We start from the raw sequence: 543,212 nt of genomic DNA on the forward strand, positions 1-543,212 counted from the left end.
TTTTAGTATGAGGGCGCCGAAGGCGCCCGTCATTGGAACGCGTACGTCGGGCTGCGCCCGACTCTTTTAGTATGAGGGCGCCGAAGGCGCCCGGCTTTGGAACGCGTACGTCGGGCTCCGCCCGAGTCCTTTAGTATGAGGGCGCCGAAGGCGCCCGGCTTTGGTACGCGTACGTCGGGCTACGCCCGACACTTTTAGTATGAGGACGTCGAAGGCGCCCGGCTTTGGAACGCGTACGTCGGGCTACGCCCGACACTTTTAGTATGAGGGCGCCGAAGGCGCCCGGCTTTGGAACGCGTACGTCGGGCTCCGCCCGACTCTTTTAGTATGAGGGCGCCGAAGGCGCCCGGCTTTGGAACGCGTACGTCGGGCTCCGCCCGACTCTTTTAGTATGAGGGCGCCGAAGGCGCCCGGCTTTGGTACGCGTACGTCGGGCTACGCCCGACACTTTTAGTATGAGGGCGCCGAAGGCGCCCGGCTTTGGAACGCATACGTCGGGCTACGCCCGACTCTTTTAGTATGAGGGCGCCTAAGGCGCCCGGCTTTGGAACGCGTACGTCGGGCTCCGCCCGACTCTTTTAGTATGAGGGCGCCGAAGGCGCCCGGCATTGGAACGCGTACGTCGAGCTACGCCCGACACTTTTAGTATGAGGGTGCCTTCGACTTTGGAACGCGTACGTCGGGCTACGCCTGACTCTTATAGTATGAGGGCGCCGAAGGCGCCCGGCTTTAAAATGCGTACGTCGGGCTATGCCCGACTCTTTTAGTATGAGGGCGCCTTCGACTTTGGAACGCGTACGTAGCCCGACACTTTTAGTATGAGGACGCCGAAGGCGCCCGGCTTTGGAACGCGTACGTCGGGCTCCGCCCGACTCTTTTAGTATGAGGGCGCCGAAGGCGCCCGGCTTTGGTACGCGTACGTCGGGCTACGCCCGACACTTTTAGTATGAGGGCGCCGAAGGCGCCCGGCTTTGGAACGCATACGTCGGGCTGCGCCCGACTCTTTTAGTATGAGGGCGCCGAAGGCGCCCGGCTTTGGAACGCGTACGTCGGGCTCCGCCCGACTCTTTTAGTATGAGGGCGCCTAAGGCGCCCAGCTTTGGAACGCGTACGTCGGGCTCCGCCCGACTCTTTTAGTATGAGGGCGCCGAAGGCGCCCGGCATTAGAACGGTACGTCGGGCTAAGCCCGACACTTTTAGTATGAGGGCGCCTTCGGCGCCCGGCTTTGGAACGCGTAAGTCGGGCTACGCCCGACTCTTTTAGTATGAGGGCGCCTACTAGGCGCCCGACTTTGGAACGCGTACGTCGGGCTACACCCGACACTTTTAGTATGAGGGCGCCGAAGGCGCCCGGCTTTGGTACGCGTACGTCGGGCTCCGCCCGACTCTTATAGTATGTGGGCGCCGAAGGCGCCCGGCTTTGGAACGCGTAGGTACGTCGGGCTACGCCCGACACTTTTAGTACAAGGGCGCTGAAGGCGCCCGTCTTCGGACCGCGTACGGTACGTGTCTTGTAAAAAAAATTACTGTTTCATACATTTTGGCTGATCAGGACTTCTATACCTATTCACGTTATAAAATGTTGCAGGACATTATAAAAACACCATGTATAGCGGCCAAACAAATTTCTTTTGCAAAAACCTTCTTGTGTCTCCGTAGTCGCGTAACACGCGGATAGATTCCAGAGCGCTTGTAGGTTCATAGTTCGAATTACCTAACCGATAAATAAATTATTTTTTTATATAGCGCATGCAAGCAAAGCCGGGTGCAAAAGCTAACAATATTTATATATTTGAAATGTGCTAATTGAGCTCTTTAAAATGACGCATAACACGTCATCATTACATAATTTAATTTTTTTGGTTCATGACTTTATGACCTCTAGAGGGCGCCGTGTTCATTTTTTTGTGACGCCATATAGCCTATAACCAGCGGGCGATTAAGACGATTCGAATGACATATCATTTGTTAAATTATAATAAGTACTTTAGAAGTTATGAGGGAACAGATGAACATACATACATACATACATACCCACATACATACCGGTCAAAATCATAACCCTCCTTTTGCGTTGCCGTAGTCGGGTAAAAATGGACATCTATTAGATATCACCAAAGTACGATAACGACATGTTTAAGATCTAACCTGTCAAATTTGACATTTGCGCGATTCTGGAGATACTCTTGAACGATTTCCACGGGATATGACTTCCAATCCAATTCAAATCTAATAGATTATCTTACTCTATCTAACGTAAAAGTGACATTGGTTGCCCGAATTGCGCTGCAAAAGAGAACTAGTTGATATCTAAACTATAACGTATCTAGAATGGATCTAGTATGTGTCGTCTCTTGTGAATATCTTGAAGTTCGAATACGGCAGCCTGTAGGTATAAGTTTTAATTTTCCCGTTTATCACAATCTTCCGCTTTCCACCAATTTCCATAGCTAAAGGCAATTTAACCAGTGAATATAATTAAAGAGCTCAAAGAAGTTAATGAGACCTATGAAATTTACATAACGGTTAATTTTAACATTTAAATATCATCTGATGCCTGGACAGATAAGGGTTGAAATTAAATTATATCTGGAACTTTCCCTGATTATGCACCGAAAATAGAAGGGACTTTGGTAGTCTTAAGGTGATGTTCCGATTCAGACAGCACCAGCATTTCGGCTGCAGTATTGCAGCGCGACAATGCTGCCGAAAATGTCAAAATTCCGGGCAAACATCGTTTTTGGTATTTGCGGCAGTAAAGTCTGAATCCGAACGTTACCTTTAAATTTAGTTTGGTGGTGATCGAGCAATACGTGTATCTTGGACATATTCTATCATTTGACAAAAAGCAACAGGAAAAGGTCCATTCTCCTGGAGATCTCCAGGAGAATCCAGCTGGGATGGGAAACATTTAACAAACATCCTTAAATCTGGTTTTCGCTCATAATTTTTACGATAGCCAGAAATTGAAAAAAGTCAAACGTCCCCTGTTCCCATAGCTATGGTTAATATACCTTCATCAAAATACGTAAAAAAATATTTTCTATAATGTATTGACATTATTGACATTACGTTGACATTATATTGACATTATATTGACATGTATTGACATTAATATTGATTCACTGAGGAAAATGGGGACTACGTCTGTATGAAGCGTCTGTCCATTTCGTCTTAAGTACCTACACCTCTGTATTCTGATTTCCGGTGTTAGAGCGAAGTGCTTAGCCAGAGGTAAACGAAGTAAAATACAAATAAAACTAACGAACAGCATTTAAAAGTGCAATTTCCGCTGATTCTCGGTACCAGTATGCTAACGTTCTCTATTAACTTTTAGAGTTCGAGGGCTTCTTGAAAAAACCTACAGGGGGCCGATTTTAGAATACCGATCGCTCGATTTCAGCACTCGAAAATCTGTGGAAAACGGAGAAATGCTTACTTTTGAAATACGAGCGATAGAAATTGGGCATCCAGTGGTATTGACCACTCGTTTTCAATTCTATTAGTAGAATTTAAATGTTAAAATTTAGTACTTAGTGGAGATATTATTGAACCAAATACACGAAATCGAGCGGTCGAGATTCAAAATTCGGGCCCCAGGAGACAATATTATTTTCAGAAAATAATATATAAGTTTTTGGCAATAATTTATATGTCGGTGTCAAAATACTGATCTCCCAGAGTCAAAGTGTGACGTTTTTGGTTGAAGGAATGTCCCTTTTGACACTTACAGATCAGTATAGCATATTGGAAACAGATCTAATAACTAAAATTCGAATTGGCCTGATGATCTCTAGACAGAACCACAGAGTATCCCCAATCACCCTTGCCGCATCTTGCAGGCGGGACTAGAGTTTGTACCAGGGATGTTACCGAACATCCGCATCCGCATCCTCGGAACTTCCGCATTATTTTCAACATCCGCATCTGCATCCGCATAAAATGCGGAGCTTATGCGGATGCGGATGTCGAAGTGCTAGGTAATTTCGTTATTATCTATAACGAAATCGTCTAGATCCAGAAAAGTCGGCCAAGTTACTGGTTATTAAATATAACGTTAAATATAATGCACCTATATTCTTGCTCAAATACTAACGTTTCGTTTTTTTTAATGAAAAAATACTAAAAATGTAATATTGGACGTTTTCTAAGTACCTACCTAATCATGACATCCGCGTCCGCGGATGTGAGATGTGAGCCATTAAATATCCGCATCCGCGGATGTAAAAAAATCTGCATCCGCAACAGCCCTGGTTTGTACTTAAGTAGAAACAATGCACTGGGGCGTTAAGTAAATGTTAGTCCCGGGAAGTTTTTGCTCACTGACTTTACTTAATTGTTAAGTAGGTACTCAAACTATACTTGTTCTAGGGATTTACCCCCTTTATGAAACTTAGGAAACCTCTGGTAAATTTTGTATTTCGAACAAACACAATGTTAAAAAGACTGAGATTTACACTAGGGTTTCAGTTGTCTGTCAGTAAGTAGGTATATTAATTGTAACCGTCCTATGTATACTACTAGATAATTTTACTCAGCTTACAAGTCTTTATCCTCCTAAGGCCCAGCCAAACAAAAGAAAAATTCAGAATTTGTGACTGAAATTTGAACCTATAGGTGAGGGGATAGAGTCGATATTAGTTTTGTTTGAAAATTGAACGAAACAAAACAAATGCGACTCTATTCCATTTGAATATGATTTAAATTTCATTGAACTGAATAAGTACTATAGGTAGGACCTGAGGCCTTAGGAGGGTATGGACTAGTAGACATAACATACATATCTACAAGTACCTGAACAATATGCAGGACAGCATACATTACAGCACCGTATTGCATCCGACAGGTGCAATACGCAACGCTGCCCGTGCCATAATGCAGAGTGCATTGCCTTGTCGGCTCTGTCTTATTATTAATGCAAGCTTTGAAAATGTAAACTTCAACGTTTCAGCTGGTAATCCTGAAAAATATGAAGAATATTTACAATTACAGTAGAGAGAATTTTCTGTACAGCAATTAGATTGTTTCTCAGCAAACATGAAATCAATTTACGTAGGACTGAATCATGTATTCATATAAATAACAACTACGTAGTATTAGATTGTCCCATTAAAAATGAAATAATAAACCAAAGAACGAAACATAATATCACAATACCGGCATTTTTTTATATAAAGAAAAAAACCGGTTCTGAACCTTGTATCGACCCCACTTATAGTTTATTTAAAAAATGCCCTTAATTTTGCTCAAAACGTAAACTGAAAAGCGTATTTTTTTAGCAATTTAATGGATCAAAGATGTTTCTGTCATGACTCAACCGGCACATTATTCTCACAACCTTATAGACCCTCGTCTAGAAACCATTCTAAAGATGAACTCCCATAAATTTTGGGAGCCTTCTGAGATACCTTGCCTGCCTTGCCTTGGGCATTTTACCTTGGATTGACAAAACCACTCGATGTAGAAAGGAACCCAATGTCGGCAAGATGGCTGTAAATCAGACACTCGTAAAAAAAAGCCTTTTGAACACAATTAAGAAAAAGAAATTCAAAGTGGCGGCAATTTTTTTACAATGTTTGACTACGACTGCATATTAAGGTATTTTTTGGAACCTCAGATGTCAATTTTTATTATGATTAGAGCAAATTTTCCGTCGGGCGTACCGTTTTTGAACTACAAGCAAAAAACTGAAAAAAAAGGAAATTTTTTCCACATCACCTTGAATGGAGCAAACTCGGATTACGCTGATTTTGAACCAAATGAAGGTATTAGGACGATTTTCAGCATGCTGGGAATTCATTTCTGGAAAAAATCTAGTTTTTGATTGGCCTAATCATTTGGATTTAATATTGATGTCACAATGCATGTTTGCTGGGAAGCCGGAGGGACGGAAAACCACGAGCCAGATGGTCGGACGACATTAGAAGAACCGCCGCATACAGAACCTCATGAAAATCCATGAAAGACGCATATGTTCAGCAGTGGACGCAAATATGCTGAGAAGAGAGAGAGAGAGAAGAGAATGCATGTTTGACTTGGCCTTACAGTTACTTCACACAGAATGGCCACGCTCCACCCCGCCGGATGGCATTACCTCACCCCTCACACCTCAGCGACATCATGGTCGCCTTTTTATCACCTGTCATGTCATGCGTCACTTTCGCACTTACATACTTGTTAGAACGTGACAGGCATGGTGGCAAATGATAAAGAGCCAGCCATCTTAGCCCTGGGCTATAACCGTGAAAAACGAAGTTCGCAAATTGCGGGCATCTTTCTCTGTCACTCTTATTACGCCTTCATTGGTGTAACAGAGAAAGATCCCCGGAATTTCTGAATTTTAGTTTTCGCGGTAGGCCCTCGTTACTGGTTAGTAAGCGAACGTTAGGAATATAAGATGGCCGCGAGGGTTTCTTTGATCAAAGATTTTGCGTTTCAATTAGCAATTTGTTTTGAACCGCTGAAATGTAGACGGGATTCTTGAGGGTATTTTAACATACCTAAATGGAAAAATATTTGAAAAAATATGTAATAATAAGAGGAAAGTGATAAATCAGTAAAAACTCGTAGATGTAAACAAATATCTGAACAAAGCCTGTATTATTAAGGCGATAAAGTGCTTGTTCAGATCTTTTTGAGTATCTTGGCCGCTCCGATATTTCAGATGTCGTCTGTACGCTAAATAACTTTTTCATCACACTAGTAGGGCTAACATGGGCGGCTCTTTATCATTTGTCACCATGCCTGTCACGTTCTAACAAATACGTAAGTGCGAAAGTGACGCATGGCATGACAGGTGATAAAAATGCGACCATGATACCGCTGTAGGCTCGTAGACGTTCTATATTTTTCAAAAACGAATGTGATAGTTGCATTTTCTCCACCAGAGTGAGAGAGAGAGTAATATTGACATTTAAGTGATTCTTATTTCGAATAACAAAATAAATATTTTTTCTAAACATGCAATGAAATATTGATGTTATGTTCCTTATAATAGGCCGCGAAGTATGACGTTTCAGGTGCGGCTAGGACAAAAATCAAAGATACATGAAAATATACGGGTAGTAAAAATACACGACTCGTGTAAAACATACGAGTGATAATGATATAGGTACGTGTTGGTTATATTTTGGGTGTAGTTTACTTTTAGTTTTTTCTATAAATAAAACTTGGGTTTCGTGCATTTTTTATTTTATTTATTTCATTGCATGTTTGAGAAAAGCACTATACATACCTCGGCGGGAAATGGGGTTGCCCGCGCTCAGACCTATCCGGCCTCGCTTCGCTCGGCCGTCTATATGTCTTCGGCCGGCAACCCCTTTCGTCCCGGCCTCTGTAGTAATGTACTATATCTAATTATTTACCTCGCGTTGGTGTGATGAAAAAAATTGTGTAGGTATCACTCGATAACGTAGATAGGATCAAGATTCAATTTTGGAATCATTCGCTTGCTCGGGTATCAATTAGCACGAGTTAAACTACTACTTTGATCCCTTTTAAAACAAATAACGATCACCCATTTCTAAAAGTTATCGGATTATTCATCCCCGCCTCCAACAATTCGAAACTAATCTCAGAAATTTAATAAAGCGGTTCGCAAATCAAGGTCCAAAAGTCACCTGAGATTTGTTTTAAGTCTAGAATTTGTTAGAATTTGTCTTTGAAGGTCATGAATTTAATTTCAGTGCCTAGGACAAAAACTGTTGACAGGACCAAAGTTGAAAAGAAATGGCTTGTCTTTGTGGATTTAGTACTTAAGAGTAGAGATGCCACGAATATTCGGCAACTATTCGGTATTCGGCCTATTCGGCCACTTTGCCGAATATTCAGTATTCGGCCGAATGTTACCTACTATTTTGCCGAATACCGAATATCTGTTGCACGTACCTAAAAAGAAAAATTACACAAAAAATAACCATCAAAAACGAGGTATATGTCATATTTAAAAAGTGATCTTTGGAAGTAGTTAAACACGAAGGCTCGTTTTTTGTTGATTCCAAAATATTTTATTTTTATCATGGGTCTGATTTGATTGACTCTAACAACATTCATTAATTCTGTTCAACATAAAAATATATCTTAGCAAACGTTGTGCTTTGTTGGCGAACAGTTTTCATAATAATTGTGACTCAAAATGTTCGCACGTCATGCCGAATATTCGGTCGCCGAATATGCGGTATTAGGCCGAGAGTGGGGCCGAATATTCGGTATTCGGCCAAATTCACTATTCGGGGCATCTCTACTTAAGAGTCTCCAGTTAGCTCGGCCAAATTTGACCGTCCCATACAACTGACTCGTTCTCATTTTTATATTATCAGGCTTTATACGTGGGCGATACTGAAAGTTTCTGGATTCTGATATACAGGGTGATTCATGAGACGTGAGCAGGACTAATCCTACACACTCAGTAACTGATAATTGATCGATCACCGTAGTATTTAGGTGAAACAACCACACTTTTTCCTATTTTTTACACGACTGCCCAAACAAAAAGAGTGTATTGTTTTCAGCGTTCATGTTTGTATGTATATATGTATGTGAGTTTCTTTATTCCACCATAACTTCTGAATGCCTTAACCGATTTAGATGTATGATACATCATTAGAATCCTTACGTCATCCCGACTAACATAGGCTATGTGACGTTATTATAAAACCAATATGGCGGACGTAATACACAAAATTGCGTCACGTTTAGAAAAAAAAATCTTGCAATCCTGTCGAGTGGGGTCTCAAAATGAAGGGCCTTGAAAGACGATTTAAAATATATATGCAGCATACGCGTTTAAGTCTTATTTTGGTTAAATAAGGATTTACAAAATGTGCTTAGAAAAATAAATCCTTCTATCTAATTTAGTGAGCTATCAAATGAAAGGGTATTGACTGCTGATCATAAAAATATATACAAATCCATATGATTTGTGTATATTTTTATAAGGTAAAAGGAACTAAACACAAACATGTTCTAAATCGCCCTATTGAAATCTAAACCTGTGAACTTCGATTAAAGCGATAGGGTTTGAATAATTTATTGCTTATTGCATTCTTATATTTCTTGTGAATAAAATTGTACTTGACTACTAATTCAACCCGACTGTAAAAAAACAGATTTTGATTTAACACGTGCGTAGGTAGGTAAGTACATACCAACCTCAATCATTTCTTCTTAACTTTAGTGCTAAACTAATTTTCATAATAGTAAGAAGTATTTAAGTGGCAATGATTATACATATTATGTCTTTCTATACTTGTATAGGTCGACTGTAACAATAGAAGTGTATTGTCATTCTATGTCTGAACACCAAATTAAAGGCGCACCAAAGGTAAACTTCGCGTAGGGCCGAAAGCCCGAAGTGTCCAAAAGAGGCGTACCTACCTATAGTATAATATTGTACGCTTACCGAAGCCGAGTGCCTTCGGCGCCCTCATACTCAAAACGTTGGGCGTAGCCCGACGTACGTTGCGCGCTGTACTCTTTCCAATCCCGGGCGCCTCCGGCACCCTCATACTAAGAATGTCGGGCGTAGGTAGTCCGACGTACGTGGCGCGCTGTAGGTGTTCCAAAACCGGGCGCCTTCGGCGCCCTCATATTTAAAGCGTCGGGCGGGGCCGGACGCGTTCCAAAATCCGGCGCCCTCATACTAAGACTGTCGGGCGTAGTCCGACGTACGTGGCGCGCTGTACGCGTTTCAAAACCGGGTGCCATCGGCGCCCTCATCCTAAAAGAGTCGGGCGTAGCCCGACGTACAAGACACGCTGTACGCGTTCCAAAGCCGGGCGCCTTCATACTTAAATCGTCGGGCGTAGCCCGACCTTCGTGGCGTGCCGTACGCGTTGCAATACCGTACTAAGAGTGTCGGACGTAGGTAGCCCGATGTACGTGGCGCACTGTATGCGTTCCATAACCGGGTGCCTTCGGTGCCCTCATATTTAAAGCGTCGGGCGTAGCCCGACGTACGTGGCGCGCTGTATGTGTTCCAAAACCGGGCGCCTTCGGCGCTCTCATACTTAAAGCGTCGGGCGTAGCCCGACGTCCGTGGCGCGCCGGACGCGATCCAAAACCGGGCGCCTTCGGCGCCCTCATACTAAGAGTGTCGGGCGTAGCCCGACGTACGTGGCGCGCTGTACGCGATTCAAAACCGGGCGCCTTCGGCGCCCTCATCCTAAAAGAGTCGGGCGTAGCCCGACGTACAAGACACGCTGTACGCGTTCCAAAGCCGGGTGCCTTTGGCGCCCTTATACTTAAATCGTCGGGCGTAATAGCCCGACCTACGTGGCGCGCCGTACGCGTTGCAAAACCGGGCGCCGAACATACTAAGAGTGTCGGGCGTAGATAGCCTGACGTACGTGGCGCGCTGCACGCGGTCCAAAGCCAGGTGCCTTCGACTTTCTCATACTAAAAGAGTCGAACGTAGCCCAACGTACGTGGCGCGCTGCACGTGGTCCAAAATTATGAGTCTTTATTGTGGACCTTCAAACCCTCATGGCCATTACATTATAATTAAAAATTTCTACTTCTTTCTAAGAAGTTATATTTAAAAATGTCGAATATCCCAAATTGTGAACACATCCACATATTGTCCACAGAAAAGAAGCCCGGACGTATTCCGGAACGGTGAGCTTAATTAAAAGGTCCCAGTTCCAGAAGCTAATATCCACATAAAAAAACTTCGTGGACAAACTAAATGGCCGGGGGAAATCTATATACCTACCTTAAATCATAGTTTTATACTTAGTTTTTTTCACTAAAATGTTTAAAATAAAATAATTAATTAAAAAATTAAAAACACGACTGCTGCATTTTAAAGCGAACTGAAAAGCTAAAAATAATGTTCATATGTTAGTTACATAACTTTATGAATCTAAATTGGAATGTAAATATACACTCACGGTCATTCACAGTAAATACTAAGGGTTATGCTCATTTATGACCGTGAATGTAGGTACGTGTACATTTAATTTCTATTGCAGTCGGGGGACCTTTTCAATGAGATGCACTTAGGCACACCAAGGTCCCCCGATTGTAATTGAAATTAAATGTACACGTACCTACAGTCACGGTCATAAATGTGCATAACCCTTAGTATTTACTGTCAATGACCGTGAGCGTATATTTACATTCCAATTTAGATTCATAAAGTTATGTAACTAACATATGAACATTATTTTTAGCTTTTCAGTTCGCTTTAAAATGCAGCAGTCGTGTTTTTAATTTTTTAATTAATTTACTTTTTGGTGAGGGCAAATTTGATTCTCTACAATCTTGGTCACCCTACAACACCTAATTAATAAACATAAAACCTCTTTTACCGTAATGATAGCATTTTGATTACGAAGAAAATGAACTGTCAAACTAGGTGAGATACGAGTTTTCAAAAGTAACCAGACCGTGATGACAGTGACATTCAATTTGACACAGAATATCGGTAGTTTGGTATTCTAATTTTAGGGTGACCATGCATGTCGTAAATAAATTAATAACTTTTTTTTTCAACACGACCACAAAATTAAAGTTAAACTCACTAATACTGATACGAAACAGTTGCTTATAATTTACGAAATGCGCAGTGTTAGTCCTGCTCACGTCTCCTGAATCACCCTGTATGAGACGACTTATTTTTAGGGTTCTGTACCCAAAGGGTAAAACGGGACCCTATTACTAAGATTCCGCTGTCCGTCCGTTCGTCCGTTTGTCACCAGGCTGTATCTCGTGATCTGTGATAGCTAGAAAGCTGAAATTTTCACAGATGATATATTTCTGTTGCCGCTATAACAAATACTAAAAACAGAATAAAATAAAGATTTAAGTGGGGCTCCCATACAAAAAACGTGATGTTTGACCGAAGTTAAGCAACGTCGGGCGGGGTCAGTACTTGGGTGACCGTTTTTGTAGATAATGGTACGGAACCCTTCGTGTGCGAGTCCGACTCGCACTAGTCCGGTTTTTTTTCTAATTGGCTAGTCCAGGAATTTTCAGTATGGAAAGTAAAATTTCCCCATAATATAAAGCCGTAGATTGAAAAGAACAGTTAATCAACAGGATAAAGGCCCGGCAATACGTCGCGATTAGACTTTATCGCACGTGTCACGTGTGGCGTGCCCTTATTGCACTCGGCTGTGCTTTACTCGTAGTAGGGTGTCTTTACTACATAGTACTCTGTGGACACCACGTGGACACTATTGTAGTACCACAGTATACTTAAATAATAGTACTAGGTACAGAAGACTCACTCTCTAACAAAACGCGTCTGTCACGATCAGCACAGATATGGCCGCGACAGCGCCACGCGCGGCTTATGGCAAACCCCAAAATTGGGGTCGAACGGATGTACTTTTAGCTGCCTGTAGCAAAGCGACGAAATCGCGGAGTGAGACACGCCTGGTAGTATCCAGAAGTACCTACTCAAATGCAGATATTTATTCATCAAATATGCCACAAGGACACTTATACATGTCAAGTGGTTTTACAAAGTAATACAAATCACAAATAATTATAAAATACAGAGTATAAACCCTTCAGTATTAGGCCTGAGTTACACTTGTAAGTTTTACTTACGTAAGTAGGGACACGGCTATACTACAGAATGAGAGATGAATATCGTTATCTCATTCTAACAAATAGCTTTGTCCCTACTTACGTAAGTAAAACTTACAAGTGTAACTCAAGCCTTAGACGAAAAAATCTGTTGTAATGTTAGTCACCTCCTAAAGGGTTTAAATTCATAATAATAATCTGTTTACGCTGTTTTATTTGACATAATTATATCAAAACATATTATAAAACAAAGTCCCCGCCTCGTCTGTTTGTATGTCTGTATGCATGTTTGCGATAAACTCAAAAAATACTGAACAGATTTTCATACAAGAAAATTATTCTTGAGGAAGGTTTAGGTGTACGAGTATAGTTTGTTATTTTGTGTAACCCGTGTGAGGCCGGGGCGGGTCGCTAGTTTATTGATAAACCACATGCAAGTTTACATTTGACATTGTTTTAAGGGGCCCACTGATTAACAGTCCGCCGGACGGCACCGGCCTGTCAGTTAGAACAAAATTTTGACAGCTCCGAAGAACTGACGGGCTGATATCGTCCGGCGGACTCTTAATCAGTGGGCCCCTTTAGGTAGGGTAATTCGCCACCCCAAACCAAAAATGAATTCTATTCACCTATAAATAGAATTCATTTTAGCATAAGGTGGCCAATTACTGAAAGCTGACCAGTTATTGAAACCTTATACTAAAATGAATAGAATTCATTTTTAGTTTACGGTGGCCAGTTACAAAAAGTGGCCAGTTACCTACTGGCGAATTACCCTACCTATTGAAATGGTGGTCATCCCATAGTTGGCGTGCGTAGACGCTATTTATTACCCGGCTGCATCACTCCGTCGGCCGTTAAGACCAAGTACTGGAAGAGTTATTCACATTGCATTTAGATAACTATGCGTATGCGTATATTGAAACTTGAACCTGCTTAAAATGACCCAATGATAAGTTATGCCAAAAGGACAAGGTTTGGGTTAATAATAAATAATAATAGCAAAGAGTCTCGACCAACATCTTGAGAGACTCTCGCTAGGTGGTTGGATCAAGGGACAGATGCAGAAGGCGGTGATCTTGGACACGGCGCGGATAGTCCGCCGGTTCCTCTCTCTGCAGCCCTGACCACCGGTAGCTTGGGCCTTGCCCCGCTGCTGGCGGCACCCTAGGTTAGGTTTTTTATAATGTGTTTATATGTATTTTTTATTGTTTTGTAAGTGTTTTTATATTATACTTTTATATACATATTATAAAAACCTAGCCTAAGAAAAATGATGAATAAAGAAAATAATCATAATTTCAGTGGTTCGCGGTAGGCCCTCAGGCACCTTCTTTTCTGACACTTGAAACTTGACTTTTTTTTTTGAGACACTTTTTCTGATTTAACACGTCATTTACTGCCAGGGCGAGCTACGCGCTACGAACGTAGCCGATAACATGAAAGCGCCTACGACAGGCGTGGCTCACTCCGCGATTTCCGGCTCGATTCGGGAAATGAATAAGAGATGCACGAGATATGAAATAGTAAAGATATGTGACGTTCCACGGCAAAAGGTACCTTATGGCGGCTGGCGCTTACGTCGCATAGCGCCGCAATAATATTGGAGCGACGTTAATAATCGTAAGCGCCAACCGCCATAAGGTACCTTTATCCGTGGAACGTCACATATCTTTACTATATCGTATCTAGTTAATCTCTAATTCACTTTCCGAATCGCGCCGTTCGTCGCTTTGCTACAGGTAGCTAAAAGTACATCCGTTCCACCCCAATTTTGGGGAAAGCCGCTGGCGCTGCACGCTGTCGCCACCTAGCGGCCGTATCTGTGCTGATCGTAACAGACGCGTTTTGTTAGAGAGTGAGTCTTCTGTACCTAGTGCTATTATTTATTCTGTGCCTACGAACAGAGAACGCGGTTCGATGGTAAGTAGTGAATGTATTTAATTCTGTCGGTCTGATTCGAACCTTAATACACGTCAAATATTAGGTCTAGATTCGTTATGGATCGGATACGTCAGTGTCAAAAGTGACCTTTCTTCAAACAAAAATGTCGCTTTTGACACTGATATATCCCGGATCCATATCGTATTTAGACCTAATTTCTGACGTAGGTATACAGTAAGTAAATTAAGGAAAAAATACTCAAGCCCGTTAATGAATGCGTCACGCACTGAACAACTTTTACTATAGCACCAACTCCGAAATCGCAAAAAAAAATTACTCTCCTATAGATAATTTCAATGCCTATAGAGATTTTTTTCGCAATTCCAGGGTCGGTGCCATAGTAAAAGTTGCTCAGTGTGACCTACACTTTAATGGGTTTGAGTAAATGTTATTCATTAGTTTACATACCTCTGTATTAAAGTTCGAATTGGGGTATTGGGGAATTGGAAGTTGGAATTGGTTGGGAATTGGGGAGAAGCGCTGGTGGCCTAGACTTGCAATCTGGAGGTCGCGGGTTCAAACCCCGGCTCGTACCAATGAGTTTTTCGGAACGTATGTACGAAATATCATTTGATATTTACCAGTCGCTTTTCGGTGAAGGAAAACATCGTGAGGAAACCGGACTAATCCAAATAATGCCTAGTTTACCCTCTGGGTTGGAAGGTCAGATGGCAGTTGCTTTCGTAAAAACTAGTGCCTACGTCAAATCATGGGATTAGTTGTCAAGCGGACCCCATGCTCTCATGAGCCGTGGTGAAATGCCGGGATAACGCGAGGAAGAAGAAGAAGATTAAGGTTCGAATTGGGCCGTGTGTGGCCCCCGACTCGCCCATGTACGGAAGGCGATGGTTACAAGACTGAAGTAAAATCATGATTGCGGCCCCAGTTACTGCTTCCATTAAGAGCCAACAGGAGTGGTCATTTCTCCATACAAACGTACTCGACTGTTTCCTCCGTGGGTTTTGAAGCTAGAGCAAAGATTTTTTCAACACAGATTAATATTGTCAATATCAGCTGTGTCGGACCGTTTAGCTTTTTTGATATTTTTGTTTCTTAAGGCGCTCGAGCCCTTCAAAAATGGCCAAAATGGCCTAATTGACTATGCCGCATTGAGAGGCGTAGTATTCAAAACTGATATCAATTAGCCAAAAAATCAAAACGGTCTGATACAGATAATTTCATAATCATTTAGATTTCCAAATTTGGTTACAATTGGTTAAGTTTTGCAGGAGGAAACAGTCGAGTACGAAACCTCGATTTGTGAGATTTTTACACAGGATTTTTCGCCTTGTCCTTATCGCACTAGTTTTAGGAGCTGCTTCCGTTAGCTAGGCGGGATATTTACCTAAAATATTTTAATTTCAGCTCCTGTTTCGTCTTAATCTTTTCTTTATCTGTTTACTCATAGCTCAGAAGTCACTCAATTTCCATAGAAAGTGACTCGCGATGTAAATCGACGATTTTGTAATCGTTGAAGTGAACTTATTATTATAAAAGGGTACTTTTTAAAATACCACGTTGGTGGCAAACAAGCATACGGCCCGCTTGATGGTAAGCAGTCACCGTAGCCTACGGACGCCTGCAACTCCTTAGGCGTTTACATGCGCGTTGCCTACCCTTTATAAACTTGTACACTTCTTCTTTCTTTATCATAATCATAAATCATTATTTTCCTTATAAAGAACTATTTCCATAAAGCTTCAAGGTACCTTTTAGTTGAAAACGTCACATGTGAAGCTAGAGCGTAAATCTGCCAGGGGACAGCGGGGCGGGCAGGACCGAGTCGCAAAATTCACGTCTAATGAGATTGTTCCTGCGAATGTAGCCGATTTATAGTGACACCATGAGTTCAGTCGAATAGAGAACATTTTAGATATATTGGGAATGTACGAGATGCAGCAGTTAAGGAAATATCACTTGGTGGTATTTAACTTAACTTGAATAAATATAGCCATGCGCGTTGGAGGGTCTGCCATCTTGTGGTTTGAATCGGAAACATATGTGCACGTGTACATTGCAAAAGCAAGTACCATCTATCGTTCTTGTCGGTACGTTTGCTTGTGCATAGGTTCTGCCATCTTGTGGGCTACATCGAAAGCATAAACGACACATTTACGCCTCGCGCCAAAAATCTGACGGCTCCTGTGCTGCCCCCTATAGTACATGCACTGGGCCTATAACTTCGGTTACTAACTTACGAAGTAGGAGAAAAATTAAATAAAAAGACACGTTCAAATACCTACCTATTTGTTCTCATTAACATAACATTGTATTACTCAATAATTTTAATTATGATAATAATCCTAATATTTGTTGAATTAAAATTGACACCTAAGTTTTTTAAGTTTCTGTTTGAGCCATTGGTTGAAATGTCATATTTAAGTCCTCCATTTGTATAATTTTATATAGTGCAATAAAGTTTAAATAAATAAGGGCCACTTGCACCATTCACTAGCCCGAGGTTAACCGGTTAAACCTGGAGTTACCATGGTTACCAGTAAAATTTGACACTGAGGCAATGGTAACCGGTTCACCCCGGGTTATTGGGATGGTGCAAGTGGTAAATAAACTAACATCAAAAGCCACTATACTTCATATTCAATTACACAAACGGGTCTACCGCGATATAACTACACTTCGTTTACTATACTATACCACAGGGCGGACACGCCATACATCGAAAATCATTTGCGTTTATATGTGTGCACGGCACGTCTGTACACGCGTTATTGTGTGAGTAAGTGGCTTAGGGCTGACTCGTGCGGCGCGCGGGGAAGGCGAAGCCGAGGTTTGCCGAGGCCGGCCGAAGGACACGACGAGCGGCCCGCTGCGTTGCATAATTCGACCGAAATACGTAAAAAAACAAAATATTTTAAATAGGTTTATGTTTAACAAAATATAGGTTTATGTTTTATTTCGCTCCAATTGTTGAATTGGCTTTGTCAGTTTATAGTCCTGCACGTACTTGGACTTTCAACACGCCATTATTAAATGTACCTTATTGTTGATGCCTATTGATTATTTTATATAACATTTTAATAAATAATTATGTAAATTATTTCTTAAATTCTTAAAATTAAATTAAAAATCAAACGCGAATGTCCCGCGACCAACAAGTTCTTTTTTGTGAACAGAGTGTTAAACTAAAAATAAAACATTTACGAGAAATATCTGTGTAGAAGGTCTAGTTACCTTAGGTACTTTAAATATTAAATGTTGGCTTAACATTCACAAATTCAACGAACGGGTCTTAATTCATATGATATTATTATTTTTACGCAAAAGTATAGCCTTATTTACTGATACATATTTCGTCTCTTTGGAAAACTATATTATTATTCATTTCTACAATAAGTAGGTATCCGTACTACCCGTACATCGCACAATACACCGGCATTTTGAACGTTGCGTCATCGCGTCGCGGCGTCGCTAGCCGAACTGAGCGTACGTCAGGAGTCCGTCAGAACTCAGTTGCGGGGCGAGGTAATCCGAGTCGGGGCGGGGCGGTGCGTGTCCGTTCTGTATGATAATACTATTACTTATTCTGTGACTATACTACACTACTACTTACTTCGTTTACTTATACTTCGTTTTTTTTAGCATTAGAAATTAGGTAAATAATCTTGATGTGTCTTTTAATTGAAAAACACATTTTAAAAATATGTTACGGCAAATATGTAACAATTATGAATCTAATACGATCATTTATATTCTTCTGCTTTCATAAGTAATAGTTATTGATTTTTAAAAAGCGTTTTTCAATTAAAAGACATGCCAAGATCGCTTACCTTCTTTCAAGTTCTTTCTAATGCTAAAAAAAACGAACTATAGGTTAAACTTCCATCTCCAAACCGGAAATACATAGTAAACGTAAATCATGGCCAACTCCGTAGCCCCTCCACTAACCAATTGGAAATACATTCTCGTAACGTCGCGTGAGATCTGCGGAGCGATAGCTTTAATGGACGACCGGGGATTGTCTTACCACGACTTACCCGTTACACTGGGAGCGGGTTAAGGAAAAGAAGTTTAATTATATAAAAAAAACATTTTTTAACTAAACACTTTCACTTTCAAGGACCAAGGAGAACGTTCATAGATCAAGTAAAGGAAATGCTCAACGTCGTGTCGTATCAGGCTGTCAAGGAGAAGGCAGAGGACCGACATGCATGGAAATCACTCCACCGACAAGAGTCTAACTCTTAAATAAATGATGATGTGACTTTCAAGGACAAATCTCCTTTCTCGCGTTGTCCCGGCATTTTGCTAAGGCTCATGGAAACCTGGGGTCCGCTTCTCAACTAATCCTAAGAATTCACGTAGGCAGTACTTTTTACGAAAGAGACTGCCATCTGTGACCCTCCATTCCAACCCAGAGGGGAAACTAGGCCTTATTGGGATTAATTCGGTTTCCTCACGATGTTTTCCTGCACCAAAAAGCAACTGGCAAATACGAGTATCAAATGATATTTCGTACAGTTCCGAAAAACTGTTGGTAAAGCCGGGGTTTGAACCCGCGGCCTAATCAGGTGATTTGTCTGCTTCTGTCTCTTTTATAAAAAAAAATCCGGTACCACCTCCCGGTCTGTCGTGAGTTATTCCGTAAGAAACTGCGTAAGATTTAATTTCTTTGCCGAAGATTTAGTTGGGAGGGAATGTAAATTCGAACTGAATTTATTGAGAGATTTCGGTTAAGTTCGCGGATCGGTGTTTATCATGATTGGATCCCATTTCTATTTTATCGCTCTAATGATTTTACTAACTACTTTAATTATTAGGACTATTTGTTACAAGTTGAGATTTAGATATGTACAGTTAATACATAGGTACCTACTTATTTACATAGAAAAACACCCATGACTCAGGATTCGAGCAAATATTAGTGTTCATTTCACAAATAAATGCTCTTACCGGGATTTGAACCTAGGACCATCGGCTTCACGGGCAGGGTCACTGCCCACTAGGCCAGACCGGTCGTCATTCATGTTAGTTTGCCTAAAAGTCTCCCCAGATATATCGAAGCGTATTCGGCAAAAGTCGATAGGAAAAAGCTTCATGTCTGGGCAATAAGAGCATCTTTAAGTCTGTATTTTTATTTAAATAAAAGTAAAAAAAACAATTAGTTCATTTTCGGGTAGTTAAAACATACATTGGTTAACCAACCAAATACAAAACGACCTGATTTAACCTACATTGTTTGATCGTGTAATGTTTTCATTAGAGATGCACCGGATATCCGGTTGCTATCCGGTATCCGGCCTATCCGGCCATTATTTTACTATCCGGCCGGATACCGGATAGTGACCTACTATCCGGCCGGATACCGGATAGTAACATTGCTTGATTTCGGAGTAAACAAATTGGATTTAAGAAACAGACACGGTCATATTCGGACCTGTTTATTATTTTAAAACAATTTAATCATTCCACTGACTTGCACGCGCACTCATTTCGTACCTAGAAATGAGTCCGCGCGAACGTTTACTAGGAAACAGGTCAAACCTGCAGAATGCGCACCTGAAAAACCGAAATGTAGGTATAGTTCCGCTAGCCGAATATTCGGCGGCCGGATACCGGATATCCGACCGATATTTAGGCCGAATATCCGGTATCCGGTATCCGGCCAAACAACTATCCGTTGCATCTCTAGTTTTCATCTACCCTCAACTGGCTTACGGAGCCATTTGAGGGTAGATTTTGTTTACTTTTATTTAAATACCTAAAGATACAGACAGACATAGTAGAACATCATAATCTAATAAAACATGGTCTTCTCTTCCCAGAGTGACACAAGCCTACGTCACAATAACATGGCCGCTATATATAGCGCTATCGCATATTATCATATAGCGCTGTCGCATGACGTAGGCTTGTGTCAGTCAGGTGACCTAGAAAAGACGGGAAGAGAGTACCAGGCGGAGTATATTATTATACCATGGTAGAACATTATTTCCTAAAAAACAACATAGAATACTGAAATAAAGCCAGAAATGTCTTTATCTTCCGCGCACATTACTTCCCATGAATAATGCAGAGTGGACTAATCTTCGGATCTGGCTGCTGTTCCCATTGCTGCGACAGCATGGCCGAGGCGAGTGTCAAGGTAAACCAGTACCCATAGTCAGGCGTGGCTCACTCCGCGATTTCTTCGCTTTGCTACTACAGGTAGCTAAAAGTACATCCGTTCCACCCCAATTTTGGGGAAAGTCATAAGCCGCGCGTGGCGTTGTCGCCCCTAGCGGCCATATCTGTGCTGATCGCAACAGACGCGTTTTGTTAGAGAGTGAGTCTTCTGTACCTAGTACTATTATTAATTCTGTGCCATAGTGTAAATTTCATTCGATAGGACGTGACCACAGAATAAATAATAGTACTTCCGTACAAAAAGGACACTTCCTACAAAACCGAAGTTTGACAGCGATGTCGAATCATGCTATCCCTTTCTAATGTATGGCACTATACTTTCCATTATTTAGAGTTGTCAAAATTCAAGTGATTATCTTATCTGCGGTCGTGCACGCAAAAGGATGTCAAGTGGTGCCAACACTAATAATTGCTCGGAGCAATGCTGAGCCGAACGGAGCCGAGTTTGCCCGAGGCCCGAAGTCAGAGTGTCTCCCTACTGGCGTGTAGATTTTGTGTTTCCAAAACGTCCCGTACGCACGCTGTTCAAAATCCCATACAAAAATAGTCACGCTATCGATTATAATTACACTAGAGGTTCAGGAAAAGATGGCCGCGAGAATCGCAAAGGTTGAAAGAAATTCTGTCCTATTCGTGATTGTTTCACCGGATGGTCTCATCGGAAGACCAGCGCTGGAAGTCGCCAGCAACAAGCTGAGGTGAGACCATTTCGTCTCTGTTTATGTTTCTCTGGTTACTGCTCGCCTCTGCCTTGGCAAGCAAAATGAACAAAAAACTGAGCGGTTTTTAATACCCGAGCTGTCTCAAATACCTAATCGCTGCGCTCTGAAAAACAAATTTCTTTTTAACTGAACGTTTTGAGGTACGTACCTACTATTTATGTGTGGACGATATTACGAAAGATCAACGGCATACTTGTAATATTTTAAGTTAATTATTATTTAGACCGAAAACTGATTAAGTTCACACGTTTTTATCGCCTGTGACCATGCCTGTCACGTTCTAACAGGCCCCAATTTCACCACGGTGACAGGTGCGACAATTGTAAAACATCACTGTTGCTGACGTCACAGGCATCCATGGGCTACGGTTACCACTTACCATCGGGCGGACTGTATTCCTGTTTGCCACCATCATTGTATTATTAAAAAAAACTTTATTATATCGAAAAAAAACAGATATTTCTCTTGCTAAGTTTATGACAATTGTCACGAGAAACACTACAATTGTCACGAAATTCCGACATATAACTCATTTCCTGTCAAGATTCACCGACAATTCTACAAATATGTCAACTAGAAAAAATAATTCTTGTTTCACAACATAATTGTAATACGTATACATACAATTGTAGCAAAATGCCTGTCATGTTTGTAAGTATTTCTATAGAAAATATTTTATAAAATTGTAATATGTCACCTGTCGCTTGACAATTGTCGCTCGACATATGTCACTGACAATTGTAGCCGTGGTGAAATTGGGGCCAGGTAAGTGCGTAAGTGACAGGCGATAAAAATGGATCCATGCTGACACCGCTAATGCAACTAATAGTGGAAGTTATTCAAAATTACTTCAATTCATCCGCAAATGGTTGCGATACACTTCAGGATCTCAATGGCTATAGTTCGTTTTTTTTAGCATTAGAAAGAACTTGCAAGAAGGTAAGTGATCTTGACATGTCTTTTAATTGAAAATCGCTTTTTAAAAATCAAAAACTATTACTTATGAAAGCAGAAGAATATATATGATCGTATTAGATTCATAATTGTTACATATTTGCCGAAACTTATTTTTAAAATGTGTTTTTCAATTAAAAGACACATCAAGATTGTTTACCTTATTTCTAATGCTAAAAAAACGAAGTATAGTTTCCCCAATGTATTCTGAGCTCGCACCCACCACCGTCGAAGTTTTCTTTGCTTTTTGCTTGTTAACATCTTTATTAAATGATCAATAAAATTGATCACAAATAAAAAATAAAAACCGGGCAAGTGCGAGTCGGACTCGCGCACGAAGGGTTCCGTACCATAATGCAAAAAAAAAACAAAAAAAAAGGTCACCCATCCAAGTACTGACCACTCCCGACGTTACTTATGTAACTTTGGTCAAAAATCACGTTTGTTGTATGGGAGCCCCATTTAAATCTTTATTTTATTCTGTTTTTAGTATTTGTTGTTATAGCGGCAACAGAAATACATCATCTGTGAAAATTTCAACTGTCTAGCTATCACGGTTCGTGAGATACAGCCTGGTGACAGACGGACGGACGGACGGACGGACAGCGAAGTCTTAGTAATAGGGTCCCGTTTTACCCTTTGGGTACGGAACCCTAATTAATCCAAGACGCACAACTTCATTAGACGCCATAGTGAAAGAAAATAAAAAGTGAATAATCTTAGCACCAGCACCGTGTGAACATGCAATGAAAGATAAATGAATCATTCACTCAAGTGAACCGATCCCACCTTAAGGGCGAGCAGTACGTACAGTCAAGGAATTTAAATTCCGACCCATTTCGTACTTTGTCACAGTGACAATCAATATGAAAGCCGCTAGAGCCCTCATACGGTTGTCACTGTGACAAAGTACGAAATGGGTCGGAATTTAAATTCCTTGACTGTACTTGCAACTTCTATACGAATCCCTTACGGGATTACGATATATTCAGTTAGACGTTTCTGTACAGATTGTCAAGTATTATATCACGGCCCGATATGAACTTTAAGATACGTCAATTAATAGATCTAGAAACGATATGCATTAGATATGTCAGTGTCAAATGTGACGTTATGGTTTGAAGAAACGTGACATTAGTAATTTATGTAATTTAATATTTTGTCCATGTACTAGTAACAACGTGAATTGTAATTACGGCTTGTTTTTATTTACATTAAAGATATAGGCATTTTGACACTGACACATCAAATCCACATCGTTTCTAGATCTATTAATTGACGTATCTTAAAATTCGAATAGGGCAATCAGTTAACTATAACGAAAATACTAATTGGAATCATACTATATTTAGCGTGATGTGATTTTTCCGTCAACGGCATGACATATACGGGCCCTGTACGGCTACCACCAGTTTTGACATTGACGCTCGCGTCTATGTAAATTACTTTCAATACATCTTGCTTGCACTAATACGCGAGTACGAGCGAGATGCATAGAAAGTAAGTTACTTAGACGCGAGCGTATCTGCCAATGTCAAAACTGGTGGTAGTGGTTCTGTTCATCAGTGTCCAAAATCACCACCTTTTTTGCTTTCCGTCGGACAAAAACCGCGTACACTGCCGGCCAACACGAATCCCAATTTAATTCACTCCTAGTTCCCAGTGTAATCCTCACTCAGCCAACAAAGTCCCGTATTAGCATAATTCATGGGACCATAGATCAGAGAAAAATCCCCTTTAACAAGTGCTCCGGGTAACGAACTGCTCTCTCGGGACTCACTAGGGATGTTCCATATTCCTGGAAATATTGCCAAGATTATTCCTCCCGGAAACTTGGCAATATTGCACGCGTAAATAAGTTTCGGTGTACGTGTTCCATCATCAGACGCGGCTTGCTGGCCAATTCGAACGTACATTGACATCAAAATGAACTCTAACTGATGTCATTCAGTTATCGTGCGTTTTGCTCGTACTTATCCGTTGTCGTATTGGCGCAAGCGGAACACACGATAACTAATTGACATCATTCAGATGTTTACACATCAACAATTAAGTCCCGTATTAGCATACCTACGTAATATGTAGGACCAAAAATAGGGGACTTTTGATCCCCCATATTAGGTCGTATTAGCATACGCAATTTGCGGGACTAAAAACAGGGGATTCACAAATGCTTAACAAGTGTTCCGAGTAACAAATGAGCAGTCTTAGGAATCCAGGAATCTTCGATGAATACGGAACGAAACACCTCTAGTGTAGTGATTGCACTAGTATTTTTACGACTGCTTATTTCTACAGCTATCAAGGCCACATACATACATTGATATTATGATTGTTTTAATTATTGCATATTTTTCAATGAAATAAATTTAATCTTTATATAATAAAGTTGCCATTGAAATTACAAGGGATAAATAATAAACCTCGACCTACTCGTACTGTATCTATGCGAACACGAATGCTTTACCTTACATTATACCTACTGTGATTGTATTGTAAGCATATAGCTACTTACAGTTTGTGTTTTTTTAAGTAGTCACACTACTATAAATTAATTTTTATTTAATAAATTGCTATTTGTGGGACCAAAAATTATAAAAATTTTGATTATAAAAATCATCGTCAATCGCAATTTACCAAATATTAATAATCTTAATATATAAAATATTGCCTTTAATGCTGCCAACTTTGATGAACATCACTAACTCTTGGCCACGGGGAGCAAAATAATGAGAGAAATAGTTTCTTAAGCTTATTAGAAAAATAAGGTTAGAAAATGCAACTAAATTAAAACATGGGAATTTAAAAAGTGGCCCACTGACAAAGACTAGGAATCCTCTAGACCGTGTTTAGAGCAATTATTTCATGCAACCGATGATGCCAAAAATGCGGGGGTGCGCGGGACGAGGTGAGCGAAGTCCCGTGCCGTGATCGGTCCGTTCAAAGACACGGACGTCACACAAAGACACTTTCGACGAACATGGAGTAAAACTATCGTATGCGTGGCAGAGGGGGTAGCGCGACTATGATCAGTCTGGAGGATGTTTTATCTGCGGCCAGACGATATCAGCCTGACATTGAAACGCAAAATTTGACAGCTCCGAACAATTGACAGGCTGATATCGTCCGGAAACCTGGTAATCTGAGGATCCCTTTAGGTTATGTCCGCGACTACGTCCGCGTAAAAGACCTTTCGAGACTTTCTTTTCTTAAACTTGTCTTACTTATTAAACTCAACTGTCAATCCTCTCGAAACATGTCACATTTATTGTGACATTATTCTTATAAAATATTTTATAATTCGTCGTAGGTATGCTTTTCAGACTATTTGACAATGAAACTCAGTAATATTTTTTTTTCCGCAAGGCACTTGAGTTTGTACTTAATCCTATTTAATTTATTTTATTTAACATATTAAGAAGTCGTCAAAACGTTGTCCTACACTAAATTAGTTTTTAGGGTTCCGTACTCAGATGGTAAAAACGGGAACCTATTACTAAGGCTCAGCTATCCGTCTGTCTGTCACCAGGCTGTATCTCATGAGCCGTTATAGCTAGAGTCTGTGCGGAAAGAGAAGAGTCGTGGGATTTGAGGGCGCGCCAGGGCTATTTTATAGTTTTTGCTATGCTGACAACACTGGTCACGTGATTATAGTACGACACTAAACGTCATGATACTTGAATCCCTTTTGTTCCGGTTTTTTACCACGGCTTACTAAATGGAGCCTGGTGGTGGTGTCGGCTCGTCAACTCAATCCTCTGATTTAGCGCAGGCACTAGTTTTCTTTTTAAAACACACTTGTTTTTATGTCTCAGATACTAAAAAGTGACAGTGCGATTGACAAAACTGCTAAAACTAGTTAAGAATTTGCCCAATACAACTGTAATTTTAGTACCAAACAAGATAGAGTCTCATTTATGTACTGCCTAATCTGTGCAGTCCAACAGTTATTAAAACCGGGTAGATCGGGTAGAAATTGGGCAATAGAACTGTAATTTTATCTGGGACATATATTTCATCCATTGTAAACTTGAGTTGTAATGTATGTGTACATTATTAATAATAAATATGAATATGTATAAAAATAGTGCATAAGTAGGTACTAGGCCTTATTGGGATATGTCCGGTTCTCTCATCTCATGATATTTTACTTCGCCGAAAAGTCACTGCTAAATATGAAATATAATTTCTTAACTAACAGAACCTACAAATCAAGAAATATTTTATTAGAAAAAGTTTTATTCAGAACCTAGTAAACGAACTTACAAATAAAGAAATGTTTTATTAGAAAAAGTTTTATTCTTTGTAATCGAAGTCTGAATTAAAATATTCAATGTCACTTATGTTTGAGCTAGCTTCAGAACAACCAGGGCCAGGGACACTCATAGAACTATCTTCATCTGCACTGGATGTGTTTGAATCCGGCACGTAGATTACGAATTCTTGCATATCACCTACTTAGCGGTCTTTTATTCGAGATACCGAGATATAGGTACTTTTACACAATCCTGAAAAAGAAATTACATATAAATATGCATAAAATAGCAAGTATCAAGACTATTTGTCAGTTATTTTAAAGATCATGAATGACCTGCATATATATGAAAACTAATATATTTTGAATGAATATACTTACCAATTATGTACCGGAGACAAGTTACTTAGGGGGCTTATTAAATAGGTAATTATTTAATATTAAATACAACATCAATACCCGCGAATAGCGGAAACACGTTCCGCGACTTTTTGTAAGTCGATAGTCGGCTTTTAGCCGTTTTCTTCCCGCTGACAAAACCGAACAATGTTAAATATAATTTTCTTTGTGGTTTTATGTACGATTTTATCGTGTTTTGAAAATATTATATACATAAAACTTGCGGTTTTTGTTAATAAAAATATACAATGACAGAAGTTTGTTTACTTTTTACAAGACAGGTGTCAAAGGTTTGATTGCCATATAAAATTTAAAATGTTAGTTCCCGTTTCTGCCACGACTCTTCTCTTTCCGCACAGACTCTAGGCAGTTGAAATTTTCACAGATGATGTATTCCTATTGCCGCTATAACAACAAATACTAAAAACAGAATATAATAAATATTTAAGTGGGGCTACCAAACAACAAACGTGATTATTTGCAGTTTCTTGCGTAATGGTACGGAACCCTTCGTTCGCGAGTCCGACTGCACTTGGCCGGTTTTAGTAAAACGCAACGGATATTAAAATGTACAAAACACCCTAAACTTTCATAATGAAAGGCCCCGAATCGAAAAGGGTTTTTATTAGGGATGTACCGACTAGTCGCCGACTAGTCGGGAAAGCCGACTATCCGGCCACATTTGTAGTCGGCGATTAGTCGGCGACTAGTCGGCAAAAATGGCCGATTAGTCGGCACTTTATTAGTGAAAGAAAAACAGAAAAAAAACAATATTTACCATATGTTTTATGTTTATTTTACTAATTTTAGTAAAATTTACCTATTCAGGATGCATACCTACGAAAACTTTTGTTCATATAATTGACCGTTTGATCGTTATCGTATGTTGGTGGACTGATGTTTTCCTCTACTGTCGCTATATTGTGGCAGTTTGAGTGAGAAGATATAGCGGGAAAACTTTTTTTGAGCATAACAGGAGCTTTAGCTGTCATTTTCTGTACAAAGTCTGCCGATTTTTGCCGTTATTAAATGCTCTAAGGTCTTATCTGATTATACACAGAATTTGTCGCCTATTATCACCCTCTTCAATTATTTTGATGGTGATGGTTCTTTTGACCTCAGAAAAAACTGGTTAAATTCTTTCGAGTTCCTCCTCTTCCATATTAAATATATTGCACTCTCTAAAATATAACATTTTCTAACCAATTTCGCCTTTTATTTGTTTTTACCCAAACTACCAAACTTTGCATGCAATAATCATTGTAGGAACGCAATAAATGCCGACCATGCCAAACGTGTTATATCTGAGATACTGGTATACCTGTCGATCTCAACTGATTCTCGTGTAACTTCATGTGCCAGTTCGATAGTAAAAAAATTTTAATTCAGTTTTTGGTTTTTTAATGGTGGAGCCATGAGGAACTATTAATGTTATTGCAAAATTTAGAGACTTAGTCAGGGCACGTTGCTCGTAAAGAAGCTACGACGGATACGTTCTTAACTGGCGACTACGTACGAGGAATAGAGCCTTGGAAATACCTCCTACAAATTGTACTGACGGTATGCTCAGGATCGCAAAGTAAAAGAACTAAAGACAGAAATTGAACGAAGATTCTTGTGATAGGTCTTTGAACCTTTTAGAGAAGTAGAACACCTTTCAGCCAAGCTAAATTATGATGAATAACGCAACCAAAGCAGCAAAACTATTGTTTTTCACCTGAACTTATACGAAACTAATGATCTGGCCGACTAGCCGACTAGTCGGCCGACTAATCGGCCATTCGAGCGCCGATTAGTCGGCTAGTCGGCTAGTCGGCCAAATCAATAGTCGGTACATCACTAGTTTTTATCAAGCCGGGTCAAATCTGATTAACCCTGCAGCCGCGAATTTAGTTATAATTGGGTCCCTAACCGCTGACCAGTTAAAGGGTTAAGACCCTTCAGTTGTCCCACGTGATTTAATAACCGAAGATGTGTAATCGTTTTCACGGTCCTAAATATCTAAGTACAGTCACCTGCAATAATATGTTACACAAAGAAGGCCGCAAAAATATCTGACACGATCTTATTTGTCGAGCCATAAGAGCGTGTCACATATCTTTTCCGTGTACCATGAAAGTATAAAACTTTTCCTTGTAACATAACTTTGCCCACCGCGCCACAGTTCAGAAAAAGGGGAATATTAAAAATAGTTACAACAAGAGTCTGTGCGGAATCAGAAGGGTCGTGAAATGTATGGGATCTTATACCGGGTGTGGCTTATAACACGAGCAAATAATTAAAACGGATTGTACTCCTCAAACGGTGACACTTTTGTTCAACAACTTTTAAAAATTATGAAGTATTTAGACTCCCTATTTTTCATACTAAATAAATATTATCTTCAATGGACGCCATCGCCATGCCATATCATTTGTGATTGACGTTGCTTGTCATGCCTTAAACATAGCAAAATTCGCAATACATTGCGTCTTAGAATAAACTTTAAAGTGTATTAAAAAACAAACCACAAGTTATTTTTAAAAGTCGCTGAACAAATATTGGTCAGTATGAGGAGTACAGCCTACAGTTAAATTTTTTGCTCTTATTACAGGCCACACCCGGTATACGATTTTCCGTGTACCGTGAAAGTAGGTATAAAACTTTGCCCTTTAACATAACTTTGCCCACCGCGCCACAGTTCAGAAAAAGGGGAATATTAAAAATAGTTATAACAAGAGTCTGTGCGGAATCAGAAGGGTCGTGAAATGTATGGGATCTTATACATTCTACGATTCTTCTCTTTCCGCACAGACTCTGCACTTTCTGAACAAAGTGTATCTGTAACTATACTTTCTGAACAAAGTGTATATGTAACTATACTTTCTGAACAAAGTGAATCTGTAACTATGTACTTTTAAGTTATTTCGCTTTCACTGAACTGTGACGCGGTGGGCAAAGTTATAAAAAGCGCAAAGTTTTATAGTTTTACGGTAATCTTTTCATTCCTATTTATTAACTACTAAAACAGTACTATAGTTCGTTTTTTTAGCACTAGAAAAAAGATAAACAATTTTGACGTGTAAAAACAGTGTTTTTCAATCAAAGTGACTGAAAAAAACTTTTAAAAAATAAGTCACGGCAAATATGTAGCAATTATGAATCATAGGTATACGATTATTTACATGGTTTTTATGACCGTGAGTACTGTAAGTAGGTACGTGTACATTTAGTTTCGATTGCAGTCGGGGGTCTTTTGGGGGGGGGGGGGTCTTTTGAATGAAAGAATGCAGTAGGTAAATGAAGGTCCCCCGACTGTAATTGAAATTAAATGTACACGTACCTACAGTCACGATCATAAATGTGCATGACCCCTTATGTAACTAACATATTAACATTATTTTTAGCTTTGCAGTTCGCTTTAAAGTTCAGCAGTCGTGTTTTTAATTTTTTAATTAATTTTTTACATTGTTTTGCTTTCATAATTATAATAATTACTGATTTTTTAAAAGCGTTTTTCAATTAATAGGTACGTCAAAATCGCATAGTCTTTTGCTAATGCTAAAAAAACGAACTATAATGTAATAAATCAACTGGCCCCGCGTATTTAGATCCCACCGAGTCCGGGCACTATCTGGCCCCATTCACTGGCATCTCATTCACGGTTTGACTAATTACCAGAACTCCTAAAACCTGCCCGTGAATGGACAGCTTAAAACAAACTGAACGTTAGTATTTTTAGGGTTCCGTCCGTACCCTAAGGGTAAAAACGGGACTCTATTTACTAAGACTCTGCTGTCCGTCCGTCTGTCTGTCCGTCTGTCTGTCACCAGAGTTTAAATCATGAACCCGTGATGGCTAGACAGTTGAAATTCAGAAATGATGTATTTCTGAAGAGCTGGCTACTAACTCGCACAACGTATCAGCATTGCGATACAGCGAGGAAATGCCACCAGCATCCTTAGTATACAGGGTGATTCAGGAGACGTGAGCAGGACTAACACTGCGCATTTCGTAAATTATAAGCAACTGTTTCGTATCAGTATTAGTGAGGTTAACGTTAATTTTCTAGTCGTGTTGAAAAAAAAAAGTTATTAATTTATTTACGACATGCATGGTCACCCTACAGTTAGAATACTAAACTACCGATATTCTGTGTCAAATTGAATGTCATCACGGACTGGTTACTTTTGAAAACTCGTATCTCACTCAAGTTTGACAGTTTATTTTCTTCGTAATCATAATGCTGTCATTACGGTTAAAGAGGTTTTATGTTTATTAATTCGGTCTTGTAGGGTGACCATGATTGTAGAGAATTAAATTTGCCCTCGCCAAAAAGTTAAAAAATAGGAAAAAGTGTGGTTGTTTCACCTAAACACGACGGTGATCGATCAATTATCAGTTACTGAGTGTGCAGGATTAGTCCTGCTCACGTCTCATGAATCACCCTGTATACAATGCCTGAAGGGCCTATTTTAAATTTAAGAATAAGAATAAGAAACCATTTATTGCAACACAAAAACATACAGGTTACAAATATAATAGGTAACTAAAAATAAAAATTGTGCGGCAAAAGGAACGGGCTCAGCATAAGGAGCATTCCATGAAATTGTCTACCGTTGTCTCGTACAAACGCGAAGTTTCTGAAGATTTAAAGGTATAAGAGTTTCCTTTTCTATGACAAATGGTCAAAAATACGCACAGAAAAATAATCGTCCGCTTTAAATGCCGAGAAAAAAGTCGCAACACAGGAAATACAATGCGTTTGTACGGGACAGCCCGTGGAATGCTCCATAAGCTGCGTCAGTAATTTCGTTAGAAATTGCCTGCGCAGCGCTGATTTTCAGTCCGTCCCCTTCCCTGAACCACATTAATATTTATGCGGGTTGCATTTAAGCTATTAGTTATTAATTTATTTTAATAATACCACTGTGTATATACCTATATATTGTTTGTAAATAAATGGTTCTCGAAAAATAGTGGAAAGGCTGATTTAATCTGCGTCATCCCGCTTCTCTTTAGATAACGTTTGTAAAATTAATTACTAAGCCCTGATTGTGAGCTTAAAAGGAAGCATCACACGGAAATCAGCTTCCCTTAATGGAGGACCCGCATTTTATTAATGATTTTCGGACCTTAATATTTTATATAATGACACGAGAGACATGAAGGTCGGAACCCCTAGTGTAAATAAATTTCATTCGATAGCGTGACGAGCGTTCGCGTTTGCGTTACCTATATACTTATGTGTGTTTGGGGTTCCGTACCTCGAAAGAAAAAAACGGAACCCTTATAGGATGACTCGTGCATTACAGGCCTATTCGGGTTTCGAGATAATCACAAGATCTATAGACGATTTAGAGATCAACTAGATCTACATTGGATATCGACTAGATGTGACTTGGATATCTAAGTCATAACTTGTCGAAATCGTTCAAGTGGACCTCCAGAATCGCGGAAACGTCAAATATCACATATCAATCTTACAAATATCTTTAAATTATCCATATTGTTACTTGTTGAAGTCTAGTAGAAATCTAATTAATTTTTCGAATCGAGCCATTTGTCTGTCTGTCCGACCTTTCCCCCCATTTATCTCCGAACTACTGAGTCTAATTTTGAAAAATACACAAAATAGTTCTTTACCTATTAGATAGCAGGAAAACCTATTAGAAATGTGCAGTCAAGCGTGAGTCGGACTTAATTACTTAGTTTATGATCCGACCCCTACGGGTATTTTTAAAGACATTTCATTCACGTTCCACATAATAATAGTTATTTGTTTTACAAGGGGGCAAAGTTGTTGTTTAACCGCTCGTGCTATTATTGATACCCGAGCAAGCTAAAGATTCCAAAATTGAACCACGAGCGTAGCGAGTGGTTCGAAAAATGGAATCTTGAGTGATGCGAGGGTTTCAAAGCAGGAGGGTTAAACAAAATTTGCCCCCGAGTGAAACACAAAATTTTTCACCACACCAAACCGAAGCAAATATTAAATGTAGAATATCAAACAAAATCAAACCAAATCAAATCCAAATGAATGTTATTAAATATTTATCATCCAAAATCGTCATTTAAAAGTCAATTCTACTAGCAAACATAAGAAAACAACTCGATATTTGCATTTGATTACTTTGCCTCACATGTGAATAAAATGCAACTTTGCTATCAGTTTTTGAAGTGCAAAGTAAGCCTTTCCGAGCTGGTGTGGTGAAAAATACATTGTTAAACCCTTGGAACGCGAGTTCGATTCGCACTTGCCCGGTTTTTGTATGAAAATTAAGTTAGATATAAGACAATTGGTGTGCCCTGACAGGGTGTCATGGAAGCTTCCTGTAAAACTGTAATAACATCCCATGTACATGACTATACAAATAAACATCTTATCTTATCTTAACTTTTGACAGCGTGCCAAGCCAACTCAAAATCCCGTACAAAATGACACTTAACGCAAACGCGCACGTCGTCACGACTTGCTGGCGAATTAAATTTACACCACAGGGGTAGGTACCAACTGCCGTATTAGAACTTTAAGGTATTCACAAGAGACGACATGTACTAGATCCATTCTAGCTGGGGTTCTAAGGTCCACCACCTTGCATTTTGGAGACAAAGCAAACCGCTTGGAACAGGTGTTCCTGGGGATGATCTGAGCCGATTAAGCCCGGTTGCCAAGAGGTTCCACCCAGCAGGTGGGCAGGGGAGGGGGGGCAAAAGTGGCTCCGGCGCGCCTCACTCTAAGCTATATATCTGCATACATCTAGCAAGTATATCAAGTTTGGTGTCTTTTTCGTGTAATTCGAGGATGAAAAATTCATTTCTGTGACTAAATTTTCACTCTTCCATACAAAAAAATCGAGAAATTAAAAATTCCAAAAAAATCTTTTCACTTTTTATTTCGAAAATCCTCTACAAAATTAAAACTATGAGGATTTGCTCTAGAAAAAAAATACCTGTGAATAGCCCAGTTATCCTACTATATAGAATAGTAAACTTGTTAAACATTTTTTTATCATAACTCTGATAAAAAAAATGTTTTGTGTCGCGCGGCGTACCTGCATTGTAAGAGCGGTATGCAGCGTTTAGGATTTTTAAGTATGTTTCGATGGTTTCTGATAAGTTGTTATTCTTCTGGTTGTAGAAAATTACTTCTGGACGTGATATATATACAAATATAAATTAAATGTATAAATATAGATGTTGGGAAAACTTTCGCCAATAGAGTTATTATAAATGTGATAAAATTAACAAAGCAGATATTTGATTAAAATGCGGGTTAAAATACGAGTAAGATATATATTGTTCGCAATTGCCACTATATGCCCATGGGTCCGTGCATTTTAGTTTTTTCTTAACGCAGTTGCACCTCCCTGCGCATTTTGTTTTGCAGCGGCAACGAATAAGCTCTAAACAAGCAGCAGCCGCCGCAGGTATGTATGCTTGTACATATGGGCTCCCAATAACCATTTTGTTTGGACCAGCTCCAGTGAGCAGGACATGGAAGCTGTTGCTGAGGGGCTATAATCTGTCCCCAAACATAGCCTCCTTGGTAAACTGCACGGAGAATATGTTTACGTAGGTAGCGCATCTTCCATTGGAGGCAGATTCTCTAACTGAAGATTATTTTTTGTAAAAAGTACTTTTCGGCACTCTTTTACACTTGTACTTGTACCTGATCCGAACACTGTAACACAATGCATAGTATCAAAATAATGTCTAAGGACCAATTCACATCTCGTAATTCAAATCTGTTCAGATTTAATATTGTAAGACTCTTACTTGTCATACAAGACAATAACATTTTTTTCCAAAATTGGCTGCTCAATGTTGTTTTGTTTACCGTATTTAAATCCCTCCGGAACATTACAAGGACCACTAAAACCAGGATTGTCAGATCCCTCATATTTCCCACTTTTCTGTATGCTGTATGTCTCACATGGACACTAAGGGCATCCGAAAAACAGAAAGTGAATGCACTAGAGATGTGGTGCTGGAGACGAATGCTGGGCATATCATGGACTGAGCATCAATTATTGAGGAGCTTGGCATTAAAGAGCGGTTGCTTTCTACGGGCAAAACTCGGTACTCAACTTCTTTCGACACGTGTCTCGTCGAGACGGAACCTCGACAGAACGTCTAGTTGTGCAAGAAAGAGTAGGAAGTGACAGGGCTAGGGGAAGATCTCTAATGAGATGTACTGACCAAACCAAATCAGTGTGTCGGTCACAGTAAGCGAATGCTTACGGAAAGCAGCTCTACGGGAGGAATGGCGACGTGTCGTTAAATGAGTCGCTCAAAAGTTTTCATAATGGCCACGACCACTCTATCAAGAGTGTAACGAAGAAGAAGGCCCTCCGTTACAGCAGGATATGCGCTTTAAGCTTGAAATACGCTTTTTTTCCCTTTCCACACACAAAAGAAACTGTGTTGTAACCTGAAAAGGCGTGGAAGAATGGCAAGACTACTATCCTTTCTGGTCCTGTAAAATAAATCATATATCTATGAGTTACAAATAAAATCATATATTTAAAGAATGTTTGCAGCACGTGACCATTAGCCCAGTTGACCTGTCTCTTATTGCGGTGACATATTTATTTATTTTATTTACAATTAATGGAAGAACTACAAACGTTAGCTTAAGAAAATGCAATAGCATGGCACGAGAGGAACAGGTGATTCTTTCCTGTGCCAATCCTCCATTAATTGTAAATAAAATAAATATGTCACCGCAGTATACGAGACAGCTCACCAGGGCAATTGGTCAAGTGCTGCAAACTTTCTTTAAATATATGATTTTATTTGTAACGCATAGATATATAATTTATTTTACAGGACCAGAAAGGTCAGAAGTCTTGTCATTCTTCCACACCTTTTCAGGTTGCGACACTGTTTCTTTTCTGTATGGACAGGGAAAAAAGCGTATTTCAAGCTTGGAGCGCATATCCTGCCGTAACGGAGGGGTTTAAATACGGCAAACAAGGCAATATTGAGCAGGCATTGCCAATATTGATAAAAATTGTTATTGTCTTGTATGGCAAGTAAGAGTCTTACAATAGTAAGTATGGACAGATTTGAATTACGAGGTGTGAATTGGCCCCTAGACGTTATTTTAACAAAATGCATAGTATTTTGTTACTGATTTTACGAGTACATCAGGTACAAGTACGAGTGCAAAAGAGTGCCGAAAAGTACTTTTTACAAAAAAAAATCTTCAGTTAGAGAATCTGCATCCAATGGAAGATGCCCTACCCACGTAAACATATTTCTCCGTGCAGTTTACCAAGGAGGCTATGTTTGGGGACAGATTATAGCCCCTCAGCAACAGCTTCCATGTCCTGCTGACTGGAGCTGGTCCAAACAAAATGGTTATTGGGAGCCCATATGTACAAGCCTACCTGCGGCGGCTGCTGCTTGTTTAGAGCTTATTCGTTGCCGCTGCAAAACAGAATGGGCAGGGAGGTGCAACTGCGTTAAGAAAAAACTAAAATGCACGGACCCATGGGCATGTAGTGGCAATTGCGAACAATATATATCTTACTCGTATTTTAACCCGCATTTTAATCAAACATCTGCTTTGTTAATTTTATCACATTTATAATAACTCTATTGGCGAAAGTTTTCCCAACATCTATATTTATACGTTTAATTTATATTTGTATATATATCACGTCCAGAAGTAATTTTCTACAACCAGAAGAATAACAACTTATCAGAAACCATCGAAACATACTTAAAAATCCTAAACGCTGCATACCGCTCTTACAATGCAGGTACGCCGCGCGACACAAAACTTTTTTTTTATCAGAGTTATGATAAAAAAATGTTTAACAAGTTTACTATTCTATATAGTAGGATAACTGGGCTATTCACAGGTATTTTTTTTCTAGAGCAAATCCTCATAGTTTTAATTTTGTAGAAGATTTTCGAAAAAAGAAGTGAAAAGATTTTTTTGGAATTTTTAATTTCTCGATTTTTTTGTATGGAAGAGTGAAAATTTAGTCACAGAAATGAATTCTTCATCCTCGAATTACACGAAAAAGACACCAAACTTGATATAGTTGCTAGATGTATGCAGATATATAGCTTAGAGTGAGGCGCGCCGGAGCCACATTTGCCCCCCCTCCCCTGCCCACCTGCTGGGTGGAACCTCTTGGCAACCGGGCTTAATCGGCTCAGATCACCCCCAGAAACACCTGTTCCAAGCGGTTTGCTTTGTCTCCAAAATGCAAGGTCCCCTTAGAAAACAGGACCTTAGAACTTCTGCTATTCTAGATACGTTATAGTTTAGATATCAATTAGTTCTCTTTTGCAGCGCAATTTGGGCAACCATTGTCACTTTTACGTTAGATAGAGTAAGATAACTCCCATACAACCATATCCAGTCGCCGTTACGACGCGGTGTAGACACATCTTGTGTCGACACCGTCTGTTTCGGTCACAATTCCAGTCGCAGAGTCGTCGCCGTGTCGACACAGTTACCAGAAATGGGGAAGGGTCGACACATGACACAAAGTGACATAAAGTGTGGTCGCCGTGTGCACACATTGTTTCGGGTTTGCGACTACTTTATGCCAAAATCATTCGTTCATTCGTTCATTTTGTTCCTGTCAAATGGAAACTGTCAGATGGAAAAATAGTTAAATAAAAATAAGTGACATTAATACGCCATCTCTAAAACGGATTACAAGACGTAATTATATATTGTTTGCATTTATATTACAATAGGACTTAAATTATTATGGGGAATTAAACTGCTCGAGTGATTTGATAAACTAAGTGTAATATAATCAACGCGCCACCACATTGTTTTAGTTTAGCCGGAAATGAAATTGTTTACTTCTCAGTGCTTGTGTTCATAAATATATTATTTGATGCATTTTTAGTACTTCGATGCGTATACTATACTTAAATAACAGAAATAACGCTGTACATACTACGAAACTTGTTAATTATGATGTATAAATATGGTTTAAGGCTGAGAAATATTGCAGTCACAAAGTAGTCGCAAATGTTTCGACTTTGTGTCGACTCTGTGTAGACACATGACACGCGCTGTCAAAAGTAATAACAAAGTTACTGGATTTGCAAAATGGCTCCTTGTGTTCATTTGTTTTCAGATATTCTCAAAGTGTAAAAATGACGTGGTCAGAGATGGGACTTAATAGATTAACTGTTTATTCGACTAATTAATGGAATAAAAAAAGTTAATCCTCAAATTTTAATCACGATTAGTTTAGTCGACCTAACATAGATTGAAATTTAATTAATCTGAACATTAATCGAATAAATTTTCGATTAACCCTTATCTTGGCATCGTAACACCCGTGATACATGGAACTTAAAAAAATCTAACAGGTTGACTTTATTACGTAACACAATAATTCTGCCATCAATATGTCGAGCTACCCTCCTTACTTATAGAAAAAAATATTTGACACGAGTGTCATTGTAAATTAATTAGTAATAATCAACATGGCGGCGCGGAAATAATAGATTTCGGTTCGAACTGGAAGTTTTGCATTTATTTCTTATGTTAGTATATATTTTTCCATAATGTACATTTTGATATCTTTACTGTCTCTTAGTGCATACATATTTACAATGCCTTCGAATTTAAAAACATTTAATACACAGAACCTTACATGAAACTGTTATGTATTATATTTGATACACTGCCAAGAACTCAGAAATGTACATATCGAAAGGATTGTATTACATTTAATACATTGCCAAGTTATCGTCAAAATATTTTTACATGATTTTTTATTTTTTTTATTTTTGTGGGGTTACAAAACATGCTTCAATTATTTAATATTAGTTGTCGTATTATTTAGTTATTAAACTTAGATTTTTTTAAGTACTAGATGTTATTTAAATATATATTCGTACGCTGTAGCATTATTGCTACGCCGTAGCCCGTAGCACGGAAAAATATGTGTATGGCAAAAATGGCCCCAAAGTAAAAAAAAATGTTTTTTTTTTACTTTTAATTATTTGTTTACTTTTCATATTTTACTCAACTTTTTGCTGACGACTTTTTTGAAACTTTACGGGATCTATTTTTCCGCCCATGTGATCAGGTATTCGTAGATATAATTTATTTTTACAGGTTTAATAGTCATCTGATGCTTTAGATTGCGTTTAATTAGCAGTAAATGCTAATTTCTGTTGCATTACATGTTTTATTTTTATGAAAATCTTAATTTTTCTTCTAAAAAGTAGGTAACTATTTTGTCGAGTTATTGGCATTGTATCAAATATGACACATATGATTTTCCGAAACTGGAAAATCCTGGATTTTTTTTCTTATTTTTTAATAGTCTAGTATGCTCAATAGGTGACAAAAAACTAAAAAAATGTTTATATTTAAGATATTTTGAGCCTTGCCAAGATAAGGGTTAAATCTCGGTTGGAAGTTGACAGGGGGCCATTTGTGTACGTAAAAATAATAGAAATGTCTTGCATGCAGATGATAGCCAAACACTTTGTCATAAAAGTCGAGATGGGTGTCGATTTATAGGTTTTAGGGAGTGCCGATTTCGAAAATGATGACCATTTTGGAATCCAAAATGGCGGCCATGCACTGTGTCATAAAAGTCGTCATGGATGTCGTTTTATACGTTTTAGGGGGCCCCAATTTTGAAAATGATGACCATTTTGGAATCCAAAATGGCGGCCATGCACTTTGCCATAAAAGTCGTCAGGGGTGTTCTTTTTATAGGTTTTAGGAGGCGCAGATTTTAAAAATGATGACCATTTTGGATTCCAAGATGGCGGCCATGCACTATGTCATAAAAGTCGTCATGGATGTCGTTTTATAGGTTTTAGGGGGCCCCGATTTAGAAAAAGATGACCATTTTGAAATCCAAAATGGCGGCCATGCACTATGTAATAAAAGTCGTCATGGGTGTCGTTTTATAGGTTTTGGGGGGCGCAGATTTAGAAAATGATGACCATTTTGGATTCCAAAATGGTGGCCATGCACTATGTCATAAAAGTCGTCATGGGTGTCGTTTTATAGGTTTTAAGGGGCGCAGATTTCGAAAACGATGACCAATTTGGATTCCAAGATGGCGGCCATGCACTATGTCATAAAAGTCGTCATGGATGTCGTTTTATAGGTTTTAGGGGGCCCCGCTTTCGAAAATGATGACCATTTTGGAATCCAGAATGGCGGCCATGACTATGTCATAAAAGTCGTCATGGGTGTCGTTTTATAGGTTTTGGGGGGCGCAGATTTCGAAAACGATAACCATTTTCGATTCCAAAATGGCGGCCATGCACTATGTCATAAAAGTCGTCATGGATGTCGTTTTATACGTTTTAGGGGGCCCCAATTTTGAAAATGATGACCATTTTGGAATCCAAAATGGCGGCCATGCACTTTGCCATAAAAGTCGTCAGGGGTGTTCTTTTTATAGGTTTTAGGAGGCGCAGATTTTAAAAATGATGACCATTTTGGATTCCAAGATGGCGGCCATGCACTATGTCATAAAAGTCGTCATGGATGTCGTTTTATAGGTTTTAGGGGGCCCCGATTTAGAAAATGATGACCATTTTGAAATCCAAAATGGCGGCCATGCACTATGTAATAAAAGTCGTCATGGGTGTCGTTTTATAGGTTTTGGGGGGCGCAGATTTAGCAAATTAAGACCATTTTGGATTCCAAAATGGTGGCCATGCACTATGTCATAAAAGTCGTCATGGGTGTCGTTTTATAGGTTTTAAGGGGCGCAGATTTCGAAAACGATGACCAATTTGGATTCCAAGATGGCGGCCATGCACTATGTCATAAAAGTCGTCATGGATGTCGTTTTATAGGTTTTAGGGGGCCCCGCTTTCGAAAATGATGACCATTTTGGAATCCAGAATGGCGGCCATGACTATGTCATAAAAGTCGTCACGGGTGTCGTTTTATAGGTTTTGGGGGGCGCAGATTTCGAAAACGATAACCATTTTCGATTCCAAAATGGCGGCCATGCACTATGTCATAAAAGTCGTCATTGATGTCGTTTTATGGGTTTTAGGGGGCCCCGATTTAGAAAATGATGACCATTTTGAAATCCAAAAGGGCGGCCATGCACTATGTCATAAAAGTTGTCATGGGTGTCGTTTTATAGGTTTTGGGGGGGCGCAGATTTCGAAAACGATAACCATTTTCGATTCCAAAATGGCGGCCTTGCACTATGTCATAAAAGTCGTCATGGATGTCGTTTTATAGGTTTTGGGGGGCGCAGATTTAGAAAATGATGACCATTTTGGATTCCAAAATGGTGGCCATGCACTATGTCATAAAAGTCGTCATGGGTGTCGTTTTATAGGTTTTAGGGGGCGCAGATTTCGAAAACGATAACCAAATGGTTATGGTGGCCGCCATTTTGGAATCCAAAATGGTCATCGTTTTCGAAATCTGCGCCCCTTAAAACCTATAAAACGACACCCATGACGACTTTTATGACATAATGCATGGCCACCATTTTGGAATCCAAAATGGTCATCATTTTCGAATTCTGCACTCCCTAAAACCTACAAAACGATATCCATGACGACTTTTATGACAAAGTGCACGGCACACATCTTGGATTCCAAACTGGTCATCATTTTCGAAATCGGCACTTCCTAAAACCTATAAAACGATATTCATGACGACTTTTATGACAAAATACGTAGCGGCCATCTTGGATTATAAAATGATCATCGTTTTCGAATTCTGCACTCCCTAAAACCTATAAATCGACATCCGTGACGACGCAAGTTATCTTTATTTTCAGATCTAACAAATTGCTACAGAATACAAAGGACAAAAAAAGAAGCGAGGAGGTAATGAAACAAGCAAAAATACAGATGATTCCTCGACGCAATAGGATGCTTCTTAAATTGTGTCCAGATTTTTTTGTCATAAAAGTTTTTATTTTTCACGTGTGTGAAAGTGTTTATATTTGATGATTGAAATAGTAACGCAAAAAAAAATTATATTTGTGTCTTGTATTCCTGCCGAAGACTTTTATTTTTCCTTTTCCTTCTACACAAGTTTGGTCAAGTAATAAGAATTTAGGGCTCTCAATTTTATTTTGACTTCTACAACAGTAAAGCTACGAGGCCATGTTTGGTATCGTTTTCGTATAAATTCGCAGTACCAAATTTAGTTATGGTATCACATTGACACCATTCCAAAGTAAAAACATATAAACTTACTTTCTTTTAAACTCCTCTTCACGCTTAAACTGCTGAACAGTTTTAATTTAAATTTAGTACACATATATTTTGAGTCTCGAGACAGGACATAATAAGTTATCTCAAAAATCATCCTTCAAAGGTGTGAAATGACGTGTAGGGAGGAATTCAGAATTGACTTCTTGAAGTTAATACTGTTTAAGTTTAGGTTTGAAGTCATGTTTTTTTTATCATTTTTAACTAAATCAAAGATGTAGACCATCCCAAATTTAATATAAATCGGTTCAGCGGTTATTGATTTCCCGTACAAATTTCCACGCCACTTTTTTTCATAATCATAATCATAATCGTTTATTGCCAACCATGGTACATATGTTGTTACAGATTATTGAAGTGTTACATGGACCCTGACAGGGCATAGCACGTATTCTTAAAAATAGTTCTTAAAGCTAGTTCTTAAAACTAATGCAATGGGGCTTTTCACACCTTCAAAAGATGATTTTGGTTATAAGATCTATCCTATGTCCTGCTCCGGGACGCAAACTATTTCTATACCAAATTTCAACGAAATCGGTTCAGCGGTTAAGCGTCAAGAGGAGTTTAAAAAAAACCGACCAAGTGCGAGTCGGACTCGCGTATTAAGGGTTCCGTACATTAAGTCCGACTCGCGCTTGACTGCACATTTCTAATAGGTTTTCCTGTCATCTATAGGTAAAGAACTATTTTGTGTATTCAGACAGACAGACATACAGACGCACGAGTGATCCTATGAAGATTCCGTTTTTTGCTTTTGAGGTACGGAACCCTAAAAAGATTTTTTTAATTTTGTGGAATGGTTTCAATGTGATACCTTAAATGGATTCAGCAACCCAGATTTATACGAAAACGATACCATACACGGCCTAGCACCTTCACTGATGTAGATATATCAAGATAAAATTGAGAGCCCTAAATAAACTTTCAAGAGCGGATATCTCAAAAACTATTCAACATATCGAAAAAATTGACTGAATAAACTTGTAACAAATTAAATTAACTTTCATTTTGTATAAGTGGCCATGTCGCTAAGATGCATAGTTTCCGAGATATAATCGAAAAACCGGAAAATGGAACATTCAAAGCCCCCTCTTTTCCCCCCTCTCAAGGGCTACGGCCGGGGACTTTTGATATGTTCACCTCCTAACTTGTCCAAACCAAGTTACAGAGTCAAAAATTGTGTTCCGAGCATTTCCCTCTACAACTTTTTTGAGCATTCGTTGGCTGACCTAAGTAGCTTATTGCATTTCTTTAAAAACTTTTCTGTAAAAGGTTGACGGGTGTTGGGTGTTTATATGGTTTTGGTCGATTATTATCATTTGCATCGCCCATGATGACTTACTAGAATTACTTACGAGCACACGAGACACTAATAGTAGTTTGACAAACCTTGGTTTTCAAGAGGTATTTTATATTGACATTTGCTGTCACAAATTTGCTGTCAGATTTAGTCGCAAACCGCACGCAAAGTGCACACAAATGTGTCGACACCTTGTTACGGAAAAGTGTACACACGGCGACGACACTTTGTTTCGAAACAATTCTAGACACATTGTGTGGACTCTGTTACGACACATCTGACATTTAGTTACCACTTTGATGATTCTGCGACTGGAATGGTTATATGGGCTATTAGATGTGAATTGGATCTCTAAGTCATATCCTGTGGAAATCGTTCAAGAGTATCTCCAGAATCGCGCAAATGTCTAATTTGACAGGTCAGATCTTAAACATATCGTTATCGTATCTTGGTGATGTTTAAAAGATATCTAATAGATATCTATTTCAAAATCCGAATCGGGCCCTAAGTAAGATGGATCGATGGACTGTGTGAGATGATATGAAACGATCGCGAATGAATGATAAGATGACGTGTGAGAGAGAGGTATGAAAGAAAAAGACATGCTGAGCGGACCCCAAATGAATGGGATAAGGGCAAGTGAATGATATCCAAATAATCCTATAATACGTAAATAATATTTTAAGAACTATTTAAAACCTTCAATTTGCAAGAATCCCGGGTTTAAATCCTAACTAAATTTCAAACCTCGAAATATTCAACGTACTAAGTAATTTTAATTGTAAAAGAGATATAATAAGTCATTTTGTAACAACTTGCCGAAATCATTGTCCAAGTCTATTCATTGTAAAGGCAATTTATAACTTCGTAATAGTTTGATTGTCTTAACAAAGTTTGAGAATTTGCGTTCTGCAAATTCATGAGCAATTATTAATATCTATTATTTCTTATAAAATGTAGGACTTTTGCATTTAATAGAGGGTATTACTGCAATGTGCTGCCGTCAGATTGCAGCACTATTATAGTTCGTTTTTTTAGCATTAGAAAGAACTTGGAAGAAGATAATCGATTTTGACATGTCTTTTAATTCAAAAACGCTTTTTAAAAATCAGTAACTATTACTTATGAAAGCAGAATATAAATGATCGTATTAGATTCATAAATGTTACATATTTGCCGTAACTTATTTTTAAAATGTGTTTCAATTAAAAGACACATCAAGATTGTTTACTTTATTTCTAATGCTAAAAAAAGAACTGTAGTACTTGTCGTAAACCATAGAGTATACTTATACATGTTTTTAATCAGTCTCTATTGTTTCCCATAATCCGCATCCGCATTTTCGTTAGTCATAATTTGTTTTTTCTCAGCGACACATAACTTTTGAGGATTGCCATAAAACATACCTACCTAACTCAACTTACTTTAGTTATTGTATAAGTAGATTCTTTTGAGGACATGGTTTTGTACGCCAAAAGGCGAAACATAGTGATACCAAATTGATATTTTTTAACGGCACTGTGACAGTTTCACAAATAAACACGTTGACTTTGACTTTTCATTTCATGCTCTTGTTTTAGAGCGGCCAGAATGTTCACAATATCTGAACACGCACTCTACTCGTAACGCCCTGACAATAGAGGCGTGTTCAGATATTTGTGAGCGCCTTGACCGCTCCGATACATCTGATGGCGACTGTACAAGGACGCGGGCATGTTTTAATTACGCACGTAATCATTTTAAGACGTCAACGATCAGACAATGTGGACCATTGTTGCCCAACCTCCTCTAATCTGGTCGCAATGTCTGTGCTTAACTGGATAGATAAATCTATCCACAATAAATTGTTTATACGACAACGGTTTCACTCACTTGAATTTTTAGTCGCTATTGGCGACATGTTTCGGGCCCGCCGGGGGTCCTTCCTCAGGCTCGAGTCTATATGTCTCACGAAAGTTTAATATCGACTATCCACAATACTCGGTATCAAGCTTCAAGATCGAGTAAGGCACTAAGGTACACGACGTGGGTTTCGTCATTACCAAACTAAAATGGAATTGGGCAGGACATGTTGCTAGGTAGAGTGAATTGATGGCAGGTAGAACAGATTGGTAACATTCCATTTCTAACCGCAGCTGCACTACCGGTACTGAAAGCGTCGCTGTCATTGTCAATTTCCATAGTAAAATTGTCAGTAGTGCAGCTGTCGTTGGAAATGGAATGTTACCTTAAAAAAATGTTAACAGAATGGTGGCCGCTTTGAGATGAAAGAAGCGCCTGGCGTCCGTTGGCTCGTTGGGTGGACGACATCCGGATGATTGCAGGTCACTTCTAGCTAGTTATATATAAAGTTAGACATCCCGTCAGTCATCAACGGATACAGTACAATGTATACTGTTCAAATATCTATCAATCAATATTATCAAAGACATATGTAACTTCGTATAAGATGAATAAAGTCTAAGGACAAAACGTGCCTCGGAAATCAAGAAAAAATCATTCTATAAGATATCTATCCAAAAATGATTTTAGATGCCGCACACACCTTTAGCCTATCCTCGGCGAGATATTTAACAACTTTAACACATAGATATCAGTGAATGAACATGGATCAAAATGATATAAAAATAATAAAAACATTTATCCATAGGTATATATACATTTTTTGATAATTTTATACGTTTTCATTTTGAGTTTTAGTCGTGTGCCGATAGATGGCAGTAAATGTACTGTGACTATAAAATTTACAATGACAGGACCCCTCTATACTATCTATTATTTTTGATATTATCAATGTCTCTGTGTATGTGTACCAATCAACGACCGCGAATTACGTCTTTCTTGCTCAACTAGCGATCCAAGAAACGTCTTCAGAACATGGAAGTAAACAGACCGTCACATCAATCTCCATCAGCGAGCACGCCCTCCAGAAAGAACACGCGCCTTAATTACCTCTAATTAAACATTAATTCCCATTTAATTACCATCTATCGTCCTTTTCTTAGATATTCATTAGCACACTGTGTCATTTGCAGGCAGGAGATTTATTGTTATTTGCAAGCATTTTAAATGGGCCCACTTTTTTTAACAAAAGTACATACACAATTAAGGCCTGTGCACACCGGCTTGCGTGTGCGTGACGTGCACGTGCGCGTGCTCTTAAATATTGGAGCTGCAGACGCACACGTCACGCAACCGGTGTGCCGTCTTTCGTAAGGATCTGTATACTACAACGCCGCACGCACACATGCACGTCACGTACACGCAGCCGGTGTGCACAGAGGCCTTTACAATGATATGATTTCGCCAAACTGCTTCACAATTTGTTGGCGAAATACAGCATTCTTTACTTATAAAACTATAACTTATATCTATGTATTGATGTCTAATTTGGGTACTGATTAACAGTGCGCCGGATGATATCGACCTGTCAGTTAAACGCAGAAGGTGACAGTTCCGAACAACTGACAGGCTGATATCGTCCGGCGAACTGGTCTGTGGGTCCCTTTAGCGCCGCTGATGAACTAGCGGTAAGTGTGTGCGACTTTCAATTCGGAGGTCGCGGGTTCAAACTCCGGCTCGAATCAATGAGTTTTGATGCACAAGTGGCGTAGTTTCAAGAAATTGGAAAAGCTTTAAGAAGCAGGAAACATAACAAGGAAATTTTTTATTGAGGCAATGGAAAATTACGATTCCCATACAAAAATATGAGAAGGTTTCAATGTTTTTCCATGTGAAAATTTCGCAATTTAGAAACTTTCCAGCGACATATTAGTACAGTCACCTACAATAATATGTTACTCTTCGAAGGGCGCGATAATATGTGACACGCTCTTATCGCTCTACAAATAAGATCGTAAGAATATTGATTTTGTTTGGAAGACTGGTAAATACAGTTTATAAGTAGGTAGATATGGCTCATAATTACAATTTTATCTTTTCTTTCTGCGGTTATTATGTATGTTAACATTATATACCTACTCATTAATAAACCTCCAGGTCTGTTTATTAAGTATGTTAAGTACACTACATTGTACTAAAAATCCATTTGTATTATGTGACTGTTTGTGTTCTAAATAAATAAATAATAAAAAAAAAAGATCTTGTCAGATATTTTGGCGGCCTTCGTTGTGTAACATATGCAGGTGACTGTACCTACCTAGAAAACTCGACATAGTTTTTTTTAAAGAGATTCTTTAATTTGAATTGGAAGAATAGAATAATAATAATCAAAATATCGATTTCGACAATGTAATGAAAACAACACACAAGTATAATATTATCCATAATTGCCTAAAGTCCGTGTTTTTGACAAGTTTTTAATGAAATTATGTATTACTTAATTACCAAAATATTTCATTACGTATAATTGTTTCATATTAAAAACTATTATTAAAATTAAGTATAGACTAATTAATAGACTAAATAATTTAGTTAGTTTCATATTAGTTAAAAACTGTTATTATACAATGCAATTCATAAAAAATATTCTATTAATGCAATTTAATAAAAAATGAATATAGATCAACATTGTACATTAAAAATACCTTCATTTTTAATTGGAAAATACGAGTATAACGAATGAAACATTTATAATACATAAATATTGCAAAATGTTATAATAAACAACCTTGCAGCTGCCCCGCAATATACTCCGAAAAACGGCGAACAGTCATAAATATTACTGGATATACAGGGTAAACTAGCTATTAGGGTTAATCCAGAAATGTTAAATAAAATGGTTTGTTAATTTCTGTACAGTAAATATAACTAAAGTTTACTTAATTTCTCCGTAATACTTATACATACATTATAGATACAATTTGGCTGGTTTGAAGAGCCTCATGTATACGAAATCAAAACTTGTCGATTTACGAAACTACTATATTATTACTATATATACTATATTTCGTGACTAAGGGGTAGATTTCAAATGAAAAAAAAAAACTCTCCATAAAAAAAATCGCCCAGCAGCGTCTCTCTCTTTCTTTATTTATAAAAATATGTACGGATTCAATTTTATAAACCCTATTTCACCCGCATCTTTATCAAAACCCTGCAGAAATAGCCTAAAAGGATATTTTCTACACCTCGACGGTGGCAAATAAGCTTGCGGCCCGCCTGATGTTAAGCAGTCATCGCAGTCATTTCGAGCGATAACATTAACTGAACTTTTCTTTTGTTATCCATCCTATAATTTTATGCAAATAGATCCATTATACATTTTCACCCTGTATCTAATAACTTTACTATCAGCCAGAGAAGCAAAGCAAAACTTTTGTAGGTACACCACTAAAGTACTGCGATGGGTCTTAATTAAATTTGACAAGTTTCGGAAAGTGTTACAAGGGTGTTATTACGCGTAAGAGGGATTTCACATCGTCCGATCCGACATCGGATGTCGATGACCTTTCCAGAACAGCTACTAAAAAAATTCCTTTGGCATCAACTCGTTTTATTTTACGCATTATTTTGAATTTATTTGTGTGCTTATCACAGTTATTTATTTCTGAGTGATAGATGTTTGTCTATGTATACACAAGCCTTAAGGATGACTCACGCTAGACCGGGCCGGGGCTGCGGGCCTACGTGTTGCCTCTCTGTCGCACTTGTAAATTTATACGTAAGTGTGATAGGGAGGCAACACTTCGAACGTGGTTCGCGGTAGGCCCTCTGGGCAATAGTTTCAGCCGCTTCATTTCCTATGGAAAGCATCACGTGATCACCGATCAGCCTTCATAGAAAATGACATGTCGGACGCCTCGGCCCGGGCACGGCCCGGTCTAGCGTGAGTCATCCTTTATTGAGCTTACTGTGGGGCGGGATCGATATGTGTATATAGATACATATAAATAAATATTATAGGACATTCTTACACACATTGTCTAACTGCCGTATTCGAACTTCAATATATTCACAAGAGACGACACGTACTAGATTTATTCTAGATACGTTATAGTTTAGATATCAACTAGTTCTCTTTTGCAGCGCATTTTGGGCAACCAATGTCACTATTACGTTAGATAGAGTAAGATATCTTTTAGATGGAATTGGATCTCTAAGTCATATCCTGTGGAAATAGTTCAAGAGTATATCCAGAATCGCGCAAATGTCAAATTTGACAGGTTATAGATCTTAAACATATCGTTATCGTATCTTGGTGATGTCTAAAAGATATCTAATAGATATCTATTTCAAAATCCGAATCGGGCCCTAAGTCCCACAGTAAGCTCAAGAAGGCTTGTGTTGTGGGTACCATGACTCAGGAACAAATATCTGTGTCATCAACACAAGTAACTGCCCTTCACAGGCAGAATCACTACCCACTAGGCCAGACCGGTCGTCAAAATAGATAGATGTGATTATAATATTTGTTTATTTTGAGCACTACACAAAAATTAAATGTATAAATAATATAAAACGGCACTTTTTACTTTTCGTTTCATCCGATATCGGATCGGACAATGTGTAAACGCTCTTATATTACGGTTGTTCAATTGCCTCTACTAAGGTCAGGTAGGCTGAGGTCGAAATGTTGAATTTTCGCTTAAATTTTTTACTTAACGAACTTTATTTACCTAGGTGTCGGCGGCCGTTCGTAAAATTAGGTCGATATTGAAATTCCTAGGAATATCGTCAATAACTGTCTCGTTGTCTGAGGCAATTAAAAGGCAAGTAAAACATGTTAGAGTGTGACCAAGAAAAGTCTGCAGCGATTTTGATAGCCCACGCAGTGCAAGTGTCATTTATACGTCATAATTTCATAGAAGTTTGACGTTTAAAATAACACTTGCACTGCGTGGGCCGTGGGCTATCAAAATTCCTGCAGACTTTTCTTCGTCTAAAGCCCTAAATTAGACGGCGCGCGAACTCGCATGCGATTTTAGTTACATTGCGGACTATTGGTCTATTGGACCAATTCAACCGACCGATCAAAGCCCGCAATGTAATGAAACTCGCATGCGAGTTCTCGCATCATCTAAAAGAGCCCTTACTCTATCAAATTAATCGCATTGCGAATGTAATGTCCCGTGCATTGAACTTCTTTCTTCAAATACATTACTGTGAGTAATCTTTCTGCCTTGTTATAGAGACGGAGCCAACTTGCACTGATTTCGTTATAAGATACGAACGACTGGCGTACTCGGGTTAATGTAGCTGCTTTAGACTTTCCCGCCCGATTCGAACTTACCTATTACCAGGGGTGCGAAACTCCTGACTTCGGTCAAACTCGGCTCCGCTCGGCTCAGCATTGCTCCGAGCAATTATTAGTGTTGGCACCACTTAACTTCCTTTTGCCTGAACGACCGCAGATAAGATAATCACTTGATTTTTGTCAACCCTAAATAGCCGAGAGGGATAGTGCTATATATTAGAAAGGGACAGCATGATTCGACCCTGAACCGCTGTCAAACTTTGGTTTTGTAGGAAGTTTCCTTTCTGTACGGTAGTACTATTAATTATTCTGTGCTATTACGTCAAATTTTACATCTAGATACGATATAGGTAGATTAGATATGTCTGACACTGACATATCCAATCCATATCGTATCTAGACCAAATACTTGACGTTTCTTAAAGTTTTCGAATATGGTCGAATGGATTTACCCGAGTTTGAAGTTGAGCAACACAAGTTATGACTCTACGCGATGGCCCAGCGCTGGACCAGCGAGATGGCCATGCGATGGTTGAGAGCACGCACTATGGAATGGGCCACGTCTATATGCGTACGCACCATCGCCACCGTCGATGCTTTGATTTGCGGACGAAATCCAACACCGTGGCCATTGTATCGCCATCCCGCCACGCCATAAGCCACCCGAGCACCCGACACCACTACCCTCTCTACACGCTGGCCCATCTTAGTGGGCCAGTATGATGGCCCTGAGGAGCCGTTAAATGAAAGCTTGTAAAAACAGTATCCAACGCGCCGTCCTCACCCGAACAAAGCAAGACGGCGATAGCGTTATCTCGACAATAAAACAGAACAGTCGAGACGCAGCTCGAATGCAGATGGGCCGGAAACCGCCCCACTCAAACTCAATGCATATTTTAGCATAAACTTGCCTTGAACAACTTTAGGTAGATATTTAAGGATTCAATTGTTCGCTGTTCATAAGTCGGCTACATTGGTAAAGTAAATTCAGTATTATGAAGCATACTGCCGTATTCGAACTTCAAGATATTCAGAAGAGACGACACGTACTAGATCCATTCTAGATACGTTATAGTTTAGATATCAACTAGTTCTCTTTTGCAGCGCAATTCTGGCAACCAATGTCACTTTTACGTTAGATAGAGTAAGATGTCTATTAGATCTGAATTGGATCTCTAAGTCATATCCTGAGGAAGTTCAAGAGTATCTCCAGAATCGCGCAAATGTCAAATTTGACAGGTTAGAACTTAAACATAGTTATAGTTATCGTATCTTGGTGATGTCTAAAAGATATCTAATAGGTGTCTATTTAAAAATCCGAATCGGGCCCATAGCCTGGAAAGAGTAATAATGACGGGCAAAGTTAAAGGCACGAGACCTCAGGGCCCTCCTCCTACTAGATGGTGTGCTTAAATTACGGCACCTGGGTAAATTTTTGAAGAGGGTGTTTTTTCGACATTTGTATGGCAATTTTTTATTTTTGGAAAATATGATTTATAATCATCGTTTTAGGAAGGGTTCTTAACAACAAAAAATATACTGTAGGAGGCACCTCTGTACTTTTTATAGTTAGCTAGATATGGACGTTTAAAGATCGACATTTGTATGACACTAATTAGCCATTTGTAAGGCGCTTTTGACATGTATACGGCATTTTTTCGACATTATATGGCAGTATCAACATGTATATGCCACTATTTATTATTTTTGTTGCATTTATATGACCCTGACGACATATGTATAACACCTTCTCGACATCTGTATGGCACTAAGTCGACATTTGTATGCCACAATCGACATTTATACGGTCAAAATAGCCGTATAAATGTCGCCATACAAATGTCGCGACATGTCGCCAATAATATTTTTTAGCGATATTTCCTACACAATACAACAGATTCACTTATTTATTTTACTATATATTTCAACACTATATTTGCAACTATTATTATAAAAGAAATATTTTTATTCCAACTATGTACCAACGTATTCAGCGTCCATACAAATGTCGTTGTAGTCGTACCAAAATATATCGAATGAGATTTTTATCTATTTTAAATAAATTAAAATGTTTCCGAGTCTATATTTGATGTCAATCGATGCCCAACTAACCGCACTATTGCATTGTAACTTTAATCTAACCGTTATTCAATAGACAAAGAAGATTATAGGGGGTATATTTAAGTCATAACAAAACAGGTGCCGCGCGGGACAGCGATAAAAAGGCTTCCCTTGTTTTATTAAATAACGCATTAATTTATCAATACGATTAAATCAATTCTCTAGAAAATGCTCTTTATAGAAATACAAAGTTGTTTATAATACGTTGCCTACATCCAAAGTTATGATTTTTTTTATTGCGCGATGCCGCCACTGGGACACGCGAAAAACGGCAAATTTCGCCGTTTTTGGAACTTCAAATGCGATTTTGTCAGGACCAAATAATATTTTTGGTACAGTTGTGCATGATTTTTAAAGCTTATAATACACTGAATGAAAATATATACATACCCAGTCTTTTAGTCCTATGGACTTCGAGTTTTAGCCGTGCGACAGCAAAAAATGCCTCTTTGAAAATTGACCCACCTATGCAATTAAAACTGCACTGCAGGCCATGCGCTTGGCGGGGAACAGAACCCTATGGAGGAAGAGGGTCTTCAACAGAAGGATATGATATCACGATCCTCAGATTTGAGGAAGAAGAAGATTATGAAGCAAGCGCGAAATTAAATTTTTCATGGGTCGACAATTCGTGGCACTTAAAAGTCGATTCTACTAGCCAAGATAAAAAAAAAGCATTTGATTACTTTGCCTCACATGTGGATAAAATGCAACTTTCTTATCAGTTTTTGAACAGTTAAGAGCATTTATCAGTTGGTGTGGTGAAAAATGTTTTTGATTTTCAATTTAAGTGAAGGAAAATACCGTGAAGAAATTGGGTTTTCCGCGAAATGGTTAAGTTTCCTTTCAGTTCGAGTCCTTGTTCTAGTTAGTGTCTTCGGGGCCAATTCGAATTTTAGTTATTCGATCTGTTTCCGATATGAAACTTAGCCAAGCTTAGTGGCAGCTTAGCCAAGGTGATCGCTTGCGCTTTGCCATCGAATTGCATTGTGCTTCTCTATCCCTCTTCCATATTGTGTGACTACGGCCCCATTCGAACTTTAGATACGTCAAACATTAGTCTAGATACGATATGAATTAGTTATGTCAGTGTCAAAAGTAACGTCAAACAAAAACGTCACTTTTGACACTGACATAGCTAATCTATATCGTATCTAGACGTAATATGTGACGTATCTTAAACTTTGAATCGGGCAGAGTGACAGTTGCGTTTCGTTCGCTACGGAGCATTAGCGATTGGCGTGTTGTCTACGGGGCCTGATATGTCAGTGTCAAAAGTGACATTACTTCAACCAAAAACGTCACTTCTGATAAATCGTTCATCATCACTGGGAAATGAATTAGAGATTCACTAGACATGAAATAGTAAAGATATGTGACGTTCCACAGCATAAGGTACCATTGCCCTGGCTGAATATTGAAACGACGTTAATAATAGCGTAAGCGCCAGCCGCCATAAGGTACCTTTTGCCGTGGAACGTCACATATCTTTACTATTTCATATCTAGTGAACCTCTAATTTATTTCCCGAATCGCGCCGCATATCAGAAACAGATCGAATAACTAAAATTCGAATTAGCCCGTTCGTAAAACGGATAATAGGGCCCATTTTCCTTAACTTTCGGGATGAGACAACTTTTGTTTTTCTGTGTGTGATTTTGGCCAATTAGATACTTCTTTGTTTAGCACCCCAGATGGCCTAGCCAAGATGCCAGATGCCATGGCGAATAAAACGGTAATCTAGTCTCCATCCCTCTTCCATATTAGTGCGACAGAGATACATAAGAGTTTCGTTAGCTACGGCGCAAACGATTGCATCGTATGATTAAACTAGCGACCCGCCCCGGCTTCGGACGAGTTACACAAAATCTTAACAAATTATACACCTAAATCTTTCTCAAGAATCACTCTATTGATAGGTGAAAACCGCATGAAAAGTTCAGTAGGTTTTCAGTTTATCGCGAACATACATACAAACAAACAGACGCGGCGGGGAACTTTGTTTTATAAGCAATCATCATCATCATCATCATTTCAGCCTATATACGTCCCACTGCTGAGCACAGGCCTCCTCTCATGCGCGAGAGGGCTTGGGCTAGTCCCCACGCTAGCCCAATGCGGATTGGGGACTTCACATACACCTTTGAATTTCTTCGCAGATGTATGCAGGTTTCCTCACGATGTTTTCCTTCACCGAAAAGCTAGTGGTAAATATCAAATGATATTTCGTACATAAATTCCGAAAAACTCATTGGTACGAGCCAGAATTTGAACCCGCGACCTCCGTATTGAAAGTCAGACGTCATATCCACTCGGCCACCACAGCTTGTCTTGTTATAAGCACTGGGTGCGGAATTTTACCCGCACGGTAAGAGAGTGTCAACCAGCATTTTCAATAAAATTTCACTAAATTGTAACGGGGTCTGTTTACAAGTACCACTACCTTTTTGACATTGTCATAGGTATTCACTCACGTCCAAGTAACTTACTTTCTACGCATCTTGCACGTACTCGCACATAAAGCCGACCACTGACTAACAGTCCGCCGGACGATATCGGCCTGTCAGTTAAAACAAAAATTTTACAGTTCCGAACAACTGACCGGCGGATATCGTCCGGCGGACTGTTAGTCAGTGGTCGGCTTTAGTGCAAGCGAGATGTATAGAAAGTAATTTACGTAGACGCGAGCTATTATGTCAATGTCAAAACTGGTGGTAGCCGCAAAGGCGTAGTGATGCGTGTTGGGACGGGACTGACGCGACTTGCAAACAGCGTGCGAGTAACTTAACCAGCTTAACCACTCACCCACCAGAAAACTTGATTGCATGAACCGCTAAACACCGCGGAGGGGCTTCATTCCAATCGCTCACAGTAACCAGGCGAGTTGAACTCTCAGGCGAACTAATGTAAAAGTTACAAAGTTACATCTACAGCAGCGTAAAATTTCCCTGCTAAATTGAGTTATTGTCGTCACTGTATGGGGCCCACTGATTACCAGTCCGCCGGACAATATCAGCCTGTCAGTTAAACGCAAAATTGGACAGCTCCGAACTTAGAGAATATAACCAAACGGAGTGGTCATTAACAGGCGTTTCCCTCTGTCGAAAATAGGCGGCCAATGGTCAACCACATGTCAACCACATGCATGGACTGACGTTTATCTGACATGACGTTCCTATTCATTTGATGTGCCCCTCCCCCGCAAAAACGGCAGACTATTTTGTACCGAAAATTATAGACATCGCGTCTCCGTTGGTTATATCCTCTAAGGCTCCGAACAACTGACAGGCTGATATCGTCCGGCGAATTGGTAATCTATGGGCTCCTTTACAGTTGAGTTTACAGATCGGGACAGGTGGTATGCTCTCAATTCGGAGGCTAAAGATTCTCTTTGGGTCGCTGAGCTAAAATAGTTAGTTTAACAATCCACTGGTTCGTCATCTCGCCACTCGCCAGTTTGGTGCCTACCCAACGCGAATACCATGGCAAACAAGTGCAACGCCAAGTTTCAATCGGATTCCTGAAACTTCCGGCGCGGCCCCCTGCTTAACCGTTCAACTTTACATGCCGTTTCCTGCTTGCATAATTACTTTACATTTGTACATACTTAGTCTTAGAGAAGCCGTGTGCGAGGTACAACCTGCAAAAATATGTTACACAACGAAGGTTGCAAAAATATCTGACACGATCTTATTTGTAGGGCCAGACATATTTTTGCGGCTTCGAAACCATTTTTTTTAATAATTATTATTTCAAGTGACTTCACTTTGAAGTTCAAAGTAATCAGTGGCTCGCTTAAAAAGGAATAATACATATTTTATTTTATCTTTTTTGAAGTAAATTTTTCATAATTTTATCCCCCGGAACAACAAGAAGGGTTTTGACGCCGATATCTGTCTGTAACATCGTAAGTAGCTCTTAACCCTTAAATTGGCAAGACATAAAAGTTACAAATAATGTAGTTTTCACTGATAAAAGTGACTAGACATAGTCCAAGCTGCCCTGGAAAAATAGTAAAAAAAATCAAGGTTTTTCAGATTTCCTGAAAACCTATGTACCACACGTGTCACAGTGCCAACTAACCAGTGAAATGCCCTGTCTGGTGAATGTGCCTTATGTGTACCGTTACCAAGAGCTTAGTAAAACAACAAATTAAAGAAAAATGCACTTTATTACTATGAAATCTTTATAAAAGAAGTGCATTAAAACTCTATTTTTTGTGAAAAAGGCGTGTTGTTTTTGTATTGATTGTACTGATGGTGATAAAGCATTGTATATCGAAACAGGAGATGGCAAAACTTCGGTGCATAGGGGGGAAAGCGGTGCAGTAGTTAGTGCATTTTCGTTATCAGAATCTACTTCGTCTGAGCTGCTTCCTAGTATGTTTAACCTCTCTAGTGAAGAATTGATGGATGGTGGATCAGAGCTTATGCCTTGATCTGACAGTTCATGAGATTTTAGTAAGTTTGATTCATCTTCAGAATCCGACCCATCATCCGAACATGTATATTAAGGCGTAGGAACCAAAGCCAAGATTTTGTGCGGTCGTGCTAGTTTTAAGCACTGTCGAAAAAGAAACACAACAATACTGTATTCATGCCCAAAAATAAACAAAAATTCACAAAACCATGCAATTAATAAACAAAAGTATATTTCGGACAAGTTGGCGATGGAACTCGTAGTACCCGTTCGCAATTTTCTATGTAATTGGCAACGGTACTCCTGTGGTACATACAAATGTTTCGTTAGCCTGACTTTTGAATTAAGAAGGAAACAAGTGATCGTGTAATTATTCGTATAGATTAATATTTCTAAATTAAATTCCACACATGTCAAGTAAAATCAGCACACCAAAAACTTCAAAAAGTTAGTATAACTTTCCGAAGTTGCCGGCAAGTGTTTCCTTCGCGAACTCATTTTGACACTGACAGTTATAACTCAGTGTTGCAAGTGTTATTTATTTTTTCTACTATAAAATATAATACAATTGACGAGTTGCCAGTAAAAATTCTACAAACAAACTTTTAAATCAAGTTCAGTATTTTTTCAAAGTCAACGTGTCACGTGAGTCACGTTACCAATTTAAGGGTTAAACAGATGGACCTAGAGGTTCGTATTCGGCCGAATAGTTCGGTTCGAACTGCCGAATATTTATCGAATACACAAATTCTTTTAAAGGGCGTCCGCTAGCTGACGCGTGGGCGCTCTTGTTATTTTAAGTAAAGTTAAGGAACGCTTCCCACGCAGCCCAGACCTCCGTTCTCACAAGACACTTAACTGGTGACAGCGACGGGCGAGTCTCCCAGCAAGCAGCGGCTACACATCGTCGGCGCGAGCTGGAAGGTTTCAACCTGAAGAGATTCAACCACTGCCTTATGAAGACCACAGTATTCATCGCACTGGCGGCAACCCTGTGAGTTTTCCTACATTATCCTTTGAACTTCCTAATTACTTGTGTGCATTTACACCATTTTTTTTTTCTTTTTATTCAAGAGCCAGTATCTATTTATACGATTTAATTAATTTAATAACGATTTAATTAATTTAATTTGAATACGAATTAATTAATTAAAAATGGCATTAAACCATACTACGATTGAGAAATATTTGCCGAAATATGAAGGCGATAGGCAAACTCTAGATTTCTTTTTAAATCAAGTAACAATGCTGGCTAGAGCAGCAGATGCTGAAGCAAGGGCCCTGTTTCCAATTATATTAAAAAGCAAATTACGCGGGGAAGCAATTAAAGCAATTGCTCACATGCCAAACAACACGGTTGAAGACATTGTAAATTCCTTAAGATCTAAATTTGGTGACACTAGAAGTATCGAACAAATACTTTCTGAAATCACTCGCATTAAACGGTTCCCTAACGAAACTGCACTCGGATTTGCTGATAAAATAAAAGAACTTTTATACGCAGCTAAAAATAAAGCCGATTCTCCGCAAGCAACATCCATTTTAGAGAACGTTTGCATCGACCAATTATGTAAACACTTGGATATTGCGACCGATCGATTAATCCGTTCAGCACAACACACCACTTTTGATGAGGCTTACAATCAATTAAAACACGAATTGGAAGTACATCCGGAATACTTCCAAAGAAAACAAGAAAAATCATTTAAATATAATTCAAAATTCAACTACAATAATAAAACCTTTAATCAACATCCTACAATAAAACATAATTTTAATCAAAACCGTGTTACTCAATATCCACCTAACCAATTCGTTCAATTATCTTATCCTAATCAGCAAACAAATAATAATAACCAAATGCAATGGGCGAGTTAAGGAACGCTTCCCACGCAGCCCAGACCTCCGTTCTCACAAGACACTTAACTGTAACAAAATTCAAAAAATGCTCTATAAAATTGAAAATGGTATTGAATAGTAACGGAAAATGTATAAAGAAAGCGGCAGCAATAAATTTGCGGCGAATATTCAATAACTTCCCGCAAATGCCCGGAAAAGAGAATAATTTTAAAGTGATTAAGGACCTTTTCGATCGGGGCTTTTATCCCTAGAAGTTGGTGTGCACTGCGCACGATATGATTATCACAATTTTATATAAGTTTTACGTTTAAAATAACACTTACACAGTCTCAGGCTACCAAAATCGCGACCCGTAACGCATTTTTACACGAAATTTGACATTTCGCTGGTCCAATATTACAGGGTTTTAAATGCATGAACTAGCAATAAACACCAATCAATGTGAAGGCCAGGCAGCCAGCCACACTTACCCGTATATGCCACACTTACCCGTACCCCACACTTTCATGTATGCCAGACTTACCCGTATGCCACACTTACATGTATGCCAGACTTACATGTATGCCACACTCACCCGTATGCCACACTTACCCGTATGCCACACTCACCCGTATGCCACACTTACCCGTATGCCACACTTATCCGTATGCCACACTTACCCGTATGCCTCACTTACATGTAGGTATGCCACACTTACCCATATGGCACACATACCCGTATGCCACACATATCCGTATGCCACACTCACCCGTATGGCACACTTACCCGTATGCCACACTCACCCGTATGCCACACTTACCCGTATGCCACACTTACATGTAGGTATGCCACACTCACCCGTATGCCACACTTACCCGTATGCCACACTTACCCGTATGCCACACTCACCCGTATGCCACACTTACCCGTATGCCACACTCACCCGTATGCCACACTCACCCGTATGCCACACTTACCCGTATGCCTCACTTACATGTAGGTATGCCACACTTACCCGTATGGCACACATATCCGTATGCCACACTTACCCGTATGCCACACTTACCCGTATGCCACACTCACCCGTATGCCACACTTACCCGTATGCCATATTTTACCCGTAAGCCACACTTACCCATTTGCCACACTTACCTGTACCAATACAGGTTGTTAGTTAAGTTTACGATGATGATATCACAATTAAGTTAGCGTTGTTCGGTAGATGTCGCTAGGGTTCGCTTGACCCATAAGATGGTGGAAAGATTTGCTGGCTATGGATGATTTCTTGGTGGTTCAAATGGCACAGCACAGGAGTATCGATCTTAGGCCGTGAGTTCAAGTCTCACCCAATACAGTAATTTTTTCACTTTTTAATTTATTCTAAGTTTAAGTAAGCAGTGTAACCAATCAGGTCGGCCACGGCACTAATGGTGGGAAATTCGCCCGATTAATACGAATCCAATTCCGACCGATTAATAAGATTGCCAGCTAACCCCCCACCCCCTCCCCCTTTTTTCTACCACGCGTGAACTTTTATTGATATTTGCCAAAGCGTGGAACACAGACAAAACATCCTCCAGACTGAGCATAGTCGCGCTACCCCCTCTGCCACGCATATGGTAATTTTACTCCATGTTCGAGTCGAAAGTGTCTTTGTGTGACGTCCGTGTCTTTGAACGGACCAATCACGGCACGGGACTTCGCTCACCTCGTCCCGCGCACCCCCGCATTTTTGGCATCATCGGTTGCATGAAATAAGTGCTCTAAATTCGGTCTAGAGGATTCCTAGTCTATGGCGTGGAACTAAAAGGAATAAAATTAAAATTGTCGAAAAGATTTTTTTTTGTAAGAATTTTAATTTATCATTTAATAAAGGCAACATTTATTACATAAAATATATTAAAACGGGTCACTCAAGTTTTTAAGTCAATTTGACGTGTTGGCTTCGGCTCCGCGCACGCCTTTCATGGCTCCTCTACACGATGGGCCAACGCCGGCCACTCCAAGGGACGCAGCCATGCGGTAGAATGAGATAGCAATATCACTTGCTCCCTCTAACGGATAAATGCGTCCCTTGGAGTGGCCGGCGTTGGCCCATCGTGTAGAGGAGCCATCAAGTGTCCGAAACACCATTGTTCCGTGATGGGAAAGACAAGACAATAGGTCATAGCGATTAATTTTTATGTCGTGAAAAACATTATTGGAGCATTCCATGAAATTGTCTACCGTTTGTCCCGTACAAGCGCTTTTTTTCTGAAGATTTCCGGATACCTATAAGTTTCCTTTTCTATGACAACTGGTCAAAAATATGCACAGAAAAATAATCGCCTGCTTTAAAAGCCGAAAAAAAATTGCAACACAGGAAATAATATGCGTTTGTACGGAGCCCGCGGAATGCACCTATTATGCTGTCTTTTCACCTTCAATTTATATAGATTTATGTTATATTAATTTATCTAACGGACACTAATTACGAATACCAAACATAGCATTGCATTAAATACATAATCCACGCACGCCTGCTATCTGCATGTAGCACGAAATTGACATTTATGCTCATCGATATAGAATCCATAACAGAATTCTCAGATACATAATATAAATAAAAATACTCTTAATTACATATCTGCATTACAAAACAGGTATTAAGGACTCAATATTACTCGTAAATTAATCCGTAAGATACTCGTCATTGAAATAACAAATCTATTCGCTATAAAAAGGCGTCATGGCGACGAATGATTACTGTTTTCAAAATGGCGCTGCGCTGGATAGTTCTTGCTCTCATCCTGACTGCAGGAGAAATGGAGGCGGCTTCAGACCAGTCCATCGCCATGAGCCGTATCGCCGGGAAATTTATAAAGGCTATGGAGGGTTGTCGGGACGAGGTAGGTACAGTCAAGGAATTTAAATTCCGACCCATTTCGTACTTTGTCACAGTGACAACCGTATGAGGTCTCTAGCGGCTTTCATATTGATTGTCACTGTGACAAAGTACGAAATGGGTCGGAATTTAAATTCCTTGACTGTACAGTTTGGTATTTTTGGAATATTTTGTGAAGTTTCAATAAGGCTATGGAGGGTTGTCGGGACGAGGTAGGTACAGTTTTGTATTTTAGGGATATTTTGTGAAGTTTTAAGGCTATGGCGGGATATCGAGACGAGGTAGTTACAGTTTTGTAATGATTGCATAAGTAATGTTAAAGTTATATTGGTGTGTTTCTGTTATAAATGATAATATAATTTAGATGCATTGACCGTGAATTCTTAGAAACATATTCTTAAATATGCTTGGTTGTTTCGTCTTCTTCCATGCACGATCTGCACATAGGGCAGTCTGTTTTAACCATATTAACGGACTAGGTAGTAACTATGTCATATAAAAAAGAGAAGCAATATGTTTTTTATTCTTCTCTCCTACAGGCCAAATTAACCACCGACATCATACAAGGAATGGAACAAACCTGGGACTTTGACTTCGATGTAGACCGTAGAGAGATCGGCTGCGCCATCATCTGTGCTTCCAACCAGTTCTCCATACTGGAAGATAACAATCACGTGAAATATGACAGTTTGACAGATTACCTTAAGAGTATTGAAAATGGTAAGCTTTTAGCTCTAAACTTTAATTTTTTTAAACTTAATATTTTAGAGTTTGGGGTCAACTAGGAACCCTTATATTTTGGTCATGTCCGTCTGTCTGTCCGAGGCTTCGCTCCATGATCGTTAGAATAAAGCTGCAAATTGGCGTGGAAATTTCATTTTGAAAATTCTATCTGTTTTTTCTTACAGGTGACGTCCTTGCAGCCACAGCAACAGAATTATACACAGAATGCGAGAAAATAAACGATGTCGATGACGACTGCAGCCGCGCCGCTAAGATGTTCGCTTGCTTCAGGATCGAGGCCAAGAAGGCCGGCTTCGTGCCTTACGTCGACTTGATTAAAGATTTGCTAGAGGAGAGTTAAGAAGTTATCCTTTTCGCCGCCATTGACTTGATATAAAGTCACACGTCACGACTTTATATCAAGTCGTGATTTGGGTCAGGTTTGTATAAGTACGTGCCATTTTTGATATGGCGTTGGTGACACTTTTTTACTTCATTGACGTGGCGGCAAAAAGGTTAAGACCCAACGGCGAAACGAGAAATTCGAAACTATACTGACAGTATTGACGTTATTTTTGCCCAATCTAATTGTCCAGATAATGGATATTTTAGTTTTCACAAAGCTCATTTCATAAAGCATACCATATATGTTTAATTAATTTAGATTATATTTTAGATTTGCAATAAAAAACTGCTTGAGTGGACTTGAATTGGTAACTATTAATTTAACCCCCTGAAATACATTTAATTATCATCGGTATTGTTGCTACATACATATTGTGGTGTGTCAGATGAAGTAGTTATTATTAGGTTTCCGTACCCAAAGGGTAAAATGGGATCCTATTACTAAGACTCTGCTGTCCGTCCGTCCGTCTGTCACCAGGCTGTATCTCACGAACCATGATAGCTAGACAGTTGAAACTTTGAAAGATGATGTATTTCTGTTGCCGCTATAACAACAAATACTAAAAACAGAATAAAATTAAGATTTAAGTGGGGCTCCCATACAACAAACGTGATTTTTGACCGAAGTTAAGCAACGTCGGGCGGGGTCAGTACCTACTTGGATGGGTGACCGTTTTTTTTTGCTTTTTTTTTGTAATTATGGTACGGAACCCTTCGTGCGCGAGTCCGACTCGCACTTGCCCGGTTTTACTTGCTATAGAAACGCCGTTAAATTTTATGCTTAGGTAAGTATAGTATAGGTACTAAAACACCGAATATTTCAATGACCTCAAATATAATTTTAGATATTCTGCCGCGTAACACCTTCCTTTTATTAAAATTTGCCGTAGCTTACCTAAGAACACAACAAATACAGAACCTTTAATGATTTTTTTACCCGAGATGCCGGGAAATATAAAATAGGAAACAGCGAAAATCTATTCTTTGAAATGAAGCGTTTTGGGCTGTTTTTTTAATACTTTATTAAACAGGGAAAATTTTAATTTAGGTAAAATAATATGTAGGTAGAATAAGTAAGCGGGTGGTTGGTAAAACAACAGGAGGTCAATTCGAACATTAGGTCAGGAAATGAATGCTCAAAAAACGTTGTAGAGGGAAATGCTAGGAACACAATTTTTGACTCCGTAACTTTGTTTGGACTAGTTAGGAGGTGAACATATCAAAAGTCCTCGGCTGTAGCCCCGGTGCTGGGGGGTAGAGGGGGGTAAGAAGGTCGAATTTTTCGGTTTTTCATTGATATCTTGGAAACTTTGCGTCTTAGCGACATGACTACTAAGACAAACCGAAAGTTGATAAAATTAGTTACAAGTTTTATCCAGTCAAGTTTTTCGATATCGTGAATAGTTTTTGAGATACTCGCTCATGAAAGTTTATTTAGGGATTTTATTTTTATCTTGATATCTACATCAGTGAAGCTGTTAGGCCATGTTTGGTATCATTTTCGTATAAATCGGGGGTGCTGAATTCATTTATGGTATCACATTGACACTATTTCGAAGTAAAACCAAAATTAAAAAAAACATATTTTTTTAAATCCCTCTTCACGCTTAAACCGCTGAACCAATTTCGTTGAAATTTAGTATAAAAATAGTTTCAGTCTCAAAACAGGACATGAGATAGTTTTTATAACAAAAACATCTTTTTAGGGTGTGAAAAGTGGGGTGGAAGTTTGTATGGGGAGTCAATAACCGCTGAACCGGTTTAAATGAAATTTAGGATGGTATACCTCTGTGATTTAGATGAAAATGATACCAAACATGACTTCAAACCTTACCTTAAGCAGTACTAACCTCAGGAATTCAGTTTTGTCGACAAAGTTGAATTCCCCCATACTCCATTTCACAACTTTAAAGAATGATTATTGAGATAAAAAGTGTCCTGTCTTGGGACTCGAAATATCTGTATACCAAATTTCAATTTAATCGGTTGAGCGGTTTAAGCGTGAAGAGGAATTAAAAAAAAAGGTATTTTTTTAAAGTTTATATGTTTTTTCTTAGGAATGGTGTCCATGTGATACCAAAAATGAATTCAGCACCCCCGATTTATACGAAAATGATACCAAACACGGCCTAAGAGCTTCATTAATGTAGATATCAAGATAAAATTGAAAGCCCTAAATAAACTTTCAAGAGCGGATATCTCAAAAACTATTCAAGATATCGAAAAACTTGACTGAATAAAACTTGTAACAAATTTTATCAGCTTTTGGTTTGTCTTAGTAGTCATGTCGCTAAGACGCAAAGTTTCCAAGATAAATAAATAAATAAATATTATAAGACATTCTTACACAGATTGACTAAGTCCCACAGTAAGCTCAAGAAGGCTTGTGTTGTGGGTACTCAGACAACGATATATATAATATACAAATACATACTTAAATACATAGAAAACACCCATGACTCAGGAACAAACATCTGTATCATCATACAAATAAATGCCCTTACTGGGATTCGAACCCAGGACCATCGGCTTCGCAGGCAGGGTCACTACCCACTAGGCCAGACCGAGAAGATATAAGTGAAAAACCGAAAAATGAGACCTTCTTTCCCCCCTCTACCCTCCAGCACCGGGGCTACGGCCGGGGACTTTTGATATGTTCACCTCCTACCTAGTCCAAACAAAGCTACGGAGTCAAAAATTGTGTTCCTAGCATTTCCCTCTATAACTTCTTATTGCTTGGCCTACATACATTTTGTTATCAAAATGATGTTACTTTGCTGTCCTACCCGCACGCATATCGCTCGCACATGTTTGTGGTTATTTAATTAATACCATTCGTATGATAGCCGATTGAGTTTGATTTCTTTCGCTTTCTAGGGTTCCGTATCCAAAGGGTAGGTATAAACGGGACCCTATTACTAAGACTCCGTCCATCCGTCCGTCTGTGTGTCACCAGGCTGTAACTCATCAACTGTGATAGCTGAACAGTTGAAATTTTCACAAATTACGTATTTGTTGCCGCTGTAACAACAAATATTACGTACGGTTACGTATTTATATTAAGTACGGAACCCTCGTTGGGCGAGTCCGACTCGCACTTGTCCGGTATTTTAATGATTAAGAGAACAGAATTCGTACCTATACTTTGGTAGAATCTTCTCGTAATTTTCTCTCATCCATCAAAGGAGGCATACATGCTCAGCATTTAAACCTATTACACAACTCATAATGATAAATAGTAAATTTATGCCGGTTTTCCCCGACTCAAATTGATTATTAATCAAATTAAATATACATAATTAATATATTTATTCGTAAATCCTTAATGCGAAAACATTTTCATTGAAAATATACTCGGCCAATTTAAATTCACTCAACCAAAATTGGAATACGGAACAAACGTTAACTTCCAACTGTTTATTATCGGGTGTTAACATTTTTAACCTCTTTTTAACCGGTACCGAAACCAGGAACATTAAAACGTGTGACCGCACGTTCCTTATCCGGTTCAAATCGGCTGTTCAGCACGTAATTCCAGGCGGTTCAACCGGCAATTCGCGGCGGTTGAACCGGGTAATTATTGGTCCGTTCCACCCCGGTTGAACGGCCTTTTACAAACGACGAGACGGGCGGAAAATAAATATTATCTTTGCGAAGACGTAAGTACACTCAGAATCAATTTGGGATATAAATTGTTGTTATTTGTAAGTGCCTATACTTGGCAAAATACACCGGTATTTTGAACTTTCCGTCATCTCGTTGCTTATCGAACTGAAATTCTATCAATCCTGGGCTATAACCGAGAAAATCGAAGTTCGCAAATTGCGGGAATTTTTCTCTGTCACTCTAATTACGCCTTCATTGGAGTAAAAGAGAAAGATCCCCGCAATTTGCGAATTTCGGTTTTCGCGGTAACCGCTCTGTGTATCCTTACCACAAGTTTGACAGTTATATATTCGCTAGCGATTGTAGTAAACTAGCTCAAAATGCAGAGGCAAGGACGCATATTGAGGGACCAGTGGATGTTGGGGCGAAGCTAAACATCGTATTTTCCAGCTGGATAACTGTTATAGAGGGTAATTTTTGGACAAAAAATTTTTTGGCCGTTTCATAGATTTTGGTCGAGTGGATTCGGTGTTTTCTATGAGAAGGCCAAATGTTTTTTGGAATTTCGGGATTGGTCCATAGAAAAAGTAGCTCAGTATGACCTACCTACTCACCTCGCACAATGTGGCTAAAAGTCCAAAAATGACCCTGTATATGTCTCAAAATTGACGTCGTGTCGACCTACCTCTGTTTAAATTTAACTCGGTCTCCGGTCTACACTACACTTTAATGCATAGTCTCATCCTCTGTTATTGAAACTGACTGTACCTATATAAGTTTACGTAGCTGAAATACAAATGAAGAGTCTTTTAACCGTGGAAGTAAACGGCGGTGGAAATTAGTTAGTAAGTGTGAAAAATGTCTAGTCGGTTTGAAAATTCCTTTTAGTATTGCATTGCTTGGTGTAAACGAGTTGGGTTAATACTATTAGAAGTGGGTATTAGAACACATTAAATTATTTTCAGAACTTACTTACTGCCGTGCCGCAGCGACCCGAAGTGGATCTTGGCCTCTGACAATAAGGAACGCCATGCTTCTTCGTACTCGAGCCGTCCGGATGGACGACGACCGGTTGGGCGTCCTAGGTATCGCTGGTGCGATTTTCAGAAAGTGTTTAAATATTTTAAGCACCTGCCAAGATATCAGAGGACGCTGGTTCGATTCCAGCCTGGGGCACTGGAGGCCTTGGTCACTTTTACTTAATATTTATTTACATTTAAGTATTTCAGTTTATGAGTTGAGTTAAACTAGAAAAATACTTAAACTTACAAGAAATTGTTATTAATCCGTCTTAGTATTTTAAATTTTCTTTAGCTTTAGGTATTAGGTATTTATATTATACGAAAACTTTATAAAAAATTCCTGTCACACTTGTTTTATTTTTCAAGCTTACCACAAATTATTATACTTACTTTTTTAACCTTTTCGACGCCTTGTGAAACACAAAAGCTGTCACTCAGACGCCACGTCACCGAAATATCAAAATTGAAATTAAACTTGATGTATATGCACGTAGGTCTATATTGCTCTGTGGTCTGTGACGGATTAATCCGTTATTGACGTTGGACCTGCGGCACAGGTTATATAATAGTACTGCGGTTCGTATAATACCCGTCGTTGGCGTCGAAAAGGTTAAATGGAGATATTGGAGATCCATAAATGAACTTTTTGTATAGTGTAATTATGATACCGTTAATTACAAAAATATCGCATCGTAACCCGGGTATACCCAGGTACCGATTTGTCGCCTCAACCTAATAGGAACAACCTAGTAGTAAAGTTAAAATGTACATCATCATGTGGTATAAATATCATAACTGGGAACCAAACTACCGTTTGACGACCGGTCTGGCCTAGCGGGTAGTGACCCTGCCTGCGAAGCCGATGGTCCTGGGTTCGAATCCCAGTAAGGGCATTTATTTGTATGATGATACAGATATTTGTTCCTGTCATGGGTGTTTTCTATGTATTTAAGTATTTGTATATTATATATATATATATATCGTTGTCTGAGTACCCACAACACAAGCCTTCTTGAGCTTACTGTGGGACTTAGTCAATCTGTGTAAGAATGTCCTATAATATTTATTATTATTTATTAACTAACAACTATCGTGTCGTACCCGGCTCGTCGGTAAACCGGGTACCCGGTTACCCCGCGGGATGGTCACTCACACGAGTTAAAATGTAATGCCACTAATGAGTGAGCCTTTGAATTACTATTAAAAGTTCAACTTTTCCTATACGAGCTTGCACATTAAAAGGGATTCAGCGTCTTGGTATTTTCGTACGTACTTATATGTATAGTATATACATAGTTGTAAATTTAATTGACTTTAGTGTAAAAATTTAAATTTATAACACAGTAATGGCATGGCAAACCTACATGGTGGAGAGCCACCGCGCGTGCTGGCCGGTGGTAATAAAAACCGGCCAAGTGCTAGTCGGACTCGCGCACGAATGGTTCCGTACCATTACGCAAAAAACGACTAAAAATCACGTTTGTTGTATGGGAGCCCAACTTAGATTTTTTATTTTATTTTGTATAGTATTTGTTATTAGCGGCAACGGAAACACATCATCTGTGAAAATTTCAACAGTCTTGCTCTCACAGTTCATAAGTTACAGCCTGGTGACAGACGGACAGACAGAAGACAGCGGAGTCTTAGTATTAATAGAGTCCCGTTTTTACCCTTTGTGTACGGAATCCTAAAAACTAAACCTTTTCCATTCGTCTTTTTGTTTTTTCTGGTGAATTTTCTCTCATTATTTTACTGTAAGTCGCGGAGCTCTGTTTATATTTAATTGAAGTTATTCGATGCTCATGCTTTATTTATTGTTTGATGAAAGTTTCTCATTCTATAAAAATTGTGGTTTTGCCTTCTTTTTCTACTTTACAGGCACCCCCAATCCGCATTGAGGACGTGGCGACTATAACCCAAGCTCTCTCGCGCATGAGAGGAGGCCTGTGCCCAGTAGCCCAGGCTAGAATTATTATTAATTAATTATACTTTACAAGCTGATTTGTCAGACTATAGGTCATATATACATATTCAACTTACGGCATTTATTTCATAGGAAAAAGACCGTAGAAAAACAAATAAATAACTTATGAACTATATACATTACGGCATTTATGTTATAATCGCGACTGAAATGACGAACGAATTACCGATGCGTAAAGTGTTGGGACGGATGGTCGGAGCGTATAATTGATGACCAATCGGTCGCACCGATGATTAGCACTTTGAATGTACATTAAAGCTCTTTATACCTAACTTTTGCAGGCTAGACACTAATAGTAGTTTTATATGACTAAATTTAAACCATTTTGTACTGTTTCCAAATCATGCAATGAAATGCACCGAAAGTTCACTTTCTGCTTTTATTTTTCTTTTCTTTAACCGTATTGGCAATTACACCCTTTGGAAGATTATAATAGTGATGGCTCCTCTACACGATGGGCCAACGCCAGCCACTCCTACGGACGCATTTATGCGTTAAAGGGAGCAAGTGATATTGCTATCTCATTCTACCGCATGGCTGCGTCCCTTGGAGTGACCGGCGTTGGCCCATCGTGTAGAGGAGCCTTGACAGGCATGATGACAAATGATGAAGAGCCGACCACCTTATAGCCATTAGCCCTATTGAATGGCGGCTACAGAGTTAGCGGCTATATAGAGGTAGCTTATTGTACTTGAAACAGAACACTCCCTCAGATTAGCTACGAAAAACGTAGGCAATTAAAGCCCGGGCCGGCTTAAACCGACGTGCTCTTTTTGGTTCGATCGACACCGATATGCACTCCGTTTAGATCCAGAGGATTGAGATTTGTCCACAGACCACCTCAACTACTAGATGAGTATGCCAGACAATCGAGGTCACTACACAATACATATAAGCACTCCCGTACAAATTTGGTAGGAGTGCGACCGCTTATTTCAATTGGGCCCACAAAATATTACAACCCTTGTCTTTTTTTTAACTTGCCTATTAGTGTGTCCCACTGTTGGGCAAAGAGCTCCCCTTCTTTCCCGCCACTTGGTTCTGTCCAATGCACGCTCCCGCCACTCCAAACAGAATGTATTGAGGTTGTCCCGCCATCTCCGTTTGGGTCCCTCGTCTAAATAAAAATATTTATATTCACCAAAATAAAGTTTTATGGTCTACCTCATATACCTGGGCTATTATAGTCTAAAATGGTGAAATAATGAATTCTAGACATTAGTACAGTATTGTTGTTTTCTGGTAGTAATACAAGGTTTAGGTTAAGCCAGTCACGCTGGCGCCATTGTTCAGACAAGACAGCACTCTGGCGCTAAGGCCCACTTGCACCATTCCATTAACCCGGGCTTAATCGGTTAAACTGTTAACACAGTGTCAAATTGTACTGGTAACCATGGTAACTCCATGGTTTAACCTGTTAACCCCGGGTTAGTGAATGGTGCAAGTGGCCCTAAGTAATCTTCTTCTTTCCCGGTCCCTCATTATTCAGGATCACGACCACTTGGTTTTGCAGCTTCTGTGATTTGTCTCCTTTGTCTCGATCTCCTGTACCCCTCACCGCTTGATGGAGTTTGCCTGAGGTTGCTTTCTTAACTTAGTCGGACCATCTAGTTGGTCGCAATAATAGTAGAGCTTTATTCCCGCCAGTGCTGCCAGCCGGCGCTGGCTTGTCGAGAACTGTTTATAAATGTATTTCTTCTTCTTCTTCATACGAGGCTATAGTAACAAGCCAGCGCTATCTGCCTGTGAAACTGGCACTGGCTTCTAAATCCAGCTTAACCAGTAACGCCCTGTTTCAGAGACATCCTAAGCATGCCATTAGCCGGACAAACACATCTTAAATTCAACTAGCAGTTCGCAAGCCGTGTTGTGGAGTTACTCCCGAAGTGCAAATTGAAAACTTGAGCCTGGAGCGGCTAGATCACCTCGAGTAGATATCGCAGAGAAAATTGATTAGGCATAGATTTTGCTAGGCAGTGCAGCGCAGACTAGACCAATAGAACTGTCACATTCCTCCTCCTTGTTCGGGGTGAGCCAGGAGTTCATTACGATAGTCTAAATCAGCTTAGTTTAAAAAACTGAACAAGTGCGAGTCAGACTTGCGCACGAAGGGTCCTGTACTATTATCTACGCAAAAACGGCAAAAAAAACGGTTGTTGTATAGGAGCCCCACTTAAATATTTATTTTATTCTGTTTTTAAATTAGTATTTGTTGTTATAGCGGCAACATAAATACATCATGTGTGAAAATTTCAACTGCCTAGCTATCACAGTTCATGAGATACAGCCTGGTGACAGACAGACGGACAGACAGACAGAAAAACGGACAGACAGACAGCGAAGTCTTAGTAATAGGGTCCCGTTTTTACCCTTTGGGTACGAAACCCTAAAAACGGTCGTTTAACACATTCACTGCCCCCGACGCACATGTGCGTCCACCGACATACAAGTTTGTTCCTAGGCCACGCCCCCTGGCAGTGAATGCGTTAAGTGCTACATCTATTGGATGAGTGATCCGTTCTGAGAGATTAAACATTCTACGACTTTCCAACACCACAGTCTTAAAACATCCTACGTTATATTCCTCGCACTTGTACTATAGACCTTATACTAGATAACTTAGAGTCGATTTTCCTTTAGAGTCACTGAAGCTGAAACATTATAATTTTTTTGCTGTGTGGTCTAGAATGTAAATGTTGTGTGTGTGTCGAGTTGTTAGTTAACGTTCACACTTATCCCTTAGACGGCCCCATTCGAACAGAGCTTATAAGATGTCACAGCGATACGATACTGATCTGTCACGTGTTTGATGTATTAGAACAATTGACTCAATTGAGCATCAAGGTATAAAGGTACAGTCTCCATCAGATATATCGGAGCGGCCAAGGTGCTCACAAATATCTGAACACGCCTCTATTGTCGTTAGAGTGCGTGTTCAGATATTGTGAACACCTTGGCCGCTCCTATATATCTGATGGCGACTGTACCGTAGGTTGCTCACCGTATTCTCTTGCTATAAATTCCGAATCAAACGATATTTCCATCAATTCCCATGGTAGTTACTGCTGTTATGCGCAACGGGTACAGTCACCTGCAATAATATGTTACTCTTCGAAGGCCGCAAAAAGTGACACGCTCTTATGGCTCTACAAATAAGATCGTGTCAGATATTTTTGCGGCCTTCGTTGTGTAACATATTATTGTATGTGACTGTACAGTATATTATACTTTGTTTAATGCAATTAGTGACTTTAGCACACTTGCTTAGTTTTCACCACAAAGGCTTCACACTAGCGACGGCAGCGCTCAGAAAAGCGGAATTCCCTCGGAATTTCTTTGAGTTTCCGCGCGTTATTATATTCTCTCTCATAGAAATAATGCTTGTTATTCTGACAGCTAGACATTATGTTTCAGCTTGAGAGGTTTAGTGCAGATATAGCAAAATCGGATTAGGACTAACCTAAAAATTTCTTGTCCTATATTAGAGCACCGTACAAAACTTTGTTCACGGTGCTTTTATGGGATCACTTCGGTCTTGCTAATCGGTTAAATGGGTGGATCAACTTTTTCTTGTCACTAGTTGCCATGGTTACGGTTTCCTGGGTCACTCTTAAAATACTAGTTATTTCGTATTTAAATGAACCAAACTTGATTTTTAGTGTTCCGTACAAAACTTTGTTTACGGAACACTTATGGGATCACTTCGGTCTTGTTTGTAGAACATGGTACAGCCAGCTCTTCTAAGAAACTATGCTACTATTGTCTCCTGGGTGATGGGACAGAATAATAACAATAAATGCGTTTTTTTATAATCATTTTTGCGTCAGGTACTTACTTACATATTAAGGAGTCGATCAGCCGGCCTAGCCAAGGTTACAATCGCTATCGCTTCGACAACGAAAAACATTATGTCTCTCTATCACTCTTCCATATTAGTGAGACAGTGACAGTTGCGTTTCGATCGCTACGGAGCGTAAGCGATTGGCATCTTGGCTACGCGGCCTGAACTTCTAACATCTCTGAAAGACTTTCGCATTTTTATAAACATCCCTATCAAAACAACAATGTATTTTACATACAGCCCCAATCCAATCTTTTCTTTCCCCGACAATGGCAAAATTAGCAATCGGGGACAATTGTCCGAACTTGGCGCATTTGTTTACAAAAATTGAAACCGCGATGAAAAACAAATTGAATTTGAACACAAAGGCCAAGTCGGCTCGCTGGCCAAATGAAAAAACGCACGCACAATACGAGGGGCCCGAGGCAATGGACAGTCGGAAAGGTAGAATCGATCGATACTCGACTGTCATTTATGTAGAACAAATGGAAGCCTCCATTGGCTCCATTTGCTAATATAGCGTCGCCCTGCCCACCATACTCAGTTAAAGCCATTGAAAGTTAAACCAAATAATGTTTTTGGAAAATAAAATTGATTTTCCTTTAGTTCACGTTTTAAGTAAAAAATAGAATTTACAATACATATGGTTCTACTTTTCCGCACTAGTGCGAGAAACAGCACTACCTAGCGACCTGCCCCGGCTACTCACACGAGTAGTAAAGCGTAATATTTTATATGCCTAATTTTTTTCAAGATATATTAGTGCGAGCGAGATGTATAGAAAGTAAATTATGTAGAAGTTGGCGTATACGTCAATGTCAATGACTCATGGTACGGGTACATGATCAGATTGGAGATCTACCTATAACCGGTGAAATGTAAATGGCGACGTCGGACAATGTCTAATCTACATAGAAAAGATATTATATTTCCTTGCGGTCTTGGCCGTTTCTTTAAGTGCTGCTTTCGAAATTGCTTCCAGAGTGTTTGTTTTGCTATAAATTGTTGTTATTTCAGTATTTTCAGAAGTAAGTTATTAAGATAAGATATTAGCCATAATTGTGTGTTTTTAGTTTTAAGATATGTATTTTATAAAAATATGTACCTATGCTAGTTTTAAGGTATTTACCTATGCTATGGGCCAATAGTTGCCTGAAAATAAATGTTTTCATTGCATTTCATAAACTTATATCGACTGGGATATGAACTGTGATTACCTTTTTGTATGGTTTTTGTGCTCCCGATATTATAATACAAAAGGTAATCACGGTTCATATCTAGGCCGATATAAGTCTGAAACTAGTAAGATATTAATTTAATATAAATATTTTTTATAGGACAATTTTACACAGTACCTATGCTCAATAAGGTTTGTGTTGTCGATATTGACTGTAGGACTGTAAAGGAATTGTTAGAAGTCTGACGTTTAAAATAACACTTGCCCAGCGTGGGCTATCAAAATCTCTGCAGACTTTTCTTGATCTAACTCTGGATCAGATCAAGTCTGTAGCGACTTATGTCAAATAGTCTGGCCTGTAGGATAAGAATAATTTTGGTTACCTTATTTTATTTATTTTACTAAAATAGTATTTAAATTAACTTAAAATTTATTTTTTTGTGACTAACATGATATGGGTGCATAATCTGAAACAAAAACAATTGATTGATTGATAATAACTAATTAGGTAACTATCGTATTCGCGAATAATAAACTCCCAATAGGTAAATAACAAAACATGACGCTAAAATTGGAGTGCGGTCACTGAATTTAATGTATGGGTAATGAAACCACCGAATAATGAATGCAATGCTCTGAGGTCACCGAATTATACTTAGTGGGCATTATTGCAATTTTGTAATTATTTTCAGATAATTAATTATCTGATCACAATTAATTATTTATTTTGGTCTTTCGTGATTACTGATTACACAATTTAGTAACATTATAGCTGGTTAATTATTAATTGACACAAGTAAATTAAGGATAAGTGCAATATTACATTGTTTATTTATTTATTTAATTTAAAGTTTAAGGCAGGCAACAAGGCCCATATTACAGTACATACCTTACAGACTAACATAGTTATATATATACACCGTGAAATTTTAGTGGTTGTTTTCCCGCGGCAGGGCGATTTGCTATCGGTAGTACTTGCGAATTATGATAGACAAACTTATAAATAAACTGTTTTCCAAAAAAAAAATTACAAAAAAATAACCTAAACTCGAACAAGCGAAAAACAATAGTAACACACTAAAACTGCAAGTCGACGACAGTTCCCGATATTGTAAACAGATAAACAAATAAACAAGCACATGTTACTTTTTTAAACTGTTTAACAGGCTAGAGTGCTTTACTGTTTGACAACTGAAATTAAAATTTACTTAGACTGTTCCTTCACGATTAACAGTTGAAATAAAACCTTTTTATTAGTTTGATGATTGCCATTACGTTGTGTCAACTTTGGTAAATCGAATAATTACATCCTCTTCGCTTATTAAACTAATGTGATAACAGATCCTGTCAATGTCATCACTGCTATTTCTAGTAAAATGGATCGACATTACGAATATTCTAATTTAGAGTACGTCGCGATGGTGCAGCTGTACGCTAGGGCTAACTACGACTCCCACGCCGCCCGGCGACTTTACGCGGAACCGGACCATTTACAGTCGCTGCGTCTTCGGGGGATTTTAAACCCCCAAGTTCCACACGGACGAACAATTGTCGCCGTAACACAGCGGCTGCTTAACCACGGGCAGTTTCAAACGCCACCACATGCACAGGGCAGAGGTGATTGTGTATTGAACGTGGCGGATTTCAGTTCGAACAATTATTGCGGTATCGGGAAGTTTAAGTGTTTGTTTAAGTTTTTGATCATTAAACGCTTGATCTTAACTTGTTATGTTTACTTTTAAGGATCTGCAAACTAACTGCACGTAAAATGTGTGAAGGTAAAATAAATGGAACTACTTTTTAGGTTATTTTGTTTCATTCACTCAAAAGAATTAGGTAGGTACTACTGCAGTGCTACTACTGGTGTTAGGTCACTTTCGAGTTTCGTTCGACACATTTATAAATCTGGCATTTCTTAACATTATTTAAAAAAAAGATTACACATCGACTGTATATCGATAGCAGAATCATTTCGTTGCGGGAAAACAACCACTAAAATTTCACGGTGTATTTTATAAATTTAAAAACTAAACACTATTTAGTAGAGATGCAACGGATAGTTTTTTGGCCGGATACCGGATGCCGGGTTCATATTCGGCCAGCGGAACTATACCAACATTTCGGATTTCAGGTGCGCATTCTGCAGGTTTGACCTGTTTCCTAGTAAACGTTCGCGCGGACTCATTTCTAGGTTCGAAATGAGTGCGCGTGCAAGTCAGTGGAATGATTAAATTGTTTTAAAATAATAAACAAGTATGATTATGACCGTGTCTGTTTCTTAAATCCAATTTGTTTACTCCGAAATCAAGCAATGTTACTATCCGGATATCCGGTGCATCTCTACTAACAATTTAGTCGACAAAACGGCGTGGCTCCGTTGAACCGGCTGTTCTTGTGTCGGATTCGGCAGTTTGCCCCAAAACCTCCGAAACACAACACCCTTCGGCCAGAACACAGACAAAACAGACTGAGCATAGTCGCGCTACCCCCTCTGCCACGAATACGGTAATTTTACTCCATGTTCGAGTCGTGTCTTTGTGTGACGTCCGTGTCTTTGAACGGACCAATTACGGCACGGAACTACGCTCACCTCGTCCCGCACACCCCCGCATTTTTGGCATCATCGGTTGCATGAAATAATTGCTCTAAACTCGGTCTAGAGGATTCCTAGTCTATGGGCCAGAAGTTTGACCAGTCATAGTAGTTTTTGTGGTATAAATGAGTGTTCGAGAAAATAAAACTTTGATAAGTCTGTTACAGATTAATTAAAACGTGTAACTTTTATTTCCTGTAAAATTATTAATTACATACCAACAAATTTTAAGAACACAAATCAATATTTTTACAAACTGATGCAAAATTTCTATATTACTATATTTTGTGTGACTGACCAAGTTAGAGAAGCCACTTCCTCGAGCAAATTCCATCAAGAAGTGAGGGCAACAATGGATCGAGACCGATGGAGACAGCTGATCAAGGATGTGAAACCTAGTGATCACGATCCTCAGGAATGAGGGAACGACTGAAGAGAGATATTTAGTGTACTTAAAAATACAAATAGAAACCTACAAAATATAAAAAAAAAACTTGTTGTGTAGGTACTTCGCGGTAGCTACGTTATTATACGGTGTTATAAATACCTATGATAATTACCGCAATCTTTGTTTTACTCGATTTACACAGATTTCGAAATATAGTTAAAAATTTCGCAATAAATCTTTCGAATGATACATTACAATTACGTCACACATGGGTGACTGGTCAATCTTTTACATCCGTCGGCGCTAGTGCACAGTAATTTATGACTTCGGCCATTGTAATAGAGACGGAATCGGCATGTCGAGCGTTAATGTTTTATGTGACGTCACGAGAATTTATACCACGGCGGGGTGACAGTGCTTGTAGATGCAGAAGTTTGATTTTACGAGTGTCAGCGCCATCTATAGTTTTCAAACACGATGGGAGACAGAGCGGCTACCGCGAAAACCGAAATTTGCAGATTGCGGGGATCTTTCTCTTTTACTTCAGTGAAGGCGTAATTAGAGTGACAGAGAAAAATCCCCGCAATTTGCGAACTTCGATTTTCGCGGTTATAGCCCAGGTGTCAATTCAATATAATTTGGCGAGGTTTGGCGTTTTTAGGTTATAAGTTATATGGAGAAACCAGCCGTGGTCAGGATTTTTCTTATCATACACAGATAAGACCGCGGTTATCACGTTTTTGAATTAAATTTGTTGTAGGTACATAATTTTAACAAAAAAAAGTATTCGATGAGTTCCCTCAAAAATAAAATTGCGCACTTTTAGAATCAATTTCCATATTTTAAGCAATTGTGCATAAATAGTTACACATTTTTAAAGTGCGTTTAAGACCTATGTTCGTGATATTTTTCTATCACGCGAAAGTTAACAAATCACTAAAGAAAATCCGCAAGATTGCTAATACAAGTTTTGGCAACCGTATTGTGATCTAAAGAGGCCCACAATCACCAGTTTGCCGGACGATATCAGCCTGTCAGTTGTTCATAACTGTCACCTTTTGCGTTTAACTGACAGGCTGATATCGTCCGGCGAACTGGTAATCTGTCATCATCATTAACTTAAGAGTTATTCTCTTGTCGGTGGAGTATTTTCCAGCTTTCCCTATCCTGCGCCAGCTCTTTGACTTTTTAGTACGACACGACCCCCACTTTTTCTTTCACTTGCTCCAAAAAGCTGCGCCTGGGTTTTCCTCTTCCCCGCTTGTGTCCTATCCGCCCCTCCAGGATAGTTTTAAAGAAGTGGTCGTGTCGTATTGTAGCATACTCTATAAATGCACCTGTCATAACATCCTTTGTAAATACGACGTGCTGTCAAACCTTAGGAAGTGTCACTGTGACAGCCGCCTCTTGCCATATATCCTTGACATGGTACACAGCTAGCCCTAATCTAATATTAATAATATTGTGCATATCTTTAAGGGAACGTTATTAATAAATACACGAAGACTTTCTACTTTCGTTTTATTGAAGATGGGCTCCTTAAAAGAGCGGTACGATTTTTCGAAAATACCACTCTCTGAACCTACACGGTACTTTAAGCTAGTTAAGCTACTGCTTATGACATGTTTATGGTGGCGATTTACAAACACAGGACAGTTCAGGGCTCGGCCATTTTTCACGTCGCCACTTCGAATCAAAAATTCCAGCTGTAATTGTTGACAGAATTAGTAACACATGACTGATGAACGTTCAGGAGGCGTGTTCGAACATCGAAAATATGTTCTTAACTTAATATGTTCGGGGAAATGATGAAGTTGGTCAAGAGCACCCTAAACCGAAGTAAATCACCCTAAAGTAAGTAAAGTATGTCATGATCGAAGCAAGTGGAAATCCGTGGCAGTCCGTGGTGTCTGCCTACCCCTCCGGGAAATAGGCGTGATTATATTTATATGTATCTATGTATGTATGCATGTAATATGTTTTTGGGCAGAGGCAAAAAAGATGGTGGGATCTGAATGCATTTTGTAATCACTGGCTGAACTGAGCGGTTTTGCTTAAGGGTGTGTTTCATCCAGAAATGCGCCAGGATGCGTTGCGAAGGATGTGCTTGTTAAGAACCAATAGAATCCCTGCTCGGCTGAGCGAGGAAAACAAATGAAGTTGAAACGCAGCCTAACTTTGGCAAAAATATACTTGCCTATCTATTAGGTTACATGAAAAAATCTATTATCTGCTAAATTTCGAATAGGTCCCCTGATGAAGAATAAAATTGATAAGCCGTGAACCTGATTTATTTCACGTTGGACTGTATTGACTGATTTTTATGTCAGTTGTATTTTATTTTTATTGAGTTTTGGGATCATAATTTTTTGAAAATTTAATTGGGATTCATTTGGTAGCGTACCTAATTACTGTCGTACTGTGCCCCGTATGTCCAACATTTCAGCTGTCTAGCTATCCCGGTTCATGAGATACAGCCTGGTGACAGACGGACGGACAGACGGGCAGCAGAGTCTTAGTCACGTTTTAGTAATAGGGTCCCGTTTTTAACTTAGTCTTAGTCTGTCCTAGTTAACTTGGGTATGGATACGGAACCCTAATAAAAACTACCTATTATAAAATGAATTTTGAACAAAAATCCTAATCTTTGCGGGACATGTTTTAAATAAATATGTTTTGGACGCTTCTGTCATCCATCATTCTGTAGTCATCACGCGTTTCAAAAAAATGTTTTATTTTGAATTTTACTTTTAAAAAAGTACTGTAATATTGTAATTAAGGGGAAAGTAAAAGTGTTACTGAGAGTTAAAATACAATTGGGTTTTCAAGGATTCTATCACATTATTTCAGAATCTGAAGACCTGGAAAAAATAAATTTCTTATATTAATTAGATGTCGCTACATAAAGGATCTATTCTCTTCTCTCCTTCTTCTTCAGCGTGTGTTCGCCCACCGTTGGGCATACGCCTCTCCAATCTCTCTCCAATGGGTAACTCTCGGGCTGATATCCCGAAGTCACGAGTTCGAGTTTTCCATTTTTCCTTCATGACTCAAATTAATGGAATTATGGACAAAAAGGTGATCCCCCTTTTTTTACAAGCTTTTTATTAACTTGCTACCTACATATGTATGTGTATTGTATACCTATCTATGTATGTTTGTACGCGTCTACGGGTCAAATCTTGCAAGTTAAATTTGATTCACTTCCCGACTTCCAATGAAGCTCAAATCCAATTATTATGGCACCATAGCACAAAATAAATAATAGTACTAGGTACAGAAGACTCACTCTCTAACAAAACGCATCTGTTACGATCAGCACAGATATGGCCGCTAGGTGGCGACAACGCCACGCGCGGCTTATGGCAAACCCCAAAATTGGGGTGGAACGGATGTACTTTTAGCTACCTGTAGCAAAGCGACGAAATCGCGGAGTGAGCCACGCCTGACCATAGGAACTGTGATAAAACAACGCAAACTAATTGTGTTAGGGGTTTTTAGAATTGCCTTCATAAGTATTAATTGCCTGTGGATAGAAAAGAACAGTCGGCATAAAAACCTATACCAAAAATTAAAGTTTGGTCACCACCTCTAACGTTACCTTATGTCAAAACATCTATTATATCAGAAAGGTAATTTGGTTCGGTATAAAGGCGCCCTGAAATGTAAATATAATCGACGAAGGCGACTTGGCTCAGGGAAATTGACTCGCGAATCGAGCTTTAAGGCGGCCGACTGTCACACCGATGTGTAACACTAATAACATGGTTATTGTTTGTCCTTGCTACAGTGGGGTCCAACAATAAACTAAGCAAGAAATCATACCCATGAGCGATAGCCAATAGGAACGCGCAACGCTAGCGCCAAAGTTACAAGCTTACACCACGTCATCGAGAGAGCTCAAAAAGAGCGATCTCTTGAATCTATTCCGCAATTCAGATCGCGCGTTCTAAACAACCTATATCCACCAATATCCTAACTAAAACATTAAGCAAAATCGAGTGTTGTCAATATATTTGACTATTTCGAACATTTATAAACTATTTCAGGTAGCTTAGTGTTGTTTACCAATATCTCCGTTGACATTTTGCTGGGACGTCAGACTTTAATGACCATAGCTGGTACAACTGAGCAGATTTGGATTTTGGGTGGAAACAATGAATTTATATCGCGGTAAACCACTTGTACCTACCTGTTGTTCTACCTTATGGTAAAGTTTGATGTTTACTTTTGCTCATAAAATTACCAAACAGTTATCTAAAAGCTAATGTAAACTATGCTCAAACATTGGCACTAGTGGCGTATTTAATATCTTTGGGCAGGACACTGATTCAAATTTTCACGATTCACACACGTTATTGACTTTAATATAAACTAAATAAAATAAGAAACTAAAACGAAATTGTCTCCGTGGTCTCGAAGAAAGACTGGAACTTGCAAAAATGTGGCAAATGAATCATCAGGCAAAAAGTGTTTCGAAGTTTCGATAGGCAACTTCTAGGTCAAACCGCGTTCGCTTAGTTTACTGAGACGCTCGGCACGGTGTGATTGTGGCCGGGATAAAGCGAAAAGTTTGGTATTCACGTAGTTTTGAGACTGAATTGCTGACTTCGAAAAGTATTTCAAAATCGCTTCGTCCATATCCCCTGGTGGTTCGCAACTTTATTACATTTCCTTATAAAGACAAATTTTAGTTCAGTAATGGATCTATTTTATTGTTTTCCTTGACGTGCCGAATTTAAAATTTCCGAAGGTTTTGGATGGAGTCTGCCCTTTCAATTATAATCTAATTTCCATGTGATTTTTTGTTGTTTGTCCCAAATGGCATTCACCTTTGGTTAAACCGTGTAAAAATCCAATATATAACTACAATTATCGTTAGCTTCCTTAAGATAGCAAGATCGTGTGCAGATATTTTGGAACACCTGGTCCACTTAGCCATTTCTGGCGCCCACTGTATCAAGTGTTCGTAGTTAACTATGTATACCCACGGTATTATAATTTCACGAAAAATAAGCATTTTCGGTTACATGGGGGACTATGCATCGATGTAAAACTTTTTATTCCATATGTTTACAGGCACAGAAGGAATTTACAAGACAGTTTACTTGTTAAAAAACTGCTGAAAATAGACAGGCTTTATTTTGAATTGATTTTGTCAAACAATACTTATAGTTAGTACTATATTCGTTTGTATGTGGGTTTGTAGGCTGTGTTGTACATAGTCGCTTTCCTCTACAAAGCGGAAAAAACACTTGGATCAGCTACTAGCGTAGCGCTATAAATATGTTGGCAGTGAATGTGTGTAGCCGACTACGATATTTTCATGACAAGACATGCAACTTTCCTGTGAACATCTTAAAATAAACATATGTAATTACTTATGCGAAAGCATAATTGTCGTAGGTACTTTATCATCATTGGCATGTTAAAACCTTCTTTATTTATTTATATGATTTGAATACATTGATATTCAAATCGTTAACCTTTTCTGTCCTTCGCAGAGACGCCGTGTTTTTCCGCATTTTGACATATACTCGTATAAACTGAAATGTACTAAAGAAAAATGAGCAAGCCCTCCATTGCCCGATACCGGAAAACCCTCCCCGTACTCCAATAAAAAGGATTAATTACAATCGTTTTATAAAAAGCGGCCACGCTGACCTACTCTACCAATACTTGGGGGAATAAAAACAGTTTGGAAACATAATCCATCAGACGCGGCCACGCACCGACAGTGATGTATTAACTTTAATCATTCAAGCCTATTTTGTTGGGGCCTCACGAATGCTCCTTACATGACTGAGTTACCTTTCGTAATTATATAGATACAGTTGTTTAATTTAATTAGTTAAGCGTCACTTGTTACAGGGTTAGTCAAGTAACTCGGAGTCAAAGAGAACTTGAAAAAATTGACGTATTGTCAAAGTAAATTATGTATCAGTACATTTACTGCCATCTTTCATCAGAAATGATTAAGAATTTTAGAACGCCATTTCCTTATTCTTTCATTGATATGTGTTAAATTTGGTAATTGTCGAAAAGTATCGCCATGTTGTCGAAATGTTCTGACTACATAATTTACTCTGACAATATTCTTCTAGTCTAAATTCTCTTTGTCGGAGTTAGTCAACAACAAATATAGCCAATAACAAATCTGTATCATATCAGAAATAGATCAAATAACTAAAACTCGAATTGGCCTGTTAGATTTAATAAAGACTAATGCACTACATGACTACAGGATATGAGATGTGGGAACGTCATTGATAACCTGATCAATTGTATGCTTTATTGCAAAGAGATAGAGTCTACATTGGTCAGTGGGTTGAGTGAGTACACCTAACCAAATAATTTACTAAAACCACGACATGTACACGATATATGAGAAACATTCGTCTCTCACAACTAATGTGTTTTGAGCGTTAGTTTAGTTTTGAGACTTCATTTATTGTTTTAGAGCTGAGTTTAGTTTAATATTAGAATTACATGAGTTTTGGTGTATACAATAGTAATCAGTAGCAAATGTTATGAGATGTATTGTCAGTTGTGACGATCTCGAGCAAAAGGTGCCACATTATCGCTTGCCATAAAGACACTGACAGATTATTCGTACTTATAAAGATACGATCAAATTTCATCTTTATGCTAAGCGACAATGTGCTACTGTTTGCTTGAACGTCACGTTTGAAATGTCTGATAGGGACAGGATTAAAGAAAGCTTAACATAACAAAAATTTACAGCTTCCGAATACGAAACAAATTGTCATCCGATTTTCACAAAGCTTTAGCAAAAAGGAATAGCAATCCTCATTCGTGACAATTCAAATCCCTCTTAAAATACGAATGAATACATGAAAAAACAAGCCAAGTAAAAATGCGCAAAGCTTCACTGAGTTGAAAAGATTGATTCATACTCATTATCTTTCGCTCGCGGAGTTTATCACTTCGCTTATCATTTCGCTCAGTTGATCTGTAGACTATATTGTTCACGAGTAGAGAGATGCGATACGATCCCGCCATGTTTTCCCGACACACTCCGAATTCTTCCGAACCGCTCCGAAACTGTCGTTTCGCATATTCGCATCGACTCACTCGTTTGGCTCGGTCGGCTCATTCGAATCATGAGTTGAAAAGAGCGAGTGAATATTTTGAATGACAAGTTTAATGTATGTTAAGACATTAGTTCCGTAATCCGTTAGTTTTTGTGACCAAAGTCAAGCCAGTTTTTACCAATACCTACGCTTAATGCTTTTAACTGCTTTTCAAACTTGGCTGACACTTCACCGTGTATAAATGACATAATCCGGTCAGTAACGGCATTGAATGCATGTTAATGCCAGTCCAGACGGGATGATCAAATCGACCGATTTGATCAGAAAAGAAATTGGCGTCAATCTCATCTAGCGTCCACACGTACACAGTTTAATCACCATTCACCAATTTTAGCCCCAAAAAGGAAAAAAATAGTTTTTGGCAAATATTTCACTTTTGGTACAAGTTTTTATCGCTGATTGTACTATTCTTTCGAGAAGCAACTAGAGTTAGACCAAGAAAAGACTGCAGCGATCTTGATAGCCCACGCAGTGCAAGTTTTATTTTAATAATCAAACTTCTATGAAATTATAATTTTTCTATTTTCGTTAAATAAACTCGCTATTTTGAAGTGCAGAGTGAAGATTCACATTCCACCTCACATTGGCGTTGAACCTGCGGTGCCAATTATATAATATACTAGACGGGCCCGCAGCTCCGGTCGCGTAAATGAAATAAAAAGTTTGTCTTATGTTTAGTTAAATACCGACATTATTATGTATTCAACCCTGCCAGGGTTTAAGTATAACTGTGATAGGGATTTCTTATTTGTAGCCGTTATTTGGATAGCTTAATTCGCAAATTTCTCAAAAAATTATGTGATTTGATATTTAAAAGGCAAGATTGTATTTTTTCATCTACCTACGTAGGTATTTATTTAAAACTTGTTTCAACATAAAATTATTATTTATTTTTATAAGCCTAGTTGCAAAAACGTTCATTAGATTAATTTCCGCCCTAAGACGAATATGGACGACCACCGCCCATAAATCGCCTTTTCATACAAACGTAGGTACTAGGTAGTCCCCATTTCCCTGTCTGGATATTGACATTACTTACGACGGCTACGGCGACGCAACGACCCAAAGTGAGTCCTGACCGCCGACACCAGATCACGCCATGTTTCTCGGTCTTGCGACAGCTCTCGCCAGCCGCCATGGCCGAGGTTGAGCAGGTCTTGAGCAACTACGTCGTTTCAGCGGTACCTAGGACGTCCATCGGGCGTGTCCCATTTTGTTGTCCCAAGTACGCTCTCTTCACGGCACGATCCTCTCCCCTTCTCTCTAAGTGTCCGAGCCACTAAAACTTAGCCGCTTTGGTCTCTCAACATTTCGCCACTATATCGGAACACATCCTTATTTCTATGGCAACAAAGTTATATTAAGATATTTGGCTGACTGCTGACTGTACATTTGCTTATTTTCATCAGGTCGCTCAAAATATCTGAACATGTACGTTATCTACCTACGTCATAACTTACTATCAACTTTGTATTTTTGGCCCATCTCGGCAGCCCGTTCCCCGGACGAATGACAATGTTTGCCGAAGCCGTGAAAGTCAATTTGAATAATATAACCTAAAAAGAAATTTAAAACAACAAAATACAATTTATTAATAATATGATAATATTATTTTGATTGATAAGTCATATATGGCATAAGTCACTCGTATATTAGGCTATATACTAAGGTTGAGGTTGACCTGGTTGACGGCACTTTTTATTTTACTTCGTGTAAAAAAAATAACTGTATACCAACATGACAAACATAATTTAGGTTACTTTAACTTACGAATAATTTGGTCTAGTCTGTAGCACCACCGAAACGAAACTAACCTAGAGTTGCCGAGAAACGGTCGATCGTCGTAAAATAAAGATTGTCATAAATGAATAAATAAATAAATGTTATAAGACATTTTTTTTTTACACAAATTGACTAAGCCCCACGGTAAGCTCAAGAAGGCTTGTGTTGTGGGTACTCAGACAACGATATAATATATAATATATAAATACTTAAATACATAGAAAACAACCATGACTCAGGAACAAATATCTGTATCATAATACAAATAAATGCCCTTACCAGGATTCGAACCCGGGACCATCAGCTTCATAGGCAGGGTCACTACCCACTAGGCCAGACCGGTCGTCGTGTTATGAAAATTTCTTTTGCTTATTGTAAATTAAATACGCATCGAAAGCGATAGTTTTTATGCTCTAGTCTATTCCCATATTTAAATAATAGATTGGAACAGTTTTTTCTCATCATACGTGCTTCGTATTTGAGAAACGTGTCAAAAACTTTTTTAGAAATTTGTAAGGCGCCATCTCGCTTCTTCCCTCGTTTTTTATCCCGTTCTGGTTTTTCGATTTTATATATATGATGATAATTGACGTATTACGTCATTGGCGTGGAAAAGGTTAAATGTCCATTAGACATTTATGAACATAAACTTACTATGTAAACGATCATTATTATGTTCGCTACCGGAAAATTACGGACATTTAATTATGATTTCAATAATAGACCAATCTACAACAACATAGGTTTCATCAGTGTGGTATTCAAAACTAGATAATTATTAACTCATATTATCAAGAAAACATGTCTGGAACACGTTGTGTCCTTGTAATTTTGGTAACATACGTTTATTTAATGTTTTGTGCTGCTTCAAATAGTAAAAGAAAGGTACATTTTATACGCTTTTAGGCTAAACTGGGCGTTCTTACTCAACTTTTTGAGCAATTTTGTTGGTCCCATAGGCTATGAAATGAATAATTTCACGCTCATATTTAAAGTAGCTTTATTTATTTTTTGCTTTCTTTATTTAGGATTATCAACATACATCTCGGATGCTCTTAATAAATCAAATGTATGTACAAGTTTAAAAGTGCTTTTCATTATTTACAGTCTTTTGAGGCGATTCTAGAAAACGCCGAAGAATGTAAAGATCCTAGGCCGCCATTTTCAAGGACGTTCACTTTTAAAACCAAATACAAGGTCAACGTTATCAATGGAAGGAGGTTTATTAGTGGAAACAGCATCATTACTGCTCCTACTCCATTTCAGAATGTAAGTGTTAACCAAATCGGGTTTATTCAAGGTTTAATTATCTGAGTGCCCAATTTAAACAAATTCTGTTCCGCTATTTTCACGCGATTGAGAAACAATGCTCTTTTTTGGAAACCGATGCTGTTTCAATATTTGATCAAAGATTTTGCGCAATATACTTCATATTACAGAGACAAGTAAAAATTTTGCAGGGCTTTTAACCCAGCAGTAGTAACGAACTCTTTAATAAACAGCATCTCATATTATTATTAAAAAATAATTACTTATATCATCATACACAGTTTAGCGCAAGAACGTTCGCGATTGACAAGTCAGGCAGGCGAGAAGTCAAGATGCAGATCTCGCAAGTATCCTGCCGAAATATTTTCGCCAAGGCCATTATCAAGTTCTCTAACGTGAGTTTCTCGACAAAAACTTGCATGCTTCAGAGGGTAAGTTTATCCATATTACGTTACAACAGTAGAAAAACTCAATCAATCAATCAATCACTTTATTTGCAATAAAACATACTTAAATGCATGCAAATACAATAATATGGTGGACAATAAATTAAACAAAAAATATAATAAAACAATCACAACAATAATAATGCATTACAGTTAGTGTCTCCTTGTTTGCTATACTAGAAATGGTTTTTTACGCATAGCAGGCACTACTAAGCTTGTTTGTCACTTGGTCTACTTGCTTTTGTCATCATACAAATGGGTCTTGCTGTACGCCTAAAAAATGTATACAATCGGATTTGACGAAAAGTATATTGCAGACAGGTAGAAGGCTATTGAAACCACGACAAAAGTTCATATAAAAACTCTTGGTAGAATTAATTCTTAAGCCTTTCGATAAAAACCAGGTACATAATTTAGAGTCTAAATTTTAGACCAACAGTCTTGCATTTTTGAATTGAGATCTACTTCTGTATGAGCTTTTATTACAATACTGGTATTACTGGTATCATCGGCATAGAGATACGGCATTCCACCAGTTAGACATTGTGGTAAATCATTGATAAATATAATGAAAATCAGTGGACCCAGCACAGAACCTTGTGGAACGCGTATCTTATGATGACCCTTTCTCTTGAATGAACTGCATCTTAAGTGCCTCTAATGTCAACATATTGAGATCTCTCGCTCAGATATAACTTTAAGAGATTACAGACAGTTCCGAGTACCTATATCATAGTACTAAAATTTGCTGAGAAGTATTCCATGATCAACGAAATCGAAAGCCTTAGTTAGATCACAAAACTGAAATAGCATTTCGTGCTATTTTGTTAGTTTTTGTAAATTGGCAAAAGTAGATTGTGGCATATTTACATATTTTAGGCGTGGCTAAGTTCAGAGATCTTTAGTGTAATGCCGTAGGTAAGCCAATCTAGGTATATAGAGCAGACTTGAGCAGAGTGTTTTAATAATAAATGTAGCTCTATATTTGGTAAAAAATCCAGGTCCCGTAAAACTACAAGTATTTTATTGGAGACGTTATAAATTTCTCCGAAGCAAACATTTTTTTTAATCTACACCTTTGTATTACAAGATTTCGTTATCCATCAAGAAGTTGGCTTATTATTATAACTATATAATATACCTCTCTAAACTCCAACAAATCAAGCTGCTTTTAGAGTTCAACTTTTAGAGTTTTGACACTTCTCTTGTCTTCAAACATGCATCGAAAACGATGCTTAATTTATTTGTCTCGTATTGTATACCATGATGCGTGAAAAAAAATATGATTTACACTTCCAGGGTAATTACTGGTACGAAAACCTGGACCTGAACAAGATCATGCATGCCTTGCCCGGTTGGCACGCGCCGGGCAACTTACAGCACCAGTTACAGTTGGTTGTCGACGGAGCTACAGAGTTTTGCATCGACATATTTTGTAAAATAAAATAAAAGAGATTACATACATTTTCAGTAGTTTTCTTCTAAAATAAAATCGAACCATCCGATTTTTACTAAAGATAACCGATAAAAAATAAATTGTACGATCACTTTATACTTAAATTCAATATTTCATGGGCGAAACAGCGATTTACTTATTTACATTCCTGTATTGGTTTGGTTTGTTAAGTTTTATAAAACTTAAAAACCTGTTACGATTCTTTTTTTATTTTGTCTCAGTGAAAATTTCAAAATGACAGATAGGGACAAACGATTATCGACAGTTTGTTGAATTAGGCACACGTTTAAATTTACAAATAAGGAATAGGATTAAAGAAAGCTTAACATAAACAAAAATTTACAGCTTCCGAATTCCGGAACACAAATTGTCATCCGAATTTCACAAAGCTTTAGCATAAAGGAATAACAATGCTCATTCTTGATAGCTAAAATCCCTCTCAAAACACGAATGAATACCTACATGAAAAATCAAGCCAATTAAAAAAGCGCAACACTTCACTGAGTTGAAAATATTTATCCATATTCATATTTTTCGCTCGCGAATATTATATCACTCATTTCACTCATTTAGCTGCGATAGGATCCTGCCATGTTTTCCCGACACACCCCGAATTCTTCCGAACCGCTCCGAAACTATCGTTTCGCATATTCGCAACGTCTCACTCGTTTGGCTAGGCCGGCTCATTCGAATCATGAATGTAAAAGAGTGAGTGATCATTTTGAATGATAAGTATATTTTATAATGTATGTCAAGGAATTCGTTCCGTAATCCGTTAGTTTTTGTGACCAAAGTCAAGCCAGTTTTTACCAATACCTACGCTTAATGCTTTTAACTGCTTTTCAAACTTGGCTGAAACACTTCAGTGTGTATCAATGACATAATCCGTTTGGTAACGGCATTGAATGCATGTTAATGCCAGTCCAGACGGGATGATCAAATCGACCGATTTAATCAGAAAAAAATTGGCCTCAACATCATCTAGGGTACACAAGTTAAAAATTTAAAATATATTTATTTCAAAAAATACAGACATTTCAATAAAAGTAGCACAGTGAACCCCACCCTAGGCTTAATAGCCTGTAACGCGTAACGTGGGGATGTTAAAGAAATACCGAATACTGATGTTGCGGCTATTATTTTGACAGAATAAGTATAATTAATACCAACTACTACATTACAATGAAGTATTTGAACAAATTAAATTATTTCCAGGAAATATTTTAATTTGTTTTTATCAAGTAGAAACACTACTATATAAATTATAAACTGAACTGAATTGATTATAAATTATGAACTGATTTTCTTAGTATATGACATTTATTTCAGTTTATAACTACTACATTATTAATAAAAAAAATATATATGACTATTTAATCACCAATTTTAGATTCATGGTGACGTTAAAGCGGCACTTGAAATTAAAAAGGTTGTCCCTAAACGCGCATTTAGTATGCGCGTTAATAAATTGATATTTTTGCACCGATTTGAAGTGATATGCACGCCCAAGATCAAGGTCGTGTCAAAACCATAACACATTGATAAATCCGAATAGGCTTCGGGATCATAATATGAGTATATACAGCTCTGACGATAATCTCTAGCATAAAGCCCGTCACAGACAGAGCGATAATATATCGGCAGATACCAGAGGGGCTACCGCGAAAACCGAAATTCGCAAATTGCGGGGATCTTTCTCTTTTACTCCAATGAAGGCGTAACTAGAGTGACAGGGAAAAATGCCCGCTTTTTGCGAATTTCGATTTTTGCGGTTATAGCCCAGATATGGCATCTTTATATACGATATCTATACGTACTCTTTGACAAAGTCCACACACGAAGCTGTAATATAATATATTTTGGCATCTAACGATGTCTTATCGCAAAGCATCTGATACCTAAAGATGGTATAGCTTGGTGTACTACGATATATTTTGGTATATTTCGTCTCTTTCACAATGTAGTGTAGGTGTTGTATGTAGGTGCTAGATATATATTTTGGTATCGTTGGGGTGTGTGATGCGATCTTAGAGCATTTAGTAACTGAAGACGTCTTGGCTATCATGTATAAATGTATGGCTATTGGTACATGATTTGTACGTAACGTACGAAACGAATAGCCATGTCAGATAAACATCAGTCCATACAAAAGTTTGCACAATTATGCAAAGTTGATCATAGGGGTTTAAGCTCTTAAAGGCGACTTCGGTTATTAAATGCTCTAAGTTAGCGATATTCTAAGATATCTGTCAGAATCTGTAGATATATTATCGCTCCGTCTGTGACGGGCTTAAAAGTTGCGTGCGCCTGAACAATGGACATGAGGACAAAGGAAAGTCATTGTTCGCGCATCATGCTTGGCCGGCGCCTCTGATCGTGCCGCGGTTTAATCATTATAGGCTATTTTTATAGCTTACGCTATGGTACAAGGATAATACAAGAAAATTAAAAAAAAAAAACGAGTACCGAGAGCATGAAAAACGAATACCGGTGTTATGTATAGATGAACTAGCGTCCCGGCCAGGCTTCGCACGGGTTACACAAAACCTTAACAAATTATATACAGTATGTGTCTGACCACGGGGCTTTAATTCCAGGGCTTGATTTTACTTGCTAAACTGAGCTACTTTTACTATGGATAAAAGAATTACTAAGAAGAGCTTTGTCTAAGATATATTTTTAAGCAAATTTTTGTCCAAGCTTAACATAGCCGTTTCTAAGTATTAAGAACAACAATACGGGATTCTCCTACTAGTCAAATCAGTTTCTTTTTCAGAACTGTCAAAACGATTTGCTATTATGGAATTTATATGAAACATTACACAATGACGTCACGGTCAACTCACCTACTTTTTATATTTCTATCCCATTTATGAAATAGAACTTGTGTTTAAAAATAACTGCTATCTCTCTTTTTCTAATAATTATCTGAAGCTTTATTTCATGCATGGTGTGAAATAATTTATTTTAAATACAGTCAAATACCCTATAGTGTAAAACCGTCTCATTTGGATGATGTCGTCGATCGATAAATAACGAGTGTTCGGAATACGCATGCGTGGAATGCGCGGGCGACCGGCTGTGACGATGGTGGCGGGGACTAATCGATCTTATTAGGGTTCAGTTGCAAGCTGTCTCATATCTACATTGACACGAAATAAATTAAATCATTTTGTAATAATAATATCCTTTTAATATTTTAGAGTTTTTTAAATGTTAGTCAATAATTTCTAGAACGATAAAAAAAAATTTGGCTGTTTCATTTATTTTGGCTGGTCTGTTTTCTATGGGAGGGTAAATGTTTTTTTGCGATTTCGGGGTTGGTCCCATAGTAAAAGTTGCTCAGTATACGTAATCCCGAAATCTCTCTGGCAACGGGAATGCGCTTATTTTTTGGCCCACCTGTTTATTTTTTATGTTCTGAGTTAGGTACATTGTAACACAGTTTCATTATTTACTCGTATTTTAATAGATAGGGTTGACCATTTGCCACATTAAATATCCATTAGACATTTATAAATATAAACTTACTATGTAAACGGTAATTATTATGTTTGTTTCCGGAATAATATTGACATTTAATTATGATTTCAATAATAGACCGATAGATCTACAACAACATAGGTTTCATCAGTGTGGTATTCAAAACTAGATAATTATAACTCATATTATCAAGAAAACATGTCTGGAACACGTTGTGTCCTTGTGGTTTTGGTAACATACGTTTATTTATTGTTTTGTGCTGCTTCACATAGTAAAAAAAAGGTACATTTTATACGCTTTAACGCTAAACCGGGCTTCCTTTACTCTTCAACTTTTTGGGCAATTTAGTCTTCAAATTATTTTGTTGGCTCCATACGCTATGAAATGAAAAATTTTCACGTCCATATTTAAAGTAGCTTTATTTTTTTTACATACTTTATTTAGGATTACTAACATACAGTGTGGAAAGATAAGTCGGGCCCTGGAGGGAAACTACCTAAAATCCTTAAGTTGGCTCATTTTACTTTAAGGAGACATTCCTTTATTTTTAAAAAGAAACAAAACTGCATTCAAATATTTTCCAAATTTCGCTTGCCTCGCCCGGGACTCGACTGACTTTATCATTCCAAAAAATAAACACTCGCAATTTTATTCTACTAGTCGATACAGTTAATGTTAATGATAACATTTCTCCAAGAAACATTAGGTCTTACACTCGTATGTCGTGTAAAATATCCATAAAATCTAATATTTAGTACTTAAGATTTTTTTTAGACAAGCCAAATTGAAGAAAAAAAGAAAGATCTTTAAATGCAGTTTTGTTTCTTTTTTAAAAATAAAGGAATGTCTCCTTTAAGTAAAATGAATCAGCTTAAGGATTTAAGGTAGTTTCCCTCCAGGGCCCGACTTATCTTTCCACACTGTACCTATATTTTACATGCTCTTAATAAATCTATATATAAATCATGACTGTTCCTTGCTTATTTATAAGTAGGTAAGCACAACTTATAACTTATAGCTGATATTACAACCTATGTATAGCCAGAATTCGTTTTTGATCTAGATATCTTGAATTTAGTTAGTATCCTGAAGATGGCTAAACCTCCTCATGCAAGTATTTTTATGTTATAGGAATATTAGTTTGTGTTACAAGGGATCAAAATGACGTATTTCCGTCAAGGGCGTACATTGAATTCTGAATGAAGCGATGGATTCTATTGTAGAATCCTGAGCGTAATGAGGGATTCAAGTATTAACGCCCAAGACGAAATAATTTTGATACCGTGTGACACATACTGCTTTTCACATCAACTATGAGGAAATTGTTATGTTCCATAATATGTATTACCTATTTGACCAAAAAAATAGTATGTAAGAAAGAAGAAATCGTGTCCTAGAACAGAAAAGTACAACTTAGCGGGGAAGAAAAAGCCCTTTTTCGAATAGGTGGTGTGAAAAGAGAAATTCCTTGCGGTACATGCAAATATATGTACAAGTAATAATGTTTTTGATTATTTACAGTCTTTTGAGGCGATTCTAGAAAACGCCGACGAATGTAAAGATGTTACGCCGCCATATTCGAGGAGGTTCACGTTTATAACCAAATACAAGGTCAACGTTATCAATGGAAAGAGGTTTATTAGTGGGAACAGCATCATTACTGCTCCTACTCCATTTAAGAATGTAAGTGTTAACCAAATAGTGTGTATTTGGTAGGTAAGGGGTCCCTTTGTTTCACATAAAGTCATAATGTATTGTTTGTCTCATTATCATTAGTCATAAAACTGAAAGCGTAATTTTTCAGGATTTTCGCTTGGTTATCTTATAGACAAGAAGTTATGTGCAGGTTTGTTTTAAATGGCAGTCCTGAAAAGTTACGCTTTTCTGAACCAACAAATTATGACTACGAAAATTTTAACAAACAATACATTATGACTTAAAAACTTTTTGGGAAACTGTTTGGAAAATTAGTATTAATCTAGGTTTTGAATGGTCATTTTTTGGCTATTCTCTTAAATCACTTCTAACCTATATATCTTAAAATAATAAAAAAATACATTTGAAATACTTACTCAAAATGAGCTCTTTCGTTTGACATATTATAACACTATATAAAACATGAACTGTTTGAAAAATGTGACATGTGTGACAGACAGACAGAGAGAAGCACGAGTAATCCTTTAAGGCTTGCGTTTTTTTCTTTTGAGGTACGAAACCCTAAATAATATTAATAAATAGCATCCTGCACAGTTTAGCGCAAGAACGTTCGAGATCCACAAGTCAGGCAGGCGAGAACTCAGGATGCAAATCTCGCAAGTGTCCTGCCGAAATATTGTCGCCATAGCCATTCTCAAGTTCATAAACGTGACTTTCACGACAAAACCTTGCATGCTTCAGAGGGTAAGTTTATCCATATTACGTTACATTTGTAGAAAAACTCAATCGATCAGTCACTTTATTTGCAATAAAACACACTTAAATACAATTATTTAGTGCACAATATATTAAACAAAAAATATAATAATACAATTACAACAATAATAATTCATTATATGTTAGAATGACAGAGCAAAGAGTATAATAATTATGTGTCAGAATCAGAATTACACGTAGGTACAGTAGTAGTAGGTAGATACATATCTTTTTACAAATCTTAAATAAAGTATTTGTAAAATATTCTTTAATAAAATAATAAGGTAGTCTTTTAATTTAATCCTTGTCTGCTGTACTAGAAAGGGTTTTTAACGCATAGCAGGCACTATGGAGGGATAGGGATTTTTAAATTGTGATCTATTTCTGTATGAGCTTTTATTATAATACTGCTATTATCGTCATAGAGATACGTCGTTCCACTAGTTAGACATTGTGGTGAATCATTGATAAACATAATGAAAAGCAATGGACCAAGCACAGAACCTTGTAGAACGCCATATCTTATGATCCACTTTCTTTTGAATTACCTGCATCTTCATTTCCTCCAATATAAACTAATTATGATCTCTCGCTCAGATATTACTTAAGCAGATTCCAGGCAGTTCCGCGTATACCATAGTAGTTCAATTCGCTGAGAAGTATTCCGTGATCAACGCAATCGAAAGCCTAACCTTGGTTAGATCACAAAACTGAAATAGCATTACATGCTATTTTGTTAGTTTTTGTAAATTGGCAATTGTAGATTGTGTCATAAGAGAGCATATTTACTTATAGAATAGAATAGAATAGAATAGAATATATTTTATTTGTATTAATTGTACATCGTCATATTCATAAATTATTTACAATTAGGGGAACAAACATATTATTATAATATTAAATGAATGTAACACCAAGAGGTTGGCTTATTAAGCTACCATATAATATACCTCCCTTAACGCGAACAAGTCATGCTGCTTTCAACTTTTAGAGTTTATACCCTTCTCTTGACTTCAGACATGAATCGAAAACGATGCTTAATTTACTTGTCTGTCTATTACTATTTCTATACCATGATGCGTAAAAAAATGATTGAAATTTCCAGGGTAACTTCCGGTACGAAAACCTGGACCTGAACAAGATCATGCATGCCGTGCCCGGTTGGCACGCGCCGGGCAACTTACAGCACCAATTACAGCTGGTCGTCGACGGAGTTACAGAGTTTTGCACCGATATATTTTTTTAAATAATATAAATAGATTAGATACATTTTCAGCAGTTTTCTTCCAAAATATAATTGAACTTTTCGATTTTTACGTTCAGATAAAAAAAAATGTACGATCAGTGTATACTTAAATTAAATATTTCATGGGCGAAACTGTGATTTACTTATTGAAATTCCCGTATTGGTATGGAAATAATAGGTACATTGTTGTTTGTTTGAATGTACATTTATTATGCCGGATGAGAATTTGTGTTGTCAACGGTTTCCGTCATTTAGTATTTGGCACTGGACCGCAGTATAGAAATATGTTAACTCTTACGTCTGGCTCTAGTATTGTTTTGATTCAGTTGGTATCAAATTCAATAGATTTTGAAACAAATATCATTCGGTCAAAATGTGTACTTTCAACAAAACACTTAATTTTTATATTTGCGCTTAAATATTGAGATTTCTTAAGAAGAAAACAATGACATAAAAAATGTGTGCTAATATGCCAAAAAATTTTCAATGGACCTGCAAGCGACCGACTTTAAAACGTCGTTCTCAATATTTAATTAGCATATTCATCGTATGTACTTCTAAGCCTTATTTCGCTAGAGTGAGCGACTAGGTGGATTTAGATATTAATCCCATAAGTGTATTTACTATACGGAACTTTCATGAAAAACGGACTTCCACACTTTATAAAATTCTTCCTCCTTCGTTGTTTGTTGTATCCCTAATTGGAGTTGTACTTTGTCTGCCTGTCTGTCCGTTTGTCTCCAAAGACACTGACTAATGTTGAACTATTATTGGCTTTGAGTGCGTTCGATAATAAATTCAAACAAGAATTTTGTGGCTATTTTCAACAGGAATCGAATGTATTGTAAATGTAAAATTCCTTTTAGACAAATTAAACAATTTTAACTAAGCAGTGCAGTATATTGATTTCTCTATAATATTAGATAGACATTTGTAACAATTATTATAAAGATGATATTTTTGCATTAATTACAGTAAAAGCTATTTGTATTTTTGGTTAAAGATACATATTTTAAATATAAATCTAAACGATTCTGAGTTACATATATTGTATTCCATTAAGTCTTCATTATTTTATAAATATTCTGACTATTTTCCAAATTTAATGATTTTGAACGACCATAAAAATGCTTGTTTCCGGAAAATAATTGGCATGTTATTATAATTTAAATAATAGACCCGTTCAAAACTAGAGCAAATTATGTACATTAATTTTAAAAACATGTCTTTAACACGTTGCGTTCTCGTGATTCTGGTATTATACTTTTATTTATTATATTGTGCTGCTTCTAAAAGTAAAAAACAGGTAAATAAATCATTAAAAGTATGAGTAGAATTTGATATATTATTATTTTTTAAGGGGGCCACTGAATACCATTCCGCTGGACGAGATTCTGTCAGTTAAACGCAAAATTTGTCAGCTCCGATCAACTGACAGGCTGATATCGTCCGGCGAACTGGTAATCTGAGGGCCCATTTATGCTTTCAGGCTAAAGGCGGAGCACTTTCTTACTCAACATGAGCTAAAATTTTCATGTTATTTGGTTTTAAGTTATTTTACATGCGCTATGAAATGTCTTTTAAAATAGCTTCTAAATGGCTAAATAATTGAAGTTTGTAGCTGTGTATCTTTATTCATATTTGGCGAGTTTCGTTATTGATGTGGATATCTTGAACTTACAAACTTTCCCTCGTAATCATGGGATAGGAATGAAATTTTTGCAGTGGGTCTAAAACAACTCAATAGGCATATTGTGAGTTCAAAAATGCTTGTGATTATTTACAGGCTTTTGAGGCAGTTCTAGAAAACGCTAAAGAATGTAAAGATCCTAGCCCGCCATATTCGAAGAAGTTATCTTTACTAGCCAAATACCAGATTAACGTTATAAATGGGAGGAGGCTTCTCAGCGGTAACAGCATGATTATTGCTCCTATTCCATTTCAGAATGTAAGTGTTAAATGAATACATTAGTATATTCGGAATTCGCTTACGTTTAATTCTTTGAATGCCCAATTTTAAGTAATTATATTCCGCTATTTTAATGCAATTGAGAAACTAAGCTTTTTACGGGGCTTTTTTCGTAAACCTATGCTGTTTTCAATATTCGATCAAAGATTTTACACAATAATTTTCCATATTGAGAGTTTGCAACCCGGATCCGAAATGTATGAAATTATGCAGATCTGGATCCGGATCCGTGGATCTTCCCATACATTTCAGATCCGTCGTGAAAATCCTTTTACGGAAACTTGCAGACTCGAGTAAAAATTTAGGGGGAATCTCTTTACCCTGTAGTAACTACCTCCCTAATAGTTTAGCGGAAGAACCTTCGCGATCGACAAGTCAGGCAAACGACAAATCAAGATGCAGCTCTCAGAAGTATCCTGTAAAAATATCTTCGTCAAGACCCTTATCGGGTTTGTAAACGTGAGCATCTCGGCAACTTGCATGATTCAGAAGGTAAGTTTATCCACATTACAATTAAGTACTTAGGGCTTCCTGAAAACTCCTGGACTTGGTCACTTAGAAAAAATAAGTAATCTCATATATCAGAATCCCAAAATTTCCAGTATGGCCCACGTGTCACCTCAGTAGAAAAACTGAAATAGCATCACATGCTATTTTGATGCTTTATGTAATCGGCGTATAATTTTATCCATGTATGTTTATCCATTCACCCGAGGCTCATCTCAGAGATCTTTAGTTAATAGTCGTAGTTAAGTATGAAAATCTAGGTATATAATTATATATCGTCAACATCAAACTACAGATATTTTGTTGGAAAGGTCATCAATTTCTTGGTAGCAAAAATATTTTTTTAAGCTATAAGTTTGTATTTATATTTTAGAAATACACAAGTTTTCGTTATCTACCAAGAGAATGACATCTCTAAACTCCAAAAAGTCCTTCTGTTGTCAACTTTTAAGCCCTTCTAATGTCTTGAGACATGCATCGAAAACGATGCTCAATTTATGTGACTCGTATTTCTATACCATGATGCATGAATAAATAAATGCCTTAAGACAAAAGGAGACGACCGCTTCCCGTGCAAACGTAGTCCTCATTTGCCTTTTCGAATAATAACATATATGTTTACGCAATTTTATGTACATTAACCATAACTACTACATACTATACTAATTTGTAATTACTATAAGCGGATTAAAAAAAAAAATTAATGGAATTTGTTATTAGCTCAAGGTCAAGCTTAGACCAATATGTATATATAATAAATTAAACACAAATATTTTTCAATATTTACGAAGGAGAAGGGGACTACGTTTTTATGTAGAAGCGGTTGTCCACTATACTCTTAAACTTCCAGGGTAACTTTCGGTACGACAACCTGGACCTGAACAAGATCATGCATGCCTTGCCCGTTTTTCACGCGCCGGGCGACGTACTGCACCAGTTACAGTTGGTATCTGACGGAGCTACAGAGTTTTGCACCGACATTTTTGTTAAAATAATATAAATACGGTTTGATAAATTTCCGCTTTTTTTCTTTCAAATTAAAAAAAATCGACCTGTTTCCTTTTTTAAATTTAGATAAAAATAATTTTAACGATCAGTGTATACTTAAATACGATATTTCATGGCCGAAATAGCAATTTACTTATTTATGTAATCGTATGGCATAGTAGCAGAAAACAAACAGTTATGTATAGATTTATTCCAAATCAGCAACTCGATGGCCATTACCGTATGGGTATGAAAACAAGTACTTAAATTGTTATTTATTTTAATGTATATTCATTATGCCGGATACAAGTGTGAAGTCAACTGTTTCCATCATTAGTATTTGGCGTTTGGAGCGCGATGTAGCAATATTGCTACAAAATATTTTGACTGTCACCTGGTTCCTGTATTGCTTTGACTAAGTTGGTATCATAGTCAATTTTAAAACCAACAATATGCAGTCAAAATGAATACTTTCAACACAAAATACTATTTTTGTATGTGCTGTTAAAATTTGACGTGGTTTACATAAAAATAAAATGATGACATGAAAAATGTATGCTAATAACTGTAGCCAAAAAAGCTGCAAACGCCGCCTTTGAAATTTTATTTATATTTTCATCATATGTCCTTATGGCTTATAAGTGTAAGTTATTATTGAAGTTTCTGTGAGACTAAATTGCTTTGTGTATTTATCCCACAATATTTATTTAATATACGGAACCTTCATTATACGGACTTTCACACTTTACTCAATTCTTCCTCCATCGTTAAGTTTATTGTATCTCTAATTGGAGATGTACTTTGTCTGTCTGTCAGTCCGTCTGTCTCCAAGGACAGTGACTAATGTCGATCTATTATTGGCCTTGAGTGCGTTCGATAATAAATTCAAACAAGAATTTTGTGGCTATTCTCAACAGGAATGGAGTGTATCGTAAACGTAAAATTCCTTTTAGACAAATTAATTACACAACTTTAGCTAAGCAGTATATTGGTGTCTTTTACTTTCGACATTATTTGTAAAAACATGGCTTTTTTGCATTGCAACCTTAAAATACCGGCAATATTTTATCAGGAGTTTTATTTTATAGTTTGAACTCAGAAATACATTTTGAATACATTGCTCTTATTACATAGCTAAATACAATTCAATATATTTTATTAGTTGAAAAAAGAAAGACAGATATACATATAATCAAATTTCATAGAACAAACAATATGTTGGACTTTAAATAATATCGTGGTTACATATAGCTGCGTGTACTTTTTTTCAATGTTGTATGTTAAATCAGTCGAAAACTGCCAAAAGAAAAATCAAATAAACCAACACGCAAACAGTCCGTATCGCTCGCATTTAAAGCCGTTGGCCAGTGGAATTAAAATTAATTCGAATATCGAACGGCCGACAGTCGTAAAGGATAATAATCGTCGATAACCGCGGCAATATGGCCGCCAAAATGGCTGCCGTAAACGGCCTTTGAATTTTAAGGGCGATGATTTTCGTTTGATACCGATGTATATAAATAATACAATAGGTGGGTCAAAATTCTTTTCGTTGTCTTGTTTTCTGTCCCCAAAAAATGACACGGAGTGAAGCTTTATATTTGGGGTGAATTTTTTTTTAATATTTCTCATGAGACTTATAATCTACAGCTAGAAAGCCGTCCAGCAGCACAAAACTTTTTTTTTAATTATATGATCAAAGAAAAATATAAGCGTGACAGAGTGGCCAGAAACAATACAACGAAGAGAATTTTGACCCAGGTATCTACAATAATCTGTATTGGATATACATCTCAATAACAAATACAGAAAAATACAAATTGTTCCACAATGTTTAAATACTTAAATACTCACCTACTTACTCCTTATACCTAAGATGGACTAATTACCTACCTAACCCTTATACTATACCTAAGAAAAGAAGTGATGTAAATCAGTAATGAAATAAACACATTTGTATTTTGTTTTATTTAAAAAAAGAAACCGCTATCAATAAAAAAAAAAGAGATACCACAAACAATAGGTACAGGAGAACGGGTAGTTTCAATCAGCAAAATGAAAACCGCTGTGTTGGACGTGTTAGTCTTGCCATATCCAGGAAAAGCAAAAAAAATTGGTTAATATGGAAAATGCAAAACTATGACTGGAGAAAAGTTTATCTACTTAATTTGCAGTTTTTGGCAAAGTTAGTGGAAAAACATCAGTCATCGAAGACCCAAAACTTTTGGGTAGAGCTGACACTACATAAAATTGACGAAAATGTATGTTTGTGTGTCAATAACTAAAAATGAAATTACTAGGTACTATAATTGATATAACACAAAAAAATATTACCTACTCTTTATTTATTTAAGACTTAATTAACTACAGTTGACAAAAAATCGCTTTGTAAAATTATAAAAGAATTTGTGAGTAGATTTGTTATCTATAAGTCCAATTTTTAGGGTTCCGTAGCCAAATGGCAAAAAACGGAACCCTCATGGATTCATCATGTCTGTCCGTCTGTCTGTCCGTGTATGTCACAGCCACTTTTTTCTGAAACTATAAGAACTATACTGTTGAAACTTGGTAAGTAGATGTATTCTGTGAACCACATTAAGATTTTTACACAAAAATAGAAAAAAAACGATAAATTTTGGGGTCCCCCATACTTAGAACTGAAACTCAAAAATTGTTTTTTCATAACACCCATACGTGTGGGGTATCTATGCATAGGTCTTCAAAAATGATATTGAGATTTCTAATATCAAACACTTCCAAAGTGGTAAAATGTGTATCCCTCCCCCTGTAACTTCTAAAATAAGAGAATGATAAAACTAAAAAAAATATTTGATGTACATTACCATGCAAACATCCACCGAAAATTGGTTTGAACGAGATCTAGTACTTAAGTAGTTTTTTTAATACGTTATAAATCGTAAACGGCAATTTTATTATGTTACTTGCTATTACGGAACCCTTCATGGGCGAGTCCGACTCTCACTTGGCTGCTTTTTTACAATTCATATATGAGTATTTCGTTCCGTAATAACTTCTAGTTTTTATTGTACCCATTCGTTTCATAAGTTCAAAAGTTTTAAATATCTTCAAAGTTTATGTTAAATTCCATTTATTTCCAGCAATTTTATTGCACTTGGAACGAGTTACAATAGTCAAAGTTAGTTATAAACTATTTACGATTTGCTCTTGTTTAAAACAATTCCGTATAGTTAGGAACATTTATTCTTTAGATACTGAGGAATAATTAAGATAGCAGTTTGGTTTGTTTTAACTAAGGAGTAGGTAAGGGGTAGACCGAGAATAAGTTTATTTCAACCAAATAAAAGAAAAGGTTCAGGTCGTGTCATACCAGAAGGCTAAGAAGGAGTTGGCAGAGGACCGGACGAGTTGGAGATTACTCCACCGACAAGAACACAGCTCTTAAATATAAAGAAGAAGCAGGAGTATGTATTCGGGTTTTTTCGAATAAAAAAAAAAGCTAACTAAAAATACTATACTAATCATCCGTTTGGCTGTTCTATTGGATCTATGCTTTCATTTGATATGGCCATTTTAACTTTTTTTAACGTATGGGACTCGACAAATCTCAACCCTTTCGTTTGTATTCTAATGAATCAAAATGAAATTGATATTTAATAACAAAACTTCCGTCCGTGAGATATTATAGTATTTTATGCAATCGTTGTTTAAGGGCCCCCCCACATCTGGCGTCTTTCGAGCGTCGGCGTCTACAATTCTATGGCCGACGTCGATGCAACGTCGACGCAGCGTCGACGCAACTGCGCAGCGACGTCATTTTCCATAGCGCTGGACCGACGCCAACAGACGCCGACGCTCGAAAGACGCCAGATGTGGGGGGGGCCCTAAGAGAGGTCAAAAAAGCCTAGTGGCGTGAGTAACAATTTGAGGTGAAACCGAAAATTGTTAATGAAGACGCCACGAGTATTTTTTGACATAGTTAAACAACGTTGCATACAATACATTTTCTACGACAAATCACTTACCTACTTTGAAATAAAATTATAAAAACGAATACTTTTCATTCAAGAAATAGCAAAGAATGAGGGGAGGGGCGGGAAAATAATGAATGAAATAAAAAAAATCATGTCTATGGTTCACTCACCTGTCAAAGATGACAATTAAAATTAGGTTGGCAACAATGTATTACATACAATATTTTTTAAGTGGTGATTACACGAAGTAAAGTGCCAAAAAGATACTGAGTGTATGCACAAATACTTTTTTTGGGAATAGACTAAAGACTTGTCTTGACAACTATAAGATAGGGGTTTAAAGGTATGTGCACAACCCTTTAAATGACAAATAAAAGTACGGGAGTAGAAAAAATATATTACGGAATGAAACATGTCGAGCGTTCGACTTACGTAAGTTTCCCGTTCTTAATAATACATCAAATTGATATTCTTTAAGTTCGAATACGCCCCAACCTCATAAATCTACCTGCCCATTCATTGACACACAACTTCACAAAACGGAACAGCCATTAGAAAGTTCCACTCCGGAACATTAAGTTGTTCCACTGGAACATTTCTAAAATAGGTGGCAGTAAATCTCGCTGGCACTAATAAAGTGGACGGACAGACCAATGTACCGTATATATATAAACCGGCAATTTACATTCTCTCGGGACGGTTATTTTTGAGTTTATTGATCATTTCGTGTGAATCATGAAATGAGGTTAATTTATTGTGTTCACACACACTTTTGGAAAATAAAAGCGTGTGTCACAAGTCACATTCAGAAAAACACTACAGGGTGTATCGCGGCAGATTTCTGATTACAAATTTAAATGATTTTCGAATTTCGAACGGGAAGAGCAAGGGAGACGCGGGGAAGTGTGTTTTGTTTGTGAGTGTTGCGGATTGATTTGTGATAAGAGATAGCTGGTCAGTAGAGCAGTAGGTATGTTGTTGAGGTGTAGGCACTCTAGGTACGTAATGAAAGGCTGTTCTCTTACCTTAGTCCTATGCGAAAAAGTTTGAAGGACTACGTATACAGCGCAGCGCATTTATCTTTTTTTTAATAAACCGTTTTTTTTTTTTAATCTATTGTTTGTAATCGGAAATGGGCAAGACAGCCTGTATAAAAAAGACAGCATTTTAATAAAAATATTTTGTATAACTCGACTTTTTTTGGAAAAAGTATTTTTCACTTCCTGCTTAGGACAACTCTAAACTGTGGAATTAACTTTCGCCCGGAATATTTCCGGACCCATACGACCATCAGGAAAATACTACCTTTAAGGTAGGGTAGGACTACACTAATCCCTACCCTAAAGGTCGGCGACGCAATTGGAGCTGCAGGCGTACATAGGTTACGGAGACTGCTTACCATCAGGCGTATACCTGTTTGCCACCGACGTAATATAAAAAATAAATCATTTCTCATTTTCTCAAAGATTCCCCGCTTCCGGTAAAATAGCACGGCTAAAATACTGGATCCAGGTCACTTCCGGTTCCGGTCTCAAAGGGCGCAGATTTTCCAGAATGATGGCTAATATCCGGCCGCATTGACCGCTGACCATAAACTAGGAATCCTCTAGACCGAGTTTAGAGCAATTATTTCATGCAACCGATCGATGATGCCAAAAATGCGGGGGTGCGCGGGACGAGGTGAGCAAAGTCCCGTGCCGTGATTGGTCCGTTCAAAGACACGGACGTCACGCAAAGACACTTTCGACTCAAACATAGAGTAAAATTACCATATGCGTGGCAGAGGGGGTAGCGCGACTATGCTCAGTCTGGAGGATGTTTTGTCTGTGCCTGTAAGAGTACCGAGCTACTAACAATGACGATGTATGCAGCTCGGGTGCGCGCGACCCACAACTCGCAGCCTTCAACTTTGCCCTGTCTAGATGGCGTCGAATGATTGTATTGTTTTATACACTGTGGCTCCGTGGAAATCAATAAAGAAGTCAAATCTAAAGTTGATTAGGTAGGTACTTTTCACAATCCAAACTAATATCGACAGTTTCGACGATCAGTAGAAACAGATTTATTATTTTGAAGACAATGCAAAGATAAACAACTATCCAATAACTCGTTCTCAACAAAAGATATTCTTTTTGAAACTATACCATTATTCGCTTTAGTTCGTAAAGCACAGATTACACAAGGATATAATAGAGACGCCACTCTCGATTACGATCCCTTATTTGTTCAATCTTAGTTACACTTCTCAACCACAGTAAGGACCGATACAGACGGACTGCAACCCGACTACAATGTGTATGAGAACTGCACGCCGACTGCACGCCAACTGCAATGTCAGCGTTGCAGTTCCCATACAAGATGCAGTCGGGTTGCAGTCCGTCTGTACCGGCACTAAGGTCAATATGACTTGTGTTATGGGTCTTAATAAATGCCTTATCTGAGACTGAGCGACATTTGTAAGGACGTGAGACTTTTAATACAGAAGGTCGCGAGTTCAAACCCCGGCTCATACCAAATAGTCTTTTGCAAGCTATATGCGATGTACATGTATTATAATCTATATATTTACCAGCCGCTTTTCGGTGCCGTGAGGAAACCCAATAAGGTCTAGTCTTCCCTCTGGGTTCGAAGGTCAGATGGATGTCGCTTTTGTAAAAGTTAGTGCCAATGAGCCGTGGCAAAAAGTCGAGACAACGCTATGAAGATTATTAAGCTTCTGCTCCGTGAGTGTGAGTTGTGTAGTTTTATAAATATCATACTGCCGCACTCAGACTTCTGCGTCTGCCATATAATAAATAAATATTATAGGACATTTTTTTTTACAGAAACTGACTAAGCCCCACGGTAAGCTCAAGAAAGCTTGTGTTGAGGGTACTCAGACAACGATATATATAATTTATGTAAATATTTAAATACATAGAAAACAACCATGACTCAGGAACAAATATATTATTATGTATCATCATACGAATAAATGCCCTTACCAGGATTCGAACCCGGGACCATCGGCTTCATAGGCAGTGTCACTACCCACTAGGCCAGACCGGTCGTCGATATCTGCTTTACTTTGTGCTTTACTGTAATCTGTGACTCACAAGGCTCGCTCGCTCCGAGTATTAAACTTCCTGTTTGGACCGTGGACATCCTAACCTAGTTTGGGGCTTGAACCCGGTCTTCTGTAATATACTTTAGCAAACGAAGTAACATAGAGGTCTCTACTATGAGTAATTGTCATAATAGTGTATCTAAAGGTTAAAGTAAACGAAAAATATTTTATTGTGCTTTTTTTTTCAGTTTTACGAGTGAAAAATTTTTTTACTACCTATCTACTTCAGGTAACCCGAATTTCAAAAAGTTACACTACACAGGTCAGCAAGGAAAAGTGTGTTTTAATATAAAATAATACATAATCAAATTGAAAGAGTCTAAAAGCACGAGCTGACGTATTATACTTGTGAAAGGTCATAAAGACTGAAAGGTCTTGTACATATACCGGGTGTGGCCTGTAATATGAGCAAAAAATTAAACTGTCGGCTGTACTCCTCATACTGACCAACATTTGTTCGGCGACTTTTAAAAATAACTTGTGGTTTGATTTTTAGTACACTTTAAAGTTTATTCTAAGACGCAATGTATTGCGAATTTTGTTATGTTTATGTTTAAGGCGTGACAAGCAACGTCAATCACAATGATATGGCGTGGCGATGGCGTATGGACGCCATCAATATTATCTTCAATGGTGAAGATAATATTTATTTTGTATGAAAAATAGGGACTTCACAATCATAAAAAATTCATAGGGAATTCATAGGCACTTCATAATTTTTAAAAGTTATTGAACAAAAGTGTCACCGTTTGAGGAGTACAATCTATGTTTTAAGTATTTGCTCGTGTTACAGGCCACACCCGGTGTGTATCGCGTCAGTAGTCACAATCACCTGTTAAGAGAAGAAAATTCGTGCAGCAGTTTTTGAGTTTATCGCGAACAAACAAACAGACAGGTGTAGTGAAGTGATAAATATCAAGTCAGCCAAGCGCACTCAAAGCGAAAATCGCTAAACCAGACATTATTAATTTCAGCTTCAATTATAACTTTAAACAAATACCACAATCAACACATAATCCCTTTAATTACATTAATAATGAACATAGAAACGCAGTAAAGCCGGTTCTATCGACCAACAGACATTACGAGACCGTTTAGAAGCCTGAAGACGTAAGTCCATCTTTTGTATTTAAAGTTAGATCCTTTTGGGATTGAGGCGGGGGGCCCTTTATGCTAAAACGCGTATTAATGGCACACTAGGAACCAATTTAGATGTCCCAGAGAGGACCGTATGGACCTCAGCGATTTCGGTATCGCTAGAATGGATATTTGAAATAACGTTTGTAGAGAAACTATATTAAAGTGTTATCCTACAAGTCTATTATGGATCGCTTTATCCACATTTCTGCCGTGCTAACAACATATGCAGTAATCGCAGTTGAAATGTCATGCAATTGTTTATCTTGTTCTCTTTGTATAAGTTCTTTATTTAAACGATGATTTTCATGCAAATACTGCAAATACAATAAGCAGGGCAGATTTATCCACGTGATAAAACAACTGTCACTTTTTAACTCTGCGGGATAAAAAGAGACGGACACCGTTTTATCACGCTGTCACGTAGACAAATACGACCATCATATCCGCACTGAAATAGTTAATAGTTATAAAGGCGATATATTTTAGTAGGTAGATATTTGCCATCGATATTACAACGCTTCCGACATTACCCTAATGCAACTAATAGGAAATATTACTAGTGCCGCCAGAGTGCAGCACTAATCTGTTTAGTAAACCATAGACCATAACAACATACTACGCCTTAAGACGAAACAGGAGCTGAGTTTTAAATGTTTTACGTAACTATACCCGTCTCGCTGACGGAAGCGGCTCCTAAAACTATTGCGATAAGAACAAGGCGAAAAATCCTGCGTAAAAATCTCAAAAATCGAGGTTTCGTACTCGACCGTTTTCTCCTCCAAAACTTAACCAATCGTAACCAAATTTGGAAATCTAAATGATTATGAATTTATCTGTGTCGAACCGTGTTGCTTTTTTGGCTAATTGATATCAGTTTTGAATACTACGCCTCTCATTGCGGCATAGTCAATGAGGCCATTTTGGCCATTATTGAAGGGCTCTAGCGCCTTAAAAAACAAAAATATCAAAAAAAGCAAAACGGTCCGACACAGATATTGACAATATTATGCCATTAGGCATTAAGTTCGCCATTTGTACATTATTTTTATGTTTTGTGCAATAAAGTTTAAATAAATAAATAAATAAATATTAATCTGTGTTGAAATCATTGCTCTAGCATCAAAACCCACGGAGGAAACAGTCGAGTACGTTTGTATGGAGAAATGACCACTCCTGTTGGCTCTTAAACAGTTTTTTGACAAGTTTTGACTAGGTATATCATTGATACATCAAGGCGGTTTACAAATGGCCTACCGCGAAACGCGATAATCGAAATTTAGTTATCTGCCTTTCTATTGATCGAATAAGCAAGAGTGATGGAGAGGTTTTGGACTGCCGTGTTTCACGTTAAGCTACATATGTGATTAAGTTAGTGACTTCTAAGCAGAGTTTTGCGCAATATAAATTAAACTAAGTAAATAAATATTATAGGACATTGTTACACAGATTGACCAAGTTCCACAGTAAGCTCAAGAAGGCTTGTGTTGTGGGTACTCAGACAACAATATATATAATATATAAATACATAGAAAACAACCATGACTCACGAACAAATATCTGTGTCATCACACAAATAAATGCCCTTACTGGGATTCGAACCCAGGACCATCGGCTTCACAGGCAGGGTCACTACCCACTAGGCCAGACCGGTCGTCGAATATTCCCTATTACATTTACAAATTTACAAACTAACCATGCTAGGCGGACTTATTAACATATAGGATAAACTAACACCTGTATTAAGCGTTAGATTTACATCTCTTTTATAATGTCTCCATAGTTTCACGTTATAAATCATAAACTTTAGGGTTAATAGGGCACTGGGGCTATTTTAATCCTCAAAGGAATGCTTGATAATCATTATTGTGAATACACAGATTTTGTAATAGATAGTGTAAGTAATTTAAAGGGGTCTTATGCAAAGGAAAGTTGTATAGTTTTTTTAATATACAGCTACCGCGAAAACCGCTATACGGCTACCGCGAAAACCGAAATTGGCAAATTGCAGGGATCTTTCTCTTTTATTCAACTGAAGGCGTAAGTAATTAGAGTGACAGAGAAAAATCCCCGCGATTTGCGAACTTCGATTTTCGCGGTTATAGCCCTGCCTACTGCCACTGCAGCTTGCTAATCCGGTGGGCTATGTCGACGACTTTAGTTCTCTGACGGATGACTTCAAATAATATGTTACGAATACGATCCCTCAGAGAGACTCCGAGCATAATAGCCCTTCCACCTTACGTGCTTATTGTATACCTATAGAAAATTAAATCAAATCTATAGAGGTTTTTAAAAATTTAAAGCCATGCTAAAAATTAGCTGATTTATCATGCATGACCCAATATTAGGTAGTGAGCAGCATTTTCCATCAAAGCTATATAATTTACTAGCGACCCGCCAAGGTTAGACACCAAAACTGGTGTGACCGCGCCCGCATGTGGGTACCTACTTGTAGCGACACACGCTCACACTGTCACGCTACATACAAACATCCAACTAACGCAAATAAACATCGACAGAACCCTGTTGCATGATGAAACGATCCCGTATTAAAAAGCCTTAACCCTTGCGGCTGAAAGGCCCGAAAGGGTGACCAGACCCGCAGATTCTAGCAGGATATAATAGAACCGATAATCCGATTATGTAGACCTAGAGTAGTTTGTAGAGAGTGGTAAGTTGAATAATTTATAATTTAGTTAGTTTAGTTGAAGATTTGCATGTGGTTTTAGGGTTCCATAAGGGTGCTTTTACGTGAATTTGAATTTTAACTTAACAAGTAATTATATATTTATTTATTTAAAATATGTAACGTTATCTATGAAAAGGGACCTTATTGTCGATGGCGCTTACGCCATTGTTAACGAACCTCCGATATGAATACAATGCCGCGCGACGCTCTGTGGCGTAAGCGCCATCGACAATAAGGTCCCTTTTCATAGATAATGCCCCATATAATGCACAAAATACAAAAATAATGTACCATGGCGGACTTCATGCCTTAACACAAGCCTTATTGAGCTTAGTGTTAGACTAAGTCAATTTCAGTCAGTCAATAATGTCATATAATATTTATTTAAGGTATTCTCTTCCAGTCAAACATCGGGATAAACAGAGACATGTATAAATGGTGCAAGGAGAAAGAAAAGAGATATTTATTAAAACTTATGAAAACAAACTTTAAAACTTCTTTAACATATAAAACAGAATTAAATATATATATATGTATTATATCAAATAAAAGCTAATTTTATATATTGGTAATCTAAATACAATAGGTTGCCTTATTAAAAAAAACAAGGGTTGCACTCCTGGAGTGCCGACAGAACTGAAAACTCAATGACTAGTCCAAAATGTCTGCAGCACTATGTATAATTGACCCATCCTTCTTTCGATTGAAAAAAATTAGTTCCGAAATTGCTGGCCAGTGAGCTTAAATTTGTAGCGTTAATTGTTTAAAATTCGAATAGAAATTTTAAAGTTAGGTACCTTGCAGACCTCGCATCTAAATATATTTGGTCATGATATTTTGAGTTTTATTCACCAGTACTAGAGTTCACTTTTATTAGTGATTGCATCAAGATGTAGCTTTATTGAATTATATTTGAGTGATATAAAGTTAGAATGTAACTGTGAGATCCTCGTATTTCAGCCCGTACAAGATTAGAACATTGAGCTTTATTGCTTAATATAAAAGTCCAGTTTCAAATATTTGACCTAATTATGATACGTTATGACTAAAGTTCTTTGGTGAATAACATTGTCCGTGACACATGACGTCAGCGTTACGTTACGCGTTACGCTCTATCGAGTTTATCATTTTTTCCCCACCTCAAAAACTGCTCAGCGCCGCTAAATAAGTTTTCACTTCAAAAGTTGATCCGAATTTTATATATAAAATCTAGGACCATAGACTGAACGAACTGGAAAATGTAATGGAATATTATCAGTCATTTATTTCTTGATTTAACGTATCTTAGATTATCATATTGAGATATGATGATATTGAGATATTTACTCTTTGGTTCATATCTCAAAACGGATCAATTGAGGCTTGCCGGTACCCAACGGACTTAGAGTAGTTGATGGGTCGGCAATTTTCTTAGGTATCCACTGACTGAATAGGATTGATTTAATTTCTAATGGGTACTGTAATGCTCTTAGCATTTCTTAACATTACGGATAGGGACGGTAAGCTTTATAGAAAAGAGAATTTTATTTTTTATTTATCGTATGGCATTTACATTACACTGTTCATTCATTACATAGTTAATTTATAATCTAAATCTACATTTTTCCAAGTAGGTGATGGCTGCACTCGTTATGGTCTTAAAATCTTCCACTGGGCCGTCGTACTTTGTAAGTGGGCACTCCAAAACAATATGCCGAACAGTTTGCTTTGGGCAACCGCATTCTTAAAAGAGAATTGATGGCAATAGAGAGGTAAAGTCTAAGAAACAAGTGGGAGTAGAACTCGCGCACGAAATGTTCCGTACCATCACGCAGAAAACTGCAAAGGAATCACGTTTGTTCTATGGGAGCCCCACTTAAATATTTATTATATTCCGTTTTTAGTATTTGTTGTTGTAATGGGAACAGAAATACATCATCTGTGAAAATTTCAACTGTCTATCACGGTTCATGAGATACAGCCTGGTGACAGACACGGACAGTTGAAATTTTGCACTAATGATGTATTTGAGTTGCCGCTATAAATATTGGGGGTGTATAACAAACATGTATTTTTTTGTCGTTTTTTAGGGTTCCGTACCCAACGTCCGTCCGTCCGTCTGTCACCAGGCTGTATCTCACGAACCGTGATAGCTAGATAGTTGAAATTTTCACAGATGATGTATTTCTGTTGCCGCTATAACAACAAATACTAAAAACAGAATAAAATAAAGATTTAAATGGGGCTCCCATACAACAAACGTGATTTTTGACCAAAGTTAAGCAACGTCGGGAGTGGTCAGTACTTGGATGGGTGACCGTTTTTTTTTTCCTTTTTTTTTTGGTTGTTTTTTTTTGCATTATGGTACGGAACCCTTCGTGCGCGAGTCCGACTTGCACTTGCCCGGTTTTTTTACGCAATGGTACGGAACTCTTCGTGCGAAGTCTGACTTGCACTCGGCCGGTTTTTTTGATAACTTTATAGACGTACCTACTGTACACATTTCTCCCCTACATCTTCAATTTATTTAAGTTGTGTGTTTTATTATGTTACAATCCTTAATGAAACAACGCAACATAAGTTATCAGACGAAAATTCTAAATTGATTATTCTAAAATTAATTAAAGGCTTTGCAATATTTAGATAATCAAAGTTTCATCAATAAAGCTTTGCCGAAGTTATAATTATAGCTACGAAACTATGTGCTAATTAGACAGATAGACGTCTCAGCAAAGGTCACAGACAGAATCTAGAAACACACAGTGTACGATGTACAATTAATCTAGATTGATGTGTACTTAGGCAATTAATTTAATGTGCGTATAATACGCTTACTGAGTAGGTACAAAGTTTTAGGTTCTTGGTAAAATATTTTGCTTGATATATTATAGATATCCTTTTTATAATATTACAGTAAAACCCGCTTAAGAAGATTCTAAAGATACCTTTAACCGTGAAAAAAATAATAAAAGGGCCATTCTACTTTGCGTTGTACAGTCACCTGCAATAATATGTTACACAACGAAGGCCGCAAAAATATCTGACACGATCATATTTGTAGAGCCATAAGAGCGAGTCACATATTTTTGCGGCCTTCGAAGAGTAACATATTATTGCAGGTGAGCATAAGTCCAGGATTCGAGCCTGGGACCATAGGCAGGGTCACTAGAGTCAGACCGAGAAAAGTCTGCAGCGATTTTGATAGCTCACGCAATGTGTCATTTGAAACGTCAAACTTCTATGAAATTATGACGTATAAACAGTTGCACTACGTGGCCTATCAAAATCGCTGCAGACTTTTAATGGTGTAACTCCACTAGGCCAGACCGGTCGTCGAAATGGAGGTAGTCAATTATTTTAAGAGTAACAAGGGACAGTTTGACTATATATTGACTGAATATGATGGTATCCTGTTATCCCTCATCAGGGACATAGGGCTCTCAGAAGGGTTCTCCACTGTTGTCGATCCTGCGCTGTCTCTTCGACTTTCTTCCAGTCGAGGCCAGCGGATGCCACCTCTTTGTTGACTGTGCGCCTCCAGGTGGTACGTGGACGACCGGGTCTTCTTTTTCCAGAGGTATGCCACGTCAGACCTTGTTTGGACAGGTGATTGTCTGGTCTTCGCAATACGTGACCTATCCAGCGCCATTTCCTAAGGAGAATTTCCTTGTCGATAGGATTTTGGCCCGTCAGCTCCCATAACCTTATATTAGAAATGGTCCGTGGCCAATAGATTCCAAGAATCCTCCGCAAGCATTTATTTACAAACACCTGGAGTCTATTTGTTATGGTGTTCAATCTGCTGCTCTCCAAAATCCTTCCATCTTGTTTCCGAAATGCCCAGTATATCCAACTTATAGTCTCGCATATATTTGACCACCTGGTGTCCTCTACTTTCCTCACGCTTTGTGCGAACATTCCAACAGCCAATCAGAGTCCTTAATTTCGTGCCAAAGGCTATTGACTGAATATAGAAAAAGCCAATTGGAAATACATATTAATTTACCTTATTTATGCTATTTTCATCAAGGATTTTTCCTAAAAAATGGAAACATTTTCCTTTTTCCCGTTTTATTTATCAAAAAAATATCCACTCAAAATAAAATAACAATATTTTCGGTTTATTCTTAATATTCAATCGCTTTTAGACCATGAGTAAAACAAGCCAATTGGAAATATTAATTTACCTACATTATTAATTTATGCTATTTTTATCAAGGATTTTTCCCAACCAATGGAAGCATTTTCTACTTTTCCCGTTTTCTTTATCAAAAAATATAATGTATTTTGAATTTTGAAATATCTACACAAAATAAAATAGTAATAATATACTTTTAAACCATTCCAAGGATTAGTAACATGCGACAGGATAATCCCACTGGGAAACGGGAATTTCCCAGCATTTGGTCACCCTATTCGTACGGGTGCGCCCGCAGCTAATGCGCTCAAAAGGGTTATTTTTCCCCCTAAAATTAGGTCGCTCCCTTTATCGGGATTTCAGGTTCCCACAAATATAATAAAATGAGCCAGTCACCGCCGCTTGTTAGCCGGTTTACAGTAAATTGTGTACGCATTTGAGGCCTGATCTCTTTAGGGTTCCGTACCCAAATGGTAAAAACGGGACGCTGATACTTAGACTCAATCACTGTCCGTCTGTCTGTCACCAGACTGTATCTCATGAATCGTGATAGTAGAAATTTTCACAGATGATGTATTTCTGTTGCCGCTATAACTACATAAGAATATTATATTACTAAAAATAGAATAAAATTAATATTTAAGTGGGGCTCCCATACAACAAACTTGTTTTTTTGCAGTTTTTTGCGTAATGGTACGGAACCCTTTGAGCGCGAGTCCGACTCGCACTTGACCGGGCCCCCAAGCTATGCTCATACAATTTAAATAAATCCGCTAACCGGCTCGGTGTAACCGCGCCGGATAGCGGACGCCCTAAACCATGACTCACGTTAGACCGGGCCAGGCCCGGGCCGAGGCGTCCGACATGTCAGTTCCTATGACGTCTGATCGGTGATCACGTGGTGCTTTCCATAGAAAACGAAGCGCCCGAAGTTCCGGCCCGGTCCCGGTTTGGTCTAGCGTGAGTCATCCTTAAAACAAATGCCTTCCCAGGTAGCAATCTGACGTCAGCGACGCACAGGCGACGTCATTTATAGGTCATAATAAGGTCGGTCATTTATTCGTCGAGAGTAGACGTTTTACTGACGTCCATTTGGGGTCACTATCAGGACGTACCTTTTAGTCACAAAATTGACGTTTTAATGACGTCTATTTAGGGTCACTATCAGGACGTACCATTATAATCACAAAGTTGACGTTTCACTGACGACTATTAGGGGTCACTATCAGGACGTACCTTTTTGGTCACAAACATGACGTTTCAGTGACGTCTATTTGGGGTCACTATCAGGACGTAACTTTTTGGTCACAAATACGACGTATCACTGACGTCTATTGGGGGTCACTATCAGGAGTATCAGGACGTACCATTTTAGTCACAAAGTTGACGTTTCACTGACGTGTATTTGGGGTCACTATCAGGACGTACCTTTTTGGTCACAAACATGACGTTTCAGTGACGTCTATTTGGGGTCACTATCAGGACGTAACTTTTTGGTCTCAAATACGACGTATCACTGACGTCTATTGGGGGTCACTATCAGGAGTATCAGGACGTACCATTTTAGTCACAAAGTTGACGTTTCACTGACGTGTATTTGGGGTCAATATCAGGACGTACCTTTTTGGTCACAAATACGACGTTTCACTGACGTCTATTTGGGGTCACTATCAGGACGTACCATTTTAGTCACAAAAGTTGACGTTTCACTGACGTCTATTTGGGGTCACTATCAGGATGTACATATTTGGTCACAAACATGACGTTTCAGTGACGTCTATTTGGGGTCACTATCAGGACGTACCTTACCATTAATTACCAAATAAGTCAAGAGATGGCGCTTTGTTCCCAACGCGTCTGTTCTACAACGCGGTGTTAAGATTTTTCCGGGTTTATATATAAGGTTCGAGGAACAACAGTAGTGTAAATAGTAAATAAAGTGGTAGCTTTATACAGAGTGTTATTTATGGTCCTTCGAACCGGATAGTTGGCTATTCGGTTCTAGGATTCGACGGCAGAGGGCGTCACTCCAATTTCTTGGCTGCCCTAATATGTACGGCCCAGTAACGCCCCTATGAATTCAGTATATGACGTCACTCCAACGTCAGTGGCTGCCCTAATATGTACGGCCCAGTAACGTCCCCATGAACTCAGTATATGACGTCACTCCAACGTCAGTGGCTGCCCTAATATGTACGGCCCAGTAACGTCCCTGTGAAGTCAGTATATGACGTCTGTCTTACGTCTGTAAACTGACGTCTTGAGGCTGTGACAAATTGACGTCATCTGCTGGGACCCCCCGACGTCAAGAAATGACGTCTCTTACGTCGAGAAGTACCGTAAACGGACGTCATAATGACGTATAAATGCTACCTGGGTTCTTGTGGCCACGAATATTAGTTTCATAATTAGGTCAAATCGCGCTTTCACCGCTCAATTAGAACGAAATACGAACCGTGAAAATACCATTAAAGCCTACTTTTCTCCAATTCCCATTCAGATATACACAAATTAACCTTAACTGCTGAGACGAAAGTGGAGGACTCGCGCGAAATCGCCTCTCCATACAAACGTAGTCCTCATTTTCCTCTCTGGATATTAACATTATCGAAAATATTTTGACCTAATTTGTTGTATATCAACCACAGCTATGCCCCTACGTTAGATTTTTTTCGAATTGTAAGAGTTAGTAATTGTAAAACTTTGTATGAAATCTGTTTTTCGCTCCATATTTTTACAATAATCAAAAAATAGCTACCTACTTTATTGATAAAAATAAAGAAAGAAATAGACAAACATAATAAAACTTAAAAATCTATAGATAAAAAATTTGCCCCCGATCGCCGTCAACGGGCAAGGTGCCCAGAAGGCTGGCCGTACTTTCCCGCTGTATAGCGATGCTAATACGCTGGGCGAAATAGTGGCCAGCCCTCTGGTCACCAGAAGCCTCTATTCTAAGCTAAGTTAAGGCTAAGTTCTGCAGAGATACAGAGCCCACATGTGGCCATTGCGGATCATCAGGGCACAGCATCAAGGAGTGTACAAGGAGTGAGCCTTCCAAATGTGCTACATGTCAGCGCTTTAAGAAACCGTCCAACCATAAAACCGGAGACGAGCAGTGCCCAGTGAGGAAAAATGCGCAAACTAGATATTTAAGTTCTATAGACTATGAGGGTGCCTAGAGCGCTATGTATAGCAAGAGTTATCAAAAATACTCGTAGTATAATTAGGTCACTCTTTCCATAAAAATAGTTATGTCACCAGTTGACATTATTTGTATTAACATAGTCCACTCACTTTACCTACCTATTGTTTGTTATAAATAATCATTCTGCTATATACTTAGGTTAGCATTTAGTTGTCTTGCTCATTGCTTGACCTACAAAGTTATTTAAGTACCTACCTACATATGTTTTTGTCACGTACTAATATAATCTTTATTGTTTTTGCCCAATAAGTTACACTAAATTGGCCTACTAACACGAAATACCTAAGATACAAGTATTATATACTTAGTTTAGGTATTGATGTAAAATATGTTCGAGCTAGATACAAATATTGCTTGCATAGAAGATTTTATATTTAATGTTAAGTAAACATTGTTTACTTTTTAAAAACCATATTTGTATATTTACATTAGTTAAGTTCTATTTCAGTGTATTATGAATGTTATAATTTCGGATAATTTTAAAGAAATAAATATTATTCTTATTCTTATTCTTATTAGGCGCGCCGACAAGTCTTTGTACAGTCGATCAAAAAATTAAAAAAAAAAACGTCAAACGTAGGGTATCTATGGTTAACATACATTCAATTATGCAAAAATGTTTTCCGTTATGTCAATATTCAGAGAGCAAAATGAGGACCACGTTTGTATGGAGAAACGGCCGTCCGCTTTTAAGGGCAGCGTGCTATAAATTTAAATACCGTAACCGGGCCGGTAATCATTACGGTTTACCGGTAATCTTAATGGCGTCCTAAACGGTACTAACAGGCTAATTAAATATAACTGCTGGATTTTAGCCTAGTAATTAGTGAAAGATTAGGCACGAAAATAATTCGTGGTTTTCCTACAGTAAGCGGCAAATGTGTTACTACTTAACCTGCTTAGGGTTCCGTAATCATAATGCAAATAACAAAACCCTAAGGGATGACTCACGCTAGACCGGGCCGGGCCCGGGCCGAGGCGTCCGACTTGTTATTTTCTATTACGGCTGATTGGTGAGCAGTGATCACGTGTTGCTTTCCATAGAAGTGCATCTACTTGGAAAAATTCGATCTATGCCGCTGTGGCCCGGTAGCCGAATGGCACAGGCACCTGCCGCGATAGCAGAGGACGCTGGTTCGATTCCAGCCTGGGGCACTGGAAACCTTAGTTACTTTTTCTAAGTACATGACATTTATTTCAGTTCATTATTTAACAAAATACTTAAGTTATTAAAGACGAAATGTAAAAAAAACCGGCTGATTGCTATTCGAACTCGCGCACGAAGGGTTCCGTACCATTAAGCAGAAATCTGCAAAAAATCACGTATGTTGTATGATGGGAGCCCCAATTAAATATAGTACATTATTGTCGAGGCTCGGAAGTAGCTACTTGCAGGCTGAGGATTCGTTTTAAACGGACGACCTTGGGAGTCCGTTTAATTGAATCCGAAGTCAGCAAGTAGCCTTCCAGCCGAGTCATATATAGTGCTTTTCTCAAAAGTGGTGCAAGAAATATAAATATCATAGAAATATTTTACAAAAGCAACGTTCTTACGTATATATTTTCACAGAAAAAAAGCCCTTGCCGCCTTTTAATTTTTTTAATAAAAAAATAGAGGTGTATTTTTCTGCCGAAAATACGCCAACCTATTTGAGACAACTAAATAGTCGCGGTACTAATCATCTGTTTGGCTGTTTAATGGGCCTGTGCCTTCATTTGATATAGCCATTTCAACTTTTAAAAAGTTTGGAACTCGACAAATAATGGAATTTGTATGCAACGTTTTTAACTTTTTAATTTTTGACTGACCATAAACTAATCGCTTCGCGACCTATTGTTTAGACGGCAAAGTCGACTTTGCCGTCCATTTTTGAGAAAATTATTTTATTCTATTTTTAGTATTTGTTATAATAGCGGCATCAGAAATACATCATCTGTGAAAATTTCAACTATCACGGTTCATGGCGATACAGCATAGTGACAGACATACGGACAGTAGAGTCTTAGTAATAGGGTCCCGTTTTTACCCTTCGGGTACGGAACCCTAAGGGTAACATTCCATTTCCAACGACAGCTGCACTACTGTCAATTTTACTATGAAAATTGACAATGACAGCGACGCGTTCAGTACCGGTAGTGCAGCTGCGGTTAGAAATGGAATGTTACCATTAAAGTTAGCAAACTACAAATGAAAATAAATACATCGCACTTTTGTATTCATAGGGAATTTAAAACAAGTGGAATAAAATGGCGGCCGGCTAACCGCCCGTTTGCGCCCGGCATAACACTAAAGAGAGGCATAACAATAAAGCGACATAACGGGTATAGCCGCACGTATAGAAACTAGGGGAAGATGGTTTACTTTCAAAATACATTTTCTCTATACATTTTGGATTTCATGGGCCTACGAATCCTGGTCTTTTGATAGGCTTGCGTGGGGATACCTATAGGGCACATAGATGCCGTGGAGAACTTTCATCATTTCATCATTTCGGCCTATATACGTCCCACTGCTGAGCACAGGCCTCCTCTCATGCGCGAGAGGGCTTGGGCTATAGTCCTCATGCTAGCCCAATGCGGATTGGGGACTTCACATACACCTTCGAATTTCTTCGCAGATGTATGCAGGTTTCCTCACGATGTTTTTCTTCACCGAAAAGCTAGTGGTAAATATCGAATGATATTTCGTATATAAGTTCCGAAAAACTCATTGGTACGAGCCAGGATTTGAACCCTCGACCTTCGGATTGAAAGTCAGACGTCATATCCACTCGGCCACCACTGCTTCCTGCTGCTTGGAGAACTTTAATGTCATGTATTAGAATTTATTATGATTCTGATTCATAAATTTATGAGGATACACCGCGGCCATGCGAAATCGCCTTTTCATACAAACGTAGTCCTAAGTTTCCTCTGGATATTAACATTATTAAAAATATTCTGTCACAGTTTGGTGTATATCAACCACATCCATGCCCCTTAGTTTGATTTCGTCGGGTGACAAGCAAAAGTCACTAACTAACATCATTGAAATCATTGGACAATAAACCGTGTTACAAGTGTAATAAAGTGCATTGTTACTTTAAATTTTTGATAGTACTTAGCGAGTTTTGCTTGTCACCCGACGATTTGTTTCGAATCTTTATTTATTACTAGTTGTGCCCGCGGCTCCGCCCGCGTGGAATTCGGTTTGTGTCAGTAAGCTGCTAAATATATAAAAAATAGTAAATTATATTACCTACGCTGTATTTTTTCATTTAAAAAATTATAAAAAACGTGCCTCGGAAATCAAGAAAAAGTATTTCTCGGATAGATGCCGCACACACCTTTAGCCTATGCTCGGCTAGATGGCGTGACGACACCGTTTCATATTTAACACATAGATATCAGTGAATGATATAAAAATAATAAAATCATTTATCCATATATATACATTTTTTGATAATGTTATACGTTTTCGTTTTGAGTTTTAGTCGTGTGTCGATAGATGGCAGTAAATTTACTGTGACTACCAAATTTACTATGACAGGACCCCTCTCTACTATCTATTCTTTTTGTCGGTACGTTTCCTTGTGCATAGTAGGTTCTGCCATCTTGCGGGCTACATTGGAAGCATAAACGACACATTTACGCCGTGGGGGCTGGGGGCGTGTTGATGTCGGCGGCCGATCGTAAGATCAGGCAGATCGTAATGTTCCTGTGTATTGTTTTGAGGATAGTCACATTAAATCAATATATAGGTAAGACAGAGGTTGGTTAGATTGCTTCAGATGCCCGAAGGGCAAACTGCCCAGAAATAGGAGCCTCGCGTAGCGGAGCTCCGTCGACTCAGGGAATGAGTCAAAGATTTTCACGTTTCACGATATGCCTTTGAATTTATATATGCCTAATCTTACGATCGGCCGCCGACATATAGATCATGTCATTCAAGAACACGTGTGCCTTGCTCGTATTGTCATATAGTTAAAGATTAGATTTGACCAATCTGCGCTTCATCTCGAATGACACGAACTATACCGTTAAAGTGACCCTTCTTCATTAATTTACTCTTGAGCGACCATTTCTATAATGTTTTAAACATCTGTCTGGAATTCAAAGCGATATTATAGATAGATAGAGCTACGTCGTCCCTCCACGTCGGGCTACGTCACAACACGTCACCGCCAGCATACGTACGGCTAGGGTTACCAGATGACAGGAATTTTCCTGACATGTCAGGAATGGGGACGGAACACGAAAATGTCAGGATTTTTTTGAATAGATAGACTTTTTTATAAAGTATTTTTTTATTTACTTTAATTAATCCAAAAACATTATAAATATAATAATGTAGGTAAAACATCTTGTTTATCGGACTAAACTTAACTAGTAACTCACCAAAATAATACAATTGCACTTTTAGGGCCGCGTACCGCATTGACGTGGCTATCGGCTCAGTAGCTATCGCTAACGGCTAGACCCTCCCTCCCCCGTCGTCGTCAAAAATATGAATGTCAGGAAAAATATTCGGAAATAAGGAATTTTGTCAGGAAATTCTAAATTCGTATCTGGTAACCCTACGTACGGCCCGATTAGAACTTTAATTAAGATACGTCAAAAATTAATAATACGTCTAGATACAATATGGATTAGATTATCGGCCCGATTAAACTTTAAGATACATCAATTAATAGATCTAGAAACGATATGGATTAGATACCTATGTCAGTTTCAAATACTGTGATGTTCCTTCAAACAAAAACGTCACTTGATGCTGACACATCTAATCCATATCATTTCTAGATCTATTAATTAACGTATCTTAATGGTAACATTCCATTACTAACCGCAGCTGCACTACCGGTACTGAACGCGTCGCTGTCATTGTCAATTTCCATAGTAAAAATGAACAGCAATGCAGCTGTCGTTGGAAATGGACTGTCACCTTAAAAATCGAATCGGGCAGTATCTCAGTGTCAAAATAACGTTTTTGTTTGAAGAAACGTCACTTTTGACACTAACTTGTCTAATCCATATCGTATCTATACGTAATATTTGACGTATCTCACAGTTACAATCGGGCCTGTAGTTTGCTGATGCCGATGCGAGCTTCCGGCGCTTACTTTTCTTTGACATGACAGGCCATCAGTGACGCTTCCCATAGAAAATGCGCCCGGTATAACGTGATATCTAAACTATAACGTATCTAGAATGGATCTAGTACGTGTCGTCTCTTGTGAATATTTCGAAGTTCGAATACGGCAGATGTTCTTTCTGTGTAGATACCCTTCAACTTTCATATGAATGATTCGCCGTCATTTTTTACATGTACCCTCGGAACCGTCGTAACTGGAAAACAATACATATTTATTCAGTTAATTGACACACCAGCGCATGAATATGCAGTTTTTGTGTGCACAGTCGGGTGCAAACCGACCGGCCAGCAGGCTAATTTAATTATTTGTCTAATTTCGGCCGACTTTTATTTGTTTCTGAATCTTTTTTTAATCAATCAATATCAATATTAAGAGGGCCTGGCCCTCTGTCGCTGCAGCATTTTCCATTCCAGCCTATTCTGGGCTTTCGTTTTTACCTCCTGATATGGGTGGCTAGCACAGCACCATTCTTTTATCTGTATCATGTATGATACTCTGGGTCTTCCTCTTCCTCTTTTTTTTCAAGTTTTTGATTAAATTTGGTAAGTTTGTAGAGCTCCTCATTCTACGCGGAATAAATAGGAAATCGCAATATCAGACAAAAAATGTATGTAATTTTCCATCCAGTTACGAAAATTCCATACGTTCACGTAATTTAGAAGAGGATATTGTAGCAAATGAGGTGAAACTGCACTTAAATTGCACAGAATAAGGAACTCTATCTCTCTGATGTTAAAAAATAAATAACAAAATAAAAATCTGCTCATTTAGTGCCCCACAGCTGTCGTTTTCTCCACTTGACCCCTGTCGTTTGCTAAATCCTGCCATTCCACCGGATAGAGTCGTACCGACATCTCATTTTTCGCGCTACCTGCGCTCCAGCCTGCGCCATCTTGTATGGTGTTCCGTGGCCGTGAGTCCCACTCGGTAACCATTTTGCCCTCCTCCAAATTTAGCAGTCTTCACACTTACTGAAAGAAATATTTGCATAACAATAACAAATACATGACCTTACCCCGGGATTCGAACCCATCAGGACTACCGACTTCATCAGGGTCACAGGCCAGACCGTCATCTATATTATAATCTTGTTGTTGTTTTGTACAATAATTTAAAGGAATACATACATAAGGAATACATACATATGCAAGAGATCTTATTTATTAAATTAGAATTTATTTAATAACATTTTTACAACATAAAAACAACACTACGAAAACTTATCAATAAAAAATTTGCCCTAAGTCGTAGTCTGTAGGTAGGGTGCCCAGAAGGTTGGCCGAATTGCTCCGCTGGATGGCAATGATGATCCTTTGGGCACAATATTGGCCAGCCCTCTGGAGGCCTCTATGAGGCGCTTAAATTGTATTGTACACATTACATTAAATTGACATTAAATTGTACTCCAAAACTTTTTTCGAGTCACTTCAGCGTCCAGACAAAATGTAACTGGCCGGTCGGTGTGGACCCCCCATATGTTTCCCACGTACTGTGTTACCGGCAATGAATTGGAAAATGCAATCAATTTCACACGTTGTTAATATTCTGGCTGAGGTTTTAGGCGTTGGATCGTGAAATGACTAGATTTTTGTTCAATTTGTTGCCAGACTTAAATTGGAAATTGAAATTCGTTGTATCGTTCGTTTAACACGTTTTTTGACGGAAGTAGATTAAATGTTTTTTTACACTGTAGAACAGCAAAATCGGGTGCAGATTTTATTCAGTATGGTTTATTCCTACTTCGTAAGTAAATATTTTTCTTTATCATAAAATCGTCTAAACTTCCGATCATTATTATTATTGAATACATGGTTGAAAAGTTATTTAAAAAAATGGTAATGGTGGTAATGGTAAAGGTCTTCGGAGTTTTCGTAGTCGAGTAAGATTAAGATCGTTTTCACATTGCCCCATCCGATATGTCGGTTACGTTATACGTCATAATTTCATAGAAGATTATTTATTCTGTGATAGAAGTTTGACATTTAAATAACACTTGCACTGCGTGCTATTAAATTTAAAATCGTTGCAGACTTATCTTGGTCTAACTCTCAGTACCTACCGCCCGATTCGGACTTTAAGATAAGTCAATTAATAGATTTAGAAACGATTATGGATTAGATGTGTCAGTGTCAAAAGTGACGTTTATGTTTGAAGAAACGTCACTTTGACACTGACATATCTAATCCATATCGTTTCTAGTTACTGACGTGTCTAAAGTTAAAACGGGCCGCTAGTTTAATCAAGTAAAAATGAATGAAAACTTGACGAAGTAATATTTTGGTTTTACTTTGTAATTTTGTTGCAATCTTTGGATAGTTTTGACTATATCGCGGGCGATTTTAGCCAGAGAAGAGACAATATGTTTAGCAACTCATGACCTAAATTGAATATGAGAGTGCCCTAATTTCATGCCATCGTACCTAATATTAATGGCCAATTAAGTGGCAGAATTAACTAATTTCAATTAATCGGTAGCGTTGCATCTATGATGATGTGTTCCACTTGTGTCGCTTAACTTCAAACTCGTATAATCCATTCGACCCCTTCAACAAATATTTTTTCTTAATTCCAAAATCGCATAAGCATAATCTGACAAATAGATTTACCCGAGTTTGAAGTTAAGCAACACACTTGAGACCTGTACGGATATGATGGTCGTATTTGTCTACGTGACAGCGTGATAAAACGGTGTCCGTCTCTTTCTATCCCGCAGAGTTAAAAAGTGACAGTTGTTTTATCACGTGGATAAAGCGATCCATAATAGGCTTGCTGTGCTCTTGGTATCGGCGCTGCAGTAAATGATTTAAGAGAAAATTGAAGTTTGTAAATGAACAATGAATGAAAGAAAACATTTATTTTCAGGCAACTATTGGCCCATAGATAAATACCTTAAAACTAGCATACATATTATTACAAAATATATCTTAAAACTAAAAACACAATAAAATTATGGCTGCGATGCAGTTCGCCACCCCGCAGTGTCAGGGAGCCGGCCGCGGAACCGCCGGAACTTGACCCTTCGAACAACAATGAACATAGAGGCCAATTCGGACGTACACTGATATTTGAATCATGTTATTAAGTTATCGAACGTCCCGTATCGAAGTAAATGTACGGCCAAGTACGATCGAATTCACGATAACTGAAAAACAACCGTTATGTCATTCTGATTCTCATAGGCCAGATAAAATAAACTATTTACCTCAGTATACATATTAGGTACTTTTAAATTTCACATTTAGAAAGTACCACCGTTACTCAACGTTAACTCATTCGGTAAACCTCCTACACGGCACGTTCAAAGTTTTGAACCGCTCAACACCGCAAGATTGTGGTTTCGTGTATTATCCGCCATAATTACTTCGAGTATCTTAAACGTGTATTGTTATAATACCGAAGCGTATATTTACGAGTAACGAGTAGTAGGTATCTAGATACCTAGTACTAGTACTAGTAGTACTCTAGAGTACTACTAGTACTAGCTTCTATCAGTGTCAAAAACTAATGGATTAGATGTGTCAGTTTCAAAAGTGACGTTTTAGTTTGAAGAAACGTCACATTTGACACTGACATATCTAATCCATATCTTTTCTAGATCTATTAACTGACGTATGTTAAAGTTCGAATTGGGCCGTAAGTCAGTAATAGTCATGTTGAATTCACGTCGGAGCCAAGTGGAATGTACGTCTATTAATTAATATCCCCGCCATACTCGGCTCTCCAAATAATTGCGAGCGGATAACTGTCTCATTAGAGCGTTGCTTGTTACTCGGCTGCAGCAGGAGAGGGTTATGTTCAAGTGTGAACTGGAGTAAATTAAAAGCGGAGAGTTATTAATGAATATTATGTGAAATGACTATTACGGCAAGTATACAGTGTGTTTTCTGTAACAGGAGCAATAAATTAAACTGTAGGCTGTACGCCTCAAACTGACCAACATTTGTTCAGCAACTTTTGAAAATAACTCATGGTTTGATTTTTATTACACTTTAAAGTTTATTCTAAGACGCAATGTATTGCAAATTTTGTCATGTTTACAGGTGACAAGCAACATCAAACACACTGATGTCAGCGTACATTGAAGGCAATATTTATTTTGTATGAAAAAGAGGAAGTCTAAAGGATTCATAATTTTTAAAAGTTGCTGAACAAATGTTGGTCAGTTTGAGGAGTACAGCCTTTAGTTTAATTTATTGCTCCTGTTACAGGAAGCACCCTGTATATTTATGCGAGAGTAGCATTCGATTAAAAGTTTTTCTGCGATACATGTTATGCGTAGGTAGGTACGTGTACTACAGATGTGAAATTGTGAACTGATGCTGGTCTGCGCCGTAGGTAGGTACATTATGTGGCACATTGTACACACAAAAATAGTCTATGTAAGGTGACTATCAAAATAATAACTACTTAATAATAATTTAATCGTTTTAATACCAAATAAAAGTTATATTCTCTCTTCTCTCTCTCTTCTCAGCATATTTGCGTCCACTGCTGAACATAATTATGCCACTTTCACTACTGCGTCCACTGCTGAACATAATTATGCCACTTTCACTGCTGCGTCCACCGCTGAACATATCACTGCTGAACATATGTTGTTCTGTATGCGGCGGTTCTATGCCAGGTCGGCCCTGCCGTCTTTTTAATGTCGTCCGACCATCTGGCTCGTGGTTTTCCATCCCTCCGGCTTCCCAGTCGAGGTCTCCAGAACAGTACTCGCTGGCCCCATTGGTCGTCATCCCTGCGACAGATATGGCCAGCCCATTCCCACTTCAGTCCCGCAATTCTTTTGGCGATGTCGGTAACTTTCGTGCGTTGGCGCATGTCCTCATTCCGAATTCTGTCTCGCAGGGAGATCCCGAGCATCGCGCGCTCCATGGCTCTCCAAAATCCAAAAGTTATATTATAAAATAAAAATATAGTAGGTAGGTGAGTATCAACATACATATGTAAAATATATTTGCTGCATTTATTAACTTATACGAAACTTTATGAAAGTGCAAACTTTCATTTCACCCAAAAAACATGTTTTTCCTATCCAAACAATAACATTCTTACAACCTAATAAAACCCTACCCAATGAAATAACAAAAAGCTATAAATACTTAATTGAAACTTTCACTATCTTCGAAACAATAAAAGGAGCGATTGCATAAGCGCGATGACAATATTCGGCCAGGAATGGGCGTGCGGGCCGTTACGGCCGAGAAATGGTCCATTGCCGGCCGTAACGCACGCCGTAACAGCCGCGGCCATCAACGCAACATGACACCAACTATGTAGCTAATAAAACGTATGTGTATCGCTGGCGTGACACAAGGATCAAAAGTGTGAAGACGAGTGTAGGGACACCCTTCAAATAGAGTATTTCACTGACAAGTTCAAATATTTGAGGAAGGAATTCAGTCCGCATTCCGCAATAATGCAGTCGGCAGTAAAACTGCAACAGTATTGTAGAGCGACATTACTGCCGACTGCATTACTGCCGTAAATGTCAAAATCGATGTTTCTTCCCAGAACGACATTTGTGGCAGCAATGTATTTTAGTATTCAGTAGGTAATGTGTGAGCTGCAATACGCTGCAGTAATGCTGCTCTAATCTGAATCCGAACTAGCATTTCAGACTAGCGTTTTACACGAGCGTACGCGTACGACCCGTAGACCAAAATGTAGAGAAAAGTAATGAGCGTGTACACTCGTAAATACTAATGTAGGGTGTAAAGCGCATGAAAGAGCAGGTAGAGAAAATAGAAAAGGGTTGTGAGAAAATTTGTCTGAAACCGCCTTTACGTTTTTAAGCGCTATAGGCATAGATGTAAGTAAATTGAGGTAGATATGGTACCAGGCGCACGATCGTGAGCCATTAAATATAGGTTCCGGAACCTATATTTAGTTAATTTTAGTTTTGTCAACTATGAACGTCACCCGTCTACATAAATAAAAGGTCATTGGCTTTAGGTAATATTTAGAGCAATATGACCTTTACAGCCATGTGTCTCGCTAAGCCGAAGGCGTTACGACGATCTTTTACGATGGAGCGATATGAAGACGAGCTCATAATCACGCCGGTGCTGACACCGATCTTTTCAGATCAACCATCAACAGAATTTAATCAACCATTAGACGGAGCACATGAGACAATCAAGGTCACCACACATACGCGCTTCCGTAATAGTATAATAGAAGTTAAACTTCTAAGACATATTTTTTAAATTATTTAAATCACAACAGTTAGAATCACTTGTATTTTTTTTGTCGCTATTGGTGACGTGTTTTGGCGCCATCGGGGGTCCTTCTTCAGGCTCGAGTTATCGCGACTACGCGCGCCGCCTGCTTCACCGCTCGTTACGCGCACGCTGACAGGGTGGGGTCTATCCTGGGGCTCGATTCAGATTTAATAACTTATTATGGTTTTGATACTACTGTGAAGATCGCTCAAGCTGATTGCTGCATGCACACACACACACACATTACATCACTCACACACACACACACACACACACACACACACACACACACACACACACACACACACACACAACACACAACACACAACACACATCACGTATGATGTACACACACACACACACACGTATCACATCTATGTCAGAAACATTTCTCTAAAGTGAACATATTCGTAGCTTATGAATATCGTAGCGGCCTTAGAACGGCCGTAGCTGCTACGCCGCAGGCATTTTGTAGATCGCCTAGCAATTTTGTATTGATTGCCTTCGCCTTGTATTACTAATCGTACCTAAATACGTTCAGTTTCAGTTAGAACTACTGGCGTATTCGAACTTCAAGATATTCACAAGAGACGACACGTACTAGATCCATTCTAGATACGTTATAGTTTAGATATCAACTAGTTCTCTTTTGCAGCGCAATTTGGGCAACCAATGTCACTTTTACGTTAGATAGAGTAAGATGTCTATTAGATGTGAATTGGATCTCTAAGTCATATCCTGTGGGAATCGTTCAAGAGTATCTCCAGAATCGCGCAAATGTCTAATTTGACAGGTTAGATCTTAAACATATCGTTATCTTAACTTCGTGATGTCTAAAAGATATCTAATAGATGTCTATTTCAAAATCCGAATCGGGCCCATAGTTTGAATTTGCGTACCTACAATACAATACAAATTCTCAATTGTTGTTGTGTGCGTGACATCTGGTGCTGGGCTATAACCGCGAAAATCGAAGTTCGCTAATTGCGGGCATTTTTCTCTGTCACTCTAATTACGCCTTCATTGGAGTAAAAGAGAAAGATCCCCGCAATTTGCGAAAAACGGTTTTCGCGGTAGCCGCTCTGGTATAAATACAGTGTGTAAATTCAATACGGGCGAATATTTAAACGGTGGCTAGTATAGGACCTAAGAAGTATATTAAGATACATTTTGCTTAGAAATCCAATGAAATTTTCCCTTGTTTCTATTTATTTCACTTCAGCTTAGGAAACCGCTAATATAGCGTCTTGAAAATAAGCTCTAAGCTAAGAAAGCTCTCAGAGAGCCATTTCCGGTTCAGTCTGACCTCTTGGTCAATTCAAATTTACAATTTGTTATGGTTTTGATACTTGGACGATGATCTTGCCGATGATAGAACACAATCAGCAGCGATAGTTGCTAAGCGGGTGAGGTATTCAAAATGTTCTTGACGCGACTTTATCGTTAAGAGAATAAGAGCGCGTCAGGGTAACTTTGACGAACACCTTACCCGCTTAGCACTTTCATTGCCACTAAGTGCTACGGGTTACGCTTGTAGCGCGTAGCCATGTTTTCGCCGTATGGAGCGCGTAGTCGCTACGAACGGTGTACCCGACAGTCGGATTCTTGGCGCTGAATGTGTTAGTAACTAGTGCTGCTGACTGTACTACACAGACAAAACATCCTCCAGACTGAGCATAGTCGCGCTATCCCCTCTGCCACACATACGGTAATTTTGCTCCATGTTCGAGTTGAAAGTGTCTTTGTGTGACGTCCGTGTCTTTGAACGGACCAATCACGGCACGGGACTTCGCTCACCTCGTCCCGCGCACCCCCGCATTTTTGGCATCTTCGGTTGCATGAAATAATTGCTCTAAACTCGGTCTAGAGGATTCCTAGTCTATGCTGTACTACCAATGATCGCTGATAGCGTAGAGGAGGCATCACATCAATCGTGATCTTCAAGGTCGCATCAAAAAAATATCAAAACCGTAACAAGCAGTTAAATCGGAATTGGCCTCAGTCTGACCTTTCGTGACCTCGCGGAGAGAAATGATGCTATTAATCGACAGGATGTTTACCTAACCCTTTGAACTAGAGATGCGCAAAACGCTTCACTGAGTTGAAAAGATTGATTCATATCTTTCGCTCGCGGTGATATATATAGCTCATTTCGCTCACTTCGCTCATTTCGCTCACTTCGCTCACTTCGTTCAGTGGATCTGTAGACTATATTGTTCAAGAGTAAGTAGAGGGAAATGTCAATCAATCAGATACACACCGCCATAAGTGCGACCAAGATGCCGAATCACGCGATACGATCCCGCCATGTTTGCCCGACGCCCTCTGAATTCTTCCGAACCGCTCCGAAACCTATTCGCATCTTCTCACTCGCTCCTCGCTCGTCAAGCCCCCTCCAGACAATGCGCGTGAATCGCGGGCGAAGCCGCGATTCGCGCACGAGTGTGGAGGAGGCTTCACACTCGGCCAGCTCATTTGACACATGAGTGGGACAGAGCGCGCAAAGCAACACTGAGATACATGAGTGAATGAGCGAGAAAAATAATGAGTGAGTTGAAGAGTGAGCGAGTTCAATCAAAAGATATAATTCATTTAAAGCTCTCACTCGTGAACGACACATGTCTACTTTGAACGTCGCCTATCGTGCGCAGCGCCATCGTGAACCTTATCGGAATGAATTAAGGTTGATATTGGGATGAAGCCGCGCGGGTCCTTTGACACCTTTGGCGGTCAAGGGGCTAACCTATAGATGGGTTAGGTTAGGTTTGTTTTATGGCAATCCTGAAAAGTGACGCGTTTCGGAACCAAATAAATTATGACTACGACCGGTCTGGCCTAGTGGGTAGTGACCCTGCCTATGAACCCGATGGTTCGAATCCTGGTAAGGGCATTTATTCGTATGATGATACAGATATTTGTTCCTGAGTCATGGTTGTTTTCTATGTATTTAAGTTATAGTTGTCTGAGTACCCACAACACAAGCCTTCTTGAGCTTACCGTGGGGCTTAGTCAATTTGTGTAAAAAATGTCCTATAATATTTATTTATTATTTATTATTAGAGACCTAAGAAGTAGGCCTAAGAAGCGCTGGCTTGACGTCGTGACAGCGGATATGGGAGAGAACAATCTCACACCCGAGGATGCCGAAGACCGGGCAAAGTGGAGAAGACTGAGCAGGAAAGTGGACCCTGGCGCTAGGCCGGGAAAACGCTAGGCCGAAGAAGAAGAATAGAGACCCTACAGCTGCACTTACTTTAACAGTAGCTCGAGATTAATGTAGTTAATTAAACAGTTATCTCAAAGTACACGCGCTAATAATTAGCAGCTACTTAACTAAACCAGCATATAATTGTATAACGTTTGCTAAGCGTTTAGTGGCTTATTGCCTGTTTACATTAGACAAGCGCTAATGACGAGATGGGACAATAAGGTAAACACGACGCTCGAGGGTAAGATTAGATACATGGATGTCGACAAGGGGCCGCGGCTAGGTGAGTAAAGTTTCCGTTTGTCGGTAAACTTAGAACTAACTAAAGTAATATGGCTCAGCGACCCAACGAGGGAGGCCTTCGAAACGAGAGCACGCCACTTCTCCCGATCCTGCGCCGTTTCCTGCCAATTATCGGCTTGAAGCTGACGCTTCCACACTGTCTCCCCGGCGGTATTTGGGCCGACCTACCGGTCACCAATCGGTCTCTCCAGGTACGCCCCCTAAAACTTCATCATCATCATCATCTCAGCCATAAGACGTCCACTGCTGAACATAGGCCTCCCCATTGGGCCTCCGTACGTGCCGGTTGGAAGCGACCCGAATCCAGCGTCTCTAAAACTTAGTCTAATTTATTCCGTATTAAGGATGACCCACGCTAGACCAGGCCGGGGACTTCCGGGCGCTTCGTTTTCTATGGAAACCACGTGATCACCGATCAGCCGTCATAGAAAATGACATTTCGGACGCCTCGGGCCCGGTGACTGTGAGAACGTCGTCGCCCCCATGCTAAACTAACATAACTGTAAAAAACACATTTTTGAGGAGAGCGATTTGAAGCTCCTAAAAATTCCATTTTGTTTTTTTTGAAGTAGTCGTTGCAGTTGTATTGATATAGTATACACACAGTGTTTTCAAAATGCATTTATTACATGATCAATTTGTCAGATATGCATTATTTTATTGGAATTGGGAATTACAGCACATTCGCAATTTTGCATCTCCATAGATAGCAAAAAAAAGATAAGATTTTTCACCATAGTGAACTCACGAAAGTACCACTTTCGCAAATTATAAATCCATTTAAAACATTTGGACCAAGGTAAAGTTACGAAAATGACAGTTTCGTGTATTTACTCTGGTGTATGTGAATGCTTCCTGTTCATTTGTATAGAAATTGAGTTGCGAATCTGTATTTATTTTTGATTTCAACAAGAATATTTTGCATAATCAAACACTTATAAGCAAAAAAGAGTAGAACTCAAAAAGTGGCAATACTGTAGTGTCGTCCTTTTCAAATCAATCTAAGAAAAACCTGACCTTACTACAGTGTTGCCACTTTTTAATTTCTACTCTTTTTTGTCAGACTTTATAACCATTACCTACTTACTTGACAAGGCCTTATAATAATTATGTCCATCCCAGTCCATCACCACCTAGAATCTGTGCAGCCGACCATCGTGTTTCTTATGGAGACGCAGATATCCTGCCCGGCAGACATTGCATACTTATTAAATATATCCCGGCTATACACTTGAACACAAGTTCATGAGACACGCCGGGATATGTAGTGTATGTCCGGCAGGATGTCTGCTGTCACCACCTTGATGCCTATGTAGACCTGTCAGTTCTGTGCGTGTGCGTAGACTACAGTGGCCACACTCACGTCTACGCGTGCCTGTACAGGTCTTACGGTGATTTTGGGGGATTTCAACGCCTACTACATTGATTGGCTTGGGTCCTGGTCCGCCGACCACGCAGGAAGGTCTGCTTACGAATTGTCTCTGGCCTATGAACTCTCGCCACTGGTAATTTCCCCCACGAGAAAACCGATACCATACAAGCTCTCTACTAGACCTTCTGCAGACCACACGTCCGGACGGATATTCCGTCTCAGTGAACGCGCTTCTCGGTTCATTCGATTACTGCCTCTGGTTTTTTTTTATAACATTATGTTCATCCAATCACTGTCTAGTACTCTAGTCCGGACACTTGCACCATGCGATCCACCACGGCCATCTAGCTCACGACGCGTACGGCACTATAAATCAGCAGATTGGAACGGACTGCGTGAATTCTACGTGTCGTACCCGTGTAGGCAGCTCTGATTCACATCAGAATATCCTGCGCAGCCAATATCCCCGAGACGATACTGGTGGTTTTTTGGGGGCATCAACAGCAATACAAAAATGGATTGTTTCATTCCCAATTCGGTAATAGGTGCGGGAGCAAAGAGACGTCCTTGGTTTAACCAGCCCAGTAAAGAAGCTACAGTTTGCAAGCAAGCCGCTTACAGGGCTTGGACAAAGGCCGTAGCTAATAAGGATCCGAACGTCTCCGATGTGAAACGCAAATTAAATGCTGCCTCGAGGTCCAGTAAAAAAGCCATTATCAGAGCCAAATACGATTTCCTTGGCAGGATTACTGAAAATCTAGCGGGCTACCCAGTGGGGAGTCGCGCGTTCTAAGCACTTGCCAAAGCTGCCGAAGGAATTTTTGTCAGTCTTCTTTACCACCACTGCGAAAAGCTGACGGTGCTCTGGCTCACAGTGTAAAAGAGAAAACCGATCTTTGGTACTCTTTTTGCCTCGAATTCTGCCTCTAATGACAACGGTAGCTCCGTGCCGCCCACCATCCCGCGGTACTCATAGAGTCTGACCAGCGAGTCGTGTCACAAAAAAAAACGTGGGAATTTCAATAAGAACTGCACCTGGCAATAAAATTACTATGAAAATAAATGACAGTTTGAAACTGACAGCTTATGTGATACGAAAAAAAGTTGCCATATAAAGAATTAAAAAAAAATAGATTGTGTCACGACTCCCTGATCAGACTCTATGCTAGAAATCTCTATCACGCAGAGAGATATTCGGCGGGAGCTGCTATCTTTCAACGTTTATAAGTCGAGCGGGCCAGACCGCATACCAGAAGTTGTGTTTAACACTTCCAGTGCCAAAGCGCCTCCTTCCCAATACAAAATGAACAGTCCCAAACTCACAAGCGGTATTGAGCCTCGGTATTAAGTCTAAGGAGAGACTTTACCTTCTTGTATGTGTTCTACCACTTGTACGATGGTCTATGCTCTGAATAATAGTTTGACATGATGCCAACGGCCAGCTTCTATCACCGCACTGCTCGCCGTCGGCAGGGTGTTCATCCTCACACCCTAGACTAGTAGCTAAATGGTCGCGCACTGTGCAGTTTAAGAGATATTTTCTCCCGCGGGTTCCGGCTGTGGAACGAGTCCGAGATCGAGCTTTCCCCGATTCTTGAAAAACCGGGCAAGTGCGAGTCGGAACCCTTCGTGCGCGAGAAGGGTTCCGTACCATAATAAAAAAAAACGAAAAAAAATGGAATAAAAACGGTCATCCATCCAAGTACTGACCACGCCCGACGTTGCTTAACTTTGGTCAAAAATCACGTTTGTTGTATGGGAGCTCCATTTAGATCTTTATTTTATTCTGTTTTTAGTATTTGTTGTTGTTGTTGTAGCCGCTATCGGCTACAGAAATACATCATCTGCGAAAATATCAACTGTCTAGGTATCACGGTTCGTGAGATACAGCCTGGTGACAGACGGACGGATGGACGGACGGAAGGACGGACGGACGGACGGACAGCGAAGTCTTAGTAATAGGGTCCCGTTTTACCCTTTGGGTACGGAACGCTAAAAAAAGAAGTGTACAGGCTGTTAAAGGGTCTAACTCTGAAGCTAGCTACGGACATGGTATAAAATATAGCAAAAATGCGTTTCAAGTAATCTTGTAAACAGTACAAAAATAATTTTATTATAAACTTACAAAAACGCCTGATTCGCATATTTACTTGTAAGTTACTCTAGAGGTACAAACGAATTATTTACCTTACAAACTCACGGAAATGCAAAATTCGTAAATTTTAACAGGCTAATTTATGTGATGTGGTAATAATGGCCACCATAATAAAGTAACGAATATGCCCGATTCGCAAATTTGCTATGGCTACTTTGTTGTTATATCTATTTGCCACCATAGCAGATTAACGAATGAGCAGTTTCGCAACTATGCTAAAGGTTATGAATGTAGATAAATATTAAATGCTACCATAGTAAACTGACATATGTGCCAGATTCGCAAATTTGCTGTAGTCTACTTATGTGGTTGAGTAATAGTTGCCACCATAGTAAAATAACGAATGGGTAGATTCGCAATTATGCTATAGTTTATTTATATGAATGAGGAATAAATGCCACCATAGTAAACTACCGTATTTGCCAGATTCGCAAGTTTTCTATAGGCTAATCGTACCGGTCAATAATAATTGCCACCATAGAAAGTTAACGAAAATGGCAGATTCGTTAGTTATTTACTGGTGTCGGCCAAGGAAAAATACCTTATCTACACTTCGCGAGTCTACCATGGGGTAAAAGAACTATTAAGTCAGATTGGTACAATGGTAACTCTGAAAGCTTAAAAGATAGAAGTTTGAAAATTGGTCACATTGTGCATTGTCATATTTGGTACAGAATTACATCAATAACTCAATTTTGACAAATTTACACTTATGTTAGTTTAGCATGGGGGCGACGACGTGAGTCATGAACTTCATCTTCCCATACAAACTGAGTTGGGCGTTTTTAGAAATAAATATCTAAAACCCGATTCTCACAGATCCCGGTGTTTTTGGGTTCTTTGAACTCAGAATCACTAGCATATTCAATTCTGATGATAAAATAAAATGTCCCAAAAATTTGTATGAAAATTGTACATTCCACTACGTCACGCACATACAAGTGAAAAAATTTTTCATACTAAAACGTGACGTAATGAAATTGACATTTTGGGACATCTTTTTTTAATGGTGGGATGGAGAATGCTGTTGATTCTGAGTAGAATGAGCCCAAGAACGTCCAGATGTGAAAGAATCAGGTTTTCAATATTTATTTCTGAAAAGGCCCAGTTTCGTTTTCATTTTGATACTACGTGCTGGATTGTAATGAAACTTTGCACATACAATGACATGAGGTATATACCTGTAATTCGTTTAGGTATACAGCTGCATTATAACTTAAATGAAAAATACATCACTACAAATCTTGTTATTAGAAGTGGCAGGGCACTACGTTGTAATAATTATTAATGATTGGCAAGCTTTGATTCTAAGAATCTTTTAAAATAATACTTCAAGTAAAGTACACTTCTCTGAAATATCCTCAGAAACTCACAATAAATACAAGTTATTTTAAAGTTTTGAATTAAAATACACAAACTGTTTACATGAAGGGGTCGTCGGTATTTTGTAGTTCGCAAACTTTTGCGACCCGTGGGTATTTTAACTTTTTCTTAATAAAGTTTTTCCGTTCTTTTCCGTTTTGTTGCAACAATATTTAGTAGCGGTTAACTTACGATCTGATTCGAACTTTAAGATACGTCAAATTGCTAAAAATACAAATGGATTCGATAAGTCATAAATCTTTAGGAAGTTTTTGTTGTACTTATCTCAAAATTCGAATCAGGCCGTTAGTGTTGTTACAGTTTGTTATTTATGATGATTATTTTAAAGCTAAATCGGGCTCCTGCAGGCGTATTATTGATAGCTTATCCACGTGATAAAATAACTGTCACTTTTTAACACCGCGGGATAGAACGTGACGGATACCGTTTTGTCACGCTGTCACGTAGACAAGAACGACCATAATATCCGTGCTGGTGACCATCAATCAACTTAAGTACACATTTTGGACCAACAACATTGGATGTACATAGTTCTATCTACACTACCTATACAGGGTGATTCAGGAGACGTGAGCAGGACTAAGACTGCGCCTTTTGTAAATTATAAGCAACTGTTTCGTATCAGTATTAGTGAGATTAACGTTAATTTTCTACTCGTGTTGAAAAAAAAATTAATAAATTTATTTACGACATGCATGGTCACCCTAAAATTAGAATACTAAACTACTAATATTCTGTGTCAAATTGAATGTCATCACTGTCATCACGGTCTGGTTACTTTTGAGAACTCGTATCTCACTCAAGTTTGACAGTTTATTTCTTCGTAATCAAATGCTGTCATTACGGTTAAAGAGGTTTTATGGTTATTAATTGGGTCTTGTAGGGTAACCATGATTGTAGAGAATTAAATTTGCCCTCACCAAAAAGTTAAAAAATAGGAAAAATTGTGGTTGTTTCACCTAAATACGACGGTGATCGGTCAATTATCAGTTACTGAGTGTGCAGGATTAGTCCTGCTCACGTCTCATGAATCACCCTGTATAATACAGGTTGAAGATTAAGTTATATTTGACCATCTGGCACGTTGCACAGCTTAATTTTACACAGCTAGTGTGTTAGATTTTTTGTACAGTATGTCAGGACAGCTAAAATTTTGCTTATAACTGGCGTCGCAGGCTAACAGAAGACTTGTACAGCGCTATTTTAGTGTACTCATACAATATTTCAAATGTCAACGGATTTTTCTTCATGATCCGATTCACCCTGTGATCCAATTCTCCTTGCTCTACCCTAAATATACCACAGCAGGTTTCTTTATTATGATTTCTATGTAATAAATTAACTTATTGTTAGAAAAGCGAAAAAACTCATCGATACTGTAGCGATAGTGTCTGACATGTTGCGAACAGCCATGAAAGCATGAGTAATAAAGGGATGAATTAGATTTTTTACAATATGGATAGAAAAATAAAATACAAAAACTATACAAAATCGTCACCGTTGCAACTCCGACCGTTCGACTTATTAATACGTGAAAAACCCATTTATTATCATTTTAATACAATTCAAGTCTCACGGGAGTTTTATCATCACTAAACCTTATAAAACAAAGTCCCCCGTCGTGTCTGTATGTACCTATGTATGTTCGCGATAAACTCAAAAACTACTAAACGGATTTTCATTCGGTTTTCACCTATCAATGGTGTGATTCATGATGAAGGTTTAGATGTATGTATAATTTGTTTAGGTTTTGTGTAACCCGTACCAAGCCTGGATGGGTAGCTTATAATTTATATAGTTGACTAGTAGAGAATGCCTTTAGGCATTAAGTCCGCCATTTGTACATTTTATTTGTATTTTGTGCAATAAAGTTTAAATAAATAAATATTAACGATTTATGTTTAGTGCACCCTCTGTAACCTTAGCTGTTCCCTCGTTGACAGTTGACCAATAGCTCAGCGCCGCGACATATTAGCCGCCATTTTGACAGCGGCCATCTTGGCACAGCATCGCTCACGGGGGCCACATGATTATTCATAGTGCCAAGTTGCTATAACTATGGTTATTGTAGTCTCCGTTTTAGCTCGGGCAAAAATGCTTTTATATATCCGAATGTTCTCCTCTGTAGATCACATTTTTCAACCGGATGTCTTGAGATTTTGTGAGCAGGCCGCGTAGCTAAGATGCCAATCGCTTACGCTCCGTACCGATCGAAACGCAACTGTCACTGTCGCGCTAATATGGAACAGTGATAGAGAGACATAATGCTTTTCACTGTCGAAGCGATAGCGATTGTAACCTTGGCTAGGCTTGTGCGGTTGTGCTCCGCTTTGCTCGTCTTGGCGGGGGTACTACCGTCCCCCAGATATCATTATATTCTAGCAGACATTTAGTTCAAATATCATTTTAGATCGAATACCTACATCCAATTAGAGTAAGTCGTTAAAACTTTCGATACCCACGTGAGCTGAGCTAACGGCATACAAGTTAGTTTTTACCTGCAGTGACAAATTATGTCTATGAATTTAAATCTCATAAGCTACAAGGGAATTTGCACCTTATGTGCTGCATGGCAGTGTTGCTAATCAAACGGCAGGTGTATTTATGTTGCCTATAAAATGTCAATTGAACTCTGTCTTATTGGACATAGGGTTTAAATTAGAATGGCAAGATCCGTGCATTTTGACCGAGTACTTTCATTGCGTATCGCAGGAGAGCTGAAAGCTTAGATAAACCTGAAGCGGCATTCGAACTGCAAATTGATCTCGTAGTGACACTAGTGACCCTGCCTACAAAGCAGGAGGCCCTGGGTTCAAATCACGGTAAGGGTATATTTGGGTGTTTATCACAATTATTATTAAATTCGTTTCTGAATGATTGATGTTGTCACTCTAGTCAAAATTATTTTGAATAATTAGTGAGAACTAGTTTTCACTATGGCACTGGCAAAGAGAAATGGCACTGGCGAAAATTAGTTTTGACTGTTTTTAGTATTTGTTGTTATAGCGGTAACAGAAATGCATCATCTGTGAAAATTTACATGAAATATTTCATATTTCATTTATTGCAGTCATGAACATAAATTACATAATAGGATCTTACAGTTAAGTTGGCCAATTCATGACACCCTGTTAGGGCACACAATATTTCACTTACTAGCTAATACCTATTAAAACATTTCATCATATCTATCGTATAATTAAGAGTCTGGTGACAGACAGATAGATGGGCAGACAGACAGACGGACGAATAGACGGACAGGGGATTCTTTGTTCCTGTTTCCGTTTTTACCCTTTTGGTACGGAACCCTTAAAAATCCAGTACAGAACCCTCAGCTCGAGGGTCCGACTCGCACTTGCATGTATTTGGTATGCAAAACTACATTTTCCCAGTTGCAGTGTTTTATCGTAGCAGAAAATATTTCGTCGGTGCAGCGGCAGCCATGCATGCAACTTCACAGGCTTTCATCTTGATGAGGAGACTCAAAAGGAAACCTACAGTTATGTTTATTTAATGTACGTATATTTAATTAAATTTATATCCTATTAACTCCAGGGATGTAGGTTTGAAACATCTTTTACATAACATGAAAACATTTGAAGCAAAATCCTTTACATTAGGAGGCCAAAATGACAATTCTAACTGATGAATTCAAAATGATATCATTCGCACGATGTCCAGTCATTTTACAGTTAAGATAGGTGCGACAACGAGCGAAGCGAGGAGGCGTGTGTCAAGTTAACTGCAACCAAGGCCAATAACCGACTTTTTTCATCGCACGAGGTTTTGTAAACTTTTTATGTTGTGTATTATATATAGACTTACCAAGTCATTCTGCTACCTTATAATATTTTTTTTAAGTGAAAACAGCTTTAGCGGCGTTGTGCACTTTTTGTGATGGGGAAAAAATGTTAAACTCACGACAGGTCACGTGACCGACAGATTGAAAATTCGTAAGACGGACACGTGACCTGATCGAAAAACTCTACAATGTCATTGAGTTATCACTTCTGCCGGCACTCCCAGAATGCAACCCGTTGTTTTTTTTAATTATTACCCAAACATACAGTTGCTACCTGTTAGATTAGAAATTGCGAATTATTATGTTAAGTTGCCACTTGATCATTCGGCATAATGAAATTATGCTAAAAATTAGTTGCGAAATGACATTAGGCAAAATAATCGACAATGATTCAGTTTAGAGAATTATTAGGACTATTTTAGAGTCTTGCTATTCTTTGGTCTGTGGCAGTGAGTAAAGAAGTAGGTTAGCGCCCTTTGGGCACTTGACACGTGACAGCTTTTAGTCCCTTTCCACTCGAGGGCCGACCGTGCATTTTCGTTGATTTTGCTGGCGAGTAGCGGACTGACGAAACCATTGTATGTGGAGCTCAGAGAATGAAGCCGGGATGTGCCGATGAGAACGTTCTCATTTCTGAGAATTTCTTTCCGAAGAAATTTCCGGAAAATTTCCAACATTCTCGAGAACGTTCTCTTATTAGCAGAAATAAGTTATGAAGACTCTTAGTTTTTTATTAGTATGACATATATGTACCTATTTACTTTTGTTAAATTTATACCTTTTGCCTCAAATAACTTGTTGGAGCAATTTTTATGTTAAGTATTTATTTATACTCATGGTTTTTTTTATCAATTAGTATTATTATTTTATATTGCTATGAACAATCTTATCTCAGTTATCTCCTACACTAACCGATTAAACAAAAATAAAATCATCGCTTTTGCGACGAAAGTGTAAAAGTCATTTCCGAGAACGTTTCCGATAAAATACTCTGTTCTCGGGAAAATGGCACATCGCTATTTAGTATGCTGGTTTGGACGGAGTTTTGGACGCGTCCATAAAAGTATTTACCGATTGGATTTAGACTGCACCAGCATTACTGCTGCAGTATTTCAGCCCGACATTGCTACCGTGTATTGCTGCGGCAAATGTCAAAAATACACGCATCTAAATTCAGTTTGACATTTGCGGGAGAATTACTGCCGACTGCCACGCCGCTGTCCGCGGTCGTGTCTCACCGGGAGCGGGACATTTCGTACGGAATCGTTTCCTAACGAATCTTATGTTATCTTAAACTGACATTCCATTTCCAACTGCAGCTGCAATACTGTTCATTTTACTATGGAAACGCGTCGCTGTCATTGTCAATTTCCTTAGTAAAATGTAATGTCACTCTTCAGGTGACAGTCCATTATCAACGACAGCTGCATTACTGTTCATTTTACTATGGAAATCGACAGTAACAGCGACGCGTTAAGTACTAGGAGTGCAGCTGCGGTTAGAAATGGAAAGTTACCATTATCCTACTTTTTTCTGAGCAGTCGAGTCGCGATCACAGTAGCAATGGGAATGTCAGCTTGGCTCGGGCTAAGTTCGCCTTTGTTTGCCTCTGGTTAGTTTATGCTAAACGGGCGCGCATAATGATAGCATTATGCAGTTGTCGGTTGTGAGGTTATTTTAAATTTTAATTTTGAAGGTTTGATAAATAATTACTTTTAGCTTTTAATAGGCCACCTGGAATTGCCAAGTATTTTAATAGATAGACTGCTACGTATTATAGTCTGTCAAACAACTTTGTCAGTAGAAAAAGGCGCGATATTCAAATTTTCTATAGGACGATAACCCTTCTCGCCTAAATTTTTTTACTGCCACTTTTGGGAATTTAATAAATAATCGCTATATTTTCAAGCCAGGCTACTATTTGCGTGCTAGCCTATATTGAGCAAGTAGTATTGAGTACCGTACTTATTAAAATATAAAATTGTCTTTCGAAATTCCGAGAATCATTAACACGAGCCAATATTCGAAAATTATTATCGTTTCGGAAGTTATATGCCAAAACCACTCAATTAACAACTTTGTCGGCGAAATTACCTGAACCTATACAAATATTTAAATCTATTTCACAAAATCGTATATTTTATTTTATACTTCTTTTGCGTGCTTTCAATTTTAATGGACTGTGTCAAGGGCCCTTAGCACAATTATATTAACATGGTTTTACACAGAAAATAGGTCCCGTATTGTACAGCGGCAAGCGGTCACCGTAGCTTGTGGACGCCTGCAACTTCAGGGGTGTTACATGTGCGTTGCCGACCCTTTAAAATCCTGTACAACAGAATAGAAACAGATAAAGTATATCAATTTATAGTTGCAGATTTTTTTGGTTACCTACCTCATCCTGCCTAAGGATTTCAAGCGAAAATCTGGATTCTGTCCAATGTTCTAAATTAAGGGCATTTTTGTTCTGGTTTCGTTATTTGAGGGCAGGAACGATAGCCTTTTATTAACAACATAACGCATATTACTTTAATGCATGTTAATTATAAGATGTTTTTTTTTAACTTGCTGTGGCACCCAACTGGACGAGAGTGGCCCGTGATAGAGTACAGTGGAAACTACTAGGCCTTTGCCAAGAGACATACTCTGATGCAAAAATAAAATCACTAACTACCAATTCAGGGTGAAAAGGCTAATATAATAATTATAAGATATAATAATTTGAACAGATGTGTCCCACCGAGTTCGTTGGGATACCGTCCTTCAAATTTTGGTCATTAAAATCTTCTCAGGCAGAGGTGTAGAATTGGAGCCCGTGTAGCTTTATTTGAAAAATAAACAAGGTATCTTTATCTGAAAAGCAATTAAAATATCCCCATTTCATAATACGTCGGTAATTATTTATTACGTTATACACTTTTGTAAACAGACAAGTTGGCAATCAAGATTAAGTTAACGCAAATTTGAACAATTTCTCCTGAATTTCACTTTCACTTTGATTGTTTTGCGCTTAAATATTGAGTTATTGTTAACAGAGTTAAGGAAAACAGATTACATGACCTAATATTGTAATCTAAATTAAACAAGTACCTACCTATTTTTGTGAAACAAATCTGGGTCAAACAGAAAACTGTGTTACGTCTTTCCTGTAGACATACACAAGAGTTAAGGGCTATAAAGGTTAATTTTCTTATTTAACCCTTATCCACGTGAAAAACTAGCGTGTTCGCGCGAACTGTACATTTTTCACGGGGGACCTTTTCACGTGGATAGTGGTTAAATAAGAAAATTAACCTTTATAGCCCCTAACTCTACAGTGTATGTCTGCAGGAAAGACGTAACACAGTTTTCTGTTTGACCCATCTAACTGGCTACATAAATTTAACAGACAAATCTAATGGGGATCGATGACGTAACGGTGACCGAAGAGCTGGCGGCTACCTCGCACAACGTATCAGCATTGCGATACAGCGAGGAAATGCCGCCAGCATCCTTGGTGCCCAAGGGCCTATTTTAGATTTGAGCTAGTTATTAATTTCTTTTGGTAATACCACTGTTATATATCTTGTTTGTAAATAAATGATTGTAAAAATAAAAAAAAATGGGGATCGATTATATGTAATTTGACTAATTGACACAATACATCTTATTTAATTACACAAACGGGATATAAAAAGTATCGCCATCTACTCGAGGATAGTCCAAACGTATGATGCCATCTTTTCGAGCGATGCTCGATGGCGCCATACCTTTGGCAAAGAGAATAGATAGTATAGAGGGGTCCTGTCATAGTAAATTTTGTAGTCACTGTAAAATTACTGCCATCTATCTACACGACTAAAACTCAAAATAAAGACGTATAAGCATAGGCCAAAGGTGTGTGCGCCATCTATCCGAGAATTACTTTTTCTTGATTTCCGAGGCACGTTTTTTTCTTAGACTTTATTCATCTTATACGACGTTATATATGTCTTTGCCTTTGGTCTACTTTCTAGTAGAATACTTTTTGATATTTTACAAATTTAACACATCAGTGAAAAATCAAGGATCAAAGTAAAATGGCGTCCTAAAAGTTTTAATCGTTTAATGTCGAAATATGGCGGTAAATGTACCTACTGACTACATAATTTACTTTGACAACATTCCTCTGTTTCAAATTTTCTTTGCCATAACCTCATTCTATCCATATAACATCTACAAAAGGTAATGTAATTATTGAAAAAAGGGGGCCACTACGTACTGTATTCTGTATGTAAGTACCTTTTGAATACATCAGACGACTAGTTTTTATGTTGCTGAATTCGTCAATCTATGCGTCCAAAGTTAAAACGGCCGTTTTTGTTTTGAGTTCCTAGATCGACGAAACCAGCGACACAAAAACTAGTTTGATGTATTCAAAAGGTACTTAAATACACGATACAGCACGTAGCGGCCCCCTTTTTTCAATATCTTTCGTTAAATTTAAATAACCACGATTATTTAGCTGTGGCGCTAGTGTGCACGTTGAAGGGCCCTTAATCGATTGATCCGCGTCAATGTGCTTTTATTTTCTCTCATAGTATTTCACGTAAGACTTAAATCTAATCAATATCCTGTTCTCTTTTGAGTACAACATCAAAGTGCCTTTGAAGAACTAATTAATGCCTTCGATGTACGATGGATACAGAAGGCCTACCGCGAACCACGTTCGTTGTGTTGCCTCTCTGTCGCACCTGTAAATTCATACGTAAGTGTGACAGGGACAGGGAACACGTCGAACGTGGTTCGCTCTAGGCCCTCGGCTTTGAGGTTTTATAGATAAACAGGAAAAAACGTGTTCGATGTTGCAGGAAGCCGTGGAAAATGCCTTCATTGTATTTTTACCATAGCGTAGAAAGTAACAGTGGACCGACGCCTTTGATGTTTACATAAATGCCTGCACCGCACAAGAACACAGTACAGTTATTACTGTAGGGTTGTCATAGACTTTACTAACTGCCCAAAAATTACAATTATTTTTAATAAAGTTAAAATAAATATAATGTCCCTTATTATCTTCCGTCATTTCTGATTCCATCATTCTAATCAATTCACTGTCAGTAGTAATGTCATTTCTAGTATCATTACTTTGACATAACTCCGATACTGATGGAAAATATTTAAATAAACTTCATTACTTGCCGTCATTCCTTCAAAGTTATGTCAGTATTCATGATAGTGTCCGGCCCATACTATAGGTACTAATAGAATAATAAGCCCCCTCCAGACTATGTGCGTGAATCGCGGCGCGACGTCGCGGAGCGAACATATCGCGAAGTTGACGTATGACTCCACACTCGCACACTTCACGGCGATTTCGCAGTTTGGTTTGCGGCAATATGGCGGAAAAGCATCAGCTGATCGAGTTTAACTGTTAGTTATCTATGGCATCATACGTGATTTAGCTGTTTTTCCATTTTGTTTTATTGTAAAACCGTAAAATATAGCTGCTTAATATAATATAATCATAATATAATTCATATTTATCTTGCCACAGAGGAGCCAAAATATTGTGTAATGTGGAGTCTTGCAAGTTCGCGCTTCGCGTCTCCTTTGACGCGGGCCGAAATACCGACAAAAAACGGAAAACAAGGCGCGAAGGCGTGAACAATCTGCGAAATCGACGCCACACTTGCGTTCGCGGCTTCGCCCGCGATTCACGCGAATAGTCTGGGGGGGGGGGGGGGGGGCTATAGAAGATAATATAGGTACTTGTATTAAGTGGCAACAATACTTGAGACACCAATTACTGTGACAAACGGTAACCGCGGTACTTTCGACGTTATTTCGCACTCAAGCTTCTCAATGACATACCGCAGTGCACAGTTTCTCTTCAGTACGGTTGTGATAATCGATCATGTTCTTTGTGATAGCAAACGAGCAGACGAGCCGCTTGATGGGAAGAGGTCACCGGCGTCCGTTGCCGACCCTTGGGAACCTTGAGTACTCGCTTCTTTAAGATTCCCATGTCGTAGCGCAAAGGAAATACCTTAGAAGGTAACTCATTTCATTCAAGCAGTCACCGTTGCCTATGGACACCTGTAACACCAAAAAGATCTAATTTTGTAAAAATTCAAATTAAATTTCGAATTTTGTACCAAAGTCAACACATTTAGCAACATTTAGGAGCATTTAGTAACTGGAGACATCATGGCTGTCATTTTCTGTACAAAATAGTCTGCCGATTTTTGCGGGGGAGGTGACGTCAAATATATTGCTATTTCTGCATGATTTCTACGTAACGTACAAATAGCCATGTCAGTCTATACAAAAGTTTGCACAATTGTGCAAGATTTTCAGCAGAGAGGTAAGTTCTCAAAGGCGACTCCAGTTATTAAATGCTCTAAGACCAACATGAGAGTCGCATGTACTGTCTTACTGATTACGCTCTATATACTGCTGTGCGGTTCATTAAGTAAAACAAGAAGAACGGAACACGATACGTTTCGTTTCGTTTGATGTCCGACCCCCGTTTGAAACGGTAGACCACTGACGGTAAACTTGGTTGAATGAAATTGGAGAAACAGAGGAATTTGTGAAGACGCGGAAAGCACTTGTTTATTTGTTCATTGGCTGCGTGTAATGCCTCATCTACACTACATAGGAATCCGCGGGGCAAATTGTGAATTAAGGCTTTATATTTGGCACTTATGGTGCTAATTACAACAAAATTTAGGCAGTTTTAAAACGATTAGGCAATTATAAACTAACTTTTAACTATTTTGCTGTAATTAGTACCATAAGGTGCAACATAAAGTGTTAATTCACAATTTGCCTCGCGGATTCCTATGTCTGGCGATGATCGTTGACAGTCTGCCGTATTCGAACTTCAAGATATTCACAAGAGACGACACGTACTAGATCCATTCTAGATACGTTATAGTTTAGATATCAACTAGTTCTGTTTTGCAGCGCAATTCGGGCAACCAATGTCATTTTTACGTTAGATAGAGTAAGATATCGATTAGATGTGAATTCCAATTCAAGTGTATGTGTAGTTTTAAGTGTATCTCCAGAATCGCGCAAATGTCAAATTTGACAGGTTAGATCTTAAACATATCGTTATCGTATCTTGGTGATGTCTAAAAGATATCTAATAGGTGTCTATTTCAAAATCCGAATCGAAACGAATATAATTTCGAAATCCGAAACTCATATCACTTAGAGATTCAATTCGCATCTAATAGATATCTTACTCTAACGTGAAAGTGACATTGGTTGCCCGAATTGCGCAGCAAAAGAGAACTAGTTGATATCTAAACTATAACGTATCTAGAATGGATCTCGTACGTGTCGTCTCTTGTGAATATCTTGAAGTTCGAATACGGCAGAATAGTGTAGAGGAGGCATTAAGACGAAATTTGAAAGGTGACTGCTATAATATGTTGTTGGCCACTTCATAGTAATTGGGTACTCTTCGTCCGGAACCATTCGTGGGGCTCTCACAGGGAACTATCACAACGGCTATTAAAGACCATACCAAGACTAAACATCAGGAAGAATGGGACAGTCTGACGGGTCTAAAGCATGCAAAGCTCTTTATGCAAGGAGTAGACTCCGGCTGGAGCAAAAAGCTTTGGAAACTTAGCAAAAAACAACTCCAAATCATAACGGGGGTGTTTACCGGCCATTACGGCGTCAAAGGAATACTGGCCAAGATGGGACACCCTGACAACACCGATTGTCGTATGTGTGGCGAAGAGGAAGAGACAATGAAACACTTAATGTGTGAATGTCACGCCCTCGCCAGACAAAGAATGAAGGACTTTCGAGCAGGATACCTGGAACCAAAGGACTTTAAAACGCTACCCATGAGCTCCATCGTCCAACACATGGATATGGTGGGAAAAGCTCTTGAGTAGTTGACGGATCTTTTTCTAGGGGGCAATTGCACAAAAGATCCCTATGGGTCGAAGTGTATCCGTAAGGGCCCCCGAAAACAATAAGATAAGATAATTGGGTACTCTTATTAACAATAAACCTTCTATTGGCTTGCTTCTTTTGTTAGGACTAGGAGCGGCCAATTACTATGTAGTGGCTAATAATTTTAGCAGTCGCCCAATATTAGCCATATCTGTGTGATGTTCTAGTTGACTATGGAACCCTAAAAATGGCGTTTCCACCTTACTGTCGACTGCCTTGCTGCCGCAAATATAGTCACACCGTAAAAAGTCTGCAGCGATTTTGATAGCCCACGCAGTGCAAGTGTCATTTTAAACGTCGAACTTCTATGAAATTATGATGTACAAATAACACTTACACTGCGTGGGCTATCAAATCCGCTGCAGACTTTTATTGGTGCGACTATAGGTATCAAATTCAATTTTGATGCCCGTATGTTTGACATTTGCGTAGTAGTGTAGTCTGAAATCCGAACGGTACCTTTACTTTTAACTCTAGCCTAGCTTATAGTTTTTACGGACTTTATTTTAAAAATGTACGATAACGATAAGAAAACTCACAAATCCTAAACCTTTTAATAAAGCCTTCAGCTTCATAAGAAGGCGAATATATTCAGTTTTATCGCTGTAACAAATGGTCGGATTAACCCCTGATTTACTGACTATTGGGATTGGCCGAACGGATACCGATGCGGAATAGGCTTTGGAAATATATGGAATGCATTTTGACCACTTGGGCATTTAATTTTTGTGCACCACTTTTATTATGCCAACTTCAACGGCTTGACATTGTGCGACTGGAGACGGCGGTGGCGGCAACCACAGGTTGGAGAGAGACACAGCGATCGGACCTTATGGTTGCCGCCGCCGCCGTCGCCAGCCGTGGAATGTCGTGGCCGAGCCGTAAGAAAGACCGCACACTACTAGCGTATTTTAAGCGTCGGCGTCTTGTCTAGCGTGTGGAAAATAACGTTAGCGCAGTTGCGTCAACGTTGCGTTGAGCAGCAGCCATAGAGTTGGCTAGACGTCGACTCTCTGGAGACGCTCGTGGGCGTTGGCCCTAAACTTTTAAGGTTTTGGTTGGAATCTGCCCTTGCATCTCCATGTGAATTCATAGCATTTGTCCTTGATTAAAAAGTGTAAAAAACTTTTAGACGCGAATGCGATGCGTTTAGAAACGTGACGCATGTAATGTTACCATATACTTACAGCCTGGCAAAAAAGAGTAGAAATTAGAAAGCGGCAACACTGTAGTGTCGTCCTCTTATATCGGGTGTGGCCTGTAACACGAGCAAATAATTAAAACATAGATTGTACTCCTCAAGCGGCGAAACTTTTGTTCGACAACTTTTAAAAATTATGAAATATTTAGATTTCCTATTTTTCAAACAAAATAAATATTAACTTCAAAAGACGCCATCGCCACGCCATATCATTGTGATTGACGTTGCTTGTCACGCCTTAATCATACCAAAATTCGCAATACATTGCGTCTTAGAATAAACTTTCAAGTTTAATAAAAATCAAACTACAAGTTATTTTTAAAAGTCGCTGAACAAATGTTGGTTAGTATGAGGAGTACAGCCTACAGTTTTATTTTTTGCTCATGTTACAGGCCACACCCGGTATAAATTTATTTGAAAGGGGCGACACTATAGTTTTGCCACTTTTTAATTTCCACACTTTTTTGCCAGGCTTTATAGGTCGACTCACATTCGACTTCTTAAATAAGTTTTCCTGTAATAATTCAGCCTAAACATATAACTACGTCCCACTGCGGGGCACAGTGCTCATGCGTTAGAGGGTTTAGGCTAAGTCCTCAATCTGGTCCAATGCGGATTGGGGACTCCTCATACACCTTTGATTTTCTTCGCAGGTTTCGTCAACTTTCATCACGATGTTTTCCTTCACCGAAAAACTAGTGGTAAATATCAAACATAAATTCAGAAAAATCACTCCTATACCGTAAAATTGGGTTACTTTGGTTCGCGGGGAAACTTTGTTCATCGATTGTTGAGGAACACATTTAGCGCCTTTAGCGCCAAGAACCCGACTGTCGGGTGCACTGTTCGTAGCGACTACGTGCACCATATGGCAAAGACATGGCTACGCGCTACGTAACCCGTAGCACTTAGTGGCAATAGGGAGTTGATTTTTGAACGCGAAATTGTGTAGCATGCTTAACCTCAGTTTATGGTACATCATAGTGAGATCTACTCGGCCACCGCTTCGCCGACGCTATGTTGATTAAAAATAGTAATAATAGGTATTCCCCGGGGCATTATTGTGGTGTCCGTGACGTGCGCTCAACAGTACTGCTTATTGCTATGGGATTTGATCGAGTAATCCCCATGGGGCGGCCGGGTTAACTGTGCTCGCTTGTTATGTAGAAATCTAATGTGAATTGTACTCAAACACAATGTAAACGGGTTACTTTTGGGTGCATAAAAATGGAGTAAAACTACCGTACCTATGCGTGGCAGAGGGGGTTGAGGGTAGAGCTACTATGCTCAGTCTGGAGGATGTCTTGTCTGTGGGGGCTGTTAATCTGCCCGCTATAACTCTCGCCACTTTCGCTTCGAATGATGGTACATGTATATGACAGTTAATTTTTAGGGTTCCGTACCCACAGGGTAAAACGGGACCCTCTGTTACTAAGACTTCGCTGTCCGTCCGTCCGTCCGTCCGTCCGTCCGTCCGTCCGTCTGTCACCAGGCTGTATCTCACGAACCGTGATAGCTAGACAGTTGAAATTTTCACAGATGATTTATTTTCTGTTCCCGCTATAACAACAAATACCAAAAACAGAATAAAATAAAGATTTAAATGGGGCTCCCATATAACAAACGTGATTTTTGACCGAAGTTAAGCAACGTCGGGCGGGGTCAGTACTTGGATGGGTGACCGATTTTTTTTTGGATTATGGTACGGAGCTTCGTGCGCAAGTCCGACTCGCACTTGCCCGGTTTTTTATACGTAGTAGCTGTCAAGTAAAAAGATACCCCTGACGGCAATTTGCCTTGTTTGGTGTTAAATAAAGTTAAAGTTAGTTGAGCTGTGCAAAGTTACTTGAAATGAGCCATCTCACTGACAATTTTTAGGGTTCCGTACCTCAAAAGGAAAAAACGGAACCCTTATAGGATCACTCGTCTGTCCTGTCTGTCTGTCCGTCTGTCACAGCCTTTTTTCTCGGAAACTACTGGACCAATTAAGTTGAAATTTGGTACACATATGTAAATTAGTGACCCAAAGATGGACACGTTTTTTTTTATTTTATTTTAAAAAACATAGCTTCGAAGTTATTTAAGAAAATAGCCAAAAAATGACCATTCCCCCCCTTTATTTCCGAAACTACTGGGTCTAAAATTTTGAGAAAAATACACAAAATAATTCTTTACCTGTAGATGACAGGAAAACCTATTAGAAATGTGCGGTCAAGCGTGAGTCGGACTTATGTACGGAACCCTAGAAACGCGAGTCCGACTCGCACTTGGCCGGTTTTTTTTTGATAAACAACCGTGTTAGGTAATATTATTATGAAAAAAACCGGGCAAGTGCGAGTCGGACTCGCGCACGAAGGGTTCCGTACCATAATGCAAAAAAAAACGGAAAAAAAGCAAAAAAAATCGGTCACCCATCCAAGTACTGACCATTCCCGACGTTGCTTAACTTTGGTCAAAAATCACGTTTGCTGTATGGGAGCCCCACTTAAATCTTTATTTTATTCTGTTTTTAGTATTTGTTGTTTTAGCGGCAACAGAAATACATCATCTGTGAAAATTTCAACTGTCTAGCTATCACGGTTCGTGAGATACAGCCTGGTGACAGACAGACGGACAGACGGACGGACGGACGGACGGACGGACGGACAGCGAAGTCTTAGTAATAGGGTCCCGTTTTACCCTTTGGGTACGGAACCCTAAAAACTGGTGTCGATAATTAGATAGATGCGTTAATTGTGGTCGTCGCCACCGGCACGGCGGTACTCTGTATCAATTTAGTAACCAGCGCGGGCGAGCCATCGATAAATATTGGCACATCGTGTAATCTGCCGCACTCTGTATCAAAATACTATTTCCGACACATTATTCTGTTTTACGCCGCTGGCATTAATTACGAGAGTAGCAGGCCAATTCGAACGAGCACCTGACATCAAAGCGATATTTGAATCATATTGGAATCGGGTCGGATCGAATTATCTTATCTTAAGATACGTCAAATATTACTTCCGACGGCGTAACACGGTCGCGTTTTTATCGCTTGTCACCATGCCTGTCACGTTCTAACAAGTATGTAAGTGCGAAAGGGACGCGCAAAGTGACAGGCGATAAAAATGGAACCGTACCCGCCCGCGCCCGCAGATACGATTATGGATTAGAAATGTCGTTTTTGTTAATGTCAGTTTAAAAAGTGAGAGTGACGTTTTTGATAAGAAGCAGCGCTTTTGACATGTTTTGACAATCCTATTATTGTACCTAGACGTAATATTTGACGTATGTTAAAGTCCGAATCGGGCCTCATAGCGGTTCGTGTGTCCATTTCGGTCTGACTTATCCGCACATGTACCTATTAGTGCGAAAGACAGTCATATTCTGATTCTAATAACAGATTTTTAATTAGATCTGGATTAGTAATGGATCTGATCTCTGTCAAAAGTGACGTTTTTGGTTGAAGAAATGTCATTTGTCACCTGCTAGATGCCCGCGCGAAAGACTTACGATTATTACATATTGATTGTCGTAAATGCGCGCACTGACATATTTAAACATAAGTATACGTTGCATTTCTGCGAAACACACGAAATTTGCACGAAAAAAATCGTACTGATAGTACATACATCACTGGCTCAGTGACCCAAAGAGGATCTTGGCCTCTGACACAAGAGAGCGCCATTCTGCCCTATTCTGCGCCACTTCACGCCAGTTGGGTATTCCGAGGGCGGACAGGTCTTTTTGGGCTTCGTCACTCCAGCGGTATCTGGGACACCCAGACGGATGTTTTCCGCCCGGGTGCCCCACATACGCTCTTCTCACAGCACGATCCTCCCCCATCCTCTCCAGGTGACCAAGCCAGCGGAGTCGTGTGGCTTTGATCTCGCCAATTATATTAGGCATCGCAACCTTCGCAACCAATCCTCTAGCTCCCTATTTTTCCTTCGCCTCCAAGTGCCATCTTCCTCTCTGATAGGCCCCAGAATCTTCCGCCAGATTTTCCTCTCCTAACTCTCTCGTACTGATAGTATATATTATTATTCAAATATCGGTTTGATGTCGGGTACAGGTTCGAATTGTCCCGTATGTTAGTATGGAGATTAATGTTAAAACCGGGGTAATGTTAATAAATGTCGAAATTAATTCTGACGGGGGACTTTCGGCTTTTGCGGCAGCAATGCTGTCGGCGGTAATGTCACGCTGCAATACTGCTGCAGTAATGCTGCCGACTTCATTACTGCAGGAAACTAACGTACGTTTACGTACGTTACTAAAATTAACGTACGTTTCCGTGAAAATACGATGGAAAATATATAGGTATAATTCTGCATTCAAATTGTACAAACGTTACATTTAAAGTGACATTCCATTTCCAACTGCAGCTGCAATACTGTTCATTTTACTATGGAAACGCGTCGCTGTCACTGTCAATTTCCATAGTAAAATGAACAGTATTGCAGCTGCAGTTGGAAATGGAATGACACTCTTAGACATTTGTAATTTCCTGAAACTACGAACACCTGTTGGAAATTAATAATAAATAGGTAAGTAAGTCGAGAGCTTTATGATTCGGTAGCTTCAATTAATTTAATTAATGAATATGGTGGTAGAGTTAGACCAAGAAAAGTCTGCAGCGATTTTGATATCCCACGCCAAGTAGTGTTATTTTAAACGTCAAACTTCAATGAAATGATGACGTATAAATAACACTTGCACTGAGTGAGCTATCAAAAGCGCTGCAGACTTTTCTTGGTCTAACTTCTATATCTGTATGGGTTCAAATTTTGCGTCCATGTTTTCTATACCATAGGCAAGTTCATATTCTTCTTTCTTTTCTTCTTTTTCGTTGTTATCCTCACAGCTGAGGGTCGTGACCACCATAAGTAGCTCTGTCTATAAGAAGCCTCCAGGCTGCTCTGTTCTGAGCCTGAAGAAGTGCGGACTGTGTGCCACTATTAATTGCCTCCAGGAGTGGATCCGTCCAGCGAGTTGGAGCTCTGCCTCTACTTCTTGTTCCCTCGACATATTAAGCATAGGAAAGTTCATATTAAGCATAGGAAAATTAAAATATAAGAAACAACGGGTTGCACTCCGGGAGTGCCGACCGAAGTGAAAACTCAATGACTAGTGCAAAATGTGTGCAGCACTATGTATAATTGACCCATCGTCCTTTCTATTGAAAAACTTTAGTTCCGAAATTGCTGGCCAGTGAGCTTAAATTTGTAGCGTTAATTGTTTAAAATTCGATTAGAAATTATAAAGTTACCTTGCAGACCTCGCATCTAAATATATTTGGTCATGATATTTTGAGTTTTATTCACCAGTACTAGAGTTCACTTTTATTTGCGATTTCATCAAGATGTAGCTTTATTGAATTATATTCGAGTGATATAAAGAATGTAACTGTGAGATCCTTGTATTACAGCCCGTACAAGATTAGAACATTAAGCTTTATTGCTTAATATAATTAAGTCCAGTTTTAAATAATTGACCTGATTACGATACGTTATGACTAAAGTTCTTTGGTGAATAACATTGTCCGTGACACATGATGTTGACAACATGATGTCAGCGTTACGTTACGCGTTACGCTGAATCGAGTTTATCGTTTTTTCCCCACCTCAAAAAGTTCTCAGCGCCGCCAAAGAAGTTTTCACTTCAAAAATAACGATGTTCTTTAGTGCAGGTACATTACAAAATCCTAAAAATTTACATATAAAAATAATCTGCTGTCAAAATTGAAACTAGTTTCACGTACCCTTATATTTTAGCACGAACTAAGCATTTTAATTCCCTCACAAAACACGTGTCGGGTTGCAAGATTCCAATTTGACGGTAATTTGAGCACGAACCGTCGCGTCATGGAAATGTAAGGAAAATCATAGCTTGTTAACAACATAGCGTGTTATTTCTTAGCCAAGATTAAGTTAAGAGCCCTTCAACGTGCACACTAGCGCCGCAGCTAAATAATCGTGATTATTTAAATTTAACGAAAGATATTGAAAAAAGGGGGCCGCTACGTACTGTATTGTGTATTTAAGTACCTTTTGAATACATCAAACTAGTTTTTGTGTCGCTGGTTTCGTCGATCTAGGAACTCAAAACAAAAACGGCCGTTTTAACTTTGGACGCATAGATTGACGAATCCAGCAACATAAAAACTAGTCTGATGTATTCAAAAGGTACTTAAATACACAATACAGTACGTAGCGGCCTCCTTTTTTCAATATCTTTCGTTAAATTTAGATAATCACGATTATTTAGCTGTGGCGCTAGTGTGCACGTTGAAGGGCTCTTAAGATTAAATTCCTAAGAAATACTAGACTTATATCGACCGGGATATGGACTGTGATTACCTTTGTACGTATTGTTTTCGACTCTGGTGAAACTAACCGTGAATCGTTCAAAACTAAAGTCAGACCGTGAAATGTCTGCAGCGATTTTGATAGCCCACGCAGTGCAAGTGTCATTTTAAACGTCAAACTTCTATAAAATTATGACGTAGAAATAACACTTACACTGCGTGGGCTATCAAATCCGCTGCAGACTTTTCGTGGCTTAACTCTCTATCATTTGAAATATTTTTCGAGGAACGATATATTATTTAATCCTGGAGATTTTTTTGTTGTCCAGCAAAAATGACAATCGTGCAATTTACAATCGTACTAAGTACCTAGGTAATCTACGTACTTTGCTGACAGATATGGTGAACAGACGATAAAGAGGCGACCATGTTAACGACAACCCGAAACGCGGCTTAAAAGACAAATAGTTACAGCTTCACTACACCTTATAAAACAAAGTCTCCCGCTGCGTCTGTGTGTTATTATGTTCGCGATAAACTCAAAAACTACTGAACGGATTTTCATACGGTTCTCACCTATCAATAAAGTAATTCTTGAGCAAGGTTTAGGTGTATAATTTGGTAACCCGTGCTAGTCTAGTGCTTGTAATTTATTATATTAAATTCTACATAGTATATTTAAGTCAACAAATACCGCTTTTCAGTGGTTTTCTCAGTAAATAGTGTAGATGATGGTACGGCGAGCAAATCCCTGACGCTGGGAGCATGTCATGCGCGGATCCAACGCCTAGCCAGAGATTAGTTCAGAACCAAATACACCGAGCGCTGTCTTCGACATTTTATGGCTCTATAACACGATGGCCAAGCGCTGGACCAGCGAAATGACTATGCGATGATTATGGCTCCTCTACACGATGGCGTAGCGCTGGACCAGACCCCTACCTCTGATGTGCGGACGAAAAAATTACACCGTGACCATTCCATCGCCATCCCGCCGCGCTATAAGCCATTCGACATCACTACCCTCTCTAAATACATGCTGGCCAATCTTAGTGGGACAGTATGATGGCCCATCGAATCGAGGAGCCATTACGGGTTTTTATTGAACTTGTTTAGTTAGTTAGTAGATGATGGTACGGAGAGCAAATCCCTGACGCTGGGAGCATGTCATGCGCGGATCCAACGCCTAGCCAGAGATTAGTTCGGAACCAAATACACCGAGCGCTGTCTTCGACATTTTTATAGCTCTCTCTATAACACGATGGCCAAGCGCTGGACCAGTGACATTGCCATGCGATGGTTATGGCTCCTCTACACGATGGCCAAGCGCGGGACCAGTGAGATGGCCATGCGATGGTTATGGCTCCTCTACACGATGGCATAGCGCTGGACCAGCGAGATGGCCATGTGATTGTTGAGAACACGCACTATGGACTGGACCACGTATAGATGCGTACGCACCATCGCTGGCCCACAACCTTTGATGCGCGGACGGAAAACCGACACCGTTTGTGTGTATGTAAATTAACAAATGAGGCCTTTACAGTGGTTTTCTCCGTAAATAGTGTCAAGCGGGGCTCACTCCGCGATTTCGTCGCTTTGCTACAGGTAGCTAAAAGTACATCCGTTCCGCCCCAATTTTGGGGCAAGTCATAAGCCGCGCGTGGCGCTATCGCCACCTAGCGGCCATATCTGTGCTGATCCTAACAGACGCGTTTTGTTTTATTAATTAATTAATTCAACATCCGAAGACTTTAAAACATATAACTAGTGAGGTAGGTAGGTAGGTAGGTATATAATTTAACATGCCTTAAATTAATTACATTCATAACTTTATTTTTTAACATCTTAATATGACGTAACATATACGCAGTTCAATTAGGTACCTACCTAACACATTCAGGTATTTTATGATTTCCGGACGACCCGATAGTCGGGATCGTGGTACTACAGCTTTATATGTCGAAAGTGTTGTGGCCTGGCGCGGATATCTTGTTTGGCTGGGTGGCAATGAATGATATGATATAATATATTTCATAATATTACAATGCATTATAAATTATTATTTTAATATACAGGGCGTCCCACGGCGATGCCACATGGAGGGAAAGTACCTTAAATATCATAGATAGCATATTTTGCTGAAAGAAGACTTCATTTTATTTTTAAAACTTAGTTAAATCGCATTCATAGTTTTTTAATTTTTTTTGAAAAAAATGTATGGAAAAAAATTATCGCGTCATTGGAGGAAAAGTACCTATTGTAAATGAACATCTTACTGAAAGAAGACATTATTTCGATTTAAAAAAACAAGTTGAATTGCATTTTAAATAATTTCATGGTTAAACCGGGAATCGAACCCGCTACACGAGAAAAAAAAATACCTTGTAGCTTTGTCATACCGATCGAAAGGCTTCAATGTGAGAATTATTTTTTTGGTACAAGGTATTTTTTTTTCTCTTGTAGCGGGTTCGATTCCCGGTTTAACCATGAAATTATTTAAAATGCAATTCAACTTGTTTTTTTAAATCGAAATAATGTCTTCTTTCAGTAAGATGTTCATTTACAATAATTAAGGTACTTTTCCTCCAATGACGCGATAATTTTTTTCCATACATTTTTTTTTTTAATTAAATAAGTATGAATGCAACTTTACTAAGTTTTAAAAATAAAATGAAGTCTTCTTTCAGCAAAATTTGCTATCTATGATATTTAAGATACTTTCCCTCCATGTGGCATCGCCGTGGGACGCCCTGTATAAGAATTAATATTATGATATGGACCAGATATTATTATTATTGCTTTTTACCGATAAGACCGCCTTTTGTTTACCTCTGCTTGTATTTGTTTTCTTTTGTATTGTCTTCTTTTATTGAGGTGTGCAATAAAAAGTATTAGTATTGTATTGTGTTGTGTTGTGTTATATTGTGTTATGTTGGGTTGTGTTGTGTTGTATTGTATTGTATGAATGTATTAATAAATGTATTAAATAAAATGAAGAAGTAACCTAAAATAGAATCGAAGACAGTAACCGATGAAGTGATCCTCGCGCCGTTCAATCCTCACGGCGGCAGATTATGCAGATTCCGACAACGCGCCGGGTTACCGCCGATCAGGTGTAAGGACATCTTAATGCTGACAACCCTATTACATTATTTTATCCTGGTGAATTTTAATTGGACTATTTTGGCGCTTTAGGGATTATTCTGCCGTGTCAAGCCAAACTCACGTATCTTGAGATAGGGTTTAGTAGTAGTATGATACATATACATATTTATTTATTTCATAATATTACATTGCATTATAAATTATTATCTTAACATATAAGAATTAATATTATGATATGGACCAAATATAATTATTATTGCTTTTTAGCGATAAGACCGCCTATTGTTTACCTCTGCTTGTATTTATGTTTTCTTTTGTATTATCTACTTTTATTGAGGTGTGCAATAAAGAGTATTTGTATTGTATTGTATTGTATTGTATGAATGTATTAATAAATGTATTAAATAAAATGAAGAAGTAACCTAAAATAGAATCGAAGACAGTAACCGATGAAGTGATCCTCGCGCCGTTCAATCCTCACGGCGGCAGATTATGCAGATTCCGACAACGCGCCGGGTTACCGCCGATCAGGTGTAAAGACATCTTAATGCTGACAACCCTATTACATTATTTTATCATGATGAATTTTAATTCTGTACTATTTTGGAGGTTTATTATGATTATTTATTTATCGTCTTAGGTTAGGTATTTTTATAATATGAATATAAAAGTAAAATATAAAAACACTTACAAAACAATAAAAATACATATAAACACATTATAAAAAACCTAACCTAGGGTGCCGCCAGCAGCGGGGCAAGGCCCAAGCTACCGGTGGTCAGGGCTGCAGAGAGAGGAACCGACGTACTATCCGCGCCGTGTCCAAGATCACCGCCTTCTGCATCTGTCCCTTGATCCAACCACCTAGCGAGAGTCTCTCGAGATGTTGGTCGAGACTCTTCGCTATTAAACCGTTCACTGAAACGACTATCGGGACAATGATCGTCGAATCAACATCCCACATGGCGGTTATCTCGTGAGCCAAGTCTAGGTACTTACTGGACTTGTCCTTCTCGGCCTTCACGAGATTCTCATCATGGGGGATGGTGATGTCAACGAGCATGGCCCGACGTTGCGATCGATCTATTATCACAATATCAGGCTTATTGGCTACAATAGTCCTGTCAGTGATGATAGATCGATCCCAATAGAGCGTGGCACGACCATTCTCGAGAACAGGCGCAGGTGAGTACTTGTAGTACGGTACTTCGCAGTCCACAAGGCCATATAGAAGAGCAAGTTGCTGGTGAATAATCCTGGCTACGAGATTATGTCTGTGCAAGTACTCGCCGTTAGCAAGATGAGAACAACCGGAAATGATATGCCTGAGTGACTCTCCGGGACGGCGGCATGCCCGACAAATGTCGACCGTACCGTCCTTCAGGATATATTTCCGATAGTTGTTCGTCATCATCACTTCGTCTGCAATTGCACAGGCAAAACCCTCGGTTTCTCCGAAGAGGTCCCCGAATCGTAACCAGTTCACCGACGCGAGCAGGTCCACATCGGGTCCCGTGAGGGCCTTGTAGAACCGCCCGTGTAGCACCTTACTCTCCCATGCCGCCTTGCGATCCGCAGTACTTAGTACCACAGGTTTGCGCCAGTTCTCGTTTGCCAAGGAAAGCGGCGTGAGGTTCCTATCTACTGCCACCACATCACGATGCATCCCACACTCGTTGTTAAGGAAATAGTTCCTGAGATTGTACACCTCGCGGTTGTGGAGATCCTTGGCGTTTAGGAAGCCTCGGCCTCCACACTTCCGTGGGATGTACAATCTCATAACTGACGAGCGTGGGTGTAGCATGCGATGTGTGGTGAGCAGTGATCGGACCCTCCGATCCAGGGCGTCCAGCTCGGTCTGAGTCCACCTTAGTATGCCAAAGGAGTATGTGAGTAGGGGCATTACCCAGGCGTTGAAGGCGCGCACTTTGTTGTGGAGGTTTATTATTATTACACATTACATAACGCAGTCCAATCTGTCGAATTAAACGAGTATTAAAAAGTTTGGGCGGGGTCAATTATATCATACACTCTTTGTCTTACGCTCTAGTCTGTATCTACATATAGGTATTTAGGTATAAAATAGTAAACATACCCTCAAATGGCTTCTTAAGCCAGTATGAAATGAAATGTACACTAGTTGTACTGGTTGTACGAAATTCTTAGTAAAAAACCGGGCAAGTGCGAGTCGGACTCGCGCACGAAGGGTTCCGTACCGCAATGCAAAAAAAAAAACAAAAAAAAGCAAAAAAAAAACGGTCACCCATCCAAGTACTGACCACTCCCGACGTTGCTTAACTTTGGTCAAAAATCACGTTTGTTGTATGGGAGCCCCATTTAAATCTTTATTTTATTCTGTTTTTAGTATTTGTTGTTATAGCGGCAACAGAAATACATAATATGTGAAAATTTCAACTGTCTAGCTATCACGGTTCGTGAGATACAGCCTGGTGACAGATGGACGGACGGACGGATAGCGAAATCTTAGTAATAGGGTCCCGTTTTACTCTTTGGGTACGGAACCCTAAAAACATACAACGGTAATGTACCTACTTTAAAAAAAACCGTCGGCTCATGCCGTGACATTGTGTGAAAGGAACTGAGCCTTTTACGTGTAAATCACCTGGGAGAACAGCCTCTCTGTTTTATTGGATTGATCCGAGCATCATTTGTTTAGTGAAAAACGATCCAACTCTGACACTGCGCCAGTGTGCGTAAATAAAAGGTATTCTCTTAAAAGCCTCTCCCATACAATTGGGTACTTTCCTATTAGTCAAATCAGCTTCTTTTTTAACCGATTTCCAAATCTCAAAAGGAGGAGGTTATCAATTCGGTTGTATGTTTTTTTACAAGCTTTTATTTACTTTCACCTGCCCGTTGTCTGTCTGTCTGTAATCAAATCTTGCAAGTTAAATTTGATCCAGTTCCCGGTTTCCGATTGAGCTGAAATTTTGCATGCATGTATAAATCGGATGACAATGCAATATTATGGTACCATCGAGCTAATCTGATGATGGAGACAGGAGGTGGCCATAGGAACTCTGTGATGAAACAACGCAACCTAATTGTGTTAGGGGTTTTTAGAATTGTCTCGATGAGTATTAGTTGTCTGTCGTAAGAAAAGTACAGGCAGCGATAAAAGCTTGTACCAAAAATGAAATTTTTGCCAAATACTTATATTATTGAGAATGTCGTTTTGTTTCATAATGTTATTTTTAAATTAGAGCGTACTTAAATCCGATTATTTTATAGCGGCTGGTTAGATTCGTTTGACTCCTAAGCGCCAATTGCCTCATCTCACTAACCCGGAGTTAACCCGTTAAAACCCAGTGTCAAATTATACTGGTTACCCTTAACTCCAGGTTTAACCGGTTAACCGCGGGTTAGTGAATGGTGCAAAAACCGTAAGTATAATTTTTTTTTGGATGTGAAAATGATACTGTCAGCCAAAATAATAATATAGGCTTATTTAGAATACCTAGTTCTATCATAGCAGCCTCAATCTAACAATTCTGCACTTAACCTTGTTTACACAGGTCCCTAATTGCCAAGATCCACTTATCTCAACAAATCCTACGCCGCTAGGGCTCAACTGAATCTGGTCACACTCATTTGGCATGTTCGTATTGAATAGCTCCCTTTAAGCTTATCGGTCGTTTGTATTGGGCCGTGACATGAATCGGTATTATCGAAACGTTGTAAACTGTGCTTTATTTGAAACGTGTTAAGGTTGGTATTGGTATGAATGTATCCGGTCAATGAACTGATAGCTAGGCTGGATAAAAAGGGGAAAATGCTTATTGTAGGATAAGGGAGTTCGGGCTACGCTCGAACATGTAGGCACCTAGTGAATTACGGCTGCCCTAAGCAGAAAACAAGTAACTCAGTTTTGACAAATTTTTGAGGAGAGCAAAAAAACGTAATTTGTCTGTTTTGTTAGGTATTTGGTCTAAAATATATCATTTTTTTATACCATTTTGTTAAGGGCGATAAAATTAAGTTTATACAGACTTTATTTTTTGTTATTCTTGTATATAAAACTTTGTACAGGCATAAAATGTTTTCTGTGTAGTTTACTGCCCGAAAATCTCAGAACCATTCTACACAAATTCAAGTATCTCGTGTTTAGCTTTGAAATAGCAAGCACTTTAGCTTCTTAAATACTAAACATATTTGGCTCACCGCTCAATAACTTTTCAAATTTTCATGCAATTATGAAGAAAATGGTATCAAATGAAAGCTAATGACATAAGCTACCGATAACTCATTGTTGTTTCTTTCTGATTTGTCGACTTCAAAATTTCTGTTACATAATAAAACGCTTGAAATAATTATATATTTTTTATATATATTTAAAACTCATTTGATATATATACTTTTATATACTTTTTTTTATTAGTAATTGATGTTGCCATCCTCAGACCTTTTGACACATGGTTATTGGTAGTTATTTCAACGATTTTATTTATTGTCAGCGATTATTTTGTGATACAATATCCCATTCCTTCAACAAACCCTCTGTCTTCGTGGATGGGTGGTTTCAAACTTCTAAATTAACGTAAAAAAAGATACGGTCGTTTATGTCAAAATACGTAAGTATTCGACAGTCTCAAGGGAATCAAAATTTAAAACTGGTAGGTAGTAGGTAGCTAAGGAAGTCCCGCTGACCTAGAACTATGAAATGTAGCAAGTAATATTGTCTTGTCTGACACTATAAGTAGAGGGAATAATTTGAAAACTATAAAGTACCTACAAAAAAAGAAATAACTTAAATTTGTAAGGTGGGCGAGTTCGACTTGCACTTGCATTATTTATAGTCCTATTTGACAGATGTCTTTGATAGGAATGAGGCTGGTGCATGGTATGGATAGAGCTGGTGAGTCCATAAATATCTATATTTGGGGACAATATTTCACCCGTTGACCTAGCCCCAAAATTAAGCAAAGTTTGTACTATGTGTACTAGGCGACGATGCCGACGATATACATACTTGCATAGATAAATACTTAGGTACATAATTACTTTATTTACTACATATTTAACTTTACTTATGTAACAAAGTAAAAATCTAATTAAATCCTTCAAGTCAGTTTTCCCTATTTCTTATAAAGCAATATCGATTCTTGGCTATGTTACCTATTAATATGGTAAGTAATTGGTGGTTCTCTTTAGTGGCTTGGGTTAAACCAAAAACTGCAGAGATTTTGACAGCACACGCAGTCCAGGTGTTATTTTAAACGTAAAACTTCTATGAAATTATGATATAAATAACACTGGCACTGAGTGTGCTCTCAACATCTCTGCAGACTTTTCTTGGTCTAACTCTACTAATAGACTCCTCGAGATTGATCTTAGATGATTCACTTTACCACATAATATATTTCTTTATAAAAATTCAATTTCTGGATTATATATTTCCCTTTTGGTCAATTGAATCCAGTCAGTTATTGTTTGTTTCTATTTTTTTCCAAAACCTTTGGCATGGATACGGCATGATTATGATTTCCTCTTTCTTTGGCGTAGGCGTCTATCTCATGCATTCTAGTATTTTGTTTTCATTACTGTAGACAATACAGATAATTTTAACACAGACTCTTCAAGTGTTAGCCTTTGACACGAATATTGCTAAGCAAATTTGTTCTCTATGTACTCGTAAGTATATGTTTAAACAAGGTACCTTCTGTATAACTATGTAACTAATTTCTAACCTAAATTGTTGATTGTGTTGGGAGATACTTGTTTTACCATTGTAATAAACTGATTCGCAGTTACGAACATCTACGCTAAACTCAAGTATCTCGGTCATCTATATGAATTACAAGTATCTCTGTTTAGTTACTTGAATTTAGCGTAGAAATGGGACATATACTTGAATTCAGCGTAGAATACAGGGTCAAAAAAAGATACTTGGATTTTAAAAACATGAATATTTTAAAAACTACGCATTATTTTACAATTATTTTTTTGGTGAAAGATGCGCCTAAAATTGTAGATACCGAAAATCAAAAAAACCCGTTTTTGAAAATTTCCGAGATACTTGTTTTCTGCTTAGGGCAGCCGATTAGTCGAGTAAGATTAGGATTTATGATTGACGGATAGTAAATGTAGCGAAGTATCAGATTGAACCGGATGGAAATTATCCTTTCTCGTCTCTTGGTTTGTGCTTTAAGACGAAACAGGAGCTGATTTTTAAATATTTTAGGTAAATATACCCGTCTCGCTAACGGAAGCGGCACCTAAAAGTAGTGCGATAAGGACAAGGCGAAAAATCCTGCGTAAAAATCTCAAAAATCGAGGTTTCGTACTCCTCTGTTTCCTCCTCCAAAACTTAACCAATCGTAAACAAATTTGGAAATTTAAATGATTATGAAATTATCTGTTTCGAACCGTTTTGCTTTTTTGGCTAATTGATATCAGTTTTGAATGCCACGCCTCTCATTGCGGCATAGTCAATTAGGCCATTTTGGCCATTTTTGAAGGGCTCTAGCGCCTTAAAAAACAAAAATATCAACAAAAGCAAAACGGTCCGACACAGATATTGACAATATTAATCTGTGTTGAAAAAATCATTGCTCTAGCTTCAAAAACCACGGAGGAAAACGAGGAGTACGTTTGTATGGAGAAATGACCACTCCTGATGTTGGCTCTTAAGGATGACTCACGCTAGACCGGACCGGAGCTACCGGCGCTTCGTTTTTTATGGAAAGCACCACGTGATCACCGATCAGTCGTCATAGAAAATGACATAACGGACGGCGCGGCCCGGGCATAGCGTGAGTCATCTTTATAGCACTAACCTACAGACGAGAAATGGTAATTTCCATCCGGCTAGCTTACTGTGGGGCTAGGTCATCATTGTTCCATATCATTATAGGTTATCATTATAGGTTATTGTTTCATTATAGGTGTATCATTGTTCCATAATATTTATCATTATATATTTATGATCCGTTTTGAAATTGCCATTGGATGACCATAATTTCTCGTTACCAATATGGCTATCTGTCACGCATCCGAACTAATTCATCTATGAATTTCAATGCGAATATGCAGCCGTAAATTTGGAGCGGTGCATAAATTACATCAAATCGGGTTATCCGGTCAATAACCGGTTTTTATTACTTGGCTTGGCACTCTATCGTGCCTAGATTACTAAAATATAGGTACAGCCAGCAATAGTTATTACGAAAGTGGCCATGTAGGCACTGCGTCTACTCAAACGCAATGCGTCTCGCTTGCAACAATGTCAATGCGAGCGAGACGCATTGGAAGATTTGGAAGTTAGTTTACACAGTCACTAATTGCTAATATGTCAGTGTTAAACTCGTGGCAAGGATAAAGTACTTACTATAGGCCCCCTGCACGTACTATTAGGGGGCAGCATATGAGCCGTCAGATTTTTGGCGCAAGGAGTAAATGTGTCGTTAATGCTTCCGATGTAGCCCACAGATGGCAGAACCTACTATGCGCAAGGAAACGTACCGACGAGAACGGTAGATGGTAGCACTTGCTTTGGCATGTGCACATATGTGTCTGATTCAGGCCACAAGATGGCAGACTCTCCAACGCGCACGGTCCCTATAAATACAACTACGTCACGCGGATACCAGGCTCCCATAAGCCGTAACAAACACCCGGAACAGCGCAAGAAAGACGATATTGTTTTTTTATTTAAAAAAAATATTCGTAGTATCATTGCTAAGTATCGCGTTTATTAACGTCAAACATAAAACAACAAAATGAATTTCGTTATCTCTCAAACAATTTTTCAAACAAATCCTCTTTATACAACAGCCGTGCATAAAATTGTCGTCGAAATAATGCAGGTCGTTATGATATAAATCAAGTGATTCCAATTGTTTACTGAAAATAAGCGAGGCGGGTGCTCACGCAAACTGGCGGCCTACCGCGAAAACCGGAATTCACAAATTGCGGGGATCTTTCTCTTTTACTCTCACTAAGACATAATTAGAGTAACGGAGAAAAATGCCCGGAATTGACGAACTTCGATTTTCGCGGTTATAGCCCTGGTAAACGTACAGATGTAGGGCATAACTGTTTTCCATCGTATCTTCTCGGAAACGTTTGTATTCGTCATGCTTCTTCAACCTCAGTACTTTTTGTACCAAGAGCTATGCGACCTATGCCGAGACTCATACTACTACTCGTTGATCTCATACTCGTTGATCGGGTCGCCACTTTCCCGAATGAAGGTTGAGGGAGGCGATGGCTGAGATACGCGTCATACTCGTGAACGGGTGCTGTTTGTGGAGACTGGTCTGTTTAAGCTAATACGAGCTTTATACTTAGTAACTTAATTTTTATTAATTAATTACAGTGAGACGCCTCATTCTGTTCTCGTATGTTTCTTTTCTTTAATGAATTAATGTAACAGGATATTGACTCTTGGAGACCCTATACATCTCTAAGGATAACTTGATAAACTATATAATCTTATAGTTCTGACACCTAGAGACATTTACACCTCTAAATATTATAGATTTTCTTTCGTGTGTTTTTTTATCTGTATTTTGTATGTACTTCGACATTTAGAGACCATATACATCTCTTAGTAATTGTAATATGTTAGATTGAATTGTTAGTTTTGTTTTATAAAATTGTTGATGTTATTATTTTTGCTTTTATGTAAATTCAATGTTGACGTGTAAAAGTGCCCTTGTGGCCTATTTGCTGAATAAATGTTGATGTTTGATGTTTGACAGACTGAAATAGCAAGACACCGTGAAAAACGATGGAAAATAATTAGCATTATGTTAACAACACTACCATTGCGAGTAAAACAAATCTCACTGTCAATTTCCTTGATAAAATGATGTCACTCAATTCTTGGCCCGTACCTTTAGTTCGCGCCATTAGGTAACTAAATGCTGTGGCCCCAGTGAAAAAGGGTACAAGTCTCATGCAGCTTAGGAGTAAAAGGGCACAGGTGTTACTTAGAACTTACATCCTTTTACAACTGCGCTGCCCCAGACTTATACCTTTTTTCACTAGGGACACTTATGACATCTTTTAGATATAATTTTGATGTCAAAACATAACTTTGAATTGGCCTCCTGTTTGACTTGAACGTCCAATTCACCTCGACTCGCTAAAGGAATATAATATCGTGCATCGCCAAGCCCACGCTGTTGCCAGTTATGGGCAGAGTACACGCCATTCGGCTGATTTTAGAATTACGGCAAAACGGTGACACTATTTGTTATATCAGACATAATTTATTGTATTAGGGCGAAGTTTAATTACATTTGATTTAATGATGTCAATATGTTTGTCAGCTCTTGTGTAAAAGCGGCACGGATAAAGTGGTTAAAGTTAATAATTTAATATTAATAATAATAAGCCCGCAGGGCAGCTTGTGGCGAGCTGTTGGGGAGTAACGACCCCACGGACCCGAGTGCTCCCGAGAGTCGGTCAGGGTCTCCGTCTCCGGCGTGTCTTCGTCGGTCGGAGTGGACCCCAAGGGGACCCGCAGGACTCTCAGCTCTGGCTTGCCTTCATTGGCCGCCCAGAGAGGAGTCGCTAGAGCTATATGCTCCAGGGGTGGAAGTGAAAGATGCATAAGACGCGAGTTGGCACAGTGGCTGGTAACAGCCACTGGGTAGAAAGCGGCGCACACCTCTTGACACCCCTGAGCCGCTCACACCGATGTTGCTCCTGGTCGTCTTTACGACGGCAGTTTCAGGGGCCCATCTAGTCAGCGGCAAGTCACCACCTGCCTCGATGACGGTGTTAACATTGTTATGGCAGGTGTCCGGACCTCTTTGCAATAGACCAGTTTCATTGTCCACCCAAACTTCAATCTATAGACCGGAACACTGTTCACTTTTTCTACAATAGTCCCAATGCCTGCTGCAACCGGTTCATGGGTGTCTATTGTTGCGCCTGTGAGCGGGTTCCAGCAGGCGTTCTACATGACATTAAAGCTCTCCAAAGGGCCTCTACGTGTTGGATCTGTATCCCCACGCAAGCCTATCAAAAGACCGGGATGTATAGGCCCGTGAAATCCAGAAAGGAGATACAAATAATAATAATAATAAAATGCTTTATTGCACACTACAAAAGAAATATTATTCATTTTATGTTTATTTACAATCATGAGATGACATGTGATTAGGTCTTGTAAAAGAGAACATTAAAGAAAAAATAATACCACCAGAGACGACCCAGGACAGACGCTTCTGGCGACGCCATATAAGGAGAGCCGACCCCAAGTAAATGGGATAGGGTTAGGAAGAAGAAGAAGATGTTTATTTACAATATTTATCAATTTATATCGTTACAGAACGTAATAAAATTATTTTATGTTAAATAAACGTTTTACCTTAAACAAACTAAGCCTCTGAAAGAATTAATATTTTTAAGACTATTTGGTTCATTTTTTGTAAAGGTTAAATTCGATTTAATAATGTTACATTCTCACAGTATTTTCCGCATTTAAAATAAAGGGGTTTATCCACGTAAGCTGCGACCTGCAGTCCGATTTTATTCTCATGTTAAAAGAATTCATTGAAATCCAATTTTTATAGAAGCGATAAAAAAGGCACTACAATAAAACATCTCAAATAGCCTTTTGCCGTGCTAAAACATTTTTCCTAAGCTATGGATTGCACGAGTTTAAAGTTTTGTTTGTTATAGCAAAGAAATGAAAATAATTCTTGTTTTTTGTGTAATCAAATTTGCATGGGTGTTAAGTAATAGCTATAATTATGAGAAAAACAGTTTCGGTGTGGGAAGACGCATTTTGTAAGTGTTAATGATGTTTTAGGCACACAATGTCATAATGTGAGATTATAGATACGTAACTAGGTTATCAGCAAACTTATATTGACCGGGATATGAACCGTGATTAAACCTTTTGTATTGTTTTCGAGCTCCCGATATTGCCACGCAGTTACATGCATCTTGTTTACCGGTAACTCATGATAGCGGGTGGGTGTCAAAGTTGTGTATGTAGACCGCGCTCGGTCTACCTTCATTCGTGCACGTCAGCTGCGTTCGCTTTCGGGAACTCGAAAACAATACAAAAAGTAATCACGGTTCATATCTCGGTCGATATAAGTCTAGTGAAACTAACCGCGACTCATTCAAACCTGCTAACTAGGTTATGTTAAATAGATCGCTAATTAGCTTTAAGACATAAAAGTTTATATGTACGTCTATTAACGTGTCATCTCACTCATGTAGTAAATGCTGTAAACTGAAAAAGAGTCATATACTGTAATTTCGGGATGCTCGATGGGGGTGTATTTGTAGGTAATTAATTAATACCAAATACTGGGTCTGTTAACTATTATTTATTCTATTAATTGGTAAGAGAAACACCTTAGTCGTACACTGTCTATTCCCCAAGAGAGAGGGGGCGGCGGGGGAACAGCGTTTAGTTACCACACTCTCCCCCGGTACATTTATTAAAGAACGCTTAACTTACAGCGAGCACTTAAATTACACTAATTACTTATAGCTAACATTTGGTTAACGTGGCGTTTTATGATTCTCCCCTCCACCTTTACCAAATATGTAACCCCTGGTGTCAGACACTCCTTAATTTCTCCCCCAATCCACTTTCGTTTTTTATCTCTATAATCTCTAACCATGACTTTCGTCGCCACATCAAAAGTCACATTTCGATTTCCCTCACTGAACTGTACTAGTTTTTCATTATTAATTTGCAACCTAGCACTTACAGGCTGTGGTCTAAGCAAGGAAAATCTAGTTCTCAGCTCCCGCTGATACATTAGTTTCGAGGGACTGACACCAGTAGCTCTATTTACACTTGTTTGATAATCAACTAAAAATAAGTTTGTTGCGTCTTCCAGTGACTTTCCACTGGCTATAATTTTCTTTACATGGCTTTTAAAAGTCTGTACAAAGCGTTCGGCGGCTCCATTCGTTGCTGGGTAATAAGGTGGGGTGTAACATATTTTTATATTTTTACTCTTACAATAATCTTTAAATTCAGTACTCGTCCACGTTGTCCCATTATCCACCACCAAATGGAGCGGGTAACCGTACCGAGCAAATAGTGACTTAAAATTTTTTAGTGTATTAGTGGCCGTTATATTAGACATCATATATGCGTCTGGCCACTTTGAGTAGCTATCTATCACCACCAAAAACATCTTACCACAGAAAGGTCCAAGAAAATCCGCATGTAAACGCTCCCAAACTGTATGAGCCGGTGGCCAAGGTGTCAGGGGTGTCTATTCCCCAAGAGAGAGGGGGCGGCGGGGGAACAGCGTTTAGTTACCACATATACTAAAGAAAACGTGACCAAGCCCTCTAGTGAGTTCATTCCGGCCTCACCAGTGTGGCCGAGGCCTTGGTGTACTGGTGTCTAACGCCCTAATCACTAGGCAGTCCGGCCACGACGTCCCAAATTCTGGAGTATTCTTTGAAAAAAAAATTTAATCTTTGAAAGTCTAGACCTAGACTCTAGACCAACTCTAAAAGGCCTACGTGTTTGCACCCGCACCTTTTTTTCTCTTGCAAAATTTGTTTTGTTCCCTAAAGTCAGACCGTGAAAAGTCTGCAGCGATTTTGATAGCCCACGCAGTGCAAGTGTCGTTTTAAACGCCAAACTTCTATGAAGTCATGACGTATAAATAACACTTACACTGCGTGGCCTATCAAATCCGCTGCAGACTTTTCTTGGTGCGACTCTAGTTGTACAGGCCCCGTAGACAACATGCCAATCGCTAACGCTCCGTAGCGAACGAAACGCATCTATCACTGTCACATTGATATGGAAGAGTGATAGAGACGCAACGAGATTCGATAGCGAGGCGCAAGCGATTGTCACCTTGGCTAGGCCTGTAGTTCTTATTCAAGTATTCTTCGTGCTTACCGTCCTTACATTACTTTAATATTTCAGCCCTCGAATAAACCCATCCCAACTGAAGTACCTCCCAATGTTCGACACCGCGCAGCACCCAAGTCCCCTCCCCACTCCAAAGAGGAGCCTATTCTCCGGCACCAACTACCATAATCTAACCCAAGGCTTTCACAGAAAGGGAAATAAGCGGGTGTATAATAAGGTGTTCGATTATCCAGCGAGGGAGGAAGGGCAGCAAGCGTTTTTTAGAGGGGATCATAATTGCATTGTAAGTTTAAAAAAATATATCTTAGTTACCTTTAATTTGGCAAAGTCCAGAATAGTGGCCGCTTTTTACTTTTTTTTAGGGTAGTGTTTTTCTAATCAGAATTACATACCGTAATAAATACGGGTGGCTGTATCAGGGACGCAATAGTTTACGTAAGAAGTGGTAGTACCATGACTTAAGGCCAAGCTCCGCGTAAGGCCGAAGGCCCAGAGCCAGCTACATGATGCAACTTCCACAAATATCTTCATTGCGAAAAGACGAGCTCGCGTAGGGCCGAAGGCTAGGAGCGCCTGACTATTTCATGCTCTTGCAACTTCCACAAGTATCTTTATTGCAAAGGCCGTAGGCCAATCACTGCGTGGAGCCAAAAGCCAGAAGCATCCGAGAGAGGCGTGCTCACACGCGGGGCTCAGGCTGAGCTGCAGGAGATTAGTCCCTTAACACACAAACAAAGTACAAGGTATAAATGTGAAGGCCGGCGGAGGCCGAATTACGCATAGGGCTAAAGGCCCGCAATGTCCGACAGGTGCATGCTTTCTGCAATTTCCACAAGCAGGTATCTTAATTAGGAGCACTGAAACCCGCGCTCCGGGTAGGGTCGAAGGTCCGAAGCGTGCGTGCTTAAACTCGAGGCCGAAAGCCGAGTGCATGTAGGTAATACGTATATGTACTTGCAGGGACATAAGTGACATAAGTCACCGCGCTATAACACTTTTCGTTGCATCTGGCTTTTCCGACCCTTACGAGTTCTTAAAGACGTTTCTCATCTTCCACGTCAATAGATAGCAGGTTTATAAGACCACCCACACACACAGACAGACAGATTTTCGATCGATTGACCTTTAATTCCAGGAAATAATATTCCATAGACCGACCGCTTAACTGAGTCCTCGCCTGCGCGGTACGGGGGCGACAGGGCGGGACGACTAAGGGTGTCGGGGAAAGTGCGCGCGGCAGGCGGGTGAACCTTCCCGGGTGCGACGACTAAGCGTGGCGGGGAAGGTGCGAGCGTACCTACACCCGCCTGCCGCGCGCACATTCCCCGCCACCCCTAGTCGTCCCGCCCCGTCGCCCCCGTACCGTGCAGGCGAGGACTCAGTTAAGCGGTCGGTCTATATTCCAGCTGAGCAGACTGGCGGTGGATACTGGCGGGTGTCTTCCCACGCTGCTGCGCGGGGGAGTGGGGTACCGGTACTTCCTCGTGCTCGTGCGCGCGCCGACCGGACACCGCATGAAAGGGCGCGTGCGTGCGTGGTGCCGGAACACTAGCGACGAGTACGCGGCGGCTTGGTAGCTTACATGTGATAAATGGGCGTTTTCACTTAAAAGTGTACCATTTTTTTTTTCGAAAATACATTAATTTTTGGGTTACTTCTACTCAGAATCACGAGGACTATCGATTTGAAAATAAATAAATAAATCCTCAAAAATGATTTCACATACATTTTGTATGGACCGTCACAAAACTGATACCCAAAATTTGTATGAAAAACTGGGGACATTTATTTTCTTTGTCTCATTCAATAGTATACTGGTGATTCTACTGAGTTTAAATAACTCAAAACATGATGTTTTAAAAAAAAACAAGTAAATGGTACCATTTTTTCTGAAAATTCTCAAATATAGAATTGGTTTATTTATGTTGAGATTTTTTCCTTCTATTTCTATGTTCTATGTAAAAGTACCTACGGCAAAGTACCTTTGCATACAAATGTATGCAGGGGTGCTGATCTAATAGTTTTGCGGGCTGTACACTTGTTTACATACGTCGTGTTGGTAAACAATAAAATGACAATTAAGGTGACATTCCATTTCCAACGACAGCTGCACTAGATACCATTCATTTTAATGGAAATTGACAATCATACCGACGCGTTCGAATCAGTAGTGCAGCTGCGGTTAGAAATGGAATGTTATTACCATTAGATTGATTGTTAGAAATGGAATGTTATCATTAGATTGAAACAATTGACTTAAGACGCCGTAAAGGATGACTCACGCTAGACCGGGCCAGGGTCGGGCCGGAGCTTCCGACGCTTCGTTTTCTATGGAAAGCACCACGTCAACGATCAGCCGTCATAGTAAATGACGTGTCGGACGCCTCGGCCCGGGCCCGGCTCGGTCTATCGCGAGTCATCCTTTGTAGATTATAACGTAATCACCACCAATGTTTATATCATGTTCTTTTTCATATTGGTGAGCAATAAAGAATATTTGTACTGTAGTCTATAACTAGGTGAAATTTACGAAATAATGTTTCCACATGGAATTATTTCAGTACGTGGCGAATAAGCACTTCCGTTAGACAGCATGGCGGCGTTTCCGGCGCCTACACGTTAGCAACATCCTAAGTTAAACAATTTAGCTTTTATAAGATCTATAAGAAGAGAAGCTACAATAAGATCGACTGTTGTTGTTGACCTTTTATTATTCTACTACAATACAAACAAGCACACGGCCTGTCTGATGGTAAGCAGGCTCCGTAGCCTGCAACGCTAGAGAACTTTCTCTATCGGACAAACTCCGAAATCACAAAAATTCTTTTGGCCGTTTCATACATTTTGGTCGAGTGATTGATGTCGACGTTTTCTATGAGAAGGCCAATTTTTTTTTGGGATTTCAGGGTTGGTGTCATAGAAAAAGTTGTTCAGTATGGCCTACCTAATCACCTTACACAATATGGCTAATGGTAACTTTCCATTTCTAACCGCAGCTGCACTACCGGTACTGAACGCGTCGCTGTCATTGTCAATTTCCATATTAAAATGAACAGTAGTTCAGTTGTCGTTGGAAATGGACTGTCACCTTAACGGTCCAAAAATGACCCTGTAGGCACACGTCAATACACGTCAATGAGTCAGGTATTATCGAATACCCTTTTCTCAAATACTGGTAAGACAATTCAGATCTTTCATGCCAAGGATTAACCCCAAACTGAACGTTGCCGATAAAACCCTCATCAGGCGGTTCAAACTAACCTGGTTGCATAGATATTTCTATAAAAACCAGGATAACTTGAACCCTGAACCATAGATCGTCAATCATGTGGATACATGTACTGACAATGGTAAATCGATGTGGATTTTTCGTATAGCGGTGAGCTGGGTTACTACAGAAAATGTCTAGGTGAGTTTACTTGTAAATGTTGGATATGTAGGAAGAGTTAAGGATGACTCACGTTAAACCGGGCTGTGTCCGGACATTTCGGCGCATCGTTTTCTATGGAAACCATCACGTGATTACTTGTCAGGCCATAGAAAAGTAAGCCCCGGAAGCTCCGGCCCGGTCTAACGTGAATCTTTTAGGAAAAGAAGTCAGTCTGAAATACAATTTTGCATTTGGAATCCGACGATTCTAATTCTAGAAATTTATTGACGGGGTCAAGAAACCTGTTATTAGTATTTACTTTATCTATAGTCTGTATCTTTAGGTATTTAAAAACCGGGCAAGTGCGAGTCCGACTCGCGCACGAAGGGTTCCGTACCATAAAGCAAAAAAAAACGGAAAAAATGCAAAAAGAAAACGGTCACCCATCCAAGTACTGACCACGCCCGACGTTGCTTAACTTTGGTCAAAAATCACGTTTGTTGTATGGGAGCCCCATTTAAATCTTTATTTTATTATGTTTTTAGTATTTGTTGTTATAGCGGCAACAGAAATACATCATCTGTGAAAATTTCAACTATCTAGCTATCACGGTTCGTGAGATACAGCCTGGTGACAGACGGACGGACGGACGGACGGACAGCGAAGTCTTAGTAATAGGGTCCCGTTTTACCCTTTGGGTACGGAACCCTAAAAAGAGTAAACAAAATCTACCCTCCAATGACTACTTAAGCCAGTTGAAGGTAGATGAAAACATTACATGATCAAATAATGTAGGTTAAAGTCAGTTCGTTCAGTAACAGATCCAGGTGGTTTTGTATTTGGTTGTTTAATCAATAATTAATAACTACCCGATAATGTACAAATTATTTTTATTTATTTAAGTACTTAACTAAAGATACAGAGTATATAGATAGTCAAGCCACGTTACGACTTCGCTTACAAACTGGCACTATTCCGCAAATCGTCAGGAAAATTAGGCGTTTAAGGGGAATTGTCTGCCTCTTTGACAGCCCCTTTCCTATTGGTGAGCTTGTCCCCGCGGAAGTTGAAGGTTGGGCCAACGTAACAAGACCTCATGGCTCCTCTACACGATGGGCCAACGCCGGCCACACCAAGGGACCCATGTATGCGTTAGAGGGAGCAAGTGATATTGCTATCTTATTCTCGCATGGCTGCGTCCCTTGGAGTGGCCGGCGCTGGCCCATCGTGTAGAGGAGACACCTGGATGGGGAAAAAGGAGTAAAGGAACCCGCTTAATACAATTACGTATACGTTTAGTACGATTTCCTGCGTAATACGCCCATTTACACTGGTTCCTGCAACATTATGGTAACATTCCATTTCTAACCGCAGCTGCAATACTGTTCATTTTACTATGGAAATTGACAATAACAGCGACGCGTTCAGTACCAGTCGTGCAGCTGCGGTCAGAAATGGAATGTTACCATTATTCCCAAATTTTTTATATTATTTATAACGCTTCCCGGTTTTTTTACGATAAAGGACCCAAACGAAACATATTATAAAAAGTAATTGTCACGGGAACTTGACACGTATGCCAAATTTCATCGAAATCGGTTAAGAAGAAGTGGTCGAAAAATCAATTGCAAGACTTGAAGCATATAAATGTAGATTTATACAAAGAAGATACGGGGTCAAGCTAAATAAAAACCGTTTCATTAACAAACGCGATTGCTCGTCACGGTTTCGAATGAAATTTATGGTAACATTCCATTTCTAACCGCAGCTGCGTTACCGGTACTGAACGCGTCGCTGTCATTGTCAATTTCCATAGTAAAATTAACAATAATGCAGCTGTTATTGGAAATGGACTGTCATCTTTACACTAGGGTTCAGTGGTCAGACGAAGAATTCGCAAATGTCAATTTCTAATAGTCGCTAAATTCACTTGAGCCTCTACCATCAGTTGGCAGAGTATTTTTCACTTACTTTCAGTGAATAAACGTGCCGTATGTCACGTTTTACGTTTCTTTACGGTCTTATGTGCCTAACTTCACTCCACTCCAAACGATACTGTCCCTTACTAACTATACTAAAAAAAGAGCAATAATTATTATTTAATTAGTACGAGTAAACGGTAAATTACCTATCGAAAGTAAATTACGTTCACGATAGCGTTTATGTCAATGCCAAACTGATGGTAGCCGTGCTGTATACTGGTTGACCTGAGTTAAGACTCGCTCGGATTAGGAAAGCAGTTACAATACCAGCATGAGCACAAAAGAGTATGGTATCTGATACGCACACCGGACGACAAAGGAGCAATTTTGAAGAAATTACGAACACAATAGGCTGGATGTGTTCACATAAGGATTTAGTTTTCGGGTCATTCTTCAGCTGACAAACGGTGAGGTTAATGGTTCGCGAGAATTATGAGGATTTTGGAGATACATTAGCTGACGTGAATGCTTTTATCAAAAGGGGTAGGTATGGTATCAAACGCACAGCGCGGATCCGGGAAACGAATTAGAGATTCACTGGATATGAAGTAAAGATATGTGACGTTCCAGGACAAAAGTTACCTTACGCTATTATTAACGCCGCTCCAATATTATTGTGGCCGTATTATATGAAATTTATACTTAGGGGTAGGTACTGGTATGATTTACATTTTTCTCAATAAATCACGGAAATATATAAGGTATAGAACGCGTCATGTCTCAAACTTTTGAGAGGTTATATTAAGAATCTATTTCTGGCACAAAATCTTGATAACTACATAGGTATTTTTTCTACTTGCAAATTTATTTTTTTATTTTTAAAATGTGTCTTTTTAATTAAAAGACACATCAAGATTTTTTTTAAAACCTTATTTCTAATGCTATAAAAAATAAGTTCAAAAACTAAAACCCGACTACTGCAAATCGCGCTTTAAAAAGTATGAAACAAGATAGAATTCTTATCTGAAATTATCAAGCAGGAAATATTATAAATGTTACCATATTTTTATATAAAAAATACAACGTAATACAATTTACTAAATTTTTTATATATTTATAGAGATTCAGAGGATCGCCGTGGTCGTATGCCACGATTATAAACTTAAAAATAATATGGCATACGACCACGGCTATCCTCTGAACCTCTGTAAATATATAAAAAATTTAGTAAATTATATTACGTTGTATTTTTTATATAAAAAAATGGTAACATTTATAATATTTCCTGCTTGATAATTTCAGATAAGAATTCTATCTTGTTTCATACTTTTTAAAGCGCGATTTGCAGTAGTCGGGTTTTAGTTTTTGAACTTATTTTTTATTTAATTAATTTTGGGGTCATGATTTCGTTACTAACTTTTTGAAGTCACTTTATATTATTTTTGCGAGGGCGTCCTCAGTACAGAAATGCACGAAGTAGTATGAGGGCGCCGAAGGCGCCCGGCTTAGGAACGCGTACTTCGGGCTACGCCCGACTCTTTTAGTATGAGGGAGCCGAATGCGCCCGGCTTTGGTACGCGTACGTCGGGCTACGCCCGACACTTTTAGTATGAGGGCGCCTTCGACTTTGGAACGCGTACGTCGGGCTGCGCCCGACTCTTTTAGTATGAGGGCGCCGAAGGCGCCCGGCTTTGGAACGCGTACGTCGGGCTTCGCCCGAGTCTTTTAGTATGAGGGCGCCGAAGGCGCCCGGCTTTGGTACGCGTACGTCGGGCTACGCCCGACACTTTTAGTATGAGGGCGCCGAAGGCGCCCGGCTTTGGAACGCATACGTTGGGCTACGCCCGATTCTTTTAGTATGAGGGCGCCGAAAGCGCCCGACTTTTGAACGCGTACGTCGGGCTACGCTCGACACTTTTAGTATGAGGACGTCGAAGGCGCCCGGCTTTGGTACGCGTACGTCGGGCTACGCCCGACACTTTTAGTATGAGGGCGCCGAAGGCGCCCGGCTTTGGTACGCGTACGTCGGGCTACGCCCGACACTTTTAGTATGAGGGCGCCGAAGGCGCCCGGCTTTGGAACGCATACGTCGGGCTACGCCCGACTCTTTTAGTATGAGGGCGCCTAAGGCGCCCGGCTTTGGAACGCGTACGTCGGGCTCCGCCCGACTCTTTTAGTATGAGGGCGCCGAAGGCGCCCGGCATTGGAACGCGTACGTCAAGCTACGCCCGACACTTCGGCGGCTTTGGAACGCGTACGTCGGGCTACGCCCGACACTTTTAGTATGAGGGCGCCGAAGGCGCCCGGCTTTGGTACGCGTACGTCGGGCTACGCCCGACACTTTTAGTATGAGGGCGCCGAAGGCGCCCGGCTTTGGAACGCATACGTCGGGCTACGCCCGACTCTTTTAGTATGAGGGCGCCTAAGGCGCCCGGCTTTGGAACGCATACGTTGGGCTACGCCCGATTCTTTTAGTATGAGGGCGCCGAAAGCGCCCGACTTTTGAACGCGTACGTCGGGCTACGCTCGACACTTTTAGTATGAGGACGTCGAAGGCGCCCGGCTTTGGTACGCGTACGTCGGGCTACGCCCGACACTTTTAGTATGAGGGCGCCGAAGGCGCCCGGCTTTGGTACGCGTACGTCGGGCTACGCCCGACACTTTTAGTATGAGGGCGCCGAAGGCGCCCGGCTTTGGAACGCATACGTCGGGCTACGCCCGACTCTTTTAGTATGAGGGCGCCTAAGGCGCCCGGCTTTGGAACGCGTACGTCGGGCTCCGCCCGACTCTTTTAGTATGAGGGCGCCGAAGGCGCCCGGCATTGGAACGCGTACGTCAAGCTACGCCCGACACTTCGGCGGCTTTGGAACGCGTACGTCGGGCTACGCCCGACACTTTTAGTATGAGGGCGCCGAAGGCGCCCGGCTTTGGTACGCGTACGTCGGGCTACGCCCGACACTTTTAGTATGAGGGCGCCGAAGGCGCCCGGCTTTGGAACGCATACGTCGGGCTACGCCCGACTCTTTTAGTATGAGGGCGCCTAAGGCGCCCGGCTTTGGAACGCGTACGTCGGGCTCCGCCCGACTCTTTTAGTATGAGGGCGCCGAAGGCGCCCGGCATTGGAACGCGTACGTCAAGCTACGCCCGACACTTCGGCGGCTTTGGAACGCGTACGTCGGGCTACGCCCGACACTTTTAGTATGAGGGCGCCTTCGACTTTGGAACGCGCACGTCGGGCTACGCCCGACTCTTTTAGTATGAGGGCGCCGAAGGCGCCCGGATTTGGAATGCGTACGTCGGGCTACGCCCGACTCTTTTAGTATGAGGGCGCCTTCGACTTTGGAACACGTACGTAGCCCGACACTTTTAGTATGAGGACGTCGAAGGCGCCTGGCTTTGGAACGCGTACGTCGGGCTCCGCCCGACTCTTTTAGTATGAGGGCGCCTAAGGCGCCCGGCATTAGAACGCGTACGTCCGACATTTTTAGTATGAGGGCGCCTTCGGCGCCCGGATTTGGAACGCGTAAGTCGGGCTACGCCCGACTCTTTTAGTATCCCGACTTTGGAACGCGTACGTCGGGCTACGCCCGACACTTTTAGTATGAGGGCGCCGAAGGCGCCCGGCTTTTGGAACGCGTACGTCGGGCTCCGCCCGACTCTTATAGTATGAGGGCGCCGAAGGCGCCCGGCTTTGGAACGCGTAGGTAAGTCGGGCTATGCCCGACACTTTTAGTACAAGGGCGCTGAAGGCGCCCGTCTTCGGACCGCGTACGGTACGTGTCTTGGAAAAAAATTTACTGTTTCATACATTTTGGCTGATCAGGACTTCTATACCTATTGACGTTATAAAATGTTGCAGGACATTATAAAAACACCATGTATAGCGGCCAAACAAATTTCTTTTGCAAAAACCTTTTTGTGTCTCCGTAGTCGCGTCGCGTAACACGCGGATAGATTCCAGAGCGCATGTAGGTTCATAGTTCGAATTACCTAACCGATAAATAAATTATTTTTTTATATAGCGCATGCAAGCAAAGCCGGGTGCAAAAGCTAACAATATTTATATATTTGAAATGTGCTAATTGAGCTCTTTAAAATGATGTATAACACGTCATCATTACATAATTTAATTTTTTTGGTTCATGACTTTATGACCTCTAGAGGGCGCCGTGTTCATTTTTTTGTGACGCCATATAGCCTATAACCAGCGGGCGATTAAGACGATTCGAATGACATATCGTTTGTTAAATTATAATAAGTACTTTAGAAGTTATGAGGGAACAGATGAACATACATACATACATACATACATACCCACATACATACCGGTCAAAATCATAACCCTCCTTTTGCGTTGCCGTAGTCGGGTAAAAAAAAACGAACTATAAACCTCCAACTTTTAAGCGAATTCGTTGTTTAAATTATTTTATTGCCTATGACATCGTGCCGTCAAAATGTTTTTATTTTCGGCTCCCAAATTTACGCAACTACTAATGATGCTTACAAGCCTGCAAAAAGATCATTATGCCCTTTTTTCATAACGTCCATAAGAGTTCGGTGATTAAGCGGGTAATCTAGCGGTTTTTTGTGACCTTGGATATATTTAGGGTTTCAAGGTTTATCTGCAGAGGATGAACAATTTTATTTTGAGGATATAAAACTGTATAAACTAACAGAAAGCACAGGTTAGGAATAACAACAAAAAATACAACTCATTATTTTTAACAATTTGTTTAGTACAGAATTTACCTAAATAAAAATAAGGCATTTAAAAATATGTTGTTAATTAATTAAAATTTGTTCTATAAACAATAACTGACCTTTACTGCCACCATTAATAAGCTAAATCTGGATCTCAGACACATCCAACATTGGTCTGAGAAGTTCGGTCTATTCGTTAACCCCTCCAAGTGTCAGGCCATTGTCATAGGCGGCGCCCGACAGCTCCTTAAAGTCGATATTACACCTCCTGTATACTTTAATGGCACGCCTATTCCCTACAGCCAAAGTGTAAAAGACTTGGGTGTCTTTCTGGATAGTACCCTGAGCTGGAGGACACAGGTAGCCGAAATTAGCCGTAAAGTTACTGGTTCTCTTCATGCACTCAACAGGCTTAAACACTTTTTACCAATTAAAACAAAAATATTGCTCGTACAAACTTTAATACTGCCAATAATCGACTATGGTGATGTGTGTTATCCGGACTTAAATGAAGAGCTCCTGGATAAATTAGATCGTTTAATGAATAATTGCATTCGTTTTGTTTTCTGTCTCCGTAAATACGATCATGTCTCCTCATTCCGCTCTAAACTTGGCTGGTTTCCTATTCGTATTCGTCGCAAAATTCGCATGCTCTGCACTCTTTTTTCTGTTCTTAACGACCCTCAGTCCCCCGAATATCTAAAATCTTTCTTCCACTACTATGGTGTCTCTCGTGTCCGTCAGCTTCGCTCTTCTGGCAATCTTTCTCTGTCTATACCATCTCACCGAACTGGTTATATGTCCGATTCCTTCTCAATTCAGGCAGCTCGCCTTTGGAATAGTCTCCCTGTCAAAATTAAACAGTGTCCGAACAGATTTGCTTTTAAAAAAACCTTAAGTGAGCACTTTGCTGGCAGTACTGGAAAATCTTGAATGTTTCTGTTTTGTAAGTTCATCTGATTTCATATGTATGTACTATCGGGTGCAGCGACGGTTGAGCATCCTACAGTTCGATTTCAAATGCACCCCAGACGCGGTCACTTATTTACATTATCCACCAATGGGAACAGTCCAAGATTTTTGACCAGTAACTCAAAATTTTTAATATAAACGTAACGTGCCTAACAATACGGTACAATTTGCAACGGATATGAAATCGAAAGGAGTAGCTTTTTTTACCTTTTTTTATAAGTAAACCACCAAGAAACATCTGGCTAGTAACACTTAAAATTGAATGCATTCTAATGACCCAACTCAAATTCCTTACCTCGCAGTTTCGGTTGTAAAATTAAATCTCTTGACGACTTTCCTTTTTTCTAGACATATTTTTTTATCTAAGTCTCAAAAAAGTTGAGTGCTTAACGAGTTCAACAAAGATCAATAAATAATATTATTGATGTGTTTAATTTATATTATAATATAGGTTAGAATAAAATATACTTAACTACTTTTATAATAAATATTTAAGTGGGGTATCACATACAACAAATGTGACTTGTTTGCCGTTTTTTACGCAATGGTAAGGAATCCTTCGTGCGCGAGTCATAATAATTCAGTTGCCAAATAAATAATTGGTAGCTTGCTCATATTGAAATATTTTAACGCTTTTGTTGCCAAAGTAGGTATTCATTTTAGTACCTATTTCTATTTTTTAAGCTACTGAAATCTGATTAATTAGTTGACCGGTTAAATACGTGCCCAAAAAAGTAAGGGTCGTTAAACAATTTAAGATTCGTTCAAGCGGGCAGATGTTAAGTTAAGACGCCGCACGGTCTCTGCACGCAAAGTGCGCAAAATTTTACAATTCTGGACAAACATTATGGCTATTAAAAAAAGTTTCCACGTATTCTTGGTCGCACCGCACTATTGTTTTACGGGCACCAGATGTGTAATCTTTCTAACATAGAATGCCCTTTAAAATGCAACTGATAACGATGGTGAACACATGTTTGGGTTGGTCAGGTAAGAACCCAAAAACAATATCGATGCAATATACTTAAGGCACGACTGTGATTGGCTGTAATACTTGTAATATAAGAAGGCGTGACGTTTTAAAGTTTTGGGTGCAAGCGATTTTCGTTGAGAAATGCTCAACCGTCGCTGCACCCGATAGTATGTATGTATATGTATATGTAAGTAGGTATATGTATTTGTATCAATATTATTTATATTTATGTATGTTTATATTAGTGTATTTATTATGATTGTATTGTGTTCGTACAGGTATGTACCTAATTGTATCATCTACTACATGTTTTTGCACCGCCTACAACTTATCTGCTTTGCCTAAAGGTTGACTGGTAGAGAATGCCTTATGGCATTAAGTTCGCCTTTTGTACAGTGTATTTCCTTATGTGCAATAAAGATTAACAGCCGTATTCATAAAAAATCCTTAAATGAGGAATGATCAGCTTATTAGCTAATCCGCTGTTTAGGCTTAATAAGCCGTTGATAAGAACCATGATTTATAAACGTTTATTAGGGGCTTCTTAACTAATAAGCAGATTAGACGCGTTATGTTGGCATCTTGGCGCATCATAGACTAAAATATGGCTGAACATTAAATTAAAAAAAAAGTTTGACAGCAGCACTAGCGGCCAATCGTAATATCATGAAGAAGTTGATTTACTATTTTGACTAATTTTCGGAATTATCTCTTATTAAAATAGCTTCTGTGCCACAAAAATAATTAAAGATTGCTGCATGGCCGGAAATTTTATAAAACTTGGTGAGTAACTACGTTTACAGACAAGTATCTTATACAGCAACAAGTAATAATATGAGTTCACTGCAATGTTGATATACCTATATCTTATTGCTTTTAGTTTCAATATTATGTGGAATGGAGTCGAAAGAAGTGGGGTTCTTTCAAACTAACCGAGAAGTGCATAATTAGCGAAGAGAAGAAGTCGAAGCCAGATACCGTACCAGACCCCACTCGCCTCCGCAAGAAGAACCATTGAATAATGGTTCATGAGTTCACACTAATTTATTCTGGTTGCGGCAGAAATTCACAACGGGTCAACAAAACGAAGTCCATTCAGACTCACTAAATCAGGTATGAACAATGTCCTATACTTTCTTGTTTACCTTACATACCTGCAGTGTTTAGAGTTAGACAAAGAAAAGTCTGCAGCGATTTTGATGATAACTCTAGGTACAGTTCAAATTTTGGGCATGACCATCTATTTATAATATATTTGACCGAAGCGAAGCGAAGGTCTACGTTTTGACTCGGGCATTTTGCTTTCGTATGTCCGGATGTTCTCCTCTACAGGTCGCAATTCTTAACCGATTCTCGTGAAATTTTGTGACCGAATTTTATGACTAAATAAAATTTTTTTGTCAATCCGGTTTTTGGAATTTTTTAAAAATGGCGGAGTCGTGATACCTGGCGCCTAAACAAATAGTCGTATCGATATCATAAGCCTATTTTCTTTTTGAAACATGTTTACAGAGTTAATAGCAAAAAATGCAGAAAAAAATTATCGCTGGTTTAGGCGGTATTTAGATATTTAATTTTAACTAATTTTAATTTGAGAAGGAGTAGCTAAATTTCGTCAACCCATCTAAGAACTATTTGGCTCAGTTTGTAAACGTTCGCTTTTTCTGTTTGCACAGAGGGTCTGGGTTCGATCCCCAGTAATTGTATGCTGGGATATTATAACTTTTTGTATTTTTTTACACATAAATTTCGTATTGTTTTTCTTTAATTTACTATACACCGTGTTTTTATTGAATTCCGTTAATTTTGTAAGCAGGTTCGATAGTTAAGGTTTTAATTGTCAAATTAGTTTCTCTAAATTCTTCTAAACAACGAAGCCATACATTTACTCAGTTTTAAGCTCAGCTCGCGAGGTCTACAGCTCACAGAGCCACTAGTATAGACATAGGTACGTAACATAAAATGTAGTATCTGAACATGTTAAGATTGACACTTGCATTGACGGCTTTGACATTATTTAAAGGTTATAACACTTATAAATTTGGTAAATTTATCCGTGCTTTGTGGAGCTTGGTGTATTTGTTTAAAATTATGCATAGGTACCTGTTAACGATAGAAAACTCATACGTACCTGTGTGGGATGATGCTCGCTAAAACTTTCCCAAAAACATTTACCTACTTAAAATCTGTCATAGATAATAATAGTTCATAAATGCATAAATAAATACACACATATATATTAGGTAAAAATATAATATAAATATCCTAGTGTACTTACCTGTAACGCCATCTATGTACCTAGTTAAGGAAACAGTTTTTTTATAATAAAGCGAAATGTGAAGGAAGTGGTATGCATGTGTGCACCGTTTGACCTCTAGTCGCCATTGCACCTTAACGAAGCGCACACGTATACCTTTCGCTCGCATTTTTGGCAATATTCGACTCAAAATCCGTCTTCTTCTTCCCGCACCATACCTACAATTGACAAATTGGTACTTCGACCGGATCACGGGAACAGAACCTGTAAGCAGGACTAGTTGAACGATGTTCAAGACACCGCCGCGCAGTGTTATTCAAACGCGACGCATGAATAATGAAGCATCTTCCAATCTAGTGGAGAATGATGGAGAACCGTCAGCTCAGCAACCCCAGCCTAAACCTGAGCAGCAATCTGAAAATAATGTGGAAGCCAAGAACGAGCTGGTGAAGCCATACCCTCCGCGCAGTAATGAATCGGTATCCTCGTCGGTTTTTATGGCTAGAAAAATGCAGTTAGAACTAGAGGCTGCGGAGTGTAAGGCTAGAATCGACAAAGAACTAATCGATAAAAAATTAGCTTTAGAGATCGCAGCTCTGGAAGTGCAATCAAATAGAAGTGACAGATCTCAGCGTTCTGCTAGCTCCAGTTATAAAAAAGTTGAAGAATGGATCGTACGCAGTGATCAAGTTACAGAACATAAACCACATCAAGAGCTCGAAACCACCAGCTACGTTAACGGCGAGCCGACCGCCGATAAGCCGGGCGCGCCGTGCGCCGCCTCCGGCTCCGCAACCCGCCGCTCAACCAACTCCGCAGCCAGCAGCTCGGACAGCACATCAGCAGTCTTCGCGTGATCCGAGCGACATCGAAAAATTAGCTAACGCTCTGCAAAGTGCCATTAGTGCCTCAACTTCGAAAACACAAAGCCCAGAACTAATAGCCAGGTTGGTAACATCTAAGGACTTGCCGTTGTACTTTGGAGACCCTATGGAATGGCTGCAATTTAAAGATGCTTATGAAGACACAACATTGCGCTGCAAATTCAGTGACTCAGAAAACGTAGGCCGTTTGCGCAAATGTTTACGTGGCGACGCTAAGGAGGCAGTTGTATCGATGCTCAGCGGCAAAACTGATCCAAAGATTATTATGCAGACCCTCGGACTTCGTTTTGGACACCCGGAAGTGATTGTTAATAAAATAGTCAACCAGATCAAGAAACTGCAACCGCTATCACAGGCTTACCACAATGAAGTTATTGTTTTTGCTACAAAGATAAAAAACTTTGCCGTGACCGCTCGCTCAATTGATCAAGCTGATTATTTACGGAGCCCGGAGCTAATAAACACCGTGCTGTCTAAATTCCCAAGTGTCCTTATAAATCGGTGGGGTGACTACGCGTATGAACATTTACATGAAAGTAAAAGGTCAAAGTTCGAACATTTATCGGATTTTTTAGAACGAGAGGCTGTAAAGGCTGCCTCAGCAGGAGTGTCTCACATTTATAGTCAAGCTGATAAGAATAAAAAACAGCATGAAGAGCGACGAGGTACCCAACACGCAGTTCTACTAATAACTGACACAGAGAAATGCAACTTCTGTAAAATATCTAGCCACCCACTGCCAGACTGTCCACGGTTCAAGCGAGCGATGCGGCGCGATCGCTGGCGTTATGTACGTTTTAGCAAATTATGTTTTAAATGCTTAATATCACAGCATGATAAGCAGACCTGCCCCGCCGCGGCTTGCAACGTGGATGACTGCGGCCAGGTTCATCATAAATTACTACATTGGATTCCAAAAAATAAAAATGGTTTAAGTGATAAATACGTTAACGTTATTGACAGTGAATTTGCCATACAGTCTAACGAGAGCGAAACCGCGGACTTAAGTGATTTTGTAAATAACATAAACATTAATAAGAAGACAGTGCTATTGAAAGTAGTATCAGTAGTGGTGCACGGACCTAATGGAAGCAAGCGAGCCTGCGCGTTACTCGATGACGCGGCAGCGATATCTCTGGTATCAGCTGATCTCGCCGACACATTGGGATTGCGCGGCTGCAGTAAAACGTTACAAGTTCAAGGGGCTTGGAAAAGTACAGAATTACAATGCAAAAGTGAAGTTGTAAACTTAACCATTACAAATAACACAGGTGAATCATTCGATCTGTGCGCGCGTAAAATGAGTGACCTTGATTTGCCAGTACAAAAACTATCCAGTGTTAATTTTGAGAGCTACGAACAATTAAATGACTTTAAGCAATATGTATTGCGCGCCGACGTTAAACCACAATTGCTAATTGGTCAGGACCATTATCATCTGGTTGAACCTGTTATAATAATACGGGGAAGCAAAAATAAGCCTTATCTCTCGCGCACACCGCTCGGCTGGTGTGTCCATGGTAACATATGCGCCGCGCCCGGCACCCGGCTACGGAATGACACAGCACTTTTATCAACGCGAGCGCAGCCACTGGATCACCTGGCGCCTGCACCCCCCGCCCCCGCGGCCCCCGCTAACTCAGTGCCTATGTCTTATCAGCTGGTACCGTCGTCGTGCATAGATAGTGCGAATTATTTACAAAATAAGGTCTACAACAACAACACTTCCGATCCGGAAACTGCCGCACCTATTAATAATATGGATAATTTGGAATCACACGAGGAAAATGAAACCCAAAAAGACTTAACTATGATGTTACGTTCGACCGGTGTTACTACGAAACCTCGACAGAGCAAAGACGAGTTACAGGCGAATTCAATTCTCGAAGACACTGCCAAGCTAGTTAATGGAAGATGGGAAGTTCGCTTGCCATGGGAATTTGATGCAGCCCTGCCAGATTCGTATTCTATGCCCTTAAGAAGATTACTTTGCCTCGAAAGAAAATTTAAAAGAGACGTGGATTATTTTTCATGCGATCATGAGAGAATAAACCATTTTACCAATGGTTACGCTCGAGACGTAAACAATTGCACAATTACGGGACGCATATGCAATTTGGCTCACTTTGAAATTGATAATTCAAATAAGAAACTAAGGATTGTTTTCGACTCGGCAGCGACCTCTGGCGGACAGTGCTTGAACGATTTTTTTTTACAAGGCCCAGGCTTGCTTCAATCGTTTTTGGGAATTATGTTTCGGTTTAGGGATGGTTCCAACGCTTCGGTCGACGACATTAAAGTCATGATTCTTCGAATAAGGATTAGAGAGGCAGATCAGAACGTGCTGCGGGTTTTATGGCGCCAAACTACCTCAGAACCTGTGAAGGCATACGCCATGATGGCTTTGAATTTAGTGCAAATTGAGCACCGTTTATGCACATTTTATTTTGGTATAAGTAAATATACAAGCGACCTGCTATACGCGTTGCACTGGGTCCCATTAGAGATGAGTGCAGCTAGGGCTGCACTAGGGGGGAGGATGTTAACGATAGAAAACTCATACGTACCTGTGTGGGATGATGCTCGCTAAAACTTTCCCAAAAACATTTACCTACTTAAAATCTGTCATAGATAATAATAGTTCATAAATGCATAAATAAATACACACATATATATTAGGTAAAAATATAATATAAATATCCTAGTGTACTTACCTGTAACGCCATCTATGTACCTAGTTAAGGAAACAGTTTTTTTATAATAAAGCGAAATGTGAAGGAAGTGGTATGCATGTGTGCACCGTTTGACCTCTAGTCGCCATTGCACCTTAACGAAGCGCACACGTATACCTTTCGCTCGCATTTTTGGCAATATTCGACTCAAAATCCGTCTTCTTCTTCCCGCACCATACCTACAATTGACAGTACCTACCTATTATAGGTATTATATTTCTTAACCATACAATGGAACCAAATGATAATTATATGTACAAGTGATGTTTTATTGTAACAAGCCGTTGTGTCGCGAGTTTACTTCTTGTCATCGTGTCATTAGTAATAATTTTGTAATGGTATTTATTTTATGCATGGAACAATGCGATGGTTATTATACTCGATCACCTAGCCAACCTACTTACTACGAGGAAGGATGGTTCACAAATTAGGCAGTATTTAAATACCAGTGTACAGGTGTGTGTATAGATACTGTGTACCTGCTGATTAAAAATAAGATGTTTTCTGCGTACAGTTGGTTATAATTAAGTTGGCTAATCTATATCTCATCAGACAGTTTGGACATCTATTCCAGAGAGTTTGCAAGGTCAATGTACAATGATATCATATTATAGTACCTAATAGGTAATGAATAATAAATGAAGTCATATTGATCTCTGTCTATAGCTTAAAATGATACTTAGTTACCATAACTATATTGAATCATGTGACCCTAACTTAAGTACATCCATTATATCATAAGCTAAAAATTAAAGAAAATTGTTGAATACAAAAATACTTTTATTCAAATTATTGCATCTTTTCAGATCCTGAAAGTACCATCATTAGCCACTGTTATTGTTGAATAACTCCAGGCTTTGGAAGAAAAGCTGTGGCCTGTGAACAGCTGTGAATATTGGTCAGAGAAGTGTAACTGACTCCGTACACTGCAAGTCCCAGCAGGAAATCAGCAAGAAACCTAAAAGAAAAAAAACATCAAAATGAAAACCTAGCTTGATTTAGGTTGAAGTAATAAAATTGTTCTAATTTAATTGGTGTTTTATTTTACTAATTAAATATATTTTTTGACTTGTTAAGGTTTGTACAATTTTTGTTAATGATGTACAGTCACCTGCAATAATATGTTACACAACAAAGGCCCATAAGAGCATTGCACATTTTTGCAGCCTTCGAAGAGTAACATATTATTGCAGGCGACTGTACCCATATTGAAATACTCAAAATTCCATTTTTCTAATTACAATGCAATAAAATCTTAAATGTATCTAGCAGTCTAATAGGGATGTTTCCTGTACTTAAAATAAATTATGTCACACCATACCATGTATAAAATAAAGCACCAGATTATTATTAGAAAATAAATTTTCATATAAATACCATAATAGCAAATCATTTTGAGAGTTCTAAAAAGGAAAGTAGGACCCTATTTTGCACATATTTATGATATTCATGTGTTTGCAATATTGTTCTGATGAAAGTGTACAATTTATATAAAGTAAAGTAGATATTCATAGGTAAGTTCATGCTATGTACCTAGTTCAAAGAAGTTCAAAAATAATATTGGTAATTAATGGTTCTTATGTAGAATAAAATTAAAAGGTATTTTTGAATACCAGACAATGACAAGGACAAGTTTAGTGCTGCCCATCTGATATTAAGCACTGCAGCCTACAGGCAACTAGCGGAGTTACAAATAGCCGACAGTGCATTTTTGGGAGCACTGGAAACCTTAGCGTCAAGAACAGGTAGGTATAGAATCCAACCTGGATGACTATACTGAATAATTAGTTGACATAAATGAAACTTTCATTCTATAAAGTTCAGCTTGCAATATTTTTACCTGGAGGCCAAATTGTTATGCTCAAAGCCAATATTGAGCAAACTGCCTATGCAATGACTGCATATACCCGTGACTTTTTCAGATTTTTCATCACTTTACCAGACTGACAAGAGTGCACACTTCTTTTACCTGTAAATAAGTTGATACTTTTAAGTAGTGCCTACTTACCTGTGATATTTTTTATTAAACACAGTCGGTTAAATATGTCTATAAAACAAGTTAACTTATGGTAAATATTATAATCTCATTAGGTATAATGGTTAGTTATTCAATTGCAAACTATGAACGAGATTGATGTACTCTTACAGGGTCTATAATATTATATAGGTAGGTATAATGTGCGCAAGAAATGCAATTAAATTTAAGTTTGCGAAATGCGAACACCCTGATCTTAAATTAAAAACAACGTTTCTGGCAAGTGGTAATAATGAATAACTAAAGGGTTTACGCACAAATATAAGTAAGTCCTCGCCGTGTCCGACGATGGCGACTCCTCCAAATATTTTTAATTAGGAACATGGAACGCTCTAATATTACTTGCCAAGCCAAACTTGGTTTCGAAAATGCGATTGTATGGCGAGCAATGAAGCTGGCCCGCATAGATTTAAGTGAATCTGGCGGTTTACCTATTTCTCCAAACGCCTAATAGCTGTGAGGGAGGAACTCGCTCCGTTTATGATGCATTTTTCCGACTACGCGATCATAGAATTCTGTTGCCTTCTTCGATATTTAGGTTAAACGAAAATCACCATACACAAAATCACATAAACAACTTATAAAAAGCGGGATATTTAGGTTTCGCGCCATTTTCGCACTATATCCAGGTATGTAATACGTAATTGCACATATTAAAGTTGTTTTCCATTCACATTTGGGATTTTAACCAAAACGTACTATTTGCTCTTGCTCTTGTCACTCTTGCCAAAATCAGCTGTTTCGTGACCGCCATCTTGTAAAATAGCAGATAATAAACAGATAAAGAAGGGTCCTCGGCTCCGTAACTTTCCGAGGATTTAATAAAGAGATGATCAACTGTTTAGCGCTAAAAAGTGTTTATGAATCACGTTTTGTGACATCCGGTTATCAGCAACTGATGATCAATGCTCTAACTGTTTATGAATACGGCTGTAAATAAATAAATAAATAAAATAAATAACTACTCACTTAAAAGGTTTAGCAAGAATACTTACTTCAGAAAAAGAATCAAACACTAGAAATTAGTTACAAAATTTGCATTTCGTTTAAATTTTACTTTTGCACGTAGACTCGTTAACGAGAGTTTCTGTTGAAACCAAACAAGATAAAGACGTCCCTTTGAAACACGACTTGAATTTCTTGAAATCATCGCTCGAAAAACTATTTCCAACTTTCAAGACGAAACCATAGAAATATAACCTTACTAGAGCTCGCATACGTTGTTTTGCGAGATATTTCTTCAATGTACATGACTACCTATTTGTAGCTTTCTATTAGAAAGGGTCCTCATGCGCATAAAGCATAAGGACCCTTCTCTGATGGAAAGCCACATTTACTGTCTACATTGTCGCACCTGACACTGTGGTGAAAAAGGGGCCAGTTAGTATTTTTATTTTATTTAAATATTTAGGACAGTATGTCATTACGCGCACAAGTCGCACGTCAACCTACGCATCGATTTCTTGCAACTTTTTAAAATAACTCGCACGCTTAGTATTTAATTTACACATTAAAAATTACTCACGCTAGACCGGGCCGGGGCCGAACCGGAGTTTCCGGCGCTTTTCTACTGAAAGAACCACGTGATCACCGATTAGCCGATAGAAAATGACATGTCGGATAACCACGACCCGGGTCCGGTTTAGCGTGAGTCCTACCTTACCGGATGAGACTGTTTAAATCGACGCCAGCTATCCTGAGGGAAACTTCGGACGGAACCAGCTACTAGATGGTTCGATTAGTCTTTCGCCGCTATACCCAGTTCCGACGATCGATTTGCACGTCAGAATCGCTACGGTCCTCCATCAGGATTTCCCCTGACTTCGACCTGACCAGTCCTTGAAGCGTCTATTAAGACACATGTCTGTGGCCAAAACTGAAACTCGAGAAAGTATTAATATTCGCGATAAACTGAGCGCGAGGCTGAAAGTGCAGAGTGGATATTAAATTTAAAATTGCAGCGCAGGCTGAGAATTAAATTTCACGGCATTCTGTTTACCGTCTAGCAAGTGACCTTAGCTAAAAGATTTAATAGAAAATCTTTTAAATATTTTTACTTTGGGAGACCTAATAAGTACCTATATAATATTATATTAGCCACTGTAAAGGATGATTCACGCTCGACCGGACCGTGCCCGGGCCATGGCGTCCGACGCAAAGAGAATAGATAGTATAGAGGGCTATTGCCAAAGTAAATTTTGTAGTCACGGTACATTTACTGCCATCTATTGACACACGATTAAAACTTAAAATAAAATTGAAAATGTATAAATTAATCAAAATATGTTTACGGATAAATGATTTTTAATTTTTATTGTTCCATACTGACCCATGTTCTTTCACTGATATGTGTTAAAATTGTTAAATATCAAACGGTGTCGTCAACGCCATCTAGCCGAGAATAGGCTAAAGGTGTGTGCGTCATCTATTCGAGAATGACTTTTTCTTGATTTCCGAGGCACGTTTTTTTCTTAGACTTTATTTATCTTATACGGAGTTATATATATCTCTGGTCCAACGTGTCATTTTCGATGACTTAGGTCTATTCTCTTTAATTAATGAAACACGATAAATAAGTCATACGGCAAAATTAGGAACAAACATTCAGTATGCTCTGTCTTTTCCACGTTACACTCAAGTAAAATTCATGACAAAACAGACGATTTCAAACAGTAACCCCTGTTCGCAAAAAACGTAATTAATTTATTTGTTATCTCGTTCGGACAGTCCGCAAAACAGACAGAGGCGTAATTAGGGCAACGTAAACTTTTTAAAAACCTGTTACCCGTCGAGGAAGGAATCTGGTTTATGCCTAATTTTAACGACGTTACCTTTTTCCTTTGCATATAAATAGAATCCTATTTGGAGTTGCAAATAGTCTTTAGAATTTATTCTTAGCTGTACGGTTATGATGGTCGTTCTTGTCTACGTGACAGCGTGATAAAACGATGTCCGACACTTTCTATCCCACAGTGTTAAAAAGTGACAGTTATTTTATCACGTGGATAAAGATGGATAAAGCAATCCATAATACGCCGGCTGATTGGTATAAAGACCTTAGCGAACTCGGCGCCCATTGGACAGAATTTGGTGTCGGAGGCCAAGATCCACTTTGGGTCGTTGCGTCACAGCAGTAAGTAAGTAAGTACTTTAGTTCAGGCACGGGTATTGAAGATAATTGAAGTGTTTGCACCCACAGAGGAAGTCATCTCGTATATGGTCATTTGGCAAAAGCGGCAGTCCAAAAAAAAACAACGTGACTACTTTTGTGCGTCATAGCGGCCGCTAAAACTACAATCATAATATATAGGTAACTAAAACATACTAAAAGTTTAAAATTATAATATTTTGTCAAAATTTTTTTTGGGCGACTCTGTAATATTTGAATTTACATAAAACTGAGGAAGAAGTTAAAATCATCCTATTTTCTGAATAAAGGGGCCCACTGATTAACAGTCCGCCGGACGGTATCGGCCTGTGATTTGCTCGGAAAACTGTCAAATTTTGTTCTGACAGGACTGGGCCCCTTTAGATGTAGTAGGTACCTGCGTAACCTGCGTCACACAAAAAAATAAGTAGGTATATTTATCCTATTTTTAACACAATTCTAAGATATGGGCTGTGAAGATTTTAATAAACATTGCCTTTGTGAACATTTAAAAAAATACATTTTCGATACCTTTTAATATACATTTTCGATTTCTAGTGGCACTAGTAAAAAAAGTTTACCTACTATTTATGTTTCTCCAAAACCGAACAACTTTACTCCACCGAACTATTAAAATGCAAATTGTTTCGAACGTATCAATTATGGGAACAATAGCAACCCTTCACAAACATCTTACAATCAAAAGGTCGTAAAATAGGTCATTGCCCTTCAAAATTGGGCCCTTTTGTGTGAGCGGTATAACAATTACTTCGCTAAGGGGCTGTCCATAAATTACGTCACCGATTTTTGTCGATTTTTGGCCCCCTCCCCCCTAAAATCATCCAAAAATTATGCTTCACATGACCCCATTTCCTCCTGCTTCATGCTACCGTCACCCGATGTCCAGACCCCCCCCCCCCCTAATTTGAAATGACGTAATTTATGAATAGCCCCTAAGTGGTTCAACAATCAATAAGCGATTACGATGTAATGCCAGAGAGTGTTCAGAAACTTACTGCCGTATTCGAACTTCAAGATATTCACAAGAGACGACACTTACTAGATCCAATCTAGATACGTTATAGTTTAGATATCAACTAGTTCTCTTTTGCAGCGCATTGCAATTCGGGCAACCAATGTCACTTTTACGTTAGATAGAGTAAAATATCTATTAGACGTGAATTATATCTCTAAGTCATATCCTTAGGAAATCGTTCAAGAGTATCTCCAGAATCGCGCAAATGTCAAATTTGGCAGGTTAGATCCTAAACATATCGTTATCGTATCTTGGTGATGTCTAATAGATGTATTTCATAATCAGAATCGGGCCCTTAGAATAGTAACATGAAAACTTAGAATAGAATAGGTAATATGGAAATTTGATGCCATAAATTTGATAAAGTTTGTCAAAGGACTGTCTCATTTCAATCATAGACAGAGAGAACCATACTACGTTTGTCTTACACTAATAACCCAATAGAAAAGGATGAGTATAGTTTTCCTGGTTCTTACCTTCTTACTGACTGACAAATTGGTTTGACCAACTATAACATAAATTTGTCTTTTATGCCAAACACTACTTGATTTTCAAGAACTGTGACTATAGGGGCGGCGACTGGTAAGTATATAAAGAAAATACTAAATATTGGACATTCTTACACTATTGTCAAATAGGCCCGTCTTTAGGGAATAATATAAGTCAATGATTTAAATATTGGGAGTATCATGGACCGCAAGAATAATGAATATAGAGATCTTAAAAATAATGAAGAAGAAGAAGGAAGTTTTAGCCACAGACATATATGGGCCGGACACTATCATGAATACTGACATTACTTTGATGGAATGACGTTTTTACTGATAGTGTAGGGATTGACATGACATGAAAAGTATAATCTGCTGAAAGTTATAATAGGAGGAAAAATAGACGGAACGGGGAAGGGGAAGAAGGAGGATGAACTGGCTCGACAACATCGAAATGGACAAACATCAAAGATGCGGCTATGCTAACAAGACTGGCCAAGAATAGAAAAGACTTTGCAGGCACGGCAGCAAAAGAAAAAAAAGAAAGATTTAAATTGCTTTATCTAGCGGACTGATCTGCGGTTTAACAGTATTTTGCAATGCAACTGGCAACTTTGACATGGTAAACGATGCTTTGTTTCCCTCCACCTCAGTGAAGAGTCGGTTTTAATAACGAACCGATGTTTCCAAGAACAAGAGGCCGATTCTGGTCTATTTAACTTCATCATCATCATCATTCTAGCCTTCAGTCGCCTACTGCTGAGCATAGGCCTCTCTTCGTGTACGCCACTCATCCCGGTCCTGGGCTAGTCTCATCTAAAAGTGCCCCGCGCCACCACCAACGAGCCAACGGACGCAATTACCTGTGGAAAGAAAAGTACAGTCAGGGCTAAAGACATGTATTAAAAATGGAATTTTTGAAAAAAAACTTATAACATTTTCATATGGTTCACATCTTGTTTTGTTACGACCTATACAATACGGGTACCACCAGTTTTGACATTGACATTTACAAAATTTACTTTCTATACATCTTGCTTCCACTATTACGCGAGTGCGAGCAAGATGCATCGAAAGTAAGTTACTTAGACGTGAGTGAATATGCCAATGTCAAAACTGCACCTCTAGCACAACTGGCCGCGACAGGCGTGAGAAGTGACAGATCGGCGCGCCTTGGCGGCTTGTCGCGTGTTGGCAGCACAACTCACGCGCGAGAGCCGCGACAAACTCGCGATCAGGTGTCACTGTCAGAAAATGACAACGATCGCGACTTTGAACTAAAATCCGTAGCACAACTGCCTATTTAGAGACAAAATATTCTCTCGTCTTTATGTCAATCCGCGAGTCGAAGTCTACGCGACTTTATAACGCGACTCGCTCTCGCGGGTGGTTTGCTTGTACTTTTTTAACTAAACTCATGATAATTATAACTTAAAAACAAGTTTGATATATTATGCAATAATATGATTTGTATAATTACTTATTGCCCTAAGGAATAAGGAAGTATTGAACAATCACTAAATGCGCTTTACGCACTCTTATATCGATTATGCACGGTGATACCTACAAGTACCACAACACACCCATCATGTTTACAACTTTAATTTCAAACAGCTAGCTTGTAGGTACTCAATTAAGTAATTAGGTACATATGGAGGATTTTTAAATTTCAATTCAGGTTTGTAAGTTTGTAAAAGTAATCCTATGACTTCCTTACACCAAACTTTCATCAACCTAACAACGGAGGCCGCTTTGCTTGTACATAAATGAAGCCGATGAGGTGGGTAGGTACAAATGTTCAAAACAAACAATCCGACTTAGTAAGTAAGCCATAGTCTTAGTAGTAATATTTAGGATCACGGTTAGATGTCTAATTTCAACAATCTCTTACTATTTAGGTACCGTTTGGAACCTTCCTCGACTTCAACAAAACATACCTACATGTGGCCTGTGCCCGCTGCATCGTACTGTAACAGAATGATGTAATACGTGGCTATAACAGGATCATGTCCGGCTCAAAATCATGCTTTGTATGAAATATCAGTCAACTCCCACTAAACCATTCCGTCCCCTGCCAACACCATACCGTGACGTGACTGGACCGAGCCGACCAAAAATATTTTGAAGGAGTCATTACGTTCATGTCATAGTCTGCGTAGGTAGCATAGGTACGGTTATCATATGGTCTACCATATTGAAACTCCTCTAAAACATACCCGTGTTCTAGATGTTTCACTTCATGTTTGACAGGGCCTGATACGATCATGCTATGATATGTTGCTGTCAACATTAGGTATGAAGTGGGCCTTGGGGAGCTAATTAATAATGGCTTCTAGGAGTTCTAGGTACTTACCTACCTACTTTATTTTTGTTTCTTTTCAGGTAAATATACAGGAGAGAAAAAAAACAATATTTAAATTAATAGTATATTGCTTTGCCTTATATATTCTTGCAATATTCGACTTCTTATTATTAAACCTAATATATGTATATTAACATCTAGAACCACTATAGAGAAATTGTAAGAATCTTCTTTATTACCCTTGAAAAGTATTTTCTCTCTTCCTTTTTCTTCGACATGCGGCGTAGGACAATTAAATATCACCCTGGAAAGAAAATTGGTTTGTAAACAAGACAATAAAATATGGTCATGACTTCATCAAGGACTATGAAATAAGCTTTTCATATCAATTTGTCAAATCATAAACAGTTAGGTACACAGTACACACACATGCCATCCATTATTGGCACAAGAAAAACTATATGAAACTTATTTGAGAGTTACTGTGGCAGCTTAGATAGGTACGCTATAACCATTAGAGTCATTATTAATAGTTCACTTCCTCGGTGGTGTTCTTAAAGCTAAAGCGCTTCTCACATCTTAGTTAATTTAGAAAAGGGGACAGCTCGGCGTTTGAAACCTACAAGCTTGCCTAGTGTGTTTCTTTTCCTGAATCTCCACTTCGGGTCCTGTTGGCACGTTCCTGTTAATAATATTTTCCTTTGGGTGCCGGGATATCAATCGTGTCTAGGATAATGCTGAACTTATTCTGAAAAAAAAAACACTATTTACAACAGGAATATGAGAACAAAAATATTTTATTTTAAAGGTTTATTAAACAGAAATTTTTAAACAATATATATTTTAAGGAATATTATCAATATTAAGTATATAAGGCTCTATTACTTACATTTTTTCATATTTTTTCCCGTAATTAAATGTTGACAAAATTTGAAAGTTCCTTGGCTTTGACAGGAAAAACTTAACCATCGACAAAAAACTAGATTTTTTACCACCAAAGAACGAATGATTTAGCGCATCCCTGGTTTCCGATTCAGTGTTGCCACTTGCAAATATCGATTTGTTTAGACTTTGATTTCGCCGGGTAACACTGACGAGTCGCGCCGCGACTTTGAGTTCTCTACGCGGCTGTTGCAGTCGCGGGTACAAGTTATGCTATGGAAATCGACAGATTTGACAGCCGCGGAAATGGCGACTCGAGTCGCGGTCTAAGTCGCGGATGCAAGATGTGCTAGAGGTGCTGGTGGTAGTGGTACTTGAGTCAGTATGTGTAACAATCAGCATAAGCGCGAGCGCTGATTGGTCCTCACGAAATGCACTGAGAAGTCGTCTCGCTCGCACTTATAGGTGTGCGTGGCATATCACGACGACTCCAGGTCGTGTCAAAACCCAAAGCTATATCAAATTGTTAAAATGGAATCAGCATGCAGATGTAAATCACGATAGATGCAATGCCATGTTGTTTTGTAAGAATAAAAGTAAGAGCGCGTTCCTTGTATATTTTTGTGTTCCTTGCCAAGTGGTTCTAGGAACACGTCTATTTTACAAGCTTTTATTTAGTTTCACCTGACCGTTGTCTGTGTGTAATCAAATCTTGCAAGTTAAATTTGATCCACTTCCCGGTTTCCGATTGAGCTGAAATTTTGCATGCATGTATAAATCGGATGACAATGCAATATTATGGTACCATCGAGCTGATCTGGTGATGGAGACAGGAGGTGGCCATAGGAACTCTGTGCTGAAACAACGCAACCTAATTGTGTTAGGGGTTTTTAGAATTGTCTCGATGAGTATTAGTTGTCTATCGTATGAAAAGTACAGTCAGCGATAAAAGCTTGTACCAAAAATGAAATTTTTGCCAAAAACTTATTGTATAGACGAATCGGTTTTGAGGTTAAGTACCTTTTAAATAAGTACCTAACAAAACTTTCTTGAGACTCAGACACATATTCCAAGTATTCCAACCTGGAGAAGGTTGAAATACAATAATGTGGGTAAGATCGGTAATATACATATTTTTGGTTGGGAACAACGTCTTAGGGCAAGAATTTTTGTAATTTTTGCACTTCGCTCAAACGTAGTTCAAAAGGAAGATCTTCGCTCCTTCTAATGCCCTTACCAGGATTTCAACCCGGGACCTCCTGCTTCGTAGGCAGGGTCACTATACAGGGTTACTTTTTTACCAGTACAATAAATCAACATACGTAATTGTTGCCAAAAATAAAAAATACCAGCATTCTTTGTTACTACTATTTGGGAACAAAAAAACAAAAATACCAATGCCCGAACTTATCCGCTAAAGTACTAGAAAATGTGGATGCCTTACGCATCAATTAGCAAACGCACGAACTGGCAATTGTTTGTTTACGTCATCGCGCGCGATTTAGCGAGCGGCTTAGTGCAACCAGAAGTTACTAAATTGGTGAAGGATAAATTAATTGATGCGAAATAAAAAAAAAAATATTTGGGCAATGTGATCTATTATCGATACCAATGATGTGGTAAAACTTATTGTACCGGTAAAAAAGTAACCCTGTATACCGGCTAGGCTAGGAGGTCGTCGCTGATGTCACTATGATGTCACTAATGTTTTATAGTTGTCAAGGCCTACTAGAAGAATATAATGGTAACATTCCATTTTTAACCGCAGCTGCACTACCGGTACTGAACGCGTCGCTGTCATTGTCAATTTCCATAGTAAAATGAACAGTAGTGCAGCTGTCGTTGGAAATGGACTGTCACCTTAATTCATTTTCCTCGCGGAATTTCCTCTTCATTTTAATCCCAGCATTTTGCCACGGCTCCTAGGAGCTTGGGGTCCCCTTGACAGTTGTCCCGAGAATTGGCGTAGGCACTAGTTTTTGCGAAAGTGACTGCCATCTTACCTTCCAATTCAGAGGGTAAACTAGGCCTTATTGGGATTAGTCCGGTTTCCTCACGATGTTTTCCTTCACCGAAAAGCGACTGGTAAATATCAAATGATATTTCGTACATAAGTTCCGAAAAGCTCATTGGTAGGTACGAGTCGGAGTTTGAACGCGCTACCTCCGGATTAAAAGTCGCACGCTCTAACCGCTACGCCTAGGTTTTATAGACTAAGGGCTGATTTATAGACACCTCGCGAATTATCGCATGCGATTTTAGTTACATTGCGGACTGTGGTTTACGTCCAATCAAAACCCGCAATGGTAAGAAACTCGCATGCGAGTTCTCGCATAGTCTAAATTTATCGTGCTTTATGAAATATTAATCATACATACATAACTACATACATATAATCACGCCTATTTCCCGGAGGGGTAGGCAGAGACCACGGATTTCCACTTGGTACGATCCTGACATACCACTTTCGCTTCCTTCACATTCATAACATTCCTCATACACGCTCGCCGGTTTAGGGTGCTCTTGACCTGGCCTTTCTTCAGGATTTCCCCGATCTGATCAGAGAAAGTCCGCCGTGGTCTACCCCTTCCAACACCCACTTCCACTTTTCCCTCATACACTCTCTTTGTCAGCCTTCTTTCAATCATTCTTTCCATATATAAATAAATATTATTAATCAAGGCTTACTAAATAGGAGAATATAATTTTAGTTTTTAATTTTGTTCGTTGATAGTGCGTGGAGCAAGCCGACAAAATTAATTAGTTTTCACTCGTACGTTAGAGATACCCGCATCGCTTCCGCGATAGTTTTACCGGATATGCCCGGGTACCCATAGTTACCGGCTCATTAAAACTTGCGGGTACCGTCGCTCGACCGACTTATCCGGTGAAAAACGATATATAAAATAAATGGGGCAGAAATTTACAAACTTATAACTAGGTAAATATAAAAATTAAGGGTATTATAGTTATGCTATTAGGCCATAGGTACCTGGCTAAATGTACCTAGCACGCTGCTGGCATTTCCTCTTTGCACGGCTAGCGAAATACGCTGGATTAAAAATGCGCCGGACCTGGGGTCGCCGCTTTTCTCTCGTAGGCGTTGACCTAATTTTCTAATAAATTTTTTAGCATCAGCACACCAAGGCCCGCTGGTTTCTAAGGCTACTGGTACGAAATCGAAGGTCGGCTGCAGATTTGAGTGTGCGCGGTATAATGACGATGAATGATAAATAAAAACCGGCTAAGTGCGAGTCGGACTCGCGCACGAAGAGTTCCGTACCATTACGCAAATTAAAGATGGTCAGACGGACGGACATTCGAGTCTTAGGAATAGGGTCCCGTTTTTACCCCTTAGGTATACGGTACCCTGAAAACTTTTCTGTTCTTCCCAGGACTTCGAATTGTACCATTTAGTTATTTCAATTACTCTGAAAAAAGTAACTAGCTATTTTGTGTCAAAATGATTTTGAGGTTAAAAAATCAATAAATGATTAGTTTTTTTTCCTATGTGTATCCATTTGTGTGAGTCAATCGGTCCTCGCTAGAAATACGGGCGGCCGGTTGCTCTTTGTCTGATAGAAGCTATATGTGATGTGTCTAGTAGGTGCGTATTACAGATTTGTTGGGGCAGATCCCCGCAGCGAATACACCGGTATTGTCCTAAGTTTCCAGGTCTTCGCCGGGATTGTCGGTTTCATGGTTTTTTTTTTTTTTTTATTATGCATGGGTTTACTCATGGCCACAGACTAGCCGAGGCGTAGACGTGGCCTACGATGGAGCGAGCTCGCCCAGAAGGTGCCTGTTCACTCTTGATTTGAAGGTTGCCGGGTTATAAGAGCACGGAAATATAGACGCCGGCAAGGAATTCCATTCCTTGGCAGTGCGCATAAGGAAAGTAGAAGCAAAGCGCTTAGTGCGAATTGGCGGAATATCTACCAAGTAAGGATGGAAACCGGCCGTGCGTCTAAAAGTCCGATGGTAGAATGGGGACGGTGGAATGAGCTCGTGTAGCTCTTGAGCACACTCCCCGAAGTGCAACCTGTAGAATACCGACAGGCTGGCGACTTTCCGCCGATGGGCCAAAGTTTGAAGCTTAGCCGTTAGCTTCTTGTCGCCAATCATCCTCCTGGCTCTGCGCTCCACTGAGTCCAAAGCGGCGAGTTGGTATTTAGCTGAGCCATCCCACAGGTGGCTGCAATACTCCATACACGACCGGACTTGAGCTTTGTAAAGTGTTAGAAGCTGTCCATGGTGTATTAGTTAAACGTTTTTAAAGAAAAAGTAAATCTAGAGCCGATAAGAGACAATTATGTTTATAATGCAAAAAAGCTCGTGTTAACGTCTTTATAAAAAAAACTGATTTATAATACCGTGTTCACGGGAATTTAACGATATCGCTTAGCGAACAAGCTATTTCGTTCGAGGTGGCAATTTACTTGAAAACCGGCCAAGTGCGAGTCGGACTCACGCACGAAGGTTTCCGTACCATTAGGCAAAACAATTGGCACGTTTGTTGTATGGGGGCCCCACTTGAATATTGATTTTATTCTGTTTGTAGTATTTATTATTATAGCGGCAACTGAAATAGATCATCTGTAAAAATTTCAACTGTCTATTAGCTATTACGGTTCATAAGATGCAGCCTGGTGACAGACAGACGGACAGCCGGACAGCGGAGTCTTAGTAATAAGGTCCCGTTTTTACCCTTTGGGTACGGAACCCTAAAAACGTTTGTATAACGAATTTAACGTTGCTTATTTTTTAAATAAATACGGTGTTTTTAATTTTTTCCTTGGCTTGGCAGTGAGGCGATAATTACTGTGTTTATGCTTTGCATGAAAATAGCTCGATAATTTTATATTCCTAGTGTAAAAACAAACGAGCGAAATGCGCGATAACTAAATGACATCATTCAGATGTCATGCTGATATCAATGTACGTTCGAATTGGTCTCTAAGATTACGTCACATCTAATAACCTGGGGGCATATTCGAGAAGGCACATTTGAAGTATCACGTGGATATCCAGTTGATGCGGATAAATCGCGACTTGTGGAATTGCGTACAATCGCCACCTGTCAGTGAACTCTATCCACACTAGAGGTGGGGCGTTGTACTGAAAAAAATTTGGGACAGGTTTTTCTTAATGGACGACTTTTTGTTTGTCGAGTATTTAAAAGCAAGGACTTTAATTTTCGAAATATAACAAATATGAAGTTGCCAACACCTCGTACCTCCATTCTTACCTTTACTTTAAGTAAAATATTTTTTGTTAACTGACAGTCGTCTGTGTGTCTGTTGGATCAAAAAATAATGGAAATAATTTTTACATTGTTAATATGTCATTTGATTAATGGCCTTGACTCAAAACGTCACGATTACGTCAGATCCCTACTAATGAAAAGTCGATTTTTGCATAAATAACCCTTATTTGTAAGACGCTTTTTTAAGTACGGTAAACACGTAAATTGCCTATTTGGGGTGATACACGTAAAACTGGTATTTTCATAGAAACGTACTTTTGATACGCATTTTGCCAACGTGTCCCAGCTCTAGTTAGGATCGCAAGTTGTTGCATTTGACAACGTGCGATCGTAACTGTCAATTGATGAACATGCGATACTAATCAACTGTTGATTTGATGTGGATGTGAAATGTCAGATTTGCACGAGTGGAATAAGGCCCCTGGCCCCTATGCCACGGTGACAGGTGCGACAATTGTCGATATCACTGTTACTGACGTCACAGGCCTCCATAGACTACGGTAACCGCTTACCATCGGATGGGAAGTGTGGTTGTGTGCCACCAAAAAATTAATAATAAAAAAACTCCATTATATCGCCAATAAATAAGTAAATATTTTGCGAAGCTAAAGACAATTGTCTCAAGAAACACGACAATTGTCACGAAATTCCGACACAACTTATTTGCTGTCAAGAATTACCAAATGTTCTTTCAAATCTTGTGACAATTGTCATCATCAACATTATAACTTCGCAAGGGAAATACCTGTTTTTTGCCGATATAATATTAAAAGTTTTTTTTTTAATAATGATGATGATGACAAACAGAAACACGGCCCGACCGATAGTGAGCGGTAACCGTAGCCCATGGATGCCTGTGACGTCAGCAACAGCGACATTTTATAATTGTCGCACCTGTCACCGTGGTGAAATTCACCATTGGTGCCGTCATTAAAACTGTCGCAGTTGTCAGAATTGTTACATTCCCCAGATTTAATACAAGCCTACTTACATCTCTCGCAGACTAGACATCACACTTTAATAGCGCGATATGTTACTGCTATTTGCGTATAGGGCCGCACCGTGTACTAAGAGAGAGTTTTGGTACAATTCTTGCTTCAGATTAAATTATTTTAAGGTGGTTCGCCTAGGTTACTCAAAACTTAACTCTCGCTAGATGGCACCACTTTTGCAAAATTTCAGATTTAATTTTTTTGTGAAATGGTCTTGGTATTTGTATACTTAAAAGTATGTTTCGCGCACTCTTTAAGTAAATATTGAACTATTAAAATAAACATTGAATACTTCATTGTGCAAAAACCACCTTTTTAATTCGACGGAATGTTGCTGTCACGTTTTTTCCTACTATTACTCACACATGCAAACAGTGTTTCCGTGATCCTTGTAGTAGACAATTTCACACAACGTAAGTATGTTGCAATAGCGTAACGGTATGTTCGTGGAAATACGTGCAAGAGGATTGGGGTTCAAGACTGGTGCGAGTAGGTAGTTTCTTTTTGTTTCTCCTTTGTGTTATCTTACCTTTAAACGAGCAATTATTAGATATATAATTATTTATTTATATATTTGGATGGTATCAGAAACGGCTCTAACGATTTCGATGAAATTTGCTATAAGGGGTTTGATCTCTTAGCTAGGTCTATGAGAAAACGCGCATTTTTGAGTTTTTATGTTTTGTAAGCTTTGGTCGGTCTCCCAGATATTCAATCTCCGCTTGGCAACTAATCCCAGAATTGGCATGCGCACTAGTTTTTACGAAAGCGACTGCCCTGACCTTCCAACCCAGAGAGTAAACTTATTTGGATTAGTCCGGTTTCCTCACATTGTTTTCTTTCACCGAAAAATAGGTATCGGTGTATAAATAGGTAGGTATCAAATGCTATTTCGTACAAAAGTTCGAAAAATCATTGGTACGAGCCGGGGTTAGAACCCGCGACCTCCGAATTGCTTTCCGCTAGGCCAGCAGCGCTTCCCCCACATACTCAGTGTTATCAGGTTTTTTAAAAATCAAAAACGATTACTTATGAAAGCAGAAGAATATAAATGATCGTATTAGATTTATAATTGTTACATATTTGCCGTAACTTATTTTTAAAATGTGTTTTTCAATTAAAAGACACGTCAAGATTGTTTACCTTATTTCTAATGCTAAAAAAACAAACTATAGTAATAATTGTGTTTTTCATTCATAGACAAAATCCATTATTTTTAACCACAGGAAATTTTATACACTTCTTTTTAGGGTTCCGTACCCAAAGGGTAAAACGGGACCCTATTACTAAGACTTCGCTGTCCGTCCGTCCGTCCGTCTGTCACCAGGCTGTATCTCACGAACCGTAACAAACAACAAACGTGATTTTTGACCAAAGTTAAGCAACGTCGGGAGTGGTCAATACTTGGATGGGTGACCGTTTTATTTGTTTTTTTTTGTTTTTTTTTTGCATTATGGCACGGAACCCTTCGTGCGCGAGTCCGACTCGCACTTGCCCGGTTTTTATTGCAGTGAGGATGTCCTGATTGTAAAAATCAGAGAGATTAGGTAGAGTATAATTTCTAATTATCTTTGTAAAAATAAAAGAATACGTGTAGCCCATACTTAATAATCGATTTATGATAATAAGAAAAATTAAATAAAAATAAAAAAACAATACGAAATTTAGGTGTAACAAAAATACAAAAAGTTATGTTCCAGCATACAATATGACTGGGGATCGAACCGGGAATCTTCCGTTTGCAATCAAAAAAGCGACTGTTTGCATAACACGCCATGATAGTTCTTAGCTAAGCTGACGAACTTCTCGCTTAGGTCAATTAACTACCTGTCAAGTATCAGTGTCAACAAAATTGCACTAAACATGACGGCACTCCAAATTCGAGCCGTGGTCAGCCCGGCAACGTCGGAAATGGTATGGCAACGTCGCATATGTATCTGTACACGACATTTGTGACACACACATACGTAAAATTGATGAAAAGTTAACTATGATTTTTGCATGATTTCTGTATGAAACATTGTTTTCCTGTTAATTTCGCGCAAACGAATATTCGAAAGAAGATAAATGCGGAAATATTTGTGTACTAATAGTGTGTAGTTACTTAATGAGCTTTGATTGAATTTTGTATGAAAAGCGAACCACCTTAAGCCAATTTATTTTTGTTTATAATTTGTATATTTAATCTATTCTATTTCTATTTAATCTATTTAACTGACTGATGCAATTGACAGGAATAACGTACACCTGACATCAAAATGTAATAGTAGTAGTAGTAAACTCTTTATTGTACAAAAAGACATATTAAAAATAACATAAAATTTGTAAAACGTACAAAGGCGTACTAATCCCTTTGAGGGATCTTTTCCCGTTAACCTTTGAGTAAATGAGAGGAAAGAGTGAAAAGAGGGTGACAAATGCGGCAAAATGTATAACGAGGTACCAGAAAGATAAAGGATGTACACGTGACGAGCACGCTTGGACACAGTGGGACAGATCTTTAGTGACTTACTTAATTATTATGTGTATTACATGCATTCATTTGAGCGTAGAGGCTATAAAATTTAAAATAAAATATCTGAAGAGAGAGTTTATTTAAAGCTTCAGCCGGTATATAGCCGTAACCGGTACGCGGTTATAGTCGACCGGTAGGTACATATCCACAGCTCTAACCACGACGTGTCTGGAGCGCACGTACCGCTTACATTTGTTGCACTAATAATCTGATTTATTACGTTCATTTGAGTGTAAAGGGGATAAAATATTAAATAAAATGGAATTAAATATCTGAAGAGAGTGTTTATGTTTATTTACAGCATCAACCGGTATATAGGCGTAACCGTTTCAAGATATATAAGTGGACCGGTATAAGTAGACCGGTACATTTGCACAGCTCTAACCACGACGTGTCTGGAGCGCACGTAGCGCTTACATTTGTTGCACTAATAATCTGAACGTGACGAGCAAGCGAGCGGGACACGTTTTTGGTGACGCCGGCGTTTTGTTAGTGTTTAATAAATTTTCACATTTAAAGCGCCGTATGAAACTGTATCTGTTATTTTAATTTGGTTTTTAATTCTTGCCTCGCACAGCTAAACTGCTGTGGAATGAATTATGAATATTTCCAGACCGTTACAACCTCCAAATCTTCTAGTGTAAATTTCATTTGATAGCGTGCCGTCCGTGACGTACCTACGCGTCTGCGTTAAGTCCCACGTGTATTATTTGTAATGGATTTTGAATTTCCTAAAGGTCCCGCTTGGCGCGCTGTTCAAAATCTTCTACAAAATGAGACTTAACTCAAATTTACACTAAGGGTCTGAATTATCCGGAAAAACTCTCATTGCTGCCTCAGTTCGACAACTTTCAAATCAAGAGTGAACAGGCACCTTCTGGGCGAGCTCACTCCATCGTAGGCCACGTCTACGTCTCGGCTAGTCTGTGGCCATGAGTAAGCCCATTCATAACAATAAAAAAAAAAACTCTTTGAGCTATGTAAAAAAACACCCGTTCAAGCATACCCAATAAAAATATCTCATCGCGATATTCCAATGTTTTCTATTCAAAACACTCGAATAGACTTTTAAAAATGGAAATAAATCCAGTTCAAAGCCGTTCTGTTTCTATACGACAGAGATTTCACTATAAATAAGACCGCAGACAAAGAGATACTGAAAAAAATATAAAACTTTCAATTCTCCAGCGCTTGAATCGGCGATGTATTGTCCTCATGCGGTACTAAGGGTTTTCATTCGTAAACCGATGTTTATTTATGTAAAGTACGATTTATCCGGAATGAAGCGCATTTCAGAGGGCCTACTGCAAACCACGGTCGACGTGTTGCCTCTCTGTCGCACTTGTAAATTCGTACGTAAGTGTGACAGCGAGGCAACACGTCAAACGTGGTTCGCGGTAAGCCCTCAGATTTGTACGGCCGCAAGCCGGTCGGCTTCTTGCGACTCCATCGCTTCTGCCATCCGTATTGTACCTATAGGCTCATTGAAAAAGCAGGGTGACGTTCGGATGTTAACTGATGCCGCGATTATGACATTCATTCTGTCAGTCATTTTAACAAGGAAATTTACAGATACAGGGTCGGCATCAACGAACGCTGCAGTAATAATGCAGCTGCAGTTGTCATCCGAACGTCACTTTTAGTACAACAGTTGCAATAAGAATAAATCAAAGGAGTTTTCAAATAGTTAATAGAGGAAAGTTCACTTTAATTAATATTGTTTACTTCAAGGATGACTCACTTTTGTTAGTATGATGTAGAAATTGCTTGCTATCGATATTGTTCGTAGATTATAGTTCGTTTTTGCCCACAAAGATCCGGGTTCAGGCTAATTCGAATGTACATAATAAAGGTATCTGAATTTGCATTTTATTTCATTTAGTTATCGTGCGTCATGCGCGTCACGCTCACGCCAAAACTGTATGACATCATTATATGTCGTTATGATGTCAGTGTACATTCTAATTGGCCTGTCCAGTGGTTCTCACCCAATACTCACTCGATTGAATATCAAATACATTGGTACCGCCGTGTCCCTCGGGAGTAAACCAACAGTCAAGCGATTCGTCTTCATTTGCCGCACAGCAACTATCGTCTAATTGACTCGGCTTGCGATTCTTTTCACGTTTATTACCTCATTTAATTGCATTCGTGGTTAAAAATAGACTTCCTTATACAGAGATTAGAAGATTAGGTAAGCATCCTGTATATTAAGGTGTCCCTTATTTGGAGATTTTTCGGATTAACAACGCATACAGGAAAAGTATAAAACTTTGCCATTTAATATGACTTTCCCCACCGCGTCACAGTTTAGTAAAGCAAAATAACTTAAAAGTAGTTACAGATACAGCTTCTTCACTTTCGACAGAAAGTGTAAGTATTTGTAACTACAACCCTAACATACCCTGGAAAAAAGTTCTTTGGTGAATAACTTTGTCCGTCTCCCATGACGTCAGCGCGTTACGCGTTACGCTGTCTCGAGTTTATCATTTTTTCCCCACCTAAAGCCGCCACCTAAGCGCCGCTAAAGAAGTTTTCACTTCAACAATCAAGTCATTTTTGTAACAGGAACCTGTGCCGCCTTGCAACTGAATCTCCCATACAAATAACTAGCTATGGAGTCAGTTTGATAATTTTTCATTGGTTTTGTGTTTGCATTTCGTTTGTAGGTAATGTTTATATGGCGATACTATATTGAAGTTGATATGAAAAAAAGGAAAACAAAAACTGGTAATTTTTATACGTTGTATGAGAGAATCGCATGAAAGTCGGAACTGGTTACAGTTACAAGAATGAACTTTTTAATACACACCGTGTTTTTTTTCATTTCCGTTAATTTCAAGGGTGCATTCCTGAGCTTAAATTAAGTAACTTTCTCAAAGACACCGATGTTCTAATTAACTCCATTTCGGAGATAATCAATAATTTATTTTTTTCCTATAAGGCCTCTGCAAGCGTGTCCACTTGCCTTAGGGCTGGTTTACATATTGGTTAGTGTTAAGAATGAGTTCATGCATTTGCTACTAAACTTAAGTACAATCTCGGTCGATCGATGTTCGAAATGACATTGATACGAGTATGTCACAGATTTCAATTGTTTGGTTGAGTTAAATGTAATGCCCGTGTTACAACAACGCTATATGATACATTTAATTACTTTTTAAACTTAATTTTTTCTTTAAAAAAAAGCAAAAAAAAATTTTTTTTTTCGAAAATTAACTATGCCAATTAGTTCACTTAAACGTTCTTAACCATACCCCGAAGTTAACGGAATTCAATAAAAACACGGTGTAGGTACACACGTATTTAAGTATCTCTTAGTGTTTATTTGCTCTACAAATAAATAAAATAAATAAATAAATAAAAATCATTTAAGGCCGAGCCACACCGGCTTGCGTGTACGTGACGTGCGCGTGTGAGTGCGCTAAAATGTTGGAGCCGCACACGCACACGTCACGCAAGCGGTGTGTCGTCTCTCATAAGGATCTGTATCTGTGCACGTCACGCACACGCAGCCGGTGTGCACAGGCCTTTATTGTCGCAACAAAACTTACAGCAACAAATCGAACAAAGAGAAAACAAAAAAAGGTTAAAGGTTAAAGTCCAATAGGGTTGTTGACTGCATATACAATATAGAATATATGTAATATATTTAATTATAACGAGATATACAAGGAGAAGGTAAGTTTAACGTGACGTGACGTAAATGTTGTTCTAGTCCTAGTTAGGGTTCCGTACCCAAAGGGTAAAACGGGACCCTATTACTAAGACTTCGCTGTCCGTCCGTCCGTCCGTCCTTCCGTCCGTCCGTCCGTCCGTCCGTCCGTCCGTCTGTCACCAGGCTGTATCTCACGAACCGTGATAGCTAAACAGTTGAAATTTTCACAGATGATGTATTTCTGTTGCCGCTATAACAACAAATACTATAACAGAATAAAATAAAGATTTAAATGGGACTCCCATACAACAAACGTGATTTTTGACCAAAGTTAAGCAACGTCGGGACTGGTCAGTACTTGGATGGGTGACCGTTTTGTTTTTTCGTTTTTTTTTGCATTATGCTACGGAACCCTTCGTGCGCGAGTCCGACTCGCACTTGCCCGGTTTTATTTTTTTCCCCACCTGCCTTATAGCAATGTACAAAATGGCTGGCTGTGCCACTGACATGTTAGCACTAAAACGTGCATTAAATAATGCATGCCCATTGCCCACTCTGTATCCCACATACTCGTAAACATTTTAGCCCACGTCGGGTAAGTGGGCCTCGATTTTTATGACGCACTCGCACATGCATCGGACTCGTCCGAAACTACACGCTAGTTATTTTTATGAGATGAGGTTTATCCATTACTATCTGGGTAGGTACCTACATACTACCTAATTCAAACTTTAAGATACGTCAATTAATAGACCTAGAAACGATATGGATTCGATATGTCCGTATAAAATGTGACGTTTCTTCAAACACAAACTTCATTCTTGACATTGACATAATGTTTTCCTTCATTGAAAAGCGACTGGTTTATTTTTGACATATATCATAACAAATATCATTTGGTTAATATCAAATGATATTTTGTACATAAGTTCCGAATACATGTAACTCATCTCCTAGTTCCTAAAAAATATTATAATCAGTAACAAACGACAGTTAATTGCTTAAAGCAGTTAAAATTACCTTAACTCATAAATATTAAGTGCATCGTCTAGTTTAGGAACTAACTAAAAACTTAGTTAACGTACCTGTATAGGAGATATTCATATTCAAGAGATAGACTTACCAACAAATTGTGCGATATATCTATCATTCCTTAATGACATATGTGCACACAACTTCAATATGACGTTAGACTTTTTACTACTACGGCAATCACGCAAACCAAAGACGAGTATATAATAAGGCTTGACAATTTTAAAAGTTTTACACGTTTATTAACCTGCCTTCACCCTCGCGTTATCCCGGCATTCTGCCACAGCTCATGTGAGCTTGGCGTCCGCTTGGCAACGAATCCCAAGAATATACCTTATGGGGATTAGTCCGGTTTCCTCACGATGTTTTCCTTCACCGAATGGCGACTGGTAAATATCACATGATATTTTGTATATAAGTTCCGAAAAACTCATATTAACCATAAGTGTCATTCAAAAACTCATACAGGTTAGAAACAAATTAAAAGTGAAAATATTCACTGTTTAGGGTGGGACTTGAACCCACGACCACCAGATTGCTAGCCCGGTGCTCTACCATCTGAGTTACTAAGACCTTACCCAATACAGCGAATATTTCCACCATATATGGATGCTGATACGCAATAATGTGTCAACCCACATTAATTTTTCAATGAGATGTCAACTCAAAATGTTGACGCTTAGAGTTGACATTTTATTGAAAAATGGATGTGGGTTGACTCATTTTTGCTAAACACTATCCATATGAGCCTTAGGGAGGCTCTAGCGACATCTACCGTAAGATTGTTATAGGTACTTTAGAATGGATTTTCAATTACAAGTTCGGAGGGGTTACCGCGAAAATTCACAAATTGCGGGGATCTTTCTCTTTTCAAAATTCATTTAAAAATACGGAATTAGTTTTTTGCTCCATGAATTTATAATAATCAAAAAAACGGGTAAGTGCGAGTCAGACTCGCGCACGAAGGGTTCCGTACCATAATTAAAAAAAAAACAAAAAAAGCAAAAAAAAAAACGGTCACCCATCCAAGTACTAACCACTCCCAACGTTGCTTAACTTTGGTCAAAAATCACGTTTGTTGTATGGCAGCCCCATTTAAATCTTTATTTTATTCTGTTTTTAGTATTTATTGTTATAGCGGCAACAGAAATACATCATCTGTGAAAATTTCAACTGTCTAGCTATCACGGTTCGTGAGATACAGTTTGGTGACAGACGGACGGACGGACGGACAGCGAAGTCTTAGTAATAGGGTCCCGTTTTACCCTTTGGGTACGGAACCCTAGAAATGGAAAGTTTTTATTTTCACTCGTCCGTGCCTAAACTAAATTCCATGAAAACTTCAAACCAACTTAAAGTCTTAGCGAATGCGGAATTTTGCAGTTCCTAATAGGATTGCGGTACTTATTCAAACTTAGTTCAGTTTTGGTAGTTCTTTGTTCAAGCTACTTAGCAACTGACGCTCCCGTCCACGTTGTTCCGTGTGTGCTTTTAGAGTACCTATAAAGGCTCCTCTTCACGTTGGGCCAACGCCAACGCCAACGTGGGACGCAGCCATGCGGTAGAATGAGATAGCAATATCACTTGCTCCCTCTGACGTATAAATGCGTCCCTCGTTGGCGTTGGCCCAACGTGAAGAGGAGCCTTAAAAAAAATACAATTGCGAGACACAACTTGCAATAGGGGGATTACTGCAATGTTCTGCCGCCAGAGTGCAGCACTCCTCTAGTAAACCATAGAGTAACTTATATATAATATATATACCGGGTGTGGCCTGTAATATGAGCAAAAAAACCGGGCAAGTGCGAGTCGGACTCGCGCACGAAGGGTTCCGTACCATAATGCAAAAAAAAAAACAAAAAAAAAGCAAAAAAAAACGGTCACCCATCCAAGTACTGACCCCTCCCGACGTTGCTTAACTTTGGTCAAAAATCACGTTTGTTGTATGGGAGTCCCATTTAAATCTTTATTTTATTCTGTTATAGTATTTGTTGTTATAGCGGCAACAGAAATACATCATCTGTGAAAATTTCAACTGTCTAGCTATCACGGTTCGTGAGATACAGCCTGGTGACAGACGGACGGACGGACGGACGGACAGCGAAGTCTTAGTAATAGGGTCCCGTTTTACCCTTTGGGTACGGAACCCTAAAAAATACAATTGCGAGACACAACTTGCAATAGGGGGATTACTGCAATGTTCTGCCGCCAGAGTGCAGCACTCCTCTAGTAAACCATAGAGTAACTTATATATACCGGGTGTGGCCTGTAATATGAGCAAAAAATTTAACTGTAGGCTGTACTCCTCATACTGACCAACATTTGTTCACTGACTTTTCTACAATTTGAAGTTTATTCTAAGACGCAATGTATTGCGAATTTTGTTACGTTTAAGACGTGACAAGCAACGTCAATCACAATGATATGGCGTGGCGATGGGTCCATTGAAGATAATATTTATTTTGTACGAAAAATGGGGAGTCTAAATACTTCATAATTTTTTAAAGTTGTTGAACAAAAGTGTCACTGTTTGAGGAGTACAATCTATGTTTTAATTATTTGCTCGTGTTATAGGCCACACCCGGTATTCTGTGCCTTAAACTGTTTTTGACAAGTTTTCACAGACAATAAAATATGACATTAAAGGCCGTTACTTAACAAGGGCCGGGAAACGCGAAGATCGACTTTTAGTTATCTGCCTCTTTATTGCTCGAATAAGCAAGAGTGATAGAGAGGTTAGATAACGAAATTTCGATTATCTTGTTTCACGGTAGACCCTCAGATTGTGACGGATAGTGGTAGTGGCACAGATTATATAATAGTTCTTACGAACAGATACTTTTCTCTCAAACAAAACGCAAATACCTACCGTTTTGATACCTACACAAAAATACAATGGAGTGACCTTCAACGCGCCGCTCCCCGCACCGCGCGCACCGGCACAACGCTAGGGTTGCTGACGCTTAGAAATGATAAATAAATACCTACTTAAACAGCGGAGTGAAATAAAAGGAAAGCTAAATCTTAAATTATACCTTATATTCCGATTATGCGTGTTTGCGAAATAGTCATTTTAAAAGGTCATATGTCCCTGCAGTAACCGCAGTGTTTACGCCGTTTTATAAAACGCGCAATAATCCCAGCAAGAATTATTTTAAAACTTCGTGTAATTTAAAACCAGATAGAGACTAATGTTACACAATAAAGAAAAATAATATAAACCCCATGAATACAGGTAATTAATTATAAGTTAACCAGAGCAAAAATGAGTAGGCACTTTCCGGTGTAAAGTTAACTTACTGTCGTTAAACTAAACATTTACCAAAATAAATTAAAAAATATGCTACCTATTTCAAATAGATATATATCTAAAACTATACATTTGTCATACATAATAAACATTACATGTTTAATTAAAGAAATTCAATAGTAGGTAGGTACCTACTACGTAGCTTGTAACTATCGTAAAAAATGACAGTGCGGCGCGCGGTGACGTGCGTACGTGAGCGCGTGTGGCAACCAACTGGCTTGCTTTTCTACCGTGAACGGGAGCGGATTCGTAGGTATTAAGGCGCTCTTATAGTTGAGTTTTACGTTTCCGAGGGGGTGAAGCAGACGAGTGGTAGAACAGGCGGGCGGGCGCCCCGCGCGCCCCGCCGCACCATTCCCGCGCAGCACGTCTACATCCTTATTCTGGCGCCATCGGTATTCTGAATATTCTGATTTGTCAGTTCCGGGATTTTTTCCGGCAAATAATATCGAATAAGGTTTATTAGCAAATTCGTAATTTAATGAGTACTTAATGAAATTATATACAATATGAGAGTATACCCCGACAAACTAAGAACCTAATCAAATTATACCCAACTAGCTGTTGCCCGCGACTTCGTCCGCGTGGAATCTTATCTTCAACATTTTACATCTTTAGTACCTATAATTTTTCATATCCAAGCAATGTTGAAATTAAGTACTTTTCTTTTTTAGCAAGTTGTATGAAGTTTAAAGTAAATCATTTATTTACATACAACATATATACAGTGGTACAACTAAACGAAATTAATAACTGAAGTTTTAAGTCAAGTGGATTTTGATGTTGGTTGCTGAAATTACTTTTCTTGTATTCTCATAATAGGTACCTAATATGCCCTTATACAAAGATTCAAGTTCCGCATTCCGCACTCACAAAATATCTGATCTCCATACAAACTTTCAACCCCTTTCTCACCAACTTGGGGGATGATTTTCAAAAATGCTTGAATTGGTTTTCATGTTTTTTAATTTAATACCTTTTTTTTGCAAAAAGTTCAAGTTCCTAACTTAAAATTAAATTTACACCCCAAGACGAACTTTCATCCCCTTTTTAACCCCCTTAGGGGTTGAATTTCCAAAAACGTTGCAATGACTTTTTTTTGTAATCGGCTATTACTTATGTCTTTCTAAGAAGTTTCAAAGCATTTGTAATGGATTCACACTTTGAACCCCATTTTAACCCTGTTAGGGGATGAATTTTACAAATCGCTGAAATCACTTTTATTGTCTTCTAATAATATTCCCAAATACAATGATTCAAATCCCGCGCCCCAAAAAAAATGTATGATATCCATACAAACTTTCAATCCCGTTTTCACCACCCTGCCCTCCTAACTCCTAACGATAAGTGCAATAACTAATTTTGAAATCTCAGTCGCTTGTGTGACATATTGTATGAGAACATGGTATATTATTTAATGATAATTTAATATAAGTTATTGCACTTATTGTTAGGAGGGCAGCACCATAGGGGATGAATTTTCAAAAGCGCTGAAATTAGTTTTCTTGTATTTTAATTTAATACCTTTTTACAAAGTTTCAAATTCTTAGCTTCAAATAAAATTTGCACCTGAAGAGGAACTTTCATCCCCTTTTTAACCCCCTTAGGGGTTGAATTTCCAAGAACGTTGCAATAACTTTTTTTGTAATCGGCTTTTATGCCTTTCTAAGAATTTTCAAAGCGTCTGTAATGGATTCAAATTTGAAACCCATTTTAACCCTGTTAGGGGATGAATTTTACAAAACGCTGAAACAACTTTTATTGTCTTCTAATAGTATCCCCAAATACAAAGATTTAAGTCCCGCGCTCGAAAAAATGTTTGATATCCATACAAACTTTCAACCCCTTTTTCACCACCTTAGGGGATGAATTTTCAAAAACGCTGAAATTAGTTTTCTAGTATTTTAGTTTAAAACGTTTATTAAAGTTTCAAGTTCCTTGCTTAAAATAAAATTTGCACCCGCAGACGAACTTTCATCCCCTTTTTAACCCCCTTAGGGGTTAAAATTCCAAAAACGTTGCAATTACTTTTTTTTGTAATCGGCTATTATGCCTTTCTAAGAAGTTTACAAACCATTTTAATGGATTCAAACTTTCAACCCCTTTTTAACCCTGTTAGGGGGTGAATTTTACAAGACGCTGAAATTACTTATCCCTAAATACAAAGATTCAAGTCCCACACTCGAAAAAATTTTTGATATCCATACAAATTTTCAACCCCTTTTTCACCACCTTAGGGGATGAATTTTCAAAAACGCTCAAATTAGTTTTCTTGTATTTTAATAATATATCTTTTAAAGAAGTTTCAAATTCCTAGCTCAAAAGAAAACTTTAACCCCATACAAACTTTCATCCCCTTTTTAACCCTGTCAGGAGATGAATTTTACAAAACGCTGAAATTACTTTTATTGTCTTCTAATAATATCCCCAAATACAAAGATTCAAGTCCTGCGCTCGAAAAAAATTTTGATTTTCACCACCTTGGGGGATGAATTTTCTACAACGCTGAAATTAGTTTTCTTGTATTTGAATTTGATACTTTTTTACAAAGTTTCAAGTTCCTAGCTTAAAATAAAATTTGCAACCGAAGACGAACTTTCACCCCCTTTTTAAGCCCCTTAGGGGTTGAATTTCCAAAAACGTTGCAACAACTTTTTTTGTAATCGGCTATTATGCCTTTCTAAGAAGTTTCAAAGCATTTGTAATGGATTAAAATTTTCAACCCCTTTTCAACCCTGTTAGGGAATGAATTTTACAAAACGCTGAAATTACTTTTCCTGTCTTCTAATAATATCCCTAAATACAAAGATTGAAGTCCACCACTCGAAAAAATTTTTGATATCCATACAAACTTTCAACCCCTTTTTCACCACCTTAGGGGATGAATTTTCAAAAACGCTGAAATTGGTTTTCTTGTATTTTAATAATATATCTTTTTACGAAGTATCAAATTCCTAGCTTAAAAGAAAACTTTAACCCCATACAAACTTTCATCCCCTTTTTAACCCCCTTAGGGGATGAATTTCGAAAAATCCTTTCTTAGTGGACCCCTAGACCTTATAAGGAATCTAGTTGCCAAATTTGGACTTTCTAGTCCCAGCGGTTTAGGCTGTGCGTTGATTTAAGTCAGTCAGTCAGTCAGTCAGTCAGTCAGGTCTTTCACGTTTATATATTTAGATTACTACGAGACAGAAATTAGTACTTAAGTACTTACCTTAAAAATATAATAGAGTTAGACCAAGAAAATTCTGCAACGATTTTGATTGCACACGCAGTGCAAGTGTTATTTTGAACGACAAACCTTCATGAAATTATGATTAACACTTGCACTGCGTGTGCAATCAAAATCGTCGCAGACTTGGTCTAATTCTAGAAGTCAATTTCGGGCAAGTAGGTATTGAAAATAAGGAGGAATACTGTAGTTCGTTTTTTTAGCATTAGAAAGTACTTGAAAGAAGGTAAGCGATCTAGACATGTCTTTTAATTGAAAAGCGCTTTTTAAAAATCAGTAACTATTACTTAAGAAAGCTTATTTTATATATTAGGACTTTTATTTTATATAAAATCAATCAACATTTGGCATGATGTGTCACATCCCCGTAGCTGTAGGCGTCCATAGGCTATGGTGAATGCGGGTCGTATGCTGTGCGTATGTTTGGAATAAATTTCCATATAGCACGGTACGGACTTGGCGGAAATAAGGTAGAAGTACTAGTGCACAACGCTGCACTAGTATTCGACACGGGCACTTTATGTCAAAGTGACAAGAATTAAATTTGAATACAGAAAGATCGTCGCCGTTCAAATTTAACCTATATTACTTTGACATAAAGTATAGTGTGTAGCTTTTAAATAGAGCTCAACGGCTAATCCTATTGTCTATTGTCTATTGTTAAGTAAAACCGCACGTGCTACTTACGTGCAAAAGAGGGTCTTAATTATTTTATTTGGCACCTGAGCGCCGGCTACGCTCAAAAAACCAGTGTAGGTGCGCTCTCCGATAACGCGCCTTTGTGTCATCTCGATGACACATTTTAGACTGGTTCTGTAGCGTTCGACTCGCCGCACTCAGTAACCGGAGTACGTATTTTTTATGCAGGTGGTTGTGGCACGTGGCATGAGCGGTTTTACTTAACAATAGACAATAGGAGTCTGTGGCCATGAGTAAGCCCATTCATAATAAAAAAAAAAGGATTAGCCGTCGAGCTCTACATATTTGAAAGCTACACACTATACCCATGTCGAATACTAGTGCAGCGTCGAGCACTAGTACTTCTACCTTACCTAATATTAAACACAAAACCATTTTAGGCATTTTTCGACCACTTCCCTTAAAACGCATGTAGGTAACTCGGAAACTAAAAGCGGTGAAATGGTTAGGTACCACTCGGAAGCCGGTGTTGCTCGAAGGGTACCACCATACACTAAACACTCCCGCATAGGTATTTGAATCCCGTACACATATGTTTAAAAATGATTCAATTTGAAATAGCCTTTAATAAAATTTGTTTACACAATTTATCAATCGTGACTGAATTCCGGATTGGTTAGACGGGTGTGTGCCTTTGCTTCCCAACTTGTTATAAATTGACAATATGACGGGCGAATGTCTGAAATGTCACAGTAATTAAGAATTATTTTGCTTTTCTTCGTAAGAATGTTGAAAAACATTGTGTGTATAACATATTTGCATATTTATACAGTGGTTACCCATTTTATGAAACGTCCACTAAACTAGCATAGGTCCGACGCTGGCAGTGGCCACGGGCGTACTGGCGCGGGGAATAGGCGCAAGGTATTGCCGCGTAGGGTGTAATTTAGTAGGCAAAAGTTGAATTCATAAAATTATGAATGAAAAGATTAACGTATCGATAAAAGGACCAGCAAAAACGAAGATTTACTTAAAAGCTATCGAATGAGGTAAGTTTCATATCCATTTTCGTCGTAGTACTTCTAAAATATGGATCAAAAGACAGCTTTAAGCATGTTTTCAACTTAAGATTCTATCGAGAAAATAATGAGCCGTTGTGTTTCTGACAAGCAATAACGTAGTTCAAGGACTAAAGTTATACATACTAGAAAATAATGCATGAAATCCTTGTAAAAGTCTGTAAATATGGTTACAAAAAAGCGCATTTTACTACACACCGCGCCTTAAACCGAGCTCGCGCGGAGAGTTCCATAGGCCTGGTAGTGGTGCCTCCTACGCAGAGTTTCGCTTAGTGTAGGTATTTATAAAACTAGAAGTACCTAAATACGCCATTTTCTTTCACGTTTGAAGTCCGGAAATACCGCAGGTGACATCATTCCTTAAGTACAGCTTGGCAAAAAAGAGTAGAAATTAAAAAGTGGCAACACTGTAGTGTCGTCTCTTTCAAATCAATATGTATAAGAGAACGGGACGACGCGTCGTCGTCGACGTAGCGTCGCGACGCTACAATGTTGCCACTTTTTAATTTCTACTCCTTTTTGCCAGGCTGTAGTTTCGCTGTGTGAGGCAGAAAGTTTTTTGTGGAACCCCAGCAAATATCTCAGTAAATGATCCATTTAAATAATGAAATTTATAGGTAAATGTTTTTTGTAAGAATAATATTACGTAAAGATTTTGTTTAGCCGTGGGTTCATATCGAATTAATGGGTTTTAGAATAACATAATTATTGCTATTGTCATACAATTTAGCTACAAGCTTTTGACTCTACAGTATACAAAAACTAGAATATAAAAGTAATGCCTAGATGCTGTAAATCGTGAAATACTAGTTCAGAATAACAATTTTCAAACCACCCGGGAAATTACAATTATTTTTATTCAGAAATGTATATATTCAATCGAATGAGATTGTTATGGATTTTATTTAGATAGGTACAAATATTTGTTTGATGAAAAAGTAATGATAAATATACAGGGTGTGGCCCGTAATAAGAGCAAAAAATTTAACTGTAGGCTGTATTCCTCATACTGATCAATATTAATTTTATATATACTGAACAATATTTTTCAACGACTTTTAATAATAACTTGTAGTTTGATTTTTAATACACATTAAAAGTTATACAAAGACGAAATGTATTGTGAATTTTGTTATGTTAAAGGCTTGACAAGCAACGTCAATCACAATAATATGGCGAGGCGATGGCGTCCATTGAAGATAATATTTATTTGGTATGAAAAATAGGGAGTCTAAATAATTTATATTTTTTAAAAGTTATTGAACAAAAGTGTCACCGTTTGAGGAGTACCATCTATGTTTTAATTATTTGCTCGTGTTACAGGCCACATCCGGTATATACCTAGACTTTAACTGATCAGGGATTAAGTCCAAATAGTTTCTCCAAGGAATATCCAGCTTGGTTTTTTTATTCTTATTGCGGGCTACACCCTGAATTAATACCCGCACTATTCCAGTACGTGACCTAGTTAGAATTTAATCAGTCAAGTGCGAGTCGGATTTGCGCTCTATGGGGCCCACTGATTAACAGTTCGCCGGACGGTATCGACCTGTCAGTTGTTCGGAACTGTCAAAAATTTGTTCTAACTGACAGGCCGATACCGTCCGGCGGACTGTTAATCAGTGGGCCCGTTAAAGAACCCTTGGAACGCGAGTTCGACGAAGCTTGGACAAAATTACTTTCATATGTCCGGATGTAGTAGTAGTAGTAGTAAAACACTTTATTGTACAAAAAACAAAACAAAACAGGAAAAATAACATTCATCATTAGTACAAAGGCCAACTTATCCCTTTAAGGGATCTCTTCCAGTTAACCTTCAACTTTATAAAAATTCGTTTCACGTGTATAGCCCTAAATTGACTTTGGATAAATTTTCAAGAGCAAAGAAACAAAGTATCATGTTATACCAGAGGGTATTTTGATAAGAAGAAAGATCAAACGCTTAACTTTTCCAGTTTGAAGGAACTCTTACATAAATTACATTACGAAGTATAAATATGAGTTTCAGTTAACGAAAGTCAACGACCGCTTTAAAACGCTTCTCCGTACAAAAGTGGTCTTCATTTATTCGGAATAATAACAGTATAGAAAATATTATTACAAAAATTGATGTATTGTAATTACAAGTATGCACCTTCGTTTATTTATTAAATACCTAATTAAGTATTATAAAAGTGTGAGCTAATTGCTTTGAATTTATTTTTCTCTCTTATCTCTGTAGGTATTTAATAAAAGTAATCAAAATCTACCCTCAAATGACTTAAGCCGGTACAGTCGCCTTCAGGTATATCGGAGCGGGCGAGGTACTCAAAAATATCTGACCTCGCACTCTAACACCTTGAAAATAGAGGCGTGTTCAGATATTTGTGAGCACCATGGCCGTTCCGATATATGTATCTGATGGCGGCTACAAGTCCGGCATTCGGCCAAGCCGTGTGTACGTTTACAACCGTATTTACCCTTAAAAGCTCGATCGTAAAGTCGCGTTACGAGTACTAGCTACGGAAATAGGTTTGCAATTTATAGAGCAACGAAATTAAATTAATATTATGGGCCATTTTTACACAAATTGACTAAGGTCCCACGGTAAGCTCAAGAAGGCTTGTGTTGTGGGTACTCAGACAAATGTTAGAAATTAAATACATAGAAAACAACCATGACTCAGGAACAAACATCTGTATTATCATACAAATAAATGCCCTTACCAGGATTTGAACCCGGGACCATCGGCTTCATAGGCAGCGTCACTACACTAACTACCCACTAGGCCAGACCGGCCGTCAAAATCCCTCTAGTTAGTGTGTCGTACTATCATTATTAATTAATTCGGGCACCTGGCAGGTCCTTAGGTATTACTATAAGGTCCCGCGGTGCCCTCTATAAATTGTACACCTGCAATTGTTTTTTCGACCCCTTCGTTGCCCAACCACTGTTACACCCACCGCTGAATAGCTGCCATGATAATATGCCACACTAACTAGAGGAATTTCGTTGCTCCATAAATTGCAAACCCATTTCCGTAGTGCCCGAGTGAGTGATTTGAAGCGATATGTTTACTATACTCATTTACTACATTTAGTATACAGATTTATTTTATTCTAGTAGTAAAAGTGCCCCCGCCTCCCATAAAATACTATCGTACTAAATTGTAACCCCCATGGGCCTTTTGGGGATAATATTTGGGATAAAAAGGATTCCAAGTTCTTTTTCAGGTTCCACCATATCCACCCTAGTCCTTAGATCCATATGGTCAAAAGATTCGCTGGTTATGGATGAGGTCTTGGTGGCTCAGTCGGTAGAGCGCTGGAGTATCGATCCAGAGGCCGTAGGTTCAAGTGTTACCCAGGGCAATAAATTTTCCATTTTTAAATGTATTCTAAGCTTAAGAGAATCATTCGCATACGTTTGTGTTTGTTAAAAATTCATTACTACTACGATTAGTTAGACAACCTGTTGTTTACCCATGTATAACAGACACTACCAGTATTTTTTTGCCCATTCGGATTACATTGAAAACAACGTGTGTTTTTGCACCATACCTCAACGTTTCAAAGCGAGGGGTCGTTTGGATACTGACATATATTTGAATATATGCATGACTAATACGTTCCAGCATTTGTACTTGCTTAAAGATACAACTGACAGGTTGAAATATGAATTTTATTGACATAAAAAACGAAAGTTAACCAAGCGTAAAGAGAAGAGGTTGTGGAATGTACTTATTGGTCCCCAAAAATTCCACGACTCTTCGTGTTCCGAACAGACTTCATATTTTTAAATTAATACATAAATAAGGAATAATTTTTGCTGACTGAACTCTCTACATCTGAATATTTATATGTGCCCTTCCATCCTCAGTTACCTTGCCCAATACAGCGATTATTTCGACCAAAATAATAATATTATATGAGCCTTAGGGATGACAGTGTTTTTTTGCACTTTTAATTTGTTTCTAATGATTCGGTAAAATTATGTTTTTTGGAAAACAGCTAGAAATGTCAGAGGAAGGGGATGGGACGCTAGTATGCGTAAAGTGCCATACTCAAAGGTATCGCACAAAATTTATTTGTTTGTCTTCCCCATACATTAGAACATAAGTTGACCGAATCATAAGCTTAATCCTTAAACTTTAAGGATCATCCTTTAAGGCTTAAAGGTGAGTCATACGTTAGACCGGGCAGTGTCCGGGCCAGAGCTTTCATCGCATCGTTTTCTATCGAAGGCATCACGTCACCGCGTTATCGCCTATCATGTCATAGAAAAGTAAGCGCCGGAAGCTCCGGCCCGGACACGGCCCGCACTCTAATCTAAGTGATTCTAATCGTGTCTAATCGGAGTGATTCATAATAGCATCGTTCGATAAAGTTTCTGCTTGATACACAATTAATTCATAATATTCATACTGCCGTATTCGAACTTCAAGATATTCCCAAGAGACGACACGTACTAGATCCATTCTAGACACGTTATAGTTTAGATATCAACTAGTTCTCTTTTGCAGCACAATTCGGCCAACCAATGTCACTTTTACGTTAGATAGAGTAAGATATCTCATCATCATCATCTCAGCCATAAGACGTCCACTGCTGAACATAGGCCTCCCCCTTTTTTTGGGGGGTGAATATATGCCATAATCGCCACGCTTGGCAGGCGGGTTGGCGATCGCAGTCGAGTACACCGAATTTGAGGGACGCTGCTACCCGTCCACCGGTGGTCTTGGACGTGGTTTAAGGACATACCCGGGTCCTGGACGTAGTTATATATAGGTTATAGGTTATAGGTTATCGCGGGCTTGTTTTCCGCAACTCGACGTCTATTATTGCGCCTATTTTGCGTGATGGGATGGCTGCACTATTCCTGCCAACCCAACTCCACCAAGAAGCCTAGCAGACCCTTAATGTTGCCGACGACTTCTGGGAGAGACCCCGGTGAGCCGAGGTGTTGTGCCCGGTATTTTGCCACCCCTGGGCATTCGAGAATGACGTGGGCGGCTGTCTCCTCTGCCTCCATGCATGCTCTGCAGAGGGGGCTATCTGTAACACGTAGGGTTAATAGGTGTTTGTTAAATGAGGCGTGTCCAGTTATTGCCCCAGCTAAAAGCCGGAGCTGTGGTCTCTTCAGCTGTCGAAGCCTCCGCGACAGATTGGGGTTGAGTGTCGGGAGGGCTTCCTTCGCCTGCCTGCATGTGCCTAGGTTAGACCAATATTGCTGGTGTTTTACCTTGGTGTTGTGTCGCAGCGTGTTCCGGAGCCAGGCATATGGCAGAGGTAGGATTGGCTCAGGTCCTGCCACCTTCAGTTCCGAGCCTCCTCTCGCCAGGATGTCGGCTGCATCGTTACCTCGTGAGTTGCTGTGTCCTTTGATCCACTGCAGAGTTACGCCATTGGTGGTACATACCTCTGACAGAGCTTTGTGACATTCGTAAATTAGCCCTGAAGTGAAAGTAAAACTTTGTAGAGCTTGTAGTACTGACCGACTATCAGAGAGTATGCGGATGGGGTAGTCCATTGCTTCCCTTGAGACGATTGCGTGTGCTGCCATTATAATGCCCATACATTCCGCCTGGAAGACTGTGTTATGGGCACCAAGTGGTGTCGAGATGTGTATGTTTAGGTCCTCTGAGAAAACCCCAGCGCCAGTGCCTGACCTTGTTTTTGATCCGTCCGTGAAGATTCTCAGCTCCCTTGGGTTGAGTCCTTCATGGGGTTCTTCGTGTAATTGTATTTTGTATTTTTTGTCGAAGACGAACTGCTTGGGTATCCTGTCAGTCACCGCTTCTATAAGCGGTTCCTTACCTATGGCCTCGTAGAGGATTTCGGTGTGTGGCACCCTAGGCGGTCTCCAGAGATTAGATTTTTTGAGACGTACCGCCGCAGCCAGCGCTTCTTGTTGTATGAAGAGGTGCAGCGGCGGCAGACCCAGTAAGGCTTCCAGGGCCGCGGTTGGTGTTGTCCTCATGCAGCCCGTTGTCGCCATACAGGCCAACCTCTGGAGTCGTTGTAGTCTAGCCTCAACAGTGGATAGTTTGGTGCGTGGCCACCATACTATCGCGCCGTAGCTTATTATTGGTCTTATCACTGCCTGGTAAAGCCATAGAGTTAGCCTAGGAGTTAATCCCCAGGTTCTACCCACCATTCTACGACATTGCCAGAACGCGACTGTAGCTTTATCAATTTTGCCATTTAGGTGATTACTCCAATTCAGTTTGTTGTCAAGTATTACCCCTAGATACTTTACCTCTGCCGATAGTTGGAGTTCTGTATTGAACAGTTTGGGAAGGTGGTAGTTTCCCAAGTTGCGTTTGTTGGTGAACATTACCAGCTCCGTCTTGCGAGGATTGACTGTGAGTTCGTTGTTAACGCACCAGCGCTCCACGATGGCTAGTGCAGAGCGGGTAACATCGCATACCGTACCTGAGTGGTTGCCGCTTGTTAGTATCACTATGTCGTCAGCATAGCCGATTGTGTAATAGTGATTGTTGTTTAATGTTGTTATGAGGTCGTTCACCACTAGGTTCCATAGAAGTGGCGATAGAACTCCCCCTTGGGGGCATCCCTTTGCCACTACTGCCTGCTGTGTCTCGCCTGTCCCAAGTCTTATGATCCTCTGGCTCAACATGTTGTTTATCCATTTGGTCATGACTGTATTCGCACCATGTCTTACCAGTGCTGCTGCAATGCTGCTGAACCTAGTCCTGTCGAAGGCTCCTTCTATGTCTATAAAGGTTCCTAAGCACATGGACCTGTTTTTAATCGCTACCTCAATTTTGCTTACCACTGCATGAAGTGCCGATTCTGTAGACTTGCCAGGGCTGTAGGCATGTTGGTTGGGATGCAGGGGCACGTTACTCAGCACTCTCTCCCTCAGGTGCCTATCGCACAACCTCTCCAAGGTTTTAAGCATGAATGAGGTCAGGCTGATGGGCCTGAAGGATTTGGGATCTGAGTAATCGCTTTTACCTGGTCGTAGTTTAAGACATAACATTTATCTTCTTGGTGATGTCTAAAAGATATCTAAAGATGTCTATTTCACAATCCGAATCGAGCCCATAGTTGTAACCTCCCGTGCAAGGTTGACCAAATGTTTAAAAGACATTACAAGATGTCAGTGAAACACAAGTAATTTAGCAGAAAGTTTATCATAAGTTTTAGCTAAACCTCGAGTATTTCAAATGAACCATACATCATAAGAGGGATCGCGGGGACGTTGTTCTGACAGGCTCATTAAGGACGAGTGCGTCTGACAAATTTCTTGACATTATAATGAAATTACCTATTTAGTTTCTTGTACAGTATGCTAATACAGTTATGATTTTGCGCTAACGCTTAAGAGGTTTGAAGTAAGCAATACTAATTTACAGTACATATGGTGCTGATTACCGCACTAGTGCGGTAATCAGCACTTTACGTGCCTATGTTGAAAATTTTAAGGGCCGTTTTTAGTAAAACGTTGTGGAATCGAAGCTAAACACAAACTAATATTTTATCCTCAAGAGCGTAAACATGGCGAATGCCACCAAAAACGCTAATGTGCTAAAATAAACGGCAAGTTGCTGGGGGCGCCACATCTGCTCCTGTTAGTGTTTCAGCTAAGCGTGTGACTGTGAGTGTGGTACTAGTGGAAGGGAGGTTGGGCGAGATTATTGTGAGTTACTTGTGACTTAACCAAGTCAAAAGAATATTGTTGCATCGAAGATGGCAGCACGATCTGATGTCTTTCGGAAAGATTACCCTAAGCGTGTGAGTGTGGTACTTACTATGTGGAGTGGAGGTTGGGCGAGATTATTGTGAGTTACTTGTGACTTGTGACTTCACTAAGTCAAAAGAATATTGTTGCATCGAAGATGGCGGCACGAACTTGACGTCGGAAAGATTAGCCTAATATTGCCATAGAAACGCGTGGAAGAAGGAGAGGGAGGCCTTTGTCCAGCAATTTGACACAACAGGCTAATAAATACATAATAAAATAAATAAATGATATGGAAAAGGGCGCAGCATCTTATAATTATTTTAACAAAGGGTAAAAACGGGACTTTCAGATTATGCGATATTGGTATTAACAAAAGGTACTAATTAGGGTATATATTTGCTGAGATGGTCGAATGGATTTAACCGAGTTTGAAGTTAAGCGACACCACGGGACACATAATATATTATCAGGGCCCGATTCGGATTATGAAATAGATATCTATTAGACATCTTTTAGACATCACCAAGATACGATAACGATATGTTTAAGATCTAACCTGTCAAATTTGACATTTGCGTGATTCCGGAGATAATCTTCAACGATTTCCACAGGATATGAATATGACTTAGAGATCTAATTCACATCTAATAGATATCTTACTGTAACGTAAAAGTGACATTGGTTGCCCGAATTGCGCTGCAAAAGAGAACTAGTTAATATCGAAACTATAACGTATCTAGAATGGATCTAGTACGTGTCGTCTCTTGTGAATATCTTGAAGTTCGAATATGTTAGTCAGTCGAAAATCGGTAGTAGGCGTCTATAAATCCGAACGGTCAATAGACTGTGATCTTCTTACTACCACACCTGTGCATTTCTCGAACCTCCTTGTGAGGTTTTCTTTGTTTATGGATTATAGGTTTTATTAGCTAAAGAAAACGAATCTTAAGAAATAGGTGTAATATAATAATAAGAGGGTAGTATATAAGCCGCTAAGCTTAAGGGCCCCCCACATCTAGCGTCTTTCGAGCGTCGGCGTCTGTCGGCGTCTGGTCAGCGCTATGGAAAATGACGTCGCTGCGCAGTTGCGTCGACGTTACGTCGAGCAGCGGCCATAGAGTTGTAGACGCCGACGCTCGAAAGACGCTAGATGTGGGAGGGCCCTAATTGGAATTGGGCGGTACATGTCTGCCGTATGCATCCGGATCGGTGGGCCAAATTGGCTACCACAGATTAACCGAGACAGAAGCATACAAGAAAAGAGATGGCGGGATGACCTCGACGCTTTTCGCAGCGACTGGCGGGAACATGCACCAAACCGCGATGTGTGGTGGAAGAAAGGCGAGGCCTTTGCCTAGCAGTGGTACACAAAATAATCCAGAAAAAAAACAGCAGAAATAAATATGGTCATAATGGGTTAGGTTTAAACTTTTGCTGACCATCTTATGTTTTTGCTGACCACAAGCTGACCAAAACAGAAATTTTATACAGATTAGTTAAATCATACACAAACCAAATGTATAACAATATTGAAAGACCATGCATTGATTTATTTTAGTTAAGCTTTAACTTACAAGGAACGCACAAATGTACAAAAGTCCGCCGACTTAATGCTACAAGGCATTTTCTACCAGTCACAATACTTCAACATACGTTTACACAATATTTCAACCGTAACTATTAAAAGTTAGACTAACAAAGCCAATCCATCCAATCCATGGAAGTAGGTCATAGTTTTGTCTGTATATATCTACCGATCAGGCCACAAGGGAACGTAGAATGTGCTGATCGGACCAGCTAATTGGATGACAAATACGTGCCTCACGGACTGTAATTTGCACGCCTATTTTAAGAATAAGAATAAGAATAAGAATAAGAATAATTTATTTCTAAAAACAGTTACAAACATAGTTACCAGGGGCCCCCGCACTAGGTTACACCTGTATCGCGGGGAACCAATTACAGTTGTATAACAGAGTTTCGTTATCGTGTGCAGGTCATACTATTAATATCACATAACATAGTAACATTAAAACTTACATTATATACTTAAAACTAAAAATTAACAATTAACTTAGTCTAAGTCTAAGGTAAAAATTACAGTGAAGTGACACTTTGTAAAATAGCTTCTGTATTTTGACCATACAAATGTCGAATGTGGCATACAAATGTTGACACAGTGTCATAATGCCTTTCTATGACATAGATAGGAGGCAAACGAGAAAACGAATCGCCTGATAGTAAGCAATCACCATCACCTATGGACACCCGCAACACCAGAGCGGCTGTGGGTGCGTTGCCAGCTTTATGGGTGTACGCTATTTTCTTGAAGGCTGATCTGATGATGGAGACAGGAGGTGGCCATAGGAATTCTGTGATACAATAACGAAACCTAATTGTGTTTGGGGTTTTTAGATTGTCTCGATGAGCATTAATTGCCTGTGGAAAGAAAAGTACAGTCAGCGATAAAAACTTGTACCGAAAATGAAATTTTGGCCAAAAACTTATTTTATTACCCTGTCACAGCGACAATTATAGGGACCTCACTATAGGGACCTCATACTATTGTCACTGTGACACGGACGACACGGTACGAAATTATACTGAATTAAATTATTTGACCATAATATCAGCCGCCGAATACCAGTGACCTAACGGTACAAATCTAGACCGGTATCTACACGAATCTTACTTCACCAAATTCCTTCAAAACTGGATATATTGCAGGTATTTCAGAATCCCCTAAATCATAAATAACGTTAGCAAAACCACACAAAATGGCGCTTGACGGCCCAAGCAAGCGTTACCTTATTGCTATGTAAATCTATGAAGATGCTTTACAAAATTCTGCAGCAAAATTAAATTTAGTCGGGTCGCGGACGTGAACCGGGGGCTATTCATAACACCTACACAGCTCTGGCTTATAGCTGGGGCCATGACTGGCCACGCCTCATTTAACAAGCACCTATTAACTCTACGTGTTACAGATAGCCCCCTCTGCAGAGCATGCATGGAGGCAGAGGAGACAGCCGCCAACGTCATTCTTGAATGCCCAGGGGTGGCAGAATACCGGGCACAACACCTCGGCTCACCGGGGTCTCTCCCAGAAGGCGTCGGCAACGTCAAGAGTCTGCTAGACTTCTTGCTAGAGTTGGGTTGGCAAGAATAGTGCGCCAACCCACCACGCAAAATAGGCGCATTAATATGACGTCGAGTTGCGAAAACCAAGCCCGCGAGAACCTATAACCTCTAGCCGCCCAGAGACCTATAAAAAGGTCTCCTGTTCCATTCTAATTTGAGCTTTGTGTTGACAAAATAAAATTTAATTTTGCTTGGCAAGGTTTGACGTATTTAGAGGATAACCTAACACCTACAGATGTAGTTCGTAATTGTTTTCCATCGTACTTTCTCGCGAACGTTCGTATTTGTCATGCTACTTCAGTCAACCTCAGTACTTTTTGTACCAAGGTTGACTGAAATAGCAAGACGCGTTCGTACGTTTCCGTGAAAATACGGTATATAATGCACTACAACTGTAGTGTAAACTTCATTCGATAGTTAATTAAACATTAATGTGACGTGATAAGTCTCATTTGTGTATTGGATTTTGAACAGCGCACCAAGCGGAACATTTTGGAAACTCAAAACCGCATACAAAATGAGATTTAACGCAAACGCGAACGTCACGTCACGCTATCAAATGAAATTTACACTAGCCTCATGGCCCAGCCGTACAAATGAAAAACACATAATTAGTCACAGAAATTTGAATCTTTAGTGCAGGGAATAGAGTTGATTTTGATTGTGTTTAAAATTGAATAAAAGAAAACAAATGCAACTCTGTTCCAATTGAATATGGTTTGAATTTCATCTGAAAAAGTACTTTAGGTAGGACCTTGGGCCTTAGGAGTACATGTGGAGGTGCTTTATGAATAGCTGTACCATGCCCTCCCATCTCGAAGGGCTTATAATTATTTTCAAATCGATATCATAGATGGCGCTATATGTCACGATCGACCATTACGAAATATTTATCCTACAGATTAAGTGATATTTAAGTTTCATCTGTGGTGTCATTAATTAAAAACATTATAAATTAAATACAAGCATCAATAAAAACACGAAATCAATGCATTATTTTAGAAAGTTATAAAATACAACTTTCTACAACTATATTACGATCGTCTACGACATGAGCAACAGCACGCGACAGTTATGAGGCTAGCCAAATAATATTGAATATCGTCACTAGATGGAGCCACCACGATTCCGGTATGTTCTACATCATCAAAACGAGACGAGTGTGTGCGTTCCGTTCCATCCATATATCCTGCGTTTTGTTTCTCGTAGTAAGACATGATGTGATGTTTGATTTCAAACAATTACATATAAGTTATAAATTACGAAAATGACCACAAAATGTAAAAAAGTGACCGGTGAATACAAATAATCTAAATGGGTGTTTTAAAGCCTACTTTCATCAGGCCTACCTGATGTTAAAATACAAATTAAAAACGCAAAGCGCGATGTCTTTCACTACTGCATTATCAAAACGCGTGAATACTTTGTTTGTTTGTAAACAGAATCCAAGTTTTCACTTGCTCAACTTGCTGGTTTCCGAGTCGAACGCGCACCTTAATTTTTTATTTACTAGTTTCCCTTAATCTCAAACAACGACTTGGCTTTCAAACGGACTTTTTACGGACGTTCCATATACGCGACTGGCAATTAATAGGACTCCGACAATTACTGCAATCACGACGACCTGGCTTGGATTTGGACTCTCGAAAATTCGCGACGATTTGTATACGCCGGCTGCTGGAGAACAATGCCACCCACGTGTTCCTATTACCAATGTAAGGCCATGATCGGTCAGAAGCCGATGTTCCACTTCCCAACTGGCGACAGTGCTCGATTGCAAACTTGGATTGACAATTGTGGTAAGTTTTTACTATTTTCTTAAATTTATCTTTCCTACAACCAATTCTAATTACTTTTAAAAGTGTTTACAGTTTAGGGACGACTCACGCTAGAGCGGGCCGTGCCTGGACCTGGGCGTCCGACATGTAATTTTTTATTACGGCTGATCGGTGATCGCGTGATCCTTTCCATAATAAACGAAGCTCCGGCTCGGACACGGCCCGGTCTAACGTGAGTCATCCTTTACGCTGTATTGACAACGTACAGTACGTCAGTACATATTAGTCATTGATATAGAATATACCTACCTAAACTGATATTGTTTTAATAAAAATATATTGAGAACCGTTTCAACTGTTATCTAACCCAATATCAGTTATTTTGACAGAATATGCCCGATCTGATTACTATTCACATAGGTAGTAAAATGTGTAATTTGCCCCAGATAGAACACTAGCTGTAAAAGTTCATGAAAAAATAAACTAGGGAATAAAGTTTAATGCAGTAATATTTTGTCACTAACATTTTGACCCATCCAGAATTACTTACATCATAACATAATGTAGGTATAGATAAATATTATAGGACATTTCTACACAAATTTACTTAGCCCTACACGGTAAGCTCTAAAAAGCTTGTGTTGAGGGTATGCAGACATTGATGTATAAAATATATAAATATTTAGATACATAGATGTCTAATAAATAAATAAATAAACAATAGAAAACAACCATAACTCAGGAACAAATATATGCTTTATCACAAGTAAATGCCCTTACCGGGATTTGAACCTAGTACCATCAGCTTCATAGGCAGGGTCACTACCCATTAGGCCAGACTGGGTGGCTGAATGATATTAATATATACAGGTACATATATATCTAGGTACAGTACCTAAGTAGATAGGTATATAATACTTCAGTTATTTTATGGACCACAAGTATGGAAAAATGGAAATATATATTATAATTTATTGTGTAACAGGTAATAAATACTACAGAGATACAGAGACAAATAATGTTAGTATTGTGTATTGTTGTGTAGATGCCAATTAAAAGGTGTTCTAGTCCATTACATTTTGAAATTTTTCTTTTGTCTTGGAAAATATCAAGTAAGTAGTTGAATTATGAGCAGTTTGACTTTAAGTATGAAACATAGTTCAACACATGAATAGATGTTTAGGAAATCATGTTTTCCAAATACATACATAGTTTAACAAGCATCAAACCTTTACTGTTAAATTTAAATATTACATATTTTAAAAATAAAATTTGATGTAGCGGCTTTATGTGGATATTATGTATATTTGGCAACTAATTCCATCTATTGGCATAGGTACTTACTAGTTTTGATGAAAGTGACTTCCTACTGATTTGCCAATCCAGAAGGGAAACTAGGCTTTATTGGGATTAGTCTGATTCTCATAATGTAGTTGATTTTGTAGTAAAAAATTGTTTATGTACTTTATTTGACATGTAATATATTATGTTTTATGAATAAATCTTCTTCTTCCTCGCGTCATCCCGGCATTTTGCCACGGCTCATGAGAGCCTGGGGTCCGCTTGTCAACTAATCCCATGATTTAACGTAGGCACTAATTTTTACGAAAGCGACTGCCATCTGACCTTCCAACCCAGAGGGTAAACTAGGCCTTATTGGGATTAGTCCGGTTTCCTCACGATGTTTTCCTTCACCGAAAAGCGACTGGTAAATATCAAATGATATTTCGTACTTAAGTCAGGGGTGCGAAACTCCTGAGATCGGTCAAACTCGGCTCCGCTCGGCTCAGCATTGCTCCGAGCAATTATTAGGGTTGGCACCACTTGACTACCTTCTGCGTGCACGACCACAGATAAGATAATCACTTGAATTTTGACAACCCTAAATAGCCGAAAGGGATAGTGTCATATATTAGAAAGGGATAGCATGATTCGACCCTGAACCGCTGTCAAACTTCGGTTTTGTAGGAAGTTTCCTTTCTGTATGGTAGTACTATTATTTATTCTGTGCTTAAGTTCCGAAATACTCATTGGTACGAGCCGGGGTTTGAACCCGCGACCTCCAGATTGCAAGTCGCACGCTCTCACCGCTAGGCCACCAGCGCTTATGAATAAATATACGATTATAATATGAGTCCTTCAACGAAGAGCCACTTACATAGATTCCAAAAAACTCATTGGTACAAGCCGGCACAGATCATATAATACTAGTTTGTTTGAACCTGCAATCTTCGGTTTGAAAATTGCACACTCTTACTTACCGCTTGGGTACCAGCAGTTATGTGCAAATAACTAATATAATATAGGCATATTATATTTTTATTGGTTTATATTAATATTGACATATACCAGTTAAAAAAAAATCTTGTAATTTAATAACTCCTATCTCTGTTGCTATTTGACACAAGGTTTGCCTAGCATAAGTAGTAAAATCTTTAATACAAGCTTTTATTTAGTTTCAACTGTCCCATTGCTGTCTGTGTAGTGTAAAGAGACGTCTGTAATCAAATCTTGCAAGTTAGGCCCACTTCCCGGTTACCAATGATGCTGAAAATTTGCATACATATGTAAGATGGATGACAATGTAAATAATATTATGATACTATCGAGCTGATCTGATGATGGAGACAGGAGTTGGCTAATGGAACTCTGTGTTATAACAATGCAACCTAATTGTGTTTGGAGTTGTTAGAATTGTCTCGATGAATATTAATTGTCTGTGGAAATATACTGTACCTGGAGTTGATGATAAAAGTTTCTATCAAATATATGTATTTTTTTAAATATCTTAATTGTGTGATAGATAAAGTTCAAATAAATAACATAGGTTGTTCAATATCACCATTACCAAAAAAATAACAGTTATTCTAAATCAATATTAAATATGATGTAAGAATAAAATATACAGGGTGGCTAAAAAATAACTGCATTCCTGTTGCCAGTGAGGTTTTGGGATTATACTGAGCAACTTTCACTGTGGGACCAACCCCGAAATCGCGAAAAAAATTTGGCTGTTTCATACATTTTGGTTGGTCCATTTACCATGAGAGGGTACATTTTTTGGTTTAGGCGGATTAATGTCACTTTCTTAGGAGGTCACTTTCGAGTTAGGTGAGTTAGGTCACGTTCTGAGAACGTCACTTTTTTAGGACGCCACATGCTGATAAGGGGTCATCCATTAATTACATCACACGAATTTCTAGGTTTTTTTACCCCTCCCCCCCCCCTTGTCACATTTGGCCAACCCCTCCCCCCTAGTGTGACGCCACATTTTTTCTACGAAATCGCCAAATCGAATTAAGTAAGTTCCTAAGTATTATTAATATTTTATCAAAATATTTTTGACGATATAAATATTAGTAATTTTATAACCCAAAACTGCTTAGGGGTCATCCATTAATTACATCACACGTTTAGGGGGTGGGAGGGGGTAAAGAAAATGTGACATATTGTGACATGGGGGAGGGGGGAGACACAAACTTTGTGACGTCACTTTAACTTCATCAGTAACCGAACATTTATTGAAATTATTTTATTCGCTGTACTATTTTCGCGTGTCTATTCTCCGCAAAACGGAGTCCATTCGACCTGACTCCTTCTTTCCGGGGTGCATCTGTACCTATTGCCGACAGCCTGGAATTCCTCGGCATGGAGCTGAGTTCAGTCCTCAGCTTCGGCAGCTTCATTGAGTCTAAAGCACAAACTGCGGCCAGAAAGCTGGGCGTCCTAAATAAGGTGAAGCGATACTTCACACCTGGACAGCTTCTAACACTTTACAAAGCTCAAGTCCGATCGTGTATGGAGTATTGCAGCCACCTGTGGGATGGCTCAGCTAAATACCAACTCGCCGCTTTGGACTCAGTGGAGCGCAGAGCCAGGAGGATGATTGGCGACAAGAAGCTAACGGCTAAGCTTCAGTCTTTGGCCCATCGGCGGAAAGTCGCCAGCCTGTCGGTATTCTACAGGCTGCACTTCGGGGAGTGTGCCCAAGAGCTACACGAGCTTATTCCACCGTCCCCATTCTACCATCGGACTTTTAGACGCACGGCCGGTTTCCATCCTTACATGGTAGATATTCCACCAATTCGCAAGAAGCGCTTTGCTTCTACTTTCCTTATGCGCACTGCCAAGGAATGGAATTCCCTGCCGGCGTCTATATTTCCGTGTTCTTATAACCCGGCAACCTTCAAATCAAGAGTGAACAGGCACCTTCTGGGCGAGCTCGCTCCATCGTAGGCCACGTCTACGCCTCGGCTAGTCTGTGGCTATGAGTAAGCCCATTCATAATAAAAAAAAAAAACATTTAAATAACAAGTTTTTAAAACGATCATCGTTTTTATTCGTTTAATTATCTTTCCTAAGCAGTTTTGGGTTATAAAATTACTAATATTTTATATCGTCAAAAATATATTGATAAAATATTAATAATACTTAGGTACTTACTTAATTCGATTTGGCGATTTCGTAGAAAAAATGTGACGTCACACTAGGGGGGAGGGGTTTGCCAAATGTGACCAAGTGTGACAAGGAGGGGGGGAGGGGTCAAAAAACCTAGAAATTCGTGTGACGTAATTAATGGATGACCCCTTAGGAAAGAAAATTAAAAGAATAAAAACGATTATCGTTTTAAAAACTTGTTATTGAAATGTACAGCGAATAAAATAATTTAAAAAAAAATTTCGGTTACTGATGAAGTTAAAGTGACGTCACAAAGTTTGTGTCTCCCCCCTCCCCCATGTCACAATTTGTCACATTTTCTTGACCCCCTCCCTCCCCCTAAACGTGTGACGTAATTAATGGATGACGCCTCTTTCTGAGGACGTCAATTTCTGAGTACGTCACTTTCTTGCTACTAAGATTTAAGCGTATGTAAAATGAAAAAAAAAAATAAGTTCAAAAACTAAAACCCGACTACTGCAAATCGCGCTCTAAAAAGTATGAAACAAGATAGAATTCTTATCTAAAATTATCAAGCAGGAAATATTATAAATGTTACCATTTTTTTATATAAAAATACAACGTAATATAATTTACTGATTTTTATATATTTACAGAGATTCAGAGGATCGCCGTGGTCGTATGCCACGATTATAAACTTTAAAGTAATGTGGCATACGACCACGGCTATCCTCTGAATCTCTGTAAATATATAAAAAAATCAGTAAGTTATATTACGTTGTATTTTTATATAAAAAAATGGTAACATTTATAATATTTCCTGCTTGATAATTTTAGATAAGAATTCTATCTTGTTTCATACTTTTTAGAGCGCGATTTGCAGTAGTCGGGTTTTAGTTTTTGAACTTATTTTTTATTTAATTAATTTTGGGGTCATGATTTCGTTACTAACTTTTTGAAGTCACTTTATATTACTTTTGCGAGGGCGTCCTCAGTACAGAAATGCACGCAGAGCGCCGCCTATATCGGGCTACGCCCTTTAGTGCCTATGAGGGCGCCGAAGGCGCCCGGCTTTGCAACGCGTACGTCGGGCTACTACGCCCGACACTTTTAGTATGAGGGCGCCGAAGGCACCCGGTTTTGGAACGCGTTTGTCGGGCTACGCCCGACTCTTTTAGTATGGGGGCGCCGAAGGCGCCCGGCTTTGGAACGCGTACGTCGGGCTACGCCCGACACTTTTAATATGAGCGCCCGGCTTTGGAACGCGTATATCGGGCTACGCCCGACTCTTTTAGTACGAGGGCGCCGAAGGCGCCCGGCTTTGCAACGCGTACGTCGGGCTCCGCCCGACTCTTTTAGTATGAGGGCGCCGAAGGCGCCCGGCTTTGGAACGTGTACGTCGGGCGTAGCCCGACACTTTTAGTATGAGGGCGCCGAAGGCGCCCGGTTTTGGAACGCGTATATCGGGCTACGCCCGACTCTTTTAGTATGAGGGCGCCGAAGGCGCCCGGCTTTCGAACGCGTACGTCGGGCTACGCCCGACACTTTTAGTATGAGGGCGCCGAAGGCACCCGGCTTTGCAACGCGTACGTCGGGCTCCGCCCGACTCTTTTAGTATGAGGGCGCCGAAGGCGCCCGGCTTTGGAACGCGTACGTCGGGCTACGCCCGACTCTTTTAGTATCAGGGCGCCGAAGGCGCCCGGTTTTGGAACGCGTTTGTCGGGCTACGCCCGACTCTTTTAGTATGGGGGCGCCGAAGGCGCCCGGCTTTGGAACGCGTACGTCGGGCTACGCACGACACTTTTAATATGAGCGCCCGGCTTTGGAACGCGTATATCGGGCTACGCCCGACTCTTTTAGTACGAGGGCGCCGAAGGCGCCCGGCTTTGCAACGCGTACGTCGGGCTCCGCCCGACTCTTTTAGTATGAGGGCGCCGAAGGCGCCCGGCTTTGGAACGTGTACGTCGGGCTACGCCCGACACTTTTAGTATGAGGGCGCCGAAGGCGCCCGGTTTTCGAACGCGTATATCGGGCTACGCCCGACTCTTTTAGTATGAGAGCGCCGAAGGCGCCCGGCTTTCGAACGCGTACGTCGGGCTACGCCCGACACTTTTAGTATGAGGGCGCCGAAGGCACCCGGCTTTGCAACGCGTACGTCGGGCTCCGCCCGGCTTTGCAACGCGTACGTCGGGCTCCGCCCGGCTTTGCAACGCGTACGTCGGGCTCCGCCCGACTCTTTTAGTATGAGGGCGCCGAAGGCGCCCGGTTTTGGAACGCGTTTGTCGGGCTACGCCCGACTCTTTTAGTATGGGGGCGCCTTCGGCGCCCGGTTTTGGAACGCGTACGTCGGGCTACGCCCGACACTTTTAATATGAGGGCGCCGAAGGCGCCCGGCTTAGGAACGCGCATATCGGGCTACGCCCGACTCTTTTAGTATGAGGGCGCCGAAGGCGCCCGGCTTTCGAACGCGTACGTCGGGCTACGCCCGACACTTTTAGTATGAGGGCGCCGAAGGCGCCCGGCTTTGCAACGCGTACGTTGGGCTCCGCCCGACTCTTTTAGTATGAGGGCGCCGAAGGCGCCCGGCTTTGGAACGCGTACGTCGGGCTACGCCCGACACGTTTAGTATGAGGGCGCCGAAGGCGCCCGGCTTCGGAACGCGTACGTATCTTGTAAAAATATTGACCGTTTCATACTCGTACATTTTGGCTGATCAGGACTTCTATACCTATTCACGTTATAAAATGCTGCAGGACATTAAAAAAACACCATGTATAGCAGCCAAACAAATTTCTTTTCCAAAAACCTTCTTGTATCGCCGTAGTCGCGTAACACGCGGATAGAATCCAGAGCGCTTGTAGATTCATAGTTCGAATCACCTAACCGATAAATTAATGTTTTATCTGGCGCATGCAAGCAAAGCCGGGTGCAAAAGCTAACAATATTTATATATTTGAAATGTGCTAATTGAGCTCTTTCCAATGATGTATAACACATCATCATTACTTAATTTTAGTTTTTTGGTTCGTGACTTTATGACCTCTAGAGGGCGCATTGTTCATTTTTTTGTGACGCCATAGCCTATAACCAGCGGACGATTAAGACGATTCGAATGACATATCGTTTGTTAAAATATAATAAGTACTTTAGAAGTTATGAGGGAACAGATGAACATACATACATACATACATACATACATACATACATACATACCCACATACATACCGGTCAAAATCATAACCCTCCTTTTGCGTTGCCGTAGTCGGGTAATTAAAAAATGTTTGCTGTGTTAAACAGTACAATTTGAATACAATTACACTTGAGTCCTCCTTGTAAGTATATGTATACCTACCTGTATCAGGAGAACCCGCTCTGTATTAATGTATGTATGTACGTATGTATACCTGCACGAACAATGGAATTACCAGCAATCAGCTGTACGGCATACGGTCGTTTTTATGTATGACATATACCTTGGATCAGGATGTTTATTTTCAGTGGTTAATTGAAGGGAAATACGGATCTATTAGACGATAACGGGAAAATGTCTTAAGCACTCTTAAGGTACCGTTTGGACTTAGAGATGTCACGAATATTCGGCAACTATTCGGTATTCGGCCTATTCGGCCACTTTGCCGAATATTCAGTATTCGGCCGAGTACGGAATATCTGTTGCACCTACCTAAAAAGAAAAAATATAACCAAAAACGAAGTATATTTAATATTAAAAATGTAGGTACCTACTTTTGGAAAGTAACTAAATATAAAGGCATGTTTTTGAGCATTTGTTGATTACAAAATATGTTATTTTTATCATGGGTCTAATTTGTTTTGATTCTTAACTACATTCATTAATTCTGTTAGATATAAAAATATATCTAAGCAAACGTTGTGCTTTGTTGGAGAACAGTTTTCATAATAATTGTGGCTCAAAATGTTCGCTTGTAATGCCGAATATTCGGTCGCCGAATATTCGGTATTCGGCCAAATTCTCTATTCGGGGCATCTCTAGTTTGGACACAAACTGCACCAGCTGCCACAAATGTCAAAAATCCGGGTAGCAACATCGATATGTCACCCTGTATGTCATACATAAAAGTGGCCTTATGCCTTGCTACAGCTAACATGATTATTTATTGTTCGTGCTTAAATCTTACTACGAAAAAAAGTGACGTAGGTACTCAAAAAGTGACGCCCTCAGAAAGTGATGTTCTCAGAAAGTGACGTGCTCAGAATATGACGACCTCAGAAAGTGACTAACTCAGAATGTGACGTCCTAAGCAAGTGACGATTTCAGAAAGTGACCGAACTCGAAAGTGACCTCCTAAGAAAGTGGTATACTCCGTCACACCTCGGACACTTGCGAACAAATGTATGAAACAAACGCGTTCCTACGCACAGAGCCTAACGCTACGTCTTACGTAGGCGAACAACGCGCGAACGCGGCGCGGCGCGGCGCGGCGAAATCAATCCCTTGATGCCCATAGAAGTGTCCTACGTAAGCGATCTCGTTGCGAACGCGGTGCGGCGCGATTTGCACGCGAATGTCAGGCGGCGCGGCGCGGCGCGGCGCGGCGGCGGCCGCTTTCGCCGCGCCGCGTTCGCGCGTTGTTTAGTACAGTCATTATATCCAAAAAACCGACCCTACCCGTGAATAATTAGTTCTTGGATTTTTTTTTCGTAGGTCCCTCGGGGGGGTCACTGGGAGTGTAAATTCAAAAAGTAGGCTTAATCAGGCTCCTGCGTATATTCGAAAAATGGTTTTTTTCCAAGAAAACGGTTTTTCTTCAATAACTCGGCCATTTTTGATTTTACAGTAAAACCGTAAGGACAAAAATTGTAGGAAATTTGATTCTCTACAAGTTAGTCCAGTCATTATATCCAAAAAACCGACCCTTCCTGTGAATAATCAGTTCTTGGATTTTTTTTCGTACGTCCCTCGGGGGAATCACTGGGAGTGTAAATTCAAAAAGTAGACTGAATCAGGGTCCTGTATATATTCGAAAAACGGTTTTTCTTGAATAACTCGGTCATTTTTGATTTTACAGTAAAACCGTGAGGACAAAAATTGTTCAGAATTTGATTCTCTACAACTTTGTTTCCCTTCATTTATGCCGTAAAGCGTGGAACATAGGAGATAATGATAATATTTTGAATTTGTCGCGTTTTTCAGGTTTAATTTCTAAAATATCGATTTTGGGGGAAAGAAGGTGGGAACCAAAATTGTTCAGAATTTGATTCTCTACAAGTTTAGTCCTCTTCATTTATGTCGTAAAGTTGAAAATAAACGAGATGTTGAAAATATTTTGAATTTGTCGCTTTTTTCAAATTTTATTTCCAAACTATCGATCCTAGAAGAAAAATTGTGAGGACCAAACTTATAGAGAATCAAATTTTCTAAAATTTTTGTCCTCACGGTTTTACTGTAAAATCAAAAATGACCGAGTTATTCAAGAAAAACCGTTTTTGGAATATACACAGGACCCTGATTCAGTCTACTTTTTGAATTTACACTCCCAGTGATTCCCCCGAGGGACGTACGAAAAAAAAATCCAAGAACTGATTATTCACGGGAAGGGTCGGTTTTTTGGATATAATGACTGGACTAACTTGTAGAGAATCAAATTTCCTACAATTTTTGTCCTTACGGTTTTACTGTAAAATCAAAAATGGCCGAGTTATTGAAGAAAAACCGTTTTTTTTGAAAAAAAACCATTTTTTGAATATACGCAGGAGCCTGATTAAGCCTACTTTTGGAATTTACACCCCCAGTGACCCCCCCGAGGGACCTACGAAAAAAAAATCCAAGAACTAATTATTCACGGGTCAAAATCTATAATGACCGTACTAGTTCGCCTACGTAAGACGTAGCGTAAGCTCGTGTAGGTGAACGCGTACCATGCTTGTGTGAGTGAGATAGACGTGCTAGGGTTCTCGCCATTTTGTTGTCAAGTTCGATGACCTCAATGACTCAAAACTCATTGCGCGAATTATGAAAAAATAAGAATCGTATTATGCTGTAAGGTGGGTATCTAAGCTCGATATATACAATAGTTAGGTACCTATTTTGAATCAGTATAAATAAACGAAGTACCTAACAAAATTTTTGTAAGGAAATTCAGCCCACCAAAATATTACGTAAGTTGAAAACATGATTTTTTGTTCATATTGTGTTGTTTTCAGTGTGATCTGATAGGTTTTGTAAATATTTATTTAATATTTGAATATTTTACGTGGCCTCCGCTCTGCGCACCGCGTCGTCGCTCGTCGCGTCCTTGCCAGCCGGTAACGGCTCGGCCACGACATCGAGCGACTTGCAACGGCGGGAGCGATTACGATAACCATAGGTTGGAGCGAAAGGTCCGATCGCTGTGTCACGCTCCAACCTATGGTTATCGCTCCCGCCGTCGCAAGTCGCTCGATGTCGTGGCCGAGCCGTAACTGTGAGGTAACCGAGAGCGGGTGGGCGGCACTTTCAACGGGAGGCAGGGAGTGTCCATACTGTACGTTAGTACTCTTTATTATACTGTGACTCCGTATAAATCGAATGCAGTTATTTTTAGCCACCGTGTATATGCCGACGGCAGATCGTAAAATCGGGCATATCGAGATATTCCTAGGCAGATCATGAAAGGCCGCCATTTCGTGATCTGCCTAATAGCGAACACTAAGCCATATCATGCAAACCTCAAGGAGTGATATTCCTAGGCAAATTGTGAAACGCCAGCACGAATCCGTAAAATAATTACAATACAAGTGCGAAAAGTAGATAACTTGCAACGTGTGGTGATACATTAAATCAACGAGTTTGCGAAAGTATTTAATTATTTAAAAATAATAACTGCATTAATTGATGAAAAACAAATAATTTTTGACTAATTTTTTTTTATAAATTTGTTAAAAATAATATACATTTCATAAATTTCAGGTAACATGACCATTGCCCACTTGTCTCGAAATGCTCTTCGACGCAAATATATCTGCATTGATCATTTCGAAAAGCGGTTCATTCAAAAGGAAGATGGTATACGTAAAAGATTGAATAAGTTAGCCGTACCTGTCCATTACAAAGCAGATCAATCGACAGAGAACTTCCCAGACTCACCAGTTGCATCAACATCAGAGGGTATGTGATTATTGTGATTACAGGTGCCAATCTATTTCCAACGACAGCTGCACTACTGTTCATTTTACTATGGAAATTGACAATGACAGCGACGCGTTCAGTACCTACTGGTAGTGCAGCTGCGGTTAGAAATGGAATGTTACCATACCTATGATTATTCAGTGTCTTTGGTGATGTGAAAAAAGATACCCGAAATTTGGGAACTTCAGTGTACACGGTAGGCCCTCGGCTTACTATTTAGTAGGTACATCATTGAAAAGAACCTTGTCCCGATTTGGGCCTTGGTGCGTCCATTAATGAATCGCATACTAACGGATAGGGGTTTACTAGTAAATTCATGGAAAAATAGTTTCATTGTTAATCGAAGTGGGCACTGGGCATATCATTATAGGCAACCCAACACTGGTGCCTTAATTGACGTTAATAAGTAAGTACTGGATACTGTCAAAACTTAATAAAATATGTCTCCCATTAAGTTCATGGAGGTTTTATTGGTTGTGTTAGATGCCTTGCATACCTTTGTTACCAAATAATGTGCTGTTTGGCCTGGTAGCAACGAGATCGTACCGTGTACCAAAAAGGAGGAGAGAGGGGAAGCGGTCGGGTCCCCAGGTCCAATCTGTGCTATATTTCTTCATGCTCTTAGCAACTAGGTCAAGTTATATATCGGTTTTGTATAATTTAGGGACGAGGAGTTCATTTTTAAATTAATTGTTTTACCTTTTCATACAAATAAACTGATTTTTGCACAATAAATGAAAACTTTATGTATTTTTTAGCTCATATAAGTATTCCTCATTCTAAAAAGTATCACTTGAAGATAGGCACTCATATATTTCCATTTAAATTGAATTATGGCCAAAGTCAGACATTAAAAATGTTTAAAGAAAAACTGAATCCCATTGATTTGACCCATTTCCACAGTTATATTTAATTTTCATGAATAACTATCGCGGTTCGTTACAATATTATGTACCTACCTATTTTCTTTTTCTAGGCCAAGAACCGACAGAATTTAAAGTATTAACACCAAAAAAAGTTTACCCTGGTGTTAAAAAACGTGAAGAAAATGAGGAGGAAGGCGATTTATATGACACAGAATTATTTACGACACCGAAAAAACGCAAGCGACCAGCCGATAGCGACACACCGAATTGTAAAAGATTAAAAACTGTTATTGAAGATACGAAAAAAATGTTGAAGAAGGAAAGAATGAAGTATAGAAGATTGCAGAAAAAAATCCTGAATAAGAAATTCATAAATTTAAGTACTACTAAGTTTAAAAGTGATGCATCGAAGGTGTTGACGCAGATGCAGTTAAGAAAAAGTAATAAGCAACAGTGGACCGAGGCCGAAAAAAAATTTTGTATATCACTTTTTTACAAATCCCCAGCCGCATATAATCATTTGAGAAACCAAGGTGTAGTACTAGCTGCTCCGACCACCATCCAGAACTGGTTACAAGCCACCGATTGTTTACCCGGACTAAACGATGATATATTTGAAAATATTAGGAATAAGTTTGCTGATTCATCAATTAAAGACAAAGCATGCACTGTATGTTTCGATGAAATGAGCATTAAGATTGATTTAGATTATACAATGAAATTTGATATGATTGAAGGTTTTGAAGATTTTGGTGAAGGTGACCGTTCCCCCAAAGTTGCCCAGCATGCACTGGTGTTTGTTGCCAGAGGAATTTACACTAAATGGAAAATCCCTCTGGCATATTTTCTCTCGAACAAACCCGTTGCTGCTGATATTTTGATTAATTTGATTAGATCTGTAATTAATAAATTGTTTCAATGTGGGCTGTTGCCAAAAGTCGTGGTGTGTGACCAAGCCACCACAAACGTAAAGGCAATTAAAACTTTGGGGGCAACTAAAGACGATCCTTTCTTTTTTATTGATGATCACAAGATTTTTGCAATTAATGATGTGCCTCATTTGATTAAAAATATAAGAAATAATTTGATTGACAATAATTTTGATTTAAATGGAAATGAAATTTCATTTAAAGATATAATTGAGGTGTACAATATTGATAAAAATAATAAAAGTAAATCATTAAGAAAATTAACCCCGGTGCATCTTAAACCGAATAACTTTCAAAAGATGAAAGTTAAACTTGCGACTCAAGTTCTGAGTCACTCGGTCGGTGCAGCGATAATCACGGCAATAGATAGCGGAGAACTGAAAAGCGACACGGCAAACACCACAGCTGATTTTGTAATGCATGTCAATGATTTATTTGATTCATTAAATTCAAAAAATAAATTCGATAAAAATCCATACAAATGCGCTTTAACTAACAATAAAAAATCACGTGTATACGAAATCTTAATTGAAGGGAAAAAAATATTCGCCGATTTGAAAAAAAAGATGATTGGAAAAAATAATTCAATTAAATTGACAACCCCCCCTTGCTTCGAGGGTATGCAGCAAACAATTAATGCCGTTCTTCAGTTCTCCGCCGAAGAATTTTCTGAGGGCACCGAGGTAAATTTTTTAATGACCAATAGATTAAATCAAGACGTGATCGAAAATTTGTTCGGAATTTACAGAATTAAGGGTGGGTGTAATCGAAATCCAACATCAAAAAGTTTAAGAGCTATGTTCCGATCAAATTTACTGAACAATTTAATTAAATTAGAAAATACAAATTGCGAATCAGATAATGACACATTTTTGTTTGCTCAATCTGTAAACAAGTATTGCTCAAGAATGAAGTTGATTTATTAGATAAAAGGGAATTATTATTGATTAACAAAACATACAGCAATATGCTTACACCGACGTTAAAATCGCCTACTGATTTCTTGTTACAATTAGTCGATCGACTGCTTACTTTGTTTAATAATAGAATCGACTTCATTCATGAGAGGAACTTGATTACAAATTTGATTAATAATACCGAAATTCCTGATGATTATCACGATGCAACTCATCTTGATTTTTTGATGAGAAAATTATTTCAAGTTAAAATTCACGATTTTTGTAAATCTAAGAAGTCATCATTTGATTCAAAATCTAAAATAAAAATTTTGCAACACAATTAACACAAATAAAGATGATTATAATATAATTGATGATTTTAACATTTAATTTCGCTATCGACCCGTGATGCGACTGTTAACCAACTGCAACTTGCAATGTATATCGTTTTGACAGATCTCATTACATTTATTTATGAGGCGAATTATTGGTAATTAAGGTCTGAATAATCTGTGTATGTGATCCTCGCACCTAAGGTCCTAGATCCTAGAGTTGATTATGCTTGCTGCATGCTGCATGAAAAGGTAAACATAGTACTAGTATTACCTATATGATCTGTGACATAGTATTGCGGTGGAGTAACAACTAGTACTTCACTTAATTCAGAAATAAGGTATAATTCATTTTAAAATTCTAGTTGTATGTAATGGCGAGCAGCTGTTGCACTGTGATAAAATTGCATATGTAGCCTGGGCACATAATTAAATTGCACAGAGGATTAATACTCGACGGCCATTTTATATCCGAGATTTTATACAAAGAAAAACGCATTTATTTCAGACGAATATGTGTCCATAATGTGTCCATAGTTTGTTAGTAACATGAAAATGCTTAAACAACTATATTAGTGCCTAAACTTAAGTGAAGTGAGTAATAGGTAGGTAAATCATTCGACACCCTTCTTGTGGAAGGATGTGAGAGGTCTGCATTTCTGCTTTTGAGACTGTTGCATATCGCGCCTCATCGTGTGGGGTGATCATTCGCTCGCTGTCTTGGGCATGGACAACTCTGCTGTGCGTCTGTGAAGCGAGGCCCAGTTCCTGACTAGGCCACTGTCCCACCTCCTCGCTACTACGTGCATGTTTCATCGTTCCGTTCTCAGCTTGAGTGGTTACCTATCCGCCGCCGTAGAGACTTGCACATCTTATCTCTACTTTATAAGGTGCTGTTCTGCCCCTCTTCTCCAACTTACCTTGCAGAACGGTTTAGGTTTTTGGCGGATGGAAGTGACCACCGGCTGCGATCTAGAGCGGATCTATCGCTCGCTATTCCTCCCCACAAACACCGGTCTTACAATAAGTCATTCACGATACACTCTGTGAAGCTATGGAACGCGTTGCCATCCCCGTTAAGGCAGTGTCAGTCTGTAGCGTCGCTGAAGGCAAAATTAATGAGGTTATGGCAATAACACAAAATGTCAATTGAAGGACACGTAGGTAGGATTGTGCGGTTATATATATTTATATATATTTTTTTTTTTTTTGATTTATTTAGAACACAAACAGTCACATAATACAAATGGATTTTTAGTACAATGTAGTGTACGTAACATACTTAAGAAACAGACCTGGAGGTTCATTAATGAGTAGGTATATAATGTTAACATACATAATAACCGCAGAAAGAAAAAATAAAATTGTAATTATGAGCCATATCTACTTAAACTGTATTTACCAGTCTTCCAAACAAAATCAATATTGTTTTAGATTATAGTAGGGTAGGTAAGTAGAAAATTGGTAAATAAGTTCAAGATCAATATCTATTTTAGTATTATCGGATAAGTTGTCATCAATTTATTTTACTAGTTGGTAGGTAGGACAATCTGAAAGTTACATTTATACATTTTGTCATTTAAAACGATTTTTAATACTTAAAACTAAAACAATTTACGCTTAAGTTCAATTTTGAGACTAGACAAGGAAGAGTGAAAAGGATCAATGTCATGTAAGTGCCTATTAACATAACTAGGGACTCGTCTGAAAAAAGTGTGCCGAGAGTAATTCTTACGAGCAAAAGCTATCCCTTAACGGGATAAGTTCGCCTTTGTACACATTTATTGTATTCTCTCTGTGTTATGTACTTGTTTTGTGCAATAAAGTGTTTACTACTACTACTACTACTACTACTACTACTACTACTACTACTACTACTACTACTACTACTACTACTACTACTACTACTACTACTACTACTACTACTACGCTCAGGAGGCTGTGACTGTGGCGGCTGATGCAGACTTTGCAAAGCGTCGCGGCACAGCGCGGAAGCCGCAACAGCACCCTGTCCAATGTATTCACCGAGCGAGCTTATAACTAGGGTTGCCAGATCGAAAGGCGCGAATATCGGGAAACAATATCTGTTTTTCGGGATTTTGGGACTTAATTCGGGAAAAAAAATACATTCATATTAAAGTGATTATATTAAAAACAACGATATTTTACATTATTGGCACTACGTCAGCTCGCTTGCTCGGCGACAGTTCGGAACTTGAAATTATTGTTATATAACGTGAAGCTGTTTTTCGGGACAAGTTTCACTTTGTCGGGAATCGGGAACACATGCTAAAAATCGGGAGAATCCAGCCAAATCCCGACCATCTGGCAACCCTACTTATAACCCAAATAATGTAATCACATGCTTAAAAGGGATTTTGAGGAAAATTTATTAAATAGCAGGTTGTCTACTCCACGGTTATCTTTGGTTATCAAAAATAAACATAATGTCCTCTCTTAACTTTTTGTTGTTTTTTTATTTAAGTATCTCAATGTTTTATCAATTTACTTATAGGAATATAATTTGTGTTTATTTTTAAGAAATAGAATCACATAGAACCTGACATTAACATGTTTTGCTTTTTTTAGGGTTCCGTACCCAAAGGGTAAAACGAACGTAACAGTTACCAACGGTATGTTTAAATACAAACTTAATAAGGACAATTTAAAACGCTACATTTTAAGGGAGATAATGACTTCGTAAGCGTATTACAAATATAACACAAAAATATTTATTTATAAGTTAAGTCCTCCTTCTCAGCCGCTGCCGCCGCGCCTATGATATGTTATGAAATAATTATGAACTACTTTACATTTGTCTGAACTGAAGTTTATCAGAAATGTATGTTAGAATAAAGATATCGTCGTTTTCCAAAGTAAACGTCTCCGGCAGGCTGATTCGCTCATCCCGTGTCGCATGGCTCTTGCAGCGTGTAAGTGCCATGATATATTATAATATATCATATATGATGACCATAATTCTCCACATCATCATTCTAAGTAGAAAATAGCATGTTTATGTCCTAGGATATGACCCTGCTATTTTCTTGACTTTAGGGAATGTAAAACAAAATGCGTTGTATAAAAAAATTGTGCGTAAAAACAGGTACTTATCAAATAACCTGTGATCCAGAAACTAGGTCTTGTTTAAATTAATGCTAAATCGTTATCACAGCTAACACCGCAACGACAAAAATGATACTAATTTGTTTCACTGGCAAATTATAAGCGAAATTTTTTTAAGGTTCTTTAAATTCTACCTCTGACACTAATATCTACTAACCACGCAACATGCAATAAGACACGATAGTTATCCAAATTTTCCACGCCGATTATACGCCGGTCAAATTTATCGGCGGCGGCGTGGAAAAATCGTCGGCGGCGGCGGCGCGGCGCACATGTCTAGTTTCTATTGAAGGTAAAAAATGTTAGAAATATTTTGTTGAAATCGCTGTGCCCCAGTCAATAAAATTGACAATAATCTTTAACTCGGTTTTGGATATTTTCATTAGTAACTTAATAAGCTAATGAAGTGTTACCCCGCGGACTGGGGGCCACTTACCACTCGATTTCGTGTATTTCGTTCAATAATGTCTCCACTACTAGGCATTTAAATTCTACTAATAGAATTGAAAACGAGTGGTCATTACCACTCGATTCCAAATTTCTATCTCTCGTATTTCAAAAATTTGCATTTCACTGTTTTCCACAGGCTTTCGAGTGACGAAATCGAGCGATCGAAATTCAAAAATCGGCCCCGTCACCCCTGGACGCAAAAGAGCGAGCGGCATATCAAGGTCATTCATACAATGCGCTCAAACCGTATGTATGAACGGCTTCGATTACGATTTTTTTGTATATCAACCACAACTATATGACCCTACGATTAATTTTCTTTTCGAATTTTTAGTTATTATAAAAGTTAGGAGCATTTAGCTATTTGTATGAAATCTGTTTTTCGCTCCTATTAATTTTTACAATAATCAAAAATTCGAAAAAAGTCAAACGTAGTGGCATACTCGTACCTACAAATGTTTTCCATAATGAGGAAAATGGGATCTACGTAACTATGGAGAAGCGGCCGCCCCTTTCCTCTCAATATTGAAGGCCCGACTCTCATTTCAGGTCAGGTCAGGTCATTATACCCCGCGTGGCACCAAGTTTGCCGAACACTGATAATCACGCTAAGATAATTTATTTATTAGTAATTTTACTCCTACGATTTAAAAGAGTACTTTTATTTACTTATTTTTACATAAATACAAGACGCGCTAGTAAAAAGTGGCAACATTTTCTTACTTTGTTCGGTCTTGAATTACGTTTTTCAGTATAGTTTAAAAAATCCAAATGACCTAAACTCTGAAGAAAAAAAAAGGTTTACTGTGTTTTATTTTTTTAATGCAATCATATAGGTAGTTTTTAAAACACGCAAAGCAACACCCGTTCCGAATCAAGCTCGTCCAGTCGCCCGGCGAATGCCCGGCGAGAACGGCGAGGCGCGAGGCTAGCACAATGTACTATGGCGCGACTCAGGCGCGAGTCACGCTAATTGCCTCTCGCACAAATCAAACGATGGGTAGGTACCGAGCTCTTTATATGTATAACTTTATTTATATGAGAGGGATGGGTACCTAGTCTACCTAGTCTATCACGCAAGCGAGATACTGTCGCCAGTGCGTGGGAATACACTCCTCCTTTTGGGCAAGGTGGCACCACTTGACGTCCTTTTGCGTGCACGACCACAGATAAGATAGACATGAATTTCGACAACCCTTAATAGCCAAAATAAAAAAAAAATCATAAAGATATAGTGACATTCAGTAGAAAGGGATAGCATGATTTGTTCCTGAATCGCTGTCAAACTTAGGTTTTGTAGGAAGTGTCCTTTCTATACGGTTGTAGTACTACCTATATTATTTATTCTGTGCTGTCGCAGCGCTCCTACTGTGCTAAGACAATAGATCAGAGAGAGAGAGAGGACACTGGAGGGCCCGGAGGAGGTACTGTTAGAGGACGTTCACTAATTACGGTATGGGGCATGCCATGATGGCACGCACTACGTCCTGCGGCTTGATCTCCCCATAGGCCCTCTGACGCTCGATAATATTTATCTACGATTTATTTATTTATAATTTGTTATAAGTACAATACAATACAACTATAAATCTCATTTGACTCCTATGAGTCATATTATTACCTTATTTGGCGATCGGTCTGGTCTGGCCTAGCAGGTACAGTGACCCTGCCTGTGAAGCCGATGGTCCTGGGATCAAATCCCGGTAAGAGAATTTATTTGTGTGATAAGGTGATCGGCAGAGTTGGTGCCACACGGGGTTAATGACCTCAATCAATATGCTAATATGGATATGCCGTGCCGTGGGAATTCCGGGATTCGTGTTGTATTACCAGTGATCGGCACGACCCGTGCCGCATGGTGTCAATGACCTCAATCATTATGTTAATATAGATATTCCCCGGGATTGATCATAAACGCAAACAATAGAAAACACGATAGTGACCTTCGACATGCCAGGTAGTAGTAGCCAGGTAGGGAAAAGGGTTTTTATGCACTTTAAATGATTATATTTTAACACTTATATAATTATTTTATATGAGTGCACGTAATATTTTACGCAGTATAAAATAAAACCAAAGTTAATATTTTCTTTAATGAAAAATGATACATTTTATGATTTTATTAAATATTCTCACTTCTATTTACAAATACATAACTCTTAATTTTTGCGAATCATGTCATGTCCATATCATTATTTCCTCTTTGAATCCCGCGGTGCGTCACGGGTCGTGCCGATCACTGTGTATTACTTACTTCTACAATGTTTCTCATTTTAATAAGTTATTGAAATAAAATTATATTACAGTATAATAAATAGAATATGGAACATGGGTGAAGGTTTTACAATACCTAGGTAAACACTAAGCAAATAAACTTTAAATCACAACATGCGAACTTAATGGTCTGAGGAATATAAATAAACATATTTTCTACTAGAAATGGGTTATCAACCAAATCTTTATCATTGAACTAGAAAAGGATAGAATAAACTAATAAAGGGACACTGTTTGCCGTCTCTTTCGTCCTAGTTTAGATTTGACGCAAACAATAGAAATTCCAACTGTGACATTTGATTCGACAAACCAGCTAGTCAGGTAAATAGTTATTTATTACTTTAGACAACACTGTATTTAACACGGGTGCAAAAAATAAGTAGTATGATATATAATTTATACGGGAAATTGAAATAATACCTACTCTGTAAAAATGTAAGTGTCAATGTTTTTAAACAATAATGATACAATTTATGATTCAGTGTATAAAAGTCCATTTATAAAAAAATAACACTCGATCTTCTAATACTCAAATTACTTTCTCGACCAAGATAGCAGCGTTTGAGTCATGGTCATATTAAGATTTCTAGTAGGAATCCCGTGGTGTGGCACCGACTTTGCCGAACACTTGATGACTGATGAGTACAGATATTTGTTCCTGAGTAATTGGTGTTTTCTATGTATTCATTGTTTATTTTTTGTTTTAGCTAGGCACATAATAAAAAATAAACTATCTATAAAATAAAACTAAATTGAAACTAAAAATTAATACTGTATAAAATAAAAATATATCTAACAAATCGGGCCCCTTAGGCTTGGTGCCGAGGACGCTGGCAGTATTTCCCCACTATATTGCGATTTGCGATGCTAACACGTTGTGGGAGAAAGCTGCCAGCTCTTTGGTCACCAGTGAAATAGATCAGTCTTTTTGATAGCTCTTTAAAAAGCTGCAGAGCATTAGACCAAGGGTCTTAACTCAACCCTAAATGGCATAAAAAATATTCGGAGCCGAGACCCCGGTACTTCTTGATTTTGAGCTTAAGTATTTGTATATTATACCTATACAGTATATTATAATTATATATTATACATAGCATGTTAAACCCTTCATATAATCCTAATTTCAAGTTAAATATTAAATAAATAAATAACTATTAAGCGTTTATTATCATGCTAAAGCTACATTCGCTTAGTTTCGATTTTAATGAACGTAAGTATCAAATCTTTCGTATCGGCGCAACCTTGGGCCTCTCAAGGCCACGTGCACAGCAAGCAATGCATCGCATACACAGACAAAACATCCTCCAGACTGAGCATAGTCGCGCTACCCCCTACGTATACATACGTATACAAACTACGCATACGGTAGTTTTACTCCATGTTCGAGTCGAAAGTGTCTTTGTGTGATGTCCGTGTCTTTGAACGGAACAATCACGGCACGGGACTTCGCTCACCTCGTCCCGTGCACCCCCGCATTTTTGGCATCATCGGTTGATTGAAATAATTGCTCTAAACTCGGTCTAGAGGATTCCTAGTCTATGATCGCATAGCGCCAAGAATATTATTATTAAAATAAATCATAGCGCTTATTGCCGTGTTCTTTATGCCGAAATAATGTGATGCGTAGGTACTAGATATCTTCAAACCAGTATTAGAGGCCTCTTTGATTAATGCATTATTATATATACAGAGGCAAAGTAAGTTCGCTCGCTGGTTTAAAGTAGCTAACACACTATCGCACCGCACCAAGGTCATTGACCTTGGTGCAGTGCGATAGTGTGTTAGCTACTTAAGTGGTTTAATCGAACTTCGGCTTGTCGCGTCGAAGCATAGATATAATATACTTAAAGATGAAGTCTAAGCGAGCTGTCACTGTTAAGCCCCCCATTCACACTCCTACGTTGTAGTCCGCCTCATTGGGTAGGATTGTGTATGAGAGGCGCGGATTACGTGCCGTCCTACAACATCCAAGTAGGATGCCTCTTGGGTCCTACAAATCCTGCAAGCCCCGCCCACCGCTGTACTCCGTCGCGTAGGATTGTGTGTGGCTTGTCGTCCTACGTTGCGGACTACGGTGTTTGACGTATGACAACAGAGCGCGCCATTTTTTTGAAATTTATAAAGAAAATCGCTGTTAGTGGGACCAAAAATCACTCAATCACTCCAGACTCCAACAAACAATGGAGGAATAGGCATTACAACAATTATTACCAATACTTAAGAAATATGGCGCTCTCTGGCGAATTTTTAGAAGTTTCTTTTCCCACACTCTTTTCTAAGTATTTTTATCCAATAACAAGAAAATACATAGCAGCAGAGGCTATTTTCTTTTTTTTTTTATTGCACGCAACATTTTCAAGAGTACGTAGACCGACACTTGTGAGAAACGAAGCAGTACTGATGATGGACGGCAAAACAGTACCGTGTGTGAGCGATTTCTTGCTCCGTAGTCCTGCAAGGCGACCTACAACGTAGGAGGGTGTGTGAGCTATATCCTACGCCGTAGTCCTGCGAGGCGGATTACAAGGTAGGAGTGTGAATGGGGGCTTTACCACTATTGTTTAGTGTACGATTAACATAGAGGTACAATAATATTGAGATGAAAAGGGGGAGGGGCCAAACGACCGAATGAGATGCACTTATGGAACTTACAGTAGGAGTAGCAGAGAAAGCCGTATTATTGCTTGTCCTTGTCACAGTCCTCACTGTTTGTTTGTTCCTCACCATAAATTTAGTATGGTTTATGGTGGGCAGCATATAACCCGACCGAATTACGTAGATTGTTTTTGGTAAGTATGTTCTCAGGAAAGTAGCTAACACACTACCGCACCGCACCAAGGTCATTGTGGGAAAGCGATATCTCTTTCTCCCTCTTACTTATGGATGCGTCCCACAATGACCTTGGTGCGGTGCGATAGTGTGTTAGCTACTGAATGTTAAAACGTGTTTTTAATATTGTCGCATTGCGTATGTTTAGTCCCTCACGGAGGCACGCGTATACTACTTCTATAGGATGCTACCTTCTATGACGATTAACAATGTGAATCCACCTTGCTGTAGTCATGTCGATAAACTATCGACATTTCTTGCAATTTTAATTTTACTTCAAAGGTTTATCGATACATAAAATGAACAAAAACGCTTTTATTCTTTATTGCGGTTATCAGATCACAATTTTATCGTCACGCCCCAGTAGGGAACGAAGGGAAAGTTCAGATATTTAATTAAAATACATAAATACCTACTAAAATATGTGTTCCGCAATAATTGAATTATTATATTATAATATATTCATTGTCCATAAGCATTTCAATTATGTTTATGTTTAACGAAGATATTGAAGCTTCAATTAATCCCTATTTCGTTCCGCTGTGTAGCGTTTATCAATATATAACATGATTAAAAATCGACTTTTCACATCCCTAAAAGAGCACACATAATACGTAATTAAATATCTGAACTTTCCCTTGGATGCTGGGGCGTGATTATAAAATTGTGATCTGATAACCACAATAAAGAATAAAAGCGTTTTTTGTTCATTTAAGGTATCGTTAAACCTTTGAAGTAAAATTAAAATTGCAAGAAATGTCGATAGTTTATCGATATGACTTTATCGACATGGCTACAGCAATGTGGGCCTCATTGTTAATCGTACACTAAACAAAAGTGGTCCCACTGACAGCTCGCTTGGAAGGTATCTCTGTATATTATATCTATGGTTTTTACGCACACATTACACAACTTGACACCACCTAAAACGGTAACACCTTGATTTGAAGTCCATCTTGTCGACAGTATGGTTGTCCTTTTTTGACAAACAGCATTTTTAAAAGAGCAAGGAGAGAAAATTGATACTAGTTGCTGCGCCGTCAAAGAGAACAGGGCTATAACCGCGAAAATCGAAGTTCGCAAATTGCGGGGATTTTTCTCTGTCACTCTAATTACGCCTTCGTTGGAGTAAAAGAGAAAGATCCCCGCAATTTGCGAATTTCGGTTATCGCGGTAGCCGTTCAGACAACGTTGGGGCCTTGCGTCGAAGCAAGGTACCTAAGCGATAAGAACATCATGACCTGTGGCCTATTTTATAAAGCTACAAGTTACAATTTACAAGCGGAAGTCTCGTTCTAACACATAGGGTTAGAAAGAGACTTCCGCTTGTAAATTGTAACTTGTAGCTTTATAAAATAGGCCACTGTGATTTGTAACGAAACTTTGACGCCTTACTAAAGTACCTAATCAAACTTCAATTTATAATACAAAAAAGCAACAAAAAAGTTAAATTGATTTCATTATCGTAAATTGACTTAATATGTAAATAAATTTTAATTATGTCGCCGATATCAGAAACGCCATCTAGTGATAATAAACCTTAAAAGTAAATGTGACGCGTAGATTTAGTGTGTCAAAGCTACAACAGATGTCGCAAGAAGGCTAATTTCACGCCATTTCAACGCATGTTAATCGTAAGAGTTTTTTTAGCTCCGTGTGGCTCCGCGCGCCATCTAGTTCGTGAGTGTGAACTAAAAAATTAGCTACAAGTATAAGCTACTTAGGACGGTGCGCGTTTTTAGTATGGGATTGGGTATCTGTACTAGTATTATATGATCTGTGGCTGTACCGTCGTCCGATGCTCGCCATGTCCGCTAGCGCAGTAAGTCTTGTTATGAAGCTACCGACACAGCTTATGAATCAGTAAGCCCACTTTTTACAAGCTTTTATTGAAAAATATAATTTATTGCATACGCCACGAAGGTGATTTATTCGTTTTAACGTCACGATATTTTTCACATAACATAAAATAGGTACCTACAAATTTCTTGAAACCTCTCTAGGTGCATAATTGTACCTAAGAAAATATAACACCCGGAGGTAATAAAGCTTGCAACTAACGACACGACAGCCACGATTACTCCGATTTAAACGGTCTTGATTTTTTCACAGTCTTACTTAACCGTTTATTACGCCATGTAGGTTATAAGCAACATAACTTTAACCCTCTTTTTGAAGAAGTAATAGAGTAGTAGGGATATAACTCTTGATTGCACAATTGAATATCAAGAGAGACAAAGGTATTGCTAAATTTTAAAACAACGCACATTCTGTTTTAATCTGCACCACTTCACTATGTTTTGTTTTCATAACAACGAAATTACCCAAAATTATGGCCAGTTTAGAGGCATTCCGTGTAGTCATACACTTTATATAAATCACGTCAAGTTTGCTCAGCGCTGCACGGATATGGTGGTTGCACTCACAGAGTTGAGATAGAGGCAGGCGTGGCTCACTGCGCGATTTTGTCGCGTCGCTACAAGTACATGCGGCCCACACCAAATTTGGTGCCTAGTAGTAGTAGTTGCCGCGCACCGGATGCCTTCTCGCACTTGCGCCACTTTGCGGTCATATATGCCGTAGTCATCATATAGTCGCACCAATAAAAGTCTGCAGCGGATTTGAAAGCCCCCGCAGTGGAAGTGTTATTTATACGTCATAATTTCATAGAAGTTTGACGTTTAAAATGACACTTGTACTGCGTGCGCTATCAAAATCGCTGAAGACTTTTTACGGTCTAACTATAGACGCATTTCGTTAGAGAATGAATCTTCTGTGCCTATAGTAGGTACCTACTATTATTATTCTGCGATAGAGGTTAGGGACCCTGTAGGGTCACTTGAGTTGCATGTAGTTAGCCGCCGCCATACAGTGGAAGTTACCCTCTCATTTTAAAACAAATAAATTATAGTAGACATTATAATTATCCGTTCTCCAATTTTCCCTCAACTGCTCAAGGGTTAACTGGAAGAGATCCCTGAAAGGGATAAGTTCGCCTTTGTACTAATGATGTGTGTTCTTTCATGTTTTATGTTTCTTTTTGTACAATAAAGTATTTTACTACTACTACTACTACTAATTATATACAAAAATTCTCCTCGCTCTGTTTTGAATAAAATTGCGTGAATATTAAAGTAATACATACCTATCAAGCAGATGTCAAAATTTTTCTCTCCTAATTAATTTCCTTAATATTTATTAATTTCTTAGCTTCGTTAATCCAATATCGGTTTACGCAAAACACAAACAGAAGAGAATATATCTATTGCTCGAAAATTAATCGAACAATCTGTTCTTAAGAGTGAACTACGCCAGTAGCATGCCCAGTACAAATTGCCCTGTCTTAGAGTTCCTCCTCCATAATACAGATTAATACCGAATAATCACAACAATCCAAGCCATAAGTCGTTCGATTTTGAAAAAGAAAATCTTCTTATATAATTCTCGAAAACCTGGTTTCCGGTTACGGAAGACTCCCATCACTAGCGGCTCCACTTGACTCCAATCCTAAACTCCTTAACACAGACAGCGACAGCGAAGCTCGAGGGTCTGGCCGGAAACAGCATCGAAACGGAAGAAAAGTCTCGCGTCGACGGAGCCCTGTGACATCAGTGTCATTTTGATAGTTACTTTTGTTTGTTTATTTGTGATTTATGTTCTCATGGTTATTTAAGTTACCCTGATGTAAGTTCTGCTTTAATACTAATAACTGCCGATGGCTTCACACCCGCATGCCAACAGCCAGCAAAATTCACAACTAGCCGCTGTGTCGCTCGACGATTTCGTTCAATGTCCTCATTGCCCGGCCCCAAAACTCTTGAAAGGTCGCCGAGGTCTCCACATCCACCTAGGCAAGTGTCATAAACTCACCTTCAGCCAAATTCCCACCATATCCCTTCCCCCATCAGCCCCAGCACCGATAATTCACACCAATCTTTCGGATAAATTAAGTTCTTTAAAAAACTCTGTGCCCATTATTAAGCGCATCCCGCGAGGTGCTAGATCTACTGTTTCAAACCACCTAGTAAAAGCCATTGATGACTGCGTAAATGAAAATTCACTATCAAGCTGGGAATACCTCTTAACGTTCTCATACAACATTTTCAACGTTAACAAAGAAGACAAAAAATCTCTGACTTCCAAAATTAAATTAAATTGCACCCGCCCTCACAACATAGACATTAACCATAACACTCACCATTTCAAACCCAGCCAAATTAATAAGTTAGTCGAATCTAAAATAAACGATGGGGATATTAAAGGCGCTGCCCAACTCCTGTTTTCCAGCGACACATCTGCTCCAGACACCCCAGAGACCCTGACTGCTCTCCAAAGTAAACATCCGCCGGCACCCGCAGTACCTGACCTTCCCGATCCTCCCAGTTCAGCCTTACCATGCCTACAATGCTCGGAAGACGCAGTCCAAATAGCCATCGCGTCTTTTAAAAATGGCTCTGCAGGCGGCTTAGATGGAATAACCCCACAACATTTAAAAGACCTAACTTCAGGTATGCCTTGTGGCCAAAGTAATCACTTACTTGCAAGCATTACTCGTCTCGTTAACTTGATGCTTGCAGGCAAAGTTAATCCTTCTATTTTATCAACCCTCTACGGCGCTAATCTGTGCGCCTTGAAAAAAAAGATGGAGGAATCAGACCCATCGCCGTAGGCTCAACCTTCCGCAGACTGACCTCCAAAATTTGCTGTAAATATATCATTTCGGACCTAGAAAAAAAATTTCAACCCATACAACTCGGTTTCGGAAGCAAAGGTGGTTGCGAAGCAGCCGTTCACGCCTGTCGAACTTTTCTTCATAGCCCCGAATGCCAGGTACTGCTCAAAGTCGACGTCAAAAATGCTTTCAATTCAGTAGACAGAGGCGCCCTGTTGACAGAAATCCAAAAACATAGTCCTAGTATCTATCAATACATGTGGCAGTGCTATAGCTCCCCCACAAATCTGTCCTACAAAAAAAACAATATCCTGTCCTGTGTTGGCTGTCAACAGGGTGACCCTCTAGGGCCGGCCATCTTCAGTCTTGCTATTCATCCCATTATTTCGGCACTAAATTCCAAATTCAACGTTTGGTACCTCGACGATGGTAGCGTAGGAGGCGAAGCGAATCTCGTTCTTAATGATCTTTTGTCCATCATCAACCAATTCAAATCAATAGGACTAGAACTGAACACAAACAAGTGTGAACTCTATATCAACCCAGACATTTCAGACAAGCTACAAATCAAACAAAATTTTGAAAACATCTGCCCAGGTATTAAAATCCTGCAAAAAGACTCGCTCTGCCTGCTGGGTGCACCTGTTTTCGAGGAATCATTTCCTGATTTCATAAAGTCAAAAGTGGAAATTTTTTCAGAATTCTCGGGTCGTCTCCTCGAAATTAATTCCCACATGGCACTCTGTATTCTTCGTTCCTGCCTTTTTGTTCCCAAATTGACATATTCCCTACGCTGCAGTCCATTATGGAAGTTTCCAGACATAACCGCATCCATAGACTCAATACTGCACACTCAGCTGGAAAAAATCTTAAATGTCAAAATTAACGATCGCCAATTCCTCCATGCCACACTACCAATTAGATTCGGAGGACTCGGTATCCGTCAAATTTCAGGTGTCGGCTTGCCAGCATTTCTGTCCTCAGTACATAGTACGCTCACCCTCGTAGGCAAAATCCTTACGCCATCACTCTGTGGTTTCGAGGTAGCGTACTTGTCTGAGGCAGAAGACGCCTGGAAAATAGCCTGCCCTGGAAGAGACCTACATACCCATAGATAAATCAGTTCAGAGAATCTGGGATCAACCTATCTGCACACAAGTACATTCCCACATCCTAAACTCTTGCTCCACCAGCCAGGAAAAAGCACGCATCCTGGCTGTTTCGGAAAGAGAATCCGGCTCCTGGTTACATGCTCTCCCCTCCTCCAACTTTGGTACATTACTCGACAATAATACCCTCAGGCTGGCTGTCGGTCTTCGCCTAGGATCCAACATTGTCTCACCTCATCGCTGCCCCTGCGGAACTTTTGTGGACAGCCTTGGACACCACGGTTTATCGTGTTCTAAAAGTGCCGGCCGCCTATCACGCCATGCCTGCCTTAACGACATCCTCCGTCGGGCCTTCGTCAGCGCCAACGTCCCAGCCATCCTTGAACCACCTGGCCTCGCGCGCGACGATGGCAAGAGGCCCGACGGAATGACCCTCGTGCCCTGGAGTGTGGGACGGGCCCTTATTTGGGACGCAACGTGTGTGGACACCCTGGCACCGTCCCACCTCGGTTCAACATCATTAAGAGCAGGCGCGGCGGCCGCAGCTGCTGAGGCAGCAAAATGCCGCAAATATATAGCTCTCACGGATCGGCATATATTTGCGGCATTTGCAGCCGAAACTCTGGGACCGTGGTGCCCAGGGGCCCATAAACTAGTTCGGCAGCTCTCAAAAAAAATATTCGAGGTCACCGGGGACCGTAGGGCTGGCTCGTTCCTCGCCCAACGGATCGGCATAGCCATCCAAAGGGGGAACGCAGCCAGCCTTATGGGAACCCTTCCACAGGGTTCGGACCTGGGTGATCTAGCCTAATATACATATACATATTCGGCTAGATCACCCACATCATGTTATATATATGTATTTTTTTTTTAGGTATTAGTTTTAGTTTTGTAGGTAGTTTTAATTTTAGGTTACTTTTTATTCTAAGTTTGTTTTTAAGTATGTTTATGGTTTTAAAAAAATAAAATACCCTATCTTAACTTTGTGTTTTTTTATAATCATAATCATAATCATAATAATCATATTTATTGGTAATATCATATTACATGTCACGATACATTTAACACTTAAGTACATAATGTATATAATATTCATAATTTACAATTTAACACAAGAAAATAAATACAGTACAACAGGATATGTATAATCTTATCCTACATTAAAGCAAAATAGCTCGTTATGATTATAGAACGCCTGCTCGACAAGCCAGTTTTTCAATTTTGTTCTAAATACTGACGCACTAGGAGCAGCAATTATTTCGTCTGGGAGGTGATTATAAACCTTGCGACCCATGACGTGCGCGAGTTTTTTTGATTTCGCAAGTCTGGATGGTATGAGGGGTAATTTTCCGGCGCGCGCGCTTCGGGTTTCGTACCTTCGGTGAAACTCATTATTAATTGGGGTGGACTCCAATTCACCTCGTGTGGTCACAGCTATTTGTAATAATAATAGCGAAGGTAGCGTCAAAATACCTAGGCTTTTAAATATTGGTTTCGCAGAAACAGTTTGTGGGACATGCGCTATAGCACGTACTGCTCGCTTCTGAAGCCGAAACACTCTCTCCCACTCCGCGGCCCCCGCCCAAAATTCAACCCCGTACTGCAAGTGCGCGTGTACCGAAGCGAAATAGCAGGCACGGACCGTTTCCACCGGCAGGACCCGTGCAAGTCGTTTTAACGCGAAACATGCTGTCGCGAGTTTATTGCACACCTTATTTATGTGACAACTCCAGGTGAGTCCACTGTCTAGCTCAAATCCCAAAAATGGTGAGTTAGTGACCTGCTCAATCTTATCACCTTTAGCTAGCACTGATAACGATCTCATTTGGCGTCCGGAAAGATCAAAATTAATGAGATGAGTTTTTTGAGTGTTTAGTATGAGACCATTGATACTAAACCAGTTTGCTATTGTTTCGGCCGTCATATTCAGCTTTGTTTCCAGCTCCTCATATGATGCGGCATGCACAACAACCGCAACATCGTCAGCATAGATGAATTTAATATCCACGGTAAGTTATACCCACCAAAAACATAAATGTAAAAAAGGAGAGCCAAGTTCAATACAAAAATTATGTTTGGCTGTGGGGCTCGCCGCAAAAAGAATGGAGATCTAAATGAGTGCCACTGCCAAGTTCTATGCAAAATCCAAATATGTATTTATAGGAACAAAATAACATTATAAACAAGTATTAAACTCTATTTCTTTGCTTTATTGGATACCTATAACAATTGCTGTTATTTAAAAAAATGTGAGATCTTAAAGTAGGTTAGATTTGACTTGGCCAGTTTTCATTATATCAATCATTTTATATATATTGTAATTCTGATAAAACCTGGCCAAGCCAAATCTAACCTACTTTAAGATCTCACATTTTTTTAAATAACAGCAATTGTTATAGGTATCCAATAAAGCAAAGAAATAGAGTTTAATACTTGTTTATAATGTTATTTTGTTCCTATAAATACATATTTGGATTTTGCATAGAACTTGGCAGTGGCACTCATTTAGATCTCCATTCTTTTTGCGGCGAGCCCCACAGCCAAGCATAATTTTTGTATTGAACTTGGCTCTCCTTTTTTACATTTATGTTTTTGGTGGGATATCAATACTTTTTGTAAAGAAAACTAGGCAGGTATTGAGATTTAATGTTTTTTCTTGTGTTTCCGCTGTATGGTTTTTACTTCTGTTCTTTGTATAATTATGTGGTGCCGCGCGCCGCCGACGACACACCGTTGGCCGGTTGTTTAGAGCGTATTACAAGTTTTTTGTATGGGGACACCACTTATTTTTTCACTAAACTTTATTTTAATATAGAAAATATAATAATACATATATTGGGGTAGTTTCAAATATCTGCTTGTAACGGTTCCAACGCTACAATAAAAAAATATTTTTTTGTATGGGGACCCCCTATTTTTTAACTTTTTTTTATTTTTAGATTTTTTCCTACGCTTACACACAATAACCGAGCTGGATTCCAAATTTCATCCTTCTAGGTCATCTGGAAGTAGGTTAGGTTTAGGTACTTATATGTCAGTCCCAATAAAAACAGGTTTTTTTGTATGGGGACCCCCCCTATTTTTAAACTTTATTTTATTTTTAGATTTTTTCCTACGGTTACACACAATAACCGAGCTGGATTCCAAATTTCATCCTTCTAGGTCATCTGGAAGTAGGTTAGGTTTAGGTACTTATATGTCAGTCCCAATAAAAAGTGGTTTTTTTGTATGGGGCCCCCCCTATATTTTAACTTTATTTTATTTTTAGATTTTTTCCTACGGTTTCACACAATAACCAAGCTGGATTCCAAATTTCATCCTTCTAGGTCATCTGGAAGTAGGTTAGGTTTAGGTGCTATAAGTCATAAGTCAGTCTTAAAATTTACGACATTTTGACCTTCATACCTTTATAACCGTTTGAGCTAGCTTCATGAAATTTGGGCTTCTAGATATCCTTATGGATATAATTAAACACACGTAGTTTTATGTGTTTACGTCAAAGATGTTTTGAGTTATAGAAGGGTCAAAAGTGGCACCAAGTGGTTCGTGTAATATTACACTCGGCGCTGGCTAGCCAGTTCCTTTGCTTGAACTTGGCTTGACACGCTGCCGCGTGTCTAGATGTAATTAAAGTATGTCGTTTTAAAACGTTTGACGTTAAAAAATATATTATACTCTTCAAATGTGCGATATGTACACACGAAATAGTCTACCATCTGCGACACACACGGTAGACTATTTCGTGGAATACTCCTAATTGGTTAATAGCATGTCTAAAACTTTCATGTACTGACTTACTTACTCCTCTGGCGCAGCGACCCAAAGAGTATATTGGCCTTCAATACGACTTCACTGCTCGCCACTGATCCTGGTCTTATGTAGCTGTTGGTGGCCGAAAGGAAGATTCTCTGCAAAATCCTCGGCCCAACGCAGAGATCCGATGGCAGCTGGAGAATCCGAAAGAACGCCGAAATTGAAGAACTAGCTGCTGAATTAAACATTATTGGTGTGACAAAGGCGCAAAGGCTTCGGTGGCTCGGCCATCTTGAGCGAATGGAAGGTGATCGGGCGGTGAAAAGACCGTTTGAGGGAAAACCGATAGTACGCCGCCCGGTCGGTCGGTCGGTCGGTCGGTTTATCGATGGGCGGATGTGGTGGACGCTGATCTGCGCGAGCACCGGGTTGAAAACTGGCGAGAAAAGTTTCATGTAATTATATATAATATGGCATATATTCTAAACTTCGCAAAATTAAGTTAACAACGCCAGTTTTTGTTTATGCATTATTTCATGTTCATCAATCTAATTAAACTCTGTAGGTAGGTACCTAATATATTAATTATTAATCAATGACCTTGTTATTTATGAAATTAATTACTTTAATTATCTATGCAGTAGTGAAAATTATAATACAGTTGGTTTAGATAAATAGTTTACTGTAGCATAATGTTTATGCTAATAAATTCACTATTTAACCACATTCGAATGATGATTACGAGTCCAAATTAAGGTAATTAAAGTTTATTGGAATGTAATTTGTATTTTTATTTATAAACTTTAATGCCTTATAATTTGTTTTAAACATTACATTGCACATCAAAAAAAGTACAAGGGCATTCCCTCCTCGTCAACCATAGGGCAAAAAAACATTTAGGTGTCTGCAGTGCTTTTATTTAGTTTCATCTGACTGTAGTCTGTAATCAAATCTTGCAAGTTAAATTTGATCCACTTCCCGGTTTCCTATTGAGCTGAAATTTTGCATACATACGTAAGTCGGACGACAATGCAATATTATGGTGTCATCGAGCTGATCTGATGATGGAAACCAGAGGTAGCCATAGGAACTCTGTGATAAAACAACGAAACCTAATTGTGTTTGGGATCTTTAGAATAGTCTGGATGAGTATTAATTGCCATTGTAAAGAAAAGTACAGTCAGTTATAAAAGCTTGTACCAAAAATGAAATTTTTGCCAAAAACTTGTTAATAAGACGAAAGTGGAGGACTCGAGCGAAAAAATCGCCTTTTCATACAAACGTCTACCTCATTTCCTCTCTAGATACTAACATTAAAGAAAATATTTTGATAGAATTTGTTGTATATCAACCACAGTCCCTACGTTTGATTATCAGCCATGTCAAAAAATGAAATTGCCGCAATCGCACGCGACAAAAACGTCGTAAGAGCTGTAAATTTCATGTCGCTTACGCGAGACTTACGCTCCGCTTCTTTGTTGTCAAAACAACAACTCATGGCAAAAAATACTAGTTCTGTCTGTCGGTTCTATACGTTAGTAATAATGTTTCAATACTAACTACAGAGTACTCGAATTCAGTCGATCGACCAAATACCGCATGTAGCGAAAATCGCATACAAGTTCTTGTGCCGTTTAAATAGGGATTTATAATTCAATCAGGATCCTTTACACAGATAAGAGGTCAAAGTTAGGGTTACACTAGGCACAATTTTGCTTAGTAACGGCTTTAATTAACATTCAAAACACACTATCGCTATACAAGCCTCATTGCCGATTGACTAGCAATCGGAACTCGATTAGTGACGGGCCGGGTAACATCCGCGAATGGGATTTCCCATGGGCATATTTCTAAAACTAAATACCTAGTTAAGGTTTTCTGCCTTACTATTTGTTTCTGAAAATAAATAAAAAGCGCTGGTAGCCTTGCGGTAGAAGCGTGCGACTTTCAATCCGGAGGTGGCGGGTTCACATCGGCTCGTACCAATGAGTTTTTCGTAACTTATGTACTTACCATTATATGTTATTTGACATTAACCATTCGGTGAAGCAAAGCATCGTGAGGAAACCGTGGATCCCAATAAGGTCTAATCCCCCTGGATCAGAAAGTCAGATGGTAGTGCCTTGTAAAAAAACTAGTGCCTGTGCTAATTTATGGGATTAGTTGCCAAGCGGACCCCAGGCCAGGACAAACGCGAGGAAGATGATGTTTCTGAAAAATAAATTAAAATACAACATTGAATGAAGTTAACTTTTAGTGTAAGTACCTTCCGGCGGCTTCTTCTTAAGAGCCAACAGGAGTGGTCATTCCTCCATACATGCAAACGTACTCGACTGTTTCCTCCGTGGGTTTTGATGCTAGAGCAATGATTTTTACAACACAGATTAATATTGTCAATATCTGTGTCGGACCGTTTTGTTTTTTTTGATATTTTTGTTTTTTAAGGCGCTAGATCCGTTCATAACTGACCAAAATGGCCTAATTGACTTGCGGCATACCGCAATGAGAGGCGTAGTATTCAAAACTGATATCAATTAGCCAATAAAGCAAAACGGTCCGACACAGATAATTTCATAATCATTTAGATTTCCTAGTTTGGTTAGGATTGGTTAAGTTTTGGAGGAGGAAACAGTCGAGTACGAAACCTCGATTTTTGAGATATTTACGCGGGACTTTTCGCCTTGTCCTTATCGCACTAGTTTTAAGAGCCGCTTCCGTTAGCGAGACGGGTATATTTACCTAAAATATTTAAAACTCAGCTCCGGTTTCGTCTTAATGACAATACCAATCAGCATTGCGATACAACGAGGAAATGCAACCTTGGTACAATGAAGGAATGAAAATATTTATTATCCGGAATCTATTGGCCCATACATACTTTAAATACCTTAAAACTAGCATACATATTACAGCATAAAATGCCTCAATTCCCTCAATGGCCTGTTTAAGATTAAAGCTACTTATTAATATAGTAGAACCACTGTATATATTTTTTATGTAAATAATGGAATGAAATATTCACGGAATAATCCCAAACACATCACATCCCTAAACAATGTGTTTGACAAACAAATCCGGACATTTGTGTCGCTAAGCGGAGCGTGTATTGTGTTTGCTCTGGACATTGCAGCCGGAAACACGTGATTACATCTTGATCTAATCTAACGTCAGACGAGTTTGAGTGTCATTACATAAAACAGTATACATATAGTAAGCAGTAAGGTAATTAATGTAAAAAAAATTAACAAATTGTAATCATAAATGCGACTTTACCTACTACCACCTAGTACATAACGAATCAATAATAGATTTTTAAAGTTATCATCATCATCATCATTATCATAACAGCCAGAGGACTACAGTCTATGGCCTCCCCCAAAAAGTGCCACAATGACCGGTCTTGCGCCACCCGCATCCAGCAGACTCCCGAGACCTTTACCAGGTCATCAGTCCTTGTGGGATTTAACGTTATAATCATTCAATTTATTATTTTTTAGGCAACTTAGGCCCATAGATACCTAGGTACACATAATATAATAATATTAGTAGTACCACTGTATATATCTTTTTAATTAAGGAAATGGAATATTCACGGAATATTCCCGAACACATCACATCCCTAAACAATGTCTTTGACAAACAAATCCGGACATTTGTGTCGCTAAGCGGAGCGTGTATTGTGTTTGCTCTGGACATTGCAGCCGGAAACACGTGATTACATCTTGATCTAATCTGACGTCAGACGAGTTTGTGTGTGATTACATAAAACAGTATATGGATACGAAGTAAGGGAATAAAATAAAGGAATAAAATAATTACGGAATATTCCCGAACACATCACATCCCTAAACAATGTGTTTGACAAACAAATCCGGACATTTGTGTCGCTAAGCGGAGCGTGTATTGTGTTTGCTCTGGATATTGCAGCTGGAAACACGTGATTACATCTTGATCTAATCTGATGTCAGACGAGTTTAAGTGTGATTACATAAAACAGTATATGGATACGAAGTAAGGGAATAAAATAAAGGAATAAAATAATTACGGAATATTCCCGAACACATCACATCCCTAAACAATGTGTTTGACAAACAAATCCGGACATTTGTGTCGCTAAGCGGAGCATGTATTGTGTTTGCTCTGGACATTGCAGCCGGAAACACGTGATTACATCTTGATCTAATCTGACGTCAGACGAGTTTGAGTGTCATTACATAAAACAGTATACATATAGTAAGCAGTAAGGTAATTAATGTAAAAAAAATAACAAATTGTAATCATAAATGCGACTTTACCTACTACCACCTAGTACATAACGAATCAATAATAGATTTTTTAAGTTATCATCATCATCATCATTATCATAACAGCCAGAGGACTACAGTCTATGGCCTCCCCCAAAAAGTGCCACAATGACCGGTCTTGCGCCACCCGCATCCATCAGACTCCCGAGACCTTTACCAGGTCATCAGTCCTTGTGGGATTTAAAGTTATAATCATTCAATTTATTATTTTTTAGGCAACTTAGGCCCATAGATACCTAGGTACACATAATATAATAACCATACGTCGGACTCCAGCGGGCATTTTCGTGGCATGTCAGAATGATAGGTAAAGTTCGCAAATCAATCAATTCACTTTCGAGTATTTGTACTTAGTATTTGGTACCTAGTATTTATAATGTAACAAATAAAGCAAATCTTTCTATTGATTAGACGGCACTCTACCAACAAATATAAGTATGAACAACAGTCATAATGACGCATGTCAGCTATTTATTTGTTTTTTTTAGTGGCCACTTCAGTGGCCTATCAGTCATCACTTCAAAGAGTATTTACACATTAAAGATGAATAAATGACAACGGGTAACTAATTTAATTAACTAATGTTACAAATACTAGGTACATTATAATACTCGTAAGTTAAGATTTTTTGTAAACCTTACCTTGCCCTCAAACTGCCCCCTATTATAGTCCGACGTTTGATAATAACATTAGTAGTACCACTGTATATATCTTTTTAATTAAGGAAATGGAATATTCACGGAATATTCCCAAACACATCACATCCCTAAACAATGTGTTTGACAAACAAATCCGGACATTTGTGTCGCTAAGCGGAGCATGTATTGTGTTTGCTCTGGACATTGCAGCCGGAAACACGTGATTACATCTTGATCTAATCTGACGTCAGACGAGTTTGAGTGTGATTACATAAAACAATATATAGATACGCAATAAGGGAATAAAATAAAGGAATTAAATAATCACGGAATATTCCTAAACACATCACATCCCTAAACAATGTGTTTGGCAAACAAATCCGGACATTTGTGTCGCTAAGCGGAGCATGTATTGTGTTTGCTCTGGACATTGCAGCCGGAAACACGTGATTACATGTTGATCTAATCTGACGTCAGACGAGTTTGAGTGTGATTACATAAAACAATATAAAGATACGCAGTAAGGGAATAAAAAAAATGCAGTAGGGATATTTCAACAAATTGTATTCATAAATACGATTGTACTACTCGTAGTAGATAACGAATCAATAATAGATTTTTAAAGTTATCATCATCATCATTATCATAACAGCCAGAGGACTTTCACTGCTGAACATAGGCCTCCCCCAAAGAGTACCGCAATGATTCCATCGGACTCGCACGACCTTTACCAGGTCATCTGAGGGTCTACCGCGAACCACGTTCGACGTGTTGCCTCCCTGTCACACTTACGTACGAATTTATAAGTGAGACAGAGAGGAAACACGTAGAACGTGGTTCGCGGTAGGCCATCAGTCCTTGTGGGGAGTTTAAAGCCGATATATAATGTACTTATCTCTATAAGGGATAAATTCGCCTTTGTACATTATATTCCGGCCCGATCCGAACTTTAAGTAAAGTCAATTAATAGATCGAGAAACGATTTGTACCGTAAACCGGGGTTTACTTTGATTTGCGGGTCGACTTTGATAGCAACTTCTCTCCGCTACTAAAGTCCTTGTTTTAACGAGTTGAACTAAAACTTCGCAGTATTTTTTTCTTTATTGGCAACACTGATAGTTGTTTCACCGCGCAGTAAGCGGATGCGAGTGTAATATTATAATTTCGTCTAGAAAAAAATTATTCATGGCAGGTACGCTTTTCTTCCTGATTTTAGTGGTTGAAAAACTTTGACTGTATTTGTGGCAATAATTAATACATGTAATTTTATAGTGTCTTATTGTATTTGATCAAAGACACCCCGACCCATGGATTGCCCGGCTACGTGCGCATGTGGAGGTTGTCGAAATCAGGTATTTTTTTTATAAACTCTCGAATCAACACTGATTAACGTAATAAGACACTATAAAATTACATGTATTAATTATTGCCACAAATACAGTCAAAGTTTTTCAACCACTAAAATCAGGAAGAAAAGCGTACCTGCCATGAATAATTTTTTTCTAGACGAAATTATAATATTACATTCGCATCCGCTTACTGCGCGGTGAAACAACTATCAGTGTTGCCAATAAAGAAAAAAATACTGCGAAGTTTTAGTTCAACTCGTTAAAACAAGGACTTTAGTAGCGGAGAGAAGTTGCTATCAAAGTCGACCCGCAAATCAAAGTAAACCCCGGTTTACGGTACAAATCGTTTCTCGATCTATTAATTGACTTTACTTAAAGTTCGGATCGGGCCGGAATATAATGTACAAAGGCGAATTTATCCCTTATAGAGATAAGTACATTATATATCGGCTTTAAACTCCCCACAAGGACTGATGGCCTACCGCGAACCACGTTCGACGTGTTTCCTCTCTGTCTCACTTGTAAATTCGTACGTAAGTGTGACAGGGAGGCAACAGGTCAAACGTGGTTCGCGGTAGACCCTCAGATGACCTGGTAAAGGTCGTGCGAGTCCGATGGAGTCATTGTGGTACTCTTTGGGGGAGGCCTATGTTCAGCAGTGAAAGTCCTCTGGCTGTTATGATAATGATGATGATGATAACTTTAAAAATTTATTATTGATTCGTTATCTACTACGAGTAGTACAATCGTATTTATGAATACAATTTGTTGAAATATCCCTACTGCATTTTTTTCATTCCCTTACTGCGTATCTTTATATTGTTTTATGTAATCACACTCAAACTCGTCTGACGTCAGATTAGATCAAGATGTAATCACGTGTTTCCGACTGCATTGTTCGCTCGCTTAGTAGCTTCTGCGCTGACGGAACATTATGCATGCAGTAAACTATGGATGAATTCAGAGCGTGACGTGTCAACCAGAGAGTAAATAAAGAGGAAAAGGAACGACTGGAGCAGTCCAAACTTAGTCCTCATTTTCCTCTTTGGAGTTGATCTCTGGAACTGCTTATCTGATTATAAATATTCTTTTATCCGTTTCTTCCATACCGTTGTCGTATGGAATTAAGTTTCTGGGTGGAATTTGGCTATATTTTATCCTGCGGCTTTGCTTTAAGTGTTTTATTATACGTGCGTAAGGCCACCAGCCCACCAGGACATTAATTCTACAATAAATAAATATGCATTGTTTTTTTGTAGAAATAATGCCATAGATTACAAAAAAAAATATCGGGTAACGAGACTACAAAAAATACCAAGTAGAACAACTTAATGATGTATTCGCAAACATTGGCACAAAATCTATTCGTGCTGCATCGAAAGCACACAATATTTTTTATAGAACTTTATACAATAAGTATAAAGGAACAACATATCAAAACCCCGGGTGCACAGACCAAATTTACTGAAACGGAAAAGCTTGCAATTCAAATATCTGTTGCTAAGTGCGATGATAACTTAAATTCCTACGTTATTTATAGTAAATAAGCGCTTAATTTTGCTAATTTGTATCATTTCGTATGATATCAAAGTAACCCCCACACCTTAAAAATATAAATACTTAAATAACTAAAAAAGTACTTAACCGAATTTTATTTTTTTATTTTTTACGGGCTTTTTAGCGGGTCTACTTTAGAATGTCAGCAAAAAAATAAGTGGTTTCAAAGTAACCCCATTCTCAATATAACTTTGATCGCGTTGTTTTTATTTTTTTCTGAAAAAAGTATAAGTCCTAATTTTTTTTATTTGGCAGGCGTAATGAAGAGAAAAAACCGACTATTATATTTTTATTTCATATTTTTACGTATATTAGGATCGTCAAAAAATGGTGCCAAACTCTAAAATTGATCAAAGTAACCCCACCCCGGTTTACGGTACGTTTTTGTTTAAAGTAACGTCATATTTGACACTGACATATCTAATCCGTATCGTATCTATATATAATATTGGACGCATTAAAGTTCGAATCGGACCGTGTATCAAATTGCGTAAAAATAAATTTTATCATGTTAATATCCAAAGAGGAAAATGAGGACTAAGTTTGTATGTAGCAGTCGTTCCTTTTCCTCTTTATTTACTCTCTGGTTGACACGTCACGCTCTGAATTCATCCATAGTTTACTGCATGCATAATGTTCAGTCAGCGCAGAAGCTACTAAGCGAGCGAGGTGTTCAAAATTATGTTGACCCGCTCTTATTCTCTTAATAATAAAGTCGCGTCAAGATCATTTTGAACACCTCGCCCGCTTAGCAACTTCTGCTACTGAGTGTAATGTAGACGGTGTCGAGACAAGACACTTACTTCTCAGTCAATTTGTCTTCACGCTGAAGGGTATTAAGATTTGCTCTTAGCGTGTGACGTATTGTCGTCGTCGTTTACTCGACTGATGAAGGAAGGGTGTTACAATACAATACATTACAATATTTGTACATTACAACACACCTCACGTAGTTTAGGTACCTATAGTAGGCTATAGTAATGTACTTTTTTAGTAATATAAACAAAGACAATTGAATAGAGGTAACAACAGGCGGTCTTATCGCTTAAGAGCGATATCTTCCAGACAACATTTGGGTATCGGGGACAATAGAATTATTCAAAATCACCCCGCTTTCGAAGTTACCCCAATGCACCTTACAAGTAAAATGTACCATAATCTCATCTTTTACATTAACTTTATTTCATATTAAATTCAACAAACACATACAAACACGTATAAGAATAAACTCAAGCTGAATATATCACCTACGTGACGTTATTTCTCTGCGTCTTCATTTGAAACGCACACAATTATATCGATATGATCAATATACATTGCTGCTTTGATATCACACGAAGTCAGTACGTATGCTTGCTAGCGAGCAATGGACGTTGCTCAGGTGGGACAATAGAGGGAGAGTGGAGGAAAAGAAAACAGAAAGTAGTGTACTTATTGCTCCCACAAGCCAAAAGTGTCGACTTGAACAGACCGTGGATTGAATGCTAAAGAGTTTTGTCTGGGCAAAGACAAGTTAATAATAAAAATTGTGAGTCTGTAATTCATCGTCAAAGCTCATTTTGATTTTAATTTCTTGTACTTCATTCGAAGTAAAGTTACTTTGACTGTAACATGTGTACAATTTTATAAATCATTGGTTCAAACCCCGGCTCGTACCAATGAGTTTTTCGAAACTTATGTACAAAATATCATTAGATATTTACCAGACGCTTTTCGGTGAAGGAAATCATCGTGAGGAAACCGGACTAATCCCAATAAGGCCTAGTTTACCCTCTGGGTTGGAAGGTCAGACGGCAGTCGCTTTCGTAAAAACTAGGGCCTACGTCAATTCATGGGATTAGTTGTCAAGCAGACCCCAGGCTCTCATGAGCCGTGGCGAAATGCCGGGATAACGCGAGGAAGAAGAAGAAGAATGTACAATTTTATAACATACCTATGTAGTACTTTTAGTCCGAATTCTAGCTGTAAACAAGCCATTTTTGGCTTAGCAGTTAAGAAACATGAAACTCTGCGATCCATTTAATTGTTTAGAACTTTAATAAATGAAAAAAAAATCATTCTTTTAAAATTAAATGGCTAAAATCCAGTCCAGTATTTCGCCAGTGTACAATTAGCGTCAACGTGTCAAAATTGTACGGTTAGTACAAGACAGGACTATAACCGCGAAAATCGAAGTTCGCAAATTGCGGAGATTTTTCTCTGTCACTCTAATTACGCCTTCATTGGAGTAAAAGAGAAAGATCCCCGCAATTTTCGAATTTCGTTTTTCGCGGTAGCCGCTCTAAGTACGGTCAAGTTGCTTTTGTCTGGTAGAGAACACCTCATAAGTCATTTGTACTTATTTCATGTGCAATAAATTTAAAATAAATAAATATTTATTATTAATTTATTTATTTATTTATACATGGAAAACCAACAGCTATAAACATTTCTAAAAACACAAATGAAATAATAATATACAAAATAGATTATAAGTTTATTAATCTCAATTACATGCTCGTCTTTGGTTTGGGCAATGCTGTAGCTCACCGAACAGAAAAGTTGTATCCACACAATGAGTCTATACAAACATACAATCTTTTTTCATAATTCATAATACTTTATTGCGACCATGGTAATATAGGTGTTACACAATATTATAAGCAGTTTCACATGGGCCCTGTAAGGGCAAAGCAAGGATGTATGTACATACTAAAATTACGCTAGATTATTATATAATTACACAAAATTCTTAAAGTCAATTGAAAATCGTAAAAATTGTAGTCATTACAAAAAAAAATTAAAATTCCTCCAAATGCATCATTTAGATGTCAATAAATCAATATAATTAATTAATAATTCTTTATAAATTTTAGACAAAACAAAATAACAAAACAATGCAGGCTAAGGTCAATTATTATATGCGATATCAAATTCATTTATATTATCTTTATAAAACTCGTCAACTGAGTAATAACATTTCTGTATTAAAAATTTCATTATTATATTTTTGAACCTAGTATTGTTATTTTGTTTTAATATATTTGGGGGTATTTTATTATAAATTTGGGCACATCGGTAATATGGACTTTTTTTGAAAATAACAAGGTTCGCTTTTGGCAACGCTAACTGATACCCTGTCCTTGAATTATAATTATTACAAATCTGATTCTTTTGCACGAATAAATTATAATGTTTCCTAACGAACATGATTGCTTCCAAAATGTAGAGGGAAGGCAGTGTCAGGAGGTTATGTTTTATAAAGTGTGGCCTTGTTGTTTCTTGACAATCTTTTTAAATTCTATTCTGAAATACTGATACGGACTTTATTTGCAAATAGGCCAATGGGGAACGCAAAAACATGTAAAAGGTTACAGTGTAATCTAAATGTGGACCGCTGGAAAGAAAAATACAGATTTTTTGTATACTTTTCTCTACTTTTATCAATTTTGATTTGATATTATTGAAGCTTTGGGAGTATTGTCAACAGTAGGAGAATGGATGGATTCATGACCTCGCAGAAATTAACAAATCTATACTGACTGTAAGAAGGTTTGGCAATAAACGCGCAAAAAAACATACCCAGAACATTTTATGTCAACTTTGCAATTTTTGAAAATTCTTTTTGGTACATGCTTAAAGTCAAAGTCAAAGTCAAAGTCAAAGTCAAAGTCAAAAATACTTTATTCATGTAGGCCTAGTAACAAGCACTTATGAACGTTTTACATAATAATATATTATCTTAAGCTAATTATCAGAGCAATTTATTGAAGTTAATATTATTCCATAGTAATATTGGATTATTATACAGATCAAATTTAATACTAAGAATTTCACAAAAAGATCGTCAAACATAAAAAAAAATTGTATAAAAAATACTAGTCTAGAATGTTTCTAGAATAAAATCTAAATGTCAATAACAAATGTCAATAAAACTTAACAAAGAAGTACATACATATTGAATTATCTATTTCGAGTCACCATTAATCCCACGTTGTTTTATCACTCATGTAGTCTTGTGTGGTATAATAAGCTTTAGAAATAAGTTTACGCTTTACATAATTTTTAAATTTATTAATTGATAATTCAGTAATATGGTTTGGAAGTTTATTATAAAATCTTACACAATTACCCATGAATGATTTTTTAATTTTATGGAGCCGTGTGAAGGGCACTGCGAGCTTATGTTTATTTCTAGTATTAATATTATGAATGTCACAATTTTTCCTAAAATTAACAATATTTTTATGTACATACAGAATATTCTCATAAATATATTGACAGTGCACTGTCATTATGTCAATTTCCTTGAATTTATCTCTAAGTGAGTCTCTATGGTTCAATTTATATATTGCTCGAATAGCCCGCTTCTGCAGCACAAAAATGGTATTTATCTCTGAAGCACCGCCCCACAGTAAAATACCATATGCCATAATGCTATGGAAGTAACTAAAATATACTAATCGAGCTGTTTTCACATCAGTTAACTAACGGATTTTGCTCACTGCAAAAGCTGCAGAACTCAGTCTACTCGAAAGAGTAGCAATATGGGGACCCCACTGAAGTTTAGAATCTAAAGTTATACCAAGAAAAACTGTACTATCAACTAATTCCAATTCCTCATCCTTCACAATGACACTTGTTTGCACATGCCTTACGTTACTACTAGTGACAAACTGAATACATTTAGTCTTTTTCTCATTTAACAATAAATTATTAACATTGAACCAATTTACTACCTTTGAAATAGCATCGTTTACATCATTGTACGCTTGTTGCTGTCGTTTGACTTTGAAAATAAGTGAGGTGTCGTCTGCAAACAATACTATGTCATGGTGGGTCTTTACAAGGAATGGCAAGTCATTTATGTAGATAAGGAACAGGAAAGGCCCCAATATTGACCCCTGTGGTACACCCATAGAGACCAATGACCCCGGTGATCGCTGTCCACTCACATCGACCCTTTGTATTCTACCATTTAAGTAGGACTTAAGTAAATTCAGTGCCGATCCTCTAACTCCATAATAGTGTAGTTTCCTGATCAATGTTTCATGACAAACGCATTCGAACGCCTTAGACAAATTACAGAAGACACCTAAAGCATCTCGTGACTCCTCCCAGGCATCGAAAATATGCTTAATTAGCTCAACACCAGCATCGGTTGTTGAGCGACCCCGTGTGAAACCAAACTGCTTATTATGCATTAAATTATTGCCGTTAAAATGTCGTACTAATTGTGAAAGAACTAATTTTTCAAAAATCTTGCTGAATGTTGGTAGCACAGATATCGGTCTAAAGTTAGTGGGGTCAGAGCTGCTACCAGATTTAAACAAAGGAGTTATTTTACTATGTTTCATTAAATCAGGAAACTCGCCGCAATCGACACTGTTGTTAAATATAACTACCAAGTCAGGCGCTACAATTTCTACTAAGGATTTGACAGCATGGACAGAGACTCCCCAGAGGTCATTCGTTTTTTTGACATTAATTGATTTAAACGCCTTTATTACATCTGAGGTACAAACATGTTCAAAATGAAGGTCTCTACAACACTCTGGAGCGTTATCTTTTAATAATGTAACAGCAGATGAGGGTGATGAATTTAAATCCTTAGTTGTGGATACTGGTACCTCGGTGAAAAATTTTTCAAATTCAGTAGCTACTTCTAAATTGGAATCTATAATTTTGTTATCAATATTTAGTTTCAGTTCTTTCATTGTGTGTTTCCAGCGACCAGTCTCCACATTAATAACTTTCCAAGTTGCTTTAATAATGTCCGGACTATTTTTAATTTTCTGACTTAGATAATTCCGCTTAGCTATATGACAATCTATTTTAAACTTCTTCGAATATTCCTTGACATGTTCTTTAAATTCATCACTCGTATTAAACCGCCGTTCCTCATACAAAGCATACAGTTCACGTCTCCGTTGATGTAAGTCCGCAGTAGCCCACTCACTAAAAACAGATGCACCACTAACTACGACCGATTTTGAAGTAAATATCGCGTTATAATGTTCCATAAAAGTGTGAAAGAATGAATTATACATACTATTAGGACTCATATCGGAAGACAAAAAGGGTAGCGCCTGAACTAGACTTTGCTTCATTCTTTCCACGCGGTCCGAGGTTACTGGTACAAAAGTAATTTGTTTTCTCAATGTATTTTTCCTTAAGGCCTCAAATACCATTAATTGGCCTAAGTGGTCTGATTCTAAATTGCTGATAACTTTTTTAGTAATAGGAAAAATATCACTGAAAATATTATCTATACAGGTGGCACTAGTAGCAGTCACTCTAGTAGGCTCCACAAACATGTGGTTGAGATTAAACGATTTGAAAAGATTCAACAATCTACAAGACATTGTTGAATGTTCCAAAATATTTATATTAAAGTCGCCGCATATAAGTAATTTCTTACTAGAAGGTGATAGTTTAAGTAGGACAGATTCCATTGTTCTTTCAAATATTTCAAAATTACTTAATGGCGGCCTATACACACAGACAACAATAAATTGCTCCAATTCTACTGCACTTAGTTCTATAGTCCGTTCAACAGACATCGATACAATGTCCTTACGTTCCTTAGATTTTAACTGACTATTTAAAATAATTAATGACCCACCATGTATGGAACTAAGTCTGGTGAACGAACTTCCCACCTGGTGATTATTAAATTGAGGCATTAATTCATTATTATTTAACCAGTGTTCAGTAACGCATAAAATATCAATATTGAAATCATTCAAAAAAAGTTCAATCTGTAAATCTTTTCCTCTAATACATTGAATATTTTGATGCACCAGGTGGATATACTTTCCATTTTTGCAGTATTTTTCATTATATTTATTTAATTCTAAATTGCCAGAGACAGAATCCTTTGTCTTAACAGCTAGTTTAAATCAATTAAATCATTGGTTATGACTGGAACCAATTCCAAGTTCATGCTAGGCTGCTCAATAGGAGCAGAATTATCTGCCAAATTCTTGGCAGAAATGTCAAGTAAATAATAAAAATTTATTGTAAAAGATTTAATAATGAAGGTGTTATTTAAAGACTCTTAAATATGAATTTTGGCATAAAAAACTATAATAAGCACGAGCTTCAGTGCAAAATGTATATAACTAACTTAATAAATTTCAGAGATATATATTACTCTTGCACGTGTGCTTTAACTCCATTTTCCTCGCTTTTATTAAATTAAATAATTTCACGGAGTAACTAAACTAACACGGAACGAGTGGCACGCTTTGTTCGTTCTTTTGAAATAAGCTCTGCAAGCAATAAGTAAAATTCGTTTCATACATTTTTGCTATTTACGTGAATAATGGTAACATTCCATTTCTAACCGCAGCTGCACTACCGGTACTGAACTGACAATGACAGCGACGCGTTTCCATAGTAAAATGAACAGTATTGCAGCTGCAGTTGGAAATGGACTGTCACCTTAAGGTGTAAAGTCAAGTTTAAAATATGGGTGCATATAAACGTACTCATACCGAGGCAAGCCTTCGACTGCAATCCCCAACCAAAGATGGTTGGAGGAGGAGGAGGTTGGAGGAGGGAGGAGGAGGAGGAGGAGGAGGAGGAAGAGGAGGAGGAGGAGGAAGAGGAGGAGGAGGAGGAAGATTCGCGAGTTTCTGGTAGGCTTCCGTAGCTCAATTGGTTACGAGCAACGCGCGGATTGCGGAGGTTGCGGGTTCGTCGCGGGGTCAAATCCTGTCGGAAGCGTAAATTTTTCAATTTTTAACAAGCTTTTATTAGGCCGACCTGTATGTAACTAACTATGTAATGGAATCTTAGGTAACTAATTTAACCATCTTCCAAGGATCATAGCGTCATGAAAATTGGCAGCTGTATGTATTTCTGATGACAATACAATAATATGGTACTGTCAAACTGATCTGATGATGGAGACAGGAGGTGGCCATAGGAACGTCAACATGTATGTAACTAACTATGTAATGGAATCTAAGGTAACTAATTTAACCATCTTCCAAGGATCGTAGCGTTATGAAAATTGGCAGCTGTATGTAGTTCTGATGACAATACAATAATATGGTAAGTACTTTCCAACTGATCTGATGATGGAGACAGGAGGTGGCCATAGGAACTCTGTGATGAAACAACGCAACCTAATTGCGTTAGGGGTTTTTAGAATTGTCTCGATTAGTATTAGTTGTCTGTCGTAAGAAAAGTACAGTCAGCGATAAAAGCTTGTAACAAAAATGTAATTTTTGCCAAAAACTTATTTTTAACATAGAATTTGGAACATCGCTCGCAGACGTATCTGCTTGTTTAAAAGTTAGCAAAGAGGAACGTTGCCGTCCAAAGCAGAACAGGCGCCGGACTATTGTTGCAGAGGCGAAGGCACTCCCCTGCAGAGGGCCCACCGCGAACTACGTGTGACGTGATGCCCTGTCACACTTACGTACGAATTAACAAGTGTGACAGAGAGGCAGCACGTCGAACGTGGTTCGCGGTAAGCCCTCAGTCTCCATCGAAATCATCGACAGTATTCTTATGTAGCCAAAAAGATCAGCAAATACATCAACTTACCAACGTGTATAGTAGCAGAATAAATCAATTTATCAGAAAGTATCCAAGTGACTGCGCCAGTTAAGTGCTACCTTAACCATGTAGATGTAAACACTTTCCATTCAATTTTAAACCTTGCCTGCTAACCAATAGGGTACAGTTTCATTTTTCTAAATGGAAACTTACAAATCATTTTTTTATTTACTCAGGGTTGTTTGCCCCTTGCCCTTTAGTAACCCCTCAGCCCCCCCAGGGCACGTCATCCCTCGTTGGCGCGCGTTGACAGTAATTTGACATGTGCATTCACCTTAAGAATTACGAGGCGCGTGGAATAAATATTTTGACTTTTGATGTGGTTAGGTTTAGATCAAGATTGATTCGGTTTATTATGGGGCTTAAAAATAGATACAGTCATGACATGTGTAATAAAATTAATTATTTGATGAATTACAAACACGACTGCTGAATTTTAAAGCGAACTGAAAAGCTAAAAATAATGTTGATATGTTAGTTACATAACTTTATGAATCTAAATTATGTACACTCACGGTCATTCGCACATGGATTATGCACATTTATGACTGTGACTGTAGGTACGTGTGGATTTAGTTTCGATTGCAGTCGGGGGACCTTTTGAATGAGAGAATGCAGGAGGTACCTCAAGGTACAAAATATCGGTGGGCACATACTCAAAAATATGTCCCATAGCTCTTATATTAGCGAATTAAGAACTGTGATATTTTTGAGTAAGTTATAATATATTCACCCGTATTTTTATACTTGACTGTACCTGACTGTATGAACGCGTCGTAGTCTGAATTTAATTCATATCTTTTGTCTAAAAGTGTCTTTATGGTTGAGATCAACCTATGATTAACCAAAATCGGTAAAGTGTTGAGACTATTCAATGTCAGTATGTAACCATGGGACCGATTTTTGAATTTCGACCACTCGATTTCGAGTATTTCGTTAAATAATATATCTCCACTACTAAGCATTTAAATTAATACTAATATTGTAATCGAGTGGTCATTACCAATAGATAATTTCGATCGATCGTATTTCAAAAATTTGCATTTCTCCGTTTTCCATCGATTTTCCAGTGACGAAATCGAGCGAACGAAATTCAAAAATCGGCCCCCATATCGATTACAAAAATCTTTATTGTAAAACATCTCATTTTCGTCCTATTATATAGGACAAAATATAAAGTCGGCGAATAGTAAACTACCCACAAAACATGTCTGGAGTGAAACTATTCGAAGTGAGACCGTCAGGAACTTCCGATGTTGTGAGGCTGACATCCCGAATATTTCGGCTATAGGTATCTAAAGTAGCATCATAAAGGGAGTCGACGGTGTGAACTGGGTATTACTTGCGGGCCACAAAGTCAGCGAATCCCTACTTTATGCTAATTATATACGCGAAAGAGATTTATCGCGAAAAGAATAAACTAGGGGGAGGTCAGTCATCGTCATATTGTGGACGATATTGCTGCTGTTGTAGGCCAGTACCCATACACTGACAGTGACAAAACCACGACTCACTGACATAACTATACGTTAATGATATAGCGTTTATGTTAGCCACACAGCTCTTCGCTACCGATCGTAACCCAACCCCACGATCCCTAGACCGGGGATTCAGTTTTAGCGGGGCCAGGGATTTCGGGGACGCAGTAAAGGCCACCAGTAGCCCGCCCCGTTTCCAGTACAAAATGAATACACATTAGCATTATTTATTTTTTACGTGTTTCTGTGACCATTCCTCAATCCACCAACGGAGCGGCAGCTGATGTTCATTATACATAGCCGTTAACCACTATACGAGTTTTCACCCGTGAGGCGATTGATCACCTTGCCTGTGACTGTGTTAAGCTGGCGCTGTGGTAAAACCAAATGCTCTTCCCGCCGATTCTCTGGCCCCGTTCTCAGAATGCATGTTCTATTCAGGCGGAGCGGCGCTGAATGCGTCCAATATGGTGCGACTCGCGCGCCATGAATAAAATCGCAGCTACACGACGTCGTTCATGCATGGCGGCTTTATTTCTTTAAGCTCAAGCTCTATTTACTAGCGTTTTGTCACTTTTACTGACCGGACTATTAACGGTAAGTTTAGGTAAGTTAGGATGCTAAGCACGAATAATATAGTACATTGGCACGGCATTTCCTATCTCTATTCGCAGCACGCGCATAATTATATTGCTGTTCCGCTCGCAAGTTGTAGGCAGCTAATAATGTGTAAAGCTTTTGGACATTTTGGTTAATTACTTAAAATGTTATTGTGCATTCCGTAAGTTTGTCTATCTAATTTGCATTCTCCCCTAACCTACTCGCCTAAGTTCGTCTTTGTACCTTTATTTCTGTAAATATTATGTAAACCTGTGTTGTGTGCAATAAAGTGATTACTACTACTACTACCACTACTAATAGGCGTATGGTTCACATACGCCAATTGACACTGTCAAGTGTCAATGTATAACAAAATATTGAATAGAATCAGGCGTTACTTTGCGGAAATCCATATTAATTAAAACCAAAATATTACTTTGCTAATCCGCGTAAAAAGATAACGTGCTAGTCAATCAGTGCTAACCCGTTATACTTACTTGCGTATTTTTTGCATGCAATTAATTTTCCCACCCTCCACCGCAAAAATAAATACGCAAATAAATATAACAAACCACCACCAAAAGAATAATACTCGACACGTGTTTCGCCTCTCTACGAGGCATCCTCAGGAGCTGTTGACGGTCTGATGTCCGGAAATATTGTTATTAAAATCATATATATAAAGTTCACTAAAGCTGTTGCACGTCCTACTATGTAGTTAATAACTAACTCCTACAGCAGACTGGAAGCAAAACTTTCCCAGTCACAAAACCATCCTGCCAACAGTTTAAAAATAAACAGAGAAGTTGCGATCCACTTACCGTCATCGTTAATCAACCCCTTTTCTAAAAAAAGAGAGCACTTTGCCCATAGATGTCCACTCGTTAGATCCCTCGCAGCTAGGATGCCAGAACTAAAGTTATCCCTTATAGGGATAACCCTTCTTCTTCTTCTTCTTTAGGGGTTCGCCTTTGTACTTCCATTACTGTAATTTATTTTTGTAAACATGTGTTGTGTACAATAAAGTGATTACTACTACTACTACTAAAGTTGGACTTTGCGGTGAAGAGTGAAATAGTCAATCAATCTCTTCCTAGCCGTATCTGGCAATGGCGACTCCTGTCTCTTGAAAAAATACGGAAGTGAAATGGTGAATGTGAAAATGGGAGTGAGGGAGATTAAATAATTAAAAATCTAATAGCCAAATCTCTTTTGTCAGGCTTAAAGTGACATTCCATTTCCAACTGCAGCTGCAATACTGTTCACTTTACTATGGAAACGCGTCGTTGTCACTGTCAATTTCCATAGTAAAATGAACAGTATTGCAGCTGCAGTTGGAAATGGAATGTCACTCTTATGCTAATTAAAACCAAAATATTACTTTGCTAATCCGCGAACAGATAACGTGCTAGTCAATCAGTGTTACCTATTAGCCTCGCATAATAAACAGGTTTTCAAGACAAGCCAGCGCTGGCTACCAGCACTGGCGGGAATAGAGCGCTTGTGTATTCACACCAGTACTAAGCTTGTTCGAGGACTGGCACCAGCGTTACTGGCTTCGTCTAATGGCTCCTCTACACGATGGGCCAGCGCCGGCCACTCCAAGGGACGCAGCCATGCGGTAGAATGAGATAGCAATAACACTTGCTCCCTCTAACGCATAAATGGGTCCTTTGGAGTGGCCGGCGCTGGCCCATCGTGTATAGGAGCCATCAACCTAGCTTTACACATGTTTATAACTTTTTTCACCACACCAGCACGGAAAGGCTTACTTTGCACTTCAAAAACTGATAGCAAAGTTGCATTTTATTCACATGTGAGGCAAGGCAAATCTTGAGTTGTTTTCGTATGTTTGCTGGTAGAATTGACTTTAAATGATGATTTTGGATAAATATTTAATAACATTTATTTGGATTTGATTTGGTTGGATTTCGTTTGATTTTTTACATTTAATATTTCCTTCGGGTTGGTGTGGTGAAAAATTTTGTGTTTCACTCGGGGGCAAATTTTGTTTAACCCTCGTGCTTTGAAACCCTCGCAACGCTCAAGATTCCATTTTTCGAACCACTCGCTACGCTCGTGGTTCAATTTTGGAATCTTTCGCTTGCTCGGGTATCAATATTAGCACGAGCGGTTAAACAACAACTTTGCCCCCTTGTAAAACAAATAACTATTATTTATGTACGCTCTATCTAGCAGTAATCAGTGATCACTGACCTTACTTTACTACTATCCAACTTTCTTCACGGGTACACAGTACTTTTATCCCGTTCCGTCGTGCAAAAACGCGCATAAGAGCGAGACGGATGTTTTCTCAAGATGAATGGCATAGCAAAAAGTGCATTTGAGTTTAACAAGACAGCCGACGGCCGTGTCGGCTCTTACTCGGGGAATAAAGGCGCTGACGGGTCAAAAGATAGACTTGGAAGGCTGATTTTATATTAAAATTTTCATGGAGAGGAAAATAAAGATATATGGGGTGCATTGGGATAAATGCGAAGGCGGGGTAATTCCGAAACTGGCAAATATCTACTAAAGTAGAAACACTTCATACTTTAGCAACACTTACGCCGCTGCAACGCTTACATGGCATCTTGCGTACCGTTGCTATAGTGGTGCTACAGGTGCAGCGGGACAATTTCGACTGCGGGGTAATTTCAACTAATCGAAATATCTTTCATGTTTTATATTATTCAGAGTGCTCCATCGGGCGAAGACGCGCTACGAGCGTAACCCGTACACTCTAAAAAAAATTTGGTTGGCCCTATCAATATCTTGATGGCCGTAATCAAGCATCTTGATTCCATACGAGCCTAACAAGAACTTAAACACATCAAACAAGGTAATTCTGATTGCTATTACTATTGTTAGGTAACTGAACCAATTAAGATCTTGTTCAATATTTACACGAAAAATAATTATGCTAACTAATTGATCCTAGTAAGATCAACTAAGGGCTTGATAATAAAAACAAACAAGTTAGTTTAACTAAGATGTAAATCAATGTTAACATGAAGAATTACTGTATTAACTATTTGACCCAAATAAGTTCAACTAAGAACATGATTACACCGACTTATGGCGTATTAGCCTGAACTAAGATATTGGTCAATTTGAATCTTAATTGTTTAATCATTTCAACTAAGATGTAAATCAATGTTAACATGAAGAATTACTGTATTAACTATTTGACCTAAATGAGTTCAACTAAGAACATGATTACATCGACTTATGCATCTTATTAGCCTGAACTAAGATATTGTTCAATTTGAATTTTTATTGTTTAATCATTTTAACTATGAAGCTTGTTTAGTACAATACCATTCTTGTTCAATTGTACTATGACTTTCTTTGTCGCATTTACTAAAACATTTCTTTCAGATCTCTAGTTTTTATACGCGCCGTGCTGAATAATGCTGGTGGTCACTACTTATTCGTTTAAATTTATAAAATTTAAACGAATAAGTAGTGAATAAAATATATCAACAAAGAAAGGGATAAAACATAATTAAACTAAATCAAGCCCGTAAATTTTTATAAAAAGGGGGTAAATGAATAAAACAAAAAAACATTAGAATAAGATGTTATTTATTCATTTAATCATTTTGAAAGTAAACGTTTTGCATTTAAATTCACACGCACGGATCCGTGTCTAAGCATACGAGGGGTTAACACTCGTTGGTCCAATCACGTTCACACTTGTTGGTCTATCCAAGCACACTACACTCACAGTATCACTACGCGAGTTTGATTCGGATGTCACTGGTTGTTTTTTAGTCAAACAAATCACAAGATTCCACACATTTGACAGTTTAAAAACCCATTTTCACGATTAAAATTGTTGTATTTGTGAATTAAGGCTTCTCTTACCAATCTTGGTATATAGTGGCGTGCTGTCGAAATGACCTTGGGACTATGCAGCTCGATCCAGTGACTTATACCCGACTCAAGGTGACACTGAGCAATAGCTGACTTGCGAGCGTCGTTGTACTTGACCGCAGCGAAGTGGTCTTTAATTCTGCAGGCAATAGTGCGTTTGGTATGCCCACTGTACGAACTACCACAACTGCAATCAACTTTGTACACACCAGGTTTTTCCAGAGGAATAAGTAATTGAATGAGCTTAACGCAACTGCGTGCTACAGAGACTGACTGCTCGGTCGCACGCGCCACGAGAGGGGCGCAGGCGGGGCGGAGAGCGGGTGTACAGGCGATCCCCCTACTTATCTCTTGATTGATCGGATTAACCGATTATTTAATTTAATTATTAAGAAAATCGATTTAACAAATAATTCTTAGTAGAATGGAATATTAGTTTCGTAATCAATACAATAATCAAAAAAGACAAAATAATCAAATAAACTATTAAAATGTTCATAACTATTAACATATTTATCTGTTTTAATTAAATTGTTAAGGATTGACTTAACCTACGTTACATAATTATGCCAACAAGTTAATAATAGATGCAAAGTATACAATTGTTAGGATTAATAACATACCTACTTTATTAGTTCAATCACAGATACACTTATTGTTTTAAGTAATCAGCTTTCTTTGAGTTATATAAGATCTTTATTGTTCTAATTAACTTATCGTCAACTAAGAGAAAACTGCTCTTAGTTGGTCTTCATTTTTTAGAGTGTAGCACTTAGTGGCAATGAATGTGTTAAAGTGACTCAGTCGACCAAAACCATGGCATCGATTAACAAGAAAAAGTTGATACTGTTCCTGTATGTAAAATAAGTTTTTACTGCATAACGTACAGAACCTACAACCTCCATTAGGCATGGCCCCACATTCACTTTACAAGTACTACAATTTGCACCACCATCACCAAGCTTAAATGGAGTTGGGCGGGTAATGTTGCTAGGCAGAGTGGTGCCAGGTGGACCAAGATGTTGACGGATTGGTGACCGCTTTCGGATGAAAGAAGCGCCTGGCGTCCGTTGGCTCGTTGGGTGGATGACATTCGGAAAATTGCGGGGCACTTTCGGATGAGACCAGCCCAGGACCGGGATAAGTGGCGTACACGAAGGTCTATGCTCAGCAGTGGGCGACTGAAGGCTAGAATGATGATGATGAAAATTCGCAATCAAAACTGCTCATTACTTGAAATGCAAACCGTCATTAAAATAAAAATTAAATTCCGTTACATCTCTCAAAAGTCAAAGATTTGCTAAAACTTTCTTAGTAGGTATTAAAAATGTGATATCATTCTTAAGCAGGAAATTTTCTAGAAGCTGAAATTCGTTCTTCAAGAAAATGCGACGTGTCCAAGGAAAAATCCAGCCAACATTTAAAATTCACTTTACGCTGAATTTTTGTAACATTTTATTCAAAACGGTTTAACCCGATAAGCACTTGAATACTACACCTTTGCGAAAAGATTTTTTTTGTAAACTAAAGCATGTACCTACCTATAGTAAATTGAGATTTTATTTAACTTCGGACGAGTGATGTTTTTAAGTAAAAACCTGTACTAGTCGTAGAACTAATAGTGAAAAAGTTTAAAAATCCATGTAACATACAGTAGTTAAGTATTCCTTTAGGTCCACTTGCACTATCCCGGGGTTAAGCGGTTAAACCGTTTACCCAGTGTCAAATTGTACTGGTAACCATGGTAACTGCAGGTTTAACCGGTTAACCCCGGGCTAGTGGAATGGTGCAATTGACGCTAAGAGTCACATGAAACCGCACCTAAAAATCCGCTCCCATACAATCGAAATCAAGCTCCCATTTCAGAGTCCGCAGCAAGCAATTTCACCTTCCCACACAAAAGTTTCGTTCTCATTTTAAAACTACGAGCTGGATTGTAATGAAACTTTATACATAAGTACAATGACTCTAGTTCTGTAATAAGTTTATATAACTCCAGTTGATAAAACAATCTAAATAGAGCAAAAACAAGTTTGTATGAAAAACTTAATTTTGCTATATTGTTTTAACCATGGCATATATCCGAAGCTACATAAACTTATTACCTACAGGACTAAATAAATTCCTGTTTTGTTCTTTAATACTTTATACTAATTATACACCGTTTATTTCGTTCATAATAGTAGGTAATCTAAAATCTTTTGCTATTATAGCAAAATCCGCGAGAGGATATTCTAATAGCCAATTGCGATAATTAATATTTCTAGCAAATTGAGCCCCTTTTGTGCAGACAGACGTAAGTACGGTTTAATTACAGTTGAGTTACAGATTGTTATGAACATTTTAATTACGAAAGGGTCAAGCTTTGCCTTACGTCCGAATTGCAAGTCATACTCTTACGGTATAATAAGTTTTTGGCAAAAAAATCATTTTTGGTATAAGCTTTTATCGCCGACTGTACTTTTTTTTCCACAGGCAACTAATACTCATCGATACAATTCTAAATACCTCAAACACAATTATTAGGTTTCGTTGTTTTATCACAGAGTTCCTATGGCCACCTCCGGTCTCCATCATCAGATTAGCTCGATGACATCCATAATATTGCATTGTCACTCGACTTACATATGTATGCAAAATTTCAGCTCAATCGGAAACCGGGAAGTGGATCAAATTTAACTTGCAAGATTTGATTACACACAGACAACGGTCAGGTGAAAGTAAATAAAGGCTTGTAATAAAAAAATGAAGATTAATCTGTAAATTGTATTGAAAAAAGTAATTATTAAATAATAATTGAGCTATATACCTCCCACTGCTGGGCACAGGCTTCCTCTCATACGCAAGAGGTCTTGAGCTATTGCCCCCCGCTGGCCCAATGTGGGTTCCCAATAAAGCCTAGTTTACCCTCTGGGTTGGAAAGCCAGATGGCAGTCGCTTTCATAAAAACTAGTGCCTACGCTACTTCTTGGGATTAGTTGTCAAGTGGACCCCGGCCTCAGGGACAACGCGAGGAGGATTATGATAATGAGTAATTAGTCATTCAGGCATTGGTGTTGCCCGCGTGATCGATTATGCAGATGCGTGTTACGTCTAAATATTAGCCAAAAGCTACTCAACAAACTAGACAGGCTGCTGAATAGTATTAGGTATTTATTTAAGCTTCATTTATAAAAATCGCTAAGGTCTGCGTAACTTGCTTTCTATACATATCGCTCGCACTAATATGCCAGTACGAGCGAGATGAGAAAGTAAGTTACGCACCCGCTAGCGAATATGTCAGTGTCAGATCAGTGTGAAGCTCGTGGTAAGGCTACAGACAAAAGTTCCAAACGAATCGTTTAAAACGGGGCCATAAAAAGGCGATTTGGTAAATTACGCCTTAAAATGAGGTTTTATAGTGAGGGGCGATAAATAAAGGCTGCGGCTACACATTCCGTCATATTACACAGATTGCAATCTAAATTACTATATTTATAAGTATAATAATGATATGACTAAACTATTATTGTATTTTACTTTTATATTTATGTTATAAACAACCTAACTTAAGAAGAAAAATAAATAAAGAATATTCCTACAATTATTATAACGGCCTCCTAGCCTAGTCGGTAGTGACCCTGCCTACGAAGCAGGAGGTCCCGGGTTCGAATCCTGGTAAGGGCATTTATTTGTGTGTTCATCACAAATATTTGTCCCTGAGTTATGGATGTTTCCTATGTATATAAGTATATATATATGTGTGTATATTATATTGTGGTTTCTGTAACAGGAGCAATAAATAAAACTGTCGGCTGTACTCCTCAAACTGACCAACTTTTGTTCAGCAACTTTTGAAAATAACTCATGGTTTGATTTTTATTACACTTTAAAGTTTATTCTAAGACGCTATGTATTGCACATTTTGTTATGTTAAAAGCGTGACAAGTAACGTCAAACACACTGATGTTATCAGCGTACATTGAAGGCAATATTTATTTTGTATGAAAAAGAGGAAGTCTAAAGGATTCATAATTTTTAAAAGTTGCTGAACTAATGTTGGTCAGTTTGAGGAGTACAGCCTTTAGTTTAATTTATTGCTCCTGTTACAGGAAGCGCCCTGTATATCGTCGTCTAGTACCCACAACACAAGCCTTATTGAGCTTACTGTGGGACTAGGTCGATCTGTGTAAAATTATCCTATAATATTTATTTATTTATTTACTAGCTGTGCCCGCGGCTCCGCCCGCGTGGAATTCGGTCTGTTCTATTTCTCTCCCTCTCCTCTGGAGGCGGAACTTGAAGTAAAGTTGACACATGGATATGCTAGAGGACTGTAGTCCAGATAAAATATTTTACAATTAGGTATATACCACTAAATAAAACTACACTCCAAAAACAATAGCTTTTTTAGCCCTTATTCAAATTTTACACGTGATTTAAACGACAGAGTAGTAGGTGTATATCGGACGATACAGTAAGGTATACGCGCGCGAGCAAAAGCGAAGCGGCTTGCCTGGCTAAAGCGCCACTCACCGTGGTCTTCTTCAGACTCCTGAGGAAAACCACGTGCCCCTTGTAACCTCAATGCGTTGCGAGACTTTCGCGAATCATTCGATTTTTTAGGGGAAGGCATGGTAATGCGTATAAAATGCGAGTCCCAAATCGTTTGACTCGGCAACCGACCAGTGCCGGATTAAGATATTTTGATGCCCTAAGCATTTCTAGACCATGGTGCCCCCTCTCCCTAGGGTCGTCAAGATTATATTGAATTTTTTTTGTTCAATTGAGTGACGTTCATTGCCACATTATAGCTGGATATGGAAATCAGTCACATCATTTTATTACGAAAATTGACAGTCCTGAAGCAGTAACGTTGCAACAGAGTAATGCTGCTGCAGTCGCCACCTGAATATCACCTTTATCATATCTTAGAATGTCATTGAAAACGCGAGAGAAGCGAGCGCGAAAATTTTTCGATATAAAAACGCAATTTAATAGACAGTTGGTCATTTTGACTTTTAGTATGGAAATCAGTCACATCATTTTTGCACAAAAATTGACAGTGCTGCAACAGTAACGTTGCAACACAGTAATGCTGCTGCAGTTGCCACCCGAATATCACCTTTATCACATCTTAGAATGTAATTGAAAACGCGAGCGAAGCGAGCGCGAATATTTTTTCGATATAAAAACGCAATTTGATAGACAGTTGTACATTTTTACTTTTAGTATATAAATCAGACACATCATTTTATCACGAAAATTGACAGTGCTGCAGCAGTAACGTTGCAACAGAGTACTATTTTCGATATAAAAAACGCAATTTGATAGACAGTTGTACATTTTTACTTTTAGTCCCAACCAGGCGCGAATCCAAGATTTCATACAGAGAAGGGATGTGACAGTTTTCTATCAGCCTAGTTTCGCATAGGGCTTGATATTTAAGGGTCTCAGCGAGGTTGTTTTCATACAGAAAAGATGCAAGAAAGCAGAGCTTGGAATTGACTAAGTGAATTGTATTGGCGAAATTTGAGCAAGGCAGAAGGCCCAGCTGCGAAAGAGGAAAGCTTGGATTTGGATCCACGCCCAAGTGTAATTAAGACAGAAGATCATTTTTGCCGTAAGGGAGAATGCATTGCATAAGACCTCACGCCGAACTGCAAAAGAGTGTCTTGAAATCGAATCTATGCATGTAATCACGACTCTTCTACTGCTCGCTCTTTGGCTTCACTCGAAAGCGCTACTTGATAGGATGCTTTTAGTTTTCGGCTTTCACAGGGTCCCTGAGACCTAACTGCCAAAGTGATCGCGGCTAAGTAGCAACTCGCCTTGGCCGACAAATCTGCCGTGCAAGAGAGCAAAATTCGCTATGAAATCGGTAACCTATGTCGAAAAAATCATCTGACCGTAAGCCCGAAAGCAAGATTTTTTCCATTACTTTAAGGGCGTCCGCGTAAGGTCAAATCGAATTCCTACATTGGAAGTGTTCATACGTACCCTCACTCTCTTACTTTTAGTATGGAAATCAGTCACACAATTTTATGAGGAAAATTGACAGTGCCGCAGCAGTAACGTTGCAACAGAGTAATGCTGCTGCAGTTGCCAACCGAATATCACCTTTATCATGTCATAGAATGGTTTTAAAAACGCGAGCGTAGCGAGCGCGAAAATTTTTCGATATAAAAACGCAATTTGATAGACAGTTGTACTGTTTTACTTTTAGTATGGAAATCAGTCACATCATTTTATCACGAAAATTGACAGTGCTGCAGCAGTAACGTTGCAACAGAGTAATGTTGATGCAGTTGCCACCCGAATATCTTCTTTATCATACCGCAGAATGTTATTGAAAACGCGAGCGAAGCGAGCCCGAAAATTTTTCGATATAAAAAACGCCATTTGATACACAGTTGTACATTTTTAGGGTTCCGTACCCAAAGGGTAAAACGGGACCCTATTACCAACTATTACTAAGACTGTTGTCCGTCCGTCCGTCTGTCACCAGGCTGTATCTCACGAACCGTGATAGCTAGACAGTTGAAATTTTCAATGATGATCTATTTCTGTTGCCGCTATAACAACAAATACTAAAAACTGAATAAAATAAAGATTTAAGTGGGGCTCCCATACAACAAACGTGATTTTAGAATAGTTAAGCAACGTCGGGCGGGGTCAAGTACTTGGATGGGTGACCGTTTTATTTTTGCCTGTTTTTGCATTATGGTACGGAACCCTTCGTACGCGAGTCCGACACGCACTCACCCGGTTTTTTTACTTTTAGACCCAACCAGGCGCAAAAAAGTTTGCCCCTCCTTCCTAAGTAGCGCCATAAGATTCAGGGGCAAACTTAAATCAAGCGAGTATTGTGGCTACCCCCCCTTATATGGGTTGAATTTTTATAGCCTATAACCTGGCCGGAGATTTTCCCGACAGATTAGCAAAGTTTTCATAAAAATCCGTTCAGCCGTTTTCACGTGATGCGCGTTCAAATAAACAGACAAACAGATAAACAGATAAACAGACAAACAGACAAAAATTCTAAAAACTGTTGGAACGTGTTCTGTTATCGATTCTAAGTATTCCCAGCCAACTTTTTTTCAAATATCTTCCATGTACAGACTTTCGAGCGTCTACAGCTTTATTATATGTATAGATTTATTTATTTATTATACTTTATTTTATAACCAGACATCGTAACTTTTACAGCTTTTTTGGTGCAGCGGAGTAGTTTTAACGGAATTGGTATAGACAATTCCAACTGAAAAGGTAAATTTCATTCTCATTAATTTCTATGGTAAGGTTCATTAGGGTTGAAATTGTTTATACCGATTACGTTAACACCACTCCGCTGCACCAAAAATGCTGTAAAATGTTCGAGCCATCTTGTATAATAAAGATAAACTGCTTACAACCGGAACTCCTTTTCTAATAAATACATAATCGTTTGTCCTTACTCGTCATTTTGACACTTCTCTTTGTTCGAAAGAGACAAACTTTACCAGAGGTTTGTAAGAAATAGCTAAGTTTTATGAATAAGGGGATAATTCTGGTTTGTAAATGGGGTTTTATATATCGGGTGTGGCCTGTAACACGAGCAAATAATTAAAACATAGATTGTACTCCTCAAACGGTGACACTTTTGTTCAACAATTTTTAAAAAGTATGAAGCATTTAGACTATATTTTTCATGCAAAATAAATATTATCTTCAATGGACGCCATCGCCACGCCATTGTGATTGACGTTGCTTTTCACGCCTTAAACATAACAAAAATCGCAATACATTGCGTCTTTGAATAACCTTTACCTATACAGTGTATTAAAAATCAAACTACAAATTATTTTTAAAAGTCGCTTAACAAATGTTGATCAGTATGAGGAGTATAGTACAGTTAAATTTTTTGCTCATGTTACAGTAATACAGTAAAATTATACATTTTGCGTTTGCGTCAAATCCGGTAGTTCTGATTTAATGCAGGCTTGTTTATGATGTTGGCCCAATGAATAAACCAAGTTTGTGACCTCGAGCGCCGAACGCAACTTTGTCAAAAATCGAATAAACCGCAATTAATTTTAAGTTTTGGTCGATTATAACCCTAAATTACTAGTTTTGATAGTAACTTCCTAGGGGTGCCCCTTAATACGCCTAACATTAATTGGCATAATATGAATTCGCATAACAGTTTTGGCATAACATAATTATGCATAACATTGAACAGGCATAATATTAAAAAAGCATACCACTTATTGCGCATAATAATGAATCCACATAATTTAAATATGCATAACATTAATAACTATAACTTTATTTGGCACAAAATGAATTAGCATAATTTAATAAAGCAACAGAATTAGATGAACTGATGATAATACCAACTCGGTTAGGTCAGATTCACAAGGCCAAGGCAGGATCGAGCGAAACGAAGTTCAAGCTTTTGTAAAAAATAATAATGTTTTTGCTGTAATACATTATTAAGGCGGAGTAAGTTCGTGTTCTTTTTTTTAATAACTAGGATTTTTTTAGGTTGTAGAAATAATTTTCATATTTTGATTTTTTTGTGCAAATTTTTTTAAAGTGCATTTTAGACCTATTTTAGTGATTTTTTTATCGAGCAAAAGACCGCAAGATTGCTAATTAAATTTTTGGCAACCGTATTGTGATATTTGTGATCTAAAAAAGGGCAACATTAATTTAAAACTTCGTTCTCTGAATGTACTGAACCTTAAAAAAGTCACTCTGTCTACATTTTTATTAATTTGCCTTTTACATTTATACCATTTAATAATTATGCAAAGTAACTTTATGCTTATTATATTTATCCCAAGTCATCGTTATGACAATTTACGTTATGCGCATTAACATTATGCGTATTCAGTTATGCGGAATAATGTTATGCGATTTAGAAATTATGCGTAACATACGTTATGCCAATTTGAATTAGGAGTATTAATTTATGCGAATTAATATAGACCCAACTTCCTAGGGCGTTTTTAAAGTAGACGAAATTTGCTACAATAAGACACTAGAATTGTCTCTGTACATCTAATATTTTCCGAGATAAATCCTTTCAAAATGTTATAATTTTACATCAGTTCTTAGCTATAATGTTAGGGTTAGGTAGGTAATTTATATGGAATTCATCACCGCCATGTTCTACAAAACATTTATATTCCATAAAAAAATGTATGAGTACCTATTTTGAAAAAAAAAAAATATTGAAAATTAATATTTTGTAGAACGTGGCGGTGATGAATTCCATATAAATTACCTACCTAACCCTTATATTATAGCTAAGAACTGATGTATAAAATTATAAAAGGCTTTATCTCGGAAAATATTAGATATACAGAGACAATTCTAGTGTCTTATTGTAGCAAATTTAGTCTACTTTAAAAACGCCCTAGAAAGTTACTACCAAAAACTAGTTCTTTAGGGTTATAATCGCCCAAATCTAAAAAAAATTGCGGTTTATTCAATTTTTGACAAAGTTGCGTTCGGCGCTCGAAGTCACAAACTTGGATTATTCATTGGGCCAACATCATAAACAAGCCTGCAAAAAATCAGAACTACCGGATCTGACGCAAAATAGCCAGGTTACAAAATTCGACAAAGTTACTGGATTACAGGCCACACCCGGTATATGAATTTACGGGTTTTTAAAAAAGCAACGCCATTAATATTAAAGGACTTAATCGACTTTGAAACGCATCTTTGTAAAAACCGTAGTAAAAAATTTAAACGCTTTGCTTATGATATTAGTTGTATTAGTTGTGTTACTGTAACCAATATATTTACTGTTACATCATTCAAAAGGAGAAAGTTCAAGGTTCCTCGTAATGTGGCATACAAGATAAGTATCTTTATACTCGTACGATTAACCCGTTTAGCGAGGAATTATATTCGTGCACGTTATTTAATCTGCGAATTTGGTTTGAAAGATGTTCACGGGTTGATTCACCTTTCAGAGATTTCAAGGGATAATCGAATTATCTCTTACGTTTTCTTATCCAAATATGGCGAAACCACAAAGGGGGAATGACGAGTTTGAGTTGTAGGTAAATGTAGGTATGTAAACCTTAGGCAGGCAATATTTTTAATTTGTGAAAATTTATGATATTTTTACTCGGAATCATGAGCTCTTTCTATCCTAATAGGAGAAAAATAGTGTCCCAAGGTTTTTATTTCCATTCCGTTACCATTTTTCATAGACTTTGTATGGCGGTCACGGAATGAAAAGATCGAAAAATGTATGGAAATTTTGGGACACTTTTATAAAATAACACTTTTTTAGAGATAAGACCTATCTTATCTCTGGGAAAACGCGCATTTAGCTAGATCGATTTATCGCCCCCGAAAACCCCCATATAGCAAATTTCATCGAAATCGTCAGAGCCTGAGTCCACCGAAATATGTAAATAAATAAACAAGAATTTGCTCATTTAATGGTATATTACATAGATTAGATAGATGTGGGGCTCCCATACACAAATCCTGATTTCTTGCCGTTTTTTGAGTAATGGTACGGAACCCTTTGTGCGCGAGTCCGGCTCACACTTGGCCGGTTTTTATAATAACTGTTGGAGCAAAATTACTCAGTGGCAAAGTACATTTTACGGTTTAACCCAAACATTTGATATCGAAATAACCTCGCTTAGCGTGAATTTTAATAAAATGAGATTTGGCGGGATTTAACTAAGCCGAAGCGGAAAAACCGCGGACTAAGCAGGCCCACTAGCGCATAAACGCAATAGGCCTGTTCAAACAGGTCTGGGTGATGTGGAACAAAACCTAGCACATGATATTTATTAGAAGAGCCAGGGTCCTGGTCTCCAGCAGAATAAGTGGAACTGATAGTCAACGCCAGTAATAGGTTTACACTATATTGTGCCAGTCTGGTACATATGCAACCTCCAATACGCCCTCTTAAACTATTACGGACATACATAATCACTATTGTACTCGTCTGTACTCGGTACATAAAATAAAATTTATATTCTAAACTATCGTGCCTGACTGTATCCAGACATAGAAATCCGCCAACAAATTAAATCGCATTAAAAGAAAAACTAGAAAAATTATTCTATTACCTAACACAAAACATTAAAAAACATTAACACATTATAGTATCAAACACCTAACTACTACTCATAACCTATTAGAAGAGCCAGGGTCCTGGTCTCCAGCAGAATAAGTGGAACTGATAGTCAACGCCAGTTTTGGGTAGAATCAATATATTTTCTATTCAAACATTGACAGTACATTAGACAGTAGTAGGTTTACACTATATTGTGCCAGTCTAGTACATATGCAACCTCCAATAATATTTAGAATAACTTTTTTTTTAACATTTGTTTCTTGTATATAGTTTCTTCTCGGTCGTGCACTCTTGTTATGGCTCCTCTACAAGATGGGTTAGCGCCGGCCACTCCAAGGGACGCTGTGGTATGGGTCATGCTGTAGAATGAGATAGCAATAACACTTGCTCCCTCTAACGCATAAATGCGTCCCTTGGATAGATGACGCACATGGCTGGTCTTCATTTCTAGTTTTGTTGGTGGACTTCAAAGTTTTTTACGACGTTTCTCCATTTCTGACGGTTGATAGCGTTGCGAGTGTAGTCGACTACGGTTGACTTTGTCATTATTTTTAAAAGGTCGGTCCATCGCGTAGGAGATCGGCCTCTGGATTTTTTTCTGGATTGGATCTGGCCCTGTACTACCAGCCTTTCCAATGATTCCACAAGTATATAGTATTTAATACCAAAAATGGAATTAATTGATGCCTTCCACGATACATTCAGTACCAGCGTGTTGCAAAATTTGCGTATACATATATGCTGAGTGACATTTATTTTGTTGTTATGTATTAGAATAAGATATAGATATTATATCCTATTAGTCTTTGGCCCATCGGCGGAAAGTCGCCAGCCTGTCGGTATTCTACAGGTTGCACTTCGGGGAGTGTGCCCAAGAGCTACACGAGCTTATTCCACCGTCCCCATTCTACCATCGGACTTTTAGACGCACGGCCGGTTTCCATCCTTACTTGGTAGATATTCCACCAATTCGCACGAAGCGCTTTGCTTCTACTTTCCTTATGCGCACTGCCAAGGAATGGAATTCCTTGCCGGCGTCTATATTTCCGTGTTCTTATAACCCGGCAACCTTCAAATCAAGAGTGAACAGGCACCTTCTGGGCGAGCTCGCTCCATCGTAGGCCACGTCTACGCCTCGGCTAGTCTGTGGCCATGAGTAAGCCCATTCATAATAAAAAAAAATATATAGATATTATATCTATAGTTTTTTTTTAATTTCCCACCAAATAAACTTCTTTTATTCAATTCTATATATTTAAAATATTTAAACCTAAAAATGTCACATATCCGGTTCATAACTGGCGCAGTCACAGCGCGCTCATGCTAGGCACGCCGTGTGACGTGACGGGAAATACCACTGGCTATAAATTTAGCCTGCTGTGGTCACATACATACAAACATACATATATACAGGGTGAACTATCCAAATGGGTCGGTGTGTGGATGAAATTAGAGATTTGTGTTCAGGATTATGAGGTTTTATACAGATAATACTTTATTACGTAATCAAAGAGGCTGATTCGAACGTACACTGGCATCAGAATGATATCTGAAGGTTAGCTGGAAGAGATCCCTTTTAGGGATAAGTTCGCCTTCGTACATAACATTTTTATTTTTGTTTTGTTTTTGTCCATTTTATGTAAACCTGTTTATGTGCAATAAAGTGACATACATACATACATACATACATATCTGGATGCTGTCAGTTGGCTATCGTGAGTCTCGTCATTTGTTCTATGCGTGCTATGCGTTCGTATTGGCATACATGTACGGACAAGTACGAACGAAATACACGATAACTTTCAATATAATCTGCCAGTCTACGTTCGAATTGTCCTATATGTTAGGAATATTAGGAATTACATAACATTAGAGATAGTTTATTTTTGTAGTAGGCATGAGCTTGATGAATGTCAAATAAAGCTACATAGGCTCTTACCCTCTCTGCCCGAGAAAATCTAAATTCCACTTAAATTGAAGGAGGGTGTCCCAATATGCGACCGGTAAAAAACTCGGCAAGACACATCTTTTCAGTAACTGCTGCAAACATTTTCCATTAATATAAAAGTCAGATTGGTAGTGGTACATTAATGTGACGAACCGTGGAAACCTGTGCACGAGTGGCAATATTTCCCCAACTTATCAGAAGCCTTAAAGTATGTAGAGTTAGACCAAGAAAAGTCTGCAGCGATTTTGACAGAATACGCAGTGTAAGTTTAGTGTTATGTCATAATTTCATAGAAGTGTGACGTTTTAAATAACACTAACACTGCGTACTCGTATGCTATCAAAATCGCAGCAGACTTTTCTTGGTCGAACTCTGCCTATAATGAATCCTTTCATAGTCAAACTATTCCGCGTGACACTTAACCTAATGTCCACCTTTCACTTCAATTATCCGCCTTATAACTATCATAACAAGGTTTAAAATAGAATGATTGACTGAACTCTGATTAGCATTGATTCGCTCTCCAACACTCGACATGGACGTATTGGCTTTGTAACTGATTCTGATAACTGTGACGTTGAAAATTGAATCATAAATCATTAGTCTGAAGGTTGATTTTAGATGTTATTCTAAAGATGAGAATATTAATGATGTTCAAACTAGTGCATGGAAACTGGATTTAGATTAAATACGAGTTACAATTTTGGATTTAACGTAATTATACTGAAGCAAAAATTACAAAAAAAAACAGGACAAGTGCGACTCGGACTCGCCCACCCAGTGTTCCGTACCATTTGATGTTATAGCGGCAACAAAAATCATTTGTGAAAATTTCAACTGTCTAACTCACACGGTTCATGAGATACAGCCTGGTGACCGACAGACAAGCGGGCAGTGGAGTCTCAGTAATAGGGTTCCGCTTTTACCCTTTGGGTAAGGAACCATAAAAAAAGAATAAGCTAAGTTTTAGGTTACCCATATCATAAATGTGAACATGTGATGATGTGCGCTGAAGTGGCAATGGGCAGGCCACATTGCGCGCAGAGAAGATGGCCGATGGGGTCGAAAAATGCTCGAGTGGAGACCACGGACTAGCAAGCGCAGCGTAGGACGTCCACTCATAAGATGGACAGACGACCTTGTTAAGGTCGCCGGAAGACGCTGGATGCGAGTCGCTTCCAACCGGTACGAATGGAGGTCCATGGGGGAGGCCTATGTTCAGCAGTGGACGTCTTATGGTTGAGATGATGATGATGATGATGATGATGTGTTATGGCTTATCGATAAAGGAACTTTTTTTTAATGTGTTACGGGATTAAGCTAAAAGAAATCACATCAGGTAATTCCAACAATAGGATAAATTTCGCCACTTTGGCCATCTGATGCTGACTGCGGAACCAGTATTGAGATACCTGTTAATATTATTCCAAAACCGGTATATTAATCCGTTCATTAAAAAACCGGTTAATTGATGGGACGTGAACTAAGAAATTACGTTCTAGTCCTAACCGGTACGAAAAGGGAACGGAATTTTATGGTTTGTGGAGTGTGTATAATACTGGTTACTCTCAGCTTTCGGAAACTTTCGTTTTAACTCGTTGTCATACGTGAAAGAGACAGCAATACTCTCTCGTTCTATCTTGCTTCGATATTTTCAATTTAACCGGTTAATTTCGTTCCACAAAAACTGAAGGCGAAAGAATTTGGCATAATTCCGTATTACACTAGAACAGTTCCTTCACAGATATCCGAAAACGGAAACAATAGTACATTTCGATGCTAGTGCGGAAGGCATGTCATTACTTCACGAGTACCGAGATATCTTGCCACGAGCCGCAGGCGAGTGGCAAGACTCGGGACGAGTGAAGAATGACATTTCCGCACGTGTATCGAACGACGTTTTTTAATACAGTTGCGAAAAAATAAGAAAAACATTGTTAATCGTACACTAAACAAAAGTGGTAACAGTGACAGCTCGGTTAGACGTCGTCTTTAAGTATATTATATCTATGGGCGTTTGGCAGCTATTCCGTTCCATTCAGTCAACTTATTAAGAACGGAATTTTCAATATTGAATATTAAAAAATAAACGTGTTATAATGATGAAGAGGTAAGTAATTAAATATGAAATATGTAATATTTTTCGTATTCTTACATTAACGGTAGGTTTTTATGCTGATTACGACGTTTAAAGGAAACTAATATTAACACTCATCATCATCAATAAGTAGTCGTGAATTGGAACAAGTATAAATTTAAAAAAATTGGAAAAGTAAAAAGCACTAGTTCGAGATAACCAACTTTCCGCACGTTAAACAGCTACGTAAAGTAGCACTTTTTGAGCAACTGTATTAAAAAATCCTTTTCGTTCTCAGGTGAATGAACGAAACCGGTTTGAAAATAAATCGGTTCCGAGCGCTAGATTTTACATCTTTCGCACAATACAACTCATATATGATACGGAGTTGGATATAAAACTTTTTGATTACCTCATTTCCAACATAATTGCTTTCTTTACGATCTCGAAATTAACTTCACGTATAAAACCGGATATTAAAAGATGAGTGAATTCTACGGCTATTATGGGGGATGTCAAATTTTCTCTGCAATATTTTCATAATACGACATTTTATGTACATGACAAGGCAATCAATTTCTCATAAGGGGCACAGATTATCAGTTCGCCGGACGATATCAGCCTGTCAGTGGTTTGCCACTGTTCACCTTTTGAAATTAACTGACAGGACCTAATAACAAATAGGGAACACTACAGTTGCCTCCAGAATCTCGCGAACTAAATTGACAGGTCAATGTGCACAAATGATACCACAGTATGGCCAGTGCTGTGCATATCGATATTTAAAAAAAAGTTTGAATTAGAGAATATCGCGAATGTATCTTTAAGTAATTTATTTTACAAATGTAACTTGGTATTTCGAAAATTCTGCAATTTAATAGTAATAGAGACAAGGATATTGAATAAACATAATTATTATTGTAATTAAATAGTTATTAATTTATTTTGTTTCATTTGTTAGGAAAACTTACAGCTAGAATAGCAAGTAAGGTGATAACATAGAAACAATGATTTTGGCTCCAAATACAAAAAAAGGCCGGCCCTGATGGGGAAATATTTCGTACAATGTGATTAATTTCTCATTTAATTTGTGTCATCAACTGGTCACATGTATAAAATTAAATCACCAATTTTAGATTTATGGCGACAACCGAGCTCTTGAAATAAACAACTTGCCCCAAACCTGCATAGAGTCAGACCAAGAAAAGTCAGCAGCGGATTTGAAAGCCCACGCAGTGCACGAGTTATTTTAAACGTCAAAATTTTATGAAATTATGACGTACTAGCTGTTGCCCGCGACTTCGTCCGCGTGGAATCTTATCTTCAACATTTTACATCTTTAGTACCTATAATTTTCATATCCAAGCAATGTTGAAATTAAGTACTTTTCTTTTTTAGCAAGTTGTATGAAGTTTTAAGTAAAGTGGATTTTGATGTTGGTTGCTGAAATTACTTTTCTTGTATTCTCATAATAGGTACCTATGCCCTTATACAAAGATTCAAGTTCCGCATTCCGCACTCACAAAATATCTGATCTCCATTCAAACTTTCAACCCCTTTCTCACCACCTTGGGAGATGATTTTCAAAAATGCTTGAATTAGTTTTCATGTTTTTTAAATTATTACCTTTTTTTCCAAAAAGTTAAAGTTCCTAACTTAAAATTAAATTTACACCCCAAGGCGAATTTTCATCCCCTTTTTAGCCCCCTTAGGGACTGAATTTCCAAAAACGTTGCAATTACTTTTTTGTAATCGGCTATTATGTCTTTCTAAGAAGTTTCAAAGCATTTTTTTTTTTTTTTTTTTTTTATTATGCATGGGTTTACTCATGGCCACAGACTAGCCGAGGCGTAGACGTGGCCTACGATGGAGCGAGCTCGCCCAGAAGGTGCCTGTTCACTCTTGATTTGAAGGTTGCCGGGTTATAAGAGCACGGAAATATAGACGCCGGCAAGGAATTCCACTCCTTGGCAGTGCGCATAAGGAAAGTAGAAGCAAAGCGCTTCGTGCGAATTGGCGGAATATCTACCAAGTAAGGATGGAAACCGGCCGTGCGTCTAAAAGTCCGATGGTAAAATGGGGACGGTGGAATGAGCTCGTGTAGCTCTTGGGCACACTCCCCGAAGTGCAACCTGTAGAATACCGACAGGCTGGCGACTTTCCGCCGATGGGCCAAAGTCTGAAGCTTAGCCGTTAGCTTCTTGTCGCCAATCATCCTCCTGGCTCTGCGCTCCACTGAGTCCAAAGCGGCGAGTTGGTATTTAGCTGAGCCATCCCACAGGTGGCTGCAATACTCCATACACGACCGGACTTGAGCTTTGTAAAGTGTTAGAAGCTGTCCAGGTGTGAAGTATCGCTTCACCTTATTTAGGACGCCCAGCTTTCTGGCCGCAGTTTGTGCTTTAGACTCAATGAAGCTGCCGAAGCCGAGGACTGAACTCAGCTCCATGCCGAGGAGTTCCAGGCTGTCGGTAATAGGTACAGATGCACCCCGGAAAGAAGGAGTCAGGTCGAATGGACTCCGTTTTGCGGAAAATAGACACGCCTGCGTTTTGGAGGCATTGAACGTGACCAGATTGTCATCACCCCACTGGGAAACGAGACTAAGGGTCAAGTTCATTCGCTCAACCATGGCCTCTCTCTGTGAACGTATATCCTCCCTGCTGTCCCCTGCACTAGCCAAATATCTCTCAACAACCGTACTGTCATCTGCATAACCTACAATGCTGGGTTGCAGCATGTCGTTAATGTGGAGCAGGAAAAGGGTTGCGGAGAGAACAGACCCCTGAGGAACACCGGCGTCAATGGCCATGAGGTCCGAAGAGCAGCCATCAATAACTACTCTGATCGACCGTTCACTCAAGAAATCAGATAGCCAGCTACAAAAATCAGCAGGGATGCCGTAAGCAGGAAGCTTGCTAAGGAGACTTGCGTGCCAAACCCTGTCAAAGGCCTTCGAGATGTCCAGTGAAACAGCAAGCGCTTCACCGTTCCTCTCGATGGCCTCGCCGCAGCAGTGCGTGACATACGCTAAAAGATCCCCAGTAGACCGACCTCGGCGAAAGCCATATTGACGGTCACTGAGCAGATCATTTGCTTCGAGGTATGCCAGCAGTTTGCCGTTAAGTACCCTTTCCATGACTTTACAGAGCATGGAGGTAATGGCGATTGGTCGGTAATTGCAGGGATCAGCACGACTACCCTTCTTGGGTACTGGCTGCACGTTTGCAAGCTTCCAGGATTTCGGCACCGTTCTTGTTTGGAGAGAGAGGCGGTACAGGCGTGTCAGTACAGGAGACAACTCAGGCGCACACTGCTTTAGTACACGTGCAGGTATACCGTCTGGTCCATTGGCCTTATTCACGTCAAGATTCAGCAGAGCTCTGCGTACCTCTTTTTGATGTATAGCAATTCTCTGCATAGAGGAACTGCAATGAGGTAGCGTAGGTGGAAGTTTTGAGCCTGCATCTAGACGTGAATTGCTCGCAAACAGAGAAGCAAACAAGTTAGCTTTCTCTGTCGCGGAGTGGGCCAGTGTCCCATCAGGTTTCTGCAGAGGTGGCAATGTGGGTCGGCAGAAGTTGGATTCGACCGCTTTCGACAGGGACCAGAACCGCTTGCTACCAGGAGGGTAGGAGGCGAGTTTGGCCCCTATTCGACTGACGTGGTCGAATCGAGCCTTTCGAAGCACCCGTTTGCAGGACTTGGCAGCTGAGTTAAAGGCTTTTTTCTTCGCGCGAACCCTCTGTGCTCCAGCTTTGGTATCGCGGGCTAGTACCCAAGCCTGGTATGCAGACTGCTTAAGAGCCTCGGCTCGAGCACAGTCCGAATTGTACCATGCTCGGGTCTTGTGATCGAGCGATAGGTCGGAGAACGGAATGAAATATTCCATTCCCTGCCGAATCACATCCGCAACAGCCTCAGCAGAACAGGAGGGGTCACCCGAAGAAAAACAGACCTGCTGCCAGGGGAAAGACGCAAAGAAATGCCGCATCTCATCCCAGTCCGCTGACTCGTATCGCCATACTCTCCTCGTGCCCCTAGGGCAGAGATCAGGAGGAGAGTGGATCGACACGGATTTCACCAGACAGTGATCGGACGATCCTAGCGGAGCTGAGACCGAAACCGAGTGCCTGTCTGGATCAGTTGTCAGCAGAAGGTCAAGGCAATTGGGTGTATGGTCAGTAACATCCGGTATCCGCGTCGCAACATTTACCAGCTGGGTAAGGTTTAGGGATACAGCAAATTTGCGCGCTTCCCTCCCAGCGTGGCAAGTATTCTTGTACGGGAACAGCCACTCCTCGTGGTGGGCGTTAAAGTCCCCAAGGAATACGAGTTGAGCCGCGGGGTACCGCTGTTGGGCTTTATCTGCCATCTCAGTAAGGTGGTCAAAGAGCCTAGTTGTCTCCTGGTTTCCGCTGTGCGATCGGTAGACACAGGCATACAGAGTTTTCTCTGAGCCCGAGTCGACCATAATCCACAAAGTGGAAAACCCGGCAGCCTCAAAGCAACGGAGACGCTTGCAGCAAATGTCGTCGCGGACGTACACACAGACCCCAGCACGTGCTCTGAACTTATGTTCCAGTGAGTAGCCTGGGTAGTTGAGGTACGATGCGTCCGCTGGGGTTTTGATTTGCGTCTCCGTCAAAAAAGAATAGGTGCGGTTTTTCGGTTTCAAGATGGTGGTGGACCGGATCGATATTTGAGTGCAACCCCCTGATGTTGGTGAGGTGCACTTTCAATGGGAGGAAGTGCATTTGTAATGGATTCAAACTTTGAACCCCATTTTAACCCTGTTAGGGGATGAATTTCACAAATCGCTGAAATCACTTTTATTGTCTTCTAATAGTATCCCCAAATACAAAGATTCAAGTCCCGCGCTCGAAAAAATGTTTGATATCCATACAAACTTTCAACCCCTTTTTCACCACCTTAGGGGATGAATTTTCAAAAACGCTGAAATGAGTTATCTTGTATTTTAATTTAATACGTTTTTACAAAGTTTCAAGTTCCTTGCTTAAAATAAAATTTGCACCCGCAGACGAACTTCCATCCCCTTTTTAACCCCCTTAGGGGTTGAAATTCCAAAAACGTTGCAATCACTTTTTTTTGCAATCGGCTATTATGCCTTTCTAAGAAGTTTCAAAACCATTTGTAATGGATTCAAACTTTTAACCCCTTTTTAACCATGTTAGGGGATGAATTTTACAAAACGCTGAAATTACTTTTCCTGTCTTCTAATAATATCCCTAAATACAAAGATTCAAGTCCCACACTGGAAAAAATGTTTGATATCCATACAAACTTTCAACCCCTTTTTCACCACCTTAAAAAAAAAAATATTAAAATTCATTTATTTCGAGTATCTGTGACTCATAAGTACATACACAATTCAAATACAATTATTATCATTAAAACAAACACTAAACACATACTTAATATTATAATTTTCAAAATTACTGCAACCTACCTTAGGGGTTGAATTTTCAAAAACGCTGAAATTAGTTTTCTTGTATTTCAATAACATATCTTTTAACGAAGTTTCAAATTCGTAGCTCAAAAGAAAACTTTAAACCCCATACAACCTTTCATCCCCTTTTTAACCCCCTTAGGGGTTGAATTTCTCAAAATCGCTTCTTATCTCTTGTACACTTTATAAATGCAATCTGGTGTGCAAATTTCAACTTTCTGGCTTTTGTAGTTTCGGCTCTGCGTTGATGAATCAGTCAGTCAGTCAGTCAGTCAGTCAGGACACTTGCATTTATATATATAGATAAACAACACTTACACTGCGTGGGCTGTCTAAACCGCTGCAGGCTTTTCTTAGTCCGACTCTAGGATAGAAATCTGTCAGTTTCGCATCCGCATCTCCTGATTTGATCGGTAACGTCACATCACAATCTTACAATTGAATCAACCACTTTTCTCGTCACAATCATATAAATCGAAATCGGTTGTGACCCCTTTATAATTATAACTTGGGTAGTAATTGCAATAACTTACCTACTTATCGATATCATTTTATCGACATATACCCGTGACTATTTTTTCTTTGCTATTCCTGGTATCATTTTATTTGTCAAACTCATGTCAATTTAGTTCGCGAGTTTCTGGAGGCGACCTTAGGCAAAGCTCTGCGTAGGTGGCACCTTTGTGGCACATACAGTAAACAAACCACATTGACACATCACACGTCACGTCAATCACATGGCCTATCGCGAAATAAAACAATCGGAATTTCCTTATCTAATCTCTCTATCACTCTTGCATATTTGAGCGATAAAGAGGCAGATAACTAAATCTCGTTTACCGGTAGGCGTTTGTTAACAAACCGCCTTGATGCATCAATGTCATATTTTATTGTTTGTGAAAACTTGTCAAAAAACACTTTAAGGCACAGTATATTGTATAAGTTAAAGTGACATTCCATTTCCAACTGCAGCTGCAATACTGTTCATTTTACTAAGGAAACGCGTCGCTGTCACTGTCAATTTCCATAGTAAAATGAACAGTATTGCAGCTGCAGTTGGAAATGGAATGTCACTCTTAATCTATGAATTTACCGAGTCAGTAGTGCTGCACTCTGGCGGCAGAACATTGCAGTAATGTCCCCTCAAGGGCAACGAAAATACTAATTTGCCTACATTAAATATATTTGGTTTGTAATTGTATCTCGTATTGTTTTAAATAAATTAATTTAGTTTGAGTTTGAATAAAATAACACGCATTACTCACATTAATTACCTTCAATTGTAGTAAATTTACATTTTATCTCGACCAAAGGTATTATATAAACAAGGCAACAAATTACATTAAACTAGTTTCGCTCAATTGCTATGTAGTTAAATTAATCGAGTAAATTTTGAATACGGATTTTCCTAAAAAAACCGGCAAAGTGCGGGTAGGACTCGCATTTGTAGGGTTTCGTACATAAGTCCAACTCACGCTTGACTGCACATTTCTATTAGGTTTTCCTGTCATCTTAGGTAAAGAACTATGAGTATTTTTTAGATCCAGTAGTTTCGGAGATAAAGGGGGGGGGGGATAAAATTATAAATAAAATATGTCCATCTTTGGGTCACTAATTTAAATAGGTAGGTCTATGTGTACCAAATTTCAACTTAATTGGTCCAGTACGGACCAATAATGGTCCAGTGTGGACGGACGGACAGACAGACAGACGCACGAGTGATCCTATAAGGGTTCCAGTTTTTCCTTTTGAGGTACGAAACCCTAAAAACGTGTACCTACATCAGGTAGGTATGCTACTAAAATGTATATTACACTAAAATGTATTTTTTAATACAGTTGCTCAAAAAGTGCTACTTTACGTAGCTGTTTAGCGTGCGGAAAGTTGGTTATCTCGAACTAGTGCTTTTTACTTTTCCAATTTTTTTAAATTTATATTTGTTCCAATTCACGACTACTTATTGATGAGTGTTAATATTATTTTCCTTTAAACGTCGTAATCAGCATAAAAACCTACCGTTAATGTAAGAATACGAAAAATATTACATATTTCATATTTAATTACTTACCTCTTCGTCATTATAACACGTTTATTTTTTAATATTCAATATTGAAAATTCCGTTCTTAATAAGTTGACTGAATGGAACGGAATAGCTGTCAAACGCCCATAGATATAATATACTTAAAGACGACGTCTAACCGAGCTGTCACTGTTACCACTTTTGTTTAGTGTACGATTAACAATGTTTTTCTTATTTTTTCGCAACTGTATTAAAAAACGTCGTTCGATACACGTGCGGAAATGTCATTCTTCACTCGTCCCGAGTCTTGCTCGGTACTCGTGAAGTAATGACATACCTTCCGCACTAGCATCGAAATGTACTATTACAGTACATAATGGTGCTACTTTACCGCACTAGTGCGATAATTAGCACATTACGTAACATCGATAAACCTGTTATCGACGTTTATTATTATTAACGGTAAATAAATATTTAAAATAAGTAACTACTAGTTGCTACGTAAGTTACCGAGAAATTTCAATAATTCAAATCAATTAAAAAGCGGTACATAATTTCTTTATTACATTTATTTTATATTCAGTTCTTAAAAATTAAAACTTAAACCTGTAGTATACGGCGCTAAAAGAATAGAAAACTACCAATGTATCTAAAGAGAAGAAGATATCGAACGTGTTGTGTATTTCGCGGTAGCTATCTTCTTATAAAATGTAATAAATATCTATTTAAGTATAACGTTAAGGCACAGACAAGACATCCACCATGACTGAGCATAGTCGCGCTACCCCCTCTGCCACGCATACGGTAAACTCCATGTTCGAGTCGAAAGTGTCTTTGTGTGACGTCCGTGTCCTTGAACGGACCAATCACGGCACGGGACTTCACTCACCTCGTTCCACGCACCCCCGCATTTTTGGCATCATCGGTTGCATGAAATAATCGGTCTAGAGGATTCCTAGTCTATGCGTTAAGGTAACATCGATAACAGACATGTCCATATTTTTTTTTGTTGATCATTTTATTTTGCCACAAAAACTTCTATGTCTGAAAATGTTGTACCGTAAAACGGGGTGAGTAGGTTTCGCGGGGAGAGGTGGGTTATGAATGGGGAGAGAAGGTTTGAGAGGGGGGTGAGAAGGGATTTTAAGGCTACTGCTACAAAAAATAATGTATTCCAATTTAAAATGGAGCTATAGTAATACGCATAATAAAAAAAAATCGATCCAACAATCTTCCAAAATCACCTTTGTATGAAAACCCTCTCACCCCAAATACGAGGCACTACGGGATGAGGTGGGTTTTCCTCTTTATCGTCAAAGTTATGAAATGGAACTACCCAAAATAAAATAAAAACTAAAATACAAACGTCCTGAACACTTATTATATAGGTACACCGTTCAGTTTTCATATGTAAAAATAAAATGTTATCGAGGTTTGAATTTCAGTTTTGACCCTACTCATCCCATTTTACGGTACTCAAGGCATTATTGGAAAACCTAATTGCGTAGGGGGATTTTATAATTTTGATTTAATGAAATAGTTATGAATGAATAGAATGAATAGTTTGGAATAGAATGAAATGTGGTTTTACGAGCTAGTGTGATGAAAAATGAGTTTTATCACCGTAAACACGCGGATGACAACGAGTTAAAGTACTCGTAAAGTGGCGTTGCCTTATCTTGCTTTGTTCCTATTTGTATTCTACCGCCGTGGGGGCATTAACTGCGGCCTGGTGAGTAAGCGGGCCGATAAGAGATGTATATGTTGTATGTGGTGCTAAGGGTATAAGGGGCAATAGAGTATATTTAGATATTTATACCTACTCACACTATAACTATAATTACAGCATAAATTATTCTAAAGTAATCTACACGAATTTATAATATGATCGTCCCTATTATTTTCATTACATTATTTATATTTTTATTAACAAGCTTTTATTAGGTCGACCTGTATGTAACTAACTATGTAATGGAATCTAAGGTAATTAATTTAACCATCTTCCAAGGATCGTAGCGTCATGAAAATTGGCAGCTGTATGTAGTTCTGATGACAATACAATTATAAGGTACTGTCGAACTGATCTGATGATGGAGACAGGAGGCGACCATAGGAACTCTGTGATGAAACAACGCAACCTAATTGTGTTAGGGGTTTTTAGAATTGTCTCGATGAGTATTAGTTGTCTGTCGTAAGAAAAGTACAGTCAGCGATAAAAGCTTGTACCAAAACTGAAATTTTTGCCAAAAACTTATTACTAAGAAGAGAAGTTGTAAGTACTTACTTTCTTAGAGCGTTTTCACACTGCATCATCTACTCACATTACTGGTGTTTCTTTTGCCGTGTCTCCACTACCCTAAAGTTGTCTGGAAGAGATCGCTCTTTAGCGATAAGACCGCCTGTTGTCTACCATAGTTTAAGTTATGCTTAATTTGTTATCATGATCTTTTTCATATTGGTGAGCAATAAATAATACCTATTTGTATTTGTATTGTATAATATGACTAGGGACCCGATTCGGATTTTGAAATAGACATCTATTAGATATCTTTTAGACATCACCAAGATACGATAACGATATGTTTAATACGATCTAACCTGTCAAATTTGACATTTGCGCGATTCTGGAGATACTCTTGAACGATTTCCACAGGATATGACTTAGAGATCTAATTCACATCTAATAGCGCAGCGCAATTCGGGCAACCAATGTCACTTTTACGTTAGATAGAGTAAGATATCTATTAGATGTAAATTGGATCTCTAAGTCATATCTTGAAGTTCGAATACGGCAAAAAGAATAGCATTAGGACTTAAAACTTTATGTGAAACAAAGGGGCCCCAGCGGGCCGCTATCATCTTCCAGCGCGCCTGGCTCCTGGATAATCGTTGATTTACGGCTATCAGCGCCGAGTGATTTAACCGGCGCCATTTTGTTTTTCCGCGCACGTGATTTCTCTTAAGTTTTATGTGATTTCCTTGTTATTGTTTTTCTTTCTTTTATTTAATAAATAAATATTTTAGGACAATTTTATTTAACACATATCGACTTCCCAATTCAGGAACAAATTAATATGTTTTTTTGAAAAATAAATAAGTAAGGATTGGCCGAGTTAAGTACCTAAGTAGTATTTTTTTTTTCACAATTATTAACTTGTATAAAAATATTTCATACTAGACGTATAATAAAGTTCGAATCGAGCCGTTTGACACGTTCATTGCTAGCGCGTGCTACGCGCTACGAGCGTAGCTGATAACATGGGAAAATGCGTATGTAGCGAAAAGCGACTACGAGTGACTACGGGTTGCTAGTAGCGAATGCGTTAATAACAAGCATCATCAGGCGTGACTCACTCCACGATTTCGTCGCGTCGCTACAAGTACATGCGGCCCACACCAATTTTGGTGTCTAGCAGTAGTGGTTGCCACGCACCGCTACGGAACGGACGACTGCTCGCACTGGTCATATCTGTTGTAGACGCGTTTTGTTAGAAAATGATCCTTCTGTACCTAGTACTATTATTTATTCTGTGGCATCACTGTTGTATTCGTGCCCCGACAGCACACTTATAGCTACCGGGTAGATATATAGCTACCTGTATTTGTATACCTCTTCTCAAATTTCAAAGAAAGTGACGCCGCGAGGTAACGCAATAAAGAAACTACAAAGTGAGTTGTGCCGTCGAAAGCGACGGCCTCTGAACAGAAAATGCGGCGGCGTATAAACAGAAAATGCTCTGAAGTTGAAGCAAAAATGCTCCTGTTATAAATCTAATCAAAAATCATTTAGCCTATACCGGGTGTGGCCTGTAATATGAGCAAAACATTAAACTGTAGGCTGTACTCCTCATACTGACTAACATTTGTTCAGCGACTTTTAAAAATAACTTGTGGTTTGATTTTTAATACACTTTAAAGTTTATTCTAAGACGCAATGTATTGCGAATTTTGTTTTGTTTAAGGCGTGACAAGCAACGTCAATCACAATGATATGGCGTGGCGGTGGCGTCCATTGAAGATAATATTTATTTTGTATGAAAAATAGGGAGTCAAATACTTCATAATTTTTAAAAGTTTTAGAACAAAAGTGTCACCGTTTGAGAAGTACAATGTATGTTTTAATTACCTATTTACCCATGTTACAGGCCATACCCGGTATATGATACTTCATACCCATACCTTAAAGACCTAATAAACCTACATACAGCAATTATAACATTTATAACCTTCTCTTAATTTTTTTATTAGCCTATAAGAGTGTCCCACTGCTGGGCAAAGGGGAAATTAATTTCTACGATAAATAGGAAGTCTAAAGACTTCATAATTTAAAAAAGTAAATAAAATATTAGTTTTATCGTTTTAGGAGGTTACACAATGAAGGCCGCAAAAATATCTGCCACGATCTTATTTGTAGAGCCACAAGAGCCTGTCACATGTTATGTTTTAATTATCTCCTCGTGTTACAGGGCCAGGGCCTCACCTATTAACAGTAGCCCTTCCCACCCTATAATCTTAACCCTAAACTCAATCAATCCAAGTTTGCCCTTGGCAAATTCATCCCCCCTTTATTTGTCAAGTTATCCGTAAGAAAATTCCAATCTCTATCAATTACCCCTAATTACCCCCCGGTATTAGGCGGTGATAAATATAATTTGTCAGTGGAGACTTGGCGATAACTAGGGGCCCGATTCGGATTATGAAATAGACATCTATTAGACATCTTTTAGACATCACCAAGATACGATAACGATATGTTTAAGATCTAACCTGTCAAATTTGACATTTGCGCGATTCTGGAGATACTCATGAACAATTTCCACAGGATATGACTAAGAGATCTAATTCACATCTAGAATAGATATCTTACTCTATCTAACGTAAAAGTGACATTAGTTGTCCGAATTGTGCTGCAAAAGAGAACTAGTTGATATCTAAAATATAACGTATCTAGAATGGATCTAGAACGTGTCGTCTCTTGTGAATATCTTGAAGTTCGAATACAGCAGTAGGGATGGCGGGTAGACCAAGGTCATTCAAAAGGTGAAGAATATTTATTTATAATAATAATAATAATAATAAAATGTTTTATTGCAGGCATTAAAAAAACCCATACACATCTTACAAAATTAACTATAGACTAGCTTAACTTTAACTAAAATTCTAATAATAAGTATTAAAATAAAATTCAATATTATTTCCGGTTCTCGCTCTGGTGAACAGATAGCCAGTGCCTAAAAACATGACTATTTGGATTCTCACTTATCGTCCTCAAAATTTCGTTTTTGGAGCTTCTAATAGCTTCCCAAAAGGAGGCTACTCTGGCTCTGAGGATAGCGAAGAAGTCAGGTACTCTGGCCGCCGCAAACATGTCTGATGCACTACAGTATCTAGGCTTGTGCATCAGGATACGATATGCATCATTATATTGTACCCTGATGCTACTGTACGCCCTCCTCGTGTACCTAGTCCATAACTGGCACGTATAAAAGCTTTGGCAATATGCTTTAAATACAGCTACAGAATAAATAATAGTACTAGGTACAGAAGACTCACTCTCTAACAAAACCCGTCTGTTACGATCAGGACAGATATGGCCGGTAGGTGGCGACAGCGCCACGCGCGGCTTAGGGCCACCCCACATTTAGCGTCTTTCGAGCGTTGGCGTCTACAACTCTATGGCCGCTGCTCGACGCAACGTCGACGCAACTGCGCGGCGACGTCATTTTCCATAGCACTGACCAGACGCCGACGCTCGAAAGACGCTAAATGTGGGGTGGCCCTTATGGCTAGCCACCAAAATTGGTGTGGAACGGATACTTTTAGCTACCTGTAGCAAAGCGACGAAATCGCGGAATGAGCCACGCCTGATACAGCCCAGTAAAGAAATATAGACTAAGACCAAGAAAAGTCTACAGCGATTTTAAGAGCCCACGCAGTGCAAGTGCTATTTATACGTCATAATTTCATAGAAGTTTGACGTTTAAAATAACACTTGCACTGCGTGGGCTTTCAAATTGTCTGCAGACTTTTCTTGGTCTAATTCTTCTACTTGAAATATTCCTCACATCTCTGCGTAAATCAGAAAGCATCCCGGGGAGGAAATTAAAACAATTTCACTTCCGAGATCTTTCCGTTGAAGAGAATCACATCTGACATGGCGCGCTTTGCGAACTTGCAAATTTATTTTGAACTTTGACTTTGTAGCAGTAGGGTTCAAGGTTGAATGATTGGACGTGACATGCTGACGTGTATTAGTATTTTAGGTAAAGTTGATATAGGTTGAATATATTATACTCGGTTAAGCTAAATAAGGGCGGGTTGCACCGACCATAGTTGAGGGCCGGACTATCGACACTCAGCAGCGAACATGAGACTTCCCATAAAATAATAAGTTTTTGGCAAAAATTTATTTTTTGGTACAAGATTTTATCGCTGGCTGTACTTTTCTTACGACAGACAACTAATACTCATTGAGACAATTCTAAAAACCCCTAACACGATTAGGTTGCGTTGTTTCATCACAGAGTTCCTATGGCCACCTCCTGTCTCCATCATCAGATCAGTTCGACAGTACAATATTATTGTATTGTCATCAGAACTACATACAGCTGTCAATTTTCATGACGCTACGATCCTTGGAAGATGGTTAAATTAGTTACCTTAGATTCCATTACATAGTTAGTTACATACAGGTCGACCTAATAAAAGCTTGTTAAAAATTAGATAACTCTTTAACGGTGACAGACGGTTTGGTACAGTCAAGGAATTTAAATTCCGACCCATTTCGTACTTTGTCACAGTGACAATCAATATGAAAGCCGCTAGAGACCTCATACGGTTGTCACTGTGACAAAGTACGAAATGGGTCGGAATTTAAATTCCTTGACTGTACAACCGACCCTTAGCACAGAGTAAATAATAATACTAGGTACAGAAGATTCACTCTCTATCTAAATATCGCTATCGCTCTTCCGTATTAGTGCGACAGTGACAGTTGCGTTTCGATCGCTACGAAGCGTGAGAGATTGGCATTTTGGCTACCCGGCCTGTTACGATTAGGACAGATATGACCACTATGTGCCGACAGCGCCACGCGCGGCTTATGGCTAGCTACCAAAATTGGTGTGGGACGGATGTACTTGTTGTGTTGCAAAGCGACAAAATCGCAGAGTGAGTCACGCCTGCCCTTAGTGTGTAAAAGCTTCATACAAACATAACCACACACAAAGTTAGCTAACTCCCCGAAATCCCTTACGTAGGTAAGGGAATTTCCGACGACATATCTCAAATTAATGTCGATGTCAAAGGTGAGCGATAAATTCCCTACGATAAATAACGGTACATTTTGATTGGATACAGCGACGGCCTTGCAGGTGTGTTGTCTTAGGCGTGTGTAACTTACGCAGAAGTTACAGGAGCAGATGATTCACATGCTAACGGCCCGATTCTAACTTTAAGATACGTCAATTAATAGATCTAGTAACGATATGGATTAGATATGTCAGTGCCAAATGTGACGTTTCTGCAAACAAATACGTCACTTTTGACACTGACACATCTAATCCATATATCGTTTCTAGATCTTTTAATTAACGTGCCTTACTCGTAAAATTCGAATCCGGCAGTAAATCATTCGTAACTTTTGTTTTACAAGCTTTTATTTAATTTCGTTTGTATGCATGTTACACTCGTATATGGGAGTTTTCAGAAAAAATGGTACCATTTACTTTTTTTCGATAAACCATCGACTTTTGGGTTGTTTAGACTCAGAATCACTATTAGGCCAAGCAATAAGAAGTTATAGAGGGAAATGCTAGGAACACAATTTTTGACTACGTAACTTTGTTTGGACTAGTTAGGAGGTGAACATATCAAAAGTCCCCGGCCGTAGCCCCGGTGCTGGGGGGTAGAGGGGGGAAAGAAGGTCTCATTTTTCGGTTTTTCACTTATATCTTGGAAATTTTGCGTCTTAGCGACATGACTGCTAAGACAAACCAAAAGCTGATAAAATTTGTTACAAGTTTTATTCAGTCAAGTTTTTCGATATCTTGAATAGTTTTTGAGATATCCGCTCTTGAAAGTTTATTTAGGGCTTTCAATTTTATCTTGATATCTACATTAGTGACGCTGCTAGACCGTGTTTGGTATCATTTTCGTATAAATCGGGGGTGCTGAATTCAGTTTTGGTATCACATTGACACCATTCCTAAGAAAAAACATATAAACTTTAAACAAATACCTTTTTTTTTAAATTCCTCTTCACGCTTAAACCGCTCAACCGATTTAATTGAAATTTGGTATACAAATATTTCGAGTCCCAAGACAGGACATAAGATACTTTTTATCTCAATAATCATCCTTTAAAGTTGTGAAATGGAGTATGGGGGGAATTCAACTTCGTCGACGAAACTGAATTCCTGAGGTTAATACTGCTCAAGGTAAGGTTTGAAGTCATGTTTGGTATCACTTTCATCTAAATCACAGATGTATTCCGTCCTAAATTTCATTTAAACCGGTTCAGCGGTTATTGACTCCCCATACAAACTTCCACCCCACTTTTCACACCCTCAAAAGATGCTTTTGGTTATAAAAACTATCCTATGTCGTGTGTCGAGATTTAAACTATTTCTATACCAAATTTCAACGAAATTGGTTCAGCGGTTTAAGCGTGAAGAGGGATTTAAAAAAATATTTATTTTTAAATTTTGGTTTTACTTCGGAATGGTGTCAATGTGATACCATAAATGAATTCAGCACCCCCGATTTATACGAAAATGAAACCAAACATGGCCTAACAGCTTCACTGACGTAGATATCAAGATAAAATTAAAATCCCTAAATAAACTTTCAAGAGCGGGTATCTCAAAAACTATTCATGATATCGAAAAACTTGACAGGATAAGACTTGTAACTAATTTTATCAGCTTTCGGTTTGTCTTAGTAGTCATGTCGCTAAGACGCAAAGTTTCCAAGATATGAATGAAAAACCGAAAAATTCGACCTTCTTACCCCCCTCTACCCCCCAGCAGCGGGGCTACAGCCGGGGACTTTTGATATGTTCACCTCCTAACTAGTCCAAACAAAGTTACGGAGTCAAAAATTGTGTTCCTAGCATTTCCCTCTACAACGTTTTTTGAGCATTCATTTCTTGACCTATATTGAATGAGACAAAGAAAAACAATTTCCCTAGTTTTCATACAAGTTTTAGGTGTCAGTTTTGTAACGGTCCATACAAATAGTGTGTGAAAATGCGTTACTTAAAAAGTGACAAGTTTTTGCCGTAACCCGGGGTTAACCGGTTAAACCTGGAGTTACCGTGTTTATTAGTACATAGTAACACTAGGTTAACGGTTGATCCCGGGTTAGTAGCTAACCCTGGATGGGTACAAGTGGCGCTGACACATAGGGTTGTCCCATTCAGCGCCAAAAGTAACATGCACCTAATTTATTTTTTACCGTAAAACCCGGAAATCTCCCTAACCTCAATAAGCCTATGTGTACCGCTTTTCCCTGTCTAAGATAATAAAGCCAGCCAGTCTTCCCCATAAAGTTTTTATGGGTAACGGATTTATATTCAGGATACAATGTCCGTGTAACATGTTGTTGTTGTTGCGTTGTTTTGAGTTTTTGTTTGATTTTATTGGCATTGATTATGGTGATACCGTAAATCTTAAAAAAAAAAAACTGAAATAAATGTCATAATATACTAAGAAAAAGTGACCAAGGCCTCTAGTGTCCCAGGCTGGAATCGAACCGTCGGAGTTTGCTATCGCGGCAGGTGCCTGTGCCATTCGGCCACCGGGCCACAGCGGCATAGGTCGAATTTTTCCAAGTGCACTTCTTACTGAAGGCTCATGGCGCCCCATGGCCATTCTTAAAGTAGAACAGTATGGTTCGAGCTTCTAACTTGATCATCTCAGGTGATACCGAGTTAGTGAAAGGGATTATTATTAGAGAGATAGCGAGAGAATATTTTCTGAAAATAATTTAATTAGTTCTAATACTTTCTAAGATTTCTAAGGGTCACTAGCACCATTCACTAACCCGGGGTTTACCGGTTGAACCTTTGCGTTACCATGGTTACCAGTACAATTTGACACTAGGTTAACGATTTAACCGGTTAACCCCGGGTTAGTGAGGTGGTGCATTTGGCCCTAAGATTTCTAAGATTGAATGCCGTCAGGTTGGCTGTAAGCTTTTTCGCTAATGATATACAATTGTACATATTTAACACTTAAAGTCGGTTCGGGCACAATTTGGTCACGGTTAATCTTCTCCTCTCTTCGCTCGTCGTCGCACCTAGTTTTCGACAGAATACCGTGAACTTATAATGTGATTTACCTCACAATTTCTTAAAAAATACTTCGACGAATTGTATTATTAAATTGAAAATAATCGTATATTTAATGTGTGTGGGTATTTTTGAAGAAATTGTTAGGTATATCACCTTTTAAATTTTGTCTCCATTCAGCCCCAAACATCCCTGTTGACGGTATTCCAATATTCGTGCCAGTCACAGACAAAACATCCTCTAGACTGAGCATAGTCGCGCTACCCCCGCTGCCATGCATACGGTAATTTTACTCCATGTTCGAGTCGAAAGTGTCTTTGTGTGACGTCCGTGAACTCGTTCGTCGTTTGAACGGACCAATCACGGCACGGGACTTCGCTCACCTCGTCCCGCGCACCCCCGCATTTTTGGCAGCATCGGTTGCATAAAATAATTGCTCTAAACTACGTCTAGAGGATTCCTAGTCTATGGTGCCAGTTGAGTATGACTCACGTTAAACTCGGGCCGTGTCCGGGTTGGAGCTTCCGGCGCATCGTTTTCTATGGAAAGCACGTGATCAACTTTCATATCATAGAACAGTAAGCTTCGGGAGCTCCGGCCCGGACAGGCCCGGTCTAACGTGAGTCATCCTTTACCCTTCGCACTAAATCTATGCTTCGCATTATATCACCAATCTTTAAAATACTTAGGTAACAAATCTTAGGTATTCCCGAAACTTTCCCCCTTATCAAGCGTTAACTGAATTAGCGTCGTTAGCGTCTTCATTCAAATAATTTAAAAGCCTTGAACGTGACAACGATAAATATAAATTTAACATCGAAATTGGCTTCCCCGATTAAACGTCCCCGATTTGTTTTAAGGGTTAGTTTGGTTTAGGTTTTGAGGTACAACAAAACTTTCAAGTTTTGAACACATTCATTTATTTATTTATTGGAGCTTTCGTTATTCTACAAAGAATTATATAGATTTGATACAGTCGGCTCTCGTTAATTCAAACCGGCGATAATTCGAACCTCTCTATAATTCGAAGTTATCCCGAGTTCACTAGGAAACCTCTTTATATTTCGAAAAAAATTCATACATTTTTGAGCACTTGTTAATTCGAACAAAAAAATCATCGCCAAGTAACAAAACGACGCGTTAATTTGACCCCTTTGGCGTCAAACACTCGACAATTCGAAGTTATCAGATTGCACAGGTACGCACTTACTCTACATTCTGAGACAAGTTCAAGTTCATCTTTGCACGAGCTTTTGTTATTGTAAAAGCATTTCAGGCACTAGGTATTTTTGATTTAAAAAAAGTTATTGATCAGTCTCAGCAATGTGCTTTAAAATAAAACGCACACTTCCAGACACTTCTTATTAAAGACTTCTTCTGAAAGACTAATAATTAATTCACATTATGTATGTGCATGTAAATATGTAAGTATCTCTAACCTTTTGATATACATAAATAAAAAAATAGCAATTAATAAATCATAACTGATTATTACTCAGTAATTCGAACTTTCATAATTTTTCTGTCAAAAATTTCGAACCATTTGATATTTCAAACTCTCGATAATTCGTGATATTTGTAAAAGTCCCTTGAGTTTCGAATTAACGAGAGTGGACTGTACATATACAGTATGTAACTGAACGAAAACCAATTACTCAAACCCGTTAATGTTTTGGTCCTACTGAGCAACTTTTACTATGGGACCAACCCCGAAAACACGGAATGCGATTTCATTACATTGCGGTTTATAATCGGTCGGTTGGATTTGGATATAAGCAACAGTCCGCAATGTAACTGAAATGGCATGCGTCTAAATTAGCGTCTATATCAGCCTCCACGCTGGAGAGATAAGTATAATGCGAATTTTAATCCTTTATAAGGCAGAGGGAATATATTTCCCACCTGATTTTGAACTTTATTTCAAAGTGATAGAGTTCAATTTTGCATAATTCCTGATACCCTTATGCCTTATTAAGGGTTAATTCGTTTGTAGTGAGCGTTCCGAGTTCCGACTGAACATCTAGAGACCTTAGGAGAGAGAAGAGTTTTGGCCGAAGAGTGTCAAGTTCCGGCAGTTCCGCGGCCGGCTCCCAGACATTGTGGGATTACGTAATGCATGGCATTCATAATGTGATTTGTGGTGTTTAGTTTTAAAATATATTTTTATAATATGTATGCTAGTTAGTAGTTACGTGTTGAGATGGTTTGGACACGTGAATGAGTGAAAGAACGCTAAGAAAGGGAGTGTATAAGGGAAAAGTGGAAGTGGGAGTTGGAAGGGGTAGATCTCGGCGGAGTTTCTCTGATCAGATTGGGGAAATCCTAAAGAAAAGCCAGGTCAAGAGCACCCTAAACCGGCGAGCGTGTATGAGAAATGTTATGAAAGTGAAGGAAGCGAAAGAGGTATGCCGGGATCGCAGCATGTGGAAATCCGTGGTCTCTGCCTAACTCTCCGGGATATATGTCTGTATGTATGCTAGTTTTAAGGTATTTATGTAGTTGCCTGAAGTAAAAAATTACATTTTCATTTCATAAAGTGGTCCCACCTGCGCGCGCAGCTGAGCCTTATCCCGACCACTTTAACGGCCCCCCTAATAGCCGCTATTATAACTTTATCTTACATTAATTACTCTTTCAGCTCGGTGACGATTGTTTTATGGTTTTGGGTATTTTGTTGAGGGTTGAGTTTGAAGGTGTTGATTATTATAGGCGTAATAAATGATAACATTTTCACTATTTTTAGGGTTCCGTACCTCAAAAGGAAAAACTGAACCCTTATAGGATAACTCGCGCGTCTGTCTGTCTGTCCGACCATTCTCCCCCCCACCCCTTTATCTCCGAAACTACTGGGTCTAAAATTAAAAAAAAATACACAAAATAGTTCTTTACCTATATATCAGGAAAACTTATTAGAATTTACAGTCAAGGGTGAGTCGCACTTAGTTACTTAGTTTTTCATCCGACCCCTACTAAGGGTTTTTAAAAACATGTCATTCACAAATTTTATAGGAAAAAATGGAAAAATTACGCTTCCGGCGGCAAAAAAAAAATTGATGTCATTCACGTTCCACATAAATAAAAATTGAGTAATGTACGGAACCGGCCAAGTCTGACTCGCACTTGCCCGGTTTTTGTTTCATCCTGTATATAGGTACATAAATAGGTTTAAGGGTAAGTATTTTCGATATCGTGTTCTGATTAAATGAATTATTAAAAAATATAAACTATAAACATATTTATAGACCTGTCTATAAATACAGTTTTACCACCTTATTCATAAAAGCACTACAAGCCACAATCGTTTAGTTTATTTATGTTTTATCACTTTCTTGCAAATTCTAAAGTCAAAAAGACAGATTAAGACAAACGATTATTGGCTAATTGAGGTTCGTAGCGCGTTCATGAATAAAGGGGTTATTAATCTCGCTCACCGGTTAAGGCCTTAACGTATAATCTGTATCTTAAGGTATTTCAATAAAAGTAACCAAACCATTTGTGTCAAACCAAGGCAGTGGTGGCCGAGTGGATATGACGTCTGAATTTCAATCCGGAGGTCGCGGGTTCATATCCTGGCTCGTACCAATGAGTTTTTCGGAACTTATGTACTTACGAAATATCATTTGATATTTACCACTAGCTTTTCGGTGAAGGAAAACATCGTGAGGAAACCTGCGTACATCTGCGAAGAAATTCAAAGGTGTATGTGAAGTCCCCAATCCGCATTGGGCTAGCGTGGGGACTACAGCCCAAGCCCTCTCGCGCATGAGAGGAGGCCTGTGCTCAGCAGTGGGACGTATATAGGCTGAAATGATGATGATGATGAAACCATTTGTACATTTTCGGGTACTTAAAACATTTATTGGTTAACCGACCAAATACAAAACCGCCGTTCAGTCTCTGAACGACCTGACTTTAACCTACATTATTTGATCGTGTAATGTTTTCTTCTACCCACAACTGGCTTAAGGAGTCATTTGAGGGTAGATTTGTTATTATTTAAATATCTAAAGATACAGCTTACTGACTCTCGTCAAGCCAACATTTGGTTCTCTAGATAAAAGTAGTACATCACGGTACAAGTAGGAGAATTAGGCAATTCGCAACGAGTGGCGATAAATTAAAACATGACCGAACATGAGTTGCGAATTACATACACGCACGTGTACATACAACGTTTTACAGACATAATGCACGTAAAGTGCTAATTACAGCACTAGTGCTGTTAAAGTTAGTCCAATACAAAAAAAGTTCGTGGGGTCGTTACTCTACGTCTATCGGCTCGATTCGGGAAATGAATTAGAGACTCACTAGATATGAAATAGTAAAGATATGTGACGTTCCACTGCAAAAGGTACCTTATGTCTGGTGCCGCGGTTCGGGAAATTAAGTAATTAGAGATAAGATACGCTATTATTAACGCCGCTCCAATATTATCGCGGCGCTATGCAACGAAAGCGCCAGCCGCCATAAGGTACCTTTTTCCGTGGAACGTCACATATCTTTACTATATCGTATCTAATTAGTCTCTAATTCATTTCCCGAATCGCGCCGTATGTTTGAGACGCGTCGGTCGTAATAATTGTTTATTAAAATAGGTACGCAACATCGAATAACGTGTATTATTAATAACTAGGCAATTGAAATTCGTAATTAATTTGTATATGAAATATATTTACAATTTAATTCAATTACTTTGAATTTATATTTGTCATGTGCCTACAATTTATGACTAGCCTAGGTATTTACTATTAATTTGTATACACATTTATGTACATTAATTGACTCTTTGAAATTTGGAGACTATTTTAATGAAATCGTTGACAAATATTAATATTAATGATAGATTTTATAATTAGGGGATTTCAATTAGTGACAATTCTAAATATTAGTGAGAATAGTGAGAGAAAATATAATTTCCACTTTAAAATCAATAATTCAACATGTCATGTTTTTCATTGCCTCTAGAGTCTGGCTACTGAAATTTTACCTAAATTTTTGGCGGGAAATTCAAAAAAATTTTGGCGGGAAATTCAAAAAATTTTGGGCTGGTCACACTTTGTGTAGTAGGAATTATAGTTTTGATACTCGACAATATTTATGATATTCTGTGTACAAGTAAGGTACCTAAGGAAATAAGTTAAATAAACGTTTACGTGCACTCAAAGTCAGCTCACATAATTTCTACCACTATTTAAAGTACAGTCAACGACAAACACCTAATGTTTACTTTCCAATATTTAGATTTTATAGATATTTTTCAGAACTTTTAGTATATCCGTTTCTTTGTACACTTGTCATATTTATGAGATTCAGGCATTAATAAATTCACGTACTTAATCAAAGTAATACGCAAATGTTAGAACTAGTACTTAAAGTATCAAAATATTTATAGAGCACCAACCTCCTAATTTGTTTACATTTGGTTAGGAGTTGTAAACATTGCAGTTTTTCGTTATATAACGCTACACGTCGACTTCGCACATTGTCGTAATTATTTACGAGCTTAAATAATAGTTAGCGAACCTCACTCAGTATAGAAATTATTAATATTATTTAAAATAAACCCATTATAAACCGCAAACAATTTGAATGAATGACATAAATTGACAACTGACTTTTAGCTTTTTTTTAAATCATAGACAATTGGTGATACAACAACGAAATATCTGTCAACAATTTTTGGTTAGCCAGATTCTAACCTAAGTTATAGGTTATCTATAAATAATTATTTTAAAATACTAGAATATTCAGTAATACTACGCGTTGTCGGAAGTACATAATTTCGGTAAATAGTTACCTAATTAATGTAATCGTATAACATTTCAGTCTGCAAAATGCAAGTGTTATTTTAAACGTCAAACTTCTATGAAATGACGACGTAGAAATAACAGTTGCACTTACTGGAATCAGTTATGTAACGCTGCCATACATGACCCAAAAAATTTTTATTAAGCTATGAGCTTCATCACATCTGATATTTGAGTAATTCTAAGCATTTCTAGCCTGGAGTGGGGGGGAGGGTGGGGTACAGAGACGGCCGCCACCCGTCATCTTTAAAAAATATCTATTCTGATCCTGGTGGGTACTAGGGCAAGTTTGGTATCATTTTCGTATAAACCAAAGACGTAGAATTCATTGCTGATATTTGTTTTTTTCAGTTTCATAGTAATTTTACAAGAAAAACGTAAAAAGGTGAAAAATTTGGTTGGAGATTTTTGCTACGCGAAGCCGAAACTACAAAAGATAGAAAGTTGAAATTTGCACACTAGATTAAATTTATAAAGTGTACAAGAGATAAGAAGCGATTTTGAGAAATTCAACCCCTAAGGGGGTTAAAAAGGGGATGAAAGTTTGTATGGGGTTCAAGTTTTATTTTAAGCTAGGAATTTGAAACTTCGTAAAACGATATACTATTAAAATACAAGAAAACTATTTTCAGCGTTTTTGAAAATTCATCCCCTAAGGTGGTGAAAAGGGGGTTGAAAGTTTGTATGGATATCAAAAAATTTTTCGAACGCGGGACTTGAATCTTTGTATTTGGGGATATTATTAAAAGACAGGAAAAGTAATTTCAGCGTTTTGTAAAATTCATCCCCCAACAGGGTTAAAAAGGGGTTGAAAGTTTGAATCCATTACAAATCCGAGTAGACACACATTTCTTATTGCCTCCCAGGCTTGAAATGCTTAGAATTACTCAAGGAACATATGTGACGAAGCTCATAGCTTAATAAACATTTTTTGGGTCAACTTTATAACTGCTTCCGCTAACTGCGTGGGTATGCCATCAAAATCGTTGCAGACTTCTTGTTTTCTTGGTCTAACTCTGAGTTTACGTTCATCTCAAAACTTATGAAGGTAATTTTTTTATGAGGTAAGTAATTCAAATTTAAATAAAATAGCCCACCTACAAAGAGAATTTGTTTTTGTTGAGATTTATCGCGCATCCATTTTGAAAAAGAAAACGGAATAATTCTACCTATACAAAATGAAACATAATAAGTACCTACCTACCAATACTGAAATGAAAAAAAACGGGTTGCACTCCGGGAGTGCCGACAGAAGTGAAAACTCAATGACTAGAAATGAAAAGGAATAAGAAATATATAATATAATAGAATAGAAAGGAAAGGAATAGAATAGAATGGAAAGGGCGCGTAATACGGAATAGAAATAAGATAACAAAAAAACCTAGATCTGAAAAGAAAAATTTAGTGCGCTACTTTAAACATAACGGCCGTTTTACTGTTTACCGCTTTGTTTTGACGATTCGTCATAATAATCAAAATAGTACGAAAGACGTAAAAGGGTAATTAAACGCTTCTAGATATCGTGAAAAGATACCGGCTGTCTGCGTCCCGGGCGATCGCAGCGCCACCCTCCGTTCCTCAGTTGAAAACCCTCGCGCACGGGAACGCACGTCTCTGCGGCCCGAAAAAAAAAACATCGATTTCCGAACAGTGTTGCCTATGTGTGTGTGTGAGTGTGAGTGCATTTTCGAATTTGGAATACTTACTCGGCGGCGTAAGTTTTTTTTTATTTATTTTTAATTGATTATGGTGCAAATTGAGAAAAGTTCGCATAGTGTAAGGCGTATTAGTTTTTAATAGGGTTGGTTGGGTAAAATTGCTGATTTAAATTAGTTTTTACGGTAGTGACGTAACGATCTGATAAAGGTTAAGGGTTGTGACCCTGAATATGTAAATTCAAGTTTTAATTTATATTTAATTAAGAAAATTTAGTGTAGGTAACTTGTTTCGTTATTGGCGGTTTAAAATGAATGTAGTTTGAATTTACGCGCTTTTGCATAATAATGTTTGTTTGTTAATTATTAATACTATGTGGAAATTCGTTTTCTAAGGTTTCTAATATGTTTTAACTTTTATTCATAATGATTTTAAATAATTTATTAAAATAATTAATATTACTTTATCGTGTTTATTATAATTTGGTACCTGCCTACATTATCTTTCTCTCGTTGCCCCGGCTTTTTGCCACGGGTCATGAGAGCCTGGGGTCCGCTTGGCAACTAATCTCAAGAATTGCCTTTGGCACTAGTTTTCACGAAAGCCCCTGCCATCAGATCCTTTGAATCCAAAGCTTACATTTTAATAAAAAAAATGTATAATAAATGTAAATACTTAAGCCGACCACTGACTAACAGGCCGCCGGACGGTAACGGCCTGTCAGTTAGAACAAAAATTTTACAGTTCCGAACAACTGACCGGCCGATATCATCCGGCGGACTGTTATAGTTCGTTTTTTTTAGCATTAGAAAGAACTCCACAGAAGTAAGCGTACAGTTTTTATCAGGCTCTTTTATTGTTAATAATTATTGAATTATCTAATGTAGCACGGTCAATACATATAATTTACTTCAAATTATTACCGCTAAAAGTGCCGGATTTGGAACCACAAGCTTACTTCTGCGAAGTTCTTTCTAATGCTAAAAAAAACGAACTATAGTCAGTGGTCGGCTTTATTTGCGTAGGTAATGAGTTAAGGTCAATGTGGCTAATTCCGTCATAGGGGCTGTTGAATTTAAGGGCCTGCATCAAACTTTAAGCCATAATATAATACTACCGGGAATTTAAGACGAGATTTCGTCTTATTTTAATCAAAGTAGGTACCTTGTTAAAAAATGCACCAACGACTCATCTCTTCTGAATTGATGGTTTTATTTTAATAAAGTATTCACATGTAAAAAGTCAATAAATATACCTAGTTATATAACTAGTTATAGAAATGCTTTGACATATTTCGGTGCTCTTGTCGAGGATTTTCAAAACAGATTGCAACATGCCGAGCGATTATTCGACTAAAATAATAAGTAGGTAAGGTACGTAAGAGTAAAAAAAACAAATCAGATAAAACACTAACTGCCATATTCGAACTTCAAGATATTCACAAGAGACGACACGTACTAAGTAGATACGTTATAGTTTAGATATCAACTAGTTCTATTTTGCAGCGCAATTCGGGCAACCAATGTCACTTTTACGTTAGAGAGAGTAAGATATCTATTAAAGTGACATTCCATTTCCAACTGCAGCTGCAATGCTGTTCATTTTACTATGGAAATTGACAATGACAGCGACGCGTTTCCATAGTAAAATTAACAGTATTGCAGCTGCAGTTGGAAATGGAATGTCACTCTTAGATGTGAATTGGATCTCTAAGTCATATCCTGTGGAAATCGTTCAAGAGTAACTCCAGAATCGAGCAAATATCAAATTTGACAGGTTAGATCTTAAACATATCGTTATCGTATCTTGGTGATGTCTAAAAGATATCTAAAAGATGTCTATTTCAAAATCCGAATCAAGCCCTAAGGCCCTCAGCACACGGCATCGTAACGTATTGGAGCGTAAGCGTATCGTAATACGCGCGTAGAAGGAGAGCGCTACGAGCACGTACATTCACCTACAATAATAATATGTTACACAACGAAGGCCGCAATAATATTTGACACGAAGCTACATAGAGTCGGACCAAGAAAAGTCTGCAGCGGATTTGATAGACCACGCAGTGCAAGAGTCATTTATGCGTCATAATTTCATAGAAGTTTGACGTTTAAAATATAAGGTTTTTATTTCCATTCCGTTACCATTTTTAATAGACTTTGTATGGCGGTCACGGAATGGAAAGATCGAAAAATGTATGGACATTTTGGGACACTTTTTTCTCCTTTTAGGATCAAATGAGGCCATGATTCTGAGTAGAAATAACATAAAAAACCGGGCAAGTGCGAGTCGGACTCGCGCACGAAGGGTTCCGTACCATAATGCAAAAAAAAACCAAAAAAAAAACGGTCACCCATCCAAGTACTGACCACTCCCTGACGTTGCTTAACTTTGGTCAAAAATCACGTTTGTTGTATGGGAGCCCCATTTAAATCTTTATTTTATTCTGTTTTTATTTATAGCGTTTTTATTGTTGTTATAGCGGCAACAGAAATACATAATCTGTGAAAATTTCAACTGTCTAGCTATCACGGTTCGTGAGATACAGCCTGGTGACAGACGGACGGACGGACGGACGGACGGACGGACGGACGGACGGACGGACAGTGAAGTCTTAGTAATAGGGTCCCGTTTTACCCTTTGGGTACGGAACCCTAAACGACGCTGTGTGCTGAGGGCCTATCGACGTTAAAATTTCACACTCCACATTACGCTTGAGGAAAAACATAAAAACCCATTATTTTTAACTGAACGGGATTTGATCTCGTACATTTGAATTCTCGTTTTCCCCTTCCTATATACTCGTATTACTACATATGTAAAATATACGGTTTCGATATACCGTATCTTAAAAGTGGAAGCCGACTGCGAACATATAACTTTGAAAAGAATATCTGCCGTATTCGAACTTCAAGATTTTCACAAGAGACGACACGTACTAAGATCCATTCTAGATACGTTATAGTTTAGATATCAACTAGTTCTCTTTTGCAGCGCAATTCGGGCAACCAATGTCACTTTTACGTCAGATAGAGTAAGATATCTATTAGATGTGAATTGGATCTCTTAAGTCATATCCTGTGGAAATCGTTCAAGAGTATCTCGAGAATCGCGCATATGTCAAATTTGACAGGTTAGATCTTAAACATATCGTTATCGTATCTTGGTGATGTCTAAAAGATATCTAATAGATGTCTATTTCAAAATCCGAAAAGTTTGCCCGAAGTCTGGAGCGTCTCCCCACTCATAGAAGCAACTGCGTCGCAGGAGGACCAATATATTTCAACTTGGCTAACAGATTTACCAAGTGTGACGTAAAGACTAGCCTCGCTAAAAAATTCTGAAAGTTAAGATCAATACCGAGTCCCTAAATTGCAAAGTACACTTTGTTAAACATCCCGGCCCCTATTTCACCAACGTGACAGGTGCGACAATTCGACAAGTCTCATTGTTGCTGACGTCACAGGCATCCATGGCTACGGTTATCGCTTACCATCGGGCGGGCCGTATTCCTGTTTGTGACCATCATTGTATTATTAAAAAAAGCTTTATTATATCGGCAAAAAACAGGTATTTCTCTTGTGATGTTTATGATGATAATGATGACAATTGTCACAAGATTTCAAAGAACTTTCGGTATTTCTTGACAGTAAATGAGTTCTGTGTCGGAATTTCGTGACAATTGTCGTATTTCTTGTGACAATTGTAATTAGCTTTGCAAAATAAGTATGTACTTATTAACTGGCGATATAGTGGAGTTTTTTTTTAATTAACATGTTGGCGGCAAACAACCAAACCCCCTGTCTGATGGTAAGCGGTTACCGTAGCCCATGGAGGCCTGTGACGTCAGTAACAGTGATGTCGACAAATGTCGCACCTGTCACGTTGGTGAAATAGGGCCCTGTAGGTAGGCTTGTTCGCGCCTTAACGTGCCGTGAGGGAAAACTCACTAATAAAACTTCAAAGTAACTTTGCTATTTTGTCCTATTTTTGGGACACCCGGTCCAACGAAGTTTAGCAAGGACGACATCGTTTCAGACGTGTCCTTAATTGAGAACATTTTAATTTGAGAAGGTATTTTTTGTACAAACGTTTTTTTAGGATCAGTTTATTTCGCGTCTTTTATAGCTTATCATTTTTATTAATGGGGAGTTTTAAGACAAAACAGGCCGAAGTGATCGCTTCTTCATACTAACGGACCCATTTTCCTCTCTGGTTATTAGCATTACATATCGACAACAACTATGCTCTTTCGTTTGAATTTTAATCCTAGTAAAAAAAAAAACAACGGGTTGCACTCCGGGAGTGCCGACAAAAGTGAAAACTCAATGACTAGTCCAAAATGTCTGCAGCACTATGTATAATTGACCCATCCTCCTTTTGAAATTTTGAAATTGCTGGCCAGTGAGCTTAAATTTGTAGCGTTAATTGTTTAAAATTCGAATAGAAATTGTAAAAATTTTACTCGGGAAGGACCGAAGCTCTACAATAGTCTACCAATAGAAATACGTAACTCAGATTCATTGAACATCTGTAAAAAAAAGCTTAAGTGTCATATTTGCGAGACTTTATTAATATAAGAATAGAATGTTATTTATTCCTTTATATTAGGTATTAGCGCCCGCAACTCCAGAGGTGTTGCACGCGCGTTGCCAATCTTTTAAATATAGTAACAATATGTTAATTATGCATGTATAATTTATTAATTTCTCATTTAAGCGAAGTTTTGTTATATCTTCTTGAGAAATAAAGATACTTAAACCTGAAAATTACCTTGCAGACCTCGCATGTAAATATACTAAATATACCTACCAGTACTAGAGTTCACTTCTATTAGCGATTTCATCAAGATGTAGCTTTATTGAATTATATTTGAGTGACATAAAGTTAGAATGTAACTATGAGAGTCTCGTATTTCAGCCCGTACAAGATTAGAACATTGAGCTTTATTGCTTAATATAAAAGTCCAGTTTTAAATAATTGACCTGATTATGATACGTTATGACTAAAGTTCTTTGGTGAATAACATTTTCCGTGACACATGACGTCAGCGTTACGTTACGCATTACGCTGAATCGAGTTTATAATTTTTTCCCCAAAAAGTGCTCAGCGCCGCTAAAGAAGTTTTCAGTGTTTTCACTTTGAATTAGGTCGCGCAAATTCACACCGTGTGACCGTATTGTGATCTAAAAAAATATGGTTGTCTGTTAAGTCGGTTTACGGATGATAATTTTGCGTGATAACGTCATAAGAAAACATAAACATTACGTTACGTAACGTTATCATGGAGATCTGTCCACAACGTTACCATGGAGATCTGTCCACAACGTGACACTTTTTCGTGCATGCTACCGGCTGCTACCGGTGATCATCGATTTATAAGACGTTATCACGTCAAAAGCGCTACGTTTCTTCAAAAACTGCCATCTGAACCCACGGCGCCTTAAAGCCAAAGCGCAAAAACGTCTGATCTCGGTACATTCACGCACGTTTTCCCTTGTTATTACTGTGCTGAGCAATAAAAAGAAGATACGTTCGCGTCGAGTGACAAGGTGATATCTCCGAGAAATATTGGAAAAAATACGGCTCAATAGGGAATATTACGCGAAACTCTGCGTATAGGGCCTCACAAGCGTAATCAAAGGGCCTACCGCGACACGAAAATCGAAAGTTCGGTTTCTGCCTGTCTATCACTTTTGCCTATTCGACGTTTGTATAGAGATGCGGTGGTCAACTTTTGCCTTAAAACAATCACTAGGAAGTCATTATAATAGATAGGGTAAATCGTCAATTATTGGCCACCCTAAACTAAAAATGAATTTTATTCACCAATAAACATTTTTGTATAACGTTTCAATAACTGACCACCCTTCAATAAAAGCCACTTTATACTAAAATGAATTGTATTTATAGTCCAATAGAATTCATTTTTAGTACAAGGTTTCGAGTTGTTAAAGTGGCCAGTAATTGACGTATTACAAGAACATTCAAGGGCTGTTCAAATTGAGAACGACGTAGATTGCGAATTGGTAATGGAATATTTCTCGAAATGTCACGAGGAACGTCGCTGTGGTTTTAGTGGTTTTGAATATTTCAAATGTTTTATCTAGTTATTTTAGGTATTTTCAACCTGTTAATTGCTCACTAAATACTTTTACAAACATACTCCGTAATTATCTTAAAACAATTGTGATCTTATTTAAAGTAAACAAATCTTACGATGCGAAACAATATAATTGCGTCTTAATAAATGTATGCTCGAGTTCAACTTTCCAGTTCAATATGAGGAAATTAATCAAATTGCTATTACCCGTAATAGAAGAAATAATGGAAAAGGAGACAAACGAATTTCAACAGATCTGACACAAACTGATCAGAGTTTCTTATCTCGTAATTAAGGGTAAAATGCCCTTAACTTTAAATAAAACTATCTTAGATATTTTGAATCAAATCTGGTACAACAAGTTAGGCAATAGTTTATAAAATAATGTTTATATATATTATAAAATATTTACAAGAATGAAAAGTTATCATTTTACGTAGGTACAATTGACAAGTTTTAATTAAAATTTAAATTCAATTATATCAAACTATACCCAAACGAAATCAATCAAAGAGAATATCACAAAAGGCCAACCTAAAGCGCAAAACTTTAAACATAATTAAATAAACCGATTAAATTTCAGAGTCGTTTGAAATCTGTTAAAATATTTCATTGCCGCGGGCAAAGTCTTGCCAACAGCAGTGATAACTTAAAAACAAAAGCAAATCACCACAAATGATTCCATAATCGCGTTTCATCGCGACGAACAATGCTGAATTAGACAAATGAAAACATTTCAATTCATAGATAACTGAAATGAAACTCGTCCGGCCGAGGAATTGTAATAAACTTATGATTAATGTTCCTTAGACAGTCGTATTTCCTCCTTATTATGTATTCGGTGCCTTTTTATTAAATTGCTACGCCTTTCCCTATTTGGCATAGCTTTTTATAATATCTGACTTATTGAAACCGGCACGTGAAACCTTTGTGAGATAAATGAAATGTCACAAGTATATGGCTTTTGTATTGTATACGATGAACCGCTATAATAAAAGGCATGTCAATTATTTTCATCTCTTTTGTCATTTTGTTCTGAAACGATTCTATTGTAATTTATTGAATACGGTTTATATATTAACTACAAATATGTACCATAATATTAATATGGTTGCGTACTCGAAGGGTGTACTTAATATGAAATCTATATTGTCAGCAGTTTGGCGCTTAAAAAGGGTTCCTTTAGGTAAACCGGCTGGGTAGTTGTCTGTTATAAAATAATAGATTCAGTCAAATATAAATTTACTGACACTACCTACTAACCCGCAACCGGGTTTATTTATTAAAAATAATAATAAATAAACCCGCAACCATATTGAAGAAACAATAAACTGAGGTACTTATAATTTTTTTATACGATTCAACGTATACATAATCGTTGCCGTCCGAAAATCCAACAGTGACATATAAAGGACGATAGTTAATGCTCAGTTGGCGTGTCTGGATTGTCGTCAAGATCCGTAATTTTTTTTTTTTTTATTGTGAATCAAGAAACAAACGGTCATTTACATTAATGCGTAATGGTTTAACATTGCATCTTAAGGTTAGACCTACAGTTTCCTTAATTGAATATAATCGTGCTAAATTTTTATACACTATGGTTTTTCTTTTACATTTTTATTGCTACAGAAAATACAGAAGATCGGTGCTTATTATTTCTCTAATTATTAAAAAATACAAACTTGTTTAACTGCAAAGTTATTAACTTACTATACTATACTAACTAAATATACGCCATATACAAAATATCTAGTTATACATATATTTTACTTAATAAAATATATTCCTAGCTATATTTTCTTTCACAAACAAATGCTTTTTTTATGGAGACTATATCACAGTAAAAAACATCAATATTACAGAGATTTAAACATTCGTTATAAAGTCTACAGGCACGCCTTATAAACATATTTCGTGCATAGCAAGTTCTGCTAAACGGGACAGCAAATAACTCCTTTTTGCGACATTTGCGCTGACGCGCACGAGGGACTTTTATATTTATTTTTTGAAGTAGTGAGGGAATCTCCAATTTAGAATTTAAGATTTTATAAAGTAAGACCGAGTCTACGCAGTCACGGCGGTCTTTAAGAGACTGAATTTTATGGTATTGCAATGAGGAGGGGTAATCAACATAATTTTGTCCAGTTCTAAAATCTAACGTTTTTACAAACTTCTTTTGAAGCCTTTCTATTCTGTCAATATGGACAGCATGAAATGGCTTCCAAACAGCACACGCAAATTCAAGACGACTTCTTACATAGCTGTTATAGAGAGTTATGTAACTAAAAGAATTTTTAAAGGGTTTGCAGACTCTTAAGATGAAACCTAATAGCTTAAACGATTTAGCAACTACATTATCAATGTGAGGAATAAATGACAACTTAGAATCCATTATTACTCCTAGATCTCGAATTTGCGTTACCCTATTTAATATTTTACCGGAAATTGTGTAATTATGATCAATATTTTTCTTTTTCCTAGAGAAAGTTATAATGCTACACTTTTCATTGTTCAAAAATAGATTATTATCAGTACAGTATTTCTCTAAGTTAAATAAATCCTCTTGTAATAAATAACAATCTGAAACATCTTTAATAATTTTAAAAATTTTGGCATCATCAGCGTAGAGTAAAACTTTAGAGTACTTAATGTAGTCGGTTATATCATTAATATATAACACAAAAAGAAGAGGCCCCAAATGGGATCCCTGTGGGACTCCTGAAGTGACGACCTTGTACTGTGATGTGTAACCGGACAATACGACTGCCTGAGTCCTAAATTCGACATAGGATTTAATCCATCGAAACAGATCACCATGTATACCGAGTCGCCAAAGCTTATGTAATAATGTACTGTGACAGATTTTATCAAATGCCTTGGCAAAATCGGTATACACGGCGTCGACACAGTATCCACTCTCCATTGCACCAAGAACTTCCCCTGTAAAGATTAATAAATTACTGTCTACCGAACGACCCTTAAAGAAACCATGCTGATAGGGGGTAATATGATTCTTGACGACTTCAAAGAGTTGACATTTTACTATCTTTTCTAGAATTTTACTAAATTGACAAAGTTTCGATATAGGTCGGTACTTCTCAATTTCGTGACTAACTTTTCCTTTTGGTATGGGAGTTATCCATGCTTGTTTCCATATTTTTGGAACATAGCCTTCACTTAGAGATCTCTTAAATAAATAACATAATGGTTTTGCCAAAGAGTTAGAACATTTTTTTATGAACACAGGGTGGACCCCGTCAGGACCAGAGTCTTTATGGACATTAACGGAATTTAAATGTTTAAGAACTATGTTAATATTAATTTCTATTGAATTTATATCAATGAGAGGATTCGAAGGTGAATCTAAATTATTATTTATATTTGGTATATTATCTGAAAATTTCTCGAAAACAGAGTGGAAATAATCGTTAAAATGATCACAAATTTGTTTAGCGTCTGAGGAAGAGGTACCATTGTAAGACATTGTTTGAGGGAGTTTATTTTTAGAGAACACGGATTTAACATATGTCCAAAAAAAAGCGGGATGTGTTTTTATTTTTTGTTCCGAATAGGCAATATAACTTTTATAACATTGTGACTCCATTTTCTCGGCACGCTTTCGTAGGTTTTTAAAATGAAGGTAATCAAGAGGGTTTTTGTATGTTTTCCACAATTTGTGATACTTACGTTTTTCGTTTAAAAGTTTTCTTAACGCTTTACTATGCCAGACGGGAGCTGTACAAGACTGCCGCCTTAAGAAAAAAAACCATAAGTGACAATTTTTGCGAAATTGAGTTATTGACACCCTCGAAATCAGGAAGAAAAATGTGATTTTTCTATCTAGCAGTTATTTCTTTATCTCTAATAGGTCACGATTTAGACAAGCATAACTACACACCATTTTGGTAAAGTTGCTGCCTTTTAGAGAAAGAAAAAGCATAAGTATATATTCATAGACAGAAAAGTACTAAATTGACGACTTGTGTTGTTTTTCCTTTGTCTTGAATTTGAGGCCAACAATTATTTCACAAGAAGAAAAACCATATATTGGTATTTTATCAAATTTCTATGTAAAAAACCCATAAGTCGACAGAAATGTTCATTATTGTTAGTATAAAATAATTATTAGTCATAACTCTCGGAATCTGAAAAAACACAAGTTGCACGTTGTGTTTTTTCTATCTCGTATGACTCTTCCTTATGCTTTTTCTGCTTAGTGTCGGTTTCAAAAAAGTAAACTTGTGCTTTATTTATTAAACGTTGTGGTCAGTTATGTTTTATCAGGCTAGTAGGTAGTCTCCTCTCCGGTTCCCTTAAGGACAGATTTCGGCCAGTTCACTCGGCGCGCGCGGCTTGATATAGGTTACTTTCCTTCGGAAGAGGTTGCGCGTACGTCGCACGTTTTAATGACTCCTGTGTCTACTTCGAAAAATATTAGAAGTGTTAATGTGTATACGTGATTGTAATTTTAAATTATTCGTAAGTATACTTATATCCATGTTACGTTTGTCACCTTGTCGCCTATTCCAGATTTTGCCTATTTTTTAAAAATAACTTTAGGTATATTTGTCGCGGTCATTCTAGTACAGTCACGCTCGGCGATTGTTGCGCCATTTGGGGTCCTAGTTAAATTGGTAGTTCAATACTACGCTATAGAATTTCCAATTTAGCAAGAACCCTGAATGGCATAACATTCCCGTGTGGTGACTGTACCTACGTTAAGGCTTGGAGCGCGTATTTCATTTCATTTATTTATTATATTCAAATGTATATGCGTATCTAGAATTACCATTACCTATTTATTTATATTGGTGTTAAGTAACTTGTCTATTGAGACTGGTGTTGAGTACCTACCTATTTTACATAACCTAACCACGAATTTAAGGTACAATGGTTTGAAATAACGTGGCTTTAAGTTTCGATCCTATGTATGATCACTCCGGCACCACCGAGCTTAATGTATGTTGCAAAGTAACACGCACAGTTTTACATTGGCACATGGCTTAATTTTATTACATGATACACCGCCCAGTCATGCTTGTTCATGAAACAGGCTTTTCCCAACTACTTATTTTTCATTATGTTTGTTTCCTGAGTATTGCTGTGTTGTAATTTTTATGATTGCATGTTTTGTTATGATAAAATATAATTGATAATTTTCTGAGTGTTTGAGCTAATATTTTAAACATATTTTATTCTAAAAGTCAAAGGCTGTTTGTGCTTGCTTCTTGGCAGTGGGTGTACGCTTTTTTTTGTTTTTGTTATCACTATCAGTTTAGTAACGATGCGGCAGTCATCCAGGAGCAGACGATTGCTTCTTATGGCCAGAGGTGAAAAACAAGATAATAATGTCGGGCCACAAACATCAGAAGCGTCTCAATACATTAAGGACTAGTACTTAGTACAATCTACTTGTACCTCATTTCAGTTTTGTATTACATCATGACATTTTAAAGGTATCTGATAGCATTTGTACTTATGTAATTAGTGCAATCTAATTATGGAACTTTTTAGTTTTATTAATCAAAGATCTCTAAAAGTATCTCATTTGTTTTCTTTTAATAAATAATTCTGATTCTTCATCGTCTTTTTATGAATTATTTTAACGAGATAAATCATAATTTGAAGACGTTAACTAAGCAAAAAAAACATAAAGTGCCCAATTGTGCTTTTTCAGCTAAGAGATCGGTCAGTAACATAAGCACAACTGTCTACTTGTGTTTTTATTTCTTAGATATCGTAATGCAAAACTAACATAAAAACCATAAGTACACACATATGTCATTTAATATTAGTAAAGATATTTTTATTTTATTTATATTACGAAGCAGAAACTATTTTTTCTGAATAACTTATTTAAATAAAAAGATAATCGAATAATTTACTATGCAGAAAAATTCTACACTATTACTTTGTTCATTAACAAAAGTTTCAACTTCGTACTTTGAATTTAACCTATTTGAACAGGAGTGCAAAGATTTTTGGCTTTTTCTCGAAACTTACTTTTTGTCAGTTATGGTTTTTTTTCTTAAGGCGGCAGAAGAGGTGTATATTTTTCGACGGGGCACATACTTAGCAAAAAGATCATTTATAATTTTATAAAAGGTTTCAGTACATTCCTCTAAATTACACGTATCAAACAAATTTAACCAATTAATCTTAGACAGTTCTATATTCATATTTTTAAAATCTGCCAAGTGAAAGTTATACGCCAAACCAGGAGCCGATCTAAATGGGTAAATGGAACAGTTTAGCATTAAATCAAAAGTGAGCGATCTGTGGTGGCTATCTTCAATAGTTAAAGGATAATCACAAGCGGTGACAGTACAAACACAATTACTTAATATTAAATCTAGAATGCGATTATTGCAGTTTAAAATACCATTATATTGTTTTAGGTCAGTAAAACTCAAAAAATCTTGTAGTAAATTCGTTGCATAAGTACCACTTGAAGTTAAGATCAAATCAGGTGATGAGGAAGCTGCCCAGTTGGCGTCTGGTATGTTAAAATCCCCTGTTAAGAGAAACAAATCATCAGGCCGATCGGTGATAATTTCACTAACTATATTAAGAAAAGAAGCAATATAATATTTAGACGCAAAGTGACAGGCTACTTAGGACTGATTGACTGCCCTTTACGTGAAACTCTGCGTGATATCGTGATTTCATTTCTTCATTAATTTAGATGGGGCTAAAGAAAATTAGGGAGTTTTTGTTATATTAATTTTATACGTTTTAACGATAAAATTTTGACGGAAATTAGAGTATGTTTTAAAAGGCAGAATTTAATCAAAACTTTGTAAGGTTAACGTTGGCTCTATAAAAAATACGACAATTTTTCATTTTTTTCGGTTGTATACCTATCGTTACCCTGCATACTATAGCAGGATGGCTTTGGTCGCGTCTTGCGGATATAACGCTTAGCATCTAGGTGTTCCAGACGCTGCTACTCAATTTGATCTACTATATATTTCTTACTCTAACCCCTGTATACACCTACACATGTATACACTCGACTGGACAACTCTATATTGCGGATCGTGTAACCGCATCTTCAAGTTTGGTATTGCGAGGCACATTAGGGCATTTCATATTAAAGAATTGTTGATGGGGTCGCCATTGCCAAATACTTGGCTTGTTAGCCAAGGAATTTTAGATACCCCTAGTGTAAATTTCATTCGATAGCGTGACGTGACGTAAGCGTTTGTGTCAAGTCTCATTTTGTATGGGATTATGAACAGCGTGCCAAGCGGGACGTTTTGGAAACTCAAAATCCCATACAAAATGAGACTTAAATAGCACAAACGCGTAATTCCGTCACGCTATCGAATAAAAGTTACAATAGGGGTTGTACTAAAAAACTCATTGATACGACGGCGGGGTTTGAACCCGCGACCTCCAGATTCACAGTCGTACGCTCCAACCTTATACATATATGTATGTCCAAATGATAAATTACTATTTATAATATAGTTTTTTTATTTATTTATGTCAACAATAGTCTCGGTGGTGGACAGCAGGTTTTGGCACTATTTATTGACTTCCGGAAAGCATTCGACACCCTGGACCATGATCAGCTGTTGCTGGCGATGGACGAATGTGGCATCAGAGGACCTACTAATAAGTGGTTCCGTGAGTACCTAACGAACCGAACATTACGAACGGTCATCAACGGAACGACTGGAGCCGAGGCAAAAGTCGATCTCGGGGTACCTACTGGTTCGGTATATGGGCCAATTGGATATATTATGCATGTGAACAGTGTGTCGAATGCAGTCCGTAACTGCAAGGTGTACATGTACGCTGATGATATGTGCCTATTGTTCTCCGGGAAAGATATGGCGGACATAGTATGCAATGTACAGGAGGATTTTGAGAACATTAATAAATGGGCTCATGACAATGGGATAATTTTAAATATAGGTAAAACAAAATGTATGCATATTTATTCGCCGCACAATAGGAAGGCAAAAAATGTTAGTTCGGATGAAATTAAAATAATTGGTCACACATATGAATGCCTACATAATAATAAGATTAACTGTACTTGTAATAAACTGGAGGTAGTGGAGAATTTTAAATATTTAGGCTTAATGATAGATACACATTTTAACTGGAAATTGCACATAAATCAAGTAAGTAATAGACTTCGATCAGTTTTAGGCCAGTTCTATCATTTAAATAGAATATTAAATAAACGCACCCTGTACATGGTTTACTATGCCCTTGCCGACTCATTGCTGAGCTACGGATTAAGTTGTTATGGACTCACTTTTAAAACCTACTTGGATCAAATTAAACAATTGCAGATAAGGCTGATGAAATACTTAGTTAGCAAAAACATAAGAAATGAATGTAGAACTAATTATGAAAAATTGTTCTTGGCTTGTAAAATCCTTCCGATCTCATGTAAAGTAGAATATCTTAATGCCATAGAATGTTACTATACCCAAGATTTTAAGATTGAGAGATCTGCTAACCACTATAATACTAGGTCATCTAAAAAGAGAAAATTATGTCAAATCACGGCTAAAAATTATTACGGTCAACGAACCAAAGAATATGTAACACCCAAGATTTGTAATACCCTCTCTTACTGGAAAAAAATAAATTAAAAATAGGTAGTCTTAAGGCAAAGCTTAAAGAAATATTGTTAAATAATTATTCTAAAAACCACTGTTAGTATAGGTATAGGTACAGTACATAGCATTATTATTACTTATAGTGTAGTTAAATCGAGGTGAACTGCTGGTATCTAGTTATACTTGTTTGCTTTCTGTGCACTTCTATTTCTATTTGAGTTTGTTAACTGTTGATTTAAGATAAAATATAAGAGCGCACCGCCAACAAACTGTTGTACAGTTTGGCGAAATTTTTGTTACTGTGTATGTATGTGTTTTTTATATAACAATAAATTAAAAAAAAAAAAAAATTGTTGTTTGGCTGTACCACAATGAATATTACCCAGAAAAATTAATGAGCAAATTCAGCAAATTATTCGGAAACCAAATATTCATGCTCAATTAATTCGTGATAACTTTAAAATTTAATATTGAGTGCTAAAAATCAATTGGTGTGGTAATTGACTGAGGTTGTATAATTAAGTATTAATTTTCATCACAAACTGTCCGTAAATAATAATAGTTATTTACTTGTAGTGCGGAAAGTAGGAATATCGCAACTGGTGATAAATTAAAACACGACCAAAGGGAGTACATACTTATTTATAACATTATACAGACACGAGTTGCTAATAATTACTAGAGATGCAACGGATAGTTGTTTAGCCGGATACCGGATATCCGGCCTGGACACTGGCCGAATAACCGGTATCCGGCCGCCGGATATTCGGCCGGCGGAACTATACCTACATTTCGCGCGGACTCATTTCTAGGTTCGAACGTGCAAGTCAGTGAAATGATTAAATTGTTTTCAAATAATAAACAAGTACGATTATGATGACTGTGTCTGTTTCTTAAATCCAATTTATTTACTCCGAAAGTAATGTTACTATCCGGTATCCGGCCGGATAGTAACATTACTTTCGGAAGGTCACTATCCGGTATCCGGCCTATCCGCCCATTATTTTACTATCCGGCCGGATACCGGATAGTAACCGGATATCCGGTGCATCTCTAATAACTACCTATTGGCATTACCTACAACGTTTTACAGTAATAGCTTCCAAGTTAAAATAAAATAAATAAAATAAAAAAGCCTCTTTATTTCCTTAATTTTACATACATGCATCATTCCATAATCATAGTTTGTATAATAATATTAAGTAATATGAATAAACATCTTTGTTATCAGCAGTAAGGGGTTAAAAGTATTTAAAATGTATAATCCTTAGAAATTAATGAATTCGTAGGCTAAGTAAGTGCAATGAGTACCTATGCACTTTTGTTTAAGATGTTGCCGCTTGTTAGTAATTATTGGTAGTTAATAACACGGAGGTAGAGGGAGGCCTTTGCTTTGTCAGCAATGGGAAACAACAGGCTAACCAATAAATAAATAATAAGTACAGAAATTGCTTGTTTTCGAAGCACTTTCTCTGCCCGCGCACCAAGCTCAGGCAACATCGTCTTGCAAATTTTCTATACGAGTACAAACTCAAAACTTGTAAGTTGGGAAGTAGGTTGTACTTCTGAAGTTTAATCACCGTAGTTGAGAGTTGTGTAACGTATAAATACAGGTTGCACAAGTTTAACGAAGTTTATACACGTGTTTTTGAAGTGGTGTGTTAAAACTAATGTAGGAGGATTGGCAGGGAACGTTCGTATTATTCATGCTATTTCAGTCAACCTCAATACTTTTTGTACCGAGAATGATTGAAATTGCAAGACACGTTCGTATGTTTCCGTGAAAATACGATGAAATAATTATGCACTACATCTGTACTGTACCTACTACTTACTTAATTATAAGTAGTGAACGCATGGCTAATGAAAATGGCTGCTTTCAAATTAAATTCCTAGTCATAAGTTTCTAAATAACTAAAGTAACTATGCCTGATATTGGGCTCTACCTATCGTAATTTGCGTAAAAATATTTTCGAAAACGTCAATATTCAGTGAGGAAATAACAAATACATTTGTATCATGGAGAATTTTTCCACTAGCGTCTTCAATATTAAGTGGGAAAGGGACGAATTCACGTGACTTCTTGGTGCAAGGTAGATCGTATGTAAAATTTGTTAAAGTTGTATAATAACAAGATCAAAATCACGACACATTCGTAAATCAGAAACGACGTTTATCCATCTAGACACCAACAAATATATCATCAAGTCATCATCAGGGGGCCGATTTTTGAATTTCGACCACTCAATTTCGTGTATTTCGTTAAATAATATCTCCACTACTAGGCATTTAAATTCAACTAATAGAATAGAAATCGACAATACCAATGGATTCCAAATTTCGATCGCTTGTATTTCAAAAATTTGCATCTCGGCGTTTTCCACCGATTTTCGAGTGACGAAATCGAGTGATCTAAATTCAAAAACCTGTCCCCATGCAATGTTCCTACTTTCACACTACCTTCAAGAAAAGAAAACAATTGAAAAATCTCACGTCAGCTCACTTTGGACTGCAAATTGAATCAGTTGGTATACGCTTGAACCGAATTAACTACATTAAACGTGAACTCTGCAAATATTTGGAGACCTGCCCAATGACGGCACGTGAGAAGCAAGCGAAAGCTTTTCTTGGTCACTATTAAAATGTGTTACTTTCCACTGCAGTAGAAAATTGAACAAAGTGACTATGTATGTTGTAGTCGGTAAATAATTCGTCAGTTGTTTAAGCTTTAGCCATTTAAGTAAGCCTGGGACAATTTTAGCGACATTTTTTTTTATCGATAGGCCTCGTCATTCTGAGTTGAAATAATCCTGAAAGAGAATAAAAAAAAAAGTAAATGATTCACTTTTAAGTAAAAATACCCATAGCTATAATAAACAGTGCGTAGCGTGGGGGCAGCCTGCCAATATAACTAGCCCTCTTAGAAAAAAATATTTTCCCAACCTTAAATAATGAAGTTTCATATTTTCAAAATTTGCAAAGGGGATGGTGCTTTATTATGGTTCGAATTCGGCCTCTGCCATTGGAGGGCTTCTTCACTTTTGCTTCAATATATGACATCTATTTCAATTAATAATTTCTACATACCTAATAGTATGATATACAGGCTTATTTCCAGGAGGTAGGCAGAGACGACGGATTTTCACTTACTACGATTCTATGACTCTTTCGCTTCCCTTTCATAACATTCCTCATACACGCTCGCCGGTGCAGGGTGCTCTTAACCTGGCCTTTCTTAAGAATTTCACCGATCTGATTGATAAACTCAACTCAGTGGTCTAATTTCACGGGCTAGTAACTATTAGTAGTATGGCTACTTTATAAATAAAATAATTTGATTTGTTCCCAAAATTAACTACAAAATTATTACATTTATACCTAAATGAGATATCTTATTTGGTTCTGGCACATTATGAGATTCCACATTAAATTTCGTTGCAGTTGCTAGCGTTATTGCAGCATCTTGCAACGATCTATCCTCGGATATTAAGTGTCGACGGAATTCAAACCACTCGTACGCTCAAGCGTTAGCTGAGTGGTTCAAGTAGGTATGCAACTAGCAAACGGATGCCGTAGGTACGGAATACTATGTTATATCCCTTCGAGTGGCATTGTCCTCCTCGAGGTCTCTACGGTAAGTGGCGGTGGCCGCGAGGAGGACAGACATAACAAGCCCGTTGAGTGGCGCAGCCATTTTGGAAAAATATACGTCAAGTGGCGGGGCCTCAATGGGTGATCATCGCGAATTTGGCGCGTGACTTTGTTTTACGCGGGAATTCGACCGTTAGGGAATACTATCCTTGTTTATTGACGAATGCATCTTGCAAGAGTGAGCAAGCAAGGCATAGTTTTAACGGTTTTATTTTAGGCGCGAAATGCAGCGTCGCACAGATGCCGCGAGACGGTCTCTGCCAATTACGGGCTTGTTATGACCGAACCTTCTCGCGGCCTCTGCCACGCAAAGGCATATTTAAAAAATGGCCGCGCCATTTCTCCTGCCGTTCAACCGGAGGTGCTGCCACCCGAAGGGATATACTTAATATGATCCATATACTTAGTTTTAGTTAAGTTGTTACTCACATATTTATTTAACTTTCCCAATAGTTTTGTACTTTGAAATCATAATTAAGTACCTACTTTGTTAAATACTTTGTTTACATTTCCCATCAATAATTTTAAACATCCTCATCTCATAACATCATGTAAGGACAAGGATAATGTTTTTAAAAGAAACCTAAAAGCTTTTCTTACCGAGAAAGCATACTACTCTAGATTTTTTGACTGATTTGTAAATTATTGATCCTGAGCACTATTATCACATAATATTAAGATTCTTTTTTTCTAAATAACTATTAAGATTTATTTAATATAATAACCCTGTTTTGAGTATTATTATTTATCTGTGATATTATGATTACAGTGTGTATTTTTATTGAATTTGTATGCCAATAGGCACGACATAGTGATACTGAAACATTTATTTAACATCTGATTCATTTGACGACCGGTCTGGCCTAGTGGGTAGTGACCCTGCCTGCTAAGCCGATGGTCCTGGGTTCGAATCCCAGTAAGGGCATTTATTTGTGTGATGAACACTAATATTTGTTCCTGAGTCATGGGTGTTATCTATGTATGTAAGTATGTATTTATCTATATAAGTATGTATATCGTCGCCTAGCACCCATAGTACAAGCTTTGCTTAGTTTGGGGCTAGGTTGATCTGTGTAAGATGTCCCCAATATTTTTTTTTTTTTATCTTGTAACTTACCTATGTTAAACAAATAAATCTTTGAATCATTTGAATCTATGAATCTTAATGTATTGTGATATTTGACATTAGTGTAACTTATCTTAAATGGTCCTGAGACCATAATGTGTTTATTATTATCATGTTTATCCATGACTTTGACACCTTTACAACTGGCCGGAGAAAAAACAAAATCGGGAGTTATGGAGAACGAGGGCAGAGGCCTTTGCCCAATGGCCAGCAGTGGGACACCCAAATATGTTAAGAAAAAAAATCCTAAAATCCTAAACTGCAATCAATGATTTTTTTTTAATTCTATAGTTTCGCCCGGGAATCGAACCGACTAAAATACATAAACATTTTATTTCACTATAGTATAATACAGTTAATGATAATATTAAAATTAGAGGTGCCTCGAATAGTGGTTTTGGCCAAATACCGAATATCTCCTCCCTCCCCCTCCCCTCTCTCGGCCGAAGCGCCGAATATTCGGCAACCGAATCTTAAATTATTGTTAAAACTTACAAAACTAGGGAGAAACAATCAACAGCTTATCAGATCACACTTCTGTCATCCTAGTGTAATGATCAGCTTTTCGACAAAAGCTGTCTTAAATAACCTTAGAGCATTTAGTAACTGGAGACGTCATGGCTGTCATTTTCTGTACAAAACAGTCTGCCAATTTTTGCGGGGGAGGGGACGTCAAATGTATCGCTATTTCTACACGATTTCTACGTACATACTTACAAATAGTCATGTCAGACCATACAAAGGTTTGCACAATTATGCAAAGTTTCGGCAGTCGGGTAACTTAAGCTCTTAAAGGCGACTCCAGTTATTAAATGCTCCAAAGCTTTTCGACAAAAGCTGTCTAAAATAGCACCATACCTAAAAGTGTTATGTATGATTTGTGCTTCGTACTTAATAATACCGATTGCATGGAATTAATATCCAGAATTTATTATGCAAAACCTTATTTACGTAGATATGCTCATACAACATGTTGTGTGAATTATAATAAAGGAATATTAAAGTTATGTAATAGTACGATACAATATGACACCAATTTTTCATATTCCAAGCTGTGGCATTGCATTCACGACTACGTCTATACCATTTTAAACCTTAACGTAAAGGTTTTGGGTTTAAAATACATCGAACTAGTTTACCTTTGTTACGTTCTGCTGTAGGATAAATAAATAAGTGGATTCGTAGTGAAAATCGGAAAAAGCCTTACAATAACATTGTGTATTAAGGGCGGTAAACATGAATTTACGGACGAGTGTGAATTAAAGCCCGAAGCCGAAGGCGAGTGCTTAATTAACACGAGTTTGTAATTCCTGTATCGCCCGTGGCACGCACAATGTTTTTCATTACACTTGTGAGGAAAAGGGAAATAAATAACATTTCTGCCACTCCAAAGTCAAAATGGCTAAAGCGCTAACTAGTACATTAACCACGAAAAAAAAACCGGACAAATGCGAGTCGGACTCGCACACCGAGGGTTCCGTACTTTATAGTACCTGTTTGTTGTTATAGCGGCAACAGAAATACATCATCTGTAAAAATTTCAACTGTCTATAGTTCGTCTTTTTAGCATTAGAAATAAGGTAAACAATCTTGATGTGTCTTTAATTGAAAAACACATTTAAAAAATAAGTTACGGCAAATATGTAACAATTATGAGTCTAATACGATCTTTTATATTCTTCTGTTTTCCTAAGTAATAGTTACTGATTTTTAAAAAGCGTTTTTTAATTAAAAGACATGTCAAGATCGCTTACCTTACCTTCTTTCAAGTTCTTTCTAATGCTAAAAAAACGAACTATAGTTATCACGGTTCATGAGATACAGCCTGGTGACAGACAACGGACAGTGGAGTTTTAGTAATACTGTTCCGTTTTTACCCTTTGGGTACGGAACCTTAAAAACCACATTTAAGACAAAATTTTCACCCAGCTTCAATGTTAGTGAAAATTTTCCAAAATTCAAAGCACCTTTTGCGCTTGCATCAACAATGTGGGGTTGTTAAAAAGTTGAGCTGTGTTATTCCAACACCAAGCTATCGAGGCAACGCTTAACCTAACCAATTGATACAGACTGGAATGGCGGAGCCTCGTTCCTGTACCCTCACCACGAGTTGTACACGGCCATAACGCTAGAGACTGCCACCCACCTTTCCCTCCACCACCTTTTCCTCGGTGTAAGAGACGATATGAAACGAACGCAACTGAATGATGAGATGACGGGCGACAGAGAGGTGTGGGAGAGAAAGACATGCTGCGCAGAACCCAAGTGAATGGGACAGGGGCAAAAAATGATGAAAATGCTTGTTCTGATATTTTTGAGCACCTTCAGCGCTCTGATACATTTGTTGGTGACTGTATTTATAGACCACGTTATACTGGCGGTGAAACCGACTCATCGGCGCTCGCGCATGAATAGCAACGCGGCCTGCATAGAAATCGTTTGAACTTAAGTGAACCATGAAGCGGGTTCGGGCATTTAATGATCGCCTAACGTCGTGGAAGAATATAATTTGACAAAAGCCAAGGCTGGCAGGTAAAAAATAAAAAGTGCTCTAAACCACAGAATAAATAATGGTACTACCATACAGAAAGGACACTCCCTACAAAACCGAAGTTTGACAGCGATTCAGGGACCAATCATGCTATCCCAATGTATGGCACTATCCCTTTAGGGTATTTAGGGTTGTCAAGATTCAAGTGATTATCTTATCTGGGGTCGTGCAAGCAAAAGGGCGTCAAGTGTTGCCAACTCTAATAATTGCTCGGAGCAATGCTGGGCCGAACGGAGCCGAGTTTGCCCGAAGTCAGGAGTGTCTCCACACTGTCTAAACAATTCTGGGAATCCTTGTGAATGCTTTCAAAAGGGTTGGTAAGCGAGTTTGTCTTTAGCCGCCTTTATAAACACGGCCTGTTTCGAACCTTCATCAGGCAGATCGTGAAATACCTAGGCATATCGTGAAACGTGAATGTCTTTGTCTCGTACCCTGAGTCGACGGAGCCGTATTTCAGGACAGTTTACCTTAAAAACCTATCCTGCCTATAATAATATATTGGTGCAATGTGACTACCGTCAAAATATTACACAGGAACATTACGATCTGCCGATCTTACGATCTGTTGCCGAAATATACATAATGTTATTGTTAACAACACCAGTGGGGAGACACTCCTGACATCGGTCGAACTCGGCTCCGTTCGGCTCAGCATTGCTCCGAGCAATTATAAGGGTTAGCAACACTTGACTTCCTTTTGCGTGCACGACCATAGATAAGATAATCACTTGAATTTTGACAACCCAAAATAGCCGAAAGGGATAGCGCTATACATTAGAATGGGATAGCACGATTCGACCCTGAACCGCTGTCTAACTTCGGGTTTTTAGGAAGAGTCCTTTCTGTACGGTAGTACTATTATTTCTTCTGTGGTTAACACTAAAATGAGGCACTTTTCCAATACGGGGCAACCTAAACAATTCAAGTATTTCGCGCAAAATCGCACACAAATTCAATACCTCCGCCAACGGTCGTGTAACGGTCATTTATTCCTATTCCATAATAAAATTGTGCCCACTGATCTGAAAGCGAAAAATAAAAGAATAGCCGGAAAAAATATGCGAAGCCCGGGCGCGGAACGACCAGTGCCGTCACCCTGGGAATAATCTCGTGCTGGGAATATTATCGGAAATTTAACTAAGAATTGTAAATTACCTTGCATTAACGTATTTTTCTACTCCCGTACTTTTATTTGTCATTTAAAGGGTTGTTTGTGCACATACCTTTAAACCCCTATCTTATAGTTGTCAAGACAAGTCTTTAGTCTATTCCCAAAAAAAGTATTTGTGCATACACGCAGTATCTTTTTGGCACTTTTATGATACTTCGTGTAATCACCACTTAAAAATATTGTATGAACTACATTGTTGCCAACCTAATTTTCATTGTCATCTTTGACAGATAAGTGAACCATAGACATGTTTTTTTTTATTTCATTCATTCTTTTCCCGCCCGTACCTACCCTTCATTCTTTGCTATTTCTTGAATGAAAAATATTCTTTAAATTTATAATTTTATTTCAAAGTGATTTGTCTTAGAAAAAGTATTGTATGCAACGTTGTTTAATTGAGTCAAAAAATACTCGTGGCGTCTTTATTAACAATTTTCAGCTTCGCCTCAAATTGTTACTCACGCCACTCGCCTTTTTGACCTCTCTTAAACAACGGTTGCAAAAAATACTATTATAGGATCCTAAAGTTATCTACTTTCTTTCTGGCATGGTCCAGGTGGAAAAGAAGATGGCGGGATGACTTGGACACATTTTATTCGGATTGGCGGGAAAGTACAGTAAAAGGAAGGAAAACTTGGGAACTTTTCAATTAATGTATGATAATGAAACGGAACCCTTATTACCACAACGAGTTTTTATCACCATCGAATAGTAAAAAAGTTAGTAGTAAATAATTTGATTTGTTCCCTAGTTTGATCATTAAATATGTGTCGGAAGAAATCTTTTTACAACTTGTTTCTACTTTTTTTTGCACCTGTAAAAGCTAGCATGCCTGACAAGCTTCAAGATTCCTGCTAGGTGGAACCGTATTTAATAAATAATGGTTATTTTGGTTTTTTTAACATGCAATTATGTGTACGAGTATGTACACATAATTGCATGTTAAACTCGGAAATTATTCCATAAAAATTCGAAACGACATGAATCGGATATGTCAGGGTCAGAAGTGACGTTTCTTCAAAGAAAGAAATCCGTTTTTAACTAAAACACAAAAAAAAAACATCACATTTGACACTGACATATCCGAAGCTATCGTATCTTTAGCAAAATTTTACGTAAGTATTTTATTTAATGTTCGAATCACACCATATTAAGCTAACTGTTCTAGACAGGATTCAGATAAAAAAATATTGAATAATTTTCGAGTTACACATAATTGCATGTGTTAAAGAACCATTAGATGCCAAATATGGTTTTATCGAAGTAGGTATGCAATTTATGTTAGGTAAGTATTATAATATTCCCAGAAACTATCAATATTTCCAAAGCACACCACTCGAGGTAGATATGCAATTTATATTAGGTATTATAATATTCCCAGTTTGTACCGGTACAAACTGGAAATATATAGCGACAAACAGGGATAGATGGAAGTCCTTGGAGGAGGCCTTCACCCGATGAGGGGTTCTTGTCCACCACAAATAATCAATATGTGAAAACTTGACTTAACAATAACAATAAATAATTAAAATTGACATTATATTTTAAATAAATACTTACAAATAGATACTAACATATTTTGTTGTAATGTAATGTAACGAAGTGGACTCGAAATAAAAGGCTTTTTATTTTTATATTATAATATTCCCAGAAACGATCGATATTCCCAAAGCACACCACTATGTACAGCCGACGGGAATTTGCACAAAATGTCCTAAGGATTTCTTCGCAAGGCCTCAGTAATAGGTTTTTTCGTCAAATAAAAAGTGTCACCTCCCTTTGTTGGTAAGATTTTTCGTTCATTTTCGCCGGAATCGGTTTTTGTCGTGATAAATTGGAATTTAAGGATTAAGTTGCTCTCGAGGCTTGGAATTTCACGTTGATATTTTAATAGCGCATAATACGATTAGAAGTCAAGTGAGAAATTGCATTTTTCGAATGATTTCAAAGGACGGAGAATTTGAGTATTAAACTTGATACAGATCAGTATTAAAAACTGGCCAAATGCGTGTCGGTTTACTAATGTGTTGCAGAAAGTTGTTAATTAGATTTTTTTATTTAAAATATGAAACTTTATTAACAAAAAAAAATAGCATCAAATCCACAGCTTCGTATTTTCATCATCATATTACTTGGTAGAATATTATTATTGACAGAAATTTTTCTTTATTAATATAAATTTAAATTACTAAAAGACATAAACAGGAATATAAAACTAAAACTAACTACAATTAAAATAACTAAAACTAAAATTTAAAAATACCTATCAAATACTGCAATACTTATGGCATACTTATGTTTTTTGCATAATATGTTTTACCTAGCAAAATTTCTTGGCAGAAAACCCACATAGAAAATTCTGCCGAATGAATATTATGGGAAATTGAATTGAATTGAATGTTTCTTTATTCAGGCTTAGACTCATTACATAATTGTAAAATACAAAATACAATAAATTTAAAAGATAACAAAAGAAAAACAGTAAAAATGAAGAAGAAATAACTAATATAGCAAGTATATATTTATACGAAAGTATCATTCGACTAAAAGTTTTTCTGCGATACATGTTATGCGAAGTGTATTTCTGACAAATAATATTCTGCCAGGTGACCCGCATTGTACATGTGAAATTGCACCTATGTGTAACCACGTGCTCTTTGTAAACGCTTCATAATGCGGTGTACAGTGTTGCCAACTCGGATTTTGAAAAAATGCTAGACTAATGTCTAGTTTATGCCAAAATTATGCCAAAGTTTTTTGAAATATGCTAAAATGTCCACTTGAAATTAGATACTTAAAACACATACATTTTTCAAATTTACCGCCTTTTTCTACTGACAAGATCTGCTTGACCAACTTTATATAGTCCGTCGACGTCCATCCGTCCAAAAAAGTCAAAATTCATATAAAAATATGAACCACATAAGGCGATGGCGCATATTGTTGCTGCCAAGTTGGTGCAAACTTGGCTTAGACTAAATTATGCTAAAAAATAGGCCAGATGCTAAATGGAAAATTTTGGTGCCAAAGCAAGTGAAAATATGCCAGATCTGGCATCAATCATGCCAAGTTGGCAACACTGGCGGTGTATGTGTTGTCTGTGATATGTATATCTGATGGGTCCTCAATAAGCGTGTAGTCAGCGATAAGCTGCATGCCTTATTGGCTCCCGATACCCGCTCCTAAGCCCTATTCACACGCTTGCGATAAGCCAGCATAATGCGCCATGATGCTATCCGTATTAACTGACGTAAGCCTTATTACTTAGACATAAGATCTACTTTTGGTCAATTAAGGGCGTTGTTGTTAAAGTACACTTGTTTATACAAAAATACAAAATACAAAAAAAAATACAAAAAAGTTTATTTACAAATTTAGGTAATATACAAAAATATAACTATATCCGTCAGAGACCAAACTAGGCTGAGCCTGTATCTTGGCCATCTGATCTGCGAGTGTGGTTATCAATGTACAATTTTACCTTTAAGATAGGTGACTTGATAGTTAAATGTCTGAAACTAAACAAAAACAACCTTATATCTACTCGTGTATAATATAACTATAGCTAGACTTATGGAATGACAATTGTTCCCGTAAGAGGGCATGTTACATGCAGGACCTAAATAATTATAATAGCTGGGTTTGTGATACATGTGTGTGTGTGTGTGTGTGTGTGTGTTTGTGTGTGTGTGTGTGTTTGTGTTTGTGTGTGTGTGTGTGTGTGTGTGTTTGTGTGTGTGTGTGTGTGTGTGTGTGTGTGTGTGTGTGTGAGAGAGAGAGAGAGAAAGAGTTACCTATTTGCGTGTTGCAGCATTACTTTGCCTTTAAACATTTGATGATGTCCTCTGTGTCGTCGTAAGATAGTGTGAGTAGCCACTGTTTTACTTCGTGTTTCGCTCTAGGGACCGATAGACATTTGATGTTACACTTATTACAGATATAATTATATATTCTGTAGTGGGCGTAAGCGGGTGATCTCCTCGCGAGTGCAGACTTGTAAGGAGGGAGTGCCGCCCTGTACGTTCGCTTGCTTAACATGTTTTCATGTATATTAGAGCCTATAATGTTACTGTGAGTGTTTGTGACCGCCTTGATGATAAAGAGTTGTCTGACTCTTAGGACTTTAATATCACGGTACAGCAGATTTGTGGGGTACCTATAAGGCTTTTTTACCATAACCTTTAGTACTGCTCTCTGTGCACGTTCTAGTGGCAGCAGGTGGGTCTTGCAAGCACAACCCCAGACGGCCACGCCATACTGAATGATGGACTGACCCAATGCGTGGTAAACCATTCGAAGCATGTCCATTGTTGCACAGTCACGGAGCCGCTTCATCGCATAAATAAGTTTTCTGACTCTAGTAGTAAGAGCAGCGATGTGCTGTGCAAAAGAGAGATGCTCATCAAACAGAATCCCCAAATACTTGACTACCTTTTGTCTTTTAATTAGCTGACAGTTACATGCAGGACTTGCAGAGGATCGATCTGGTGTTGCTTTTTGAGCACATGTGTGAAGCTGTATGTTTTTTTCCTTTGGTGGTGCAGAGGCCAAGGTTTTTGTGAAAGCTACGTAATTGGTTTTGTCAGCGTTAAGAGTCAGTAGATTATTATTTAGCCAGGTGGATACCTTTTCTAGAGCAACCTCGGCTCCATGATGAGCATCATCCCAAGATCTGCCACTCACCAGAATGACAGTATCGTCTGCGTAACAGACAAGATTTGAGTTGGGCAAATCGATGTTAAAGATGTCGTTTATATATAGTGTGAATAGAGATGGGCCGAGCACGCTCCCTTGGGGCACTCCAAAGTCAACCGGTATCTCGTTACTGACCAGTTTCCCTATTTTCAACATTTGCGTGCGACCGGTAAGGTAGCTAGCAAACCAATCCAATGCAACCCCTCGGACCCCCGAATGTTCTAACTTTTTAAGTAAGATGCTAACCGAGACGGTGTCAAAGGCCTTTGCCAGATCTAAAAAGATACCTATGCACTTATTGCCACCGTCTAGGTTCCCTGAGATTAAATTTAAAAGGAGGGAAGCCGCGTCCTCCGTTGACATCCCTGATCTGAAGCCGAATTGTCTGTCTGAAATTAAGTGGTTGCTCTCAAGGAAACGAGTCAACCGAACCTTTACTAATTTTTCCAATATTTTGGAGAATACCGATAGAAGCGAAATCGGTCTATAGTTATTTGGCGTATCTTTAGACCCGGATTTGTGAATGGGCGAGACACAAATTATACATAAATTATACTTACCGGAATAACAACTGAGGTCATAATGCCATCTCTTTCAGTCTTGCTTGGTCTTAACAAGGTTAAAGGAGATAAACTTATAATCTCAGTCAGGCAGTTGGTATTGCGGTAAGTATAGTGTGACGTCATGTGCATAGATCCTGTACACTCCGTTTTTGAAGAATCCCTTTGAGAAAACCTCGGTAGCTCATTCCACAGTCGGAGAGTCCACGGAAGATAAGATAAGATAATATTTTATTATAAGATAAGATTGTATTTACTTAGTAGTCAAATCATTTAGGTTCTAGATTGTAAGGATGAACATCCTGCCGGCAGCGTCTTCTGACAGTATGAAATTTTCTTTATACAAAAATATTTTATTTTTATACACAAACAAACGTAAGATTTATGAATATTTAATACGTTTTTGGAAACCTCATATTTTGAATATGAAATATGATCAATATGAAATATGCGAAAGCAAATATATTCATGTTTTCAACTTTTATTTTCTACAATTGGATTAAAAATAGATGCAAATTATTTATTAATGACTTGACAATGAAATGACGAAATCAGCAAATAAATGGTATTTTGGGCTATTGAACAATGAACAATAATGAACAAATGTACGCCTACTATGTATAAACTTACAAGCTTCAACTAGTTAATTAGTTGTATCCCTTTATAGCGTTCCGTACCTCAAAAGGGAAAAAAACGGAACCCTTATAGGATCACTTTGTTGTCTGTCTGTCCGTCTGTCCGTCTGTCCGTCTGTCTGTCCGTCTGTCTGTCAGGACCTTTTATTTATAAATAGTTAAATGAAAATTACAGATAGAGACAAAGGGTTATTAACTAATAAATCTTCTTAAAAAACTGCAAATAAACAGTTTCTCAATTAAAACATTAACTACCTTAAGAGTCATAATGAACAAAATAATAATATAATGTCAAATGCAATTGAAAAGAAAACTCTAAAATATAAAAAAGTAAATCTTGAAAATGTCCAACTGATAACATTTTCAATTCTAGTTCTGTTATAAACTAGCGTATTCCCATTGCTAGCGCGAGTAAGGGCGATTAGAGATATTAAGCGAGCCCAGGAACCGGATTCTGATTTATTAAATTGTTATGGTTTTGATCTTATTTCAATCTCGTCAACATAGCTACCTATTATCCTGAACAGCTTACCCGAACAAATAGGTAGAACCTTTAGAAAAATGTCCCAAATTTTCAACCAAAAGGGTTACTTATCTGGTTACCTACTTATCAAAAGGGTTACTTAACAATATTGTCGTTCCGAGTGTATCTCTAACATTGAACTGAAATAAACATTATTTCAATAACAAATCCATAAATCAGAATCATCAGTTCACCCCTTCTCGCCAAGCAATCGCATCGACTGCTGCCGTATGTCGGCAATCGCGTCGGCGCTCGGTCAAATTTATTCGACGTACGAAATATGGTCCGGATGTAGAAGGCGACGGCAAATTCAAGAATGCTGGGGAATTCGTAAGAAATGCTGCAGGACGTTGACATTCTGTACAAATTTGTTCGGTTTTCAACCCAAAAGGTACGTTATTGTCGGTTGTCAATAAAGCGCTATTTCCATGAAGCTCCAATTTAAAATCAACCATATCAACCGGCAATGTGGTATCTTTTAGTTGAAAACGCCACATATTTGTTCGGTTTTCAGTGTCAAAAGCTGTATTTTGTATTCCGTGTTCGTGGAAACCAAGTCCCCTGGTATTGAGTTTAGTAGAAGCTTTGTAACTCTCACTGCATCTGATTCCGTTGGGAGATTCCTGACTTGACTGACAAAGCTACGGGTTTTATTTTAGGGTGTATGACAGTGTGCAGGTTATGTGATTGTTTTATTTACATGCAATGTTTTTGGTTTATCAGTAGCTGACACATTTTTTAAACTCATTAAATGTATCTACTTATTTTCTGGATAAAGAGAACTTTTAGCTGAAGCATCATTTTGCTTAACTTATTCAATATCTTAACTGGACCCGCGTCGTGGGGGGTTGTTATCTACAAAGGGTTCATTATTACTTGCTCCAATACCTGTTATTTTATGGGGCCAAATCTCCATCGCTATTTCGTGTTATCAGTGCAAATACCACAAACAATTATTAGTAGGTATAAAAGCAAAGCGACCCGGCATTTCTTAACAAAAGTTTCAAAATTCATAACTCGAAAACTACAAAACATCGGCTAATTCTGATACCCCACGACGTGAGGAATGTAAATAAAATTGGACGTCAAGGTTTGGACCATCCTCTATACCTATACTTCAATATTTTGGTCAGGAAATAACAAAAATATATTAAAAAGAAATGTAATATTTCAACGGCCACCGCGGCACCGCAGTTCCATAATTTGAATAACTTTCCCAATATTCCGGTTCGGTTACCAATTCTTTCTTCGAGTTTTGTGAAGAAAAATGCCGAGTTAAAATTATTGTATAGTATCTACAGGCAATGTGTCAAAATAATTTATTCCATTAAGAGTCAACACAGATTAATATTGTCAATATCTGTGTCGGACCGTTTAGCTTTTTTGATATTTTTGTTTTTTAAGGAGCTAGAGCCCTTCAAAAATGGCCAAAATGGCCAAATTGACTATGCCGCAATGAGACGCGTGGTATTCTAAACTGATATCAATTAGCCAAAAAAGCAAAACGGTCCGACACAGATAATTTCATAATCACTTAGATTTCTAAATTTCGTTATGATCGGTTAAGTTTTGGAGGAGGAAACAGTCGAGTACGAAACCTCGATGTCAGAGATTTTTACGCAGGATTTTTTGCCTTGTCTTTATCGCACTAGTTTTAGGAGCCGCTTCCGTTAGCGAGACGGGTATATTTACCTAAAATATTTAAATCTCTGCTCCTGTTTCGTCTTAATATAAATTGTGTTCGGTAATGAAATACTCTTGATCATGATCAAGGGTGGAATGTATAATAGTACTCGCGATAGTGGGGAGACACTCCTCTTTTCGGGCAAACTCGGCTCTATTCGGCTCAGCATTAGTCCGAGCAATTATTAGGGTTGGAACCACTTGACAACCCTTTGCGTGCACGACCACAAATAAGATAATGACTTGAATTTTGACAACCTGAGGGCTTACCGCGAACCACGTTCGACGTGTGGCCTCCCTTTCACACTTACGTACGAATTCACAAGTGCGACAGAGAGGCAACACGTCGAACGTGGTTCGCGGTAGGCCCTCTGATTCGCTTTCGAAGTTCAGTTATGTGGGAAGTGTCCTTTCTGTAGGTACGTACCTACGGTAATTCTATTAGGTATTTATTGTGTGCTCGCGGTAGCTCTACAACGTATTAGGTATTATGTAGTTTTGCCAACACAGTACACAGTGCTAAACTAAGCAACTTTTAAAGTAAGTATTTTAGAAGAAAATTGCCTGCCAGCGCGAGCTACGAGCGAAGCTGTTTTCCGCTTTTTAGCGACAAAGACTAGAGAACCTACCTAGGTAACGGGTCACTGGCAGTGAAAGTATTATGACTTGGCTTGTTACTCTAAACTAAATGAAGCTGTCAGAAGGGGCGCGCGCGAGGGCGCGACTATGCGTTCAGAAATCTAATACAAAATTTTGAATTCACGTTGAGAAATTTTAACTTTCTACTCTGAATATCATGGCCAGATGCTACATGCTTAACGAATAATTCGAATTTTTTGTTACAGTTATCTTCATGTGGTTGGAGAACGAATAACTAAGGTAAGTTAATATAATTTTACGAATGTTTCCATATTTTTGTGCTAAATAACTTTACAAGGGTCGTAGTTTATGTTACAAATAATAGTATTTTATGCAACCGTTGTTTAAGAAAGGTCAAAAAAGGCGAGTGGCGTGAGTAACAATTTGAGGCGAAGCCGAAAATTGTTAATAAAGACGCCACGAGTATTTTTTGATTCAGTTAAACAACGTTGCATACAATACTTTTTCTACGAACAAGCACTTACTTTGATATAAAATTGAAAATTTAACAAATCTTTTTAATTCAAGAAGTAGCAAAAATGGAGGGTACGGGCGGGAAAAGAATGAATGAATGAATGAAATTAAAAAAAAAACATGTCTATGGTTCACTTATTTGTCAGAGTTGACATTTAAAATAAGATTGGCAACACTGTATTTCATTCAATATTTTTAAGTGGTCATTACACGAAGTAAAATCGCCAAAAAGATACTGCGTGTATGCACAAATTCTTTTTTGGGGAATAGACTAAAGACTTGTCTTGACAACTATGGTAGGGTTTTAAAGGTGTGTGCACGACCCTTTAAATGACAAATAAATGTACCGGGAGTAGAAAAAATAAATAAATTGCAAACCTGAGATAGTAAATACCATTGTTTTATGGACCGTACGTTGTAATATTTATTTAGGTTCATTTATGTAACAACCTTCTTCTACAAGGTCTAACACACAACACAATTTCTATTAGCCACCGAAGCGTCGTAAAAACCAATGTTTTATTAAATTCCCGATAGAGGGAAACACCCTACTCTCCATTTGTTCTTGTAATGGTATCGTTTCAAGTTAAAAGAATACGCGATACATATGTACAAGAAACAAAATAGATGTTTGGGTGTAAGTAGATTAAACGTATGAAATTGACGAGTTTTTTTGGTTAAATACCTATTTTATTATATTTTTTGTGATGTACCTAGTTCTGTATTATTTGTATGTTGTTGGTGTTCTTGATGGAATGTAAAACTATGTTTTTCAAGCAAAAATAAGTGGTGCTCCCTGCGTAATATAGAAAAACTGCAAAAAATAATAGTTTTCGCAGTTTTATTATAAAACGATGGGTTTTTGGTCAAAACTTGTTATGTGATGTTCAAAGAACAATAAATTTGTAACAATTTAAGTCCATTTACAGTGTCGTATGTGAAATAGTTCTTGCGATATAGGGCTTTAAACAAAGGGTATTTTTTTCCTTTGAATGACATTTTTTGATTTTCCCTTTAAGACAAATATCGACACAACCGCTCATATAGTGCAATAAATAAAGTTGTAGCAAATTTAATTTCCTTTCATTTAAGTGCAAGAAAGAGTCAATAAGTCCTACAAGTCACTAGTTATCTTAAAAAAAATTACATACACCTGAATGTATTTTATTATACTTATTTAAATTATGGGTCTTAAACCATTATTGGAAGACTACATAGATTTTTGAAAAGTAGGTAGGTATATATTCATTTCTTACACGCTAGTCGCTCATGCCTTGTTCTCAGCTCAAGGGTCAGAGGTCCCGAAGTAAATGGACCTTCAAATCGCACCGGACTTAGGAGCACGATGAAACGGCTCGTCCAATAATGAAACGACCTTTCGATCTGTGTTAATCATAGGGGAAGTCAGGGTATGTTGTCCAGGTGGGAGAGTTGGACCATCTTTCAAGAGTCCTCTCTTAAGATGCCCCCTATTTTAAAACCCCTTCTTAGATTTGAGAATTTTAGGAAAATATAGCCATCGCGCTAATAGGGACGGCTCTTAAAATTAGTGCGATAAGGACAACTGGAGCTTAGGTTTAAAAATCTCAAAAATAAAGGTTTCGTAATTGACTGTTTTCTCCTCCAAAACCTTACTAATGGTAAAGAAATTTTGAAGTTTAAATTGTAATGAAATTATCTATGTCGGACTGTTTTGCTTTTTGGCCTAATTGATATCAATTTTGAATACCATGCTTTTCAATTCGGCCGTTTTTGAGAATGTTTAAACTGATCTAGCGCTAGAAAAACAAAAATATTAAAAAAGTGCATCTTATGTAACAGTAACAGCTTCTTATTGAGCCCTATCATTAATTATTTTGAGTGTTTCTGTCCTATACGGGCAAGCACTTTAATCTTCAGTTATTTAAGTATGAAAAACCTGCTCCTAAAGGTATTTTAAATATTTTGAAGAAAAAACACCTGAAAAGCTCTTTTGTTATGAAAACAAAAGCCCTCTAAAAGCAGGGGTGGCCTAAGCTAAAAACCTTTTTTTGCACCAGGATACCTATTTTAAATAACGTAGGTATTACATATATATACTCTGGCACACCCAGTCTGTCAGTAGAAAATTAAGTGGTGTAAATGTCGGCGGCCGATCGTAAGATCAGGCATATCGTGAAATTCCTAGGCATATCGTGAAACAAAAATCTTTGACTCATTCTCTGGGTCGACGGAGCCCCGCTACGCGGGGCTCCTATATCTGGGCAGTTTGCCCTTCGGGCATATGAAGCAACCTAACCTATCCTACCTATATATGGGTTTATTGTGACTATCGTCAAAACATTACACAGGAACATTACGATCTGCCTAACCTTACGATCGTCCGCCGACATCGACATAAATACGCGCAAAGCTTCAGCGCAAAAAAAAACCTTCCATATAAAATATGATTTTCGAACTTTTTTCTAGTGACTGGGTGTGTCTTTAGAGCATTTAGTAACTGGAGATATCATCGCTGTCATTTTCTTTACGAAACAGTCCGCCGATTTTTGCGATGGAAGGAATTCCAAATGTATTTGCTACTTCTACTTGAATTGTACGTAACGTATAAATAGCCATGTCAGTCCATACAAAAGTTTGCACAATTGTGCAAGTTTTTCGGCAGAGGGACTCAGTTATTAAATGCTCTAAGAGTGTGTCTGAGAAAGCTACATATAATGAAGCATTTCCAGAAAATAGTAGATGCAGCATGCGATGTCTAATGCAAACGATGACCTTAAAGTATGGACGCTAACCGCGAAGAATTTTGTACATTAACTCGCCTGCTCAATCGCAATCTTCTTTGTCACTTTAACTATGTGTTAATTAGAGTAAAAGCGAAAGACGCCCGCAAATTGCCAACTTCGGTGTTCGCGGTAGGCACTCCGCAGGTATGACGGATGGCGTTATCCACGTGATAAAATATCCGACATTTTTTAAACCCCACGATTGAAAGTGACAGAATGTTTATCACGCTGTCACGTAGACAAAAGCGACCTATCAATATCTCACGGAATTCAGGAAATTTTACATAACTTACGATAGCATAACTACCTATATGTTTTCTTGCATATACAGGGTGTGTCTGACCATGAGGCTTTAAATCCAGGGCTCGATTCCACTCGTTAACTGAGCTTCTTTTATTATGGCACCAACCCCGAAATCCCGAAAAGTTTTGTTTATTTTTTCATACATTCTGGCTGATCAGATGTCGACATTTTCTATGGAAAAGCCAAAAATTTTTCGCCGACTTTAGGGTCAGTCCCATTGTAAAAGTGGCTCAGTTTACCGAGTAAAATCAAGCCCTAGATTTAAACCCCCATGGTCAGACAAAGGTTGTATACATATTTTAAACGTTTAAATGGGAAACTGTCACAACTTCGTAAAGTATGTTTTCGACGTACCTACAAGACCTACATCATAAATATATGATATAAAGAATTAAACAAATCTAAGGAGATATAACACACGTAGTAAAACGAATTTATTGTTTTCCTTCCCACGAGGAAATATTATTTGCTATCAATTTTATATCGCTTGAATCGGCTGACAGATCACAAATACTTCAAAGATTCTTATTCGTACCGACTTTGGGGTTTCTGCGAATTTCATTGTTTTTATTATTCATTTTAGCGTGGAACTGGCATCAAAAGAAGGTGGTTCCTTTAACTGTTCGATAAATATAAATACCTAGGATACCGAGCTCGGAAAACATATAAAAACTCAAAATGCGCGCCGTTTTTCCAGACATAAAAGTCCAAGCTAGATCGATTTTTCGCCCCATAAATTAAAACCCCCTTATTTCAGAACATTTCATCGAAATTCTTAGAGTCGTTTCCGAGATCCCCGAAATATATGTGTATAATAAATAAATATACAGGTATACAGGGAATTTCTCGTTTAAATGTATAAGATATAATATGGTGTCCGATTTCCTTTTATGCTCAGCAGTGGGGGATAAAGTGCTGATATAGGGCTGTCCATAAATTACGTCATCGTTTTTTGACGATTATTGACCCCCCCCCCCCCTTAAAATCATCCAAAAATCATGCTTGGAATGACCCCGTTTCTTCCTACGTCATGTTACCATCATCCGATGTACAGACCCCCCCCCCCCTAATTTGAAATGACGTAATTTATGAATAGCCTCTATGATACTGATGATAAATATAAGATAGTCAGAGTTATCAGCTCAAACCGGAGAAACAATTCGTTAGACTTTATTTCGGACATCACAGATCCATAAATGATTAGTTAGGTACAATAATAATATTACTTATCACTACGTTAGTATTGACAACACAACTTATATTTAAGCACATATATTATTTACATTAAAAATAAATCCACAATAATATTCTAATATCCAACACAAGTCATATATCCCTCCGGTAGACTGGGACATGCATCGAGGCCCAATATTTACAAAAGGGATTAGGGGTCATCCATTAATTACGTCACACGTTTAGGGGGAGGGAGGGGGTCAAGAAAATGTGACATATTGTGACATGGGGGAGGGGGGAGACACAAACTTTGTGACGTCACTTTAACTTCATCAGTAACCGAAAATTTCGTCGCTGTACATTTAAATAACAAGTTTTTAAAACGAAAATAGTTTTTAATCGTTTAATTTTCTTTCCTAAGCAGTTATGGGTTATAAAATTACTAATATTTATATCGTCAAAAATATTTTGATAAAATATTAATAATACTTAGGTACTTACTTAATTCGATTTGGCGATTTCGTAGAAAAAATGTGACGTCACACTAGGGGGGGGAGGGGTTTGCCAAATGTGACCAAGTGTGACAAGGGGGGGGAGGGGTCAAAAAATCTAGAAATTGGTGTGACGTAATTAATGGATGACCCCTTATCAAGCCTCTCGCCAATTTCGGTTAGAAAACTGTTGGAGCTGTTTCTCAATCTTTCAAATTAATTGTCTTCCTTTTATTTCTGACACTATGTTATTTAGCAAAAAATATTCCTTATGATGAAGCCTTTCGATCGGTATGATAAAACTACAGAGTGATTTTTTTTCTCGTGTAGCGGGTTCGATTCCCGGTTCAACCATGTAATTGTTTAAAAATCTATGAATGCAGTTTAAATTGCTTTTAAATTAAAATAATGTCTTCTTTCAGCAAGATATCCTATCTACAATTTTTAAGGTACTTTCCCTTGATGTCCCATAGTCTTGGGACACCCTGTATACTATTTCGCAAGATAAATGTAAAGGGGAATGAGCTTCGTAGAAACTCGTTATTCAATATAAAAGCTTCCAAAATGCGATATTATTTTACGATTATTCTGTGTTTGTGTGGGTTGAATGTTTATGAGTTGTGTATTATAGGGCAATGACATTGGGTCGTCGACATAATATTAATAAGCCTTTGCGTGTGTGGTGTTTGGCAGACACATAGATTAGGAATCCTCTAGACCGAGTTTAGAGCAATTATTTCATGCAACCGTTGATGCCAAAAATACGGGGGTGCGCGGGACGAGGTGAGCGAAGTCCCGTGCTGTGTTTGGTCCGTTCAAAGACACGGACGTCACACAAAGACACTTTCGACTCGAACATGGAGTAAAATTACCGTATGCGTGGCAGAGGGGGTAGCGCGACTATGCTGTCTGGAGGATTTGTCTGTGGACAGACATAATACATTTTGTTTTTACATAATACAATGTGTAAATTTATTTGAATTTCACGGTACTAATGTATGAATATCATTTTATTTATACTAGTTGCTTTTCGGTAAAGGGAAATAATGTGAGAAATTTCGCGCATGTGAAACCTTTACAATTTGAAATTTGATATTTGCTGGTTTGTGTAGAATATATTATTTAGATATAGGTATAATACAGGCTGGAACATTTCTAGAGACTGAGCTGAAAGATACTAGTGTTATTCAAGTAATCTACAATCGAGTTGTTATAATCTTAAAGCTGGATTTAAAAGTAAAACAAAAACATTAAAATGATATAATTTTATATCAGTGACAACCCTACAAAGCTATTTAGGTACATTTTTAATTGACGCATATCATTATTAGGCTTGCTAGGGTTGAACGTACAGATTTTTGCACTAATGTTTAACAAATTGTATCTATCTCAAAAACTGTTAGAAATATTAACATGATTAAAATGAAAAATAAAGCACGTAGCCTAAACAATTCCCCGGTTGCACAAAAATCCCTTGTTCTGTTCCACCCGATATATCCAATGTGTTTGTCCACCTATTTATACCGGGTGTGCCCTGTAACACGAGCAAATAATTAAAACATAGATTGTACTCCCCAAATGGTGACACTTTTGTTCAACAAGTTTTATAAATTATCAAGTATTTAGACACCCTATTTTTCATAGAAAATAAATATTATCTTCAATGGACGCCACCGCCATGCCATATCATTGTGATTGACGTTGCTTGTCACGTCTTAAACATAACAAAATTCGCAATACATTGCGTCTTAAAATAAACTTTAAAGTGTATTAAAAATCAAACCACAAGTTATTTTTTTCGTTGGCTATTCAGCGCGGGAACGCCGCTGGTATTTTGGGGACGTTTGTGCCGGGTACTTACCGGATTAGGATATAGGTTTATGGCTTGTTATTGTGTTGTGTACCAATTTTCTTTTAAATTTGACGATGCGTGTTGCGGATGACATATGTGAAAGTATACATTTTATTTTGACGAAACCTGAGGTGGATGAGCTATCTGTATAGTGACGAAGCCTGCGCTGTGGATCTGAAGGTACTGCTATTATTATGTTTTTTTTGTGGGTCAATAAAAGGAAAAATTATTATTATTATTTTTTTTTTTTTTAAAGTCGCTGAACTAATGTTGGTCAGTATGAGGAGTACAGCCTACAGTTTAATTTTTTGCTCATATTACAGGCCACACCCGGTATATTATAAGGCATTTAGGCTCGCGTGACTCTTAATGCGTGCTTAAAATCTGTGCATACTCTCAATGTCTTTGATCTTTATTTGATAACCTGTCCTACACAAACGTGGGTATGTTATATTCCTTGTTTCTTCATATGGCTTGAAATAAACTGCCTAATATTTTATGGAAATACGCTCTCTTGAAATAACTCGCTTTTTACATAATAAATTCATGGCGCTTTGTACACGTGGGACGTCTCTTTGGTCGTTGTAATCTTATTGTGTACAGATTTAATGTACATGTGCTCGTTTTAGATCCGTTAATAAATTGGGTAGTATTAATTGAAATGATGATACTTGGTAGATATTCCACCAATTCTCACGAATTCTTCTTCTTTCCTTATGCGCACTGCCAAAGAATGGAATTCCTTGCCGGCGTCTATATTTCCGTGTTCTTATAACCCGGCAACCTTCAAATCAAGAGTGAACAGGCACCTTCTGGGCGAGCTCGCTCCATCGTAAGCTACGTCTACGCCTCGGCTAGTCTGTGGTCATGAGTAAGCTCATAAAAAAAATTAAATACGTATCCGGCTGGATACGGAATATACCGGGTGTTTTCTGTAACAAGAGCAAATAATTAAAAACCACCTTCACCACTTAGATGGTTGTCGGTCCCAAACTGTGCGTTTCTCCAGAAACTTCCTGCTTCGCACACCTAAACCGCCCTAGATACTGAGTTTTTATAGGCAACCCACGCTAAAGGGCTTTTGTTTCTCAACAAAAGAGCTTTTCAGGTGTATTTTTCTTCAAAACATTTATTATCCCCTTAGGAGCTGGTTTTCATACCCAAAGGTTAAAGTGCTTGTCCGCGTAGGACAAAAATACTCGAAATAATTAATGGTAGGCATACATACCGGGTGTGGTCTGTAATACGAGCAAAAAATTAAACTGTAGGCTGTACTCCTCAAACTGACCAACATTTGTTTAGACACTTTTAAAAATAAGTATTTTTGATTTTTCATCATCATTATCTGAGGTAAATGACGTCCACTGCTGGACAAAGGCCAAGGATCTCCCCCAAGGATCTCCACGGCGAACGGTCATTGGCTGCCCTCAATGTATTGCGAATTTTGTTATGTTAATGGCATACATTGGAGATAATATTGAAATTGTATGAAAATTAGGAAGTCTAAAGTCGTCATAATTTTTAAAAGTCGCTGAATAAACTGTTGGTCAGTTTGAGGAATAAAGCCTAAACTTTAATTTTTTACTCGAAATCACGTCACACCCCGTATAATAATGAACGGTCGGCCTCCCTAGCATAGTCGGTCTACGAAGACCCTGACTACGAAGCAGGAGGTCCCGGGTTCGAATCCTGGTAAAGGCCTTGCGTCCTGTCCACGGCCTTAGACTTTAACGCCATTTTTATAACCTAATTCCCATATTACTCAAAGTGAAGCCTCTGACTAATTGCTGTAATTATTACCACTTCATTCATCATTCGTTGAAAGGTCGAAGTAAACAAGATAGCAATCTCGACTACGTAATGAAGTTAGTTCCTTTCATAATTAATTGACTTGTTATTTCGCTTTCTTTTCTTTTGAAAGAAAATTTTATTACAAATTTGTATACGTCAGTATGACGGATATGATTTATATGTCGGATTAAGACAATGGAACTAATGTACAACATGTATTTTTGATAGGACTACATATTTTAAGGGTAGTTTAGTTAGTACTAGCCAGAGATATATATACTCGTAACTCCGTAGGTATAAGATAAATAAAGTCTAAGAAAAAAACGTGCCTCGGAAATAAAAAAAAAGTCATTCTCGAATAGATGGCACACACACCTTTAGCCTATTCTCGGCTAGATGGCGATGATGACACCGTTTGATATTCGACAATTTTAACACATATCAGTGAAAGAACATGGGTCAGTATGGAACAATAAAAATGAAAAATCATTTAAATATCCGTAAACATATTTTGAACATCATATTTTTACATTTTCAATTTTATTTTAAGTTTTAATCGTGTGTCGATAGATGGCAGTAAATATACCGTGACAGCAAAATTTACTTTGGCAATACCCCTCTATACTATCTATTCTCTTTGGTACTAGCACTGTGTAAAAAGTAACAGTGGACCGACGCCTTTGATTAACACTAATTTAAACTTTCATTACAAGCTTTTATTTTTACACATTATCCTCGAAACGTCGGAGGTAACTCTTAAAACTTAAATATACGCGATTAAGTCCCGTTTAATTTAATTACGACGCCTTTGATGCTTGCGTAAATGCCAACACCGCACAACACAGCAGGGTTGTCACAGACTTTTACATAACTGCCCAAAAATTACAAACATTTCAAATAAGACACGCTATAGTAGTACCGAGCTACTAACAATGGCGATGTATACAGCTCGGGTGCGCGCGAAGTATCATTGTTATGATTTTATGATTATTACATTTATTACAATATTATGTATAAGTCGGTAGAGTAAATTTGATTGTTAGATAAAATAACTCGACTGTATTAAAAATCTGACTGCTGCGTTTGGTCTAAAGGTACAGTTCGAATTCAGATTGTGCCAGCGTTACTGCTGCGGTAATTTTATAAAAAATACCGCTGCAGTAATTTTATCAAGATATTTATATGAAGTTGAATTTTCCTGCAGTATTGCAGTTGGGCTCAGCGCGACATTACAGCCCATGTATTACTGCCAGAAATGTTTAAATTCATGTTCCCGCCTGGAGTTTTGATATTTGCGACAGCAATAGTATGTAGCGCCGCATTACTGCAGCAGTAGAGTACTGGTCTAGTCTAAATCCGAACATTTTGAGACAGCAATACTGTCAGCAGTAGTAATATAGTGCCGCATTAGAGTGACATTCCATTTCCAACTGCAGCTGCAATACTGTTAATTTTCTATGGAAATTGACAATGACAGCGACGCGTTTCCATAGTAAAATGAACAGTATTGCAGCTGCAGTTGGAAATGGAATGTCACTTTTACTGGAGTAGTACTTACTGCTGGTGTATTCTAAATCCGAACGGTACCTTCTGGGCACTACTTTAGCACGTATCATAACGGTATGACGTGTCTACAAATCTCCGACGTGTGAGAATCCGACACTAAAGCTGTCAGTTTGTGCGACCCGTTTCATTCCCAGCGAGGCACAGATTCAGATGTCCTTGTATCTACGCAGAATCAGAAGTTAGTAAATGGAAAAGGGAAAATCCTTTATTTAAGGTAAACAAAAATTCAGGTTATCGATTTTTTTTTTATTTAGTTTGGGCTAAATTGCTTTCGTATATCCGACCAGATATATCAGTTTTTACATCTGAATGATTGCATCCATAACAAATCCAGATACCCTGAGGAAAACGAGGACTACGTTTGTATGAAAAGGCGGTTTCACGTGATTGTCCCATTTTGTCTTAACTCTTAAATAATTTTGGATTTTAAAAACTTATTTGATGATCAAATTCAGGTTTTCGGATTTATATAGTTACCTCTAGGAGGCCTATTCAAACTTTTGAACATGAACATGATTAAGTATCTAAATAAAGTCATTTCATGTTCATTCAGCCGTGCGTCTCACTCGCGCCATTTTGATGTCAAAAGTGTTCGTTCGAATTGGCCTCTAAGTATTTACAATGCATATTGTGCTCCGAAACATGCCAAAGCACACGGGAAAGTTGGATGGGTTTCTATTGTACTGTTTGCTTGCATTTTGTTTGCATGTTGATAATAACGCTATTTACTTATTTAAACTTTCTTAATTTCAAGCTTTTATTGAACTTGCAATGTTTTTATGCATATTCAGGTCATACTTTTTTTTGCATAATTTTGTTGCAATTCGTGGATAACGTCGTTGGTTATGAATTAAGTTAGTTTTAATTGTACTACCAAATGTAACATTATATTGTATAGCTGTTTGTTATCCCTATAATATATAAATTAAAATAAGATAAATACCTTGCAAGCTAAATTAGACCCTCTTCCCATTATGCGATTAAACTGAAAGTTGGATGAAAATTCAATATTATTGTACCCTCGAGTTGATCCCATAATAGACACTGGAGCTAGCCATAGGAACTCTGTGATATAACAAAGCAAGTTATTTGTGTTTGGGTTTGTTAGAATTGTCTGGATGAGTATTAGTTGCCCTTTGAAAGAGAAGTACAGTCAGTGATAAAAGCTTATATAAGAAACAACATTTTTGTCAATAAACCTAGAGTTAGACCAATACATGTCTGCAACGACTTCGATAGCTCAAGCAATGCAAGTGTTAATTTAAACGTCAATCTTGTATGAAATTATGACCTTCTATTCTAGAAACTTCTATAAAAATCGATGCAGACTTGTCTTGGTCTAACTTTATTGAATTTTGAAGAACAGGAATTAATCGCGTATTAAAACGCGATAAATTCCTGTTTTATTACGATACCGATTTATTACAAATATTACAATATTGGTGCTAGCGAAGCTTTCAAATTTATAATCTGCTTCATATTTTTTATTTCCAATATAATTCTCGACTCGTGCCGCTGTAAAGCATCCTAATTGGCTCGAATTTCACAAGATAAGGGCTACACGAGTTTCTAATATGTACTTGATTTAATACACGTGTCACATCGCAAATACCTAATTCTTGTATTTAGTTAAATGAAAGCTTATGGCCACCACTGGCTCGGTGGAAGGAAAGAAATTGGGTCGCAGACCAACGCGATGGTCCAATCAGGTTAGCAAATCTCTGATGTTGCGGGGGTGTCTATTAGTCTATCTTCTTCTTCCAGTGCCATCTCCTAGCGGAGGTCGGCTATCATGAGGGCTATACGAAACTTTAGACAGACTATATGAATTGTCATCATAAACTAACTGTCTTTCTGAGTTGATAAAATTATAAGAGCTTATGAACGCTAGCCAGGTTCCTTTTAAAGCTACTGATTATTTTAAGTTCTTTCAAATCTCTCCCTTTTGTTTGAGAATCCCATTACTACATATGTATGCTTTATTCATCTTCAAATTATTCTTTTTTTCTTTTTCAATTTTCTGTTTAGTTCGCAATGGCTTCATATTTTTCTGGCATGCTGTTTAAACTTGTTTGAATAAAATAAATAAATAAAATTCACATATCTGTATTCAAACCGTATGTCAGATACCATATTCTTGTCGCATGCCTGTCCTCAAATGCAGATCAACGCCAAGTGATTCTTTGTCGCGTGACAAATGGGACGGACGTGATGGATAGCCGGCTGGATGTGGATGTCCACTTAGATGTGGATAAATCTGAATGAGCACGCATATTTTAAATCGAGGTTTTCTCAAGCGGCTACATACTATGGGGCCCTTTAAAAAAGGGAGTGTACATGTACAGATTTTACTCTTACTCAATATATTTTTTAAAGGCAAAGCGCATGTTGTCACCCTTGGAGTTGCAGGCTTCCGTAGGTTTATGGTGATAAGATAAGATAATCATTTATTTGATAAAACACGAGTTAGAGTGTGTGCGGAAAAAGGAAAGTGGGAGATAGTATATTGTACCCCATACATTTCACGATTCTTCTCTTTCCGCACAGTTTCTAAAGACTTTAATTATAGGTCGACAAATTTAGTTCTTTACATGTCTGGCTGGAACTTCAGTATTCAAATATTTGTTTCCTAAAGGCCGTATGTTTGTTTGCCAAATTACCACCGACGTGGTGTAAAATATTTTGAATTTGATTATCGTTTACAAAGTTGGTCTTTGGCGAATAATCATATAGTTTTTCGGATTTAGACTGCACCAGAGTTACTGCTGCAGTATTTAATTACTGCCGATTGTATTGTTGCTGCAAATGGCAAACTCAATATTAGAAAGTAAGGGTCTCCCCAAATATATCGACGCGCATTCGGCAAAAGCCGATAGGAAAAAGCTTTATGTCCACGCAATAAGAGCGAAGAAGCCGACGACGCGTCGGCCGGCGCCGGCCGATGCGAGCCGAGCCGAACGACGACTTTTTCGGTCTTATTGCGCGGACATAAAGCTTTTTCCTATCGGCTTTTGCCGAATGCGCGTCGATATATTTGGGGAGACCCTTACATGTATCTAGGTTTGAGCTATTAAGCTATGTTTTATTGCATTTTGTAAGATGAAAAGACGTGTAAACCTACATTTTTATGACTTTGACAGAACAAACGAGAAACGATCCTTTTCAGCTTTAATATCATAAATTGCATGTAAAAACAAAGCTGTAAACTTCATAAACCGAGAGCCGGCACTAACAAAGGAACGTAACCCAGTATTTCATTATTAACTGCGCGACATAAAACGCATAAAACAGAGTTACACGAATAAACGTCACAAACACAACGTTTCTATATCATTACGGGATTGGATTCGCTGTCATTTGGAATATTTTATGCTATTTGGTACCGGTATTAATAAAGATGTATTATGCAAATGGGATTTTCCTGTTGCCGGTACTAATACCGGTATTAGAAACCGTTGCCAGCTTTAAGCGCCCGTTGGAAAATATTATTTTACATGCAGTATAAAATTTAGTGACGTATTTTTACAACTGTAAGTTAAAATCTAGTATTTAAATCTAGTATTTGAGGGAAAATAGGTTAAATGTGCAATTTCTCTAATTTTGTCCAGAATACGATGTTTTTCTTTAATTTTTATCATGTGTTTTATAATTTATAAAGAAAATAGTCTGTATACACGGAGGCTAAAAAAATAACACTTACGAATAAAATGAAAAACTAATATGTATCTGTTGTTTATTTAGAAACTTTCTATGATCTATAGATGCCCAATTCCGTTTCAAATTAGCCAAATATTCTTTAAAAAAAATATTTACAGAATGGTTTTTCAAAGGTTCTATCGATGTAAATAACATATTACTTAGGTATATTAATTTAATATTATTATTATTATAAGCCTATACGGTGTCCCACTGCTGGGCAAAGGCCTCCCCCCTTGATTTCCATTCGTCTCGATTTTGGGCAATCTCCGGCCAGTCATTAAGATATGCGTCCAGGTCGTCCCGCCATCTCCGTCTGGGCCTACCACATCCTCGCCCGTCTTGCGGCACCCATACCGTGGTTATTTTGGCCCACCTCTGTGGGTGCATGCGGCAGACATGGCCGGCCCGGTCCGATTTCAGCTTGGCGGTCTTAGTTCCAACATCGGTAATGCGCGTTTTTGAGCGCAGCGTAGAGTTACGGATTCGGTCAATCCGTTTTACTCCTAGTATGCTGCGCTCCATAGCTCTCTGGCAAACCTTCAATTTGGTCTTTTGCGCCTCGGTGAGTGACCACGTTTGAGCACCGTAGGTTTAAATGTACCTGATTAGTTGTACTGGGCCCGTAGACAACATGCCAGTCGCTAAAGGTGACACTCTATTTCCAACGACAGCTGCATTACTGTTCATTTTACTATGGAAATTAACAATGACAGCCTTCAGTACCGGTAGTGCAGCTGCGGTTAGAAATGTTACCAATGTGTTATGTTAGGAATGTTACCATAACGCTACGTAACTGTCACTGTCACACATATGTAAGAGTGATACACTTCTAAGTGATCCGATGGCAAAGTGCAAGCGATCGTCACCTTGGCCAGGCAGCCCGGGAATTTTTCGCAAATCGAAAACCATCCTACCTATTTTGCGTGAAAAATGACAGCGCTACTCGGACCACTTCGCGAACACGGGAAAGTGTTATATATTTTTTCCAACATTTAGTTAAAAGTGAAGAAGTATTTCGTCTACGTAAACATTTAGAATCGATTATCCCCAACCACCCGTTTTTATCCCGTTATCCTAAACTTCAGAAAAACGCACAGGAAAATCTAAGAAATATGCCGTGGCATAAAAGTCATCTCCATTATTAAAGACGTCAAGTATTCCGACAGCTACCCTTATTGCTTAAAGGCAATCTTTTGACTCAATGGTTAAAACCGAACTCTATCACAGTGATATAAGGTTATGATTCGAATGAATTTTAGTGCGACAGCGATATTGTTGTATTGGGTCTTGTAAGGATGGGGCAGAGTATGAATTTGAATGACAGGTCAAAAGATATTGTCATATAAATGACGGATTCTTTTGTTTTGATTTCAAGGCTTTCTATAACCTTTAACCTTTTAACCGCCATAAAATTTTTCATCGAGCGTGCTCGTGTCGGCGGTACGAAGTTGAACTTATGTCTTATTTATCAGACCGCAGATTTTGTATGTCTTATACAGTCTACGACGCCGACGGTTAAAAGGTAAGTATGCGTGAACTTTGTCTAGATACCTATTTTGAGTTAGAGTAGGTAGAAACTCGAGTTTTTTTTTTCAAACTTTCATGAAGCTCGCTCCATCGTAGGCCACGTCTACGCCTCGGCTAGTCTGTGGCCATGAGTAAGCCCATTCATAAAAAAAAAAAAGACGTGAGTCTAAATTAGTATCGACTCCGTTTTACAATTCTCTGCGCTTTGAAGCCTTTTTCGAGGCTTTTTAGGGTTCCGTAGCCAAATGGCAAAAAACGGAACCCTTATAGATTCGTCATGTCTGTCTGTCTGTCTGTCCGTCCGTATGTCACAGCCACTTTTTTCCGAAACTATAAAAACTATACTGTTGAAATTTGGTCAGTAGATGTATTCTGTAAACCGCATTCAGATTTTCACACAAAAATAGAAAAAAAACAATAAATTTTGGGGGTCCCCCATACTTAGAAATGAAACTTAAAATTTTTTTTTCTTCATACCCATACGGGGTATCTATGGATAGGTCTTCAAAAATGATATTGAGGTTTCTAATATCATTTTTTTCTAAACTGAATAGTTTGCGCGAGAGACACTTCCAAAGTGGTAAAATGTGTCCCCCCCCCTGTAACTTCTAAAATAAGAGAATGATAAAACTAAAAAAAATATATGATGTACATTACCATACAAACTTCCACCGAAAATTGGTTTGAACGAGATCTAGTACGTAGTTTTTTTTAATCGTCATAAATCGTAAACCGCAATTTTATTATGTTACTTGCTGATACGGAACCCTTCATGGGCGAGTCCGACTCGCACTTGGCCGCTTTTTCAAATCTGTTGTTATAGAAGCGAAGGACTTGGTTTTTATATGATGATCAGTAACTCCTTCCTCGCGTTATCCCGGCATTTAACCACGGCTCATGGGAGCCTGGGGTCCGCTTGACAACTAATCCCATGATTTGACTTAGGCACTAGTTTTTACGAAAGCGACTGACTGACCTCCCAACCCAGCCACCCATGATGATCAGTAACTAACAACCTTAAATCTGTGCCTCCAGTGTAAAAGGGTTAAACTCGAGTTTGTCCAAATTACAAATTTTGCCAGTACAAGGTTTATTACATGAAACTACATCTTTTGTGCTGACACCCACGGCCCTACGACTTCTAATTGCTGAGATATCGATTGTGCAAAAGGGTTTAAGTTTGCCAAAAATCTTAACCATTATGTTCAAAACGATTTATTTTTATATAATCTCGTTTAAAAAATTGGTACTTAAGAATCGTGTTACGAACGATAGTTAAAGTAAAGTTTAATCCTAATGAATAAACTACATTTCAAGAAACATTCGGTGTAAAGAAATCAAAATTCACTTAGATCTATTTCAACTACCGAGTCTAGTTCGTGAATGACGGTAAAACTTAAGTTTTTTTATTATTCACAAACATTTTTTAAGACGTCATGATGTGTAAAGGGGTATAAATAATTTACTTTGACCGTTTTTCACCATCTAGTTTCGCTAAATTGAGTTAATGATTATGGTTAATGTTCACTTAGATTCCTTTCCATATAATTTTTTTTTGTTGGTCAATGTTGTGCAAAACGGTGGAAGTCAAATATCAAAAAGAAAGTCCTTTAGAAGAAAAGACATCTAAAAGGCTGATTATGAAATAATTGTGCAACAAAAACAAAAAATAAAAAAACAAAGATGGGGAAGTAAGACAAACAAGTACAACTGCCCTGTTGTCAGTACAACACTACTACAGTACAACAGTACAACATTACTCTGTTCAGTAACCATTCACAATTTCAACAGAGTAATTAAATATATTAAGTCACTCTTTAATTACATTAATATTATTCTCTTTGGTTTGTTTTTTGTACCATCAATCTAAAAAAAATGCAATATTTAGTTCCCAGAATGGTTTCTTTACACAACACAAAAGTTCAAAAAGATTTTAGCAACACTAGAGAAAGTGCAGTTTAACCTTTTCACACATTCATTATTTTTGTGAAAAGGGATATAAGTTGTTTTTGAAAGCCAATATTTCCGTTACTTTCACATAAGTCAGGTTAATTTAAATGACAAGTTATAATTCATGACTTAAACTATCTAAACTAAAAACAAAAACCTAATTTTTTTAGAAACAATGCAGAGAAAACACGGTTTGAAACGTTTTTCGGCCATACTGAAAAATTACATTTTTTGAGTTTAACCCTTTTACACTGGAGGCACAGAAATTTCCAATGATGAACATAAAAGTGACGCGCGCGCAGCGATCGGTACCGGTTGTGTGCGCTAACGGCTATCTCGCCGACTCGCATGAGACGAAATTCGTAAAAATGGCGAATGTGCTTAAATGTAACACGTGTAATATCGTTATTAATGAACTGTTGTGCTACATACAGAATAAACTATCGGTAATAGATGACGACACTTTAGTGCGCCTTTGTAGAACGTCGTTTTCCAGCGAAGAGATAAAAAAATCAAAATGTTTATTGTTTGATTCTGTGTCGACCGATCATCGCAAAATATCGCGAAAAAACAGTGGCAAGGAGGTTCGAGACTTGGAGGACATTGTGGCACTACTACGATCAGTCGAAATAGATAAAGTGCCCGTGTTCGTTGCGCGTAAACTCGAGAACTTACCTCCAATAACGGTAGATCATTTAGACTGTACAAAACTGTTAAAAGATCTCGCAAAGATGCAAAATGACATTACGCTATTAAAATCTTCTTATGCTACAATAACTCAACTTGAGGAGCTACGTTTGGATTTAAATAATATGAAATATGCGTCAATACCGCAATCCACCTTTAGCAAGGTGAATGCGAGGCGGGGAGCGTGGATGTATGACAGTGGCCCAATTGGGCTATCCCACTGTTCCACAAACTCAGAAAAAGAGAACTCTTCCTGCACGTCACAAGTATCTCCTACTATACCGCTAAATAATGATAATAAGATAAACAATAGGCAGTTATCTCCGAAGAAAAAATCGCCACACAAAAATATTCAAGTAAAGTGTCACAATAACAACGAAATCGCAACATCGAATCCGTTATTATCCGTTGAGGTGAGTCATCCTCCCCTACCGGAGATTGCTGAACCGTGTGCGCAAGCGGCCAAGGAATGTGATACGGATACCCACTGCGCGGTGACAGACAACAACAGCTACCCGCGCGACGACAATAATAGTGAAAACGGTGAATGGATTACAAAGACCTATAAGCGTAATAAACCGAATTACCGTTATGCGGGAAAACGAGGCTTAGCCTGCGATGCGCAAAACAATGTTAAGTTTAGGGCGGCCGAGAGGAAAATACCGATTTTTATCTCAAATGTAAACAAAGATTGCCTTGAATCCGATATTATAAACTATGTCAAGGACAAAACACAGGAAAACATAATATTAGAAAAACTAAATATCCAAATAAAAACCCATAATGCATTCAAGTTTTTCGTATTGGAAAGTAAAGAGTCACTTTTCCTGGATGCTAAAATATGGCCTAAGGGCATAGTATTTAAGAGATTTGTGCATTTTAGGCAAAGCACGGCGAACAGAAAGACATCTGTTGACGGCACACATAATAGCATTCATAATGGAAAAAACAAATAACCAAAAATGTATAAATAGTGCCAATGGATTGGTACAGTTAGTAAGCTTTAATTGTAAGAACGTAAAGCGGTCAGTGGATTCTATACGGCAATTATGTCAGTCTTCGGATGTCATTGCCTTGCAAGAAACCTGGTTGCGGCCTGACGATATACATTACTTAGCTGAGATATACACAAGGTTTGGATATACTGGAACCTCAGCGATGGACACCACGGTTGGCATGATTCGTGGAAGACCGTATGGCGGTGTCGCGCTGATGTGGAATAAGAGTGTGTTTCCCAACGTTTCTATTGTGCAGTGTGATAACGCGCGCGTAAGTGCCATAAAAATTAACCTCCCTCGAGAATCGTTACTTGTGTTCAGTGTTTACATGCCTACGGATAAAATTATGAACTTAGTGGAATTTACGGATTGCCTTAGCCTGGTGAGTGCTACTATTATTAATGAGGATGTCCGTTTAGCATATATATTAGGAGACTTTAACGCTCATCCGGGCGAATTATTTTATAACGAAATGATAAATTTTTGTTCCGAACAAAAGTGGACTTGTGCTGACATTGAAACGTTAGGATTGAGATCAAATACCTACAGTTTTATCAGCGAGGCTAACGGGTCTAGGCGGTGGCTAGACCACATTTTGACGACGGAATCTGCCACGAAAACAATTGTAAATGTTAGCTTTAATTATGATGTAATATGGTCAGACCACTATCCTCTCTGTATTAAATGTAACTTTGGTAATATTGGGTCCGAGTTATTATACGAAATAAAGCCTGTGACTAACAAGATTATTTGGGGGGAAAGAAAACCCGAACAAGTAGATCTGTATAACAAAATTTGTAATGAGCGGCTTGGCCGAATTAATTATTCTAATGACTTTAAATCTTGCGGTGACCGTTGTTGTGATGACGACACACACAAAAAACTTATAGATGCATTATATGTTAATATAATAGAGGTTTTGAGCGATGCGGCCACTAGTTGTTATTCTTTGAAACGTGCCTTTAAAAAGAAACCAGTAGTCATTGGATGGAACAAATATGTCCGTGCGGCGCATTTGGAGGCTAGGGATAAATTTAAGTTATGGATTTTGTATGGAAAACCTAAAGCCGGACGTGTTTATGATGACATGCAAAGTAGTCGTAATGTTTTTAAACAGCGCTTGAAGTGGTGTCAAAATCACAGCGAACAAATAAAAATGGACATCTTGGCAAGTCATCATAGAAATCAAGACTTTCGTAGCTTTTGGAAATCAACTAAGAGGCTGAATGGCAAACCTAGTCTCCCGGCAAGTATTAATGGCATTAGCGATCATAACAGTATAGCCAGCATATTTAAATCTCATTTCACTGTATCGTCACCTTTGGTGGCATCGCCGTCAGAAGGTGATGAATGGCCGCGAGGACAGGAAATTATAGCTAGATTTGATGCGAAAGACGTACATGCAGTAATTCAATCAATGGCTCGGGGAAAATCTCCTGGACACGACGGCCTAAGCATAGAACACCTTAAGTATGCTGGCTCTCACTTGCCTAGAGTACTGGCCTTATTATTTAACCTTTGCATGAGTCATTCTTACTTGCCGGATGCTCTAATGAAAACTGTAGTTGTGCCAATAGTTAAAAACAAAAATGCTGATATAAGTGATAAAAACAACTATAGGCCGATTTCATTGGCAACCGTGATCTCTAAGGTGCTTGACAGTCTGCTCAGCACTCAGCTTGACAAGTACCTAAATCTACATCACAACCAATTCGGTTTCAGACCGGGCCTGTCAACCGAAACGGCTATCTTGAGTTTAAAGCAGACAGTCAGGTACTATACGGGTCGAAGCACGGCCGTGTATGCGTGTTTTCTTGACCTCTCTAAAGCGTTCGACCTGGTTAATTATGATGTATTATGGCAGAAACTAAAAAACATCAATATGCCTACTGAGCTTTACCGCCTTTTTAAGTTCTGGTATATTAACCAGGTCAACGTGGTGAGATGGTCAAACGCATATTCGGATCCATACAGGTTGGAGTGCGGGGTGAGGCAAGGGGGTATCTCCTCACCCAAGCTCTTCAACCTGTATGTAAATGCATTAATAGAGGAGCTCAGCAGCACTCATGTCGGCTGCCACATTGATGACGTATGTCTCAACAACTTAAGCTACGCTGACGACATGGTGCTGTTGAGTGCCTCTCCGTGTGGCCTTGGGCAGTTGCTTGGCATATGTGAGCAATATGCTAAAAGTCACGCTCTAATGTACAATATAAAAAAGAGCGAATGCATGGTCTTTCAAGTCAGAGGTAAAGATCTGCCACCTGTGCCGCCTATTCGATTATATGGTACTCCTTTGAATAGGGTAGAATCTTTTAAGTATCTTGGCCATGTGGTAACCTCTGACTTGAAAGATGATGCCGATATTGAGCGAGAACGGAGGGCGTTGTCTGTTAGGGCAAACATGGTGGCCCGCAGGTTCGCTCGTTGCTCTGCTGAAGTTAAGGTAACTCTCTTTAGAGCCTTTTGTACAACTTTTTACACGAGCAGCCTGTGGATCTCTTATACGCAGAAACAGTACAACGCCCTCCGTGTACAGTACAACAATGCCTTCAGGATGATGATGGGGCTGTCTCGCTACTGCAGCGCATCGGGGATGTTTGCTGAAGCTAGGGTAGACTGTTTCTACACCACAATGCGGAAGCGGTGCACATCCCTGTCGCGTAGGGTGCGGGACAGCTCTAACATTATCCTGAGGGCATTTGCGTCAAGGTTTGACTGTCAGTACATAAACCATTGTAATATGATACATGTACTGACAGGCAAGCCAATATACTGTATGTAGAAAGACTGTGATGTCCTGTATATATACTAACCTTAGTTGTAGGAACATTAATTTAATGATTTCACACTGTTACTAACACATGTAATGTATTAATGTAATGTAATGTTATAATTTAATTTAATTTCAATTTCAATTTTAATTTTAATTTTAATTTTAATTTTAATTTTAATTTTAATTTTAATTTTAATTTTAATTTTAATTTTAATTTTAATTTTAATTTTAATTTTAATTTTAATTTTAATTTTAATTTTAATTTTAATTTTAATTTTAATTTTAATTTTAATTTTAATTTTAATTTTAATTTTAATTTTAATTTTAATTTTAATTTTAATTTTAATTTTAATTTTAATTTTAATTTTAATTTTAATTTTAATTTTAATTTTAATTTTAATTTTAATTTTAATTTTAATTTTAATTTTAATTTTAATTTTAATTTTAATTTTAATTTTAATTTTAATTTTAATTTTAATTTTAATTTTAATTTTAATTTTAATTTTAATTTTAATTTTAATTTTAATTTTAATTTTAATTTTAATTTTAATTTTAATTTTAATTTTAATTTTAATTTTAATTTTAATTTTAATTTTAATTTTAATTTTAATTTTAATTTTAATTTTAATTTTAATTTTAATTTTAATTTTAATTTTAATTTTAATTTTAATTTTAATTTTAATTTTAATTTTAATTTTAATTTTAATTTTAATTTTAATTTTAATTTTAATTTTAATTTTAATTTTAATTTTAATTTTAATTTTAATTTTAATTTTAATTTTAATTTTAATTTTATTTATTTAAATTTTAATTTTATATGGACCTGGTCTGAAATAAAGAATATTCATTCATTCATTCATTCATAAACGGTTTCATCTATCGATTCCCATGAAGTGCGGGATTTGTCTTAAGGTGAGGTAACGTGAAAAAGGTAATTTATCAAGAAATTAATATTAAACTTAACAATTTCGAGAGTGATGCAGTTGGCAGTATTACTGCTGCAGTATTTCAGCACGACATTACTGCCGAACTGCATTACCGTCGATAATGTCAAAGTCAATTTTGCGGTCCGGATTTTTGACATTAGTGGCATTGATACTGCAGCAGTAAAGCTGTTGCGGTCTGAATCAGAAAGGTACCTATAGATTTTAGACTTCGTTTGACCGAGCTCACAAAAGTAAATAAAATTGCTCACGCGAACCGATGTAATGCGACCTGGGGATTCAAATTCCAAGAAAACTCCACCGTGTTCGTTATTTTCTTATACCTACCGGGTGTGGCCTGTAAAGGATGACTCACGCTAGACCGGACCGTGCCCGGGCCGAGGCGTTCGACATGTCATTTTCTATGACGGCTGATCGGTGATCACGTGGTGCTTTCCAAAGAAAACGACGCGGCGGAAGCTCTGGCCCGGCCCCGGCTCGGTCTAACCTCAATACGAGCAAAAAAATAAACTGTAGGCTGGACTCATACTGACTAACATTTGTTTAGAAACTTAAAGAAACTTGTTTTTTGATTTTTAATACAATTTAAAGTTTATTCTATGACGCAATCTATTGCGAATTTCGTTATGTTTAAGGCGTGACAAGCAACGTCAATTACAGTGATGATGACGTACATTGAAAATAATGAAAAAAAAAATAGGAACTCTAAAGCCTTATATTAGCTAGAGCGCTGGTGGCCTAGCGGTAAGAGCGTGCGACTTGCAATCCGGAGGTCGCGGGTTCAAACCCCGGCTCGTACCAATGAGTTTTTCGGAACTTATGTACGAAATATCATTTGATATTTACCAGTCGCTTTTCGGTGAAGGAAAACATCGTGAGGAAACCTGCATACATCTGCGAATAAATTCAAAGGTGTATGTGAAGTCCCCAATCCGCATTGGGCTAGCGTGGGGACTATAGCCCAAGCCCTCTCGCGCTCGGGAGGAGGCCTGTGCCCAGCAGTGGGACGTATATAGGCTGAGATGATGAAAGCCTTATATATTTTTTTAAAGTTATTGAACAAAAGGGTCACCGTTTGAAGAATACAATCTATTTTTTAATTATTTGCTCCTGTCACAGGCGTCACCCGCTGCAATAGAACTCCTACCTGCTTTCAACCTTTTCAAATAACCAATATTGTATAGATTCATTCAAATCTGCCCCCAACACTTTCATCACTCTAAGCGAAAACTGTCCCAGAATTTCCCAGAAATTCCCAGCAGCCTTTGTATACGATGATGGGCAGGAATTCAAAGACGGCCGTAAAACGTTAATTCATTAGAGGTTTTTTTGGGCGAAACTAATTTGTCAGAATTGCTTTTCGCCTCCATTCTGTTTTGAGATTGAGTAATGAATGCGAAGTGTTGGCGGAATCGGCTACATAATATTTTATTTTTTCGTTAAGTTCTTGGGTTAGCGTTGATTTCGCTTTCCAGTCATGTTTATGACAGGTGAGAAAATACTCGTACTAATTTGGACGAAAAAACCTTTATATTCTTAATTGGTACGAGTACCTACGAGTGATTCATTATATATAATTTTACTTATTGAATAGTGTGAGTTTGTGGATAGTCATTTTAAGAAACTTAGTTTAGCTACGGTTGACAGGAATGATTCTTAACCGCATGTGTTCATACAGTGTGTTTTCTGTAACAGGAGCAATAAATTAAACTGTAGGCTGTACGCCTCAAACTGACCAACATTTGTTCAGCAACTTTTGAAAATAACTTATGGTTTGATTTTTATTACACTTTAAAGTTTATTCTAAGACGCAATGTATTGCAAATTTTGTCATGTTTACAGCGTGACAAGCAACGTCAAACACACTGATGTACATTGAAGGCAATATTTATTTTGTATGAAAAAGAGGAAGTCTAAAGGATTTATAATTTTTAAAAGTTGCTGAACAAATGTTGGTCAGTTTGAGGAGTACAGCCTTTAGTTTAATTTATTGCTCCTGTTACAGGAAGCATCCTGTATATTCCTTGATATATTTTATTTCATCGTAAATCATCGCCGTCATGTTTTTCCATTCCGAAAAGGCTAGGTTACTTTTGCTGATTTTATTTATGTGGCAGTTTCTACAAAAGCCAGGGTCCTCAAATGGAAATTCCAGCCTCAAATATAAAAAAAAAACTTGCAATACAACCACAACTAGTGGACAACACATTACGAAGCTAAATCTATTCAAAGCACACTCATGGCCTGTTAATAATATCTAGATATAGTGCATAATTGAGTTCCATCGTATTTTCTCGGAAACTTTCGTATTTTGTCATGCTACTCCAGTCAACGTCAGTACTTTTTGTACCGAGACTGTCTGAAATAGCAAGACACGTTCGTACGTTTCCGTGAAAATGCGATGGAAAATAATTATGTACCACATCTGTATTTCACATATAAAATGACTTCTCTGTTTTTCTTTACCTCGTAAGACCCAGGGCAATTTTGGCGCTTTTGAATTTGGAACTTTCTTTTATTTCTATACGAGTTCAAAACTCGAATTTAGTTTGTACTTGTACAAGTACACGGGGACTTACAAGGTTAATATGGCTTTGAGTTAAACAAAGGAATGGAATGGAATGAAGGAGCCCCGAAGGCCCCAACCCTTGTGGGTAAATAAACAAACAGGGTGAAATTAACACGAGTGTAAGAAAACGTTTTTCATTTTGAAGTGTTATTTCAATTAACATAAACGCGTTAACCAAACGTGAGTGGGTAATGCCGTAAGGAAAGTGTTTTTTTAACGTACCTATTTACGCAAAGTGCTCTTTTATTGCAGCTGAGATGTGTAACGTTGTAAGTATAACGTTGGGTTTTATTTTCTAGCTTTTTAAATGTATTATAATGTATTTAATTTATATTATTTATTGATATTTTCCGCGAGAAAAGTGGCGCTGTCTTGTGTCGGAAGCCAAGTCTCATTTTGGGTCGCTGAGCCAACGGAGTAAGTAAGTAAGTATAATGTATTTATTTATTTTTGTTCATGAACCTTAGCCTTCACAATTTTTTTGGCAAACATCATTAAATGACTTTGCATTTTTATCACTATTAAAATCCAAAAAAAAATTACATTTCGCGAAGCAGGTAACAGATAAAAAATCAATTTTTTTTCAGAGTTATTGGAGTTGTGAATGAACTATTGAATACATACTCGTACCTACAGATTTTTATTTCATATTTCTGGTTGATTGTTGTCTATAAAGTAATGTTATATTGTAAACAAATTGAAACCCATAACAATTATTCAAAGCAGAAAATTAAATCTGTATCGGCTTGATAAAAATGATAGCAGTTTTTATATTTACCCCGCAAAAACACTATTATACAATATTTTAATTTCTTAAAACAGGCGTGGAGCCGGGAAACAATGAAACTATGTAAGTCGATCGGCTTATTTTTGAAAACATAACTATCAATATTACAAATGAAACCACAGACAAAAAGTTTTTTTTTTCAGTTTAGAAATTAATATACCTACTTTTTTATACAACGTTGATGGCAGTAGCCTATGGACGCCTGCAACCGCAGGGGGCGTACTTTATATGCTTTATATACCTACTTAATATGCTTAGACCGGCAGCATTATGGCTGAGATGCATTTCGCCATTCCCCTGTGTGACACAGGCTGTCAGCCGTATTCGAACAACGAGATACATTTCTTCAAACAAAAACGTCACCTTTAACACTTGTTTGACACTAACTTATCTGATCCATATAAATGACATGACATGTATGGTTTCAATATATAGTATTTGACGTATCTTATTGTTCGAATACGGCTGTGTGTCAGGAAGCCAGCCGCGGAACCACCGAAATTTGACATACTTCGGCGAAAACTCCTCTTTGGTGAATCAACAATATGACGTTGCCCTTAAATCAGGCGATCCGAGGATAAGTAGGTACGGGGTAGTAAAATTTATGTAGAATTTTACTCCCTTTTTATTGTTTGTCTCAATATACGCGTTTTATTGCTGCGACTTGATTGGTGATAAAACTGATAAAGTAATCCTTGTAGAAAACAATTCTAGATAAATTGTTAATGAAAACATGTTTTAAGACGATACTTATAGACAGACAAAACATCCTCCATACTGAGCATAGTCGCGCTACCCCCTCTGCCACGCATACGGTAATTTTACTCCATGTTCGAGTCGAAAGCGTCTTTGTGTGACGTCCGTGTCTTTGAACGGACCAATCATGGCACGAAACTTTGCTCACCTCGTCCCGCGCCCTCCCGCATTTTTGGCATCGTCGGTTGCATGAAATAATTGCTCTAAACTCGGTCTAGAGGATTCCTAGTCTATGCTTATACCTAAATGTATATCTCACATGTATAGATTGGTCTATCGCGAATATATTTTATTACCATTATTTAACGGCGTGTCGACACAGTTTCGTTTCGTTTTGAGTTAATATGTGTTCAAAACGCGAAAGTTTTCAATATTAGATAGAAATGTATTTATGGTGCGACACAAAATTGTAGAAATTGAATAAAATGGAACTAAAAATGTCCATAATAAATTGTTGCCACCTTTTCAGCATTTTACGTCAAAAATGTGACAGTTACGTAATAGGACGTGGTGCCCCCCTCATTTATTTTCTACTTTTTTCTGTATGTCCGGAAAGTTGCGACCCTTAAAACCTTCAAGAAAAGTATAGTCCCACCTTAAAGGCCGGCAGCGCACTTACAACAAGGGGGTGTCAGTGTATATGGGTGACAGTTAAAATCGATAACCATCAGGCGATTCGTCTGTTCGTTTGCCTTTTACGTGATAAATTAAAACTTATACAGGGTGTAACATGAGGAAACCGAATAATTTTAACAGCGTATTCCTGATCATATTTAGAGACAAAAATGTCCTATAAACTTTTTTGAAATTCGCCTAGTTTCAGAGATATTATTAATTAATAAAAACAAGTTTTTATTGTTACATAATGCAAAGGGCCTTTTTGATGGTGATGTTGCTGCTATGGGACTTGTCTAAATATCTTTATTGATATGTCAAAAGTGACAAAGTAACACTTAGCAAAAAGTAGGTTCTACGAAAAAAAAACTGTAAAAATCAATTTTAAGTGACAAGTTTACCAATAACAATAACATTTATTTTTTATGTACAAATACATTCATAAAATTGAAAAAAGAAACAAAAATTTTTTTTTGGCGAGATTGACCTAAACTCATATTACATTTTTTACTTCTTTTGACCTCAGAAATGCGTGGTTAAAATTATGCGGTTTCCTCATGTTACACTGTGTATGTAGACTTGTAGAGTCAAATAATTTAATTTCCGACCCATTTCGTACCTTGTCACAGTGACAATCAATATGAAAGTCGCTAGAGACCATATATTATTACTATGACAAAGTACAAAATGTGTATAGGAAATTAAATTCTTTGACTGTACATGTCTGTTCCGTGTGTGGGCGATGGTACAGCCAACTGGAAAAATATGGATATTGACAACTTACTCGAACTTTACTCAGAACCATTTGTACATTCACGCCTCATACACTTAGAGGATATAACCAACGGAGACGCCATGTCTATAATTTTCGGTACAAAATAGTCTGCCGTTTTTTTGCGGGGGAGGGGCACATCAATAGTTATTTGTACAACAAGAGATCAAAGTTTGATATTTCTTCGAGTGCTTATTTTGAGTCCCGTGCAAGCGAAAGATTCTATAATAGATTCACGAGCGTAGCGAGTGAATCTAATTTAGAATCTTGAGCGTAGTAAGGGATTCAAAAGCGCACGAGATGTAAATAACTTTGATCTCGTGTAGTACACAAAATTTTTCACCCTAAGCAGTGAGAACATACCTAGAGGGACAGAGATAATAGAACCCAAGTATATCGAACTGGTATTAGACCCCACATGTTGAAATGACATTTGACTATAAAGGTCACTTGAATGACATTTTGTCTCACTCAGTGAGCAAAATGCGATTTTGCTCACTGAGTGAGACAAAATGGCTGAGTGAGCAAAATCGCATTTTGCTCACTGTTTTTAAGAAGCAAAGTATCCTTGTTCGAGCTGCTGAGGTGAAAATGTATAGGTACGTCATGTCAGATAAACGTCAGTCCATACATGTGGTTGACATGTGGTTGACCATTGGCCGCCTATTTTCGACAGAGGGGAACGCCTGTTAATGACCACTCCGTTTGGTTATATTCTCTAAGCTTATACATGAAAAAATGTGTACCAAGATTTTCTTTCCAGGTCGTCACATTTTTGTATGATTTTTTTTTTATTTCATACAAAATTTTGGGACACTTTTTTTCATGTATGAGGCCTGAATGATTAATGAATCTTTTTTTTTTTTTTTTTTTATTATGAATGGGCTTACTCATGGCCACAGACTAGCCGTAGACGTGGCCTACGATGGAGCGAGCTCGCCCAGAATCTGAGTAAAATGAGCCCAAGTAGTTTATTATATATTTTAGTACCATATTTTAGTACCGTATATTTTAGTACCAAGTAGTATATTTTAGAGACACGAATGATTTTTTTTGGAAAACCCTCACCACGTAGGTAAGGCTATTCTGGTTATTTCCGCCCACTACACAAACTGGCATGAGATGAGACAGGCAACATCTGTGTACGAAGGCTCGGGACGAACGTGATTATGTAATAAATCACAGCATTCACAAAGTATTAGCAGCGCGCCCGTCCCCTTGTCAGCTGCAATGTTACTCTAGTTAGGGGCCGATTCTGATAAACGAATTTGTCATGATTGTCATGAATAATGACACTATTTGTAATGTTTAGTAATAAAAACCACTTGTTTTATTAAATTAATTTTAATTTTAATAACTTTTACAAATGTGCCTTCAAACAACATCTATCTATGAGTAAATCCAATATGGCTCACCACCAAATTACACTTTAAGCAAACCCGGGTGTTAATGGGTGCAAATAATAAATCTCAATAACGATCAGATTCATTAATTAAGAATGAAAATTCCGTACCAACCACCAATAATACCACTAATACACAGCTAGATCTCTTCCGAAACTGGAAAGTTTTACCCAAATACCAGCAAAAAATTAAACGAAGGACCAGGGGTGCGAAACTCCTGACTTCGGTCAAACTCGGCTCAGCTCGGCTCAGCATTGCTCCGAGCAATTATTAGGGCACCACTTGACTTCCTTTTGCGTGCACGACCACAGAATAAGATAATCACTTGATTTTTGACAACCCTAAATAGCCGAAAGGGATAGTGCCATATATTAGAAAGGGACAGCATGATTTGACCCTGAACCGCTGTCAAACTTTGTTTTTGTAGGAAGTTTCCTTTCTGTACGGTAGTACTATTAATTATGCTGTGGATGGAACAAGTCACATAATAAATTGAACGAAACTCTATTTTGGAATTCACGGGCCTACAAATCCCGGTCTTTTGATAGGCTTGCGTGGGGACACAGATCCAACACGTAGAGGCCCCTTGGAGAGCTTTAATGTCATGTAGAACGCCTGCTGGAACCCCTTCACAGGCGCAACAATAGACACCCATGAACCGGTCGCAACAGGCATTGGGACTATTGTAGAAAAAGTGAACAGTATTCCGGTCTATGGATTGATGTTTGGGTGGACAATGAGACTGGGCTATTGTAAAAGAGGTCCGGACACCTGCCATAACAATGTTAACACCGTCATCGAGGCAGGCGGTGACTCGCCGCTGACTAGATGGGCCCCTGAAACTGCCGTCGTAAGTGCCGTCGACGACCAGGAGCAACATCGATGTGAGCGGCTCAGGGGTGTCGAGAGGTGTGCGCCGCTTTCTACCCAGTGGCTGTTACCAGCCACTGTGCCAACTCGCGTCTTATGCATCTTTCACTTCCACCCCTGGAGCATATAGCTCTAACGACTCCTCTCTGGACGGCCAATGAAGGCAAGCCAGAGCTGAGAGTCTTGCGGGTCCCCTTGGGGTCCACTCCGACCGACGAAGACACGCCGGAGACGGAGACCCTGACCGACTCTCGGGAGCACTCGGGTCCGTGGGGTCGTTACTCCCCAACAGCTCGCCACAAGCTGCCCTGCGAAACGAAACTCTTATTTTTATAATTCACTCAACAGTCTATTGTTACCAATATCACGACACGGTTTCCATATATGGTTCTCTCTGTGCCAAGTGAACCAGGACTTAATCACAAGGAGCATAAGGATACTTTTCGTCTGTTATCTAAAGCCTTGGTTCCATAACAACAAATATCTTCCGCTCAAAAGCACCCGCGAAGTTGTATTCAATAGAAATCTTGGAAATGTCACGTATTTTAAGGTATATTGTATATCTCTTCCGCCCGTGCCCCGTTGTATATGTGTGTTATTAATAAAAATCTCGACAAGTATAACTGCTGTATTCGAACTTCAAGATATTCACAAGAGACGACACGTACCAGATCCATTCTAGATACGTTATAGTTTAGATATCAACTAGTTCTCTCTTGCAGCGCAATTCGGGCAACCAATGTCACTTTTACGTAAGATAGAGTAAGATATCTATTGGATGTGAATAGGATCTCTAAGTCATATCCTGTGGAAATCGTTCAAGAGTATCTCCAGAATCACGCAAATGCCAAATTTGACAAGTTAGATCTTAAAAATATCGTTATCGTATCTTGATGATGTCTAAAAGATATCTAATAGGTGTCTATTTCGAAATCCGAATCGGGCCCTTAGTCTTGGTTTCTAGGGTTCCATACGATCACAATTTTTTACCGGGCGAACGTCACTAATTTTATCAGGGAGATAGATAGGTAGATTGATTTATTTATTTCTTATTAAATATGACATGATATTCAACAATGCCACGATGTACCTATCTAAACAATATGAACTCACAAAAAGATCGTCAGATTATAAACAATAATCATTCATTAATATAAATAAGCATTAAGTATAAAATAAAAAACAATCAAATTTTTATAACAAAAATTTTAAGTAAAAGTCAAATACAGTAACATAAAATGTCAAAGAATGTCAGAGCATAGTAATCATACTAAACCAAAATATAAATTATGTCAAAAAAATATCTCTTTAATTGACAGATACGGTGGCATCAAAGGCCGCCGAAGTCATGTCGTAAAGGGCCCCGCTGATTAACAGTCCGCCGGACGGAATCGGCCTGTCAGTTGGAAAGAAAAGTTGACAGTTCCGAACAACTGACAGGCAGATACCATCCAGCGGACTGTTAATCAGTGGGGCCCCTAATATCACACGAGTACCTATTTACGCGATAATCGCAAGTTCGCGCGAATTTTACAACAATTCGAGACCAATATGTTTGATCGCACTTTGCCGTGAATTAAAATTCGCGCGAACTTCTCAATTTGCTGAGTGATTGTACATCGCCACTTTTTCATAAAAGTAGCTTAACAAAACCATTTGTATCTTTAAACTTTCCTTTTTAAGAGGACACAAACAAGAAAATACACTTTTATTATCATCTCGGGCTCTTGAAACTTTTTCTGTCATTCGAACGCTACCTCGTTAGTGTGTTTCGCGCTAACTTTTAACAACTGAAAAAGTTTCTAAAATTTATTTCGAATAACCAAACTCGAATTCGAAAACTCCAACAAAATACAGGCGATGAAATTCGTCGGGAATCTGTGAAGTGACTTATTTAACACACACGCAGTTATAGAAGTTTGAAATCTATTGTCTGCCTGTGGTATTTGCTTTTGAATACTTGGATAGCTAAGCGGCTTTTGTCTTTTCTAAACTGGACCTGGTTTTCTGTATAAATAAATACAACTCCGTGGTGTTTGTTAACATAACACACCTTAAAAATAAGCTAAAATGAGACCTAAAAGTAAATTAAAACTAAGAAATAAATGGTCTGTACCTGGGGCCAATTTTCTATTGATAGGCTTTTACCTTTTTTCGTAGTTTTTTTAGATACTTAGTTTAATTTATTTTGTTAGTCGGGCACAGGTCCGGTAGGGTGCCCAGAAGGCTGGCGGCGTTACCGCGCTGAAAGGCAACGAAAATGCGTTGGGCGAGGTAGCTCCAGCCTTCCGGTCACCCGTTGCGTCTATTAGGCGCTTTGCCAACTCTTTGTAGATGTTGTGCGCGTCTTGACCCCACGGCCCAAGCGTCTCCACGTCACCTTACTCGGTAATATTGTTTTGTATCGATAATTCGGTCTATGTTATTAGGTACTTTAGGTAGAACTGTTGGGTGGAGCGATGAATGAAATAATATAATACATTAACAAATATTTGTTTTATTTTCAGCACATTAAATATTATTTTATATAAGTTGTGTTGTTTTTCTCAATATATCTGATGTGACATAGAAACGGACACAACTTGAAACACGGCATTAGTGTAAAACAAACACTATCACACCTGACTGTATATTTATTTATACTTTATTGCACAAAATATATACACCAATGTACATGTGGCGGACTTAATGCCAAATGGCATTCTCTACCAGTGGACCATAGGGCCAAACAGAGATATCTACAATTAACTACAGATACAATAAGCTACATAAATAAATAAAATCGATGAACCTTATTACAAAAAGCATAAGGTCAACCGATTAACAATTAGCAGCCTGGGCAATGGTATGGTATTCACAACATGAACCATTTTATTGTTAGGTAATTTCTTGTCAAATCATTTAAGTGTGAGGAATACTTTTAGCACGTTATTACTTCCGCTACTATTGATGCTTCTCAACCCAAAAAAGATGTATCGTTTGCATTTGACATACATAAATATGATAATAAAAATATGAAATTAAAATAAGATGTAAACAACTCGCTTTTGCGTCTACATCTACAAACGCATCAAGACGGTAGAAAGCAAAAAATCCACAAAGGGAGGCATTTGCATAAATATAAGAGAGCTTATAATATAACCCTCTTATGGCTACGCCTAAAGTGTCTTTATAAGAGCACGTTTTGTATGCGGAGTACTTTTACGACTTTTTGCATTCTAATTTTAAAAGTGGGTTAGCAATTTTAAGGTTATTTCGCGCTCTGTGTTCGTTTGTTCGTGCCCTTTCCGTAATAAACACTAAAAAACATTGAAAACGTGTCATTTCATGAAAATTTCTATAGGAACGTGATTTGATTACACTGTTGTTCAATAATATAATTTGATCGAACCAGCAGTATTGGGTTTAAAACGTTGTTCATTAATACAAACAAATGTCTGTAAATAATGTTTGAAACATCGTAATATTAATTAAGATTTACTTTAGCTTTTCGGTGAAGGAATCAGAAACAGTAATCTCGTTTTATTCTCATGACAGCTTCGTTGGTTGAATGGAATTAAATAAAACAATTTCAGTCGATAATTATAAACGTTATTATCTCTGATTAATACCTGGTCTCTGGGAGACCGAGCTTTGCTCGGAAAAAACATAAAAATTCGAAAATGCGCGTTTTCCCAGAGATAAAACCTAGCTGGATCGATTATTCGCCCCCGAAGCCATACAGCAAATTTCATCGAAATCGTTAAAATTTACTTTAAGTACTAATTTCCTTTCACAACCATAAAAAACCCTCAGTTAATTAACTTTATGGATAGTTTTGATGTCGAGGAAAGTAGTATTTACAGGAACTGAATACACCGCTGGCTGTACACGAGACCAAAGAGAATTTGAAATAGAGAGTTACTGTCATGGTAAATTATGTAGCTACAGTACATTTACTGCCATCTTTCGACAGACAATTAAAACCGTTAGAACGCCATTTGACTTTGATCATTATTCTTTCACTAATACCTACGTGTTAACTTGTTAAATATGAATATTAACGCCATCTACTCGAGAGTAGGCTGAAGGTTATGGCGCCATCGCTCGAAAAGATTGCACCAAACCTTTGGGCTATAGTCGAGTAGATGGCGTTGATATTAATATTTAATAAGTTAACATATAGCATTGAAAGAATAAGGATCAAAGTCAAATGGCGTTCTAACAGTTTTATCTTCTGTCGAAAGATGGCAGTAAATTTACAGTGGCTACATGATTTACTTCGACAATCCGTCTCTATATTACTCTATTCTCTTTGACAAGAGTTAGGGCGTAGGTTTTACAAGTAGCAAGTTTGGCCATGTGATATTTTTCGTTATAAAAAATATATTTTGTATAATGTCCTTAGTCACTCCATTCATATGGACCGGCATTTGGCATTTTCAATATCCGATTCGGAAGCTCTTTACAGCTCAGCTAACAAACGGCTCGATTCGGAAAATGAATTAGATCTCTACTAGACCTCAACAAGTTACGATATGGATAATTTGAAGATATTTGTAAGATAGATATGTCAAATTTGATGTTTCCGCGATTCTGGAGGTCCTCTTGAACGATTTCGATAAGTTATGACTAAGATATCCAAGTCACATCTAGTCGATATCTAATGTAAATCTAGTTGATCTCTATATATCGTCTGTAGATCTTGTGATTATCTCGTTTCCCGAATACGCGTGAAAGCCCGATTCGAACTCTAAGACGTACCTACGTCAAATATTACTATAGATACGATACGGATTAGATCAGTCAGTGTCAAAGGTGACACTTTTGACACTTACATATATCGATAATTATCGTATATAATAGACGTAATATTTGACGGATCCAGTTCGAATCGGGCCGCCTATCTAGAACTGTGTTACCTAGTTGTGTTGTGTTAATGTGTCTATCCTACGCGAAGTGGGAATCACCCTGAGACTATCGACGATCTGTCTACGCAGAATCTTTGACTTCTTCGGTCAAATAGCCAGAAGACACGACACTCTGGAGAAAATGCTGGTGACAGGAAAAAAAGAGGGATATCGAAGAGGAAGAAGTCCTATGCGATGGACTGATCAAATCAGTGACAACTCCGGCAAGAAAGTTCACGAGGCCATTCACACTGCCGAAGACCGAAACACGTGGAAAGCAATCGTTCGAAAAGTAATTTATAGAGGTCACGACCCTCAGCTATGAGGAATACGATTCAAGGAGGGTTACCTAGTTACTACTTCCAATCTAGGAATTACCTATCTAAATCCGTAACTAGATCTTTAAACCTGAGTCAGACATTCTTGGAATAGCTAGTAAGTTTAAATTGAATTCTCAAGTAGGTACCAGGAATGACAGATAATCTATGCGAGAAATTAAGCGCTGTAACGGATCGGCATTGCGCGACTAGTTGCGCTAGCGGCGGCAGCGTCGGCAACCGTAGGTTGGAGCAAGATAAAGCGATCGGACCTTTCGTTCCCACCTATGGTTGCCGCTGCCGGTACTAAGGGCCCCCCCACATCTGGCGTCTTTCGAGCGTCGGCGTCTACAATTCTATGGCCGACGTCGACGCAACGTCGACGCAGCGTCGACGCAACTGCGCAGCGACGTCATTTTCCATAGCGCTGGACCGACGCCGACAGACGCCGACGCTCGAAAGACGCCAGATGTGGGGGGCCCTAAGTATTACAATGAATCCAATCCACTCGATTGACCAAATAACGAAATTAAATATAAATCGCTTGTAATACCTCCTGGAGTTGCAGGCGTCCACAGGCTACGGTGACTGCTTACTATCAGACGGGTCGTATGCTTGTTAGCCACTGACGTGGTACCTATATAAAGTTCATGTACCGTCTAAATGCGGCCTAACATTTTACTCGAAAGTACGGGTTATCCTTTACCAGGCGTGGCTCACTCCGCGATTTCGTCGCTTTGCTACAGGTAGCTAAAAGTACATCCGTTCGACCCCAATTTTGGGGTTTGCCATAAGCCGCGCGTGGCGCTGTCGCCACCTAGCGGCCATATCTGTGCTGATCGTGACAGACGCGTTTTGTTAGAGAGTGAGTCTTCTTTACCTATTAGTACTATTATTTATTCTGTGCCTTCCAGCTATTTTAGGCTAACTCTTGTCCAATTTAAGTCCTCCATTCTAATATTTACCGTCGGATCAAAAGGGAAATTTACATATTATTTTACTGTGCCTGCCTATTTTGGACACCTGCAATAATATGTTGCACAAAGAAGGCCGCAAAAATATCTGACACGATCTTATTTATTTTGTAGAGCCAAGAGTGTACGTCACATATTTTTGCGGCCTTCGAAGAGTAACATACTAGTGCAGGTGACTGTACCTACATGGATTCTACAACTCTTAAAAGACCTTATTTATTTGAAACAAGGTTACAAATTCCGAAGCGCTGGTGGCCTAGCGGGAAGCGCTGGTGGCCTAGCGGGAAGCGCTGGTGGCCTAGCGGTAAGAGCGTGCGACTTGCAACACGGAGGTCGCGGGTTCAAACCCCGACTCGTACCAATGAGTTTTTCGGAACTTATGTACGACATATCAATTCATTTGATATTTTACCAGTCGCTTTTCGGTGAAGGAAAACATCGTGAGGAAACCGGACTAATCCCAATAAGGCCTAGTTCCCCCTCTGGGTTGGAAGGTCAGATGGCAGTCGCTTTCGTAAAAACTAGTGCCTAGTAAGAAGGTTACAAATTCCCGGTTATCTATGGACGATGGGCTATACTAATCTCAGGAATAAGTGGTGCCTTTACGATAATTATTTTGACAGTGGTAGAGTTCTGTTTCTGTTACGTTTATTTGAAACCAATAGGTGTATTTATCACGGGTCACGAGGATATACAGTGAGCAGCAATAGTTTCTAAGCGGGCGAAGTGTTCAGAATGATCTAGACGCGACTTTATTGTTAAGAGAATAAGAACGCGCCAAGATAATTTTGAACACCTCGCCCGCTTAGCAACTGTTGCTGCTGACTATATAGGTGCCTACTTAAGAAGTATGAGATGCCTTAATGTGAACTTCCACGAGAAAAGGTACCTTATGGTGGCTGGCGCCTACGTCGCATAGGACTGCAATAGCATTGGAGCGGCGTTAATAATTATAGCGTAAGCGCTGATGGCCATAATGGCCACCTTTACCCGTGGGACGTCACTAATATTTTATAAACGTAAGTTAGTTTGTATCAATATAGATATTTTTGATATTGTATGATACTAACAAAAAATTTATTAAACAAAAACGTCTGCAAATAATACCTTATAGAAATAAAGGAAAAATGAAAACTCAACCCCTGCAGAACCCAGGGTCGCAAGTTCGAGTGTTCAAAAATATCTCAACTAACAGTAACGCCTTTACAATAGAAGTGTGTTCAGATATTTGTAAGGTACTTGGCCGCTCCGATATATCTGATGGCGATTGTATGTACAATAGTTTATCATAAGTCTATCAACTGTCAAATTGTTATTTTTCATATTTTTCTGAACTGTTACAAATTGTTACTAGGTTTTTATCAGGTCTGAATAATTCATAAGGAAACATGATATTTTTGGAGCAAAATACTTTTGCGTTTTTGCATAAAACTCACCAAGAATTCAAACGCGGAATCAGAGGCGGATAAGTCTGTATTCTTGAATTTTAATTCTCGCTCGCGTTCAAACGAGGGCGGCCATTTTGTTGAGCGGCCATTTTGTACGGAAACATGTGATGGCGGGCGCTTCCGGTCACAGTAAACAGTAAATATTATGTCAACAATTTCACATCTTATTTTTCACTCTTATCTGCGTCCATGGACTACGGTGACCGCTTACCATCAAGTGGGCCGTATGCTTGTTTGCCACTGACGTAGTATAAAAATAAACTCCTGAATGAATAATTTGTCTGAACGGAGTAGCTAGAAAATCGTGTATATTGCTAGACTCATATTCTGTCGAGTCGCAAACTTTCTCATTTCAAAAATTCACAACAAATTAATGCCAAAGCTGTCCTTTACAAAACCGGGCCAAAAAGATAAGATAAGACCTTTATTATTACTTTATTATATACCTACACGTCATACATTACAGGAGATTGAAAAAAATATTAATTATATGTCAGACACTTCTTTTTCAAAAATAATTCACTAAACTCTTTTAAAGAGAACTTACACAGGTTTTTTTCCAATAATATTTCGATTTTGTTTTTGAAGTCCTATTCTGATAAAGTACATAGTTAGGTATATCTGTAAGTAAAGGTTTTCCTACTGTTCCATAACTGTGTGCTAAGCGACCTTTGTGTTAGTTGTATGACTATGTTAATGGACTGTGGCATCGTAAACGCGATGAGGATGGTCTAAGAGGGCACGCCATCTCGTGTAATCCCTCCAAGAATAGTGTTATGCGGTATGTAGCATATAGACGGAAAGCTGGTAGACATTATGGAGTAGATCCTTAAGGCAAGCTGAAAATTTCCCTGATACATCTCCTATCATACCCTAACTTAGCACTGCAGGTCTGGCCATAGGGTAGTAGGGCTAAATCAACCCTTATATTTAAAAAAATATATTTAAATTAATTCCAACGACTGGGTTACAAAGGTTATCCTACTGTTCCACAACTGTGTGCTAAGCGACCTTTGTGTTAGTTGTATGACTATGTTAATGGACTGTGGCATCGTAAAAGCGATGAGGATGGTCTAAGAGGGCACGCCATCCCGTGTAATCCCTCCGAGAACCGTGTTATGCGGTATGTAGCATGTTTTGACTAGACAAAACCACAATGATTACATATATGTAGTGCATAATTATTTTCTATCGTATTTTCACGGAAACGTACACCGGCTCGATTCGGGAAATGAATTAGAGACTCAATATATATGAAATAGTAACGATATGTAAAGTTCCACGGAAAAAGGTGCCTTATGGCGGCCGGCGCTTACGTCACATAGGGCCGCAATAATATTGGAGCGGCGCTAATTATAGCGCAAGTGCCAACCGCCATAAGGTTCCTTAAAGGTACCTTAAAGGTACTACCTTTACCCTTGAGACGTCACATATCTTTACTATATCGTATCTAGTTAATCTCTAGTTCACTTCCCGAATCACGCCGCACGTGTCTTGTTATTTCATGGCTCCTCTACACGATGGGCCAACGCCGGCCACTCCAAGGGACGCATTTAAGAGTTAGGAGCAAGTGATATTGCTATCTCATTCTACCGCATGGCTGCGTCCCTTGGAGTGGCCGGCGTTGGCCCATCCTGCAGAGGAGCCATCAGTCGGTCTCTGTACAAAAAGTACTGACGTTGACTGAAGTAGCATGATAAATACGAACGTTTCCGAGAAAATACGATGGAAAATAATTATGCACTACATCTGTAACAACATTTTGAGATTTGCTTTATAGGAATTTAAATTTTGACAGATTTATACATTATAAATCTGTCAGGTTTATTTTGCCAATTTGCTTGAAAACGACTTTATAACCTGAAATTAAGTTATTACAAATAATTTCCCGGGGACCCGGGTATGTCCTTAAACTACGTCCAAAACCACCGGTGGACGGGCAGCAGCGTCCCTCAAATTCGGTGTACTCGACTGCGATCGCCAACCCGCCTGCCAAGCGTGGCGATTATGGCATTCACCCCCCATCCGGCACGTATGGAGGTCCAAGGGGGAGGCCTATGTTCAGCAGTGGACGTCTTATGGCTCAGATGATGATGATGAAATAATTTTAGATAATTAGTATTAGTTTTTAGTTTTAATTTAGTTTTATTTTATAGATAAGTTAGTTTATTTTCATTTTTAATATTTGTATCTACCTTATCAATAAACCTAAAGTCACTTTAGATAATACAATTTATTTAACTTTTGAATCTCCTTTTAAGAAACTCAATTTACTCTGAAATCACCAAAGTCGGCCTCGAAGGCAAAACCCTTGGAACGCGAGTCCGACTTTGGGTGGTTTATCTTAGTACCTGTATAACATCTATTTCAGTTTATAAAAAGTATGACTTTTTACTAAAAATTATCTCACGAGGCACTGAATTATTTTCTTACTTAGTCCATTTATATATTTTTTATATTACTAGTACTAATATATCAAGATACCAAGCAGATAAATACATTACATTCATAAATAAATACTGCGCGAGAAAAATCCTTTCCAATTTACCCGATCCGACTTCAGAGCCGTCATAATGCCAAGATCAGGATAATCTTCTACAAGGGACAATTGAAAAATAGAGACTAACACGCATATTCGGGAAACGAGATAATCACAAGATCTAGAAACGATATAGAGATCAACTAGATTTACATTAGATATCGACTAGATGTGACTTGGATATCTAAGTCATAACTTGTCGAAATCGTTCAAGAGGGCCTCCAGAATCGTGGAAACGTAAAATTTGGCATATCTATCTTACAAATATCTTTAAATTACTATCCATATCGTAACTTGTTAAGGTCTAGTAGAGATCTAATACATTTTCAGAATCGAGCCGTAAATCTTTGCATGCAAAGCATGGAGTTATTATTAGTATTATTACTATATTATATTATTATTACTATACTATATTATTATTAGTATATATATACCAAACGATGAAATTGTCATAATCACAACCTGTACCACGCGTCCTAAAAAAATTCATAGCACTTACGCGTTAAGGTCACGAGATTCACGCTCCACTTCTATGATTTTTAGGGTTCCGTACCCAAAGGGTAAAACGGGACCCTATTACTAAGACTCTGTTGTCCGTCCGTCCGTCCGTCTGTCACCAGGCTGTATCTCACGAACCGTGATAGAGAGTTGAAATTTTCACAGATTATATGTATTTCTGTTGCCGCTATAACAACACATACTAAAAACAGAATAAAATAAAGATTTAAGTGGGGCTCCCATATATCAAACGTAATTTTTGACCGAAGTAAAGCAACGTCGGGCGGGGTCAGTATTTGGATGGGTGGCCGTTTTTTTTTTTTGCCTCTTTTGCATTATGGTACGGAACCCTCCATGCGCGAGTCCGACTCGCACTTACCCGGTTGTTTGTCGAAACATCAACTCATAGCGCAAAATACTGGGTCTCTGTGCCAGTTCTATACGTTAGTAATAATAGTTCAACAATGCAAAGTTGGTTTATTCGTTATTTATGATAAATTAGGTATCAATGTCACAACCAATTAAAAGATATTTCAATTGCAAAAATCTCGAAACTTGAGCGGTATTCAAACTCGTGATTTATTGATTCACCGGTTCAATTGCTTAAACTGAACTACCCTAAAAAAATGTGACCAATTATTAGGAATTAAGACAGCTGTTTGTTAGAAAAATTCTGTTTTTCAAGCAAAGGCAATTGTGACGTATTCTGCTGCTCTACTATTGTAAAGATGTATTTATGTTTTATATTTGAATATTATTTATTTTCTTGTAGAAACCTGTCACTGTAAATAATTAAATAAATACATTGCTAAAAAACATCCTCATCATACCAACACCTATTACTGTAAATTTTATCTGTATATATCCTCGTGCCGCCCAATGTACATTAGGATGTACAATCAGTTTCGATGGAATGTCAACCTTAATAAAAAATAAATTAGACAGCATTTCATTTAACTCACATTATAGACGGGTCTAACGCGAATTATATTCAATTACCTTTATTTACCGACGTTTCGACACAGGTAAACGTTTTAAAACGTCGCCGTCGGTAAATAAAGGTAATTGAATATAATTCGCGTTAGACCCGTCTATAATGTGAGTTAATATGTATTTAAAACGCGAAAGTTTAAAATATTATATTGCAAACCGCTACGGGCAGGAGCATTTCATTTGTCTCGTAAAATTTTTGAATAAATGAAATTCAGCTCAATTGAAAATACAAAAAGATTCTAATTTCCGTGGCTATAATTTTGTATGGTGGGCGGTACGAGGATATTATTATTGTGCTTCGTTTAACAATCATTTCTGTGATTAGCGTGACCAGCATAGCAATGTCACAGAATAAATAATGGTACTAGGTACAGAAGACTCACTCTCTAACAAAACGCGTATGTCACGATCAGCACAGGTATGGCCGCTAGGTGGCGACAGCGCCACGCGCGGCTTATGGCAAACCCCAAAATTGGGGCCGAACGGATGTACTTTTAGCTACCTGTAGCAAAGCGACGAAATCGCGGAGTGAGCCACGCCTGGCAATGTTCGGCTTACCGAACCGAAGTCTGTAACATTTCTTTGTCTCTGCTAACAAAAATGCTCACGGAAACAATATGCGAATCAATACCGAACCCGGACGAATCCCCCTAATACATTTTATTTTGAAAAATCGGGCACAATAAAGGTATCTGGATACGGCCGCCAGGACAAATGGTTGAGTGATCTCGGACATTAGTCATTTCGTGAAAAAAGCCCTATCTGGACGTAAAAGATGTGTTATTAGGGTTCCGTACCTATAAAGGAAAAAACGGAACCCTTACTCTCTCTTTCTTACACTCGTGCGTCTGTCTGTCTCAATCTGTCCGACTACTTTTCAATCAATCAATCAAATTTTTTTATTCAGGCAAAAAAAAACATACTTAAAACATGCACTATGAATTAAAATAAAAAAAAAAGCTTAAAAAATACATGTCTACAAAAATAAAATCACATTAAAATTAAATTAAAATACTACAATCACACCTACTTTTAAAACTACGGTCTACTTTTGAAAAAATACACAAAATAGTTCTTTTACCTATAGATGACAGGAAAACCTATTAGAAATGTGCAGTCAAGCGTGAGTCGGACTTAATTACTGAATTTTTGATCCGACCCCTACGGGTTTTTTTTTAAAGACATTTCATTCACGTTCCACAAAAAAAGTCCTTAAAAATTGGGTAATGTACCCTTGGAACGCGAGTCCGACTCGCACTTGTCCGCTTTTTTACTACAATGAACAAATGTCATAAGATTGGTCGGCCATTTTGTGTGGGTGGACATTGAGGTATTTTTAGGGCGTATTATTTTAATCAAAGTTGTTGTTGTTTACTTTTTACACAAGGGTCGAGCGGGCATGACCCGAGGTGACAATCAGTAATTGTTAACGCCAATCAATATTAACCCTTAAACAGGCCTGACGCATTTTTTACTTTTGATTACAGATTCGGGTAGTTAATAGCTTTATAAGAAAAACAATTTCTTGATTTTTTTTATTATCACTAATTCATTAAAAAAACCCGGTGGTTTTTATATGCCCACTGCCCGTTACCAATGGTGTTCAAATTTAAGGGTAAGTCACAAGCACATCACATTTACACTTGCGCTACAATATGCACTAACTGCCAGCACCTCCATGGCTCGCGTGGATGTTGTGGCTCATAAGATTGACCGTAGAATAAATATTTAATTTAAAAACCAAAAGAAAATATATTACTTTTGCACTATGAGGACTCATTCATACTAATAAATCTTACCCTTAAATTTCATGTAAACTCCCTCCAGGGCAGTGGTCACATAGAAGCCACTTGAACGTGCCCCAGACGGGCAGAGGGTTCATACGAACCACAAACTTTTAAAGCGCATATTTTATCAGGAAACAATAACTAAGGTAAATTATGACGTACTACACATATATTATCTAATAATCTACCAAAAAAATACAACACAAAATACGTACAGTTTTTCTTTTCGGTGTAATAAACGTTTATAGCAGGAGAACTGCCATTTGTGGTCGATTTGAACTTGACAACTAAAATGTCAAAGAAATTTGTATTGACACCTCCCATTTTTTACGTTCGGAAATCACCTACTTTATAGACTTTAAGTCAATGACATTTTGCGGTCGTTGTATTTACTCTGCTCGTCAAGAAAAAAACATTTGTTATGTGGTACCTATAGATACACAACCTGTTTAAGGGTTAAAAGTAAATAAATAAATTTCAGATGCGAAAAGTTATTTTTTACATTTCTAATTTATTTAAGATATGTTTTCAGTAGTTTTATAACTTTAATAACGCGGTATTTATTGCACTACCAGCACATTATAAAAACTCTGACTAGTAGCTCTACTATGAGTTCCGTGAATGACAGTGAGAAGTGAAGATAGTGAGAAAGTTAAGGAAAATCTATGGAGTAATTGTACAGAGCCTCTACCGGTCACCTAAAGAACTAAAAATTTCAATTGGTACCATGAGTTATAGACGTTTTTACGCGAGTTTTCCATACTTGCCTAACTTCACACCTAAAACGCTCTCTTTCTAATTATATAATGAAAACTGAGCCAGAATTATTCTGCGTAAATACTTTACGCGAGTAAACGTGACAGATGTTATGGAAAAATACGTGCGTTTTCAACGTGACATTTCTGTCAACTTGTAAACACAACAAATACGCAGATTTTTCACGAATATTAATGCAATTTTCAACGTAATATGTATATAAATTTATAACAGTATGTGAACTTCAAGCAAAACTTTAAGGGATAAATCAATTAATAGTTCGATAAAAGGCTGATTTAGTACAAAGGTAATGAGTTATACTTGACTTGAGTTCCTATTTCTACTGCTACATTTGCGAAAATCACATTGCTTACGAGCAATTTTTGGTTTTAGGCAAGAAGCTGATTGAAAACAACATTTCCATGAAAACCCGGATTGCATCATGTATGCATGCATATGCATGTAGAAGTTACATATGTATTAAGAATTAAGGCTCAATACAAGGAGCGGTACATAGACATGTTGCTGTTTTTGTTGCTGGGTGCACATAACACATATTGTAGTAAGAACATACCGCAAGACCTATTATAATATTTACACAAGAATTGCTACGTATTTTATTAAGCATTATTAATTTAAATAAAATAAAACATACAAATGTTCTGTGAGTTTATTTATTTTTCTTTAAGTACTAAGTAAGTATTATTTTATTTTCCGTTGTTCAAATTATTGTGTTTGGTACCTAGGTAATCGTTTTTCATGTCAACTTGGTAACAGGAAATATAAAACTTTCCTCAAAAACTTTTGCTGGTGGTTCAGAATCTGAAAATTTAAATAAGATTTAAACACATTTATTGCTAAAAACCCGCTGCGTGGGTTCATTTTGTATTGGAAATGGGGCGCTTGGCACTGAAATATGCTCGAGATCATATAGGTACTATAAAATTAAGATCGCTATTACGGTCATACGTAGGGTCTGTGCGGAAAGAGAAGAGTCGTAGGTATAATGTATGGGCTCCCCTAAATTTCACGACTCTTCTCTTTCCGCACACTCTATTAGATAATGTTACTTAGTAGTAGGAGACGGCCGCTGTCATGATGCGGACTGAAGCGGACCATTATAATACATACCTATTTTAATATTTTAAGATTTCTTCTCATGTGTGTACTATTTTCGTCATAGGTAATAAATATGTAGCCAAAAGTAGCCTGTATAATCGCGCCGTATAGTTTGCTTCCTATTAACACGAAAAGTCATAATTTTAACTCAATTTTTAATGATGTTTACGTTATTATCATATTTTGCAATTTTTGTCTTGAATACAATATATTTTAATTTATACATTGTTTACTAACATTGATGTGTTTATTATTTTCGTAACTATGGCAACGTCAAATCTTTAAAAAATTGTAGAATGAAGGTTGAGTCAGTAACAAAGTGACAAAATTGGTCTTAGAGCATTTAATAACTGGAGTGGCCATTGAGTGCTTACTGTTAGGATTTAGGATTAGGGTTCCAAGCAGGAAAGAAAAGTTTGTTTTAACACCATATAGGTAATGTTTATTAATCTCAAGCAAGACTACATAGTAATGGCGTCTCATACGAGAAGAAAGAACACCTACATTTGTTTTATATTGACAACCGAATAAATCAAATATCATAGTCGTAGTAGTCTCGAAGGTATACTCTTTATTTTTTTGTTGACATTATTACTTACCCCTCTGCCGAAAAACTTGCACAATTGTGCAAACTTTTGTATGGACTGACATGGCTATTTGTACGTTACGTACAAATCATGTAGAAATAGCAATACATTTGACGTCCCCTCCCCCGCAAAAATCGGCAGACTGTTTTGTAAAGAAAATGACAGCGATGACATCTCCCTTCTAAATGCTCTTAGTGGATGGTAGAGGTAAGGAATACAATCTCCATGTAATTAATAATGAAAAAGTGTCCGTCAAAAACCTTAAGAGGGAAGTATACTACGTAATCGTCCATACAAAAAGAGAAAACATTTTTCCACTTGTAAATACGAGTATCTTCCATTCTCCATGATTTTTAGTACGGTATTGATACAATGAAAAACTAGGTGTATGGGTTTTCTTTTTTTCGCTTTTTCGCTACTCTGGAGAGATTTAGAATAATTATAATAGCTGACAGCGTGCCCAGTTTTTGCAAATATTCTCCCATAAAAGAGTTTTCTCATAAAGTCATAAAGGATTCTCCTTACCTCTACCCTCCATTTTCACGGCTACCATCAGTATATGTAACATTACTTTCTGTGCATCTCACTTGCACTAATATGCGAGAGCGAGATGCATAGATAGTAAATTACGTAGACGTGAGAAAATGTGTCAATTTTGTTATTTAGTTCTTTAGGTGAATCCTAGAGGCGCTGTATAAAACTCCGATATAACTCTTGCTCTGTTTTTTAGTATACTTAGAAAGGGACAGCATCGTTTGGAGTGGAGTGAAGTTAGGTACATAAGACCGTAAAGAAACGTAAAACGTGACTCACGGCACGTTTATTCACTGAAAGTAAGTGAAAAATACTCTGCCAACTGATGGTAGAGGCATAGGTACCTATTAATTATTTAACTCATCATATTTAGCGTACGGAGCACTTAATGCCTAAGAATAAGGATTTTGAAATATATATCTATTAGATATCTTTTAGACATCACCAAGATATGATAACGATATGTTTAAATCTAACCTGTCAAATTTGACATTTGCGCGATTCTGGAGATACTCTTGAACGATTTCCACAGGATATGACTTAGAGATCCAATTCACATCTAATAGATATATTACTCTATCAAACGTAAAAGTGACATTGGTTGCCCGAATTGCGCTGCAAAAGAGAACTGGTTGATATCTAAACTATAACGTATCTAGAATGAATCTAGTACGTGTCGTCTCACAAGAGACCCGTATCCGAGATCCGTATTCGAACTTCAATATTCACAAGAATATCTTGAAGTTCGGATACGGATGTTAAACTGTCATTAATGGGGCTTGGCCAAATTTTTTCCTTTTCAAATCTCCTTGAGGCTTATTATCATTCGGAACCCGTTATCACAATTAGAATAAGCCACGCTGTCTACACGCTCAGTACAGATATGATGGTCGTTCTTGTCTACATGACAGCGTGATAAAACGGTGTCCGTCACTTTCTATCCCACGGTGTTAAAAAGTGACAGTTATTTAATCACGTGGATAAAGTTGGATAAAGCCATCCATAATACGCCGGCAGGTCTAGCTTGTCGACGACCTATCACTGGACTAGGTTTCTCATAAAATAAGTTACAGCTGACCTTTCATCGTAATGAAAGTATACGACCTAGTAATGGCAGTAAAAAGAGTAAGACCATTTTCTTAAGTGGAGTAGATATTCAATGCTGTATTCCCATCGCGACGGCCGGGAAAAGTACTTTCCCTGGCAAAAAAGACAAATTGTAGCCCTTATCACGAACACATGAGGTCTACAAATGATTTAAGATTAAGAGTTTGTTAGTTCAATCACTTTATATATAAGTACAGGTTCAGGTTTCATCTATTTAGTTATTTATGAGACAGTGAAACACTTAATCTGTGAATGTCACGCCCTCGCCAGACAAAGAATGAAGGACTTTGGAGCAGGATATCTGGAATCAAAGGACTTTAAAACGCTACCCATGAGCTCCATCATCCGACACATGGGTATGGTGGGAAAAGCTCTTGAGTAGCTGACGGATCTTCTCTAGGGGGTAACTGCACAAAAGATCCCTATGGGTCGAAGTGTATCCGCAAGGGCCCCCAAAACCAAAAAGATAAGATAAGATACTTTACGTCAACTGTTCAGAGAGAGAAACAGAATAAGAGAGTGAGAGAGAGACGGAGAGAGAGACAATAAGAGTTCGTGCAGATCCGCCTTCGCAATGTCGCTCCAGTGATACCTGATGACTTATGGGTTATGTGATCTGAAGAAACGAATCAATATAATTATTCAGTACTTTTAAGCAAATAATCAAGACCAAGTGAGGGTAGTAAGGAAAACAAGCGCAAATGTTGTACCGTCTCCTGGGGGACATAAGTATTTATTTTCAAAGACTGACCTATACGTAACAATCGTGCCGTTGAATTCTATTAATTGCAGTCGAGGTTATAGTGTTTTGACATGAATATAGAGGAAATATAATAAAAATATGGTAGGTTATAACGTTCGGCACGTGATATCCAACTGAAGTCTACTTCAACGGCGTAGGCCGGCAAAGTTGTATGAAAATCCATTGCCCTATGCGTAAAGCGTAACTATCATCTTCGCTATGTATAATCACAAAAAAATAAGAAAACTATAAATGCATGTCTGAGGTTAATACTTACCTAACACAGCTATCAAAGCCTGACAACAGTTTATTTTACCCTCGCCATTTTGCGGATTTTCAATGGTACTAATTTCTTTTACTGGCAACAAGTACTCTTTGACAACGAACGTTGGATATCATCGAATGTCACCGATATAAACAAACCGAAAATATCTACGAATATATTCAAATATAAACGGTTTTATTACAAAAATGCTCAAAAATATTTCCAAAGATGCGAAAAAAATTGTAGTGAATGCAATCAAATACTTACAGCTTAAAAAAGACGAAGGATTACATAGCATTCCAATAAACAATGTTTTAAAGTTGGTTGTTGACATGACCGGTATTGACATTTTATAGTACGGTTGTATTGAACTGGTTAGTTGTTTGGTTTAAACTTTAATATTTCATTTAAGGTTTAAGTAGATCGACGATAAAAAATATTTCTAAAAATAATGAGACGGTCTTGACTTTGCCCCATGTACAAAACAAAGCCCCACACAAAAAGAGAATTCAAATAGACGACTTCGACAAATGTGCCATAAGGCATAAAATTCATGAATTTTATGCCGTGCGAAAACAAGTACCGAGTATCAAAACTCTGCTCGCTGCTTTGAAAAAAGACATTAGATTTACAGGCAGCAGAGAGTACTTACGAAAACTGATGCACAGTATGGGATTCAAATATAAAAAATGCAGAAACCAAAGGTCAATATTGATGGAGCGTTCCGATATTGTGGTTTGGCGTGAAAGTTATTTGGATCAAATACAAGAAGTAAGGGATAAAAATATGCCTATAGTTTATTTGGACGAGACCTACATTCATACTTCGCTGAACCACGCCAAATGTTGGCAGAGCGAAAATGAACCTGGAGTATCGAAAGCCGTTTCAACAGGGAAACGACATATTATTGTTCATGCCGGTGGACCATCCGGATTTGTTCCTAATGCACTTCTGGTATATAATGATAAAGAAAAAAAAGCAGATTACCATGATTCGATGAATAAAAATAATTTTAAAAAATGGGTTACGCAGATATTAATTCCCAATCTAAGTGAACCCACATGTATAGTTATGGATAATGCCCGATACCATTCCTTTCGCATTAATAAACCACCAACATCTGGCGACAGTAAGCATGTCATTGCAGAGTGGCTGCGTTCGAATAACATTTCATTTCCACAAAAAGCATCCAAAGCTAGATTGGTGGAGATTTTGAGAGGTCACAAACCTGAACCAATATATGAAATAGACACGATTCTCTCCACATACGGACACAAAGTGATAAGATTACCGCCATATCACTGTGATTTAAACCCTATTGAGATGATTTGGGGCATTGTAAAAGCTAAAGTGGCAACTAAAAATGTGTCTATCGATAATAAGGCTTTTCTAAAGCTTGTTGAAGATAGTTTTCAGGTATAAAACTTATTTTAATGTTTAGACTTTAGTTAAGTTATGTAAATTATTTTGAATTCAGTCTATATCATTAATGATTTAAATTTTTAATAAATTATTATCGTATAGGAAGTAACTCAAGAAAATTGGAGCAATTGCTGTGACCATGTTAAAAAAATTGAAGACGATTATAGGAATAAAGGTCCTATAATCGAATTGGAGACTGAACGTTTTATAATCGAGGTCGGTGGTCCTGAAAGCGACACAACATCTGATGAAAATTAGACTTCGTCAGAGTCAGAAAACGAAGAATATATAAATATTGAATATTTGGAATCAGATTTTGACGAATAGGTAAATTGAAAGAACCGAATTCTCTGTAAAGGGGCCCACTGATTAACAGTCCGCCGGAGGATATCGGCCTGTCAGTTGTGCGGAGCTGTCAAAATTTTGTTCTAACTGGCAGACCGATACCGTCCGGCGGACTGTTAATTAGTGGGCCCTTTAACTCCTTTAAGCAATGTTTTGACATTATACGAGTATCAACATGAAGCCAATGCCCACTACCCCGACTATACATGACGTACGCACATTATTGCCATACGTAAGCTGTTTGCAGCGACACTATCTCAGGGTTAAATTAACTGTTGTCAGGCTATACATTGCCAATTTATTAATTTAATAACACTCCAGTAATCCACCTCATCAAGGCAACCACAAAAGTAAACTCAACATATTTCCTCACTCACTCGCCAACGTTTCCCTATCTTAATCTCATACAAGGGTGCTTGCCTAAGGTTTTTGTACCCTAATAAAAACTGTCAGTCACCCCACTCATCACTGCCGCGTTTCCCATCGAAAAGGGACCTGCAGATCTGAATGGACATGCCGACCCTTTTTTGCAAAAATGAAAAATCATGACGACACATTTCCTTGAAGGGCGAATCAGAGGGATGTGCCGGTAAACGGTTGGGATGGAGTTAGATTTTATTATATTTATCATTGATGAAAATGTTCTGTGCATTTTGAGTTGAACTAGAAATTGGTGGTAGACTGATGATGGTGTTACTTTTAAAATGCTAAATGACTTTAATGAATAACCAATTTAAAAAAATATGGTTGTCTATAAAGTCGGTTTACGGACGATAATTTTGCGTGATAACGTCATAAGAAAACATTACCATTACATTACGTAACGTTACCATGGAGATCCGTCCACAACGTTCCCATGGAGATCTGGCCACAACGTGACAGTTTTCGTGCATGCTACCGGTGTTCATCGATTTTATAAGACGTTATCACTATCAGGTCAAAAAACCCCATTTGTAGAGACAAGCAGGCGTGACAAGGTTTGGTAAAAGATTCGCAGTTTTTTAATGTGTATAAAAGAAGAAGAAAATGAAGTAAGTACATATTGACGAATAATTATATAAGAGTATTTTAAAGCTCTGAAAAAAAACGAATATCTATGCATAAATTCATCAGACTCCAAGCTCCAATTTTAATTGAAATATACTCTGGTAAGTTTAACTTATAATAACCGCCTCAAGCGAGTCAAGCGGCAATTTAATAATCTGATATTATTAATACATAATTTATAGCGGGTTAATCGCGAATTATTTTGTTTACCTACGTTTATTTCCGACGATTCGACACAGATTACACTGGTCGTGTTCGCGGATAACTGACGTCCCAGCAAAAATGTCAAGCAGAGATTTGGGTAATTCCATGATGGACAGAGGAAAAAGTGTTTTCTTTTCGGCAGAATTTAAAATAGGTACCTATCTGTTTATTTCCAAATGTGCTTTGGCTTTTGACTTTACCAAGATGTTTTTTTTTAATAAGTTACATAAGTAGGTACATATATATACCACAGCACAGTATAGTACACACACACACAGCACAGTATAGTAGCACAGTAGTGGTATTATAGCACAGTAGGTACCTATGTTTATAAAGAAGTACCTACCTATAGATTTTATACAGATTCGTGCGATATAGCAGTACGGATATGATGGTCGTTCTTGTCTGTACCTCATAGGATTTTGAGTTTCCAAAACGTCCCGCTTGGCGCGCTGTTTAAAATCCCATACAAAAAAGAACATAACGCAAACGCGAACGCTCGTCACGCTATTGAATGAAATATACACCAAGGGTTCTGTTTGCACCGGGAGTTAAAACATTAAATGATAGATTTAAATTCTTCCCGTCACGTCATGGATTATGCTTTTGTGATAAAATCATTTTTCATGCCAGGCTTTTTCCCTGTGGTGCTTTATCATAGCATTGTCATCAGATCTTCATACATTTAGCAATTTTAAGGGGTGTGTTCAGAACGTGATATATGTATTTAAACCTAACAAAGTATATAACTTAATGTTTCTAAATTTATCACTTTCGTATTTAAATGAGCTTTAGCCATAAACCTTTCAAAGAGATGATTTAAAACGTAATCTTGATAGAATTTAAATAATATATCACGTTTAAAATGTTTCATTAAAAAGAAGAATACGCTGAGTTTGTTATTCAACTAAATGTAAAAGTACTTGTTAGTTTTCGAAAATCCTATTTTAAATTAAATACGTAATAAGTCCCGTTTTACTCCAAGCTTTTTTGAAAACCTGATTTATTCGTCTTCATAGCTAAAGCGTTATAATTGAAAATTTTATAAAGTCACTATAAATTTAATTTTATTATAGGTATAGGGTGTCTCTCGATCATTACGGGGCTTTAAATGCAGGGCTAGATTTCTACTTATAGGAGAAAAGGAAGATTTAGGTAGGTAGGTACGGTCAGCCAAGTAAGTGGTTTACCACTTTTCGACTCTATCAATCAGATAATAGAGTCAAAAAGTGGTAAACCACTTTCTTGGCTGACTGTACATAATTCTTACTCGTATGCCGAGCTGGAAATAAAACTTAAGACGTATGTCAATTCATTGTAATTTAAGTAATAAAGTAGTAGTGTTATAGCAAGTTTACCAATATTTGTTCGTGAAATTTATGTTATATTCACATTTCATATTGTGTAAAAATATTTAATTTATCTGACAGAATTTGTAACAGGATCCATCACATTTTTATTCTGTAAACAATCTCAGCACAGTATATTTTTAGTTACGAAAATATAACTCAAAATGTGAAAATAATTGTTTCTTTTCACAGTAAAACAGCTGTGACAGAGCTCATAAAAAGGATATGCATTGTCCACAAATAAAAAATGAGTACGCTTTTGCCCGTGGCGACGGGACGGGAGAATCCGGCAGGCTAGTTCGCATGTTATTATGATAATTTGGGAAGCTATAACGTAGTCAAATATGCGAGTTTGACTCGCGTTTTGAGAGTATACGTGGCAATCTCACAATACACTGTAAACATTTAAATACCTGTTTTATTACGGCATATTATTACGACCTTTTCCTGCAGCTAAATCTTAAAAGCCAACAGGAGTGGTCATTTCTCCATACAAACGTACTCGACTGTTTCCTCCGTGGGTTTTGATACTAGAGCAATGATTTTTTTCAACACAGATTAATATTGTCAATATCTGTGTCGGACCGTTTTGCTTTCTTTGATATTTTTGTTTTTAAGGCGCTAGAGCCCTTCAAAAACGGCCAAAATGACCTCATAGAGTACAAAACCTCGATTTTTGAGATTTTTACGCAGGATTTTTCGCCTTGTCCTTATAGCACTAGTTTCAGGAGCCGCTTCCGTTAGCGAGACGGGTATATTTATCTAAAATATTTAAAACTCAGCTCCTGTTTCGTCTTAAGACTTAAGGGGTCCACAGATTACCAGTTGTTCAGAGCTGTCAAATCTTGCGTTTAACTGACAGACTGATTTTGTCCGGCGAACTAGTAATCAGTGGGCCCCTTTACATACAGACTTACGGCGCGATTCGGGAAATGAATTAGAGATGCACTAGATAAGATATAGTAAAGATATGTGACGTTCCACGGCGAAAGGCACCATTACCCCGACTGAATATTGGAGCGGCGTTAATAATAAGCGTAAGCGCCAGCTGCCATAAGGTACCTTTTGCCGTGGAACGTCACATATCTTTACTATTTCATATCTAGTGAATATCTAACGGCGCGATATCTTAAAGTTCGAATCGCGCCGTTATGCTTTAAAAAAAGTTACGCAAAGCGTGACTATTCAATGTGTAGATACAATGAGATTAAATGACCTCAATTTAGATGCTTGCAAACAAGCATTGAAGTTGGAATTACGTCATCCCAGCGTTTTCGGATGCAGTTAACTGTCCTATTCAATATACGCTTACATTATACGGAATATTCTTAGAACTCGTTCCAGCATTTACGACAATGGAACACATAAATGACATCCGGTATGAAGATGAACTACCGGCAGTATTCGAGACGGTTAATTTTGAAAGGGTTTTGGGATGTTTTTGCTCGAATAAGTCGAGGAAGATTGCTTCAGAATCGTCTTTTACGACCGGTCTGGCCTAGTGGGTAGTGACCCTGCCTGAGAAGCCGATGGTCCCAAGTTCGAATCCCGGTATGGGCATTTATTTGTGTGATGGCACAGATATTTGTTCCTGGGTCATGGTTGTTTTCTATGTATTTAAGTATTTATTGTACCTACGATTCAATTTTATCGTAAATATCTATTATTATTTTTTATCTATGTACATAGTTGATGTTGTTTTTATAAACTCTACCATTGCAATCAACTAAATTGAAGTAAAACACAGACTACTTCCCAAGCTGACGCCAAACTCATGCTTATACGTACGCTCTTCTAACCCTCTTACTGCACAAGCACTGAGTAAACCGTCGTATGCAAATAGACTCGACTGGGTACATGCTTTTGTTTGTTACTTAAGCGTCGGCAATGTAAATAGAATGCTAATACTGAGATTTTTGAGGGTTGAATGTATGCTTGAAACTATATATAAGCGTAGTTTACTTCTCATTTTAGAAAATAAATAATTTCGTTTCTAATATTTAAAACTATCGCGTTTTGAACACATATTAACTCACATTTATAGACAGGTCTATCGCGAAGAGGTTTCAGTAAAAACTGTGTCGAAACGTCGGTAAATTATAAAGGTAACAACACAAATTCGCGATAGACCCGTCTATAAATGTTAGTTAATATTTCGTATCTTGTATAACGCGGGTCCAAAAACCGAGCCTTGTGGTAACCCTTTGTGCATCTAACATTACTGGGACCTTTTACAGCCAACTCTCACGGAAAATGTACCGTTCATTTAGGAATACATCTATTGACTTTGACAGCTTTCCTCTAAACCCCGCCAGTTTTAGTTTTAGTGCAATTCTGCTGTGGAAAAAATGTCTAAAGCTTTTCAGGGTCTACGGGTACGTTGAACTGTGGTTGAACTTAGTTATTTGGCAAAACAAAAAAATGCCGCAGATTTTATTATAGAGCGATGCGAACAAAAAACCCATATTTTCATGTAAGTAGTGGATTTTGTAATTCCATAGAATACAAATTTACAAAAGTAAAGCTTAATTACATTTTCATGTAGCTTCATGGTTTTATTTATATAGTTAGTTGTGACACGCTCTTATGGCTCTACAAATAAGATCGTGTCAGATATTTCTGCGGCCTTCGTAGTGTAACAATATTATTGCAGGTGACTATACAGTCACAGATTTTAATTGTACTTTACATTGGACAATTTATACCGTTAATATTCACAACAAATTAGCCTAAGGGCCACCCCACATTTAGCGTCTTTCGAGCGTCGGCGTCTACAACTCTATGGCCGCTGCTCGACGCAACGTCGACGCTACTGCTCAGCGACGTCATTTTCCATAGCGCTGACCAGACGCCGACGCTCGTAAGACGCTAAATGTGGGTGGGCCTAAATGGCTCAACTGTGAATGTACAAATCACAATATAATTCTTTCATGATAAGTAATCTCGTGAAAAGAAACCAAGCACGAAAGCATAACATTTTTGCTTATAGTTCTGGACAAGTGTCCTGACTACTTTATTCGTGATATATCTCTTGTGCCAAAGTAAAGTAGCATAAATCCGGCAAACCGGCCCACTTTGCATAAGCCGCTGTGACGGTCCCATTCGCTTACAAATGCGATGATGCCGGGCTAACTTTCATTACCATGTTCTGAATGTGGGAAGCTAATAATACGTTTGGCTTTTGTTTTTGGGGCTAATTCTGTTCATGCTACCACTCGCGCATTTTTATACGGAGTTTTGGAAGTTTAGCACATCAATTTCCTTATTTAGAAATGTAATAATTAAGTAATAACTAGCGACGACATATAAGGTGTAATGATAGTGAAAATACGATAATTTTTAGGGTTCCGTACCCAAAGGCTAAAAACGGGACCCAATTAAGAAGACTCCACTGTCCGACTGTCCGTCCGTCTGTCTGTCACCAGGCTGTACCTCATGGATCGTGATAGCTAGACAGTCGAAATTTTCACACATAGTGAATTCTGATGCCGCTATAACAACAAATACTAAAAAGTTCGGAACCCTCGGTGGACGAGTCAGCCTCGCACTGGTCCGGTTTTTTTATTTTATGGAGTTTTGGAAAAGCACATTAATTTGTTTAGAAATGTAATATTTAAATAATTACTAGCGACCCGCCCCAGCTTTGCACGAGTTAACAAATCATACACCTAAACCTTCCTCAAGTATAGATAGGTGAAAACCGCATTAAAATCCGTTCAGTAATTTTTGAGTTTATCGCGAATATATAAACACACAGACAGACGAGGCGGGGGACTTTGTCTTAGAAAATACGATAATTCTTAAATTAAGCCCAACTATAAGATACCTACTTGAAGTAACTATGTAATTTATAGACCTGTTCAAAATGTAATTTAGAGACCTGTAATCTGGAGACCTGTTTAATGTGTTGTTTTTATTGTTATAGATTCCTGGAACTACATTATCGGAAGAGTTCGTAAGTGACATTTTGTATATCCAATAGATCAGAAATTGTTCTCGTTCGATATTTTAAGTTTGACGTAAAATCTGCTCTCTTACTACATCAAAAACACAAGGGGCATACCTTCGGCCCGATTCGAACTTTAAGATACATCAATTACTAGATCTAGAAACGATATGGATTAGATATGTCAGTGTCAAATGTGACGTTTCTTCAAACAAAAACGTCACTATGTGACAATGTGATACAACCTAGTTGAGTGAGCAATCTAACTAGATTGCTCTGGAACTTTGTACTTGCAATAGGATACGGTATATCTAGTCCTGTAATTAGTTTACGTAGGTTCCTGATACCATACTTAAAAAAATACAGTGATTTACCCTATTTCGTTTGTTTTATATACTGGAGCTATACCGGGTGTGGCCTGTAATATGAGCAAAAAATTAAACTGTAGGCTGTACTCCTCATACTGACCAACATTTGTTCAGCGACTTTTAAAAATAACTTGTGGTTTGATTAATACACTTTAAAGTTTATTCTAGGATGCAAAGTATTGCGAATTCTGTTATGTTTAAGGCGTGACAAGCAACGTCAATCACAATGATATGGCGTGGCGATGGCGTCCATTGAAGATAATATTTATTTTGTATGTAAAATAGGGAGTCTAAATACTTCATAATTTTTAAAAGTTGTTGAACAAAAGTGTCACCGTTGGAGGAGTACAATACAATCTATGTTTTAATTATTTGCTCATGTTACAGGCCACACCCGGTATAAACTAATTACAGCGTTAGATATACGTCATGTCATTGTATGTGTGTGATACTCTGTTTGTATGGGAAGATGAAATTCTCCCGAGCTTGCTGGGTGGGGACTTTTAAGACAAACTAAATAAATGAAATGAAAAAAGGTCAAATACCACCTCAGGTAAGGAAAAAACGACCCTTGTAAGCTTATTCTGCCCTTAAATCTCATAAAACATCCCTGTTACAAAATTAAGAACTGTAAACAAATATTTTACCGTCCTACGTCAAAGAATATATCAAGAAAACCTTCTATTTCCAACCTGCGCGAACAACATTAATAAGCCGAGCGACTTTCAACCATATGTCACAACTTGTAAAGTGCTTTTTCCCGTAATGTTACCGTGAAATATTATAATCGAGGGAGTTTTATAGAGGCACTTGTATAAGAAAAAGGGCATTTAGAATGTTATGATTCCAGTTTGTTTATATACTTTGAGTGTGTAGGTAACTACTTTACGTTGAGTTATATGAAAAGTTAAGGTAGAATAATCATATCTTCTTTACTTTATATTTGAATTCTCTTCAGAACATTTTCAGTATTTTTATTTAATTCGAAATACTCTGGAAAAAACTCCTTCAAAGATTTTTATTCAAATGGACCGAAAGGATCGAAATGGTTTAACAATTAAGATGCAAATTGTTGGCCTCTGGCTATTTTTAGGCGACTTTCAAAAAAGAAAGGTTTTCTCAATTTATTCGTTTGCATTTTTATCCAGCGTCCCTATCTACATCAGAACAGTAGGTACATAAATATATTTTACAAAGCGAATGGGAAATTGGTTATCTCAATGGCTAAACTTCTGTATCAATTAAAGAATATACTTAGGTACTGCTGTGGCGCAACGACCCGAAATGGATTTTGGCCTCCGGCACCAAAGACTGCCTAAGGGGGAGGCCTATGTTCAGCAGTGGACGTCTTATGGCTGAGATGATGATGTTGATGACCAAAGACCGCCATGCTACTCTGTCCAAAGCCGTTTCTGTCCAGTCGACAACGCCGAGTTTGCTAAGGTCTTTCTGTACTTCGTCTCTCCACTTCTTCGTGTACTTAGGGCGTCCAGACGGTCTTCGGCCATTTGGTACTCCAAATAATATAATTAATAATAATTATAATTAATTAATAGTGGTATAATTGTGTAATTAACATTTATCATTAGGGGAGCGGTTTTAGGAAAAATACCTGTATTGTCTAAAATATGTATTAATTGAAATCATTTATTTACAAACAATATATATACAGTGGTACAACTAAACGAAATTAATAACTAGCTTAAATCTAAAATAGGCCCCTGAGGCATTGTAACATTGTACAAAAAAATTATACATAATTTTATGATTCTGAGTATGAGGGTTTGTAAAGTATTTATTTAAGCACTAATTCCGATTAAAAAATAATTTGTAATGTTTACGCATCTTTTGCACCAGACACTTTTTGAAAAACTGGGAGTTGTTACAACTTACCCCGTAATTGAGGCTTGTTGTAACAGTTTTACTAGTTTTAGTATTCAATTCTCCGGATGCGATGAAATACTGTTACACCTTCTAAACCTCCGTTTAACCAGCTGGAAATAGAACCACCCAGAAAACGGACTTTGTGTTCATAATAAGACAATTTAAAAGAAACCTTTTCCTCATCACTTACTTTTTACGACGTCGGTAAATAACGGCCGACATTAAGAAGGTTTTAGCTAATTATGTTTTACCGAGAGATAATTTGTAAAAATAATCTCATTATAGTCACAATTAATGCCTTTTTAATGGATTGGCTTCGTATCTGTTTCTTGTGTTAACTTTTTAACTTAGCTTGGCTTTGATCAAATTCAACAACTTTATCTTCAACACTCATCATCATCATCATCTCAGCCATAAGACGTCCACTGCTGAACATAGGCCTCCCTCTTGGGGGGGAGAATGCCATAATCGCCACGCTTGGCAGGCGGGTTGGCGATCGCAGTCGAGTACACCGAATTTGAGGGACGCTGCTGCCCGTCCACCGGTGGTCTTGGACGTAGTTTAAGGACATACCCGGGTCTTCATCACTATACCTTATAAAACAAAGTTCCTCGTCGCGTCTGTCTATTTGTGTGTAATAACTTCTAGATTTTCAACTATCAATAGAGTGATCCTTGAGGAAGGTTTAGGTGTAAAAGTTTTGTGTAACCCCCGCGAAGCCGGGGCGGGTCGCTAGTAATTGCATGTGTTGTCGGCGGCCGATCGTAAGATCAGGCAGATCGTTCCTGTGTAATGTTTTGACGATAGTCACATTAAACCAATATACAGGTAGGATAGGTTCGTTAGGTTGCTTCAGATGCCCGAAGGGCAAACTGCCCAGAAATAGGAGCCCCGCCTAGCGGGGCTCCGTCGACCCAGGGAACGAGTCAAAGATTTTCAAGTTTCACGATATGCCTAGGAATTTCACGATATGCCTGATCTTACGATCAGCCGCCGACATATAGAATACTAACGCTCACATTTATGTATGAATACAGACGGATCTTATCAAATTATACCGTATTTCCCGGATATTATAAAATAACTTGAAATTGTACAGGAATTTCTTGATTTAAAATAACTTGACTTTACACGCCCAATAAAAACAAATCGTTAATATTCGTATTGTCCACACGAAAACGCCAGTTTTCGCGAACTTAGGGTCCTAAAATTAAGGGTCCGCAACCAAGAAAGGGGACAGCAAATTACTTCCAATAGAAAGAATATTAATGTGATCATGAACACTTTTAATTAAAACTGGCCTGTAAAAGATAAAATATCTCATTGGAATTGTGTTAGCAAATCCCTAGACAAATGGCAAGTGGGACTGTCTAATTTCTAAAGCAATTTGGTCTTTGATTAAAATTTATTGTTGACATAGAATCGTTTAAGAGCCCATCAACGTGCACACTAGCGCCACTGCAAAATAATCGGTATTATTTAAATTTAACGAAATATATTTAAAAAAGGAGGCCGCTACGTACTGTATACGTATTTCATATTTAAGTACCTTTTGAATACATCAAACTATTTTTTATGTTGCTCGATTCGTCGATCTATGAACTCAAAACAAAACCGGCCGTTTCAACTTTGGACGCATAGATTGACGAATCCAGCAACATTAAAACTTGTTTGATGTATTCAGAGGTACTTAAATACAATACAGTAGGTACGTAACGGCCCCCTTTTTTAAATACCTATCGTTAAATTTAAATTATCACGATTATTTAGCAGTGGTGCTAGTGTGCACGTTGATGGGCACTCAATGGTGATTTTAAGACAAATCTTTGCAATTTTTTCTAGCAAGCCGATTTCATTCAGCCATGTGCCTATCGAATACTGCCACGGTCTTTGAAACAAAATGAATTTATTTTGCTTTACTAAAACAAATAGTTATTAAAAAACTGCTAAAGTACTTACTTAGAGCATTTTGGTAACTGGAGATGTCATCGCTGTCATTTTTCCTACGAAACAGTTTGTCGAATTATGGGGGGGGGGGCATTCCACGAGACTGTCGCTTACATAACGCAATTCTTCTAATACTTCTGGAAATGCTGAGTAAGCGATATTGGGTCAGGTAATATTTCATGACTTGGGTAACAAATTGGCAGTATATTCTCGACATTCACGTATTTTATTGAGGTAGCAGCCATACATGGCAAAAGCGTTATGTAAGCGACAGTCTCGTGGAATGCCCCGGGGGAGGAGACGTCAAATGTATAGCTACTTATTTCTACATGATTTGTATGTAACTTACAAATAGCCATGTCAGTTCATACAAAAGTTTGCACAATTGTGCAAGTTTTTCGGCAAGGGTTATAAAGGCGTCTCCAGTGCTCTAAGCTTAAGTAACAGCAATTTCAAGGACATTGGGTGTTGACAGCTTAAATGACGAGAAGTTACGATTTCACGTCTCGCCCTGCTATTATACATTAGCTATTATTGTCTACAGATGGCCATTTATGAATCGGCAATCAGGAGAGCGAAGCGAAGAAAGAAATTCAATTTTCGACGCCATTCAAATCATTTTTCGGTCGCAAAATTGTTTACAATCCGGCGGGAGATTTATTTCAACACTGGGAAAATGGCGACTTAAATTCGGAGCCAGTTTCCTGTCTGACATCTTACATAAGAGGTGGCTTTAGGAAATTAGGCCGAGGACTGTACACAAGCGCGCGCGGTTGTCTATTGTTTGACCGAAAATTATATAAAATAATACTCATATGACCGAATTTTATTTGCCCGAATTTCATTTGCCCGAATTGTTTGTTTACCATAAAAATCATGTGACATACTCTTTGTTTACCCGATTATAAGATTCCAGAACTTACGAGTGCCATACGTGTTGTTGTCCATATTATAAATTGTAATAATACTATTTAATAGAATATTTAACCTCACCTAACCCACTTTTCCAGTAGTATTTCTTTTCTGTAAGGGTCGCAATTCAAACCTAACCTAACCCACTTTTCTGATAGCATTTCTTTTCTGTAAGGGTCGCAGTTCAAACCTAACCTAACCCACTTTTCCAGTAGCATTTCTTTTCTGTAAGGGTCGCAGTTCAAACCCAACCTAACCCACTTTTCCAGTAGCATTACTTTTCTGTAAGGGTCGCAGTTCAAACCTAACCTAACCCATTTTTCTAGTAGCATTTGGTTTCTGTAAAAAAAATATGTTATGGCTAGTGATAATTATGGCATACAATGATGATGACAAATGATATTATTGAAATTGATTTTATGGGAAACAAAGTTTCTGGCACGTGACTAATATAGTAAACAATAAGTATTGCATATGTAATTATGGGAAACAATATAATGGCTGTTGAATATTATGGCAAATGAAATTATGGCAAATGAAATTCTGGCAAGTGGGTGTATACCAGCGCGCGCGGTTCGGCTAGCGGGAATTCAAGGTCATTCATCATATTTTGCGTTCGACCAAAATGTATGAACAGAAAAAATAATGAAAATGCCGCGCGGTACTTGTGACGGAAGATATAGCCGTCGTGCGGGTTCTTAGGGTTCCGTACCCAAAGGGTAAAAACGGGACCCTATAACTAAGACTTCGCTTTCCATCTGTCCTTCTGTCTTTCTGTCACCAGGCTGTATCTCATGAACCGTGATAGCTAGGCAGTTGATAATTTCCCAGATGATGTATTTCTGTTGCCACTATAACAACAAATAGTAACAGAATAAAATAATTTTTTAAGTGGGGCTCCCATACAACAAACGTGATTTTTTTTGCCGTTTTTCCGTAATGGTACGGAACCCTTTGTGCGCGAGTCTGACTCGCACTTGGCCGATTTTTAAAGAAATTAAGAAATTTTGTCGTTGTAGTCATTTTGTTAAATTTGACGTCGTTAGGTAGGTACGTATGGATAACGCCATAAGTCAATACCGTAAAATTAAAATTATCTTACTCAAGATATAAGTCAACCTACAGCTTGGCAAAAAAGAGTAGAAATTAAAAAGTGGCAACACTGTAGTGTCGTCCCTTTCAAACCAATTTATATGTATAAGAAAACGGGACAACACTACAGTGACGACACAACTTTTTATTTCTACTCTTTTTTTTCAAGCTGTAAATCAACCTAAATCTTATTTTATTTAAAAAACAAAAAGCCATTGCCGTGAGAACAACACTTTTTATTGCTAGGTATGTACTAAAAATGTAAGCTTCAAAACTTTTTTTATGGAGACAAAAATCCCCTTTATTGTCCACATTAGTGGGACAAAGGAGTGAAATGTATGTGGCGGCGGTATCACTTGGCGTCAAAGTACTCAAGAAAATATACTTTACTACCGCAGTAACAAAGCTCAAATTCGCTTAGCTCTTTCTTAAAATTGTCCGATAAAAGTATGTAAATATTTGGGTGCGTAAAAGCATTATACGAATGAATGTATCTGCGCCACAGAGTGAGAAAAACGGCCTACTTACTTAATCTTACGTCAAAAAGAATTATTTCTAGGCTGCTATTCCAACAAAGATTATCCGCTTTAGATTTAAGTACGATGCTTTGTAGCTTAGCTGATTTGAATGTAAAAACATAACTCGATATTGGTTTGGTCTGTCATTGCTTTTTAGTTAGTGTATCCACCGTTGGCGCTAGTAGTATATGCAGCTGTAATGCTCAGCCAAGGTATGGTCGGACCGGATCGATACAGCGATTGCGAGCACGATGCTTGTTTTATGTATTAAATAATCTTAATTGTAAATAGTCATTATGTTGTACCTTCTTGCTATGTAACTTTTTTTTCTTATTTAACTATTTGTTTACTATATGTTATTTCTGTCTTTTTTCTTCTTGTCTGTTACCTTCCGTGATTCTTCTCACTTGATGGTCTCATCGGAAGATCAGCGCTGGAAGCCACCAGCAACATGCTGAGATGGGGCCATTTCGTGGCACTTTAATCTTATTTTGTGTTTTCTTTTATACTATGTACTGTTCCGATTGTTTGTGCTTACGAATAAATCTATTCTATTCTATTCATATCTTCAGATCACAGTTCAGACTTTTTCATCTTCATTCTACACAGATGAAGTCACGGGCAGAAGCTAGTTTAATAAATTATATTAGGTATTTTATTGCTATCTTCTTTATTTACGTAAAAATACGTACGTAGCGATAATAAAAGTTGAACGCCCGATTAATTTGAAACAGTAGGAATATAATTTAAATTAATTAAGATAACGATGACAATACAAAATTTTGACCCTCCCTACACTTCACTGTCACTGTGGGAAAAGCACAATAAGTGGATTTTCATAAAACAGAGGCTTCTTTAATGTCTTTGATGAGACGTGACAATGAAAACCTTCGACAACAGGTGGTGACAATATATATAAGCGCTTCATACACTGCGTGTGCTGTTAAAATCGCTGCAGACTTTACTTGGTCTAACTCTAGTTTTCGGTTAGTATTTGTCGATAAAAATTTTGTCATCTTAATTACGCCACCCTACAGGAATCACGAACATTCGAATTTTAAAATTTGAAATATTTCACTTTCAAAGTTTACCATCAGGCCGCGTAGCCAAGATGCCGATCGCTTACGCTCCGTAGCGATCGAAACGCAACTGTCACTGTCGCACTAATACGGAAGTGTGATAGAGAGACATAATGGTTTTCGTTGTCGAAGCGATAGCGATTGTAACCTTGGCTAGGCCGGCAGGTCTCGTAGCTCGTAGGTATATCTTCTTCTTCCTCGCGTTATCCCGGCATTTTGCCACGGCTCATGGGAGCCTGGGATCTGCTTGACAACTAATCCCAAGAATTGACGTAGGCACTAGTTTTTATGACAGCGACTGCCATCTGACCTTCCAAACCAGAGGGAAAACTAAGCCTTATTAGGATTAGTCTGGTTGCCTCACGACGTTTTCCTTCACCGAAAAGCAACTGGTAAATATCAAATGATATTTCGTACAAAGTTTTTGAAAAGCCATTGGTACGAGCTGAGGTTTGAACCTAGGACCTCGGGATTGAAAGTCGCATGCTCTTACTTACCGCTAGGCCACCAGCGCTTCATACTTGTCTCGACTAGTCTCGTAGGTACATGTCATGAATAAAGGTGATGATTTTTCTAGTGATTCATCTGTTTTAATTCATGCTACACTTCCTACATTTCTCATCTACAATGCGTGCTCGTATGAATCGGAAATGTGGTGCATGTTTATGCCAACCCTCTTTCGCTTTTACTTCGTGAGGGTGATTTTCTGATTTAGAAATATACTTACGTATTTATCATTTGGCAACATTTATAATAGTATTTTATACAATCGTACTATAATGGAGAACTTTTCAGTTGAGTACCGTGTTAAGGCCACGAAGCTTGCTGAGTGGCCTTATTTGGATAAGAGATTGAAAAGCTTGATTACCTACCTAAGTACGTGTATCACAATTATGTACAATTTTTTTAGAATCACACAGGCAAAAAAAAAACAAAAGTATACAGTTAAAAGACGTGAGCAGCCGTGATACCTTCATAGTCCTTCATAAACCTTCTCGTACTCATGAGGCCCTGGTACTTGCTCCTTGCTATATTAAATTTTTAGACAGGTTTTTTGTCGATTTCGGCCACCGTAGCCTATGGAGACTAAACTTGTTAAAGTGATTTTGACAAGCTTGTCAGCTATTAAGTACCTGAAATCCGTCTAAATTAACTGTGCACACAATTTGAAATGTAAAAGTGTTCCAGTGCCACTGTAGGAGTCATATTTCCATAGGAATTTAACGTTTAACACACTGCGTCTCTACAAAGTTAGACGAAGTAGTAAGTTAAATAAATAAAATAAATAAATACCCCCCCCCCCCCCCCGGTCTGCCGGTCTGGCCTAGTGGGTAGTGACCCTGCCTGTGAAGCCGATGGTCCCGGGTTCGAATCCTGGTAAGGGCATTTATTTGTATGATGATACAGATATTTGTTCCTGAGTCATGGTTGTTATCCATGTATTTATATATTATATATATCGTTGTCTGAGTACCCACAACACAAGCCTTCTTGAGCTTACCGTGGGACTTAGTCAATTTGTGTAAAAATGTCCTATAATATTTATTTATTTATTTATTTATTTATTTAAATAAATAAATAAATAACTATTATAAGGACATTCTTACCCAGATTGACTAAGTCCCACAGTAAGCTCAAGAAGGCTTGTGTTGTGGGTACTCAGACAACGATATATATAATATACAAATACTTAAATACATAGAAAACACCCATGACTCAGGAACAAATATCTGTATCATCATACAAATAAATGCCCTTACTGGGATTCGAACCCAGGACCATCGGCTTCGCAGACAGGGTCACTACCCACTAGGCCAGACCGGTCGTCAAAGTTAAGTAATAATAACGCGTATTCCCTAGTTAAAACATGTTTTAATTAAAATGTAATTAAGTAATATAACGAACTGAGAAAAGTGGCGCTGTCTTGTGTCGGAGGCCAAGTCTCATTTTGCGTCGCTGCGCCAACGGAGCGACGGCCCAATTCGAACTTTATTATATGTACGTCAAAGAACAAAAAATTATTACATTAAAACAATCATAAGTACATAGGCAAAGGGGTAGGTAACACATATGTGGGTAGGGTAGAAAAGTGGTTTCAATCGATGTGTGGAAGGGCGGCACCGTCGTCGAACCCAAGCCACCTGGCGGTCGACTTAAAACGGTGGCGTGTGCCTCGGAACACATGCTGGTGGCGCGTATAACGGCGATACTGATCCTACATCTCAGCCAGCCTAGTATGGTGCTTAGAGAACGGTTCCACCGTTGAGATATGGTTTCTGCCATATGTTTTATAAAGGAGGACATTTGGGGTGCATAGACGCTGTCAACAGATGTTACAAGTGGGGTGAACGTTGCATGTCGCATTTCACAGGCCGTGGAATATTTTCTCTGCTTTTCGTCAAATATTACGTCTAGATACGATAAGTATTAGATATATCAGTGTCAAATGTGACGATTTTGTTTGAAGAGCGTGTGAGTGAGCTTTCACCAAAACACTTTGAGAAAACTAGTTTTGACTACTTTTGCGTTTATTTAGTAGGGACGACAGGAATAATAGTGTCTAGTCCGCATAACACGGCAACTCCCATGCCGAAATTACAGTCGCCATCAGATATATCGGAGCGGCCAATGTGCTCACAAATATCTGAAAACGCCTCTACTGTCAAGGTGCTAGAGTGCATCTTGCGATATTTTTGAGCACCCCGGCCGCTCCGATATATCTGATGACTGTACAAGCCTCATCAAACCAAACTAAAAGCGCGTAACATTATCTTCCACGGAACTTGCTGACCCTCGTCACAACTTGCTATCGCATACCCCTGTTGGTTAACTATTTCCGGCCTCTGTCTATATCATTTTTAATAACTGAGGCTGATTCTAATTAAGCAATTTGTAATAGTTTTTTTTTACTTTATTGTACATAGAAATAGAAACACGATCTTGATGCGGCCTTGGACGTCTCGCATATCTAAATCATAGAATAAATAATAGTATTAGGTACAGAAGGTTCACTCTCTAACAAAACGCGTCTATTACAAGAGATATAAGCGCAAGTGCGAGCAGGAGTCCGTTTCGTACGGTAGCGGATACTGGCAATCAAACACTAAATTCGGTGTGGGCCGCATGTACTTGTAGCGACGCGATGAATTCGCGGAGCGAGCCACGCCTGTCTAAAAGTAGAAACGTGACATAATATCTTTGAAAATAACCAGCTCAATTATTTAGGCATTAATCAAATCTCACCCACAATCAAAGTTAAAACATCCAAATTCCGACAATAAGATACGAAAAGTCAAGGAACGTCACTCACGAAAACAAGACAACGTAATGCTGACACAGCAAATCTAAAATAGGATTAACATGCAAAGTGGATTGCCTCGGAAAATGGGGGGTGTTTGTCTCGGGGTGAGCTCACGAAAACAACCATACATATGTCGAAACTGGAGTAGGGTTACCAGATGACAGGAATTTTCCTGACATGTCAGGAATTTTAGCCTTTTGTCAGGAATGGGGACGGAACACGACAATGTCAGGAATATTTTGAATTGATAGACTTTTTTATAAAGTACATTTTTATTTACTTAAATTAATCCAAAAACATAGTAAACAAATAATACATGAGATCCACTCAACTTATCTTTAACTTCGTAATTATTAATTAACAAATCTTTACTCAACATACATAGATGTTTTAGAAATCGAATCGAATCGTACCGCGTTGACGGCTAGACCCCCCGTCGTCGTTAAAAATATGAATGTCAGGAAAAATATTCGGAAATCAGGAATTTTGTCAGGTATTCTAAATTTGTATCTGGTAACCCTAAACTGGAGGAAGTTTGAGAACAGTATTGTGCTTATTTACGACAATTCAATTAGCGTAGTAGCAGTTAAGGATGGATAAATATTTGTTCAACATACTAGACATAACCTTTTGACCTTTTAACTGCCGTAGTCTGATACCTATACAAGACAGGTAATTTCGTTGCAGACTGATAAATAAGACAAAATTTCGTGTAACTTTGTACCGGCGGCGACACGAGCACGCAAGATGAAAAATTTGAGTTCTAGGATATGTGGCGAATAAGATAAGTAGCTCTACTATGAGTTCCGTGAATGACAGTGAGAAGTGAAGATAGTGAGAAAGTTAAGGAAAATGTATGGAGTAATTGTACAGTGCCTCTACCGGTCACGTAAAGAACTAAAAATTTCAATTTGTACCATGAGTTACAAACGTTTTTACGCGAGTTTTCCATACTTGCCTAACTTCACACCTAAAACGCTCTCTTTCTAATTATATAATGAAAACTGAGCCAGAATTATTCTGCGTAAATACTTTACGCGAGTAAACGTGACAGATGTTATGGAAAAATACGTGCGTTTCCAACGTGACATTTCTGTCAACTTGTAAACACAACAAATACGCAGATTTTTCACGAATATTAATGCAATTTTCAACGTAATATGTATAAATTTATAACAGTATGTGAACTTCAAGCAAAACTTTAAGGGATAAATCAATTAATAGTTCGATAAAAGGCTGATTTAGTACAAAGGTAATGAGTTATACTTGACATCATATTTTCCTATTTCTACTGCTACATTTACGAAAATCACATTGCTTACGAGCAGTTTTTGGTTCTAGGCAAGAAGCTGATTGAAAACAACATTTCCCTGAAAACCCGGATTGCATCATGTATGCATGCGTATGCATGTAGAAGTTACATATGTATTAAGAATTAAGGCTCAATACAAGGAGCGGTACATAGACATGTCGCTGTTTTTGTTGCTGGGTGCACATAACACAAGAATAGTAAGAATATTTACACAAGAATTGCTACGTATTTTATTAAGCATTATTATCTTAAATAAAATAAAACATACAAATGTTCTGTGAGTTTATTTATTTTTCTTTACTAAGTAAGTATTATTTTATTTTCCGTTGTTCAAATTATTGTGTTTGGTAGGTACTCGTTTTTCATGTCAACTTGGTAACAGGAAATATAAAACTTTCTTCAAAAACTTTTGCTGGTGGTTCAGAATCTGAAAATTTAAAACACATTTATTGCCAAATACCCGCTGCGTGGGTTCATTTTGTATTGGAAATGGGGCGCTTGGCACTGAAATATACTCGAGATCATATAGGTAGTATAAAATTAAGATCGCTATTAAAGTCATACGTAGGGTCTGTGCGGAAAGAGAAGAGTCGTAGGTATAATGTATGGGCTCCCCTAAATTTCACGACTCTTCTCTTTCCGCACACTCTATTAGATAATGTTACTTAGCAGTAGGAGACGGCCGCTGTCATGATGCGGACTGAAGCGGACCATTATAATACATACCTATTTTAATATTTCTTCACATGTGTGTACTATTTTCATCATAGGTAATAAATATGTAGCCAAAAGTAGCCTATATAATCGCGCCGTATACTGTGCTTCCTATTTTTTAACACGCAAAGTCATAATTTTAACTCTATTATTAATGATGTTTACGTAATTATCATATTTTGCAATTTTTGTCTTGAATACAATATATTTTAATTTATACATTGTTTACTAACATTGATGTGTTTATTATTTTCGTAACTATGGCAACGTCAAATCTTTAAAAAATTGTAGAATGAAGGTTGAGTCAGTAACAGAGTGACAAAATTGGTCTTAGAGCATTTAATAACTGGAGTGGCCATTGAGTGCTTACTGTTAGGATTTAGGATTAGGGTTCCAAGCAGGAAAGAAAAGCTTGTTTTAACACCATATAGGTAATGTTTATTAATCTCAAGCAAGACTACATAGTAATGGCGTCTCATACGGGAAGAAAGAACACCTACATTTGTTTTATATTGACAACCGAATAAATCAAATATCATAGTCGTAGTAGTCTCGTAGGTATACTCTTTATTTTTTTGTTGACATTATTACTTACCCCTCTGCCGAAAAACACAATTGTGCAAACTTTTGTATGGACTGACGTAAACTTTTGTATTTGTACGTTACGTACAAATCATGTAGAAATAGTAATACATTTGACGTCCCCTCCCCCGCAAAAATCGGCAGACTGTTTTGTAAAGAAAATGACAGCGATGACATGTCCCTTCTAAATGCTCTTAGTGGATGGTAGAGGTAAGGAATACAATCTCCATGTAATTAATAATGAAAAAGTGTCCGTCAAAAACCTTAAGAGGGAAGTATACTACGTAATCGTCCATACAAAAAGAGAAAACGTTTTTCCACTTGTAAATACGAGTATCTTCCATTCTCCATGATTTTTAGTACGGTATTGATACAATGAAAAACTAGGTTTATGGGTTTTCTTTTTTTCGCTACTCTGGAGAGATTTAGAAAAATTATAATAGCTGACAGCGTGCCCAGTTTTTGCAAATATTCTCCCATAAAGGAGTTTTCTCATAAAGTCATAAAGGATTCTACTTACCTCTACCCTCCATATTCACGGCTGCCATCAGTATATGTAACATTACTTTCTGTGCATCTCACTTGCACTAATATGCGAGAGCGAGATGCATAGATAGTAAATTAGGTAGACGTGAGAAAATGTGTCAATTTTGTTATTTAGTTCTATAGGTGAATCCTAGAGGCGCTGTATAAAACTCCGATATAACTCTTGCTCTGTTTTATAGTATACTTAGAAAGGGACAACATCGTTTGGAGTGGAGTGAAGTTAGGTACATAAGACCGTGAAGAAACGTAAAACGTGACACACGGCACGTTTATTCACTGAAAGTAAGTGAAAAATACTCTGCCAACTGATAGTAGAGGCAAAGGTTCTTTATTGTACAACCGAATTAAAGAGATTTGAGGGAAATTAACGAATTAGAATTACTACTAAAGTCTGACATGCGCGCATTTTGACAATGTTCAATATTATAAGATAAGATAAGATAAATGTTTATTTGCAAGAATATAGGTACATAATTACAAGATGTCGGGGTGATAATTTTGGTCTCCATTTACATTCAGTCATTTATTGGCGTGCAAAATTCTGTCACATTGTATACATATAGTAAAAATGTCAACATATTACTAAAACTAATTGACAACCACAACCTTATCTTATACAAAATATAAATACACATATACATAGTAATGCTGCTCAAGAGGTTTGAAATAGATAATATAATTTATTTTAGCCAATAAAACTTTTATTGACCAATCACTACTTTTTTTATTAGGTAGTGGGAATTTTTGTATTGGGTAATATTCTAATATTCCAAGCCACAGGCAGCCCTTACTAAGCTAATAGGTAACATATTTTTAGCAATTTTTGGAATGTCTCTTATCGCTATCAAAACAGTGTGAATTAAAGTAAAACAATATTTTAAGTTACCACTGAACTCATCGATTGCAAGTTTGACTCCGATTTAGTCAGTTTTATTTTCATTATTTAAAATTGCTCTCATTAACACACATTTTGGCAATAATTGTAAATAATGCTGTATTATTCATGTCCAAACAACCATCGAGGCTAGTAACGACCTTTTTTCTGCCAACTTTTCATTTATGGTTCTCTGAAATTGAATTTAAAAATCTATGAATGCAGTTATGTTTCTTTTTAAAACAAAACAATATCTCATTTAAGTAAAATGAGCTAACTTAAGGTTTTAAGGCACTTTCCCTCCAGGACCCATTATTTTTTCCACGGTGTTGTAAGTATACTATACTAAAAAGCGCTGGCTGACAGCGGACATGAAAGAGAACAATCTCACACCTGAGGATGCCGAAGACCGGGTAAAGTGGTGAAGATTGAGCAGGAAAGCGGACCCTGGCGCTGGCGAAAAACGCTTGGTTGAAGAAGAAGATTGTATACTTTTACTGGCCAACTCTTAGCGGACTTCGGTCCCTAAAACACAACACAACACACAACACCAGCCTAAAGACAGTACCCTTTTTATTCCCACAGTAGCACTGTAAAGGGAGTTAAAAGGCTGGCCCAGCAAAAAGAAGAGTGGCGATTACTCCACCGACAAGAGCATAGCTCTTAAATAATGATGATGATGAGCACTGTAAAGTTCACTTTAACTTGTCACTTTGTCTTACTGGTTACCAAAATTTATGCAATCCGTTTTTTGTCCTACTGTTTGTAGCTACACTATCTATGTCGCCTCCCTCGGAGAGCCTTTCGCGAATTGATATAAATTTACATAGACGCTTATCTTGTTACACAATTTGCATAAACACCCGCTTTTGTTTTCGTCCCACGGATCAAGCGGTTAAAAGGGAAGCTACGAAAAACTGGCAAAAATAGACGTTCGCATAAAGTACAGTACAATACAAATACTCTTTACACACACACGCACGCACACCTTAATAAATGAAAACAGATATACAAGCAGAGGTAAACAACAGGTCACAGTATGGTGAGTATTACGCAGCGTACTGCGTAGGCCAACAACACGCGAACGCGAAGCGAAGCGATGCGGCGCGGGGTGAATCAATCCTTTGATACCTATAGAAGTGTCCTACGTGGACGATCTCGTTGCGAACGCGAACACCTTGGGCCCGCCGCGCCGCGCCGCGTCGCGTTCGCGAGTTGTTCGCTTACGTAAGACGCAGCGTTAGATTTAACATTTGTAACCAATATTGTAGATTTTATTGAGTGGGAAATATAACAAATTATTCTGCTGAAACTGACCACTATGCTGAGATGAATAGATTAGAAGACAAAAACGATTAAAAGACAAATCCAAGAAGTTTTTGCCAACGTTCACCTATTATTAATATTAATCAGGAAAGTTTGGACAGACATAAAGAAAAAACTTTAGGAAAACATCCCCCGGCCTAGTTGGTTTCTTTCGTCTTCATGTCAAAAGTCAGGGTAATATATTACGATTTGTTCGCAGTTTATTATCTTAAACTTCTCTGTGCCTCTCTTGTTTAAGTGTCAACCGATTCTCGTGAAATTTTGTGAGCAGGTCCGATGATTATGACTTTTTCTTCTTTTCTTCTCTACAGCTTTTTGACTTCGTAACTTTATGTGGACTAGTTAGGAGGTGAATATATCAAAAGTCCCCGGCCGTAGCCCTTGAGCCGGGGCAAGAGGGAGTTTTGAAGGTCCCATTATTCGGTTTTTACTTATATTTCGAAAACTATGCGTCTTGGCGACATGACTACATACACAAAACGAAAGCTGATTAAATTTGTTATAAGTTATACTCAGTTAAGTTTTTCGATATCTGTACCCCTAGCATCCAAAGGCCCAAGGTCTTACCTATAGTACCTACTTATTGAGTTCGATGAAATTTAAATCATGTTCAATTGGAACAGAGTTGCATTTGTATTGTCTCGTTCAATTTTCAAACAAAACTAAAATCCTTTACTCCCTGCACTAAAGGTTCTCAGTTGCAAATTCTGGATTTTTCATTTGGTATGGCTAGGCTTTAGAAGGCTAATGTAATGGAGGATGGGCAGATTTATATGGACACTGGCCCACGGCAATAAGAATAAGTGACATACCATCGGAAAGGTTTTTTTACATACCTACTCTATTTTTTTGTATGGCGAGACTTGTCAATTCGCTGTTTAAAAAAAATTGACAAGAAAACGTAAGAAAACGAATAAAAAACTAAAATCTTGTAACACAAAATCATCGACAATAACAAAACCTTCATGATCTGCGACACAGGAACTTAGGTAGTATCGAAAAAAAAACTATACAGTCACGTTTCAAGTCACACTACTTTTTGCGGCGATAACTTTTTTCACACAATGATTTGGGATTACCTGCCATAGTAAAAGTATTAGAACTTAGAATAAGCTATCCAGTGACATATCGCTTGTCCTTGTTGGTCAATAGGCCACCCTCCTTTTAGGCGGTCGTCACACTCAGTGTTGGCCGAACGTTAATGCAATTGACCATTAACCCTTAATCAAATATCGGGAAATTATTTCCCACTTCATTCTAATTTACGAAATATTTTTTATCTTTTTAAAGGCAGCACTCAGCGGTACCAACTAAACAGATTTAAAATCTTAGTAACATTTTGAATTTGAAAAATGGCAACACTTTTCTAATGGCCGCCATTTGTGACCATACGTCAAAGTCAATGTCAGTTGTTGTGATTTTTTTTGCAATAACGAAAATTTTTTTAGTGTTTTGAGGTTAAATGAGAAAAAAAATCTTGTAAGAGCATACACTGAATACTATCATAAACTAGACTTATTTTCCCTGTGTTTTGCTTGAAAAGAATTGTGATAGCGATATGATTTAGCCAAGATTTTTAGGTTTTAGTAAGTGGGTAATTATTTCCCATTGTTTGTGCCTGAACGTACGATTTACAAAAAAATTGGTAGGTTTTATCAAGTGGGAAATTATTTCCCAGTGTTTGTTCTATACCTAAATTTTAATTGGCTTCCATAAATAAAAATATATGCCCGTTTGCCTGTTACACAAAAAAATCTGTGCCTGTTTTTGTTTTCTTTTTTCTTTTATTTATATCTTTGATTTTTGAAGATAACGTTAAAGGATCATACTTGAATTCCAAGCAAAGCCGGGGGGAGCTACTAACTAGTAAAAAGTTCGTAACCGTATCGGACAATGGGAAACTATTTCCCACTTCATTCAAAATTTTGCTATTCCGTAACGGATAACGGGAAATTATTTCCCACCGCAAAACCCCCCTTTCCCCCCCACTAAAATTCTTTTTATATATATTTTCGTAATCTACGCACTCAAATTACCTAAAAACCAATCTTAGTTTTCAAAAATCTCATAAAAAGTGTTCCGTTTGATTAAGGGTTAAAAATTAACCATTGAAAAGGTTAATTGCCATTAGCCATTAACCATTGAAGGAAAATTAATTATCAATTGCATTGAACATCAATTTGCATTAATGTTAATTTATTACGAACCACTAACAATTAAAAAGAATTAATGGTTATTGCTTTACAAACCATTAAAAACTAAAACAATTTTTAATGAAAATTAAACATGTGATTGATAATTAACAATTAACAAGAATAAATATCGTAATTTTATAAAGACATCAAAGGTCTAGTGCAGCGTTCGGCAACCTGCGGCCCGCGGGCCGCATGCGGCTCGTGAACCTATCACTTGCGGCCCGAGTGCCGCCTTGGCTATTTTGTATGTAATAGTGACAAACGACAATGTACGGCCCGCGTCACCATTTTTTTTAAATTTTTTTTTTTTAATTATATTTATTATATTTATTTTATTTATTATATTTATTATATTTATTTTATTTATTTTATTTATTTTATTTACTTTATTTACTTTATTTACTTTATTTACTTTATTTACTTTATTTACTTTATTTACTTTATTTACTTTATTTACTTTATTTACTTTATTTACTTTATTTACTTTATTTACTTTATTTACTTTATTTACTTTATTTACTTTATTTACTTTATTTATTTTATTTATTTTATTTATTTTATTTATTTTATTTATTTTATTTATTTTATTTATTTTATTTATTTTATTTATTTTATTTATTTTATTTATTTTATTTATTTTATTTTTATTTATTTTATTTATTTTATTTATTTTATTTATTTTATTTATTTTATTTATTTTATTTATTTTATTTATTTTATTTATTTTATTTATTTTATTTACTTTATTTACTTTATTTACTTTATTTACTTTATTTACTTTATTTACTTTATTTACTTTATTTACTTTATTTACTTTATTTACTTTATTTACTTTATTTACTTTATTTACTTTATTTACTTTATTTACTTTATTTACTTTATTTATTTTATTTATTTTATTTATTTTATTTATTTTATTTATTTTATTTATTTTATTTATTTTATTTTTATTTATTTTATTTATTTTATTTATTTTATTTATTTTATTTATTTTATTTATTTTATTTATTTTATTTATTTTATTTATTTTATTTATTTTATTTATTTTATTTATTTTATTTATTTTATTTATTTTATTTATTTTATTTATTTTATTTATTTTATTTATTTTATTTATTTTATTTATTTTATTTATTTTATTTATTTTATTTATTTTATTTATTTTATTTATTTTATTTATTTTATTTATTTTATTTATTTTATTTATTTTATTTATTTTATTTATTTTATTTATTTTATTTATTTTATTTATTTTATTTATTTTATTTATTTTATTTATTTTATTTATTTTATTTATTTTATTTATTTTATTTATTTTATTTATTTTATTTATTTTATTTATTTTATTTATTTTATTTATTTTATTTATTTTATTTATTTTATTTATTTTATTTATTTTATTTATTTTATTTATTTTATTTATTTTATTTATTTTATTTATTTTATTTATTTTATTTATTTTATTTATTTTATTTATTTTATTTATTTTATTTATTTTATTTATTTTATTTATTTTATTTATTTTATTTATTTTATTTATTTTATTTATTTTATTTATTTTATTTATTTTATTTATTTTATTTATTTTATTTATTTTATTTATTTTATGAGCACCCATTATAACTAACAATAATGGGTGTATTCCCATTTGTCCCCACGGGGAACATATAGGAAATATATGTGCAGTTTGCATATAACTTATTCCCATTTTTCCCCACTTTATTGGTGTGGGGACAAATGGGAACACATCATTATCCGATATTTTCCCATTTGTTCCCGCCTGGAGCAGATGGAATAAGCGCTTCATATAAATGAATAAATCCCATTTGTCCCCGTTTCCCATTTGTCTCCAACTCACATATGACAGGGACAAATAAAAATACACCAATAATGAGTGTATTCCCATTTAATAGTTTCAAGCAAAATTAACATTAATTATTAGTTTATGAAAAAAAAATTAAAACCATTAAACGTTAATGCAATTGAGAGTAATTCTAATTAATTTTTTGAAACTTTAATGCCATTAAATAGGCAATTAGATTGACAATCAATGTAATTAAACGTCTCAAGATTCAATTCTAACTAACTTTAATTAAATGGATGCGTAATGCAATTGATTAATTGCGGAATTAATGGTTAATGCAATTGATTAATTGTTAATTAGAATTAACCATTACGGCCAACACTGGCTCACACTGCTCCGCATCTCGCAACGGCGTCCGTTGATGCGTTTTTTAACTTTGTATGTAGAATCTTGATTTTGTATAGAAAAAATGCATGTTACGACACACTGGCTCCGCGTCGACGCGCGGAGGAGCGAGACGCACGACGACTCGCGCGCTCGGACGGAGACGCGGTGCGTGCCGCAGGGTATGTCACACCGAGCTCCGCAGTGCCGTACGGATTTTAGTGCAAGAAGGACCTAGGTGCAATGGATATCGAGTATATCGACGTCGATAAGTTTATTTTTGAAATTGAAAGTCGTCCAGCAATTTGGAATATTAAATGCGACGAATATTTTGCTTAGCAAATAATCAAATGAGGAGGTTGACATACGGGTGCAATTAAATTTTTTTTCTTCGTGTTGCCTTAAATCTTGGTAATCTCTAGCAAAAGACCCATTTATAGGTCTGGTTTGTAAATAGGGATGTACCCATGCAGTGTCTTCTGCGTTTTATGACTCGATTGTACAAAAAACAAACTGAAAGTATCACCGCAGCGTCCTGAATAAGTTCCGTTTCCATTTTATCAACAAATAGGAACTGTTTTCACCTTAGCGTTCGAATGTGAAATGAACGCGAGACGGAAGTAACGCGGGACGTCGCGCATCGCAGCTCCGGACGGAGATGCGGAGAAAACTCGGACGTTGGTGCGTTGTCCCCGCATGCGAGTCCGTTGCTCCGCGTCTCGCAACGAGACGCGGCGGCAGTGTGACAACCGCCTTATTCGATAGCGTACTTCAACTATAACCACCCTCTTGTTGCTTGGCCTATTTACTTACATAAATCTTCCTACAAATCGAATTATTTGAGTCGCAAACAATTGACTTACTACGCCTACGCTACATGCGAGCTCTTTAAATCAAGAAAGGGGACTTCTAACAGTTCTAACAAACAATGTTAAGAAAAACAACCCGCTTATAACTTCTTAAAGAAATAAAGGTGTAAGTTTCATTCTAGGTTCATGCGCTTACGACCTTTTTGATTAGGTTAGTAATATATCATGGTATTCATGCGTACCCTTTAGTACAAATAAAGTAGATAAGAGCTATAAGAAGTTTGGCCACTGACTTTATTGGCAGGTTTTTGTTTTATTCATATAGTGGGGTTGTTTCTCAGACATATAAGAGCAATGTAGACCACGCAAACTTATCATTGTGCACCAACGATGTCGCTAAAAACTATAAAGTGCAGTCAGGTCTGGTTAGGTTAGTAATGTTAAGTTACGCCAGACACATATTGTTTTCTATTTGCTCTATTTTAATTAGACAGAGATTGATAGATGGTTTTCCATAACATGAGCTTGGGGGAATGGGGGACCGAGTGCAATACATTATATATTATTCGTGATATTTAGAACTAAATCCGTTGATGTGACTAAATCATAATTTTATGTACATGTATCAAAAAATTCACAAGTAAACTTAAAAACACGATGATACCAGATGTATTAGTCTTAGTATTAGACATATACAACCCCTAATGTAAATTTCATTCAATAGCTTGTCACGTCACACGTCACGACCTAAGTACGCGTCATTTAGGTATTGGTATGATATTTTGAGTTTCCAAATTGTCCTGCTTGGCGCGCTTTCCAAAATCCCATACAAAAATAGACATAACGGGAACGCGAACGCACGTCACGCTATCGAATGAAAACACAAGGGGTTCAGAAAATTAGTAGGAATAGTATTCGTACAACATCGAGATACGGTCATATTAAATATATTAAAAACGGGTCACTCACGTATTTTACACGTTACGTTACGTTTTTTTATACGTGAGTGACCCGTTTTTAATATATTTAATATGTCTGTATCTCACGGAAGTTTTGTTATTAAAATCGAGATACGGTGTTTATTTACATATATATCTGTGGGTTGTTTTCATTTGGTCGAGTAATTACTTAGTTAATGGACGATAGTAAACCGGTGACGTAATGAATGCAAGAGATAAAAGATCCAACAACAAGATGAGATATATCTTACCCAAATTCTATTCAGGAAGGATCACAGATACCGCAAATAGCGAAATTCGATAATGCCTCTCTACCGCACGAATAAGCAAGACTAGCAAAAGCGATAGAGAGGAAATAGACGAACGAATTGGTTCGTGCCTAGTTCACGGAGTGGAACAATTTCATTTGGTAATTCGTACGCCCAATATTGAAAACGAGTCTCTATATATGGATATTTTCATTTTAAGTGACCCTTTTTTACTGTATATTTCTAATACAAAAGTCTAGGCGTTAGTCAGCTGATTAAAGGCGCAGTGTTAGCTTTCCTTCGTCGCTTTTTGGCTCTCACAATTAAGGTGTAGTTTGGATATCAACATCACATTTATATTTACTGTCACGTTTCTGACGTTCAATCCGTCACTCATTTTAAGAATATTGACAGATTAGATCTTCTTCTTCTTCTTCTTCTGCATGCCCTTATCTCACGTTATGTGACATGTTTTCTCTTCCATCTTCCTCTATCTTTCGTCACCTCATCACTCACTCCTTTCTTTCTCATATCCTCTTTCACAAAATCCTGCCAACGTTTTTCTTTTGGTCTACTATCTGCTCTTCGTCCATCAACATTCATCTCTAACATTCTTAGAAGATATCTACCCTGTTAAATTTCATTTTCTTAAGTACCAAAATGCCAAAATCTGACAGTTTGATTTACCAGAATTTGAAGGTAAGCAATACGAAACGAAACGTTTTTGTAAAGGTTACAGAGCCTTTACAAAAACGTTGACCTACTTTATCTGCTCGTTGACCAGAAAATTGGCACATGAGAAGACGTTATCAATGTGAAATGGTGTGTCACTATCAGTAACTACATCAGCGAATACATTTACTGAATGAATACTTCCAAGGGTTATTTGAGTGCATTCGGTAGAATGTACGCTTGACTGATGCTTGACTTGATCGCCTGATATACTTGCTCATAAGAATTGCTGTAAGTTAGTCATGACTACTTTAGTCTTCTCTGGCTTATACATACATTTATGGAAATTAACTAACTTCAGATTCCTCAACACCATATTTGTTTGTAAAAGGAATTTGTATCTTTGTCCAGGCATTTTTTTCGGTTGAAAACTTTACTACTCATTTTGAAATCAGAAAAACTTTTTGTCCTTTATTTTTCGATCAGTAAATACAAAGACTATAGGTATACCAAAAACTTAAGACCTAACTATATTCACAGTTTCCAGATTTAAATCTTCGTAGAACCTAATTAAGGTTTTAATATATTTCATTCAGAACAAGCTGCGGCATGCAAAATTTAGTGCTTGTACTGCTACTAGCTGTTGAGTGCATATATATTTGTTTAAGTCGCCTACCTAAATAAATAAAATAAGAGGAAACCCTGTTTTTATTATACTTCGTTTTTTTTAGCATTAGAAATAAGGTAAACAATCTTGATGTGTCTTTTTATTGAAAAACACGTTTATAAAATAAGTCACGGCAAATATGTAACAATTATGAATCTAATATGATCATTGATTTTCTTCTGCTTTCATAAGTAATAGTTACTGATTTTTAAAAAGCGTCTTTCAATTAAAAGACATGTGAAGATCGCTTACCTTCTTGCAAGTACTTTCTAATGCTAAAAAAAACGAACTATAGAAATGATAATATAAATTATTAAAGGACATGAACAGGAATATATAAAATTTAAACTAACTAAAACTTAAAATACGGTCTATCAAAATTTAGTGTCCTCGGGAACCCTCCCAACATGCATGCAGCGTTCCCGCGCTGCTATATAGACAATGTATTTTTAAACTCCGTTAACTTCAAATACTAATTGATTTGGGTACGATTTCATCCGTTTGCTTTGCTACTAAACGCAAGTACAATCTCATAAAAAAATAATGAGTTAAATATTTAGCTCATTACATTAAAAATTTATCTGTTTTGATCGCCGGACTTCAAAGTAAGGAATAGGACGTAGAAACAACATAACGGCACATAAATACCGACAATAGCGTTAAATTCTAAGACAAATCCTACGTGCAGCAATAAATAATATCGAACCAATAAAGTCCAAGACAAAGTATAGCATAATATAATTTTACAAACCGATTTTAGACTTTATTGTCCTAGTTTTAAATCTCAAATTGAATCGGGGGTGGCTTAACTCTCCGCGCTATTGTGTTAAAGTGTCGGCTAGGATTCACAATGGGACGCCATTTTCTGTCCAATCGCTTGGCACTAGCCTTCTAAAGAACTGTCTGGTATATCGAGATAAAACATGGAAAAGAATAAACACTGAACAAATCTTGTTTAAGGCAAAAAGTAAGTATTGATTTTGTAAGATGTGTATCTTTTTCTCCTGGTGTCACCCTATTTCATAGACAGAAATTTTATAGAATGTCGTTTCTCAGAAATTCTTTCATATATTATTTGGTTCATATACTTTTAGTTCCAATATTATTGTTTCATAGACTATTTACTTGGTTGAAACATATTTCACAGAAATTAAGTTGAATGTATATTACTATTAAACTTTTTAAATTTAGAAACTTATCAAACAGTAGAGTTATGTTTCGTGTATTCTTGTTTCGTAGACACAGATTTCATAGATGGTTGTTTCATAGAAACTGTTTGATGTAATATTTAGTTCGAGTATTTTCTTTCAAAATATTATTATTTCAGAACTTATGCACTTCATTTAGATTTATTGAGAATAATAATATATGACCTGAAATTTTATGGTGGTCTTTCACTATCGGCCTCATCTCAAAATTCAAAGTCGCTCAACGAGCTACGGAGAGGGCTATGCTCGGAGTTTCTCTGCGTGATCGAATCAGAAATAAGGAGATCCGTAGACGAACTAAAGTCACCGACATAGCTCACCGGATTAGCAAGCTGAAGTGGCAATGGGCAGGCCACATTGCGCGCAGAGAAGATGGCCGATGGGGTCGAAAAGTGCTCGAGTGGAGACCACGGACTAGCAAACGCAGCGTAGGACGTCCACCCACAAGACGGACGGACGACCTTGTTAAAGCCGCCGGAAGACGCTGGATGCGGGTGGCTTCCAACCGGTACGAATGGAGGTCCAAGGGGGAGGCCTATGTTCAGCAGTGGACGTCTTATGGCTGAGATGATGATGATGAAATTTTATGACATGAATTTCGAAACATTAATTTTCTGAACTATAAAAAATCTACAAGTACAGCTTCTACAATGTAAGTGCACTGGAAGTTGATCATTCTATGAAATGATAATATGAGAAACATTTTCTATGAAGCGCAATTCTACGAAAATGTATAGTATATGAAACAACGTACAACCTTTTCTCCTATTATTGTCATCCTGGTACCCTCTGTTGGGATGTAAGGTTTTTATTTACCTACTTCAAAATGTATGGCGCCGTACAGTATACCTAGCGCCTTTTGTTTCTTCAGTTTCAAAACTCAATGCCATGATTTATCCATAGAATATACACATGACAGTCCAGGACTGAAGTCTTAGTATAGCAGAACCATCTAAATTCTCAACTGATTCTCGAACTCAATATGTAAGCAAGTTCGATACGAGTAATTATAGCCAGTGAAACAAGTTTGTCACTAGAAAAAGGCGCGAAATTCAAATTTTCTATAGGATGTTATTTCTGGCGTCTACATTTTTTAAATTGTTTTTCTACTGACGGAAATGGCTTGACAGACTATATATTTTATATTATTTTTGTCGATTCAGTTTTTGGATAAATTGCAAAATGACATAGCCAATGGGGTTCATCGAAGTCTACAGCTCAGAGCTACTAGTTTTATTCAAAGTAGGTATGTAGCAAAACAAATCAAAAACAGGTGTGGCTCACTTCGCGATTTCGTCGCTTTGCTACCGGTAGCATAAAAGTACATCCGTCTCACCCCCATTTTGGGGAAAGCCATAAGCTGCGCGTGGCGCTGTCGCCACCTAGCGGCCATATCTGTGCTGATCGTAACAGACGCGTTTTGTGAGTGAGAGTGAGTCTTCTGTACCTAGTACTATTATTTACTCTGTGCCAAAAATAAACTATTCAAAATAAAATTAGTAATACCAAATGAATAATGTTCTTGTCAAAATACTATAAAGGTTATATATAAAGGGTTGTTTTTTCTGATTTACGTGAAATTTACTGGTTGTCACGACTAAGGTAATGATGAGAAAAGTTTCCTGTTCGCGCACAAATTAACTTTGATGGTTTATGTTTTTTTTTGTTTTGTTGGGTGTAGATTTACCAATTCCTGGCTTACGTGAAGTAATTTTGTGTGGCTTATCAAGGCTTGTTTTCAGCGACATTTACTTTTCAATGTATACTTTTATTTAACATTTTTTAATTAGCCTGTATTAGGAGTGTCCCACTGCTGGGCAAAGGCCTCCCCTCTTTCCCGCCATATGGTCCTATCCGATGCATACTCCCGCCACTCTTTACAAAATGTGTCAAGGTCGTCCCGCCATCTCCGTTTTGGTCTTCCTCTTTTATTTTACATTATAAATAATAAACTTCATCAATAACTTTAAAATTATACCTATTCTTTGGAGACAATTAACTTTGTAACAGAATTTATCACTAGACTAACGGCGCGATTCGGGAAATGATTTAGACATTCACTAGATATGAAATAGTAAAGATATGCGACGTTCCACGGCCAAAGGTACCATTGCCCCGGCTGAATGTTGGAGCGGCGTTAATAATAACGTAAGCGCCAGCCGCCATAAGGTACCTTTTGCCGTGGAACGTCACATATCTTTCCTATTTCATATCTAGTGAATGTCTAATTCATTTTCCCGTTCGCGCTGTAAGACTGATGTTAAGAAAAACTTGAAAGCAGCTTTTTTCAGTATGTCGGATATTTAAAAATGGTACCTATTATTAACTTTCAGTCTTCTATAACAAGCTTCCTTGGAAACTGTTAACAGCGAAATTACACCTATTGACAAGTTCCGAAGTTCAAAGGAAGTCCGTTTAGAACAGCCAATTACAAGTTTAACCGATTCGTATCTTGTAAACGAAAATTTGCTTTAGCCAAACCCGTTTTGCGTAAACATTCCACCGGGAAGAACATAATTTGATTGTTGAGTTAGAAATTACATAATTGAAATAAATATTATATAGCTTTCTCTCGCAACGCATTAGTATTGCCATTCAGCGGGGGAATGCTGCCAGCATCTTTGGCACAATGCCTCGTGGGCCTTTTTTAGATTTATTTTAATTTAGATTAATTTAGTTTTTAATTTTAGTTTTTAATCTTTTTGATGTTACTCATTATAATGTACTATTTTTGCTGAATAAAAACAGATTTAATTGATGTTTCATTTTCTCAAACACTCGTTTTTGCCACAAAAACTATGTCTGGCCATGAATTTTACGGCGCTTACCGTGGCCTCAGCGGCGCGACCCCAGGCTCCGATGAGTCGTAGCAAAAATGCTGCTGCCGTATTCGAACTTCAAGATATTCACAAGAGACGATACGTACTAGTTCCATTCTAGATACGTTACAGTTTAGATATCAACTATTTCTCTTTTGCAGCGCAATTCGGGCAACCAATGTCACTTTTACGTTAGATAGAGTAAGATATCTATTATATATGTCAATTGCATCTCTAAGTCATATCCTGTGGAAATCGTTCAAGAGTATCTCCAGAATCGCGCAAATGTCATATTTGACAGGTTAGATCTTAAACATATCGTTATCGTATCTTGGTGATGTCTAAAAGCTATCTAGAATGCTGTCTAGAAGATATATAGATGTCTATTTCAAAATCCGAATCAGGCCCCTGGTATCACGCGAGGAAGAAGATTTATAATATAGGTATTTATTATTTATTTATACCTTTCTTTGTCATCATGGTATAAAAAAGCAATCTAAAGGTGTCCTTATGTCTACGCACTCGCACCGGATTGTGCCAATTTATAACATGAATAATGCAGCGAACGTGGTGCGCGGGATTTTCCTTACCTTATTATTTTAAGGGACTCAGTATAATCTGCCATAGCACACAGATTTAACTGTGTAAGAGCTCTTTCCCACTGACGTCCAGTTATTTGCCGTGACTTATTTTTAAAACGTGTTTTTTAACTAAAAGACACAAACATCAAGATGTTTACCTTTTTTCTAATGCTAAAAAAAGAACTATAGTCACCGGTACAAAGTCATAGTGACCGATCACTTCGCAAGCGCATCAGAAATGTACGGGACCGGAAAATTGCCACCATATTCGGGATAAATGCGAGCAGCAAGATCTTTAGTAATATTGTTACTGCAACATGAAGATTTACTGTGGCAGCGACAAGTGTCATTTTGGGTCAAGGTCAAGTGAGAGCTGAAAAACATTATCCCTGAATCTTCAGTATAATTGCAAAATGAACCTTGAAACGTGGCGTGAATTACACAAAAAACCGGCCAAGTGCGAGTCGTACTGGCGCGCCAAGGGTACCATACCATTACGCAAAAAATGGCGAAAACAAATCACGTTTGATCCCCCATGGGAGCCCCGCCCCACCTAGGCACCCAAATATTTATTATTCTGTTTTTAGTATTTGTTGTATTTGTTTTTTTTTAGTATTTGTTGGATTTGTTGTATCATCTGTGAAAATGTCAACTATCACGGTTCATGAGATACAGCCTGGTGACAGACAGACAGACGGACGGACAGACCAACGGACAGCGGAGTCTTATTAATAGGGGCCGTTTTTACCCTTTGGGTACGGAACCCTATAAGCAGTCATCACCTCGCAAAGCGGGAAAAGTTTGCTATATTTTGACGATACATTTCATGTCATAAGCCCAGCGTCAAAGGAATTTGAATCTACAATACAGTACGTACATTTACAGATACAATCTAGTTTCAAATAACAGCGCACATGGACAATAGTCGCAACACGGCACTGCCAATTAAATGTGGAACGTAAGTACTGTTTAGATGATTCAAATTCCTTTGTTTTTAGTAAGAAGCGCTTCGACTAGTCATTGCCCTGCATCGCACATTATTCTGAATTATGACAGGTTGTTAGGTGCTGCACAAGCTACGTGATGTGTGAACCATTTTAATAGCGAGGCATGAACTTCTGTGCGAGGATCTTCTTACTAGCGTAAAGCCATGTCAATTAAAAGTTTCTAATTAAGGCCACAAGGTAGCAAATCTAATACACAAGAGCGTGTGTAAACCGTCAGGGGAAACAACCGCTGTTACGAGTGAAGTTTGTTTTTGCTGTTAAGTTTAAGTTTTATAGATTCAGGCTACAAGATGACAAGCGAGTGTCATCATTTTAGTTTTTACTGCTCATAACCATAAACAACGTAATTGTCGCAATCGCAACCTGTACCGCGCGACCAAAACGTTGTAAGTGCCGTTAAATTCATGGCGCTTACGCGTTTAGGTCGCGAGTTCACGCTCCGCCTCTATGGTTTGTTGTCAAGCAACAACTCATGGCGCAAAATACTAGTTCCCAGTTCGGTTCTATACGTAGTAATAATAGGTCAATGGCATTGGGTTGCTAGTTATACTCGTATGTGCTTTAACATTAGTTTTTCATTCGTTTCAGATTCTTGGAACAAGTTGGAGCTGTGCGTGAAATTCGTGAGTATAATTTTGCAATATTTTTTAAAATGACTCACGCAATGAGTAGAATGGTCCGGGTCCGACCCGAGCCGAGTCGACACCGAGCTTTCCGTAGCGTCACCGAGTCACGTGACGATTTTTGATAGATATAAAACAAAATAACGAGCGTAAGTCGTCCTGGATACGATCGTCAGTGCATCTGGTGCCTTATCAATATCAAATCCATTACATATCTGTAACTCTGAATACTGCTCCAAATCTGTCCTTTTGTTAGTCACTATATCGACCTATTACCGTACGTAACGTACGTTGTAGGAGTACTCTGCTGTTCAGCGTGACGTGACGTACGCGTTTGCGTTAAGTGTCATTTTGTATAATATTTTCAGTTTCCAAAACGTCCCGCTTGGCGTGTTATGCAATATCATACAAAAATAGACATAACCTAAACGGACGTCACGCTATCGAATGAAATCTTCACTAGGGGTTCTGGACATTTAAATTCAAGTGTAATCTAAACGCTACCCGAATTAGAATAACATTTGTGACGTTCCACGGGAAAAGGTACCTGGCGGCAGGCGCTTACGCTGTTATTCACGACGCTCCTATACGGATACGCTTCTACGCATCGTAAGCGCTAACCGCCATTACATAAAGTACCTTCACCCGTGGGACGTCACATTTTAGCTATCTAATTTCCACTAAATTAATATTTGGCATGTTACTCTGTCAACACGTTATAAATAATAACGCCGCATATCACAATAAATTCCGGTAAGTCTCGTGCAAAATTTCGTATCGGAATTCCAACGGATGCAGCTGGTACCGCGTAACTGAAGCTATTTTAATACCAGTAGGATATCAAAGCGGACGGAAATTGTGTTACATACTTAATTACGGGACACAGATCGGTATTGAATACACACATTACATACATCACATCTACACAAACCTCCCCCTGGTACATCTGAGACAACCTGTCCTGGGGAAGAAGGACTTCGAGGAGGATATTCGTATGGAAGGTCAACTCCTCAGAGCGCGTCTTGGCCTCCCTCCCACAGTCACTCACAATCAAATCCCTACACCTCATCACACTCAAACTACTAACCAAAATCACAACTCACCCTCCCCCCTCCTACCTCCTCACCTTTATCGTCAACTCCTTTACCTTTATCATCATCACCGCCCGCTAACCATCCTATAAACACCTCTCATACCTCCTCATCCCCCCCTCTGTTACTTGGCACTCCTGATGGTCCAGGTAGCCCACAAATAGTTCCCAGTACCCCTAGGGTACTCTGTAACTCTAAGATCAAACAATGGCCAAAAAAGCCAAAAACTACAGATTGTAGCCCACAGGACAAAAATATTTCCACAAATAAAGTCCAAAACTTTGTACAAATTCCGCTCGATGACCCCTTTGAATTCTTTGCTATGAGCCCCTAAGGCTTGTGAATTCAAAGGGGGCATCGACCTTAGTTGTAAGAAAAATTGTAAATATAGTTTTAGTTTTAGTTTTTAAGAGCTCTGTGTGCCTCTCGCGCATTTGACGCTCCAGTCCAATGAAGAGTAAAGGGTACCAGCTGCCCAACTCAAAATATCCAAAAAAAAAAGGAGAGCCGACCCCAAATCATGGGATGAGAGAGAGAGATAGGTATTGAATACTAGAGTAGGTACAGTGGAAAAAGTAACAGTGGACCGACGCCGTTGATGTTTGCGTAAATGCCGACACCGCACAAGAACAGAGGGAACAGAGGGGGGAGAGTGACAGACTTTTACACAACTGCCCAAAATAATATGTGACAATAAATTAATTAGACACGCTAGCCCTGTAAGTAGTACCGATCTACTAACAATGGCGCTGTATGCAGCTCGGGTGCGCGCGACCCACCCCTCGCATCCCGCACAATTTCCCTGTCTAGACGGCTTCGTCAAATGAGTGAATTATTTTATAAACTGTGGAGTAGGTATATTATGTATTAGTTGCCCGTTGAAAAAAGGACGTAGTAAAATCAGCTTGTATCATAAAATAAGTCTATGACATAAAGCCTTATCATTGACATCATTACATTTTTAATAGGTGTCACGCAGCTTTGGACGCACGGTAAAAACAAATACCAAATGGTAAGTCCCCGCGCTCTTGTACAAGTACAAATTGAATTCGAGCTATATCTTATATAAATAAAAGAAAGTTCCAAATTCATAAGCTTAAAAATTGGCTTGGGTCTTACGTTTTTTAAACTGCTGACGCATCGACACTTAATAGAATACTTTCCTCCCTTAAGAGTCCCCTCCCCACTGTTCCCAGCAAGCTCGGTTCTCCATACAAACGTATTTACGCTCTCATTTTAAAACGACTAGCTAGCTCTGAACCTTTGTACTTACTAGGTTAAGCCTGTTATTTGTTTATGTAGCTTCAGATACCATAGAAAAATACAGCGAATTTAAGTTTTTCATACAAAACATGATTTTGCTTTACCTATTTCGTTTGTTTTACAAGCTGGAGCTAAATAAACTATAGGCATAGATACACCTCATGTCATTGTATGTGCAAAATTTACATTACAATCCAACACGTAGTTTTGAAATAAGAACGAAATTCCGTTTATTAAATTGCACAACGGGACTTAATCGCGTATTTAAGTTTACACAACACACACTACACAACATCCCTAACATGTCCCTATGTGTAACATCCCTAGTGTGCAAAACGTTCAAACTGATAAACAAGACCAAATGCGGGTGGTTCGAAAAACTCGCGCGGCTAGATGTTGATGTCAACTTTTGCCAGTCTTCTCCGAGACCACGGAGACAACGCCGTCCTCGAAACGTCGAAGGTAAATCTTAAAACTTAAATACACGATTAAGTCCCGTTGTACACTATCATAATGTTTAAAAATCGTGAAAGTTTAAATCAGTGTATTAATCCAACACGTAGTTTTAAAATGAGAACGAAACTCCATTTGTATGGGAAGGTGAAATTCGGCCGAGCTTGCCGCGGACTCATGACTGCGTTTTCGGTATATTATTAAGAAATTACGATGCCGATCACGTCTCCCGCGGTTATTGAAGGGAAACATTGTCTCAAACGATTTTTCCTGAATTTCCAGCTCATATGAGCCTTGAATTATTCATACAATGTACCAGATTAAGGGTAGAGGTGATTATCGTTTAATTTATTCGATGAACGATATGATAATGCAGGGGATTTATTGAGTTAAGTAATGGATTAATACATTGTGCAATCATGGAGGGGAGATATGGCCATGATTATAAATATTAAAGGGTAGGTACTAATCAAATATTTATTAAGAGTCTTAAAACGAAACAGGAGCTGAGTTTAAAATATTTTAGGTAAATATACCATCTCGCTAACGGATGCGGCTCCTAAAACTAGTGCGATAAGGACAAGGTGAAAAATCCTGCGTAAAAATCTCAAAAAATCGAGGTTTTGCACTCGACGGTTTCCTCCTCCCAAACTTAACCAATCGTAACCAAATTTGGAAATCTAAATGATTATGAAATCATCTGTGTCGGACCGTTTTGCTTTTTTGGCTAATTTATATCAGTTTTGAATACTACGCCTCTCATTGCGGCATAGACAATGAGGCCATTTTTGAAGGGCTCTAGCGCCTTAAAAAACAAAAAAATCAAAACGGTCCGACACAGATATTGACAATATTAATCTGTGTTGAAAAAATCATTGCTCTAGTATCAAAACCCACGGAGGAAACAGTCGAGTACGTTTGTATGGAGAAACCACTGCTGTTGGCTCTTAATCTTAAAGTATATACATAGATACTAAAGCCTAAGTTTGTATTCTGGAGTACCAAGTGGCCGAAGGCCGACTAGACGCTCTAGGTACCGCTGGAGAGACGAAGTGCAGAAAGACCTTAGCGAACTCGGCGCCGTCGACTGGACGGAAATGGCTTTGGACAGAGTAGCATGGCGGTCTTTGGTGTCGGAGGCCAAAATCCACTTCGGGTCGTTACGCCACAGCATTACTTACTGCTGTGATGCAACGACCCGAAGTGGATCTTGGCCTAGGGTATAGGTACGAATATGACAGTATGTACATTGATGTACATCGGACTTTCAATCCGAAGGTCACAGGTTCAAACTCGTACAGTCATCAGCAATAGTATCTTACACAACTAGGGCCGCAAAAATATGTGACACGTTCTTATTTGGAGCGCAATAAGAGCGCGTCATATATTTTTGCGGCCCTAGTTGTGTAAGATACTATTGCTGATGACTATACAAATGAGTCTTTCGGAACTTATGTACAAATTTTGTACAGTAAGGGGAAACATCGTGAGGAAACCGGACTAATACAAATACAAATCGCGAGGAAGAATAAGATAATGAACAAAACAATTTTAAACATGCATTAAAGTAATTAATTAGCATAATGCATCTCATGACAGTTACAATTATCCCAAACAAGGCTAGGATAAATCGTTTCATTACGCAGTTCTGTTAATCATTGTGAGGTCTTCATTTTGTTTCAAGCTATTTTACCTCAACCATCTTTTATACTAACGCTACTACCTTCTGCCCGCGACTTCGTCTTCATGGAATTAGTGACAGCAGCTTAAGTACGTACAGCGCCTGGATAATGCTAATAGCAATCATTCAGTTCGCTCATTGCTTACTTCAATTATTAGGCAATTCATTAACTCTTTCAATTCCACCCACCTTTTCCACTCTCTCCAGGGACGATTTCCGACATAAAAACTATCCTACATCCTTCCCCGGGACTCAAACTATCTCTATACCAAATTTTAACTAAATCGGTTCAGCAGGACTACAAAATGGTGGTTAAACGCGTAGGAAGATTAATTCTCCATTTATTGCGAGTTCATAATAAATTTGCTACTTTGCTACTTCCTTTTAGCCACTTACCCAATTACCCATATGTCACACTTACCCAATTACCCATATGCCACACTTACCCAATTCCCCATATATGCCACACTTACCCGTATTGACCTTACTAAGATTTAGTTTGTTCAAATTTAAAGTTGGTTAAAATTATTCGCAAAAAGAAAGAAAAACTAACATAGACTCCTACATCGCAAGTTCAATAAAAGGTTGTAATAATACTAAATGAACGACTTTGACCTGGAGAATAAATCAAGAAGTTTTATTTCTTTCGCTCGATTAAATAATATTCCATTATTCGTTTAATAAAAATGGCTTGAGACATTTATTCTGCTAAAGTTTTATACATTTTTAGGGGTCCGCGTATATATCTTTAGGGCAGACGAGGCCGCTAATTTATTTTAAGGAAATGTAAAATTGATTTGATATAATTATGAATTCACTTTGCCAATGTGATTATAGCAAGTCGAAGTCCAAAAACACTTCTTTTACTTTGATTATTGATATTAGAAGCGCTGGTGGCCTAGCGGTAAGAGCGTGCGACTTTCAATCCGGAGGTCGCGGGTTCAAACCCCGGCTCGTATCAATGAGTTTTTCGGAACTTATGTACGAAATATCATTTGATATTTGCCAGCCGCTTTTCGGTGAAGGAAAACATCGTGAGGAAACCGGACTAATCCCAATAAGGCCTAGTTTCCCCTCTGGGTTGGAAGGTCAGATGGCAGTCGCTTTCGTAAAAACTAGTGCCTACGTCAAATCATGGGATTAGATGTCAAGCGGACCCCAGGCTCCCAAGAGCCGTGGCAAAATGCCGGGATAACGCCAGGAAGAAGATTTATATTAGCACGCCTTACGAAGTAATAGGTCCTGGGTTCGAATCCTGGCAAGGGCACCTATATTTGTGTTGTGTTATAGATGTTTTCTTTGTATGTATTTACCGTCATCTAGTGGGTACTAGGCTTCATGTGGGTGACCCGCAATCTTCCGGATGTCGTACGACACAAGCCTTACTGTCGGTCGGTTAGTGTGTGTCGTATATCATATGATATTTATTTATTACGTAGTTATTTACCGTAATAACTACGGTTAAGATAACAATTAATAAAAGAAAGGGTTTTTCCAATAATCCCTTCAATATCCAAAACTTATTCTTGACTACTTCTGACCATTTCATTATTCATTTTTATCATTCTCATTTTGTTAAGTACGGCTTAAACTAAGATTAATATTGAAATACCAAATCCTAAATTCAGCCATTACAAAGCAAATACTCCGAAAAGGCTTCTAGAGATATGAATTTCTGATAAAAGCATTTAGACCCAAAATAATTTAGGTATTAAGGTTCAATTGGATAAATATCATTCCGATTTCTAGGGCCCTTGAGGTCCTTATCCTTATCGTATATTTTTATAATTGGCATACTCGTAAAGTACTTCGGGATCAAGTGTATTACCCTTTTGAGGGCTTTTGAGGGGATGTGAAGTTTAGTGAGGTTTATTTTGGTGGCTATCTTTTTTCGTAATTCAAAAAGGCTTCTAGAGATATGAATTTCTGATAAAAGCATTTAGACCCAAAATAATTTAGGTATTAAGGTTCAATTGGATAAATATCATTCCGATTTCTAGGGCCCTTGAGGTCCTTATCCTTATCGTATATTTTTATAATTGGCATACTCGTAAAGTACTTCGGGATCAAGTGTATTACCCTTTTGAGGGCTTTTGAGGGGATGTGAAGTTTAGTGAGGTTTATTTTGGTGGCTATCTTTTTTCGTAATTCAAAAACGAATCACGCCACTATGGGACTTATTAACCGTCAACAGCTTAGATCATGAACCGATTTTTATTTTGTAGTATTTTTTCGTTAAACAACTTTATTGCCACCTAGTCTTCTTCTTCATTTAGAACTACTTTTAGTAACACAATTTAAATTAAGCCAAAACACGCCTAATACAAATTTCACTCATAAAACCTCCCGTGACATTCATACACGGTCATTAAAGATCAAACTATCCGAGTTTAAAACAAACATTATAAAGGGCTTGTATAAACAAACATTGATATTGTCTTGTCCCTTAACTTAATTGGAATAATCCTTTATCCGTGTTCGAATAATAAACACAAAGGTTAGCAATACAACAGTTTAGGTTACACGAAACTAATTTAAACAACCGACCCGACATTCAAAATCAGATAAATGAAGACCTTAATCGAATTCAGAGTTGGGTTGTCGTAGAATAAGAACTAATAGAAGTGGTAGTTAGACCAAGATAAGTCTGCAACGATTTTGATAGCACATTCAGTGCAACTGTTGTTGATTTTATACGTCATAGTTTCATGGAAGTTTGACGTTTAAAATGACACTTGCACTGCGTGGGCTATCAAAATCACTGCAGACTTTTCTCGGTCTGGCTTTAACTATTCTATCATTCAGACCGCATATGAAATGCGTTAACACGATATTAAACTTAAGTTAACACATTCAGTGCCAGCCCGAGCTACGCGCTACGAGCGTAGCCGTTAACACGGGAAAAACCGTATGTAGCGAAAAGCGTCTACGAACAGTGAACTCCCCTAGGGAGTCGCTGGCAATGAATGTGTTAACTATTGGATCATCATCATCGCAACTTAACAGCTTTGCTCATGTCGTGTCGGTGGAGTAATAGCCAATTATTTCTCTCGTGTGCCAGTCTTTTAATTTCCTCATACGACGCATTATTTTTTATTTGGCTGAGATGAGACAAGTAATTGAGAAGAAGGGAAGCCTAGAATTAGGTACTTAACTATTGGATATACCGGGTGTGGCCTGTAAAACGAGCAAATAATTAAAACATAGATTCTACTCCTCAAACGGTGACACTTATATTCAACAACTTTAAAAAATTATAAAGTATTTAGACTCCCTATTTTTCAAACAAAATAAATATTATCTTCAATGGACGCCATTGCCACGCCATATCATTGTGATTGCCGTTGATTGTCACGCCTTGAACATAACAAAATTTGCAATACATTGCGTCTTCGAATAAATTTTAAAGTGTATTAAAAATCAAAACACAAGTTTTTTTTAAAGTCGTTGAACAAAATGTTGGTCAGTATGAGGAGTACAGCCTACAGTTTAATTTTTTGCTCATATTACAGGCCTCACCCGGTATAGTTTAATAGTGGTTCTCTATCGTATAACTTCATTTTATTATGAGATCCTTACAAAGTCAATTAACGCAACTAATGTTATTTTACCCCAAACGCGAGTACATTCAGCATCAAAAGTTGCGGGTATCTTTCTCACTCACACGTTTATTGTTTATTTATTTAAATATACATCTGTAACTTACAGCTAACAAGCCAAAGCGTCATAAATATTAATGCATGTCAAACATTATATAATTATCTCTAATAAAGAAGTGGTTAGACTACGCACCCACTCTCTGTGCTCAACTGCGTACTCAACGTAGACCCGCAATGTGATCTGTTTCACTCTACATGGTACGTAAAAGATCGAATAATCCTATTGTGACTACTGCTATTTTTAAGTTACAATGACCTGTGTAACTTAAAAATAGCAGTAGTCACAATAGGATTATTCTATCTCTTACGTACCATGTAGAGTGAAACAGATCACATTGCGGGTCTACGTTGAGTACGCAGTTGAGCACAGAGAGTGGGTGCGTAGTCTAACCACTTCTTCGACCAGACCTGTGCACTATACTCGTATTTGTATTTGTGTATGATACCTAGTGCAAACTTAACTACCGCTAGATATCGCCTTACTTCCAGAGATTCGTACCGTCCACCCATGAGGAATAGCGTTAATGTATGGATAAGGATAGTTCGTGAATTGCTTGTACGGACTTCGTAATTCGATGCTGACTGTACCCTAGATATCCTACAAAACTAGGCTACAAGGTCGTATCTAGTTTAATTAATCCTTTGTGCAAACACATCTGCCGTTTACGCATGCCCGACTTAGAAGTTAGATTCAATTATCAGATTTGTTTCTACCTAGGTACAATATTGTTGGATGACAATCAAATACATACCGGGCGTGCCCTGTACCACGAGCAAATAATTAAAACATAGATTGTACTCCTCAAACGGTGACAGTTTTGTTCAACAAATTTTAAAAATTATTTAATATTTAGACTCCCTATTTTTCATACAAAATAAATATTACATATTTTCAATGGATGCCATCGCCACGCCATATTTGTGACTGATGTTGCTTGTCACGCCTTAATTATTACGAGCCCATTGTGTCCCACTGCTGGGCAAAGTCCTCCCCCCTCTTCTTCCATTCTTCCCGACTTTGAGCTGCATCCGGCCAGCCTCTCAAAAAGGAGTCTAAGTTATCCCGCCATCGCCGACGAGGTCTGCCGCATCTCCGGTTCGACTCATGGGGCACCCACTCCGTGGTTATCTTGCCTTGCGTGGTGGCCTTAAACATAACAAAATTTGCAATACATTGCGTCTTAGAATAAACATTAAAGTGTATTAAAAATCAAACCACAAGTTATTTTTAAAAGTCGCTGAACAAATGTTGGTCAGTATGAGGTGTACAGCCTACAGTTTAATTTTTTGCTCATATAGGCCACACCCGGTATACAAATCATTATACATTTTTTTTAAATATATTTATTCAGTAATACTATAAAGGATACGTATAAGCTTACATTTAAGTTCACAACTATTATAGTATATAGGTAATAACCTTAACCGCTAACTGCAAAGAAAATAAAGACGTAGTTATCGCACATTTTAGTTCATACATTACAATATTATGATGTTACTCGTATATTATTTGAATATTTGTGGTTATCACTACACTTTATATAACAAAGTCCCCTGCCGCGTCTGTCTGTTTATGTGTATGTTCACGATAAACTCAAAAACTACTAAACGGATTTTCATGCTGTTTTCAGCTATCAATAGAGTGATTCTTTAGAAAGGTTTAAGTTTAATATAAATTCATGTAGCATAATTTATATTGTAATTTAATATTATGAGAATAAATATCTAAATCTAAATCTGTATAATTTGTTAAGATTTGGTCTGATAAACAAGACCAAGTGCGGGTAGTTCGAAAAACTCGCGCGGCTAGAAGATGTTGATGTCAACTTGAGCCAGTCTTCTCCGAGACCACGGGGACAACGCCGTCCTCGAAACGTCGGAGGTAAATCTTAAAACTTAAATACGCGATTAAGTCCCGTTGTGCAGTTTGATAATGTTTAATAATCGTGAAAGTTTAAATCAGTGTATTGTTAAGATTTTCTGTAAATTGAAATATGACGATGTTTGCTAATGATGTCAGAAAAAATCACGTTGTCTAGGAGCTTTAAACGAAAACGCTAGTAATTCTTAAGGTCACGTACAACGTGCCTACGCACACCTTAAATGTATTCAAAGTTCTTAAAGTCACGTACGGAGAAAATGTGTTGAGTAGGTATATAAATCCAGTTTTCAAACCTTATATACTTACTTACTTACTCGCTATGGGTTTCATTGAAAATATATTTATTAATCTGTTGTTTCACGATTTTTTTTCTACCCCACACAATTGGGACATAACAAAAAAAACATTTTGGAGGTATCCATAAAAAAATTAGGTTTTATTTTACCGTTCTGGCACTTCGCAGCTTTCTAGCACTAACGATCACGGAGCAAAGATGCGAACGGACAGACAGACATGACGAAACTATAAGGGTTTCTAGGTGACTACGAAACCCTAAAAAGAAAAATATTACACTGGCAATATTTAATAAAAATATACCCTGTTATAAATTAAGTTACCCGCAGTCCCAGCTACGAGTATTATACCTACCTGAGTACATTTCACAAAGCCTTTTAGGATATAAAAAAATCGGGCAAGTGCGAGTCGGACTCGCGCACGAAGGGTTTCTTTACCATAAAGCAAAAAAAAAAACGGAAAAAAATGCAAAAAGAAAACGGTCACCCATCGAAGTACTGACCACGCCCGACGTTGCTTAACTTTGGTCAAAAATCACGTTTGCTGTATGGGAGCCCCATTTAAATCTTTATTTTATTCTGTCTTTAGTATTTGTTGCTATAGCGGCAACAGAAATACATCATCTGTGAAAATTTCAACTGTCTAGCTATCACGGTTCGTGAGATACAGCCTGGTGACAGACAGACGCACAGACGGACGGACGGACGGACGGACGGACGGACGGACGGACGGACGGACGGACGGACGGACAGCGAAGTCTTAGTAATAGGGTCCCGTTTTACCCTTTGGGTACGGAACCCTAAAAATCGAGTTCGTAACATGGAACTTCGTAAAGCCTTAGGTACGACAGTACCTAATCTCCTATTTCCCTTTTCAGACGTTGGCATATTTGATCAAAGCCTGCTGTAACGACATTACTAAATTTAAGGCTTTCTTTTCTGAGCCGGTACGTTTAAGGCCTTGATAATACTTGTTACAAATGTAGGACTTATGTCATAAAGTGGTTTGTACAGTCGCATTACCTAATAAATATTGTTTTCTTTGTAAGTTACATACGCTCTAGAAAATATTACCGTTACCTATAGTTCGTTTTTTTTAGCATTAGAAAGAACTCCACAGAAGCAAGCGTGCAGTTTTTATCAGGCTCTTTAATTGTTAGTAATTATTGAATTATCTAATGTAGCATGGTCAATACATATAATTTACTTCAAATTATAACCGCTAAAAGTGCCGGATTTGGAACCACAAGCTTACTTCTGCGAAGTTCTTTCTAAGAGTGACATTCCATTTCCAACTGCAGCTGCAATACTGTTCATTTTACTATGGAAACGCGTCGCTGTCATTGTCAATTTCCATAGTAAAATGAACAGTAATGCAGCTGCAGTTGGAAATGGAATGTCACTCTAATGCTAAAAAAAATGAACTATAGTTTGCGTTGTGAACAACGACATCTCTGGGATAATTCGAACAACTAAACTAAACATACTCCATATCCGCTCACCTGAGATAAATAGACCAAAGGATAGTTTTTACTATGAAAACCATCACTTATGAGTTGAAAAGGGGAGGTGGAATTTACTATGTAAGTGGGATATGGAAGTACTAATCCTACCGCAGAAGTCGCGGGGAGAAGCTAGTTCAATATACCTAAAGACAAGAACAAGTTTGAGTTTAAAAATAGAAACTCAAGTTTAAGAATGGCATGTCTGCCGGCTGTTACGTCATCGTTCTAGAAAGGCTATCGATCGAGGCTACTCGAAAATTAGGACGTTGGCGGAGTGAGAGCTGGAATTTTATGTGAGGTTTTACGCTAAAATGCCTTTAAAGGGAATTTAACAAGTATCGTGTAAGTTGTTTTAGTTTTCACCTGGAGGACTTTGGATGCTTGGTACATTAAACTAACTTCACAAGGTTCCTTTTCGTATGTGGTTTCAGTGTTGCCAACTCGGATCTTGAAAAAATGCTAATGTCTAGATTATGCCAAAATTATGATAAACTTTTTTGAAAAATGCTAAAAAAAATGCTAAAATGTCACTTGAAATTAGACACTTAAAACACATACATTTTTCATATTTGCCGCCTTTTTCTACTGACAAGATCTGCTTGACCAACTTTATACAGTCCGTCGACGTCCATCCGTCCACAAAAGTCAAAATTCATACGAAAATATGAACCACATAAGGCAATGGCGCATATTGTTGCTGCCAAGTTGGTGCAAACTTGGCTTAGACTAAATTATGCTAAAAAATATGCCAGATGCTAAATGGAAAATTTTGGTGCCAAAGCGAGTGAAAATATGCCAGATCTGGCATCATTTATGCCAAGTTGGCAACACTGTGTGGTTTATCTTTGACATACGGGCACTAAGAATGAGGCCACAGCGGTGTCACGCACGAATTTGAATCAATCGTGCAGTCTACAGGGGGAGGGGGGGGGGGGCATGATGGTAGGGGAGCCCAAGAGGGGATTTTTGTGTTTAGATTAAGATATGAGTGATATCTTGCTATCCTGTATAGTCTGCCTTTACCCCTTTTAGCCATCTATGTTTTGCCCTTGGTTGGTGGGAGGTTCAACAACAAATTGTTAAGCAGATTGTGGATTAGGTCGGATTAGTCCAAATTAACGCTATAATTTTATTGTGCTATTAATAAATCTGATAATTATACGCATTTCCTTAATCTGACGGTTACAATGTAAAAATTAGGCGTCAAACTTGTGTTCGTCAGATTAAGAAAATGCCTACAAATAAGTGTTATATTAAGTTATTGAAAAAAATATAGCATTAACGTGGACAAAAACGACCAAACCCACAAACTGCTTTAACGATTTTTTAACCATCCGCCGACCTCCCGATATTAAAAAATAATTGTAATACACGCTTTCCGGCTCGCTAGAAAAAAAAGCTTTATATAACTTTTTTTTCTTCTTATCATCAAATATTTCGATTCCAATAGGTCTGTACGGCGCTCGAGTAAGTAGGTACAGTCAAAGAATTTAATTTCCGACCCATTTCGTACTTTGTCACAGTGACAATCAATATGAAAGCCGCTAGAGACCTCATACGGTTGTCACTGTGACAAAGTACAAAATGGGTAGTAAATTAAATTCTTTGACTGTACACATTTAGCATCGTCGGCTCCCCTACTATTACCACTTCACCGGGCGATATCAGCCTGTCAGTTGTTCGGAACTGTAAAATTTTTCCTTTAACTGACAACCTGTGGCCTATTTTATAAAGCTACAAGTTACAATTTACAAGCGGAAGTCTCGTTCTAACGCATAGGGTTAGAAAGAGACTTCCGCTTGTAAATTGTAACTTGTAGCTTTATTAAATGGGCCACTGATATCGTCCGACGGACTGGTAATCAGTTGACCCCTAATCGTATTTTTAATATATAAATTATTTTCAAAATAGGTATCCCTTGCATCTGTTATTATGTCGTAAGCATGTATCTTACTATATTCTAATTATTGTAAATATCAAATGTTCGTTCATCATCATCTCAGCCATAAGACGTCCACTGCTGAACATAGGCCTCCTCCTTGGACCTCCATTCGTACCGGTTGGAAGCCACCCGCATCCAGCGTCTTCCGGCGGCTTTAACAAGGTCGTCCGTCCATCTTGTGGGTGGACGTCCTGTGAATGTTCGTTAATTTGATTATAAAAAATTAAAATGAAATAAGCATTGTGTTCTACAATCTCAGCGACTTAGTATAACGATTTTGTTGCTAGATAGTGCTAGTCGATCAATTTGCAGTATTCATTAAAAAAATTATTTCCTCAAACCTGAAACGAATATTATTATATTAAATAAAGCGAACCGACGGTGAGCTACATACATGACAAGCACAACCCAGATCTGACCCTAACACCCTTGAGGGACTGACCTTAATACATCAACTCTGAATGGTAGTCACGTATTTTGAAGACACGGAAGATAGTTTTGTTATATCGACTTGGAGTAGATAAGTTTTGAATGATATTTCGATTCCGATGGGAAATTGATAGAAATTGAGTTTATGGGAAGACATGAATTTGAGTCGGAGGAACTTGAATTGTTTTACTTAAGCTTTGTTTCTTCTTTTCTAGTTTTTAGACGAATCTGTTTGATAATAAATATATTTTCAGTGAGTGTAAATAAAGTCGGGAATTGTGGGCGTATCATACTATCTGCAGCACATCAGAACCTTCAATCTTGGATGACGAGGGCCTTCAATGAAATACGTTGTTAAACTCACAATCTTTACTGCACAAGACTCATTACAAATCACAGCACGCGATACGTTTCTTATCTTAAGCAAACCAGTGGATTTGACCCAGGAACCGCCACAGACGTCATCTTCTCCCGTTCGTTCTCATCGTGCTTCATCTGAAGATTGATTGACAGCATCCCTTCAATTGTTCTGGGCTTCAATTGTTTTTAACAGCGCACTCTATGACGTCTTGGCGATAACTGCGTCGAACGCCACTCAGGTGTACGTATAACACCCTAGTTTGCTCTATTTGTCAAGGTTTGCATGATAAAACGCCTCTTAAAGGCGATAGATGGCACATTTCAGCCATTCTCCGACATATTTTTATATTTTACATAATTATACCGCATACCTGTAAAAATACGAGCAAATAATTTAATAGTACATTGTGATACAAAGGGGCTACGTTGGTTACTGACGAGGCGATATTGTGCGCGCAAGCTGCAAGCGAGCGAGCATTAAGAAAGCCGATGTGTGTAATGATCAATAATACACACGCGTTTCATACGACGTTTTTCAACACACTTGCGAAGAAAAAATACTTTCATTTAATCAAATTTTAATTATTAAAACAGTTAGTGAAGTCTATAATCTGTCATATTGCCTGCTGGCGCCGCGACCCTGTCGCTGGCGGGCCAGCCGGGCCCCGGTAGGCGGGCGGCGACTCGACCAATTTAAGAAGGCCTCGTTTCCAATAACAGATTCGGTGCTTTAAAAAAAAAAAATTAAAATTTAATCTGTTTATTTCATAAAAAAAGCATGCATATTTACAATCTTAACTAGTAATCTTAAATTAAAAAGATTTTTTGAGTTAAGGAGTCTAGGTTATAATTAAATGTACACTACTTATTATTCATTTTATTATTTTTCTATAAGATAGGGATTCGATTATTCTCTCATTTTAAGCATGTGTTTCTTTATAATGTATCTAGCTTGCCCACATGTTCGATCTTCTAACGAGTTAATTAATTCTTTTGGAAATCTATTCAATATACGCGGTACAATGCATTTCCATACTCTTCGACCGTATTCCTTGTTTGTTTTTACGATCTCAAACGTTGGAATGTTATCTAGGTTGCGTAACCGTGGGGGGTCGCGTTTTTTTGTGTAAGTACTTTATGTTATTGTAGTATTGGGTTACAATGGCTAAGTCTATTTTTTCAAATACAGTTAACACTCTGCAGTAATTGAATAGATTGATGACACGCCTGCCATGTGATCAATGTTTTTACCTGTGGCGCATGACACGGGAGGAGTGTCATCATATTCTGGCACATGGCATGGCTGCCGTGTCATGAAATGATTGTTCCACGCCTGAAAAGTTTTCGAAAATGGAACACACAACGAATCGGTTAATATCATTAGCAATCAATTTATTTCTAAAGTCAGTCTGATTATCATTCATTACCTAGCAAGTTCTATAATACTCGTACAATGAAACATCACGTGTGAAGAATCAAAGTCCTTCGTACAATCAATTACTTTTATTTTACTCCAACTTCTTACTTCAACATTCTTTGACAATATTTAGTTAACAAGCCGTAACCTTCGTGCTACATGTTACTGGTTCAAGCGCCAAGCGAGAATGATCCCCCCATCCCATGGTAAGTTACATTTTATACTTTTCCCTCATTAGAATTGGCGGGTAGGAGAGAAGGGTCATTTTCGCGACTACCCACAGATTAATTAACAAATATTCGGGTAAACACAAATCACATTTTTAATCACTACCCACTGAATGCCATAAGTTTAACATAACTCACGCAAAATAATTATAATTTATTCTTGAAATCTTATGAAATATCACACTCGGCCATCCGACTGCGTGCTAACTCCGGTGCACGATCAACAATAATATCACACTCGGCCGTGTTGCCTATTGCCTTTTCAATCCTATTTTAGTTAAAAGTAGTCTGTTTATACAATACCAATACTCTTCATTGTACACCAGAATACAATAAAATAATACAAAGACTTACAGCAACTTAAGTAGAGGTAAACTTCAAATTATTTAATTTACTCATGGTAGCAGGTATTGCAGAAAGTAAACGGTATTTATTCTTCAGACTAGTATTATTGTTACATAAAAAGGGATATTTAAATACCTACTTATACTACTAATCATGTAAAGGTTCACGAAATACATCGTCCACACTGTCAAACCCTTTACTTTTACTAAAATTTACATCCCCATACGATAAGATATTTTACCTAATTACACGCAGGGTTATAGACACATTATTATCGGCACGTGCTTATAGAATATAAGCCCAAATTTCATTGCATTGATTTTAGTACTGTAACATACTTATTTTCAATTAAGTTCTACTTATAACAAACATGAGCAATAAAATTTTGCCTGATATAAGAAGAAAGAAACAACTTCCACAGCATGAGCGATAATAATTGACATTAATAATCGAATTTTTAGACCTTCCATAGTAAATGTAGGAACTGTTTATGGAAATAATATTTTGGGGAAGCTACGTGATTACATTAACGGCTTAATCAGGTTTGTAATTAACAGATGCAATTATCTAATGATTTTTTTCTCTGAAATCAGATTTTTTTTTCAAATTACAATACTTTAGTTACAAACTTGATGAAGTCCTCCACTGTAAGTCCCTCTTGAGCGTCGCCTTCTTCGTACTGGTCATCTGAGAGAGGCCCCCGTCGTCAGCGCCTACTGTGGTGACGACATCTGTCTTCAGGCCCCTCACGCTCGGCTGTCGCAGTCCACAGCGTCCTCTGTGGTAGATTCACCGTCGCTGACTTTCAGTGTCTGCCGCTCGCGACTCTGCATCCGTCGTGCTCGTGACGACAGTCTAGGTGATCTCGGGGTGTCAATATCGGAATCCATTTTACCCTGTAATTAAATTTCAGTGCGCTGCATGATTGGTTGTTAAACTTTGTTATCACCCTACGCCAGCGAGTTGTTAAACTCTTTAAACTCAAAATAAACTGTTTAACTCAAAATAAAACTCTAAACTGTTTAACTCAAAATAAAACTCTTTAAACTGTTTAACTCAAAATAAAACTCTTTAAACTGTTTAACTCAAAATAAAACTCTTTAAACTGTTTAACTCAAAATAAAACTCTTTAAACTGTTTAACTCAAAATAAAACTCTAAACTGTTTAACTCAAAATAAAACTAAACTGTTTAACTCAAAATAAAACTCTTTAAACTGTTTAACTCAAAAATAAACTCATTAAACTGTTTAACTCAAAATAAAACTCTTTAAACTGTTTAACTCAAAATAAAACTCTTTAAACTATTGAACTCAAAATAAAACTCTTTAAACTGTTTAACTCAAAATAAAACTCTTTAAACTGTTTAACTCAAAATAAAACTCTTTAAACTGTTTAACTCAAAATAAAACTCTTTAAACTGTTTAACTCAAAATAAAACTCTTTAAACTGTTTAACTCAAAATAAAACTCTAAACTGTTTAACTAAAAAAAAACTCTTTAAACTGTTTAACTCAAAATAAAACTCTTTAAACTGTTTAACTCAAAATAACACTCTTTAAACTATTTAACTCAAAATAAAACTCTTTAAACTGTTTAACTCAAAATACAACTCTTTAAACTGTTTAACTCAAAATAAAACTCTTTAGCTCAAAACGAACTCTCTAGCTCAAAACGAACTCTCTAGCTCAAAACGAACTCTCTAACTCAAAACGAACTTTCTAACTCAAAACGAACTCTCTAATTTAAAACGAACTCTCTAACTCAAAACGAACTCTTTAACTAAAAACTAACTCTTTAACTCAAAACTAACTCTTTAACTCAAAACTAACTCTTTAACTCAAAACTAACTCTTTAACTCGATCCAACTCTTTAACTCGATCCAACTCTTTAACTCGATCCAACTCTTTAACTCGATCCAACTCTTTAACTCGATCCAACTCTTTAACTCGATCCAACTCTTTAACTCGATCCAACTCTTTAACTCGATCCAACTCTTTAACTCGATCCAACTCTTTAACTCGATCCAACTCTTTAACTCGATCCAATTCTTTAACTCGATCCAACTCTTTAACTCGATCCAACTCTTTAACTCGATCCAACTCTTTAACTCGATCCAACTCTTTAACTCGATTCAGCTCTCTAACTCGATTCAGCTCTCTAACTCGATTCAGCTCTCTAACTCGATTCAGCTCTCTAACTCGATTCAGCTCTCTAACTCGATTCAGCTCTCTAACTCGATTCAGCTCTCTAACTCGATTCAGCTCTCTAACTCGATTCAGCTCTCTAACTCGATTCAACTCTCTAACTCGATTCAACTCTCTAACTCTATTCAACTCTCTAACTCTATTCAACTCTCTAACTCTATTCAACTCTCTAACTCAATTCAACTCTCTAACTCAATTCAACTCTCTAACTCAATTCAATTCTTTAACTCAATTCAATTCTTTAACTCAATTCAACTCTTTAATTTAATTCAACTTTAACTCTTTAACTCTTCAGAACCTAACTCTGACTTTCCACCACATCTATGGACTCTCTGGCAGCACACTACATGGCCACACTCATAAACAACACAGCTACATGGCTGTAGACTCTAGCAGCACACTACATAGCCGCACTCATAAACAACACATCTACATGGCCGTAGACTCTAGCAGCACACTACATGGCCGCACTCATAAACAGCACATCTACTTGGCTGTAGACTCCAGCAGCACACTACATGGCCGCACTCATAAACAACACATCTACTTGGCTGTAGACTCCAGCAGCACACTACATGGCCGCACTCATAAACAACACATCTACATGGCTGTAGACTCCAGCAGCACACCTACATGGCCTCGCCCATGAACAGCACATCTACATGACTATCGACTTTCTAGCTGCGCACTACATAACCGCACTCATAAACAGCACATCTACATGGCTGTGGACTTTCTGGTAGCACACCTAATAGATGGCTGCACTCATAAACAGATGCACTCCTAAACAGCTCGCCTACATGGCTCAAAATAATTCAACTAAATAATCAAAGCGATCACACATAACTGGCTCATTAGACGTTGGGTCTAGCTATAACATACCACCTCCAAACAAACCTAAATGGTGCATTTGCAGTGAACTCAATAACAGATCTCATGTGGTTTGTTTGTCCTGTACCCAATGATACTATCAAAAACATATATATTCAAACCACTAATCATAGGATCAAGCTCTTGTGTACGTAGTATAATATTAAATATATGTAGGTAATAACGTGGCAACTAGATCGTTCTTCCCGTACTCAGGTAATGGAACATCGGGTCCACGAGCAACATAGCACTTACAAGTTAACTAACTACACCATAACAACCTACATAGGTAACTAACCATTAAAACTGGTTATAGGGTACCGCCTATATGATATGTTACGATATATAGCTTCCCCATAGTTCAACAATTTATCAATCAGCGCAAGAGTTCTCATATTTAATAAAGCAGGAGCGATAACGGACCGCGCGCGCCGTGTGCATACCCCGCCATCAACTCGATATTCATTCAGCCGGTGACCGAAACAATAAACAACTCAAAAAATAAAATAAAAATAGTCTTGGAGTCGATGAAATCCCGCCCGTTCTTGTAAAGTTAGCACAGCCACTGACAAAACTGATTAACCAGTCATTTAATCAAGGAATATTCCCGGACTTACTTAATATCCATGAAATATCCATTATTAAACCCATATTTACAAACGGTGACGTAATCCATCCAAACCAATATCGACCTATCGCACTCTTACCCGATTTTATCTTAATAAATGGAGTCTAAGACAACTTTTTCGTAAAGTACAGTATTTTATCATTTACATTTTATTAATACATACAGAACATCTTAGGTCATAAAGACAACAGAACACATAGTTTAGGATTTTTGGTGGACATGACAAAAGCGTATAAAAAAGTATCACACGAAATCTTACTCTGTAAATTGTACGGGATGGGAATACGCGGCACTCTGTATATTTGGTTCAAATCAAATCGTACCTCTGAGACCGTAAACAATGCGTACAAGTAGAACACTTAGATAAGGACCGCGAGGAACTAAAGACCGTGACATCAAAATCGCGTATTGTTTATTCCATTATGTCAATATTTCAGGGAAGCGTTTGTGGATGCCTACTATTTCTTGACCTGCCAAAGATACTTAACACAGACACAACCTGCGTTATGTTTGCTGACGAAGCCTTTCTTCAAGATCATGGACTAACACTTTGTAATTCAGTGCAGACTGACATAAAGGAATCAAAAAGTGACACAACATTCAACAAAAACTGAAATCATTACTTCTAGAACACGCTTATTACTCAATTGACGAATCTATATTATCTATGCAAAACGATCATTGATTCCAACACATCGTATTGAATAGGGTTCTAAGTCCTAACAGTTACCTCCCATTATTAATTACTTATTTACCTACTATAACATTTTCACTTATTACAGTTAATAATAATTTTATTTGTAAAAATCGAATGACATGAAAAATTTACCAATAAAAATCTGTATAACAAAGACATTAGGGTCTGACCCGTCTGACTATGATGGTACACCACCTACATGGTGACTACACTGTTAATGACAACGTGTCATGTGTCAACCTAATGGAGCCCTTTATTCATTTCAGAAACCAATCAAAGGCGTTATCATGTATGACTTTACTTATTAGATCATTTAGCTCATACTATTTATTAGAATAGATTAAGATCAGTATTCGAAACTCACGTATATATTTAATATGCATGATGTAAATACTTTCATTTTAACGACAGCAAGTATTTAAACAAAATCTGCATGACAACAGAGCACTTCACACTGTATGTTTCTTCACAATATGGGCTATTTAAATTTAAAACCACTCTGGTAAATGAAATTGTTCCTTTAATGACAATAAACTTACCTACTTGCCTATAACCGTACACGTACAATTATACATGTTTGTATCTTAATTGCTAATGGATTCATTAAATATTTATCCAAATCGTATCCAATTTCACTATAATCGCGATCACGTATCGTATATGCCTATGCTCGGCTAAACATCGATATTACACAAAAAAAAAAAACATACTACTACACTGTACACACTAATCGTAAGTAAGTATTCAAATTCTAAGACAACTTGTAACCACGGTCTTATCTTAAACATGGCTCTTGTAAAAAAAAAGGTTAACTCGCTCAATACCTGTACCGATTTTGATTACCAGCAGAATTCTAAATTATGTAATAAGTCTGCATTCGTTACTTCAACTTGACCATGATCGCGAATCTACATGTATTCTTAATCAGGTTTTGAGGTTACAAGCATTGCAACTTAAAACTTACTACCATAACGTCTGAGTATATAAAATATGTATATGTATACTAGGTACTCACACGTTTTAGTCCTTTTATGGGCGCCGTTGATCACCGCTTCTGACTTGTGAAGAATCAAAGTCCTTCGTACAATCAATTACTTTTATTTTACTCCAACTTCTTACTTCAACATTCTTTGACAATATTTAGTTAACAAGCCGTAACCTTCGTGCTACATGTTACTGGTTCAAGCGCCAAGCGAGAATGATCCCCCCATCCCATGGTAAGTTACATTTTATACTTTTCCCTCATTAGAATTGGCGGGTAGGAGAGAAGGGTCATTTTCGCGACTACCCACAGATTAATTAACAAATATTCGGGTAAACACAAATCACATTTTTAATCACTACCCACTGAATGCCATAAGTTTAACATAACTCACGCAAAATAATTATAATTTATTCTTGAAATCTTATGAAATATCACACACGTGTTTAATATCTAGGATTATGAACCTAAAAGCGGTTCAATAACTTCCACGCAGTGAACGCATATATTTAGTATGGAAACCGCCTTTAGGAACATTACCGTTCAAATTCTCGGGCCAAATTAGCACACATACAAAATTACGCCTACATTTAAATAAGACGACGCGTTTACAGAGCCTGTAATCAAAGCTGGTAAACAAAATAATAGTCATCTTTATTACACTAATGGTACATAGCTAAGTGTAGATGAAATGCATATAATGTCAATAACTACCAATCAGCGACATTAATCCACTAATAACCTTCTTGCTGTACCTACTGGCCGCTGAGAGTTTGCGGTTCATATTTTGATTAGAATATGACTTGGACAGGGATAGGTTTATGCCATACATTGAAGAATCAGTCAAATAATTCACGTATAATAATTTGATGCAGATTAAAAGATAACTAGTTAAAATGTTGTTATGAAATGACACACTAACTCAACATAAGTAAATATATCATTGTTGTATAAATGTATTCCGCTATAATAAGTATTTTGTATATTTTATTATCAATTTGTATGGCAGTGCGAAGTCACGTTCAGGTATAGTCTGTCCGTTTTTCTAAGATCAAGTACGCCATTGTAAATGTATGGTAAACTTGATCTTAGAATTCGGACTGGCTATACAGCCTGCAAAATTTACAAGGGTACACGAATCGGGTCAAAAATATTTGAATAGGCGGAGTCACAATAAATCCCCACTTTCAGTTCCAATGGAAATATTTTATGTGTATATAGCCGGTCAAGCAAGTTTGTCAGTAGAAAAAGGCGCAAAATTAAAATTTTGTATGGGACCACACCCGTTCGCGCGCTTACATTTTCTAAATTTGCCGCTCTTTTCTACTGATGGAAATGGCTTGAGAGAGAACCTACATATATGTGACGGTAGAGAGTGGATTCGAATGATCAACATTTTCAGATAATGTGTGTATTTGTTAAATTAATTCAGTGGAAGTGTATCTACATATAGGAGACCGGGTATGATTATCTCACGAGTTATATCTCATGAATAGAACATATTCTAGATATCTTTCCAGGCATCCACTTAATTTCATGTCTCTCTAATTGGACAGCTTTTTTCCATAGTTCTCTGCGAATAGCATCTTGTGGGAATCTGAATGGAAAGTAATGTAAAATGATAATATCAAATTTGATTATTAATTTGAAATAATTAGTTTAGTTAGTTTTTTTACAGCTCCATCTCATGAAATAAAAAAGGAAAATACAAATCTGTAAGAAATAATTCATTACTACATTTATAATTATATAAAATACCTAAACCAAGCACAAGTTAATAAAATAGTCTACTTCATTTGGCATAACACCATCCCTATTATCCTCGCAATTTAAAAAGTCATATGTTGTTATGAAAGTCGTATGCAGTTGTTACGTTTTAGCTTAGCACGGTAGTATTGAAAACAAATCGTCATGTTTATTCCAAATTTTACTGAAGTTATCTGTTTACTACAAGTGAAAAGTGATTCCACTATCCTTGGTATGAACTAAAATAACTTCTGTACCACTTCACGACACATGAAGACATTTTTAATTACAAAAAAATGTTGTTTTTATAAATCAATTTAGCCATCCGTCACTGACTGTCATCTTGGACGAACTGAAGTTGCGAATCGAATAGTTTGTAAGCACCGCCTACAATCGAATAGTTTACGTTGGGTCATAACTGAGCGGACAGAATACTTCCATGTATATCAGTTCGCTGCTTCCACGTTACGAGTGTGTTGAAATAGTTATTTGTTTTACAAGGGGGCAAAGTTGTTGTTTTACCGCTCGTGCTAATATTGATACCCGAGCAAGCGAAAGATTCCAAAATTGAACCACGAGCGTAGCGAGTGGTTCGAAAAATGGAATCTTGAGCGTTGCGAGGGTTTCAAAGCACGAGGGTTAAACAAAATTTGCCCCCGAGTGAAACACAAAATTTTTCACCACACCAACCCGAAGCAAATTTTAAATGTAAAATATCAAACAAAATCAAACCAAATCAAATCCAAATCAATGTTATTAAATATTTGTCATCCAAAATCATCATTTAAAAGTCAATTCTACCAGCAAATATAAGAAACTAACTCAAAATTTGCATTTGATTACTTTGTCTCACATGTGAATAAAATGCAACTTTGCTATCAGTTTTCGAAGTGCAAAGTAAGCCTTTCCGAGCTGGTGTGGTGAAAACATAATTATTATTGTACTTACTCCTCAAACAGTAAAACTTATGTTTAATAACTTTTGCAATTATGAAGTTTTTAGACTTCCTATTTTTCTTACAAATTCAAAATAAACTGGTACAACATTCAAGAGTCTAACTTCAAAGCCAATAAATTAAACCATATAATTTATACCTCGTACCCATTAGTATGCATGGTGCTTACACGTTTTATATAAAAACACTATGTAAATTTCATTAAAGGCACCCAGGCGACATATAAACAGAGTGGCAATAGCGAATTTGCATAAAGCATTTAGGGTCAACACCGACCGGCGAGGTAAACACCGTTGGCTCAGCAGTCAAATAATAAACTTCTAACTTTACCTATTACTTGTGAACGAACTCATTTATTGTATAATAAGTGGTATAAAATGAATAAAAAACTAAAATTAACTACAATTAAGATAAATAAAGATAAAAAATTAAAAATACCTATCAAAATTTTGCGGCCTCGGCAGGGTGCCCATCACGCAGGCAGCGTTCTCGCGCTGGATTGCTATGGCAAATCTTTGCGCGAGAAAGCTGCCTACGCGTGGACACCTGTGGCCTGCGTTAGGCGTTATACTTGTTTCGTGTTCGTCTTAACTATTTTTTTTCTCCTGAGGGTAATAATTAGCAACTTGTGGGCATGTAGGTAATGATTTTATCATACTTACCACAATAAAAGAAGTACCTTTTCATTTGGATAAGGATTAAATAAGAAAAGTAACCTTTATAGCCCTTAACTTTTGGGTATGTCTACAGAAAAGGTGGACACAGTTTTGTGTTTGACCCAAATATCTTCCCGCTCGCCTTCAACGCCCTTGCATCTGATACCCGCCCGATCCCAATGGGTTTTGGGGTTCGAACTATTAAGTCAAATTCTAGCAATGACTATACTTTAATTCTAGCAATGACTAGATACACTTTTTTTTTCTCTAGCCTATTTGAGTGTCCCACTGCTGGGAAAAGGCCTCTCCCCTTAATTTCCATGACTCCTGATTTGGTGTTTCTCCGGCCAGTTATTCAGGAAGCTGTCCAGGTCATCCCGCCATCTCCGTTTGGGTCTTCCGCGTCCACGTCCCTCTACCGGCATCCACTTGGTGGCTTTGCTAGCCCACCCTACCTTTGTTATTTATAGGTTTTTGATTCTTTCATAGTTTTACTATCTCAATACCAATGCGGTAGGTGTGGCCGCGACCAATGTCTTAGTAGAAATTTTTTTAGAAGCTTAACGACACAGTTGGCTCTTAGGGACCCCATTATTCTCTTTATTATGTTAAATGTGTATTTTAATTAGAATTTTCTTTTCATTTAAACAACGAAAGTGTTTTTTATCCCGGGGTTTGCTATGTTTACACAGTGTATTTTCTTTTTAGGGATTCCGTACCTCAAAAGAAAAAAAACGGAACCTTTATAGGATCACTCGTGCGTCTGTCTGTCTGTCCGTCTGTCACAGCCTATTTTCTCGGAAACTACTGGACCAATTAAGTTGAAGTACACATATATATGTAAATTAGTGACCCAAAGATGGACATATTTTTTTATAATTTTAAAATACATAGGTTCGAAGTTATTTAAAAAAAATAGCCAAAAAAATGACCATTCCCCTCTCCCCTTTATCTCCGAAACTACTGGGTCTAAAATTTTGAAAAAAATACTCAAAATAGTTCTTTACCTATAGATGACAGAAAAACCTATTAGAAATGTGCAGTCAAGCGTGAGTCGGACTTATGTACGGAACCCTAGAAACGCGAGTCCTACTCGCACTTGGCCGGTTTTTTTTTAAATCATGCGTTTGTTGAATCAATAAAAGGTTGTTTTAACGATTTCAGAGAATCCATTCTGTTGAAAATGCAATTCAATAAAAGAAACACTGTAGCCAATCCTTTATGTTAAATAATGCAAAAGTAAATATAAACCAATTTTTTTAAAGGTAGAAATTTTTTAGCAGTAAACTCTTAATTGTGTAAAAATAAAAATATGATAAAATATACTTATACTTTACCTAGCTATGTGCATATATTTAGTACGTGCTTACAAATTCGAATACTCCATCTTGAATTTTCATAAAAACTTTACCTCAGCAAAATGACATTGGGCCCGATTCGGATTTTGAAATAGACATCTATTAGATATCTTTTAGACATCACCAAGATACGATAACGATATGTTTAAGATCTAACCTGTCAAATTTGACATTTGCGCGATTCTGGAGATACTCTTGAACGATTTCCACAGGATATGACTTAGAGATCCAATTCACATCTAATAGATATCTCACTCTAGCTAACGTAAAGGTGACATTGGTTGCCCGAATTGCGCTGCAAAAGAGAACTAGTTGATATCTAAACTATAACGTATCTAGAATGGATCTAGTACGTGTCATCTCTCGTGAATATCTTGAAGTTCGAATACGGCAGATTGATATTTAATTTGATACCAGTTGAAACTTTACAGACACCCTTTATAAATTTTAACATTTGAAACAACCACAACTTTGCATAACTTTTAAGGTGTAAGGTGACGTTAAATTTTATATCAAAGTGAAACCAGCAAAGTTATAATTTATTTTATGATACATTTCGATTGCAAAAAGGAGAATATAAAGTCAAACAAAGAGATAAAAAACCTGCCAAGTGCGAGCCGGACTCGCGTTCCAAGGGTTCCGTACATTGTAACCGACTAGCTAGTACGGTAAAAGAAAACCAGGTTCTTTACAGTAAAAATATAATATGAAAATATGTACAATAAAATAAACCAATTTCTGTCAGTACTTGAATCTAACCAATAAAATATCGTCACTGGCCTTAACGTTCTTGAATCCCATTCTTTGTCGAACCGTACGATCAACTTTATTAGGCCGCGGTTGCGGGAGTCAGCTTTGGCAACGCAGGCTCAGCGAGGTCCGTGGGTAGAAGAAAGCTTCAGCAGCAAACGTCCAAATAATAAGCAGCAACAGTAATAAGTAGCTCTTCAATTTAAAGATAGAAGGAAGGGCTGGAACAATCGTACGTTCTTAGACTTGTAGTCGAAACCTAACCCAAGCCTTATTCCGTTACAAGAACCAGTGACGTGCATTACGTACAAATAAGACTTGGATTAGGTTTAATTTCAACATAAACCTAAACTTAATGCTATATATACAATTATACAAACTTTACCTGCATTAGTGGCAGCCCTGGTATTAAACTTTATCACTAATTATAAACATACAGTCGCATTAAAATAATAATTACAGAATTGCTATATCCAACAACATTTCCAAAGGAAAAATTTATGAATAAAAAACAAAAGACGGGCGAGGCCCTTAGCTTTTTTATTTACAACCGGCCAGTGTGCGCGGTGACTGTACATGCAGGTTTGCCATGTTACAACATTACCCGATTTTTAACAATGTATTTTTTATGTGGGACGAGAATGACATGTTTTTAAAAATCCCGTAGGGGTCTGATTAAAAACTACATTTCAAATAGGTTTTCCTGTCATCATTTATGTACTTACCTATTTTTTTTTCCAAAATTTTAGACCCAGTAGTTTTGGAAATAAGGGGTGGTAGGGAATGGTCGGACAGATAGACGCGCGAGTGGTCCTATAAGGGTTCCGTTTTTCCTTTTGAGGTACGGAACCCTAAAAATCAAGCAGAAAAAAAACAAAGAGCCTACAGCAGAACTTTGATGTTAATTATAAAATCAAGTAACCTAAAATTTAATTATACCCATTTCGAACTTCAGATGATATAACTAATGAACTAAGATCTAAATTACTACAACACTAACAAATTCCGAACAACCATTATTTAAAGTTAAACATTAAAGCCTCAAATTTAAATATGGCATCAAAGTCAAACTTAATTAATTTGCGCAACAAGACAGATTGATAGGATAGGGTTCTACCCTATTCTGTTTCAATAAAATGATATAGTTTTTATCTTATCTTGATACGACTTTGACCGTGAGCACCAATCAGTGTTTACGGTTCACGCTAATTATTGCTAATAAATAATTAAATGATAAAAATAAATAACTTAATAAATACGATAAAAAAATATATGATTAATAATAATTAATAATTATGATTATAATAAATGATTATGATTATGATTAACCAACAAAAACATAAATGAGAAATGAGAGCCAAGTTCAATATTAAGAATATGTGTCTTTGTTGACACGCCGACAAAAGAATAGGGTACGAGTATTATACTGTATTTAAAATTAATTATTTTACACCAGGCATGAAATAAAGCACCAGATAATTATTAGAAAAACACAGATAGGAGTTATTTTTAAACACAAGTTCCTATTTAATAAATCGGATAAAAATATTAAAAGTAGGTGAGTTGACCGTGACGTCACGATGTAATGTTTCATATAAATTCCATATTAGCAGATCATTTTGACAATTCCAAAAAGTAACTGATTTGACTAGTAGGAAAATACCCTATTGAGATCTAATAGATATGGGTGCCAAGTTCTGCGCTGGGTAGAAAATCCTGAAATTATAAAGGATTTGTCTTGTACCAAACAAGATCAACACCTTAACAAATTGTCAAATCAAAATCAGTCTCCTGATTAGAAGACACGGGGTCATATGACCTATCATTATGATATCAAAAGGAGATGAAAGTATATGAAATTATTGATGTTGAATCGGCCCCAAGTACCTCAGATCTTTCAGTTATCCTTTATCTTTAGGCTTCTCGTTTATTTTTGCCTGTTTTAGTTTTCCTTCATCCATCATTTCGTGTTAAATTAATGTCTTATTCATCACTGGGAAAGAAATGTTGAATCTTGAGCTAGACTTTTGAAGTTAGGTGTTATTTATGGCTGCTATTTAACTGATCACCAGATTTAATAAAATTTAATACCAAAAAAATCTACTTTACCACCCTAAAATAATGAATGATCACCAAAATGATAACACCATTTTAATGTGAAATGATTACCAATTTTAATACATTTTACTATCCTATTAAAGGAAATGACACCAAATTAATCATTATTAACCCAAAAATTGTAAATAATTATCAAATTTCAAACCCCAATTTAATGTCAATTGATAACCAAATTTTTACATCGTGCTATCCTATTAAATAAAATGACACCAAAATAATCATTGTATACCCAAAAATAGTAAATGACCACCAAAATTAGAACTCCATTTTAATGTAAAATTATAACCAAATTTTTAAATCTTGCTATCCTATTAAAGCAAAGCAAAATTTTCTAGTAGCATTTCGTTTCTGTATGGGTTGCAGTTCAAACCTAACCTAACCCACTTTTCTAGTAACATTTCGTTTCTGTAAGGTTCGCAGTTCAAACCTAACCTAACCCACTTTTCTAGTAACATTTCGTTTCTGTAAGGTTCGCAGTTCAAACCTAACCTAACCCACTTTTCTAGTAGCATTTCTTATCTGGAAGGGTCGCAGTTCAAACCTAACCTAACCCACTTTTCTAGTAGAATTTCGTTTCTGTGTGGGTCGGAGTTCAAACCTAACCTAACCCACTTTTCTAGTAGCATTTCGTTTCTGTAAGGGTCACAGTTCAAACCTAACCTAACCCACTTTTCTAGTAGCATTTCGTTTCTGTAAGGGTCGCAGTTCAAACCTAACCTAACCCACTTTTCTAGTAGCATTTCTTTTCTGTAAGGGTCGCAGTTCAAACCTAACCTAACCCACTTTTCTAGTAGCAATTCGTTTCTGTAAGGGTCGCAGTGTTAACCTAGCCCATTTAACTGATAGCAGTACAAACCTAACCTAACATACTTTTCTAGTAGCATTTCAGTATGCCTACCTAAGTTATGCGGTGCGGGGTACGGGGGTTGAGCGGGAGGGGCTAGTAATTTTGGCATCATTTTACTTTATTTGGTAATATGTATAAATTTTTTGGTATCATAGTGGTTTATTTAGGTGAAAATATCGCATTTATTTGGTCTTCAAGATTTGGTGATCATTAATGATTTTTGGTAATCATTCAATATATTTGGTATTCGAATACAATTTGAAGTGCAGTCGTAATTAAAATGGTGGTACATTTGTAATTTTAGGCCTTATTTTTTTGGTGTTCAGTAATTTTTTTTGGTAAGCTAGATTTTTTTATTGAGGGTACCAAAGTATTTTTTGGTGGTCATTATATTTGTAGCCGTTATTTATTAAGGCCTATTTTTTGGTCGGTACGGTGCGGTAGCCTTAAGATTGAAATCATCATCATCATCATCTCAGACATAAGACGTCCACTGTTGAACATAGGCCTCCCCCTTATACCTACATAGGTACGTGCCGGTTGGAAGCGACCCGCATCCAGATTAAGATTGAAGTATTTAAACAAAAAAATTGTGATTTTTTCGGGGAAATATTGCGTTTATATTGTTATACAATTGTTTTTAAAGTTAAAAAGATAACTTAAATTTTGAAACTTTTAAGTTCTTGTATTTTATTTTATTTCCATATATGTATTTTATCATTTTATTATCGACTTATTGCGATAAATTGCTCGTTTGCTGTTTATTTTCCTAGATTTAGTTACAAAATTCAACATGTGTCATCATCTCTTTCTTTCCATACCTTATTGTTTCAAACAAATCAAACTTATTTCTTCGGTATATTAAATACCATTGACATATTGGTTTTCAATAATGACATTACAATTTCCCGTGAAAGTCAATGAGGCCGCAAATTTAATTGTCCAATGACGTGTTTTAATGAGCGGTAAACAGCCAAACTTGGACAAATTATTTTAATATGTTGCTTCTGCCAGGTGTGGCTCACTCCGCGATTTCGTCGCTTTGCTACGGGTAGCTAAAAGTACGGTCCACACCAATTTTGGTGGCTAGCCATAAGCCGCGCGTGGCGCTGTCGCTACCTAGCGGCCATATCTGTCCTCATCGTAACAGACGCGTTTTGTTAGAGAGTGAGTCTTCTGTACCTAGTATTATTATTTATGCTGTGCTTCTGTAGACATTATGAATCTTCATCATCATTATCAGCCATTTATCGCCCACTGTTGAGCATAGGCTTTTGCTCCAATATGCCACTTGTATCTACCGATTCTTATCTAACTTAAATCTCATCTCTGAAGTGACAGAGTTTTACTCTATACTCTAGCTTTTATACACTTTACTGTACTTTTTGTACACTATACTGTATCTTTTGTACACTTACTATAGTGTACAAAAAGCGTAGTATAATTTTATTTATTTATTTTATTTTATTTAAAAACAATTATGTTTACACGGCATTACAGTAAAATTACCAATGCGCCGAGAAACGCTTACAAAATATTTCATTACAAGAAAAATATAACACAAAGTAGGTACAGAATACAACATACACAGGAGGAACAGAAATAGCAAATCACATCACATAACATATTATTACCTATACACCGACTGTGGAAGGCCTGTCATCCATCGTCTCACAATACTTCAGACACTCACGGTACACAGTCGTCCATCTCCATGCAAACAAATCTCAATCAGGTGCTGACATCAGGAGCGCATTGAGTAGTGTCAATGCTCGAGGGAGCGGCGAATTCCTGCGTGACACAGTGCGTGCCAATGGCACTGCCAATAGTGGGCGCACCCGCGGCCTTAGATTAATCCTGGGAATATCCGGCACGTGCAGTCTGAGTACACGACTAACGAGGTCTGGGCAGTCGGATTCCCCACGCAGCATGCGACAAACGGTAACCAGTAAATTACAGTTACGCCTTACTTCTAGAGAGTTGTAACCAAGTGTTCCGAGCAAAAACTTAGTTGGATATAAAAATGGGTAAAACCCATACATTTTCTTATACAGAAATCTAAGAAAAGCCTTTTGAATCTTCTCTAGAAGTAAAGCGTAGGTTGACTCATACGGGATCCACACGACCGACGAAGTCTCCAACTTGCTTCTCACCAATGCGTTAAAGACAAGCTTTATGGCCTCAACATCTCGGAATTCCTTGACGTTGCGGATCACGAAGCCTAGTCTTTTGAAACAGTTATCAGCTAGCGTTCGTATATGATCGTGGAATGTTAGACGAGAGTCAAAGACCACTCCAAGATCTTTCACAGAGGAGACTCTGTCAATTGCATCAGGTCCGAGCATATACTGCGCAATCAGAGGTTCTGCAGCTCGGCTGAATGTGCACACACAGCATTTGGCTACATTGAAGAGGAGTTTATTTTTAACGCTCCACCGCATCACAGAGTCGATATCATCCTGCAGAGAAATACAGTCTACACCATTTTTTATGCCATAAATCAACTTCAGGTCGTCAGCATATAGCAAACACTTAGCATTTTTGACTACTGTCTCCAAATCGTTGACCATCAACCCGAACAAAAGAGGGCCGAGTATGGAACCCTGACTGACACCAGATCTCGTGTGATAAGGAGCTGAAACAAAGCATCCATGACGAACGTACTGCTGTCGATCGCGTAGATAGCTCGCAAATAGAGTTAGCAACTTAGGCGAAAAGCCTAGAACATTCAGCTTGTCTAACAGGACATCGTTATCTACGCGATCGAAAGCCTTTTTGAAATCAAAGTAAAGTACGTCTACCTGGACGCCTTTATCAAGATGCTCCGATATAGTATCAGTCAGGGTCATCAAATTGGTATCTACGGAGCGCTTTGCTCTAAAACCATGCTGCGAGTCACACAAGAACGGTTTTATTTGCCCTGTTATCAACCTATGCAATATCGACTCGAACAATTTTGCTAGTGTAGACAGCACGGCTATAGGCCTGTAGTTGTCGACACTGGCGGTATCCTTAGATTTTGGAATAGGTCTTACCCGCGTTATTTTCCATTGATTTGGATACCTGCCAGTAGAAAGAGCCAAATTAAATAAGTGGTGTATAGGAACTTTAAAGAAATCCATACATCCCTTGACAACATAAGCCGGTAGGTTATCAGGCCCTATTGAGCTATTACCCTTTAGGTGTTTAATACCAGTCTCTACATCCTGTATAGTTATGTTTTTTATGTTAATGTTTTGTGCAGGACTTTTTTGGGAACTCTGTATAGAAGTTAAATCAAGGCGAGGAACATCAGGCAAAAAGACACTGGAGAAGAATCTGGAGAAGGCCTCCGCTGCTTCCACTCCGACAAATTGTTTCCCTTCCAGGGTAACTTTAGACGCAAACCCTCCCATCGACTTAAGGCTATCTATGTGCTGCCAGAATAATGTACAAGGAACCGCAATATTCTGTTCTAAAAATAGAAATACTAATTACATGGCAACGCATCTGGAAGTGGCTCTTTCATAACTTAATAACAAAAAAAAACAGGCCAAGTGCGAGTCGGACTTGGCCTGTTTTTCTAGGTTTTCGCGTTTCTAGGGTTCCGTACATAACTCCGACTCACGCTTGACTGCACATTTCTAATAGGTTGTCCTGTCATCTATAGGTGAAGAACTACTTTGAGTATTTTTTTCATAATTTTAGACCCAGTAGTTTCGGAGATAAATGGGGGAATGGTAATTTTTTGGCTATTCTCTTAACCCTTATCTTGGCATCGTAACACCCGTGATACATGGAACTTAAAAAAATCTAGCAGGTTCACTTTATTGCCTAACACAATAATTCTGCCATCAATATGTCGAGCTACCCTCCTTAGTTATAGAAAAAAATAATTGACACGAGTGTCATTGTAAATTAATTAGTAATAATCAACATGGCGCCGCGGAAACAATAGATTTCGGTTCGTACTGGAAGTTTTGCATTTATTTCTTATGTTAGTATATATTTTTCCATAATCTACATTTTGATATCTTTACTGTCTCTTAGTGCATACATATTTAAAATGCCTTCGAATTTAAAAACATTTAATACACAGAACCTTACATGAAACTGTTATGTATTATATTTGATACACTGCCAAGAACTCAGAAATGTACGTATCGAAAGGATTGTATTACATTTAATACATTGCCAAGTTATCGTCAAAATATTTTTACATGATTTTTTATTTTTTTTATTTTTGTGGGGTTACAAAACATGCTTCAATTATTTAATATTAGTTGTCGTATTATTTAGTTATTAAACTTTGATTTTTTTAAGTACTAGATGTTATTTAACTATATATTCGTACGCTGTAGCATTATTGCTACGCCGTAGCCCGTAGCACGGAAAAATATGTGTATGACAAAAAATGGCCCCAAAGTAAAAAAAATGTATATTTTTTTAAATTTTAATTATTTGTTTACTTTTCATATTTTACTCAACTTTTTGATGACGACTTTTTTGAAACTTTACGGGATCTAATTTTCCGCTCATGTGATCAGGTATTCGCAGATATAATTTATTTTTATAGGTTTAATAGTCATCTGATGCTTTAGATTGCGTTTTATTAGCAGTAAATGCTAATTTCTGTTGCATTACAAGTTTTATTTTTATTAAAATCTTCATTTTTCTTCTAAAAAGTAGGTAACTATTTTGTCGAGTTATTGGCATTGTATCAAATATGATACATATGATTTTCCGAAACTGGAAAATCCTGGATTTTTTTTCTTATTTTTTAATAGTCTAGTATGCTCAATAGGTGACAAAAAACTAAAAAAATGTTTATATTTAAGATATTTTGAGCCTTGCCAAGATAAGGGTTAAATAACTTCGAACCTATGTATTTTAAAATTATAAAAAAATATGTCCATCTTTGGGTTACTAATTTACATAAATGTACCAAATTTCAACTTAATTGGTCCAGTAGTTTCCGAGAAAATAGGCTGTGACAGACGGACAGACAGACAGACGCACGAGTGATCCTATAAGGGTTCTGTTTTTTCCTTATGAGGTACGGAACCCTAAAAAAACAATGTTAAAACAAAATCTGAAACATTATTTAAATTTTCATAAGCGTGATAAACATTGTCCCTCGGAAGATTACTCCATTCATAATGGAATCGAGATCTAAACAATTCGTTCCGCGGGACAGTGAATCAAAATTAATTTCTTCTGTGTCTTTTACTCAAAACTTCATTAAGTAGAGCTTTTAAGCGTCTATATTTTGATTAAATTTCGTCGAACTGAGAAGTAACGTCTCTTTTAGTGTCCAAACAATTTTAGAAAGATGATCAAAATTAAATTGGGTTTTAGCGAAAAAGCCAGTATTTTCCTGAATAACACTAACTTTAACAAATTTTTAGGTAAACCTATAATTTAATGAAAAATCAAAGCAGAAATTTTAAGCGACGGTTTTATACAAGTTAGACTTTTGCGACAATACAGATAAAGTGTCGCTTAACTTCAAACTCGGCTAGATCCATTCGACCCTCTCAGCAAATATACTTGGTCTAACCAATTTGTCAGTCAGTAAGAACCAGGAAAACTTTACCCATCCTTTTTTTGGGTGCTAGTGCAAGACAAAGATAATATGATTCTTTGTCAGTGATTGAAAATAAAACAGTCCTTTGACAAACTATATCTACCCTATTACCTTTTCTCAATACCAAAATCGCATAATCTGACAGAATGGATTTACCCGAGTTTGAAGTTAAGCGACAAATAAGTGACAAGACGGGCTACTATCAATAACATTGAGAACGGGTTATTTTTATTAAATTTTACATACATAGTGACACATTATTGTTGCTCTATTTTTTTTATGGGTTTTTATGATGATGGAGTCCCAAATATCGCGTATAAAAACTATATGACATACTTCTGTAACCTTAGTGTAAATTTAATTTGATAGCGTGACGTGACGTACGCGATTGCGTTAAGTGTCATTTTGTATGGGATTTTGAGTTTCCAAATCGTCCCGCTTGGCGCGCTGTTCAAAATTCCATACAAAACTAGACATAACGCAAACGCGAATTACCCTAGGGGTTCTGTACTTATTTGAATGTAGTTCCATTCATTTCGAATCCGTAGAAATAGATTATAGTGATAAAAATTCCATTAATCTTCCATTAGTCGGTAACAAGAAAGTATGCCGGAAAGAACCGAAGTTTTATAATGCTCGGTGCAAAACTTTGATCACGGAAGGTTTATGGCATCTATCTTTTGTATGGGCATACCTATATTTATCAATAAACATTCTTTAACAGGCAGCTCTTCTCCATACAAACGTGGTCCTCGTTTTCCTCTCTGGATATTAACATTATAACTAGAATGTATGGTTATACAATTTGATGTACATCTTTGCCTATATAGAGTTAGGAGCAGCAAAGAAGTTTCATACAAAATTTTCAAATAACTCTTATAATAGGTAATTAACTTATTTAGCGGTGGTATACATCAAATTGTGTCAAAATATTTGCAATAATGGTAATACCAGAGAGGTAAATTGAGACTAAGTTTGTATGGAAAGGTGGTTTGCTCGTATTCTTTCGTCTTAAGCAAACATGCTGGGATCTGTCGGTCCGCTACAATCTTATCTCATCGCATAATAATTGATTGTCATAATGTAATGTTACGCATAAATCTCTTTTAGCATATTTTTTCTCCAGCTGAAACAGAAAGTATTTTCGAAAATATTTTGCATAGGTTGTGTAGAATAGGGTAGGTTAGGTTAGGTTTGTGTTATAATTTTTCAGAAATGTTAATAATTCCAGCACAATAACAATTATGCAAAATGAGTTTTATGCGTAACATTACATTAGGACAATCAATTATTATGCGATATGGACCCAAACACGCTTTGACCAATTACTGTCAGATTTCTCAACCCCTAAAAAGAAATAAAAATATAATTTAGATTCCTATTATTAAGTGATTATTAATTCAAATCAACTTCGTTTTGGGTGGGCTTTCATAAAACGCAATAAACACGGCTTCAGATTGTGAATAAACGTCTATTTCAGACCGAAATGAACAATAAAAATATTATTGTTCATTTCGCGTCAGAGACCTTTGTTCTCCTTTTCCTCATATTGTTTTCCCTTACGTTATATTGTTGGTCATTTCCTTTATTATACGATTGTGTCAGGCCAAGAATTTTGTGAGCCAAATTGGCAAGTGTTTTCATTCATTTCGTTTGATTATCCATTAATTGGATAGCTGTGACCATATTTTTAGTATTTTATTAGATTTGCCGTTTTGTTCATATTTTGGTTTCGTTTATCTTCTAGCTGCATGCCCAGAGGCCTATAAAAAGGTCTCCCGTTCCATTCTAAATTGAATCGTTATTTTGACAAATGAAAATTGCATTTGTCTTGACATGACAAGTTTTGACGTCATGTGGCGGCTAGATGATATACCAAAGTAGGCAGGTATAAGATAAGTATGTACTATGTTGTAAAAATAAATTCTGATTCTGATTCTGGGTGCAAGAAATATATGCCGGGGAAATCAAATCAATATCCAATCAAAGTTAGATTTTTAAATTTCGATCGGAGTGGCTGAAAAACCTTTGGTTATAAGTACGGCTACCACCATTTTGACACTGACACATTCGCTAACGTCTGCGTAACTTACTTTCTATTCATCTCGCTCGCACAGATATGACAGTACCAGCGAGATATGCATAGAAAGTAAGTTACGCACACGCTACCGAATATGTCAGTGTCAAAGTTGTGGTAAGGCTACAGAAACGTACCTCTGTGTAGTTGTGGAGATAGAGGCTGTTGTTTTAGGCAGTCGCATGTCACCTACGTGTCCGAGCTCTTTGTGTGTGGTCCAATGTGGGAGACAAAATATACTTTGAAATTGTGTCGCTTAGCTTCAAACTCGGGTAAATCCATTCGACCCTCTCAGCAAATATCTATACGTACCTTTTCTTAATACCAAAATCGCATCTGACAGATGGCTTTACCCGACTTTATAGCTAAGCGACTCAGTTATGAGTTCTAAACACGGAAGAAAGAATGAGCGCGCCGCGCTCTGACGGGAAACGGCATGTGCCTGGATTAGTATGAGAACCTATGTCGCCAAAACGCTGTCACAAAAATTGGCCATATTTTCTTATTTCGAAAGGAATTATGAGCCCTTGCCCATCACAGTAATTTGAACTTTACAGTCAAGAAAATTATGTCAAAATTGCACTACGATTTTTATTTTTTATAAACAATAAGACAAATTGTCATTGATGCTCTATCCCTTTTACACTTGCATGGCTTTTCCAAGAGTGAATGCGATAGGATAAAATATTCGACTATGAGTTTGACACATGCGATAGGGATGTGCATGATACGGTGTGATATCGATAAACGCTTATTAATGATCAATGTACACGTAAACTATTCAGTTTTTTTATACATATGTATTACTTTATTTTCGACGATTGGGTACTTACCTACTTACTTTTTAATAAAAAAAATCTCGTATTGAAAGTAATCACGCCACCAACTACGCATTTAACTGTAATCGAGTAAGAATATAATAAAAACTGTTACTCTTTAGCACACCCCAGAACAATATTGCTTTGTAATGACGCGAAATAATAACCTGCTAGCCAATTAGTGCTAACCCGTTGTGTACTTATAGTTTTTTTTTTAATTAAATCAAATTTCTTATCCTCCCGCCGCGATGCGTGTGTGCGTGCGTGAAAAATACGCGAGATGCGTATTTTTTACCTGCAATTAATATTCTCTCTAGATGCGTGCGTAAAAAATACGCAAGTAAGTGTAAGTGTAGTTAATAAGTGTTCACAATACTTATTAACTAGAACGTTATTATTTTAAGACAAAACAAAGCAATAATGTTGTGTCAAACATCAATATGAATCTCCGATATAAGGTCGTTTGCAAAATTATTAAAAAAACGCTAATTATAAACAATGGAAATATTAACAATATTTTTTGCACTTAGACGGTTATCAACTTATCACAATAATGCGGATAGAAATGCCGCTCTGATGTACGAGCGAGATAGCACGATGCACGTTTTTACCGGAGCATGGTGCGTACTCGCATCTAATGTGAAGAACGCTTCAAGATTTGTGCAAGCTTGTGGAGCGGGCTTTAGCCTGGCCAGCAAATACCCGGCAGTAAAATTATGTGACAGCTTAAAACTGACACCTTACCTACTCGTATTTAATAGAGAAAATTGACAAATATGTATGGATACTATACTATAAGAAAAACTTAAAATCAAATAATCCATTGAATAGGAATAAATAAGTAAGAACATATTTTGTACATAATATAAAATGTGCATAAGCGACGACTTTTTCGATATGATCATCCAGAGGCAAAACAAAAATAAATTATTAAGAACATGTATGAACATAAACAAACCGAACTGTGTATATTTATACGAACATCGACATCGATAACTTTTTTGATATGGTCCTCGCACTATGGGCGAATAGCGCACCCGTACATGACTTTTTACGCTAAGTAGATATCAACCTTATCTCATTTACATAAATCTGATTTTTGTACTAAACAATCCAAAAATCCTTGCGGAAACCGAAAATGTACAAAATATTGAAATATTACATGAAATAATACTTACCGATGATATGAAATGCCTCCATATCTAATATTTTTTGTCCGGCTAGTGTTTTTACACTCCAAAATGGAGCAGCACGGCATATTCGTAATTATTTCTAATTTTTACTGGAATCGTTTTCACATCTGACATGTCAAAAGCGCCATACTGAACTGTCACACGACTGACAATAGTCTGTGCTGAAAGTGTATGCAGCTAACCATAATCTTGCCACACGCTATAGACATACGTTTCACTTCTATTACTTCTTTGTTTTGTGGTTCTAAAATTTTCAGTGACAATTGACATTGCTGTCAACAGCAGCAAATGCAGTTGACGCAATCAAATCAGTTTCTTTTTCGAACTGTCAAAACATTTTTACTACTATGCAATTTATATGAAACACTAGCATGTGACGTCACAATCAAATTACCTACTCTTCATAGTTTTATACGGGTTTTAAAATAGAAATTGTGTCTAAAAATAACTGCTGTCTACGTTTCTCTATTAATTTTCTGGTGCTTTATTCATATGCATAATGTAATTAGTTTATTTTACATTATGCATTTAAAAAAGCGCTCGTGGCCTAGCGGTAAGAGCGTGCGACTTGCAATCTGGAGGTCGCGAGGAGGAGGTTCAAACCCCGGCTCGATGAGTTTTTCGGAACTTACGTACGAAAATATCATTTGATATACCAGTCGCTTTTCGGTGAAGGAAAACATCGTGAGGAAACCGGACTAATCCCAATAAGGCCTAGTTTTCCCTCTGGGTTGGAAGGTGGCAGTCGCTTTCGTACTAGTTCCTACGTCAATTCTTCGGATTAGTTGTCAAGCGGACCCCCGGCTCCCAATAGCCGTGGCAAAATGCCGGGATAAGGCGAGGAAGAAGAAGAAGAATGTAAAATAATTGATTTGAAATACAGTTAAATACCCTATCGAAGCTTGGCACCTTATTGACCACCGACAATAAGTACAGTCAGCAGCAGAATTTACTAAGCGGGAGAGGTGTTCAAAATAACCTTGACACGCTCTTATTCTCTAAAGGGAGGGAACTGATTAAAAGTCCGCCGGACGGTATCGGCCTGTCAGTTGTTCGGAACTGTCAAAATTTTGTTCTAACTGACAGGCCGATACCGTCCGGCGGCCGGTTAATCAGTGGGCCCCTTTAACAATAAAGTCGCGTCAAAATTATTTTGAACACCTTGCCCGCTTAGCAACTTCTGCTGCTGACTGTACCATTTTAGTTGGAAATGGCATATTTCCTCATATCTCCAAACCGCTCCCTCCACAAATTGCCCCACACCCCACATTATATGTTAATCAAGTTGCAAGGCCCATCTGAAATTAGTTGCCGACACTCGTGGGAGCAAACAATGGTATCCCATTTACATGTTTGGTGAGACAAAGGCGGTCTCACAACAACTAATGAGCGGACGTTGTGTGTAAAATGTTTTCTGTTGCTATCTTGTGTTATTAGGAGGGCCTTTGCATTGCTTTAAGCCCCTTTTAGACGGTACAAGAGCTTGCATGAGATTTTCGTTATATCGACGTTTGATTGACAGAATTCATTAGGTGTACGGCTTTTGCAAGCAAGCTTTATAGTTTATTATATTATATTGTTTAATACACTAGCAGCTGAAAGCTGATGCGTGTATAGTGATATTCACGCTTTTAGCTTTCAGCACTTGTTTTTTTTTTAACGAGATCAATCTCGTTAAGCAGTTATGATACGATGAAATTTTATGTGTAAAACTCAATTTAGTAAAATTAGTAGCCTGTTTAAAAAAAAGGTCGTTAGGAAGGAGTTTTAGTTCGTTAATTTGTGTCTAACGTACACCCGTCTGCGAAATCGCATGGCCATATTATTATTTAATTTAAAATATGGCCATGCGATTTAGCGGCTCGCCGTGTGTAAAGTAACGTATAATATTTGTATTAAATGTTTCTGAAACTAAACATGACATTTCAATTTATATGGAACAGTACCTATGTATGTACAAAATAAATAAATAATGAGCATTACCTTGGATGTAGGTAACCGCTTTGAAAATTTAATGATCTTCCTTTAATACTATCTTTGAGTTACGAACGCATAATATTATTTGATCTTTTGCTGAATTTACTCGATGAATAAATGACAAACGTACGTACTTAAATGTATTAAGACACATTTCACCATCACTTAGTAGTAATTTATGTTAATAATATGTTGAAATGAACAAAATAAATAAACTAAACATTAAAATTAAAATTAAACTCTAACAACTATATACACATAGGTATTTACAAGTAAAAAATGGAAGCTGGCTCGGCGCCGGATGGTAGAAGGTCGGTTTTAAAACAGGAATTTTGCTACGCAGGTTATAGTAAAAACTTAGCGAGGTATTAGATTCCGCTAAAAATGCCGAAGAATATTTTTGCTAACTCCCTACGGATGCTGGAAATATTATCTTTTTGTGTCGAGTTTGCTTATGGACTTTTATTCTGAAGTTTGTTCTTTTTAAAGCTTTTAAGATTAACAGGTTTTTAAAATCACTTGTACCTATATAAACTACTGACATTTACATGTATTCTGTTTTATGTTTTGTTACAGAATAAAAATCGTAGGAGGAATAACGTACGGTGGATTTTAGGGAATTTCCTCCATTAAAGCACTTCCGATGGCTCAGCCACCCAAAACGAGACTTCCCAAGTCTGACTTAGCTTCCGACATAGCAATGCACGCACGAGAACTTTCCAAAGTTGCGAAACTTTCCACATGAGGAATTCTCGGTAACTTCTGAGAATGTTCTCGAGAACGAGAATTTATTTATTTATCGTAGTTTATACCATGAATATTCACGATAGTTTAGGTGTAGTCCTTACCCCCAGAAAATTCCGACTTTTGGTCGTCCGCTTCCGGTCAGAAAAATGTATGACGGCCCGGCCAAACGGTCAGACTTAGGTGAGGGGTGCTCGACCAAATGTCATAGACGGACCCTGACAGTTTTTGACGCCGCCATTTTTTTTCAATATGGCCGACTTTTTTTTTACTTTTTTAATTTTGTCCTAGCGCGCTGAAATTTTGGTCACGGAATTTCGGGGTCCCCTAGATACCTATGAAAAAATTTTTTTTTGAAAAATGCTACAATTGCGGGAAAACTGGCCACTTTTATTTTGTATGGCAACTTTTAAACGGTGCGTGATAGGTGGGGGGTGCTCGACCAAATGTCATAGAGGGCCCCGAGATAAAATAAACTGCATTAAAAAAAATCAAAATGGCCGACTTTTTTATTTTATTTTTTCAAGTTGGTCCGAGCGCGCTGAGATTTGGCATGGCGGGAGACAGAGGCCTCTAGATTCTAATGAAACAAAAAAAATTTTTGGAAAAAATTGTCGAAAGTCGAAATGTTCTCTGAAATACAATGAGAATTTAAGCAACTTATTGGTAAACTTATCACATCAACAAAATAGCTAACTGTAATAGACAATAATATATGCATAATAACATTTAGTTTTAAGTTATGCCTATTTAAACTTTATTTCAAGTATATTCTCTTGTTTAAACAATAATTTCCATGTTGCAGGAATGTTCTGAGAACATTCTCGAGAACGTTTCCGCTTTTTGGGAATGTTCTGCAATTTGTACATTGCTATTCCGACACAAGACAGCACCACTTTTCTCGGTCCTGTGCGACCTCTCGCCAAACCACCTCCCCACTCTCGCCATTAAAGTATCCGTAGTAAAATTTAACTAACCTTGTGCCTTAGTTAATGTAGACGAGGAGCTAGAGGAAACTAAACTCCTCTTCACCGCAACAGACGGAGGAGTTTAGCTAAACAAAACACTTAGGTACAGTATAGTCAAGTTACGGAACTATGTAACCGTGTCTACCAAACGTAAGTGCATTGTAAGTGAACAAGCCAAAGCGAGAGGCCGATAGAGATCGCTTAGCATGAATATGAAAGAAAAAATGCAATATAACTTCAATATGACCAGGGATTCTTAGGCAAGTTCGTGTCTTACCGGTAGCGTTAAATTTTTCATTTTTTTCTTAAATATAAAAAATTGTAGCATCACCCGCAGACTCATCCGCTTGATAACAATTCGCTTAGCATGACTTTCGTCATCTTATTTTACTTAAAACTCTCTTCAAGGGTTGTAAAAGTTTCTTTCTTTATTCAGTCGGCTTGACAAAGATAAATTTTACTAGCTTTCCCACCCAACACTAAATAAACTCCAAAACCTCCATGAAAACGCAATCGTTTGACACTAAGTCTCATAATTACCTTCAATAATAAAATAAAAAGTAAGGGCTCCGTCGAGTTGCGCCAAGCTCGGGGATTTAAAGTTAATGTCTTCACTTTATTACCCAAGTCCACTTTTGGGACCAAATGTTTTCACCATTTTTTAAGGGTCGCATCTGATCTTATTATATACTTTATCTAGACCCTTATTTTGTTTAAATTGGATGTGCGTAGTTTATTATTGCTATTGTTTTGGTTGTTGCTTCTTATTAGTTAATCACAATAAAAATGATTTATTTGCAAAATACATACGTCGTGTTATTTGCGATCTATGTAAAGTAATGATTGGGAAAAAATTGCGATCATATTTATCACTTTCCCGCAAAATCAGTTTACGTGATTGACTAAGAGCCAAATCACACTTACACGACGCGACATCGTGACGCGTTGCGACGTCGTGTAACGTTACGACGTCGTGTCATGAGAAAAATCTAATGCAAGTTTTCACTTAGTTAAGTTCCCGTTCAGTTTACTGATCATTAGTATCATTACCTACTCAATCAAGAACAATGTGACGGCTCACACTGGCTGACGACTGTTTCATTTAATATTTACGTCACTCAGCGTCTGTTTTAAGTGTCATATACGACCCCGACACTATCATGGATACTGACATTACTTTGACGGAATGACGTTTTTAGTGATAGATTGGGAGTGTCATGAAGGAATGACGGCAAGTAATGAAGTTTATTTTAATAATTTCCGTCAGTATTGGAGTTATGTCAAAGTAATGATAGTAGAAATGACATTATACTGACAGTGAATTGGTTAGAATGATGGAATCAGAATAGAAACCGAAACTAAATTTAATAAAGTTTCGCAATAAACGTACAGAAAAAAATACCGACAGCATTTCACTCTGGGAACTCAGGGAACTCTGCAAAAATTTTAAATTCTCTTTGGCACATTTCTAATACACTGTCATGGTTTCTTATACAGGAAAATAACCCGGACACATTTATTAGCTTGCTGAAAAATCCAAAGCCCGGCACTAAAGATAAATAATGAACATTTTTGTGTCATTTATTCCAATTTATATATATATGAAATAATTAAAAACGGTTTGGCTAAGCTGGAAAGCTAGAAATGCTAAACAGTCCTTTAATGAATATGTAGAACGTTTCATTAAACTCAATTCAGTCATGAAAAGGCTGTAAAAAGGGCTATATTTGTCACTTTGTGTTATATTTACGAGCAACAATATAAATGCGCAATTAATAAGTACTCATACATGAAGTACCTACCTAGGTGCTCGTATTGAAATATTTCCACCAAATATTAATCGCTAAAATTGAAAGTCATTTACCAAAGTCTCTCGGATGTTTAATATAGGTACTTACTGACGTAGATTTTTTTTATTAACTAAGATGTTGATATTCCTATTGATAATATTTAATTTAAGCTAATGTCATTCTTGAAATTGCGTGGTAATTCATTGTCAATAAATTATCGATAAGCTCATCGAAGCTTTCCATGCGCTACTTACAAAAATTGCAAAAATGTTACCCTACTAAAAACTAACATACCCAAAGTTTATTCACAAAATTCGTCCCGCGCCCCTCCAAAAGCAAAGGAGCCCATCACGCTCGCCGCGTTGCCACGTTGAACTGCGATGGACAACCTTCGCATAATAAAGACCCGGGTCATGGCCACGCTCTCTCAATCGTCTGCCCACTTCCCCAATAAAATTCTTGGCCTTATTACCAAAGATCTAACTTCTGTGAATTTTATAAAAAGAAGACCATTTTCAAAATGAACTTTACTTAAACATTAAAAGAATTGCTTTTTCTTACCAGTTTCACATTAAACATAAAAAAAACTTTAATATTCCCTGACGATTACAAATTTCCAATTTAACCTAAATATTTTCCTTAGATTGCTCTCAAAAGCCTCCTTTGTCGTCCATTTTGTCGTTTATGATTTATTTTAAACCGTCGCTGCGGGGGCTCGATTCTCCTAATGAATAGGCCTTTGAGATACCGGAACTTTGGGCCAATACTCATCGCTCCAGTTGTTTAAAAACCGAAATACAATGGAGGCAAAAACTTGAGGCCCCGGGGACAATCGCTTGAAGGCGGGTTAAGAGGATGTGCTGTAATGTCAAAACTTTGGCAGTTTAGAAGAAAGGACGGTGAAAGGGGATTTTACAAGGGCGATAACAATACCGGACATGATTAGGAATTATAGTTTATGCGGGATTGACGCTATTACGTTCGTTGTCTGGACCGTTGGGTTCTTATTTCGAATTTAGAAAGTTTTCCTATTTTACAAATATGACTTCTACAAGAATATCGATTTATAAATACTTCTGTCACTTCTTCTTTCTACTATATTGTTACTTACTGCTGTTTACTTGGATTGCAATTTGAATTTATGTAATGACCATATGTTTCTTCATATTCAATTGAATGTTGATTTGCATATTTATTTCCAGAAATTGATTTTTCAAGGAATTTTAGTTAAGTTCTTTAAGAAAGTATTGTATATTTTTCTGAAGAGCCAGCAACGCTTATTTGATACTTTTGGGGGTTACGTGCATCATAGTCCGCGGTGACCACTTCAATCATGTTGGCCATGTTCTTTCTTACCACCAATGTTTTGTGAAAATGTGTTTTCTTTAAATAAACGGTCTTCTAAATACTTTTCTGTTTTATTTATCGTACGGGAAATATGAAACGAATTTTATTTCTAGTCAAGGTCACATCACTCGATTACTCAGCCCACACCGTCCATTGATTAAATTTGGAATATCATCGGTTCATTCATTCACTTTACAATAACGTTTATCTATATTGTCAGATGCCATCGTAGATCCGACACTAAAGCCGCCGAACTGTCGCAATTTATTTTATCAATTTGTGCTAGAAATGTTATTGAATGTCGTAAAGTTATTTTCATCCGGCTATAAGCCGTAAATTCGGTGCAAGGAGATAAATATCAGTGATTGAAACAAACTTATTTATATTTGAAACTTTGAAAACTGATAAAATGTTACAATACTTACAATAGCGACTGTTATTAGGTTAATATACTTCCATTTCGACAGCTGTTCAAGTGTACATTTTGCCAAGTCAAGCAATATTTGGAACACTATATAAATACTTCCTTTAAATGTGCTTGAATTTTTGACTGGCACTGGTCTCTGGTCATAAATCGACGAACACCGGTAGCATGCACGAAAAGTGTCACGTTGTGGCCTGATCTCCATGGGAACGTTGTGGACGGATCTCCATGGTAACGTTTCGTGTAGTGGTAATATTTTCTAATGACGTTATCACGCACAATTATCGCCCATAAACCGACTTTACAGACAACCATTTTGTTTTCAAATAGCAGTCACTCAGGTATTATCAAAGCGGCATACCTACCTTATTTACTCCAATTTATCTGATGTCGATTTTCCACGGCAATAAGCTTAGTAAATTGAAATTAAAAACTTGTTTTAGATATTTCTAGAATGAGTTTTCTGAGATAAGTAGATACAGTGGCGTAACTAGGCGTGGGCGAATGGGGCATTCACCCACGGTCTCGCAAAGCCAATATTTTCGTTACCTAGGGAAAACACATTGAAAAGAGCCTCGCAGATGTGGTGTGCTACATCACTGGATAAGTACATACTTTTCCTTCACCCAAAACAAGTTGCAAAGTAAACACATCAATCATCAACAGCATATTTCAAAATATCAGACATTTCCTGCAAATATGCTTTTCCTATTCCTTCAACTATGTGTAGTATGTACTATGTATATAGATATGATCACACGATCGTAGGCGTATTTTGAATTGCAAACTACGTTAATGAAAATTCTTGTTGTTACGACGGTGAAGCACGCATTGAGTGCGGTGCTAACCTGCCTCGGTATAATGCAATGAGTACGGTTGATCTACTTAAAGTTTAAAGTATCAGGTAGCTCCGTGGGTTTACCTTTGTTTTGCCGCCGATTTTTCTGCAGATTTTCGTTTCACAGAAAATTTTTCAAGTAATTTCAAATCGCAAAATAATCTTTACACAGAATATTGACTTCAAATAATTTTAGTTCGGATTAGTTATGTTTCACCAAAAAATTTTAAACATATTTTTGTTTCAAGAACAATTTGTTCATGTTATTTCATTTCACAGAATCATCGATCTGTAGAAAAGTTACTTCTTATAAATACGGTTCACCAAAATTTAAGATACAGAATAGTCATTTAGTCGAATTTTATTAATTGAGTCGTTAATTAAACGCCATCTGCTTCTCTGGAAGGAATTCGTTTTATAGGGGTTGCCGTTCTAACCTAACCCACTTTACTGGCAACAGTTATTTTTCTTGGGGGTCGCAGTTCTAACCTAACCTAACCCACTTTTCTGGCAACAGTTCGTTTTCTTAGGGGCCGCAGTTCTAACCTAACCTAACCCACTTTAATAGAAAAAGTTCGTTTTTTGGGGGTCGCAGTTCTAACCTAACCTAACCCACTTTTCTGGCAACAGTTCGTTTTATTAGGGGTCGCAGATCTAACCTAAACTAACCTACTTTTATGGAAAAAAGTTCGTTTCTTGGGGGGTCGCAGTTCTAACCTAACCTAACCCACTTTTCCAGCAACAATTAGTTTTCTTAGGGGTTGAGGCTCTAAACTAACCTAAACTCCTTTTTTAGCAATTGCAATGAATACTACGCGTATGTGAAAGGTAATTTAGTAAAATAATAATTGTTGAAATTAATATTCTGTGAACTGTAGTGTCGCACAAATAATATTCAATAAATAATAATTCTACAACAAGTCTTTTATTTAATTTAAAAATCTTTGAATAAATATTCTGAATTTTAATCAAGTTACAAAATATGTTTCTTTGAAATGAATAATCGACGAAACAGAATTAATTGTAACAAAAATGTGGGATTCGATAATTATATGAATAATTTTCTGTATAACAAAATTCAGCAAAAAATTTGGCGATAAAATAAGGGTACACCAGCTCCGTGATTTTCAGGTTTCGAGTTATTGAATTTGAGAGTTTCCTAAATGTCATAATTTTAACATTTAATTTTAATTTGTAAGTATTTGTTAGTAATGTTTAGATAACGGGGCTTTGCAAAGATGAAAATAAGATCACAATACAGAAGAGATGTAGTTAATTGTCATTTAAAACAAGTGATATCTAATGAAAAACTAATTTACTTATAAACAATAAGTACCTACATATTTTTCAACATAATATAAATAATTTAATGTCGAAACTATATACTGATTATTTTTTAATATCAATAAAAACATATTATCATTTTCACTACACACCTTACAAAACAAAGTCCCGCACCGCGTCTATCTATATGTCTGTATGTTTGCGATAAACTCAAAAACTACTGGACAATTTTTCATGCGGTTTTCACCTATTATTAGACTAATTCTTGAGGAAGCTAAGGGTATAAGTTATTAAGATTTTGTGTGAATCCATGCGAAGCCGGGGCAGGTCTCAAGTCAAAAAATAAACTCGCTTAAATAGGTAAATACCCTGTGTACTGAACATCCAATTATTTTGTTATGTAGATATCATTTAAATTCACGTTGTACCTTCTTTCAGTGAATCAGACCGTATACAAATCATTTTTTTGATTACATTATATTAAACATTACTAATAAGCATTAAATTTATGAAAGAGACAAGGGTTTTCCACATACATTATTCCGTTAAAATATCTCAAAATCCTGGTACGCATCTCATTAAAGCATTCTTCAATGAGCTCTGATGATCAGAGGAAAAATACATCATTATAATTAATTCTACTTAAACCATTCAAAAGGCTTTTGACAATATCAACATCGTATAACGGTTCATATTTCCCCTATTTCACCTCCGATCTAACCCTTGGTCAGTCTAAAACTCCGAAATATGCGCCCAGTCCCTTGCAGGGCCTGACACACTCCATTACTGCCTGATTTATTACTACCACTAAAAGGGTCCCTCAAGGAGCGATGCTTGGTCCCTTCATGTATCACTTACATTAGTCGTATGGAAATTTCGCCCTGAAATATTATTTGCTTTGATCGTGTCGTACGTAACATTGCTCGGTTATGTGTATTGATTTTGCATTAGGGCCTTTTTTCGCTTGCTCGGGCATAGATAAGGGTGACAAGTAAATATTAGATGTTGGGTGTCTAAATTGATTTTTGTTGTTTATTTAACGTGTCAAGGTATTGGATGAGTTTAGAGTTGATGAATTTGAGTTAACAATGACCTGATTACATAACGTTATTATACTGAAAAAATTGACGTTGATAAATGATTGGTTACATACCTATTTATATGTAAAAACATTTATTTTAAAAAGATTGATCAAACTACAAGGAATATTGATGGTATGGAAAGATGTAAAATGTAATAAGAATTCTAATTTTAAATTAGAGACGTCATTAGTGAACTCTTTATTTTAATTGTCTTCATAGATTTATACAAGTAGAGCTTTTAATTTTAACTAGTTTTGTAATTATAAGATAAGCAATCTTCGTAACATGAACTGTTGAACTCAGGTCAAAAGGTCGTGTAGTCTATTTTACTAGTATTCTATTTAATTTGATATTCAATCGTTGTAGTATTACTTTCTTAGGATCTTATTATGATAGAAACAATAGTTGACAATATTGTTTCGTTTTAAGATTAGGAAAAAATAGCACACTATATCTTACCTCTGGTAATAAATTAATATCTGAATAAGCTTGTTTAATCTCTATTATAATATTTGATATTACCGTACCTAATGTATTATGCCTCTTATCGTCATGCAAACTTTAATGTCAGTTCCCTAACATAAGTATCCACTTTTCTATAAGATTAGTATGGCAACGTGGGTACTTTAGTTGGGGCACCGAGCGTACCTATATTATTATTGTTATTAAATAAAGGCGCGTTTCTTTTTAAATTGATTAGGTACATTATGCGTATTACGTATTAACCCCAGGCAGGCAAGGGCCCTTGAGACTCAATCAGAATATAAACTAATACATAATTAGAATAAAATGCTTATAACATTTTATTGAAAAAAGTACTAATAACTTCTAAGAATACTTTTACAGCAATTTTACCAACTTGGGTACTCCGTATTATGCGGCCAGCAACTTGAGAGAGAATTATTGCACATAAGCAAGCTGTTCGAAGGAACTTTGCAAAAATATGACCGAAGTGTGTAATTTAAATATAAAATATTACCAAGAATATAGAAGAAAATTTTGAAAGTATTTTAAGTGTGATCTATATCTGCAGAGGATTTTCCTGTATCTATCTGATATCGTTTCTCGGCTCAAACTTGTAATAGTAAAATTTAAAAGTATTTATACTAAACTAATGATGATTTTTCAAAAAAGTTTAAGAATTGAATCTACTTCCTTCAATTCGATCGACGATACGGAACTAGGGAGTGAAGAATTTTTCATTATACCAACTTGCTCCTTTGTCATCTCTAATAAACAAAGTAATGGCAAAGATACTCGTATTGTTGATGCAACTCTATAGTTGCAGGAGTCCATAGACTATTGAGTCTGCTTAGTATAAATGTAGATTGCAATATTTTAAACCTAATATTTTAAACTTTCGCGTTTTGAATACATATTAACTCACATTATAGACGGGTCTAACGCGAATTATATTCAATTACCTTTATTTACCGACGTTTCGACACAGGTTTCACTGGTCGTGGTCGCGGCTGACTGATTGTCCCAGCAAAATGTCAAAACAGAGATTTGTGCATCTACCCGACGAAATCTCTGTTTTGACATTTTGCTGGGACAATCAGTCAGCCGCGACCACGACCAGTGAAACCTGTGTCGAAACGTCGGTAAATAAAGGTAATTGAATATAATTCGCGTTAGACCCGTCTATAATGTGAGTTAATATGTATTTTAAACCTACTTTGAAAGCTAGGAACCAATGTTATGTAACAGCTCAAAGTAGCAATAGTATATATTTTGGGGATCTCGGAAATTGCTCTTAAGATTTCGATGAAATTTGCTATATGGGGATTTTGGGGGCGATAAATTTAAGTAGGTTTTATCTCTGGAAAAACACGCGTTTTTACGTTTTATCACTCTTTCGAGCTCGTTCTTCCAGATATTTTACCACTTAACTGAGGTGGTTGGTAATGAAGCAATTTTGGTTGATTATGGAATAGTTGTTCTCGACTCGGCTGTTCGAATATTTCGAGGTAAAGTCCCCTCCCCCAACCCCTTTATTCATAAGGGCGCTACAAGCCTCAATTGGTTAATTTATGTTTCTGGGTGCTATTAGTTTATATTATCATAGAGTAATATAAGTACATAAAGAATGGTAACTCCATACATCAGTTTTCTTACCTAAATGCGCGTTAGGTATTTTGTAGTCGACATGTAGCACAAAGTAGCGGAATATATCACTACTGCTAGTCGACAATAGATGCGAACAAAAACTCTAATGCTCAATTATTTTCAGCTAATAATTATTACCGGACTCGAAACTCTATTTTCAACTCCTTCTGCTTCTAATATTAGTTGTATTAAATTGTAAACAAAGCAGTCCATTTTTCGACAGTAGCGACACTTGTGCCATCTGGTGTCAAGAAGCGGTACTGATAGTTCCATTACTTGACGTCAGATGTCGACTACGAAATAACGCGCGTTTTGGTAAGAAAACTAATGTATGTAATTACCACACTTTCTTTACTTATATTACTCTATGATATTATGTACATAACAAGCAAACACGAGTATGTACTATGTACGCAGCACTTGTAGGTACAGTCAGCTAAACTAAGAAGCTTATCACCCATGCATACATTTTTATTCATATTCATATTCATATTCATATTTATTATTAATAATGTACACATACATTACACGTCAAATATACAAACGGTGAAATAATAACTAAGCAAAGCATCAAAATAATGATATACACAAATGAGATACATTAAATTATACACAAATGTGTACAATAAAATTAATTATTGTACGTACACAAATTACCTATGTAATAAAATGACTCATGAAAATTATTCTATTTTACTGTGTTCTACAATATTTCATTAATGTCGTAAAAGGCATTGTCAATTAGCCATTTTTTTAACTTATTATAAAATGAATTATCATTTGATATACTGGCTATATCTTCAGGAATAGCGTTATAGATTTTGGGGCCCATAGCATACGTCGTTTTGGTAGATTTAGTTAGTCTGAATCTAGATGTTTCAAGTATACCTCTGTTCCTGTACCTTAGGCTTCTTAGGTTACCCGCCCTGAGGGGAAATGCGTCAATGTTGGTTCTTACGAACTTCGCGATGTTGAAAATGTACTGCGATGGTAATGTCATTATTCGTAATGATGTAAATAGTTGGCGAGCTGGTGAGCCGGGAGGGGCGTTGGCTATTATTCTTACAGCTCGTTTCTGCAGCACGAAGACGCGATGCCAGTCAGCGGCGACTCCCCAAAATTCGAGACTGTAGTTTAGCACAGAATGGAAAAGGGAAAAATAACTGCCACGCACTTGGGCCTGTGGAAGAATAATAGACAGTCTTTTAAGTGCAAAACAGATTCCTGCTAACTTTGTGCAGACTAATTGAATTTGGGTGTCCCATTTTAGTGATGTGTCGAGGGTAACGCCCAGGAATTTGGCAGAAGTGACTTGTGGGAGTGTTGTGCTGTTAATGACTACAGCGAGCGGTCTTGGAGGTCTGCCACCCAGGTTAAAATGAAGAACCTGGGTTTTTGCTACATTTAGGACGAGTCCGTTAACAGAGAACCAGTGGAGGAGTTTATGAACGTCACGAGCAATCAATGCTTCTAGGCAGTCTATGTTCGGGGCGGTTAGTATATCGCAAGCATCATCAGCAAAGACGAACATATTGCCGTCCACCGCGTCCGGTAAGTCATTGACTTGCAATAGAAAGCATAGATTAGCCAAGGACGACCCCTGGGGGACCCCCATGTCAACACAGCCGTCATCCGATTTTGTTGATCCATTATTTATTACAACTAGTTGCTGTCTTTCCTTTAAAAAGTCGATCATCAAACTCAAAACAGGGCCGCGCAGCCCGTAGTGCTCAAACTTTTTGATTAAGACGTTGTGATCGCAAAGGTCAAATGCGCGCGTCATATCGCAGAGAACTATGGCTACGTGTAAATGTTTTTCTTTGGCCTGCATTATGTTCTGTAATGTTTGTTGACCAGCAAAGATGTCAACTGACACGCGAGGCTACAGCACAATATTAAACTTTGTGCATTCCGAGTATTCTGACAAGGTTTATGACAACACGATATTAGGCGAAGCGTTCAAAGGGATAAAGCAAATGGTCGAAAATCATGCGGAATATACAGGCCAATTCGAATATACTGACATCAGAATCATATTGTCAAGACCCAAAAGGAGATGGCGGGACAACCTCGATATATTATGTACGGAGTGGCGGGAGTGTGCATTAGACAGAGACAAGTGGCGGGAAAGAGGGGAGGCCTTTGCCCAGCAGTGGGACACACTAATAGGCTAAAAAATTTTTCATATAACTATTGTGCATTTCGCCCTCGCCAGTCAAAGAATGAAGGACTTTGGAGCTGGATATCTGGAACCAAAGGACTTTCAAACGCCACCAATGAGCTCCATCATCCGGCACATGGATATAGTGGGAAGCTCTTGAGTAGTTGACGGATCTTTTCTAGGGGGTAATTGCACAAAAGATCCCTAAGGGGCCTAAGGGCCCCTGAATCAATAAGATAAGGTAAGATATCTTGCATTTAGCTCGTACTTGACCGTACATGTATTAGCGCGTGCGAAACGTACGATAACTGACACCATTCATATAATTCCGATGTCAGTGCACGTTCGAATTGGCCTGATAGTTCCCCAGCATTCCGCCGTTTCCAATATCCTACACGCCAGAACACCTAATTGATTCAGCATGAATTAATTAGATTTCGCCGTGTAATTAAAGAGCATGCGTTTGCTCCCGGAGTTTGTATCCTCGTTATATTTGGCATTATTAGAGCGAGCATTCCAATTATTATTTATGTTTAGGTGTACCTACCTATGCGATTATGCGATGTATCGCATAAATCTCTCGCGTCGAATGATGATCCCCATGAGCCTTTGACAGTTCCGTAATCTCTTTTTGTTGGGCGGAATGTTAAAATTCTAAATATAGATGGTCAAGCAAATCTTGTCAGTAGAAAAAGGCGCGAAATTCAAATTTTCTATGAGACGATATCCCTTCGCGCCTACATTTTTCAAATTTGCCGCCTTTTTCTACTGACAAAATCTGCTTGACCAAGTAAAAATGCCTAACTTTTAAAACATGTCTACATACATTTTAGCCGGCGTGGCTCACTCCGCGAGTCCGCGATTTTGTCGCGTGGCTACAAGTACATGCGGCCCACACCAATTTCGGTGTCTACCAGTAGTGCCGCGCGCCGCTACGGAACAGACGCCTGCTCGCGCTTTAATAGTGAACCTTCTCTACTATTATTTAAGCTCTATTTAAGTATTCCATGATTTTACGTGACAGCTACCTACCCTATATGAAAATGAACCATTCCAGTGATTTTCGAGTGACGAAATCGAGTGCTCGAAATTCAAAAGTCGATCCCTAGGTTCTATAATTTAATTATATAGAATATTTTCGTAGATTCCATTTTTAAAGATTTTTCAAAATGGCCGAGCCATGCGGGTTCGTGAGGTTGACAGCTCACCACTAGTTTTTGAATGAAAATATTAGTCTTGTTAGTAATATTTTTTTATTTGTTACAGATTTACCGAACAATTCAACTGTAAAATAGGTAAGTGGCTGATAAAAACTACAAAAAGCCTAGCTATTACATCTAGATGCAATATGGATCAGATATGTCAGTGTTAAAAGTGACGTTTCTTCAAACAAAAACGATTATTTTTAGAACCTCCAACGAGTGAATGTGAATGAAGCCCTAAAAATCTTAAAAAAAAAAACAAATGTCCCTAGAGTGTAATCTTACAAACTTCAATAACAAGCGCTTCTCAGCAAGACATTACCATTATACGTTCAGACAGCTCGCTTAGCCCCCAAGTTAACAGTTAACTTAAAAACAGTAGGTTTTAAAACCCTAGTGTAAAACTCATTCGATAACGTGACGAGCGTTCGCATTTGCGTTAGATTATAATGTCTATTATTGTATGGGATTTTAAACAGCGCGTCAAGCGAGACGTTTGAAACTCAAACTCCCATGTAAAATGACACTTAACTCAAACGCGTACGCTACGTCACGCTATCTAATGAAAACACTAGGTGTGAGTCATAGACTAGGAATCCTCTAGACCGAGTTTGGAGCAATTATTTCATGCAACCGATGATGCCAAAAATGCGGGGGTGCCCGGGACGAGGTGAGCGAAATCCCGTGCCGTGATTGGTCCGTTCAAAGACACGGACGTCACACAAAGACACTTTCGACTCGAACATGGAGTAAAATTACCGTATGCGTGGCAGTGGGGGTAGCGCGACTATGCTCAGGAGGATGTTTTGTCTGTGGGGTAGGTAAATAGAGAAATAAGTAAGCTTAGAGTGTTTGTGTGTGTAGTAATATATGTAAAGTCTAAAATGAATTTGTGCCTTGAATTTGACTTAGATGGCACTGTAAAGCAACATGATTGTTGACATTAGCAACGATAATGTAGTCAGCAGCAGTATTACTGCAGCAGTATTTCAAAGCGACATTACTGCAGGAAACGCGAAAGTTAATATAAATTTCTAGTTGAACTGACAAGTCGACGTTTACTGCCGCCAATGACAAAATCGATAATGCTTCCCGGAATAATTTCGACATTTGCGGCAATGCAGTCGGCAGTAAATGTTGCGCTGTAATACTGCTGCAGTAATCGCAGTCTGAATCGGATTGTGTTTTTTTTGAATAATTATTAACATTCAACGTACGACTGAAGTTTAAAACTCTTTCAAACGATTATAAAATTTTAAAAGAAAACTCAGAAAATGTGACAGTTGTTGTTAACTAAGAAAGTGTTTCCATACAGCCGTTGCTATGCGCAAGAAAAGTTGCGCACGAAACATAACGTCATGTGACATCTGATTTTACTCCCATACATTTTCATACTCCGGGCTTATAATATGAAAATTTATTCTAACGGACTAATGTCTAAAACTTTTCCAATCCACACGACCTACTGTTTGTATTTTACTGCGTGACTCGGTTACGTAACGATCCGTCTTACGTACCCGTCAAGTACAAATCGATATTAGGTTGGATAGTTCCCGAGTTACGGCCCGATTCTAACTTTAAGATACGTCAATTAATAGATCCCTGAAACGATATGGAATGTCAGTGTCAATCAAGTGTCAAAATTGACGTTTCTTCAACCAAAAACGTCACTTTTGACACTTGTTTGACACTGACATAACCAATTCATATCGTTTCAATATCTAGTATTTGATGTATCTCATTGTTCGAATTCGGCTGTTACTTTTACGAGTTACACATCGTTTAATAATACATTGTACAACGAGGGGGGGAAAGTGAAAATATTGTACTAGAGTCTAATTATATTCATGACAGACCCCCGGAGTTAAGGATGACTCACGCTAGACCATCCCGTGCCCGGACCGAGGCGTCCGACATGTCATTTTTAGGGTTCCGTACCCAAAGGGTAAAACGGGACCCTATTACTAAGACTTCGCTGTCCGTCCGTCCGTCCGTCCGTCCGTCTGTCACCAGGCTGTATCTCACGAACCGTGATAGCTAGACAGTTGAAATTTTCACAGATGATGTATTTCTGTTGCCGCTATAACAACAAATACTAAAAACAGAATAAAATAAAGATTTAAATGGGGCTCCCATACAACAAACGTGATTTTTGACCAAAGTTAAGCAACGTCGGGGGTGGTCAGTACTTGGATGGGTGACCGTTTTTTTTTTGCTTTTTTTTATTTTTATTTTTTTTTGCATTATGGTACGGAACCCTTCGCGCGCGAGTCCGACTTGCACTTGCCCGGTTTTTTTTCTATGACGGCTGACGGTGACCACGTGGTGCTCTTCATAGAAAACGAAGCTCCGGAATCTCCGGCCCGGCCCCGGCCCTGTATAACGTGAGTCATCCTTTACACACAATGTTTTTCGTCATACTTGCGAAGAAAACACAAAATTTTAAGCGAAATCATTCTTAAATGCCACCATTTCAAACATTCGGCCGCCGTCGGAATCGCGCACGAAGGGTGCCGTACCATTACGCGAAAAACGGCAATAAAATCATGTTTGGTTGTATAGGAGCCCAACTTAAATATTTATTTTATTTTGTTTTTAGCTTTTGTTGTTATAGTGGCAACAGAAATACATCATCTATGAAAATTTCAACAGTCTAGCCGTATCATGGTTGATGAGATACAGCCTGGTGACAGACAGACAGAGGAGTCTTGGGTCCCGTTTTTACCCTTCGGGTACGGAACTTTAAGAAGCGATGCGGTATTTCAAGAACTCAGCTGGCTGAAGCCACTGCATCGATATCTTCTTTTTCTTCTTCCTCCTCAGCGAGTATGCGCCCACTGTTGGGCATACGATACGCCTCTCCAAATCTCCTCCAAGCAGCCCAATTTGCCGCTTCTCTCCTCCCACTCTGGAGCCTGCAATCTTTTTAATATCATCCTCCCATCTTGTTGGAGGTCTGTGATCTGGTCTTTTTCTTTTTTTGAACGAGGCCTCCACGCTAGGACACGCTTACTCCATCTATCATCTCTGCGACATATGTGCACCTATATAAGATCCATCAACCTGTTTAAACTGCAGAGCAAGTCAAATGGATGTAACATAACCATAACCATAAGCCATCATTGTCAGTTCCATCCAAATACCTCACGAAAAATGTAACATTTACCATTCAAGTGATTCCTTTCGAAGAAATATTCTCATTGAAGTCGACACTTGATAGAGTATTACAGCTTTCAATAGCTTTTATCCGATGAGCGCGATGCCAAACGCAATCGTCCAATAGCATAATCAATTCAGCAGTTTGCACCTGTGGAATCTCTTTTGAATGTTAAATGTTAGGTTGAGGTTGTGTAATCTTTTACAGTATTGGTACTATTGGATTTGGTATAATTCAGCCTTTCTAATCACACAAACAGGTCTACTGCGATATAATTTCATTGTTTTTACCTTAAATTCCGCGGTTCAACTGAGTTGTCTTTCCGTGACCACAGCTGGTGCAACTCTTAAGGTAAAAACAATGAAATTATATCGCGGTAGACCCGTTTGTGTACATGTGTATATGTGTACAAAACCCAACAGTGTTAAGTGTCTTCAATTCTTCATTCAGCCTATCGACACTACGCACGCCTCTCAAAGTCCATGACCCCATGGTCCCGAGATATGGAAAGATGGCCTATGTCCCATTGCTGGACACAGGCCTCCTCACTTGCGCGAGATTGCTTGGGCTATAGTCCCCACACTAGCCCAATACCATAGAGAAAAAAAATACATACTTAGATTGCACACTCCATACATCAGTTTTGGTACTAAATGATTATTATTTTCATAGTCGAAATCTAGCGTCGAGTAGCGGAACTATCAGTACTTTAGATATAGCACCGACCGGAAAACGACCGAACGACCGACGGACCGAAGTCTTATGTTGTTGTTACATCTATTGTCACTTAAGGTTCACTCACGCTAGACCGGGCCGTGGCCGGACCGGAGCTTCCAGTGCCAGTCATTTTCTATGGAAAGCGCCACATCATGATCACTCATCAGCCGTTATAGAAAATGACATGTCGGACGCTTCGGCCTGGACACGGCCCAGCGTGAGTCATCTTTTATTGGGGACTTTACATATACACCTTTGAATCTTCGCAGATGCATGCAAATTTCTTTGTTCATACAGTTTCATACAGTTAGGTTAGTCATTTCGCTACCTATTCGTGACTACGTGAGATAGTTAATAGTTGCAAACCTCAATTACAAGAAACCATCACTAACTCCATCTACAACTAATAGACTTTCACAACTGTCTTATGCATACAGATTCGCTCGAAAGGTAACTCGTGAATTTTGTAGCACACATGCTTTTGCAATTCAACCCATAATCTAATAGGTATATGGCTCGTATTGCTTTAGCAGTCTTTAGAAACTGGTTTGAAATTGGATATCGTGATTGGTTTTGAAGCTGTTACTATTACTGCAGGTTTGATAGTCTGCATACGATTCCATGATGGCTTATAGTTCTCGCTGTATACGTGTGAAACACTGTATTGCGGAGCACTGTCAATATTTTTTTTCATCACACTCGCGCAGTAAATGTGGGATTGCACGCAGGTTCAAAGGGAGTTATAGAAAAAGCATTTTCCCTAGGGAGTTATGAAGTTTCTAGTGCCATAATTAACAGCTTTTTGTCTTTATACTTAATTTTTGTATCGCAAGTGTGATGAAAAACATTGTGTGTAACTCGGGGCGTAATAATATTGCAAACTCGAGTCTATGAATCGCTCCGGCAAGCCGTCGCGATATTTAACCTACTATGAAACCTGTAAATTAAACAATATGGCGATAATCATTCGAGAAACTGTATCGGTATTACTGCAGCTGCTGTGGCGTAAACTCAGCCACTGTAAATGTAATTTTGATGGCGTCATTACTCGGGAGACATAATATTCTGTAACAAATTGCCCGATTCGAACAATGCTTCTAAGTACTCACAGCTATACGATACCGATCTGTCAGTGTCAAAAGTGAGGTTTTTTTGGTTGAAGAAATGTCGTATCGCTGTGACTTAAAATAAGCATTTTATGAATCAGGCCAAAAGTCCCCCAGCGTTTAGAGGTCATAACTATAGTCAGATTTTTAGGACGAGTACCTAATCAACTCAATGGAGAAGGACAAAAGCATGTATTGTTATTATATTTTCTATGGTACCGAAATCTTAAAAACACATGTTACTTACCTTTGAACCTTTGCCAAAACTGACTAAGCGCATAGGCAGAGGTATTCAGAATTGTGGTTAAAACATTCCTTTTCTCGTGTCTATGGCGAATATTTTCTCCGTGTTGCTTTCGTTTTTCGCTATGTAAAATGTAAGTAGAAGTCTTAATCTCCAAATTGGATGGTAGGTAAACAGAAATACATTTCCAAGTTTCCTTTTGTTTGGTGTATTTATTATAGTGGTGTGACAGACGAGGCCGATAGGTGTGTGGTCTGAGTGCAAGCGGAAACGAAGGGGGTTAAGATTCTTTTCACATAATTTATTCGGAAAATATACAGTTAATTCAAGCCTATACAACTTTGGGATCAAATCAAATTATTTCATAAAATATTTTGATGTGTGTTTTAAAAGTAGTTACACTACAAAATTTTAAATTGATTACAAACTGAAATGGCTGGCGGAGATCGGATCTCTAGCCGCGATAGTTAAAACACCGGTTCGTATTTCAGCCTCAGCTACTGGAGGGCTTCGTAACTTTTTATTTAGTATATGACATATATTTCCGTTTATAACTTCGTCGTCGTAAAGTCTGCTATGTACAAATTACAGGGTTGAGTGAAGGATGCATGTGGATGCCTTTTCCCAGCAGTGCGACTCATAATTAGGCTAAATAAAAAAAATTAGTCTGGCTCAATTTTCGCTAAAACGCACGCCATACCCGTATCTAATAGGGCAAAGCGAGCGAGTGAAGATATAAATAAAATTTATCGATAATGCCTACTGCCACAGAAACTTTTCTTCATATGGATGTTATGGGAAATTTGCTGGGGGATTTAGATTTATTCCGCCATTCATTTGGGTTGGGTTGACCTAGAATGCGGACAGTATGTGTAGTTGTTTTACTTATTTATTGTAAGAATGGAAGTGTGGACCTGAGTTAGGTTGGCGTGTTGGAATAGTTTGAGAGAAAGTGTGGCTTATACTTTTATAACTAACACCGGACTTAATCGAGCATAATAATATACTCCGCCTGGTACTCTCTTCCCGTCTTTTCGTGGTCACGTGACTGACACAAGCCTACGTCATCATGCGCCAGCGCTATATGATAATATGCGATCGCGCTAATATATATAGCGGCCATGTTATTGTGACGTAGGCTTGTGTCACTCTGGGAAGAGAAGATCATGTTTTATTAGACTATGTAATCGAGTAAAACTTACGTTAAGTGCGGGTAGTTCGCAAAATCCGCGCAGCAAGAAGATGTTGATACAATTCCTCGCCAGTCTGCCTGTGACCACAAACGTAACGTCACGTTCGAAACGTCAGGCTATAAATAAACGTAAGTTATACGCGATTAAGTCCCGTGTTAGTTATAAAAGTGTGAGTGAAATTCGTGTTAGTTTAAACCAATACAATAATTAAGTGTGGCTTGTACAGTCGCCATCAGATATACCGGAGCGGCCAACGCGCTCACAAATATCTGAACACGCCTCTATTGTTAAGGCGTTAGAGCGCGTGTTCAGATATTGTGACCACCTTGGCCGCTCCGATATATCTGATGGCGACTGTACTTATGATTGATTTAGGGTTCAGTAAATATTTGATAATAAAGGGTTGATGAAATATTGTATACCATAACCTAAACTTAATTCAAAGATATATACTACAGTTAGACCAAGATAAGTCTACAACGATTCTGATAGCCCAGGCAGTGCAAGTGTTATTGACAGATTATTGTTGCCAATATTTCTTGATTTAACTCTACAATACAGTACTATATTGTGTTTCAAGATGGTTTCAAGCATTTCGCTCAATAACTTTTTTTGAGCATTCGTTGCCTGGTCTATTTTCGGAATCAAGAAACCTTCGGAAATAATTCATAATTATCCTAATACACATGTTTATTGTTAAATAGAAAAACAAAATCAAACATTACGTACGTGTATCAAATAAAGCCCTAACAATACAAAATGTTTCATTTAAACTTGAAACCTTACAAGACTGGCAGTAAAAACTTGAGTGACAAATTCAACCAAGAAAAGACATAAAAAGGAAAGACGTGAATCCAACAAAAGGCGTTTCTTTCACGATTGCTCCGGGCTAATAATAAAACCTCGTAAGTATAAATATCGTTCGAGAAAGTAGGAAGTCATGAGTTTTATGAAGTATTTTGTATTATGACTTTCGTATTATGGACGTATTAACAACGAATATTATGACTCGAAACGCTTTTGAACCTCTTTGATTATAATGAGTGTGATTATCAATTCTTATTTAAAATATAACTATTTATTATATTTAATCCACGACCTGCCTAAGCATTTTTAAGGAACTGAATGTTTTTGCCCATGATTTATAAAAATAATTTTCTTTATTGCTTAGATATTAAGGACTATTCGAAAGATATCTTAAAAGCTTTTATTGAAGACAAAAGCGTTGCTATTCAGCTAATTACTTAATTACAATCTGTTGCTCTGCGCAAACTATTCCAATTATCTGCATTCCTTTGTTCCGTAACTACTGAAAATAAAAGCCAATAGTTTTTTCATTCCATTACAACATCGATTTTTAAGTCGTCGTATTTACTATAAAACATCAAAAGTGGTGTTACATTGCAGATTTAGTCTTACAAACTCCTAAAAATAATCTAAGTAAATCCTTCTATTAAATCTGTAAGAAAAACTCGTTTTCTGTAAGACTCAGCGTATAGAATTTAATTTATCCGCTGCTCAAGACCGAACACAATCAGAACAGCTGGAATTCGATTCTGAGCCGACTATAGACTCTGAGCTAGCAATAGACTGAGCATTTGCTAGATTAGTTTTGCATTGTTGTGGGATCGAGACGTCAAGACTAGTGTATTACAAAAAACGGAGAATGGATTTGAAAACGGAGGGTATTTCTTTAGGTTGACGCTTATTCAGTCACTGACAGTTGCGGGAACGGTTATTTTAGTTTATGAATGGTACGCAAGATAGCGCTGCCGGATGAGTGAGGAAATTCTGAATTGCGCTAGGATTTTTATTACTATTTTCGCTTAAGATGGAACAAAAATAGTAACATGTATTTTGTAAGCGTTGTAATTAATTACAGGAGACACAAATTAACATCAGATTATATCTAAAATCTTTCTTGAAATACACATGAATCCTGACGTCTTCTTTCCGAAGTAATTTGCTTGAGCGTCTCGACTCTCTAATTATACGACTAACTTTTGAGTTAAGAACATGGGAGCTAAAATACTCCCTGGCGTTAACGTAATTAAGATACATTTTAGCTCGCATTTTCTTCAGTGTTATCTAAGTTAGAGGCAGGTACCGTTTTGTCTTCTCGATTCTTGTTACAAATTTTGCAAAATTTTATATAATTAGTGACGCGTCGTTTCTTATTAAGTTAATAGTGAATGTTCATAATAATGAAAGCTGTCGCGTGTGACATTATTAACATGTACTCATTTGTCTAACCTTTATGTATATGTCTGCCACCATGCTTATTTAATTACATTTGTAGCTAATATATTGCTACATGTACAGAGATTTTAATAATTCTGATACACGTAGAGCACAGTCTATACTTAATGATTTTGACCTTTTGGATAGATCAAATTTTAGAAATTTAGTATTTCTGAGAATTTATTTGCTAATCTGATATCACTTTCATCATCATCTCAGCCATAAGACGTCCACTGCTGAACATAGGCCTCCCCCTTGTTATGGGGGGTGAATGCCATAATCGCCACGCTTGGCAGGCGGGTTGGCGATCGCAGACGAGTACACCGAATTTGAGGGACGCTGCTGCCCGTCCACCGGTGGTCTTGGACGTAGTTTAAGGACATACCCGGGTCCACTATATTTAGAATATATTTGGTTAATTTAATTTTTGTATATGGAATTCATTTTTCTGAAATAAATTATTTGAATATATACCTACGTATTATACGTAGACGTAAAAGTCTTTTGGTACGAGTCTTATAAGACTTAATCTAAATCCACATTTAGACCACAGTCACGTTCTCAGAAATCCTCAAAATCACCAGAATACTGAGTAAATCTAATTACACTGTAATCTCATGTCAAGACAAGTTGAGAGGGTTAATTTATATTGATCCCTTTATTTTTATTTATTTATTTAATCTTTACTGCACATAATAAAATACAATCGTACAAAAGGATATGAGGCATTATCTACCAGTGCTGCTAAATGAAGTGAAAGTCGGGCGTGTTGTAAATAAATGACATCGTAATTTCTATTGTATATTGTCTTTTTGACGGTGGGTTCATGTGACTCTTATGGGATCCTGAAACCGTTAAAAAATCTGCTGTCCTTTAAAAATATATCACCGATTCACAAGTCTTAATGTGGGACAAATTTTTGTGTAACATTTCTCATAATATTCAATACTAGCTGTGCCCGCGGCTCCGCCCGCGTGTAATTCGGTCTGTGTCAGTAAGCGGCTAATTTCTAATCCTAATTTCTCTCCCTCTCCCCTGGAGGCGGAACTTGAAGTAAAGTTGACATATGGATATGCTAGAGGACTGAAGTCCAGATAAAATATTTTACAATTAGGTACCACTAAATAAAACTACACTCCAAAATCAATAGTTTTATTCGCCCTTATTCAAGTTTTACACGTGATTTCTTAGAGAATATAACCAAACGGAGTGGTCATTAACAGGCGTTCCACTCTGTTGAAAATAGGCGGCCAATGGTAAACCGACGTTTATCTGACATGGCTATGTTTACGTTACGTAGGTACACATTTGATGTGCCCCTCCCCCGCAAAAAACGCCAGACTATTTTGTACCGAAAATTATAGACATGGCGTCTCCGTTGGTTATATTCTCTAAGGATTTTAACGACAGAGTAGTAGGTGAATATCGGACGATACAGTAAGGTATATGCGCGCGAGCGAAAGCGAAGCGGCCTGCCTGGCTAGAGCGCCACTTACCGTGGTCTTCTTCAGACTCCTGAGGAAGACCACGTGCCCCTTGTAACCTCAATGCGTTGCGAAACTTTCGCGAATGATTCAATTTTTTTCGGGAAGGCATGGTAATGCTTATAAAATGCGAGTCCCAAATCGTTTGACTCCGCAAACAACCAGTCGGCCGGATTAAGATATTTTGATGCCCTAAGTATTTCTAGACCATGGTGCCCCCTCTCCCTATGGTTATCAAGATTACATTGTTTTTTTTTGGTAAATTGAGTGACGTTCATTGCTGCATTTCAGCTGAAAATGGAAATCAGTCACATCATTTTATCACGAAAATTGACAGTGCCGCAGTAGTAACGTTGCAACAGAGCACCTAATGCTGCTGTAGGCGCCACCCAAATGTCACATTTATCATAAACATCTTAGAATGTTATTGAAAACGCGAGCGAAGCGAGCGCGAAAATTTTTAGATATAAAACGCAATTTGATAGACAGTTGTACATATTTACTTTTAGTATGGAAATCAGTCACATCATTTTATCACGAAAATTTACAGTGCTGCAGCAGTAACGTTGCAACAGAGTAATGCTGCTGCAGTCCCCACCCGAATGTCACCTTTATCATATCTTAGAAAGTTATTGAAAACGCGAGCGAAGCGAGCGCGACAATTTTTCGATATAAAAAAAACGCAATTTGATAGACAGTTGTACATTTTTACTTTTAGTGCGGAAATCAGTCACATCATTTTATCACGAAAATTGACAGTGATGCAGCAGTAACGTTGCAACAAAGTACCTATTGCTGCTGCAAGCGCCACCCGAATGTCACCTTTATCATAAACATCTTAGAATGTTATTGAAAACGCGAGCGAAGCGAGCGCGAAAATTTTTCTATAATTTTTGGTGCCCCCTAGACGTGGTTAATCCGGCACTTCAAATGACAGAGGTCAATGTTTTTTTTTCAAAGTATCCACCTTCGTGGCCATTATTAAGTGCTTAAGGAGGCGATACGTATGAATATGGATTTGATATGGATGCTTAATTACGATTAGGTATAATTCATGACGGAGAAAATAAATAATTTTATGCAATCATACGCGTGTTGATATGTGTTTATTTTACCACTACGTAACTATGTAAACCCATTTTTAGTTTTCTTGGTTACTTAATGTTTACTCAGCTCCCCAAAAGATGGCACTGTGCAATGAGGGGCAATTAATTTACTGTCGTTTAATTTTGTTGTATTATTAAATCAACACAATTATTCAATTAAATTTGTTGATATCCGCACGATTAATTGAAATTTTAGAAGAGGGGTCTTCTAAACTTACAGTTAATTTGGCAAAATCCTTCCTCGGTGGCTTATTTATGTCACATCGTATTAAATTCAGCGCCATCTGTTAGTTTACCGGGTACTCTATAGAGTTAGCACATATTTGAAAAAAGTTTGCCCCTCCTTCCTAAGTAGCGCCATACGATTCAGGGGCAAACTTAAGTCAATCGAGTGTTGTGGCTACCCCCCCCTTTTATGGGTTGAATTTTTATAGCCTATAACCTAGCCGGGGATTTTCTCGATAGATTAGTAAAGTTTTCATCAAAATCCGTTCAGCCGTTTTCACGTGATGCGCGTTCAAATAAACAGACAAACAGATAAACAGATAAACAGACAAAAATTCTAAAAACTGTTGGAACGTGTTATGTTATCAATTCTAAGTATCCCCAGCCAACTTTTTTTCAAATATCTTCCATGTACAGACTTTCGATCCTCTTCAGCTTTATTATATGTATAGATAGATAGATAGATAGATAGATTTAATTCCCTTTTCATACGTTCTTCATTTTATAACTTGACTCGTAACTAAAAAAAGTGAGTGTTCTAAAATTACCTTTGAAGACTCCCCAAACACGGAGTGTAAAGGAAAATCTTTATACGTAGGAATACGCTCGAGCAACTCGAAACGGATAGCCTTTGTCGCTTTGTAAGTTCTATCGCATATCTGTGTGAGACAGATGTACGTGAAGTCAATTTTGTCGTGTTTTTGACACATTATTTGAGGATGCTTTGTCGTAAATTTGAGTGATTTTATGAGTACCAATCTGAGAGTAGGTACACAGTAAGGAAAACATCGTGAGGAAATCTGCATACATCTGCGAAGAAATTCATAGGTGTATGTGAAGTCCCCAATCCGCATTGGGCTAGCGTGGGGACTATAGCCCAAGCCCTCTCGCGCATGAGAGGCCTGTGCTCAGCAGTGGGACGTATATAGGCTGAAACGATGATGATGATGAATCTGAGAGTGAGGTACCACTGTAAATGTGGCACTCAAAACACGAACAATAAATTTTGAAAATTTTCTCATAAACAGAACTCATTCTTTTCCATAAAAAAATTAAGGATAATATTATGTGAACGAAAACGTTCCATTATGCCATTTTTTAGCTTTGAGGTAGGCTTTGAAGTAGTCAACAAAAAATAGGCAAATAAACCCTTTCAAAATGTAACGGTTGGACAATAATGACAGACTGCATCTCGAATACAGAGTGTGGCGTGTAACCGGAGCAATATATTACGGTGCAGTAAACTCAAAGAACGGAGTGTTTGAAAAGTCGTAGCGCTTTTAGATCACAATACGGTTGCTTAAAAAATATTAGTAATCCTTTAGCCTTTATTTCAGCGCTTCGAATCCAGAGTTTTTGACGTTCGTAAAAAAAATTCACGAGCATAGGTCTAAAATGCACTTTCAATTTTTTTTATAGAATTTGCACATAATCTTAAAATTTTTAAATTAAATCTAAAAATGAGCAATATTATGACATAGTGAACTCAGTGTTTATTACTGAATACGTTAATTAAAATACACGAAAAATATAAATTCAAAAACATGGACCCAAAATTTTAACTCATTCACACTTATAGAAGTATGACACTTTAAAAGAAGCCAGGCTTGGCGGAGGTATACCTTAGTATACAATAGCTACTTCTCTAAGCTCCGTAGAAAAGTGTATTGTACAGTATTCAGTGAATAAAGTCAATAAGCTTTTCTGCTAAGCCGCTTTAGGCCAAGGAATGACCCGCAGAAAACCGCTGCACAAACACACCGTCAGGATAAATCGGAAGGGGATCGTAGATTTCTCTATAGAACTAGGAGCCGTATTGTTCTGATTTTATATAAGAAAGTACGTAAATATATATAACCATACAGCGGAGAAACGCGGCCAGTGTCCTGGGGACTATGCCCCAGGTGACATTAGGTTTCGTCGAACATTGATGAAGCAGCTATGAATGTAAATATTGTAAATATATATTGAAATATACATAATATTATTGAAAAATTAATAGTTAGTAATGTGAAAACACCAGTAAATGTTTATGCATGAACACATACACAAGAAAAAAATTCTTAATTTTTAAAAAAATTATTTCTTATTACTGGCCTAAGCTAATCCTCAAGGCCGGAAAAATATAATATTCGCATTTTTTTGGTTAATGCAATACTATAGTTTTCCAGTGGCAATGTTGGAGTTGTGATTTTCTTTTGTGCAAGAAAGCAAGGATGGTTTTCGCACTAATAAAATCAGCAATGGATAAGGATCCATCATTATGTACTTGCGGTTAAAATCCGGATTATTAAACAATGCATTTGTGCGCATATTTTCGTGGCTTACATGACTATGTGCAATTTGTGGCACCAAAAGCTCTCGGAATTCTAATTCCGACCTCAAGTGCCTTGTTGACGAACCGTCATATGAACTATGAACCGACTTGTGAACAATAATGAACTAGAGTCTGTGCGGAAAGAGAAGAGTCGTGGCAGAAACGGGAACTAACATTTTAAATTTTATATGGCAATCAAACCTTTGACACCTGTCTTGTAAAAAGTAAACAAACTTCTGTCAATGTATATTTTTATTAACAAAAACCGCAAGTTTTATGTATAAAAAATTTTCAAAACACGATAAAACCGTACATAAAACCACAAGGAAAATTATATTTAACATTGTTCGGTTTTGTCAGCGGGAAGAAAACGGCTAAAAGCCGACTATCGACTTACAAAAAGTCGCGGAACGTGTTTCCGCTATTCGCGGGTATTGATGTTGTATTTAATATTAAATAATTACCTATTTAATAAGCCCCGTAAGTAACTTGTCTCCGGTGCATAATCGGTAAGTATATTCATTCAAAATATATTAATTTTCATAAATATGCAGGTCATTCATGGTCTTTAAAATAACTGACAAATAGTCTTGATACTTGCCATTTTATGCATATTTATATGTAATTTTTTTTTTCAGGATTGTGGTAAAGTACCTACGGTATCTCGAATAAAAGACCGCTAAGTAGGTGATATGCAAGAATTCGTAATCTACGTGCCGGATTCAAGCACATCCAGTTCAGATGAAGATAGTTCTATGAGTGTCCCTGGTTGTTCTGAAGCTAGCTCAAACATAAGTGACATTGAATATTTTAATTCAGACTTCGATTACAAAGAATAAAACTTTTTCTAATAAAATATTTCTTTATTTGTAGGTTCTGTTAGTTACGAAATTATATTTCATATTTAGCAGTGACTTTTCGGTGAAGTAAAACATCGTGAGATGAGAGAACCGGACATATCCCAATAAGGCCTACCTACTTAGGGGCCATCCATTAATTACGTCACACGTTTAGGGGGTGGAAGGGAGTCAAGAAAATGTGACATGTTGTGACATAGGGGAGGGGGGAGTCACAAACATTGTGACGTCACTTTAACTTCACCAATATTCATCAGTAACCAAAAATTAATTTATATTTTTTTAATCGCTGTACATTTAAATAATGAGGTTTTGGAAGTAGGTAGGTAATTTTCGTTCCTAATTGGTTTTGCGTTATAAAATTACTAATATTTCTTTTACAAAAAATATTTTTTTATAAAAAAAATAAAGCCGAGTTAGTATTGCCGATTTCGTTGAAAACAAAATTGCCTAAATGTGACGTCACACAAGGTGGGGAGGGATTTGCAAAATGTGACCAAGTGTGACAAGGAGGGGGGAGGGGTCAAAAAACCTAGAAATTCGTGTAATTAATGGATGATCCCTTATGCACTATTTTTATTCATATCCATATTTATTATTAATAATGTACACATACATTACAAGTCAAGTTTACAATGGGTGAAATATATCCCACATAAAATTACAGTTCTATTGCCCAATTTCTACCCGATCTACCCGGTTTTAATAACTGTTGAACTTCACTTTTTAGTATCTGAGACATAAAAACAAGTGTGTTTTAAAAAGAAAACTAGTGCCTGCGCTAAATCAGGGGATTGAGTTGACGAGCCGACACCACCACCAGGCTCCGTTTAGTAAGCCGTGGTAAAAAACCGGAACAAAAGGGATTCAAGTATCATGACCTTTAGTGTCGTACTATAATCACGTGACCAGTGTTGTCAGCATAGCAAAAACCATAAAATAGCACTGGCGCGCCCTCAAATCCCACGACTCTTCTCTTTCCGCACAGACTCTAACAGATAACTCTCCAGTCTTTGACAGAAACTTCCCTGGCTAGAATCCAAAAGGCTGCAGTTGATAAAAAAGAACTCTCGATGTAGGTTTAACTCGGAAAAACTGGGTTAATTACATTGATGAACTAAATCAGCTCTTCCATTTAGTTCATGGAGTCTTCGTGCGTTTTTTGCTATCGTTTGCGATTATCTTTGTAATGTTGAAGATATTCTTGGTAGCAATTCCGCTTTTAACCTTTTCTTGATTGCCCTGATTGCAAACTAGAGCACTTGGACTTGTATCGACCGGGATATGGACCATGATTAAGTTTTGTATTGTTTTAGAGGTCCCAATATTTCGATGCAGTTACATGCGTCTTCTGCACGGGTAACGGAAGATAACGGGTAGACCTGCCAATGTTGTGTAGACCCCGGTATACTTCTAGTGAAAGTAACTGTGTACGATTCAAAACTGCTAAACTATTTAGAGCAGGTTTTGAATTCCAGTGTATGTCTTTCGGCGCGATTTGGGAAATGAATTAGAGATTAACTAGATACGATATAGTAAAAATATGTGACGTCCCACGAGAAAAAGTACCTTACGCTATTAGTAACGCCGCTCCAATATTATTGCGGCGCTATGCGACGTAAGCGCCAGCCGCCATAAGATTCATTTTGCCGTGGAACGTCACAATTATCTTTACTATTTTATTTTTTTACTATCTAGTGAATCTCTAATTAATTTCCCGAATCGCGACGCCAGCCGCCATAAGGTACCTTTTGCCGTGAAACGTCACATATCTTTACTATTTGATATCTAGTGAATCTCTAATTCATTTCCCGAATTGAGCCGTTTATCTAGTTTGTAATATCAGCAACCCTTTGGATACCACAAAAGTCTAAACTCTTCGTGACTGTTATCAATTAAATTTACAATTCACTAAGTAAATTGTATTATAATTTTATATAAGACGAAAAACGTTTACAAACCAAAAAACATTTACCTTTAAGAATTCAACATTCGAAATATTAAGTTTCTGCCTTTCCGAATGTACCTAAACTGTGCAAAACGAAACCAATTTCGAGATGACTACCGAATATACAGAATTAATGCTTTAATACATAATCCGCCATTGAACTGATGAATACAAAACATCTATTGAACTAAATACTCACAAAAAATGAGCGTGCTTCTCTAACTAAAGGCCGCCAATACACGTTAAAATTCCTCTGGGTGTACACCTAAAGGACACCCATGGGTGACGGTAATTAATTTAATTTCCTTAACGTAAGTTACATGTCAATTTTATTATACATATTCGTCTGCACGTTACATATACGTCGTAGTATTATTATACATATACGTCGTGCATCCTATAACATAAAAAAGGTTATTAAAACACATGTATTCAACGATGACACGCCTAATAAGTTTCATATTCCTGTTCTTTGTGACAATTGTGACACTAGTCCTCTTGACGTATGCCCCCGGCCACTAAATAATTCCGCTGTGGCTTTATTTCATTCCTGGCGTGCGGGTTGGCTTAATTATAAAACTTGTGCTGGCTCATTTGCGTGACTTTATAGGTCACACAACTTTTATTATGCAACCAATGCCGAGATCGCGAAAAATTGGCTGTCCCATAGAAATCAGCGGCATCATATCAGCTGGAATGTATGAAACAGCCAATCTTTTGTGATTTCAGCATTGGTCCCTTTAAAAATTGTTCAGTATGACTTATAAGGCACTAAAGCGCGACTTGCACCATCCCACTAACCCAGGGTTAACGCATAAACCTGGAGCTACCATGGTTACCAGTACAATTTGACTCTGGGTTAACGGTTTGATTGGTGAGGGGTTAACCAATCAAACCGTTAGTGGGATGCAAGTGGGCCTAAGCAGATGGATGGTTAAATTAACCCTGTATTTAAGTAGGATATGTCTAAAGGCAAGTTCTGGAATTCATTTCCTTTTTGGACGTGAAATACATCGGTATCTATGAAACGCCATACCATGGGAAATTGAGCGCTCACCCTTACCCTTTGCCGATCGGATAGGGCTAGATTTGCAATATCCTTTTTTATCGGAAATACTGGTTATTCTCATATTCGCATTTTTCGCCTTGAGGGCGTTCCGGGTTAGGTTTTGGAAGTTTATCCGATATATATGGTGAATTAGAAGTAGTGAGCTAGGATCAACCCTACGCATTCAGTAAATGATACGCTACTTTTCATTACCAGTTGGTAGTAGTCAGAATAATTATTTTTGGTACCCAGTCATTAGTAAATGTATGCAAAAACTAACTATTTTGGCTCAGCGATCCAAAAAAATGCTTAGCCTCCGAAGCGAGAGCGCGCCACCTGTCCCTTCCTGCCAGTTACTGACGCGAAGCTGAAGCAGATCCGCCGCCAAACTGTTTTCCCAGCGATAACTGGGCCGACTACCAACCACCACCACTACCACCACCAGCAACCACCACCACCCACCACTCCAACCAGACCAGTCGGTCGTCCCAAGAACACCCTCTTGACAGCCCGATCCTCTCCCATTCTGAGTAGGAGACCGAAAACAAATATAATAATTTAAATTCTGGAGCAAATTTTGAAGGAAAGTAGGCACATTTTACGGCTTATTTTTAACATTATTTATCAATCCATACTACCATTATTTAATATATATATTACATACTCCTAAATTATATACATACCAATCCCATACTCATAAATGCAATAACACAGTTTATTAATATTAAAAGAATTTCAATAAGCGCACTCTATTGCTTTTATATTTTTGACAGTATCAATAAATCCACAGCAGTATGCAATAATTCACCAATGATATATTAGGTTCACGTGAATAAACAAGCAACATTTGAAAAGGGGGAAAATAAAGGAAAACACATAGTAAAAGTAAAGTTTTATCATTATACAATCTCGTCGGGAGCTGGCTGAATGTAACTACTTATGTAACTATTACGGACAGAGAACGCGAAAGTATCTGATACCGCAAATATTTGATAACATTTCCCGGAAAGTAACAGCTCATCTAAACAAATATTTAAAAAGAAGTTAAAAATGTTATTATATTACTAACAGAGAAATCTGCGAAACAGAACTTGCCCAAATTGACGCATGACAATGACAGGTGACGATAAAAACGCGACCATGATGAGGTGTCATGGTAGTTTCAGGTAGTACATTTTTCCCTACATGAAATATACCGGGTGTGGCCTGTAACATGAGCAAATAATTAAAACATAGATTGTACTCTTCAAACGGTGACAGTTTTGTTCATCAACTTTTAAAAATTATGAAGTATTTAGACTCCCTATTTTTCATACAAAATAAATATTATCTTCAATGGACACCACCTCCACGCCATATCATTGCATGTGATTGACGTTACTTGTCACGCCTTAAACATAGCAAAATTCGCAATACATTGCGTCTTAGAATAAAATTTAAAGTGTATTAAAAATCAAAGCACAAGTTATTTTTAAAAGTCGCTGAACAAATGTTGGTCAGTATGAGGAGTACAGCCAACAGTTTAATTTTTTGCTCATATTACAGGCCACATCCGTGTAAAAATTCACACACATGAACCGACTTATGAATATCGTCATATTATACACTACTGAAAAGTGAATATAATTTTGTTCGACCACATCACGCTGAATTTCTTTCATCCGGCGCATAAAATTAAATGTAAAAAATGTCAGCATGTGTTATTTAATTTCGTTCGCAGGTTAAAAATAATTAATCGGTTATGCTCGGGGCAAAAATCGGGTTTCCAAAAAAAATATGTCAAAATTTTAAAGTCTTGTCTGAATGAAGTCACAAAAACGTCCTTCAAATAACTAAATTACTTCCACCCCGAAACAAAAATTTCCAATTACCATTTTGTCACAACAATTTCACGCCATATTTGATTTGCGAACGTAAAATTCTTTTGAATTTACACAATCGGAAAAAACTGTTATTCAATTATATTGTAAAGCGCGGACGACGTCAGCTGTAGAGCCCTCGAAAACTTTTCGAAAAAGGCAATTTAATTTGTACCCAGTTAAGTGACAAGTTTAAATAGGGGTTTGGGGATCCACGCGTAGGGTCCAGAAGTTTGTGTATTGTTAGATTTCTTTTATTTCTGCTTAGTCACCCTAAGTGGTTGTTTGGTACCCTTCTGCACCGCTAAACTTCGCATCTGGGCAAAATAAGGATTTATTTAGTATCTGGCTCCTTCATATTTAGATCGTTGTTATACCAAATTATCCTATCAATGCGGTAGCAAATATTTGAACACGCCTTTATTGTCAAGGCGCTAGAGTGCGTGACGTGTGTTTAGATTTTTTTGAGCACCTCGGCGACCCCGATAGGTATATCTGATGGCGGCTGTACTTTAACATTCAAAACCTTAAATTTAAAATTGTAATATTGCATTAAGTGCATGACTGAAGTTAGTAATGTCATATTAAAAAGCAAAGACACGACTAACACCGCCTAATCTACTACCTAAACGGTCGGAGGCAAGTTTATTTCTTTCGCCATTACAGTACAGTCGGCAACAAAAGTGCGTAATTATCATTAAGCGTTCGAGAAAGGGTAAACAGTTTCGTGTAAACGGTTGGTTTTTATACTTCCTTTTTGCTTTACATGCTGTAAATTACGCCTTTATGTTCTTGGGGTTCCGTGCGCTCGTTAAGTCTATTCAGTTGGAAAAACTAGCTGATCACATAAAGTGTATTCATCCTTACGTTTACATCATGTAAACAAACGTGACGTCAAATTGTCATTCCAACTACGATTAGACAATCTAGACATCGTAATGTCAGATGTTTTTTAGGTGATTCGTTCGTTAACTGCGATTATTGATGAAAATCTTATTATAAATGATACTTGTATTTGTTAATAGTTATTTGATTGATTTCAGTTACTTTGTAAGTTTTAGTATACAACACTAGTGATGATTATTGCGTAATTCCAGAGAAAAGTGTGATAATGCCTTCGAGAAGTGTTTGTTTACATGATAGGACAGGTAAGGATGAATACACTTTACTTAAAATGGAATAGGATCAATGTAGTCATAATTTTTTAGGGTTCCGTACCCAAAGGGTAAAACGGGACCCTATTACTAAGACTTCGCTGTCCGTCCGTCCGTCCGTCCGTTCGTCCGTCCGTCTGTCCGTCCGTCTGTCACCAGGCTGTATCTCACGAACCATGATAGCTAGACAGTTGAAATTTTCACAGATGATGTATTTCTGTTGCCGCTATAACAACAAATACTAAAAACAGAATAAAATAAAGATTTAAATGGGGCTCCCATACAACAAACGTGATTTTTGACCAAAGTTAAGCAACGTCGGGCGTGGTCAGTACTTGGATGGGTGACCGTTTTTTATTTAACTTTTTTTTTTTTGCTTTACGGTGCGCGTGCCTTCGTGCGCGAGTCCGACTCGCACTTGCCCGGTTTTTTGAATACATAGTTTGCTTTTGAATGGCTTACAATCTTATTAAGTCTTGTGTCTCCTGGGAAGGTAAGATGGTAGACGCTTTCGTCAAAACTAGTGCCTGTGACAATCCTTTTGATTAGGTTGCCGAGGGGACCCCAGGCTCTCCAAAGCCATTGGAAAATGCCGAGACTAGCTCTATGTTGATGACGTTCTTCCAAAAATCTGTAAATTAAGTTATTCTTCTTGTAAAAATACTGCTTTCTTTCAGCAAATTCAGCTATCTCGACGATTTAAGGCGCTTTCCCTGGAGAGCTCAATAAATTTTACCACACCTACATGTTCTATACAGTGTGGAAAGATAAGTCGGGCTCTGGAGGGAAACTACCTTAAATCCTTAAGGTGGTTCGCCTAGGTTACTCAAAACTTAACTCTCGCTAGATGGCACCACATTTGCAAAATTTCAGATTTTATTTTTTTGTGAAATGGTCTTGGTATTTGTATACTTAAAAGTATGTTTCGCGCACTCTTTAAGTAAATATTGAACTATTAGAATAAACATTGAATACTTCATTGTGCAAAAACCACCTTTTTAATTCGACGGAGTGTTGCTGTCACGCTTTTTCCTACTATTACTCACACATGCAAACAGTGTTTCCGTGATCCTTGTAGTAGACAATTTCACACAACGTAAGTATGTTGCAATAGCGTAACGGTATGTTCGTGGAAATACGTGCAAGAGGATTGGGGTTCAAGACTGGTGCGAGTAGGTAATTTCTTTTTGTTTCTCCTTTGTGTTATCTTACCTTTAAACGAGCAATTATTATATAGGTATATAATTATTTATTTATAAATTTGGATGGTATCAGAAACGACTCTAACGATTTCGTTGAAATTTGCTATAAGGGGTTTGATCTCTTAGCTAGGTCTATGAGAAAACGCGCATTTTTGAGTTTTTGTTTTGTAAGCTTTGGTCGTTCTCCCAGATATTCAATCTCCGCTTGGCAACTAATCCCAGAATTGGCATGCGCACTAGTTTTTACGAAATCGACTGCCCTGACCTTCCAACCCAGAGAGTAAACTTATTTGGATTAGTCCGGTTTCCTCACATTGTTTTCTTTCACCGAAAAATAGGTATCGGTGTATAAATAGGTAGGTATCAAATGCTATTTCGTTCAAAAGTTCGAAAAATCATTGGTACGAGCCGGGGTTAGAACCCGCGACCTCCGAATTGCTTTCCGCTAGGCCAGCAGCGCTTCCCCCACATACTCAGTGTTATCAGGTTTTTTTAAAATCAAAAACGATTACTTATGAAAGCAGAAGAATATAAATGATCGTATTAGATTTATAATTGTTACATATTTGCCGTAACTTATTTTTAAAATGTGTTTTTCAATTAAAAGACACGTCAAGACTGTTCACCTTATTTCTAATGCTAAAAAAACAAACTATAGTAATAATTGTGTTTATCATTCATAGACAAAATCCATTATTTTTAACCACAGGAAATTTTATACACTTTTTTTTAGGGTTCCGTACCCAAAGGGTAAAACGGGACCCTATTACTAAGACTTCGCTGTCCGTCCGTCCGTCCGTCTGTCACCAGGCTGTATCTCACGAACCGTAATAGCTAGACAGTTGAAATTTTCACAGATGATGTATTTCTGTTGCCGCTATAACAACAAATACTAAAAACAGAATAAAATATAGATTTGAATCCCCCATGGGGCTCCCATACAACAAACGTGATTTTTGACCAAAGTTAAGCAACGTCGGGAGTGGTCAGTACTTGGATGGGTGACCGTTTTTTTTTGCTTTTTTTTGTTTTTTTTTTGCATTATGGCACGGAACCCTTCGTGCGCGAGTCCGACTCGCACTTGCCCGGTTTTTGTTGCAGTGAGGATGTCCTGATTGTAAAAATCAGAGAGATAATTTCTAATTATCTTTGTAAAAATAAAAGAATACGTGTAGCCCATACTTAATAATCGATTTATGATAATAAGAAAAATTAAATAAAAATAAAAAAACAATACGAAATTTAGGTGTAACAAAAATACAAAAAGTTATGTTCCAGCATACAATGACTGGGGATCGAACCGGGAATCTTCCGTTTGCAAGCAAAAAAGCGACTGTTTGCATAACACGCCATGATAGTTCTTAGCTAAGCTGACGAACTTCTCGCTTAGGTCAATTAACTACCTGTCAAATATCAGTGTCAACAAAATTGCACTAAACAAAATCCAAATTCCAAAAATCCACGGCTCCAAATTCGAGCCGTGGTCAGCCCGGCAACGTCGGAAATGGTATGGCAACGTCGCAAATGTATCTGTACACGACATTTGTGACACACACATACGTAAAATTGATGAAAAGTTAACTATGATTTTTGCATGATTTCTGTATGAAACATTGTTTTCCTGTTAATTTCGCGCAAACGAATATTCGAAAGAAGATAAATGCGGAAATATTTGTGTACTAATAGTGTGTAGTTACTTAATGAGCTTTGATTGAATTTTGTATGAAAAGCGAACCACCTTAAGCTGGCTCATTTTACATAAAGGAGACATTCCTTTATTTTTAAAAATAAACAAAACTGCATTCATAGAATATTTCTTTTTTTCTTCAATTTGGCTTGTCTAAAAAAAATCTTGAGTACTAAATATTATATTTTATGGATATTTTGTACGACCGACGAGTGTAAGACCTAATGTTTCTTGGAGAAATGTTATCATTAATATTAACTGTATCAACTAGTAGAATAAAATTGCGTTTTTTTATTTTTTGGAATTTTTTGTCGGTTCGAGTCCCGGGCGAGGAAAGCGAGTTTTAGAAAATCTTTGAATGCAGTTCTGTTTCTTTTTAAAAATAAAGGAATGTCTGCTTTAAGTAAAATAAGCCAGCTTTAGGATTTAAGGTAGTTTCCCTCCAGGGCCCGACTTATCTTTCCACACTGTAACCTAGTATATGGGCGGAGGTGGCAATCCCGGTAACAGTACCTGCCAAAATATATTATCACCAGGGGAATTATGCCCAGACCGATTGTGAGCTGGTCTAGTTGCATAGGCAATTCTTTTATATCTGACGCTTTCTTATCTTTAGATTTGAATATTTGTTGAATTGGAAAAGCATTTGGGGCGGAATAGATACGAAATCTCGATGTGTCGCAAAAAAGACGTAGTTTTCCGTAGAGTTACGAAAATACCCTACGTTTTCTTTCTCAGAAGAAGCTTTTTTTAACATACGGTGAAATTGTACTTGAATTGTATAGAATCAGACAGGGAACGCTATGTGTCTATAGTTCGTTTTTTTTAGCATTAGAAAGAAGTTGCAAGAAGGTAAGCGATCTTGACATGTCTTTTAATTGAAAAACGCTTTTTAAAAATCAAAAACTATTACTTATGGAAGAAGAATAATATAAATGATCGTATTAGATTCATAATTGTTACATATTTCCCGTAACTTATTTTTAAAATGTGTTTTTCAATTAAAAGGCATATCAAGATTAATTAAAAGACATATCAAGACATAACCTTATTTCTAATGCTAAAAACAACGAAAGAACTATACCAAATACCGAAACCTGACGATTAGGTATTAAAAAACGTCAATAAAAATAAAACTCGGACTTTTGTGCTAATCAAATAGTACAAGTTTCAAATTAGTGCAAGTAGGTACAGTCGCCATCAGATTTATCGGAGCGGCCAAGGTGTTCACAATATCTGAACACGCACTCTAACGCCTTGACAATAGAGGCGTTTTCAGATATTTGTGAGCGCCTTAGCTGCTCCGATATATCTGATGGCGACTGTACTTGCTTGGCCAGAACAATCAAAACCGCCAAAATAAATTGCTGAAAAACCAGCAATAAACATAATTACCCCCTTATTCATAAACGCGCTACAAAACTCAATTAGCTAATAATCGTTTGTCCTTATCTGTCATCTTGACTTATGTATTTGTAAGAAAGGGATAAAACATAATTTAACTAAATCAGGCCCGTTAAGTTTCATGAATAAGAGGGTTTAACTGTCATTTAGTGTCATTCCGCCGCGTCCTACATTTCTGTCACGTTTTGCTGAAGACCTAAGGTCCGGTACAGACGGGCTGCAACGCGACTGCAACTTGTATGGGAACTGCACGTCGATGTTGCAGTCGGTGTGCAGTTGGCATGCAATTGACGTGCAGTTGGCGTGCAGTTCCCATACAAATTGCAGTCGGGTTGCAGTCCGTCTGTATACGCCCTAAGTCCTATTATTCCTAAAACACAAGTTCAAGAAACAAACTTAAAAGCGTCAGTAATATAAGTACCTTTCCACACAAAGAGCCTCCGTAAGATAAATATTTATTTAGGCCTTCGACAAGTGGAGTGAAGTCTTGAGGGTTTTATCAAGTGGAACTCCATGGTCCTTTAAGTATAGTGAAAAGAAAGCAATTATATCTTGGTTGTTTAGATTTATTTAGACCTTGTTTAGAACAGCAACAAAAGTACATTGTGCAACATGGGGCGTAAGTTGAATATTGCAAACGAGAGTAAGTTAAATCGCGACGGCTTTCCGGAGCGATTTATAGACTCGAGTTTACAATATTATTACGCCCCGAGTTACACACAATGTTTTTCATTACACTTGCGATACAAAAATTAAGTATAAAGACAAAAAACTGTTTATTATGGCACTAGACACTTCATAACTCCCTAGGGAGAACGCTTTTTCCATAACTCCCGCTAAACCTGCGTGCAATTCCACATTTACTGAGCGAGTGTGATGAAAAAATTATTATTATTTTTTTTTTTTTCTAGCCTACTTGGTGTCCCACTGCAGGGCAAAGGCCTCCCCTCGTTTTTTCCACTCGACCCTGTCATCGGCATTTTCCCACCATTTGGGGTAGAATGTGTCCAAGTCGTCCCGCCATCTCCTTTTCGGTCTGCCTAAACTCCGGCCTGCACCGTCTACTGTATTCCGTGGGTCCCACTCAGTAACCATTTTGGCCCACCTTTCTGGGTGCATGCGGCAGACATGTCCGGCCCAGTCCCACTTAAGCTTAGCGGTCTTGACGCCTACATCTACAACTCTAGTTCTGGAGCGTAGTTCCGTGTTTCTGATCCGATCAGTTCTGCGAACACCTAATATACTACGCTCCATCGCACGCTGGCAAACCTTGAGTTTAGATTTTAGAGCCTCAGTTAATGACCAAGTTTGTGCACCGTAGGTTAGAATGGGCAGGATGCACATGTCAAGGAGTTTGCGCTTGAGACACAAGGGAAGGTCGCCCTTCATTAGCGCTTTCATGGACCAGAAGCTCTTCCAGGCGTTCTCGATACGTCTATCGATTTCGATAGACCGCCTGTTCTCGAAGGATGCTATCTGGCCCAAGTAAACGTACTCGTCGACATATTGTATATCCTGTCCATCCACCACAATGCTATGTTTAGCTTGATTGGTCATCAACTGAGTTTTCGCTCTATTCATTGTAAGTCCAACCTCAAGGCTCGCCGTGCTGAGGTCTTGTAGCATTTGTTGCAGATGTGAGGACGTATGGGAGAAGAGGACTATGTCGTCAGCAAAGCGCAGGTTTGTTAACCTCTTGCCGCCGACTTCAATGCCCATCGTCTCCCATGAGACCGCTAGCTTTTGAAATATCTCTTGGAGACAACTGGTGAACAATTTTGGAGATAGCGGATCGCCCTGTTTGACGCCTTTCCCTATTCTGAACATGGGGCCGGGTGCGTGCAATTTAATACTAGCTGTGCTATTGTTATAAATAGTTCCAACGAGTTCAACATATGCCTTGTCTATACCCTGATTCTGCATGGCGGAGAATATAGCGGAGTGTTTGACGCTGTCGAATGCTTTGCTATAATCAACAAAAGCAAGGTATAGAGGGACATTGAACTCGTTGGACTTTTCTATTATTTGATTAAGAGTGTGAAGATGGTCAGTGGTGGAGAAACTAGGTCGAAATCCGGCTTGTTCGGGTGGCTGATGTTTGTCCAGCAGTGGGGCAATTCTATTTTCTATTATTTTAATAAATAATTTATATAAATGGGATATTAGACTGATCGGACGATAGTTATTTATGTCTGACTTATCTCCTTTTTTATGCAGAAGTACAATATCGGAATGACAAAATATGGAAGGGACCTTGCCAGTAAAAAGAATGGAGTTAAATAGTTTTGTTAAATGAGGCAACAAAGTCGTCTTTCCCATCTTTAGTGCTTCGGTTGTAACGCCATCTACTCCAGGGCTTTTTTGGTACTTCATGCTCTTGAGAGCGGCGTTTACTTCGGAAGCTAATATAGGGGGAATGTTGTTTGGAATAGAGTTATCGTTTTTGGTCATTGAAAATAAAGATTCGGAAGAGTATAAAGATTTATAAAATGTTGTAGCAATATCTGTAATTTGGTCCCTGCTACTACATTTCTTACCATTTTCATCTCGAAGGCTGGTAATCCAAGGTCTTTCTTTATTAATACCTTGTTTTGCCGTTCGGAGAGATGTATGGGTTTTTAAAGCTATTTCTACAAGTCTCGTGTTAAAATTTCGTATATCTCGTCTTATGTTTCTTTTCACTAGTCTGTCTAAAACGTTGTATAGTTTTCTGTCATGTTTAGTATTTTCCCGGTCCTCTATTAACTTTATTGTGTCTTTAGTGAGTTTGTTATTGTTTTTTCTAGTTTGTTTTATTTTACTGCTGGCCGTTTTTATACTGGTTATGATGTTATTGTATTGATTTTGTGCGTCTTTATCTAAATTTTCCTCGTCGAGTATATCAAAACTATTTTTTAATTCTAAGTTAAAGAGATCATGATTTGAGAGCAGTGTGTCTTTATTTAAGCGTCTAATCTTTTTTACGAAAAGCAGTTTGCGATGAAGTTTTATATTGAATTGAATTTTGGCTCGTACTGGTCTATGGTCGGAACTAAATTTGATCTTGTTTATTGTTGATATATCCTTTATTAAAAATTTATTAGAGGAGAGGACATGGTCTATTTCGTTTTTGATGAGTCCTTTTGATTATTTATTATTCTCAATATTTTTTGTACGTACAATATAAGGAAAAATAATACATTGTGCAAGAAAGAGGATAAGTGAGATATTGGAAACGAAGGTAATAATTAAAGACCCGGATTTGCAATAATCTTACCCCGCGGAGTTACACAGAATGTTTTTCATCGTACTTGCGAAGAAAAAACTAAATTTAAGCTAAATAATTCGGTGACATTTCAAACATTCGTCCGCCATATGTGACGTTCCACGGCAAAAGGTACCTTATGGCGGCTGGCGCTTACGTCGCATAGCGCCGCAATAATTTTGGAGCGGCGTTAATAATAGCGTACGTAAGTGCCAACCGCCATAAGGGACGTCACATATTGTCATTCTATGACAGATAAATAATCATTTATTTACGAACAAGGTATATATTATACAGTGGGATTATTAAAATAAATTAATAACTAGATTAAATTGTCTAATTTTGATAGATTAGACATCAAACGCAGGTACACACCGTTTTTTTCCCATTATGTAGGTTTCTTTTTTGTTGTTATTCATTTTAACAAACAAGTGTTGTGTTACTCTAACAAGTCTAACAAAACACCCATAACAGGTTTCGTGTGAAGAGGACAAAGAGCATCCGTAACAAACCTAGTTCAATGTTTCACAGAAATAAAATTCGGTCACAGGCATCGTCAAAAATGTACTAGAAATATACGCCAGACGTTTTGTAACTAAAAACGGGCCAAGTGCGAGTCGGACTCGCGCACGAAGGGTTCCGTACCATTACGCAAAAAAGGCCAAAAAATCACGTTTGTTTATGGAAGGGCTTAAATATTTATTTTATTTAATATTGTTGTTATAGCGGCAACAGAAATTATACATCATTTGTGAAAATTTGAACTGTCTAGCGACCACGGTTTTCGAGTTAAAAATAAATAAAATAATGGGTGCCCGTATTTATCTATCTAATATCTTTAAACGAGCAGTTCTTGTATTATATTTATTAAATATATATTTTGGGGATCTCGCAAACGGCTCTAACGATTTCGATATAATTTTGTACAATGGGGGTTTTCCGGGCAGAAACATCGATCTAGCTAGGTATTATCTCTGGGAAAACCCGCATTCTTGAGTGTTTATGTATTCCGAGCAAAGCTCGGTCTCCCAGAAATTACTGCTCGTATATTGATATGTACAATAATTTCCAACATATTAATCTATAACCCGACATTTGATGTGACGATTTCTCATAATGAATACTTAGTTAACTAGTTACATATTCGGCCTTTGACGAAAGCTTACAGTTTCAGAACAGCGTTGGTTATTCATGGCCGTCATTATAGTTCGAGTTAATCTCGCTAATGCGCGTTAGTTAGCACTAATGAACGTGTATAGAATTCAGAATGAGTAAACAAGAATGCGGGGTTTACATGAGATTTTACGGTAAACCCACAGAATAAATAATAGTATTAGGTACAGAAGATTCACTCTCTAACAAAACGCGTCTTTTACGATTAGGACAGATATGACCGCTAGCGACAGCGCCACACGCGGATTACGGCTAGCCACCAAAATTGGTGTGGGACGGATGTTTTTGTAGCTACCTGTTGCAAAGCGACGAAATTGCGGAGTGAGCCAGTGAAAACTTCTAATATTTTATAAAACAGAAACAGAAATCAGTGGAAACACATAAATCAAGCCTTATTTATAGCCCAACAGAGGATAACAGGACGAAAAGAACGAGAAAAAAAATCCGAAACACATTATGCTCTAACTGATCTAGAAACGATATGGATTAGATGTGTCAGTGTCAAAAATGACGTTTTTGTTTGGGGAAATGTCAACTAGTTACATATTCGGCCTTTGACGAAAGCTTATAGTTTCAGAACAGCGTTGGTTATTCATGGCCGTCATTATAGTTCGAGTTAATCTCGCTAATGCGCGTTAGTTAGCACTAATGAACGTGTATAGAATTCAGAATGAGTAAACAAGAATGCGGGGTTTACATGAGATTTTACGGTAAAACAACTGAATAATTAATAGTATTAGGTACAGAAGATTCACTCTCTAACAAAACGCGTCTGTTACGATTAGGACAGATATGACCGCTAGCGACAGCGCCACACGCGGATTACGGCTAGCCACCAAAATTGGTGTGGGACGGATGTTTTTGTAGTTACCTGTTGCAAAGCGACGAAATCGCGGAGTGAGCCAGTGAAGACTTCTAATATTTCATATACAAATTATAGTTAATCTCGCTAATGCGCGTTAGTTAGCATAGTGTATAGAATTCAGAATGAGGAAACAAGAATGCTGGGTTTACACCGGGTGTGGCCTGTAATATGAGCAAAAAATTAAACTGTACGCTGTAATGTTCATACGAACCAACATTTGTTCAGCGACTTTTAAAAATAACTTGTAGTTTGATTTTTAATACACTTTAAAGTTCTAAGACGCAATGTATTGTGAATTGTGTTATGTTTAAGGCGTGACAAGCAACGTCAATCACAATGATATGGCGTGGCGATGGCGACCATTTAAGATAATATTTATTTTGTATGAAATATAGGGAGTCTAAATACTTCATAATTTTTAAAAGTTGTTGAACAAAAGTGTCATCGTTTGAGGAGTACAATCTACGTTTTAATTATTTGCTCGCGTTACAGGCCACACCCGGTATGAGGTTTTAGGGTAAAACGCCAAATATTTCTCTGTGGTGTTTTGTGAAATAAACTATTTTTACTTGAGATAAACACACAACAAAACGTCGTGTGAAAATGTCAGCTCTATTTGAAATTTAGGGTTTTAATCATCTTCATTCACTTATGTGGCCTTAGGTGATCAGATTCTGTTATATCATCTCATCTAACTAAGCTCTAAAATTAATAGACCATATCAAGACCAAAAAGTTCGTTTGCAACCACGCTGCGGACAATTATACTCTCATTAGCACTAATAACAAATTTAACTGCTAAACTAGTGTAAACCTAGCATTTAATCCAGATTGCAAAAATATTTCAACCTTGTAGATATGAATTTAAGATTTAAATTACAACGAGCGGTTTCATTTTAATCTGTTTGTAGAACGATTCGAGGGAACTTTAAAGAAATTAGAATTGAGGAGAGTTTGGAAGTTAATGCGCAATATGGCGGTATTTCAAAGTGTTTACGGTGAAAGTTAGTGAAAAAGTTCATCCGAGCGAAAGTAATCATACTTACGAAAAGAAATCGGCTTTTTCATCATAATTGTATGTAAGTGGTTCATCCGTGGAAGTTTCAAAGAGTATTAAAATTAAGGTACCTGTGTAGTCATGTATACTATGAAATGTAAAATAAAGTTAGTACGTAATATTTATGATAATTTGATCAGGCATAGTAAATTTTATAGCATTTTTGGTGCAGCGGAGTGGTGTTAACGGAATTGGTATAGATAATTTCAACTGAAATGGTAAATTAACATAATTAACGCTAGTTAATCATTAGGGTAAAATGCTGTAAAATTTACTGTTTATGATTATTATATTTTTTGAACCGATGAAATATTTATTGAATATAAAAAAAAATAAAAAATAAAAAATATATTTTTATTGACAAAAACAAGTTACAGGCAGGTGTTGAAGTCCCTGACTTCTGAGCTAGGTAAAGACCTGTGTTACAGAAGTCAGTGTCCTCTCCCAGACAATAGAAACAGTATGAAGATTATCAAATCTTATTATTAACTACTAAATTTTGTTTTTAATTTTATATTTAAAGAAATTAATTATATTTATTTATAGGGCTTGTTTTGATACCAGAAAACAATGCCATTCTAGTAAGATTACATAGCAATTACATTATATATATATTTATTTATTGTGTGTGTGTGTGTGTGTGTGTGTGCGTGTGTGTATGTGTGTGTGTGTGTGTGTATATATGAGTATATTAATGTAGGATGCTTTCAGTTTGATCATAATCTAATGACAGCAACCAAGACTTAAGTTTTCTCTTACACTCATATTTAGTTAGGGGATAGATATTTAGAGTTTTGTTAATTTTATTATATATAAATATGCTCATAAAACCCTGTTGCCGTCTGGCAGTAGCCAGTCTGCATTTATATGGTGCACATACATTTGTCATTGTTCGCTTACTTGTAATTTTATTTTGATCATAGGGGGTAAGCTTATGCTGTTTTAACGTTAACAGTAATAAATATAGTTGTCTGACAGATAGCAATTGACATTGTTTATATAATAGAGTCGTTGGATATCTATATGGTCTACATGTCATGACCTTCAACAGGGATCTCTGAGCTCTTTCTAATTTTATCATATGGGTTTTACAAGCGCCACCCCATACAACATTGCAATAACCAATGACTGGCTGCGCCAAAGCAACAAACACAGTTTTTAATAAATCTAGTTCAGATACAGATCTTAATTTCTTAAAAATATAAACTAGTTTTCTTATTCGTGTTATTCTCTCGCGTTTCATTATGGTTTTATCATTACTACTACCTATCCTCAGTTATTCCTGTTTTTCTTATAGTTCAATATTCGCTTTCAACTTTATTTTCTCTCCCCCCCTTTGCAAGGTATTCAGTATACTCTTCTGAGACACAGTACTCTCCTCAGAATGCTCTGCCAACATTCCCCCCTTTTAAGGCAAAGCATGGCTAAATCAATATTAATCATTAACTTAGAAATTCCATTTTCAAGTAAATGTATACCGACTCTTGCTGGCTATCGCAATACAAGTCAACCTAGACTTATGTTGTATATATGTAATATACTCGTACCGTATTCTCACCATTTCAAAGAAACGCTTTAGCTTTTTCCGAAGCGCAGACTTTCCCTCGACATTAGATATTTTTAAGCCAATTGAAGCCAGTTAGAACTGAGTGTAGATGGTCTGGGCAACTTTAATTTGGCGTCTGGTTTAAGTCGAGCCATAGACTAAAAATAATCTAGACGGTGTTTAGAGCAATTATTTCATGAAACCGATGCAGCCAAAAATACGGGGGTGCGGGTTACGAGGTGAGCGAGGTCCCGTGCCGTAATTGGTCCATTCAAAGACACGGGCGTCACACAAACTGCCGCATTCGAACTTCAAGATATTTACAAGAGACGACACGTACTAGATCGATTCTATCTAGATACGTTATAGTTTAGATATCAACTAGTTCTCTTTTGCAGCGCAATTCGGGCAACCAATGTCACTTTTACGTTAGATAGAGTAAGATATCTACCAGGAGATTTTAATTTTAGATTTTAATTGGATCTCTAAATCATATCCTGTGGAAATCGTTCAAGAGATCTCCAGAATCGACGAGCAAATGTCAAATTTAACAGGTTAGATCTTAAACATATTGTTATCGTATCTTGGTGATGTCTAAAAGATATCTAATAGATATCTATTTCAAAATCCGAATCGGGCCCATAGACACTTTCGACTCAAAAATGGAGTAAAACTACCGTATGCGTGGCAGAGGGGGTAGAGCTACTATGCTCAGTCTGGAGGATGTCTTGTCTGTGAGTCTAGTTAATCAAATTAGTCTCGCCCGCTTTCTAGAAGATGCTGAACTATTTAAAGACTGGCAGTTCTTAACTTAATCAACAACTAAAGTTTTGTTTACGGATTGTCATTGAAAAGATTAAAAAAGTTGTTTATTGTCCTCAAAAATTTGAAGTAGTGCAGTTATTTGTATGAGATAAAAGTAAGTTTTTAATTTTCTCCATGTATACCTTTAAATAACTAACAGAAGATACACATTTTTACAGATAAATCTTCAATTTAGACTTAAAAACTAAGAAATTGAGTTGCACATCTAACCAGGAAGAAATAGTCATGAGTAATCGTTAGATCCGTTTCAGAGATGTTTTTCTCTTCCATTCTCCTCTATCTTTCGTCACCACAGAACTCACTTCTTTCTCTCTCATATCCTATTTCACACAATCCATTCAACGTTTTTTGGGTCTACCATCCGGTCTCCGTCCATCAACATTCATGCCTAAGAGTGACATTCCATTTCCAACTGCAGCTGCAATACTGTTCATTTTACTATGAAAATTGACAATGACAGCGACGCGTTTCCATAGTAAAATGAACAGTATTGCAGCTGCAGTTGGAAATGGAATGTCACTCTTACAGGGATGTTGCTAATATTTTGATCCGCATCCGCAACCGCGGAACTTCCACATTTTCAAAATCCGCATCCGGATAAAATCGATGCGGAGCGTAATGCGTATGCGGATATCGAACAATTCGGTACAGGGACGTCTTATGATAGGCGAAGTGCTAGGTAATTTCGTCATTACCTATAATGAAATCGTCTAGATCCAGAAAAGTCGGCCAAGTTACTGTTTATTAAATATAACGCAACTGTAACCTTCCTCAAATGATAAAAGATTCGTTTTTTTAAATAAAAATGTCATAAATGTAATATTCGACGCTTGTTAAGTAATCATCCACATCCGCATCCACGAATGTGAGCCTTTAAATATCCGCATCCGCATCCGCGTCCGCGGGTGTAAAAAATGTGCATCCGCAACATACATCCCTAACATTCTTTTGCCTACATGGTATTCAAAGTTTAACTCTACGAATCTATTAAATTTTAATTAATTCGCTTATATTGACCGCTTAGCTTATAGCTTATAGATTATACACGGGTTAAGTCCAGGATAGGATGTTTACTCGACTAAGGCCTTGCCTCTCATTAATTATTCAGCACCTACATCGAGATTAACGGCCCGATTCGAAATTTAAGATACGTTAAATATTACTTCTAGGTACAATATGGATTAGAAATTTCCTCAAACATTTCTTCAAACAAAAAACGTCACTTTTGACACTGACATATCTAATCCATATCGTATATAGATGTAATATTTGACGTATCTTAAAGTTTGAATTGGGCCGTAAGTTTGAATTATTATACAGTGTGGAAGTCTTATACGGGCGATAAATTAAATCGGACATAGTATTCATTAGTGTAATCATGAAGTAAAAGGTTTTTTTAAGTTACAGTTCATTACGACCCCATAATTATTTTTTTTTAAATTTCTCAGTAGCAATGTACTGTAAACACATGGTTGCGGTACCGAAAAGTCAAATGTTCATTAGCAATACAACAATAGCATTTACAAACTTACCTATCTGGAGGAATTATTCACAATACATGTTAACATTACACTGCGTTTAATGTTTTGTAGTTATTTTGGTAAATAAAAGTACTACTAGGCGTGTTAAAAGATATTAAATCTTATTTATTTATCATGTTTATCAACAAGAAACTGACTTCATTTTAATCAGTCACGATGACAGCACTTGACGTAATTATTTCTAATCTGAGCAATAGACAAGCACCTTTGATAGCACACCTTTTTTGAAAATTCATTTAATATCAGTATCTCATAAGTGATTATTGTGGATACATTCATTTCGTATTTAATTTGCCTGATTTTTTATACCAGAATGGCGGAAAATAAGCATACGGCCCGCCTAATAGTTGTACAGTTATTACCAAAATTATTTCGAGAATTAACTAAACCGTTTAAACACCACAAAACTTGGTACATTGTGTGAAAACGTGGCAAACTCTTTGGTGGAATTGCAAGTTTCTTATTTTATCTCAACTCTGATTTGACAATGTCAGTCTTTCAATTCAAAAGTAATCGTATGTTTTAAAAATGCCTCGTTTAACAACTTTTACTGCTCCTGAATTAATGGACATGATTTTAATTTACGGTGAAACACTACAAAATGGTCATCGAGCGCTAGTGTGTACAGAGAGCGATTCCCTCATCGGGTTGTACCAAGAAACGCTCGAGTAATTGTAAACGCGATACAGCGAGCTCGCGAAGGATTGCCCGTAACTGGAAGGGTGGAGGGGGCAAAACTAAACTCCGGTTTCTCAGAATTTGTATTGTTGTAAATTGTGTTTTTTAGTTGTCTCTTTTAGTTGGTTTTCTTTAGGTAAGTATTTCAGGAACTTCAGTACATTTCAGTTGTAATTTCAATGGGTCGTTATTAAAATAAATGATTGCTTTAATAAGATTTTTGATGTAATTTGATTTTAAACTAGGTAGTAATTTCGTCAGATAAAAAACATCATACTTATTTATTATTTACCCACTCATGACAGTTAATGACATTACATACGCAATAGGAGTTTTTGAAAGTAACTGTCAACGAGCGTTTAACGTGAGTGTGTTTGCATTACATTGCGGGCTGAATTATTTTGTATGGACAAAATTACTGTTGCAACTTTAAGTAAATGTTATTT

The 543,212-nt window shown here is 37.9% G+C and overlaps 4 protein-coding genes and 5 long non-coding RNA genes across 9 annotated transcripts; 6 read left to right on the plus strand and 3 right to left on the minus strand.

Moving 5' to 3' along the window:
• Positions 1-6,115: 6,115 nt before the first annotated feature.
• LOC134671719 (uncharacterized) lies at positions 6,116-411,040 on the minus strand. The gene is made up of 3 exons (XR_010099259.1): positions 410,964-411,040; positions 6,699-6,822; positions 6,116-6,229 (listed from the first exon to the last, which is right to left on the minus strand). It is a non-coding gene; the product is annotated as an uncharacterized LOC134671719 (long non-coding RNA).
• LOC134672311 (general odorant-binding protein 2-like) lies at positions 61,737-63,162 on the plus strand. The gene is made up of 4 exons (XM_063530207.1): positions 61,737-61,864; positions 62,400-62,580; positions 62,769-62,939; positions 63,099-63,162. The coding sequence occupies exons 1-4, from the start codon at positions 61,781-61,783 to the stop codon at positions 63,101-63,103; spliced, it is 441 nt and encodes a 146-aa protein (XP_063386277.1). The 5' UTR covers positions 61,737-61,780; the 3' UTR covers positions 63,104-63,162.
• On the plus strand, positions 171,198-175,142 carry LOC134672145 (uncharacterized). The gene is made up of 3 exons (XM_063530048.1): positions 171,198-171,375; positions 173,504-173,732; positions 174,856-175,142. Exons 1-3 carry the CDS (start codon positions 171,275-171,277, stop codon positions 175,024-175,026), a joined length of 501 nt encoding a protein of 166 aa, XP_063386118.1. The 5' UTR covers positions 171,198-171,274; the 3' UTR covers positions 175,027-175,142.
• Positions 185,809-192,336, plus strand: LOC134671683 (uncharacterized). The gene is made up of 3 exons (XR_010099252.1): positions 185,809-186,170; positions 186,268-186,500; positions 192,067-192,336. It is a non-coding gene; the product is annotated as an uncharacterized LOC134671683 (long non-coding RNA).
• Positions 192,020-194,213, minus strand: LOC134671684 (uncharacterized). The gene is made up of 3 exons (XR_010099253.1): positions 193,727-194,213; positions 193,101-193,229; positions 192,020-192,218 (listed from the first exon to the last, which is right to left on the minus strand). It is a non-coding gene; the product is annotated as an uncharacterized LOC134671684 (long non-coding RNA).
• On the plus strand, positions 262,448-266,191 carry LOC134672146 (uncharacterized). The gene is made up of 4 exons (XM_063530049.1): positions 262,448-263,240; positions 263,310-263,397; positions 264,598-265,104; positions 266,014-266,191. Exons 1-4 carry the CDS (start codon positions 262,448-262,450, stop codon positions 266,189-266,191), a joined length of 1,566 nt encoding a protein of 521 aa, XP_063386119.1.
• LOC134671685 (uncharacterized) lies at positions 380,777-382,270 on the plus strand. Its single transcript, XM_063529505.1, has one exon. It carries the CDS (start codon positions 380,844-380,846, stop codon positions 382,116-382,118), a length of 1,275 nt encoding a protein of 424 aa, XP_063385575.1. The 5' UTR covers positions 380,777-380,843; the 3' UTR covers positions 382,119-382,270.
• A 1,203-nt stretch (positions 411,041-412,243) lies between the features above and the next one.
• Positions 412,244-412,750, plus strand: LOC134671686 (uncharacterized). Its single transcript, XR_010099254.1, has 2 exons — positions 412,244-412,581; positions 412,620-412,750. It is a non-coding gene; the product is annotated as an uncharacterized LOC134671686 (long non-coding RNA).
• Positions 412,601-414,259, minus strand: LOC134671687 (uncharacterized). Its single transcript, XR_010099255.1, has 2 exons — positions 414,112-414,259; positions 412,601-413,977 (listed from the first exon to the last, which is right to left on the minus strand). It is a non-coding gene; the product is annotated as an uncharacterized LOC134671687 (long non-coding RNA).
• Positions 414,260-543,212: the final 128,953 nt, after the last annotated feature.

The sequence above is a fragment of the Cydia fagiglandana genome, chromosome 16, assembly GCF_963556715.1.
Source record: "Cydia fagiglandana chromosome 16, ilCydFagi1.1, whole genome shotgun sequence".
NCBI lineage: Eukaryota > Metazoa > Arthropoda > Insecta > Lepidoptera > Tortricidae > Cydia > Cydia fagiglandana.

Bases quoted from the DNA above. Each gene is read 5' to 3' on its own strand.
- LOC134672145 (XM_063530048.1), top strand. From the start codon at position 171,275: ATGAAAATAATTCTTGTTTTTTGTGTAATCAAATTTGCATGGGTGTTA. The intron at 171,376-173,503 runs GTAAGTGTTAAT...TTAATATTTCAG, and splicing joins GGTGTGGGAAGACGCATTTT to CCCTCGAATAAACCCATCCC. The intron at 173,733-174,855 runs GTAAGTTTAAAA...TCTATATTCCAG, and splicing joins GAGGGGATCATAATTGCATT to CTGAGCAGACTGGCGGTGGA.
- LOC134672146 (XM_063530049.1), top strand. From the start codon at position 262,448: ATGGCTTCACACCCGCATGCCAACAGCCAGCAAAATTCACAACTAGCC. The intron at 263,398-264,597 runs GTAGGCTCAACC...TTGCTCCACCAG, and splicing joins GAGGAATCAGACCCATCGCC to CCAGGAAAAAGCACGCATCC. The intron at 265,105-266,013 runs GCATATATTTGC...TTGGTTTCGCAG, and splicing joins TATATAGCTCTCACGGATCG to AAACAGTTTGTGGGACATGC.
- LOC134672311 (XM_063530207.1), top strand. From the start codon at position 61,781: ATGGAGGCGGCTTCAGACCAGTCCATCGCCATGAGCCGTATCGCCGGG. The intron at 61,865-62,399 runs GTAGGTACAGTC...TCTCTCCTACAG, and splicing joins TGGAGGGTTGTCGGGACGAG to GCCAAATTAACCACCGACAT. The intron at 62,581-62,768 runs GTAAGCTTTTAG...TTTTTCTTACAG, and splicing joins CCTTAAGAGTATTGAAAATG to GTGACGTCCTTGCAGCCACA.
- LOC134671685 (XM_063529505.1), top strand. From the start codon at position 380,844: ATGGCGAATGTGCTTAAATGTAACACGTGTAATATCGTTATTAATGAA.